Here is a 432,922-nt window from a genome sequence, read left to right on the forward strand (position 1 = left end):
AGACATATTAGCAGTTAGCTGAAGAGGAAGTGGAGCAGCTGGGACTTGAACCAGTGTCCATGTGGGATGCAGGTATTGAAGGGAGTCGTTCAATGCATTACGCCAGGAAGTCAACCTCTCCGCCTTCTTCCTGGCTCACCAAGAAGGCATGCTCACTCACTCTTTATGTCTTGATCTTTCCCATACCAACCCAATGTGGGGACTCTATGTTCTCTAAACAGTAAGAAGGAAGCTTCTGTGAAAATAAGCAAACAAAACTGCCCAGTGGGACTGATCACTTGCTGACCCTGGTCCTCTAGGGAAACAAAGTTCCCTGTTCCCAGTAAAATGGGACTGCTCCCAGTGTTAAGCCAGGGAGAAACTCAAATGACTTCCCTTAAAAGGTACTTGAGCACATTTGACAAAAATTTTGTCTTGTTTGGTGAGAAGATGGGGGATCCAAGGAAATCAAGGATAAAAATGAGTGACATCTGAGAAACAGCTTGTCTGAATACTGTCGCGGCCACATCTGTTCCCCTCTCAGCAAATGTGTGAATGCCCGCCGTGCAGGACAGTCATGGAGAGGAACAGATAATACCAGGCTCCTGAAAATACGGCCCACTTTAGGAATCAGGACATTTTACACAGCCGGCATATACCTGGATCCTACGTTTCTATTAGGATAACTCAGTTTTCAGTAAATGTCCATTTCTCAGAATGCTGGGTCCAAGGTGTTCTGTTTCTTGCACACTCAGCCTTACTACCTTCGTATGGAGGCAAGAAAATTACGATACTAGCTAGCGTTTGTTCGCAGAACGTTTTGAAGAATTGGGTTGCTCCTTCTCACCTCCTAATGCAAACAGAAGAAACCCAAGGCGGTAATGGCAGATCCCCTAAGCGGCTCCTATGTACTTGGGCGGCCTCGGGGACCGATACACGGATGTCTCACGGATGGAACGTCTCTAGATGACAACGAAACTCTGAAGTCTAAACTGAAGTAAATCCTTACAGCCAGGGAGGCTTCCCGGATAAACATTGCCTCCCCTCGCGCAGCCCAATCTGCGGGAGTCACACCAGGTTGCGATGATGTCACACTGGCTGGGATGACATTTTACAGCCGGACCCCCTACCGCTACCAGGCACCTTCAAATCACCGCGGAGCCTGCCTTCCGGAGGGGTGGGGGGGGAGTCCGTTCCCCGAGCTCGATCCACGCTGGCTCCCCACGGAGGCCCACCCACTCCCATTGCCATCAATACTATGCCGCCGTCCTAGAGCGGCAACTCTTCCGCACTTCCGCCTCAGTAAGTGTCATGGCGCCGGAGGGTTCCGGCGGGGCGGGGCTGACTGGATAGGGGCGGCCGTTCGGCGCTCCTCTTGTCGGGTCTGGCGACAACGGCGGCTGCGGAGTGAGGGGCCCGGCGGTGGCCCCGGACGGCAGCGGGAGGCCGAGGCGGGAGCGCGCGGGGCTGAGGCGGCGGCGGCGGCGGCGGCGGGAAGGGGCCGGGTGGCGGAGCGGGCGGGAGGCTGAGGAAGCTCCCCCCGCTGGACCGGCACAGGGACGGCTCCGGGGGGCGGGGGCCGGGGCCCGGGCCGGCTTGTGCGGGGGGTATGATGACCCGGCGGCGGGGCCCCGGATCTCGTCTCCTCCGCCGCCTCCCCTCGGCAGCCCCAGCTCGCGGCTGAGAACCAGACACACCGGCGGTGAGTGAGGGCGGACGGGAGGGCGCTCAGGCGGGGAGCGACCTCCTCTCGGCTCCCCGAGGCGGGGCCGGGCCGCCCGCGGGCTCTGCTGGGACGCCCGGCCTGCGGGGGGCGCCTCCGCCGGGTCCCCCAGCCCGGGACCGGGCGCGGGGTCCTGGGCCGCGGTGGGGAGCGGGAGGAGATTGGGTTCCCAGGAAAGTGGGCAGGCTCCCGGGCTGTGTTCGGGGCAACTCCCGCTGCCTCCTGCCCCTTCTTTTCCAGGGCGTGTTGTTGTCCTCAAGTGACGGGGGCCGGTTTTGCCCGGCTGTCGTGGCGGGTTCCCAGCGTGGGGCTTGTGCGTGGTCTGTCACGGCTCTGCGGATCGCCGCGGCTTGGGGGTTTATTTGTGCGGTGTGTGGAGGGGGACGGCGGCGGCGGGGTGGGTGTGGAAGCTTCTCCCTTCTCCCCGCGGATGTTCGGGGAGGTTTGCAATTTGTGGATGCTGGTGGAGCCGACGCGGGACCGGCCCACCTAATGTGTGTCTGTGCAGGGCAGAGCTGGAGGTCTGGCTCAGAGGCAAACTTCGGCCGCCTGTCGCGACTTTGAAAGCGTTAGTTTAAAAAAAAAAAAAAAAAAAAAGGTTGGGAAAACAACTAAAGCTCGCGGGTCAGACGCACGGCGTTCCGGAGTCTGTGGGGGAAGAGTCCTTTTTTTGTGCCTAGCAACCAAGACCTGGGGCTTAGTCTCCGGGCGCGCTGGTCTGAGTCCAGTTTGTTGTGGTGACGAACCTTGAGCAATGGCCTGTGTTTATGCTGGGCGCGCTTTCTTTCCTGTTTGGGGAGGAGAATGAGGGTGTGTGTGTGGGGGGGGGGGGAGCGACGGGCGGGGAGGGCAACCCAAAGCTGCTATAAATCTTAACTCCACTTAACCACTGGTTCAAGTGTAGATAGACTCGTTTTGAGGCAGCCTTAGATGCACTTTGTTGTCTATGGGCGACACTTGGAGAATCCTCAGGATCGCATCAAAATGGTTTCATCTGTGGACTCTGGGATCTGCCCTTTATCTCATCTGTTTCTTAGGAATTTTGATGGAAACAGCAGCCTGGCTTCCTGCTCCTGATGAAGTGGGGTTAAATTAAGTGGCTGATGCTCTCAGCAAAACCTACAATTTTGCTCTTGTTTGTGTAAAGCTATTTTTGATTCTTGGTTTGTAGTTTTGTCTCTATGTGTGAGATTATAGAGAATGCAAATCATTACCAGCTTTTGTTTTTGGTTTTGTTTTCATATGGAAACCTGAAGCTTTCTGTAAAGTATCAAGAAATCTAATAAGTTTTTTTTTTTTTAATAAAAAGATGTGCTTATTTGAAATAGAGAGATGGAGACACAGAGGGAGAGAGATCTTCCACTTGCTGGTTCACTCCCCAGATGGCCCCAACTGCTGGAATTGGCCAGGCTGAAGCCAGAGCCAGGAGGTCCTAGACTCCCACCTGGGTGGCAGAGGCCCAAAGAATTGGGCCATCTTCCTCTGCTTTCCCAGGCACATAGGCAGGGACTTGAATCAGAAGTGGAGCAGCTGGAACTGGAGCAGCTGGAACTGGAGCCTGGTGCCCATATGGGATGCTGGTGCTGCAGGGGTTGGCTTTGCCTGCTAGGCTATAACGCAGGTCCCTCTAATGAGTATTTGAACCTAATCAGTATATTCAACTGATGATTTTGAATCTTTACATCTGATGACCTTTTGTTAGAAAAGACTTATTTATTTATTTGAAAGGCAGAGTTACAAAAGAGGGAGAGAGAGATCTTCCATCTGCTGGTTCACTCTCCAGATGGCTGCAGCAGTCAGGCACTTTAGCAGGGAGCTCAATGGGAAGTGAGCAGCATCCCATGTGGGATGCAGGCTGAGGCATCACCCACTGTGCCACAACAAAGGCCCCTAATTATCTTCAGATTCTGTATTATAATATTGTTGTTATGAAGTATGTCGTTGGCTTCAAGATATTGTTCCTGGCTTGAAGGATATTTTGGTAAAGTACTTGTGGTTGGATGGTTAGAATGGGAGGCAGCCAAGCCAGTAAAGCATCTGAGGAGTAAAATGGTTAGTTTTTTTTTTTTTTTTTTTTAAGATTTATTTGAAAGAGTTACACAGAGAGAGGAGAGGCAGAGAGAGAGAGAGAGAGAGAGAGAGAGGTCTTCCATCCACTGGTTCACTCCCCAATTGGCTGCAGTGGCCGGAGCTGTGCCGATCCAAAGCCAGGAGCTTCTTCTGGGTCTTCCACATGGGTACAGGGGCCCAAGGATGTGGGCCATCTTCTACTGCTTTCCCAGGCCATAGCAGAGAGCTAGATCGGAAGTGGAGCAGCCATATGGGATGCCTGTTCTTCAGGCTAGGCGCTTCAGGCTAGGGCGTTAACCCGCTGCGCCACATCGCTGGCCCCAAATGGTTAGATCTTATAAATGTACAAGCTCTAGTTGTCAAGTAGGTCTTTTGCTGGTGGGATCTTCATGAATAGTTTATCCTATCTCTGAACAAGTTAGTTGTATGGGTTTTTAGAGCTAGTTGATTGGTAATTGGAGATTTTAAGCCATACAAGAGCTCCCTCCTTATAGACAAAAGAAAAAAAATATAGGATAATCTCAAAGTTCACAGTTCTCTTAAAAAATAGAATTCTTTCACTCTGGGGTTTTGTTTATAAGCACAGTTCCATCAGTGGTTTGTTGGTAAAAATTAGTGAGCCAAACTTGCCTTGTAAACTTCTTATATTTGGAACTTGTGCAGCTTGTTAGTTATATGTTATAACTGGCCCTTTTGTAATTTGAAGTAATTTTGCAAATGGGAGCTGCTTGATCTGCCATCTGCCCTTTTATTTTCATTTTCATAACTGTATGACAGCAATCTATATTTTTTAGGTCTTTTTTAAAACTTACTATTATTAGTTCCTTGTCAGTTTCTTCTTACATTTCATGCTGTTCTGAACACGCTATCAAGATCATTTTCCTTCCAGTGCCACTTCACCAATCACTGATTTACTTTTTTAGTTCCTTTTTTGTTCCTGCTTTTTATTTTAGTTGTTGAAACCCAGATCCCAAATGCCTGATGTATTTCTCTCGTGCATAATTTGGCACTTAAAAAATTTACATCCTGTTTTTGTGTTTTTCTGTCTTTTTGTGTGTATGTCATATTTCATTCTATGCTATACACTAGATGAATCCGGTATATTATCACTAAATGAAGAAAAAGTAAAACATCTGGAAATTGTTGAGTGATTTCATTAATCTTCTTATGCTTAAAATAAAACACTAAGAAAAAAATTGCTATGTTCTTGAAACGTAGGGAAATTTCATTGTAGTTCTTTTGGATTTTTTAAGGGCACCTGGTACTGTGCTTTCCCAGAGTGTTTGATGAAAAAGAACTAGAAGACCTGAATTCTTTGCCAGCATTGCTGCTCATTAGCTCTGTGTAAAACTTGTTTGGCCTTTTTGGGCTTCTTTTTCTCATCTCAGAATTAGGGGCTTTTAGAATCTTTCAGGGTCCCTTTTAAGCTGTTAGTGTCCCTATATTTTTTGGCAGTGTTTTCTGCTCTCAGCAAGTGTATTTCCTAACTCTGCACTTTCATTACTTACTTTTCCGTTTTTCCACGTCTCTTGGCATCTCGACAGAGTTCATCTTATTCTCCTGAAGGAGTCTCTTCCATCAGCCAAACCATTGTTAACCTTACTCAAGACCTGTTTTCTTTTGGCCTTTGCTGTCTGATCTGACTAGGGCCCTCTTTAAGTGTTGGTGTTTCCTATTGGTATCTGCTTTGTTAGTCTAACCTTTCCCACATGTCAGAAACTCCTCGGGGTTTATTTCTTTTTATTCTAAACTTTATAGACTTTGTAGACTAGCCTATGCACATACTCTTAACAGTTCCTTTTTACTGAACACAAAGGATCTACTTGTTGTTCTGTTGCTATAGATTCATCATTCCAAATCCAAGATAACTATTGAAAAGTAGCAGAAAATATCCTAGACTAGAAGGAAAGCATCACTTAGCCAGTTTGGTTTAATATTAGAAATTGGTTTAAAAGACTGGAAACCATATAGAATTGTAGAGTTACTCCGGTGGTGGCTAATGCACCTATTCCACTCTGTTTTTGCAATACCAGTTGGGGAACTGGCTTGTCACAAGTTCCATATGAAGGAAGGAAATACTGCAGGAAAGGGGTGGGGAACTTCGATTCAAATGGTGCCTTAGAGTTTCAAGCTTGCTTTTTCTTTTGTATTACTATATATAGGACACTGTGTGTGTGTATGTGTGTGTGTACTCTTGCAGACAAGAGACTATAATTTACATCTCTTCCATTTCTCTAATTTAGTCAGAATGACTTCTGAGATCCTCTTAAATTTATACATGAAGAGCTAGTCATTTTATGGTCATTCATTCTAGCAGACATTTGGCACATGCTATATGCCAGCCATTGCAATAGATGTTAGTGATAAAAAAACAAACAGCTATGACACCCAACTCTGCCACTGAGGATTGTCCTTATGGACCTTGCAGTTTAGAAATTTTATTAAGTAATTATAAATGGTCATACTTATCATAAAATTCAGAGAAGCCTACAAATCAGCATGTGATCTGGCCCTTGCCTGCCTCTTTGAGTGCAACATCTACTACTTTCCGTTGCTGTGTTCCATAGTTCTTCTTCGGGGTGGGGGTGGGGGGCAAGAATGGTCTGGTATTTATGCTGCTGTTTTTCACTGGAATGGCTTTTTTTTTTTTTTTAATATTTATTTATTTACTTGATAGGCAGGGTTATAGAGAGAAGGAGAGACAGAGAGGAAGGTCTTCCATCCGCTGATTCACTCCCCAAATGGCTGCAATGGCTGGAGCTGGGCTGATTTGAAGCCAGGTACCAGGAGCTTCTTCTGGGTCTCCCACGTGGTTGCAGGGGCCTGGGCACTTGGGCCATCTTCCACTGCTTTCCCAGACCATCAGCAGGGAGCTTGGATCAGAAGTAGAGCAGTTAGGACTTGAACTGGCACCCATACGGGATGCTGGCATTGCAGGCAGAGGGTTAACTTACTGTATCACAATGTGGCCCCCCACTGGAATGGCTTTTTTGTCAATTAGGTCTCAGTTTAAATGCCACCACCTCACTGGGTCTCCCCTCATTATCATGTCATTGTGTTTTGTTTACTTCATAGCGCTTATTAGCTGCTGTTTTCTTGGGTGTGTGTGTCTGTTTCTAGTAGAATGTAAACTCTTAGGAGATAAGATATCTTGTCCATCTTGGACACTGCTGTTATCTCTTGTGTCTAGAATAGTCCCTGGCAGACATAGTAGATACTCAATATATGTTTGTTAAATGAATAAGTGAAATAAACAAGTCCGAGTGTGGTAGGTACAGAGAAGTATTAAAGTATGTTATAGGAATGTTTACTAGGGAGCCTAACTTAATATGAAGTGGATTGGGGAAGGTTTTTCTGAGAATATTTGTTAGCCTAAGGCTGCTAAATAATGTAACTCGAGGAAAATAGTTTCTCTCTTATGTAACAGCCTGAAATCAGGGTTCCAGGTGGAAGCCAGCATTCCAGGTTGGCAGGCAGTTCTGCTCTACATGATTGTTCTGGGATTCACATTCCTTCCATCAGGTTGCATTGCCATCCCATGGGTATTGTCTCATGGTGGAAGCTGGGTCTCCATGGTTACCTGCTAGTGCAAAGGGAAGTAAGAAAGGTGTCCCATTGGGTGTGTGTGTGTATGGGGGGGGGGGACTGGAAACATAGTTTAGGCATGTATTGAAGTGGAGAGTAGATTTTGGTACAAACCAGAAGCCTCTGCCACATTGAACAAGTGAGTTTTAAGTGGAGACTAGAAGGATAGTATGAGCAGAAGTTAGGAAAAGAAAAGACCATGAGGGGAAAATGAAGTTCAGAAGTTTGGAGGAACTAGGACAGGAGAAAGGAAAGCCTATTTTGGAAGCCAGAGGAATTTACTAGTAATGGAAGAGAGTGCCTGGGGAAAAGAGCAGATGAAACAAGACTACAAAAGTAATCATAGTTCAGATCTTGTACAAAGCCTGGTAATCCAAATTAGAGCTTTAGGGCTTTATCCTTAGGTTTTGAGGAGATGGATATATACGTGTGTATGTGTGTGCATTTTTAAAAGAAATGTTCATTTTTGAAAGTGTCACTTGCAGGTGAAGAATGGAGCTTAGAAAGGGAGCTTGGGAGTATAACTGGGGAAGACCACTTGGACTGTTAAGTAAGTGGTTTAGAATTGTGCAGCAAGAAGAGAGAAACTATGTGGAGCAGAGAAATATTTAAGTGTTCTGGTGAAAGAATTTTCTTCCCAGACTCGTCTTGCTTTATTTTTGTAAAACATATAGGCCGGCGCCGCGGCTCACTAGGCTAATCCTCCGCCTTGTGGCGCCGGCACACTGGGTTCTAGTCCCGGTCGGGGCACCGGATTCTGTCCCAGTTGCCCCTCTTCCAGGCCAGCTCTTTACTGTGGCCAGGGAGTGCAGTGGAGGATGGCTCAAGTGCTTGGGCCCTACACCCCATGGGAGACCAGGAGAAGCACCTGGCTCCTGGCTTCGGATCAGCGCGGTGTGCGGGCCGCAGCGCGCCAGTCATTGGAGGGTGAACCAACGGCAAAAAGGAGGACCTTTCTCTCTGTCTCTCTCACTGTCCACTCTGCCTGTCAAAAAAAAATATATATATATACTCTTATTCTGTATATCTAGTGTAAAAATATTCTTTATATGTAATAGGTTGTGGTTGAATCTTCAAAAAGTTCATGAAAAATGTGTATTATGAAAAACTATACAAGGATTTCAAAATTTTTTTGTATCAAAGCAAACTTTTCTTTTTAATTCTTTTTATTTATTTGAAAGGCAGAGCAACAGAGAAGAGGGAGAAACAGAGAGTGATCTTCCATCTGCTGGTTCATTTTCCAATTGCTGCAACAGCCAGGTCTGGGCCAGGCCAGAGCCAGGAGCTGGGAACTCCATCCTGGTCTTCCTCGTGGGTAGCAGGGGCCCAAGTAGTTGGGTCATCTTCCTTTACTTTTCCAGGCACATCAGCAGGAAAGCAGGATTGGAAGCAAGGTAGCAGGCGCTAGAAGCAGTACTCCAATATGGAATGGTGGAATGCTACCAATGCCTGCCCCTTCTAATTGTATTTCCTACAGACTTTTTGAAATATCCCTGAATAAACATTTGTGTACATGTCAGCTGAGGGCAAGTATTTGAGGAAGAAATCAATGTCCAGTACTGATTTGAGGTTATTTAGATCACTAGTTGTTAAATTGTATCAAAGAGGCAAATACAGACAAGGAACTAAAAGCAACAGAAATTTCTTATTGTTGTGTTGAGGAAACTATGGAAGTTATGAGGACTAAGAATGAAGCATTGAAAAATTATTACCTTGATTATCACACCCAGCTGTTCCACTCGGGTTATGATATTTTAATTCTTTTGTGGTAAGATTATCAATGTCTAGGGCTTATAACTGTAATAAGATTATCTACCCCTAAGGCACTCACTATATGATGTGACCCTGCCACGGGGCTGGGAAAGCTGTGAAATATGATTATTTTTGAAAGCCTTGTACTTAGCAAGACTCAATTCTTTAAAAAAAAAAAAAAAAAAAGTGTTGGGGCTGGCACTGTCGTAGCAGGCAAAACCGCCACTTTCAGTGCCGGCATCCCATAATGGGTGCAAGTTTGAGTCCCAGCTTCTCCACTTCTGATCCAGCTGTCTGCTATGGTCTGGGAAAGGCTCAAGACCTTGGGACCCTGCACCCACGTGGGAGACCCAGAAGAAGCTCCTGGCTCCTGGCTTTGGATCAGCCTAGCTCCTGCCATTGCAGCCATTTGGGGAGTGAACCAGCAGGTGGAAGACCTCTCTCTTTCTCTCTGCCTCTGCCTCTCTAACTCTTTCAAATAAATAAAAAATAAATATTAAAAAAATAAGTAAGTATTAATAGCCTTTTGCTTATAAGTTCTAGTTTGGGATTAATGCAGTTTGAAAATTTGTCATTATATTGATAATGTTAAGTTCTTGAAATGAAGAGACTTCCTTCATTGCTTGAGTTAAGAGGTGCCACAATTTCAGGAAGTCAGAAGTGACTTTTAGTTTATTGGGAACTATTCACATGTGATTTGAAAATATTTGTAATTTCCTTTTTTTTTTTTTAAGGATTTATTTATTTATTTGACAGAGTTACACAGAGAGAGGAGAGGCGGGGGTGGGGGTGGGGGTGTCTTTCATCCGATGGTTCACTCCCCAATTGGCCACAACTGCTGGAGCTGCGCCGATCTGGAGCCAGGAGCTTCTTCTGGGTCTCCCACGTGGGTGCAGGAGCCCAAGGACTTGGGCCATCTTCTGCTGCTTTCCCAGGCCATAGCAGAGAGCTGGATAGGAAGTGGAGCAGCCGGGACTCGAACTGGCATCCATATGGGATGCTGGAGCTTCAGGCCAGGGCGTTAACCAACTGTGCCAGAGTGTCGGCTCCTGTAATTTTCTTAACTGAGTCTGATACATAGTCAGTTTTCCACAAATGTAAATTCTGTTCCATATTTTTGTTTGAGAGATTCACTGAGGAAGATAATTGCCTTCTACTTTGCCAAAGGAAAATTTTGTGGAATATAGTATCTTCATCCTCTGTTTAAATACTACATTTTTGAGTTGAATTTCAGAGTGGATTATAAATAAGAATCTGGGGGCTGGTGCTGTGGTGTAGCAGGTAGAGCTGCCATTTGCAGTGCCAGCATCCCATATGAGTGCTAGTTTGAGTCCTGGCTGCTCCACTTCTGATCCAACTCTCTGCAATGGGCTGAGAAAGCAGCGGAGAATGTCCCAGGTCCTTGGGCCCCTGCACCCGGGTGAGGCATCCGGAGGAGGCTTCTAGCTCCTGGCTCAGCTCTAGCTGTTGCCTCCATCTGGGGGGTAAACCAGCAGATGGAGGACTCTGTCTGTCTCTCTCTAGCTTTGCCTTTCAAATAAAATAAATAAATAAATCTTTTTAAAAAATCTGTTGATTTTTCTAGGCTGTTTTGATTCTGTGTTTTCTTTCTTCCTTCTGTTAATTGAAATCAGGATGTCTCAGCCATATTGTAAAAGTCTTGGTAGTCTTTTACCATGGGAAAAGTCAGTGAAATTCTGGATTGTTCTTTCCTCTTAGGTGGATTAAGTTTATTTTTATGAGTAACAGTGTATTTGTATACCAAAACATTCTGAAAAATGTTCTAGGACTTGTGCTTTTTGTAGTTTCCAATGTGAAGATTTTAGATTTAGTATTTTGCTTATTGGATAAAAAGTTGGCAATGATATTACTCTGTTAAATGTAATATTTTAGTTTTTTAAAAAGATTTATTTATTTGAAAAGAAAGACAGAGAAAAAGAGATCTTCCACTTGTTGGTTCCCTTCCCAAATGGCTGCAATGGCCAGGCCAAGGCTGGAGCCAAGAACCTTAAATTGCACCTATGTCTCCCAACCTGGGTGGCAGGAACCCAAGTATTGGGGCCATTTTCTGCTGTTTTTCCAGATGCATTAGCAGGAAGCTGAAAGGGAACCTGAACTGGTACTCTGATTTGGGATGCTGACATTGCAAGTGGCAACTTAACTTACTGTGCCACAATGCTGACCCCAAATGCATTTTTTTTTAAAAGATTTTATTTATTTATATGACAGGTAAAGTTACAGACCGTGTGAGAGAGAGAAACAGAGAGAAAGGTCTTCCTTCCGTTGGTTCACTCCCCAAATGGCCGCAATGGCTGGAGCTGTGCTGATCCGAAGCCAGGAGCTTCTTTCTGGTCTCCCATGCGGGTGCAGGGGCCCAGGGACCTGGGCTATCCTCCACTGCTATCTCAGGCCACAGCAGAGAGCTGGACAGAAAGAGGAGCAGCCGGGACTAGAACCGGCGCCCATATGGGATGCGGGCACAGCAGGCAGAGAATCAACCTACTGCGCCACCGTGCTGGCCCCTCCCCCCCAAATGCATTTTAAAGATTTTTTTTAAACAATAATGTTAAAATATATATACAAAATAAAGATTGTTATTTGAAAGAGTTACAGAGAGAGGGAGGGGGAGAGAGAGAAACAGACAGAGAATCTTGCATCCACTGGTTCCCTCCCCAGATGGCCACAACAACCAGGACTGAACCAGGCCGAAGCCAGGAGCCAGGAACTTCTGCGCCTCCCGTGGGGGTGCAGAGTTTCAAGCACTTGGGCCATCTTCTGCTTTCCCAGGCATATTAGCAGGGATCTGGATTGGAAGTGGAGCAGCCAAGACTCAGACCGTAGCCCATATGGGATGCTGGCACTGCAGTTAAAATGTTAAGCCATAGTGCCAACCCCCAAATACAATATTTTAAGAGCATGTAGTTATAAACATAATTTTAAAACTTGGTACCATATTTCATGAATTCAGTATTATTACTGTATAACCACTCATTCCTAAATACTTGCTGCAGACTGCAACAGATATAGAAAACAAATTTAGTAAAGTTGTTTTCTTTTGTTGTTTAGCAGTTTGGTACAACTTTTTTTTTTAAGATTGATTTATTTGAAAGGCAGAGATACAGAGAGAGGAAGATCTTCCATCTGCTGGTTCATTCCCCTAATGACTGCCGTGGCCAAGGCTTGGCCAGGATGAAGCCAGGAGCTTCATCCCCGTCTCCCAGATGGGTGCAGGGACCGAAGTACTTGGACCATCTTCCACTGCTTCCCAGGCATATTAGTAGGGGCTGGATTGGAAGTGGAGCAGCCAGGACTCTAACCTGGCCCGTATTAGATGCCAGTATGACAGGCGGTAGCTTAACCGGCTACACCACAACACTGGCCCCAGTTTGTTACAATTTTAAGATAGCAAGAGATGCTTTTGCATGTATTTTATTTTTTTGCATATATTTTAATAGATAAATGTTGTAAAAGAGCTACTTGTTTTCAGTTTTTTCTTGTATTTGCCATTATGTCATAGGTAGCACAAGATAATTTGTGAATTTGTAGCCTCACATTTAAATTACACAGACTTTAGCTTTTTTTTTTTTTATTTGACAGAGTTATAGATAGTGAGAAAGAGAGAGACAGAGAGGAAGGTCTTCCTTCTGTTGGTTCACTCCCCTAATGGCCGCCATGGCCGGTGCTGCGCCAATCCGAAGCCAGGAGCCAGGTGCCTCTTCCTGGTCTTCCATGCAGCTGCAGGGGCCCAAGCACCTGGGCCATCCTTCGCTGCCCTCCCGGGCCACAGCAGAGAGCTGGCCTGGAAGAAGAGCAACCGGGACTAGAACCCGGTACCCATATGGGATGCCAGAGCCGCAGGCAGAGGATTAACCAAGTGAGCCATGGCGCCGACCCCCTAGCATTTTTTTTTTTTTAAGATTTATTTATTTTTTATTTGAAAGAGTTAGAGACAGAGAGAGAGAGAAGGAGAGGAAGAGGGAGGGAGAAAGATTGTTTCTATCCGCTGGTTCACTTCTCAGATGGCCACAATGGCCAGTGCTGGACCAGGCTGAAATCAGGAGCCAGGAGCTTCAGCTGGGTCTCTCATGTGAGTAACAGGGGGCCAAACACTTGGCCCATCTTCCGCTGCTTTTCCCAGGCCATTAGCAGGGAGCTGGATTGGAAGCAGAACAGTTGGGACATGAACTAGTGCCCATATATGATGCTGGCATAGCAGGCAGTGTCTTTACAATGCTGGTCCCTGACTTCAGCTTTTAATTTATCCTTTTTTTTCCCTCAAGGTTCATATAAATTATGGAAATTGTTGCTTTAGGTAAACCATATACCTGTTAGATATTGAAAGCTGAGAATTGTTCTTTTCAGTTTACTGGTCGAGTTAGTTTTTAGTCATATTCAGGCACAAAGAAATGTACACATTGCTTTTCTTTTTTAAGGATTTATTATTTATTTGAGTCAGAGCTACAGCGAGGAGGGAGAGACAGTGATATCTTCCATTCTGCTGTTTCACTCCCAAGGGGCCACAATGGCCAGGACTGAGACAGGCCTAACCCAGGAGCTACATCTAGGTCTCCCACGTTGTGCCAGGGACCCAAGGACCTGGGCCATCTTCCGTTGCTTTTCCAGGCCATTAACAGGAAGCTGGATTTGAAGTGGCACAGCCAGGGCATGAACTGGTGCCCATATGGGATGCTGGCATCACAGATGGCAGCTTTTACCCGTTATGCCACAGTGCTGGCCCCCACACATTGCTTTTTGATGTTCTGTCACATCCTTAGTCACATTTCATCATTCCTCTATAGTTGTGTATGTTTATTTTATGGCTAGTAATATACTATATGGATTGGAGTGGTGTCTTCTGTCAGTATCTCAAGGATCACACAAGCAAAGGGCAAAACATTTAAAACATAAACAAAAAACAAAAGCCAAGCTTTTGCAAATACTGCAGTTTAATTTTGAGTGGTAGAGAGTTCTTAGTAGATACTGAGATTTGTAGACAGGGATCATTATCCAACTGCATTAACTTTTAGTTAACCTTCAAGTATATGAAAGGAACTACTTATGAAGAAAAGAGGTTTATTTCAGCTTACAGCTTTGGAAGTTTACAGAACAACTCAGGATCGTCCCATAGGTTTTCACATCTGGTAAGGTGAGAGGGTAGCAGAAGGATGATCACGTGGTGAGGCGGGAAGCTGAGAGATGGCACACTCTTCATCTTACCTCTGTGTGGTCTTTCCCACTTAGTGCCCCATTCTAGCAGTCTATCCAATCCTATCCCTTCCCAAAGGTCCCACCTTCAAACACTATGATCAGATCAAAACCCACCCTAACCATCAACCATTTACATTAATCTATTCACTGTTGTAAGACGACTTTGGAATTTAAACATCTGCATGCAACTGAGGATCCAAATCCTGTTTAAATTGTAACACCAACAAATACTGTCTATTGCCAGAGTGTATGGTAGGCTTTAGTGATCCAAGTGAAGAACAAGGTGAGATGGTACCTGTCCTCGTGGAATTTGAACTGTAGCAAGGAATATGGCATTAAATACACAATTTCAAGTTATAGGAGACAAATAGGCTGCTGTGAGAATGCATGAGAGTGGTTGTAGGGAGTATGGCAGAAGTGTTGGGGAACAGTTTTCACAGCAGGAAGTCTTCCACACGTTCAGAGGATTTGGAGGTAAGAGATGATGGAGTGGCCTTCTAAGAACTAAAGAAAGGGCAGTGTGGCTGCAGTGAAGAAATCAAAGTGAGGGATGTTGGATGGCAGCCAGCAGACTTTTTTTTTTTTTTTTTTTAAATCAGAGACCTGGAGTGGCCAGGAGAGTGGATCCAAGAGAGGCAATAAAGCAGATGTTGGAGAGCTTTTCAGTACAGGGTGAGGGTTTGGGGCTTTCTTAACAAAGCAGTGGAAAACCTTGAGGAAAGGCAAAGAGAGGTGGTTAAGAAGATAGAACAGTTAACTCATTTGTATAGTTTAAAAACAAAGAGACCCTGTGTGTATTTCACTTTGGACTAGAAGGTATAGTAGGCATGGAGATACATAGGTGATTTGAAATATACTTAGGAGATAAAATTGATAAGATATAGAATATATGTAGAGGAATGAACCAGGGTAATTAATGTATGCCAGGGACTACCGCTTTACAAATATTAAATTGTTTCATGCTTAAAAAACCCATGAGGTAGATATTGCTGTCACCATGTATAGATGAGGAAACTGAGGCTCGTTGCCTCCCTGAGTTTTGGCTTGAGCTGTTGGCTATATAATGGCATCTCATCATTGAGTAGAGGCTCATAAATTTAATTTTGGAGATGCTAAATTTGAAGTGTCTGTAAGATAGTCAAGTTGCAGTATCAAAGTGTGCATTTGAATATAGAGTTTGGAGTTCAAAAGAGAGATGTGTGGGTTAGAGATAAATTTTAGAGTCTCTTGCAGATGACCAATCCTGGGGACTAGTTATTGAAAAGGGGACAAGTGTAGAGGAAGGGGGTGGGGATTCATATAGAATCCCAAGTCCTATGAAGGTCAGATGATTCAGAATGGAGAATGGCTTGTGTGCTAGGTCGCATGTTTGGACTTTATTCTGAAAAGATACCTTTGATTTTGTCTGGACTTTATTGAACTTGAAGTTACTGTGGGATACTTAGGGACAGAAAGCTTGACTGTTCTCTCTCTTCTATAGTTTTCTAATAACTTTCCTCTGTTCTTCAGGCGATCTCTCCAGCTTTCTCAGCATCCTCATTACTTTATTCTGGTCAGCTTATTGACAGTCCTCTTCAAATGTATGAGGCAGAGCTGAACCCTATTTTATGTATGACCTGAGCAGAGTGGATAACTTCACTTTCCTGAGTATAGGTTAAGATTGAATTAGCTTCTAAGAAGAAGGAAATGTTATTACATGTTTCTTTCATCAATTACAAGTGTTTTTGATAATAAGCTGCTGCTCGTATCTCTTACCCTTGTGGTTTCATTTTTCCTTTCTTTCAATGTAGGTATGGCATCACAGCTGCAGGTGTTTTCCCCCCCATCAGTGTCGTCGAGTGCCTTCTGCAGTGCGAAGAAACTGAAAATAGAGCCCTCTGGCTGGGATGTTTCAGGACAGAGCAGCAACGACAAATATTATACCCACAGCAAAACCCTCCCAGCCACACAAGGACAAGCCAACTCCTCTCACCAGGTAGCAAATTTCAACATCCCTGCTTACGACCAAGGTCTCCTGCTCCCAGCCCCTGCAGTGGAGCATATTGTTGTAACAGCTGCTGATAGCTCAGCTAGTGCTGCTACATCAACCTTCCAAAGCAGCCAGACCCTGACTCACAGAGGCAACGTTACTTTGCTTGAGCCATATCAAAAATGTGGATTGAAAAGAAAAAGTGAGGAAGTTGACAGCAACGGTAGCGTGCAGATCATAGAAGAACATCCCCCTCTCATGCTGCAAAACAGGACTGTGGTGGGTGCTGCTGCCACGACCACCACTGTGACCACAAAGAGTAGCAGTTCCAGCGGAGAAGGGGATTACCAACTGGTCCAGCATGAGATCCTTTGCTCTATGACCAACAGCTATGAAGTCTTGGAGTTCCTAGGCCGGGGGACATTTGGACAGGTAGCTAAATGCTGGAAGCGGAGCACGAAGGAAATTGTGGCTATTAAAATCTTGAAGAATCATCCCTCGTATGCCAGACAAGGACAGATTGAAGTGAGCATTCTTTCCCGCCTAAGCAGTGAAAATGCTGATGAGTATAATTTTGTCCGTTCTTATGAGTGCTTTCAACATAAGAATCACACCTGCCTTGTTTTTGAGATGTTGGAGCAGAACTTATATGATTTTCTAAAGCAGAACAAGTTTAGCCCACTGCCACTCAAGTACATCAGACCAATCTTGCAGCAGGTGGCCACAGCCTTGATGAAGCTCAAGAGCCTTGGTTTGATTCACGCTGACCTTAAGCCTGAAAACATAATGCTGGTTGATCCAGTTCGCCAACCCTACCGAGTGAAGGTCATTGACTTTGGTTCTGCCAGTCACGTTTCCAAAGCTGTGTGCTCAACCTACTTACAGTCACGTTACTACAGGCAAGTGGTAAATTATAAAAACCATATTTTATGTGAGAGATCTGTTCTTATATTTAACATGTTACCTAGAGCTACATATAACAATGAATTAATTTATTTACAGATCCTGAGATAAAAACAGTGTTTTAGCTAATTTCATTTGTGTGACATTCCTTTATGTAGCATTATCTTATTTCTGAAATTTTACTTAGCACTAGAAAATGCTAACTCAATGTGATTTTGAAGGCTAGTTGAATTATACTAGCATCTGGGTTATTCTTTAATAGCATTATCCTTAGTTTTCACATTTTAAAAATGTTTAAGTGTTACGTATTTGTAATGAATTTAGGCATATGCTGCTGTTTTTTTTGCCTAGCCTCTCTTATTGGCAAATAAACTGCCTTGGGTGTAACTTGATGTAACTCTAGCAGCATTTTATTTGTTTTACATTTTCTTTTTTCTATAATATAATTGAATTAGATGACTGCTGTTGTCTTTTTTCCTGTTTTAACCTTCTCATTCATACTTTAACTTATTTAGTTATCCTGGGATGACCTTGCCTTGAGTACCTTCTGTATACTTTAATGATTTGCATTTCTGTACTGATTCTGCTATTGTGATTAGCCTTTTTAATATATAGTAATTAATGCCGGCGCCGCTGCTCAATAGGCTAATCCTCCGCCTTGCGGCGCCGGCACACCAGGTTCTAGTCCCGGTCGGGGCGCCGGATTCTGTCCCGGTTGCCCCGCTTCCAGGCCAGCTCTCTGCTACCTGGAAGGGAGTGCAGTGGAGGATGGCCCAAGTGCTTGGGCCCTGCACCCCATGGGAGACCAGCAGAAGCACCTGGCTCCTGGCTTCGGATCAGCGCGATGCGCCAGCGGCAGCGTGGTGGCCGCGGCGTCCATTGGAGGGTGAACCAACGGCAAAAGGAAGACCTTTCTCTCTGTCTTTCTCTCTCTCTCACTGTCCACTCTGCCTGTCCAAAAAAAAAAAAAAAAATATATATATATATATAGTAACTAATGGGACAGTACTTAAATGCTAGTATATGCAATTTTATCTAGACAGTAACCAATGGTTTTCAAGTGTGCTTTTTTTTTTTTTAAAGTGTGCTTTTACTTTTCACATGTAAGTATTTCAAAAAATCATTAGTTTTGGTGGTCATACTTTATTTATTTAAATATTTTATTTAGTTTGAGAGGCAGAGTTACAGAGAGAGGGAGAGACAAAGGTTTTCCATCTGCTGGTTCACTCCCCGAATGGCTGCAATGGCTGGAGCTGGGCCAGTCTGAAGCCAGGAGCCAGGAAGTTCTTCTGAGTCTCCCACATGGGTGCAGGGGCCCCAGCACTTGGACTGCCTTCCACTGCTTTTCCAGGCCATAGCAGGGAGCTGGATTGGAAGAGGAACAACTGGGATATGAACTGGCACCCATAAGGGATGCCGGTACCACAGGCAAAGGCTTAGCCTACTACGCCACAGCGCCGGCCCCAGTGGTCATACTTTAAATACAAATAATACAAATATCCAATCAATAAACAAAAAATAGATAACTGCAAAATCTTTTTTTTTAAGATATATTTATTTACTTGAGAGAGAGTGGGAGTGGGGGAGAGGGGGAGGGGAAGAGAGAGAGAGAGAGAGAGAGAGAGAGATAGAAAATCGGTCTTCCAACCACTGTTTCACTCCCCAGATGGCTGAAATGGCCAGAGCTGCCCCACTCTGAAGCCAGGAGCCAGGGACTTCTTCCGGGTTTCCCACCGCAGGTGCAGGGGCCCAAGGACTTGAGCCATCTTCCACTGCTTTCCCAGGGCATAGCAGAAAGTTGGATCAGAAGTGGAACATCCAGGACTCGAACCAGTGTCCATATGGGTTGTTGGCACTGCAGGTAGTACCTTTACCGGCTATGTCACAGCACTGGCCCCTGCAAAATACGTTTATAAGAAGATAATTACAACATGCTGAATGCTAATAAATTTTGAGGAAATAGAAATTCTGAGCTAAGAATTCTTTTATGTATGAAATTAATGTTTATTTTAAACTGTACAAAGACTCAGAAAAAAAATGCTGCTCGTGTGGTTGCTTTGGTGTGGTGGGTAAAGCCCCTGCCTGCATTGCCGGCATCCCATATGGGTGCCAGTTCGAGTCTCGGCTGTTCCACCTCCCATCCAGCTCTCTGCTATGGCCTGGGAAAGCAGTGGAAGATGGCCAAAGTCCTTGGGTCCCTACCTCTGCATGGGAGACCTGGAGGAAGCTCCTAGCTTCTGGTTTTGGATCATTGCAGCTCCGGCCATTGTGGCCAACTGGGGAGTGAGCCAGCAGATGGAGGACCTCTTTCTCTCTCTGCCTCTCCTTCTTTCTCTGTGTTAACTCTGACTTTCAAGTAAATAAATAAATCTTTATAACAATAAAATGCTTCCCACATGATTTTTTTTAATTGTGGTAAAGTCTATACTGAAGTTTATTTAGCATTTTAACCGTTTGGTACCATTTGGTAGTGTTAGTTAATTTCACAATGTTATGTAACCATCACCACTCTTTTTTTTTTTTTTTTTTTTTCTTTTTTTGGCAGGCAGAGTGGATAGTGAGAGAGAGAGACAGAGAGAAAGGTCGTCCTTTTTGCCGTTGGTTCACCCTCCAATGGCCGCTGCAGCCAGCGCATCTCGCTGATCCGAAGCCAGGAGCCAGGTGCTTCTCCTGGTCTCCCATGCGGGTGCAGGGCCCAAGGACTTGGGCCATCCTCCACTGCCTTCCCGGGCCATAGCTGAGAGCTGGCCTGGAAGAGGGGCAACCGGGATAGAATCCAGCGCCCCAACCGGGACTAGGACCCGGTGTGCCGGCACCACAAGGCGGAGGATTAGCCTGTTAAGCCAGGGCACCGGCCCCATCAGCACTCTTTATTACATTCACAGTGTTATTAAAACTATGATCAGTATCTATTCCCAAATTTTTTTTTAATCACACAAAGCAAATTCTGTAATTATTAGTCAATAATTCCCTGTCTCCTTTCTTCCTATACCTGATAACTTTTTTTTTTTTTTTTTTTTTTTTTTGACAGAGTTAGACAGTAAGAGAGGGGAGAGAGACAGAGAGAAAGGTCTTCCTTTTTTTTCCATTGGTTCACCCTGCAAATGGTCGCTATGGCCGTTGCACTGCGCTGATCCGAAGCCAGGAGCCAGGTGCTTCCTCCTGGTCTCCCATGGTGTGCAGGGCCCAAGCACTTGGGCCATCCTCCACTGCCTTCCCAGGCCATAGCTGAGAGCTGGACTGGAAGAGGAGCAACTGGGACTAGAACCCGGGGTGCCGGCGCCACAGGCGGAGGATTAGCCAAGTGAGCCATGGCGCCGGCCAACCTGATAACTTTTAATTAACTTTCTCTCTTTAAGGATTTGCAATTTCAGATGCTTTATTTAAAAGAAATCATATAGTATTTATCCATTTGTTTCCAATTTATTTAACTTAGCCTAATGATTTTGAGATTAACCCATGTTGTAGCATGTATCACAAATACATTCCTTTCTGTAGTTGAGTAATCCATTGCCTATCTATATTGCATTTTATTTATCCATTTATCTGTTGATGGACATTTGGTTGTTACTACCTTGTGCCTGTTGTAAATGATATTAATGTGAACATAGGTGCTAAGTCTCTGTTTTCTTTTTTTAATCAAGATTTATTTATTTATTTGAAAGGCAGAGTTACAGAGAGACAGAGAAAATCTTCCGTTCATAGGTTGACTCTTCAAGTGGCCACCAATGGCTGGAGCTGGGCTGATCCAAAGCTAGGAGACAGGAGCTTCTTCCGAATCTCCTTAGGGGCAAGGGCCCAAGGACTTGGGCCGTCTTCTGCTTTCCTAGGCTATCAGGAGGGAGCTGGATCAGAAGTGGGCCAGCTAGGACTTGAATCGGCACCCATAGGGGATGCCAGCACTGCAGGCTGTGGCTTTACCCATTATGCCATAACACCCTAAATCCCTGTTTTTACCTCTTATTGGTAGGTAGCAAGGAATGGAATTGCTGAGTCTAATTTCTTGGTTTAAGTTTCTGAGCACCCATCACATTTTCCCAGAGGCTATACTGTTTTACATTCCCACAAGTAATGTGTGGGAGTTCTAGTTTCTCCATATTCTTACCAGCATTTGTTAACTTCCTGGATTTTTCTTAAAAAAAAAAAAAAAAAAAAATCCATCTATATGGGTATTAAGTGCTCTCTCATTTTTTTTTTTTTTGATCCACATTTCCCTAAAAATTAGTGATGTTGAGCCTATCATGTTATTACTGGCTATTTGTATATCTTTGGAGAAATGTCTAATAGTCTGTTGCCCATTTTTAAATATGGTTGTTTTATTGATGAGTTGGAGGTGTTTTTAATATATTCTGGATAGTAATTCCTTATCAAACATAATTTAAATATATTTTCTCCCTTTTCATGGATGGCTTTTCACCTGCAGAATTTTTTTGTATTGTTTTATTTATTTGAAAGGCAGAGCAACAGAAAGAGAACAAGGGAGGAGTGAGTGAGGGAGAAAGAGAATCTCCAGTCTGGTATGGGCTAGGCTGATACCAGATGCCAGGAACTTCATCCTTGTCTTTATATGGGTGGTAGGGGCTCAAGTATTTGGGTCATCATCTGCCACCTTTCCAGGTGCATTAGTAGGAGGCCGTATTGGAGACAGAGTAGCTGGGCCTGGAACTGGCACTCTGGTGTGGGATGCTGGTGTTGCAAGTGATGGATGACCTAATGTGCTGTGCCACAGTGCCAGCCTGAGAGTGTTGTTTGGTGCTCAAAAGTTTTATCTTGACAAAGTCCAGTTTGTCTACTTTTTTTGTTTTAATGCTTCTACTTTTGGTGGCATATCTAAAATATTGCCAAATCCAGTGTCATGTATTTTTTTTCCCTGTGTTGTTCTGAATTTTTTTTTTTTTTTTTTTACAGTTTTACTTCTTATATTTAGGTCTTTGGGTCTGACTTCATTTTTGTGTATGGTAGAAAGGTATAAGTCCAGCTTAATTGTTTTGCTTTTGGATTTTCAGTTCTCAGCAATTTTACTGAAAAGATTATCCTTTTCCTATTGTCTTGACATGTCATCAAAATCATTTGACCATATATGTAAGAGTTTATTTCTGCATTGTCTGCCTATTCCCTTAGTTTATATATGCCTGTCTTTATGCCAGTACTAAACTGTTTTGATTAGCTTTGTGGTAAGTTATGAAATCAGGAAATGTGAGACCTGCAACTTTGTTCCTTTTCAGAATTGTTTTTGCTGTTGAAAGTCCTTGAGATTTCTTAAGGGTTTTAACATGGATTTTTCTGTTTTGCAAAAAACATCATTGACTTTTATTAATAGTAGTTAGCATTGGATCTATAGATCACTTTGAGTAGTATTAACATCTTAAGGATATTGTTTCTCAATCTATCGATAATAATTTTTATCTTTTTATAGTTTTATAAAACCACGACATCTAAAGATAAGGTAAAGTAAAGCAACTCTTAGGACTTTTGCTTACTGGTTTCATGCAGCACTAGGCAGTCTGGGCTAATTTTGAGATTGTCACCTCCATTTATTATTTACTTATGTCTTGGGAGATTTAGCTTCCAATTACATTCCTTTAAAACTGTTCTTTGATGTCATCCCCCAATACCTGCACATACAGTCGTACTTGTGTGCAACACACTGTAGAGGGGCGCTGAAGAGTTGGGCTCAGCTCCATTGTAAGTACTGGGAGGCTAAGAGGGAAATTGAAGCTGAAGGATGAAGGCTGATTAGCTCTTCCTTTCTTTTCTTCTTCTTCTTCTTCTTCTTTTTTTTTTTTTTTTTTTTTTGACAGGCAGAGTGGACAGTGAGAGAGAGAGACAGAGAGAAAGGTCTTCCTTTGCCGTTGGTTCACCCTCCAATGGCCGCCGTGGCCGGCACACTGCGGCCGGCGCACTGGGCTGATCCAAAGGCAGGAGCCAGGTGCTTCTCCTGGTCTCCCATGGGGTTCAGGGCCCAAGCACTTGGGCCATCCTCCACTGCCTTCCCGGGCCATAGCAGAGAGCTGGCCTGGAAGCGGGGCAACCAGGATAGAATCCGGTGCCCTGACCGGTACTAGAACCCGGTGTACCGGCGCCACAGGCAGAGGATTAGCCTATTGAGCCGCAGCACTAGCCAGCTCTTCCTTTCTTGATCTTTTCTCTGTGCCTGCAAGTTTTCTTTGTTTGTATGCCCTGTCAATGACAAAGTGCATTCTTTTGACAACAGAGCATTTTTAAAATGGAAAAGGGTAAGCAGCAGGCCGTAAGAATTTTTCATGAAATATTTTTTTAAAAAAGATTTATTTATTTATTTATTTGAAAGGCAGAGTTACAGAGAGAGAAGGAGAGTCAGAGAGAGGGAAAGAGAGGTCTTCCATACTGGTTCACTCCCCAGCTGGCTGCAACAACCAGAGCTGCTCTGATCCAAAGCCAGGAGTCAGGAGCTTCTTCTGGGTCTTCCACACGGGTACAGGGGCCCAAGGACTTGGGCCATCTTCCACTGCTTTCCCAGGCCACAGCAGAGAGCTGGATCGGAAGTGGAACAGCTAGGTCTCGAACCGGTACCCCTCTGGGATACTGGCACTGCAGGCGGTGGCTTTACCTGCTACGCCACAGCACTGGCCCCCAATGAAATCATTTTTGGTGGAATGTTCACTCAAGGGTAAAGGAGATTAGAAAGATAAATGCTTTTGACTGCTTAGTTTCTCTAATGTGTAATTTACTTGAATAATTTTCAGTGTTAGGTGCTGATTTTTTTTTTTTTTTTTTAGCAGTTTCTGTTTATTTGAGAGACAGCATGCATATGCTGGTGCCCTCCCTAAGTGGGTGGGTGGGTTGGGCCAGGCTCAAACTGGGAGCTGGGAGCTCAATCCAGGTCTCTCATGTAGTGTCAGGAACCCAGTTACTTGAGTGATCACCATGCCTCCCAGGGTCTGTGTTAATAAGAAGCCAGAGTCAGAAACTAGAAGCTGGTATCAAAACTAAGTACTCATGGGGCCAGCACTGTAGCGTAGTGGGTAAAGCTGCCATCTGCAGTGCCAGCATCCCATATGGGCTCCTGTTCAAGTCTCGTCTGCTTCACTTCCGATCCAGCTCTCTGCTGTATCCTGGAAAAGCAGTAGAAGATGGCCCAGTACACACGTGGGAAACCCTGAAGACGCTCCTGGGTTCGAATCAGCATAGCTCCAACCATTGTGGCCGCTTAAGGAGTAAACCAGCAGATGGAAGACCTCTCTCTCTCTCTGCCTCTCTGTAACTGCCTTTCAAATAAATAAATAAATGAATCTTAAAAAAAAAAAAAAAGGCTGGCGCCATGGCTTAGCAGGCTAATCCTCCACCTTGCAGCGCCGGCACACCGGGTTCTAGTCGCGATTGGGGCGCCGGATTCTGTCCCGGTTGCCCCGCTTCCAGGCCAGCTCTCTGCTATGGCCTGGGAAGGCAGTGGAGGATGGCCCAAGTGCTTGGGCCCTGCACACCATGGGAGACCAGGAGAAGCACCTGGCTCCTGCCTTCGGATCAGCGCGGTGCGCCGGCCGCAGCAGCCATTGGAGAGTGAATCAACGGCAAAAAGGAAGACCTTTCTCTCTGTCTCTCTCTCTCATTATCCACTCTGCCTGTCAAAAAAAAAAAAAAAAAAAAAAAAACCAAAAAAAACACAAAAAACCACTAGGCACTCCAGTAAGGGTCAAGGGATTCTTTATTGGCATCTTAATTGCTGGGCTAAATACCTGCCCTGGTGATCTTCGCACACTTCCTCTCCTTATAATTTAATCTGTCACTTGAGTAATTTTGTTTTGTTTCTATAGGAAATAAGATTTTCAAATTTTAAGAATTGCCTTTGAACAAGGCTTTCTAGAAACCATTGTGTTTTAGTTATTCACTATGAGTAATAATTTTTGGCCCAAGCACTTGGGCTATCTTCCACTGCTTTCCCAGGCCATTAGAGAGCTAGATTGGAAGTGAAGCAGCTGGAACTTGAACCGGGGCTCATATAGGATGCCGGCACAGAAGGTGGAGGCTTAACCTACTACAACACAGAGCCAGCCCTGACTATGAGTAATTTTGAGTGGAACTAACTTTACTACTTAAAAATAGGGGTTCATTACTGTGTAAACTGAGGTTCAATATCTACAGCTTGACTGTGTTTAGGATTGAAATGAATGTTTTGTTATGTCACATTAATACTTGATAACAAACATAAGGTAGATGGAATAGTGTTCCTCCTTGGTCACTAGTTTCATCCACAGTGGTCCTCTTGAGCTTCCTTCATGTTGCTTTATTGCCATATTAGAGTCCATTACGTTGTCACTTTCTGGTCTTTCAGAAAGCCTCTCAAATCTTTTTGTCTTATGAAGCATTCTGGCTCCTAAACCAGCCTTTTTTTTTTTTTTTTAAACTTTCCTTTTTAGTTTACAGTTCTTTGTCTTGGTTTCATGCCAAAATATTGACAGTTGTCATAACTGTGCCACCCTTCTGTATCCATTGGCCATGGGCATAGCTACATGATTCAGGCAGTGGAAATAATGCTTTATTTTCTGGTCCACTGTAAATGTAGACTGACTTCCAAGAAAAGTTGCTGCTTTGGGCTTGAGTTTTAGGTAAAAAGGTTGGTCATGCTTACAAGCTAAATGCTTTTCCAGTCTGAACAGACCAGTCAGTCATTTTTTTCAAGATGAGATTGCTTTATTTGTTATTTATGGAAGGACAGAGTCTAGAGAAGTAAAGCATATTTTTAGTTTATCCTAGACAAACTAACTAATTTCCTATGACAGTGAAGCTACAGTTTCACTTAAGCCACAGATGCAGGAAGTTTAAGGTTATGTAATATAAGTTTGGTGCTTTGAGATGGGAGGAAAGAAGTAAGAATTTCATGAAAGTGACTAGAGAATATGTGCTGTTAAGTGAACCTAACATCAGGTTGTTCTGGTTGCCAGGGAAATGAGGCTTTATGACCTTGGAGGAATTCTTTTTACATACAAGGAATCTGCAGAAAGTTTATGGAAACTGCATGTTATAAAAAAAACTGCATGGGCTTCAATATTTTTTTTGCATCAAAATAAATTTCTTTTAATTCATTTTTCACAAACTTTTTGCATTTCCCTTTGTAAAGAAGTTTCAGTTGGGAAATCAGAAGGGAGGAAATGCAATTATTTTCCTACTTGGCTTTAGTAATTAGAGCCTGTTTAGTATTTGTTCATTAAGGATGGGATGGATGTATCCTCAAAGAGGAGACCCACTGTGATCAAAGCACAGTTAATGCCATTTCCTACTGAAATAAATACTACCAGTTTTGTTTTGCTTGTTTGTTTCTTCCTTTCTTGTGTTTCAGTAGATAACCTTTTTCACTGCCCAGTTGTTAGACTGTTTGAGCTAGAAAGGAACTTGGAAGAGTTAATTATCTTAGTCTCCCTGTTATATAGATGAAAAGGCACCAGAGTTTCTGTGTCAATAGAATTTATATTGAGATTGAAAAGTAATGGAGGCCAGGGGAAAGGTGTAACAAATATACTTCCGAGAATTATAATCTAAATTCAGAGTTTAAAACATTCAGTCCTTAGAGATGAACCTGTGCTAATGATGCCTTACTGTTCAGTAAAGTGGAATATAACATAGTTTTCTTGCTTCCTAGAGTTTGGGCGAGGCTAACATTTCTAGGCTGTAGTGATTAAAAGCCCTCAGTGGACTGATTATGATTGGTTTTCCCTCCCTCCCTTCCGATACTTGATTTTGTATAGTAGGTGTGATAGAGTTGTCATTTTGAGTGAACTTTGCTAGAACTCCTTACCTATTTTGTCATTGCAGAAGCAGTAGACCAAGACTAAATTTAAAAAAAAAAAAAAGATTCCAGGCAATCATTCATTTTTTTAAAATTTGTTTTTAACTGGGGGTTGAGGGCTGGAATTGGTATTCTCATTAATTTTCCTGAAACTTGAGCTTTAAAAGACTCATAACATACCTATTGTTACTTTTTTTTTTTTTTTAAGATTTTTATTTGTTTATTTGAAAGGCAGAGATATAGAGGTGGGGGGAGAGATATCTTCCATCTGCTTGGTCACTCCTCAAGTGGCCACAATGGCTAGGGCCAGGCTGGTCCAAAGCCAGGAATCAGGAGGTTCTTCCTAGTCTTCCACTAGGGCCCCAAGCATTTGGGCCATGTACTATTGCTTTTCCCAGGAGCATTAGTAGGGAGCTGGATCAGAAGTGGAGCAGCTGGAACTCTAACAGGTGCCCATGTGGGATGCTGGCACTGCAGGCGGAGGCTTAACTTTACATGCCACAGCGCCAGCCCCTATTGTTACCTTTTTATAAAAATAATTATTTCAGTGTCCTGGCCATTCTCTGAGGCCTATATTTTGGACTTTAAAATGTCTTTCTGGTATGTTAGAAATGACAGAATCAATCTATTGCCGTCAAATTGATGGTTCAGAATGTTTTAAACTCCATTTTTATTTTGGCACAAGCCATTTGTATTTCCCCTGGCAGCTATTTTTGGCACTGTCATGAACTCTGAAATTAATGATTCCGCTCACTGAAAGTAGAAAATTTTCTTCTTTTTCAATATAGAAAAATTTCTAAATACTCTTACTCTCTTATTAGTGTTCCTATCAAACTTGTACCATCTTAAAAATGTGCTATAATAATTGTGATTTATTTGAACCTTGAACTTCTGTCAGCAATATGTGGATACAGCCATCTGCAACAGAAATACTACTTCAAAAAAACAGGAGGGGGTGGTGGCATTGTGCTGTAATGGGTTAAGCTGCAGTCTGCAACACTGGCATCCCATGTGAATGCTGGTTCGAGTCCTAGCTGTTCCATGCAGCTCTGTGGTGTGGCCTGGGAAAGCAGCAGAACATGGCCCAAGTGCTGTGCCCCTGCACCCCTGTGGAGTCCAAGATGAAGCTCCTGGCTTTGGCACAGGCAGTTGTGGCCGTTAGGGGAGTGAACTAGCAAATGGAAGCTGGCTATCTCTATTTTTCTAACACTTTCAGATAAATCTTTTGTTTTTTAAAGATTTATTTGAAAGATAAAGAGGGAGAGACACAGAGATGTCTTCCATCCCTTCCATCTGTGTCTGCTGGTTTACTTCCCAAATGGCCCAACAGTTGGGACTAGGCCAGGCCATAGTCTGGAGCTAGGAGCTCATCCTGGTCTCCCATATGGGGGACAGGGTTCCAAATAGTTGGGCCTTCTTCCCCTGCCTTCCCAGGCACATTAACAGGAAGCTGGATCGGAAGCAGTGTGGTAGGGACTCACACCAGCACTCTGATATGGGATGTTGGTGTTACAAATGGTGGCTTAACGTCCTGCATTATGATGCTGGGTCTGGAATATCACTTTTTAAAATTTTTGACAGGCAGAGTGGACAGTGAGAGAAAGACAGAGAGAAAGGTCTTCCTTTGCCGTTGGCTCACCCTCCAATGGCCGCCGCGGCTGGTGCGTTGCAGCTGGCGCACCGCGCTGATCTGAAGGCAGGAGCCAGGTGCTTCTCCTGGTCTCCCATGGTGTGCAGGGCCCAAGCACTTGGGCCATCCTCCACTGCACTCCTGGGCCATAGCAGAGAGCTGGCCTGGAAGCGGGGCAACCGGGACAGAATCCGGTGCCCCGACTGGGACTAGAACCCAGCGTGCCGGCGCCACTAGGCAGAGGATTAGCCTGTTGAGCCACAGCGCCGGCCTGGAATATCACTTTTGAAGGTTGTTTCACATCACATATGACAGCTGATGATATTGGTTGTTTCACCTGGAGCTGTTAAATAGTGTAAGTCTGAAGATGCCTGGGTCTTCTACTGTTTCTGTGTAAGGATCAGGAAAGCTTTTGGAATCTGTGGAGTCCCCAAACTAACCTTGTTTTCTTTATTAATTTGAGTAGAGAGAGGAAGAGAGAGAGGGACAGGCGGAGAAAGCTGCCATCTGCTGGTTCATTCACTAAATGCTCACAATGACCCCTGACTGGGACTGAAGCCATGAGCTGGAAACTCAGTCCAAGTCTCCTAAATGGGTGGCAGGAACCCAATCACTTGAGCCAGCACTACTATCTCCCAGGGTATGTGTATTGGCAGGAAGCTGGAGGGCAGATATCCAACCCAGAACTCCCTCATATAGGATATGGACATTGTAACCAGAGTCTTTAATCACTAGCCAAATGCCTGCCAATATCCTTGTTTGTTTAAGATTTATTTATTTGAAAGGCAGAGGCAGAGAGAGAGATCAAGAAATCTTTCAGTTTGTTGGTTCACTCCCCCAAATGGCTGCAATGACCGGTTCTAGTCCAGTCTGAAGCCAGGAGCCAGGAGATTATTCTGGGTCTACCACATAGGTGCAGGGGCCCAAGGACTTGGGCTGTCCTTCACTGCTCTCCTAGGTGCATTATCAGGGAGCTAGATTGGAAGTGGAGCAGCTGGTACTCGAACCCGTGCCCATATGGGACACTGGCTTTGCAGGCAGTGGCTTTACTTGCTATGCCACAGCGCCAGACCCCACTATCTTTTTTTTTTTTTTAAAGGGCTACTATTCATATGTAATTACTTGGAGAAGGATATTCTTATTTAGGGAAATACTTTTTTATTTTAAAGATTTATTTTATTTGGGCAGGTGTTGTGGCATAGAAAGTTAAGCTTTTGCCTGCAGTGTCAACATCCCATATGGGAACTGGTTCAAATCCCGACTGCACCACTTCCAATCCAGCTCCCTGTTAATGCGGCCTGGGAAAACAGTGGAAGATGGTGCAAATGCTTGGGCCCCTGCACCCATGTTAGAAACCTGGAAGAAGCTCCTGGCTCCTGGCTTTGGCCTGGCCCAGCTGTGGCTGTTGCAGCCATTTGGGGAGTGAATCAGCGGATGGAAGATATTCTCTCTCTCTCTTCTCTGTATTATTTATTTGAAAGACACAGTTACACACACACACACACAGAGGGAAAGACAGAGATCTTTTACCCACTGGTTCACTCGCCATAGCTGCAAAGGCCAAAGCAGGGCTGGACCAGAGCCAGAGGCTTTGCTGAGTCATCCATGTGGGTGCAGGGGCCCAATGACTTGGGCCATCTTCCATCTACTGATTTCCCTGGCCATTAGCAGGGAGCTGGAAAGGAAGTGGAGCATCCGGGACTTGAACCAGTACCCATATGGGATGCTGGCATCGCAGCCTGAGGCTTTACCTGCTATGCAACAAGACCTGTCCGGAAAATATCTTTATACCCTCCCTGCTCTGGCCTAGACCTGTACCATTCACTTAAAGCAGGAATAAGCACATATTACTTGAAAGGAAAGTTTGGGAAATGAGGCATTAATGAGAAGACATGGCCAGTTAAATGGTTCTGCATGAAGAGATCTGTTTTTCCATTAGATTATATTACATGAGTGGTCTGGAGTGCCTTTGTAGATCCAAATGCTGTGATATATGAAAAAAAAAGAATATTAATTGGAGTAGATGCTAAAGTGTTCAAGAACTCAGATCCTGGATCGAGATGGCCCTGGGTAACATCATTTAATAGTTGTGCAGCTTTGGGCAAAATACTTAATCTTCCAGTGTCTGGTTTCTTTATCTATAAAATAGAGACAATACCTAATCTAAGATGGCATTGGTTATAAGATGAAATATTCTGTGCCTATTAAGACAATTAGCACTGCCAGTAGACTGAAATATTCCATTATTTTAAAGAATCTTCATTGCAGCGATATTAAAATATGAAAAATGTGCATCTTAGAATTGATTACATATAGTAATGCCTACTTTTATTGGGTTGTTGCAAGGATTAAGTGACTCAACATTTATAAAGAACTTAGAAAGTTCATGGTTGTTGTATATCAAGTTACCTGTATCATTATTATTGATATTAGTATACCTATTAAAATTTCCTTTTGAACCTTATCTCTCTCTTTTTTTAAAGATTTATTTAATTTATTTGAAAGATAGAGTCACAGAGAGAGGTAGAGACAGAGAGAGAGGTCTTCCATCTGCTGGTTCACTCCCCAGATGGCTGCAATGGCCAGAGCTGTGCCGATCCGAAGCCAGGAGCCAGGAGCTTCCTCTGGGTCTCCTACGCGGGCACAGGGGCCCAAGGACTTGGGCCATCTTCCACTGCTTTCCCTGGCCACAGCAGAGAGCTGGATCGGAAGTGGAGCAGCTGGAACTCTAACCAGCACCCACATGGGATGCCAGTGCTTCAGGCCAGGGCTTTAACCTGCTGTGCCACAGTGCCAGCCCCAGAACCTTATCTCTTAATTTTAGTCAGTTTCAAAAATATTCGTCCACACTGCCATGTCAAATCAGCTTTAATTTTTTGAGAGACAGTATAATATAATCAAATTTGGAACCAGAATACTGATGCTGAGATTCAAATACTAGCTGTGCTACCTATTATGGAATTTTCAGACAAATTACTTAGTCTCTTTTTGCATCAGTTTCCTCCTCTATAAACAGGGATAATAAGTTAATTTGAAATGTGCTCGTACACAAAAAGCTCTTGGTTTATGGATTATCTTAGTTTTCTCTTTAAGGTTCCCCAGGGTTGTATTTCTTGCTTACAGCATTAATGGAGATGAGTATTTCTAAATGCACACAAATGGCTCAGAGTTTTAAAATAATAATAATATGACAATGGTAAATAGTGCTTACCTAAGAACTTTAATAGGTTAATTTCCTTAAACTTGACAACAGCTCTGCAGTAAGGTTTCTTATTGTCACCATTTGAGAGATGAGGGACCTGAGGTGTGGAGAAATAAAGTCATGTGCCTACCACTGTTAAATGATGAAGGTAGGACTCATAGTCTGCCAAACTGGCTCTGGTCTGTGCTGTCAGCCACTGTGTCTCTTGAGGCATTTCTGTCACAAAGCAGGCCATTTAATTGATTTTTTAATTATTAAAAAGTTGCTAAATGTAAAAAGAAAAAAATGTATGACCCTTATCTGTGGTAACAAAATTTAGAAGGCTCTCAAAACTGGAAAGTTTTTCCTGTCAGATTCATTGATTGACAAGACCTAATTTGAATAGTTGTAAGGCTATATAAATATTTAGCCAACTATATATGACTACTCTGTATTTTACTGCAGAAATATTAATGTATTTGAAATATGTAGTTCTATATTTTTAAAATTGAAAAAATTCTGTATTCTAAAACACAGATGACTTGTATATCAAAGGTTGTTTTCAACTTTATTAAATAAATGTGCCTTTAGCCAATACTAAAACAGGACTTAGTTTACATAGTTAATTTCCCCAAACAAGATTTTTTTTAATCTAATACTTTTGTTTTTGATAGGGCCCCTGAGATTATTCTTGGATTGCCATTTTGTGAAGCTATTGACATGTGGTCACTGGGCTGTGTGATAGCTGAGCTATTCCTGGGATGGCCACTGTATCCTGGTGCTTCAGAATATGATCAGGTAAGAGTATTTGGATGGAAACAGAAAAACACATAGTTACTGGTGAAGTAGCTTCTAGAGGGAAGTGCTGGTGAAGTAGTTACTAAAGAAAGAGTACTCTAATTACTACTACAGAATTCTTAATAGTAGAATTTTCTTTACCTGTTTTTTAATCTAAAGTCATATTTGCAATTCTACAATACATAAAAGGATTTCATTTTATAATAAAGACTAGTATGTTTGTAGGTCTATATTGGTTATACTTCATATGTGAGTTAAGATGAAAAATAAGGATGAAGAACTGCAATTTTAAGAGTGAACTTTGGATCACTCATAGGTATTATTTCCTTTTATGTATGACACACTGAAGAAAGTACTCTCTTCAGACTAAATACATTAGGTTCTAGAAATTGATGCATTTGGGGTTGCTGTGAAACAGTATTTAGGAGGGAAATTATCTGAGTTGTTCAGTGTTGTAATAAATGATTTATGTTTCAAAATAGACACACTTTAGTATAAGATATGCCACAGTTTTCTAAGGAGTGGGTCCACTGAGGGGAAAAAAATTGCCATTGAAATAAATTATATATTTTTATTTCTTGTTCTTTTTTTAAAAAAATGTATCCTCTACACTGTAAGCTCCTTGAGAGTAGATACTTTTCATTTTACCAGTGCATCCTCAGCTCTAGACACTGTGGCACACAAGTTTGTCCCCACTTCCTTCCTTCCTACTTCCTCCCTCCCTCCCTCTCTCCCAGTTATCTGGAAGATAGGAACAATGTTTTCTCTATTAATGTAGAACTTTATGACATGCTTTGAATGAAATATAAAAAATGAGTTGCGCATGTGATAAGTAAACAGTAACATTGTGCTTTGTAATTAAAAAAATGCATATTTAAAAAATTTGCGAGGCTGAGAGAAGGGCAGTGGTTGGGGGGGGGTGGGAGAGAAAGAGATTGATTCAGTGTGCTCCTATCTGCTGATTTACTCTGCAATACAGCTGAGGCTAGGCTGGGCTGAAGCTGGGAGCCGCAAACTCAATCCCAGGTGTCAAGAACCCAGTTACTTCAGCTACTACCTTTGCCTCTCAGAGTCTGTTAGGAGGAAGCTAGAGTCAGGAATCAGAGTTGGGATTCAACCCATCACTCTGATGTGGCATGAGTGTCTTAACTGCTAGGATAAAAAGTACCACTATGCCTTGTGAATTTTTAATCTTTTATTTCCTTTACTTTGTGAGACACAAGTCAGCTTCCTTCTTTTACATACAGTACACACACATGTACACACATGCAGAGATATGATGTAAAAACTCAGTGTTTGTTAAATCAGACCTTTGATTCTTACTCCTTTTGGGATCAAAGACCTTCCTGAGGATTTGTTGAAAGCTGTGGGTCTTTTCAGAAAGTATACATGCAGGCCGGCGCCGTGGCTCAACAGGCTAATCCTCCGCCTTGCGGCGCCGGCACACGGGGTTCTAGTCCCGGTCGGGGCACCGATCCTGTCCCGGTTGCCCCTCTTCCAGGCCAGCTCTCTGCTGTGGCCAGGGAGTGCAGTGGAGGATGGCCCAAGTGTTTGGGCTCTGCACCCCAGGGGAGACCAGGATAAGCACCTGGCTCCTGCTATCGGAACAGCGCGGTGCGCCGGCCGCAGCGCGCTACCGCGGCGGCCATTGGAGGGTGAACCAACGGCAAAGGAAGACCTTTCTCTCTGTCTCTCTCTCTCACTGTCCACTCTGCCTGTCAAAAATAAAAAAAAAAAATAAATAAATAAAAAAAAAAGAAAGTATACATGCAATGGTTTGTGTAAACTGTAGGGGATTTGTGGGCTGTTGATTAAGAAAACTGGCTCTGAACAATACAGCTTCCAAAAGTGCCCTTCCTAAACCAGCTATTTTGTGACATTTCATCAACCTTAGTAAGTTTAGAGATCAGTACATGTTAAATATCCCTGATCTAAAGAACCACTGGCATTTTGGATTTTCAAATTAGGCATGTTCAGCCAGTAGTCTATGCAGATATTTCAAAATATGAAAAACTCTGAAATCTGAAACACTGCAAGTTCCAAGCAGTTCCAATATGGAATATTCAACCTGTATTATAAATTTCTTAGGAAGTGGAATCAAATACAGTTAGATTTAAAAGCTAAGGTACAACTGGGACTTTCTTTGTAAAGAAATGAACTGGGAATTTTAAGAATTTCTGTATAGTGTATTGATGTGAAACTGAGGGTGATAGGAGGAAGCAAGTTTTTCCCTGCTGAATAAAAAGGATGATGCTAATGCAGAGCAGGATTGGAAATCGTGCATCATGGTGCTTCACTGATTCTACATAAGGACTCACATGTCAAGATCCAGCCAGGTTTTGAAATAATAACTTTATTGGTAAATAATTCACATACCTTACAGTTCAACCATTTTTTAAAATAAGTATATCTTTGTAAAGATTTATGTATTTATTTGAAAGAGTTACACAGAGAGAGAGGTCTTCCATTCCATCGGTTCACTCCCCAAATGGCTGCAATGGCCAGAGCTGCGCTGATCCGAAGCCAGAAGCCAAGAACTTCCACTTGGGTGCAGGGGCCCAAAGACTTGGGCCATCTTCTACTGCTTTCCCAGACAATAACAGAGAGCTGGATAAGAAGTGGAGCAGCCAGGTCTCGAACCGGCGCCCATATGGGATGGCCGGCACTGCAGGCCAGGGCGTTAACCCGACGCGCCACAGTGCCGGCTCCCACAGTTCAACCATTTAAACTGTACAGTTCAGTATCTTTCAGTGTGTTCACAGGGTTGTGTAGCCCTCACGACAGTCGGAACACTTGCCATTAAGAAACCCAGTTCCCATTAGCAGTTACTCTGCGTTCTCCACCAGCCTCCTCTAAGCATCCACTGTTTTACTTTCCTCTCTCTAAATTTGCCTCTTCTGGCACATGTTATTCATCACAAATATGCAGTCCTCTGTGACTGACTGCTTTTATTAGCATGTGTTTTCTTTTCTTTTCTTTTTTTTTTTTTTAAGATTTATTTATTTGAAAGTCAGTTACACAGAAAAAGGAAAGTCGGGGTGGGGGAGGGGTCTTGCATCCGATGGTTCACTCCCCAACTGGCCACAATGGCTGGAACTGCACCGATCCGAAGCCAGGGACTTCTTCTGGGTCTCCCATGTGGGTTCAGGGACCCAAGGACTTGGGCCATCCTCCACTGCTTTCCCAGGACACATCAGAGAGCTGGATTGGAAATGGAGCAGCCAGGTCTCGAACCAGCGCCCATATGGGATGCCGGCACCACAGGCCAGGTCGTTAACCTGCTGTGCCATGCCACAGCGCTGGCCCCAGCATGTGTTTTCTTTCTTTCTTTTTTTTTTTTTGACAGAGTGGACAGTGAGAGAGAGAGAAAGGTCTTCCTTTGCCATTGGTTCACCCTCTAATGGCTGCTGCGGCTGGCGCGCTGCGGCCAGCGCACGGTGCTGATCCGAAGGCAGGAGCCAGGTGCTTCCTCCTGGTCTCCCATGCGGGTGCAGGGCCCAAGCACTTGGGCCATTCTCCACTGCACTCCCGGGCCACAGCAGAGAGCTGGCCTGGAAGAGGGGCAACTGGGACAGAATCCGGCGCCCTGACCAGGACTAGAACCTGGTGTGCCGGCGCTGCAGGCGGAGGATTAACTATTGAGCCATGGCGCCGGCCCCCAGCATGTGTTTTCAAGGACCCTCCCATCCATACTATAAAGTAACAGCCCTGCCTGATTAATTTGCATGTGGATATTCAGTTCTCCCAACACCATTTGCTAAAAATACCAGCCTTTCTCCTTTTATTGATCTATGTGTATCCTATGCCAGCACCACACTGTTTTGATTAGTATGGATTTTTAGTGAGTTTTAAAATCAGGAAGTGTGAGTTCTCCAACTTTGTTCTTTTTCAAGATTGTTTTGGCTATTGAGACACTTACATTTCCATATGAAGTTTTGGATCATCAACATCAATTTCTTTAAAAAAAAAAAAAAGCTGAGATTTTAATTAAGATTACCTTGAGTCTGTAGATAAATGGGGAAATACTGCTACTTTAACAATATTAGGTCTTCTGAGCCATAAACTTGGAATGTATTTATTTAGGCTTTTTGTAGTAGTGTTTTGTAATATTCAGAGTATAGGTTTTACTTAAGTGGTCTATATTTTTTGATGCTGTAGTTTAAAGGAATAATTTTTTAAATGACATTTTCAGATTGTTCATTGCTAGTACATAAAATAAAATTGATTTTTGCAACTTAACTGAAGTCCTGCAACCTTGTTGAACTCTTTTCCCAATAGTTTTCTAATAGAACTCTAGCTCTAATAGTGTTTTATAAAATCCTTGTAATTCTCTGTGTTCAGAATCATGTCCTATGCAAATAGTACTAGTTGCACATTTTCCCTCCCCCTCTGGTGTCTTTTCTTCTTACCTGATAGTGATTTTAGTGGTATTCAATTTTTACTGTTAAGTTTATTGTTAGCTGTGGATTTTTTTGTAGATTGCCATGTTATATAATATGTGTTTGTCTGTTTTGGAAGTCAAATGTATATACCCTCTCTAGATATACTTCAAATTTGTTGAAAATATTTTTATTATTTAATAACAAATGATAGTACTCGCTTCAGCAGCACATATACTAAAATTGGAACAATACAGATATTATCATGGCCTCTGTACAAGGATGACACACAGATTTGTGAAGCATTCCATATTTTTCCGGGCGTAGCAGGTAAAGCCCCTGCCTGCAGTTGCTGGCATCCCACATGGGTGCTGGTTTGAGTCCCGGCTGCTCCACTTCTGATCCAGCTCTCTACCATGGCTTGGGAAAGTAGTGGAAGATGGCCCAAGTCCTTGTGCCCCTGCACCCACGTTGGAGACCCAAAAGAAGCTCCTGGCTCCTGGCTTCTGATCAGCCCAACTCCAGCCATTGTGGCCATTTGGGGAGTGAACCAGAAGGTGGAAGATCTGTCTCTGCCTCTGCCTCTGCCTCTCTCTAACTGCCTTTCAAATAAATAAATAAATCTTTAAAAAAAAATTAACAAATGGTAATGTATTTGCTTAAAGTGGGGCATTTGTTGCTTTATTTTAAACTATATGAAAGCATTGGGGTGATGGCTTCCTACTCCATTTTCACGGTGAAACATTTTTATTTTATAATATAATCTTTAATATTTTAATTCCATAAATGATTCAGTAAAGCAAAATTAGAAAATATGTAGTAAGCAAAGAGAAAAAATTTCACCTTCCACTAGATTTTGCTTATGTTTTGGTGTATTTCATGTTTATATATTATTTGTGTATTTGCATCATGTATGTATTGAGTAACTACTTTGTGTCAGGTACTATAGGCATTGAACATACAGTGCATACGGTGCAGAATAAAACACTATCCTTGCCCTCATATGGGCATCAGTTGGGTGGTGGGGAACAGATGGTAAGTAAACAATTATAAAACTAATTGTATAATATAGTTGAGATAAATTCTGTGAAGGAAAATAGAGTTTACAGTATGTGAGTATGGGCACACTTGTGTACATACCTGTTGACCATTAATGTCCTAAATATTTCTTGATTATTTTCATTTTTTTTTTTTTCCCATTGCTAGTGTGATAGTCCAGGCTATTGGTCATTTACCTGGGCTACTGGACCATATCTCTTCTGCTCTGGTATTTCTCCAGTCTTTTTATTCAGAATGATTTTTTTCAAAGCACAATTTTGGACATGTCATCCTGATATGCTTCAGTGGTTTCCCATTGCTTTTGGAATATAAGGGCTAAATCCTTAACATGTCCCCTGAGCTCCCACATGGGCTGTCTGTCCATCAGGGTCGTGCCTTTTTTCCTGTCTAGATTGATCTTACACCATTTTCCTTTCCTGTCAATGCTGTTGCTTCATTGGAATCATTCCAGCACTGGTTAAGAATAAGTGTAAGGGTCTGTGAAATACTTCTCCATCATCCATTCATTTCATTTAGTTAGTGCTTACTCATTTATCAGCTGAAGGGTCACTTCCCAAAGGAGCCTTTTCTCTCCAGTCCCCAGTCTAGGTCAGGTTCCTTTGTTCTGTATTTTTATAGAAGCCTAATTTCTTCAGAATGCTGACACACTTTGAATTATACATTCAGTGTTGGTTTCCCCTATTAGACTGAAAACTCTATGAGAGCAAGAACTGTGTCTATTTAAAAAATCACCACTGCTTGCCTTAATGAGTACATAATGAAAGAATGAATGAATACATTCTACATATAATTATGTTTCCTGTATAATCTTGTGGATATAAATGAGGATATGTTTTCCATCAAATCTAAGACACTGTTGATTAAAGACACAATATTTTTCTGTACCTCTATGAAAGAAAGAGTGGTGCCAATTAAACCATGCCAGTTCTCAGTTGTAAGTCAGAGCCTGATTTCAAAGATTTTAATGGAAAAATACACCTGTTAGAATCAATGGAATCTAGGGTTGGCTCTGTGGCTTAGCAGGTAAAGCCGCTCTCTGCAGCACTTGCATCCCATATATGTGCCAAGTCTTTAGAGATTTATTTATTTATTTGAACGGCAGAGTTAGAATGAGAGAGGCAGAGATTTTTTTTTTTTTTTTTTGACAGGCAGAGTGGACAGTGAGAGAGAGACAGAGAGAAAGGTCTTCCTTTGCCGTTGGTTCACCCTCCAATGGCCGCCGCGGTAGGCGTGCTGCGGCTGGCGCACCGCGCTGATCTGATGGCAGGAGCCAGGTGCTTATCCTGGTCTCCCATGGGGTGTAGGGCCCAAGGACTTGGGCCATCCTCCACTGCACTCCCTGGCCACAGCAGAGAGCTGGCCTGGAAGAGGGGCAACCGGGACAGGATCGGTGCCCCGACCGGGACTAGAACCCGGTGTGCCAGCGCCGCAAGGCGGAGGATTAGCCTAGTGAGCTGCGGCGCCGGCCGGAGAGGCAGAGATCTTTGATTCACTGGTTCACTCCCCAAATGGCCACAATGGCTGGGGCTAGGCCATTCTGGAGCCAGGAGCTTCTTCCAGGTCTCCCACGTGGGTAGCAAGGTCCTAAGCACTTGGACTATCTCCCACTGTTTCCCCAACCACATTAGCAGAGAACTGAATTGGAAGTAGAACAGCTGGGACTTGAACCAGTACCCACATGAGATGCAAGGTAGGCAACAGTTTTACCCTCTATGCCACAACATCGGCCCCTAAAAATCTAATCTAATGACACTTTTTAAATTTGTAATCTTTTTTTTTTTTTCTTTCATTTTAAAGATTTATTTATCGGGGCTGATGCTGTGGCGTAGCAGGCAAAACTGCTGCCCGTAATGCCGGCATCCCATATGGGCACCAGTTCAAGTCCCAGCTGCTCCACTTCCAATTCTGCTCTCTGCTATGGCCTGGGAAGGCAGTAGAAGATGGCCCAAGTGCTTGGGCCCCTGCACCCATGTGAGAGACCTAGAAGAAGCTCCTAACTCCTGGCTCCTGATCAGTGCAGCTCTGGTCACTGTGGCTATCTAAAAAAAAAAAAAAAGCTATTGCTTTTCCAGGCCATAGCTGAGTGCTGGATTGGAAGTGAAGCAGCTGGGACTCGAACTGGTGCCTATATGGGATGTCAGCTCTGCAGGCAGCAGCTTTATCCGCTATGCTACAGTGCTGGCTCCTGTAATCTGCTTTTATACATAATATATTGTGAAATATCTTTACATGGCAACTTGTGTACTTTCACCTTAATCTAAATGTCTGCATAGGATTTCATTATATACGCCACAGCACTGGCCTCCAAGCGGTTAATTTCTTTGCAATACTTTTTTGGCTTGAGTTACAGTAAAGTGTTTAATAATTTTCATTGTAACTCTAAATTGACGTTTGATGGTTTTGATGTTTCAGATTCGTTACATTTCACAAACACAAGGCCTACCAGCTGAATATCTTCTCAGCGCTGGGACAAAAACAACTAGGTTCTTCAACAGAGATCCTAATTTGGGCTACCCACTATGGAGACTTAAGGTGTGTCTTCCCTGTCGTATTACTCATTTCTGTACTCTCCATGCCCAAGTTTGAATTCAGAGTGAGTTTAGTTCTTAAATTCTTGAGGTAGAAGAGGGGAAAGCATAGATGAAGATGCATTTTTCAGGAGGAGACACTTTAAGAATTACTGTATTGTTCCTATTTGCATTATCTTTAGTTTAAAACAAACTTTAAGTGCCATTTCAATTGACTTTATTTTGTTTATTTTTTGTAACAGTGAGTAGTGTTCACAGGGAAATTTAGTAATGACTATTTTTAAAGAGAATTCTCAATAAACATGGCAAAACAACATAATTTTCCAACTTATCATATTCAGGCTTTGTATATTTTCTTGAAATAGATATTTGGTTTTTGTGTCTGAGCCTTTTCCTTCAACTTGAGAACCCTCTGACTCTGCCTCAGCATCCTGAACAATTAGCATTTGAGATATTTCATTTCAAAATAGCTGTAAGAGAAAAATGGTAATGTCCCTTCTTACCTGACCCCCTTTAGGAGCTATGCTCCATCATTGCTTCATGTTTATTTCATCACCATTGACGGGGTGGCCAGATATCAAGGGGCTGTCTCTCCACTGGAAGGTTTTTCTGATTGTAAATTATTTTCAGGTTTGCTGTCTTTGATTGGCAAGGTAATGACACGTAGTCTGCTTTTAATTTAAAATAAAATTTGAAAATAACATACAGATAGAATTTTTTAAAAATATTATTTTATAGACACCTGAAGAACATGAGTTGGAGACTGGAATAAAATCAAAAGAAGCTCGGAAGTACATTTTCAACTGTTTAGATGACATGGCTCAGGTAGGCATGGAAAGTTTCAGAAAGACATTTATTTATTTCCTTAAATACAAACACTTCTATTGGTTATGCAAAAGAAAAATGTTATTTTTCTAGTATTTACTTTTCATTTTTCACAGAAAAATATATATTGATACTCTGCAATGTACTTACTATTTGAATCCTAACAAGGATACTTTTAGAATTACCAGTTAAGCACCCCTATTAAAAATCTGAAATGTTCCAAAATCTGAAATTCTTCAAAATCTGAAATACTTCTGGTCCCAAGCATTTGAGTAAGACATACTCAACCTGTTTATAGTTCTTTGATTTTGCCTAACTGGTCTTACATATCAATATTTTTTAAGATATCATTTATCAAAGCTTTTTGTCTGATTTTATCTGCTAAATATGGAAGAGCTGATATTTATTGAGTGCTTATTATGTTTCAGACTCAGCTTAAACACTTTATATTTATGTCATTTAATCTTTTCAATAATAGAAATGTTTATATATAAGTAATCACAAATGCTTTTGTTTAACTTGCCTGCTCTAAATTATTGTTATTGTTTTTAAAAAGATTTTTATTTATTTGTTTGAAAGGCAGTGTTATATATAGAGAGAGAAGGAGAAAGATTGATCTTCCATCCAATGGTTTGCTCTCCAAGTGGCTGCAACTGCCAGGGTTGGGCCAGGCTGAAGCTAGGAGCCAGGAACTTCATCCAAATCTCCCATGTGGGTGGCAGGGGCCCAATTTCTTAGACCATCTTCTGCTGCTTTCTCGCGCACATCTGCAGGGAACTGGATTGGAAGTGGAGCAGCCAGTACTCAAACTGATGCCTGCCTATTTGTGGCTGCTTAACCCGCTATGCCACAATGCTGGCCCCAAGCTCTAGATTTTAATGACAAAATTTATTCAGTTTTATTCTACCAGTAAATTTAGGCAAAGACTGAAATTAGGTAGTATAAGAAGTGTTCCCTCCTGTGAAAATGATTATACTGTAGTAAAAAGAATTTCTCCAGGTTTTTCTTTGGGAGAAAAGAAAAACCTCTAATGCTGATACTAAGATATACGAAAGGAGAAAAGGGGGGCCTGGCACTGTGGAGTGGAGGGCTGAGCCTCCACCTGGGATGCCAGCTTCCCATATGGGCACTGGTTCATGTTCTGGCTGCTTCTTTTCTGATCCAGCTCTCTGCTATGGCTGGGGAAAGCAGTAGAAGATGGCCCAAGTGCTTGGGCCCCTGCATTCATGTGGGAGACCCAGAGGAAGCTCCTGGCTCCTGGCTTCAGATGGGCCCAGCTCTGTCCACTGCGGCCATTTGGGGAGTGAGCCAGTGGATGGAAGACCTTTCTGTCTCTTCCCTCTCTCTCTGTCTCTAACTATACCTCTCAAATTAAAAAAAAAAAAAAAAAAAAAAAAAAAAAAAAGTGACACATTAAATGTTTAATCTGCTTAAGTGAAGAAGTATAATATTTCCAAATTTTCCTTTGAAGGTGAATATGTCTACAGACTTAGAGGGAACAGACATGTTGGCAGAGAAGGCGGATCGAAGAGAATACATTGATCTTTTAAAAAAAATGTTAACAATTGATGCAGATAAGAGAATTACTCCTCTGAAAACTCTTAACCATCAGTTTGTAACAATGACTCACCTTCTGGATTTTCCGCATAGCAATCAGTGAGTATGGTAGAGACTGGGACTTTTTGCTATGATGTGGTTCTTGGTTGTATTACAATCTTATAAATGGAACTGTCAGTTGAGCAGCAACCTTAGTTCAGTGCCTGCGTATCTGACTCACTGATGCTTTTCTTTCTAATTGAAAAATCATGAGATTAAAAACCACTTGTGTATTTTTCCACTCTATGGCTATAAATCTCTGCATTTATTTTGTCTGAAAGTACTTAAAAAAGCGTTGTATTGGGTTATTTGCTTAAGCATTCATTTTGTGCCTCTTTGATCTTTTTCAGTGTTAAATCTTGTTTTCAGAACATGGAGATCTGCAAGCGGAGGGTTCACATGTATGATACAGTGAGTCAGATCAAGAGTCCTTTCACTACACATGTTGCCCCAAATACAAGCACAAATCTAACAATGAGCTTCAGCAACCAGCTTAATACAGTGCATAATCAGGTATTCAATAAGTTATTTTGGAAACTCATGCTATAGTGGGACAGTAACAAGTAAGAGTGCAGGGTGAGATGAAAATAGTCTTTGTTTTGTTCTTGTTGCTTCCTAATTTTTTTGCTTGGGAAAAGTGAGGGAAGATGGGTTGATAATACTTAAAATTCACATGCTGACAAAAATGAAACAAATCATAAATCTTACCATAGTCAAGTAAATGGGTTTTGACTATTATACTGCTTTACTATTATACTAATTTTAGTCAAATGACTTTTCTCTCTGTTAAGAGAAGGATTTTATATGTCTCATTACTTTATTAGAGATATTTCCAAAAAATAAACTTTAAGGGTGGTTTTGTATTTGTTTTCCAGCCAGTGATATTTACATTTAAGTTTGCTTTTGGAGATGTAAACTTCCCAGTTCATTTGTTTTTAATTTTTAAAGAACATTTATTTTTTTGAAAGACAGAGTTACAGAGAGGCAGAGAGAGGGAGAGAGAGAGAAAATCTTCATCCGCTAGTTCACTCCCCGAATGGCTGCAACGGCCAGAACTGAGCCAATCCAAAGCCAGGAGTCAGGAGCTTCTTCTGGGTCTCCCATCTTCTGCTTTCTCAGGCCATAGCAGAGAGCAGGATTGGAAGTGGAGCAGCCAGGTCTACCTGGCGCCCCTAAGGGGCCAATGCTGCAATGCCACAGCACCAGCCCCTGTTTTTTAATTTTTTTTTTTATTTTTGACAGGCAGAGTGGACAGTGAGAGAGAGACAGAGAGAAAGGTCTTCCTTTTGCCGTTGGTTTACCCTCCAATGGCCGCCGTGGTAGGCGCGCTGCGGCTGGCGCACCGCGCTGATCCGATGGCAGGAACCAGGTGCTTCTCCTGGTCTCCCATGCAGGTGCAGGGCCCAAGCACTTGGGCCATCCTCCACTGCACTCCCTGGCCACAGCAGAGAGCTGGCCTGGAAGAGGGGCAACCGGGACAGGATTGGTGCCCCGACCGGGACTAGAACCTGGTGTGCTGGCGCCGCAAGGCGGGGGATTAGCCTAGTGAGCCGCGGCGCCGGCCCCTGTTTTTAATTTTTAAAAGAGATTTATTTATTTATTTGAGAGGCAGAGTTACAGACAGAGAGAGGGAGAGACTAAAAAGTCCTCCATGCACTGGTTCACTCCCCAAATGGCCGCAACAGGCAGAGCTGGGCCAATCCAAAGCCAGGAGCTAGGAGTCTCCTTTGGGTCTCCCACATTGGTGCAGGGGCCCAAGCACTTGGGCTATCTTCTGCCTTCCCAGGCCACTAACAGGGAGCTGTACTGGAAGTGGTACAGCCAGGACTCGAACCAGTGCCCATATGGGATGCCTGTGCCACAAGCGGAGGCTTAACCTACTATGCCACAGCGCTGGCCCCAGCTTTCCTGTTTATTAGCTGGCTAGCTCCCCTTTTTAAATAGAGGAGCATATGAGATTTGATAAGGTTGCTGCCCAGCAGTGTTTTGTACAGAATGGTTGGGGTTATATGGCTGCAACCAGTATAGACCATTTGTTATTCTTTGACTGTTTGGCCTTACATTATTGCCTTGAATTTAGGAATTGAGAAGATTTCTTAAGCAGAGAGTTATTTCAAAGACAGTTAATGTTACATTTTAAAACTTTGTTCTGAGTTTTTGGGGGATAGATTTTCTTTTTAAAGATTTATTTATTTATTTGAAAGAGTTAGAGAGAGGGAGACACAGAGAGATCTTCCATCTGCTGGTTTGCTCACCAACCCGCCACAACGTCCAGGGCTGAGCCAGGTCAAAGCCAGGAGCTTAATCCAGGTTTAATCATGAGTGGCAGGGGACCAAGTTTTGGGACATCTTCCAGTGCTTTTTCTAGGCCATTAGCAGGGGGCTGAATTGGAAGTGGAGCAGCCAGGCCACAAACTGGTGCCTGTGTGGGAAACTGGCATCGTAGGTAGCGGCTTTACGTGCTACAACACAGCACTGGCTCCGGATTGATTTTATGTGTGTAAAAATGTTATCTATCTCTGCTTTACATCAGTATACAAATACAATATCCTTTTGTTTTTAGGCCAGTGTTCTAGCTTCCAGTTCTACTGCAGCAGCTGCCACTCTTTCTCTGGCTAATTCAGATGTCTCTCTGCTAAACTACCAGTCAGCTTTGTACCCTTCGTCTGCAGCACCAGTTCCTGGAGTTGCCCAGCAGGGTGTTTCCTTGCAACCTGGAACCACCCAGATTTGCACTCAGACAGATCCATTCCAACAGACGTTTATAGTATGTCCACCTGCTTTCCAAAGTAAGTGGGGAAACTCTCGCATCATGTGCTATTCTGTCAGTCCTACCTGTTTGGGCTGATCTACTTATTTAGTTCTGAAATTTCCCAAATTTTTAAATTCCGTCTCTAATGATAAAAATAACTAAAATTGAGTGATAACAGAGAGTGAATTTCCCTTTCTTATGTTGGTCATTTTTCTAATCGTTTTACTACCTGACACATTATAGGAGCATGCTTTATATTTCTTTTTATTTTTAAGATTTGTTTATTTGAGGCCGGTGCCGTGGCTTAACAGGCTAATCCTCCGCCTTGCGGCGCTGGCACACCGGGTTCTAGTCCCGGTCGGGGCGCCGGATTCTATCCTGGTTGCCCCTCTTCCAGGCCAGCTCTCTGCTATGGCCCGGGATGGCAGTGGAGGATGGCCCAAGTGCTTGGGCCCTGCACCTGCATGGGAGACCAGGAGAAGCACCTGGCTCCTGCCTTCGGATCAGCGAGATGCGCTGGCCGCAGCGGCCATTGGAGGGTGAACCAACGGCAAAAAGGAAGACCTTTCTCTCTGTCTCTTTCTCTCACTATCCACTCTGCCTGTCAAAAAATAAAAAAAAAATATTTATTTGAAAGAGGAAGTGAGGAGAGACTTTTCATTTGTTGATTCATTCACCAAATGGTGGCAACAGCCAGGGCTGGTTCAGGCTAAAGCCAGAAGCCAGGAACTCTATCTGGGTCTCTCACATGGTTGGCATGGACTCAGGTACTTGAGCTACCATCTGTTGCTTACCAGGCACATTAATAGGGAGCTGGATTAGAAGTGGTGCTCCAGTATGTGTGGCAGATCCCACAAGTGGTGTCTTCACCTCCTGTGCCACATTGCCTGTCCCTATGTTTCCTTATTTCAATTTCCTAGGATCAGTGTTCTTGCTAGTTGAAGCTTGTATCTATATCTTATAGATGTATCTTATATAAGCATGTATCTTATACCTTATATCTTATACCTCTCCCTCTCCCTCTCCCTTAATATGCAGAATATACATATTGAACAGTATATAGTAAGCCTAATTGTAACATATTGAATCTTTCTTCCATTATAACATAAAATGATGTTCTAAATAAAAGATAATTTTATTCTAAAATGTAAAATCATGTTTAGAAATGAGGAAATCTCTTAATAGATTCATGAATAAAGATCATTATTTATTGACATGAAAAGTAATATTATATGACGTACTTGTTTGGGGAAGGCATTAAGTTTATGTGCTGTAGCTTATGAATCATATTGTTCCTGCAAATTCCTGTTTATAAAGGAAGAAAATAAATGGAGGTTAACTCCATTGGTACAATAAGATTTTAATTTTCACATGTGTCCTTCATTTTATTATTATGGTTCTATAATATCCAGTTCCTTTTTTCTGAAATATGGGAAATGTGTGTTTATGGATTTGATAAGCCATTTAAAGGTTGTATTAAGAATATTTTCTGATGACACACTTGACTTTCCCAGTAGAAATCTTCTCTTAGCACTTTATAGATTTAGATAGCATTTTTATCTTTTTACTTCAGTTACCTATTGACTGTGACTCTTTTGTCTGTTTGGTTTCTGACAGAGTCGGAGCAAGCTGAAGGAAATGAGGGGCTAGGGGAGACTGAGAGATTACCGGGAGGACAGGAGAGCGATAGCCATGTAAACCAGGGAGGAACCACAGGGAGAGCGGAGGAGCAGATGCACAATCCGTAAATGCAAACTTAGCCTAACTTACCAAATTAATTTTTGCATATGACATATTATTATAACTTGTATGCTATATGTTGAATGATTCTTCTAGTCAGTCACCATACCTTTCCCCACCTTTTCCAAAATGAGTTTCATTGGTCCAGTTTTAGATTTGGCACCTTGAAGTTTTCTGCTTCTTCTCAAATGATGCTTAAGAGATGAAGCAGAACTTTTGTGTTCCCTTAACAAAACAAAATAAAATGTAAATTGAAGAGGTATAGGGAAAAGTGGAATAACCCCTTTTGGTATAATTAGGTAAGTAAATATAAGCTTTGGACAATTTTTTTTCTATCTAGAAGTCTAAATAATCTGAAGAGCTAATAGAGCAAATTTAAAATTTCCAAACAAAAGGAAGTTTGGAAATTAAGGTAATGATGATGATACCTGATATCTGTTTCTATATGGCAAATAATGTTCTGAGATCTTTTACATGTATTAATTCATCCTCACAAACAAGCTTAGGAGGTAGTTAATATCATTGCACTCAATTTATAAAAGAAGATTAAGCACTCTCCCCTCATTTGCTCTAAGTCTTTTATGGCAGAACCGTCATTTGAACTCAGGCAGTAGAGTTCACCATGTAGGCATTTTGATGTATTATTCCATACTGCCTCTAAGAGTTTACTCGGATAGCTGTAAAGAGTTGTTAGGTGATTGCCAGATTGTTGATTTCTAAGCAACAGCCCTCTATTCCAGGTTACCCACTTTTCTTTTACCATCTGATCTTTTACAAGGTCCCTATATTTAGAGGAGGATGGACCATCATCAACTGGGCAGTTTTACTCTTTTCATTTATCTATGGTTCTTTAGTTAAAGGGCTGTGTTCCATAAAGCAAAAATAACAAAAACCAAAGCTCTAATTCTTTTTAGGTCAGGGTTTAGGGAGGACCTTCTGAAAGTGTTGCTTTTTGCTAATTCTTTGTTTACATTTGTGGTGGAAATAAATAGCTAGTTTTAAACTAGCTTGACTGCTATGGTTTAACCTAAATTACTGTAGCAGTCTAATACTTTAGAGTCACATTTGTGGGTCAGTACTATAAATATTACTTTCTGTACTCAACCAGTTGTCCAAAATAGATACACATTTTGCTCAGTGGTAATTCTGTCATTCTGTCCCCTTTTACTTCACCACTCTAGGAGCCACAGATGAGCTTCTGTTAGTGAACACTTCTTCCTACATATTGCCTCCTCAATTTCTACCAATTTGTAAGGGCTGTTACAATAACATTGTCTTACTGTTAGCCATAAGTCCTGGGACTACTGACAAGAATTTTGTGTTGCTTAGCTTTCTTACTAGATAGCATTGCCTAAGTAAGCATGGCTGGCAACTTTTTCATTGTTTTATCTGGATTTGTTACTTTTTATGTAAGTAAGTTTTTTTAAAAAAGGTATTGTTAAAGTGCTTTAATTCTGATTTTATTAGTTCTTTGTGTTTTGTATATTTCTAGGTTGTATTTTTCTTTATGACAAACTGTTAAATTGTTCATAAGTTCCTGAGCTGGAAAATTGGAAGACTAACTTGCTGAAAACAACAGCCTTATAGTTTGAGTCATGCTCTTTTGATACCTTTATTAGCAATAGAAAGATAAATTAGTTGGTGATAGCTTAGGAAATATAACTGAAGGAATCTTCTGATTAGAATGTTCATAGTATCACTTAACAAAATTGTAGGCAATAGTGGCTTAGAAACTTGAATTCCCTGTTAAAAGTTTTGATAGGGTAGGTTTAGAGGAAAGCGAAGACTCTCAAGTCTTGACAGAAAGAGAGAGCTGCCTCGAGCCTCTCTCATTCCCAGAACAAGATACTCCTATTTATCTGAAACGCTTGTTACACATCTGTGCCAAGAGAATTAATACACAAAAAGATAAATAAGACATGGTCACTGTTTTAAAGACAGCAAAGAGTTCTTGCTTTTCTTAGCTGTTAAATACAAAAGACCCTTAACAGAAAGTTGTGAATGGCAAGAGCAGGTTCCTAAAATAAGTAAAAGAAAGTTTCTGTAAACCAAAATGTCTACTTTTAAAATATTTTTATCCAAGGTATAATTTCTTCAGTTCACTTAGTATTTAAAGATTAAAAATAGGGCTAATTTGTGAACTGGGCTGCATATTTTGATGAGTGAGGGCAAGCATTGTTTAAAACAGATAACTTAGATTATAAATTATTGAGCTTTTCATATGGTTTTGTAACTAATAGCCAGTAGTTTTGTAACTATAACAAGTCTTTTCTCTTAGTAGGTTACAATTTTAAAAACACTTAAGCTTTTTCCCTCCTAGTGAATTAAAAGGAGACTGTAACTTACTAAGTAAAAGGGTTTTTTTGCCTATACTTTTAATTAATATTGCGTTTTAAGTTTTATAGCATTAAAAACAACAACAATTAGAATCTTCTTGAACCGGGGCTCCTTGTATCAAACATCTTTCCATTAATCTAATATGAAGGGAACTGCGTCTCCTGTTTTAACTCTTAAGACTTATATGAATAAAACTCCTTTGTCTCAAGTATCTTCTAATGTCTAGAACTGAAAGCTTTATAGTGATTATTTGAACAGAATAGCTAAAAACAACCCATCGAACCCCCAAAATAAACTGTGCTTCCAGACCTAGCAAAGCACTTTACCTGTGATACTATTTTCAACAGCTGGACTGCAAGCAACAACAAAGCATTCTGGATTCCCTGTGAGGATGGATAATGCCGTGCCAATTGTACCCCAGGCCCCAGCTGCTCAGCCACTACAGATTCAGTCAGGAGTTCTTACACAGGTAAAAGCCAGAGCAATGTGGATTATCAATACTACTGAAGCACTAATGAGAATTAGATATTTTACCTTAGAAAATTGTATTTACTTTGACTGTAAGATCTTTCTTGGTCACGATTCAGGGGTCTTAAAATGAAACATCTATATGGAGTAATATGCTCATTCCTCATACTATCCCAGCTCTGCTAGTGTCTTCCTTAGACTTTCAGGGATAGGTATACAGACACTGAGAAGTGGTCATTTGAGTAAGTTTACTCTGATTTTCTGAGATGAGTTTTTTTTCCATCCTCTTTTTAACTTTGCAGCTTGTAAACATACAGAATATGTTCAACATTTTGACTCTAAATACAAAGTTTCACTTTTGCTTCCTTTTACTCTTTTAGAAATTCATCAGACTGGATCATGTCAAGGTGCTTCTTATTATAGTTTTTTATTCCTGGTGTTTAGGCTATAGAAAGCTTTAAAACTGTATGCTTGCCATGGAGCATACAACTAAGATGACCTAAAACATGTTATAGCAACAAATACCGTGTTTTAAATTCTATACATTAATATTTGTGGCCTATAACACAAGAAATTCTGAAATCCAAAACCCCTCTTTTGTGAGTGCAGGAAGAAGAATTTTTAATAAATGCCTTTGTTTCATAAAACAGATCCTCTGAATCAGACCCAAGAAGGATTCCTGTATTTTTTTTGCTTTAGGCCATTGACAATTGATCACCTAGTGGGCCAATGCTGTGCAGAGTTGAAGGGGGAAAGTTGTGTTTGGTTCATGCATTTTAGGTCATATGAAATTACTATTGTTGGTAATAACTTGGGGGGAATGAAAACCCTTCTGAATCCAGATAGCCTGCCTTCGTGCTTGTTTCACTCACCTGCCTAATCTACATTTCAGGGAAGCTGTACACCACTAATGGTAGCAACTCTCCACCCTCAAGTAGCCACCATCACACCGCAGTATGCGGTGCCCTTTACTCTGAGCTGCGCAGCCGGCCGGCCGGCACTGGTTGAACAGACTGCCGCTGTACTGGTAATTCCCCTCACTTGATTGTGTTACTAACGGAGTTTCTTTAGTTTCTTTCTTTTTTATTTTTTCCTGTTGTTTTTGTTCTGTTTTCTTCTGGTTTTTTCATTTTCACAAAAAACAATTTTTTAGCTTAGTCTTTGCAGAGGGCATGGCAGCATGTGCCATCTTGTGGCTGTGTTCTTGCTATATCTTTAATGTCTCATTGTTTTCTTCCCCAACACTTGCTGTAGCACTCGCTGTTTCACTCTAATGTTCAGTGTTGCTCTGTAAGGAGCCAGATCCCTTGATTCAAGTTCTTTGTGTAGCCTCAGAAGTGCTTCCAACACCGTTACCTGTTTTCTGCCCTTTTACCCTCCAATCCTTGAGAATGAAGGAAATGGCCTTTAGTTTGGCTCTGCTACAGGTACCTGGATGGCCAAAATTGAATTCCTTGGCAAGTTAGCTTTTTCTTATTTATTTATTTTGCTGTTTTAAGCTTATAAAACTTGTGCGCAATTTAGAAATGCTTAAGATACTCTTAATTTATTGCTGTATCAGTTAATATTAACCTCCCTTCTGTGAGCACTTGACGGTAGCTCTTTTTGCTACACATGATCAGTGGCAGGTTACATCTTCATTTAAAAATATTCCTTTCAGAATGTGTTTATAGAACATATTGGTTGAAATTAAAGGTGAACTTATTTTTAGGAATTTTTTGGAGAAATTTATATTTTACAAATCTTTATACAAGGGTGAAAATTTGGCTGATAAACTATGCAAACACAGTATCTTTGTCATTAAAAGTCATGGGGAAAATTTTTGAATGTAATTGTAAATGTAGTATTAGGCTTAGAGATAAGAAAAACAAACTGGATATCAAGGTTTATTTTAGGGTTTTTGACTTTAAGAATGACCTTTGGATGTTTTTGGACTTATTTGCAGAGTCAGAATTATTTTTTAGATATCCAGTATTTCATCATTTGAAATTTAAAGTTAAGTAACCATTTAAAAATCCAATTGATAAGCATTGAATCCTGATGTTTTTCATCTTTCAAAGTAACTTTAAGTTCCTTTTGTTGTTTCCCAAGTATTCATGTGAGTAAAACACTTCCAGAAACACACTTTGATTAGAATTTGTTCTGTTTTCAGTTTAAAAGTCTGTTACCTCCAGATTAATTTTCTCATCAGCATAAAATCTGAGTGCAAGGGAGTCAGATGTATTTCCATCTTGAGTGATCCTAGCCACTGGTTTTAACTTGCTCAACTATGGTTTGGCGATTGGGAATGTTAGTTGATGCTTCTCCTTTCTGCTTCTCATGTGTTTGCACTAGTCATTTGCTAAGCTTTGCGTATTTTTGTTCTCTTCCTCTGTCAAAACAGTTCGTCGCTTGGAACGCCAGATTTCTGCCTCACGTTGGAATGTTATTTCTTGCTCTGTATTAAACTACATGCTTTGTCTTGTGCAGGTGTTGGCTTATGGAAAGACGCATGGTGTGACTTAACATACTTCTCTTATGTTTTGTTTTGTTTGTTTTAAATTCTGCTTATGGTAGCAGACATGTTTGCAGTTTCTCTGCTTTGAAGGCTTCTTGTTGGGAACCAGTATTTGTAACAAGTGGATCTGTTAACTTGCAAAAATATTTTAAAAGCAGTGTGTGTTGATGGCCTTGAAGTTTGAAATTCATGAAACAGAACCATATGTACCCAAGCATTGTAGGTAATTGTACTGCAGGATTCAAGTTTAAAAAGGAGACTTCCAAATCTGTTCCTTTTTTTTTCAGAAAATGTCAGAATTTCTGCAAGTACAGAAAACATAGTTGATATTCAGTCTGTTGCAAGTGACACGGCTTGTGAAAAAATAAAAATAATATATTTTATAGTGATTATTAGTTTTTAAATGTTTCTTCAAATGCTAAGTAAAACATTTTAGTCAACTATCACAAATAAAATATGATGCTTTCTGCATCATAAGTATTTCACTTAGTTCCTTAGCTTTTAATTCTGTTATATGGCTATAAATGATGAAGTTTGCTTGTTCTTATTTAGCAAAGAATTTGGCCTTTGGTCATCCACAACTGGCTCTATTTTCTGAATACCACCCTTTTAAATAAGGGAAAAATTCTGCCCTTTGATGTGAGATCTTATCTGATTGGCATTCAGATTTTCAAGTTCCTGATTTTAGTCATAAGGGAGTTCTCTTAAATCTCTCTAGGGGTATATTTTGCAATTTTTGAAAAAATTATACTCCACCATTTAACCAGAACTTACTTCTGAACTCTCAGACTGCTCTTTTCTACAGTACAATAGAAACTTCGTCACAAGGATCTCTCCTTCGGTACTCTGGTGGTCAGGTTATGGAGGTGGCCAGGAGATTGCAGTATGTTCTCTTTCCCCTTTCCTAAGTCTTGTTAGCCTTGAGCCCCTCTGACCTTTCTTTTTTAATCTCTGCAAGTTAACAATCTACAAGTAACTTTTTTTAAGATAAGAATTTTCTTTCAAAAACAAGAGGAAAAATCCAAGAATGAGTCAAGTCTGGATCTTTTTGTATGTGTTTCCTTACAGCAGGCTTGGCCTGGAGGAACTCAACAAATTCTCCTGCCTTCAACGTGGCAACAGTTGCCTGGGGTAGCTCTACACAACTCTGTCCAACCCACAGCAGTGATTCCAGAGGCCTTGGGGAGTAGCCAGCAGCTGGCAGACTGGAGGCAAGTGTCCTGTGTTCTTGTATGGGGGATATGCAAGGGCAGATTCTTTGGGAGTAGGGGCACTTGATATGTGGAGAGACTAGGAAGAAAATAAAAAGAAACTTCATCTCTGCTTGAAATTCTTTAAGAAAAGAACTCATATCATGTTAGAAGATGAAGTTATAAGAAAACTTAGAATATAAGAAAATAGTGGGTTCTAAAGTTAGAAGTCATTTCTTTCTGATTTAAATAAAGACTTAAATGATGGGAAATCACACAATGAGATTCTAAACCTTTGTATGCAGTTCAGGTGCCCACCTTTTAAAAAGATAGCTATTTTTGGTTGATTTAATACCTGTTTGGTCCAGATTTCCCAGTGGTTTCAGGATTCACTCCTCTGTTTCATTCTTTTGGTACAGGAATGCCCACTCTCATGGCAACCAGTATAGCACCATCATGCAGCAGCCATCCTTGCTGACTAACCATGTGACACTGGCCACTGCTCAGCCCCTAAATGTTGGTGTTGCCCATGTTGTCAGACAGCAGCAGTCTAGTTCTCTCCCTTCAAAGAAGAATAAGCAGACTGCTCCAGTCTCTTCCAAGTAAGTCTGAGGTAGAGCTGACTCGTACAGTGGTTTGAGACGTAAGTTGTCCAGCATCAGGAGTGTTATGGCATAGATGCTTTTGATAGGAAGCAGCAAGTACTTGCTAAATTGAGGAAGAGCTAACCTTTTCACCTGGGCCTGCATACCAGGTGTGTCCTAGTTGTGGTAATACTTTGTGTCTGTCACTTTGAATCCAGGCTTGCTTTATGATGTTTTTATTTTTTTTGTCCACTTTACAGAGTGAAATTTAACCATGAGGGAAAGGACATGCAAAAATAAACTTTCTTTTGTATTTTGGTGTTCTTGTCCCTGAAACTCTGGCCAGAGTGGTTATTTTTCTTTTTTAATGGAACTTTTCTAATTCTGTGTATTAGCTTAATAATTAGGTAAAAAGGAATCAAAGAGCACATTAGAATGCAGTCTAGGGAAAAGATGTACAGTTTAAGCTACCGAAGACTGAAGTTTTTCCTTATGAACTTTCCTACAGATCCTCTCTGGAAGTTCTGCCTTCCCAAGTCTATTCTCTGGTTGGGAGCAGTCCTCTCCGCACCACTTCTTATAATTCCCTAGTCCCTGTCCAAGATCAGCATCAGCCAATCATCATTCCAGATACTCCCAGCCCTCCTGTGAGTGTCATCACCATCCGAAGTGACACTGATGAGGAAGAGGACAACAAATATAAGCCCAATAGGTAAGACAGGTGAATGGTTCCCTTTGCTGTGTTTGGTTTTAGACTGTTGATTTCAGGTAAGTGATCTAGAATTGGCTGTGAAAGAAAGGGCTTAAAAAAAAAAAAAAGTATTTTGGAAGCATGCCCTGGATAAGTCAACCCAAACACTTAAGTTTCCATAACCAGGCATTGTCACGTTTTGTATAATATTAAGATATTGGTTAGATAAATCAGCCTTTCAGACACATTAGCAGATTTCTATTAAGTTGACAGACTGCTCTGGCTTGGAATACACATTATGCTACAAACATAATATCTTCCTTCAAGGAACTTTATAGTCTGAAAATAGATAGCCTAATCTGAATGAATAGGTAGATAAGAGATTTTTTGAAACTTATGCAGTGGGTTAATCTGAAAAGTTCTCTTTGGAAGAGGTAGAACTTAAAATAGAGCTTCCTTTCCCTCTGCTATGTGGTCTGAAAGCTAAGGAATATAAATATCATGTTATTTCCTCTTTAGCCACTTCCTGTTTATTAACTGCTCTATTAAGAGCTTGGGCTAAGGTGCTAGGCAGTTAACTAGGAGGAAGTGGCTTACACACCTCTGTCTTGGTGTGAACATAGTCAGTTGCCTTGATTATTCTGGGTTGTATTCTTTGGGCTTTTGGTGTTAGCATTTAGAAGATGGAATAACCCTTTTATTTGAGGAGGTAGAATCCACACATGAAAGTGACCTAAGCAACTTCACAGAGTCATGCAAGTGAAATTTAAACAAACTTGAAAGAGTAAAGTTAGAAAGAATTTAGAATTAAATTAGAGCCTTTCAGTTCAAAAGGGCTATCTGTAAGATAAATGATGTGAAGCTGAGGTGTTGTTTTTTCTTTTTTCTTTTTAAAGATTTATTTATTTGTTTGAAAGGCAGAGTTAAAGAGGGACAGAGGCAGAGAGAGAGGTCTTACATCTGCTGGTTCATTCCCTTGATGGCTGAAACAGCCGGAGTTGCGCCGATCTGAAGCCAGGAGCTTCTTCTGGGTCTCCCATGTGGGTGCAGGGCCCCATGTACGTGGGCCATCTTCTACTGCTTTCCCAGGCCATAGCAGAGAGCTGGATTGGAAGTGGAGCAGCCTGGACCTGAACTGGCGCCCATATGGGATGACGGCACTGCAGGTGATGGCTTTACCTGCTATGCCACAGTGCCAGCCCCGAAACTAAGTTTTGAAAGTGGTCATTGAACTGATTTGGGGAGGAGAAAAAGTAAACATTCACATAAGGAAAAGTAACCTAGTAATAGCCAAAAGGATGTATGAGGTGTAACCAGCATGATTGCTTTGAATGGACCAAAGCCTTTTAAAAAGTAAAGAAAAGCTAGAGTTAGTAAGGTGGAAATCAGATCAGTTAGTGTAGGACATTTTTTTCCCCCAAAATGTATTGGGGCTAGCATTGTAGTGAGCTGCTACTTGCAAAGCTGGCAAGCCATATCATGAAACACTTGTTGTGGGTCCTGGATGTTCCACTTCTTCTTTTTTTTTTTTTTTTTTTTATTGTTCGACTTCTGATTCAGCTGCATGCCAGTGTACCCGAGAAAGCAACACAAGATGGCCCAAATACTTAGATATCTGCCATTCATATGGGAGACCTGCATGGAGTTCTGGACTCCTGCTTTTGGCCTGGCCCAGCTCCAGCTGTTGTGGTCATTTGGGAAGAGAACTAACAGATGGAAAATCTCTCTTGATTGCTCTGTGCAATTTGCCTTTCAAATAAATAAAATAAAATCTTAAATTTTTTTTAAAGTATGGTGAGAATGTTTTAGATACTGTAAGAAAATATTTGTAACTCAGGGAGGTGATATGAAAAAGTAGTTGAAGAATAATGAAGTGGCTAAATAGGGATGACTAAGAGGCAACGTGGAATAGATGTTAGAAACATGGACTCTGGAGTTTCTCTGTCCTGTGTCTGAATCCTGCTTTTACCACTTAACACTTAGGTGCCTTTGAACTGTGAAATGAGGATTTTAGTACCTACTTCGTAGGATTGATGTAAGGGTTCAGCAGGATGTACATTGAGCTTGAGTAGTCCTTGATACATAATCTCTCAGAAGCTTGCTGCTGTTATTATTAGCAGTATTACCATCATCATCATTATTACGATGAGATGGCTGGAGTCCATTTAGACACTTAAACATTTAGAATGCTTAAAAAGGTGGCTGAACTTGACTGTATTTTCTTTTCAGCTCTGGCCTGAAGCCAAGGTCTAATGTCATCAGTTATGTCACTGTCAATGATTCTCCAGACTCTGACTCTTCCTTGAGCAGCCCATATTCCACTGACACCTTGAGTGCTCTCCGGGGCAACAGTGGATCTCTTCTGGAGGGGCCAGGCAAAGTTGTGGCAGATGGCACAGGCACCCGCACCATAATTGTGCCTCCGCTGAAAACTCAGCTTGGTGACTGCACAGTAGCAACCCAGGCCTCAGGTAGGTGTATCTACGTAGCTACAGTTTTATTCTCCATTGATGTGTATAATATTTTACTGTGATCTACTTATGCCAGTGATAGAGCCCACTGGCATGGATAACTTTTTTTTTTTTTTTTAAGATTTACTTATTTGACAGGTAAAGTTATGGGGGGCAGGGAGGGTAGAAAGAGAGAGAGAGAGACAGAGAGAAAGGTCTTCCTTTGCTGTTGGTTCACCCTCCAATGGCTGCCGCGGCTGGCAAATGCGCTGATCCAAAGCCAGGAGCAAGGTGCTTCTTCTGGTCTCCCATGTGGGTGCAGGGCCCAAGCACTTGGGCCATCCTCCACTGCACTCCCGGGCCACAGCAGAGAGCTGGACTGGAAGAGGGGCAACTGGGACAGAATCTGGCGCCCCAACCGGCACTAGAACCCGGGGTTCCGGCGCCACAGGCGGAGGATTAGCCAAGTGAGCCGTGTCACCAGCCAACTCTCTTTTTAAGATTTATTTTATTTATTTGAAAGGCAGAGTTACAGAGATAGGGAGAGAGAGATCTTCCATGCACTGGCTCACTCCCCAAATGGCCACAACAGCCACAGTTGGGCCAGGCTGAAACCAGGAACCAGCAGCTGCTTCTGAGTCTCCCATGTGAGTGCAGAGGCCCAAGCACTTGGGCCGTCTCCGTGGCTTTTCCAGGCACATTAACAGGGAGCTGGATCAGAGGTGTAGCAGCCGGGACTCGAACCAAGGTTCTTATTGGATGCTAGCATTACCAGTGGCAGCTTTACCTGCTAAGCCACTGTGGCAGCCCTCTCTCAACTAAGTCCAAAGAGTATAGGCTATCCCACAAGTCATTGGGTAAATGCTCCAGTTTTTCTACCAGGAACACAGAAGGAAACAAAATTTTGTGTTCAGTTGTGCTCTCATTTCTTAGAATTTGAAGGTAGTAAATACCCAACAAGATAGACTCTTGGCTTCTTTAAACCTTGCTGACACTTAAATATCCTGAGAATTACCAATCTCTCTCTCAGCTTCACATTGCTGTTTCTGCACTTGTTTAATTCCATCCTGCATGAAGCTGTAGGCTCCTTTGGGTTAGGGATTGTGTCTTCCTTATGTTTGTATTTCTAGTAGTTCCTTGTGTATAATAGGAAATTAGAAATTAGATAATATTTAGTTAACTAAGCCCTTTGGAGGTTTGTGGCAAGACAAAAGAAATGGGTAATGTAGTTGCCGTTCTTCCAATGTAAATGTGACCATGGAAGTGAAGTGCACACAAGACCTTCATCTTGAAAACAACATACAAATGTGGACTGAGTAACGTGATGTCAGGTGAGGTTAGCTGAGTGCTGCTGAGCAGATGCCTACTCAAAACCGAGTCCTGACCCCCTTTTAGGTCTCCTGAGCAGTAAGACCAAGCGTGTGGCCTCAGTGAGTGGGCAGTCATCTGGATGCTGTATTACCCCTACAGGGTACCGAGCTCAACGTGGGGGTGCCGGCGCAGCCCAGCCACTCAACCTTAGCCAGGTAAGCGCTAGGGGCTGCTGCCTTCTGTTTGGGGCCCTCTCTGTTGCTAGTCTCTGGAGCACCCTGCTTCGGGCTGGACTGCCGAATAAAGCCAGATGAAGCCCCTTCTGTGTCAGTTTGGTGTTTTGTGCCCGATGTCGTATCTGCGTGTGCTAAATCTCTTCATGTGCTGGGTAAGTGTGTTTGGATATACATTCCAGGTTTTTCTTCAGACCGCCCTCATCTGTACTGGAAGATTAGAGAAATGCAGGAATTTAGGAAGAGCCGAGGCTGCTTTTAGACATGCCTGGTTTTGCACCATCACATGCTTGAGACCAGATTCTCTTCCTTTATCTCCTTGGCCATAAATAACCTGGGCCTCACACTGCTTACTGAATGAAGAGACAGCAAAAGCTTTCTGGCCACTTAATTTGATCAACTGCTTCTATCCTACCTGTTTCTAGAGCCTGGCATCTGTCTTCTCTCCTTCCTTAGCCATGTGATCCTCTGATGGGGTGGTGAGGGTCGCTTTATTTATGTTCACTCTAAAATTCTAGTTCATGTATGATGACTACCATTAGTGAGAGTGTGTCAATAGGGAGAGTAACTCTGTGTGTATGTGTGAGAGAGAGAGAATACATGCAATTGCAAATGTAAGTTTAAGTTAGTGCATATGTTTTAGGCTCCACATTTCAAGAGAGATATGAAGAACTTAGAGGAGAACAAAAGGAAACAATGGCAAGAAAGAAAGGTTAGGAAAAATTCAAATTCCCTGATGCCAGAATAGGGTGAGTTAACAGTTACTAACTTGTAGGAGTGGGCAACCCTGTCATCTCTCGATTCTCCGCCTTCCTCTGTGTACTTAGAAGCAAACTGCTGCTTTCTGATCTGATTTAGGATCTGTTTTGCCAAGAAGCAGAGGAATGGGTGGCCAGCAGCATTCATTGTCAGTGTGGGAGATTCTGGGCCATGACAGTCCAGAAACAAGCACAGTTCAGAACCTTGACTCTTGACTTGGTTTTTGGTGCCCTGAACCAGAGTGTTCTCAAGATTCCTCACTCCCTTCTTCCTCCTTCCAGAACCAGCAGTCATCTTCAGCTCCAACCTCTCAGGAGAGAAGCAGCAACCCTGCCCCCCGCAGGCAGCAGGCGTTTGTGGCCCCGCTCTCCCAAGCCCCCTACGCCTTTCAGCATGGCAGTCCACTACACTCGACGGGGCACCCACACCTGGCCCCAGCCCCTGCTCACCTGCCAAGCCAGCCTCACCTGTACACGTATGCTGCCCCCACCTCTGCTGCTGCATTGGGCTCCACCAGCTCCATTGCTCATCTGTTCTCTCCCCAGGGTTCCTCAAGGCATGCTGCAGCCTATACCACCCACCCAAGCACTCTTGTGCACCAAGTCCCTGTCAGTGTTGGTCCCAGCCTCCTCACTTCTGCCAGTGTGGCCCCTGCTCAGTACCAACACCAGTTTGCTACCCAGTCCTACATTGGGTCCTCTCGAGGCTCAACAATTTACACTGGATACCCGCTGAGTCCTACCAAGATCAGCCAGTATTCATACTTGTAGTTGGTGAGCATGAGGGAGGAGAGATCATGGCTGCCTGCTCCTGGCCCTGAGTTGTTAATAATGGGCTGTGGTGAACTCCTCCTTTACTCTCTCCTGAAATTCCTTAGCCAGCAACTCGTTCTGCAGGGGCCCACTGAAGCAGAAGGTTTTTCTCTGGGGAACCTGTCTCAGTGTTGACTGCATTGTTGTAGTCTCCCAAAGTTTGCCCTATTTTTTAATTCTTTATTTTTGTGACAGCATTTTTGGTATTGGAAGAGTTCAGATGCCCATCTTCTGCAGTTACCAAGGAAGAGAGATCATTCTGAAGTTAACTCTTTGAAAAATATTGTCTCTCTGACTTGATTTATAAGTGCTTTTAAAAACAAGTGAAGCCCCCTCTTTATTTAAGTTTGTTTATTGTGTCAGAGGAAAAATGCTGATAGAAGGATTGGAAGTCTGATAACAAGTGAGAAAAGTCTTTTTGTTTATTTAAAAACCAAACTTATTTGCCTTTTTTAGTTTGAAAGCAGCTTATACAAGACTGTTCTTTACTATCAGGCATTTCTCCTCAAAATTTTATCTTTGTTTATGAAACATTTAAACTTAACAGTGTTTTAGTTTGTTTTCATGTTGCATCATACTTAATGAGCAGTTTTGCAAAACTGGGTATATGTATGACTCTGTGTTACTATTAATATTCTCTCAGTTGCTCTTGTTTTTATGAAAGTGGTGTTAAATAGGCAGCTTACCACTTACTGGTAACTTAGTGTGTGAGAGAACCCATACCTACCATGAAAGCACCAAGTGTTCTTTTAAAATGAAGCACCATGAATTCTTTCTTAAATTATTTTTTAAAAATCTTTCTCTGATTCAGCTTAAATTTTATGGGATAAGCCATTAAGGTGGTTAATATTGTATGGTGGTGGTTGTTTTATTATATGCAAAATATCTTTCTATTATGAAATAGTGGCATTGATGAGCTTTGCCTAAAGGTTGTGGTATTGATGAGCTTTGCCTAAAGTTAGTATAAATTTTCAATAATACACCTATGTGTTTTCCTCGTCTCCCTTCCTGTTTTTATGTGGTTTATTTGGGGAGAAAGCTAAAGAATCTGAAACCAGATAAGAACGTCATTGTGTATAGCTTTTATACTTTTAAGTAGCTTCCTTTGTATGCCAGCAGCAAATTGAATGCTCTCTTATTAAGACTTATATAATAAGTGCATGTAGGAATTGCAAAAAATATTTTAAAAATTTATTACTGAATTTAAAAATATTTTAGAAGTTTTGTAATGGTGGTGTTTTAATATTTTGCATAATTAAATATGTACATATTGATTAGAAAAATATAACAAGCAATTTTTCCTGCTAACCCAAAATGTTGTTTGTAATCAAATGTGTAGTGATTACACTTGAATTGTGTATTTAGTGTGTATCTGATCCTCCAGTGTTACCCCGGAGATAGAATTGATGTCTCCATTGTATTTAAACCAAAATGAACTGATACTTGTTGGAATGTATGTGAACTAATTGCAATTATATTAGAGCATATTACTGTAGTGCTGAGTGAGCAGGGGCATTGCCTGCAAGGAGAGGAAACCCTTGGAATTGTTTTGCACAGGTGTGTCTGGTGAGGAGTTGTTCAGTGTGTGTCTCTTCCGCCCCTTCTTCCTCCCCTTATTGTAGTGCCTTATATGATAATGTAGTGGTTAATAGAGTTTACAGTGAGCTTGCCTTAGGATGGACCAGCAAGCCCCCCGTGGACCCTATGCAGTTCACTGGGATTTATCAGAACAGGATTAGTATCTGTGTTGTGTAAATGCATTGTTCTCAGTTTCCCTGCTGACTTGGAAAAATAAAAACAGCAGCTTTTCTTCTTTGCCGCCATCTCTACCCTTTTCCATTTTGGGTTCTGAGCTGAGTTCTCACAGGAGCATTTTCCCAGTGTGGCGCTCACTATGTGTTGCTACCATGTTTCTGGGAGAATTCGGGAAGCAGGTGAGAGGAATCAAGCCGATGTTAAATATGCATTTTTTAAAAAAGTATGTGCAATCACTTTTAGAATGCGATTTTTTTTTTCTTTTCCCATGTGGCTGTCCTTCCTACAAATAGTTGACATTGCTAGTAAAATATTTGCTTGTTAAAAAAAATCACATAGCAGATGTGTTTATACCAAAGAGCCTGTTGTATTGCTTACCATGGCCCCCCCATACTATGAGGAAGAGTTTGTGGTACCGCTGGTGACAAGGAACTCACAGCAAGGTTTACTAACCAGTGAAGGATACTAAGAAGGAACCAAAGCCTGTGGAATCATTGGGGCTTTTGAAGTTTCTTTCTTACAACTTGTATATTCTTGGGGCCCTTCAAGCTGTGAAATTGTCCTTGTACTCTCAGTTCCTACATGGATCTGGGTCAAGTAGAAGGTACTGGGGCTGGGTACATTCCTGCCTATAAAGGTTACAGAGAAGAAGGTTAACCCTAAGATATAGATGTGTTCCATCTGAAAATCGTCTATTTGAGGGATAATTCTAGGACTGGTTCTATATGGAGATGGTGTCAAGGAGGTGTGGGATGGAGATGGGAGATTTCATGGAGCCTGGTCAGCAAGCTCTGTACCGGGTTGAACACCGAGGAGCTGTCAAAGTATCTGGAGTTTCTTCATTGTAAGGAGTAAGGACTTCCAAGATGGGGCGGGTAGTCAGTATAGCTTACCAGGAACATGTGTGTGTGTGTGTGAGAGAGAGAGAGAGAGAGAGAGAGTGTGTGTGTGTGTGTGTGTGTGTGATGGTTACACTGAGTTGTGTTTTCAGCATCATATTGGTCAAGATAGCCAAGCAGTTTGTATGGTTTCTGTGGCTAGTGATAAATTGTTTTTTGGTCAGTGTGTGTAATCTTTGTGTCTCCTTTTTGCCAAGCACATTCTGACTTCCTTGTTCAAACGCAAATCTAGTTTCTAATGGAAACATTTTTTGTTCCTTATCTTTCTTCTGCAAGGGACATGACTTAATTGTTTTTGTACAAAATGAGATGCAGGAAAAGAAAATTCACCCCTGCCCCTGAGTCCAACAAGTAGATGCCATTTAATATAGAAGTCTTCACTCGGTGCAAAAAGGTAATACCAAGAGCTTGTGTTTGTTACCTTAGTCACCTGACTAGCACTGTGGCTACAGAAACTTCAGAAATTTTCTGTCTCAGTCTGCAAATTGGCATTTCAGATATACCAAAATAAAAATTCACCTGTGTCTGCCAAATGTGTATGTGTTCAATGTGGCTTCAGATTCTGTCCCTGGGGCTTAAAACACTGCTGGCCCTGACAGTATGGGGGAAGCCCCAAGAATTTAGTGAGCAGCTGGCCTGGGTCACAGTGGCCTGACCTCAAACCAGCTTAAGGCTTAAGTCCTCTCAGAACTTGGATCTCCGCGTCTCCCCTTCTAGGTGAGAGGGAAGTGGGGAAGAGTTAAGTATAGGCTCATCAGGACACTCGATCACTCCTGAGTTTTTAGTGGTTCCCAGGAGGTGATACGATTCTGTGCTCAGCTGAAATACTAACCCCAGGAATCAGAACTCCTTTTCAAATAGTTTTGGCCATTCTGAGCCTGCTTTTGTGATTGCTCATCCATCGTTGTCCACTAGAGGGGCTAAGCTTGACTGCCTTAGCCAGGCAAGCGCAGAAATGTGTGTTGTTTAATTCAGCATTCTTATGCAAAAATCCACTAGTAGAGATGGTTTGTTTTAGGATAGGAAATGAAATTGCCTCTCAGTGACTGGAATGGCCCGAGCCTGCTTCCTCTTTAGATTTTTTTTTGAACTGATGAATGGTGCAGCATGTCTACATGGTTGTTTGTTGCTAAACTTAATATAATGTGTGGTTTCAATTCAGCTTGAAAAATAATCTCACTACATGTAGCAGTACATTATATGTACATTATATGTAATGTTAGTATTTCGGCTTCAAATCCTTGATATTGCAATGGAATTCCTACTTTATTAAATGTATTTGATATGCTAGTTATTGTGTGCGATTTAGACTTTTTTTTTGCTTTCTCCCTTTTCTGGTTGTGCGCTTACTTTTACAGCAAGCCTCTAGAAACAGATAGTTTCTGAGAATTACTGAGCTATGTTTGTAACGCAGACGTACTTAGGGAGTATGTAAAATAATCATTTTAACAAAAGAAATAGATATTTAAAATTTAATACTAACTACGGGAAAAGGGTCCATTGTGTAAAACATAGTTTATCTTTGGATTCAATGTTTGTCTTTGGTTTTACAAAGTAGCTTGTATTTTCAGTATTTTCTACATAATATGGTAAAATGTAGAGCAATTGCAATGCATCAATAAAATGGGTAAATTTTCTGATTCACGTGACTGTTTTTGACTTCTGTTGTGGGGTACATGGTGGATCAACATATGATGTCTTTGGAGCAACCAAACACAATTGCATTCTTCATACAGAGTTCCATAATGGGAACGAATAGGATTTCACAGGAAATGTGCCGGACCATCTGAATCTGACCCTTTGAAAGAGGTGGAAGGGGGTTCTGAGACAGGCTAGTTAAGCTTTGCTTCCTGACATTTTTCACCAAACATTTAAGGCAGCAGAGAGTCGGGTGGGCCAGTGGCGCAGTGGCTCATGTGTTGGACTATGCATTATTGAGTGAATCCCCACAGGAAGACAGTCCCCCACCCAAAGCTGCGCTGTTAGAAGCATGGTCCTTTTCAGTAAAGGACCACCTCTGATCAGACTGATTTTGATTCTAAATTGGGTAAAACTTCTGATAAAGAGGGATTTACCTAGATTAATTACTGCAAGTCTCTGAATAAATGCTGTATTTGGTATCTTTGACACATTTTTGAGCCAAGTCTTCCTTACTGTGGCTGTTAATTCATTTTGTGGTCCTGCAGCCTTAGTTGGGATACAAAATTGAGAAGCACTTAGATATACCCTTTGGACCACAGCCGAGAGAAATGATCAGTAGTCTGTTTTATTCCAGTAGTAGGGAGGTGAGGATTCATTGACTGTGATTTAGACTGCAGTACACATATTTTTCAGATGTTTTCCCGTTAATAAATTAATGTAAATTGGTGTGAATGCTTTTCAATGTGGCAAGAAAATATCCCTGAATGTCTTCAGGCAAAAAGCCGACAGATAAAAAACATGTAAGATGGCTGTGCTGTCATTCTTACATCCAGAAAATCAAGTTAGTTTACTGATTTTTTAGTGACCTGATAACCTTGTTTTGTTTTGTTTTTATCTGCTGTATTCTCTTCCTGGGGCTGAATCAGAGAGAGAGAGAGAGTCAGACACTGGCATGGACCTCTAAGTAACTGAGTGGTCTGTGGGGAAATCTGCATTTTAATGATGAAAGCCATTATACTTCAGTCTCCTTGGCTGGCTTTGTGGAAAATTTTCCACATGGGGTGGAGTCCAAGCCTTGATGCTGTTAATCGTGAGAGAGAACACCAGGTGCTTGGCACAAGATGGCGCCAGTGAGCTACAGAAAAAGTTAAACTTGACCACTTTGGCTCTTTTTCTTCACCTCCTCCCCTCAAACTTCATCCCCCGCCCCACCCCCACTTCCAGCTTACACTGAAGGAGGCAGAAAACAGTCCATTTTGTTCCTGTGAGAGAGGGAGCGCTGTCAGCCTCTGAAACTGAGGGGGAGAGTTTGCTGTTTCCTCCAGGGTCCCTGCCTCCTGCAGCCAGCTCTTTCCTCTGGGTGACTGCCTAGAGGCTGCCTGTCCCCCCCACCCCCCCTTGGGGCGCCTGCAGCCTGTGCGGGAGGTGGTTAGGCTCCTGGCTGCTGTGCAATGGGCCATCTGTGTTTAATCAATCAAGGCGGAAAGGAGGGGGTGGGGATTGTGAAGAAACTGGGAAAGCATTCCAGAGTAGTGAGAGAGACCCAGAGATCAGAAGGAAGGCACCGCCCCCACCCCGCCTCCAAAGCCAGCCCGCAGGCTTGAGGGGAAGAGGCCGAGTGCACACTTCTTCCACTCTCGACCCACTCTTCACGCTGCCATGGGGCCCAGCACTCCACTCCTCCTCTTCTTCCTTTTGTCATGGTCAGGACCCCTTCGAGGACAGCAGCACCACCTTGTGGAGTACATGGAACGCCGGCTAGCTGCCTTAGAGGTGAGGGACTCCTTTCTCTTCTAGCCTAGCCTAGAAGGATTCTACATCTTTGATTGGTTTGACCGACCAATTTGTTAGGCATCTGGGGGTGACAGGATAGGATGCTGCAAGAACCTACAGAAGATTCTGTCTTTTGATGAGAGAATCCTCCAACTACAAGCCCTCCTCTCTCCCCACACAGAGGATTCCAAAGCAAACAGACCTTTGTGCTTTACCCACGGAATTAGATGGGGTAAGGGAGCAGAGTGGAAATGAGAGCCAGGACGGTGGGGATGCAACCGGAGGAGCTGATGATTCTGCTGAGTTGAGGTTCCCAAGGAATCTGCAGCTTCCTGCCTTTTTAAACCAGTGTGCTATCTGCAGCATCCTAATCCCTGTGGAGTGAACTGTACGGTGGAGGAGGGAGCCCTTGCCGCCTTCATGCACCGAGGCTTCCCTTGAACCTCAGAGGGCACAGTGGCCCTGCTCACAGGGTACACAGGCTGGAGGCACCGAGTAGGGGTAGCGTAGGGGCCGAGGTGAAGCTGAGCTGGGCTGTTGCACACTTAGCACCTCTGGACATCTGGTTTTCTTTTCTGTGGGGGTGGAATGGGCTATTAAAGCTTGGCTGAGTTTGTTCTTTTTCGCATTCTTGACTCCCTGGTTGGGCCTCCGCCTGCCTGGGACTTGTAACCCTGCGGCCCTCTCTCCTGATTCCCCATCCCTTCAGGAGCGCCTGGCACAGTGCCAGGACCAGAGCAGTCGGCATGCTGCCGAGCTGCGGGACTTCAAGAACAAGATGCTGCCGCTGCTGGAGGTGGCAGAGAAGGAGCGAGAGGCGCTCAGAACCGAGGCTGACACCATCTCGGGCAGAGTGGACCGTCTGGAGCGGGAGGTTGACTATTTGGAGACCCAGAACCCAGCTCTGCCCTGTGTGGAGTTTGATGAGAAGGTGACCGGAGGCCCTGGGACAAAAGGCAAGGGCAGAAGAAACGAGAAGTACGATATGGTAACAGGTAAATGGTCTCAAAGCAGGCCCCTCACGCTATCAGTAGCCTTTCTTTCGTTCTTTTTTTTTTTTTCTTTTTTTTTTTTTTTTTTTAAGATTTATTTATTTACTTGAAAGGCAGAGAGAGAAAGAGGTCTTCCATCCATTGGTTCACTCCCCAAGTGGCCGCAACGGCTGGAGCTGGGCTGATACGAAGCCAGGAGTTTCATCCAGGTCTCCCACACGAGTGCAGGGACCCAGTGACTTGGGCCATCTTCCACTGCTTTCCCAGGCTATAACAGAGAGCTGGATCACAAGTTGGGCAGCCGGCACTCGAACTGGCGCCCATATGGGATGCCGGCACTGCAGGCAGTGGCTTTACCTGCTGTGCCACAGCACTGGCCCCCTCAGTAGCCTTTCTTCCTTGTTTCTCTTTCCTCTTTGTCCTTGTCCACTGTGACTCCAGCTTCTAGAGTGTGTGTTCGGGTGATCTCTGTAATGACAGGTGCATGAAGGAGAGCTGCTGGGGACCCAGCAGGTATCCTCCATTCCCCAGTCTTCCACAAGAGTGGGGACATCTACCGGGCAAACGACCACTGTTCCCATATCCCGCCTTGCGGGGGGTTCCTGCTGTAGGCATACAACTCTCTCTTATTTCCTTTTCTTGTGCTTTTCTCCTTCCCCCACCAGACTGTGGCTACACAATCTCTCAGGTGAGGTCAATGAAGATCCTGAAGCGGTTCGGTGGCCCAGCTGGTCTGTGGACCAAGGATCCAATGGGCCCAGCAGAGAAGATCTACGTATTAGATGGGACACTGAATGACACAGCCTTTGTCTTCCCGAGGCTGCGGGACTTCACCCTTGCTATGGCTGCCCGGAAAGCTTCCCGAGTCCGGGTGCCCTTCCCCTGGGTGGGCACCGGGCAGCTGGTGTACGGTGGCTTTCTGTATTATGCCCGGAGGCCTCCCGGAGGGCCTGGAGGTGGTGGGGAGTTGACCACTTTGCAGCTCATCAAATTCCACCTGGCCAACCGAACAGTGGTGGACAGCTCAGTGTTCCCAGCAGAGGGGCTGATCCCTCCGTATGGGCTGACAGCGGACACCTACATCGACCTGGCAGCCGATGAGGAGGGCCTGTGGGCTGTCTATGCCACCCGGGAGGATGACAGACACTTGTGTCTGGCTAAGTTAGACCCACAGACACTAGACACAGAGCAGCAGTGGGACACGCCGTGTCCCAGGGAGAATGCCGAGGCTGCCTTTGTCATCTGTGGGACCCTCTACGTCGTCTATAACACGCGCCCTGCCAGTCGGGCCCGCATCCAGTGCTCCTTTGATGCCAGTGGCACCCTGAGCCCTGAACGGGCAGCACTGTCTTACTTTCCCCGCCGATACGGTGCCCATGCCAGCCTCCGCTATAACCCCCGGGAGCGCCAGCTCTATGCCTGGGATGATGGCTACCAGATTGTTTATAAGCTGGAGATGAGGAGGAAAGAGGAGGAAGTTTGAGGAGCTGGCCTTGTTTTTGGAGTCCCTCTCACCGCCATACATTTCTGTCCCTGCTGGATTTCCTGCTCCTTGTTCTCCAGAGGTCAGCAGGTCGTGCCTCAATGTCCCCTATTTTTTAGCCAATGGCATCCATGTTCTCATAGCCCCATTGTTTCAGATGGAACTCCAGATGCCAAGGCATCTTTTTAGAGCTAAAAATGTCAAAACTCTAAATGTTCATTGCTGCTCTCCCACCCCATGTCAAAGGATCTCAGGCTCCAGTCAGCCTAGACCCGGAGCACTGCAACCCCAGGGACCCGGCAACGGTGTGTGTTCTTGCCCTCTGTACGACTTCTGGGAGAGCAGAAAGAGACCCAGCACTGCCCTCTCTCTCTCCCCCTCTTCTCCACCTCACTTTGTATTGCAACATTTTGCATTAAAAAGAAAATCCACTCCTCCTTTCCTGTGTGTGTTTGGGGTATGCCTGCCCATGACCACTCACTGTAGTCTTCCTCCCATCCCATCCCTACTCTCCCAGTCACATTAGGAACTTGGCTGGGCTCCCTTTGCCAAGGGAGAGGGAGGTTTTACGGAGAGGCGCTTGGGGAAGCTTGGGGAAGCTGCAGAATCCCGCCCCTCCAGGGGGCTGGGGGAGCAGCCGTCCAACAGCAGCCATCCCAGAACTACCAATGGCACTGGGGGTGGGGGTGGGGCAGGGCTTCCAGCTGCAGTTCGCAGAGGATTCTGGACCAGAAAATGGATGTTAATTGTGTTGAAGGCTTGGGTGGAAACCAGCCTGTGTTTCTGGTGAGAACTCGAAGTCTCCGCAGTGGACTGTGCCCCCCGCCCCCCAACTCCCACCTCTGTCCAGCCTCAGGCTCTTCCCCAGGGCCAGGTTGCACAATCCCTCTTGGTCTGAACCGCTCCGATTTTCCTGCTGCCACGGCGTCTGCGGTTTGGGCAGGGAGGAGGGGCAGTGACCGTGGCCCAGATGTTGTTGGGACCAGTTCCCCCAACGCCTCCCGCTTGCATTTCCTCCACTCTCCACACCCCTATGCCTGCTCCAGGCCTGGAACCTGGCGGAAGTCTAACCAGGGCTCCTGGAAACTTAACCCTTCTTGGCTGAAGCTGCCTGGCCTCTGGCGTGTGGTTGCAGCTGGCGGACAGCAGGAGGCAATCTCCAGCTTTTGGACTCTGGTCTAGGATTCTGCAGCTCTCTGCAACAGGCCCCACCTCCCCGGCCTCATCCGGGTGTGCAGCACTCTGGGGCAAGCCTGGCGCACGGACAGGAGCCCCTGTTTCATGGGGAGTTTAGCTCAGGCACCCTGGGAAGGCTCTTGGTTATTTATCATGCAGAGGAGAGGGGGAAGGAAGAGTCTTGTCCTCCCCTCACTGAAGCCCTGCAAGCTACAGCCTCCTCCCCAGCCCAGGGTGGGGGGCTCAGTGAGAGCCCCCTATCCTCCTTTGTCTTTTCTTCTCTCCTCAGGCGGAGCCGAGGAGGCAGGGGAACAGAAAGGGATGCGGCACCACACAAAGGCGCTATTGTAGGGAGCCTGAGGTGGTTGGGGCGTGCTCCCATTCAGCGCTCCCCTAATGTGGGGCTGGCAATGGTAATCACCGCCTGTCAGCCCGCAGAGGGGTCTGCCCACGGAACATCTGGCTCCAGCGCAGGGCATGTGCCGGGCTGTGGAGGAGGAAGGCAGTTCGCAGTGGCGGCCTGGAGAGCAGAGTCCAGTCCCGGAGGGCCAGCAGCAAGCTCCGTGACTGTGTGTGTGTGTGTGTGTGTGTGAGGGGCAGCGGGTGCTTGTCTCCTTCCAATATGACTGTGTGTGCCTGCGCGTGAGCTGAAGCTTCTAGAGCATGGGACTGTATCCAAGGAGGACTGTAGATGTCATCAGTGTGAGAAGCAAGCATAGGAGGTCCGCTCTCGAGGCTTGGGCAGTCTGAGTAGCGGGTGCTGCCTCTCCGTGTGTGCCTGTCATTGTGGTATTTCTTTGCGTGGTTCCTCAATGAGAAAGGGAAATGCAGGTGCCTTTTTTTTTTTTTTTTTTTGGCTGAAAATGTCTTTGGAAAAGTTTGCTCAGACTTTTCTGAAAGGGCAGAAGTCTCTGGAGCCTTGTCATGTATTACTTTTTTGCTTTCTTCTTCCTGGCTCCTGTACAATAGCTAGTGCTATTTTGGAAGCGTTTCGGAAGGTGAGTGCAACTGTGTGGGCAGATCCAGCGAACTGCTGCTCAGGGAGACAGCCTCAGGAGCTGAATGCTAGCCTCAAAACACAGACTCCTTGCCCCTTCTCAGACCGTCCACGGCCCGCCGCCGGGCAGAAGCAGGTTACCGCCTTTGGTGGAACAAAAACGGTGGAAAGCAAAGGCCCTCGTGGAGGAGCGATGGCTGAAGGATCCAAAGACAAGTCCCCCATGTGCCCCCGAGCAGTGGTCCTAAGGCAGGGAGTAGCTGGGGATTGGGGTTCAGGGACAGCAGCAAGGGCCAGGGTGCAGAGGAGACAGCTGTCACCGGGTCCCGAGGCAGGGTTGAGAGGGCTTCCCTCCCTCCAACACTGGTTCTTAGCATCTGCCTGCCAGAGGAACCGAAGCGTTCATCTTGTTCTCTTGGATCAAGGAACCTGAGCCGCCATTGTCAGTCCTGGCAGGGAGGGATGGGCGGGGATGTAAAGAATGCGGTTTCTTCCTCTGGACTGAGGCCCTGGGCTAGCTGGGACCCAGAGCCCGTTCCCCTGCTTCCTCTTCCAGGCTCTGCTTTTCTGGAAGCCTTCTCGATCTCTCTCCTTGCTCAGGTGCCCCTTCCCCGAGGCTCCTGGGAGCGTGCCTTCCCACTGCTTCACGTTTCTGAACCTGGTTTAGGTCAAAACATGCCCATTGTGAGGGCTGCTAGGACTGTCCTGGTGTTCCTCCAGCCTTCAGGGCAGGTCTCTGTGTTGGTCTGTTCCCACGGTAACTAAGTACCTGACACAGGCTACTTATGTAAAAGAAGGGTCTGTGTGGCTCACAGTTTTGGAGGTTCAAGGGCATGGTGCTGGCATCCGCTTGGTTCTGGTGAGGGCCCTCTCCCAGCTACGACCCGCTGTGTTGGGACAAGTGGACATACCTTGAACTAAGAGCAGAGAGAAAGGCTGGGGTGCCACAGTCCCCTGCAAGGACACACTCCAGTCACCCCCAGCACCTCCCTCGGGGCCCCTCTTAATGGTCCATGCCACCTCTCAGAACTGCCACTCTGGGGACCAAAGTCCCAGTCACTGTGGACTCCTGGAGGACACGCAAAACACAGCAGTCTCTTCAGGCCTACAGGCAGCCTCTGTTTGCCTGCCCTTCCAGTAATGGCCCAGGAAGGCTCTCTGTCTCTTCAGCCCAAGGACAGAGACCGTTCTGCCAGTCCCAGCCCCTGTCAGCAGCTGCAGCCTGCCCGCCAGGTGCCACCAAGGGCGCGGAGCCCCCCAGGCCTGCTCTTTAACTTTTTGCTTGCACCATGTGGAGCTTAAAAGATTAAATCCTTATTTATGGATTTAATAAGTCCACAGAAGAATTATAACTGTGGATGCCCATGTATTACTTTAAGAGGCAGAGTGAGCAAATAAAAACAGAATTCTCAGCAGCCTCCCATCAGAACTTGGGTTCTGACAAAACCCAGAGTTGACACCTCTCCAGAACATTCTGGCATGGCCTCTGGGGATCCACCAGCTCCAGTTGCTACCTTCTCTGAAGATAAGACACCCTTACTCCCTGGCCTCAGCTGTGTGGCCCTAGGGAAAAGCTCAGGTTCCCCTGGGGCTTTAGCATTGCTGAGAAGCCATGTGTTAGCACAGGGAGTAGAGGCATCTGTGGGCCCCCCATGGAGAGAAGTGGGAGGCAGATGGCAGGGGAGGAGGAGGGGCCCTCACTCCGGAGGTCACCACACACCTCTGCCTCTTGGGGTCTACAAAATGCCTAAATCCTTAAATACCCCCTTTTCTGGGTGGGTAGGTGGGTTGGTTTTTGTTTAAGTCAGTATTCCTGGGTTTCTGTTTGCTGCAACCCAAAGACTCCTCCTCTTCACTGTGTCTCGCTATTCCCTGGGCTGCTGAGCAAACGGCCTCCACTCCTAATTGCCCCTCCCTGTACAAGGCCCAGAGGCTAACGGGGATAAGGAAAGCAGCTGGGCTGGACCTGACCTGAGACCTTCTACCAAGTTGTGTCTCCTCTGTGATCCCAAGCTAGCTTATTCCTTCACGGTGTGCTGTCTCTGTTCCCATCCTGTCCGTGCCAGTGTTCTCGGAGGGAACTTTCCTGAATTCGACAGGGCACGGACTTGGCTAGTCGAGCAAGCTGGGGGTCAGTCTGGCACTGCCCCTGAGTGCTCCATCTCGCGGATAGGTTGTTCCCGTGCGGATTGCAGACTTTATGTGCAAGCTCAGCGATAGTGCTGACAATTAGCAAGTGGCAGCTCTGTGCCCTTTGGGCAGGCTTTTCTGAACATTTCCACTCCCAGCTACTTAGGACCAGGCGCCTTTCCTTCCTGTGAGTCCCTGCCTGCTCTTTGTAGAACCTGTACAGAGGCCGGCCCACGGTGAGCTGTGTCTGGCTCCTCTTTGTGTCTCCAGAGCCTGACTCAGAGCCTGGCTCCAGGAAGGTGCTCAGAGAATTCTTGATGACTGCATGGATGGCTGCAGGTGTTCACGCTCCCCATCAGAGGGGGAGCCCTGGAGGGAGTTCACGGGGGCTGCTGTGGGGGTGCGTGTTTGTCTCCTAACTCGGAACCTGACTCAGGAGTGGCTCACTGCCAGCTCATGGTACATGTTCTGGGTCGCAGTTTTCAGTTCAGCTGGACAAGCTGTAGATAACAACAGAAAGCAAAATCTCCCCTCAACCGCAGAGCACGCCGGCCTACACGCAGTGAGGATGTGTAGGGCAGACGCCCGAGGGGGAGCTCTCAAGCTAGGCTTGCACAGCTACACCCTGTGACCACAGGGCAGGAAGCCAGTAGCATAGCACAAGGTTGTGAGGGGATCTAGGGCTCAGCAGCTGCTTCATAGTAAACGTCCTGGAGTAGTTAACCCTAGGTCCCGTCCCTGACCCGTCCTGCTACTTACTTGTTACTCGGAGCAGGTAAGTCACTTTGCCTCTCTGAGCCTATGCTCTTTCACCTACAGAAGGGAGGAGGTTGGGGCCAGCGCTGTGGCATAGTAGGCTAAGCCTCCACCTGTGGTGCCAGCATCCCATATGGTCGCTGGTTCAGGTCCCGGCTGATCCACTTTCAACCCAGCTCCCTCCTAATGTGCCTGGGAAAGCAGTGGAGAATGACCCATGTGCTTGGGCTCCTGCACCCACATAGGAGACCCAGATGAAGCTCCTGGCTCCTGGATTTGGATCGTCCCAGCTCTGGCTGTTGTGGCCATTCAGGGAGTGAACCAGTAGATGGAAGACCTCTCTCCCACCCGTCCCCGCCCCACCCCTCATCTGTAGCTCTGCTTTTTTTTTTTTTTTTTTTTTAAAGATCATGGTACAATACCACTTCAGATTGTTGTGAGAATTCAATGAAGTAATCTCAGTAAAGCAGGAAGCCCTGTACCTGGCACGTCGTTGGTGCTCAGTAAAGATTGTTCACAGCACCAGCTCATCACCATGGCGTGTGTCATTTCAAATAACAGAGCACTCATGTACTGTATCTCCTTTGGTCTTCACGGTAATCCCACGAGACAGTAGGCAGACCTCAGGAACCTAGCTTTATAGAGATTAAGATGATTTGTCCAAGGCCATGGAGCTCCTAAATATTGGGACTTACGTGCTGGAGGCCATGTGAGGAGTGTGAACTCAGGATGAGCTGGAATTCTGCTGAGCCACTGGATCTTGGGCGACCCACTTCTCTGAGCATCAGTGAAGCTTCCAGACGCACAGGCTGCTTGTGAGCCCTGGCTGGAGGAGCCAGTGTTTGTGAGACGTGTGGCAGAGCATCCAGAGCCGCCGAGGTTCGGTACATGCTCAGTCCCAGGCCGTGACTCTTGTTTGTCCTGCTGTTGGACAGTATGCTGGTGGCCGTCTCTGCCTGCCCTTGTAAACCATCTGTCTTCAGTCAGGGGCTCGCCCTTCTCCACTTGCACATGGTTGTGTGGGGAGATGTGGCACCTGTTTCCCACCACAGAGTTCTGCGTTGTCAACAACAGCAGCATTGACAGGTGTCCTGTACCAGCTGTCCACACCAGTCATCAGGGAAGACAGGTGTGCCACAGCATCCACCTTTCTCTGTGCCTGGGCCACCGCTGCCAGCAATGATTGTGTGTGTGTGCATGTGTGTGCACATAGGTGTGTACACGTGTGTGTTTTATATGGTGCTCCCAAAGCTACCTTCTTCTTTTTACCACGTTTTCTCACAAAGACGTTTTAATGGTTCAGCAGCTGTCCCCAGAAGCCATCGCTGTTGACTGTTTTTACTTGCTTGTTGCTGGCTTTGACAGATGTCTCGGCGCCGTGCTACTTGCTCTTCAGCCTGCAGGTATTTGACTTTTGTTTTGTAGCTGCTGAATGTTGTCTTCCTGGAAAGCCGTGCAGTTGTCCAGGGCAGAACTGCTCCTCCTCCATCGTGGCCTCCCTTTCTGAGGAAGGGAGAGCGTGTGCAAAGAGCTCAGGGTTGGGAGTAAGAAGGCCTTTTTTTTTTTCTTTTATGGGCTTATTTATTTATTTGAAAGGCAGACTTACAGAGAGGCAGAGAGAGAGAAAGGTTTATTCCCCAGATGGCCGTAACAACCAGAGCTGTGCCGATCAGAAGCCAGGAGCCAGGAGCTTCTTCCCGATCTTCCACGCGATTCAGCGTCCCAAGGACTTGGTCCATCCTCCACTTTCCCAGGGATGGCAGAGAGCTGGAGCAGAAGTGGAGCAGCCAGGTCTCGAACCAGCACCCAGATGGGATGCTGGCACTGCAGGCAGAGGCTTTACTCGCTACGCCACAGCAACAGCCCCAGCAGGACCTTTCTGTTCCTGTGTCATTGGTCCTGGCTCTGCCTCTCTGAGCAAGAAGCTGACTCTGTACCTCTGTATGCTTCTTTGCAAAACAGAAATATGTGACGTGGATTTGCCCATTTCTTAGGGTTGTTGAGGTTCAAGTTGAGGTTCAAGTCCGAACACGTAGAACATTCAGAACACGTAGGAAAGGACTCTTCGGAATCACCTGTCTTGGCTTCGCTGTTCTTCCAGCTGGGAAAAGTGAAGTCCAAATAACCTTTTGAAGGCAGCGACCATACTTTGGTTTCTGTTCCCAGGGACCCGAGTTGGGTGCACATGGGGAGTGGAGTAGATGTTTTGTAACTGAGTGGCCAGCTCCCAACAAGGTCTCCACGGTTTGGCCTCTGGTGACTCAGTGTTCTTGTCAGCATCAACGCCCACCCTGTGCTGCGAGGTCGTGATGCATTCAGAGCCAATTATGCTGTGTGGAAGGAGGCTCTCATGCCTTTCTACTTGGCGTTTCTTCTGTCTCTGCTCACTGCCACCTGCCAGCTCTCCTTGTAGGCACTGCGTTCACTTTGAGCGTTCTCCACACTGTGGCTAATCGGCTGCCTCCTCTAATCCAGAGGAGAAGAGGAGTGAGAGGGCTTTCAAAGATTCAGAGTTGGTACACAGAATAGGTCCTTTGCTGGGGTCACACGGAGGATGGCAGAATATTCCACAGAGCAGAAGTGTTGCCTGTTTTCAGCTAGAGGGGGTCTTAAAGCCAACTGTTGGAGCAGGCATTGAGTGCAGCAGGTAAGCCGCTGTTTTACGAGGCCTGCATCCCATACTGGGGTGCCTGTCTCAAGTCCTGGCTCCACTCCCGGTTCCCACTTCCTGCTAATGAGAACCCTCTTGAAGCAGCAGGTGGTGGCTCAAGTACTAGGGTTCCTGCCACCCACATGGGAGACCAGGATTAAATTAGGGGCTACTAGATTTTGTCCAGCCCAGCGCTGAGTGTTGTGGGCATTTGGGGAGTGAAACAGCAGATGGAAGACTCTTATTCTTGCTCTCTCTCCTCTGTCTGCCTTTCAAATAAACAAACAACAACAACAAAACTTTTTTTTTTTCTGTAAAGTCGTCTGGTCTGGTCTCTGCGAGTTATAAAAACACCTCCTGACTGCCCGGTGCCTTCTGCACGTGGTACAGTCTACCCAGCGCCCTGGGAGGCCGGTGCTTGCCTTATACTGATACCAGCTGAAGAAGCAGTGGTTCCCACTCCAGGAGTCTCTACCCAAGGAGCTGGAATCTTATGCATCCCCCCTCCCCGTCCAGGGGAGATAAACACACCTAGATATGAATTTCTCCCATCACCTAATTATGACCAAGCAAATCCCTTTTTCTCTCCTGCTCTGTCCTTTCCCACCTGCTTAGTCCCGAGGGAAGTGAAATATTTTTTGCAGTCACTTATTGCTTCGATTTCTAGGGGACACTGTAGCAGACACTTTAAGCAGCGGAAACTGGAAACACTTAAGGCTAATGAAGTAGGTAAGGGGAGACTGAGGGGAAATGTTAATTGTGTCAGTGGGTTTTAAATTGAGATAAGAGTAATCCCATCTAAAGGGAACCTCAGGACTCATTGGAAGGCCTGTAAATTGCAGGCAAATTACCAGTGATAAATTGTGATTTATGTTCTGTGGGTTTTTAATGAGGGCAAGCGAGGCAGAAAAACACTTGTATTGATTCCTTGTCTGTAAAGAATCAGGCTGGCGCTCTCCCCCTCCAAGGGCAGTGTGGCTGCACGGAGCGGATGTCCCAGGTGCCAGCTGCAGTTCAGCTGTTTTCTGCTTGTGTGATCTTAGTTTCTCCATCTATAAGACAGCACTACGACTATCTCCCCCCCCGGGGAAGGTGTGATGATCACGTGGGATACTGGTGTGCAAGTGTTTTTATAAATTCTGCAGCTGCACCGATGCTGCCTGCTCTCATCACTCACCCAATACTCAGAATAGAGTGTCTTGTGTCAGTGCTGGGTTTGGGCAGCCAAGGACTGGGCAGGGCCACGAATCTGGGAAGGAAAAGCAAAAGGATGACCTACAAGTGAGAAATACGGGGCTGGCATTGTGGTGCAACAGGTTGGGCACGCTGCGACACTGAGCACAGGTTCAAGTCCTGGCTGCTCCACTTCTGATCCAGCTCCCTGCTAAGGCACCTGGGAATGCAACAGAGGATGGCACATGTCTTTGGGTCCCTGCCACCCATGTAGGAGACCTGGATGGAGTTCCAGGCTTCTGGCTTGGCCCAGCCCTGGGCATTGCAGTCATCTGGGGGAGTGAACCAACAGATGGAAGGGCGCTCTCTGTCTCTCTCTGTCTTTGAAATAAGTACCTAAGTCTTTAAAAAAAGAAGTAGAAAAAATGAGAAGATGAAAATAGAAGTCCCCATTATCACAAACAAAAATAACTTGTAGCTCTGCCAGACTTAAACAGAGGATACAAACTCTGTCTCACCTGGACCATGTATTGGGATTGAACTTCTGTGAGTGATCATCGGCACCCAGGAAATTCAAAGCCAGAAATGGTTTCCCAACTGCAGAGTCAAAACTCTGTCCCAATGCAGAGCTTAGTTTACTGCAGGGCAGGGGAAGTGCAGCGAGACAAGGGTGAGAGGGAGAAGACCACTGACAGACACAGACGTGGGCCCACGGGAGAGGGAGAGGCAGACTGTAGGAACACTTCAATGTCAAAGCCAACTAGGACAGACAACTGATTAATTACAAATGTAATGAATATTGATGGAGTATTTACTGTGTGCTGTGTAAAGTTTTTATTCACGACAGTGAGTAAAACAGACACTGATTTGTCTTAACAGCTTGAGGACCAGTTGGGTAAAGGGGAATGAGCATACTAAGTGACAGTGTGACAGTGTGGTGTGGCAGGAGGGCCTCTACCCCAGCCTTGCTGGAGGAGGGGGAATGAGCCCCTGCCGCAGGCTGCTCAGCTGCTGCTCGGGGGACGCTTGTCACACTCACAGCCGCTACCATCGGGCACCCAACGGGACTGCACTTGACCTTGCCACAGAGCCTCTCCTGGCCTCAGCACATGTGCACGTGCCTCTGTGCACATCATTGTTTATTTGTGGACCTGCCTTTGAGGACCAGGCTGTAAAACTTTCCCTTTCTTTCCTTCCTTCCTTTTCTCTCTCTCTCTCTCTCCCTCCCCATCCCCTTCCTCCCTTCCTCCCTCTCTTCCTTCCTTCATAACATTTATTTATTTGAAAGACAAAGTGATAGAGACAGTGAAAGAGAGATCTTCCATCTACTGGTTCACTCCACAAGCAGCCATAATGGCTAGGGCTGATCTGGGCAGAAGCCAGGAGCCTAGAACTCCATCTGGGTCTCCCACATGGGCAGCAGGGGCCCAAGCACTTGTACCATCTTCTGTTGCCTGCCCAGGTACATTAGCATGGAGCTGGATCGGAAGTGGAGCAGCTGGGACTCGAACCTGTGCTTATATGGGATGCTAAGGTTGCAGATGGTGGCATAACTTGCTGCAGAAACTGTCTCTTTCTCTGGGGAGCCAACCCCTTGATGGCTAGGACAGCAGCTGTCTCTTCTCAGTGTCAGTGCCTAGTGATCTGGTTCCATGGATGTGTGAAGAGAACAGGGGGACACAAAGGCTGGAATGCAGGAGGGTGTCTGTGCAGGACTGTCCTCTCCTCTCCCGAGGAGGCTCTCCAAGAGCTTGGGCAGTGAGGCCCAAGTGTCTTTCCACAGATTCCTCTTCCAGAAGAGGCTGCTTCTCTCCTGAGTACAGAACCCTGCCCAAGAGCCAGCAGCCTGGGAGCCAGAACCAGGAGGAGCCAGAGCCCCGCTTGTTTTGTGTACAGCTGTCTTTGTCAGTCTCCTGGGAACAGGGCCTTTTTGACTACCTGAATGCAACCACGCATTCACCTTGGCTTGGGCTGTGGCTTTGGACAGGCATTGACCTCTGGCCTCTGCTCTTTGCTGAGCACTTTCTACCTGCTGCACGCGGCACGAATGCGGCGGCCTCACTGAGGCGTCAAACAACTCATCCCACCTGCCAGCAGCTGCTTAATGAGCCCCAGGCTTTGTGCAGGGGTGAGGAGGCCCTGGGAAGACTGTCAGACCTCAGAGGCTTATGTCCCAGTTGAGAAGGGTCAGTGGGGGAGGGGATGATAAAGCACTACTGCCCAAGACCACCTAAGTCAGTTAAGATGCGTGTCTTGGGGCCGATGTTGTGGTACAGCAGGTTAAGCTGCTGCCTGTGACGCCGGCATCTCACAATGGAGCTCTGGTTCAAGTCCCAGCTGCTCAGGTTCTGATCCCTGCTTATCCCCGGGAAAAGCAGTGGAAATGGCTCAAGTGCTTGGGCCCCTGCCACCCGCATGGGAGACCCCATTGCATTTATAGGCTCTTGGCTTTGGCCTGGCCCAACCCTAGCATTTAAAGTTATTTGTGGAGTGAACCAGTGGATGGAAGATGTCTCTCTCATTCTCTGTAACTGCTTTTCAAACACATATTTTGACAAATTAATGAAAGTAATGTGTCCTAGGCGGGGGATGTTTTGTGAGAATTGCAAGCAGGAAGCAGTCTTGCTCTGATGAGGGGGCTTTGCAGAGACTCCGTGAAGGTGGAGGTGGGTCTCAGAGGAAAGAAGGGAACCAGGCCCTGACGTGGACAAAGTGGTGGGCGTGGTTAGGCTCACGTGCTTCTGTGGATGCAGAGAGAGAAAAGACAAAAAGCCAGTCAGGGCCATATTATATTTGGGTTAAGGTAAATAAATGTGTTAAAACTGTGTGAATAGGGGTCTGCGCTGTGGCGTAGCAGGTAAAGCTGCTGCCTGCAGTGCTGGCATCCCATATGGGTACCAGTTCTCGAGTCCCGCCTGCTCCACTTCTGATCCAGCTCTCTGTTATGCCCTGGGAAAGCACTGGAGAATGGCCCAAGTCCTTGGGCCCCTGCACTTATGTGGGAGACTGGGAAGAAGCTCCTGGCTCCTGGCTTTCAATTGGTGAAGCTCCAGCCATTGCCACCATCTGGGAAGTGAACCAGCGGATGGAAGATCTGTCTCTCTGCCTCTCTATAATTCTACCTTTCAAATAAATAAATAAATAAATCTAAAAAAAAAAAAAACTGTGTGAATATCACTAACATATATTGAATCATTTTCTTACTTCATCCTTGCAAGCCTACAGGTTAGAGCTGTTATTATCCCCATTTTACAGATGAGGAAACTGAGGTTCAGACACATAATTCCCCCAGGACAAACACCACTGCCTCTCACCTGTGCTCCCTTCAGTCAGAAATTGTACCAAAGTCTCTGTGGCTCCAAAGGTCATGCTCTTTTTAATTTTAATTTTTTTTTTGATTATTTATTTGAAATAGAGAGGCAGAGAGAGAGAGAGAGAGGCCTTTTTTTAAAAAAAGATTTATTTTTTTTTAATTTTTATTTTTTTATTTATTTTTTTTGACAGGCTGAGTGGATAGTGAGAGAGAGAGACAGAGAGAAAGGTCTTCCTTTTGCCGTTGGTTCACCCTCCAATGGCCACTGCGGCCGGCTCATCGCGCTGATCCGAAGCCAGGAGCCGGTGCTTCTGGTCTCCCATGCAGGTGCAGGGCCCAAGGACTTGAGCCATCCTCCACTGCCTTCCCGGGCCATAGCAGAGAGCTGGCCTGGAAGAGGGGCAACCAGGATAGAATCCAGCGCCCCAACCGGAACTAGAACCCGGTGTGCCGGCGCCGCAAGGCGGAGGATTAGCCTGTTGAGCCACGGCGCCGGCCAGATTTATTTATTTTTATTTGAAATTCAGTTACACAGAGAGAGGAGAGGCAGAGAGAGAGGTCTTCCATCGGATGGTTCACTCCCCAATTGGCTGCAACGGCCAGAGCTGCGCCAATCCAAAGCCAGATGCCAAGAGCTTCTTCTGAGTCTCCCACACGGGTGCAGGGGTCCAAGGAGTTGGACCACCTTCTACTGCTATCCCAGGCCATAGCAGAGAGCCGGAGCCGAAGGAGCAGCGGGGACTCGAACCGGCGTCAGATGAGATGCCAGCACTGCAGGCAGGCGGCTTTACCCACTAGGCCACAGCACCACCCCAAGGTCATGCTCTTTGTGTGTGTGTGTGTGTGTGTTCAATGACAGTTTATTTATTTGAAAGGCAGAGTTGCACAGAGAGAGGAGAGGCAGAGAGAGAGAGAGAGAGAGAGAAAAAGAGAGAGAGAGAGGTCTTCCATCCGATGATTCACTCCCCAATTGGCCTCAACAGCCGGAGCTGCGCTGATCTGAAGTCAGGAGCCAGGAGCTTCTTCCGGGTCTCCCACGTGGGTGCAGGGGCCCAAGGATCTGGGCCATCCTCTACTACTTTCCCAGGCCATAGCAGAGAACTGGATTGGAAGAGGAGCAGCCGGGACTAGAACTGGCACCCATATGGGATGCCGGTGCTTCAGGCCAGGGCGTTAACCCGCTGAGCCACAGCGCTGGCCCCAATTTATTCATTTTATAATATTTTTTCCCTCAGAAACCTTTTTAGGAAATACAAACTTCATACATTTCATATTTAGAACTTTAGGAGGCCGGCACCGTGGCTCAACAGGCTAGTCCTCTGCCTTGCGGCGCCGGCACACTGGGTTCTAGTCCCGGTCGGGGCGCCGGATTCTGTCCCGGTTTGCCCCTCTTCCAGTCCAGTTCTCTGCTATGGCCCGGGAGTGCAGTGGAGGATGGCCTAAGTCCTTGGGCCCTGCACCCACATGGGAGACCAGGAGAAGCACCTGGCGTCTGCCTTCGGATCAGTGTGATGCACTGGCCGCGGCGGCCATTGGAGGGTGAACCAACGGCAAAAGGAAGATCTTTCTCTCAGTCTCTCTCTCTCTCACTGTCCACTCTACCTGTCCAAATAAATAAATAAAGATTAAAAAAAAAAAAACTCTTAAAAAAATAAAAAAAAAGAACTGGCCGGCGCCGCGGCCCACTAGGCTAATCCTACGCCTTGCGGCGCCGGCACACCGGGTTCTAGTCCCGGTCAGGGCACCGATCCTGTCCCGGTTGCCCCTCTTCCAGGCCAGCTCTCTGCTGTGGCCCAGGAGTGCAGTGGAGGATGGCCCAAGTGCTTGGGCCCTGCACCCCATGGGAGACCAGGAGAAGCACCTGGCTCCTGCCATCGGATCAGCGCGGTGCGCCGGCCGCAGCGCGCTACCGCGGCGGCCATTGGAGGGTGAACCAACGGCAAAGGAAGACCTTTCTCTCTGTCTCTCTCTCTCACTGTCCACTCTGCCTGTCAAAAATTAAAAAAAAAAAAAAAGAAAAAAATAAAATAAAAAATAAAAAAAAAGAACTTTAGGAGTATGGTGGTTGTTCCCACCATACCTGCCCTCTTGCCTACTCTCCCACCCCTCTTCCTTCTCCGTCTCCTATTCCCGTTCTTTTTTTTTTTTTTTTTTAATAAATGTGAATTTACAAAGTGCAGCTTTTGTATTGTTGTGGCTTCACCCCCAACCTCCCTCCCTCCCGTGGCCCTCCCCCCTCCCACTCCCTCTCCCATCCCGCCCTTTATCGAGTTTCATTTTTAATTACCTTCATATACTGAAGATCAACTTAGTATATACTAAGCAAGGATTTCAACAGGCTGCACTCACACAACCGCACAAGGTATAGGGTATTGTTCGACTAGCAGTGTTTTTACGTTTCATAGTAAAACACATGAAGGACAGAGATCCTACGTGGGGAGCATGTACCCAGTGACTCCCGTTGTTGATTTAACAATTGGCACTCTTATTTATGACGTCAGCAATCACCCGAGACTCTTGCTATGAGCTGTCTAGGCTATGGAAGCCCCTTGAGTTCACCGACTCTGAACTTGTTTAGTCAAGGCCGTGTCACAGTGGAGGTTCCTTCCTCCCTTCAGAGAAAGGCGCCTCTCTCCTTGACAAGGTCATGCTCTTGACCCCTTCGCCTTAATGGCCGTGTGGGAGTCCCTGAGCTTATGAAGAGGGTAAGCACCAGTGGACAAGAAGTTTGAGCTTTAAGGTCGCATCTGTCTGTACTCAGAGGTCGGGTGAACCGAGACAGTGCTGAGGAGAGACCAAGAAGAGCCTGGAAGAGTTCTCATCTCTGAATCGAGAGCCGAGAGAGGTCCAAAGTGGAGGTGGCCGGGTGTCCCCAACACTCAGCGAGGCCGGGGGGACATTGCGAAGGGCTTCAGGGAGACAGCGCGCCTGCGCACTGGAACGCAAATGTCCGCGAAGAACACGAGGCAGGGATGTGCCAGCACCTCGCACAGGAAACTCGGTGGTCACCGGGCAGAGGCAGGAGTGGGGGAGGGGAGTGTAGCAGATTGTGTCGTTACCACGAGATACCTGAGCCAACTCACTTCACAGAGCAAGGAGTTTAGCTGACAGTTTTGGAGATTCAAGTCCAAGGTCAGGCAGCCGCGTGGGTTCGGTGTCTGACGAGAGCAACTGATGGCAGTGGTGGAGCTCGGGGGAGGGGAGGGTCCCGGATGAGCCAGGAAGCCCACAGGGACCTAAGGACCGCCCAGTCATTATAATTGGATTACGTTTCTACCCTCCTAGGGCCTTTCACTGGTGACTTGGGGGTTAAACATCTGCAGGTGTTTAAGAGCCAAATCCTGTTCAAACCATAACAATAATATAATCGCAAACCATGAACCAGCACTGACTTGCTCCAGATCTGTCTCTCCCTTAAAAAAAGACTGGCAGGCTTACCCACACAGCCGGCCTCTCCCCCTACTCTAAGCTTCCCTCTCGCCTTTTCCACAGGTAACCACTATCCTAACCTTAGAACCATTCCCATGACTTTTAAAATGTCTATCTGGGGTGTGGGGAGGGGAGATGCTGTGGCATAGTGGGCTAAGCCTCCACCTTCAGAGCTGGCATTCCATATGGACACTGGTTTGAGTCCTGGCTGCTCTTCTTCTGATCCAGCTCTCTGCTATGGCCTGGGAAAGCAGTAGAAGATGGCCCAAGTCCTTGGGCCCCTGCACCCAGGAAGGAGACCTGGAAGAAGCTCCTGGCTCCTGACTTCAGATAAGCCCAGCTCCGGCCGTTGCAGCCATTTGGGGAGTGAACCAGCAGATGGAAGACTTTTCTCTCTGTCTCCTCTCTATCTATAACTCTAACTCTCAAATAAATAAATAAAATATTTTTAAAGCCTGTTTTTAAAGCACAACACAGTTTATGTAACTGTTGTTAAAAGATGCACTGGAAGTAGCATCTGTAAATACAATTTATGCAATATTTTCCCTTGCTGCATGACTTCGGAGATGACCCACGATACAGCTCTGGTCCATTTCTCTTCACTCTGAGTTAAGGGGCCCATCATGTGAAACAGTGCTGAGCACATGAGCTTGTCCCCATGCCCATGCGGGAGGTGCAGTGGTTAAGGCCCCGCTTGGGACACCCACATCCCATACTGAAGTGCCTGTGCTCAAGCCCCCGCTCTCCCATTTCCAGCTTCCAGCCCATGCACACCCTGCTGGGAGGCAACAGGGACTCCAAATATCAGAAAGAACACCTCCAGGAAAGGGAGGGTGCTTGTTTTATCTGGCTCCATAAGGTGGGCAGAGTTCTCAACGGCTGTCAGTGACACAGGAAAGAGTTACAGTTAACGACTGAAAGGCCACCTGCGGGGAACAAGAGGGCTATTTCCGGCAAGGCTTTGCCCCACCCACCCTGCCCCTCACGTAGCCTGAGGCCAGGTCTCCTGGAGCGTCAGAGGAGGAGGTGTAGTGTGCCTGTTGCTGCCTAAGCCACTCCGCATCCATTTTTCACCAGCTCTGGCTCAGGCCAGGCAGGTGGCCGGCTGTGGTTTGACTGATTTGTTTGCATTTCTGCGGTAGCAGCCCCGGAGAGGGTTGCAAAGGGAGAGCTTTGCTTTGCATGTAATTGAATCCAAAGGTTAGGTAATGAGCTTGCTCCCCCCACCAGAATCAACATGCTTCCTCCAGCCCTGCCTGTGCTGCCCTGTGCACCTCGGGCCACAGCTCTCCCATTTGTGTGATCACAACTCGGGGTGATTTCTGGAACAGAGGCAGTAAAACCTCTGAGTGAGACCAGCAAAAATGAATAATGCTCTGTGGTGAATTTCTTAATGAATTTCTGCTCTTGCTCTCAAGAACAAGAGATTGAAAAAAAAAAAAAAAAAGGGTATGTTGGAGCAGGGAAAGACTGCGATACCCTGCAAGACCAGGTTCTTGGATTCTGCAGAGAAAATCAACAGAAACCAATGCTTAAAAATCCCATGTTCTATTCTCACTTCGGACTCTCGTTAACTTCAGAGTACAGTGGAAGATGGCGTGACATCTCCCCAGTATTCTTAAAATAGATAAACAAGCAATCACCTTAAGATAAAAAGAGAGATTAGGGGCCGACACTGTGGCGCAGTGAGTTAAAGCCCTAGCTGAAGCCCTGGCATCCCATATGGGCACCAGTTCTAGTCTAGACTGCTCCTTTTCTGATCCAGCTCTCTGCTATGGCCTGGGAAAGCAGTGGAAGATGGCCCAAGTCCTTGGGCCCCTGCACCCATGTGGGACAACCGGAAAAAGCTCCTGGCGGCCGGCGCCGCGGCTCAACAGGCTAATCCTCCCCCTTGCGGCGCCGGCACACCGGGTTCTAGTCCTGGTCGGGGCGCCGGATTCTGTCCCGGTTGCCCCTCTTCCAGGCCAGCTCTCTGCTGTGGCCAGGGAGTGCAGTGGAGGATGGCCCAAGTGCTTGGGCCCTGCACCCCATGGGAGACCAGGCTCCTGGCTTCAGATTAGCGCAATGCGCCGGCCACAGCGGCCATTGGAGGGTGAACCAACGGCAAAAGGACGACCTTTCTGTCTCTCTCTCTCTCACTGTCAAAAATTTTTAAAAAATAGTAAATGAAAAATTCCATAAATATAACATTTATTTAAAAAAAAAAAAAAAAAAGCTCCTGGCTTAGGATCAGCGCAGCTCCTGCTGTTGCGGTCATCTGGGGAGTGAACTAGCAGATGGAAGACCTGACCTCTCTCTCTGTCTCTACTTCTCTCTGTAACTCTGTTTTTCAAATAAATAAAATAAATCTTTTTTTTAAAAAAAGAAGAGAGGTTATAGTTTGGGGTGTAGGTAACCCTTGCTGGCTTGTGATTCGTGCATGTATGGTAAAGTAGGACCCGGGAGGCTGGACTCTGGAAGAAGGCACTGTGTTCACGGACAGAAGGAGGCAGTGGAACTTCTGTTAACCCTGCTGGGAGTGGCACGCATGCACAAACACTCACCTCTGGGCCAGGGTGTCCTGCTGCAGACCAGGGACCAGCGCCAGCCTCCTGGGCATGTGACCTGGGCTTGGTCTAGTGTACTGCTAGTGCCATCATAGAGCTCATGTTTTTTTAACTTTTATTTAGTAAATATAATTTTCCAAAGTACAGTTTATGGATTACAATGGCTTTTTTCCCCCCATAACTTCCCTCCCACCCGCACCCCTCCTATCTTTCGCTCCCTCTCCCATTCCATTCACATCAAGATTCATTTTCAATTATCTTTATATACAGAAGATCGATTTAGTATATATTAAGTAAAGATTTCATCAGTTTGCACCCACACAGAACATAAAGTGTAAAATACTGTTTGAGTACTAGTTATAGCATTATTTTACATTGGACAACACATTAAGGACAGAGATCTCACATGAGGAGTAAGTACACAGTGACTCCTGTTACTGACTTAACAATTTGACACTCTTGTTTATGGCGTCAGAAATCTCCCTAGGCTCTAGTCATGAGTTGCCAAGGCTATGGAAGCCTCTTGAGTTCGCTGACTTTGACCTTATTTAGACAAGGTCATAGTCAAAGTGGAAGTTCTCTCCTCCCTTCAGAGAAAGGTACCTCCTCCTTTGATGGCCTGTTCTTTCTACTGGGATCTCACTCACAGAGATCTTTCATTTAGGTTTTTTTTTTTTTTTTTTTTTTTTTTGCCAGAGTGTCTTGGCTTTCCATGCCTAAAATAGTCTCATGGGCTCTTCAGCCATATCCCAATGCCTTAAGGGCTGATTCTGAGGCCAGAGTGCTGTTTAGGACATCTGCCATTCTATGAGTCTGCTGTGTATCCCACTTCCCATGTTGGATCGTTCTCTCCCTTTTTCATTCTATCAATTTGTATTCGCAGACACTAGTCTTGTTTGTGTGATCCCTTTGACTCTTAGACCTATCAGTGTGGTAAACTGTGAACTGAAATTGATCACATGGACTAGTGAGATGGCATTGGTACATGTAATCTTGATGGGATTGTATTGGAATCCCCTGGCACATTTCTAGCTCCACCACTTGGGGCAAGTCCGATCGAGCATGTCCCAAATTGTACATCTCCTCCCTCTCTTATTCCCACTCTTATATTTAACAGGGATCACTTTTCAGTTAAATTTCAACACCTTAGAATAAGGTGTGGAGTCGGGGACAGTCTTCAGTGACATTAATCTGCAGGAGAAGGACTGGACCAACTATGATAAAAAAGCTCAGGAGAGTGTGGGAATCTACGAGGTCACCTATCAGTTTCTGAAGTGCTGAGCCCTCTCCCTGCATCCTTACCTTCAGAGCTAGGAAGAGACAAAGTGCCCAAGCAGCAGAGCCCACTGAGGCTGGTCCCCGGTCCCCTCGTATCCTGGCAGCTGTACCAGGCCCTCAGAGTCTGCATGTTCGGCTCTGTCGGAGCTTTCACGGCTCACCAATAAAGCTCCTGTTCATGCCACCCTGGCAAAAAAAAATAAAATAAAATAAAAAATTCAACCAATAGTATTAACTAGAACAAAAAAATACTAAAAGGGATAAAGTATTAAATTGTACATCAACAGTCAGGACAAGGGCTGATCAAGTCACTGTTTCTCATAGTGTCCCTTTCACTTCAATAGGTTTCCTTTTTTGTGGTTGGTTAGTTGTCACCGATCAGGGAGAACATATGATATTTGTCCCTTTGGGACTGGCTTAATTCACTCAGCATGATGTTTTCCAGATTCCTCCATTTTGTTGCAAATGACCAGATTTCATTGTTTTTGACTGCTGTATTCTATGGAGTACATGTCCCATAATTTCTTTATCCGGTCTTCTGTTGATGAGCATTTGGGTTGATTCCAGGTCTTAGCTATTGTGAATTGAGCTGCAATACACATTAAGGTGCAGACAGCTTTTTTGTTTGCCAATTTAATTTCCTTTTGGTAAATTCCAAGGAGTGGGATGGCTGGGTTGTATGGTAGGGTTATATTCAGGTTTCTGAGGACTCTCCAGACTGACTTCCATAGTGGCTTTACCAGTTTGCATTCCCACCAACAGTGGGTTAGAGTCCCTTTTTCCCCACATCCTTGCCAGCATCTGTTGTTGGTAGATAGAATTCATTTTTTTAAAAGGGGCTCCACATTTTCATTTTGTTCTGGGCCCCAGGAACAATGTGGCTGGTCCTCAAAATCACTGTCAAGGGCTCTGCCCTGTTCATCTGCCCTTTCTGAGTCTTTTCTCGGGAGCAAAGTGATCCGATGGCGGCTCTAAATGCGTGTGCATCAGGTAAAAGAGTCTCTCTCTCTCTCTCTCTCTCTCAAGATTTATTTATTTGAAAGACAGAGTTACAGAAAGGCAGAGGCAGAGAGAAAAAGAAAGGCCTTCCATCCGCTGGTTCACTCCCCAAATGGCCACAACGGCTGGAGCTATGCTGATCCGAAGCCAGAAGCCAGGAGCTTCTTCCAGGTTTCCCACGTGGGTACAGGGGCCCAAGGAGTTGGGCCATCTTCTACTGCTTTCCCAGGCCATAGCAGAGAGCTGGATGGGAAGTGGAGCAGCTGGGACTCGGACAGGTGCCTATATGGGATGCTGGTACTGCAGGTAGCAGCTTTACCTGCTACACCACAGTACTCGCCCCAAATGTGTCTCTTTTTAGAATGATAACTTATTGTTGCTTTTTGTTTCCTGATTTAAAAACTAATATGTGATGATTGTGGACATTTGAAAAGTACCAAGAAGAAAAAATTCATCCGTACACCCACCACATAATAATGTATCTTTCCAGTCATTTTTCATACATACTTTTGTTCTATCTTTACATTATTGGGAATACACTAAAACAATGTTTTAGGAAAGTTTTTTTTTTTTTTTTTTTAAGGATTCTCAAAATAGCACAGCGTTAGTATGAAGCTGGCTCAGAAGCGGAGAAGCTGGGACTCAAACCAGGCACTCTGATACCGGATGTGGGCATCCCAAGCAGCGGCTTAGCCCACTGCACCACCGTGCACACCCCTCACTTAGACTTTTATTTAGGTTTTTGGGAGGAGAGCTGGGGAGTGGTTGACTTGTGGCTGACCAAGGCCTCAGCCTACAGACCGTGAAGGAGAAGCTGCCGAGGGCCGCTGGTGGGCAGGGAGCCCTGGACGTCACTTTGAGCACTTTGGGAAATCCCTAGATGTTTCCAGTCTGGGTGTGGGGCAAGGTGAGCCCCAGAAACCAGCTTCTGCTGGGGAGGGGCAGAGGTGCGGCGTGTGCTGCGGGGGGGATTGGGAGGGCAGGGGTGAGGAGTGCTGTTTGCAGCCAGCTGTGCAGCAGACTGCAGACCCGCCTTGCCCTGGTGGGTCGGGGCAGGGAAGGAGGGACAGGGTCCGCTCCACGTGTAGCTGCACTGGCTCTTTGCTTTGGAGGACGCTTTCTTGCCTTGGGGGTTTTCTGTCTGAGTTAGGGGGATGGCCTTGTGGTCTGAGTCCCCGCTGTTTCACTTCTGATCCAGCTTCCTGTTAATGCTCCTGGGAAAGCAGCAGATGATGGCCTAAGCACTTGGGTCCTTGCCACCCACCTGGGAGAACCATATGGAGTTCTCAGTTCCTGGTTTTTACCTGGGCCAGCCCTGGCCACCTGGCCAACGCAGCCATCTGGAGAGTGAACGCGAAGATGGAAGATTCTCTCTCTCTCTCTCTCTGTCTCTCTCTCTGTCAATCTTTAAAAGAAATCTCTGAGTTACATTGTTCTCCCAGAACTTTTTCTGCTTTGCCCAGGAGGCTTCCTCTAACCACAGTGTTGTGCAAGGTTCTGCGGGCCGCAGACTGGGCTGGGAAGAAGAGCGGACGCCCCTGGCTGGGCCCACCCTGGGCGAGAGGCACCAGCAGCAACCACTGGCCTTTTGGTTCCTGCTCTCTAATCTCCCTACCTCGCCCCCCCCCCCCCCCCACGGCCTGGCCTGGCTCTGGCCTCTGCCGACCACCATGCGCAGTGTCCTCTGGGGGAAGCCACAGGGCCAGGCCAGCGATGGAAGTGGCTGCCCGATTGCACTTGCTTGTGGTCTGCCCCAAGTCAACTCTAAACGGAAGTTCCTCGTGTTGGGGGCTGAGGATGCCATCCTGGGTTCTGCACGGCCTCCAGCAACTGGGTGACTTTGCTCAACTTCGTGCCGCGCATTACAAAACTTCACATACCATTTATGAAGACAAAGCCCATTTTAAGTCAGCGTTTTTGCATATGTGTTCTCAGGAATGCTAGGAACACTTTCTCCTTTAGGAGGGACCGGACTGCATGCAAGGGTGAGAAACGCACCTCGCACCTGCCGTGGTGACAGCTGCCTTCGCTGAGCCCTTGGCGGGTGACGCACCCTGTGTGGCAGTGCACTGAGCTCCAGGAGGCAGGCATTGCCATGGCCATCCTCATTTTCCAAAAAAGGAGAGAAATCCTAGAGGTAGCTGGAGAGCCAGGGGGCACAGACCAGGAAGTCTTTGGTGTGAAAGTCTCTGCAGGAGGCATGGTTCTTGGCCACGTGGGCATGGGAGCAGGGTTGGGAGCAAAAATCAATCCCAGTATTTCCTGGCCAGTTAGTCTATAACCAGAAGGGCATATAAATCCACTTTTTTTTTTAACTGTGTTTTTTTTTTTAAAGATTAATTTTTTTTATTTGAAAGAGAGAGTTACAGAGAGAGGTAGAGACAGAGAGAGAGAGAGGTCTTCCATCTGCTGGGACACTCCCCAGATGACCACAACAGCCAGAGCTGTGCCGATCCGAAGCCAGGAGCCAGGAGCTTCTTCCAGGTCTCCCATGCGGGTGCAGGGCCCAAGGACCTGGGCCATCCTCTACTGCTATCCCAGGCCACAGCAGAGAGCTGGATCGGAAGAGGAGCAGCCAGGACTAGAACCAGAACCCATATGGGATGCCGGCACAGCAGGCCAGGGCTTTAACCCGCTGTGCCACAGTGCCAACCCCGATATTAACGCACTTGTACAAGGGATCTCCAAACAGTTCATGAAAAGTGTGTGTTAGATGGCCGGCGCCGTGGCTCAATAGACTAATCTTCTGCTTGCGGCGCCGGCACACCGGGTTCTAGTCCCGGTCGGGGCACCGGATTCTGTCCCGGTTGCCCCTCTTCCAGGCCAGCTCTCTGCTGTGGCCCGGGAGTGCAGTGGAGGATGGCCCAAGTGCATGGGAGACCAGGAAAAGCACCTGGCTCCTGGCTTTGGATCAGCGCGGTGCGCCAGCTGCAGCGCGCCAGCCACAGAGGCCATTGGAGGGTGAACCAACGGTAAAGGAAGACCTTTCTCTCTGTCTCTCTCTCTCTCACTGTCCACTCAGCCTGTCAAAAAAAAAAAAAAAAAAAAAGTGTGTGTTAGGAAAAAGCTGCATGCATTTCAATTGTGCTTGCACCAAAATAAACTTACTGTTGAATTCCATTTTCCACGAACTTTTTGCACTGCTCCCACATCCACACATAACGGATGAAGACTGGGTTGTGACAACCTCTAAAGACCAAGTGCGCAAAGCAGTGCGTCAGGACACAGGAAGAGATGAATTCTAGCTCAGTGGTCGGGCCTGAGGCTTCTGTTAGGCGCAGAGCCTCGAGCCGAGCGCTCCAGACACGGAGCTGAGAAACAAATTAGCCCTCTGCGAGCTCCGCCAGGACAGACGGATGGACGAGGATTGACAGGGGGAGACTCCTTGCAAAGGGACCAGAGCCTACTGGCGGCAAATGAGTCCTGTGTCCCTGAGGGCGGGGCGTGGTGCTGCAGCAGGGGCCTGGAAGTCAGAGCTGCGGCCCAAAGCACACGTCACAAGGTGTGAAAGCTCTGATGGTCAGGCGGAGAGAGAGCAGCGTTGCACAGTGGGTGGCTGCACCAGACCAGGACTCGCATCTTGGTGAGTAGCAGTCAGCACACCGGCCCTGAGTTGTTACCGGAGACTTTGTTTACAGCAAGGGTGCCTCTCTGAGCCGGGGAAGGGGGCCGCTTTCATTACAGGAGCAGGTGAACATGCAAGAAGGGACACTCTTGTTAGCATGGTTACAGAAAGCTGGGGTGGGAAAACTCCCTCCATTCAAACCGGCACCAAACACAGTGGAGGGATGAAGCAGTTTATGACGCCAGCGGGCTCAGCTGGAATCATTTCCCGAGAGCTGAGCAGCAACCCCAAGTTTCTTACACTATTCATAGGTTCATCAGCATCACACCTTAGCTGTTACAGCGTTGGTGGGTTTAAAATGCAGCCTGTGTGACTTAGGACCACACTTCCAATGGTCAGTGGGCCTGGTATGTCTGTAGAAGAGATACCAAGGCAGATTTACTAGGACAGATGTATGACTGGAGTTTACAGAAGCAGAACTTAGGACTTCTTCCCTCCGTGGACCAGGTACCAGCGGGCAGCTGCTTCACTAGTTAATTGTGAGCAGCCACTTCTTTTATTTATTTATTTATTTATTTGAGAGTCAGAGTCACAGACAGTGAAAGAGAGAAAGGCCTTCCTTCTGTTGGTTCATTCCCCAAATGGCCGCAATGGTCAGAGCTATGCCGATCGGAAGCCGGGAGCCAGATGCCTCTTCCTGGTCTCCCACGTGGGTGCAGGGGCCCAAGCACCTGGGTCATCTTCCACTGCTTTTCCAGCCACAGCAGAGAGCTAGACTGGAAGAGGAGCAACCGGGACTAGAACCCTGCGCCTTTATGGGATGCCAGCGCCGGGGCAGAGGATTAACCTACTGTACCATGGTGCCGGCCCCAGAGCAGCCACTTTTCAAGGTTTGTGTTGGGAAGAGAGATCCACTTTTCTTTTCTTTAAATTTTATTTATTTATATTTTAAAGATTTATTTATTTATTTGAAAGAGTTACACAGACAAAGAAGCAGAGGCAGAGAGAGAGAAAAGAGGTCTTCTATCCGCTGGTTCACTCCTCAATTGGCCGCAACAGCCGGAGCTGCGCCAATCTGAAGACAGGAGCCAGGAGTTTCTTCTGGGTCTCCCATGCGGGTGAGGGGCCCAAGCACTTGGGCCATCTTCTACGGCTTTCCCAGGGCATAGCAGAGAGCTGGATGGAAAGGGGAGCAGCTGGGTCTCGAACTGACACCCATGGGGGATTTTGGCGCTTCAGGCCAGGGCGTTAACCCACTGCGCCACAGCGCCGGCCCCTCAACATGGATTTTTAAAAAAGATCTATTTATTTGTGAGGCAGAGTTACAGAGAGAGAGCGAAGGAGGGAGAGGTGTTACCGGAGAACTGCTAGGGTGCTAGTCTTGGCACAAGAAAGAATTCAGGCGTGAGAGAGAGTAAGTGGAAAGCAAATAGCAAGGTTTATTAGGGCAAGAACATCCGTAAGAATGGATGGGCACCTCTCCAGACAGAACCTGAGAGAGGGCCCGCCCAGCTGCACACACTGAGGGAGAGCAGGGTTACATGGTTGAGTGGAGAGAGTACACCTGGGCAGGCCAGGCAGGCGGCTCAGCATAGAGGCAGAGGGCTGAGCGCGCAATCCGGTTGAGGCCAGGGGTTTTTTAATGGGATCTGTCTTGCCTCCCCCCCCTCTGCTCCTCCTGGAACAAAGGGCTTTTTGGATGTAAATACAAAAATTTCCTATCTGAGTTTTCCCCCTGAACTTATCAGACAGGAGGAAGCCAGGCTGGCATCGCCCCAGTTAGAGGAAGGATGGGCAGGACCCCCTGGAAGATTGGTAGGGTATTTGAAGTGCAGATACTGGGCTGTACCTGGAAGGTTATTGGGATGACTTTGAGATGCTGGACCTATATGTCAACTCCTTAGGCCTTTGTCACACACATAAGCTCATATCTGACTTCCTACCTAACAGAGGGAGAGGCAGAGAGAGAAATCTTTTATCCCCTAGTTCTCTCCCCAAATGGCCACAATGGCCAGAGCTGGACTATTCCGAAGCCAGGAGCCAGGGGCTTCTTCCGGGTCTCCCACATGGGTGCAGGGGCCTAAGCACTTGGGCCATCCTCTGCTGCCTTCCCAGGCCATTAGCAGGGAACTGGATTGGAAGAGGAGCAGCTGGGACCCCAACTGGTGCTCATATGGGATGCCGGGCACTTCAGGCAGAAACAACCTACTATGCCACAGTGCTGGTCCCACAACACGGATTTTTTAAAAATCAGATGTTTTGAAAGCCTTAGGGTGTTGAAGTGGAAAAGAATCATAATAAAGACTTCCACGCTGCTCAGGGGATCAGTCTGTGCTGCGAAGAACTGGAAGAGGCACTGGCAGGCTTTAAACACAAAGAAGAGGAAATGGAAAGGCTAACTGCCTGGCTCCGGCAAGTGCACCGAGTACAGGGGTTGAAAGTATGCACTGTACCAGGTAAAAGTATACAAGTGCTACGTGTTAACCCAGAATTTAAAGATGCAATAAAATGCTTTTATAAAGAGCTGACTCTGGAGGCATTGGGGGAGGGGGTGCCACGGCAGTGCCGGTGGGGGTTGCTCTGGGGAAGGGAGGGGAGGGGAGGAAGGGGTGCAGACCCCACAGGGCTCCCCGACAGGAGCGCAGGTGAGAAGTGGACCAGTCTCAGTGCAGGTTTCCCATTGCACGCAGAGTAAAAGCCCAAAGCCTGCAGTGGCCGACTGGCGCCCGCACAGGCAGCCTGGTGCCTCTGTGACCCCATCGCCTGGCCCCAGCCTCCCCTGGCCAGCCGCGGTGAGCCTGGCACTGCCTGGCCCGTGGGTGCCAGGGCCTCCGCACTGTCTCTTTCAGTGCCTCTCCTTCAGCCGTTCCCACGGCTCACTCCCTTCAAGGCTTTGCTTGATGCCTACTTTCAATGCAATCCTCCGGGCCATTTTCGTTAAAACAAAAGCCCGCTCTCTGCTTTCTGTCCTGTTTCTGTGTTGTTGTTGTTGTTTTTTTTTTTCATCCACTGAACGGCCTCTTTATCTGTTTTTCCATCTTCTTTCAGTAGAACGGAAGCTCCTGAAGGGCCGGGCTGGGTCTGCACCGCTCACTCCCGCGCCCTCGGCGGCTGCAGCGCGTGGTCAGCCCGGCACATAATCCATACAACAGATACTTGCTAAATGAGGGGATTATTGTATTTTATGAATGAAAACCCACCAAGCTGGGGGCAGTGGTAGTGGGGTTGTGAGGAGGACAGAGACAGAGCGGCCAGGAGGGATTGCGAGGGGAGCTGGGGCTACTGCAGGAAGGGGAGTCGCCGGCCCTCGGATGCCTGCAGCCTGGGGCAGGGGAAGGGCCGAGTCCTGGAGATGACCCCTGGCCGGTCCCTGGGACTTCCTGGAATCACCTCAGAAGCCAAGGAGGGAAGGGAGGGAGAGCTTAGGGACCAGGTTCCAAGCAGAGAAGATCAGCATTTCTCTGCTTTGGGTTTGGCTTCATTTTTAAATCCCTCAGATTAGAAATGATAACAGATTACCATGGTGGAGTTCTTTCTATGTCCTGGATAGTAGGCTAAGCAGTTGAGGCTGGATATTCTCATTTTTCATAACAGTGACAGTTCTATGACAGGGACAGAGATCAGATGACTTGTCCGAGGCCATCCAGGCAGGAAGTGAGGAGCAGGGAGTGATTTTGGAAGCTGAGATAGCATACAGCAGGCCCCAGCAGGATGCAGGCCAAAAATCCAGATACAAGCAAAAGAACCCCGGAATCAGCAAACCGAGGATGGCTCTGACCTAACCTCAAGGAGACCCGAACCCTCCAGATAATGTATTGGCATAGTAAAGAAATCACTCCCCTTTGCACCTTGCCCACCTCTGGAAGTGATCACAGGAGGACAGAGAAGAGGTGGATTCCTAATTCCTGGATGCCAACACCCCTTTCCAGGAAGCGAGGTAAGTATTGCACCCAGATATTAACGTACATGTCCTGGACCCCATAAATGTAGAACCCCAACTGCACACGGGGCTGCTGTCTGTGGAGTGACCTGCTCTTTGCTGCTCTCTGATAAAACTCTCAAGGGGCCGGCACTGTGACATAGCTGGTAAAGCCGCCGCCTGTGGTGCCCGCATCCCCGCTGGTTCAGGTCCCAGCTGCTCCACTTCCCGTGCAGTTCCCTGCTGATGGCCTGAGAAAAGTAGTGGAAGATGGCCCAAGGGCTTGGACCCCTGTCACCCACAGGGGAGACCTAGAAGAAACTCTGGGCTCCTGGCTTTGGCCTGGCACAGAGCTGGCTGTTGCGGCCACCTGGGGAGTGAACAAGTGATTGGAAGATCTCTCTCTCTCTCTGTCTCTGTCTCTCTGTAACTCTACTTTTTCTTTTCTTTTTTCGACAGGCAGAGTAGACAGAGAGAGAGAGAGACAGAGAGAAAGGTCTTCCTTTTTCCTTTAGTTCATTCACCCCCTAGTAGCCGCCAAGGCCGGCGTGTTGCGGCCGGCACGCTGCGCTGATCCGAAGCCAGGAGCCAGGTGCTTCCTCCTGGTCTCCCATGGGGTGCAGGGCCCAAGAACTTGGGCCATCCTCCACTGCCTTCCCGGGCCACAGCAGAGAGCTGGACTGGAAGAGGAGCAACCGGGACAGAATCCAGTGCCCCGACCTGAACTAGAACCTGGGGTGCCGGCACCGCAGGTGGAGGATTAGCCTAGTGAGCCGTGGCGCTGGCCTGTAACTCTACTTTCAAATAAATAAATAAATAAATAAATCTTAAAATAAATGAATAGATAAAAGTCTCTTGCTCTCACTGTGCTGATTGATTTCCATCTCTTGCTGAAGCCAGAGATCCCCCTGAAGCCACCGGGGGTGCACACTGGGTCCCTCGCTGGCCAGTGTTGAACCCATGGCAGGAAGAGAGACATTAGACAACACGCAGATTGATGGAAAACCAAGTGTCGCCTTTCTTGCCAAGAAAAGTTCTCACATGTGGAGCACAATGAGGTGGTGAATGTTTCCAGCTGTGGGACCTGCCCTTGGTGCGGAAAGACACATGGACACGCAGAGGTTGATGGGTGCTTCCCATGTCAAGAGCACGTGGTACCTGCCTGGTTCCCACCCACCCTGCCTCCAGGGCCTGGCACCTGCTGGGGTGGGCCCCTCTGCAGGCAAAGGGACCCCGTACTGACTAGGGTGTGCTGAGCGGGTCCTGCTAAGAGCCGGCTCTGGGTTGGGGAAGTTCCCCAGGATGGAGAGGAATAGCTCTAACCAGTGAAGACCAACTGTGGAGAGAAACATCCACCTGTTTTTGAAGATCTAAAACAAAGGACCTTAGCTGGAGTGCGGCAGGCAGACCCATCAACAAGAAGTGGGGTCAGGTGGGAACTAGGGGAGCCCCTGCCGCATTGCCAGGGCAGCTGTGGCCTAAGCCACCAGGGAAGGCAGACTCATTTCCCACATTCCTTTCTGCAGCCAGAGAGCTGGACTTGGTGAAATTCTCTGACGTTTATGTGTTGGCGTCCCCTTCCCGCCCCGCACTGCACAGTCCAAACCCATAACCCCAGGAGGGCCCCTTCTGGCCTGCGGGCTGTGATTCGTGTCAGCTGACGAGGGTCTTGAGAATCTGCTGGAAACGTGCAGATAGTCAGGAAAACAATCCCCGAGGGAACAAACTTCTGGCTCTGGTTTCTGGGCAACTCTGTGTTCTGGGAATCATTCTTTTTTTTTTTTTTTTTGACAGGCAGAGTTAGAGAGAGAGAGAGAGAGAGAGAGAGAGAGAGAAAGGTCTTCCTTTTTGTTGGTTCATCCCCCAGTGGCTGCTACGGCCGGTGCGCTGTGCCGATCCAAAGCCAGGAGAGCCAGGTGCTTCCTCCTGGTCTCCCATGTGAGTGCAGGGCCCAAGGACTTGGGCCATCCTCCACTGCCCTCCTGGGCCACAGCAGAGAGCTGGCCTGGAAGAGGGGCAAGCAGGACAGAATCCAGCGCCCCAACCAGCACTAGAACTCGGGGTGCCAGCACCACAGGCAGAGGATTAGCCAAGTGAGCCACGGCGCCGGCGGAATCATTCTTTTTAAAGGCAACCTTGGCCAAGGCAAGAGTGACAAGTGGGGTTGGTGCTGTGGTATAGTGGGTAAAGCTGCTGCCTGCATTGCTGGCACCTGATATGGGCGATGGTTTGAGTCCTGGATGCTCCACTTCCCATCCAGCTCTCTGCTATGGCCTGGGAAAGCAGTGGAAGATGGCCCAAGTCCTTGGGCCCCTGCACCTGCATGGGAGACCCGGAAAAAGCTCCTGGCTCCTGGCTGCAGATCGGCACAGCTCCAGCCATTGCGGCCATCTGGGGAGTGAACCAGCGGATGGAAGACCTCTCTCTATCTCTGCCTCTCTGTAACTCTGCCTTTCAAATAATTTTTTTTTTTTTTTTAAGAGAGTGACAAGGGCTCCTGGAGAACAGACCTGAGCTCTGGGAAGGTACAAGCAGCCCCGGCACTACCTGGCTGAGGGGTGTCGTGTGCCTGAGTGAGACAGTGGAGTTTGCTGGGGGTCAAGATGACCGCCTCTGCGTGCCCCGTTCATCACACATAGCACCCACCTTTGCTCATCGGGCTTGGCTAATTCCCGCTGTGGCAGTAAGCAGGGACCGGTGAGGTTGGACAGGGAAGCAGGAAGAAGCTGAGAGGCCTGGACGCTGGTGTGGCAGAGGGGGAAGAGAAGACATGAAAGCTGTGAGCGAGGTGTGGTGGAGAGAGCGTTGGAGCGGGACTATGAATGGCAGGGGATGTGCAAAGAGGGCGGGGGCTGTTTCTGCTCTGGGGCCAGGCGGACGGGTGTGGGTTTAAGGTGGGAGCACTTTGAATACCAAGGCTGTGTGCACACCCAGGACAGGTTTTACACGCACGTGGCTCTTCTGCAAGCGTGGCTCGTGTCCCAGCCGGGCTCCTGCACTGTCCCTGCCAGCTGACAGTCCATCCCCATCAGCTCACATGGTGCGGAGTGTGGTGCTGCCTTTAATTGGTAGCAAGGAGGAGCTGAACCCCATGTACTTGTCAGATAGCATAACACTGAGCTCCCTGCAGCTTCAACATTTACCAAATGCTTGGTTGCGAAAAATAGCAGTTAAGGGAGCTGAAAGCCGTGCGTTCCCATCGTTCCTCTCGGCTCCGTAAGTCTCATGCCGGAAAAGTCAGACCGTACAGACAGACCTATGGAGAGCTGTGCCTGAGTGCATGGCTCCCAGCTCCCGCGGGCTTGCTCTTTTGGACAGAGCTTGATCCCCGCTGTGGCCTCCTGGACACCCCTCCACTTCCATGACTCACTCACTCTTCATTTCTTCTCTCCTTCTTTCTGCAGGTCCCAGTTCCTCCATGCATCCCTTCAGTGGATGGCCCATTCCATGGCCCTCTCCTCTTTGCCCCTCTAAGTTCTCCCGGGCATAGCACCTCCTCCCATGGCTTCACATTGCAGTGCTCCAAAGGCACATGTTTCTGACCCGGGGCTCTCTCCCCAGTTGAGTGCACCCCAAAGCCAATCTCTGTGAAGCCAGATTCAGTGTTCCAGGTGGTCTCAGCCCTTCCCTCCAAGGACAGCGCCCCAGGAGACTCCTCTCTCCTCAGCACCAAATGCAGTTACCTGGCCTGATACCACGAAGCAATAAAACCATTACATCCTTCCTCCAGGGAAGGCACCGAGTAATAAAACCTTGGGAGGAATTTTATCTAATTCACACCAGGAGAAGGGGGAGGAGGGGCAGGAGAAATGGTGGGGGAGAACTAGACCCATTCCCTTAAAAACTCCAGTCGAAATGTAAACTGGGCACCCTTACCACTGTTCTCTGTCTCACGTCTGATCTTCCTTGTGCCAAGACAAGAACCTACCCCATCCATCTCCTCGAAAGCCCCATCACGGGAGGACGTGTTCTCTCTTTCTCTGTAACACTGATGCTTGACAACAGAACTCAGGTACACAGGGTTGGGTTTCTCGAGCCCTTGGCACATGTCACACTGTCACCGTTGGTCCTTGTAAGACCCCTGCCAATCATTCATTGATTCACTCACTCATTTTATCCCCATTCCCTAGTCACATCACTATTCTTATTAGTTTAATGCTAAATCTTCGAGAGGTGTGTGTGGGCATTTATTTTTAATTTGTGTGAATATAGCCCATAGTACGCTTCCATTCAGGACCCTTTTTTTCCAGATCCAGCAATGATATTCTGTATGCATCTAGCACACCTAACTATAATCACAGCTAATATTATTAATCACAAGCACATTGCTTGCAAAGTATTCATTGCTTCATTTACTACATTTCCAACACAGACTGGATTTTTTATATATATATATGAGAAAATGGGAGCTCAGAGAGAGCAAGTAACTTTCCTAAGGTCCCCCCCCACACACACACACAGCGCCCCAATTTGGGACTCAGCTCTATATCTGGTCACAGATGCTGCGCCTTCTCTGGCCGCTATGCCGGGTCAAGGGTGGTTGTCTGGTTTCTCTCTGGGAAAATCCCTGATTGATGCCTGAAGCTCAGCATGAAGACGATCCTATGAGGGCATTGCTCATCTTTATCCACGGAGCACCAAGGTCAACGCCCTGGGCCCTGCTTGGTGTGCAGCCAGCGCTGGGTGAGACACTTCCAGGTCTCCTACCTTCGGAGCAAGAGTCATTCCTGGTGAATCAGGGGTGGCTGATTAAAATGCACACTCTCCAGGGCTCTCGGCTTAATTATTTCCAAACTAGGCAGAGGGCGGGGCGGGCTGGAGGTGGAGTGGTGGCAGGATGGAAAAAAGCAGAGGGAAACAAAAGAGGGGGATGAGAGGGGAGACAGGGAGAAAAAGCAGAGGAAGGAGGGAGGGAAGAGGGGGGAGGAGTCCACCTCCTTCCCTGAAGAAAAACAGAGACATTCTTCTAAGTCCCTGAAGAATTTATATTTATGAGCAGTTTGCAGGCGATCCTATTGTTCCAGCTGCATACAGACCATGTGTTTCAGGTAAAATATCGTCATCCAACTTTATTTTTTTATTTAATAAATGTGAATTTACAAAGTACAACTTTTGCGTTGTTGTGGCTCCCCCCCCCCCAAACTCCCTTCCTTCCGCAGCCCTCCCATCTCCCTCTCCCTCTCCCATTCCACTCTTCAACAAGTTTCATTTTCAATTATCTTTATATATGTCATCCAACTTTATAAGTGAGGGGTCTAGGGTCCAGGGGCTTAGGGAGTTTTGTTAGTGGAGATCATAGTGTGGGGTTTTTGTTTTTGCGCAAGGAAGAATTCAGCCATGAGACAGAGAGCAAAGTAGCAAGGTTTATTGGAGTAGAGCATCCATCAGAACGGATGGGACAGAATCCGAGACAGGGGAGGGCAAGGTTACAGAGTTAGATGGCGAGAACACACCTGGCAGGCCAAGCAGGCGGCTCAGCAGAGAGCTGAGTGTGGAGCGTGTGGTCTGTGTTCAGACTGGGGCTTATAAGGGAAGGGCTCCACTTCTTCCCTCCATTTCTCCTTCCCCTCCCCCTCCCCACCCCCAGGACAAAGGGTTCACTGGGGGTGAATCAGCTGCAGTTCCTCCCAAGGGTGCTGTCAGACTGGGGGACCCCTGGCAATGGGCAGAGGAGCCGCCCCAGGGTGCCCGCCCTGGAGGAGGCTGTGAAGGTGGCATTGCTGGATGCTGTCAGGCCAGGTGACCCACTTGGTGCTGAGGAGGAGGATTGTCCTGGGTGCTTCCTGGGGGAGGGGCTGAGGCCACCTGGGAAGTCTCAGGGTCTGGGCAGGGCTGCAGGGTAAAACACTGGGCGGCTTCCAAGTGAGCGTCTGTGGGTGCCGCTTCCTCAGGCCCCTCTCACACACAGAGGCTGACTTCTAGCTCCCTACCTAACAATTTATCCTTGGAGATGACCTAGAAGAACTGGAAAGCCCTTGAGTTTTGATGTCCAGTAGACCTGGACTCAAATCCAGACTGCCTGTGATTTATCAATGCGACCTTTGTCAGTCACGTAAGCATATCGAAGCACTGCTTTCCTCTTCTGTGAAATGAGGATGGAGCCGGTGCTGTGGCGTAGCAGGTGAAGCTGCCGCCTGCAGTGCTGGCATCCCATGTGGGTGTCGGTTCAAGTCTCAGCTGCTCCACTTCCAATCCGGCTCCCTGCTATGGCCTGGGAAAGCAGTAGAAGATGGCCTAAGTCCTTGGGCCCCTGCACCCATGTGGGAGACCCAGAAGAAGCTCTTGGCTCCTGGCTTCGGATCGGCGCAGCTCTGGCCATTGTGGCCATTTTGGGAGTGAACCAGTGGATGGAAGACCCTTCTCTTTGTCTCTGCCTCTCACTGTCTATAAATCCATTTCTCAAATAAATAAATAAAATCTTTTTTTTTTTTTTTTTGACAGGCAGAGTGGACAGTGAGAGAGAGAGACAGCCTTCCTTTCCCGTTGGTTCACCCTCCAATGGCCGCCATGGCCGGCGCGCTGTGGCCGGCGCATTGCGCTGATCCGAAGCCAGGAGCCAGGTGCTTCTCCTGGTCTCCCATGCGGGTGCAGGGCCCAAGCACTTGGGCCATCCTCCACTGCCTTCCCGGGGCATAGCAAAGAGCTGGCCTGGAAGAGGGGTAACCGGGACAGAATCCGGTGCCCCGACTGGGACTAGAACCTGGTGTGCCGGTGCCGCAGGCGGAGGATTAACCTATTGAGGCATGGCACCAGCCAACTCTGCCTTTCAAGTAAATAAATAAATAAATATTTAAAAACAAAAGAGAAAGGATGATAAGAGCATCATCCAATCCCTTAGGGTTTTTTCTTTTTCTTTTTGATGATTAAATATGATATTGCAGGTCATATGCAAAGGGCTCCATAGACGCTAGCTATCTCATTTGATTGTCTCTATATTATTGTTGTTATTACTTCCCCTATATAAAGGATCTGGCAATAATAATTTTATGATAATTCATTTCCCTCTGCACAGTTCCACATTCCCCTTCCCTAACGGTTGCTGGAGGCAGGCTGGCCATGGCCTTTGACTTTGTCCCCAGACTCCTTCCCTGTATCGTGCCATCCTCCTCTCTGTTTAGCAGTTTGAAAATGCACCTAGACCATATCGTACACTTCCCTGAGTCTACAATTCTTTCTACTTCAAAAAGGATATTCAGTGATCTTAAGATCAATTGTTCTGAATATCCAATTATCCTCCACTGGGAGCGGGGGTGGGAGGAGACTTGGGTGCCATCTGCATTCTAGCCCAGGATCTCAGGATATGATGTTTCCCCTAATTATTTCTAAGTTTGAGTAGACAATCAATTCTGTACACACAACAAACTAAGAAGATGAAAATGACGTGCAGAGTTTAATGTTGGAATTAATCTTAAAGCAAAGTTAATCAACACATAATCATCTTTGTGCTACATGGTGATTAGGTATAAATGAAAGCTATTTGTGTAGATGAAAATCATCAGTAATATTTTGTGCAATCAAACCAAGCACTTGCAGAGACTTCTGGGGAGAGCGGTAATCCTGCACGTGGGTGGGAAATACAATTAGAGCTCCCGTGTCTGGAAATTGCTTGAGGAAGGGATTGGTCATTGAGCCTCTCGCAGGCTGGCTGTTCGGCCTGGCAGCTGCACATGCCCATCGCCTCTCCTTTACCTTCCTCTTCCCATTGTTATCGTTACTGTTAGTAGTCGTATAGCTTAGTCTTCACTCTAATGGCCTCAGCCCTACCACCTTATTTCCCAGTGTTAGAGAGACTGTAATTATGAGCTGGGAGTTTGGAGACCCTTGTTTAGACATCCGGAAAGAAGGAAAACACAACTAGGGAAAAATGATTTTAGGGTTTATTAGAGAGTTTGGATAACAAATGATACTGTCAGTGAGATGAGTCGTGGGGTTTTTGTCTTCGCGCAAGAAAGAATTCAGGTGTGAGGCAGAGAGCAAAGTAGCAAGGTTTATTGGGGATAGGGCATCTCTCAGAACAGAAGGGAGGGGGGAGAGAGAGAGAGAGAGAGAGAGAGCGCCCAGTCACTGAGACTGGGGGAAGCAAGGTTTACGTGGTTGAATGTGGTTCCCTTTGTTATAAGGGAAAGGGTCCAGTTTTTTCCAAGTTTCTCTTTGTACCCTTCCCTTCTCCAGGACAAAGGGTTTGCTGAGTGCCACTTAGGAAAATCCCCCCTCCCAGGTTTGGGAAGGGCACAGGGCAGAGGGTGCCCACCCTGGAGGAGGCTGTGAAGGTGGCATTGCTGGATGCTATCAGGCCAGGTGACCCACTTGGTGCTGAGGAGGGAGGATTGTCCTGGGAGCTTCCCGGGGGAGGGGCTGAGGCCACCTGGGAAGTCTCAGGGTCTGGGCAGGGCTGCAGGGTAAAACACTGGGCGGCTTCCAAGTGAGCGTCTGTGGGAGCCGCTTCCTCAGGCCCCTCTCACACACAGAGGCTGACTTCTAGCTCCCTACCTAACAGTACTTTCTCAGGTAAAACAACAGAGAAAGAGTCATGCTATGGTGAATCTTAAAGGTAGGGGAACAGAACAGCAACAGCAGCTACAGCAGCAGAGTGGGTATTTGTGCACGCAGGGTAATACCATGGTGTAGATATTTGGGGGGAATTTCTTAGTAACCTTTTGGTCTAAGAACCCTCCTTGTCTTGCTCAAGCTCTCATGCAGTGGTTTCCCAATGCATGTTGTGTTTGCTTGGCCAAGAAAGGACTGGATCAGAAGTAGATTCTTTTTTTTTTTTTTTAAGATTTATGTATTTATTAGAAAGTCAGAGTTACACACACACACACACACACACAGAGAGAGAGAGAGAGAGAGAGAGAGAGGTCTTCCATCTGATGATTCACTACCCAATTGGCCATAATGGCTGGAGCTGCGCCAATCCGAAGCCAGGAGCCAGGAGCTTCTTGTGGGTCTCCCAAGCAGGTGCAGGGGTCCAAGGACTTGGGCCATCCTCCACTGCACTCCCGGGCCACAGCAGAGAGCTGGACTGGAAGAGGAGCAGCCGGGTCTCGAACTGGCATCCATATGGGATGCTGGCACTTCAGGCCAGGGTGTTAACCCACTGTGCCACAGCGCCAGCCCCAGCAGTAGATTCTTGACTCAAGCTGAGCCAAGGAACCTGGCGCTGAGAGTCAGGGAGGGTGGTTCCTGTGTGGGGCTAGACCTGAGAGCATGTGGAACTTGACTGAAAGTTGTCCAGGAGAGAGAAGCACAAAAAAGCAAGTCCGCAGAGAGGGAAGAATGAAATGGAGATGTGGACAGAAGCAGAGGTGAGAGTCTACGTGACCCCGGAGCGAATAAAAGGCAAGAAATGGCTCCTGAGTTAGATCTCTCCCAAGACCTACCTCCTCTCACTCACCTTGGATTTTGTGACATTCTCATATCCATAGAATTCATTTCCTCCCTTGTTTAAGTGAACTCAAATGGAGTTTTGCAATTTGCAACCAAAAGAACCTTAACCAAAGAAGCTTAACCTTAAACATAATGTTTAATCAGATCGCTTTCCCAAGACTTTCTACCAAAGGAAGAGGATTTTGGACAGGTTTCTGGAGAGGTAATATCTCCCAAAAAAGAGACACTGCTGCTTCTTTCTTAGAGGCCAATCCCAAACTGACTTCGCTGCCTTTAAATCACTTTCCTTCTTCTCCATACAGATCTGGTGTCATCAGGAGGGAATGGGAACAGGTGACTGTTGTGACAGGGGAACAGCTGCAGGGGAAGCAGGGCAGGGCCCAGATCACTGGGTAGAGATGGGACCTGCACACTGTTCAAGGGCCTTAGGGAAACTGCCACTGCTCTTCTTGCTCCTGGCCCTGGATAACATGGCCAGTGCCCAGCGGATTTTGAGTTGAGAATGGCTCATGGTAAGGTTTATAAGTCAGGAGAAAGGAGGAAAGAAAGAAAGAGAGAGAGAGAGAGAAAGAAGAAAGAAAGAGAAGGAGGGAGGGAGGAAGGAAGGAAGGAAGGAAGGAAGAGAAAGAAGAGGTGAAGCAAATGGAGAAGTCAATTTTCAAAAACTACAAATCCATTTATTGCAAATAGATGCAATGCATCTGAGTATAATACAAAATATGGACTTGATTAAAAAAAGTAGTCCTTAGTTTGCTTCTTCGTCCCCATGTGGCAGAAAAACTCATTTTCCGGAGCAGTTTGGAGTGGTAAGAGATGCAGAATGACTGGCGAGGGGTGCCAAATGTGTCATCTGCGTTGGAAGTGGTTAAACACACAGGGTGGAGGTACACATATGAGCTTAGCTATGCAGTCAGCTCCCTGGTAGGGGGCAGGTCCAGCCTGCTAGCATGCAGAGGGTGACTGGCTGAGCAGAAGCTGAAGGACCCCAAATCTGGGAATCCAACACGCTCGGGTGGTAGCCCAAAGACCCAAATCCAGACCGGTAGATGCAAGAGCAAGAGGATTTTTATTAGGCATTTGTGCAAACGGGCTCCCCAGCACCACAGGTGGTAGAGAGAGAGAGAGCCCCAGCAGGGGTTACAGGCAGTTTTTAAAGACAATAGCCACCTGATTAACAAATGTATGCAGGGCGTTTGGTGATTAGCTATTTTGAAGGGCAACAGGCATGCAAACTTTTGACGCAATTTTTTAGCGAGGGAAGGGGTAAGTTTATACAATGGTCACTAAGTTACAGAACCTTATTGCAACTCTTTTCGGACTCCTGCGCATGAGACAGTTACACAGAGCACTTTCCCAAGGTTATTCTGCAGGCGGGTGGAGACACAGTTATCTTAAGGAATGTCTACTGCCAGCAGCTAAACTTTTTAACTCTTTACTATAATATTATTTTAATATTTACTTTTAGCAGGGGTCTTACAAAGCAATCCCGCTACAAGGCATGGAGGGCACTTTCTGCGTCTCTCCTGTGCACACCATGAGATAGGCTTCTGCTGGGAATCCTAGGACAACCCTGAAAATCCTGCATTCAAGATGACCAGAAATGCTGGAAGAAACATTTCTCTGGTCACCCATCCAGGAAGCAGTTGGTGAACCTCTGCCTAGGCTACAGAGCTGAACTGAGAGCAGCAAAAAACATGAGTGACACCAAAGGCGCAGGCACCACTTTGAGAACCTTAAACTCAGGCAGCCAGCATGGAAGCACCTGTTATATGCCAGAGACTGTTCTGGGCATTGGCATGAGCAGGTGAACCAGAGTGGATGAGGCCCCTGCCACTCTCAGGCAGTTTAAATTCTAATTAGAGGAACCAGAGCTATGGTGTAGCAGGCAAAGCCACCACCTGTGATGCCAACATCCCATATGGCAAGGGGCTCCAAATGTGTCCTCTGTGTTGAAAGTGGTTAAACACACAGGGTGGAGGTACACATATGAGTTTAGCTATGCAGTCAGCTCCCAGGTAGGGGGCAGGTCCAGCCTGCTAGCGTGTGGAAGGTGACTGGCTGAGCAGAAGCTGGCGAGGGGCTCCGGGTCCTCTGCGAGTCCTGGCTGCTCCACTTCCAATGCAGCTCCCTGCTAATGTGCCTGGGAAAACAGTGGAAGATGGCCCAGGTCCTTGGGCCCCTGAGCCCATGTGGGAGACCTGGAAGAAGCTCCTGGCTCCTGGCTTCAGACAGGTGCAGCTCTGGCCACTGTGGCTAAAGTTGGGGAGATGGGAGAAGGAAGTGTTTGGGAAAATGAAGGAGAGGTTTGGAAAGGAAAATGCAGAGTCTTATTTCAGACATGTTGAATTTGAGGTGCTTTATTGTATAGTTTGGACAAACTTCACAAACACAAAACCATGCAAATAGCGTGGGAAGTGCAGTATCTGAAGAGGCCTCAAGTGTATGAAATCCTCTTAACACCCAAGCAAATCCCCTTAACACCTTACAGCAGAGCCCTAAGTCCACTTCCCCCAGTGACCGTGGGCATGAACACACCTTATAGTCCCCACTTGAACATGCAGGTGACAGCAGCATCAATTTCATAGGGTTGGGGTGCAGATAAAGGGCTTGGCTTAGCTCCTGGCCCATAGTGTGTGCCATGGTTGCAATGTGTCCCTGTTGGAAACTCCATCAGTGCAACAGTGTGGAGAGGCGGGACTTCGAGAGGTCATCGGGTCATGGGGACACTGCTTTCATGAATGGATGGAAGCTGTTCGCAAAGGCGTGGTTCCTGACACAAAGGATGAGTCTGAGCTGATTTTCTCCTCCACGCCACCGTGCTGGCTGCCCTCTGCCATGTTACAATGCAGTCCCTTGATCCTGGATTTCCCAGCCTCCAGAACAGAGAGTCAAATAAGCCCCATCAGTAGAACATCCCCAGCCTGTGGTACTCTTGTAGCCGCAGACAACACACAGTAAATAAACATTGTATTCATTTCCTGGGGCTGCTGTAGCAAAGTCCCACCAGCTGTGTGGCTTAACACAGCAGAAAGGGATGGCCTGCAGGCCAAGAGGCTGAAAGCAAGGTGTCAGCTGGGGCGGCTTCCTCTGACCTCTGAAGGAGCGAAGCCTTCCTTGCCTCTTCCAGCTCCTGGCAATCCTCAGCACTTGTTGGCTTGCGGATGCATCACTCCCGTCCCTATCGCTGTGTCTGGGCTGTCTTCTCCCTGTGTGTCCTTGAGACTTCCTGTGGGATTCTCTCTTGGTCTAGCTCTTGGACAGCAGCCATGTTTAGTCTTATAAAGACATCAATCATTTTAGATTATGGGCCCACTCTGCTCCAATAGGACCTCACCTTAACTAATTCCACCTGCAAAAACCCTAGCTCCGAATACGGTCACTTCAAGAGGGGCACGAGTCCACCCATAGTAGCATGATTAGTAACAGAAAAACACACAACTCTAAACCCGTGAGACAGGTCGCACTTGTTGGTATGTCTTGGCGGAGAACTCTGTCAAAGAGAGCCACTTCCGGTGGGTTCTTCCAGGGCTTCGTTGTTACCAGTGAGCTTGGTTCTCACTTGCTTGTATTTAGAATCATGGAATTTTTAGTAGATTTGAAGTGACCACAAATACTTTTGCCCCTCATTTTAGGATGGAGAAAACTGAAGCCTGGAAACGTGATTGGGTTCGGCATAGGGTGCCCCTCTGGACAGCAGCCACATCTGGAAACCTTGGTCTTTGCCCTTCTCAGACAATGCTCACCTATTGTGCTTATTCGGTCCTACAGTCTCATAGCGACTGAATTACCTTTACCCCTTCTGAACCACGTCTGCCCTTCTGACCATGTCACTCACCTACCTAAAGTTCAGACATGTCTTCAAGAGAAAATATCAGACAAGGAGATCTAGGAGTCAGGAGGCGCACGCGCGCGCATGTGTGTGTGTGGGGGTTGTAAATGTGATACCAGCAACCTATGCGAGCACCAGTTCTAGTCCCAGCTGTTCATTTCAGATCCATCTCCCGCTAATGGGCCTGAGAAAGCAGCTGGGAAAGATGGTCCAGGTGCTTGGGACCCTGTACCCTTGTGAGGGACCCAGACAGAGTGCCTGGCTCCTGGCTTCAGCCTGGCTCAGTCCTGGCTGTTGTGACCATTTGGGGAGTGAACCTGTGGATGGAAGACCTCTGTTTCTCCCTGCCTCCCCTTGCTCCCTCTCTCTCTGTAGCTCTGCCTTTCAACTAAATAAATCTAAAAAAAAAAAAAAAAAAAAGAAATCATAAAGTGCTATACAAATGTGATGGGTACTGTGTCTTCATCTGTAGTTCTGGCTACCTGAGAATAATGCTATTTCAAGTAATTCATTCTTTAAAAAGCAAATAAACTAGAATTAGAATTTTTATCATTTGAGTAGACTGAAAACTTAAATTCCTATCAATGAGGCTGCCTTTAGTTGCAAGTAATAATAGCTAAATCAAGGTGCCTAAGGCAGTAGGCAGACTGAGACTGTTCAGGGTTGCCTAATCTGGAAATCTAACAAGTCCAGGGGGCCTGGGGTGCCTTCAGGGGATTCCATTGGCTTTTTCCTATGGTCACAAGATGGCTGAGCTGCTCCAAGGATAATTGTCTTCTTAAAAATGTTTCATAAAGATTTATTTTAATTTGAATTTGAAAGGCAGAGTTACACAGAGAGAAATGAAGACACACACACACACACACATGCACAGAGATCTTCCATCTACTGGTTTACCCCACAATGACCACAATGGATGGGGCCGGGCCAGGCCGAATCCAGGAGCCAGGAGCTTCTTCCAGGTCTCCCATGTGGGTGCAGAGGCCCACGCACTTGGGCCATCCTCTGCTGCTTTCCCAGGTGCATTAACAGGGAGCTGGATCAGAAGTGGATCAGCTGGGACTCCAGCTGGCACTCATCTGAGATGCCAGCATCACAGGCAACAGCTTGCATAGTGCCAGCTCTGATAACTGTGTTACACATACTTCTCTGTTCTCTCTAATTCTGATGCTTTGACCCTTTGGGCCGTGGCTGACACTGGAGAAACTGAGCCTGCCAGGACTAATCATTTCCTAGAGGTGGTGAATGACTTGCCTAGGCGTGTGTATTTCATTTATAAGACAGCCAATAAGAGCTCAGTCCCAAACACCTCAGGTTCTCACACTCGGGGCTGCTACCATTTTCCTTGGTCACACCAGGATCAGGTACCAGGCTCCTAGGGACAATCCCTCTGCCCCATTACCCATCACTCATTGAATCATTTGGACCAGCCAGTCCCAAAGCCTGCTTACCTTGCCTCCCCTGTACCATTCTGGGTCTCCTGACTAACTCTGGTTAGTCTTCCCACGTGGCTCTGCATGGTCTGTTGCATCCTCTCATCTTGGGAACTGTAACAAACCATCTTTTTTTTTTTTTTTTTAAGATTATTTATTTGAAAGCACAGTTAGAGAGAGAGAGAGAGAGAGAGAGAGAGAGATATCTTCCATTCACTGGTGCATTCCCTAATGGTTGCAACAGCTGAGACTGGGCCAGTTGGAAACTAGGAACCTGAGGGCTGGTGCTGTGGCGCAGTAGGTTAGTCTTCTACCTGCAGCGCTGGCATCCCAAATGGGCGCCAGTTCTAGTCCTGGCTGCTCCACTTCTGATCCAGTTCTCTGCTATGGCCTGGGAAAGCAGTAGAAGATGGCCTAAGTCCTTGGGCCCCTGCACCCATGTGGGAGACCCAGAAGAAGCTCTTGGCTCCTGGCTTCGGATAGGCGCAGCTCTGACCATTGTGGCCATTTTGGGAGTGAACCAGTGGATGGAAGACCTTTCTCTCTGTCTCTGCCTCTCACTGTCTATAAATCCATCTCTCAAATAAATAAATAAAATCTTTTTTTTTTTGACAGGCAGAGTAGACAGTGAGAGAGAGAGACAGAGAGAAAGGTCTTCCTTTTGCCGTTGGTTCACCCTCCAATGGCCGCCGCGGCTGGCGCACTGCGGCTGGCGCACCGCGCTGATCCGATGGCAGGAGCCAGGTGCTTCTCCTGGTCTCCCATGGGTGCGGGGCCCAAGCACTTGGGCCATCCTCCATTGCTCTCCCTGGCCACAGCAGAGAGCTGGCCTGGAAGAGGGGCAACCGGGACAGAATCCGGTGCCCCGACTGGGACTAGAACCTGGTGTGCCGGCGCCGCAGGCAGAGGATTAGCCTATTGAGCCACAGCACCAGCCAATAAATAAAATCTTTAAAAAAAAAAAGAAAAGAAAAGAAACTAGGAGCCTGGATATTCACCCAGGTCTCCCAGGCTGGTACAGGGGCCCAAATACTCTGACCATTCTGTGCTGCTTTCCCACATGCATTACCAGGGAGCTGGATTGGAAGGGGAGCAGCTGGGACTTGAACCAGTGCCCATACAGGATGCTGGTTTCTCAACCTACAGCTAAGTCACTCCACTACAACTCTGGTCCCAACAAACTGTCTTTTCCGTGGCAACCATCTTCTGATCTGTTGGCCTCAGCGCTCCTGAACAGCAATAAAACCTACATTTTGGACCAGGATTATCTTCACCCAAGAGGCCCACAAACATGAAGGGGCTAGGGAAGGGCCGCCTTCTTGAGTACCAGGAGACACTGAAGGGAGTTTGGCTGTTGAACAAGCATTATCATCTGTTGCAAGCCCTAAGGGAATGCAAGTGAGAGGAGGGCAACTCAAAAGTGGGTCGCTTCAATCAAGAAGGCTTTTGAAAAGCCTGTGCTGCCGTGAGAGCTAAAGTCCGAGGTGGAGTTAGTGTGTGTGGTCAGGGAAGCGAGGAGCCAGCAGGGGTGTGGGGCAGTGGGAAGCAGGTGAGTTGTACCTTGCCCGGGATGGGAGATGGAGGCACCTGCTGTGAGCAGGCAGCCAGCCCTGGCCAGGAAAGTTTGTTTGAAGATCTGTGTCCTTCTTGACTTTTAAATCACTTGCCTTTGGGTTGGAAGAGGATAAACATTTCATCAGATGAGTCAAGCTGGCTACCAGGAGCGCCGAATCCATCCCCGCTCAGGAGTACTGGTTACAGATGCTCCAAGACATCTGTGACAAGGAGTAGTGGGTCATGAGCTCTATTTCTGCCTCCTGCCTGTGACTCACTGGATGACTCAGGTCGACCTCCTCCCGGCCCCCCTCCAAGAGAACAGAGGATCACATCCGTATTTCCCTTGCGGCCAGGCTGGCTGGCTCAGCTAGGGTTGTGCAAAGACCACCAGGCTGCCCTCTCCACCTGCTCACTCCATCTTTCTCTCCAGCTTTTCTGGCTCTTTCTCCTCCACCCACTTCCCCTCTTTCTTTTTCTTTTTCTCCTTTTTCCCAATAGTGCTGCTCCAAAGCCACCCAGGCACGCGTGGTGAGGCTGGCTCTGCAAGTGCTTGCTGTGAACAGCTCGCTTTGCAGGATAAATGAGGTGAACCTGCGAGCCGGCCTCTGTGGGACGGGGCAGATTTCCATTTTGCAGCGGGTCAGCGTCCATTGCACTGGGGGGTTCGGTGTTAATAGGCATTTCTCTCCAGGTGCCCTTCCCCGGAACTTGCTGCACACCAGTCCCCGTGGGACCTCCCACTGGAATCCTACAGAGAGAGTATTACTCTTCTCATTGTTTTCCTTACAAATTAGTTTCTGGATTTAATGGCTTTGGTTGCTGAGCAGATTTAGAAAATTGGGGCGGAGGGTGGTAGGGGGTGAGCTGGAGAGCCCATTATGGATGCTTGGTTATTGGTCGCTTCCGGGAGTATGGGGCTTGGGATTTAGGTGGAATTAGCTCTCACTGGTTTCTTAGGGACTTGGTGGGGTGGGGGCAGCCTTCTCTCCCTCTGAAAAGAATTGTGCTTGCTGTTACTGCATGTTTAAGAAATTTATAGGAATCATGGCCCTGGCAAGCAACAGACAGGGAAGAGCTTCTCCATGGGATGTAGGGAGTGTGGCTTAGCCAGGGGAAGATGCAGAGTGATGGTCGGACCTGGCTGAGCGCTGCCTGCAGACGGGCTTATTCATGCCACAGAGCATTAAAGTCAACCTGCTACTAGGACACCCTGTTACTAGGAGCATGGGTACAAGTGCACGTGGGCTGGGCGGACAGGGACAATGCCAGGAGGACGAGGATGGGGGCGGGGGTGCCCGAGGAGGTCACAGGGTCTGTGAGGGACCTGCAGGGTGCTGGTGTCCTGCGTGACTCATCTGTGGGTTCGGGATATGTTCATCAGCTCTGCAGCGAGCGGGGAGCATGCGGGGGGGGCTTCAGGCTGGAAACAGCGGCTGAGTGGGAGCCCCCACAGGGCCACAGCTGTGAAATGGGACGATGCAAGTGGACGGAGCGGTGAGCAGCGAGACGAACAGCTATTGTCAAGGAGGAATTTAGGGATCTCAGAAATTATGCCAAGGAGACGGGTGCCGTTAGTTTCCTGATTCAGGCACAAGCCTTTCCAGCTGTTTTGTAATAAAAACCAGCCCAGGAAGTAGGCGAATGGCCTTTAGTTTATTAAGGCCAGGATAATTACTTCCCTGGCGGTGTGGGGTCAAAGCTGTGTTAATGGGAAGAATGTGCGCTCCTACTGATCCTGCTCTGTGGCCTTGGGAAGACAGCGCACTGTGCACTGTTGCTGTAGCAAGGGGTGTTTGCTACGGGGCGTCCTGGGGAACGCGGCGTGCTGCATTTTCTGGGGAGGGAAGCTGAAGCGGAGTGGAGACGTCCACTATTTGCTCGTCACCTCTGCCCCAACACACGTGCACTGCACGGACATCCATTTGAGCGAATGGCACAACCAGGAAGAGAATGGGCTGCGTTTTGCCTCATCCTATGGGCGGTGAAGCATTTCCAAAGGGAAAGGTGTAAGGGGAGACAGCAGGGGAACCGGGAACCAAGGAGGAGAGTTAGAGAATGAGGGGCGCTCCACGCTGGGCCTGGCTCCTTTTACCTGCCATCGTTTATTCAAGTCCTTATTCTGTTCTAAGCTCTTTTTTTTTAAAAAAAGATTTATTTTATTTATTTGAAAAGCAGAATTACAGCGAGAGAAGGAGAGACAGAGATATAGGTCTTGCATCTGCTGGTTCACTCCCCAAATGGCCACAACGACCAGAGCTGGGCCGATCCGAAGCCAGGAGCCAGGAGCTTCTTCCAGGTCTCCCACACGAGAGCAGAGGCCCAAGCACTTGAATCATCTTCCACTGCTTTCCCAGGCCCATCAGCAGGTAGCTGGATCAGAAATGGAGAAGCCGGGACTCGAACCAGTGCCCTTTTGGGATGCTGAGGCTGTAGGCAAGGGCTTAACCTTCTGCACCACAGTGCCAGCCCCTGTTCTAAGCTCTTTTACATTGAAGGTCTCACCACAGCCCTCATAATATCCTGAGAAGGCATGCTTATTATCTCTCTCCTTTGAATAGATGAAGAATCAAAGGATTAAAATTTCCATTACTTGCTCAAGGTCATTTCAGTAGTGAATAGTAGAAACACTCAAGGAGGGTGAGTCTTCCTCTCTCTCCTCTATTTCTCCTCCCCCCCTTTGAAAAGATTTGTTTATTTAAAAGGAGAGTTAAAAAGAGCAGGAGAAACAGAGAGAGAGACAGAGAGAGAGAGAGAGAGAGAGAGAGAGAGAGATCTTCCATCAGCTGGTTCACTCCCCAAGTGGCTGCAAGGGCTAGGACTGAGCCAGGCTGAAACCAGGGGCCAGGAGCTTCATCCAGGTCTCCCACGTGGGTGTCAGGGACCCAAGGACTCTGGCTATCCTCCACTGTTTTCCCAGGCTATTAGCAGGGAACTAGATAGGAAGTGGAGCAGCTGGGACTCGAATCAGTGCCCATATGGAATGCCAGTGTCATAGGCTGAAGCTTAACCCACCACACCACAGCACTGGCCCTGAGGGTGACTCTCAAACTCAGGCTCTCAAACCCCCCAGGTACTGGGGTGAGGAAAGGGAAATTAAATGGCCTCGAAGCTCTGGGCTGTGTGGGCTTTAAATGTGTCTGGTAAAGAATGACTTCAACTGCCTTCAGAGGTGGCCCACAGAGCCCCGCCGAGTTAGAAGAGGGGAGAGGCCACACTCAGTGGCATCTGACACAGCTCAGGAGACAGCCTTGGCGGCCCGGGTAGAAAGGATGACCACAGGCCAGGTAATCCCCTGTGACTTGGAGATCTGGAGGAAGGAGGGACCTGTCCCGCTGACAGCGAGGGTGGACTTTGCTGGTGATGGCAGTGCCGGCCCGCTGAACAGCACAGCAACTGGCAAGACTTGGCTGTAGTAGTGGCCCAGCACGGCAAAAGCCACAGATAGGCTGAACTCCCCTTAGCACCCACCTGTCCATCAAGTCAGGCTTCTTGAGGACACAGCTTCTGATGGGAACAGGCCAGGGCCAAGGCAGAGCTTCCGGAGAACATGGCAGGGATGGTGAAGGGCCCCTGTCGTTCACTCCATCAGCAGATGTTCACTGAGCCGGGAGTCGTGTTAGGTGACAAGAATACTAGCCCTGGTTTATGGCTTCAAGGATTCAACAAACACAGACAAATAATCAAGCAAAATACCACTGAGCGTGAAGAGGGGCTGCAGGTCCTGACTGCGAATATGGGGTGGGCTGAGGTCCGACATTAGCCTGGGAAAGGTGATATCTAAGCTGATGCCTGAAAGTGAGTAGGCGTGAGGCAGGCCTGGGGTGGAGGCTGGCGGCAGGGGTGGTGAATTTTTAGGTGGAGCGAACAGCATGTAATGGCCCATAGGTGGGACAGAACTTGGGGATTCCCGTTCTTTTTGGTTGAGAGCTAATGTTGGGGAGCTGAACCACAGCAATGCCATGGAGAGCCCTGTGGGCTTTGAAGGGAGGTGGACTTCAGTGCTGGGGCCCTGGGGAGCTGTGGGAGTCTCCAGACCAGGAGCAGTGGCATGAGCTGTGTGCGTAGGTCCCTCAGGTTGGGTGTGGAGGGTGGTTGGAGGGACACCAGTTAGAGGGTTGTTGAAGTTTTCCAAGCAGGAGGTGATGGTGCTGTGGCCCCGAGTATGTTCAGGACACCCCCACTTTGGGCAGAAATCTGCTGGCAGGGTTTGGAGCCAGATCTCCTTTTGTCCAGTGTCCAGTGTGGGCAACTGTTGAACTTAAAGCAAAATCGCTCAAACCTAGGGATGTCCATGGTGAGTGAGGAGATTTGAAAGAAGGTTCCGGAAGAAACCAAAAGTGCCATCAGCTACGGAAGAGGTGTCAAGGAGATGCCCTTGGGCTAGAGTCTAGGGAAATCCGTGTGCTCCCCATCCAGACAGGAAGGGCAAGTGAATTCCAGGATGAGGACTGACTCCCTGTGGGAGCACTCGAGGGGGAGTCTGGGAGCCACAGAGCTGAGAACCTGGTGGCTTCAGGGAATCCCAGGGAGACTAACCTTCCTGCTTCTTGATCCATTTCCTTGTAACCTTGCAATTTCCCTGGAGTGTCATTCTAAAACCTGGTTTACTTTTTTCTGTTGGGATCAGCAGTAGGCACCTACCATGCAAAAGCTTATTAGTTGTTCCGAGAAGGCTGGCAGGGGTGAAGTGGGGGAGAGTGTGTACTGTTTATGCAGGGAGGAGTGTGACAGTGGGTGGGGCAGCCGCATCGACAAATCGATCTGTGGTCTGGAGGACTGTGGGCGTCTTCAGTGATGGCCAAGCTTGGACACTGCGCCCTTCCGAGCATAGCCTCTCATTCCTGCCCCCTTGCAGGTGGGCCAGGCTGAGTAATTTGCTTTAATGACCAGGATGGGGGACACGTGACAGTGTGTGACTTCTGGGCTAGATGGTGACAGGCGTTGTGGCTTCCGCCTCACTGCCTCACTCTCGTGGTTGGATCACTCAGCAGGGAACCGACTGCCACACCCCCAGGATGCTCAGGCAGCCCTGTGGGAGGCCCACACACACAGGAACCAACTGGCACAGCCATGTGAGCGAGCTGCCACGGAAGCAGACTCTCCACCCTCAGTCAAGCTTCGGATGTTTCAGGCTCCAGCGTGTAAGTCTTCCAGCCAAGCCTCCAGGGACTGTGGGGGCAGCGATAAGGCCTCCCTGTGTGCCTTGTCTAAAACTGAGGAGACAGTTGGTGCTGTTTTAAGCTGTTCGGGCAGGGGCAGTTCACCACACAGCACTAGACAACAGGTGCAGAGGGTCTGGGACTAAGGAGGACTCATGGAAGGGAGAACCTTTTATTCCCTTTTAGTAGATCTTCCCACCTCAAGGTTTCATCCACTTACCCATTCAGCCACCCACTTGCCCACCCTCCCATTTATTCAAATATTCTACCTCCTATCCATCTATCCATCCACCATCCACCATCCATCCATCCGTCCATCTGTCCGTCCAACCATCTTCCCAACTATCCATGCAACCACCCACAAAACATTTAAAATATATGCTCCATGAGAGCAAAAACTGCTCTGTTCGTTTCTGTGTCTTTAATGTCCAAAACAACACCTGCCTGGCACATAGCCAGCACTCAGCGTGGATTTGTTAAATGAATGCACAACTAATTGTTCTTCTCCACAGAGAGTTCCCGGTGTGATGGCAGCTGACGTGACTATCAATCACTGGAATGGTAGGGCCAGGTATGGAATCCCAGATGTCAGGGTCATAGGAGCACAGTGGGGCTGGGGAAGGCTGTGCTGTCTGAGCTGAGTTTTAACGGATGAAGAGTTGCTCAGGAACTTGAGGTAGGGCTGGTATGAGGCATGGGACATATGTGGAGACCGCGGGTGTGTGGAGCCCCGTCGAGTGGTCAGAGACACACGGCTGGGGAAGTGTCACGACCTGGCCGTGGGACCAGCAGCAATGGCATTGTGAGTGCACTTCTGGGCTTTGAAGGAAAGTCAGTGTCTCTTTCTGAGTCTCTTCACCACCCACCACCAACTGGCTTATTTGCATCCTCGCTCATTTTTCCTCTACCTTGTATTTTTTTTTAAAATTGTTTTATTTTTTCTTTCTTTTTAAAAAAAGATTTATTTAGGCCAGCGCCGTGGCTCACTTGGCTAATCCTCCACCTGCAGCGCCGGCACCCTGAGTTCTAGTCCCAATTACTCCTCTTCCAGTCCAGCTCTCTGCTGTGGCCCGGGAAGGCAGTGGAGGATGGCCCAGGTCCTTGGGCCCTGCACCCACATGGGAGACCAGGAGAAAGCACCTGGCTCCTGGCTCCGGACTGGTGCAGCGCGCCGGCCGTAGTAGCCATTTGGGGAGTGAACTAATGGAAGGAAGACCTTTCTCTCTGTCTCTCTGTCTCTCTCACTGTGTAACTCTGCCTGTCAAAAAAAATATTTATTTATTTATTTGAAAGGTGGAGTTACAGAGAGGCAGAGAAAGAGGTCTTCCATCCACTGGTGTCACTCCCCAAATGGCTCCAATGGCTGGAGCTTAGCTGGTCTGAAGCCAGGAGCCAGGAGCTTCTCCTGAGTCTCCCACTTGGGTGCAGGGGCCCAAGTGTCTGGACTATCTTCCATTGCTTTCCCAGACCACAGCAGAGAGCTGGATCGGAAGTGGAGCAGCTGGGATTCAGACAGGTGCCTACATGGGATGCCAGCACTGCAGGCAATGGCTTTACCAGCTACGCCATAGCGCCAGCCCATCTACCTTGTCTTTTAATTTCTCATCCTCTCGGGCTGTTCATGCTTCGGTTCATTTTGTCCACCTGGTTAGCATATATGGTTCCCCTCCAGGACTCAGCTCAAGCATCTTTCATGAGAAAGTTCCTGGCCAGCCTGCTCCCGGGGAAACTTGACTGCTCTTTCAGCACCGTCCTTGCCCTTCAGCCCGTCTGCTCAACACCGGGGCCGATGGACTCATTCCCTTGGCTTTTCCCAATTTGAATTCCCTGGAGTGAGAACCACATTGACCAGTCTGATCCAGTTATGGGTTGGCAGCCAGCCTGAAGTCTGGCTATCCTTGGGACAGGCACCTGTCCCTCACTCAACCCCTTAAGCACAGGGAGACGGGCAGGAGTGTGAGGTGCGAAGGGAGCCCCTGGAGCCGCAGCTTCAGCTGAGTGTGAGACGGGGACAGCTGTGGGTGGACTGTGAGCTAAGGGGGCGTATCTTAGTCCACTGTGCTTCTATCACAGAGTACCACGGCCTGGGTTATTTGCAAACAGCAGGAGCTTATTTGGCCCACAGTCCTGGAGGCTGGGAAGTCCGAGACGGAGGGGCTCTTCTGGCGCGGGCCTTCTTGCTGTGCTGTGACGAAGGTGAAAAGTGAGGAGGTGAAAGTGAGAAGGAAGGGGACCGAACGCACGGCTCTTATCAGGAACTCAGTCCTGTAACAACAGCATCCATTGAACCTGAGAGCAGAGCCCTCGTGACCCCAGTGCCTCTTTTCAAAAAATATATATTTATCTATTTGAAAGGCAGAGTTACAGAATGAGAGAGAGGGAGAGAGAGATCTTCCATCTGCTGGTTCACTCCCCAAATGGCCACCATGGCCAGGGTTGGGCCAGGAGCTTCCTCCAGGTCTTTCATGTGGGTGCAAGGGCCCAAGCTCTTGGGCCATCTTCTGCTGCTTTCCCAGGCCATTAGCAGGGAGCTGGATAGGAAGTGGAGTAGCTGGGACTCGAACCAAGGCTCATATGGGATGTCAGTGCTACAGGCAGAAGCTTTATCAGCTATACCACAGTGCCATCTGCCTCCCCCACCTCCACCTCTACATTGCCTCTTTTTTTTTTTTTTCTAAGATTTATTTGAAAGACAGAGTTACAGAGAGAGACAGAGATAGAGACAGAGAGAGAGGTCTTCCATCCGCTGGTTCACTCCCCAGATGGCTGCAACAACCAGAGCTATGCCAATCTGAAGCCAGGGGCCAGGAGCTTCTTCCAGGTCTCCCATGTGGGTGCAGAGGCCCAAGGACTAGGGCCATCTTCTACAGGCCATAGCAGAGAGCTAGATTGGAAGAGGAGCAGCCGGGACTAGAACCAGTGCCAGAGCTTCAGGCCAGGGCTTTAACCCACTGTGCCACAGCACTGGCCCCCTACATTGCCTCTTAAAGGACCTAGTGCTCAACCCTGCGGCACTGGGGATTAACTTTCTTTTCTTTTCTTTTCTTTTCTTTTCTCTTCTTTTTATTTTTTGACAGGCAGAGTTAGTGAGAGAGAGAGAGAGAGACAGAGAGAAAGGTCTTCCTTCTGTTGGTTCACTCCCCAGATGGCTGCTACGGCTGGCACACTGCGCTGATCCGAAGCCAGGAGCCAGGTGTTTTCTCCTGGTCTCCCATGCGGGTGCAGGGCCCAAGCACTTGGGCCATCCTCCACTGCCTTCCCGGGCCACAGCAGAGAGCTGGACTGGAAGAGGAGCAACCAGGACAGAACCGGCACCCCAACTGGGACTAGAATCCGGGGTGCCGGTGCCGCAGGTGGAGGATTAGCCAAGTGAGCCGCGGCGCCGCCCGGGGATTAAGTTTCTGACACATGGCCTTCAGGTGATACAGTCAAGCCACAGCAGAGGACCGATGGCAGGCAGATGGCTTTGGACCCTGCGCCGGACAGCTGTGGGTGGCCCGCATCATATCCACCTCTGATTTCAGTGCCCGTGGTGGTGGAAGGTTCAGTGCCCAAGACGGTCCAGTCCACGCACACTGTGGCTCCCCTCTGTGGGATCTCTGGGCCACAGGAAATGCCTCGGGGACAGAGGGGATGGTTGATGTCCTCCAGGACCACCTCGTGCCCAGGAGGGACTGGAGCCGAGGGCTGAATGCCCGGTGACAACTCTGGAAGTACTCCTGGCAGAGCCGAGCCCCCACCGACCTCAGCAGTGGGGCCCTGAGGGACCACGCGTTGCTTCTATTTCTGGCCTCTCTTCCCGCTCCCTTGCTCCAGCTTTCTAGAAAACCTCATATACTCGCAGGCTCTGTTCCTGCTCTCAGGGGAGCTCAGCCGAGATGTCCTCTGATTAAGACACAAACAAACTCTCGTGGACTTGAGGTACTCGGCAGAGCAGAGGGGCTGTTATGAACACGTCGCTGTCCCCGAACCCAGGGCACTTGTCGCCTCCTCCTCTTCCTATAAACTTTCCAGGGTGTTTTGCCTTTCCCTTATCTCACTTGGCCTTCTCGGGAACCTTTCCAGGAAGGTGGCACAAACATCATTGTCCTCACCTCGCAGATAAAGCAAGGGGGACACAGAAAGGTCAAAGCAGTTTACAAGGTCACACAGCGAGCCAGTGGCCTTTTAAGCAATTAAAATCTCTGCCTGAGTGTATGAATGATCTGGATGACTCTGAGAAAGCCATGCTAAAAGCAACGCATTGGCAGTAATTTAATTATTCGCTTGCCTTCATTATATTTTCTTTGCATTCTCTGTTTTTCCTTGACTTTCCAAATATTGTACTGGCTTTTAATCAGTGCTCTATAATTTCTTCTGCGAAACTAGGTCAATGTACAACGTGTTAACATAGCTTTCCTTTTACAGTTTAAACACAATTTTAGTAAAACTGAACTCAGATGAAGGGGAAAAAAAAACCCTCTGCCTGCTATTGCATAATTATAAGCAGTACGACAAGCGGTAAGATTTGCATTCTAGAATGAGCAGGAGTGTGGACGAGAGACTGGGAGGGCAAGAGGCTATATCCCTCCCTAGTGTTCTAGTCCTCTTCCCGCCTTGAAATTGCATCCTTATGCGGGTCACTCACGCATTTCTATCTCCAGCCGCAACCTCTGTTCTGAGCTTGACTGGCATTGCCCGCCCCCGATCGACAGCTCCTCATGTCTCACAGGACTCACACTTCACGTGGCCAGAATGAAACTCTTAAAAAGCCACATTTATTTATTTTGATTTGAAAGGCACAGCAAGAGAGAGAGAGAGAGAGAGAAACAGAGATTGAGAGAGAAAGAGAGAGATCTCCTGTCTGCTGGTTCACTCCCCTAATGTCTGCAATGGCCAGGGGTGGGCCAGGCTGAAGCCAGGAGCCGGAATCTCTGGGTCTCCCACATGGGTGACAGGAGTCCGAGGACTTGGGCCATCTTCAGCTGCTCTCCCAGGCGCATTAGCAGGGAGCTGGATTGAAATGGAGCTCCTGGGACTCACCCAACACTCCCAAATGGGATGCTGCTGTTGCAGGCAGCAGCGGCTTAACCCGCCTCACCACAAAGCCAGTCCCACAGTTTATGTCTTTCTAACAGCCTCAGATCCGTTGACTTCTGTGCATCTGGCCAGCTCACAAACACCATCATCTTCCTAACAGCCCCCTCACCCTCTCCTTCCACTCCTGTTTCCTGTTGAGGTGGAGGTAGGACTGAAGGGGCACATCTTACTTCTTTGTGTCTCCATGTTGCATGCGAGGCACCACCACTACATGAATAGCCCTGGCCTCTCCCAGTGATGCGAGAGGTAAGGGCAGCAACGGGAACACCGTGCATGACTTATTATCCACGCACCTGTTCTCACAGTGGGACGCAGTCACCACACAGCAGCTTCAGACAACAGGCAGCTGTTATATCCCGATTTCTGTGTCAATAGCCCAGGCATGGTTGAGTTAGGAGTGCTGTGCAGTGTCTCACAAAGCTGTCACCAGGAGGCTCAGTTCAGGGAGAATCTGCTTTCAGGTTCCTTCAGGTTGTTGGATGACCGAGAGCCTGGCTTTGCTGGCCTTCAGCTGGGGGCCACCCTTGGGCCTGGGGACTGCCTGGAGTTCCTTTCATGTGGGTTTCCTCAAGCCAGCCCAGACCCAGCCTGCAATGGCAGAGTCTCACATAAGGAATAGCAGGCTGGCATTGTGGCACAGGGGGTGAAGCTACTGCCTGAGATGCCAGCTCCCTGATAATGCATCTGGGAAATCAGTGGGTGATGGTCCAAGTGCTTGGACCTTGCAACTCATGCGGGAGACCTGGATGGGAGTTACAGCCTCCTGGTTTTGGCCTGGACCAGCCCAGACCATTGCAGCCCTTTGGGGAGTGAACCTACAGATGGAACCTACAGATCTCTCTTTGCCTTTCTGACACTCTGACTTTCGAATAAATACATAAGTTTTTTTTTTTTAAAGATAAGGAAATGTAGCCATGGGAATGATATCTTTTCCATGTAGCATAACTTAACCAAGAGTGTGACATCCATATTCTATTGATTAGAAGCAAGTCACAGATTTTGACTGGACTCAGTGGAAAGAAATTACACAAAAACATGGGCTCTGGGAGGTGAGAAGTCACTGGGAGTCCCCTTAGTATCTGACTGCGCAGAGGCGTGTGCTGGGCTCTGCTCCTCCAGCCAGAGGTTTACAGGAATGCTCCCCCAGAAGGCACTGCTGCCATGCACCTGCTGCCTGTTCCTGGGTGTGTGTGTGTGTCTGTGTGACGGGGTGACAACTCTCAATTTATAAGAATAAAGCATTAGAAAGCTCATTGTTGCTACACCTGAACCACATTCTCCCATGTAGCTTTTCTCAGTAATACAGATGCTATTTGTAGGTGTGGCTCCCGAGTCTCTCACAGAATTCTAACCTTGATTTAATTACATCTATGGAACATGACACCCACCATCCTTTCTCATCACTTCTATTCAGCACCGCACTGAAAGTTCTGGTTAGCATAATCAGACAAGAAAAAAAGAAATAGATGTGGAGATTGGAAAGGAAGTGAAAAATGCCCTTGTTCCCACATGATATGACGTCTGTGTAGCAAGTCGGATGGACTCTATAAAAAAGCTGCCAGAATTAATAAGTGAGTTTAGCAAAGTTGTCGGATGCAAATATACAGAAATCAACTTTATTTCCATATACTATCAATGTACATTTGGAAAATGAAATTTATAAAAACAACATCATTTATAGTCACAAGAAAACACGGAATAGGGATAAATCTGAGAAGAGATGTGCGAGCCCTTGTGGTGCTTAATCTCACACGTCAGCATGATTGGGCTGAGGGGCGCCCAGGCAGCCAGCCAGGCACTCCTTCTAGCTGTGTTGGTGAGGGTGTTTCACGAGGAGACTCGCACTGAACCAGGACACTGACCTAGGAGATGGCCCTCCCCAGTGAGAGCCAGCAGCATCCAGCTCACTGAGGGCCCTAGGAGACCCGAGGCGGGAGGGAGGGCCCACTCTCTTGGGCACTGGAGCATCTTCAGAGAGGGACTGGACCACACCGCCAGCTCTCCTGGTCCTCCAGCTGCAGACGGCGTGTGGTGACCTCCAGACCATGTGAGCCCACCCCTTAATAAATCCCCTCGCACATGTCTATCTGCTCATGTGTCCTGTTGGTCTGTCACTTCGGAGAGCCGTGAGTAAGCACAGACCTGGACAACAGAAATTGCAAAAACATTGTTGTAAGATGTTAAACGAGGCCTAAGGAAAAACCTTGTTCATGGACCAGGAAAAGCAACAGCAATGGCCATTAGGAAAATGCAGGTAAAACCACAACAAGATACCGTTACAAGAGAATGACTGTAATTAAAAAGACTGCCATACGATGTGCTGGCAAAGATACGGAGGAACTGGGCTTATGAACTACTGATGGGAACGCTAAATGTACAACAATTCTGGAAAAGAAGTTTGAGTTTCTTAGGAAGTAAACCTACACAGAGCACACGACCCAGCCATTCCACTCCTAGGTTTTTATTCAATAGAAGGAAAAGCATGTGTCTGTGCAAAGATGTGTATACGAAAGTTCAATTTTGTTATATAACCCCAAGCTGGAAACAGCCTAGATGTCCATCAGTAAGTGAATGGATAAGCCAGAGTGATATAGCCACACGATGGAACAACACTCAGAAATGAAAAGGAATAAAATAGCAGTAGTAGGACATGCACGGATTTCAGAATGATTACGCCGAGTGAAGGAAGCCCGGCGACGAGGGGATACATCATCTCATGCCAGGCGTACACAGCTGTAGAGAAAGCAAACTACTTGCCAGCTGCAAGAGGGCAGAGCAGCAGTTGGGGAGGGGCTGTGGAAGGGAGAGTGGGGGAGAGACAGAAAGGAGAAATCGCAGCGTGGCATGGGGAAAACTCTGGGGGCGACAGGTAATTCCTCTATTCAATACTTTGATGGGTATATGCGTATGACAAAGTTATGGAATTGTATACTGTAAATATGTACACTGAATTGTATGCCAATTATTCCTCAATAAAGCTATTAAAAATAATCCTTCAGGCTGGCGCCGCGGCTCACTAGGCTAATCCTCCACCTGTGGTGCCGGTACTCCGGGTTCTAGTCCCGGTTGGGGCGCCAGATTCTGTCCCAGTTGCCCCTCTTCCAGTCCAGCTCTCTGCTATGGCCCAGGAGTGCAGTGGAGGATGGCCCAAGTGCTTGGGCCCTGCACCCGCATGGAGACCAGGAGAAGCACCTGGCTCCTGGCTTCGGATTGGCACCGTGCGCCGGCTGCAGTGGCCATTGGGGGTGAACCAACGGCAAAAGGAAGATCTTTCTCTCTGTCTCTCTCTCTCTCTGTCCACTCTGCCTGTTTAAAAAAAAAAATCCTTCAATGGCTTTTCACTTTACTTTGAAAAAAATCCAAGAGGCAGACTCCTCACCATGCCCATAATTTTCTTCCTAGTTCCCTCTCTGGCCTCATCTGCGTTTTCCTCCACCTGCCTCTCTAAGCTTTGGTCACCCTTGTTCCTGTTGGCTGCCCAATGCAGCTGGAGGCCTTGGCGTGGGCTGCATCTTTTCCGTGGACCCTGTGCTGCCCTTTGCCTCTGTCTCCTTTACATGACAGCCTGTGCCCCAGGCCTCTGCGGAGGGGCCTCCTTCGGCGGAGAGAGCTCGCTGAGCACCTCATCTGGCTGGGTACCCCACTGCCCTCTTTCAAGAACCTCTGGCTGTCCACGGTACTAACCGCGGGGCACAATTTCATGTCTCTGTTTACCTGTTCGTTTTCTTTCTTCCTTGCACAACTTTGGGAGGCCCACGAAGGGAGGGATGGGTCTGGCGGGTGGCACTTGCTCTGCACCTGTTGCAGCTGGAGCATCAAGGCATGGCTTGTAGTTATCCAGGTGACAGCGGCAGTCTAAACAAAACCGTCGCAGTGGCAGTGGCGGGAGGCAGGAGGAGGGAGAGCTGTTGCACGAGAGAGCAGCAGTGGGGCTGAGGGTGAGCAGGAGACAAAAAGGACTTCCGGTTTCTGAGTGAGGGCCCAGCCCTGGACACTGCAGTGTACGCCTATGCTTGCTGTCTGAGTGTCTTCCTTCTTTCTGGCAAATCTACTTTCATTTAGGAGTTCCTCCCTCACCCATTTTGTTACAAATGACCTTGGCTTAAACTGGAGCTTTATAGTTCCCTGTGAGTGATGGACTCAAGGTTGGGTGGGTGACCTGAGATTGCCAGGACAGAATGAACCTAAGGATTTTTTTTTTATTTACTTGAAAGTCAGAGTGAGAGAGAGAGAGAGAGAGAGAGAGAGAGAGAGAGAGATCTGAGTCCTAGTGACATCCTTTGAGCTCCTGGATGCTTCCAAACCACCTATGGTGCCTCCAGCGAATTGCTTCCCATTTCATGCACTGGGAGGGGTGCACATTTGGCGCAGTGGTTAGAGACAGCACATGGGAAGCCCGCATCCCGGATCAGAGTGTCCTGCTTCGAGTTCTGACTCCACTCCTGGTTCCAGCTTTGTGCTAACGTACACCCTGGGAGTGTATATGTGTGTCTCTGCCACACATACAGGAGACCCGGATTGAGTTCCTGGCTCCTGGCTTTGGCCTGGTCCAGCCTTGGCTGTTGTAGGCACTTGGAGAGCGAACCAGCGGATGGAAGATCAATCTCTGTCAGAAACCCCATTTTAGATCTGTCATTTGTAACCAAACAGTATGTTTGGAGACAATCTTGGTGGCAGTGTCAGGTGACAGCTGGACACTGTATATGGCTCAGAAACTCAGGACGATCTGAGCTGGAGATGTAGACTTAGGAGCCAACAGTGTGTGAGTTGGAGCTGAAGCCAATGAACTGGATGCCCAGCAAGGAAGAGTGTGGCTCTAGGAAGATGTGCGCCCTGACAGGAGAGGAGAGTGACAGAGCGAGCCTGGGCAGCAGCAGCCTGTATGAGCTGGGTGAAGAAGACGAACCCATGGAGGGGAGTAAGTAGTGCCGGCCAGAGAGGCAGGAGAAGGAGTGAGGGCACGGGCCATGGGCTAAGGAAGCCAAGTGAGGACGGGGTGTTGGGAAGGACAAGAGCAATGGTCTCAGAGCTGCAGAGATTTCGGGGGTGGCAATGGAAGAGTCCATGCAGTTGACAACTAGGAGGGCAAAAGTGATCGTGGCGAAGGTCAGTGTCAGTGGAACCTGGGGACCAAGAGTCAGGGGAAAGGAAGGTAGGAGGCCAGCGTGGAAGTGTTTGCAGAACGTTTGGTTGTGAAGAGGAGGGCAGGTAAGCGAGGAAGGCAGGGGCTGCTCCCAGGCACACACCTTTGGAGATGGAATTTCTGGTTCTCCCAGAGATGCTGTGAGTTACCTAACAATGGCAACTATTCTACAGCATTTTTTCCTAGTTAACCCCCAGGATGTGATCCTTTTCAAGCTAGGTTTTATGTCTTTACCGGGGGGGGGGGGGGGTACATCTATATCATTCTTTGAGCACTTTCTTACTTTCTGCAAAAATAAGTTGTCCTAGGCTTGTCTTGTACATCACCTTCCCCAGTCTTATGCTATGGACTGACCTGTGTCCCCAAAATTTATATGTTAAAGCCTTAACCCTCATTGAGCCTATATTTGGAGATAGGACTTGTAAGGAGATAATTAAATGTAAATGCACTTTCTCTCTCTCTCTCTCTCTCTCTCTCTCTCTCTCTCTCTCTCTGAGGACAGTGAGAAGGCAGCTGTCTGCAAGCCAAGAAGAGAGCCACTGAATCAGCCGACACCTTGATCTTGGGCTTGTAGCCTCCAGAACTGGGAGCGAGTAAATCGATGCTGTTGAAGCCACCCAGTCTGTGGTATTTTGTCAAGGCGGCCTGAACGCCTAAGGCATCATGAAATTAGCCCTGTCTCTAAGGATCCCATTTCTTTTTACTTGAGAATGGAATTTAGACTGTCCTGTGTGTGTGCTGCAGGTGAGGCCTTGCGTCCGTGCTCACACGCACACAGGTGTGTGCTCACGCATGTAAGACATAGCTGCTGCCTCTCTGTCAATTGTCTTATTTTGAAAACCACAGATGCACACCAACGCCTCCAATTCCAGTCTCAAAGCACAGTGTTCATTTCTGTCTGTCCCTTTTCCTATTTGTAACTCCCATCTCCAGCAGAGAGAAGCCTGGCACGTTATTCTGAATAGTGACTTACTCGCTTGATCCATTTCCCTGTTTGTTGCTGTCTCCCATTGCTGCCACTCCGTCAGCCTTTGACTCGAAACCTGCTGCAGCCGCCCTCTGTGGGATGGGCGCTTCATCACGGCCAGGCTCCACAACTCCTCCTCACTCCTACACCAAAACCCTCCTCACCCCTTTCACACTCTGATGTCCCAGCCCCTTGCGAACATCCTTCTCCCTCCTCTGTGGCCCCAATACCCTGCTCCTGGTCACCCCCATATGCAAATGCCCCTTAGTGCTGCTCAGAGTCCGTCACCTGTGCTGGGCTGTCTCAGCACAGAAGAACATAGACTGGGAGATTTACCTGCAGACATTCATTTCTCACCGTTCCAGAGCCTGCGGAGCCCAAGACCAAGGCACCTGCAGATCGGTGTCCGGTGAGAGTGTCCTTCCTGGTGTGCAGGTGGCTGTCATCTCACTGTGTCTTCAAGGCAGGCAGGAGGAAAGAGAGTGGAAGGGGAGTGGAAGAGACAGACAGATGATAGACAAGACAGATAGGTAGATAGGTAGGTAGGTAGGTAGGTAGATAGATAATGACACATGGATATACTTCTGTGTCCTCTTTTTATAAGGTTCTCACCCCAATAAGGAGGTCTCCACCCTTAGGACCTCATTAATCCTCAGTGCCCCACTTCTGAACACCATCACATGGAGGATCTAAGCTTCAACGTATGAATGAATCTGGGGCGGATACAGCCATTCAGTTCCTAGCACAGGCCCTACTCCCCTACTCTCATGCAGATTATGTCATTCAGACATGTGAAGCCCTGAACACTGGACCACATGAGGCTCTGACTCAGAGATGAATAGCGCGGTGGCCAGTGCTGTGGTACAGCGGGGTAACACCCTGGCCTGAAGCACCAGCATCCCATATGGGCGCTGGTTCGAGACCTGGCTGCTCCACTTCCGATCCAGCTCTCTGCTGTGGCCTGGGAAAGCAGCAGAAGATGGCCCAAGTCCTTGGGCCCCTGCACCCATATGGAATACCTGGAGGAAGCTCCTGGCTCCTGGCTTCAGATTGGCCCAGCTCCGGCTGTTGTGGCCAATTGAGGAGTGAACCAGCAGATGGAAGACTTCTCTCTTTCTACCTCTCCTCTCTGAGTAACTCTGACTTTCAAATAAATAAATTAATTTTTAAAAAAAAGTGAATGGCGGGAGAAATCAGAATCTACCTTTTGATGAGTGGAGCTTTTGGTTTTCCAGGGAAAGCAGTGGAGGGACTTCTTTTTAAGATTTATTTGAAAGGCATAGTTAAGGGGAGGGGAGAGAGAGCGTGCTTCCATCTGCTGGTTCATTCCCCAAATGGCCCCCAGTGGCTGGGGCCAGGCCAGGTTGAAGCCAGGAGCCTGAAACTCCACTGGAGTCTCCATTGGATGGCAAGGGCTCAAGCACTTGGACTATCTTCTGGTGCTTTGCCAGGTGCATTAGCAGGGAGCTGGATCAGAAGTGGAGCAGTGGGGCCTAGAACCTGTGCTCATATGGGATGCTGGTGTCACAGGTGGTGGCTTAAGCCACTGGGCCATTGCTGCTAATGGTGTAGCCTCTGAACCCATTCTCTGGCTCTACTCGAGACTCTGACTCATCTAATATTCTTTAATGACTTAATTTTCTGCTTAAACCAGTTAGCATAGATTCTGTCAACTGCAACTTAGAATGCTGATTTTACATCACATAGGAAACCTATATAAGTATTTGTTTATATGTTACTTCTGAAGAAACTTCACTTTCACAAGGGCGTATATTTCTCTAGGCAATGCAGTAAACAAATACTTGTTAGACAAGGAATGTTTATTAACCAAGTCTGTTTAGTCAAACAAGCAAGAATTTGTTAATGCACCTGACACACTGGCATTTAGAGGTGGGCTATATGAGGCCATCAGCATTGAAATGCTCTTGAAGAATATATCACACTTCAGCTGTGGTCTTTTTTTTTTTTTTTTTTTTTTTTGACAGGCAGAGTGGATAGTGAGAGAGAGAGAGACAGAGAGAAAGGTCTTCCTTTGCCGTTGGTTCACCCTCCAATGGCCGCAGCAGCCGGCGCATCTCGCTGATCCGAAGCCAGGAGCCAGGTGCTTCTCCTGGTCTCCCATGTGGGTGCAGGGCCCAAGGACTTGGGCCATCCTGCACTGCCTTCCTGGGCCATAGCAGAGAGCTGGCCTGGAAGAGGGGCAACCGGGATAGAATCCGGCGCCCCGACCGGGACTAGAACCCGGTGTGCCGTCAGCTGTGTTTTAAAATCTGGAGAATCTGTCATTGTCACCCAGGAAGGCCCCTGACTTCCTGCTAAATGGCTGATGCTGGGAAATTCACATCTGGTAGGTTGGAGTTGGGGCTTAAGAAACTGAGTGACCACCAGGACAAGACAGTGGAATGGCTAGGGCTGGGCTTCAGGGTGTTCTCTATGGATGGGTTGGATAAACCAGTCAGGCAATCGGGAGAGATTTAGGAAGGTCACGTGGGTGGTGGAAGGATCGCAAGGCAGATGGCTGGGCTTGGAGGCCACACAATTGGATGTAGAAAACAGGGTCTTACGTCAGCTGAGCACGAGTGAGCAGCCCTCTGAGAACTTGGAAATGAGGCTGCCCCCACCTCAGTAAACAAACACAAACAGCTCTCGAGGGCTGTGGGTATACGTCTGCAGGCATAAACTACGAGCTTGTCCTCTGCATGGGACTGAACTCCATTCTCGCTGTTTGGGGAGGAATCTCAGGGGACTGGAACCACGCTGTGATTATAACTTAGTGAGTGGTGACCTAGTGCCAGGGCTATAATCATTGCACCCATTTTTAAGAAAAACCTGTGCACACTGAGGAGGATTGACCAGGCCCAAACCTGAGCCCTGCTGGCCGCTCTGCATACAAGAAAACTCCCTTGAGAGCCTCTTCACTCACGAAGCTCCCCGCCTGGGATGGCACCTGTCACTCACAAGGCTCTCCTGCTCCTTCCAGAATCCTTGACCCACAAGGCTCCCTTCCTCTGCAGTTCTCTCAGCTGCTCTTCCCATCTGAGTCTCTCTCCTTTTCTTTGATTATGTTATCAATTTGCTCATTAATAATCCAAAATATTAGTAAGCCTTGTTGGTTCTTGCCATGAATCCAGAGAAGAATTCTGAATACTGGCATAAATAAGCCAGGCAGCAAGATAAGTTTTTAAGCTTTTTATTCAGTGAGAGAAGTGCATAGGGGAACGAGGGCTCTGTCTAAGAGAGAAAGGGAAATCTGCATTCATACCGAGCACCAGGAGCAGCCACGGGGAGGAGCCTGCAGGCCGGGAAGCATGGGGCAGGTGGCCTGAAGGCTCAGGGCAGCAAGAAGATTGAGGGCAGCAAGGAAGAAGAAGGGCAAAGGGGGAAAAAAAAAAGGCAAACTAGGGGCAGGCCCACCGTGTTTCAGGCCTTTCATCCACTTCCAAAGGGGAGTGGTTAATTAGTCTGATTGGCAGGTGTGGTCAGGTAGGGGGCGTGGTGAAGGCGTGGTCTTCCAGCTCGCAAATCTAATCAATTTTATTCTCTATGCCTGCCTACATCAGTACCACACATATTGCAGCAGAAGCCTGGTCAGCTTTTACCTTCTTTATTCCACTCAGCCCCTAATCCAAACACTGAAGAGTAGAGAGTTTTCCTGAGAAAGCTGAGGGTGGGGGAAGCTGGAATGCGTGAACCTCTTTGTCCTGATCTAAAATGCAAGGACTTCATTAGTTAAGGGTCTTTTGATGCAAGTAATCAAAACCAAGTCGAGCTAGTTTAGGCCAAAAGGGGGAATTTACTCAACAAACACATGGAATGAAAACAGAGCTGATTAATGGGGTGTCTGAAAGGGTGAGGATCTGGGGCAGCTCTCAGGCTGGGATCTGTGGGTGCTTCCTGCAGGATGGACAAACGTTTCACTAGGACCTACTGGCGAAGGGCAAAAACCCTGACACCTGTCAGTCATTCCCAACCCCCAGGGCCTCAACAACAACAAAGGTCCATATGGCATGAGTTATCACTGTATTAATAAAACTGAAAGGGGGAACATGCATACATAGGCATGGATAGGGGCGTGATGATCCTTGTTTGAACTAATATAAAGATTTATTGATTTATTGAAAGGAAGAGTTACAGTCAGAGGGAGAGGCCCTGCGAGGTCTTCCATCCACGGGTTCACTCCCCAGATGGCTGCAACGGTCGGGCACTCCTTCCCAGGTGTGTTAGCAGGGAGCCTGATGAGAAGCGGAGCAGCTGGGACTCAGATCAGCACTCACATGGGATACCAGTGTCCCAGTCTGAGGCTTAACCCACTGCACCACAACACCGGCCCTTATTATGCATAGTTTTTAAGTGTAATTACCGAAAAAGTGTTGGCCCAAAAGATCACTACACACAACAGCCGTAACAAACTGAGCTGACAATTATAAAGCTAAATTAACTCTGAAGCCAAGTTTACAGAAATTTATAATCAATCAATGACCACTGTAATTAAGCTCTCAAAACCCACATTCAGTTGAAGGCTCAGTGAGGAAGCACTGAGCTCCAAGGGCCATTAGGCCGGCTGCAGGAGCCCCAGCTCACTGAGTGCCTGTGGGCTGAGCTCTGTGTCTCAGCGGTCAGCCTCCCTAGCAAGAGCTTCGGATTAACGTTCTCAGCGCACTCTGATGACGATCATCTCGGCCTGCATATTCTAAATTTAGTAACCTAAACTGATCATTCAGTAGATGAGTAGGAAATAGGGCCTGTGTTGTGGCCCAGCGGGTTAAGCGGCCGCCTGCCATGTCAGCCTCCCATAGGAGCGCCGGTTCAAGTCCCAGCTGCTCCGCCTCCTATCTAGCTCCCTGCTAATGCACCTGGGAAGGTAGTGGAATCTGGCCTCACTGCTTGGACCCTTGCCACCCATGTGGGAGACCAGATGGTGTTCCGGGCTCCTGGTTTCAGTGGCCCACCCCGGCCACTTGGGGAGTGAACTGACAGATGGAAGATTCTCTCTCTCTGTAAATCTACCTTTCAAATAAATACATTTTTTTTTAAAGAAAATAGTCCTTCATGAAGTATAAAACTATAAAAATATTTTAAATTTAAAAAAAAATTTTTTAAAAATAAAAACACATTTTCAAGGCATGCTATATAAACTTCATTTGCACCGAGGACTTGGGATGGAAGTTGCTGTCAGAATCCAGGAGTCGCTGCTCTGGAAATCGCCAGGAGCCTGTGTCAGCACGCAGCAGCTTCCTCAGACTGCAAATCCAATCCCATGGTGGAGATGGACCTGGCTTGTGCCAGAGGTCACCCTGGACCAATATCCATGAGTGGTGATGGCTTGTTTGCTGGGACTGCCGTGTGTGTGTGTGTGTGTGTGTGTGGTGGTGGTGGTGGTGGGAGATTCCAACAGAAGAAGGGCTCCACCGATCACAGTTTCCACTCAAATAACAGAGTCATTAAATACTCTACTAAGTCATACCATTACACCAGACTTTGGAAACCCAGAAGGACTTGGAATCTTTATTTTGTCTCCAGTAGCAGGAAGAGAACCCTGGAAGCAGACGACATGGTAAACAGTGCCCCGAGGCAATACCCGCCTCAGCTGCACAGCCTCCGTCCTCCCGCCCTCCTCCCCTGAGCCGTGGAGAGAGGGCATGGTCTCCGGGGCTCTCAGGTTGTCCCCGGTCCAGGTCACTGCATGCACGCTGAAACCAGCAGCTAGGGGGCCCTGGGACCTGGTGTCGGCCAGGGCTCAGGGCCCTGCACTCCTCCCCGGCAGTTTCTCTGAGGCTTGTCTGTGTCCTCCACCTGCCTCCCCAGCCCTGGTGAGTGTGGTCTTCTGGGCGCTGGGACTCCAGGAAAGGTCTGGAACTGAAGCACAGCAAAGCACATTAGACTCATTCTGCCCGGCAGGCCGCTTGGCCCCCGTGGCTATGCTTTGCCATGGGAGGTCTCTGCGGCCTTAGTGCTTTCTATCTTCTGGGTATTGCAGAAGCTCTCCTGCAAGCGTGGAGTGTGTGTGTGTGTATGTGTGTGGAGTGGGGGAGGGGAGCTTAGAGAGTGCTATATATGTATGATGCATGTGAGTGTGCGGTGTGGTACTATATGTGTGTATGTATATCTGGTATATGGCGTGTTGGTGTGGTAGCTGTGTGTGGTGTGATATATATGTGTGTGTATGGTATAGCATGTTTGATATATGTATTGGTATGTTGTATGTGATAAGTGTATGAATGGATAGGGTATGCATGGTGTATGAGATGTGTGTTTGTATGGTATATGGTATAGCTGTGATATGGGTGTATGTAATATGCATGGTGTGTGTGTGTGGTGTGGGGTGGTTTTTGTGGTATAGGTGTTGTGTGTGTGTGTGTGTGTGTGAGAGAGAGAGCGAGAGAGGAGAGAGAGAGATGAGGGTGAGTTTTTCTCCCTCTTTTTCTCACCTCCCTCCCCCACAATCCCTCAGCACTGCTGGAAAGGTTTCCTCCCTTGGTTCACATCCCCATCTCCCACAGAGACAGCCCCACGGCTGCACTGTCCTTGATGGGCCCCAGGGGAAGACGGGAATTTGGAGATGAAAGCCTGATTTCATTGATTACTTCCTGCCTACCTCTGGGTGTTGCAGTGCTTCCTGTCTAGAAGAAAGTCAATAAATATTTGTTGAATATATGCTTTCTGTGTATTAGCCTGTTATAATTCCATAGCAATTCCCTAGGTAGGTGCCTTTGTTCCTCCCATTTTACAGATAAGGGGATGAAGTCTGGGAGATAGAACTTGCCGAAAGCCGCACAACAGGTGACAGTCAGAACCTGGCTTCCTGGTAGACAGATACTGAGTCTGTCATTTTAGCCAACAGCCAATTCTGCCTCCCTCAAGATAACAGCCTGGATCTAGATTCCTGCCTTTCTGAGAAAACTCATTTTAAGTACCAGTAGCAGACTATTAACTCCTTATTTCTTTTTGCATTGTTCTGTAACGACTTAATCTGTCCCTAGGCAGGTGGATGCTTGGAACCAGGTATCCAGCCAGGTTTGGTCGCATCCTCTGGAAGACGAGAGAAAAGCACAGGAATCATTTTTCTAAACACTGCCCTCTTTTCAAGAAGAGCAACAAGAGTCAAATACTAGTTGTTAGGTTAGGTAGGGAGCTAGAAGTCAGCCTCTGTGTGTGAGAGGGGCCTGAGGAAGCGGCACCCACAGACGCTCACTTGGAAGCCGCCCAGTGTTTTACCCTGCAGTCCTGCCCAGACCCTGAGACTTCCCAGGTGGCCTCAGCCCCTCCCCCAGGAAGCGCCCAGGACAATCCTCCTCCCCAGCACCAAGTGGGTCACCTGGCCTGACAGCATCCAGCAATGCCACCTTCACAGCCTCCTCCAGGGCGGGCACCCTGGGGCGGCTCCTCTGCCCATTGCCAGGGGTCCCCCAGTCTGACAGCACTGAGGAGTGACCCTGGGGAGGAACTGCAGCTGATTCACCCCCAGTGAACCCTTTGTCCTGGGGGTGGGGAGGGGGAGGGGAAGGAGAAATGGAGGGAAGAAGTGGAGCCCTTCCCTTATAAGCCCCAGTCTGAACACAGACCACACGCTCCGCACTCAGCTCTCTGCTGAGCCGCCTGCCTGGCCTGCCAGGTGTGTTCTCGCCATCTAACTCTGTAACCTTGCCCTCCCCAGTCTGGGTGACTGGGCCCTCTCTCTGATGGATGCCCTAACCCAATAAACCTTGCTCCCTTGCTTACCACTGTTTTCTGTCTCATGCCTGAATTCTTTCTTTCATGAAGATAAGAACCCCACCGATCTCTGCCAACATAATGATGTAGAAGCACACACCCAGGAGTGTACCCGGGCGAGCATGGATGGTGCCCAGGGAAGCACTATTCCAGAAGAGGCCGCAGATGTAGCAGGAGGGTCTCCTTGACAAGCCGCTTCCAGTGTGTTGAGAGGTTCCAAGCTATTGACAAGACGATTAGAATCCCCTACAATGGCTAGAGGATCCACTGCTCAGTCAGGGACTTTCAGACCATGTGGCCTCTCAAGTTTCTCATCTACAAGGGGAAGATGCCCTGATTAGATGCACCCAATGCTCTGGTCTATTTGACAGCTGGATTTCTATGGTAACCGAATTGACCGGCATCCTGCGAGCCTAAGCAATGCTAGGTGCCCTGGGAGAGGGCTGCTATAACCAGCATGGCTGAGGACTAGCCAGGGGGGTGCTGAACTGACCAAGACTAACACCTGGACAGCCAGGCATTCTTCCTGTTTTTTAAATTGTATTTAAATAGAATTTACAATAGAAAGGCAGAGAAACAGAGAGGGAGGGAGACAGACAGTGAGAGACACACGGAGAGAGATTCCCGCTGCTGATTTACTTCCCAAATACCTGCAGCAGCCAGGATGAAGCCAACTCAATCAAGGGCTCCTACATGGGTGGCAAGGACTCAGGTGCCCCGGTCATCACCCACTCCCTCCCAGGGTGCACATTAGCATGAAGCTGGGGTCAGACACAGTTCGAACTCAACCCAGGCACTCCGGTGTGGCATGTGGATGTCCCGAGCCACATCGTAACCCCTGTGCCAATGCCTGGCCAGGGATTCCTAAGGTTTACCCTCTCTGTTTTTGTCTGGGTCTGGGTTCTCGCTTGAGACAAAGGCTGGAATGTGAAGATCTTCTTGGAGGGAGGGATGCGCGAGGGTCAGAGCGAGTGAGCAGAGGGGAGGGCAGTAACTCACAGCTGCATTGTCCAGGGGCCCCCGCTGGCTGCGGGGTTGTGTGAGCCTGCCTGAGAAACCATCTGAACTGCGTCTCAGAGCTGACTGTCTGGAGAACGGAGAGTGTTTATTTTTCCATTCCTATCCCTCTGTGTCCCTCCACAAATTGGCCGAAGGGAAGTTCCCAGTGTTTCCAGGTCATCTCAGGGCTCAGGGCATCTTCTTTGTCCACAAAACAAGCCTGGGGGAGTTGAGGCGCTCACTGGTCTTTAAGCCCCCTTGTGGTCTGACATTGGCATGGGACAAAGCTTCCAAGTGTGACCTGAGGAGAAAGGATGGGTCAGACACCACACTAGGGTATCTCACCTCTGGAAGGTGTGACTGGGGAGTCAGGGAAGGTGGGGGGCAGAGGTAGCAGGTGTGGGAGGCTCTCAGGCCATGGGGACAAGGAAAACTCAGTCTGAATAGAACAGTAGGTGATTTGGGGGTAGAGAGGAAAAAGGTCAGTTGGTGGAGGTTTTGAAGAAGTGCGGTGTGATGGTAGAGTGGATAGGAGTGGGCGCTGACCCCAGCTCTGCCACTGACAAGCTGTGTGACCTTGGGCACCTCAACGGCAAGACCAGGTCCCATGGCCTCTGAGACGTGAAGGGGGTTTTCAGGGCTCTTAGAGGTTTCGGTGCTTACTCTCAGAGGGCTGGGCCCAAGTGGAGAGGCCTTGTAGGCAGAATTAAAACATGGCAGGTGATCCAGCTATGGGGGTAGATGTGGCCTTTGCCCCCTGCATGAGTTGTGGGTGTCTTCATCGATGTGGCGCACAGATCCCCAGTTCTAAGACCCCTGGTGAAGCAGCAGGAGGAGCTTCTAGGGGCAGCTGGGCTAGGTAACAGCAGGTACAGGCACGTGAGCTTGGGGCTACCTGGGCCACATATCCAGCGGGGGCTCCTGGGCTGGGATCCACTCTACTGGAAGTGGGACTGGTTATTCCAGCAATGCAGGCCCTCAGTCCTTCCAGGTGGCTACTATGGAAGCAACAGTGCCTGACCACCATAGATGCAAACTCTTCTAACACAGAATAGAGCTGTCGTGTCCAGCCAGGCATCACTGTACTCAGTCTGTTCCCTGGGCCCAAAGAATGCAATGATGTGCGTCACCTCTGACCTGAAGAGATCAGTGACCCATGGTGACTTCCTCCATGTCAGTTCCAGACACAGTATGTTCACGATGCGCTACATTACAGTAGGACAGAAGGCATCTGGAGCCCTGAGTCGCCGTCTGGAGTAGAGTTTCTCAGGAGTGCTCTCATTGGGATTTCCACGAGCAAGAAATAAGCTTGTTTTGTGCTAACCCAGTCATATTTTGGGGGTTGTTGTCATGGCAGCGAACTTATCTAATACAGCTACCCTAGAAACTTCTAATGAGCCCCAAAGAAGAAGCTAAGTTATTTGGGGAGCTACAGCTTGGGGAAGCTGAAAATGAGCCCATTGATCAATCTTGGATACTTATTTTCAAGTCCTTTTGGGGTACTCAGTGCATGCCAGACCTTCTTCCTGGTTCTGGGATACAGCACTGGGATGACAGAGTTCACACTCCTGGGGGGCTTACACCCTAGTGGAGGGCAACAGATAGCAGGCTGACATGTTAAGGGGTGATTTGTAGCAGCGAAGCCTAACTTCCTTCTCATTTTCACTGCCCATTTGAAGTATATTCGGTGCTGATGATCGGCTTCCACCATGGAAATGCGGGCAGATCCCATGAGGGCTCTGTGCACACCTAGGTTATAGACAACTTTGTAGCTTTAAATTGTAAAAACAGCCTCAGTTCAGAAACGGGAATGCCTGGTGCATCACCGTCACTCAAAGTCTGACCGAGCACCTCTGGGGTGCAGCCTGTAACTGATGCTCTCCTGACTCCAGGGTGGGGGTGTAGCTTCTGCTTTCTCTTCTTTGATCTTCTCCCCCAGCTCATCTCTTCCTGGCTGGCATTTTGCATCTTTCACAAGGTGGTGGTGGCTATGTGTTGGGAGGTGGTGAGGGTACGGACAGTCCTCAGTAGACTGGGATATTTTGTGATGCTTGGGCCTGGCAGGTGGTTAAAATGGTCTCTTCCTTTGGTCCTGGTGGGAGCATCTTGATGGTGTGGGGTTGTTTGCTGTTCTTCCTCATCCTTTAGGGAGACTAGACCTTTACTTGCTGGGGATGCTGCATCCCCCAGGCACCTGCCCTGGGTAAAACTCAAGACAAGCCTTCTCTGTGTTTTCTCACATGTTCCACGCCGCAGTTTGAACGTGTTTCTCAAAATTCATATGTTGGAAATGTAATCCTAATGCATCAGTGTTGGGAGGAGATAGGGCTAATGCCACTGTAGAAAGGGCCTGTGGGACTGGGCTCTCTCTTTTTTCTCTTTCGCCTGTGTGAGCAACCATGCCCCTCCCCGCAGAGGATGCCGTGTCCCAGGTGCCACCTTGGAAGCAGAGAATGGGCTCCTACCGGACAGCAGAGCCTGCTGGTGCCTTGATCCTGGACTGCGGAACTATGAGAAATGAATTTCTGCTCTTCATCCATGACCTAGGCTTGGGCATTCTGCTTGGCTGCGCAGCCCAGACCACGACCATCCACAGTGGTCCATGGAAAATACTCGAGCATCTCTCGACACAACAGGCCCCAGGAGAGCAGGTGGAACCCAACACGGCAGCTTCCCTCCTGTCCTCCTAGGATGCCCCCTTCAGTTTCCTCAGATGAGAGTCGGGCACAGTACAGTAGCCGACATCCTCCTCCTGCCTAGCCAGCCTAGGCGGACACACAGCTCTCTGACTGCTGCTCGGAGGCCCTCTCTCAAGGAGGCAGCTCTCCCCACCTTGCCCCTTCCCTTGTGTGCAAGCCATAGCCATTGCAGGAGCGCCAACAATTCCTTCCCAAGAAAACTTCTAGAAACCCCTCCTCCTTCACCTCTTACCTCTTGTTTGTAAACTTGATCTTGCTGAAGGGTCCAGGTACCATGGAAAGGCCTCTGACCATTTATCTCTGTAGATTTTCTGTAAGGTTAGCTAGCTTCGGGATTTCATGTTGTCTCTCTCTGTGCTGGTGCGGGCCACAGAGCAGACACTTCCGGATTGTGATAAGCTCCGTGAAGCAATGGAAGCAGAGTGACTGACCGGGGCGGCCTGCAGGGACGAGCATCTGCTTCAGCAAGTGTGACCAGGGAAGGAGTCCGTGGCCGAGGAGGTGGTGATCTGAGCTGGGACCTGAAAGGCGGGACACGGGCTCTGCCAAGACCATCCTGTGTGTGTGTGCACACGTGTATGTGTGTGTGCGCACCTGTGTGTGTGTAGGGGCGTGGCTAAAGATAAAACATCCCAGGGAGAGTGGACAGCCACATGCAGAATCCCACATGGAAACAGGTTTGGGGTGTTTCAGGAAGGCTGAGCTGGTGGTGATGCAAAGTACAGGAGGGGTGGGCAGGGCCTAGGTTGTGTAGGCCTTAGGGATGGTAACGGGTCTGGCTTTTCTTTCTCCTCCATTTCCTCTTCCACCTCCTTTTCTTTCTCCTCCTTCTTCTTCAAGTTTTTTTTTTTTTTTTGCTACATTCATTCATTTGTGTATTTATTTGAAAAGCAGAGCAACACAGAGAGAGAGACAGAGACAAGAAAGAGACAAAGAGAGAGCTCTTCTTCTCTATGCTTGTTGAATCCCCAAATGTTTGCAATAGCCAGAGATGGGCCAGGCTGAAGCCAGGAGCCAGGAGCTCCATCCAGGTGTCCCGCATGGGTGGCAAGGACCCAAGTACCAGAGCCATCATCTGCTGCCTCCCAGGACACATTAGCAGGAAGCTGGATCCGAAGCAGAGGTGGGCTCCATCCCAGGCACTCCAGTATGGAAGGCAGACATCCCAAGCAGCAGCTTAATCCCTTGTGTCGTAACAAACCTGATGCAGTCAATACTTGAAGGAAAACAATCAGTGTCATAAAAAGAGAGAGAGAGGACTGTTATAGAATAAAAAGAGCCATAAAGGGACATAATTAAACACTGTTTGGATTTTCATTCAAATAAGCTCCTTTTAGAAACAGATTCTTAGGGCAACCTGGGAAATTTTAATGTGGATTTGGTTTTAGATAATATTAAGTTACAATTCTGCATTTTGTTAAGTGTGATATTAGCATTATTCTCAGGTTAAAGGGTTTGTACAAGAGTACTTCAAAAAGGCTGTAGAAAAATGGAGTTAAAAGATGTTTATTTTGGTTCCAAAAACTTGAAACCCATGCATAGTATTTTATGATACATATTTCTGTGAACTTTTTAAAGATCTCTTCAATGAGCAAGTTTCACATTTTTGCACCAAAATAAACATCTTTTAATTCCATTTTCTGTGAGCCTCTTGAAGCGCCCTTGTATTAGAAATGCATAATGAAGAAGCATTTGGGGTGATATGTTATGACATCTAAGATTGCCTTGACATGTCCCAGAAAAAAATATTGTAGTATGCTTTCCACTTTGATGTATTTTTTTTAAAATACCTATTAAAAATTGCAAGGAAAAGAGTCTGGCTGTTGTGTGGAGAAAGGATTGCAGGGAACGGGAATGGAAGCAAAGAGATCACTTAGGAGGGCTTTGCAGTAATCCAAGGAGAGGCAGAAGGAGGTGAGGCTGGCTTAGAGTGGCAGCGGCCGGGCTGGGGATGGAAACAACTGGAGCCACCAGAGCCTGCAGTTTGGTGTGAGCATGCAGGAGCCGTCTGGATAAGACTAACAAGAAAGGGACTTGGGAGACAATGTGGAAGACCCATTTTCTGCACCAGGCTTTGCATTTTCAAATTAATCCCCACCAGATTGGGCATGAGAAAACAAGCAACGTAAGGCTTTTCAAATGATTTATGTTTCAAGTGGAATTTATGTTCTTGCAATTGGGGCTTGGCTAAATTCAAATCAGTAGTGCAACAGGGGGCAAGCCAGCTGGGAGGCAGGAGAAGCGGAGGCCTGGCTGAGAAGCCTGGACTAGCTGGCAGTTCTGTAATTCTACTAAGTGGACAGCTGGAAGAAGAAATCATATCCCATTAAAAATTGCCGGTCTCAATCTTCAGGCAAAACCCTAGGTTTATCAGCTCCTGGGAGTCATTGGTTCCTCCCCCTCCCCCGCCACACACGCACTGGACCGTCCCCTGGTGCACTCCAGCAGAGTCCAGAAGCGCAAATCTTACATTTACTCTTTGCTAGATCAATTACACAAACACACATGCAGTTGCTAGCACCGTTACGGCAGCGTTCAAAGGAACGTGGATTCAGCCACAAGTACTGGACCCGGCAAAGGAACTCACAGCTGTCTGATGTCTTTGCCCAGAGGCAAAGCTGTTTGTTGGTAGCTATTTGGTTTTGGTGTCGCTCCTTTCTGACCCCTTCCGTACAACTGGCAATATAAATGGAGATGCGAATCTGTCCCTGTGGGTCTGTCAGTGGGTTAGGTTATTTGAACATAATTGTATTTAATGAAACTAGGTATTTTTAAAATTATTATTAATTTATTTACTTGAGGTAGAGTTATAGACAGAGAGAGGGAGAGACAGAGAGAAAGGTCTTCCATTCTCTGATTCACTCCCCAGATGGTTGCAACAGCCAAAGCGGGGCTAATCCAAAGCCAGGAGCCAGGAGCTTCTGGATCTCCCACGCAGGCGCAGGAGCCTGAGGACCTGGGCCATCCTCCACTGCTTTCTCAGGCCATAGCAGGGAGCTGGATCAGAAGAGGAGCAGCTGGGACATGAACCAACACCCATATGGGATGCCGGCGCCCTAGGCAGAGTCTTAACCTACTTTGCCACAGCGTCAGCCCCAATGTCTTTTTTTTTAACCTGAGTTTTTTTCCCCTATGTGTGAAGCATTTTTTAAAAAGATTCATTTATTTGAAAGGCAGAGTTACAGACAGAGAGAGCAATGTTTCATCTGTTGGTTCAGTCCCCAAATGGCCTCAATGGCCAGGGTTGGGCCAGGTTGAAGCCAGGAACCTGGAACTCCACCTGGTCTCCCACATGAGTGCAGAGGTCCAAGGACTTGGGCCATCTTCCAAAGCTTTCCCAGGTGCAATAGCAGGGAGCTGGATCAGAAGTGGAGCAACTGGGACTTGAACTGGTGCCCATATGGGATGCTGGCACTGCAGGTAGCGGCTTAACCTGCTGTGCTACAATACTGGTTCCATGTGAAACATTTTTTTTTAAGATTTATTTATTTATTTGAGAGAGTTACACAGAGGGAAAAGAGAGAGAGAGAGAGAGAGAGAGAAAGAGAGAGAGAGAGGTCTTCCATCTGATGGTTCACTCCCTAGATGGCCGAAATGGCTGGAGCTGTGCTGATCCGAAGCCAGGAGCCAGGAGCCTCTTCCCAGTCTCCCATGTGGGTGCAGGGGCTCAAGGAGTTGGGCCATCTTCTACTGCTTTCCCAGGCCATAGCAGAGAGCTGGACAGGAAGAGGAGCAGCCAGGTCTCAAACCAGCGCCCACATGGGATGCCAGCGCTTCAGGCCAGGGCGTTAACCCACTGCACCACAGCCCCGGCCCTGAAACATTTTTTTTTTTTTTAATTGCTGAAGTGCTCTGTTGTTCTGGCACCATAGTAACAATTACAACAATCACAGATTGTACTCTTACTGATCACTGAGAGAAGAGACTTGGAATACAGCTGGGACAGTGTCAGCTGGGATCGTGGACTGCGTCCCTCCGAGGAGAACCTGCTTACCTGGTCCCGTGTTCTGTCATCTTCCTGACCCTTGATTTCCTCCCTCTGCCCGGACTACCTTGTCATGCTGTTCTCCGGAAAATCAGGTCACCCTGTACCTAACTTTTCCCTGGCCAGTGATTTTTAGCCACTTACTGAGCTTGTGTTGTGTCTAATCTTTACTCAGCCCAGCCATTCGTGCTGTCATTAGGGACCATCGTAAATCACCACTTAAGGACCACAATATCCACTCTAATGGCCAGACACAAAGTCACCAGCCCTCCCTCGTGCTCAAGTGGCCGTTGCACACTCCTGGAATAGGTTCCCCATTGTCTTCCCAGCCGCCTCAGTGTCTTCTGAGCCAGGGTCTCAACTCTTCCCGCTCACAGCACATTTTTTATTTAGAACGTTCTTATTCTTCTGCTTTCTCTGCTACCAGAGGCTGGCACCTGCTCCCCAGCTGTCACTTATAGATTTCCTCAACAGGAACCAGCCCTATCCACTTGCCATCAGGCAAGCCACTTAATATATTTAATCACATTCCCTTCCTAAGTAAATAAGGCCAACATGCCTCCTGCTTTCTTGGCGTCGTGCCAGGGCTAGGAAGTCTTTGTGCAACGTTTGCTGGGATGCTCCAATGAGCTATGACTCGTGAATATTCTTCACGAAGCAGAAGAAGATCTGCACAAAGAGTAGCACACACGCACACACACAGGTAAATGTGTTTTTTTAATCCAACAAACTCATATTGTTATGTGTCAAGCACAACGATCAAAAGGACACAGCCCCTGCCTTGAAGGAATTTAAAGTCTTATGCACACAGATAGGGGAATGCAGAGTGAGAAGAACTGTGGCATTGCCCAGTCCCTTATGAGAACAAAAACCCCACATCCAATGTAGAGTAGGGGAGGCCCCAGCAGGCCTGCTCGAGAGGTGTTGGGCTTGAGCAAAGCAAAGCTGAGGCAAAGAGAGGCTTGGAAGTGTGACTTCTGGGAGCTCTAAGTTACTCAGGGCAGCTCTGTGCGGGTAAGACTGGAGGCTGGAGGCAGAAGCCACATTAGGGAGGGTTTTGGATGCTGCAGCAACTGTTAAAAGGTTTGAAGCAAACAGTGACCTGATCAGATTTGTCTGAATGCTTTACTGAGAATGCTTTGGAAGGAGGCAAGAGAAAGAGGGAGGAAGGTTGGAAGGTTACTGGGATAAACTGGTGATGAGGTTATATAATAGCCTGATCTAAGATAATGTTGGAGGGCTGAAGAGAAGAGGATGGATTCAAGAGGTATTTGGGAAGTAAAACTTGATGCTTAATTAGATGTGGAGAATGGAGTAGAAGAGACAGTGAGAGTAACACCCGCATTCCAGTTTGTAGAACTATATGGAGGGTGGCAGCATTCATTGAGATCAGAATCAAGGAAGCAGGAGAGGGTTGGGGAAAGGAAAGGTGAAAATCTCAGCCTGTGTTATGATTCATTTTCAAGGACCACAGGCTCCATGCAGGGATGTGTGTGGTGCTTGGATGTGCTGATATTTGTGTTTCATGAGGCTTGGCAGCTCACAACTCAGGAAGGGACAGAATTACAGATACAGGGTTCTCACAGGGTTTCCAGTGCTCACTGGACAAGGAGTAGAGGTCAGATCCAAAGGCAGCAAATACACTGGATGCCCAGTGGTTTTTCATGTGTGGTCTGGCTTGGACAAATGAGCTATGCCATTCAGATTCTGTATCTGGAGAGTTTCAACCAACCAAACCACTGAGTACTGCCAGCCAGTAACTGACATTGGTGATGAAAGATTTTAATTCTGGGGCTGCCGTAGTCAGCAGGCCCCTGTGTAAGTTGCTAAGAGTGCAGTGATCTGGTGATCCTCCTTTGTGCTTTCAAAGGGCCCGAGAAGAGAATAGAACTGACACAAGTTGATGAAGAGCTGGGAGGCTGTGTCACCACCCCTGAGTGAGGATGACACATAGACACAGAGGGGGCCGGTGTTGTGGTGCAGTGGGTTGAACCACCACCTGTAATGCTGGCATCCAATAGGAACTCCATTTTGAGTCCTGGCTGCTCTGCTTCCAGAATTCTCTCTGCTAAGGCACCTGGGAAAGCAGCTGATGATGTACCAAATACTCGGGCCCCTGCAACCCATGTAGGAGACTAGGATTGAGTTCTAGGCTCTTGGTTTTGGCCTGGTCCAGCCACAGCTGATAAAGCCATTTAGGAAGTGAACAAGAAGTTAGAAGATCTCTTTCTGTGTCTCCCTCTCTCTCTCTGTAACTCTGCCTTTCAAATAAATAAGGTGTTTTTTTTTTTTTTTTTTTTTTTTTTTTTTTTTTTTTTTTTTACAAAAAAGAGACAGAGAAAGAAAAGATGTCTTTTGTGAATTCTAACTTTTTGTCCCAGTTTCCTTGAGCTTGGCTGGCCTTATGTGCCCCCCATGTGTGTGTATTTAGGTGTTAAATATTTAAAAAAATTTAATGTAGTTCTTTTGAGTATGTAACCAGAAATCGCATAATCAGAATAGCAATTGGTACCAGGAGTGGGATTCAAGTGGTAGAGCCTTCAAATGAGAGACCAGCTATGGTATCATTGGGATGAGATATAATAAAGAGAATTTTCTATAGCATGGGAAGTTTCAGACTGGGATTTTTGGTGGGGAACAACTAGTTCATTGTCACCTGTGATCCCTGGAGACTCAGACCACATGCAACACAAAGGAGAAGCTTTGGCAGGCTTGGTGATGGGATGTAAGCTTATGAAGATTAATTGTTGCTCAGGTAAAGACCAGTAGCAAAGATTCAAATTTCTATCCAGAATGCCTGCTTATTAGCAAATCAGAAAACAGGGTGATTGTGTAACTCCAGTGCCTTCAGCTAGAGCCCTCTGAGTGCTGAGACCCAAGTTCAGAAACCAATGGGCCTTGCCAAGCTATGGTCTAGTCCTAATTTTCTGTCTCATTGAGTTTCTAGTGCTAAAGCTAAAACTGTGATTGACAGCAACAGACATTCAGGGCACTGTACAGGGATTACCGGAGAAGAGAAGGAGTACCCGGAAAACATGACGCCCCATCAAGCTCCTCTAAGGCATTTTTGACTCTGCCTCCCCCCCCCAACCCAAAACAAGAAGACCCCCCTTCCACTGAAGGCGATCCTCACTGCTGGGCTTGAAAGGTGGATAGGAAAAACAGATAACGAGAGATATACCTGGTGCTTTTGGCCACATCCCTTTTGTAAAATATTATATCAGCCATTAAAAGAAGGACCGGCAGATCTAAGAAGCTGATCGTGGGTGCTAAGTGAAGGAAACTCTTGGGCCCCCTCCTCAGGGGTCATTCAACTATTGAGAATAGGAGGCCTTACAAGCACATTGGCCTAGCAGTGCCAGCCAGGATCCTCTGTAGGTTCAGGGTTTAACATGAACTTGAACAAGGGAGCTATGATGTGTTCCTTTTTCTGGAGATTTTTTTTTTCTTCTATTTTTCTAAGTAAAAGATTTTTTTCCCCCTGCTGTCTGTGTTTTTGCCCTGTGGTTGGATACCGGGAGGTGTGGTGGGTTAAATTTGTGATTAGTTCAGAGATCGTAGGAAGGACGTAAATCCAGAAGAGGAGTGGATACAACCTGACCATCATGGGTCCTGACACGGCCTCGTGACTCTCACCGACTCTGGATGCAGAGTGGGAGATGACCCCAAGTGGTTTCCTCCGCGGAGAAGATGTGTGATGTGTAGTTGTGCAGGTGGCCATGTTAGATGCGAGCTCCTTTGGGAATGTCTGAACAGAGCCCAGGTTACGTATGTCAGACAGGTTAAGCAGTGGAAGTAAAAGACAGCTTTCATTGTGTGTCCTGTCAGAGAGGTTGGAGGGACAGCTCTGTACACAATCCCCTCTCTCTAGAGTGCCACAGCCCCTGGACCTGGCAGGGACAACCAAGGCAGGGCAGCCAGTCCTGCGACTTCTCTCGCCTGGGCTGAGTGGAGAGGCTCCGTGAGCAAGCAGCAAGGAGACATGGAGTCTGTTGGCATTCAGAGTGGGCTCTGGAGTCGGGTCCTACGACGTGGGAGGATGAGTAGGCAGAGGAAGGTGGCAGGCTGCAGGGGAGAATGGAGAGGCTGCTGCTCCCCAGGAGGGCGCTGCTTCTACCCCAATGGGCTCCCCTGGCTTCCAGGCCCTCTGAGATCAGGCATGACTTTTTTTTAAGATTGTTTTATTTATTTAAAAGGCAGACCTACAGAGAGGAAGAGGCAGAGAGATAGAGAGAGAGGTCTTTCATCCGCTGGTTCACTCCCCAAATGGCCACAACAGCCGGAGCTGGGCCAATCTGCAGCCAGGAGCCAGGAGTTTCTTCTGGGTCTCCCACGTGGCTGCAGGGGCCCAAGGACTTGGGCCATCTTCTTTTTTTTAATGATTATTTTTTGACAGGCAGAGTGGACAGTGAGAGAGAAAGACAGAGAGACATAGAGAAAGGTCTTCCTTTGCCGTTGGTTCACCCTCCAATGGCCACCGCGGCCGGCACGCTGTGGCCAGCACATCTCGCTGATCCGAAGCCAGGAGCCAGGTGCTTCTCCTGGTCTCCCATGCGGGTGCAGGGCTCAAGCACTTGGGCCATCCTCCACTGCACTCCTGGGCCACAGCAGAGAGCTGGCCTGGAAGAGGGGCAACAGGGACAGAATCCGGCGCCCCGACCGGGACTAGAACCTGGTGTGCCGGCGCCGCAGGCAGAGGATTGGCCTATTGAGCTGCAGCGCTGGCCTTGGGCCATCTTCTACTGCTTTCCCAGACCACAGCAGAGAGCTGGATCAGAAGTGGAGCAGCCGGGACCCAAACCAGCACTCATATGGAATGCTGGCACTACTGACGGCGGCTTTACCCGCGCTATGCAACAGTACCGGCACCAGACAAGGTCTTATTTTCCTGTCCTTAGAGCTCATTAGATTCTACTCACTTTGGATAAATCCCAAACTGTCACAGAAATTTGGGGCTCAGGAGAGTGTGTGGGTGGAGGTAAGTTTTCCAGATCCAGCCACGTTTCCATGGAATCATGACCCTGGCCGTGGGTGAAGTCATTCAAGGAGGATGCAAAGGAAAAGAGAAAAGTGTTGTTACTCTGATCTTTATCAGCGCCTTACATGACACAGTGCAGCACGGAGATGAAGAGTGCATATATTATTTTTTTTCTTCTTTTTTTTTTTAATTTAATTTTATTTTTTTGACAGGCAGAGTGGATAGTGAGGGAGAGAGATAGAGAGAAAGGTCTTCCTTTTTGCTGTTGGTTCACCCTCAATGGCCGCTGCGGCCAGCACATCTCGCTGATCCGAAGCCAGGAGCCAGGTGCTTCTCCTGGTCTCCCATGCGGGTGCAGGGCCCAAGCACTTGGGCCATCCTCCACTGCCTTCCGGGGCCATAGCAGAGAGCTGGCCTGGAAGAGGGGCAACCGGGATAGAATCCGGCGCCCAGACCAGGACTAGAACCCGGTGTGCCGGCGCCGCAAGGTGGAGGATTAGCCTACTGAGCCGCAGTGCCGGCCGAGTGCATATATTATTTTACTCACCCCTGTGAGCACATCTGTGAGGTAGCTGATGTTGTTGTCCCGATATTGCCAAAGGAGGAGATGAGATTTTAAAAAAGAGCTGGGGTCGGCACTGTGGCACAGCAGGTTAAGCCACCACTTGGGACACCTATATCCAATATCAGAGCCCTGGCTGCTCCACTTCTGATCCAGCTCCCTGCTAATGCACCTGGAAAAGCAGCAAAGATAGCCCAAGTGCTTGGGCCCCTGCACCCACATGGGAGACTCAAATGGAGTTCCAGACTTTTGGCTTCAGTCCTAGCTGTTCCAGCCATTATGGGAGTGAACAAGCCAGTATTAGATCTGTCTCTCTGTCTCTTTCTTTCTCTCTCTTTCTCCCTCCCTCTCTGTTCATTTCTCTGTGTAACTCTGCCTTTCAACTTTAAATAAGATTTCTTCTTTAAAGAAAAAAAAAAGAGTTAAGTTGCTTCGCCCAGGGCAGCAGCTGTGATGATCTTGTCCATTTTCCAGTTCCATTAGGAACAGAAAGGACTCAGAATCCACAGGGCAGAGCTCCGTGCCCTGGATCAGCATCTGGGGCACCACTTAGTCATCAGAAAGACCAGCGTTTTCTGATATTTGCAGAGAAGCCGGCCCAGAAGTAAACAAGTGGAGCAAAGGATGTGTGCTGCAGGGCCCCTGCTTCCCTTTGTGGGTTTCCTCCCTGCCCACCCCCACAACCGGCCCTGCTGCTCTCAGCCCGGGGGGGGGGGGGCTGCCTGCCCTGACTCCATGCAGACCCCTCCCTAGGGCCAATTCCCAGCCCCTGGGCTGTTTTTAATGTCCCCAAATTTCACTATTCAGAGTGGGTAGTAATAAGGGACAGTTAAGTGGCACTTTGTGGAAAGAGGGTTACATGGTTAGATGGTTTGGGAATGAATTAAACAAACAAAAAGAGGTTTCTTGGTCACTGCTCTCAGGAAATGAACTGTGTTAGCAATACGCATCTCGTGGATGAGCTTATTATAAGAATTTCCTCATGGGGCCAGCACTGTGGCGTAGTAGGCTAAGCCTCCGCCTCCGGCGCCATCATTCCATATGGGCACCGGTTCCTGTCCCAGCTGCTCCTCATCTGATCCAGCTCTTTGCTATGGGCTGGGGAAGCAGCGGAGGATGGCCCAAGTGCTTGGGTCCCTGCACCTGCATGGGAGACCAGGAAGAACCTCTCGACTCCTGGCTTCAGATCAGCCCAGCTCTGACTGTTATAGCCATTTGGGGTGTGAACCAGTGGATGGAAGCCCTCTCTCTCTTCCTCTCTCTGTCTGAAACTCTACCTCTCAAATAAATATATAAAATCTTTAAAAAAAAAGAATTTCCTCAGCTTTCTTGACCACAGAACAACTTCCTAATGTGGTGGTACCAGGCTACTTCAGAAAGTATGGAAAATGGATGTTAAGATGTTTATTTTGGTGCAAAACATTTTGAAATCCGTGCACAATTTACATTTTCCATGAACTTTTTGAAGACCTTTCATGTGCATGAGTGTCAATATTTTTTGCACCAAGTAAGCTTTTTTTAATTTCATAAATGTGAATTTACAAAGTGCAACTTTTGTATTGTCGTGGCTTCCCCCCACCAACCTCCCTCCCTCCCGCGGCCCTCCCCTCTCCCTCTCCCATCCCTCCCTTTATCGAGTTTCATTTTCAATTACCTTCATATACTGAAGATCAACTTAGTATACACTAAGCAAGGGTTTCAACAGGCTGCACTCACACAACTGCACAAGGTATAGGGTATTGTTCGACTAGTAGTGTTTTTACGTTTCATAGTAAAACACATTAAGGACAGAGATCCTACGTGGGGAGCATGTACCCAGTGACTCCCGTTGTTGATTTAACAATTGGCACTCTTATTTATGACGTCAGCAATCACCCGAGACTCTTGCTACAAGCTGTCTAGGCTATGGAAGCCCCTTGAGTTCACCGACTCTGAACTTGTTTAGTCAAGGCCGTGTCACAGTGGAGGTTCCTTCCTCCCTTCAGAGAAAGGCGCCTCTCTCCTTGATGGCCTGTTCCTTCTGCTGGGGTCTTGTTCACCAGGATCTTTCATTTCCAAGTAAGCTTATTTTTAAGTTCCATTTCTATCAACTTTCTGATGTACCCTCAGACTTTAAGCTATAGAGGCGAGAAGTCTGAGACGATCTCAAATCCACCTCCAGGGTTAGCTGCCACCTACACTGGATTCAGGAAGAAGCTGGCCTTGGCTGGGAATCTTACCCAGGTTAGGGTTGTGTGTGTGTGTGTGTGGTGTGTGTGTGTTCGTGTAGCATGAGCAACTGTGTGCTTGTGTGTTCACGCACCCATGTGTAGAGGCACAGTTCCTGGTTATCAGCACAAAGGTAGGAGCAGGAGTGATTTGCATCACCTGGTTCTTAAGGTTTCTCATGCCCTGTATTTGTCCAGTTTTCTTTGGGGCCCCCTGTTGAGTGTGGCCTCCCCTGCCTCACAGAGGCTTGGGTTGCTTGTTGTGGGTGGTGGGTGGTGATGTGGGCACTCATCATCACTCTTCCAGGTCTCGGGAGGAGGGAGGCCAGTTAAGAGCAGCTGGCATCCTGACTCCTTTGAAGGCCTCTCTCCCCGACCTGCCCTGCCCACTGCGGGCACCTTGCAGGAGCCTGTGCACCTCGGTGCTCTCTGCCGAACACCCTCTGTTTATTTTTGCACCCCTAATTACCCTTTCAACTTGATGTGGTTTATTTTTAGAGGTTTCCATCCACCTCATTAACCGCTAGTAAAGCTCCTGTCTCATATTTCTACCATTTATACCCTTAATTAAACACAGTGGCCTTTGTTATCTCAGCATAGGCCTTGTTAGAATCTAAAGGGGATGATTGGAAGCTGTTGCCTAACTGAGTTGTAAGCATTCCTTCCCCGGCCTCCTCCGACTCTTTTGTCTGCCCTGGGCTTGTAGGGAGCTCTGTTTCCCTGGGGTTGGCGTTGGGTTATTCTTTCGTAATCAAGGGCTGAGGCTGCAGGAGAAGGCTTGGGATTCTGGCTGTTCTGTTGCCTGGGGTGTCAGGGGTGGGGGTAGAAAGTTTGGGGACCGGAGCAGGGCTCGGCCTCCCTCCTCCTCCTCCTCCTCGGGGGTTTATGAGCTAAGAGGTTGCTTTGGAATGTGCAGGCTATGTGAACAGAACTTCGGTGCTGAATGAAACGCATACCAGGATCAGTTCCCCGACTGACACCTGCTGATCCTCCCACCTAATTATCCGTTCCTGCCTCAGCCTGGTTTGTATTGGAGCCTTCAAAGTGGCTCTGGCCGAGACCTTGAAAGCATCGATCCTGAGTCGCCCGAGCCCCGGGACCATCTTGCAGAAGGAGGAAGGCTAGCATGGCACGGAGGCAGCTTTTCAGTCTGGGGACACTCAGTGGCCTGGGTGCTAGTAACATGGCACGGTCTTATCTGTGGCACGATTTATGCCCTGGACACCACCCTAGGCTCTAGACCCCGCCTCCACTGCGAGAAGCCAGGCGACCAGATGGCCTAAGCACAGATGTGAGCTCCAGCCGCACCCTAAAGGGATTCACTGCTCCAACTTCCCTGTCCCTGTATAACAGAACCTTCTTCCCACACTTCTACTCTCTTTCTTCCTCACCCCTCCCCACCAGCCTGTCAGATTTCCCCCATCAATAAACCCTTTCCCTTAACTCTGGCGTTTGGTGTGTTTTGTGCTGGCCTTATACTGTGCCCAGGTTTCGAAGGCAGGCTTGGGGAGCCTGTGGGGGAAGCTTCACTTTGGCCTGGGCAGGGCAAGCCTCATCAATGGGCTCCCCGCTGTGGGCTGGGCCTAGTCTGCCTTGTAGGGCTCACAGCCTCCTTGGCAAGAGAGAACACTGCTGTGTGTGCCGTGGGTTCACACTCAAGGGAACCAGGCTGGGATGGTGCCCACGCCCTCCAGAGGCAAGACCAAGCAGTCTGGCTGGCGCTGCGGCTCACTAGGCTAATCCTCTGCCTGTGGCACTGGCACATCGGGTTCTAGTCCCGGTTGGGGCGCTGGATTCTGTCCCGGTTGCCCCTCTTCCAGGCCAGCTCTCTGCTGTGGCCCAGGAGGGCAGTGGAGGATGGCCCAGGTCCTTGGGCCCTGCACTCACATGGGAGACCAGGAGGAAGCACCTGGCTCCTGGCTTCGGATTGGCTGGCCACTTGGGGGGTGAACCATTGGAAAAAGGAAGACCTTTCTCTCTTTCTCTCTCTCTCTCTCACTAACTCTGCCTGTCCAAAAGAAAAAAAAAAAAAAAAAGACCAAGCAGTCAGAGGCAGGCTCCAGAGGAGCTTGAATCTCAGTGTCTCCCCCTGGCCTTGGGCAAGTTCCTGTACTTCTTACTTATTTCCTCATCCATACAGTGAGAGGGTAGATAATATACATATATTGGCATATTAGCTGCTACAGATGATCAGAGATCAAATATTGGAAGATGTCCTAGGTGGCACTTGGGACCACAGAGGCAGAGGGAGAACTCAGAGAATCTCCCAAAGTTGTATTCTTGTTTGTTTTTTAAAAATATTTTATTTATTTTAAGAGGTAGAGTTACAGACAGAAAGGGAGGTTCACTCCCCTAATGGCCACAGTGGCTGGATCTGGGCCCATCCGAAGCCAGGAGCCAGGAGTTTCTTCCCGGTCTCCTATTGGGGTGCAGGGGCCCAAGGACTTGGGCCATCTTCTACTGCTTTCCCAGGACAAAGCAGAGAGCTGGATTGGAAGAGGATCAGCCAGGACTCGAACCAGTGCCTATATGGGATGTTGGCATCACAGTCGGAGGCTTTAGCCCACTACGCCACAGTGCCAGCCCCAAGTTGGATTCTTTTTAGCCAATTTCTCCCTGAAATAACCCTGTTCTCTGTGGGAAGGGTAGGATAATCCTGCTGCTGTGATGGTCTTGATTTTAGCCCATAGGAGAGGGCATCTACTCCTTCGTTCACCTTTCTCCTCATCCGACAGACATTCACCATGCACCTATTGAGTGCCAGGCATGAGGCGAAGTACCCTGGGGACATCAACTCTTGTTGCTGGGCCAGAGTGAAGAGGGCCTGAACTAAGGTAGGGGATAGGTACGGCACTTTCTGTGTTGGAATGGACAGAATTGGGTGAGTGACAGGGACCAAGGAGAGGGAGGAATAGCAAGAAGATGACTCAGAGGCTCTGGGCCAGGCATGAGAACATGAGTGGTGCCAGAACTAAGAGAAGTGACATGGGGGGGTGGGGGTGGGGCTGTGGTGGGGAGGGAGGAGCCTGTAGGGGTGGATGTGCTGAGCGTGAGTTCCCGGCAGCCATCTGTGTGAAGTCCTCTCCTGGGAAAGTGGGGCTTGGGAGAGCAGTCACTGCACTGGGGCAATTCAAGGCATTTCTTCCCTGGCAAGGAGACCAAGGCTCAGTTATCCTTCCAGCCTGAGACCAGTGGTAGGACTAGTGCCCTCCCAGACCCCCTGTCCCCTTCTCTCTCTCCTTCTGCCCCAATCAGCCCTACATCCTAGAGTCTGCTTCCCAAAATTCTGCCCCCCAGAGCCTGGGCATTGCTCGGCGACTACCAAAGAAAAAGACTGGGTTAGGGCGAGGGCTGGGTAGAGGGGTTCTGGGTGGAGGGACACGGCCTCCTGTCTCTGCTTGTCCCCAGCTTGTGGCCAGCCTGGTTATAGCACAAGCTCTCAGTCACTGTCAACTGTCTGTTTCTGCTTTGGCTCCGTGGAGTCAGAAGCAGGGCTGTGGTCACGGGAAGCAGATGGCTGGCCCTGCAGCCTTGGGGACAGAATTACAATAGCACAGGCGGGGTGACTTCCAGGGCACTGGGCAGAGCTTCCGGAATGGGTGCTGACATCCGCTCCTGTTCAAGCCAGCAGGGTGCTGCCCATGGAGCTCCCAGCCAGGTGCTTAGGGGAGCATAATCACACCGCAAGACCATCTGTCATCAGACTGGGGTAGACCTACGCTCCCTGGGACTGCTCTGCCAGGTGGAACCCAGAGCGCAATCCTGTGAGCTGGGTCTCGGTCAGGGTCAACCATCCCATTCCAGGGAAAGCCAGATCTCCGATTCTGAGACCCGATGGTCTTTCAAGTGTGGCCTAGACTTTCTGGTACCTCAATCCCCTGGCACCGGCTTGTTGAAATGCAGATTTCTGGGCTCCTGCTTGGATCTGGTGCATCGGGGTCTCTGTGGGTAGCATTCTGTTCTTACCAAGCTTTCCAGGCGGTTAGAGCACACAGGCAAGGGGAGGCTGCTCTCAGTGACCTTGACGTTTGGTTTTCTAGAAACTTTTCTGAACCCCTGGTCTGATATTCTGAGTCTGCTTACCTGACCTTGGTCTCCACTCATGAGTCTTCGCTCTCCCATCCCACAGCAGGTGCCTCCTCTCTGGCTGGCTCACCACCAGGGGCACCTGCATGGGCAGAGCCTGGCTTTTTTTTTTTTTTTTTTTTTTAAAGAAAAGAAGTTGGCAACTTAATCCACCCATGCTATTTAGAGGTGACGCATCTAGGGAGAGATTAGGGTGGAAGTGGTTGGAGAGGCCCCCCTGTGACAGAGTCCTGAGCCAGCTTCTGAGCAGAGGGAGAGGGACTCACAGCCACACACACTCACCCTCTCTCCCTCCCTGTGCCGCCCAGGAGCCTGCCAGCAGGAATGGAGGAAACCAGACAAGAAGACCAGTCTTGCTCAGCGATGGGGGATGGGAGATATAACAAGACCTAAGCATCTAATAAGGGAGTGTGTCCAGCGCTGGGCCCAGGGCATGGAAGAACTCATCCCCTGCAGGATTTGGGGATGCTTTTCAGGAAGAGGCCAGAGCTAGGCCCTAAAGAAGGAATGGGATTATGTTTCCTGAAGCCCACGAAGGCATCCTGAGAGTGGAGTCAGCAAATCAGAGCACAGTGAGAGGAAGGGATTGGGTTTGGTCCTAGATCTGGGTGGTAGAGACCCGTCAGGTGCATCTTGAATGCCTTATGCATGCGTTGTCTGTTTCATACGAGACAGAGTCCTTGGTAAATTTTAAAGCTCTGTGTAAAGATCAGTCGTTGCCTTCCCCTCTTGTGGCAAAAGCAAATGAGGAGTCATGGATTACACTCAAGGGAACAAGGCTGTGGAAAGCCCAGACACCAAGGGAGCTGCTCTGAGAGAGGTCCCTTTTGGATAGGTTGGGTTGCATTTACACAGACGCCTAGCGGCCTAAGGACCACTGGCAGTTTGGGCCTGGTGCTCAGAGAGTGATGGAGCTGGGAACGGTGGCTTAGTATTGTCCTGAGGGCATGAGTGATGTGGAGGAGCAGGTGAGAGTACTTGCAGAGGTGGGGAGAGTTGGGCAGAGGCCAAGGACAGGGCCACATCCTCCTTCTTCTAGACGGGTGTGTGAGAGGTGGGGTGGTAACAAAACTGGGAAGGAGGGAGAGGCTGAGCACCTGTCAGAGGACCCATGGGAGTGCACTAGTCCAGTGTCGGCACTGTAACAAAATACCTGAGGCAGGCTACGCTATAGAGAAAAGAGGCATAGTTTGGTTCATGGTTCTGGAGGTGCAAGGTCTAGGGGCCTCTCTGGCAATGGTCTTCTGGCTGGCAGGCTCCTGGGCAGCACAGGGAGGGAGAGAGGGTGAGTGTGTGCTGTGAGTCCCTCTCCCTCTGCTCAGAAGCTGACTCAGGACTTTGTCACAGGGGGGCCTCTCCAACCACTTCCACCCTAATCTCTCCCTAGATGCGTCACCTCTAAATAGCATGGGTGGATTAAGTTGCCAACTTCTTTTCTTTAAAAAAATTGTTTATTTACTTAAAAGGCAGAGTGACAGAGAGAGAAAGAGAGAGAGAGGGAGAGACAGAGAGAGACAGAGAGAGAGGTATCATCCATCTGCTGGTTCACTGTCCAAATGGCTGCAAAAGCCAGGGCAGAGACAGACCAAAGCCAGGAACCTGGAACTCCATCTGGGTCTCAAACATGAGTGCAGGGGCCCAAGCACTCAGGCCATCTTCTGCTGCTTTCCCAGGCACATTCGCAGGGCACAAGATCGGAAGTGGAGCAGCATTGACTTAAACCAATGCTCATATGGGATGCTGGTGTTGCAGGCAGTGACTTAACTCACCACGCCACAGCACCGGCCCAAAGTTTTAATATTGCACAGTAGGATTCAATTTCTTTTTTTAAGAGTTTGTTTACTTATTTTGTTTGAAAGACAAAGAGAAGGGAGGGAGGGAGAGAGAGAGAGAGAGAGAAATGGAGAGCGATCTCCTGTCTGCCTATTTACTTCTGCATGCCTACAACAGCCAGGGCTGGGTCAGGCTGCAGCTGTGCCTGGAACTCTATTCGGGTCTCCCACATGGGTGGCGGGGGCCCAGGCACTTAAGCCGCCATCTGCTGCCCCCCAGGGAGTGCATTAGCAGAAAACTGGATCAGAAGCAGAGGAGTCAGGACTGGGCCCAGGCACTCCAGTACAGCTGCAAGCATCCCAAAAGGCAACCGCTGTGTCCAAGCCTGCCACAGGCCTCCATTTCAACATGTGAAGCCTTGGGGAGCACTCAAACCACATCCAGATCACAGCAGGGGCCATGAAGGACATGGGCTGAGAATGCTGTCTTTGATAAGCCACTGGCTTTGCGTGCTGGTGAGAGGCAGTGGGACTGAGGGTCCCTGTGGCTTGGCTCTGTCCCCAAATACAATCCTGTGCCTTTGGCTTGGCCCAAGGGGCTGGCATGGGTTTCCTGCACACCTGGCTATAAACTAGACGGTGGCAGGGTGGCCTGTCCCCTGACATGTCACTGTGTACCCCTGGCGTAGCTGTGTGTGGCCAGGCCGAGCTGTTAACAATCATCCACAGCTGGCTCTCCCTGCCCTTCTCCCCAGGTGGCCAGGAACACCATGGCCCTTCTCTGTGCCTCAAGCCAGAAGTTGGGCTCTGGTAAATGAGCCGGCATAGGCGGGACTTTGAAATCAGCTGGGGCCACTTACAGCTCCACGCTGATTGAACAGCAGCCAGGTTTCTGTGTGGGCTGTAAGCCGTTTCCACCCTTGCAAGATTGACGAGACCAACAGCTCACTGGGGGCCGGAAGTGGCAAAGTGGGGTTGGGGTTGGGGGCATTTGGGGAGAAAGCAGTTCAGGGCTGCTTGGCTTCACATTCCCCCCCGGAGTGAGAAAGCAGCTGGTTTGTTCCCCTGGTTTGCCTCCGAAGCAGTTTCTGGTATTTATAGAGGGCTGAACTAAGGGCCAATCAGCTCAGAATGGAAATTCCTGAGCCTGGAGTCTCTGGAACAGCCATCTCCCGACTTGCTTGCTCCTTGGAGTTCAGCTAAGGTTTTCTCTGGAAAACGCTTGAAGCTCCGAGAAGTTCAAAGAGGCACAAAAGGGGGCATCACCACTGAGACAGGGACTCTTCCTCTGGTGGCTGACGCCTTCTGTGCTTTGTAGAGTTGGTGGCAAGATGGGAGGAGACGGGCTCAGCGGGGCCCCAGGAGCAGCCGCAGCCAGGCACTGTCCCCTGCTCCTGCGTCTGGAATCCGCACCTGCGCTGACCTGGCAGGCAGAAACCAGAGCTGCTGGTGGTTGTTAGCACAAACCTTCCAACTCCAAGGAAAAGGGTTTGTAAGATATCTGACATTTAAAACGACTACCGGAATGAGTGAGATATCGACTGACATTCATTAAATGTCACCACTTTTGTTTCTCTTCACTGCTCACTGCTTAAGTTATCCTAAATTAATTACACAGCCACTCAATTTATTCCTCTTCTCCCACTCCCCGCTCCCTCCCACCCCCTCCAGCCTTCTTCCCTTTGTCCTGTAGTTACCCGGTAGGGAAAGGGGACCAGGGACTTCAGAGACGGAGGCGACTGTCCAGTGCCCACCCACCGTGTGTCTGACCATTGCCATCAGAGCCTGCTCAGCGAAGCCAAGTGAGCCAGCCGGGGTCCAGCTGAGGTCCAGGCCTGTTTTCTGCAGCTGGGACAGATCACCAGGGCTGGGTACATGATGAGCAAGGGAAGCTTATTTGGCTCACGGTTTTGGAGGCTGGGAACTGCAAGGACACAGGGCTGGCTGCTGGCAAGGGCTTTGTGCTACATCAGAACGTGATGGAGGAGAGAGTGAGAACTGTGTGTGTGTGTGTGAGAGAGAGAGAGAGAGAGAGAGGGAGGGAGGGAGGGAGGGAGAGAGGAGGAGAGGGAGAGAATCCATCCACTGCTTCATTCCCCAAATGGTCGCAATAGCCAGGCTGGACCATGCCGAAGCCAAGATTCGGGAGCTTCATCCAGGTCTCCCACGTGGGTTCAGGGGCCCGAGTACTGAGACCATCTTCCACAGCTTCCCCAGGTTCATTAGCAAGCAGCTGGATCAGAAGTGAAGTAGGCGGAACTGGAACTGGTGTCCACATGGGATGCCGGCATCACGGGCAGTGGCTTTACCTGCTACACCACAATGCTGGCCCCTCAACATGGCTTTGGGAGGGGGCATTCAAACTATAGCAGGTGGAAAAGCTTAAGAGCCAGGAGTTGACCAAGATCTGTCTCTGGGCTCCTGAGTCCATCAAATGTATTGGCGTCAAAGAGAGGACTCCATCTCCACGTGGCAACTCTGGCGAGACGGAGCATTGACCGTCGGCAGCCCCAGGGATCCAGGAGGCTGCAAACGCAGGTGAATTCCATGCCCAGCCTCACTGCAGCGGGAGGAGGTCGGGCTGTTTGATTTCACAATGCACTGTGTCCCACAGGGGCTCGCTTCTCCAGGGATATGACAGACCCCGGCACAAGGGGCCAAAGCCCTTGCAACTCTCAGGGATTCACATTGTCCAAACGCGGAGCCCCAAGTTTCCTTCCTCGGTGCCCCAGCCTGCAGGCTCTCTGCTGCCAGGAGACGCCGCAGCGGGACAGGCGCGCCTCTCAGGAGCGCCTGAGGCACCTGCCCACGCCGGTGCTCCTTGTCTCAGTGGATAGTCCTGATGTGTCACCACACTTTCCCAACCCGTGTGGAAAAAAGGATCACCTCAGGGAAAAGAGCCACAGATTCCCGCCCCCCATCTCCCCCCGGCACTAATTTACTGCGAGTGAGCAGTCGTCAGCGGCGATCCCCCTCAGGAGGAGGCGCACAGCTCCGCCCCTGAGAGCCAAGAGGCGCTGGAAGATGGAGCCCGCGGGCCCCCTGGGAGCATGCGCGGCTGCTGAGGTTCCCCGAGGCCTGTCTCTTGCCTGCCTCTCCCGGGACAGCACCCCGGTCTGTGGGCTCAGCTTTTGCTGGTCATAGAGAGATGCGCGCTCTCGCCTTCACTGAGCTCAGCGCTGCTTTCTGGTCGAGTTACAGCCAGGCTTCAGTTACAGCCAGGATCAAATCAGTAAGCATAACTGATGGTGCTCAAAGAGGCCACGGCAGGGTCTTCTCTCAAGAAAGGGTGAGGCTAGGTTTCAGGGGTACGCTTAGGGGTGCCCCAAGAAGGGTGGGTGCATCGATGTCAGGCCTAGGAAGTCCTTCTCTAGGATGTCTTCGATCTCTGCTCTGTCTTTTGCATTGCTCCTGCCATGTTGTGGAACGATTTTCTATGGATGTGTCTGTTTCCTCTTCCTTGAAGAGCTGTGTTCTATTAGGAGGCAGCTTGGCATCAGGCTTAAGCATGTGAGCTCTGGGATTATAGTCACCTGTGTTACTTGTGTGAACTTGGGCAAGTCCCTTGACCCCTGCGGTTGGAGGGAGAATTAAATGAGATTATGCATGGAAGGCGCCGAGAACAGTGCCTGGCAGAGAGCAGGTGCTTGCTGTATGTTAGTTATTATTCATTTGCAGGTGCTTGGCCCAGCATGTTACCTGATGTATGTTAGTTATTCAATACATGTCTGATGAGGGAGTGAATGGGTAGAGTGTCCTGGGACAGAGATGAGCCACAATGGGAGTAAATCCTACTGGCAGTCTGGAGCATTCTGGGGCTGTGTAGGAGAGAGGAGATGGGCTGCAGGGCTGAGCTTTACTGGCCATATGGGAGTCAAGCCAAGATGTTTGCAGTCATGGAAGCTGAGTTCCACTGGAAATTGGCACGAGTTGAGTTTAGCATAGAAGATCTGCACACCTGGGTTTGACCTCTATCACTGTGCCTGACCTTGCCCTAAGGATCACAACTTGTGCATGTCAGAAAGGTCCCTGGGGGTGAGGTGGATTTTTGGATAGAATGTTGGCAAATGCCAATTTGTGGGATGATTACAGTGTCAAGAGTTGAGTCCCTGCCAATACTGTGACCCACAGATTCAATATAATCCCCATCAAAATCCTGATTATGTTGCTTTTTTTTAAAAAAAAAAAAATATGGGCTGGTGCTGTGGCATAGTTGGCTAAGCCTCTGCCTGTGGACCTGGCATTCTATATGGGCACCAGTTCTAGTGCTGACTGCTCCTCTTCTGATCCAGCTCTCTGCTGATGGCCTGGGAAAGCAGTAGAAGATGGCCCAAGTCCTTGGGCCCCTGAACCCACATGGAAGACCCAAAAGAAGCTCCTGGCTCCTAGCTTTGGTTGGGCCCAGCTCTGGCTGTTGCGGCCATTTAGGGAGTGAACCAGTAGATGGAAGACCTCTCTCTCTCTCTCTCTCTCTCTTTCTCTCTCTCTCTACCTCTCCCTGTAACTCTTTCAAAATAAATAAAATAAATCTCTAAAAAAAGTTTAAAAAATGGGCAAAGGACTTGAACAGACGTTTTTCCAAAGAAAATATCCAGTAAGCACATGAAAAGATGCTCAACATCATGAATCATCAGGAAAAGGCAAGTCAAAACTACTACCATGAGATACCATTCCATACCCATTAGGATAGCTACCATCAACAAACACATGTTGATGAAGATATGGAGAAAATGGGGCCGGTGCCGCGGCTCACTAGGCTAATCTCCGCCTCCTGTGCCGGCACCCCGGGTTCCAGTCCCAGTTGGGGTGCCGGATTCTGTCCCGGTTGCTCCTCTTCCAGTCCAGCTCTCTGCTGTGGCCCGAGAAGTCAGTGGAGGATGGCTCAAGTCCTTGGGCCCTGCACCTGCATGGGAGACCAGGAGGAGGCACCTGGCTCCTGGCTTCGGATCGGCGCAGCACACCGGCTGTAGCAGCCATTTTGGGGGTGAACCAACGGAAGGAAGACCTTTGTCTCTCTCTCACTGTCTAACTCTGCCTGTCAAAAAACAAAAAAAGAAAAAGAAAGAAAATGGGACTCCTGCGGTTTGCTAACAGGATTGCAAAATGGGGCCAATGTTGGAAAATAGTATGGTGGCTCTTCAAACAATTGAAAATGATCACACGATCCAGCAATCTCATCTCGGTATATACACGAAAGCACTGAACGCAGGAAATAGAAGAGAGATTTGTACACCCATATTCATGGCAATATTATTTATAACAGCCAACCAAGTTCCACAGAAAGATGATGGACAAACAAAATGTGAAACGCACACACAGACACACCACACACACACATATGATTCAGCCCCTAAAAAGGAAAGAAAGTCTGGCATACGCTGTAACATGGGTGAAATCTGAAGAATCATTATACTAAGTGAAATAAACCAGTCACAGAAGGACGAGCAGCATAGGATTGCACTCAGAGGTGGTACTTAGAGTACTGATTCATAGCCACAGAAAGCAAATGGTGGCTGCCGTGGGCAAGGGGGAGAGGGGACAGGTGTTACTGTCTAGTGGACAGAGAGTTTCAGGTTTGCAAGGTGAAAAAGTTCAGATGGATGCTGGTGATGGTTGTACAGCCATGTGGATGCCACTAAATTTTCTATCTAGAAACGGTTAAAAAGGTAAGACATTTTTTAAAAGATTATTTATTTGAAAGGCAGAGATACAGAGAGGCAGAGGCAGAGGCAGAGAGAGAGAGAGAGAGAGAGAGAATCTTCCACCTGCTGGTTCACTCCCCAAATGGATGCAATGGAATCCAATGCAATGGAATGCAATCCAATGGCCGGAGCTGCACCAATCCAAAGCCAGGAGCCAGGAGCTTCTTCCCAGTCTCTCACGAGGGTGCAGGGGCCCAAGGACTTGGACCATCTTCCACTGCTTTCCCAGGCCACAGCAGAGAGCTGGATTAGAAGTAGAGCAGCCAGGACTTGAACCGGTGCCCATATGGGATGCCAGCCCTGCAGGCAGACAGTGGCTTTACCCACTATGCCACAGCACCGGCCCCAATAACATTTTATGTTTATGTGTACTTTACTTCAATTTAAAAAGTTTTTTAAAATTACTATTTTTAAATGTATTTGAGAGAGACAGAGAGCGAGAGAGGGACAGAGACAGAAAGTGCTCCCATCCCTTGGTTCAGTCTCCAGAAACCTACAACAGCTTTGGTAGGGCCAGGGCTGGAGCCAAAGACAGGAACTCAGTCCAGGCGTCCCAGGGTCTGCATTAGCAGGGAGCTGGGTCCAGGAACCAGCACTGGGAATTAAAACCGGGCACTCAGATGTGGGATGTGGGCATCTTCACCACTGGGCTAAATACCACTCTCATATTTTACCTTAATTGAGTAAAAGAATAAAGTCAAGGGCAGAGCTGAGGGGAAGACAAGAGTTGGGTCCTGCAAATGTGGGCACCAGGGGACTTGTGCGAACGGAGCTAAACAGCGAGGAGGAGCCTGCTGTGGAAAATCACTCTCCGGAGCCCTTGATTGATCTGTTTTTGTTCACCAGCATTTGCATTGATCAGCTTTGCTTGGGTGCCTCTCCGGTATCAATCACATCACCTTCCTTTTTCCTTGACCTCTACATATTGACAGCTCCCAGAGAACCTTAGTTTTGAGGTTCTCCTGGTCTACTTGCATCTGCTTCTCAGTGTCGGCTCCCTGCTTCCCTTCTCATTTTGGTGTGTGTTTCCTGTGCATTCACATCTCACGCCTAAGCTTCTTGGATGCCAGCTGTCTGCTAGTCCTTCCCCCAGCATCTCAACCTCATTTTGGCCCAAACTGGACTCACGGTTTTCCCTTGCTCTTCTGCATTTCTGGTTTCTGTGGGAGGCACAGAGCACTTGGTTGCCAAGTGTACAAGGGTACCCGTCAGCCCACCTTCCTGCTCCCTGTTTTCAGATCAGCTGAGCATTTTCTCACTGCGACCACATCTGGAGCTTCCCTGTGCCCTGTCTGAGCCAGCTCAGCCCGCAGTCCTTCCTGAGTGGGATCGACACTGTGAACCGGGGCCAGAGGAAAGCCAGGGAGACGCTTGTCCCACTCCTTCTGCTAGGGAACCAGACAGCTAGAAAAGCACTCACCTCGGAGCAGAGCAGGAGACCACACAGTGCCTAGCACCCCGGGGGGCGGGGGGGGGGGGGGCTTCAGGTTGAATATCAGCCCAGGAAGGGGAGGCTGGGAGAGTGGATGTGAGTGACAGCTCAATTCTCAAGGCCAGGCAGGTCTCACGGGTCCAGGTGAGGGGCAGCCCTGGAGGCAGCTGGCAAGAACTAGACAGGGGCAGGGCTAGAGCATGGTGGTGTTAGGTTTAGGGCCACAGGGGACAGGCGCGCTCCTCGGGCACAAGTCCTACACTTTGCCTGGGCCAGCCTGGATAAGCAAGCAGCAGTTGGAAGCAGGGGGTTCTTTGTCTCCTTTGGGATCCAGGGACCCCGCAGCCCGGGACAAGCTCCTCCTCCCAACTTCCACACCTGAGAACCGCAGATCGGATACCACCTCTCTCCTCGCAGCCATCCTTATTTTTTTCCTGTGGGGCTGTGCTATTCTTTCTAGGACTTCTGTAGCTTTTGGATTTCGCGGAACATTCACACGCTCCTTGGTCTACTGTAACTAGTGCCATTTTTCTAGACTAAAATCTTCCTGCGGGCAAAACTCATTCAACAGTGAAGAGAACGCACCGTTTCCCTTCACTAGTGTCTCTGAGTCAGCCCTTCTCAACTGTCACCCCCCACAGGCCTGTTGAACTCACTGGGGTCTTCCCAGTGCTGCTCTCCAGGTATTTCCTGTCCTTCCTGCCCTGGGAACTTGAACTCTTTGTGTCTGTGGCACTCACGGGAGGAGCTCTGGCAGTGGGCAGTGGAGGGAAGTGACCTGCATTCCTTCTGGGCCAGGGGACCCTTCCCAGTGTTCTGTAGCCTTGGGCCTGGCCACTGGCAGTGTGTGGGATGTTGGCACTCATCCTGCGTGCTCACGAACACATGTGAGGGGCAGGGCCCCCTTGTGATACTGCGATGGGACAGCAACGAAGGAGAACTAAGCCTTTGTGGTTTCCAGCCGCTGAAATCTGCAGGTTGTTATTGCAGCGTAGCGCGGCCCATACGGGCCAACGTAGTTATCCTGTGGGTTTCCTCGGCTCTGGACGCGACCAGGGCATCACCAAGCCCTGCTGGGAAGGCAGCAGTGTGGGGGAGCAGCCTCTTTAGGCAGTGGGGCGCCTCCCCCCGCAGCTCACTTCCCTGAGCGGCAGTCATTTAGAGGCACATGTGCAGGACTGGATGCTGCCTTCCACTCTCCTCTCCACAGGCCGCCTTTTAAATTAATTAAAAACTGGGGGGGGGGGGGTGAGCAGAGAAGACAGTCTACAGAGCAGAATGTTCTTTTTATATGTTCAAGTCTGCAATTGTATTTTCCCTTGGCTTTGCCAAGTTTTGCGTTTTTTGGGAGTTAGCAGGATTGCTCGCCTGGTGGGCAAAAGCATTGTACTTTCCAAATATGCTGTGACCCACTTCCCTAGAGACGTCGGGGCCTGTGGAGGGGCTGCTTGTGCAGCTGAACAGCTGAGGGCGCAGCCGAGGCCCACGCACCAAATGCTGTATGAGCCTCTGCCTGAAGCAGCGCAGGTGCACGAAGCCAACAGGAAGGTGCACAGGTACTCCTCGGGCAGGGTGGAAAACAAAGGGCCCCTTCGGCTCTCCTATTGTGCAGCAAAGTCAAAAAGGCAAGCTTTGCCGTGGCCTGAGTGCGTGCTGACTGCTCACCCTCAGACACGCAAAATGACGAGAGAGAGAGAGAGAGAGAGAGAGAGAGAGAGAGAGAGAGAGAGAGAGATGGGCAAGAGACAGAGATTTAATTGAGTAAAAACTCCAGGCTGTGACGGGGTGGAACGCACAAGGTAGTAATTAACAACATAACTTTGTGAATGATGATACAATTCATCAGGATCCCAGGTAAGCGCAGAGAGAGAGGGGGCATCTCTCAGCCCCGAAACACTGCGAAACAAAGGAGAAGGAAACTTTTTTTTTTTTTTTTAAATCTCTGTGCAAATGGCCCCTGTCGTGGCGATGTCAGCAAAGCACACACAGCGACCCCAGAGGTGTCTTAGGCCAGAGGAAGCCAACAGCACATCGGTTTATGTTTCACTTTGTCCCGGCGCTGGTGTCTCCTTTTATTCTTGTCTCGGAGCGGGAGAGACTGGGCCGGATAATGAGGCTGGCAGACATTCGGGATTCATTCATGCTGCAGATTGAGGACCGACCGGCTCCCCTGAGGCAGTGGTTGGGGGCGCCGTGAGGCTCCAGGAGTCAAAGGCCTTCCTGGGGTGGGTGGTAGCAGTTGGTTCCGGTGGTATGGGGTCATACTCCGCCCAAACGGCTGGGAACTAGCTGCTCAGATACAAGCAGAACCTCCCAACCAGGGAAATGCTTCCGTGATTCACACAGATCAGGCACCCTCCCCGCAGAGGTGACAATGGCTCATCCTCACCTGCCCAAGGGTTTCAAGATGACTGGGTATGCACTTTGAGCTCACTTCTGGAAGCGCCCTCTTGTGCTAATTTGTGGGTTCCTTGTGACCCGGGAAACTCCACTGTCCCCTTCCTAGTGTCAGTACCCCCAGCGCCTGCCCGCCTGCCCAGGGAATGAGGTGCCATCTGAAAGGGGTCAGTCTAGCGTCAAGAAACAAAGTGAAGTTTGTTACCCGCCAGGAGTCCTGCTGTGACCTTGGGTTTTCCCCTCACTCTCAAGAGAAGATATATTCATCATGAGACTTGGGGAGAAAAGCTATCTTTACATAGTGGTCCCTAGCCCAGGGCTCAGTACAGGGAGGCATCCAGGTTTCTCTCCATCGACTTCTTGGACCACGGAAGACAATGTCCAAAGTCACCTCAGCAGAGACATCTGTCAGTCTGATGTGTGAGAAAGGTAACTGGCGAGGCGTGGCTCCTACAGCACACGACGTGTGCAAACAGTAAGACGCCAGGTGCGTGAGTGACTGATGTTCTTGACCTTCCAAGCCTTCAGCAGGCTTGCTTCTTGCAAGCCACGCACACAGCTCTGGCAACAGCACAGTGCAGTCACATGAGGAAGTGGGACCTCCCCTTCTGTGTGGTTAGCAGGGCTGTCCCCACTGAGGCTGGGCGAACCAATCGAGCTACCGCAGGTGGCACGCAGGCCACCACGGACTCAACAGAACTGGGCCGGGACGATTCCCAGTGGTTCAAATATCTTTTTTTTTTTTTTTCTAAACTGAAGTTGGCCTAAGGTAGAGATCAAAAGGAAACAAAACCAAAACAAACCCCTCACAACCACTGAAACAAACAACAAGGAAGTTCTTAGGAATGGAAGCTCTTAGGAATTTAAAGAACTAAAGTTTAAGACGACTATTGTCCCAAAGTCAATAGGGCTGAAATATACTTTTGTCTCAACTAGGAACACCCTTGCCACAGAAAGACAAACTCCAACTGGTACTTGGATTTCAAAACTCCCCGTTCTAGCTAACTGTTTCTTCGATCTGCAGAGGTATTTGAGACAGCGGCATGTTATTTCACGGAATGACAAACTTATGTATAATGCAGCGATCATTCCAGAATATATGTGTCCCTCTTTCCTCACAATGAAGGCTCTTTTCGAGAACAAAGACCCTATTTTCAAACAAATGTGATCATTAGCCATGGCACCTCAGAAAACATACGGCGAGCTGCCTTTCAGTAGAATCATGTCTAAAGAGAGTCGGTTCCCAAGGGGAATCCAGACGGTTGGCAGTTCACGAGGAAAGACAACGAGATCGGGGAGCAAGGGACCCTGCACGCACCTGCTGGCAGGTCACACACACCTCGGGGGTCTTGCCATCTCCACACAGGACCAGGAGTCCCAATCTTGGTTTATGTCACACCAGAGAAGAGCTTCAAAGACCAGTAATCGGCCTTATAAAGGCTCTTCCATCCGTCCGGACCGGGCTCGCCAGGTGCTGCAGGTGCAGGCATAGCTCCTCCCACTTCCTCCTTTCTGCACGCCTGTGGAGCTCGGTGGAGACATAGACTTTCAGGAATCCCATGCGCCTCTCTGGGAAACACTGCTATTTTACACTGTGTTTTATAGAAACAACTCCTGGGCTCTCTACCTTTCGTTTCGTCCTACTTCTGTTTTCCCGCCCTTGCTCCACAGCAGATCCATAAAAAGTGAAAAAAAGAATCACAGAAACATCACCTTGGGAGACAGAAAGACTAAGACAGGTCTGACCACACGACAAGGATCTCGGCCCTGGCCTACGCGGGAGCAGTCAAGACTCTGGAGTGAAGCGGGCCGCCGCCGCCGCCGTGACCACACAGCTCTGTGCTCAGACGGCAGGACAGGTGCAACATCGCCGAGTCCCGTCCGTCCGTGTGGCCGGGCCGGGCAGCTCACGGCGTCGGAGGCGGTTTCGGAGACGGGCACGAGCTCTCGCTGTCGAAGCTGGCGGCTCGGCCCTGCCACTGCGGAGAGGAGAAGAAGGGGGTTATCGGCGGCCCGAAGAAGCTACAATGCCACCTGCACAGCTTAACCGGCCCATGCACTGAATTCACCTCCTCTCCCGGCTTCTCCGTAAGCTTTCTTGAATTTTGCCATGAGCCATGCAAAAACAGAAGGAAAACAGCTTAGAGCTTCTCGTTTGGAATTCCCGATTTCTCAGAGCAAGACCTACGGCAGCAATAATTAAAGCCTTCTTCACTCTACAGAGCGTGCGCGCATCTGTGTTGTAATGAGAAGCTAAGACCAGCCCGGTCCTGAGTGCTTCAGCCATTTCCACACCGGCAGTTGGATTATGTTAGCAGTGAAAGAGGCAGCAGGCAGAGCGTGCCCTTGCTGGCAAGAACCCACCATCATGAATTATTAGCCATTTGTCTGGGAGCTGTTAGACAGCTGAAAACCCATATTGCTTTAACTTCGGGCTCTCAGTGCCGCCCGGGGCATATCTGTGAAGAGGTAGGAGGTGGGAGGAGGTAGCAGTCCCTCCCCCTGTCAGGTATCCCTGGCCCCTTGTTCCCCCACAGCTCTCCTGTCTGGCAGATGCCTCCCCTTGGCCCTCGGGGAAATCTGGTGGGGTAAGGAGGCGTAATGGAGCGAAGGTGAGGGCTGGGGATAGAGGGACTTGTGGCCTGAGCCATTCAACTCGCTTTAAATGGAAAAGGCGGCCGCCACTGCAGTAGCGGAGCCAACCCGTGACCATTCTTGACCTGCTTGGGGGCTGCACATCTGAAACTATGCAGTGGGACAGTGATAATGCTTACTAATTCTGCCCTGGATTGTAGAGACCCAGTAATCTGTTAGGCGCCTGGCAGACAGGGCTCTGGAGAGAGAGGGTACGCAGGTGGTGGAAATGGCTTTCCTAAACCCGCAAATGCAGCCCCTTCTCTTTCTCACGAGCTACTGGGGTCTCCACAGTAGAGGGATGGGGCCGAATAGAGCCTGCGACCATGCACTGTGCACGTGATGGGGTGGATGGGGAGGGTATGGTTCCCCCTGACACAGCCACTTCTAGACAGAGCTGAGCCACCTATGGCAAACAGACCATTTGCCATCCAGCATCACCTACAGAGTAGACGGGAAACCCACAGAACCGAGGGGAGCCAGACCTACTGAGCAACCGGAAGCTCCCAGTTCTAAGGAATGCCTCTGCTGTTCCTCTTTGAGGCTCCGCACGCCCCCGGCTGGCCAATCTGAAGATCTTTACAACTAACCGAAGGCCGGACCATCAGGTAGCAGCCACCACGGTGTGGTCTGGACCTGGGCTATCTTGGCAGTGCCATGACTGGAGGAGGCGGGCTTGGGAGATCATCCTTTGAAACCACAAGAGAACAAAGACACAGAGAAGTCAAGTGCAGCCGGTCTCCTCTCACTCCCAGCACGCTGCTCTTTCTGCTCCGTCCTGCCGTGGTCTCAGCACGGGCCACAGCACGGGAAGAAGGAGACACAAAATGTAACAAGAAACCTAACCTCTTGGGGTCCACACCAGATACTTACTCCTAACTCCGGGTGGCAGTCTCTCTGCTGGCAGCCTCCACGGGACTGAAATCACAACCGGGGAGTTCCCTGGTGAAATATTTTAGATAAATAAATGCCTGGTTGTTGAGCCCACTGCGACTTCTGACTCGAGTGTTACTTAACCAGACGGTGACACACGGTGATTACTGATGCTGCCATCTAACAGCCCTGCAGGGCAAGAATTCCACTTTTCCCGTTCCAACCTCTGAGGTCCGGGAAACGGGCACTGCGAGTCCTGGCTTCTCCCCTGCGTGCGCATGCCACTTAAACCACCTGATGGATGGGCCGGGGCGGAGGAGACGACGTGAAATGGCTACACTCAGTACTTCTGTGCTTTTACGTAACAGTCCAAAGAGTAGTCCCACAGAGCGGGGTCGGTCATCCGGAACAAATGAAGAAGGAACACTGGCTCCCTCGCTTGTCCCTGACTTTCCCTATGAAGATAAACAAAGAGAGGCGATGGGGCTCGTGCAGCGTGGGCGAGGTAAGTGATTCCGGGCTTCTCAGGGTGGCTCCCGGGAGAACCGCCCTGAAGCTTATGGTTCCTGGGTTGGGGGGTAGGAGGCGGGGGCTGAGGGCTGTGTTCCAAGAAGGTCTCTGTCCCTTAAAGGCATAGTTCCACCAGAGATCTTAAATCTCTGGCAGATGACCTGAACTTGGCCCTGGGTGGTGACAATGATGACACGAGGCCCTGGGCACGAGTGCTGAGAAGACAAGGGGGCTGGCGCCCGTGAAGGCTTCTTCATGGGTCTTTATTCGCTTAAGAATCCCAGCAGGGAAAAATATCTTTTCAGTTAATTTGTTTCCTTCAACCTTATTTTAAACCCCACACAGGCGAGCAGGTATGGTGCCCTCTGTTCTCATTAATAAAAAAGAAATGATCACAGCACTTGAAGCTCCACGAAGAACGGTGCAAGATAAATACAGACTGCTTGCCAGATAGGATGCCATTTATCTTCCCGGGAGCTCAGAGGAAGACTTTATGCACTAAACAAATGGGAGACTCAGGTTTCAGGAGCCAGGCTCTTGCTCAACATCTAGAACAGGACTAAGGGGAGGCAGGGCGTGAGCCGTGAGCATGACCGGAGGGCTGTCTCACGGTCAAGTCTCACAGGACCACAGACCGCCCTTCCTTCCTCCTAGCCGGGTGGGGTTTCAGACGCATTTTTATAAAGCTATCTACACTGCAGGTGCTAAAAGTGCTGGCAAGAATTGTACGCAATCGAGTGCCACTGAGATCCTAACCTCCAAGGCTAATGTCGTTTTCAGCTTCTTCACACAGAGGCACAGGCTGAGCGCGCATCGTGGAGGACGGGCTGGGAGCTCAGGGGGGAAGGTCATGGACAAGGGAAGCCCCAAGGGTCCGAGTCAGTTTCTTCTCTTTCCCTTTTCCGCGTACTGCTACTTTTCCCCTTCTCTGTCTCATCAAACATTCATATTCAAGGGCCTCATTCTACATTATCTTTCTTTCCTTTGCAGTCAGGACTAGTGAGTCAGTGCTCAAAGCAACGGGACCTGGAATCAATTATTTGGCTTAATTGGGTCGCATCTGTCGTGAAGGAGGGCGATTCTGGGGCCTTGTCACAGCACCTCCGTGGTACCCTGCAGCCCCAGTTCCAGCCGCTGCTCTGCCAATGGCTTCCACTTTGCCGTGGGCAGCCACAGTGGAAGCTGTGGGCTCCTGGGCTCAGCAGGCACAGAAAAGCAGAGACGGGAGGGGCCCAATTTACCAAGCAGGAAAGCAAACACCAGAGCTGTAGCAGATAAGGCCTCTGCCTGTGATGCCAGCATCCCATATAGGCACTGGTTTGAGTCCTGGCTGCTCTACTTCTCATCCAGCTCCCTGCTAAAGTGCCCAGAAAAGCAGCAGAAGATGGCCAAAGTGCTTGGGCCCCTGCACCCACATGGGAGGCCTGGATGAAGCTCCTGGCTTCGGCCTGACCAGCCCTGGACTTTGTGGCCACCTGGGGAGTGAACCAGCAGATGAAGATTCTCTCTGTGTCTCTTCCCCTCTCTCTGTAACTCTTTCAAGTAAATAAATGAATTTTTTTTTTAAAGAAACAAGGTCAGAGCTGGGCAGTGAGTTGCCAGCCCACCAGAGGCCTCTCAGCTCCCAGTCCATGCCCTAGCCCTAAGCACTTCAGGGTACTCGCACTCACTCTGGAATCTCTCCAGAGGCTTAGGCAGGGTGGCGGCTGTCACAGCTGCCTCTGGTTGGGGCAGCATTGCATTCAGTGAGCTGCCAGAGGTTGCCTGGGGATCTGTGCAGCAGTACCTCCTGTCTAGGTGGGGGCTGGCCAGGGCACCTCACCTGCACTGCCCCAAGGGCCTTCATCACAAGGTGGGGAGAGGCAGACACTCCCTCTGCGAGGCCTGAGAGCCAGGGACTGGCCTTCCTCATGACACCATCATAGCAAGGCCCAGCTGCAGCTGGCAGGGGCTTTGCCCAGCTGCCCTATTCCTTGATGCCACCAAAAAAGGCCGTGGGGCAGGAGCCTCACACAGCTCACACCTACCTGGGCAGGTGAATAGACACCCTGGAAGCCACGGTTCCCCCACGTCCGCTCCCCTCAGCCCTCTGTCTCTCTGGGGACACTTCCCACTGTCAGAAACCGGCCCACCCACCAGAGAGGGCAGGGTGCCAGTAGCTCCGTTGGGATTGCTGCTCGTTCCTGCATTAGTGATCCGTCCTGGGGGCAGGCACTCGTGGTCAAGGTGGCTTCAGGGCCACGTGATGGAAGGGAGAAAGCTGTTTTGCTTTCGTGGGCCCTCCACTCTCATACTCTGCAGACTCACAGGTGTGGAGCCTGTTAGGATGAGGGGGTGACCCCCCAGCTGTGCAGGATACAGACTGGGGTCTGACATGCTGAAAATGAGGCTTACGGCTCATCCGGCCACCCTGTGCCCCAACCCGACTTGAGAAAAAGCAGGCCTGGGGACGGCAGAGGTGACAGATCCCAGGATCTGACCTTGGCAGGGTGCAGTAGGGGCTGAGGCAGGCTAGGTCACTCAAAGGGACATCTCCCTTGCAGTTGAGAGAAGTGACAGGCTCCAGCTATAAGCACGCCAGCAGGATCAAGACTGGAGCCCAAGTCTCAGGACTCCCAGCCCAGTGCTCTTTGTCCATGACGTCTCTGCCAGGGGTTAGCCAGAAGGCCAGACACTCTGGGGCCATGGAGAGTAATCTGCTCCTGGGTGCTTTCCATGCACGCGGTGAGAACTGCCAAGTGACGGCCTGGCTTGAGCCTCAGGGAACTTCCTGTTCCCACAGGCACAGAACTTCTTATCCCTTCCGGGAGAGCACAGACCGGGCCCAGGGGCTTAGTGAAAGCAAGGGGCAGGCTCCCTTGGAAGCTCTTGTTTTCCACTAAAAACTCAGAGTTGCTTTCAGCTGCCCAGCAGCAGGGGTGCTTTTTCTGGTGGCAGCCTCTGCCTTCCTCCTCCATTCCCTTCATGCCTGTGACACAGCGGGTGAGAAGCACGTGGCCCCCACGACCCCTTCCCACCAAAGGCCGGGGGTCTCGCCGCAGCCGACTGCCATTCTCCAGCCCACGTCGCCATGCAGCACACGTGCCCAGAGCCAGGCGACCACACCCACCTCTTTGAAGGATTTCTTTACCTCCACCAAGGAGTGCCAGTGTGCGATGGGCTTGCGTGGGTACGCCAGCATCTCATTCCAGTGGTCCCTGCCCAGGCCTTCGGCGCTGATCCCCACGCGGCACACTCCTATGATCTCGTTGTGGCCCACTCTGAGGGAGAAACCAAGGTCCCCGCGTTGGCTACCACATGAGCTGTCATAGAGGGAAGCCCCGGGGTGGGCCTCTGCCCCGCAGGCTCTGAACACAGCGGCTCAGCAGCGGGGTGTCGGCAGCAGTGACACCTTGCCTAGCCTCCTGGAGGGGGCCACTGGACGCACACAACACAGCCAGATGTTAGAAACTCGTCCAGACTCTTGGGAGACAGTGGGCAGATGGCCTGACTCTGGGGAGTGGGAGAGTTGGCGTCTTCACTCATTTCCCTCGGCCGACTCACGACAGCCTCCCTAGAGACATCAGCATTTGGAAATAGATCAACCTGCTCAGAGCGCCAGGGCCCCCAGCAGCTGGGAGTGATTGATTCCCTCATGGAGAGCATCAGTTGCCACTCAAGGATGCTCGTCAAGCACCGACTATGCCTGGACACTTACGTAAACAACCCCGGACCGAGGCTGTGTTGCTTGGTTTCTCTCTCTTTTAGCTACGGGGACAACTACAGCAAAGGGGCCAAAGGGGGCTGAGTGGTTGGAAAATGGTTTCGAGCCAGGCTTGATGGGAGAGCAGGATGACTGGAAGAGAAGAAATGTGTCTGAGGAAGGGAGAATCAGGCTCTTGAGCAGGGCAGGTGCAGAGAGCAAGTGGTCCTTTAGAAGGTGGGTCTTTGTTGGCTGAACTGGGGCAGGGGCAATCGGCGGCTGCACAGCCATGCCGGAGTGAGGGTGGTGACAGCAGCAGGAACAGAGAGGATGGAGAGGCACTTTAAAGGGACTCAGAGCCAGAAGGAAGGAGAAGTCAGGGAACGGAAAGGTGGACCTGTCTGTCCCTGATGGGCATGAGCCAGTGAGGAAGGAACGCTCGGGCCCCCTGCCAAGGGAGAATCCATGCCTTTCTTCAACTTCCTGGGCCTGGCTTTGGAGGAGGTGGATCTGAGGCCAAAGGGGACGTGAGTCCTGAGCTACAAGGTTCAAGGTCAAGGAGCCCTAAGGGGTGGGGGTGAGGGCCGGGGAATCGTGTCCCTGCGGGAGCTGTACCCACCGATCATAATCCATCACCGAGATGAGCAGGCTGACTTGATCCATGTTTTCGGGGGGAATGTCAAAGATGATGGCCTCATTGTAGACAGGATTGAGTGTGTTCTTCTTTATGGTGGTCTTCTTCTTCTTCAGTCTCCGCCCGTCACAGAGCAGGGACACTTTGACATACGGGTCTGTAACGGGGATGGTGCAAAGAGAAGGCAGCATGTCAAACAGATGTCCTCAAACCCCATGTGCAGCTGTGGGCCTGAAGCCCCACGCCTACCACTGCTCCTCAGACAGGATCAGCGGGCTGGCAAGATAATTAAATCACCTGGAATTTATGTAACACACCTGTCTCCAAGGACAGTCTATGCTTAATAAACAGTCTTTAGCTACCTCGGTTTTCTTGGGAGAGTGCCTAATGGACTTTCGCTAATAGGAAAGCTAGTCCCGAATGAGACAGCACACCTGCTTACAGGTGCTCAGCTCGAAGTCCTAAATCCTAGCCCCACAGAGGCTGGCTGGCTCCACAGGGCAGCGAAGCTGAACGCCCACACTGCTTTTCTTTCCCCCATGTAGAGTCTCCTTTTCTCGGGAGGACGTTGCCAGCACTATTAACCAGAGGATAAGGGGCGTAAAAATAGAACTCAGCGATGCCCAGGGAGTAGCGACGTGTCAGAGTGAAGTGAGCAGCAACAATCCCCGCCCCACCTGACTCTGGGTTCCATTGTAACCTCATTTCCATTCGGCACCAGGAAGGGGGGACGTGGCCCTGCCGCCTCCCCAGCAGGGAGGGTGGAGGGAGCTGGGGCCCCAGGGAGTCTCAGGGCAGCTGGCTGGCATTTCATTTCTCAGTGGGATCTTGGATTCTTTCCACCCTGCCCTGAGCTGTCTTTTTATTGAACTTCCACGTGCCTCCTGATCTCATCTCTTCTTTAGTTATCTGAATGAGTGCTTCACGGTCATCTCTCCACCCTGAAATTTTCTACTCAACCAAATGAAGTGGCACCTATTGTATCACAGCACAGGTGCCGTGGTCACCATCATAACTGTTATTTATGCTGCCAGCTCAGGAAGGGGGGGTGCAGCTCACAGGTAATAATAGCTCTGGAGACGCTGATGTGCAAAGACACTTTTTGTTCAGAAGCCAGGGCTCAGGGGAAGCTGTCAGAGGCGCTGGCCCAGGCAGCTGCTCCCACAGCTCTGATTCACAGGTGCCCGGTTCCTCCTCCTGGGCATGAGAGCACCTGCTAAGCACTCCTACACCCACGGCGCAAGCTACAGAAACTGCAACCCCCTGGCAGAAACTGAGCCTTGAGGACATTCCCGCAGTCGGCTCATGCGCCCTGATCAACTAGTGTGACAGCAGCGGCTGCATGTTAGCCACTGGGACACGTGGGTTTATGGGGAAACTGGGGAGCCCACGAGGTGTTTAGTCAACCTGCTGTCTCCACCAGCTCATGTCCCTGTGTCGGGGCCCCTTCTCTTTCAGGGTAGAAGCAGCTTTTGCGAGCTGGTGGAAGACAGCTTTCTGGCTCCCACCGGCTGTGCTCCCCATACGTATGCCTCAGCACGCAGTGCGGGTGGCGAGAGCCAGCCCCAAGACCTGTCTTTAACACGGAGGCTTCTAACCCCGCCGAAGGTGCACACTGCCGCCGGAATCGTCTTCAGGCTTGAGGCTTATTTTCCTGCCAGCCCTATTTCCATGACTCCCACGTGGAACACATTTCTATGTCATGAGGCTCGTGGAGATATAGGCAGAGCTGCTGGTGCCACGAGCCACTGGGCAAAGGCAAATTCCCTGGGCATATTTTCCTTGTTGGAACAGTCTCTCTCCCTAGCAGCCTTGAGGCAGTGCGATGACTGTCCCCTAAGGATCGCAGGAGCAGAAGTTGGTGGCGTCCAGCGAAATGTTGGCCCCACAAGGTCTTGGGGTCCTTTTCCCTCCTCGATACTCTGGCGGCTGAGGGAGGGGCACAAAGACCAGCAATGTATTTCAGCCTCGTTGTCACAGGAACCATCAAACCCCAGCATTTAATATGTGCCAGGCACCCTGCTATGAGATGGACATACACCAGGTCACCTGAACTCCACATTGACCCTGTAAAATATTTCTCATCACACCCCCATTTTATGGATAAGGAAATTGAGGCTTAGAAGGATTAAGGAACTTGCCCAAGATTTGGATGCAGGGCTGTGTGCCTGCAAAGCTCCCATTTTTGGCCATGTGGCTTAAAGCCGTGTAGACCAGCTGTGACGGAGATGAGCAGGCTGACTCACGCCCACTCCTCTGTGGCATACGGTCCTCCTTACTGTTTCGTGCTACCTTTATTTCCATGATTCTAGCAGCTAGGCTTAGAGAATTGATTTGGGGCTGGCTTAGCTTAGATGAGAGACTTCACAGGTCAATGCCTGTAAGCTCCATTTACTCCCCAGTTTATTCCCACATCAAGCTAGTCAGAGCTAAAAACAATCTCACTCATCTTCAAAAACAGGAGATCTTGGGGCTGGAGTTGTGGCGCCAGCATCCCATATGGGTACCAGTTCATGTCCCGGCTTTTCCACGTCTAATCCAGCATTGCTGCTAGTGGCCTGGGAAAAGCAGCAGAAGTTGGCTCAAGTTCCTGGGTCCCTGCCACCCTATAGGAGACTCTGATGAAGCTCTTGGTTCCTGGCTTCAGCCTGGTCCATCCCTGGCTGTTGTAGCCACTTGGGGAGTGAACCAGCAGATGGAAGATTCTCTCTCTCTCTCTAACTCTGACTTTCAAATGAATAAACAAACAAGTCTTTAAAAAAACAAAAGCAGGAGATCTAGCTTGAGAGGCCGCTGGCATGTGCACCCCCTCCTGAATCACCCTGGGGGCAGCTTCCTCGTGCTGTCGGTTCATTCATTCACTTGTTCAATCATTCAATTTCTCAAACGCAAGTGTTCCACGTGCTGTGCCAGATACTTGCTTGCAACAGACAGAAAACTGGATGCAAAGAGGACCCCAGCTGAGACTGAATACCAGGTTTCCAACCCAGGTAGCCGAGAGGGGCAGCCGTGAGGGGGATGTCACAGCCCAAGCCCTCCGGTTTGGGGTAGCCTGCATGATGACCTCTGTTGCCTCCCTGCAAGCTCTCTTCTCTAGCACACCCATTGAATGGCACCAGAGCATGCAGGGTGGGGACTTGGGCAGCCTGCAGAGACCTCAGTGAATTTCCATCCCCAGCATGCACTTACTTTGCTGTGAAAATGAAATCGACTTTGCTGTATTTTGGGAGAAGCCGGCTTACTACTGCCTAAGAGCTTGTCACAGTTCAGGCACAGGTCTGCTGACCACCCTGCTGCATGCTGGGAGCTTCCGGGGGAGGAGGAGCTCGCGGGCCTGGGAGGAGAGTGGCAGAACCCTGGGGACCAGCTGCCCGTTCCAGCCTCATTGTCACAGGAAGCTGCAAAGCCGCGACCTCAGGGTTTCCCCACAACCTTTCCCTCGTGTCCTCTTCTCTACACCAGGCTGCCCCTGGGCCTGGGTGTTTTCAGCTGCATCGTGGTCTCTCTGTGGTAACTGGGATTATATCAAGGCGTCTATCAGGAAATGAATAATTAATAAATACAAAGGAAATACAAGGGAAATCTTCAATATACTTGCATTTCCAGCCAAGTTCAGAGGCACCTCCCGAGCGGTAACAGAGGCTTCCGAGTGGTAACAGGAATCATCAGAGGATCTTGGACAGGGGCCTAGGGGGTTAGAATGAGCCTCCCCATCCTTGCTCTTCTGAGTGCAGCCCAAACTGCTCTCCGTGTACAGGGACGGGAGGTGGGGGGTGTTCAGGACTCAAGCAGCCAAGCCACTCCTTTGCTATTTTGAACTGATTTTGTTTTAAATTTATTTGAGAGGGAGGGAGAGAGCGAGCGATCGAGAGAAACTAGTTCACAACAAAACGCCCACAATGGCCTGGGAACACCAGGAGCTGGGAACTCTGTCCAGGTCTCCCATGTGAGTGGCAGGACCCCGATCACGTGAGCCATCACTGCTGCCTCACAGGGCGCACATGGGCAGGAAGCTGGCGTCAGGAGCGGAGCTGGGTGTCAAACCCAGGCACTCTGATGTGGTACAAGGGGGCATCGCTGAAGCGCCAGGCCAAACGCCTGCCCCTCTATTATTCCCCTACTCAACTGTCTTCCCCTACACCTACCCACGGAATCATGGCCCAGGGACTGAACCTCTGACCCCATGTGCGGCCTGTGGGACGCTGCAGGTGCACCTGAGCGAGCCTTTCCTTTGTTGTAAAAACAGGACTACATCTCCGGCCCTTGCTCTTCGGGTGCCGAGGCAGAGGCCAGCAGCCCTGCAGGAGAAACTCAAGCAGTCATGCACTGTGCTTGCCAGGGCATTTGCTCCTTTAACCCAGGACACAGGCTGCCGCCCCAGGCCTGGGTGCACCTGTGGACATCTACGCTCCCACTCCACGGAGCCCTTCTGTGAGTCCTGGGGCCTCTCATATACCTCAAAGACTGTCCTCTTTTTTTTTTTTTTTTTTTCCTTTTGCTCCTATAGATTTCTTTCTTATCATTTCCTTCCTCTAAGAGAATGATTGAGAGCAACAGCTAATCTCTACCAAGTGCTTATTATAATGCACTCAGGTACAATTCTAAATATTTACATGGCTTAATTTGCTCATCCTGAGTGCAATCCAGGCAAGGTATCATCATTCCTGCGCTTCAGACTCAGAAACCGAGGCATCTACACAGCGGGGAGATGGCGGGAGCGGAGTTGGTGCCCAGGCCGCTGCCCTGCTGCTGGTGCCCAGCTCTGAGACACTGGCAGGTCTTTGCCAGCCTCCTCAAACCCCCTTCCGCATCCTAAGGTCTGGCCAGTGGGGAGGGGCAGGGAGGCACCTGAGTAGCCTGTGATGTCCATCGCCTTGAGGTTCCGGCACTTGATCACGGTGAGCGTGAGCCTGCCCGCAGTGGGCAGATAGCACAGGGAGAACATGATCTCCCCCAGGTCCACGCTCTCCTGCAAGGAAGCACACAAGAGGGCGGGTGAGGGGTGTGCAGCACCAGCCGGAGGAGAGCCCAGGGTCCTGGCAGGAGATTCTTGGGGTACAGTGCCATGTGTGGAAGACCCTAGAGGTGGCCACTATTCTGGGAATAACTGGGAAGAGAAGGCAGAGAACACAGTGTCACCCCCCCTCCCCCGAGTTTGCCCCCTGCGTGGACGCTTGTTCTTGCTCTGACCACATTCTGGGCGCAGAGCTGGCCAGTCTGCCCTGCCCGACGTGCACCCCTTGCCTGAAGCCTGCAGCTGCCTACATCTTGGGGGGCCCCAGTCCTGTCCCACAGCTCACTGAGCCCCTAGATTTCCCGCCCGCCCCGGGCATGTGTGTGGTCCCGGCAGTGTCCCCGACAAGACCCAGGCTGCAGCCCGCAGGGGTCCCCTCTGCGGCCCTCCTGCTTCTGTCCCCCAGCCCAGCGGCTCGTCATCAATCCCTCTGCTTTGGCAGCGTCCATGCCCAGGGCTCTAACATGCAATCTCGGCGTGAGAGCTTAAGGCAGCGGTGCCTGCTCTGGGCGCGCTGCTCATGGGGGAGGCCCACAGCCCCCGCCCCACACTGGACATCACATCCTGGACCCCTAGGGGGTTCTTCTTCACGAGCAGACATGGCAGGGGCCGTGCGCTCTGCTGCCTCTCCTTCCCCGCACAGCGCCAGGAGCAAGGTTCCCTGGGCGGTTCCGAGAGGACACAAAAACTTCTTAGCGAGCCCGTGCGTGGGTCGTATGGAGCAGTGCCTTCCAGAGCCCGTCCTCTCTGCTCCCCGTGACGAGTGGCGGAGGGGCACTGTCACTGAGCATCCTCCCCCGCAGATTCGAGGTTCTTGGGGCTCTGGGATGGTGGAGCCAGGATGGAGGACGCCAGGGTTTGGGTGGCTCTGACTTCAGGCGGGGCCACCTAGTCATCTGTCATTCATTCATTCACCTAGTGTTCACCAAGCACCTGTGATGTACTAGGTGCTGAGAGGGGTGCTGGGAGACAAAGAAACAGACACAAATCCTTGCCTTCATGGGGTTTCCTTTCATCAGGGCCGAGCAGGACAAGAGAGCTACATAAGTACGTGGGACAGGCAAGAGCATCAAGAAGAAAAAAGGCAGAGAACGCCAAGGAGGCTACACTTGCTGAATCTTCAGGCAGGGAAGGCCTCCCGGAGGAGGTGTCTTCTCAGAGAGAGGAGTCAAAGGTGACTTTAGGTTTCTTGTCCACACCTCACAAAGAGCCAGTCTCTACTGAAGAAGACTCGCTGGAGTCCTGAGCTGGAGTCCACACCAAGCCCTCTCCCGCCTCCTTCCAGAGCATGTAGTCCCAAGGTTCTCCTCTAGATGGCGCTAAACCCACCGTTTCCACCCTACCCCGAACAGATCCAGCAGGAGTACAGGGTGATGAATACTCCAGTTCCCCAGGAGGGGGTCTGGCTGCTGCCACCACCTCCAGCACACAGGACCCTGCAGCCTCCACAGCACCTGCGATCCAAGACCAGCACCCACGGAGCTCTTCCATGGTTACGTTCTCACCTCGGAGGCTCGCAGGGGCCCCGCGTGGCAGGCATTGTGTCTGCTACTCCCTGGGCTTCGTGCACTCGGTTTAAACACTCTGCCCAGCCAAGGGAACTCCCCTGGGAGTCCCTTGGGCGAGTGTTCATGCCCTGCACCTGTGAGCTCCCCTTCCAGCTCACCCAGGAAGCATCTCCAGGTAACCCTGGCTCCTCTACCCCTTGGGTGCCACTTCAGCCACTTGATCCATCTGTTTGCATTCCCATGCTCTGTGGTGAGAGTACAGTCCCCACGCCTCTCACATGCAGTGTAGCCTAGTGAGGTGCAACCAGTTCAAGAAGACGCCAGGATCCCCAGTCTCCCCAGTCCCCAAATGAGGGAGACACAAACTGCCCCGTGCCCCAGCCTCGCAGGAAGGTGACAGTCCCCGTGCCGTGCAGGAAACAAATCCTTGTCCACCTGGCCGAATGGTCCTTTTCCTGAGGTACAAGGAGAAGCTCTGGCCTCTGCCTTTCCCTTAGTAACCCCCCAAGGCCCGCTCCTGCCCCAAGTCACAGAAACACTTTCAGGCTCAGGAAGCCGGAAACCGGCACCAGCACTCACTGCTGCTCGCGGTGTGCAGGCGTCCTGCCCGGTCCTTGGCTGAATTCCCTGGCGAGCCCACGAGGTAGGTGCTCTCACCACCCCTGCTGCACACAGAGCAAGCCACTGGTTCCTGAGGTCAAGAACTTGGCCATGGCTACATAATTCTGAGTGCTGCAGTGCCAGATGGTCACACACCTGTGCCATGCCCAGTCCCAGCTTGCCCTGGGGGCTCTCAGCAGATGGGGTCCTGTCTCACTTCCTCTCCCGGTTCTCTGTGCACCCTCTGCTCCATGGGGCTGCTCTTGCTTCAGTCCCTTTTTGCCCCAATTCTTCTCTTTCTCCTCCTTCACTTAGACAATCCCAAACCTGCTGCAGAACCCAAGGTTGAGTCTCCCCAGGGACCCTTGCCCAGGGTCCATCCCACACTGCATGTCGCTTCCCCGGCATCCCACAGGGCTTCCCACCCTGGAACAGCTCACATCATCAAAGCCCCCTTCCCCAGCATCTTGAGACGAGAGGCCCAATGGTGCTGGTCCTTGCTCGACCCCGACATGGGCTTCGGAGGAGCCTGCAGCACATGGGGTCCCAGGAAAGCCCATGGAAAGGGACGATTTGATTTCAGCCAACGGAGCCCAGAGGAAGCAGCTCCCCGTGTCTGTGCCTGATGCAGCCAGGGCCTGGGCAGAGGGCTGGCACCTCCTATAGCCCCCGAGGGGCAGTGAGCCCTGCTGTTGCTGCCCCCCAGTCCCCCACAGATGCCATCCTGCAGGGGTGGAGCTGTGCCTCCACTGGCTGTCTCTTCTGGGTGGGTCTGATTCGTTATGGCCCTGGGAGACTTGCCAGCAGATATGAGGCATCGTGAGTATGGAGGAAACCACACAGGGCTCTGGGAGCTGCTCTCGGGGGCAGCTCCCTGGAGGGCAGGAGCCTCTCTGAGTTCAGGGCTGCTGCTCTTTCTCAAAGAGCCAAGGCAGAGGCGGGCATGAGGATGCTCAGTCTGCAGCAGTGTGCAGGCCCCCAACCCCGCAGCCAGCAGTGACTCCATTCTCTCCACGGACGGGTCCAGACTGCCCAGGGACTGGCCCAAGATCCCACTGTGCCTTGGAGGCAGAGAGGAAACAGGGGCCAAGGCACGTGAAGCCCATATCCGGGGACTTGAGCCATGGAACCTGCCAGAAAATTGGCAGCTCCTGGCTCAGTGAATGACTCCCCTGCACATGCAGGCAGGATAGGACTGGCTTATTCGATAAAGGAAAATAAATAAGTTAATTTTGAGTCAATAGAGACGTGGGAGCTAAGCAAACACAGAGAGCTGGCATCTCCCCGTAGCCAGCCTCACACTCTGGGAGCCGGGCCCCAGCTCAGCCTGCAGCCGTCCTGGCTGGGTCTTTCCTTGGCACCACAGCCCGTGCACCTCAGCAGCCTTCGTCCTCATCGGGGGTGGCTGAGACATTGGACTTTCATAAAGCCGGCGGCGACCAGGGCTGCAGAAGTGCCCGCGCATTATTGCTTTCATATCCACCTGCTGTCACAAGAGGACACCTCAGGGCCGCTGGCAGGTAATGAGCTCCCCGGCAAGCCGAGAGGTCTCTGTCGTCCCGAACACAGCGGAAACCAGCTTAGCCCTCTTGACTCCTAATCTGGGGGCTGATAGGGTGGGTCTGAGCTCGGTACCAGTAGGCTGCAAGTCTTGGCTGGTGCTTGGAGGAGAAGTGCCTCCTGCCAGGATATTGGCTCCTGGAGAAATCTGTCCTTAAGCGCAACCTGTCCACTTGAGGTCGCTGCCCCTAATATCAGCAGCATCCCTGGCTGCACTGCCTACGGCACCCGTGAGATCTATGGGCCCCGGCCATTGCACAGTATTGCTCTCGCCAGCCCCATGCAGTCTACCTGCGACACCTCCTTAAAGCACCCATCTCTCCTGGATGCACTCACATCGCCCTGGGCACAAAGCAAAGCATCTCCCTCCGGGCTGCCAGCAACAGCAGGGACTCCCAAGTCAATAACCACTGCCACTCAGGAGCAGTGAGACCGTGAACAAGTCACTTCCCGTCTCTGTGTGCACAATGAAGGGATGGTACTGGATCCTTGGAGGTCCTACCAGCCACAAGAGCTGAGGGCTCAGCCTGAAAGATCTATCATCGGCCACTACCAGTGGAGATGGCTTAAGGATGCGTAACCTCAAGGGACCTGGCGGTCTCACTGTGAAATGCAAACGCTGCCCCAGACACGCTTCCCCCTAAACAGGCACTGAGTGCTGCCAACGTCTGCACTTGGGACTCCAGGCCGGGCAGAGCCAGCCCGATGCTTCCCCACTCTCAGAGAACACTCCTGGTCTCTCAACCATTAAGTGCTCGTCTGGATCTCTCCCCATCAGCAGAGATGCATCGGGTACACTTTCAGGAAAGCCACAGGAGACCGAGAGCGGATCTCAGAGGCACTGGGCAGGAAGGGCTCTCGTTATCCTGGAGTGGAAGCCAATTTGGTCAAGAAACAACCAGCGAGCAGCTCCTCTGTGTAGGCCTGAGACTCGGTATTGCGGTACAGAGTCGGAGGTGGAGGCCAGCATGTGGAGCCAGGCCGGCCCCCGGCCGTACAGAGCCCCTTTTTGGCACATGCTACAGCTGCAGGTTTATGCAGATTTGGGGATGACACACGAATGTCTGTGTTCTTTGCCGGTGTGTAGGCTCCTCGAGGGCAGAGACAGGCCCGATTTCATCGATCACTTTACCTCTCGTGTCTGGTCCAGTGCCTGGTATATAATAAGTGCTCAGGAAGTACTGCCCTACAAGCAAATGCTTGAAAATATGAATTTGGGGACAGGCATCCCTGGGTCCCAGTTTGAGCTCTGACACTGTAAGTAGTGTCCCTTAACCTGTCACAGTCCTAGTATCCTAACCTAAACACTGGGGCTAAAGCAGGACACACCTGTTAAGGTTGCTGCAAAGGTTAAAGGAGGGAATTTGTACAAAGTGCTAGGCACTCAGGAGGCACTGGGTGCTGTCAGAATTATTACTGAGATTATCAAGAGCTCACGCTCTTGGGTGGGAGCAGGCGAGAGGGAGGCATCTAAGATACGGTTTGGTTTGATCAGTGCCTTAACAGAGATGTGAACAAACGTGGAGACGAGAGGAGGGGACGATAAACTCCACCAGGTGTCGGAGTAGCTGTCCCAGAGGCAAAGGATGTAGACAGGACGGTGAAGGGAGTTTGCCAGAAGAGAACAAGCAGGTGGACGAATCAGCAGAATGTCCAGGTGGACGACTTAGAGGTGCATAAAGACAAGGGGGTGGGAGATGTGGCGTGCAGGGCACATGAGAGGCTCCAGGTGGCTGGAAGCAACGGTGGGCATGAGACGAGCACAGAGCGCAGCCAGGTGAGTCAGGAACAGGGACAGGGCCCTGCCTGGCCTCCCTGGCTGCCTGTACTGAGGCATCTGCTCTCGGCTCTGCAGGCCGTGGGAGACTGTCTCTGTCTCTGCACCTGCTCTTCCTTCTCTGTCGCCTACCCAGTCCACGCTGTCACCTTCCACCCAGACACCGACCCAGAGACCACTGCCAGGCGTGCCATCCATGCTGGACACAGCTGGCTCTGGAAGGGCCAAGTTCCGGCCCTCCAGGCGCTTGCTTTCTAGGGGAGGGAGACAAAAACGAATGAAGCAAGATAGCCCGATAGGGTGGTGAGGGGACCAGTGACTCCACAGAGGACACAGAGAGGGGCGAGCGGCTGCTCTGGGCAAGTGGTGCTGGAAACACAGCAGCCGAGGGCGGGGGAGCTCGCTGAGAGGGCCTCCTCATGGAGGCCGTGGGGCTGTGCTCTTGGGTGTGGCAAGGACTGCAGCAAGGGCAGGATAAGAGGGAGGTAGGGGGAAGCCTTGAGGGTCCTCGGGTTGCACTCCCTGAGAAGAGCAGAGCTGCCGCGGGGACAGGAGCCGTTAGGAGACCCCAGGGCCAGGAGGGCAAGTGAGAACGCCCCAGAGCCCTCGCCCTCCCGCAGCCCACACCTGCTCGCCACCGAGCCACGCTGGGCCTCCCTTCTAAATGTCCCCCAACCCCGAGGCCCTCCCTCGCACTCGCCCTGTGCTACCTTAACTCAGACGTGCACCATCTCACACCCCTGAGCACCCTCCCCGCCGGTCACAGCTCTCAGGGTCATCCAGTGGATGCTGCCGCACACTTGCGTTATAGCTAGACAACCCATTCTCCAAGCCAAGCCCAAGCAGGTCCAACAGATGCACAGTGGCTCGGAGCCAGGGCGCCCAGAGGCCTGCCCGCATCCCCTGGGCCTCCGGGAGTCAGCCTGAACACCACTGCCCCACAGCATCCAGTGGCTCCCAGCCTTCCCACCAGCCTCGCTTTGTGCCATGGTGCCCCAGGTACGCGTCACCCCACCTGGAGCAGCTGTTACTGTTTACGCAGTGTTCAGCATATGCCGTCCTGTCACCAGGGTTTACCCATGCTTAGCTGTATAATCTTCATGAAAGTCTTATGAAATGGGTACTGTTACCATCCTACCCTTCACATGGGGACACAGAAGCACAGAGAGGGTGTACAACAGGCCCAAGGATGCACAGCCACTACATGGCTGAGCTAGGACGTGACCCAGGCTTGGAGAGTCCACGCTTCCAGCTGCCACTCTGTGTCTTCTCCTCCCTGAACTCTCCAGGTCTGTCACACCTCCGTGCCTTCATCCCGCTCTGCCTGACGCCTGACAGCCCCTCCTTCCCTCTGCTGACCTGGACAACATGTGTCCTTCCAGTCCAGTTGCCCTGTCACCTCCCAGGATCACCCCTGCTGGCTCCATGGTGTGCTCATATGGCTCTTGGGCCTTAAAGGCCCAGGCTCATATGTGACAAATGCCCTAATGCAAAGACAAGACACCTCCGAGACAACTGGCAGGACCTGGTGTCCCCCTGAGTGAGGGGACTGACGCTGTGCTGGGAGCGGGGAGCCCCAGGGGGTGGGCGCTCCTTCTGCTGAGAGGGGTCTCCTGCTGTGAGCTCCGGGCCTGGGTCACCCTTGCCTTGGTTCCCTGCTCCTCCGCAGCCCTGGGCTCCCGGGGCTCCGGCAGGAATGCCGTGGGTGGCAGAGGTGGAGAGGTGACTGTGTGTGTGATGCCACCAGCCCAGGGCTTCCTACTGGGTGCTGGGGCAGCTTCTGTTTGTTCCACGCCTGCTTTTGCTCTCAACTGCTTTTTTGCCTCAAGGGCCTGGCAGCGTTATGAATAAATCATCCACAGAACGGAGGCGCCTTGAACGAACTCAACACGCTCCCGCTTCAGCCTGCAGTGTGGACGCAGAGCTGTGCGCACACACGGGGCAGCTGGGGTGCAGCAGAGGGGCCAGGAGGAAGCGGGGGAGATGGTTGAGGCTGGGCGGGTCCGATGTCGCTGTGTCCAAGCATCTTCAGGGAAATGGGTTCTTTCCCCGCCTCCCCTTCGGGAGCCTGCTCTGGCAAAGAGGGTTGGTGTCTCACGCACGCATCACTTTGGGGTGAAAATCCGGGAGTCAGAATCCCACTGCGGGCTGCAGCTCTCTCCCTAACGATTTGGAAGGTGAGTGGAGATGAAGAGGGGCTACTACGAGGGAGTGAAGGTAGTAGTTTGGAGCGTTTCTAGAAGGGATGGAGGTAGAGGGTTTGGGCACCACCATTTGGAAAGACACAATGGCCCCCAGTGTTGACACCACCTGATATCTTCAGGGCCCGGGCACGCCGGAAAGACTACACCACAGGCTACTTGTCCAGGAGAGGGGAGGCTGGGGCAGAGGCCCTCGCCTTGGATCCGGTCCTTGGGGACCTCGTCTGCCCTCTCCACGTCTCCTGCCCACAGGCTCCGCGGCCACTCCTTGCGTGGCCTCTGTGTGGGCCTGGGCGCTCTCCTCTACTCACCCACTCACAATGCTGACACCCATCTGCTTGCTCAGGATGTACCTGCTGACGACCCCTCAGCACACCTCCCCCCAGGCCCCTGACCATCCGCCCCCCGTGCCATCTCCGTGTGACCATCACACAGACACCTGCGACCTCTGGGAGGCTCCCGGGTGCCCGGCTCATTGTCTCTGACTCAGTAAACGGCCTGTCCACCACACCTGTGTTCAAGCCAGACATGAGCCACCCTCTCCAACCCTGCCCCCCTTCTGTGTGTCACTTCATCACCTGGCCTTACCAATTCCATCCTGGCTCTGCCACCCGCCTCCACCTCTCGTGCCATGCGGAGGCCAAGGCATGTGGACCCGCCCATGGGCCACGCCTCCCAGTGGCCACCCCGCTTCCTGGGCTCATCCGTCCCTTTCTCCACACCGCTGCCCCCGTGCTCTTTCCAAACTGTTAGACGGGTGGTGTCACCTTTGCTCAGAACCCTCCCGTGAGAGGTGGGCATCCAGTGTGGTGGTTAAGACACCACCTGGGGGACCGGGGCTGTGGCACAGCAGAAAAGCCACTGCTTGCAATGCCAGCATCCCAGATGGGGGCCGGTTTGAGTCCCGGCTGCTCCACTTCTGATCCATCTCCCTGCTAATGGCCTGGGAAAGCAGCGGAGGACAGCTCAAGCGCTTGGAACCCTGCACCCACATAATCCGTGCTGACAAACCCCTGTTGAATTAATCAGTAGCTTAGCTTTGCCAGGCTTGTGGTTACGAGGGCGGTGGAACCGCAGGTGATAGAAGCGGCTCCTTGCTTTAACTTCCGCTTTGGTCTGCCCGGGGGTGTCAGTCAGGGGTGGCCTTAGGAGCTCTTGCACTATACCGAAGAGGTGAGGACTTGATTCCTGACTGTCCCCAAGATCCACTGACTCACAACCTCTGCAGTTGGGGCCTGGATGTCCGAATCATTGACAAGCTGCCGGGGTGAGTCTTGGGTAGCCTCGGCTTATAGCAGAAGGCCAACGAGGAGGTTCTGTGTCTGCCTGGCTCAGATCCTGTTATAATCTCGAAGACATGGAACATGTCCTAATGCAGCCACACCTGTCATGAAAAAGGAGGGACCATGACAGGCTCTCTTCTCCTTTGCTGGGCACAAACAAGAGTCTGGATGCACTGAAGCCTTGTGGGTGCTGGGCTGGTCCTGGCCTCCTGGACAGTGCCTCATTCTCACCCTTTGCCTTTCCCCTTTGTGCATTAAGGCGCACTGGATGGCTACATTGTAGCCAGCGCTCAGGCCTCGTCCAGCGTTAGCGGGCTTAGGAATCACGACAGTGTTTCACGACGCCCAAGACCACCCCCACCCCCTGCACACACACCAAACTGTAGATGTTGTTTAGCGCCATCGCTGTCCAGCAGCATAAGCAGCACTAGGAATTCCTGCGGCTCATCCTCCTCAGGGGGCGGGGCCAACACCTGTGTTTGAACACGCTCTGGAGGCGGAAGCACTGACTGAGTGCACACACGCTGGCCAGGATGCTGAGGTCTGGTCCCTTCTTTAACCTACTTATTTTGGCAATCAAAGCACAGTCACCAGGGGCCGGCGCTGTGGTGCAGCAGGTTAACACCCTGGCCTGAAGTGCCAGCATCCCATATGGATGCCGGTTTGAGACCCGGCTGCTCCACTTCCGATCCAGCTCTCTGCTGTGGCCTGGGAAAGTAATAGAAGATGGCCCAAGTCCTTGGACCCCTGCACCTGCATGGGAGACCCACAAGAAGCTCCTGGTTCCTGGCTTTGGATAGGCACAGCTCCAACCTTTGCGGCCATCTGGGGAGTGAACCAGCAGAGGGAAGATCTCTTTCTCTCTCTCTCTCTCTGCCTCTCCTCTCTCTGTATAACTTTTTCAAATAAATAAATAAATCTTAAAAAAAAGCAACAAAACCCAACAATTGCTTCTGGATTTTCTAACAACAAAAGCAGCACCGTCGCCAGGACTGGGAGGCGGGGAATGGCTGTAAGGGAGCACCTACGTTTTGTAGGCCCTATGCTGGGAACTTAATACATATTGGATTTATTACACTCTCACTACGTCCTGTGGAAGAACTCACAATGATCATCAAATTGTACTGCAAGTTCTAGGAGCAGAGTAATTTGCCTAAGGCTTCCTGGTGGTGAGTGTGGATTGGACTCAGGTGTGTTGTCTGGGAAGGCCTGGCTGCTCCCCATCACCCCACTTAGCTGTCTCTGGGACGGCCCACGCTCCCCTGCCCACGCCCTAGTCCACTGCTGCTGCTGGTTATCCAGGCTTAGGAGTGCTGAGGGTCCTGGGGTTCCAAAGGTGAAATGTCCTGGTGTTCCGGCAGCGGGAACCCTGGAGAGGCGACTCTAAGCCTTAAAGCATCGGCCTCCCCTCTGCTGCCCCTGCCTGCCTCCTTTTGGAAGGACACAGAGGAGCAGTGCCACCTGGCATCACAGATTGCAAGAGGATCCATCTCCTGCTCACTCAAACCCAGCCAGCGTGGCCCCTGACTGCAGCCTGTCATTTCTCGATGCTACGTCATTGTCTTTCTAAGTGCTGACCTGCTCCTGGGGACATTGCGTTGTGGCAGAGGGGGCAGAGCAGGAAGCTGGGCCAGCCAGGGGCAGAACCCTGGGCCAGAGCCCTGTCCTCGGGCAGCAGCAGCTCAGGGGCAGCACCCTGAGCCCTCTGCACACATCTCTCCTCCCAACGCTGCAGGGCACAGCCACCAGCACTGGGAGGAGGCACCTGGCCTGGTGTTTGCAAAGTGCAGGTGCTGGAAACCAAATCCTCAAATCCAGTGTTAATAGTGTCTGGGAGGTAATCAGGATTGCCTGCAGTCAGGAGGGTGCAGCCCCCAGGATGTCTGAGTGGCCTTACAAGATGAGACCTGAGCTAGCTCACTTGCTCTGTTTCACCTTGTTGTGTACGATGCGGCAGGAAGGCCCTCACTGGATACAGAGGAGATGCTGGCGCTGTGTTCCTGGATTTCCCAGCCCCTGGAACCGTGAGCTCCATAGACCTCTATGCTATATCAATGAACCAGCCTGGCATATTCGGTGATCACCGCAGAAAATGAGCTGAGACAGGACCACACATGGAGAAGTACCGAGCGAACAGGTGGAGGTACTTCCCTCACCTACTCCCTTGCTTCTGTAGGTCCTGAGGGTGGTTGAGGACACGGCCTGCAGCCCCTACGGGATTCTCCAGAGAACTCAACGTGTCAAATCACAAGATTCAGTCCCTGGGTCAGTGTGGGATCCTAGGGATCTTTGGGGATCACAGCAGGGCAATGCCCACGAGCCCCTAGGCATCAAGAGGGCACGGCGATGGCCCATCTCCCAGTCCCAGAGTCCAAGTGGGGCCACACGAAACAATAAATGCCACTTTGCAAACATTCACTGCCACTCTTCCGAGAGTTCTGTATCCTGGAACTCCAGCACTTCTCCATGATGTCCCACCCATGCCTCCTGGGGCGTTAGGCCCTCGGCCTGCCCCTTGCCTCCTGCCAGGTCCCGCCCACGGTTTCACCATAACTAACATGACACCTCTAAAGACTGCACCAATTTGATGCCATCGCCTCTTCTCCAAAACCAAGGAGCTCAGTTTCCTTGGCCTTCTAAGTTGTGTCAGTAAACACCACAAAAGAACTCCCAACTGAGGATCTGGTGGCAGGCTGGGGCCTTGGTCTTTCCTCCCCTCAACTGGGGAGGATGTGCTGCGAGAGTGAGTTGTGCAAGCATTCCCCATTGGGCACGCATGGAGTTTGTTCCAATCCCCTCCTTCCCGGGAGGAAAAATACTGCCCGATCTCACTCCCACGTGATCTCCTCGAGGGCCAGAGTTGAGCGGCAGTTACGAGAGGCCGGGGAGGGAAGGGGGACGGGTGGGGAAGGTTATCCACAGGCACCACGCTATAGTCAGGAGAAAAACACAATACTGCACAGTACACAGAAATAGGTGGAATTTTTACCTGTCAGTGAAGTAACGGCCCTCCCCACCCACTGCTCCCCAGCCGTGTGACTGTGACAGTTGCCACACGTCTTGGACCCCCACCCCCCATAGGGGCAGCACTGCCAGGCCTGAGGCAGCTCCCCGCGGGGCCCTAAGCCCCCGATTTGGTGGCATCTGAGAAAACCACGGGGAGAGCATGGCAGCTACCAGCCGCAGACCTAAGATGGAAATGCAGCAAACCCCTCATTCCCCTGCTGTCTTGGGGCAGATAGAGGCCCCAGGCCTGCTGGGTGCACCGGCCCAGGTGCACCCCGTAGATGTCTGAGTCCACCGGAAGAGGAGGAAGGGGCAGCTGGCTTGGTGGCAGCCCTGGGTGGACGGGTGGGTGGGAGTGGGCACATCCCTAGCCTGGGTGTCAGAGGCCACGGCGCCTGGCTTCGGGAGGCTACAGGAAGCTGTGCTCATTGCAAGTTTGCTTTCCTCTTAGCCCTGGGGCTTCCTTGCCCCACAACCCCTCCAACAATAGGAGCCGGGAGGGCATCCTGTAGGCTTTCTCAGGCCCCAGGTTCCAGCTCGGGCGTTCCTGGCAAAGAATGAACTTCGAGGGAACATTAAGCCGAGAACCGGGGGCCTGGTTCAGATCCTGACGCTGCAGCTGGCCAGCAAATGATGGACTCAACAGCAAGCTGAATGCGTGGACCAGTTGGCTTCGTCTCCTCCTGCAGAAGGCAGGGTTAAGCGTGAGCACTTGCGTTGCAAGTGTGTGCGTTGCGAGTGTGTGCACTTTACACACCGTGCCCGGTGCCCAGCATGCAGCAGTCTCTTCCCACCTCAGCCCCCTTCCTGCTCCGTCCCGTGGGGAGCCTCCACCATCCCCGAGTGCATTCTCACCACGCTGCACCCGAAGGAGCAGCGAGCAGTGTGGGAGAGAATGCGGCGGGGCTCCGGAACCCCAAAATGCCACAGAAGCGCAGAGCTCTCTGCTGGGAGGCTGTTCTGGCCCAGGCCCCAGGCCTCCACTCCCCCTCTGCTCCCCTCGAGCCATGGTGATAAAACCCATAGGCTCCCTCACTGCAGCACCAACAAAAGTGACAGGTCGTGTGTTCAGCCAGACCCGCTCATGGCTTCCACTGGGGAGCAGGTGCCGCTGGTGGCTGGTTCCTCCCTCCCAGGCACCAGCACAGAGCAAAAGAGCGGTGAGAGATGGAGGTTCAGGCTGGGGGACAGCCCTGGGGGTAGGGAGGAGAGGGACCCATGGAGCTCTGGTCCCAGCCTGTGCTCCACAGCCGAGGACTGCAGATCCTTCCTCCCATCTGGTAGAAGACACCATGTCTGCACTGAATGGGCTGGAGAAGCCCTCAGCTCAGGAGTAGCCCCCCTGGCCCGCCCTGCAGGCCACTCCCCCGGCCCTCCAGTGGGCATCCTGGGTCCCACTGCTTCCTGGCTACCCCAGCCATGAGCACCGCCATCTCCTAGTCCTGCCCAGCATTTCCTGCCCTCCCACACAGCAGCCAGCATCCTCTCACCTCTTCCTCCCTCCTCCGTCCCCATCTGCCTCTCCTCTCACACTGGGTAGAGCCATCGCCTCTCTGTGGCAGCCTAGGCGACTCTGCTTCAAGGCAGTAGACCCTGAATGTTGAGGGAATAGCACGTTCCCAACAGACCCAGGCCCCCTCCCACCAGGCCTGGCATGGGAATCCCTGATCCCCTGGCCCTGGGGGGTGCTCTGTGTACCTGGGGTCCCTGCCATTGCACCTGCCATGGTTCTGTGGGGCAGCCAGCACCTGGCAGTGGGAGGTCCCGGGTCTCCCACTGCCACTCTTTGAGGAGGTGCCCCCTGTGCCCCTTGGGCAGGCAGCAGCTCCCCAGTACTCAGCCCTCTGGCAAGCAGTGAGAAAGACCCGTTCATGTTCTACAGATCAGAAAGCGGAGGCTCCGAAGGGCTGTGTGGCCCTGTGGGTGCCAGGTGGAGCTTTCCAGCCCCCAGACCACACCGGAGGCCCTGTCCCTGACTTCCCACGTCCATCTCGCGTGTGTAAGCTGAGTCCCCACCAGATGCAAGGCCCCAGGCTCAGAGCTATAGTGGACGTGCAAGTGAACAAGACCGAGGCGGGGCAGTGGGAAGTGACGGGCAGGGTGTGCCTGCCGCTGACACGTAAGGACAATGAGGAGGAGATTGACCCTCACCGTAAAGATGCTCTCACCCTAGCTGTCACTCAGCACTGCTGTGTGCCGGGCACTGGCGTGCTCGGTGTCTGTGCCCTCCTGTTAATCCTCAGAACAACCTCATGGAGCAGGAATGCGTGGCACCCACGTGACACGGAGGAGCAGACAAACTCAGACGTATTAGGTTAACCAGCCCACGCAGCTCCACAGGAAGCAGCTGGAGCTCGAACCCCGGCAGCCAGACCCCGGGGCCCACGCTCTCGATGGCCATGGCAATCCAGCCTGGTGCCCTGCAAGGCGGTCGCTGAGACTTGCTGCACTCACGGCCCCAGGCTGTGGTTTCTGCAGATGCTTCTGGAGCTGGGCGGTGTGTGGCAGAGCTTCACCTCCATTCTCTCAGTTACTCATTCTCAAAAAGGCCCCTGAGGGGCTGGCGCTGGGGCGCACAGGGTTAAGTCGACACCTGCTACACTGGCGTCCCATATGGGAGCACTGGTTCGAGTCCTGGCTACTCTGCTTCCAATCCGGCTCCCTGTGAATGCTCCTGGGAAAGCAGGTGATGATGACCCAAGTGCTTGGGCCCCTGCACCCACGTGGAAGACCCAGATGGAGTTCGTGGCTCCTGGCTTCAACCTGGCTGAGGCCTGGCTGTTGTAGTTATTTGGGGAGTGAACCAATGGATGGAAGATCTTTCTCTGTCTTTCCCTCTCGCTCTGTCACTCTGCTTTTCAAATAAATTTTTAAAAAACTCTTACAGATGGAAAAACTGAGGCTCAGAGGTATCAATAAGGATGTTGGAATTCAGAGACCCCATGATATGACTCCTTATGTGATGGTTTCTCTGTAGAAAATTCTCTCCGGGGGCTGGAGCTAGAGCACAGGGGGTTAAAGCCCCAGCGTGCAGTGCCAGCATGCCATATAGGTGCCGGTTCAAGTCTGGCTGTTCCACTTCTGGTCCAGCTCCCTGCTAATGCACCTGGGAAAGCAGCGGGGGATGGTCCAAGTCTTTGGGTCCCTGAATAAATGTAGGAGACCCAGAAGAGGCTCCTGGCTCCTGGCTTCGGTTCAGCTCAGCTCTGGCCAATGTGGCCATTTGGCGAGTGAACCAATGGATGCGAGACCTCTCTCTGTCTCTACTTCTCTCTGTAACTCTGTCTTTATAAAAAATAATAAAATTCTCTGCTGTCTTAGTCCCAGGAACAGCTCTGTTTTTGTTTTGTTTTGTTTTTTTACTGAGCATCTGGTTTGTTTTATTCACTGGGCACTGGATTCCGTGACCACACTGCCCGTTGTATCTTAGCTGCAAGCACCATAAATCTGACCTGTGGGTCCCCTCGGGGGACAGCAGGCTGCCTGTGTCCCATAGGGGCCTCTGAGGACCCCAACCACTATTCTTGTACTTACCCTGTTGCTACTTTTGTAAGATGTGTCAAACTTATTTTAAAGCTTGCTGTGTGTCTTGAGAGCTAACTAAATCCTTTGTGGAGCATCACGAGATGACGGACAAGAAAAGCCAAAGCTTTGATTTCTTGCTGTCAACCCCAGGCTATTCACTGAGTCTCTTAGCTCGAGTTTCTCTATCAGGAGCATTAGGGTCATTCCTCCTGCCCCAGCTTGCTGAGGTGACACTGTACGAAAATCATCTGTGTTACAGAAAGGCAAGGGGGCCTTGTGACAAGACACAGCGCCTGACCTGGGCATTGGTGAGGAGGGCCTGGCTGGCTGAGACCAGTCCTGCATCCCTGGAAAGACCCCCAGAATCGAGAGGCAGAGAGGGGCCACCGCAGCTGCCCTGGCCGGGGGACACAGGACAGTGACCGACCTCACACTGCCTTCCCAAGCCTGGAGGCGGGGCCTTAGCTGGAGCTGTCCCTCTGCCCCGCCCACTGTGGAGCGGATTGGCTGAGGAGGGTCGTGTGTGGTCTCTGGACTCCCAGGGCCCCAAGGGAGGGTCTGTGGTTGGCGCTGAGGTTGTGTGGATCCCAGAGAGTCTGGGAAGAGGAGACCAGCAGCCCCCCCCCCCCCCCCCACTCCTGATGAGAGATGAGCAGTGGCTGGGGTCCATGGTGAGGGGCTGGCCTGGGGCCACCAGATCTCTGAGCCTGTCCTCACTACCCGGCTCTGGGATTTGGCCCTGCATACCTCACTGTCTCCCTCCCTCTGCTCTCCATGCCACATACTTCCCTTCTTTCTGGAACCACTTACTCTCAGAGCCTGCCAGGCCCCACCCGGCCACTACAGCAACCCCTCTCCTAGGCTGGAGCCCCTCACTGCCTGCAAGTGACTGCCTAAGCAGTGGCCGGGTTCTGGGTTTTGGCAAAACTGTTCATTGTGGTTATCTCTGAGAATGGGCTCACAGTGAAATCTACTTCTTCCTTCCTTCTTTTCTTCCTTCCTTTTTTCTTTTCTTTTTTTTTTTTTTAGGCTTTATGTATCCTCCAAAGTACCTAAAACAAAGACTGGATACCTTGCCCGGAGGCAGGGAAAGGTGTAACATTAGTTACATCATGTTTAAAGATAACTCTCCGTTATCACTTTAAACCTGTGTCCCTCCAGGGACTTTCCTCGCTGATGAAATGGGAGTATGGATTTCTTCCAGCATTGAGAACGTTCATTACTGGAAAGCTCTTTATAAACACATTAGGCTTTCTTGTTGTTAGCTTCAGGAGCAACTGACTGTAGCAAGAGGCTAGGCAGGTGGCTGGTGTCCTTGCACCTGTATTAGTACAGCCTCATCACAAGCAAACAGAGGGGCTGAGGTTGGTCTGAGGCCACACAGCAGACTTGGGTCTCCTGACTCTAAATTTGGGGTGCCCAAGGCTTCCTGAAGGCTGGCGCCAAATCAGTGCTTGGACTCTGGGCCCTCACAGAGCCGCTGTGTGGCCTCGGACATGTCTGCACCCTCAGCTTCCCCGAGAGTAAAAACCCAGAGGCAACAAGCTTCATCCTTGCCCAACACGTAAGTGACACAGCTGCAGCAGGGCGTAAACTTATAGCCACAGAGTCCTCGGGACACAAGGTTTCCGGGAACCCCTTCTCTGCCAAAGGCCCCTTCCTTATGGGTACCCTGGGGAGGGAGGGGTGACAAAAAGACAGCCAAATGGGACAGACTGGGAGACAGCCCCGGCTGCTTCCCCAGGGTGGAGTGCGTGCTGTGTGTATGGGTGGCTGTGTGCATGTGCACAGTTGCCTGGGTGGGGTCTGGCCCAGGGAGACCAGGCTGGCTCCAGCTGGGGGGACTCGAGGGGGTGGCAGGGTCTCTGTGTGGTGCTCCTTCCCTATCTCACACGAGAGAACATGGAGGTTTTTTGGTTAAAACTCCCCAAAGCGAGTGGGAGAGCTTATCTCCTCAGGGACCACCCACTCCCAAAGAGCTGGGTGTCTGTCCAGTCCTGCATGGAATTTACTAGGAAAAAAAAAAAAAAAAGTGCCTTGTCAGCAGGACTTGGAATTACAAAGGCCTTCACTGCCCCCTTCTTCCCTGGCCTCTTTTTCTCCCTACATCATCCAAAAGGCACAGAAATAACAGAAAGGTTGGTTCTCACGATTTCCCCCTAAAAGCCACCGCAGGGCTCTGACTGACTTCAGAGCGCCTGCCCAGGGCCTGCCCGCTAGGAGGGACGAGGGCCGCACCCCAGCTCCAGAACCCACCTGCACCACCTGAATCACCAAGCACCTGCAGGGCTCACGCACACCTCCCCGTTCTGTGCACCTGCTCCTGCCTTTCTACTTCCCAGTGAACTCTCGGCCTCTTAACCAGCGGCACTGGCCCTGGGAGGTGCCATGGCTGTCACAGGGCCCTTCCCAAGTGACTTGGCAGGAGACGGGTTGAGCGTGCTGGGGAGGCATTTCCAGACAAGCGCCTGGAGCCGCAGAGCCAGCCCTGTGCCCACCTTCTCAAGAAGGGAGCTGCGTACCTGAGACACCACCAGGGCGGTTTCCCTGTGCCTGGCAGTTGCACTGTTCCCAGCACACGGCCCAGTGTGGCACTAGAGGGATGGGTCCACCCGAGGCTTAGGGAGGTGTGAATATTTCACATCTTCCTTTCTGGACAAAGTCCCCAAGGCCTTGAGGGTCTCCCTAGGACGTCGCTGAAACCTGGCATGGAGAGCTCTCCATGGCATCCACTTAACCTTGGAGGAGGAGAGCAGTCAGCAACTGGTGAACTCCCCAGCACTGAGCCCCACAGGGACGGCGCCCCCGGCCAGGGCTGTTCTAAGGCGCAGAGGCACAGCTCCCCCGCTCCCTGGTCCTCCCTACAGAGGTGGCCTCCCAGGTTCACAATAGGGAGCCTTCCTGGGGGCATGGGAGAGGGGCTCCAGGAAGGGCTCGCCAGGTGGGGGACAGCTGTGGCCCTCTGCCTTTACCCCTGAGGGTCCCCTGTTTCCCTTTGGGTCTTCTCCTTGCTTCCAGCTGCAAGGTTCTGCCCCTGCACTTCTCTTTCATGTTCTAAGCCAAGGGTGGACACAGACCCAAGCCTGGTTCCCGCAGCATCCCTGCGATGGGCTGCTAATGTCAACCAGACATCTAAATACTCAAGGTGACCACAAGCAGATGGCCACAGACAGGGCAAATGACAACACATCCAGAGTCTTCAGCCACGGGCCTCTGGCCCCAAAAGGCTGAGACCCCGGGTCTGTCCCTGGTAGCTTTCCACCTGCCTCTGCAGAGGGGCATCTCCCTTAGCTCGGCATTTGTCTGTGGGCTCTGACAGCTTGTCATCTTCGTGGCTGAGACCCCATGCATTGCTGCCCTCTGGCTGGGGCCTCTCTCTTGGTCTGATGTCAAGGACTTGTTCATTCTCAGCTGACTGGTGGAACCGGGAGGGCTGAGAAGGAAGGCAAGTCTCGGGCCACACTCTGCATACCCCAGGAAGGAGCTCCTCCCGGCTGCTCATGTCGAGGGGATGGGCCCTACCAACCCTGCAGAACGCCCATGGCCATAGTGGGAGAAAATAAAAGCCATTTGGAACCACAACGGCCTTTCCGCAGAGGCTGAGGCTGGGGAATAGCACTGTAGCAATCGCACTGTCCCTGCTGCTCCTGGGGAAGGTGGCCGCTTATTTGAGTAAATAACCAGATGTTGGATGCACCAGGAAGGGACCGGAGCGGCCCCTGGGTTGGGGCTGGTGGGAACCGAATTGCCTGGGGTGATCTAAAGAGAGGCCTTGTGTGTGTGTTTGGCTGTGAGGCCTGGAACTTGGGGAAGGTGGAGAGGGGTCAGTGGGTTGATGGCAGGAGTCCTAGGCCCAGGTGGCCACTGCAGCCTACTGGACCCCTGGGAGGATGAGAGCTGAGAGCGTGCTTCCTGCCGCAGTGGACTCCGCAGCACCGCGGCTCACTCGGTGCTGCTTGGTGTGGTGGAGCTGGCTCATGGGCCGTGATTGTCCCGGTGAGGGTAGAACCACTGGAGGCCAACACTTCTAGAAGAGGCAGCTGACTGCAGCCAGGAGGAACCATGGACATACATACGATCTTCAAAAGGTTCATGCAACACAAGTATTCTGAAAAAATTGTGATGGATTTCCAATTTTTGCACCAAAATCAAACTTAATCTTTCAACTCATTTTTTTTTCTGAGAACTTTTTTTTTTTTTTTTGACAGGCAGAGTTAGACAGTGAGAGAGGGAGACAGAGAGAAAAAGGTCTTTCCTTTTTCCATTGGTTCACCCCCCAAATGGCTGCTACAGCCGGCGCGTTGCGCCCAATCCGAAGCCAGGAGCCAGGTGCTTCCTCCTGGTCTCCCATGGGGTGCAGGGCCCAAGCACTTGGGCCATCCTCCACTGCCTTCCCAGGCCACAGCAGAGAGCTGGCTGGAAGAGAAGCAACCAGGACAGAACCGGCGCCCCAACCGGGACTAGAACCTGGAGCGCCAGTGCCGCAGGCAGAGGATTAGCCTAGTGAGCCGTGGCACTGGCCTCCTAAGAACTTTCTGAAGAGCCTCATATAGGCTCTCCCCATGCCAGGAAGAGGCAGGGATCTTGGGGGAGATCCCCTTGCAGTCAGCTCCTGCGAGGCAGTGCAGAGGAGGGTTTGCAGCACATACGGTGGGGCCATCTCGCCTGGGTTTCATTCTCGCTACTCGCCGAACTTGTGACTTATACAAGTTGCCACATCTGGAAACTGGGGCTAACGCCAGCACCTGGCCTGCAGGGTGGGAGCGAGGGTTCAATGTAAGCTAAGGCCTTTAGAGCCTGGGGCACAGGAGGCCACAAGCCCTGGCAGACACCCCACTTTAGGCTACAACTGACCCTTAACAACCATCTGAGTCTTGTTCTCCCGCCCCCCTCCTCATCTCACTTCTTCCCTCCCTCCCCTCATATAAAGTACCTCCTGGAGAAACCTCCATGGTGAGAAACTGGTGAACTCCAAGCCGGGGGAAGTCTAGACCATTAGCTGACAGAAGTCTCCCCCAGCAGTCACTGGTGTTTCTCAGGCCATCAGGACTGAGGGCACCATCAGCCTGGGCCACCACAGAGGGGTGACTGAACAGCTCGCCCTGGCACCCGCAGCCCATGGCCTGTCTCTCTACTCCCCTCCTCCAAGGCCAAGTGCATGCCATGAAAAGCTCTCATGCCAGGTTTCAGCGAAGCCCCCGAGAGACCTTCAAGGCCTCCGAGACTTTGTCCAGAGAGGAAGATGTGACATATTCACGGAGAATGGGTAGGTGCCAGTTCAGATGTGGGAGGAGCACGTGGCAGCCCAGCACGACTGATGCAGAGGCGTGAGGGCCAGATGGACACGGGTTGGTGGGGGAATCGGGGCCGAGGGGGAGGCTGGCTGTACACCACATTAGTGCTGCTGACACTAAAACACCATAGAAAATGCTGCTGGACAAGGCTGACCTAGACTCTAAGCTGGCTTGTCATCTTCCTCCTTCAAGGTCTGGATATTTATATACAACTGGGGGGGGGGGGGCGTCAGTGGGCTCCGTGTCAAGGCACTCTGATGAACGGCCTCTTTCCCCCTTGGTTTTCCTGCTGATGTTGCCTGTTGGGCGGCCCATTTCCAACCTTAGCAGATAGCCCTTGCAAGGAAGAGACTAACTTGGCAGATGTAGCCTTTGTGCCATGCCCTTTGGCACTTCATGTCTTGGGCCCCAGGTGCGCCCTTTGCATCTGCCTGGCAGGTTGGGGAGGTTCATGGGCACAGATGAAGACAGTGAATGGTAAGGAGGAGAGGAGGGAGTGAGCAGAGCAAAACCAGAAAACAGAACACGTGGATTCCCTCTGAAAATCTCGAGACAAGGCAGGCAGGCGGAAGGGGACCAACTGGAGCTCGGGAGACCCGGGTTCAGGGCCCAGATCTGCATCAGTGCCCTGAGCCACCCTGGGTAAGTTGTGTGACTTCTCTGGTCTTAACATGCTCACCTGTGGCAGGCAGAGGTTGGGCTGGATCTTCTCCAGGGCTCTTTCCTGCTCTACTGTCATCCCTCAAGACCATAAGAACAGAGAGCCGGAACGCACGCCATCAGAAACCCTGCAGGGACTGCCTTAGTTCTCCCGAGACGGTTGCTGTTCTGGGCATAGCTACACCCCTGACCCCAGTCTCTCTGAATTACTGCTGATCTAGGACACAGCGCAGTCCCTTCTTCCTGAATGGATTCTGGAGTTCGAACATCCATGACAGGGTCCAGAGGGGATGCTTGGCTGTTGTTCCCCCGTGACCACATAATCTGTCTCCAGGAGAAAATGTCCCTGTGTGTTACCAGGTGATGAAAACGTCAGACAAATGCATTGCTCTTCACAGTGAGCAGGGGGGAGGCCCAGAAAGCACCCCCGCGATGTGGAACAGATTTCTGTTGATGCATAAGCTTGTAGCCTAATGACTTCCCATTCATTCTGTTGTAAGGGAAAGATGAGCTATTTAAACATCAGGAGGCACAGCATACTAATGGGGGCTGCGTTGGGCCGGGGGCAGGGCAGGGTTGGCTAGCTCCGCCAGCTCTGGGCTAGAGCCAGCTGCAAGGTTTGGAAGGAGGTAAGCCAGGGCTGCGGTCTGGCTGCCAGTGGGAGCCGGGCTCTGCAGCAGCTAGCCCGGGAGGGCAGTGCGGCTGTCTGGATCTAGACGCTTATCCAGCGAGAGAGGGGAACTGTCTGCTCTGTTCCCTCCGGCAGCTTCATAAGGCCATTTCCCCTGATGCTGCAGGCAAGGACCCACTGTGAAAGGCTAAGTTAAAAACGACTCAAATAAGAACACCCGTGGCCAGCAGAGCGATTATTGAGCATCTCTGCTTAAGGCCAGGTCACAGCCTTGTCTAGACCAATTAGCTTTGTTCTCCAGCACCACATGGGCAACTTTTAACCCCATGTCCCCAAAAACAGTCATTGATCCCAACTGGCCCAAGTGAGAAGGTGTGGCTGGGAGGGTGGGTGCATATGCGGCACCCCGGAGTCGTCCCGTCACCCTGCTCCAGTAGTGCGTCCCCCTATACCCACCCCTCACCTCTTGGACCGACCATGGCCCCGCCCTACTCTTCCTTCCCGTTCCAGGTCCTCTGGGACATGTCGGCAATCCTTTTCCAGAACAGCCTTAGCTCTCGGGCAGTCCCGCAGCTACAGAAGCTGGGGTGGACGCAGCGAGCCACGTCCTCAGGACCTGAGCCCTGAGTGTGCAGAGATCCCCTGCTGCACCCCCACCCCACAGCCCCCGAGTCGCTACAGGACTCACGAGCATGGCTGCTCTCCTGTTGCTCTGCAGCGGGAAAAGCTGGGCCTGGCTTCAGCGCTCCCATCTGACCAGGCCCTTCCCCCTTCAGTGAGAGGAGCAGAAGGAAGGGCCCATCCAGCCGCCCGGACATTGCCAGGCATGCAGGCATACCTCAGGGAGGGGCATTTCCACTCCAGGCTGGAGGGGAGCAGAGTGATGCAGAGGACAGGGAAGCGGGCTCAGCACCAGCAGGGGCACTCTTCTGAGCAGCGAGCAGACAAGGGGGTCTTGCAGCCCTACGGCTGACCCCCAGGGGCCTCTGATTCAAATGGGTAGGGGCCAGGCAGCGAAGCGGGCCAAGCCCGGCTCACTCGGCTGCTCCAAGAGCAGGGCAGGGCTGGCCATCTTCATGCACTATTCAGCGGACTCCAGCTGCAGGGCTGGGCCTCGGGGAGCAGTCTTGGTGAGTTTGGGCAGGCCGCCCAGGCAGCCTTGCTCCCTTCACACCTCCTGGGGCTTCCACGTGGCCTGCCCTGCAGGCCTCTTTCTGAAAGCTCTCCCTCCCTGCTTCAGGCCTGGCTCGGGCCTGCGTGCCAGAGTCCAGAGTCTCGAATATTCCAGGCAGAATGCTAGGGACACAGGGGCCTTGCTCCAGCTTCCTGATGGGAGTGGGTCGTCTTGGTCTGGGTGGCTCCGAGTGGCTTTGCGCAGTCACTCCACTCCACTCCCCTCCCCGCAGCCATCCCAGCTTTCCCCCAGGGTGGGGCCCCTGCAGGGAACCCGCCCAGCTGGTGGACTGCACAACCAGTCTTCCTTCAAGTCTCCGTTCAGAGCCTCCCCCCTCCAGAATGTCCTCCTAGAATAACACAAGGCGTGTCCCCGGCCTCTACAGACAATCTTTCCCAATCAGGCTCCACCAAAACAGCGCTTGTCGGACTGATGAGCGCCTCTTCCTGCTGAGCCGAACAGTCAGCTTTCCAACCGCATCCGACTCGCCGGGTCGCAGCAGCCAATAGAGCCGAGCCTCCTCTGCCTCGTCCTGGTTTCCCCTGGCGCTGTGGTCCCTCGACTTTCTCCCCGTTCCCCTGGCTGCTGCTTTGCAGTCCCCTGTGCTGCTTTTTCCTCGTGATTCTCTCATCAAACATGTGAGTGCCCAATAGCTCCATCCTGGGTCTTTGGCTCTTATCTAAACCTACTCCCGCTGACAGCACAAAGTCTGGTGGCTTTTTAAAGATTATTGCTATGGGGCCGGCGCTGTGGCATAGTGGGCTAAGCCTCTGTCTGCGATGCTAGAATCCTGGCTGGTTCTCTTCCAATCCAGCTCTCTGCTGTGGCCTGGGAAAGCAGTAGAAGATGGCCCAAGTCCTTGGGCCCCTGCACCCATGTAGGAGACCCGGAAGGAGTTCCTGGCTCCTGGCTTCAGATCAGCACAGCTCCAGCTGTTGTAGCCATTTGGGGAGTGAACCAGTGGCTGGAAGACCTTCTCTCTGTCTCTCTGTCTCTGTCTCTGTCTCTATCTATCTATCTATCTCTCTAACTCTCAAATAAATAAAATCTTTAAAAAAAAGATTTAAAAACAAATAAATAAAGATTATTGCCATTTGAAGGGTAGAATGACACAGGGAGAGACAAAGATACAGAAAGATCTTTCAGCTGTTGGTTCACTGCCCCACACACTCACAACAGCCAGGGCTTGGGCAAGCTGAAGCCAGGAGCCAGGATCTCCATCCAGGTCTCCTGTGGGGGTGGCTGGAACTCGGGCACTTGGGTCATCAGCCACTGCCCCCTGCCGCATTAGCAGGAAGCTGGATCAGAAGCGTAGAGCAGCCAGGTTCCAACAAGGCACGCCGGTATAGGTGAAACAGCGGCTTCACCTGCCACCCCCCTCCCCCATGCCTGTTCCAGTCTGATGCTTTTAACACCAGTTAAACACTGACATCTCCAAAAATGTATTTGCTTAGCCAAGGTCTCTCTCCTGGACTCTTGGCTCCACATCCAACTTCCTGCTCAACTTCACCACTTGGATTTCCAAAAGCTATCTCGGCATCACCTATCTGAACCTGACCTCCTGATCTGTCTCCCCAGATGGGTCCTTCCCCCAGGTTCCCCAGCTCAATGAGTGGCGATTCCATTCCAAGTTGTTCAAACCAAAAATTTTGATTCTTTTTCTGTACAGCTTAGACCCCACACCCAATCTCTCAGCAAATACTGGTTCTACTTTCAAAATATACCCAGCAATTAGCCACATCTCACATCTCTATCAGCACCTTTGTCCAAGCCATTGTCATCTCATTTTTTATGGCAAGAGCCCCCAGCCAACTTCCTGCCTTTGTCCTGACTGCACAGCCTATTTCCAACCTGCGGCTGGAGTGACTCCTTTACGTGTTGGCTTGTAGCACCTTAATAACCTCTCCTGGGGGCCGGCGCTGTGGCCTAGCAGGTAAAGCCACTGCCTGCAGTGCCAGCATCCCATATAGGCACTGGTTTGAGTCCCGGCTGCTCTACTTCTGATCCAGCTCTCTGCTATGGCCTGGAAAAGCAGTAGAAGTTGGCCCAAGTCCTTGGACCCCTGCACCTGCGTGGGAGATCTGGAAGAGGCTCTGCACTCCTGGCTTTGGATCAGTGCAGCTCCGGCCATTGCAATCATCTGGGGAGTGAACCAACGGATGGAAGACCTCTCTCTCTCTCTCTCTCTCTCTCTCTCTCTCTCTAACTCTGCTTTTCAAATAAATCAATCTTAAAAAAACAAACAAACAAAACAAAAAAAAAACCTCTCCCGCTCCCACAGCTCTGGCCTCAACTTTGACTCTTTTCCTTCCCCAGCCCCATGTCTGCCGAAGCCTCACCAACCTCTCCCTTTCCCCTGGCTGTTCTTTGAACAAAGCAGGTGCTCTCCTACCTTGGGGTCTTAGAATCTTTCTTTCCCTCGGCCTGGACCTCTCTTCCTCCAGATACTCTCTCCTCCCCGCCTTTCAGGTCTGCTCAAATGGCTCCCTCTCCAGGAGGCTCCCTGGATCCCTGGAGTTTCACCCGGTAACCCTCCCTTCAGCCCGCCCTCCCGAGCCCAGCACTCCCCATCACACTTCCCTGCTTCTGTCACTCCCGTATACACTAATCACCTTGCACATGCATTTGCCATCCACTGCATCCCAGTGCCAAGGCCTGGGCTTGCAACTGGAAGACGCTCAGACACATCGTGGCAGTATGGGTGCCGGCTCCTCGTCCTCCTTCAGCTTCCTCAGGTCCCCTTCCTTGGATCTCCTCCCACCAGCTACTCTTTGCTGCTGGCCTTGCTTCCTTTCTCCCTAAGTGCCAGGTTCCCAAAGCTCAGGTCTCCTTCCACCCTCTGATCCACCGTCCCACTCACCCACTCTCTCAGCTGCAACAGATATCCTAAGTATCTGGTCCTTGGCTTGCATTTTTACTCACTCTGAACCCTCTGTCTCTTCCGCTCCCAGTTATCCGAGTCCTTGGTGTTCCCTTGGAGGCCCACTGAGGACATGCTGAGTGCAAGGAGACCCATTACACACCCCTGATGCTCCCACCCACCTCCTGCTCAGTCTGGGCCGGGGCCGCAAGGTGCGCCCCTTGCATCAAGCTGGGCTGTCCACAGCAGTTGGGAGGCTGTGGCCCAGGCTGAGTGGTGAGTCACGGTGGATCAATGAGCTGCCTCTTTGGCCCTATTGGAAAATGGGTTTTCATGATCACTCTTGGATTTCACCAGATTTCAACATGGGGATGTGAGAATAAACAAATGCTCGTCAAGGGAGGAAATGCCATTCCAGGAGGCCCATCTTCCCTCAACACTGGGCCAGCGAGGAGCTGCCTGTCCCCAGAGGCACAGAGCTGCCTTCCTGCCTCCCCCATACAGGACTGGAGCTGCAGACACCGCATTCCCGGCCGGGTGCCTGGCACACGGTAATGACACTGCAAGAAGTTATTACACACAAGGCAAAGCACCCCAAGCCTAGGCGACAGATGTTCTCTCCAGATCCCTTAGTCCGGATGAAATAGAGAAACATATCCCCTATCTTTCATTCACTTTTTTTTTTTTTTAAATTACTCTCTGGCTTCTGCTGTCATCAAAGCCTGGCCTAAACCCTTCTCTTTCCAGAAATGTTTCCAGACCAATTCCATCCGACTCTGATTTCTTTCCTCCCCTCCTCCTCAATACTAATGCACACGGCTTCTACTGCAGCTTGCTTGATTCTGCTGCGAGCATGCCATCGGCAGGTGTGCGCACGAGGGGCTCAGGGTCCTGGGGGTCCCCGGGCTTTCTCTACAGCACCTGTCAGCCTGGGTGCTCTGAGCCAGAGGCTCGTTCTTTGTCACCCTTTCCACAGCCCAGCCCCAGGTTTCTGCACCCAACAAGTGCTAAGTGAGACAACTGGCCAGCACGCAGTTGGCACCCAGTGAATGCCTGTTAAATGAAAAAGAAATGAATGTCAAACGCAGCTTCCACAGGACGGATACTGGGGAGCAGGTGCAGTAGTCCGAGTATCAGCACGGAAGATACCTCCCCAAATGAACAGTTCGAGATGCCTGAAATAAACAAAGCAGCCCGCCGAGAAAAATGAGGCAGAACAAACTTCTGAGTCCCTCGTGGGCTACGAGTTTAGTAGCAACCATCCGGGACGAGGCGTGGGATGGCCACACTCATCCCTGACCGCACAAGGACCAGGGGTTAGGCTCTCAGCCCTACTCCTTCCTCTCAGGGAGACACTGGACAAGCCACTGAGCCTGGAGCCTTGGCTTCTTCATCACCCATAGGGGCGATCGCAGGGTGGGGCGGGGACGAAATGTGTTAGAGGGCAGAAGCACGGTGAGCGGCGACAGCGAACCCACGGTGAGTGGGATGTGAACGGGGCCAGGAGGAGGAAAGCCTGTTGATGGGGCCTCCCCTCTCCCAGCAGGAACCTCCCGGAGGACATTCCTGAGGGCCGGAGGAGAGAGAGGACCGCTGTCACTGCAGGAGAGGGCACGTCCAGTGGCCGAATCACCAGCCTGGGGTTCAGGCCTCTTCTGAGTAGAGCACACTCCCGGGCACTGGGCCGCTCTGCTCTGTGCAAGAGCCCAGAGCTAAGAAGCTGAGGATCTCATTACTGTGCCGACGGTTCAGTACCGGGAAATGCAGCCTGGAGAGGGGATGTCACTTTCCCAAAGTCACACGGAAAACACACAACACAGCTAAGACTAGCAATAAGACAGGAATGGCGACGTCCACCAACCAGTCGAACAGGTGGCCTGGACCGGACAGGATGGCCAGCCACAGAGCGGTATGAAAGTGGCCCACAGGCTGAGCCAGCAGGAAACACAGTGGCAGGGTGGGCAAGGCTGCCCCGGGTGTCTGGGATGCTTCATTTGTTGATCACGTGTAATACCACTATGACCCCAATGCATTATGACCCGCATTTTCCTGCCACTGAGGCACACTTAGGCTAATGGTCTCCAAGCAAGAAAGTGGGGCAGCCGGAACACAGCACAGCTCTGCTCATGCCCAGGCTAGGGGCTGCTGCACCACTTAAGGCGGCCCTTCCTCTCCGCAGATCCCGGGAGTAGGCTTCCTGGAAGGACACAGAACACTCTGTCACCCCCAGACAACACACATGCATCCACACGCGTGTGCACACACACAGGACACTCTCACCCGGCACAGCTCTGGTGAGGCAGGACGACACCCAAGTCCACTGGCACCGCCAAGCACAACACATCTTTACAGCCCCCATTACAGCCCACAGCTCCCACTGCAGCACAGGAGCGGGGACAGCAGCAGGAACAGCTGTGTGCGCTGGGCTCTGGGGCCTGGGTAGCAATAACCACAAGGCCACAGAGATGTTAGCAAACCTCATGTCGGCAGCTCTAGTACAATGATGAATCTCCAGCTTTATACAGGAATAATGAGACTGGGGGAGAAGCAGAGCGGGAAGAAGAGCCAAGTTCTGGGTGGAGGGAGAGGCACCGAGTGGAGCCAGGTGGCGGGAGGGCCTGGGCGGCGCCAGGGGCAGCAGTGCCCACAGCTGTGATGGGTGCCATGGGCTCTCCCGGTTTCTTTCCCAGGCCTGAGCTTTGTGATTCTGCGGACAGAAAGCCAGGGGCCCCCAAGCACCTCGGCGGTCAGGTCTGCCCACGTCTTGGTCCCCAGCTCCTGGTGCATACTAGCACCAGGGGTGGGCACACGAGGGTCCCTGGTGGCTTAAGATTTGCAATTGAGAAAGAGCTAGACTCGTGAAATGTTTACCCTCTGTCACCTGCCCAGGAGCTCCAGGGTCAGTGCCTGCAAGAAAATCGCACAAACCCTTGGGCTTTGTTGCTTTAGACTCCAGCACTAGAGCAGGGGCCCGCCCGGTGCCACCTGCTACGGCTGACCCTGACTCCTGTACAAGCTCCAGGAGCCGCAGGGGCAGCACGCAGGACCTGTGACCACAGAGCAGCCTACCCAACCCCTTCCTCACTGTGCCTCGCCTTCTGATCCCCCATCCTCTGCTTCAGTCCAGACCACCTGACCTCACTGGCTCGTCTCTTTGCCACCCCAGACACAACCCTTCTCCTTGAACTATGCCTCTGAATCTCTCTACCTGCTTTCAAAATACTTCTTGGCCTCCTCTTCCAGGATGTCTTCCCGGTTGAACCCCACTCAGCTCCAACTACTTCTTTAATAATCCTCCCTTGTGCCCCAACAGATAGTTGGATTAAGCAAGCCGTCAGTCATTTGACAGGAATGTGCTGGGTCCTAGGCTTGGCCCTGTGGGAGAGTACAGAAGGGGCAGTGTGGGTCACAGCCATCCCCGGGTCTGCTGTCGGGAGGACTCTACAGGACAGACTCTGGATCAGGACGAAGCTGAGGGATACGGAGGATGCATCAGAGCGGTGGCTGCTGGGAGAACAGCAGGCCACGGGTGGACTGGCTGGGGCTGGGCAGAGGCAGGGGCCAGGCCTGCAGAGCCGAGGGGACCTTACGAGCAAAGGCAAGAAGCAGAGACTCCAGGCACGCTCAGGGGCCCATGAGGCTGGGGCAGACACGCGGCCTGGGTCCCTGGGCTCAGGTCTAAAGTGCAGCTGGGAATGGAATTGGGCCCAGGGCAGCGATGGGAGAAGGACGTGCCCATCTGCCCCCTCCGTGCTGGCTGCAGGAGTCAGGTCCACCGAGGGCTCAGTCATTCCCAGTGGCTCTCACCTGGGCATCCTTGCCTTGGATTTACACGTTCATAGCCAGCACTGTGCAGCAGGTAAAGGCACGGGGCTTCCTGGGTCCTGGCCTGCCAGGGTGGGGAGCCCCATCTGAGAACTGTGCCTGCTGGTGGCGCTATCGGGCTGGAGGGCCCAGGGCACTCCCCTGAGGCCACACACAGAGCTCAGACAGGCTGCACGCAGGACAAGGGGTGCGAGCGCCACCCCAGCCCTGCAGCTGGGAACCGCTAGGCCTGGGCTCCTGCACTCCTGTGGTGGTGGGGTTTCCCTCTCTCTTGGCCTGGGAGGTTCCTGTTTCCAGTCCTGCCCCACATGGGTTAGCTGCCCTGGTCCAGGCCTTCCCAGGCCGTGTTGGCGCACACAGTGTGCAGGAGCACTTGGCCGGCATCGTTGGCCTGCTGGACGGTCCCCCTCTCTGCCAGCCCTGTCCCGCCCTCACCCCCAGTGCCTGGCATAGCGTCCTTAAGAGCAGGAGGTGGAGGCGGACTCTGGTGGTACTGCCTGAGGAAGATGAAGATGGGGACAGTCTGGGGACGAGGTCAGGGACAGCTACAGAGCCCAGGATCAGGATCTGGGGGAGAGGTTCCTGCACACCTGAGGCTCGCACTCCTGCTGGGGCCGAAGGTACAGGGGAGGGAGGGGGCCTCTGGGGCGGGGCAGAGCTCTGCCCCCACAGCCCTACGTCCTCATCCTCCCCCCGGGGGGCGGTGGCCTCGCTGTAAGGAGGATGGAGCTGCCTCTCTCCACCTGCACAGTCACCGCCATGAAGCTGCTGCCTTAGGAGACCACAGGGAAGAGCCGCACCAGATGCGCGCTTCAGAACGTGATTTATAGGCACAGCTCCTGGGCCCGGGCTGGTGCACAGCTGCCGCTCCAGCCCGCCCCGTCTGGCTGCCACCTGGCTGCCTGCGCTGTTCTGGCGGGGGGGTGGCATCTCAGGAAAGCAAAGGTGAGGAGGCCCTGGGACATCAGTCTGGACTCGCCAAAGTCAGCATCAGAGAATGGGGTCCTGGAGACACTGTCTGGGGCAGAAGCAGAGCCCCCCGAGGTTTCTCCCTGAAGAAATCGAGGCATGTACGCTCTACCCACCACGGCGGGGCTGGGTTTCCCAGCCTCTTTCCTGACATTCTGCACAGAGGAACTGAGTATAGGCTGCCCGAAGGGAGGAGCCTCAGGCAGATTGGGATCCTCCCTCCTCAGAGATAATGGTGCAAGAAATATGCAAAGAGGGGCTGGCCTTGTGGTGCACTGGGTGAAGCCGCTTGCAATGCCAGCATCACACATTGGAGAGCTGTTTCCAGTACTGGCTGCTCTACTTCTGATCCAGCTCCCTGCTAATGTGCCTGGGAAGGCAGCAGAAGATGGCCCAAGTGTTTGGGGCCCTGCTACCCATGTGGGAGACCCCAATGCAATTCCAGGCTCCTGGATCCAGCCTGGTTCACCAGCCCTGACTGTTGCAGCCATTTGGAGAGTGAACCAGTGGACAGATCTCCACCCCTCCCCACCCCAGCCCCTCCTGCTGCTTGACTTTCAAATAAATCTTAAAATAAAAATATCCAGGGAGACACTCAGCCAGTTAGCACTCAGGACACCAGATGAGAGGCCACGTGCTTGGTGGGAACACCCTTGCTGGGCTCTCAGCGCCCGGTTCAGAGAGAGGTACGGCAGCTGCACCTGCAGGATGCACCACACAGCTCCTCAGGCCAGCGGAATGGAGTGCCCTGTCCACACCAGCCCAGAGGGCTCCGGGTGTGCCCCTCCTAGTTCTCTGTGCCAAAGCTGCCCTCCCTTCTGAAAGTTAACGTGAACCTCAGCACTTGAAGCCTCGGTTAGCTCCAGCTGGCTGCGAATGGCCCAGTATCTGCCTCCAGTGTGGGCATTAGCCAGGTCTCCTTGCAGGCTGCCTGCTCCGCCCCCCCCCCCCCCCCCCGCCACTCCCAGACAGCACTGGGAATACGGCGCTAAGACAAGGGACTCGGCGATGTGTGGTCCTTAGTGTGTTCATTCAGTTCTGCAGATCTGCCTTCTGGGCGTGTGGTAGGAGTGTTTGCCTCTGCCTCTCTGAGAGTGGAAGCTGCCGTGTGTTTTGCTCTGGCTAATGGAATGTGAGCGGAAGTGACACATGGAACTTGTGCATGGAAGCTTTGAGAAATACTGCATGATTTGCACACCGTCTTCCTCCTGAGGTTTAACTGTGGGAGCTCAAGCTGAGCTGGAGCCTCCATGGGCTCGGGTCCCTGGGCAACAAGGTCAGCTGAGCCCCCAGCTACGCTGCAAAGAACGTGTGACGTGAATGAGAAACAGACCTTGGTTATCTTAAGCCACAAAATCCTGAGATTTCTTCTTGCTGAAGTACAGTCTGATTAACACAGCCCGCTCTTGCTGCCTATCCCACGCTTCTAATACATACCAATACACTCGGCAGACACTCAGTCTGTGGGCCTGGCTCAGCCGTCACCCATGATCATAGGGGACATATCACATGTTTTAGAGTTGCCAAACCTTGGGTCCCGCAGGTAGAGAGACCCACCCTAGAAGCAACAGACAAAAATTCCTTCCCTCCCCCCCTTCCCCCCGTGAGGGTGCTACTGGCTCCCACCCCAACCTGGGGAGAGAACAAGGACAGCCCCAGGGTGGGCGGGGCCATGGACAGTTTCACGTCCTGCGTCTGGAGGCGGTGAGGGGGGTGGGGGACGTGTCCCGCCCGGCCCAGAGCTGCTCATCCTGGCACAGCCGAGGGAGCAGCACCGTACTCACACTCGTGGCGTACTGGATGTCCCTCCAGATGGAGGTCTCCCGGGACAGGTCGGAGGCTTCAAAGAGGTTGTCCAGGATGACCTCCCCAATCATGTCGTGGCGGGAGAAGCGGTCAAAGTCAAAGACGCTGAGATGCAGCTTGCGGTCGGCCAGCTCTTCGTAGGGCACGGGGAAGTGGAAGTTCTCGTCGAAGGTGGGGTTCAGGGTCTTGCGGTGCACCCGGGTCTGCAGCTTGCATTTGCGGTCAGGCAGGAGGTAGATCTTGACGTAAGGGTCAGAGCTTCCGCAGAAGTCCTTGGCGGGGAGGTCAAAGGCCTTCAGGATGCGCACGATCAGGGTCTCGCTCTCGTAGTCGTAGCGGAGGCTGAAGTTGATCTTCCCGCAGCTCTTGGCTGCCCCGGACTTGGCCTCGTCCCCGTCCACCGACTTCTGCTTGTAGAGCTCGGGCTTGATGCGGCCGATGCTGGTGGGCTGCTCGGCCGCCGGCGGCAGCTCGCTGCCGTAGTCCACGCTGGAGACGTGCATCTGCCGTGGCAGGTGGCGCTTGAAAGACGTGTGCCTGGTGGGGGGCAGGAGGGGCAGACAGCGTGTGTGGTCAGGGCGAACCCGGCTCCCTCTGCCCCACGTGGAGCACCCTCTCCCTCTTGCTGACCCCACGTGTCCTCCGCACACACTTGATGCACAAGCAGTTGGAGCGGCGCCAGGTCTATATTAAGCTCAGCAAATGTTGGCCATTGCTATCGCAATCACTCTCCCTGCCTCTCTGATATCTGCTTCCCAGGGTTCTCTCCTCGCAGACAGCACTCTGTTCCCTTCTCTGAACCATGCGCTCCCTTGGGAGATGGGCCACCCTTCCTCACCCACCATGGGCTCTCCCACCATCATTTACTGAGAGCTCATTACAGGCTAGGAATGGGAGTGGTTGAAAGCACGGGTGTTGGGGCTGGCGCTGTGGCACATTGGGTTAAAGCCCGGGCTTGAAGTGCCAGCATCCCATATGGGTGCCAGTTCAAGTCCTGGCTGCTCCTCTTCTGATCCAGCTCTCTGCTATAGCCTGGGAAAGCAGTAGAAGATGGCCCAAGTTTTGGGCCCCTGTACCCATGTGGGAGACCCAGAAGAAGCTCCCAGATCCCAGCTTCAGATCGGATCGGCTCAGCTCCGGCTGTTGCAGCCATCTGGGGAGTGAACCAGCAGATGGAAGACCTCTCTCTCTGTCTCTACCTCTTTTTGTAACTCTGTCTTTCAAATAAATAAAAATAAATCTTAAAAAAAAGTAAAAGAAAGTATGGGTGCTGGAGTCACATTGTGTAGCTTCATTTCAGCTTTGCCACTTTGTTGAGTGTAACTTTGGGCAAGATATTTAACCTCTCTGTGTTATAAAAACAAAGATAATAAAAATAGCAATTGCATAAGATGGCTGTGAGGGTGAAGTAAATAATACAACTAAAGTGCTTAGAACAGGGCCAGGTACCCACAAAGTGATGCATGCCTTAGAGTTCATTGTCACCTGACCTCCTCCACTGGCCCCTCACGACTACCTGGGAGGACTCCGTTTGGGACAAGTGAGGCCTAGGAAGGTGAACCACTTGCTCAAGGCCAGAGGACAAGCCTGGTAACATGGCCCGGCACGCTCATTGCTGCCTGCGGTCTGAACACCAGGCCTCCTGCGCCACCGAGGGTCCCCTGGGGGCCAGGAGACACACGGCAGGGATCCAGGCATCCACAAGAGCCCTTGGTTTTGGGCAAACACAATTCCTCCTACACACATGCACCCCACCTTTTAAAAGTGGGCCTGAGTGTAGACGAGGTTTTTGCCATCGTGTGTTCGTTTTTGTCATTGTTTTCAGTGAACGGATGTCACAGAGACAACTGCTGTCACGCAGGGAACAATGAGAGGTTTTCAAGATCCTTTGACGAACCCTCGCTGTGAGCCTGCCGGCGCTCTCTTGCCAGCCTAGCTTTACTGCCTGGAAACGAATCCTGAACTTTAGCCCCTGTGGGCCTTTGCATGGTCTCTTCCCTTAGACCGATGTCTTTCCCTCTCTCCAAACACCCGACACCCATCCCCCCCCCACACTCGCTGTGCTGTTCCCCTCAGGCCCACACAAACCCTAAGTGCACAGCGCGTGCCTAGCCCCTTGCCTCAGTTTCCCCTTTCACCAGGTGTCCCCTTCCGAGGAGACACCCCTGGACACAGTCCTTTCTCAAAGGGCCGGCTGGGCTCTCACTCACCCGCGGGGTCGGGCAGCCGGGGTGCCCCTCACCTGGTGGACGAGGCTGGCTCCGTGGTCTGTCGCTGCAGCCGCGTGTGACGCATGATGTGCTCCTTGACTGACATCTGCACTTCGGCCGGGATGTCCGGGGACGTGTGGCTGATCTTCACGGCCGCCTCCAGGAAGCCCAGGCTGCTGGGGTCCTTCAGCTTGTCTGCCATGTTGCCTGGGGAGCTGGGGCTCTGGAGGGCCTCCTCGGCGGGGTCAGCAGCGGACAAGGGGCTGGAGGTCTCCTTGCTCCTCCAGGGTCTCCAACACAGCTTCCAAAAGAGAAAGAGAAAAACTGCCACCAGGGCCACGCCAGACACGATAACCACCACAGCGAGGAGGTAGACAGAGGTGCCTGCCCGCGGCGTGCGCCGGGCAGGGAGGGGCAGAGACAGACAGAGGCGGGGATGGGGGGGTACAGTGTGGAGGGAGGGGGCACACGGAGGGGACAAAGACAGAAGAAGAGAAAAGAGTGGTCATGAGAAAACCCGCCAAGGCAGGGGGAGACACGGTCTCAGGCTGACCCGCGATTGTCCATTCGGTGCTGTCGCCGCAGCCTGATGCCCCCAGCTCCCCCTGCCCCCAAGTCCTGCCAGCTTGGGGAGCACCTGGGCTGCTCCCCTACTGCCTGCTGCTATGTGCAGGGGGAAGGCAAAGCAATTTCAATCGCAGCAGCCTTAGCAAATGTGCAAACTCGTGAAGCGTTCCTGCTTGGATGCTGTTTGCATTTCTATTAGTGCTGTTACTATGGCCAGACTTGGAGCAGAGTCATCTCTGTTCCCGGCTCTCTCCCTGAACAGGCTGTGAGGCTTCTGGGGGGCAGAGGCTGGCATGCGCGCCCATCCTCTTCCCTGCCTTGTCCCACCACCCCAAGATCAGGGCAGGGGCACAATGAACATGGAGTTGACTTCAAGGGGTTCAGGGGGCCAAGCACATCCCCTGAGGGCAGGGCTCAGCTGCTCCTGCACTCTCAGAGCCCTGCACATAGTAGGGGCAAGAAACAGCTGCATGAAGGAACACGACATCTGATCCCCACTGTGTATTTCAAAGCCAATAGACAACCCCCAGAGTGGTCCCTATCCGCCCCGGTAGCTATGCCAGAGCTCCGCTGGGGCTTTGGTGTCACTGTGGGTTTGGAGGCACGCGCTCACTGCCCCAGCCCCAGGCCACCCCGAGGTGCCCGTTATCCCCAGGAGAGCCCCCACGGATGCCTCCCTTTCAGAAAAATTATTAAAAGAAGGCTTTTGCCTGTCATCCATCCCCAGATCTAGCAATGAACCTTCAAGCCAAGGCTTCTTCTAGCTTTGAGGGGAGAAGTCAGAAGGCTCTGAAGCGCTGGTCTCCCTGGCAGGTCCCCCCAAAGGTCACCTGTGGACAGGCCAGCAGGAGAGCTCTGTTAGGCTGTCTGCACAGTGAATGAAACACTGAGAGACCACACAGGCATCACACTTACTGATTCCAGGCTTCTGCAGCAAAGGCTGTGATGCGGGACCTGGCTCTGAGCTCCTGCCTGGGGTGAGGGGGGTGGGAGTTGGGTGGAGAAGGGGAGGACGGGCTGGGGGACAGGGTGGGGTCGTGCCCTCCAGAGGGGGCATCCTCACAGGCTCATCCCTCCCTCCCTGCCCCCTGCCAGGTTTGTGGGTTTGCAGTCCTTGCAGGAACCTGTCCCAATACCTAAAAAATGTTCAGGAACGAGAGTGAGAAATGGCCCCCCAAGCGCTGAGGGCAGGCTGGGCTTCTCAGGTAGCCATGGCAGCCTAGAGGAGGGACCTGCCTGCAGGCACCGGCTGGTCAGACTCAGAGCCTGGACCTGGGTCCAGATGTCCACGGGCCAGCCTGGCACTCTCTCCACTGTCTCTGATTCAACTGTGGGCTGCTGTGACCCTCTGTTACTCCTGTTTGTCTGACTCATGGCCTGGAATGGAAACTGGCATATGGGGATGAATGAGTGAAGGAATGAATGAGTGGCATACAGAAGAGCTGCAATTATCTCTCATCTCAATGAAATTCAACCAGGACTTCCTAAGCGTTTGCCATGTGCTAGGCTTTGAATTAGACCTGGGGTGTTAAGGAGTCCAGGCCCCTGTGGGGGCACACTGCGGGCTCTCACAAGCCCTGGGGACCCTGTCCCACCTCCAGGGGCAGCTGAGAAGGTGGTGGGAGCATCAGCCATCCTCTCCGGGGAGCCAGCACCGCCTCCCAACTCCCTTGTTGCTGGTTATTTTCCTCGGGTCAAGCTACACCTCCATGAACAGGGAATAATGGCAAAGAATCCTCAACTCCTCACCTCCTAGGCCACTGTCTCCTTCCTCCTGCCCAGAGACACTAGAGCCTTTCCCAGGCCAAAGGGGCTGCGGCCGGTCCTTCCCCAACACTAACTGCTGGGACCAGGAGCCCCAATCCTAAGTTAACTTGCAGACTAACGGTCTCCAGGCTTGGTGTGCGTGCACTTGGCAGCCACAAGAGGAAAAGATACAGCTTATTTCCATGTTCCTTTATTATCTTAAATATAAGAAATCAAAATTTTAATATCCAGGTTGGTAATAATAGTGACATTTTATTGTAGGACTCAGCCAGTTTACCCCACATTAGTACGTGCAAGATTCCAAGTGCCTTTTCCATATTCACTCGTTTACTCCTCTCCAAACTGAGAAGTGCAATGACTATCCTCACTGTACAGACATGGAGCTGAGACCCAGAGAGTGAAAGAGACTGCCCGGGTCACAGAGCCAGGAAGAGGCAGAACCAGGGGCTACCCCAGCCAGTCTGGCTCCAGTTGGCCCTACACGGTCACCCCCTGAAGAACACAAAGGAACATACACTGGAGGTGCAAAATCCATTTTGTTTATTGTTGTTATAAGTTCACACTCCACATGGTTTGGGGAGTATTTCTTCAGGCTCCTGTCCCATTGGGATCACCAGGAAAGCCACTAAAGATATACACGCCCTTATTCTAAGTATCTGGCTGTCTCCAAACCCCTTACATCTGTTCCGTAACAGCCGGTTCTGGATGCATTCTCTGAAACATGAGTCACCTTAAAACAAAAGGTATTTCTAGGCTTTGCTTTCTTTTGATCATACATCTTACTTGCTCTGGTAATAATTAGAATTTTAATGAGGGGGGAGGGGCATCCAGAGAGCATAGGGTGCATTTAAATGTTCAGCCTTACAAAAAACTGAATCCATAAATAAAAAGAAGGATGGGGGAAGGGAGCGGGTCCTTGGCGTGGCTGCTGTTTCCATCACATCTCCACGGGACCCCCAGCTGTTGCTCCCTCTCGGCTGAGGCTAGGGAAGGCAGGGGGTATAGACTATCAGGAATCAGCACCAGTGCTCAACACTGCTTATGCAAGACCACGGAGGGCCTGGAGAATCTCCTTCCAGGACTAGGAGAGCAGGAGAGCCTGGGCTTCCGACACCTCACAGGCAGGCAGTATAGCAAGAATCAGGTCCCAAGCACACAGTGCATCACCCCCAGGGGGGGCGCAAGGTGATGGACAAGGCTGGTAAGAGCAGAATCAGGTGGTGGGGGGGGGGGATCACTGCAGAGAATTTAGCCCCTTCACCATCACGACAAGTGTCTTTGAACTCAGATAGCCCTCATCCCCTGGCTAAAGATGCACTGAGGGTGGGAAGGGCTGCAGGTTCCATATGACCTAAGGGCTGTGCAAAGGCCCAGATGGCCCAAGATGAGTGCCCTCCTACCTTGGCCTCGCTGGGGCCAGCCCACCAGGACACGCTGTTTGCTAGGAAGTCAAAACACCTTTAAAACTCCTTCCTTGTTTGCACCCTGACCCTGGGGAAGGAGGCAGCCAGAACTTTGGTGGGCAACTCCACCACCTTTCTGAGTCCCGATCTGCTCCTCTTCCTACTTATACCATGCACTTGCTTCCGGACAAGGCGCAGGTAAGCCTCAAGGTGCATCGAAACAGAGAAGGGACTTCCCGATCATTAGTATTCTCTCTCTCTGTTCTTCCATCTTTATTTCTCCTTCTGCCTCACAACAGAAAGCAGTGTGGCCCTGAAGTCTGAGTGGGCTCATTCAATATCCATCTGCGCTGTTCTAAATTGTGTGCCTTAGTTTCCTAAAATGGAGATAATTATAACATCTACCTCATAAGGTCACTGTGAGGTTTAAGTGAGACCAAAAGTGTATCAGAAGTGCTGAGGACAGGGCCTAGAATATAGTAAGCAATGTAGTAAATATTAGGTATTTTTATTGGAATTACCTGTGCCCCATCTGGGTTCGAATATCCCTTAGTTTTCAAATCAGTTTAGCGGGCAGATCACCTGCAAGGCAGGAGCACTCGCAGAGAGAGATTTAGCTCTATTATTACAAACCAAGAGCAATCTCACTGGCAGAGATAATAGTAGCCAAGCCTCTGTACATCTCAGGGCATAACAGTGCTCTGTTAAAGATCACACATCTGCCAGTTTTCTGTTAACCCTCATTTGTTCGCTACTTTCTCTGTTGTTTTGTTGTTACCATCAGGCAGCTAGTGTGTTCCAAAGGAATGAGAAGAAGCCTAGGGAAGAAACACCTGCACTTGAGAATATCCTATTCTCTTGCAAAGTATTCCTGGGGTGGGGGGTGGGGGGCAGGGGAAGACGTGTCCATCACTCAGTGTTAGCTGCAACACATCTCCTTTCAGCTCTCAGCGGGACTTCGGTATTCGTGGACACCTGGTTTGGGAAGCCGTAGTTGCCAAGTGTCTGGTGGTCTCTGGGAAAGGAAAAAGCCGTGGAGGCAGGCTTTGGATGTGGTGTGGTGTACAGAAGCACATGGCTCCTATCCCTGGCTGGGGAACTGGGCTTTCCCATGGTGCTCAGAAACAGGGCTGGCGTCCCAGGTGGGCACCAGCAGCAAGACGACCACAGAGCACGCTCCATCCGCACTGCTCTCTGACTGTGACCTTGAACCAGTTGCTTAACCTCTGCAAACCTTAGTTTCCCCCTATTATGCAGTAAGGGGTCTAATTATTCCTGCCTTACAGAATCATTGAGAATATTAAAGAAGCTAAGACTTAGAGCACAGTCCCCAGAACACAGTGAATGCCCCCAAAACATGACCTGCTATTGTTCTTGGTGTGTTGCTTTGGTGGATGGTAACATGCAGTTTCCTGTGTGCAGAACAGCCCCAAAGCTATGCCCTTGGGGCAGGGAAGGTCAGACCCCAGATTGGAGGTAAAACATCTGAGGCTCCCCAGGTCCTCTCCTGGGGAGTTACAAGCCCCTGAAGCCCATCAGGGCAGCACCAGCTTAGCACCTGAAATGAGACTGCCTGGCAGGGTGGGTGACATGCCAGGGCCTCCTTCCTCTCCTAGAAGATGTAAGGTTATTAATTAGCAGCCCAGGGCTTTCTTATCTCCCTCATGCCCCCTCCTGACGCTCCCACCCATAGTGTTACGGTCCATCAGCAGTTCTTATTGCTGGCTATTGTTCCCATGTTTCTAATGGGCTCCCATGTCAGGAAAAAATCCATTTTCTAACAGTCACCAGCATTCTCACTAACAGGTTGTGATTGAAAAGATAAACTGGGGAGAGAAAGACAAAGGAGAGAATCATTTTTCCTGCTCATCCCAAAGCCAGAAAAGGCTGGCTTCAGGGCCTGGGGCTGCTGGTGGCCCCTTAGAAACGGGAAAGGCTCAGGCTGTACCCAGCAGGGGCTGCCTAGCTGAGCTCTTGTTCAGACACTGATGGAGACACAGACAAAGCATAGCGGAGACTGGCGAGCAAGCGGCACAGAGGGCCAGGAGCCTGGGGGCAAAGAGACTGGACAGAACCATTAATATCAGTGCCGGCGCTGTGGTGCAGTAGGCTAAGCCTCTGCCTCTGGCAACGGCATCCCATATAGACGCCAGTTCGAGTCCTGGCTGCGCCTCTCCCAATCCAGCTCTCTGCTATGGCCTGGGAAAGCAGTGGAAGATGGCCCAGGTCCTTGGGCCCCTGCACCCACGTGGGAGACCCGGAAGAAGCTCCTGGCTCTTGGTTTCGGATTGGTCCAGCTCTGGCCGTTGTGGCCATTTGGGGAGTGAACCAGTAGATGGAAGACCTTTCTCTCTCTCCCTCTCGCTCTCTGTAACTCTCCCTTTCAAAACAAACAAACAAAAAAGAACCACTAACATCAATAGTGCTATATTATTTGTTGTTTATTTCTACCCAGTAAGCATTGCGCCCCTTATGTTATCTCACTGCATCCGTAAGAAACGTACTCACCTCTCTAGGACAAAGAAATCAAGTGCATGAATGCTAAGTAATAATTACTGCAAGGGTACAGAGCATTAAGTATTTAGGCCTTTCGAGGCTGAAGTCCAGGCTCTGGAACCAGGTATCCATGGGGACAGGTGGTGGAGGTTTTGGTTAGCTGTACTCTGCAGAGGGCGGGGGCCTCCACCACTCTTTGGCCTGACCCTCTGAACCTGGAGACTCAACCCCTCTATCCCATCTTTCTTCTCTGGGAAGCACAGACCCAGCAGGTTCCCCGCCAGCCACCCAGCAAACAACTGGGGGCCCCTGGAAAAGTTCCACCGGAGATGCACCTGGGGAGCCCCTGTGTGGGGGGGTGTGTGTGTGTATGTGTACATGCGTGTGTTGGGAGAACAAGGGTTGTGTGGAGTGAGGCTCACAGACATGGTCAATTAACAGCGAGCTCTGCCATGGCTTGGAAATTCATTAGGAGAGCTGGGTGTAATTAAATTTCAGGGTGGGGGAGGGGGAGCCTTTGCTGCCTCTGCCTCTTTCAGATGTCCAGGCTGAGCTACCGAGGAGGATAATTAGCAGAGCCCAAACAGAGGAGGCATTAATGCTCCTGGAAAAGCCGTGATGAGGAGAGACAATGCCGTGCTAATGACGGCCGCACCAAGCTTTACGACTTCGGCCCGCTTCTGCCGTCGTTAGGGGACTCGGAGATAAATGGGACACTAATGTGGGGTGTTATAGCTCACAGGGCCTTGGCACTAATTTCGCAATTATTAATATTATGATTTAGGCAGATGGTAAGTGCACCCTTCTGTCTGATTGGCCAGGGCACGTGGGCCTGTGCATGTGGGATGGAGGCCGGAGCAGTGGAGGAGAGGGGCGGACAGGAAGCCAGAAAGAGCCTTTGCCTTCTGTGCAACTCTCCCTGTTCATCCCTGCAACTAGCGACAGGACCGACAGGCGGAGAGAGACCCCTTAGCCCCCCGAAGACAGAAGGGAATGCCACGCAGGGTCACCATGACCCAGTGCACCCAGCTGTGGCTGCCCTGCTCACACCTACTGCCAAGACCCTCTGGGTGCAGCTCCCGGGTGTGGCCAGGACCTTAGAGGTGTCCTTTCCTAAGCAGGACTAGCAGAGGTGCCAGCTAGCTGGGCCAGGACTTTCTCTTACTCTGCTCCCCCAACACCTGCCCCACTCCTACACAGACCCCAAAGAAACCTGGCCTGACCCACGTACCTCACAGCCAGTCCTAATTATTTGCAGGGTATGGTTCACCCCCAACTCTGCAGACAAGGCAGGCAAAGCACAGTTAGAACCCTTAGAAGAGAACACATCTTCGCTATAGAGTTTGGAGGGACTCCTAGGTACTAGACTTTGCTTCTAGAGTCCTAACGCTCAGAACACACTAGAGTCGGAACATCAGCTCTATGGGTGCTAACGCACTGTGCCTTGTACTTCGCCACAAAGAAGGGGAAATCCTTCCATCCAGCAAGGAGTAGCTGATCGTTCAGCTATGGAAACTTTGTATTTTAAGAAAACCTTGTACACTTAATTTGCCAACTCAAGCAAGTCAAAAAAAAAAAAAAAAACTCATCTATATTGCAAAAAGCCAACTTCCCAAGCCAGGTGGCTGAACCACAAAACAGAGTCATGGGGCGAAGCCCACAAACATCACATCTCTTGGCAATGGGTCAGCTGGAGGGTGAGCACAGGAGGGGCGGGGCAGCTTGGTATCGCCCATCAGGTTCCTGCATTTTCTGGAACACCTCTGGACCTTTGCTTACTACCCCGTAGCCCAGACCACACACCAGCCACACCTAAGTCTATGCAACTTGACCTATAAAAAAAGTTCATTCGCCTCCAGGGCCAACGCCTCAAAGAAAGGTGGCAAACTGACAGTATCCACTTGTGGGGCCAAGGGGGAGGTTATTCAATAGACGAAAGTAGACCCTTTGCCTTTACAGTTTTTGAAGCACAAGGCAGCTCGCTTTTAGTTGGGACAGTTTGTGTGTACAGCTCTTTCCAAGTCTGGGTCCGATTAACTGAGGTTTCCGGTGCAATTCCTAGCACAGCCCTGCCAGGCAGGGAGGGCTCAGTAAACAACAGTGGAGTCTGGATCTTGATCAAGACTCTCAGTGTTACTAGAGACTTGGAGCAGAAGACGGCAGGGGAAACGAAGGGGCCAAGGCAGCTGGATATTGTTCAGGACACAAGGATCATTTCTCCACTGGCAGTGGCCCTGGGATGCCAGCGAGCAGGCTGGGAAGTGGGAAAATCCTGAACCCCACAGCATCTCCCCAGACCCTGTGCTCATGCAGGTTCTCAAGGTCCCAAAGCCACCCTCAAGCACTTTCTTCTGCTGTGATTAAGAATCTCCTTCTGTCTCTCCTATCCCTTTCAGTCTTCCAGCCTGGCCCCAAGGCTTCCTGGGGCTTGTGACTCAGCAGCCAAAGTTAAAGTTCCCCAGGGCTGACAACCCCAACTTGCCTCAGAAAGCAGCCTGTAGGGCAGGCATACTGATTCATCAGGGTCGGCTGGCTCTCGCCCCTCAGGCTTCTCTCACCCTCCGCCTGGCCATCCAAGCCTGTGGTGGAGGGGAAGGGGCATCCCGCTGACCAGCGCTGCCCCCACGCCCCCATCGGGATGTGCTACACACATACTAACCTGCAACACTCTCCAGCAACACCTCCACCCCCCACATCTCTGCCCTGGGCAGACTGGAGAGGCAGCTTCCACCTAGGTGAAACTCCACAGGTGTGTCTCACCTGTCTCACCTTTTAAGCTCTGAGGGATCCAGACCAGCACTGGTGATGTTTCGTTGGAGGAAAAGACAGAAGGGAGCAGGAGAGTCGGGGGAAACAGGAAGTGACTCTCTCTTGGGGAAAGCTGTGACTGGTAGGTGCAGGGAATTGGGTGGTGTCCAGAGGACCAGTCTGATAATATTTGCTAGGCCTGACGTGCACTGACAACCTCCACGAGGGAGAATCAAGCTCCACAACCTCCAATACAGTACTGCCCCTTGAAAGTTCTTTTTTATGTCTAACCTCAGTTTCTTCTGCTGCAGTAATCAACCCACTGACAGAGGAAAACGCAGCCAGGGCGAGAGAGAACGCAAGCGCCCCCTACACCCACCGGGCAGGGCAGGACACGGCCCCTCACACAGGCAACCTTCCTCTGGAGGACCCTCTGCCCCTTCCCTAACCCAGAATCTACCTCTACCTCTGACCTTTAACCTCCTGTGACAACAAAGCCCTAGAATCTGCCGACGCTGGGGCGCTTAACCCACCTGTACCTGCTTCCGGGAACCGCCTCCCTTGTCCCCTGGCTTCTGGCCCCTGGGTAACCCCGTGGGGACCGAATTCCCGCCTCTCGAACCCCCTCCTCCCCTTCCCGCTCCAGCGGTGCGAAACCGCGGGGCGACTCCCGGGGACCCCTAAGCCCAGCAAGGCTGGAGGGACAAGGAGGGGTGCAGCCTGCGGAGCCCCCAGGAACCCCGGCGCCTTGGTCCCGGCGGGACCTCCCCACCCCCACGCCGCGTTCTCTCCAGGCCTCTCCGTGCCCCCAGGCCCTTCCCCCACCCCCGGCCCCCGGAGGGGACGCGACCCCCTACTCTCTGCTGCCCAGGTCCCTCCAGACACCAGGACAAAGGAGCCGCGCTGCAGCCGGCGAGCGTGGTGCGGCAGGTGAACGCCTGGGGCCGGCCGGCCGGCCGCCACGCCGCCGACCCTCCGCAGCTCCCGCCGCCAGGGCGCGACACGCCATTGCCGCTGTCGCGACTCCCTGGAGACGTCGCCGCTGCGCGCCGGGCCCCTGCCCCACGGGGCTCGGGCTCGGGACTCACCGGCTCCGGCGAGCTCGACCCGGCTCGGGCTCCCGCCTAGACCCGGCGGCCGCTGTGGGCTGCGCCAGGCGCAGGGTCCGCGCGGCTCGGGCAGGAGGCGCCTTCTTGGCAAAGTCGGCGAGAGGCACCGGCTCAGTCGCGCACCGGCCTCGAGTCCGAGTGAGTCAGAGACGCGGGAGCGAGTTATAGGGGCGCGGGGGTGGGGGAGGACGCCGCGACACCCTCCCCCACCCCGCCCCCCGCGGAGACGCCAGAGACTGGCCGGGCACAAAGACCGCGTGCGCGCCGCAGACCCAAGTTTCTCCCGAGGAGACCGGGGGGGCCCGGCCCGTGGCCACCACCGGGACCGACCGGCCGATAAACCCAGGACCGAGGCACCCCGAGGACACACGCGTTCTTTAGTTCGGGATGGACTCGGTGCGCCGACCCTTCCCCTAACAGGTCGCCGGCGGAGAGACGCAAGGGAGGGAAACTGAGGCTCAGGGGGCACCGCTTCTCCGGAGCTCGGCTTTGCGGGGGGGTTCGGTAGGGGTCCCACGAGAGGGACCGCGTGCTGTCTCCCTTAGGTCCCCTTCGCATCACCCCTGGCTTTGCGGGCTATGGGCCAGAGGGCTGGCTGGGGAGGGTTCCGCGAATCCAGAATCCCGGAGTTCCTTCTAGGTCCTGGGGTCCTCGGGGCCGGTGCTTTGGGGGTCGGAGGCTCCAGGGTGAGGATCCAGGAAGGAGAGGGGCCCGGGCCCCCCCGGTACCTGCGTCGGCCGCGCTCGGACTGCGCTCCGGGGGCTGCAGCTCGAAGCTCCGACAAGTCTCCACGTCCAGCCCGAGAGGGGGCGGCCGGGCCCGGCACAACGAAGCCAGGACCGCGAGCGCCGCCTGGCACCGGGGCCCCCCGGCCTCCCACACGCCGGTCATGCCCGGGACACCCAGGCCTGCCCCGCAGCCGTTTGAACCCGCGCCGCGGCCGGACTGGGGCGGGGCAAGGCGGCCGGGTGAAGACCCTGCCCACAGCGGCCCCCTGCGGCTCTGTGCCGCTTTTAATCACTTCTCCGCAGGGTCCCCGCCCCTCACGTGGCATCCCGCGGCAGCTGGCTCGTCTGGCGCCTCCCGGCCGCCCCCCACCCCCGCTCAGGGACCGGCCCGAGGCTTGGCGGATTAGAGGCGGGGACCTAGGAGCTGGGAGGTCGGGGGGGGGGGGTCGGAGGGTGCTGCCCCGCCTCTCCGAAGGTACAAGGCAGGGGGAGGAACCGGGGTCCGGCTCCACAATCCCTGCCTGGTGCGGCCTTGGGCATCGCCGAGCCTCTCCAGAAAAGAGGTATGATTATGAGCGCTTCGCGGGCTCTCTCGAGTTACCCAGGCAGTGTTTGGGAAGACACTGGGTGAACTGTCTCCTGCCACACGAGTGGCGCAAAAACAGAGCACCCCCCCCCCCGCCCAGGCAAATGAGGGGGAACCCGGCTGGGAGTGGGAGGACCAGACTGAGGTCCTCAGCGGGAAGAGTTGGTCAGAGGTGTCCCGAGTCTCGGATTCCTGAGTGGAAGACCCCCAGGTCTGCTGGGCCCTGCAAACTGTGCAAGGACTTTCTGAGCCCCGCAATTCTGCGGTCCATGGTACCCGCACGTTGCCATGGAGACAGGAGGCCGCGGCCGTCTCTCTCCATGGCAACAGGAGGGCGAAAGTTTCGAGTAGGAATGGGGGGCATTTGAAGAGGGCGCTCAGTTCCCGTCCGACCCACCTCCCCGCATCAGTGCCACACCTCTGGAGATCCTTGGGCACCACAAGTGCCAGTAGGCCTGAAGCCAAACAGAAGGCTTGAGGCTAGACTTGAAGCTGAGCCTGCCCCCAACACCATGGCCCTGGGGTGTGGGGCCTAGGAGCACAGTCGGGGAAGGGTCTTTGGGCCCCGCTCTCACTCCTGAAAATATGTGAGCCACTGCTGGCACTAGCACTGTCAGGTACTGCACCTGTCCTCTGTGAAGCCCTCCTCCATGGGCTCACCTGAAGCTCCCAGAGACAAGAGGGGAACTTCAGCAGGAGCCCCGGAAGCTGCAGAGCTCCTGTGTGCCCAGGTGGCTGGTGGGGGAAGGAGGGTCTTTCCTCCTAATTAACGCACTAAGTGGAAGTGGCTTGGGCAGTGACTCACGTTCTGAGTGGAGGAGATTCCGGGCCCCAGCTCCGGGCAGTCTCCACAGGGTGCCATCTGTGCCAGCTGCACCTGCCAGCCCTTGGACTTACCAGCCCCGGGCAGAGAGTGCTCTGGGCGCCAAAGGCTAAGCCGAGACCCGATAGGACCCTGGCTTAGTCCGCTGGGTTTTCCTCCTGGGATGGGTGCCCTGGATCTGTCCGTGGTGCTGAAGATCCAGTTGGCGCAGCTATCGCGTGGGCACCTGATTAGGCTAGGAGACTGCCCAGTTATGCAGGTTCATAGCCTCCACCCAGACCCCTGGCACCTGCCTTTTGTGAGGTCTAATTCAGGTGGGCAGGCCTGAGCAGGTATGACCCAGTGACAGGATGCAATCCAGGCCACCTTCCTGAGCGTGGCTCTGAGTTGCTGTGCCAAGAACAGCTGAGGTTCTGGCATCTCCACTTGCCTAAAAATCCACCTGAGGAGTCCAGGGGCCCCCTCACTCCCCACCCACCATCCACTGCAGAGAGACAAGAACCTGGAGGCCCCTGGCCACATGCTGATTAGCAGTTTTGGAAGCCACGGGATTGTGTTTATGTAAAATAGAAATGGAGACGAACTGCTCTCTGCCCGTGTTTATGGCAACTCTGTCACTCCACGGCGATGTCTCCCTCCCCCTCTCGAGTTCCTGGGGAAATTCACAGAACAAAGCGCCTTGTTTTGCCTTTGCAGAGAATGAAAAAAAAAAAAAAAAAAAAAAAAAACCACGGGACTGTTCCAAGGGCCCAGGCCTGTGATGCAGGGAAATCAATATTTTGCTTACATCGAGTGGGGGAATTTGCATTTAAACTGAAGGCAAAGGAGCCTGTTCGGAGCAGAGCAGGTGGCAGGAGCCGAGAATTAACAGATAATTTCTCATTGTTCCCGGATTCAACCTCCACACTCGGCAGGCGGTTCTGCAGCATCTCTGATGCTCCAGCAGCAGCTCTGGACCTGGTGTTTCTCAATCTAACAGGGCAAAGGATGTTCCGCCTTGACAGGACTGCAGGAAGGGGCCCCAGATCAGTCAGCGGCTGTTGGATTTGGAGTGTGGGAGTGAGGGTGTGTGTGAGAGAGGCAGAGATGAGAGAGACAAAGAAACAGAGTCAGAGATAAGAGAAATAGAAAAATGCAAACACAGAGGCAGAGGATGAGACAGAGATACAACTGTAGGAGATGCAGGGAGAGATGCAGAGGCAGATCTGTGAAAGCACATGTATTCCCAGAGAGACACAAAGAAGTACTTTTTTCTTACATGGAGACAAGGTCTCAGCCTAGTTGTCCTCTCCATTTCTACCCCTGCCTCCAGGAACCATTAGGATCATATAATCAGTCATGACATAGAAAAAATCCTCACATCAAGATGGAAGTTTTCCTCTCCAGACCTTACAAGCCCACCCGCAAAGCACATACATCCTTCTTTCCCTGGGAAAACATCAAATTCAGGCTCCAGGGACTGGCCAGACCCAGAGAGAGGAAGTAGGAAGAAGGAGAATTCTTCTTCCTCAAACCTGTCTTTCAAATGCCATTCTGAGTCTGGGGCTGGGGTTGGGAGGAGAGAAAGGGGAGTAGAGATGGTCAGTATGGAGTGGTGGCAAACAAGGGCATTGGATAGGGCACCAGCAAGCCTGGCTTTCAGACCTGGTGCACCAAAGCACCTGCCCTCTCTGGGCTCCACTGTCCTTATCTGAAGTTGGAGCAGGAGCTGCCTGTGGCTTCTCCCAGCAACAACCCTTGAGGATTTTAAATGAAGCTGGAGGAGAAGGGGAGACAGGAGGCACTCAAAGAGCAGACATTCTGGTTCTGAAGAAGGGGGTGGTTTTACAGATGCCCAACTCTGTTGTCTTTCCCTCCCCCATTGCCCTCATCGTATCCACAGCCCAGGGCTGGAGCATCCCGAATCTTTGGCCCCCAGGGCAGACTGCTCTGAAGCAGGGAGGGGGAATGGAGGTGGAGTGGGAGGCAGAATGGGAGGGGGTTTGAGGCAGACACCAGGGGCCTCCCACTCCTGTGCCCTCCTTTCATGAGAAATAGCCAAAGTGCACACCCTGTGCTCTCCACCCTGAGTCTCTGCCCTTAGGCAGGAACCCACCCTGCTCTGAGCAGTTATGTCCTGTTGAATTATGCTTCAAATAAAATAAATGAAAAGCAAATAATTTTTTTTAAAAAAAATTGTGAACCTTGGTAGGAAATTGCTAATGCTGTAGGCGGGAAGAATGAGCTCTTTTGACATGAGCTGATGTGTCATATTGTCTTTCCATCTCAATGCCATTTCTAAATAGGGAGCCCTTTCCCCATTCCCTCCTCCCTGCAAGCCCCTAGCAGAGATGTGAAGGAAGCAGCCTGACGTTCATAGCCGGATTGTCTGACGTGCAGGGAGAGACACAGCACAGGCACAGGGAGACCCACTGCTTTGCTAAGCAGATCACAGCCAAGGGGGCTCTGTCCTAACCTTGAGGACCCCTGTTCCCTTTTCCCACCCCCCCCTACTCCCCAGCTGCTGCATATTGAGGCATGTAGCCACTTTCCTCAAAGGTTTTCATTTATTCTAAGAAAATGGACAACAGGTGAACCTGATCTTCTGCTGGTGGAGAATTAAGTTGAGGCCCAATATTTAGGGGTGAGGACTAACTTTGCACCATTGCTTGCGACAACTGTGCTATGGAATCCCTATGGAGTTGCAGCCAGAACAGCCTGGTCAGTATTTCCGGAAGGTACTACCTCTGCTTCCTACTCCCAAGAGCAACATAGCAACTGTAAACAATGCTGGGTGCCTTCTGCAAGCCATGTCATTCCCATGCATCATCAGAGTTCTCAGGGACTCCTTCTGGCCAGGGAAGGTGCAGAAGATGTCACAGAGCCCCATGTCAATGCCCTGGTGCTTTTTGAGAGTTTAGTCTTGCTTTCATGGCGGGGAAGATGCTTGGCAGTTCAATCCTCCTGAATCAGAGGTGTATTAAGTCGGTGTCCCGTTCCTCTTCCATTTCAGAATTCTCATCTCTGTTCTGGGCTCTGCTCAAGTGCACAGCGTTTAGATCAGACTCAGGAAATTGGACAGGTTTGCTGTTTCCAGCCTGACTTTGTGAGTTGGGGCCCAGGAGGGTAGACACAGGTTCAAGGTCACAAGGCATTATCCCTGGAACAGTTTTAGAACTGGACCTAAGTATGATGGGTCAAGGGCTCAGATCATGGCATGATCTGAGAAGTGAAAATGATGTTGGAAGAGAAGGAGTAGGAAGGAGCCAAGGGAGAAGAAAGAGAACAGATCTTGGAGTCAGAAGACCAGTGTTTAAATCTGCAGTTGTCCAAACATCAACTTCCTCATCTCTGGATTAGGACTTACAAAGCCTAATTTGCACTGTACAAGGACTCCAGGGTTAGGCTGGGTGCTACATATGCTGCAACTGACCCTTAACAGGTGTTAAAACAAAGGACAGTTCCTACTCCCTTTCTTCCTTCCCTCAGGTCCTGGATGGACATCCACAGGGACACCGGCCAGGGGTAACCTGTACTCTTTCATGGGGCAGGTCCTTGAAAATTGCCAGGAAGACCTGTGTCTCCTTTAATCCTTACTACAACCATGGGAGGTAGAGTAGGTGGTGGCCAGTGGCCCACTTGGTAGTCGAGGACCCCTTCTCAGATGTGACTGGGCCCTGGTCACACAAGGCAGGAGGTGGCAGACAACCAGAATCCAAACCCTCTCATCCCAGATCGGTGCCCTTCCTCGCTCACCACACCGGGGGAGGGTGCTGGGGGTGTGAATCAGGCTTCCTCTTATCTTAAAAAAAAGGAGCCATATGTTGAGATTGGCTTTCTAATCAACAACAATGTTTGGAAATACATTGCGAAAGCAGTGGAAGAGGGATTCCTTTGTCGTCCTTGCAAAGCTCTTGGCTGTCTGACCTCAACCATCCCAAGTGCCCCTTGGTCCCAGTTGCTGGTCTAGAGAAAAGACGGTGTCGTTGATAAAAGCAGGGCTGGGGCCAGACAGCTTCAGGGCTCGGGACATGCTTGGCTGCTCCACTCTTGCAGAGAGAGGGCGGCCCCGGAGAGCAGCTTGGGGAGTCGCTGCCGTGCCTGGGTTGTGTCCTGTGTCAGAGCCCGACTTCCAGGAAAGGGCGAGACTGAGCTTCTTGGAAGGCCAGGACCCCAAACGCTGGAACTCTCCCCAAGCAGCCTGGAGAGCGTTTGCAATCTCAGGACTCTGACTGTTCCACTAATGAAAGGAAACCAGACAAAATGCCACAACTAATTAAAGTGACAAATCCAAAGAGGCCCTGTCGGAACTGGGAAGTCTTAATCCTTGATTTCGACGCAGTTCAGGTGGGAAGAGTCAACAGAGCATGCTTTGGGTCAGGGGCCTGCAGCACCCTGTGGACTTGCAGGACTGGACACTCCCCCCCCCCCCCCCCCCCGGAGAGTACAAATCCTCTCACCAAATCCTAGTTTCCATCCATTCGGAAGCACAGAAACAGCCCCCGAGCCTTCTCTACATTCCCGCTGTTCGCTGGAGGCCCACTAAATGGCTTTAGTGAGTCAGCCCCCAAGCTTTATTAATCTGAAAAGCATGGCACAGTTTACACAACACTCTCGCATATGTTATCACATTTCCTACAACAACCCCGAGAGGTGGATTTTATTATTCTCGTTTCACTGGTGAGGTCCCAGAGGGGCTAAAAATAACTGGCTCAGGATTTACAGCTCGCAAGTGGCACAGCCAGAACTTGAGCCCATAGTGTCATTGTCATCCATTCATGCAGCGTTTACTGAGGTCCTGCCAGGACCCGGTCTGTGCCGGGCACCTGGGACACAGCCCGGTGTTGCTTCTTGTGCACACTGGCCTTTTATCCCACAGCCTGCAGAGCCCTGAGCACCCGGGCTCTGTCCTGAGGGAGTGTGCTGCCTCTGGGCCGTGGAGAGAGGCCACATGTGAAATTGATTTCAAATAAGTTCTTTGACCTCCCGGCTGCATAGCTGCCCAGCCCACATCAACTGTGAAATTCTTTTGTGTGACATGATTGCCTCTGCATAGCCCTCCCTTCTTCATTCTTTCACTCTGTTTTCTTCAGGGCTCAGCTCTGATCCTTTCCTTCTTCTGTCTCTGAACATTTAGAGTGAGCTCAGAGAGCCGCTCGGAGGGCTAACAATACTAAATGCTGCTCATATTAACAGTGGTAGTAAAAGTCACGGGGCGCTTACTCTAGTTCAAGCTCTATGCTGCTTGTTGAGCATGGATCATATCATTTAATTTTCCCAGTGGCGTTGTTATTTTCTGCCTTTAACAGATACTGAGTGGTAGAGCCAGCAGTCCGGGCCTCACCCTAGGATTTCCACTTCTGTATCCCTTAGGATGGAGGTGACATTCTCCAGCGTGGTGTGCAATGCCCCAGTATTCCCTGTGGGCTGTCTGTGCTGTGGTCACTGGCCCCTAAGGGATCATTCTTGTCCCTCCTCCTCCTCCTCCCTCTCCATCCCACCTTTCTGCTTTCACTAGGTTTGCTCTTGTAGTTCCTCTTCTCCATCTGAGCCTGCTCTGGATCCTGGAACTCCGTAACTGCTTGTCCTCTTCCCTGAATGCTGGTCCTCCTTTCCTCATTGCCCAGCTGCCCCTACAGCACGACGAGGGGCACAGGGGTTACGAGGGCATGCTTTGGAGCCAGGCTGCCTGGGTTCAGATGAACTGTGTGGCCCTGGGCAGGTCCTGAGTGTCTTTGTGCCTCTGTCTTCATGGCTGTGAGATGGAGGTGACACGAGTAGTTAGCATCAGTTTCCTAGGGCCTTAAAGGAACTGATGTGCATGAAGTCCCCCTCGCCGACCCCCCAGAGCTGACCCAGCTGTCCACTCTCTGGTCTGCCCTGGCCCTCAATGCTCTCCTTTGTCACAGAGTTTAGCAACTTGGACTGCTGACTTGCTAGCCTGTGAGCTCCTTGTGCCGGGGTCTGCCTCTTGTTCATCTTTATACCTTGAGCGCTTCATCAAACCCACATGCAGCGAGTGGCTGTCACTTGGAAGAGAGGTGAATGGGTGTGATATATTGCAAAGTGTATGTGTGTGGGGTGAGGGGTGAGAGTGGAGGAATCCCAGAGTTAAATGGGCCAAATCAGAGAAGTCTTGTGGAAGAGGAGAGTTTTGCAGGTGTTTTTCTTTTTAAGAATTATTTACACATTTGACAGGCAGAGTTATCCGCTGGCTCACTCCCCAAATGGCTGCAATGATCGGGGCTGGGCCAGGCCAAACCAGGAGCCAAGAATTTCATCTGGGTCTCCCATGTGGGTGGCAGGGACTCAAGTATTTGGGTCACCTTCTGCTGCTTTCCCAAGTGCATTAGCAGGGATCCGGGTTGGAACTGGAGCAGCAGGGACTCCAATTGGAGCCCATTTGAGATGCCAGTGTCACAGGAGGCAGCTTAGCCTGCTGTGCCACGACGCAGGCCCCTGGCTGGTTTGGTTTTTGCTGGGTGAGACTTGTGCTGGAAGGAATGGGGACTGTATTCACGATGCTCCGAGGTTTTCAGGCATGATCAGGGCTTCCCATGAAGGAAGAGGGCACAGACTTTCTCATCGGGAGCCGCGATGAAGCGCAAGGGAGCGAGTAGACCTCTCCCACTCCCAAGCCCACAGCTCTGCCGCTCAGGCTCACTCAGCTGGTTGCGTATCAAGGGCCCAGGGTGCCCCAGCCAGGCAGGAAGCGAGGCGGAGGGTGGCCCAGTGCCTGCCCACGAGAAGGCTATGACGAGTGCATAGGAAGCTGGGAGGCACCAGCTCGGAACTCTCCTGCAGACCCGAGGGAGTTTGGGTCTTGAGAAGTCTCTGCAGAGCCTGCTTGCTTTTCTCCCGTGTCAAGGCTATGAAGAGAGCATGTGTGTGCTGTGGCAGCTGACTGTTTTCGAGGATAAATTTCTGAGAATAACACAAAGTCATTACTGTGCAATTAGCGCTGCTAATGAGGAATGCGAAGTTCCCTTCCCACTCCTTCCCTCCCTCCTTTTTTAACCTCTCTCAGCTGGTTCCTCTCCCACTACACATATTCTTCTCAGACCCCTACCTCCTCGCCACGAAGCTGCTCAGGGTGGGGCTCTTAGGGCCTGGAATCTGCTTCTCAAGCTTCCCAAGTTAGCATAGCACCCTGGAAGCTGGGAGTGGGGAAGAGAACAGTGTTGAGGATAAAGAAGAGGGCGAGTTTGGCCTTGGACTTGAACATCAGTAATGTTAGGAAGGGAGGCAGCCCCTCACTCTTTGGGGGGTGTCACTGTGTGCTCTGGTGAAGGGGGCATTGGCCCAGCAGTGGGGAGACAGCTCGGTGCAAGGCCAGATAACAGGACTGTGGGGGGTGATGCAGTGTTTGTTCAGGCTGCTGGTAAAGAGCAGCAGCTAAGCTTGAGGTGCACATGTTTTGTTTCATGTTGAAAACAGATTTCCTCTGTCACACCCATGCACACGCACACACACACACACATGGACACAGGTGCCTAGGCCACAGTGAGACACTGCCCCAGAGGGATTCCCAGCCACGTTCCTGAAAGCACCTGGACGACCTTGACCTGTGCTCCTCCTGGGAGGCTGCTGGGCTGTCAGGAGACCTCAGCAGCCTGTGTAGGGTGGAGAAGGGAAAGTTCAAAGCTGCCGAGAAGCACGGAGCCCAGCACAGAGTCCCCTGAGGTCTCTGTTCCTGCCTGGGTTTCTTCAAGATGGGCTGCAAAGCGGCCCAGAGACCATCGAGCAGAAATCCGTGGTGGCTGATGGAGCCCCCAGTGCCCAGGAAGTAGTGAGGGCAGAAGAGGAAGGGGGGGGGGACAGGGGAGGAGGGAGATGGTTAAGGCCTCAGGGACGGGAGGCTGCTGAAGGGGTCCCTGGCTGCAAAGGGCACTTGCAGGGGGGCAGGCCCCAGGGTGGCGCCAGGCCCCAGCTCCCAGCTCAGGGAAGCCACAGAGAGCCTGAGCACCTCCAGCCCCAGCAGGAGGTCGATTGGATGGCTTGGTTTGTCTCATATCCAATTCTTTATGATTCTTGGGTGTGAAAATTGCCAAAAACCAATCACTTTCGGCACAGCTGTGCTCACCTGGGGTAGGCGAGGCAGGGAGGATGGTAGGGGCTTTTCATTATCCATTGATGAAACAGCACGACAAAAGGAAGCTGGATGTTTGCTCTGAAATCCACTCTGATTGTCGACTGAGCTGGGGGTGAGATGTCACCTGGGGGGGCTCCTGGGACTTCTTGCCGCCTCCAGGTTTGTGAGCAGAGCTTGGGTGATGCCTCCTCCACTCAGCTGCCCTTGCTCCCTGCAAAGACAGTTCCGTGCCCAAGGGAAGCGTCTTGCCCAAGCCTCCCACCATCCTGACCCTCCCCCATGAACACTGCCACGAGCCCCGGGCTTCTCCTCACTCTGAGTGTCTTCTCTGGGGGGAGGGTCCCCCTTTCCCACCTGAGTCTGACTCCATTTCTGCTGTCCTGAGTGCCTTCTGACTTCATGGCCATTACTCATTTAATCACGTGTCCCCTAAATCACACAAGGACTGGCCCGGGGTGTAGTGTGTGCACACGCTCTATTTCTCTTTCCTTTGCTGTGGAAGTCCCAGCCCTTGCCATAGTGTCTGCCACCCGGTGAGAGCTCCAGACATCTTAGCTGGGTGGATTGGCTGAGACAGGAGTTTCACTTTGGAATTGGTGGGGTTATTTTATTCTTTTGTTAAGTTTTGTTTATTTAAAAAGCAGAGTGAGAAAAAGCATTCTTTCTTTCATCCACTGGTCCACTCCCCAGGAGGCTGCAACAACCCGGTCTGGGCCATATGAGTGGGAGACTCCATCCGGGTCTCCCGCATGAGTGACAGAGGTCCAGGTACTTGGGCCATCTTCCACTGCCTCCCAGGAGCGCTGTCATGAAGCTGCATCACAATAGAGCAGCCAGGACTCAAGCTGGCCCTCCAATATGGCATGCCAGAGCCACAAGCAGTGGCTTCACCCCCTGTGCCACCACGCCGGTCCTGGGGCGGGGTTTGCTTTTACTTAGGTCAACCCCTCCTCGCTAGGGAGAGAAGAGAAGCCACCAAGTGTCCAAACGAGGGGAAGTGTGGCTGACTGTGGAGGAGGGGAGAGCACATCCTCTTCTTCAACCTGACATTCTTTTTATTTTTATATTTATTTTCATTCCATTTGAGAGAGATCCTCCAGCTGCTGGCTTACTCCCCAAATCCTGCCAACAGCCCAGGCTTGGTCAGGCCAAAGACAGGAGCCAAGAACTTCACCCACATCACCCATGTGGGTGGCAGGGGCTCAATTACTTGAGGCATCAGGAATGAAGGGGGCCTGACACTTGCCACAGCTCGGCAGCAGCAGCCAAGCGCTCAGTTGTGCAATACTACAGAGACAAAAGTCACAGGCCACTCAGGACCAGAGATGGCAGGTGAGGTCCCAGCTGTAAGCCTGCAATGTCAGCGGCGGGTGGGAATGGGGCCAGCACAAAGCAGGTCAGGTCCCAGGGCAGTTGCCACAAACACCCGTGAACGCTCAGAGTGGACCTGCAGGAGGACCCTGGTGCTGTGGCTTGAGCCAGAGGGAAGGATTTGGGGCAAGGCAGAAAGCTTATCTTCCTTCTAGCCACGGCCAGTCTTCCCGGGAGCTGGGCACTTCATGCCAACACGGCTGATAAAAACTTAAGCCCACAGTAAACTGTCACCCAGGGAGTTGGATGCTCCTTATTTTCAGCCTTACACAACTGCCGGTTGGCAAGACTCAGAAGAGATTAGGAACGTGGACCTCGAGTTAGAGGTGCGTCTACATCCTGGCTGTGTAACTCATTCAGTGTACATAACCCTCCCGAACCTGTGTTCCTCAACTCTCAAAGGGGATAATGCAACCGCCTATTAGAATGTCAGGAGGGGCACTATTACAGTGCAGTGGTTAAGCCGCTGCTTGGACGCCTGCATCCTATATCAGCACGCCTGGGCTTCAGTCTCACCTTCACTTCCAAATCCAGCCTCCTGTCTAATGTGCACCCTGGGAGGCGAAACTACTTGGGATGGTGACACTCAAATGGGAGACCCAGATAGAGTTCTGGGCTCCTGGCTCTGGCCTGGCCTATCCCTGGGCATTCTAGAAATTTGGAGAGTAAACCAGCAGATAGAGTCTCTCTCTTGCTTCCTCCCTCTGTGTGTGTGTGTGTGTGTGTCTCCCTCTCTCCCTCTCTCTTTGCCTTTCAAATAAAAAAAAAGTAGGCTTGTCAGGAGGATTAAATATAACACCAGAAAAGGGACTGGCAGGCAGTAAGTGCTCAATTAATGGTCACTCTGTGGTTATTATTTGGGCTGGGTATGTGCTTCCTCCATGACCTCACATCCAAGAGTACGACTGTGATCAAGTGGCAGGTGACTGAATGCGCTACCCACACGAGAGCAGCCACATTCACGCGACAGAAATCGTCCTCAGCTGCAGAGAGGGGTCGGGGCCCCAGGTGTCTCTGCTGCCTGCAGCCCTTCAGGTGGGCATAGAGGGGAAGGTGGGGACCATGGTGAGGCCGAGCCCGCTGGACATGAATTATGCATTGGCGACCTTTCCTAGCTTAATTACTCCCATGCCTGGGTGGTCTGGGCTCTAGCGCTAGGCCCCGGGAGGGCAAATTTGGCTCCCAGCCAGCAAATCCCAGGCCTGGAACTTCTGCTTTCATCTACCCAGGCTCGTGCGGCTATTTCTGGGGCAGGCGAATTCTCTCACTGTGATGAAGGTTATGCCCGAGGCCAGGGCAGGCCCGCTCTGGGCTCCCCTAATCCTTTCGACCTTTGCAGATGCACCTGATCCTCCTTTTAAGCTTATTGACATCGTGGACAGCTCATTTCTTTGTAAAAAGTTGACTCCGAGGGTTAGTGATAAAACTGTCACACTGATGGCACCTCGGGTTCTTGCTGAGCTGGGGCAGGGACAGAGCCCAGGACACCAGACGGAGAGGCGACCCTCGGAGGCCTGCGGGGGCACTGCTGTTAGTACACAGCTCCAAGAGGGGAGAGACCACTTACAAAAGTAAAGAGAATGGCAAAGTGAAATGACACGTCCCCATTCCTTTATTTTACTTATTTTAAAGAGTTATTTATTTACTTGAAAGCGAGAGAGAAAGAGAGAGAGAGAGAGAGAGAGAGAGAGAGAGAGAAATCTTGTATTTGTTGGTTCACTTTCCAAATGGTCACAACAGCCCCAGGCTGGGCCAGGCCAAAGTCAGGAGCCAGGTGCTTCATCCAGGTCCCCCAAGTGGATACAGAGACCCAAGCCCTTGGGCCATCTTCTGCTGCTTTCCCAGGCTCGTTAGCAGGGAGCTGGATCAGAAGTAGAGCAGCTGGGATTTGAACCGGCACTCAAATGGGGTGCCAGCTTAGCAGGCAGCGGCTTCACTAGTTACACTACAACCCCAACCCCTCGAGGCTTCTGAAGGGATCCATGAGTCACACCCCGAGATCTAAAGCAGAAACAGACAGAGAGATTGGAGATCATTCGCTTTGCTACAGGGGCAGCTGAATTGGAACAAATGGCTCAGATACAAGGCCCAAAGGGGCTCCCTGTGCCTCAGCACGAGGGATTTTAAATCAAATGCATTGGCAGGGGAGCGGGGTGGGGGTGGAGGGTGCAGGCAGCAGAATGAAGTGTGAAACACACACCGCACCGATGGGAGGATGCTATCACGAACGGGTCCGAGTTTCCTTGGCGAGGACCCTGGGGAGGAGGCTGAGAGGTTTGTCTTCAGCAGGGTGGACCAGGAGCCCTGTGGCTGCATTCAGGGAGGCCTCACCTCTGAAGGGAGGGGCCGGCTTCCTGTCCAGGCCCTGGCCTCCGCGTCCTTGCTCAGGGCAGTCACCTGGCCTGCAGACCCGACTCTTCTCAGCCAAATCGTGACCCTCGCGTGCGCGTTTTCAGGAACTCTCTTCCATCATTTCTCGCTCTGTGCGTTGATCTCCACAGACCTGCTCACCTCCTGCACACCGCTCCCGGTGTGGTGCGCTTTCACGTGGCTGGGTCCTTGTTGCCCGTGTGAAGTCATCTCATGGATGTCGATGGATGTCCCCATCTCAGTGTTCTGTTGTGCCCCGTGAAACTTTTCATAGGTGCTTGCTCTTGGTGAGAGTCTGCTTCGTTAACTCATTCATTCTCTCTCTCTCTCTCTCTCTTTTTTTTTTTATTTGACAGATAGAGCTAGACAGTGAGAGAGAGAGACAGAGAGAAAGGTCTTCCTTCCATTGGTTCACTCTCCAAATGGCCGCAATGGCCAGAGCTGCGCTGATCCGAAGCTAGGAGCCAGGTGCTTCCTCCTGGTCTCCCATGCGAGTGCAGGGCCCCAAGCACCTGGGCCATCCTCCACTGCCTTCCCGGGCCACAGCAGAGAGCTGGACTGGAAGAGGAGCAGCCGGGACCAGAACTGGCACCCATATGGGATGCCAACGCCGCAGGCAGAGGACTAACCAAGTGAGCCATGGCACCGGCCAACTCGTGCATTCTACTAGTGACTGAATCTCCGACCGAGCACTGGGGATGCGGTGGCAAGGAAACCAGGCTCCCAGCCCTTGTGGAGCTGCTCCAGTACTGAGGGAGACGGATGAGGAGCGTGGGGAGGCAGCAGTGAGTGTGAAGCCAACACAGCACGGGAGGGAAAGAAGACGGAGCATGGGAGCGCTCTTTGTGGGGAGGGCGTCCACAGTGACTTTTATGAAGTGATGACATTTGATCAGGACAGAGGGAGGGAGATGTCTGAAGATCTCAGAAAAGCGGGAGAAGAACCAGGGCAAAGGCCGTGAGCTGAGGACGTGCTTAAAATGCTCAAGGAGCACCCGGAGGGCCATCGTGGCGGGAGCGGAGTTAGGAAGGGAGAAAGGTTAGGAGGCAAAGCCAGGGAGGTTATGCGGGCGATGCTGTCCAATGTGATGGTCACTATTTAAATTTCCATGAATGGGAGTGGAAGACATTTTACAATTCAGAATCTCAGCTGCTGGAGCCACATTTCAAGGGCTCAATGGCCATATGTGGTTAGTGGCTCCCGCACTGGACTGTGCAGATATAGGGCATTCCCATCACTGCAGGAAGTGCTATGGTACAGAGCCTCAAAGACCTCAGTGGGGACTTAGGGTTTTTATTTTTCTCTGAAGATTTTTATTTATTTATCTGAGAAGTAGAGAGAGGGAGAGGCAGAGAGCGAGGTCTTCCATCCACTGGTTCACTCACCAAATGGCCACAATGGCCAGAGCTGAGCACATCCAAAGCTAGGAGCCAGGGGCTTCTTCTGTGTTTCCCATGTGGGTGCAGGGGCCCAAACACTTGGGCCATCCTCTATTGCTTTCCCAGGCCATTATCAGAGAGCTGGATCAGAAGAGGAGCAGCAGGAACACAAACCGGCGCCCATATAGGATGCCAGCACCACAGGTAGAGGCCTGGCCTACTACACCACAGTGCCAGCCCCAGGACTTGGGATTTTATTCTGAAGGTGATGGAACACTCTGGAAGGGTTTGGGTAAGGATGTACGGGATCTGACTTACATGTTCAAGGATCACACTAGCCGTATGGAGAATTCTGGGTAGGAGGACAAGGGTGGAAGTGGCCAGACCTGTTAGGAGATTGTTGCAATAATCCAAGAGAGCAGGGGTGGGGGAGGGGGGGCTTGGACCCAGTGGTAGTGGTGGAGGGAGTGAGCCTTAGCTGGACTTGGGTATAGGGATACTCCTTGTCTTGTGATGGGATTGTTTCAATGAACCCATCATAAGTTGGAAACATCATCAGTGGAATACGCTGCACTCGATACATCTAACATACTGAACATCTTAGCTTAGCAACACAGCTCACTGTAGAGCATGGCTTGTATTCCTTTGTGGTAGCAGGGCTGTGGTTTGCTGCCACTGCCAAGCATCGTGATAGAGTATTGTACTACACACAACCAGCCCAGGGAAAGATAGAACTCCAAACTTCCAAGTACAATTTCTACTGTACCCCTATGCCTTTTGCACCATTGTAAAGTCCAAGAATTGTAAATATAATCATTGCCAGTTAGGGACCATCTGTATTTTAAAGGTAAAACTGAAAAGAATTTGCCAATGGATTAGATATGGGGGTGGGGGGAGAGAGAGAGAGAGAAGTCAATGATGACTTGCAGATTTCTTTATCAGAGAAACAGGATGACTTGTGGTACCATTTACAGAGACAGAGATTCCTGGGAGGAGAGGAGAGGAGGGGGTGAGGGCAGTATGGGAATCACACGTTCCGTTTGCCTGTGTCAAGTGTGAGATGTCTGCCAGACATCCATGGAGATGTGAGGAAGGGGCTAGACATTCAAGTTTGGGGCACAGGAGAGAGTTCAGGGCTGGAAATATGAATCCAGGCGATGAGCTTTGCCGCTGAGAGACTGAATGAGGCCATCCAGGGTGCTACAGAATGAATGTGGCTCCCAAAAATCCCTGTGTTGAAATCCTAACCCCCAAAGTGATGATATTAGGAGGTGGAGCCTTCGGGAGATGTTTAGGTCACAAAGGCTCTGCTGTCACGGATGGCTTAGTGCCCTGTATAAAGAGGCACCAGAGCTGGCCAGCACCTGCCACCATGAGCAGACAGACAGAATGTGTCACCTATGGGAACCAGGGCTTACCAGACCCTGAGCCTACTAGCACCATGATCTTGAACGTGACAAATGTTTGTTGTTTATAAGCTACCTAGTTTATGGGATTTTGTTAGAGCAGCCTGAAAGGACTGACACAGGGAGAGAGGAAAGGGGAGAGGAAGAAAGTCCAAGAACTGAGCCCGAGGCCTGCGCCATTCAGGTGCTGTGAAGAGGAGGAGGAGGATGCACAAACGTAATTGGGAAGGAGCAGCCAGGGAGGGGGGAGAACAGGAGAGAGTGGTGTCCTGGAAGCCAAGAAAACAAACATTCGTCTCGACCAGGATCAGCTGCGGGACCTGTGTTGTGGCGCAGCAGGTTAAATCACTACCTGGGAATCCTGCATCCCATATGGCGTGGGTTAGGGTCTGGGCTGCTCTGCTTCCCATCCGGCTTCCAGGACGAAACTCCTGGCTCCTCACTTGGCCCGGCCAAGTCCTCACCTTTAGTCATTTGGGGACTGAACCAGCAAGTGGAAGATCTCTCTCTCTCTCTCTCTCCCCCCCCCCCCCCCTCCTTCCCTGTCTCTCTTGTCTGTAATTCTGCCTTTCAAATAAATGAATAAAGAAATCATAAAAAAGAAGGAACATCTGTACCAAAAGCAGCCAGAAGATCCAGTAATAAGAGACCAAGAGCTAACCACTAGGTTTGACTACTGAGAACCTTGACAAATGAGTCTGTCCCTGGAGAAGTTGAAGAAATACATGACTAGGAGCATACAAGAGAGAGCACTGGGTGAGGCTATGGAGCTAAGTGTGATCAAGTTTTTCAGGAGGGTTTTGTTATAAAGGGGCACAGAGAAATAAAGCAGTTGCTGGAGAGGACTGTGGGGTCAAGAAAGGACTTCACTTTTTTTTTTTAAATTATTTACGCATTTGAGAGGCAGAGTTACAGAGAGAGGGGGGGAGAGACAGCAAGAGAGGTCTCCCATCTGCTGGTTCACTCCCCAGATGGCCGCAACAGCTGGAGCTGGGCTGATCTGAAGCCAGGAGCCAGGAGCTTCTTCTGGGTCTCCCACGTGGGTGCAAGGGCCCAAGCATTTGGATCATCCTCTGCTGCTTCCCCAGGTACATCAGCAGGGAGCTGGATGGGAAGTGGAGCAGCCGGGACATGAACCAGCACCCATATGGGATGCCAGCGTTGCAGTCTGAAGGAAGCTTAATCTACTGTGCCACAGCGACGTTTGTATGCTGTAAGGATGCTCCAGTAGGGAGGGGGAAAGTGTTGATGCGGAAGAAAGAGGAGCTAGTGCACAGGAACAGTGACCTTGAGTAGGGGAGGGGAAGGAGCCAGGGCCCAGGTAGATGGTGTGGCCCTTAAAGGAAGCATGGACACTTCTTCCTGTAGCAGGAGGCACATGCGCTCTGTGGATCCAGTGTGCAAGCAGGCTGATGGTCATTGTGGAAAGTTATCTTCTCAGGGCAATAGCCTGCTAGGTCATCAGCTCAGACTGAGCAAGGGACCACAGGTACAGGGGGCTCCGAAGAGAGAGGCGAGTTAACCAGGTGAATGCAGGCGCGCTGCCTGGCAGCACTGAGGGCTTGCTTGAGGTTTGTGGTCATGAATTTAAGATGAGACGAATCAACACGGGTGTGTATTTTTCTTTCCAGCCATGATTGCAGGTGTGGAGTAGGCAGGCAGTTGGATTTAATCAGGATTGGAATTTTGCCAGGCAAATACCAAGAATGAGACAGGGGCAAGAGAGTCGATTATAATGATGCAAAGCAGTGATTCTGCGGCTGGATGTGGGAGTCTAACCTAGGTAAAGAGGGAGGTAGAACATGGGCAGGGGAAGAGAGGGTGAAGAGGGCGTGGAAGGCACGGCTTGGAGGTCCACACTGTGTGTGTGATAGCCTCATTGGCAGTGGGGGATGGACGGGAGGCTGAGAAGGAGGAGGACGGGAGTAGGGGCAGGGAGCAGGCTGAGAAATGAGGGGCCAGGGATGGTTATGCCACTATGGAGATCACCAAGAACCATGACAAGGCAAAGGGACAGTCAGCCAGGCGGTGAGGTCATCAGTGAGTTGGGGAGGGCTCAGGAGGCCAGGTTGCAGAAAGAGGGCTGCGAGAGGCAAGGTCTGTGCTTTAAAGCAGTTAAGAACTCTAGGGGACAGGATGAAAATCCGTCTGAACATGGCACGGACCCAGGGCCACGGGCTGGGATTGCTTGTGCTGGGATGAGCTCTGAGCCCAGCAGACCGGGAGCCTGATTGTGTGGCGATCACATTGCAACTGAAGAAGCAAAGAAAGAAACACACAAGACAGTATCTAATAACGACACAGGAAAAGGGAAGCTTTGGAAGGTGTGTGGCCCTGGGAGTGGGCGTGGAGCTGTTTCAGTTCAGCTGGTCTGACTGAGAGGGCCATGGGGGTCTCTGGTCCCAGGCAGAGGGGAAACAAAGGCACGTTCCCAAGCATGGTCTGCGTGACACCAGAACAGGAAAGGTCTGGAGTCCTCCAGCCCCACGGACTGAGCTCCAAGTCTGAAGGAGGAATCGGAAACAAAGACCTGAACTGGAATTTTTTATCCACAACACCTAAGGATGTGTTAGCGCTGAGAACAGCATTCTAGACGATTCCCTCCATGCGGCTCAGAACAGTCAGGCTGACTCTGGTACCTGTGTTCTATCAAGTGTTACAGGTGGCTTTCCCCCCCTTTGCCATATTCTTTTTCCTTTGTCTAAAATCGAAGAACATTTTCATTCAGTTTGCATTGCCAGCTGAACAGTCAAACTGCATCATTGGTTTTCTTTCTCACTTGTTCTCATTGTTTATTTTATTGTTATTCAGTGCAAAACAAAAAGCTGTGAGCAGGAAAAGACAATAGAGGGATGGCTCGTCCTATTTTGTGGTTTTTGCTTCTGCTCATGCCAAAGACTTTCATATGCATAAAAAGGCCAGAAATTTATCATAAATGACAGAAAATTGCATTTCCATTAATTTTGGAGCCTTTGACTCTGACAGCTCAATCTTCAAGACCGGTTGCTTCTAGGATGTTCAAGAAAGAGAATAAAAGCTATTTTACTTATCTGTTTCATATTTTAGAAGAATATATTTCACTGCATTATCCAGAGAGGTTTTGCTTAGGATCCTGATGGTTTATTTCGAGTCAGCCTGCCTGCACAAATCCTTGACTTGAACTTGGAGACAAAAGCTTGGAACTATGAGTGAGGTTGGTGAAAAGAGATTTCTTTGAGGAACCACATTAAGAAAAGTGAAATGCTTTTCAAAATGAACTGAATTACTTGAAGACTGGGAAGAGCACTCAGAACCTTGCATCCTTACCTATATAGCATCCCTCATGTTTTTTTCAGTTTTTGCTTGAATTCCTCCAGTGACAAGAAATTTGCAACCTCCTGAGGAGAATTTTTAAAAGATTTATTTTATTTATTTGAAAGGCAGAGTGATGCCGTGAGGGAGAGACAAAGAGATCTGCTATCCACTGGTTTACTCCCCAGGTGAACAATGAAGGCTGGGTCTGGACGCGGCTGAAGCTGGGAGCCTGGAACACACATGGGTGGCAGGGGCCCAAACACTTGAGCCTTCTTCTGCTGCTTTCTTGGGTGCATTAGCTGGGAGATGGATTGGAAGTGGAGCAACCGGGCCCGGAACCTGCCCTCCAATAAGGGTTGCCCTCACTGTTGGTGGTGGCTTAACCCATTCTGCCACAGTGCTGGCCCCAAGACCATTCTATTTTTAAAAATGGTTACATATTTATTTTTATTTTATTTGAAAGGCAGACACACACACATACAGAGAGCGAGAGAAAGAGAGAGATTTCCCATTCACTCGTTCACTCCTCAGATGCCTGCAACAGCTCGGGCTGGGCCAGGGGCTGAAGCCAGGAGCCTAGAACTCAATTCAGGTCTCCCACACGGGTGGCAGGGACCCAAGTACTTGAGCCATCACCCCCTGGCTCCCGGGTTCACATTAGCAGGGAGTTGAAATCAGAAGCCGAACCCGGACTGGAATCCAGGCACTTTAATGTGGGATGTGAGCAGCCCAAGAGGCATCTGAACTGTTGTGCCAAGTGCCAGCCCCACTTTTTTTATTTGAGACAGAGACAGACAGCTCCCATCAACTGGTTCACTCCTCAGATGCCTGCAACAGCCCTGGACTGTGGCCAAAGCGGGAGCCAGGAATTCAATCCAGGTCACCCACATGGGTGGCAGGAATCCAATTATTTGAGCCATCACCTGCTGCCTCCTGAGTTCTGTGCTAGTAGGAAGCTGAAGGCAGCAGCAGAGCCAGGAGTCAAACCCATATAGGATGTGGGCGTCTTAACCGCTAGGCCAGACACACATCCCCCACTCCATTGTTAAGTGGTTTAACTGGAGATAGCTCTTCCTCCGTAAAAGCAGGAAACGACTCCCTGTACCACTCGCCTATTGATCTACCCTCCAGAGGCTCCAGCGTACCACAATTCTTCATGTATCACAAGGCAACTTGCCTGTCTGCCTGAAGTTCAACATCTCTGATTGCTTCTCTTGGGATTGCTGCTTGCAAATGTCTCTTCTGCAGCCCATCACTTTCAAAACTCCAAAATGGGCAGACTCCAAGTTGCTATTCAAATTCAGCCATGCTTTTATCTGATTGTATTTAGAAAACTTTAAGCAGAGTGATCTGCAGAGTGGTAGGACCGGAAGCTACTGTCTTCCACTCAGGATCTCCAATGACTGGGGCTTCCTTACATAGTCTGAACTTACTCTCATCCCTTCTCCACGAGGGCCAAGACCAAACATTACATAAGTATATGAACGTCTTTTTTTTTTTTTTTTTTTTGAGTCACGAATCATTTTGAAAAACTGATAAATTTATGGGATCCATATCCAGAAAGATGAATATTCACATAACTTATTGCATTCACATCATAGGATGCATTCCAGCATCCACACTCTACCCTGAATCCCACGCATGACACACCCCTCCCATGGAGTGCACAGGAGGCAGGTTAAAGTCTCCAACACAGGGGCTGGTGCAGTGGGTTGAGCTGCCTTTTGCAGTGCTGGCATTCCAAATCGGAGTTCCTTTTTGAGTCTTGGATGCTCTGCTTATAATCCAGCTCCCTGCTAATGCTCCTGGGGAAGCAGCAGAAGATGGCCCAGGTACTTGGGCCCCTGCCACCCACGTGGAAGATTTCGATGGAACTCCAAGCTCTTGGCTTCAGCCTGGCCCAGCCCTGGCTGCTTAGGTCATTTAGGGAGTGAACCAGCAGATGGAAGATCTCTCTCACTCTCTCTCTCTCTTCCTCCCTTCCTCCCCCTTTCAAATACATAAAATAATCCTTACAAAAACCTCTGCCATAATGAAGACCTCCACAGCCCAGCACTAAGGAGGCATCCCATCCACCCATCCTCCCAAGTATACCCAGTGCATGTTGTGAGTCTCACACACCAAGGACACGACACTGAACAGTCTCCATTTTCCAGGAGATGAGCAAGTGTACCGACACAATTACGAGGTCACAATGGCAGCACTGTAACAGGTGGGAGGACACGGCACACAGAGAGGAGGCACCTGACCCAGCCTTGGGTGTTTCTGGGAGCCTGCTGAGTCCTGAGAAAGCTTCATATTAGATACAAAACTTTAAAAAAAATTCCCAGCTTTGGTACTAACTCAGCTGGCCCAACTGGCCACCTTCTCAGCACGGGGCTCTTCACGGCAGACTCCCTCGTTCCTCTCTGCCAAAGCCCGCCCCAGAAGCCTCATAGGACAGTTGTTCCTCAGTCTCTGCAGTGGCTTGGTTCCCAGACCCCTGTCAGATACCAACGTTCGAGGATGCTCAAGTCCCTTGTCTAAAATGGCATAGTATTTGCAAATAACCTATGCACTTCCACCCCTATACTTGAAATCATCTCTAGACTCTGTGAAGTACCTAATGCAATGTAAATGCTGTGGAAATATTTACACTGCACTAGAGAATTATGACAAGAAAAAAGTCTGCTTATGTTCACTGTAAATGCAATTTAAAAAAAAGAGATATTTCTGATCAGCTGTGGGTTGAATCTGTGGACACAGAAATCCCGGCTATGGAGGGCCAAGCCGTGCACTCCACGAACCCAGCGCCCCCCGCTTGCCCGTCACGCTGCCTCCCACAGGGGCTCCTGCCATGATTTCCCACAGCTGCTGCTCCTTCCAAACATCCGTGGCTTGTAAAATTGGGACACGGCTCCCGTCGCTAATGAAGAACTGATGTTCCTCTAATGAAAACAGGACATGGTGTTAGGAGCCCACTATAGATGAATAATTACATCCTAATTAAACACCGCCTTTGTTTCTCACTATTTATGCAGTATTAGATGTAGATGACATTTGCTTCATGCAAAACTCAGCTCTGACGCATTTCCATGGAGTCACCAAGAACCCCCCCCCCCCCTTCGCCGCCACCATGGTGCTTTTTATACCACTTAGTGCCCTTTCATAAGACCTGGGATGTGTGTCACCTTTGCAGGTGGTGAACCATCCCTGGGACTCTGGATTCCTCTCAGACAGGGACCTGCCCTGGGATCCTTTTCTGAATGAGCTTTGCTGTCAGTTTCTCTTTGGCACAATCCTCTCCACTGATTAAATCCATTTTTCAAAGCAATAATGCTTGACTTGGCTTACTTCTCGTGCTCACCGCAGCCAGGCAGGGAAGGGTTGAAAAGATCCCTCAGCTCAGTGCTTGGCACATGGCTCATTTCCCAGCACAGACTTAGTCTGGCTTGGAAGGTTTAGGTAATGTTTAGGTCCTTATAGGTTATTTCTTCATAGATTGGCTTTATCATCTGTTCAGATGCTTTGCAATTTCTCTATTAGAAATCTTCATTTTCAAAGCCTACCCAGGATTTTTTTCTGGGAAAACCAGTCCTATCTGGATAGTGTCCTCTGGCTTGGAAGGGTTGAGGCCGTCAGTACAGCACAATGACCGTGACCCCAGATGGGCAGGAGATGGCATGATGTTGGAGAGAGAGCACCAAGTAGGAATGAGGAATCATGGTCTGCCAGCACGGCACTTCCTGGGCTCCCTGTGTTTGGGCAGGTGGGGTTCGTTGTAAACAAGAGAAGCGCGTGAGCCTTTCAGCATGGAAGATTTAATTTAGCCCCAGAGTATTGCAGCTGGTGGAGGCTCCACGCGCAGGGGCCCCGGGAGAGCCGTGATGAACAGATCCGATCCCCCTAAGTGCGTATGTTTGTTTCAGAAGTTACAGCTGTGTACTACCGTAATAACCCAGGGTCCTCAGGGGTGACATTCGTTCCTAACAGAAATAAATGCCAACCCACCTTGCATGAAGTGTTCTGATCATTTCTCATTTTTTAGCCACTGACGCGTCAGGTCTGATTAGATCAGCATCATGGTAGAGGCAGGAACCGTCTCAGGAGCAGAAGTGTCAGCTCTACCACTTTCTGATTGTTCACTGAGGCTCACTCTTATTAGTGCTAACTCCACACCACAGGGATGTGCCTAAGCCACTGGTCTATTTTACGAGGATGAGTTAAAGCTAAATGCATAATCTCTTATGCAATAAAGGCTAAAAATGATGTGAATACCAAAAATGAAAAGTGCAGCAGTCAGGAAGGGCACCATGTTAACCTTGCTGGGTATGGGAGCTTCTTTGCTGCCTGTCTCTCTGCATCTACATGGTTCTGAACCACACAGCACAGGGACCAACGAAGGGCTCCAGGACTGGCCCACACATTAAATACTGGTGAGTGTGGTTTTCTTAGTCAACTGTGATATACAAATGCTGTGTTTCATTGATTCAAAGGTATGCACTTTTCACTTTTTTTTTTTATTTTTTTTATTTATTTATTTATTTTTTTTTGACAGGCAGAGTGGATAGTGAGAGAGAGAGAGACAGAGAGAAAGGTCTTCCTTTTTGCCATTGGTTCACCCTCCAATGGCCGCTGCGGCCGGCGCATCTCGCTGATCCGAAGGCAGGAGCCAGGTGCTTCTCCTGGTCTCCCATGTGGGTGCAGGGCCCAAGGACTTGGGCCATCCTCCACTGCCTTCCTGGGCCATAGCAGAGAGCTGGCCTGGAAGAGGGGCAACCGGGATAGAATCCGGCGCCCCAACCGGGACTAGAACCTGGTGTGCCGGCGCCGCTAGGCGGAGGATTAGCCTGTTGAGCCACGGCGCCGGCCCAGATCTGCTTTTTAACAAGGTCCCCGGGTGCTGTGTGTGCACATTGCAGTTTGAGAAGCCCTGCTCCAGGGACGCTGAAATCCGGGACTTGTCCAGTGGGAGCTTGAGCCATGTTTGGCGAGAACAGATGTACTTCAAAGCAAATGCCTTACCTACCTTGCCAAGGTCTACCCATCGAAGCGGCAGCTCTGTGGGCGTCTTCTCAGAGCTGTGCTGGTAAATGTTTAACAACTGGCTTTCTGAGAAAGAAGAAAAACTCAGCAAAGCAGATTTGCCACCTTTGCCTGTTCCCACGCCATAGCTATCCCTCCCATGACGGACTCCAAGCACCAATGGTTGTTCTGGGTAGGGGTCCTGGAAATTTGGCAATGGGCTCTCTAGAGCCGGTAGGAGTCACCTCTAGCACATCACAGCACACCTTCCAGAAAGTCCTTTCCGACGCCGTCCCCTCCCTCTTTCCCAGGCATATCTTTTTCAAGGCAGAACCACACTGCCTTTTTTCCCCCTAGTTTCTCTCAAGGGAGCATTTATTGCACATAATTAATGATTATATTTTTACAGAAAAAGTCACATTAAATATAAACTTTTCCTAAACATAAGTTGGAAATCAAGGCTTCTATCAAGTTTCTTTTTTTTTTCTTTTTTTTTTTTTTTGACAGGCAGAGTTAGACAGTGGGAGAGAAACAGAAAGGTCTTCCTTCTGTTGGTTCACCCCACAAATGGCTGCTACGGCCAGCGTGCTGCCAATCCAAAGCCAGGAGCCAGGTGCTTCCTCCTGGTCTCCCATGTGGGTGCAGGGCCCAAGCACTCCCGGGCCATAGCAGAGAGCTGGACTGGAAGAGGAGCGACCGGGACAGAATCCGGCACCCTGACCGGAACTAGAACCCGGGGTGCTGGCACCGCAGGTGGAGGATTAGCCTAGTGAGCCACAGTGCCGGCCTTATCGAGTTGCAATGCTGAACCCAAGTCCTGGTTTTCAGAATTTAGCAGTCAGCCATGATTCTGGACCATGGCCAGCAGTCCATGATTTCCAGTAGTCGAGGGTCTTTTCAGTAATTGGGACAGAATCTTCTCGATAGGTGACAATTGTTTCCACATAAAGCCCTTTAGGAGGCTTGAGTATTTCATTTGTCAGAACGGAAGTTTCCTGTGTGGAGACATCTTTTTGCTCTACTTCATCACCTAATGACTTCTTTTTGCGGTTTTTAGGAAAAACATGGAGCCCACTAGGGTCCAGACGCCCACCGTGTAGACCACAGACATCGCCAGTCCTGGTACATGGCCTGCTTGGGCAGCATGTTGCCTCCAGATGGAGGCCTGGGTCTTCCGAGGCCCCGGTAGGAGACAGGGCACACTGCAGTGTCCATGCAGTAAGTAGAAGAGTGGCCCCGTGCAGACACCCATGTGCTAATCCCAGATTGTCAGTGTGGACTGTTAACATTACTCATGGGCTGGCTTTCATATGGGAAGATCGCCCTGCAGTATCCAGGTGAGCCAAAAGGTAATTAGCATCATCCCTGGAGAGTGAGAGGGATGCAACGTGAGACTTCATCGGAGTCGACTGTAGGGTCCCCAGACCAAGACGGGAGCAGCCTCTCGAGGCTGAAAAAGGCGAGAAAGCAGGGTCTCCCTCAGCGCCCCCAGGCGGGAGGGCAGCTCGGCCAGTCCCTGTCTTCCTTGAGCTGCCATGAGTGAGAACTCATTCCAGATCTGTAAAATAATAGCTCTGTGGTGCTCTAAGGAACTAAGTCTGTAGCGATTTGTTACTTCGTCCCCAACAAATGAATCTAGTCTGTCTCTCTGTGGCTCAGGGGTTCTGAATCTTGGCTGCACATCGGAATCATGAAGAATCTTTTAAAAATTACAGATGCTCAAGTCCCTCCAGGAGAGATGCTGATGTCACCACAGCCTGGGCACTGGGCAAGGGCTCCTGACTCCATCTGAGAACAAATTCCACGAAGCCTTGCAGTAGCATCACCTGAGGGTTTGTCAGAGACGCACAAGTTCAGGCCCTTACTCAGACCCACAGACTCAAAGTCTGCTTTTTAACAAGACACCCAGGAAATGTGCATGAACATTATCAGTGTTCCTTTAAAGAATTTAGGTATTTGGAAGGGAGATATATATGGAGGGAGGGAGAAGGGGAGGGAGGGAAAGAGAGAGAGAGTACTCCCATTCACTGGTTTACTTCTCAAATGCTCACAATAGCAGGAGCTGGGCCAGGCCAAAGCTAGGAACCCAGAACTTCATCCAGGTCTCCCACGTGGCTGGCGGCAACCCAACTACTTGGGCCATTACTACTGCTTCCCAGGGTCTGCATTAGCAGGAAGTTGCTATCAGAAGCCAGAGCTGGAGCTTGAACCTAGGCACTCTGAGAAGGGCTACAAGCATCTAACCACTAGGCCAAATGCCGCCCCTCCCCAGCTTTGCATGCACATGACATTTGAGGAGCACTGGGTGGACTCCTGAGCACTGGAGGACAGAGGCTGTTGCCTTGTCAGGTGTCCCCTGTGCCCAGCACAGTGCCTGGTGCAGAGCAGGTGCTCAGGAAACATCAAGCAAATGGAAACCTGACTGCTGAACACACCAGAGAGCTTGCACGCTAGAGGAATTCAGAAATAACGGCGGCTTCAGAAAGGTCCAAGAAGATTTTTTTAAAACTGTTTTTTGGGGGAAGGTGCTGTGGCACAGCAGATAAAGCTGCCATCTAAGGCGCCAGCATTGCATTTGGGCACCAGTTCGAGTCCCGGCTGCTCTACTTCCAATTCAGCTCCCTGTTAATGTCCCTGGGAAAGCAACAGAAGATGGCCCAAGTGCCTGGGCACCTGCACCCACATGGGAGACCAAATAAAGCTCCAGGCTCCTGGCTTCAAATTGGCCCAGCTCTGGCCATTGTGGCCTTTTGGGGAGTGAACCAGCAGATGGGAGATCTCTTTCTCTCCCCCCTCCCCCCTCAGTAACTCTTTCAAATAAACAAATATATTTTTAAAAACTTTTTTTAAAGTAGGGGAGCTTTTTCTTTTAATTTATATTTCTTTGAACATATGAGACACATAAAAGTGGCTTTAAGAATTTTCTCCTGCTCAGCCTCGCCCCTGGCCTATGACAGGGTGGCTTTAAGTTTAAAGTTTTCCCACAGGACATAGCCTGCCCAAGTGGCTATAGGTTTTCTTGGTTAGATGCTTCAGAGCAGGGACTGTTCCTTTGAGAGAAATAAGTTATAGATATCCGTCTCCTCTGGCTGGAACCAGCATATGGCTTCTGTACTTCTGCTTGCTTGCTTGATAATGGCCAAGGCCGCCAAAATGTAGTTTCTGCCTTCGAAAATCCCCCAGCACTGCAGCTCGGGGCTGTCTTCTCCGGACTTGCTCTGTGAGAGAGCAGTCGCCAGCTGGCTAATAACGACTCCCAATGTGACCTCCAAATCTCGCTGTGTTTTTGATCTGTGCGCCCCACAACAGGCCAGCATCGTGGGTGGCACCACAGATTTCAGAGAATATGTCAGGAGGCTCACTGGATACGAGGACAGGGCAGGCCTAGGAAACTGAAGTTTGGAACAAGAGCTGACAAGGAGACGACAGGACGCAAAGCAAGGGTCGCTCCTGCGGGTGGCTGCACAGACAAAATGTGGGGCGTGGCCTCTGAAGCCCAAGGTGCCGGGCCTGAGACCACCGAGGTCCAATGCCATGTAAGCTGAGGTTAAGGTCCAGAGGTGATGACTGAGCAGGGGGTGGAAGGAGGGCAGAACTCCCACACAGGGCTCAGACGAAGCAAAAGGGACCAGGCAGGCCTGTGAGCTTCCATCCACTGGTTGTTTCCCTCACGTGTCACTCCATTCCAGATTCAAAGTCCAGAAAGAGTCCAGTTGGCCTGACCTGGGGTCCTTACCCCCTTGGCTGGAGGAGGGCAAGTCTCTCCCATTTATAAATGTGTGCAAAGCTACATGCAGCAGGAGAGAGAGAGAGGGGACTTCCTCAAAGGAAATCAAAATGCTGATAAGAAAAGGCTGTTGAAAAACAGCACCTGTCCACCATGGGTAGGTAGCGGTTGGCCCATTTCTCAGATAGGAAATTTGTGCCTGGGAAAGCAGCAAAAGATGGCCCAAGTCCTTGGGCCCTGCCGTCCACATAGGAGACTCAGAGGAAACTCCTGGCTCCTGGCTTCAGCCTGGCCTAATCCTGGCCATTGCAGCTATTTGGGGAGTGAACCAGTGGATGGAAGACCTCTCTCTTATCTCTCCCTCTCTCTCTCTGTAACTTTGCCTTTCAAATAAATAAAATAAATCTTTTTTTTTTAAAGAAAAAAGACAGGAGGTCAGTCTTCATCACCTGATAGCCCTGCTGACCCTCGCCTGGGCTACTGCCCCTCCACTTGGCCCTGAACTCCAGCTCTCACAGAACTTACGGGCTGCTAAAGTGGATGGATTTGTAACTGGACTGTTTTAGGGAACTTGTTATCCCAGTAGATGCAGTTTAATTTTTTTTTTAAATTTTTTATATATTTATTTGAAAGGCGGAGTTACAGAGAGAGGAGGAGAGACAGAGAGAGATCTTCCATCCACTGGTTCACTCTCCAAGTGGCCACAACATCCAGGGCTGGGCCAGGCCAAAGCCAGGAGCCAGGAGTTCATCCAGGTCTCCCACACGGGTGCAGGTGCCTAAGCACTTGGGCCATCTTCTGCTGCTCTCCCAGATACACCAGCAGAGAGCTGGACAGGAAGAGGAACAATTGGATCTCTAACAGGTGCCAACACGGGGTGCCGGCACTGCCAGCCCGGTAGATGGAGTTTGACACAGCAGTTGAAAGCTCTGAATCTGTGACCAGAGTGCAGAGTTTGCTTTCTGGCCCTGGCACTTGTGAAGCAGTGTGACCTTAGACAAGTCGCCTAGCCTCTCTCAGCCTCAACATTCTCATCTCTAAAACAGGCATACTAATAGCAGCTACCTCACTGTTTATTATGAGGAGTCAATGAGCAAATGTTTCTGAAAGTGCTTAGCAAGTGCTATCTAAATGTTGCTAAATAAAACAATCGTCAGGGCCAGCATCGTGGCACAGTGGGTTAAGCTGCCACCTGTAATGCCGGCATCCCACATGGGCTCCAGTCGGAGTCTTGGCTGCTCCACTTCTGATTCAGCTCCCTGATAATGGCCTGGGAAAGCAGTGTTAGATGCCCCATGGGCTTTGGCTGGAGTTCCGGGCTCCTGACTTCAGCCTGGCTCAGCCCTGGCCTTTGTGGCCATCCGCTGGGAGTGAAACAGTGGATGGAAGATCTATGTGTGTGTGCGCGCGCGTGTGTGTGTTCATATCTCTGTAATTCTTTCAAATAAACCTTTAAAAATAAAATAAAATAAAACTGCTGAAAGTGAATCTAGGATGCTAAGGAAATATGGGGACAACAGGGAAGCATCTGAGAGGGGATCTGGCTGAGGACAGTGGCATGTCGGGGTTCTCCAAGGGACTTTGTGAAAGGTCATTACAGGAACAGTGTGGGGAGGGCCCCTCTTCCTGCAGACACAGCAGGGCCAGGCTGGGCCAGCTCAGCCACAAGATGGTGCTCAGAAGAAAAAATGCCAACAAGAAAAGCACAGCCCAATCTGAGCGCCTCCTAAGTGCCCTCTCTGTTCAGCACCCAAGTCAGTGGCAAGGGGGGATCCAAGTCGAGCTCCCTGAAGTCACCAGGTGCATATGGAGTTGCTGTTACTCCTGAGTCTGCGTCCACCCAGGGATTCCGATGACAACCAGCAAGCCAAGACTGATGGAACCCCATTCTTTCTTTAACCCTATCCCAACGCTACTCCCATCATCAAAATGCTCTCGAATCATCTCACAGGCTTCTGACAGTCATCTAGTGTCTAGATAAACTACAGTTTTCAAAAACTGTCCCTGTCCAAAGAACCCCACGTGGAGGGCATGGGTAACCAAAGACAACCTGGTTCCTACAAACTGCAGTTGGAGCCACCTGTGATGTGCATCTCCACCGCACTAATGAGCCCCTTTGCTGACAGGTGGAGACAGGGCCACAGACAGCAGTCAAGGCACTGTCTGCAGAAACGGGGAGCAGAAGGGACGACAGCTATTTAAAGTCTTCTCTCTGAGGTCCGCCTTCAGAAACCGAAGCTGGGGACTCCCAGGTGACCAAGCCACTCCCTGATCCCTCGGCCCAGTCGCAGAGCCCTTGTTACCTGCCTTTTCCCCGGTGATTTCAGGAGTGTCGAGCGGCTACTGAAGTCTAATTATTTCCATTTCTTGACTTGTTTGTAGTTTGTTTCGTGTGTGGTGAGGGGAACCAGGGACCAGGCTGACAAGGACAGCAGACCCCACCCAGCTTCTGCCCATTATTTATGTGAAATTGACTCACCATGAAAAGCTCAGGGCTCTTTCCTCTGGAGATGCACCACCTCTTGCGGGCCTTAATGAGGCCAATGTGCAGCCAACGAGAAGATGGGTTTCTTGCCCCATGTGAGCACTTGCCTATAGTTACCCTGGCACAGCCAAAGAGCAGCCCGATCAGCGGCGAGGCGCTGTCCACACTGGGGAGCAGGCTGGAAGGTTGTAGAGGGGGTGGGGTTTCTGTGGGGACCAAACTTGCCCACCTGCTGAGTGGCTGCCGAGTGGCTCTCTCCTCGCCATGTGCCCCACTGGGCAGCAGGTCCCTACCAGCCAGTGAAGCGGACTTGGCGTGAGCTGAGACGCGGACGTGATGGGCACGCAGCCTCCACAAGGCTGGGGCTGTGGCTCGCACTCATTCCCAGGCTGGGCCCCGTCCCACCACCCTTCCCACTGAGGTGGAATCAGGGCTGGCGCAGAAACTTCTAAGATAGACCCCGGAGAGGGGAGAGAGAGATCCCAGCTTTGGCCGCTATCACAAAAGCCACCAAGGGAAGGGAAGGGGCGTGGTCAAAGATGGAAGCATCCGCTCCTGCGCCCTGCCTCAGGCTACACAGTGGGGTGAGTGCAGGTCCTGGGAAAGTAATTCTTTTGAGAATCCCACAGGGCCGGGAAGCAGGCAGTGCTCAGGTGCCTGCTGCAGACAGTCTGGGAGCCATGGGTCCCTTCCCATTGATTTTATTTCTATACGTATACATTAGGGCATTCTATAGGAATTTCCACAGCCATCCTAAGCAGTAAAATCTACTTTAAAAAAAAATTTATTTATTTATTTGAAAGAGTTACACACAGAGAGAGAATGAGAAGCAGAGAGAGAGAGAGTGAGAGAGAGGTCTTCCATCCGTTGGTTCACTGCCCAGGTGGCTGCAATGGCCTGAGCTGTGCCCGTCTGAAGCCAGGAGCCAGGAGCTTCTTCTGGGTCTCCCACATGGGTGCAGGGGTCCAAAGACTTGGGCCATCTTCCACTGCTTTCCCAGGCCATAGCGGAGAGCTAGATTGGAGGTAGAGCAACTGAAGTAGCACCTTGACAGTAGGGACTCCATTTTGGAGAACCTGAGACTCCATTCTGGGAAAGCACCACCACCCCCCCCCCCACCGTGAGACTCTGGTCTGAAACTATGATCTAAAACAGTTGGACAATAGCAGTCCACTGCATGACACTTGGCAGAGCACAGAAACCGGCTACCATGATCGCTCAAGCTTGGAAGTGGGTAGGCTACACCTGGGTTAATGATAAAAATGTAATTTGTCTATGTCCTACATATGATTAAAACCAATACCTGGATTAATGTCAAGATTATAATTGGAATTGTTAAGATTGTAACTGGTATTGCCAAGATTATAATTGATACTAGTTTTGCATAGGTTTTAGGTCAGCTTGACCCTGGTAACCATGTATTCCCCCCTGTTCCTAGCAACCATGAATTCCCCTCCTGATTTTGTGGTTTTTGCCTTTATAAACCCTGTTGCTTTGGGCTCCAGGGTCGAGAGTTCTTTAGGGCATGAGCCCACTCTCCACCGCCGGCAGTAAAGGACCATCAAATGTTATCAATGTGTGGAGCTCCTTTGTTTGCACTCGCTCAGGTACAACGCAATTGGGACTCGAACCAGTGCCCATATGGGATGCTGGCACTGCAGGCGGTGGATTTACCAACTAGACCACGATGCCAGCCCCTAAAATCTACTTTTTAAAAGAGATTTACTTATTTATTTGAAAGGTAGAGTTACACACAGAGAGAGGTGGAGAGGCAGAGAGAGAGTTGTCTTCTATCTGCTGGTTCACTCCCCAGATGGCTGCAATGGCTGGGGGCTGGGCCAAGCCAAAACCAGGAGCCAGGAACTCCATCCAGTTCTCCCATGTAGGTGGCAGGGGTCCAAACACTTGAGACATCTTCTGTTATTTTCCCACATGTGTCAGAAGGGAGGTGGCTCAGAAGTGGAACAGCCAGGACTTGAACCGGCACTCACATGGGATGCCAGGCATCAAGGACTTTGACTTAATGTGCTTCAGCCCAGCGCTGGTCCCAAGTGGTAAAATCAATTTCACATGAGGATACAGAGACTGAGCGAAGACAGAGATTTGATGAGCAGCTTGTGAACTGTACAGCTCAGGTCAAACCCAATGTGCTGGTCTCCAAAGCTGACACAGTCATCTCCCACAGATGTCCATTTAGGGGCAACCTAAACACAAGTAAAAGGCCAGGGCAGTGGTAAGACACATGTATGGGCACAAAAAAAGGCTCAGCCAGATGTTGGTGCCCATGCCCTTCCTGGGGTGAGCCAACACTCCGTGACTTTCTCTGCTGGTTGGGGAGGTTAATCATTGTGTGTGTGTGAGAGCCACACTATTGTGACTCAGCTGCTATAGACCTAAGTAAGTCCCCACACAGGGCACTGCGTTACCATAACAAGACCAAGTGTTTGCACTGCCTGGGATGCCCGCGTCCCATCCAGGAGTGCCATCCACTCCTGGATGGGACGCGGGCATCCCAGGCAGTGCCTGGTTTGAGTCCCAGGTCCTCTGCTTCTGATCCAGCTTTTTGCTAACGCACATCCTGGGATGGAGCAGTGAACATTCAAGTGCTTGGATCCCTGCCACCCACACTGGAAACCCAGACTGAGTCCCGGGCTCCCAGCTTCAGCCTGGCCCAGCCCTGGCTATTGGGAGTATTTAGAGAGTGAACCAGCAGATGGAAGATCTCCCTGTCTCTCTGTGTGTGTCTCTCTCTCTTTCTCCCAAATAAAAGTGAAAATAAATCAATAAAAAGTATTATTAGTAACAAGTTATCTGCAACACCCCCAAACTGATTGTGATGTATGCCCTGGTAGGAAGTAGCAGTGAGCCGCATCCCCGCCCTGCTTCTGATCTGGCTGGTCTGGGCCGTGTCCTGGGGATTCTGGAGCACTCTGGGTACTCTGCCCGGAGTGTGCTGCACCTACTCCGTCAGGCCAGGGAGTGGATGGGAAGGGCTCTGAGGCTGGGCTCAAGAGTCCTGGGTTCTAGACTCAGCCCAGCTCTTGCTCAGCTCTGTGGCCATACAGTGGTCTGCCCAGGCGTCAGTCTCCTCCTGGGGCCCAGGGCTGAGTGACCTCTGGGGCTCCCTCCAGCTCTAAGAGGCAGGGCCTTGATCCTGCCCATCGGGAAGCGGTGCTGGGTGCTTTCCTGATGGAGTCAGAAAGGAGGGAGGAGCGTTAACAGATAGACGTAGTTCCCCACCCCAGTAGTCAAGGCCCCGTGGACAGGGGTGTGGCTACAGTGCTTTCAGAGTAGGCACATCCCAGGACCTGGATTCCTGGAAACCCATTGCAGGCTTGCCCAAGGATGAGCTGACTCACTGGGCCCTGCCCTATTGCAGGCAGATTACAGCTGAAAAGGTTCTAGGTTGCCGCAGGTGGCGAGGCGGGATTCCAGCGCAGCAGTCAGCACTGGGTGGGGGTCAGCAGGCCTGCTTCTCCTTGCTCTGATGTCCTTTCCTGAGCTCCTTACCCAGGGCCACACCACAAACAAGGCTCTGGGATTAGAGCAGTAAGCGAAACTTCCTGCTCGATGATTCGCTGATTCGGAGACCTCAGACCCACTCCGCAGTACCCTGGTTCTTGTACAGCCTGTCACGGTCACCATGCTGGTGAAGACAGACCCACATTGCTCTCCGCATCAAAGGTAAATGAAGACACTTGGAGGCAGCCTCCGATCTGTACCAATGAAATGTCTCCGCTCAGAAGTGCCGCTTATACCTCTGCACAGGCTCAAAATTAATGTCTAACATCACAGCCCCGGGAGCAGAAGCAACCTTAGCCCTTCAGCCCTGGGGGCAAGATCCATGATGGAGCAGGGCAATCATTGCTCCTGTCCGTTTGGCATCTACTGACCCCGCCCTCCTAGCCCTCCCAGGGAGGGGAAGACAAGAGCTGAGTGTAAGAAACAGATACAGAAATAAATAAGATCCCATCCCCACCGACCACCAGCCACCAATCATGTCCCAGTCCAGTACCCACCACCAGGAGCTACCTACAAGGCCAAGGCCCATGGAAGCCCTAGGTGAAGAGAACAATGCAGGCAGCAGCAGGGCAAGCTGCCATGGCTCTAACTCCTTGATGTCAGCTGTCTCTCCCTGTTCTTTCATTTTTCCCAAGGCTACCCCAGTGCAGATGCTCATGACCCTCACCCACACATGGCAATGGCCTCCTCACATAAGGGTGAGAGGGAAAGGGAGTGGGGCCTGTGTTCTAAGCTCACGGGTCTGTGTCTTAGGATTTGCATTCACTCCAATGCCTCTTTTTTTTTTTTTTAATTATAATCTTCAGAGCAGTCTTGTTAACACTATTTTAGTGGGGCTGGTACTGTAGCGTAGTGGGCTAAGCCTCTGCCTGTGGTGACAGCATCCTATATGGGCGCAGGTTCGAGGCCCAGCTCTTCCGATCCAGCTCTCTGCTATGGCCTGGGAAAACAGTGGAAGATGGCCCAAGTCCTTGGGCCCCTGCACCCGTATGGGAGACCCAGAAGAAGCTCCTGGCTCCTGACTTTGGATCGGCCCAGCTCCGGCTGTTGTGGTCATATGGGGAGTGAACCAGCAGATGCAAGACTTTCTCTCCACCCCACCCCACCCCACCCCCGCCTCTGCCTCTCTGTAACTCTACCTTTCAAATAAATAAATAAATCTTAAAAAAATATTGGTATACAAGGATGGGGAATAGACTGTCACCATTTACGGCAAATGTTGAATCATATGAGATGTGCTGTAAGTCCTATATCTTACTGATAGTTAAAATACTAGAGTTCACAAATATTTTATCTTAAAAAAAAATAAGCCAGTGAAAATCCTAGATTATCCCTATAAACAAATCCACAGTGTTTGCTTGTATTTTTTAGGCCTTTTTGAGTGTGAGACAGAGAGTTAAAGTGAAAGCAAACAGGCATGAATTTGTTATTAACTTGGTAGAGCCATGGGAGACTTTCCTGTTTGTCCTCCTGGAAAAAAGGTTGGGAATTACTGATTTAGGGGAGAATTTTAGCACACAAATACCTCCTCCACACCTGCTTTCCATGCCACCCAGTGAATATATTGGTTTTAAAAAGCAAAAGCTGGGCAGGGAGAGTGTTCAACAGCCATTGCATATTAGTGTGAATTCTGAGATACTCTTGTTCAAGAATAGAAGCCTCCTGGAGATCTCAGATGAATGAGACATTCCTGAATACTTCTCGATAATAAAAACTTCTGAAGGACTAAAAAAAAGTCAAACTTTAAAGTGAAGCTTTAAATAGAGCTGAAAGCTTTGAGTTAATAGATAATTTTATGCAAAATAACTTTCACACTAGCAAGCAGCTTCCAAAGTGAGTGACAAAGTAGGCAGCTGATTTTTTTTTTTCCATTGTGGCAAAGTGGAGCTTTATCCTCTCAGTTCGTTTTGCCTTCTGGATATTTTTAATGTAGTTGTAGTGTAACAGAGTGCCAGCCTGCACACTCCTGCTCAGTGCAATGTCATTTACAATAGCCAGGAGCCAGAGGCAAACAAATGCCCATTGACAGGAGAATGGAGAGAGAACACGCGGTGTACACTGAGCGTACAATAGAAAATTACTCAGCCTTTAAAAGGAAGGGAATTCTGACACATGCAGCAGCATAGATGAACCCTGAGGACATTCTATTCAGTGAAATAATCCAGACATGGAAAGACAGCCACTGGAAGGTTCCATTTATATGCAATGTCTAAAGCAGTCAAACTCCTAGAAACAGAAAGTACCGTGGTGATTGCCAGGTCTGGAAATGGGGGGTGGAGGCTGGGGGGAATTCGAGCTGTTCAATGGAGGCAGACTTTCAGCTGTGCAACATGAAAGTGCTCTCCAGAGATGTTGCACAGTAATGTGAATTTAACTTGACACTACACAACTGTATGCTTACAAATGGTTAAGATGGTAAAGTTGTGTTACATGGTTTTTATCACATTTTTTTCCTTTTCAGAGAACATATTTTTAATTTACATTATACTCAAAGGCTTACTGCTCCAGTAAATAAAGAGTTCAATGGGTAAAAAGACCACAGTTCAACAGGGATAGAGGCAAGAGCTATAATCAATAATCAGGTGAAAGGATGTCCATTCCACTCATATACAGTAAATTTTAAAATGATCACAGGCCATTAAAATTATAGTAGTATATCATTCTTAACAATTTGTTTGACAAAGATATAAAACAAACCTTGACAAAACTGTCTTTGCAGCAATACTAATGCACACACATTTCTTTCTTTTTAAATATTAAGACAGAAAGAAAGAAAGATCCAGAGAACCAAGGCTTAACCATTCCATCTTCAGACACACACACACACACACACAAAGAAGGGGAAGGCCAGTAGTTGGTCCCAGAACCTGATTTTAGGAATATCTAGAAATCCAAAGTGACAATGAGTCCTCTAATGTGGAATCACTGACAAAAGAAAGTCTACCTAGCTTTTTATTGATATTTATTATTAATTTATTTCAAAAAAGGAATGGGACATAAGAAAAAGGGAGCAGAGAGGAAGACGAGGGAGCGAGGAACAAGCTGAAGCTGCGGACTGAGAGCCATAATTATTTTCAGCAACACAAAAAAGAAAATAGCGTGGTGGTGCCAGACTCGGCACACGCGCCCTGCCCGCTGCTCTCAGGGAGGGCGAGCTGATGATTCATTCAAAGCAAATCTCACCAGTCACAGTGGTGAGGGGTCCGGAGTTTCATCAGATTGCTTGCCCCACACCTGGCATGCCGACACGGAGGGGTGATGAGGAGCAAAGCAAAGGCCAGAGACTGCTATCGGCAGGCCAGGGGAGGGAGAAGACAGCCAAAGACACATTTGCCGGAGGGGAAAGTTTGCTGAAAATTGGTTCTGCCTTTTCCTTTCCTAAAAACAAATCTGCTCTTACTTAAATCTTCCTAGTCCCTGCCCTCCTGTCACTCCCACCGCCATGGACACCAGGGCGTTGAGCCAAGGCACAACTCTGCTGTGGTGAGCTGGTTCCATGGCGATGATGGAGTGCCGGGTCCTCCCAACGCTGGCTGCCGTGTCCCTGACACCAGGCCGTGGTGAGACTTGGTGGCAACGCTGTCACAGCGTGGCTATAAGAAGCCCAGCCCAGCCAGCTGCCATGCTTAGAGTCACCTTAATGTGCAGCTCTCTGGAACGGGAGCAGGCTGGCTTTGGCCGCATTCCCTAAGGGAGGCTGTGTTATTTGCTCGGCTCACTCTGAACACCAGGATCTTGTCACCAGTAGTTGGGCTTTTTCTCAGATTGCATTTATGGAAATACTGGTGTCTTTAAATTCAGACTTTAATAAAGACAAAACAAAGGTTCCTTGAGAAGGGCTGAGTTTCGCATTATGTGTTGAGAACGCACAATGTACTGTTAACTTGGGCAATTACAGCTGGGTCCTGATGTTGGCTTCGACGCGTGGACTCCTTCCAAGCTAAGGAATCCATGAGTCTGTTGACTGATGTCGCTCAAGACTAGCAGATCTGCTTCCTCCCATTCTACCTCATTCTTAGCTCATACTGGTCTGGGGTCAGGTGGATTTGTCCTTGTACAAGGCTCTTGTTCCTAACTGTAGAGGATTCTCAAGCTCCACATCTAATTTCCCAAAGTTCAGATCACTCCTTGGCGTTAGCTTGTTTAGAGTTCTCCTCTGCCAGTGCTTTATGTTTGCAGGTGAGGACAGGAAAGAACCGAAGCCTAGGCTGCTGTGTTTATGCACTAGGCAAAGGTGCGCAGCCAAGGAGCTCAGTATGGCTGGACCCCAGTCCTGCGGGAAGGTTGCCTTGTCTTTGTACAGAGGCAAGTTTCCCATCAACCCAAGTGTGAGACTACAGCTTTGCTCCCCAGCTAACTCCCCGCTGGGGTATGCCTCACCCTCCCAATCAATCGAACTCTTTTCCTCTCCCACTACATTCTTGCTAAAAGGTAGGAGCTGGTTTTTCTGTGGGAGACTGGGGAAAGAGGAATTAGACAGTGTACTAAACACCACAGAGCACAATAGTCTGTTCAAAGATGCATTAAGGGCCATCATCCCACAGACACACCCACTCAGCCAGTGGAGTAACTCTTAGGACTGATTGAATCCAGCCACAATGATGGTGACTGGGGCGCCATTGCCCCAGGCTGACCTGCATCAAAAGGGCAGCTTTGCTCAGTGTGGCGCTGCCTGCCCTCAAACATTGCTTCTGCAGCTCCCCTTTCATTCTCTCATCTTCTGCACACACATTCTCTCTCGCTGCTCAGGTTCTATGTTCTGAAATCCTCAGTGCCTCCCAGACACTGTGGTTCTCTTTGATTGATGTGCTTTGTTCTTTACATAAGTGGAGTACTGCTGAACAGAACCATGTCGTCTCCAGCCAACTCTCGTCACGCCTGCTTTTTCCTTCCTTCGCTGCTTAGGCGCAGGAGTAGACGTGATAAGGAATGTTTGCCAGCACCTACTACGTGCTGCATTGATTCCAGCGGTGAGTCAAGCAGCCGAAACCCCATGCTCCCGTGAGACTTGCCTCCTAGGAGGTGTGGCTAGATGCAGGAGAGAGACGACAAGCAAAAGAAGTCAGAGGCCCCAGGGTAGCTAAAACATTCATGGAAAATGGAATTAACAGATAATACACATTTTCCATGAACTTTTTTGAAGACCCCTCATAGGCGTCTCAGATGGTGAGATGCGATAAAGAGACAAATAAGGAAGGGGGGTGTGGAGGAAGAGATTTTATAAAGGTAGCCAAGAACACTCTCCCGGAAAAGATGCCTCTTGATATAAGGAATCAATGAAGGTAGTAAGACATCTGAGGAAGATGCCGCAGGGGCCTTTTGGAACTCTCCAGCTCCTGATTGGCTCCCCTGGGTTTATATTTTGGTAACTCTCACCAAGTGTACCAGTTACCAGTTGCTGTGGAACAACTGTGGTGGCTTCAAACCACACAGTCTTAACTCCCAGTTGCTGTGAGGCAGGATCCGAGTGTGACCTAGCTGGGTCCCCCTGGCTCAGGGCCTCTCACACATGGCCCCAACAAAGCCATCGGCTGGGACAGACATCTGCAGGAAGACCCACTTCCAAGATGGCCCCAGTGTCTGCAGGCTGGCCTCACACTTCTGCTGGCTGTCAGCCGGAGGCCTGAGTTGCCCCGTGGACCTCCCATGGGGCAACTCACAGCAGAGCAAGCCAGCAAGAAAGTGAGACAGAAGTCACAGTGTTTTCATAACCTCATCTCAGACGTGATCTCCCACAAGCCCTGCTTGCTAAAGGCCCCACCACTCTCAGCATCACCACAGTGGCGACCAAGCTCCCAACCCCTGAGAAAAAATACCACAGCAGGTGCCAAACCCATTCTTGCCTTTGCACTCTTCCTGCACGGCCTCCTCCCTCCCATCACTCAGCCCTGCCCTGCCGTCACCTCCTCAGCAGGGCTTTGCCTGACCACCTCCACCTAGAACACCCCCTGAACCTCCCTCCCCCTTATTCCACTGTATCTCCCTCATACCACTTACCGCTATCTGAAGTTGCATACTATTCTACAATTGTGTATTATTGGTTGAGTGCCTTCCTGGCTGGGAGGTAAGATCCATGCGGGCAGGCACTTCTGTCTCTTTTGTTCACCGCTGGGTCCCAGGGCCTGGGACTTAGAAAAGTGTCACTTGCCAGGGCAAGTGAGTGAATGAGTGGAATCTGCATGCGTGCAAAGATGAAGTCATCCCCAGCTCAGGAATCACCATAGTTACACAGGCAATGTATAAGCATAGCTTCGTTTAGTCCTTACATAGGTTCTGTGGAACGGATACCATCATTGTTCTCATTTTACAGAAGAGGAAAAACAAGGCCTGGCAAGCCCAGAAAACACACACACGGTTACAGAGTTAGTGGGGGAGCTGAGATGACAGCCAGGGCTGTCTGACTCCATGACCGCACTCTGGCTACCAAGTGACACTGTGCACCCAGCAGTAAGCCCCTGGGCCCGGGCACGGAGCACCTGCAGGGCCCGCACCCCACCACCATCGCATCAGAGTGAGCGTCTTCCCAAAGCTGCTCCCCAGGAAATCTTGACGGACAGCTTGGGATACGGAGTTGTTCGCTAAAGAATCATATTTTACCTTCAAGACCTGGCGACACACATTAATGTGGTGCCTACCTCCATCCATAATTTAACAGAGCTTTTCATCTCAAACCAGCTCTAGAGAAGACGGTGGCATTTCGCTTGGGGCTCTGCAGAGACCCTGCTGAGACTTGGGAAACCTCACGGTTCTACTCTTCCTCACCTGCACTTCCCCAGGCTGAGCTCTGTGCCAGCAGCAGAGAGCACAGGCCAGCTGCACCTGGTCACAGAGAAACTCGCAGCCCCCAGTGCGGCCACTGGCCACAGCCTTATGAATAAACAAGGACCCCCACTCTTGACCGACCCCCACCCCGCCGCTTCCCAGTACAGCGCCTGGGGAGGTTCCCCCTCACTTCATTCCTTCCAGTCCCTGAACCTGGCATCTCTCACCTGTAGTGTAGCTTCTGCCTGTGCCTTGGTGAAACTCTCCATCTTATCACCTGGATAAGTCCTATCCAAGCTCAGTGTCAATGTCACTTCCTCCAGGAAGACTTCCCGTACCACATCACTCCTGCCTGGGCTAGGTCCTCCCGCTTTGCCCCTGCTCCGCTCGCTGGCCCCCAGGACTTCCACTGTGACTTCCGCCCTGGACTCCTAATAAGCTGGTACCTCACAGAGGCTCACTGAGATCAGGAGCCGTGCCTGAGTGTCTGCTTGCAGCCAGCAGTTACTTCCCCTCCTCCGGGAAACCATCCTTCCTCCCCATGCCAGTCATGTCGTTTGGGTGGGATGGAAGCCAGCACCCAGCTCCAGGTGTGGAGCTTACATCCACCAGCATCCTCCACGTCTGTTCTCCCTGCCGCGGTGAGTGACTGAGGGTGCCACACGGCTTCGGCAATCAGACCAAAGCTCAGTGCTCTGCTCGGACATGGTGAGCCCTGGACTCCTCCTCTCCTGCTGGGCACGTGGCCTCCTGGGAGACCAGGAAGCCTCCCCTCCAAGCCCACGTGTGCCTTGAGTTCCACCCTCTCACTGCTTCACGATGCGAAGTAAACTCAGGGAACAACCCGTGTTCAAGTCATAGCACACAGCTACCTCTAGACTGGTCGGTTACACAGACCAATACATCCCCGGTGTGTTTAAACTAGTCCCACGTTTTGTTTCCTTGTTGTTGCTCTTTGCAACCAAGAAACACTTCAATGTTCAATCCTGCCTTATTCCCCGGCTGTGTCCACAGCCTTCAGCACAGGGCTTGCCTTAGCTGTGGGTGAATGAAGGCAGCTTCTTCACCCTGAGTAAGGAATCTGGGGACTAGCAATCCTATCAGGGCAGGCCCTGGGAGCATGCAGCTCTCTCATCAAGTCTCCTGAGGCTGCTTCTACTTCTTCCTCTTCTGTTCCAATTCAAGGGCTGCTCAGAGATTCCTCGGCCAGCTCCCTTGTGTCCTGGAGATGCAGGAGCTCTTCTGTGTGGCTGCAGAGACCCAGTTCCCACCTCCTGACTCCACTTACAGAACCATCCCTGACTGGTGTCATTCAGGGCCCCCGCCTGCCTTGGCGGGCCATGGTGACTCAGGATGGACTGCATGCCACAGGGCAATTCCACTGCACATATTGAAGGCACTGGCCACCTACCTTTTGGGAAAACCCAGGCTGTGACCCCCTCACACACCACTCCAATCCTGTGCTCTCTCCTGTGTCAACAATCTGTTTCGACCCCTGTGGCTGGAAACACAGAGGGCCTCTAATTCAGCCCCACTTGCAGGAGAGGTGCCATCACTACTCCAAAGCTGCCTGGGGTCTAGCCCACCTTGGCTCACGCTCGGCCTGGGGCCGGCTGCTCCATGCTTTGCAAGGCGGGCATGCTGTCAGACGGCTCAGATTGTTAGAAAGTTCTTCCTGAAATTGAGCTGGAATCTGCTTCCTTGTCATTCCACCTCGTCCTGGATCTGCCATCTGGAGTCCCTGGCGTCAGCCTGATCCCTCCTGCACATGGCAGCCGTGGGATATATGAGGACAGTCACGTGTCCTTGAAGTAGGCGCGACTCAAGGCTAAGGCATCTCCGTGCCTTGGCCCAGTCCCTCCAGGCTTTAGTTTCCCAATATTGTGTTAGCTCATCATCCTCTGAAAGGGCTCCAACTGGCTGTCCACCGCTCTGAACCGCTGCACCGTAGCACGCTGCACACTGTAGGCCAGCGCTTCTTGAAAGGAGCTCAACAGCTTAGACATGATGTCCAGCACCAAGTACAGCAAGGTCATCCCTCCTTTGTCCTGCACGCCCCGCTCCCTCATGATGCTGTGTACACTCCCAGCACCACTTTGATAGCCTCATCATGCTATTGGCTCAATGCAGTCCTGGAGAAAACCCTCCACTGGGTTGTGGGGTTTTTTTCCCCATATTTAAGCATTTGCTGTATGGGACTCTACATTGGTTTCTTGCTGGGATTTAGACTGGACAGGATCTCTAAGATGATTGTATAATTTATCATCCAAATTGTGATCATTTTAAAACTGAAAGAAGGAAGCTTTATTGCCATCAATAAATAAATTGAGACACCCAGGGTTATCCCAAACAAACCCAGACACCTGGCTGCCCTAAGCGAAGTGGTTGGAACCCCAGAGTCCAGGTTCAAATCCCCAGTGCTATCATTTTTGAGCTCTGTCCTTAACCTCCTGATGTTTCTGTTTTCTCACTTGGAAAAGGGGATAATATTCCTATGATGCAGGATTATTGTAAGCATCAAACAAGATTATTCATGAAATGCATTAAACCCAGAGCCTAGCTCACATTAAGGGCTTAGAAAATGTTACCCGTTACGTTTAGCTTATTGGGATCCACATTTTCAAGTTCAAGACCAGCTATCCCTCTGAACATTGTGTCATCCTTAAATCTAAGTACAGCTTTGTCTCAGTTGTTGCTCAAAATAACCTGCATCTGTGCCAAAGCTAGAGCCCTGTAGCACACCACTAGTGTGCTCTTCCAAGCAAATGTTGAAGCATTGGTCACTATTTCTTAGATATGGTGATTAAACCAAGTAAACCAGTGACTTGAAGGAAAGTCAGTTCAGTAGTCAGAGACCCCACAACCACCCAGAAGTTCACCAGTTATGCAAGTTTATTTGCCTCTGCTATGGTTCAAATGTGGCCTCCAAAACTCATGTATTGGAAGCAATCCCGTTGCAACAGGGTTGAGAAGTGAGGTGCAATAAGAGGTGATGGGGGTTCTGCCTTTGTGAATAGATTAATGTCACTATCACGGATGTGTGGGTTAGGTACTGAGAGAGTGGGCTACTCTCAAAGTAAGCTGGCCCCCTCTTGCTTACTCGCTCTTGATCGCCTGCCTTCCAACACAGCATGACCCAGCGTGAAGGCCATTACCAGATGCCAGTGCCATGCTCTTGGGCTTCCCGACTTCCAGAGCCATAAGCTAAATAAGTTCATTGTAAATTATCCAGTCTGTGGTCTTCTGTTAACAACCGCAAAAAGTGGACCAGAACACTGGCTCACCTAGCAGTCCAGAGAGGCCCCATTTTGGCAGGTGGTCATTTTCCCATCATCAGTCAGGGACCTGGCTGAGAGCCACTCTGTCTCTAACATGTGGCTGCCTGAGTCACTCTGCTGGTTTCCAATCAGCGGGAAGGGGGAGATGTGGAGGAACAAGTTGGGTAGTTTGTGGGTGCCCAGAAGTGGCATGTACCACTCTGTGGATGTACCATAGTACAGTGGAGAGAACTTAGACACAGAGTGCACCTGACCACACAGCAGGAGCAAAACTCGGTGCAGCTGGGCAGCCAAGGGTCGGCTCCACTCCTGTGCCAATGGAAGAAGGGGAATGGGATGTTGGTGGCCAGCTAGCCAGCTCCACTTCCTCCATCCACCTAATCCATTGTCATTCATCCCACATTTTCTATCTTGCCCTCAAGGAAATAAGGTGAGACTCTACAGATACTAATGGCATCACAGGCCTCCAGCATTCCTTCCTGCCCAAGCAAGACCCCTATCACAGAAGGAGGCAGAGCACAGGGAGCCTGCACTCTCTTTGAGAGACAGTTTCACATTTCAGGTGGTGCGATTTATTTAATCTTTCCATTCATCAGCGTGGACAAAAACATAAAAGAAGGCAGGAACACATTTGAAAAATGAAATGAACGGCCGACGCCGTGGCTTAACAGGCTAATCCTCCGCCTTCCGGCGCCGGCACTCCGGGTTCTAGTCCCGGTTGGGGCGCTGGATTCTATCCCGGTTGCCCCTCTTCCAGGCCAGCTCTCTGCTATGGCCCGGGAAGGCAGTGGAGGATGGCCCAAGTCCTTGGGCCCTGCACCTGCATGGGAGACGAGGAGAAGCACCTAGCTCCTGGCTTCGGATCAGCGCGATGCGCCGGCCGCAGCGGCCATTGGAGGGTGAACCAATGGCAAAAAGGAAGACCTTTCTCTCTGTCTCTCTCTCTTACTATCCACTCTGCCTGTCAAAAAAAAAAAAAAAAAAAAGAAATGAAAAGAAAAGAAATTCCAAGTTTAAGACCATTACAGACTCAAGCAGAAAGGGAATTCTACCTAAAAATTAAAGTCACCTTATGGATCGTTTAGTACTCCTCTTTGAACAGTCCTGAGCTCCTCGAAATAAACTGTAGGACTCAGACTTCTGACGCAAGTAACACAGGCGTCATGCTCAGCTACGTAACTCTAGCCTGCAGCTGTTAAAGTCAAGCACTGCAGATAAACAATCTCGTCTGAGAGAATGTGTTGGCCCATTCAGCAAGCACATAGGGAAGCTCTCCATTGCTATGCACTGTGCAGCAAATAAAGAAATAAAATAGCAGGGGCCAGCGCTGTGGCAAAGCGGGTAAAGTCACTGCCTGAAGTGCCAGCATCCCATATGGACGCCGGTTCGAGTCCAGGCTGTTCCACTTCTGATCCAGCTCTCTGCTATTGCCTGGGAAAGCAGTAGAAGATGGCCCAAGTCCTTGGGCCCCTGCACCTGCGTGGGAGGCCTAGAAGAATATCCAGGCTCCTGGCTTCGGATCGGTGCAGCTCCAGACGTTGCAACCATCTGGGGAGTGAACCAGAGGATGGAAGACCTCTCTCTCTCTCTCTCTTTCTCTCTCTCTCTCTCTCTCTCTCTCTGCCTCAGCCTCTCTGTAACTGTGCCTTTCAGATAAATAAATAAATCTTTAAAAAAATAAAATAGCTGTGGTCCCTGCTCTTAAAGATCTTTCAGACAAAAGGGTTCTTAGTTGCAAAAATCAGAAACCGGGAGTGAGCATTCAGCCTGGCAGCTAAGATGCCCACACCCCATACCGAAGTGCCTGGGGTTGATACTTAGCTCTGGCTCTGGACTACAGCTTCCTGTGAATGTTGAACTTGGGAGGCAACAGATGACGGCTTGGGTGATTGGGTTCCTGCCTTGCCACACATATGGGAGACCCAGACTGAGTTCTCAGCTCCTCGCTTCAGTGCCTGCCCCCTGTTCTCAAAGAAGCCTACCTTTTCCTTGCCAAAGAAAGAAAGGAAGGAGGGAAGGAAGGAAGGAAGGAAGGAAGGAAGGAAGGAAGGAAGGAAGGGAGGAAGGAAGAGAAAAGGAAGGAAGGAAGGAAGGAAGGAAGGAAGGAAGGAAGGAAGGAAGGAAAAAGAAATTCGCAATGGTACTTAAGCCCCTGCCTGCTATGCCAACATTCCATATGGGCACGAGTTCAAGTCCCGGCTGCTCCACTTCCTATCCAGCTCCTTGCTGATGCGTCTGGGAAAGCAGTGGAAGGTGGTCCAGATGCTTGGGCCCCTGCACCCATGTGGGAGACCCAGATGAAGCTTCTGGCTTTGGTCTGGCTCAGCCCCAGCCAATGCAGCCAATTTGGGGATGAACCAGCCGATGGAAGATCTCTATGTCTCTCCCTCTCTCTCTGTAACTCTGCCTTTCAAATAAATAAATAAATCTTAAAGAAAAAGAAATCAACTCTGTCTACTTCAAACAGAAAATGATTTTATTAAAGGATCTTAGCTGGGTCACAAAACCCACAGGAAGCCAGGCATCCAGGAACAACACCCAAAACACTTCTCAGAAGAAATCTAGAGAAGACAAAGCTGGCCGCACAACACAGACTTGGGGCATGACCTGGTGGCCCTGCCAGTGTGGGAACTTGGGTGCTCTCAGCAGAATCTCCTGAGGCTGGGGTGGCTACAAGCCACCTTTCCCAGAATGTACTCCTCCCCATTGTCCCTGCTTCATGTCACTGGCTTCTGAATCAGAGTCCTGTATGAGCAGGCAGGGTGCCATACATGATGTGTCCTAGCTGCAAGGGAGCCTGGGAGAAGGCACATGTGCCCTCTAAGTTAGGCTGTGGAGTTCAAAAGACAGAGATGTCCCCAAATGCAAGAAGGGTGTGAAAAGGTCCAGACCAAAAAGATAGGTGAATGTCTGTGAGGAGGAAAAAATATATGTAAATGAATACATTAGAGTGGAATAAGTGCTTTAGGGCTGAATTGTGGAAACACAGAGGACAGAGAAATCAAATCTGACTGAGCAGGTCAGCGAAGGCTTCACCAAGGCAGCTTTCACTTCTCCTCACCCCTAGTGCGTTATCATTTAGCCCATGTTGTCCATCTTGTCTGGCCATAAAGGAGGAGTAGGAACTTTGTGGGGAAGTAGTCTGAGGAGAGACAGTGCCCACAGAAGAGAAGTGTGTGAAAGGGCCCAGGACGGGGCCAGGCTTGGCATGCCCTGCTGTGAGGTTCTGGTGGCCAAGGCCAAGGCCATGTGTCAGGGTAAGGAACAGAGAGTCAAGACAGGTTCACAAGAAGCCTCGCATGGCAGGAAGGGAGGGAAAATGGAGAGCTGTTAGATGTCATTTGAGGATGAAGCGATACGATCTCTTTGTTTTTTTTTAAGATGCAAACAGGTGCAATGCAGAGTGTAGACTGGACCAGAAAGAAAATGAGGTTGGAGAAAGAGCCCAGAGGCTGGCGCTGAAAACCAAATGAGACTTGTGCAAGCGTGGATTGAGGCAGTAACCACGGGGATAAAGGGAAAGTTGGATTTCAGGGATGCTTCCGCGTGGATAAGTCCAATGGGAAGCCCAAACCATGGGTTTGGGGCAAAGACCTGGGAATCGCTGGCTTTTACATGATAGTTCACACAATGGGAAAAGGGACAGGAATGAACAGGAAATGATGGGGACCTCTCATAGTCAAGAAAGCCTAAGTCAGGGTTTCCAGTCCTAGCACTGGGGTATGATGTGTGTCTGTGGGGAGAGGGAGCTTCCTGCCATGTTGAAGTGCATAGAGGGCATTGTGACCTGTTGTCTACCTGGCATCAGTGTCCTCTCCTCATAATTATGGAGCCTGCTTTCTTCTGGGGGGGCTGTCTCTCGCCTCTCTGTGTCATCTGGGAGGTGTCAATCAAGGTGGCCTGTCTGTCCTGAGCTAAGAGGTGGGCATGGGGTGCAAGGGCAACCAGATTTTCTTCAAGGCTTCTTAGTTTGAGCTGAGCAAAGCAAAGCTGCAAAGAAGTGCCTGGAGGTGGTTCAACCCAGCCAGCTCTCTCTGCAGTGAGATTACCTATTCATTGCTGCCCCCACGGAAGGAGTTTCTGTAGCTCAATCCTCTGTGCATCTGGTTCCCAGCCTCCCTTTCCACTCTGAGCTCAGTGAGACCCTTCAGTTTGATGGCTTTTCTGCTTGCTTGTGATGAAAGAAGCCCTGATTCACAGGTTGGTAGACACCCGTGTGAGGCACAGGTAGGCACCTTACAGACCAATCTCCCACCAGCACGGAGCGCTAGGAAAAAGGAATGGCGCTGCCATGTGTGTCAGATGATTGCTCTGCATCTGACTCCACCTCCACTCTCATTGCAAGGCCTTGGGCAGGTCCCTTCACCCCTCTGGGCTTTTGTATTCTCATCTGCCAATCACCATGCCAAGATACTCACTGTCTGGTGATCCATTGATAGACTAGTTTTCTGTTTAAAGCTTTTATTTATAGTGTTTGGTAATTTCTGTAGTGGAAATGTTCCACTTTCAACTTACCAATGGTTTAACAACCAGCTTACACATTTCCTGAAAACTGTGCTTTTGTATGCAGATACAAGCCAGCTCTGGAACATCACCATTGGTGACCCTTCTAGGACGGCCTTCCAGCCTATGCCTCTCTAAGGAACGAGGGCACAAGACCAGGTCTTTGGTTCTTGCTGGAAGGACAGAGTAGACAGCAGCATTTCTCAAAACTCTGCAGCAAGAAATGTGTTCAATTGCAAGGCACTCTGAACTAGCATGGAGAGTGGTGTCCAGAAATCTGCACCGTTCACACACTGCCCAGAGGATTGTCATTCGAGAGGTGTGAGAGCCGTCGTGTGGAGACACTGGCTTGGAAACTGCAAGGGAAAATGAAGACTGTGAGTGTGGTGGTGGGAAACAGAGTGAGGCAGGGAGGCAGGAGGATTGAGAGGAAAAGGTAACTCGGACCCTAGACGTGGAGGGGATGTGAGGCTGAGGGAGAGTAGACGGGGAGGGAAGCCAGAGATAGTTCCAGCTAGACAGTCAGACTCTGTGCTCTGCACAATGCCACGTGCCAGAGGGCTTTTAATAAGACATAATATGGTGGTGATAATGATGGTGACAATGGTGATGTTGATGATGACAGTGGTGATGGTGGTAGTGGTGATGATGGTGGTGGTGGTGGTGATGATGGTGGTGATGCTGGTGGTGATGATGATGGTGGTGGTAGAGGGCAATGGGCTTTTTTACTGGCCTTCCAGGGCTGGTAGGAAGCAGAGCCATCTGGTGCATACTCCGTACATTACAAAATCTATTTTGCTTCCACCAGTGCTGCTTAGCCAAATTTATATCTGTTTCTGGCTGCAAAACCTGCCTGGTATTGGACTAAGCCCTAAGCTCTGAGCAGGAAGAACCACATGCCAAGGACGTGATCAGTTTTTCCTGAGCCTAGGGCAAGGCTGGATTTCTGAGTCTCCCTAGAATTTGAGTCTTTGTTCCACAGGGTGGGGACCCAGGAGTGCTCCAAATGACTGAAAGCCCCACACGACTCTGCTCCCCAAAGCCTCTGTCTCATTCCACAGGAGGGGCCTGGCGCCCAAACTCATTGCTCTTCTACATCCTCATTTGCATCCTATCACTTGGTGGTGGTGGGCAGGGTGAGGGTTTTGTTCATCTTTGCAGGACAGAGCCTGTGCCCTGGGAACTACTCAGAAAGTGTCCATGAGGTGGATGGATGATGCCACAAGCAGTTAATGTCATCATGGGCTGGGGCGGGGTGGGGAGCCACCACTAGGGCCAGCCAGACTGGGACAGATACAGACAGGAGAAGAGAGGTTGACCAGCAGGAATGGGTGGCTGAAGTCTAGGGGTCCAAATGCCCTGAAATTTATGGTTCTTTTTTTCTTTTTTTAAAATTTATTTTGAGAGACAGAGAGAATACATGCATGAGAGAGTATGCTGCTATCCACTGACTCATTCCCCAAATGCCCACAACAACCAGGGCTGAACCAGATGGAAGCCAGAAACCAGGAACTCAGTTTGGGTCCCCCAGAATGTGTCAAAGACCCAAGCACTTGAACCATTGCCTACTGCCTCCCAGGGTCTACACTAGCAGGAAGCTGGAATCAGAAGTGGAACCTAGACTTGAATCAAGGCACTCAGACATGGAATCTGGTGCCCAGAGTGGGGTCTTTTTTCTTGTAAGATTTAGTTTATTTATTTGAAAGACAGAGTTACAGAGAAAGAGGAAGAGATAGAGACAGAGGTCCGCTGGTTCACTCCCCAGACGGCTGATGGCCACAACAGCCAGAGCTGAGCTGATCGGGAGCCAGGGGCTTCTGCCGGATCTCCCATGCGGGTGCAGGGGCATAAGCACCTGGGCCATCTTCCACTGCTTTCCCAGGCAGGGAGCTGGATCAGAAATGGAGCAGCTGGAACTCAAACTGGTGCCCATATGGGATGCCAGTGCTGCAGGCCGGGGCTTTAACCTGCTGCACCACAGTGCCAGCCCCCAAAGTGGTGTCTTAACTGCTGTGCCAATCGCCTGCCCCAATTTATCCTTCTTAAGGAAGAAAATTAATCTACTTAAACCTACAGAGTGAATTAACAATGGTAATAATAATACTTCTTTAAAAACGGTCAATACTGCTTCATACTGCCCTAACATCCCCAAAGACAGCATTCAAGAATCTGGGGAACAGAGACTCCTGGGACCATCAGAACATGTATTGTCTCTTTTTTGGCCTTTTACCTTCCTCTTCTCTCAACTGTTCCAAGGGACACAGGCAGATTTTTTTCCTGCCCGGGCTGGCACATAGGAGACACCTAGATCCTGGAGTGATGTTTCAAGTTGCATGTACCTGCTCTGACATCCCCATTTAAAAATTTCTCATGATGAGGCCAGCACTGTGGGGTAGTGGGCTAAGCCTCCGCCTGCAGTGCCAGCATCTCTTATGGGCAATGATTCATGCCCTGTCTGCTCCTCTTCCAATCCAGCTCTCTTCTATGGCCTGGGAAGGCAGCAGAAGATGGCCCATGTGCTTGGGCTCCTGCACTCATGTGGGAGACCTGGAAGAAACCCCTGGCTCCTGGTTTTGGATTGGCCCAGCTCCAACCATTGAGGCCATTTGGGAAGTGAACCAGTGGATAGATCTCTCTCTCCCTGTCTCTCTCTCTCTCTCTCTCTCTCTCTGTGTGTGTGTGTGTGTCCCTCTTTCTGTAACTCTGCCTCTCAAATAAAGAAAATAAATCTTAAAAAAAAATTCTCACTGAAGCTCCACCTTCCCCTCTGGTGTCCCAGAAGCCACTCTGGGATCTTCAGCAAACTTCGTCCCTTGCATCCCCACAGCTCAGCTCAGAAGGATGAAGTGCTGGGTAAAACCTCCTGGTCCATGGGGCAGCCAGGGACCTTATCTACCTTATCTTTGTGTTTCATAAAATGCTATGTGCACCTGCAGTGCTTTGTAAATAATGAATGGCCATAAAAAAGGAACTGCCTCTTTGGGGTCAGGGGCACATGTTTGCAGAAAAAATATTCCTTCTCTTCCAGATGTGACTTGGCCTGATTCGGCTGTGCCAGAGCCTTACAATGCATGTCACAGAGATTTCCAAAGGGACATGTGACCTGGAAACTCAGGGTTCCAAACAGAATAAAAAGTAGAGCACCAGGAATTGTTGCCTGCTGACATACTATACACTTGAGAAATAAATGCACCGTGGAAATGCAAGATGGCATTATTATTACTTCAAATTTCATTGTTCAATTTAATATGTCTGTTACCAATTACAACAGCACAGGCCTTTTTAGCCAAGTACATAACAATGATTTACTATGGAAAGAGAAATCAACTGGTAATAGCAGGTATTACTAGCATAATGATTTGCCAACTTGGCGTAAGGGAGAAGGGAGACCTGTTTCCGAATGGGCGAACAAGCTGAAATAGACAAAGGGGCTTTTACTAGGAGTGCTGTGGGAAGGACAAGGACACGGGGACCACATGGTCACTCCCTGTGTGATCTCACACCACTGCGGATGGCAACAATAGAATGGACTCTGGGACAGACAGCCTGCTGATGGCCCATGACAGAGGAGAGGCAACAGTTCATCTTTTAAAGAATCTTCTGCTGAAGTCTCCCCATCGTGTTTCTTGCTGCAGGGCACTAGCAGAGTGAGAAAAGAACTCAGGGCACATTCATGACCTCTGCAGGCTCGCCGGGTGCTGTGCAGCATCTCATTTCATCCTTGCTCCCTCCCCGGTGGGGCGAATCTTGTTCTTACCCATTTTGCACACGAGAGACCCAGTGCTCAGAGTGTAATCAGGATCCAAACACAAGGCTACTTGAATCCCAGGCCCAAGATCTTAACCACTGCCCTCTGTCCCCTCTACTGCTGATTGGAAATGCTCTCATGGTTGGACTAATTCACTCAGTGTGAGTGGCTGGAAAGTGACACCTCCAGTCAAGAGGGGATGCTTTCCACCCATCCCAACGAAGGGGAAGGGCAGAGTGGCAGGGCCAGTTCTGGGGCACGGACACTCAGGGAGCAGGTGTGGCTCTGGACTGCCGACAGGTCGGTGCGCAGCAGGTTTGCTCTCTGAATGTTTTTCCAAGGCAGGTATTCAAACTAGCCCCGAGTCCCCAGGAATACTCTGGTGAAGTGGGAACAGTGGTGGCAGTGGGGGTGGGGGTGGGGTGGGGTACTCTGAAGGAGGGGTGGGGTGGAGGACCCATGGGTGGCATGAACTTTTTGCCACGGATCATTTGTAAAGCTCATGGCCAGCACTGATTCGATTTGCTCTTTCTAATTGGCAGTGCTGTGTGGTTATAGCTTCTTCATACCTCCGAGACTGCACATTTTAATCTCTTTATCTTTGAATGAGGAATGTGGAGGGAAATTAGCGAGGCGGATGCTTCGAGGTTCTTATTGTCTAGCCCCAACCATCTGCCCCAGACTCGATTTGTTCCAGATTGCAGGTTCCATGAGCCACAGTAATGAGCACGTGGGGAGAAGGGCTCAGTCCAAGGCTCGCTCTGGACCCAAGTCATTGCCTCACAGAAGACTCACTGATTTTTAATTAATCCTCTGATTCATCCCAGAGCCCCAGTGAGGGCATATTCTACCTCTGCCCCTCCCTTCTCACAAGCAGGGAGCAAGATGCATAGGGCAGGGGTCAGCAGCGTGGGTGCCTCCTGGGACAGGAGGTGCAGCCAGGGCAGCACACTGCCCATCATGAAGTCACAGAGCTACGTATGCTTCTAAAACTTCAAAGATGGAGGCCTGAGCTTGGGGGAGGATGGAGGAAGAAGCGATGTGTGTATGTGGGTGTGGAGTGGTGCTAGTTAGGGTTATGGTGGTGGTGGTGGTGGTGGTGGTGTGTGTGTGTGCCTGCACAATGGCTGATGTAGTGTGTGATGTTGCTTGAGTGTATTGTGTGGACCCAAGGTATCTTGTGTGCATGTGGGTGTGTTGTGTGTATGCATGTGCAGTATGGTGTGTGTGTGTACGGTTGTGCAGGTCGAGTGTGTTTTGTGTGTGTGTGTAGTGGAGTGTATGACATGGTACAAGTGTGTCTGTTGTGTGGCTCTCTGTGTAGTGGTGTGTGTGTGTGTGTGTGTGTAGAAAGGGAGGCAACGTGAAAAATGAAGGCATCTCTCACAAAATAAACTGTTTGAAAAGGGAGCTCTTCTACTCCCTAGAAATCTGTCAGGATCTCTTCCTTTTTGGCTAAATCTGTTTGGAGGCTCTCTGATGCTCTGATTAAAATGGACAAGCTGAACATCAGCCACATAAAATGAGTGTTAAGGCTATTTTGAGGGAAAGCATGGAAAAAAAAAAAACAGTGCTAACAATGCAGTGGTATTAGTTTCCTTCCACTGGGTGAAAAAGGAATATTTAATTTGAAAACAAGTCAAGTCTCTGATACTGCATGGCCAAGGGCATGGAACAAGAGCAGCTCTCTCCTTGTAGATTCTGATAGCCGCTGTTTGCCAGGTCGCAGACGTGATGAGACCGTCTCTCTGGGAGATGGGAAAGGACTTCCTGGTCTACCAGAGGCTGCGCTGAACCCTGCAGGAGCAAGTGAAGTCACCCTGAGGTGGGGGTGCCATCTAGGGGTAGGACGGACCTGGCGGAGTCTTCCCCAGAGAACTCTGAAATGTGTAATGGGAGCTGAAGGACTATTGTCCCCGTCCTCCACACAAGCCTCCTCCTGGCACTGGGGCTCTCCACCAGGGAGGACAGAAAGGAATCAGCCCACGATGCTGCAGCAGCTTCAAGTGGTCCCACCAAGAGGCTTTCCTTGGAGAAAAACTGCCATGCACTGAGGCATCTCAGAGAAATGCAAATGAAGTAAACATGGGAAAAGAAGTTTGCGTTCTCAAGTCATTGAGGAAATGCAAATTAAACTAATAATTCAGTACTGACTTGGAAAGGTTTTGAAAATGATCTTGCCAGGGCACACTCGTATGCTGCTGGGAGAAGTGTGAGCTGTTGTAGTTCTGGAAGGCACTCTGGCAGTATCTACCAAGAGCCTTAAAGATGCTCCTACCTCTGTACAAGCAATTCCATTTCTAAGAGTTTATTCAAAAGAACTCATCAGAGCAAAAAGATCTTTCTGAAAGGATGTACATTGCAGTGCTAGTTAGAAATGTAAAAAATGACATTAACTTTCATGTCTAAGATAGGGAAGTTTTTAAATGAGTAGTATAATTTTCACATGATGGAATACCGTGTTGACATTAAAAGTCATATTTTGAAATGTTTATTTTATTTTATTTATTTTTTAAGGATTTATTTATTTGAAAGTCAGAGTTACACAGAGAAGGAGAGGCAGAGAGAGAGAGAGAGAGAGAGAGAGGTCTTCCATCCGTTGGTTCACTCCCCAATTGGCCACAACAGCTGGAGCTGTGCCGATCTGAAGCCAGGAGCCAGGAGCTTCCTCTGGGTCTCCCTTGCGGGTGCAGGGGCCCAAGGACTTGGGCCATCTTCCACTGCTTTCCCAGGCCATAGCTGAGAGCTGGATCAGAAGTGGAGCAGCCTGGACTCGAACTGGCATCCATATGGGATGCTGGCACTGCAGGTGGCGGCTTTACCTGCTATACCACAGAGCTGGCCATGAAATGTTTAATCTACATGAAAGGCAGAGAGAGAGAAAGAGAGAGAGAGAGAGGGAGAGAGAAAATCTTATATCTGCTGGTCACTCTTCTAACACCCACAATAGCTAGTGCTTGGCCAGGCTGAGGTCAGGAAAGCCAGGAACTGGAGCTCCACTCAGGTGTCCCACACGGGTGGCCGCCACCTCTCAGGCTGTGCATCAGCAGGAAGCTGGATTGGAAACAGAAGTTCTGGGACTCAAACAAGCATATGGGATGTGGGTGCCCCAAGCAGTGGCTTAATCTGATGCACAACAGCCAGCCCCAAAAGTCGTATGTTTAGACATTACCTAGTGCCATGGGAAAATGATCAAATACAATCTAAAATGAGTAAAGTAACATACAAATATGTATGTACAAATATGTATATACATATACATATGTAGTGTGTGTGTGTGTGTATATATATATATAATCGTATAATTACAGAAAAGAGGAGAGTTGTAAGGATAAACATCAAACTGTTAATGGCCTCTAATTTTTTTTTTGTTTCCTTTTATTTTGTTTCTTTGAAAAGCAGAGAGACAGAGAGGAGACAGAGAGAGAGAGAGAGAGAGAGATTTTCCATCCACTGGTTCACTCCTCAAACACCCACAACAACTGTATCTGTGTCAGGCCAATGCTGGGAGTCCAGATCTCAATCTGGATCTCCCAGGTGGGTGGCAGAGACCCAAAGACCCGAGCCATTATCTGCTGCTTCCCATGGTGCACATTAGTAGGAAGCTGGTATTAGAATGGGAGTTGGGACTCAAACCCAGGCACTGCGCGTAATTTTAAAAATAAAATTGTATGGCCAATGATCCCAAAGGCAGTAGCAGAATTATTTTCAGTGAGCAGGAAAAGCACTAACATCTAGGAGGCGTCTCCTTGGCCGTGCCAGAACCCGCACTTGCATCGTCTCGTTTGCTCGTGACAGCAGCCTTGGGGGGAGGCCTCTCCTGCCTCCTTGCTTATCAACTTCACTAAGAAAATGGAAACAATGGGCAGACATCTCCCACGGTCTCCCCATATTGCACGTGTGCCCGCAGATCCGGCTTCCAGCCCGTGGCTCCAGGGGACTCACCTGCGCTCCCATCTGCGGCGTGCCTTTGTGCTTGTGCCCACAGTCCAGCATCCTTTAGCTGAATGCATGACCCAGGTCTCCAGCAGCTCCGCCCCCAGCATCATCCGCTTTCTGTATTGGCTCATTACCTTTCTCTCCGATGGGACTGCTCTTGTCAGTCTCACCGTTGATGTCCATGTGAGGAAGTGCAATGGTGAGCTCAGCCTCCCCGCAGCCTTTGCCAGCTGAAGCGACCGACACACATTCTTGCAGCCTCTTCCCTGCACGCCCAGCAGTCTGCACCCCTGCAGGCCTCTCTCCACGGTCTCTTCTCGTGGATTACACCCTGCTCCAATCCCCAGCTTCATGAGGGCGCTTCAAAACTCCCCCAGAAAATGGAATTAAAAAGTTTATTTTGATGTAAAAATTTTGAAATGGATGCACAGCTTTTAAATAATATGCACTGTCCACACAAACTTTTTGAAGTTCCCGTGTGTGTGTGAGAGAGATATCAAACCTAACATAATCAAAACCAAACTTCTGGTTCTCTTCCCTCCTATAGTTAATGGCAACTGTATTCTCACCATTGCTCAGGTTCAATACCTTGGAGTCACCCTTGGTGACATTTTTCTCTTCTCTGCCTCTCTGTTTCATCTTTTAGCAAATCTTGTCACTTCCATCTTCAGAAAACATCCAGAACCTTCCCCTCCCCACACTCTTCTACCACCTCCCCAGCACCACCCTGGTCCAGGCCACCATAATCTCCCCTTCCCCCCAGTTGTTTCCAAAGCCTCCTAAACTGGTCCTCTTAATCCCACCCTTAACTCCCTACTTTTAGTCTCAGCACAGTAGCCAGGGAAACCTGCTAAATTGCAGGTCAAGTCATGTCACTCCTCCCCATCATACCCAGAATAAATGGCCATGTCCTCAGATCCTGTCAACTGGACTCCTGTGTCCCCTCCCAGCCTCACTTCTCTGCCTTTTCACTCTGCTCTGTCCACACAGAGCACTCTGGTGTCCTGAACACACCAGAGACCTGCCCGGCTGGCTCCTCATACCTTAGGGTTTTGCTCAAACAGCAGCATCGCAGTGAGGCTCTCCCTGGTCACCCTGGTTCCACCTGACTTCCCTCTGTATCCGCTGTCCCCGCCTCATAGTCTCCATGGCACTTCCCACCTCGGAGAGCCCATATAGTTGACCTTTCCTGTGTTGTCTAGAATCTAAGTGTTATGGGGGCAGGGCCTTTGGTATGTTTTGTTCACTGTGACGCCCCCGACACCCAGATTGGTGCCTGGCACAAACAGGCACAAAGTGAATATTTGTGGAAGGAAGGAAGGAAGGAAGGAAGGAAGGAAGGAAGGAAGGAAAGAAGGAAGGGAGGAAGGAAGGAAGGAAGGAAAAGAGGAAGGGAGGGAGCGAGGGAGGAAGGGAGGGAGGGAAGGAGGAAAAGTGGAAGGGGGGAATGGATCAGTGTATGTGGAGGGAGGGAGACCTAGCAGGGACCGACAAGTCTTGACACCTTCTTGGGTGCTTTTAAAACTGGCACTAATTACAGGAACTGAAAGGAAGAATTGGCCAGGAGTATCTCTTTTCTGTTCCCGTTAGACTCTCCAATGAGACTGCAGGGTAGTGTTATTCCTTCCAAAGCAGCAGCTCTCCAGTGTTTCACAGTGTGCTGCGAGCTCCTGCTATTTGTTCCCACCCCTCTTCCCCTAATGGGCCAGGGCGCCCGTTGCCCGATCTCTGCCGCAGTCACCGCCAGGAGGCTGGCTGTCCCTTGGCACTCAGCTTCTCCTCTTCTCCAGTGCAGCCCACACTTACCTGATAACCTCTTGGAGCGCCTACTACGTAACGTCGGCAGGCTATCTGGATTGCCAGTCACTGTGCACCACAAAACCAAAACCGGGCATTCATTCCACAATCCTAGTTATCTCCACTCCTAGGGATGGTTGGGCCCGGTGTGCCCGTGGTAAAGGATCCTCCGCCTCTGCCAGGGCGGCTCAGATGCAGCACAGGCTGAGGCAGTGGTGCCCACGCTCTTCTGTGGAATGCGACAGCAGTGTCCCCTTCCCGTGTATTGTTTAAGGGAGGCTACAGGTAGTGCTTATTGTATGCTTGGAGTCACAGTAACGGAAGGGCTGAAGTCCATGAGCTCTTGTCGCTGGAAAGACGACCAAGACACTGGGTCTCACACTCACACTGGTCCCTGCCGCTGACTGGCTGTGCCCCCGAGAGCAAGCCACCGTATCTTTCAGAGCCGATTTTCTCTTCTGTAAAATGGAGATGTGAAAACTGCCTGACTTGTGTCCACGGCTGCCGCAAGGATCCCCTGGGAGGCAGACTGCGGAGGGGAGAGGATGAAGAGCAGTCGGCCCCCTGGACCTGAGGGGTCTGCAGCCACAGACTCAACTAACCTCAAATCACCAACACTGTACTCAGGGGCGAAACTCCAGAAAGTTCTAGAAGGCAGAACTGGAGTTCGCCGCATGCTGAATCCACTCTCATGAGTGATGTGCAGGCACGATCGTGGGTATTAGAAGTGTCTGGGTGACTTCAGGTGGAAGAGCTCATCACAGCTTACACGCAGTCCTGCACCATTTCACAAGAGGCTCTCATGCATCCATGGGTTTCGATATCTGCTGGGGGTGGAGGGTAGGGGTTCCTGATTCAATGGCCCACAGGTACCAAGGGACCTGGATGAGTAAGCCCAGTGTCCCCACTCACCACTCACCTACACGCTGGGCATTTAATTCCCTCTCTGGCCTTTGAAATATTAGCTGAGGTTTTGCTGAGATGGAGTGCTGTCTGTCTACTTCTCTTCATTTTCCAATCTCATTAGACAAATGATGAGAACAAGTTTACTCTCAGGCTGTGGATTTCTCCAGGGCCGCAACAGAGCCTCCTCTGTCCCAGATGGGACCTGCGATCAGCACAGGTCCCAGAGCCCCCCTGCTTCAAAGGAGCCCTGGAGGCACAGGGTGGGAGGGAGCCCCGCCTGAGAGGGCCTTCAGCAGAGGGTGCAGGGGCGAGGGGCCTCCTCTGGCCACAGACTAAGAGGACTTTTTCCTTGGACTTCTCCAAGTGGGCTGCCTCGCTCACTGAGCATTTTTGCCAGCTGCTTTCAATCCTAATATTTTGGCAGCCAGACAGCATGCTGCTGCAGAAGAGTCGGGAAAACTGCTAATGACAGGCTGTTCGCAGCCGCTGAGCTCTCCCGGGCTCCTGCTCAGCACCCAGACGCGGTTAGTGGGGCCCGTCTCCTAGCCTCCTGCCTTTTGCCCTGGACAAGAGGAGCCACTGCTTCCCAGCCTCCTGTCACAAACACACAGAAATTCTACTCACCAAGGAGGACACAGGCACCTGTGTCGCCCAGCCTCAGGCAGAGCACAACCTTGGACACTCCCTCTTGGAAGCGCCACCATTCAGGTCCCAGGACAATGCTTCTCCATAGCGCTTGTCCTACGCCCTGGTAACAAAAGGTGACTGTGTCTGCATGTCAGGAATTGTGGGTAGTGTCACTTCTGGTGTTGGAGGTGGGCATTGTTTCACAATGCATGTTAGCTGCAGAAGTGGGGTATGGGGGGAGGAGGGTGATTGCTTGTGCAGAAGCGGGGTGTGGGGGGAGGAGGGTGATTGCTTGGCAGAAGTGCTTACGTAACAGATAAATTCATTAACATGTCAGATGCTTCCTCTCGTATAGCAAGGATGCAGTACAGTCTTACATCATTTGACAATATATGTGTGTCCATTTTCTTCCTGCTCCCCTCTGTGATTGTAGGATTATTTAAAATTCAGTGCAATATTCACAGCACTTGGCACAGCAGTTAAAGAATCCTCATTATACGTAAGTAGTGTGTGTCTGTGTGTGTGTGTGTGTGTAACCAGGGTTTCTTAACTTCAGCACTATAGACATATTAGACTAGTTGATTCATTTTTTTCCTCTCTCTTTTTAATTAAAAAAATGTGAGAGGCAGAGAGATAAAGAGACAGGGACAGACAGACACAGAGAGGTCTCCCATCCCACTGATTTACTCCCCCAAATGCCTACAACAGTCAGGGCTAAGCCAGGCCAAAGCCAGGAGCCTGGAATTCAATGTAGGCCTCCCACATTGGGGGCAGGGACTCAAATACTTCAGCCATCACCCTTTGCCTCCTAACGGTGTGCATTAGCAGGGAGCAGGAATTGTGAATGCAAGTGTCCCAAGCAGTCTTAGCCACTACGCTCAGTGCCCGCCCTGGTTAGTTCCCTGCTGTGAGGCTGACCTATGCTGACCTATGCTGACCTAGGATGTTCTAGGATGTTCAACAGCATCCATCTTCTCTATGCATGAGATACCCAGAGTGAGCTGTGTCAATCAAAGGTGCACGGAGACTTCACCAAGTGCTCCGCAGAGGCAAAACCAGTCCCATGAGGACCCCTAGGAAGAGTGACTGCTGCTTTATGCTGGCAACTACAGGGAGAGCATATATTTGAATTGTGGGAAATTTTATTGAAATAATTTTGGTTGAAAATATTTCTGAGTTTGGTGTTGTGGCACAGATGACTGAGCCACAGGCTGTGACACTGGCATCCCCCCCCCCCCAGAGTGCCGGTTTGAGTCCCGGCTGCCCCCCTTCTGATCCAGCTCTCTGCTGCTGTGCTTGGGAAAGCAGCAGAAGATGGTCCCAGTGCTTGGACCCCTGCACCCACGTGGGAGACCTGGGTGGAGTTCCTGGCTCCCAGCTTTGGCTTGTACCAGCCCTGGCTACTGCAGCCATTTGGGGAGTGAACCAACAGATGGAAACTCTCTCTCTCTCTCTCTCTCTCTCTCTCAGGAACTCTGCTTTCAAATAAACAAATAAATCTTTATTTATTCTTTTTTTTTTTACTTATTTGACAGGTAGAGTGAGAGAGAGAGAGACAGAAAGGTTTTCCTTCCTCTGGTTCACTCCCCAAATGGCCACCACGGCTGGCGCTGAGCCGATATGAAGCCAGGAGCCAGGTGCTTCCTCCTAGTCTCCCATGCAGGTACAGGGGCCCAAACACTTGGGCCATCCTCCACTGCCCTCCCAGGCCACAGCAGAGAGCTGGACTGAAAGAGGAGAAACCAGGACTAGAAGCCAGCGCCCGTATGAGATGCCAGTGCCGCAGGTGGAGGATTAACCAAGTGAGCCACAGCACCGGCCCCACAAATAAATCTTTAAAAAACATTTCTATGCATTAACCATAAGTTGTAGTTTATCATTAATTTTAAGATACTTTTAATATAGTAAAAATTACTCTTTTTAAAACATGAAAAATATATGTTTAAATAACTACCATTTAGTTTAATCTATAGTTTTACCATGAAACCATGTTAGAACTTTGGGCATTTTGAATACAACTCCATTCTTTGTAGTAGTCCAGATCATTATTAAAAGAACACACATGATATGTGAATATTTGATGGTAGGACGACATAACTAGTGATTCTGCTGAAATGAAAACATGACAAAGGAAAGTGTGTGAGAAATATGTCACAGTTTATGACTTACATGGGCTTTCATTCCAGCATCATTGGCTCTCAGCTGAACGTTGAGACAGGCACAAGAATGACTTCATTCACTCATCTCCGATGCCTGGCTGGATGTCACTCCTGTAACAGCTGAGCTTTCATTCTAACTATGCATTTGATTATTCTGAAGGTATGTTTGTCAAAATAAGAGGCTAGAATACATCCTACTGAATAGTTTGTCTATAATACTATTACGTGGTCCTTGGTCTCCGCTTACTGTTTGTTAGGTGGTGGGTCTGGCATCCATGAGAGCCAGGCCTGGTTTCATCCCCTTGACCCGAGGCCTTAGGCCAGGTCTGCTTCATACATGAAGCCCAGGATGCCCAGGCAGAGATGTAGGCAGAGGTCGGGGCTCAGATGGACTGGTCTTTGGGATATTTGGATATGTGGGCTCCGCTGGTGGGAGGGTTAAGGCACCCTGAATGAAAGCCCGTACAATTGCTAAGTGGGCAGGAACTCGGAGCTTGCAGGTGACGCTCAGTGGTGCACAGAGATTCAGGGCAAGTGCTTGGTGACAGAGCAAGGCCTGGACCACAGGCCTACAACTGATGGACCGTGTGCTTTGAGTCCACTTCTCTGAACCTAGTTCTCTGGAGGATAAGTCCTACTCCTCAGGGGGTGCATGGTTTGAATATCCCCTCTTAAATTCATGATGAAATTTAACTGCACTGTGACAGTATTGGGAGGAGAAGCTGTTAAGAGGTAGTTGGGGGGGAGGGGGTCAGTGCTGCAGTGGCAGCATCCCGTATGGGCACCAGTTCACGTCCTAGCTGCTCCATGTCAGGTACAGCTCTCTGCTATGGCCTAGGAAAGCAGTAAAAGATGGCCCAAGTGCTTGAGCCCCTGCACTCACGTGGGAGACTAGGAAGAAGCTCCTGGCTTCTGCTTTGAATCGGCTCAGCTCCAGCCATTGCGGCCAGATGGAGAGTGAACCAGCAGATAGAAGACCTCTCTCTCTCTCTCTCTCTCTCTCTCTCTCTCTCTCTGCCTCTCCTTCTCTTTCTGTGTTAACTCTGACTTTCAAATAAATAAATAAATCTTTTTAAAAAAGTGCTAAATAGAGATTGATCCAGGCTGCAAAGAATTTTTTCCCCTTTCCTAAAAAGCAATGAACAAGAAGTGCAAAGGTAGCAAAGGTTCCACCACCAGTTGATGACTCGGTGGGCCATTCCCTCTCTGCCTGTCCCCACACACCAATTCTTTCCTCCCCTTCAAACATTTCCCCAGCTCCCTCCAAGTGACCTACTGAAGGGAACCAGAATCCCCTGACCTCCTCCAGAGCCCCTGTATCAGTCCACCCGTGAAGGTCACCTTCCAGCCTGCCCGCAGCATCTCCCTGGGGTCCTGCGGCCTCCTATCCCCATGAGAGTCCTGATCACAAGTTTCAGGCAATCTTTCCTAGAGCAAGCTGATGCCCTGATAGAAGTTACACCAAGCCCATGCCTAATCAACCTTCATCCAAAGCAAATACTTCCTCGGATTGAAAGTGGGTCAGGATTAGTTCTCCAGGCTCAGCCCCAAACCGTAACATTTGGTAACAGATTCTAGAGGCTTCTTGGAGTCATTAGTCCAGCATTTTGCAGTACTACAACACCATTCATTCTGTCACACCGGCAATAATTGAAGTGAGCTCACTCTTCTGATACTCCAGCTTCCACAGTTTCAGTGACTCACGTCAGGAACCCCAAAGTCCCCTTGCCCAGCATTCAAAGCCACTCCTCACCCCACCTTATAGTACAGAAGCCAAATGTTAAACATTGTACCAACTTTTTTTTATTATACTAGTATAATACCCATGTAGAAAAGTGCACGTGTTGGGGCCAGCACTGTGGTACAGTGGGTGAAGCTGCTGCCTGTGACACCAGCATCCCATATGAGCACTGGTTGGAGTCCCAGCTGCTCCACTTCTGATCCAGCTCCCTGCTAATGCACCTGAGAAAGCTGCGGAAGATGGCCCAAGTCCTTGGGCCCCTGCCACCCACATGGGAGACCTGGCTCCTGGCTTCAGCCTGGCCTAGCCCTGGCTATTGTAGCCACTTGGGGAGTGAACTAGCAGATGGAAGATTGATCTCTCTCTCTCCCTCCCTCCCTCTCTCTCCCTCTGTCTTTCTGTAACTCTGCCTTTCAAATAAACAATTAGATCTTTTATAAAGAGTGAGTATGTTACTATAGCACAGCTTGGTAAGTACTTACTGCATGACTCCCCGCGTAACCACCACCCAACATAAGGAATGGAGTGTCGCCAGTCCCTACAGGCCCTCCCAGCCCACTTCTCTACACGGTAGCTTGCAATGTCATGGAAGTCTAGAACCAGGGACACACAGAAGGTTTTAAGCAGGGAGGAAGTACAACCACACTTGTCTTGTGGAAAGCACTTCCGGGCCTGGATGGAGACAAAGAGGTGAATTTGGAATCTGTTGCTGAGACCATGAAGCCTGGGACCAGAAGGGGAACAAGGAGGGAGGGAAGAAGAGAGAGAGGGAGGGTGGGGAGGAAGGGGTCATGAGGCCAGCTTTCCCACTCTCTCCACTGTGCTTTTTTGTGGCCTGCAAATTGATTAAATGACCTTAAAAGCTGCCTACCCCCAACCCTGAAAGTCTTTTATTCAAGCCAGTCATCCGGAAAGCAAGCCTCCCACTGGTGCTTAATCCACTCAAGGAAAGATTAGAAGAACCTGGTTACCAAGCTTTGAAAAGTTGCTCATAAAATTCAGCAGGAGCCTGCAGTCCTCAGAGACTTCTATTTTTACCAAAAACACACACAGAGAAAGCAGAGAATTTTCAAATGAATTAGACATGAGATTGATCTTTTTATACAAAGGAAGAGAGAAAAGGACTGGCCAGGCTGGGTTTGAAGGCTCTTTGCCCCTCCCCCTCCCTAAACTGCCTCTTCTTGAAGCTAAGTCAGGCACTCACCCCAGCAGGGTCAGTGGCCAGATCTGTGCCGTAGCCTCCTTGGGACAACGAGCAGAGTGCACACCACCGAGACAGCGCCGGCTTCCACTCTAGGAGGAACTGGCCAGTGTGGTCTCTCGCCGCTCCCTGCACCATCCGCATAGGAACGGTGCACCTTGTGTACAGAGAACACGGGTGAAGGATGCTGGGCACCCAGCTGGTGAAACAGAGGTCTGACTTCAGCAGTGATCTTAAAACCCGTCCAGTATTCATCGAGCTGTGGTCATCTGCAACCAGGGCGTGCCAGTTGCCCGACGACACCCTTGTCTTTGCTTGGGTTAATCAAGGACTCTGTACTTCCTCCTATGAGCTATGCATAAGCGAGCTCTGTGGTTGTTACATCATGTTTCTTGGAACCCCTTGGGTTGCAGGAAGGTAACTTAAAACACCAATAAGCAGGAGCTGGTGCTTGGGTAAAACCACTGCCTGCAGTGCCGACATCCCATATGGGTGCTGGTTCAAGTCCCGGCTGTTCCACTTCCTTTTTTGTTTTCATTATTTTCTTTTTTTAACTTTTATTTAATAAATATAAATTTCATAAGTACAACTTTTGGATTATAGTGGTTTTTCCCTCCCATAACCACTCTCCCACCTGCAACCATCCCATCTCCCACTCCCTCTCCCTCTCCCATCCCATTCTTCATCAAGATTCATTTTCAATTATCTTTATACAGAAGATCAATTTAGTATATAATAAGTAAAGATTTCAACAGTTTGCCCCCACACAGAAACACAAAGTATAAAGTACTATTTGAGTACTAGTTATACTGTTAATTCACATAGTACAACACATTAAGGACAGAGATTCTACATGGGGAGTAAGTGCACAGTGACTCCTGTTGTTGATTTACCAATTTACACTCTTATTTATGACGTCAGTAATCACCCGAGGCTCTTGTCATGAGCTGCCAAGGCTACAGAAGCCTCTTGGGTTCGCCAACTCCAATCTTATTTAGACAAGGTCATAGTCAAAGTGGAAGTTCTCTCCTCCCCTCAGAGAAAGGTACCTCCTTCTTTGATGGCCTGTTCTTTCCACTGGGATCTCCCTCACAGAGATCTTTCATTTAGGTCATTTTTTTTTCCACAGCGTCTTGACTTTCCATCCAGCTGTTCCACTTCCAATCCAGCTCCCTGCTAACATTTCTGGGAAAGTAGTGGAAGATGGCCCAAGTGCTTGGGTCCCTGTACCCACATAGGAGACTCGGAAGAAGCTCCTGGCTTTGGATTGGCCCAGCTCTGGCCATTGTGAACGTTTGATGAGTGAACCAGCAGACGGAAGATCTCTCTCTCTCTCTTTCTCTCTGTAACTCTACCTTTCACACTAACAAGTTAAAAAAAAAAAGCGCCACTGAGCCGAGAGCGCTCTGAGCCCACCATGCCCTTCAGCTGGGCACGATCCACTCTTAAACAGGGCTCGACACAGCATCGGGATCCTTTTATAAAATGCTGTCTGGAAGACTGAACTCTGTCTTTTTAGCCCAAACGGGGTGATTAGAAATGAACCTGTGTGTGGCTTGCCACACAGGAGAAGATAAACCTTAAAATGCTGTTCTTCAAAGGACTGGGCAGGGATGACAGACACAGATCTTCTGAGGCCAGACCAGCAGGTCAGAGGGAGGCACAGGTGCTGCCGAGCAGTGAGTGGAGGGTGCAGCCTGCTCCCCTCAGCCTCCATTTGCTCCAGCTGAGAATGCAGGCCCAAGGCCGCCAGACGCTCTACCGCTTCAAGAGAAGACAGATATCACGCCTGTTTGTTAATATACCAGTTTTTAAATAGTGGCATTGAGCTTAAATTTAAAAAAAAAAAGTAAAAGCATTTTTAATTAAACTCATGCATAGGCTGCAGGCCACAAACTTCTCATGAAAATCCACCAAGTGAATGAGGCCAGGGATTGGAGAAGAGAAGGTTCGGAAGGTTGGGACCTCGGGGCTGGAGAGGGGAGCATCTGATGCAGGGGACAGGAGACACAGAAACTCAGATGAGGGAAGCTACAGGTTTCAGAACAACAAGGACTGAGCCAACGCCAAGTGCAGCACCCAGGAATGAGGGTACCTAGCTCCAGAGCCCGGAGCTGAGTGTGCCTCTGCAGTGGGGGAGACACCAGCAAAGGCACCTCCCTCCCTGGGGATGGACCAGCAGCATCTGGGCAAAGAGCAGTCTGTAGGGGCCGGCGCCGTGGCACAGGTTAATCCTCCAACTGCGGCACCAGCATCCCATATGGGCGCCAGTGAGTCCTGGCTGCTCCTCTTCCCAGCCAGCTCTCTGCTATGGCCTAGGAAAGCAGAAGATGGCCCAAGTCTTTGGCCCCTGCATCTGGCTCCTGGCTTCACATCGGCGCAGCTCCAGCCGTTGTGGCCATCTGGGGAGTGAACCAACGGAAGGATGGCCTTTCTCTCTGTCTCTCCCTCTCACTGTCTGTAACTCTACCTCTCAAATAAATACATAAAATATTTAAAAAAAAAAAAAAAAGGAGCAGTATGTGCAGTGACCACCACGAGGGTCCAAGGGTCTGGGGAGGAGGGGATCCTAGAAAATTAAGCACAGCAGGCTTCCTCCAGGCAGCACCAGTTTATTTAGAAAGTAATGAAACAGGTCATCGCTTTCAGCCTTGACCCACTAGGACAGGGGCTCTTTGAGTGCAGGCTGGGGCCCCTGAAAGTGCGCAGGAGGCCCCCACAACAGCACAGCTCTGTATTACAGAGCTGTCATTGACCTTCTCCACTGTGTTGGCATCTGCCCCAGGGGAACAGCAGCAGGGAGTGGCCTGGGGGCCCGTTCCTATGGGGGCACCGCACTGTCATGGCATTCACCACTGTTCGCTCTCAGCAAAACCACGCCCAGATTCACTTAGGAACGCTCTTGATGAAGCAGAGAAGACGATAACCTTGACCCTTGAGTACTGTGTATTTCAATATCCTCTGGGACAATTGGGGAAGCACACACAAAGCAGCCAAAATGCCGTGGTCGTCTTGCAGAACGGCTCTGAAGCCTGGGTTTGAGTTGCATGCTGAACCTTTAGCCTAGTGGCTACGATGCCCACGTGCCATATCAGAGTGCTGGGTTAAGCACCCAGCTCTGGCTCCTGATTCCAGCTTCCTGCTAACGCACGCCCTGGGAGGCAGCGGTGCTGGCTGCAGTAGTTGGACTGCTGCCACTCATGTAGGGGACCTACACTGCAACTCTGGCTCCTGGCTTCAGCCCTGGCCTTCAGCTGTTGCAGGCACTTGTGAAGTGACCAGTGGATGGGAGTGCGTGCTCGCTCTCGCGCTCTCTCTCTCTCTCTCTCTCTCCATTATATACATAATCTGCCTCTCTCAAAGAATAAAAATGAAAGAATTACTGGTATACAAAATGTGCTTGTTCAGATTTGAGTATTGGCAGCTTTCCTTACAATAAACATGGCAATCCCGTCATTTCAAATAAATCAACTGGCAATATTAGTTGCCAATAATAGAATTTGAGCTTTCAAGCAAAAATTTTAAATTTTTGGAGAACTTTGTATCTATCACTGAAAGCTTGACAGTTCCATAGTAATTTCCTTTTCTGATGAAATTAGCAGTGAAATTGATGAATGAAATACCTTCATACCTTATAAAAGAAATGTGTCAACATTCAGAAGATCTACATAACTCAGTGAACCAATATTTTCCAAATGACCAATGCATGTTGTTGCAAAATCATGCCTGGGTAAAAGATCTTGCAAAAGGACAAAAAAAAATGGATTTTGATATAATGAAGAATGGAATTCATTAATATTATTTCTGATGCCACATTGTAGCTTATCTTTAAGCTAGTTGATGAATGGATGTGGTATCAAAAAACATCCATTATGATCTGAAAAGACAATTAGAATATTTCTTTCTTTTCCAATGTTACCTTAATGGAATTCAGTTTTGTTCATAGACCTCAACCAAAACAGTATATTCCAACAGACTGAATGCAACAAGCCAGACATTGAACAGAGCTGCAAAACTGAAAAATAATGCCAGTCTTCTCACTTGATATATTGATTTTGGAAAATATGGTTACTTTTTTAAAAAGTTTTATTTATGTATTTGAAAGGCAGATTGACAGAGAGAGAGCACACAGTCTTCTAGCGTCTGGTTCATTCTCCAAATGCTCACAGCAGCCAGGGCTGAGTCAGGCTCAGTACAGGGGTTAAGAACTCCATCTGGGTCTCCCACATGGGCAGCAGGAACCCAAGTGCTTGGGCCATCATCAGCTGTGTCCCAGATGCATTAGCAGGAAGTTGGAGCAGAAATGGAGCCGGGACTCTGATTTGGGATGCGGGTGTCCCTAGTGTAACCCACTATGCTAAAAAGCCCATCCCTGCAGTTACTTTTAATAAAAAAAATACTTTTGGATTGACCATTTTCCTACAGTGACTTAACTTTAGGTACATAAATAACCACAACCCACATACATAGGTACTCAATGATTTTTTTAAAGATTTATTTGAAAGGTAGAGTTACTTAGATGGGGGGAGAGATCTTCCATTCACTGGTTTACTCCAAAAATGTCTGCTACCATCAGAGCTGGGCCAGACTGCAGCCAGGAGCCTAGAATTCCATCTGGGTCTCCCACGCGTCTGGTAGGCGCCCAGGCACCTGGCCCTCTTCCTCTGCCTTCCAAGGTGCTTTGGCAAGGAGCTGGATCAGAAATGGAACAGCTGGGACTCTATCTGGTGCTCAGACAGGATGCCGGCATCACAGGCTGCAACTTAACCTGCTGCATCACAGGGCTGGCCCCGGTCCTCAATCATTTTTAAGAGCAAAGAAGACTTTTGAGAACTGCTTTGATTTCAAACAAGTCCCACCTGTGTTTGTTATTTTAAAGGTTTATTTATTTACTTGAAAGTCAGAGTTACACAGAGAGAGAAAGAGAGGGAGAGAGACAGAGAGAGACAGAGAGGTCTTCCATCCACTGGTTCACTCTCCAATTGGCCACAACGGCTGGAGCTGCGCAGATCTGAAGCCAGGAGCTTCTTCCAGGTCTCCTATGTGGGTGCTGGGGCCCAAGGACTCAGGCCATCTTCTGCTGCTTTCCCAGGCCACAGCAGAGAGCTGGATGGGAAGTGGAGCAGCCGGGACTTGAACCAACATCCATATGGGATGCAGGCACTGCAGGTGGTGGCATTACCCATTACGCCACAGTGCCGGCCCTGAGTCCCACCTGTTTTCCTCTGCTTCTCTGGAGAGTGCAGAGAGAGCACAGCCTCTAAGGGGGGGGGGGGGGGGGCTAAGAGGGGCTAAAGTAGGGGTTACAATTTTCAATTTAAAGTTCACTTTCATGGAATGACATCATTTTACCCTCTGCTCCTCTCGGGAGGCCAGCAGGATCTGCCTTTCGTAGTTGAGGAACTGAGACTCCAAGCCGTGAACTCCCTGGTCCCAGAACCAGCTCCCTGGTGGCCCAGTCAGGACCTGAACCCAGGGCTCTTTCTGTTCACACACACTTTAGCAGAAGGGGCTCTGGCCAGCATCCTTTTCCCATCTTTCTCCTAATTTGGTCTCATGGCCCACATGAGGCTGTCTTCAAAGAGAAGCTGAGATTCTTTTCCACTTCAGACATCCTGTCGCTGACCAAGGCAGCTCCACCTGCAGCCCACAGCCCCATGCTCCTTCTGGGCCATCTACCTGCTACCCGTGAATGAGGGGCCTCGAGGTAGGGCCCTTCCACAGAACTTCCTGGCCAGCTTCTCGGGCCAGGAATTTGAATTGAGCGACACAGAGGGTGTTGTGGGTTGATGGAAAGTCCTGGAACTGAAAACGCAGACTTGGGAGCTCACGTGGCTATGTTAGGGCCACGTGAAAGATGATGAAGCAGAAAGTGGAAGGCAGGTGGAAAGAGATGATAGAATTCGAGGGGCCACAGGAGCCCCGGAAGCTTCCTGCCTCCTCGACCCCTCCCACCTCACTGCTCCTTGGTAGTGCTGTCCCCCCGCCCCCAGGTCCCAAGGCCTTGGGACGTCTTTGAGCCTTGCTCTGTCCTTGTGTGCTACAGGCTGCTCTGGAGGGACCCGCGGGGGGGGGGGGGCTCAGTTCATTGGCTTCCGGGTCTTGCAGAGCCAGGCCCCACCCACAGCGCTTCTTGGGAGGCCTGGAGGTTTCTTCACATCTGAGCTTTTTTATCCCCTTTTCTTTGGCAACCACATTTTTTCCCCTTTATTCAAAGTAATCAAACTCACCTTCAATTCTGTGCAAACCGTTTTAAATAGGTTTTAGGACCCGAAGGATGGATTTCATTTCATAGGACTTACTGGTTACAAAGAGCTTTTCTTTCACTCTGAGCACAAATCTCTCTCTCCTGTATTTATCCAAAGCTTTAGAATCGTCCTAGGGAAGTGCGGGGGGCTAACGAACGCTGGCTTTGGAAACGTGTTGGGCAGAAAGCCTGGCCTGGGCCTGTCGTAGAATGCCAGGAAGAGGAGGCAGTGTGGCCCGTGTCCCTTGCCCACGGCCAAGCGGGCCCTGGGAAAGTGCTGGCTAGCTCCAGTTGCGTTCTCTGTCACCTTTCTGTTCCCACTTCCTGGCAGACAAACCTGCGCCAGGACAGGCAGACAAACCCATGCTGGTGGCCCCTGCCCCTTCTCGTGAGCATGTGACGCTGCTAGGGGAAGCTCTTGCTCCAGGTGGGGTTGTATCAGAGCCAACAGCAGAGCTGCAGTAACAGCCTGGTGGTCCCCAGCTGGCAGGAAGCAAACCCATGCATTCCTCCTGTAGGGCAGCTGGCCACGAGGACAGAGAGCATTGAAAGGGTTCAAAGCTTCTGTTGTCTTTTAAGGAATTTCTCCCAAAATAATAGTAATGTTCCTTGAAGCGTGAGCAAAAAAGCAGAAGGAACTTAAAAATGTGTGACACCAAGAAATGAATTAAAGAAACGATCACACATTCCAAAACATGTAGCCACCAAAAATCATACTAATAGACTGCCTATATATATCCCTATATGCCACATATGTATATATACAATTCGTATTTATGATATAGTCTTTATGTTATCTATGATTGAAAGTTAATTCAATAACAGTAGGCGTACATTTATGGGTGAATTTTCCTTACTACATTTTCTTAGACATTGTTCCAAGAATTTTTATGAACATATATTACCTTTATAATTAGAAAACAATGATGTTAAAAGCCAAACATTTGACTTGGGGTCACTTAAGGCCACCTCTCCAAGCCTCACTCTCTACCTCTGTGAGTAACACCCATCTTGCTCCTGCAGAATGTGCGTGAGGAACAAACGAAACCAGACAAAATAAAAAGTAGCATCCCCGTACATCTTTACTTCCAATGTATTTTTCAAAATCATCCGTTGACCATGACAATGAGAGCGGCTGAAAGTCCCTCTGGGACCCTAACCAGAGCAGCTTAGAGCGGCAGCCTTGCGGCACCAGCCCCAGCCCTAGCCTGACCTCTGGCCCCGGTGCACCCCAGCGACACTGACATGGACCTGCAGCCCCCAGCGCCAGGCCGTCTTCCCCTCCCTCCCAGCCTGCTGTCTCTCTGCCCACCCTGCCTGTCCCCGCCCTGTCCACTTGGCTCCCACTTTCTTTTGCATCATCTCAACTATGCAGGCAGACTTTCCTGCCTCCTCCCACACAGGTCATTCCCCCTCTGAAAGCAGCTGACACTGCCTGTGCAGGCCCTCCACGGCACCCACCCCACTGCTCGGGACATTCGGCTTAGTGCACCTTCCAGGCTGTGCTGTGACCGTCTTGGGGGCAGTGCTTTTCGCTCTTGGGGGTTGGGGCCTTGGTGCTCAGCGCAGCGCTCAGCCTTTACAGGTGCTTCACACAGGACTTTAAAGCTTTGTGGTTTTTGGATAATGAAATCTGCAGCCACAACTAACGCCACTCCCCACTCAAGGCCGCTGTGTAAGGCAGTACAGAAAACTGTCTGATTGAAAGGGCAGGTGGGATCTAAAGTCCAGCCCACGCCTGCTCTGCCAAACCACGTGTCATGGCTCAGGCTTGCATCAGCCCAGGCAATGGGAGCATTGACCTCTGCCCCCAAGAGTAGCCGTGAGGCTGTCCCCACTCATCGTGTATTAGGTGGTACTTACTTCATTCCCACAGAGGCTCCTTATGGACCAGGGACAAGGCAGGGAAGAGATGACTCACAGGTCCAGCTATAGCCTCCCAGATCAATGCTCTTTGAGATAAAGCTCATTCTCTAGGAGTAAACATGATTCTCATGTAAAAAAAAAAAAAAAAAATCAATGATTGAGTTACACTAATAAATGCATCACATATTAGCATAGAAACATCTGTAATCTTCCAAATCATATTTCCATTACAATGGCCAGCTTTGTCCAATATAATTGTCTGGGCTTATTCAAATGTTCTCCCCTGTCCTTCCTGTTCAGTAGCCAATGGCCACTGGAAGTTACTAGCTGGAGCACTTGACCATGGCCAGTGTGACCCAGGAAGTTGCTATTGTGTCCCCCAGGGACTCTGAAGTAGGTTTGGGCAGGGCCAAGGAATCTGCATTTTAGCAGCACCTCAGGACTTCCTCACCCAGACTGGAATTCGGATCACATGGAGATCACCAGGACATGGTGTTGGGATAGCTTAGGCCTTTTTCTGACTTAGAATATTTCGGTTCCTAAGATGGAGCTTCCTATCTTAGCAGCCTCTATTGAAATTCTGGAACAAAAGAAGCCCTTCCTCCAGGCAGCCTCTTTAGGTTCTCCTTGGAAGCCCCGACATTTGTTCCTGTCAATCTGCTGTGCTCTAGAGAAAATGGAATTCTCTCAGTGGCGACGGTTGTTGCTCCAAGTCACCCCGCGATCATTTCTTCTCCCCTCCTCCTTTCTTTCCTCCGCAGACTGGCTCCACCCCTCTGTACCTTCCTCTCTGCCACCACCCCCTTCCCACACAGGAGAGGCAGAAGGGCGCCGGCCTGTCCTGGGGTGAGAAAGCCCCCATTTGACTGAGTGGGGAAAATTCCAGAAAGTTACCATTAAATCCAGATGGAGCTGGAGAGAGGACACAATAGTGATGGTGACACTCTCTCTCCATTTCCATTCAGTAGTGGTGACCCTGAGCACACCCTGCACTTGCCCAGCCAGCCTCCGGTCCCTCCCCAGAGCCCTGGGGAATGCTGGGAACCCCACAGGTGAGCCTCACATTCAGCACGGGCCAGGCTTGCAGCTACAACAGCCAGCAAGGGCTGTCAGGAGCTGTCTCCCTCTCGGGCTTCCACTCACCCATTCAGCTGCTCTGTGAAACCTTCCACAGCCACCAGGCCTCAGCCCAGCACTGGGGTCTCCAGACTGTGTGCAATGCAGAGTGCAGAGAGGGGCCCCTTCCCACTCTCGGGCCACACTTTATCCCCACAAACCACTTCCATCCGCTCCAGATCCTTATTGCGGTAGACATGAAAGCCAGGTGTCGGGGAGAAGACAGCCATGAAAGCCCTGGTTGCTTCCTCCCACGGTGACCAAGTACAAGTCCCGCGCATCTAAACACAGACAAGGGGCGGGGATGAGAACACCTGCCATAACTGGGTTCCAGTTCAGTCAAAACGGCCCCTGAAGCCCCTCAATGAGAAATCACCAGTGAGTTAAACGGAGGGCGCCTGCCTGCTCCCTGTGGTTCCAGATGGACAGGCACATGCCGCATTCAGAACACAGTCCACAAAGCTATAGCCTGGCTAGAGGGGAGGAAGGCAGAAAGGGCTCTTCCTCTTCTTCGTGTTTTTTTTTTTTTTTTTTAAGATTATTTATTTGAAAGGCAGAGTTGCAGAGAGACAGAAATGTCTTCCATCCACTGGTTCACTCCCCAAATGGTCACAATGGCCGGAGCTGGGCCAATTCGAAGCCAGGAGCCAGGAGCTTCTTGAAGTCTCCCATGCAGGTGCAGGGGCCCAAGGACTTGGGCTATAGCAGAGACCTGGGTCAGATATGGAGCAGCCGGGACTCAAACCTGCGCCCATATGGGATGCTGGCACTGTAGGCTGCGGCTTTACACTACGCCCAGAAAGGGCTCTTACAAACGCAGACATTTTGCCTCTCCTGGAGAGCAACACCTGTTCGCTGTTTCTTTTGTTTTACTGGCGCAAAAGCACAGCTCATTGATTAGGGCTTCCCACGGAGCAGCCCAGTCTCAGCGGAGAGAAGGAAAAGAAGAGCAGTTAATTCCTGCATTGCAGCTCTCTGGGCAACTGGCTGATAGAATGTCTCAAGACTCCTCCGGCTCGGGGGAGGTCTATTCTAGGCAGCTAGCTGGCAAATTCTCTCAATAGAAGTAAGCCTGGGAAAGCGCCATTACCCCGAGTTAGGGCTCGGCTGTTGACCCAGCTCAGCTCTGTTTCGTCAGAGGGAAAGTTAATTTTAATAATGAAATATCTGGGAAGGCTTCAGGGGCTAATTTTCCTCTCTTTGAATAATGTGGTGTTGTTGTCCCCCAGAGGAGCCTGCCAGCCAGCTGCCGTCACCAAACATGGAGCACAGGCACCCTCGGCTCCAGTTCCTTTCCAACCGGGCTGCCACACACGACTTGGTGAGCCATCGCTGGCTGCCATGCAGGAAGACAGATGGCTGAGGACTGACTTCCTGGAGTTTCCTGACCAGATTTCTCTCCTTTGCTTCAGGAAGCAAACCAGTGCTTGAAGACGCGGGCCTGGGTGGCAGGTGGCCACAGCTCTGACGCGGAGCCTGCCTGGTTGGGAAAAGTAGTCTAAACAACAGGGAATTTGGGTCAGCCCAAGTTACTTTTTTTTTTTTTTTGGGGGGGGGGGTCACAGCTAGGAAGGAAGGAAAGCTAAGGTTTCCATAGCTGGCATTAAACCAAAAGCAAAGGCAACCAAGAATGGCCAGGCCAGGTAAGAGCCTGAAGGTGGCCCTGAGCAGGGGCTGAGGCCACCCTGCTCCCCCACGGGGAGACGAGGACAAGGGCCTGTCCTGGCCGCCACTCTCCCCAGCGCCAGCCACCTCCACGCGACAGCTGGCTTCTTCCTTGTGTCTCTGACCTTAGCCACTTCACCCACGAAGACAGTATTTCTGTTCACTGACCAAGTGCTCTTCCTGGTGGTCACCTCTGCACGCGTGGCTTCAGTGACCCTCCAGCCACTGTCAAGCACCCTTGCTCTTCCGCATCACCAACCCACTTGCACAGTCTCCCACAGAGCCTCCCCACTGCCCCTGGGCCCAGCCTTGTGACCGTCCCTAGGACTCGCTGTCTTAGTCACCTTAGCTGCTCACTTTCCTGTGGAAGGGCTCACCACACCCCCCACCACACGGGTTGAGACTCCCCTCCCTACCACAGCTGCTCCCTGGGGGACCCCCCCATCCACTCTGGATCACAGCCAGAGAGATCATTCTCAGCGCCTGATCCTGTTGCTGCCTGGTTTGAAACGCCACAGTTTCCAGAACTGTCCCGAACCTCGCCTACCTCCTCAGAGCCGCCCTGCCTCCCGGTCCCCACACCCCGCATTCCATACACGGGATGACTTGAAGTCCAGACCCTGCTTTTTCTTTCTTTCTCCAAACCCCTGAAGGTTGCTCCCTCTGTTGGAATGCTCTTACCCATGTGTGATGATCCCTATACACCCCCACCTCACCTTGGTGGCTGATCCCTACTCACCACCATTTCAGCTGAGGTGTCCATCTTGGAAGACCCAACCTTTCTCTTCCGTGTCCCCTTGTCACTCTGTTCCTTTTTTCTTTTTCTTTCCTTTTTTTTTTTTTTAAGATTTCACTTATTTATTTGAGAGGCAGAGTTACAGACAGAGAGGGAGAGATAGAGAGAGATCCTCCATATGCTGGGTCACTCCCCAAATGGCTGCAATGCTGCAACAGTCAGAGCTAGGCAGATCTGAAACCAAGAGCCAGGAGCTTCCTTCAGGTCTCTGATGTGGGTGCAGTGGCTCAAGCACTTGGGCCATCTTCCACTGGTTTCCCAGGCCATTAGCAGAGAGCTGGGTCGGTAGAGGAGCAGCCGGGACATGAACCAGTGCCCGTATGGGATGCCAGCGCCACAGGTGGAGGCTTAGCCCACTACGCCACAGCGCTAGCCCCTGTCACTCTGTTCTTATTAACAGTACCCCCCTCTGGACTGTAAACGCCATAAGGAGGCAATGACCTGCTCACCCGTGATTTCTTAGTGCCGGGCACAACATCTGGCACACAGCAAGTGCTCAGAACCCTCGTGCTGAGAGCGAGTGAACAAATAAACAAGCAACTTGCCCAAGACTGCTCAGCAGGAAGATGTTGGCGTTAGAATTCAAACCCAGTCCTGTTTGCCTCCAAGTCAGTGGCCTTTCCTTTGCACTCTGATGACGTAAGCGTCATCACTCAGATTATTGAGAGCAAGGTGCGGTGACCTCTGGAGCAGACACAGTGTCTTGGGGATCACTGCTGTGACCCCTCAAAGGTGCTTTGAATCAGACATTTTCCAATCAACATTGGGAAGGCATCATCCATCACTTACTACTCTGGTCTGCGAGACAGGTCTCGTACCACCGACCTGCAGACTGACTGCCTTCAATCTCCAGGTTACCCCTTGCGTTCCCCTTGAGCAAGGCCTCAGCTACAGCAGTCTGCTTCCAGGTCCAGTCCTACATAAAAGGCCCGGAAGAGCTAGAAAGAACCTGGACAGCCCAGACTGCGCTGACTTGCTGTGGATGTGATGTGACGAGCTGGTATGACAACCTGCCATGAGCCTGGGAATTTGAAGCAGGAACCAGAGAAGAGCCTCCACTCTGCTGCAGTCCCTGTAACACAAATCACGTATTTGCCACAGGTGATTGCTTTTATCTACCTCTGCTTTATGTACATGAAGGGTTACACACAGTGGGAACATAGAGACTCAGAAAATCCTGAAAGCCCTCAGACGTGGCCTGGATTTACCTCTCCCTGCAGGATCACTGGCTCCGACAGGGCAAGGTGTGAGCACAGCACACCAGGGCTGCCTGTGGCTCCCAGTGCGCCTCAGTGAGGCTCTCGCCTGCCGAAGGCCTTGTGGGGTGTGACCACATAGGACCCTCAGAGAGGGCCTTGCATCTGTCTTCTGAGCCCCAGCTGCTCCAACGCACGGACAGTAACCCTCCCCCTTATCCAGTTTCATTTTCCATGGTTTCAGTCACTTGTGGTCACCGCAATCTGAAAATAATTAAATGGAAAATTCCAGAAATAAGTTCCTAAGTTTTAAATTGCGCACCGTTCTGGGTGGTTGGAAGAAGGCTCACGCTGTCCCACTCCTCGCAGGGGACCTGAATCTTCCCTTTGTCCACTGGAATCACGCTGCACACAGTGCTCGCCCACTGGTCATTCAGTGGCCCTCTAGGCTACCTGTTCACCCGGCGCAGTGTGGAGGTGCTTCTGTCCAAGTAACCCTTATTTGACTTTGCTTAACAATGGCTCCAAAGTGAAAGAGGAGTGATGCCCACGAGAAGCTGTCAAGTGTCTCCTTCAAGAATCCATAGGGGCCAGCACTACCTTGAGTTCAAGCACCCACTGAGTGTCTTGGAATGGCTCTCCCACGGGTAATGGAGGAGTTATAGATGAAACAGATTGGCCATGTGTTGACATTACTGAGTTATATATGGGGGAGGGGAAGACACAAATGGTATATTCTCTGTTCTATGTTTTCGAAATGTTCCATTGATAAAAGTTTTTTAATGCTGCATTTGAGTGTAATCTACTTTAATTTTTCTGAGGAATAATTTGTCATCAGTATGTTCTAAAGTCCCATCACTCAGAAATTTTGAGAATTTATCCTCAGGAAATAATCACAAATGTGCGAAAAGTTTATCTCCTGGGATGTTGACCACAGTCTTGTACTGGAGGAAAGAACTGCTTAATAGTGAGGACTAGTTAAATACAGTGTGGTGTGTCTTGTGAAGGGCTCTCATACAGTCATTAAAACAATCTTGGGGCCGGCGCAGTGGCTTAACAGGCTAATCCTCCACCTTGCGGCGCCAGCACACCAGGTTCTAGTCCCAGTCGGGGCGCCAGATTCTATCCCAGTTGCCCCTCTTCCAGGCCAGCTCTCTGCTATGGCCCGGGAAGGCAGTGGAGGATGGCCCAAGTCCTTGGGCCCTGCACCCCAGGGAGACCAGGAAAAGCACCTGGCTCCTGGCTTCGGATCAGCGAGATGAGCTGGCCGCAGCGGCCATTGGAGGGTGAACCAACGACGGTGAAGAGAAAGTCATTGTATACACCGATGATGGGAGTAAACTGAGTAACTTCTTTGGAAGATGAGCTGTTGTTGTCAATCATCATTTACGATGTATATATACTTGGACTCAACAATGAACATTTCTAAGAATTTTCCCCATTGACAGATGAAAGTGTATATACTAGGATGACTGTAGTAGTGATAAAAATTGGAAATATTATAAATGTTCAATAAATGAAGACAATTTATTGGCCTGCATCATCCTAGTTTTTCTACATTCATACAGATGTAAGGGTTCATACTGTTTGTCATTTGTATGGTTTTTCTTGTATTTATTTATTTGAAAGTCAGAGTTACACAGAGAGAGAAGCAGAGGCAGAGAGAGAGGTCTTCCGTCATCCGCTGGTTCACTCCCCAGTTGGCCACAACGGCCGGAACTACGCCGATCCGAAGCCAAGAGCCAGGAGCTTCTTCCCAGTCTCCCACACAGGTGCAGGGGTCCAAGCACTTGGGCCATCCTCCACTGCTTTCCCAGGCCATAGCAGAGAGCTGGATTGGAAGTGGAGCAGCCAGGACTAGAACCTGCACCCATATGGGATGTTGACACTGCAAGCGGCAGCTTTACCCACTATGCCACAGGGCTGGACCCATCTGTATGTTTTCATAATGATATGTTATAAACATGTTAATATTTAAATTACAGCTCAATATGTAATTATACTGCTTTGAAGGTGTTATTTGTGTGTAATAATAATGTAACCAACAGTTTTGAAAGCTCACTACAGACCAGGCACTGCTCTAAGTGTTTTATACATGTTAACTTTTTTAATGTACTGACATAAGAACATCAGGGCATCACTCGGCCACCACTACCTAACAAATCACCTGTGTTATTTGGCTGTCCTGTCTCCTGCCTCCCCAGGCAGCCGTGGGCCAGACAGGCAGCTCTGCTCATCTTGCGTGGGTTCTCCTTCGTATTTGGTGGTCATGGGGGTGGGCCGGGCTAGAATTGTCTTGGCTGGGACAACTGACTTCCATAAGGACTTTCACTTCCCAACAGGCCAGCCTCGGCTCGTCCACACAGCAAAGACAGAATCCCCAAAGACAGCAGAAGCCCCCAGTGCTTCCTGACACTCAGATTCAGAACCGACCCACCACCACTTCTACCATATTCTGTTAACAAAGCAAACTCAGAGCCAAGGGACGGGGAGAGGTTCTCCCCTCTCTGGTTGGGAAGAGCTTCTAAGTTATGCTTCACAACACCTGCGGGAAAAGGGAAGGGAATGGCTGGGAATCCATCTTCCATTGTGAGCAACAGTGTGTGCAGGATGCTTCCACTTGTTCAATAAAAGATCAAATACCAGGCTCGTTATCTCTCTCACACACACACACACACACAATTGTGTAGAAGATTGGAAGATTGCTGTCAGATACACAAAATTATACAAAATACACAACATTTACTAGTGTTCCCCCTGGTGAAAGGCTTTGTTTTTATTGAAACCCTTTCATACTATTTGAATTGTTTTACTCTGTGAATACGCTGAACTTATAATTTTTAAAACTAGGTATCAAAATTAAAAGGTCTCAAAAAAGGAAATAAAAATTCACAGAACTTAATGAAAATAAAAGTTATCAGACTCTGTGGGAGGCAGTTAAAGCATGAGCCCCTTATGGAAATTTTACTACTCAGGGGGTGGGGAACCTTTTTTCTGCCAAGGACCTCTATAACATCATTCATGGGCCATACAAAATGACCAACTTAAAAGTCGGCTTGGCAGCTCAACTCACAACAGCTAAAATATGGAATCAACTCAGATGTCCACCAACTGATAACTGGATAAAGAAAATATAGTGTGCATACACAAAGAAATACAATTCAGCAATAAAAAAAGAACAAAATCCTGTCTTTTGCAACAAAATGGATGCAACTGGAGATCATTATGCTCAGTGAAATAAGCCAGTCCCCAAACGACAGACACCATATGCTTTCCTTGATTTATGGTAACTAGTACACAGAGTATAAAAAATGTAATATTGCCGGCGCCGTGGCTTAACAGGCTAATCCTCTGCCTTGCGGCGCCGACACACGGGGTTCTAGTCCCGGTCTGGGCGCCAGATTCTATCCCGGTTGCCCCTCTTCCAGGCCAGCTCTCTGCTATGGCCCGGGAAGGCAGTGGAGGATGGCCCAAGTGCTTGGCCCTGCACCCCATGGGAGACCAGGAGAAGCACCTGGCTCCTGGCTTTGGATCAGCGAGATGCACCGGCCACAGCGGCCATTGGAGGGTGAACCAACGGCAAAAAGGAAGACCTTTCTCTCTGTCTCTGTCTCTCACTATCCATTCTGCCTGTCAAAAAAAACCAAAAACCAAAAAACAAAACAAAACAAAACAAAAAGTAATATATATATATATATATGAAATTGACATTTTGAGATTTGATTATTGTTTATAGCCCTTGTGTATACTTTTGAGGAACAATGGTTTTTCTACTACTAGTTGTTGAATTCTTTATTTAGTGGAAGGTTAAGATGATTATAGGTTATCTCTTTGTAGAAATTAAAAGCAAAATGACGAAAGAAGGAGGGAGGATGGGAGAGAGGGATGGAGGCAAGACGGTGTGGGAAATACCATTATGCTCTTTTTTTTTTTTTTAAGATTTATTTATTTATTTGAAAGAGTTACACAGGGAGAGGGAAAGACAGAGAGAGGTCTTCCATTTGCTGGTTCACTTCCCAGATAGCCTCAATGGCCAGGGCTGAGCTAAGCCAGAGCCCAGAGTTAGGAGCACCATCCGGGTCTCTCACATGGGTGGCAGGGGCCCAAACACTTGGGCCATCTTCTGCTGCTTTTCCCAGCCCATTAACAGGGAGCTGCATCAGAAGTGGAGCAGCCAGGACTTGAATCAGCACCCATATGGAATGCCGGTGCCATAGGCAGTGGCTTTACCCGCTATACCACAGCAACAACTCCTCATTATGCTCTTAATAACTGTATATATGGGGGCCGGCGCTGTGGTATAGGTGGGTAAAAGCCCTGGCCTGCAGTGCCGCCATCCCATATGGGCACTAGTTCAAGTCCTGGCTGCTCCACTTCTGATCCAGCTCCCTGCTGATGCACCTGGGAAAGCCACTGAGAATGGCCCAATTTCTTGGGCCCCTGAAGCCACACAGGAGACCTGGAGGAAGCTCCTGGCTCCTGGCTTCGGATCAGCCCAGCTTCTGCCATTGCAGCCATTTGGGGAGTAAATCAGAGGAGGAAAGACCGCTCTCTCTCTCTCTCTCTGTCTCTACCTCTCTCTGTAACTCTTTCAAATAAATAACAAATAAATCTTGAAAAAAAAAACCTGTATATATGAAACACATTAATTTTTTCCTCTTTATAAATAAAAAATTCTTAAATGGAATATTACATTAATTAGAAAATAAATTGGGGCCAACACTGTGGCATAGTGGGTAAAGCCACCGCCTGCAGTGCCAGCATCCCATATGGGCACCAGTTCGAGTCCTGGCTGCTCCACTTCCAATCCAGCTCCCTGCTGTGGCCTGGGAAAGCACTGGAAGATGGCCCAAGTGCTTGGGCCTCTGCACCTGTGTGGGAGACTGGGAAGAAGCTCCTGGCTCCTGGCTTCAGATTTGGTGCAGCTCCCAATTGTTCACTTCCTAATTGTAGCCAATTAGGGAGTGAACCAGCAGAGGGAAGACCTCTCTCTCTCTCTCTCTCTCTCTCTCTCTCTCTCTCTCTCTGCCTCTCCTTCTCTATGTAACTCTGCCTTTCAAATAAATAAATATTTTTTTAAAAAACTAAATAAATATAGGTTTATTTAAAAAAAAAAAAAAAAAGGCCTGCTACAAATTGATTGAAGTTTGAGTCCTACATGTGGTTGCCTCGACAGAGCCAGACCAAATGATTTTCTGGGCCTTAGGGGCTGGACGTTCACAACCCCTGTCGAAATGCTCTGGAACGAATCCCCCTCTGCTGGCACTGGCGAGGGGGCATTCTGTTGCCGGAATCTGGTGGTCGAGAAGCACCAAAGCCCTGCTGGAGAGCCCTTACCCCAGTACCGGGCTCCTGATCTCCCACCCCGGCTTCTCTGCCTCCGCCTCGGTCTCCAGACCAACTCCGCAGAGTCGCTCCCCGCCCCCACACCAGCCACACCTTCCGGGGCCTTGCATTTCAACCAGCACTCAGGACTGGCAGCCTGAGGCCCACTCCTTCTGATTCCTCCTCTGTCACAGGGCGGTAATGAGATGAGAGGGCAGGAAAGGCTGGGGCCGAGCGCTGGGCTCCGGGTCATGGCGCTGCTGTTGTCAGCGCCTGCGGCTCCCTGGCTCGCTGCGCTCTGTGCTCTGCGGCGTCTGCCTGTAAGATCACACCGGGCACGGACAAATGAGGGCTCTCTCGGTTTCAGCGTCCAGCCTGAAGGGAGGCCTCGCCTCCACACCGATCAGGACGCTCAGATAAAAGCAAGCGACTGACTAGGGACCTTCAGCAGGAAAGGGCATTTATCAGAACGCTAACAGGCAATGCTCATAGTCCATGGTGGTAAGGGGACCGAGTTAGGAAAATGACAAGAAGTGAAACCCGTCCAGGAAGCAGCCGCTGTCTGCTGCTACGGACAGTGGGCTTTAACTGTCCCTTCCTCTTGGCTCATCCCCACCAGATCAACGGTCCCAGGCAGTTCATGTGCCTGCGCTCTACAGCCAGAGCGTGGGGACCACCTGACCCTTGGTTTCTGTAACAGGAAACGGGGCATTACCTGCCCCCAAACTAGTTCCGACTGGCATGTTCTCGAAACCGTGGAGAATTAGACGATAGACGGTGTATTAGTCAGTGTCCTCCAGAGAAACGGAACGAATAGGATGTGTGTAGACACAGGTATGGATACAGAGCAAGACTTATTAGCAGGGACTGTGTCACGTGACTGTGGAGGCTGATGGGTCCCCGGGTCCGTCCGATGCTGACTCAGGGTGCGTCAGCGAGTTTGAGACGCAGGAGAGCGGTGGGGTAGCTCCAGTCTGAAGGCCAGCAGGCTGGAGTCCCAGGAAGCACCCACATTTTAGTTCAAGTACAAAGACAGGAAGAAGCCGATGGAGCAGTTTGCTTGGACAGGTGGAATGTTCTCTTACTCAGGGGACTGTCAGCCTTTTTGTTCCATTCAGTCTTTCAGCTGTTGGCATGTAGCCCACTCCCACCTGGAGGGAAACCTGCCTTACTCAGTGCACTGACCTAAAAGCTAATCACATCCCAAAGCAACCTCACCCAGAACAAGATTTGGCCAAATATCTGGGCAGCCATGGCCCAGCCCAGGCAACACCTAAACCCACTGCTCCAGAAAGGGGTCCCCAGCACCCTTCAGGATTCTTTTTTTTTTTTTGACAGGCAGAGTGGACAGTGAGAGAAAGACAGAGAGAAAGGTCTTCCTTTGCCGTTGGTTCACCCTCCAATGGCCGCCGCAGCCGGCGCACTGTGCTGATCCAAAGCCAGGAGCCAGGTGCTTCTCCTGGTCTCCCATGGGGTGCAGGGCCAAGCACTTGGGCCATCCTCCACTGCCTTCCCGGGCCATAGCAGAGAGCTGGCCTGGAAGAGGGGCAACCGGGATAGAATCCGGCGCCCTGACTGGGACTAGAACCTGGTGTGCTGGCGCCGCTAGGCAGAGGATTAGCCTGTTGAGCCACGGCGCCGGCCCACCCCTCAGGATTCTACAGAGGACAAGGGTGTCAGAGATGGGCCTCACTGCATGGGACACGACCTCCCAGGCAGCATGGAGGCTCGCATGTCTACAGCAGGCCTCATGGTTGAGGACAGACGACCCTCAGCAGGGTGGGAACCCATTGACAAAGTTGGGGAATCTGATGGAGGAATGCACAGGTGCTTCTCGACAGCAGTCTTGCTGGACCAGCTACATTCCTTGGTACCAGTGGAAAGATGAGAAATGTTTTCTGTTCTCACCAGTCTGACGCAGGATCGGGCTTTGTAATAGCCGTGTTTACCGTGGAGCACCTGTGCCTGGCCATTTATGTTATTAACATCCATTTGCCCCTATTAGGACACATTTCTACTTAGGAGTCTCATCATCAGAGGACCAGCCTCTTTCTATGTCTGTCATTCTCTAGACAATCGGTGCTGATGACTCGTGAAAACACCAATGACTTAGCGCATTTTCTCCCTCTCGCTCTAAACCCTGGGCATGGTGCTCCAAAGAGGCCTTCAAAATGATGAGGCTCCCCAGCTCATCCGGCTTTTCATGATGAATCAGCCTCATTTTTGAGCAATTTCCAGGAGAACATTCCATCCCAGCCTCCTCGAATTAACCGATGATTACAAACAGCACAATTCCTTTTGTGGATGTTGTCAGACATATCTCCTTGTTTTCGGTTAACAGAAAGAAAAACTGACAACCTCTGTAGGAAAATGTGCCAAATTCCCCAAGACTTGTTCAATCCTCTGGTGCAATTAAGTAGAAAGTCTTACACCCTAACAGGGCCTCCCCCGGGCAATTTCACAGATTAGACAGTTCTCTGCCGAAGAACCTTTCTCCCTGGCGAAGGCACATGCTCCATTGAGGATTTTTAAGGAAGTCATTTTTGCTACCTATACACACAATTCAAATCCACTAACGGAACTTACAATATTTGAAAATGCAAGCTGTAAAACCGTGGGCTTTTTCTCACTGTGGTAGAACTGCTTGGGAAGGGTTCTGTGTGTTTTTAAACAGAGATTTTTGAATAACCATTGAAGAAAGCCACTTTTGATTGAGTACGTGAATGACCTAATTCAGCATTTATCGAAACCCTTTCTAACACTGAAACTCAAGTTTCCTCCTTTCTCTCTCTGTCGCCCTCACACCCTGGACATGAGGACATGAGTAATACTGAAGAAGAGCAAGTGGTGATGAAATCAAGTCTCCAGACCCCACCAGCCAATTCACCCTCCACGCTGAAAGCCATTGTTGCCACCTGGGTGAAGCCTGCAGTATCAAGGTCCTAGGGAAACTCTGTGCCCAGCTCTGCCTCTGGGCTCAACAGTCACCACACTGGGGTGGAAGGCAACTCCCCTGCCTAAATTAGGGCCACCGTTCTTTTTGTTTTTAAAAACTTCTTCCTAGGGGCTGGCACTGTGACGTAGTATGGTAAGCCTCCACCTGTAGTGCCAGCATCCCATATGGGCGCCAGTTTCATGTCCCGGCTCCTCCTCTTCTGATCTAGCTCCCTGCTAATGGCCTGGGAAAGCAGTGGAGGATGGCCCAAGTGCTTGGTCCCCCACACCCATGTGGGAGACCCAAAAGCTCCTGGCTCCTGGCTTTGGATCTGCCCAGCTCTGGCTGTTGTGGACATCTGGGGAGTGAACCCGCAATGGAAGACCTTTCTCTCTATTTCTCCCTCTCACTGCAACTCTGCCTCTCAAATACAAAAATAAAAAAAATTTTAAAAACCACCTCATCCTTGGAGAATTCAGATTCTGGTTTATTTACAACTCCACACCACTCTCAACCTTTTGTCTGGGTCCTGATGCTGGAAGCACACGGCCACTGTGACCATGTCATCAGCCTTTGTATATGCCCAGACACAACGCCCGGCACTCACGTGGGTCATCTCCACTGCACCCCACAGCAGCCCGCTACACTCTTGCTTGCTGCAGTTGTAGCTAGGAACAGGCCCTATAGAATCTGCCTGGCTTCCATTTCCAGGCCTGAGACCTGAGCCCAGTTTCGAAGTCTCTCCAAGCCCTTCTCTCCTCGACTGTGAACAGAGGTGGTAACAGCCTCTGCCCCTGAAGATTAAATGAGATGGCCCCTATAACACAGGCAGCAGAGTCCTCTGCACTCGGTAGGGGTTCAACAAATGCCAACTTCCTCTGAGGAGCCTCACCTGGTGACCCACAGATTCTCCAGGCTCAGCGATCCATCGCTCGACCTGGGACCGCTGCAGCCTTAGTCTTTCCCCTCCCCCACTCCACTCCTCCTCTGCTTCCTAGGACTGAACTATGTGAGGCTCCTCCCACCTGGGGCTGACTTTCCTTCCTTACATTGGAGATGCCTGGGCAAACCCTGGCCCTCTGCTCTGCTTTGTCTGCAATCCCCTGACTGAGAGAGCCCTGGTGACAATCCTAACAAGACCAAGGCCCTGAGCCAGGCCAGCAAAGGAGGACCCTCCTCTTCTGGGGCCTAACATCACGGGAGCTCTATGAAAGTCTTCCCAAAGTCAGGCATGGATTTCACTTGTCACCATCTTTGTCCTTCGGAGATTGGAATTCTTTCTTTTCGTTCTTGGTTTTTAAAGGGCCAGCTCCTCCTGCTGCAGGGCCTGCCCCCGACCCGGAGGCTGCCAGGGTGATGGCCTACGAAGCACCAGGCTGTGTCCTGTCACTCGTGGGTGCACTGTGCATTTGCAAAGGTGCTGCTGGGATGAATACAATGCAGGAGACGTTCCAAGCTTTTCTGAATTCAGTGATAGCTTTTGGTGGTTATCAAGCATCGTCTTTGCAATTGATGGATGCTAAAAACACAGCTTTCATCATGTGAGGATGCTCAGTGTGTCTGGCTTTGAAAGGGGGGCTCTTCTTACTTTAAAAAGCTGCAAGTCCTAATGCCATGGAGAGGGAGCCAGGCACCCCACACAGCTCCCCTCCCCTCTGACCACTGCATCGTGTCTGATGGTGGCTGGAGAGGGCTGACCTCTACACCCCACACTAAAGTTTTATGAGGCGAAAAACCACTCTCTCCTAGCCATGTGGATATGAACACTTATAAGAACAGTTGACATTTTAAAAGGAATAAAATTATAAGATGTTCTCTATATGCACTAAACCAAGTGGCAGGTCAGGCTCTGTTAGTTTTCCTAGCAACTGTGATGCTTGTTACTCAGATCTGTGCTCTCATGACCCCACTTTTCCGTCCTGGGAGTCCTGCCTTCATCGCCAGCATCCTGTATATGTCTTTTGGGGTTTATTAATGTTGATATTTTCTCAGTGATGATAAGGTAGCTGCTGATGCCTCTCTTCATCGTTGATCCGTTTCACTTGCTTGGTTTTATTTCGCTTTCCATGCCCTTGTCTAAGACCTAGCCTTAAACAGATCACTTTCCATGACCACAGTCTTCACACTCCGTTCCAAGCCACGTTGTCCTCTGCCGCCCAGTGACCACCCGCAATTCATCAGTGGGAGTTGCAACTGCAAACACTCCCGCTGGTGCCTAAATAGTTGCTCCTCTTCTACGACAGCTTATTTCAAGAGAATGAAAATCTCCCAGTTGAATAGCGAGTTTTTATGCTCACCATGGGTTGTGCCTCTGTACCCTGCTTTGAGCATACTGGGTTTTCCCGGTCTTTCCATCCTCACATTTCCATCTCCACCCCAACCCGCTCTAGCCACTCTGCCCAACCAATCAGAATGCCTCTTTCTGTCTATACAACCAATCAGAAAGCCTCCTCATACCCAGCATTCATTAAGCACCTGTGAAGGAGGAAAGCCTCTCTCTATTAAAGAAAACCCAGATGCTTTAAGGTTTCAGTGCAGGAAAAAGACCCCGGGAGGGAAGGACCGACTGCAGGCCAGAGCTTCAGCTTCTCTCCGGGGAAGGCACAGGAAGGAAGTCTTAAGCCAAAGTGACAGAGCCCTGGACAGCCTTCTCTGGGACACAGTCTCACTGCCACCACTCCCGGCTCAACTGTGGACCCAAACTGCTTTTCCTGGATTATTTTAGGACAGCCAAGGCAGGCTGGGATTTTCATTATATTTTTAAACACTAAGGGATAATAAAAAGGACACAAACAAATAATGAATCAAAAACATTTTTCACGGGCCAGTGCAGTGGCACACTAGGTTAATCCTCCACCTGCAGAGCCAGCATCCCATGTGAGGGCCGGGTTCTAGTCCCGGCTGCTCCTCTTCCAGTCCAGCTCTCTGCTGTGGCCTGGGAAGGCAGTGGAGGATAGCCCAGGTGCTTGGGCCCCTGCACCTGCGTGGGAGACCAGGAGGGAGCACCTGGCTCCTGGCTTCGGATCAGCACAGTTCCGGCCATTGCGGCCATTTGGGGAGTGAACTAATGGACAGAAGACCTTTCTCTCTGTCTCTCCCTCTCACTGTCTGTAACTCTACCTGTCAAATAAATAAATAAAATCTTTTTTTTTATTTTTTATTTTTTTTTATTTTTTGACAGGCAGAGTGGACAGTAGAGGGAGACAGAGAAAAAGGTCTTCCTTTTTGCCGTTGGTTCACCCTCCAATGGCCGCCGCGGTAGGTGCGCTGCGGCCGGCGCACCGCGCCGTTCCGATGGCAGGAGCCAGGTGCTTATCCTGGTCTCCCATGGGGTGCAGGGCCCAAGCACTTGGGCCATCCTCCACTGCACTCCTTGACCACAGCAGAGAGCTGGCCTGGAAGAGGGGCAACCGGGACAGGATCGGTGCCCCGACCGGGACTAGAACCCAGTGTGCCGGCGCCGCAAGGTGGAGGATTAGCCTACTGAGCCGCGGCGCCGGCCAATAAATAAAATCTTTAAAAAAATTTTTTTCAAACTGAGAGTTCAAAGTACAGTGCGCTTATCATCTCAACAGTTTTTTAAAAAAGATGTATCTATTTATTTGAAAGAGTTGCAGAGAAGAGGGACACATACACACACACACACAGATCTTCTATCTGCCAGGGCTGGGCCAGATTGGAACCAAGAGCCAGGGGCGGGGCTTCTTTCAGGTCTCCCACGTGAACATCAGGGGCCCAGGAACTCAGCCATGTTCCACTGTTTTCTCAGGCGCATTAAAATGAAGCTGGATGGGAAGCGGAGCAGCTGGGACTTGACCCACCACCCATATGTGACTGGAGTCACAGGCAGAGGCTTTACCCCCTGTGCCACACGCTGGCCCCGTGTCACCACTATTTTCTTGAGCCTGGCCCTTTCCCTACACTAACCCCATGAGAAGTCCAACTCGAAATGTCCCTGGCACAAGTGGCTCACTTCCCAGCTTCCAGCCTGCCTTTCTCCCTCTAAACAGGGAAGCTACAAGAAGCTGGAAGTGCTAACCAGACAGTCACCACTAATTCAGCAAACAGTTCTGGCCCCTCGTTTCTGGGCTAGACACGGAGGTGCCAAGGGCGGTGTGATACCACCCTACACTCCAGGTTGGAACTCCCTAGTGGGGGAAGCGACCAGCAGCCGTCAATCACGCTGCAGGACTATGAGTGATGAGATGGGGGCAGGCCAGGAGCGTGCTCTCTAAATCAGACTGAGAGGTCAAGGAAGAGGTCCTGGAGTCCGTCACACTGGAGGTGAAATGTGCAAGGTAAGTATGATTAGTGGGATTTTAAAAGGACAGCGAGGAAGAAGGTCACGGCAGGCAGCGGGCCTGCGTGTGCAAGGAGGCGCAGTTGCATTGCCCTTTGGGAATCTCTGCAGGCTCTGACAAGTTGGAGCCAAAGTGTGGGGAAGAAACTCAGGAGAAGCGGTCAAAAGGGGATCAGAGGACAGGCTCACGGCGGGGTTTGTGTACCAAACTTTGCCCTGACAGGTCTGCGGAGCCAGTGAGGAATTCCAAGCACAACACTGATATGATTAGATCTGTGATGTCTAAACTCTGACAGCAAGAGAAAGGCTCAGAATGAAGTCTGGAATCTGTTACAAAAATGCGTATAATAAACGACAAGGCGGTAAGCTAAGGTAGAGCCCACGGAGTTTAGCGATGACAGTGGGAAAGAGAAAAGCAATATCCAGAACACTGCCCACCTTGTGGCTCAAACAGTTGGCTAAATAGTAGCAGCTGATGGAGTTGAGTTCCTACTGTGTACCACATTCAGTGCTGTGCGTGCTCTCATTCCTCATTCAACCACTCCTCATGAGAGCCTATGATGTGCCTGGCACGGTCCTAGCTACTGCAGGCAGGGCACTGAAGAGAAAAAAACGACACCCTCTGTCTACATGGAGTGTTCTGGAAAGCGTAAGTAATTGGGAAGAAATTAAGCCAGGGAAGGCAGAGGGTCAGCAGGAGTGGGGAGAATTTGGAATTTTTTAAAGATGTATTTATTTAGTTATTTATTTATGTATTTATTTGAGAGTTAGAGTTACAGACAGAGAGAGGGAAAGGCAGAGAGAGAGGTCTTCCATGCACAGGTTCACGCCCCAAATGATCTCAAGGGCTGGAGCTGGGCCAATCCAAAGCTAGGAGCCAGGAGCTTCTTTGGGGTCTCCCACATGGGTGCAGGGGCCCAAGGACATGGCCCATCTTCTATTGCTATCCCAGGCCATAGCAGAGAGCTGGAGCAGAAGTGGAGCAGCCAGGACACGAGAACCAGCAACCACATGGGATGCCAGAGGCTTAGCCCACGACACCACAGCGCTGGCCCCACTTGGAATTTTAAATAGGCTGGCAGGGAAGGCTTCACTAAGAGAAGACTGAGATGTGAGGCAAACAGCCCTTGGGGCAGCCATTCCGAGCAGAGGCCCTGAGGTGAGGTGAGCCTCTGACCCAGCACGGGCGGCAGGTGGAGTGAAGCAGAGGAAAGCAGAAGGGTGTGGTCCGAGGTGAGGGGAAGCCTGTGGCGAGACGATGTGTGGCTCTCACAGGCTGTCGGGAGGACTCCGGCTCTCACAGGCTGTCGGGAGGACTCCAGCTCTCACCCTACAGGAAACAGGAAGCTGGTGCTGGCTTTTGAGCAAAGTAGCAAAGTGATCTGACTTGCATGGCACAAGATCATTCTGGCTGCTGTGTTGGAACCTGACAGAAGGGGGCCAAAACCAGATCTAGGAGACCAGCTTGGACGCCTCTCCAGCAGCACAGATGTGAGAGCCCAGAGATCAGGATGAAGGCAGAGGTAACTGTGAGAAGCTGACTTCTGGATACATTGTGAAGGTACCAATGGGATAATGTTTCAGATGTAGATGTAAGAGAAAGATCCCAAGAAGGTCAGCCATGAAGTTGCCATTCACAAGAGAAGTCTGCAAGAGGAGCAAAGTGGGGGTGGGGAAAGTACGAAGGGCTTGGTTGTGACAGGTTCCTTCTGAGATGCCCACTAGGTACCCGAGGGAGGCGTTAAGAAAGCAATTGAATAAAGAAGTCAGGCCTTCCGGAGAGAGATCTGAGCTGAAGCCACAAATCTGAGACCCCCGCTTGGAGATGGCACTTGAAGCCAAGAGACTGGAGAAGGCATTATTGGATGTCCCATCTATACCAGTGAGTGAGTGGATGGGGGCAGGGAGGTAGGTCCTAATGGAAACCAGCAGTCCCCTGCCACTCACTCACTGCAAGAGAGACCGTTACGGGAGACTGACTTCCTCCGACAAAGAAGGCTTGGCAGGATTTAGGGTTCGAGGTCTTCACTTTCATCAGAAACCGCCTGTATGTCCTCGTTCCCATTCAATGTCCTGACTTCTGCATAACATCCTTCCAGATTATGAATTTTTGTGGTTACAGCTTTTTAAAGATGGGTCACATACCGCATAATTTATCCATTTAAAGTGTACAATTCAATCATCTTTCTTATATTCACAGATGTAAGTTCTTTTTGCGTCTTTTCTCTTTTAGCTGACACATGACTGTTTATACGTATGGGATACAGTGTGATATTTCAATACACGGATACGACATGTGATGATCAGGTCAGAGTAGGTGGCGTCACACCTCAAGCCACAGATGTAAATTCCTTTTGCACGGCAATTCAGCCATCTTCCAGATTGGACCCTAGGTCTGGAGTTCAGAAATCTTGGCCCTGCATCTACGGAAGCTGATGGTTTCTTTCAGGGCAGCCATAGAAGCGTTCACGCTCACTGGGCCCTCACTGGTCACTGGGCCCTGACCCAAGTACTGAGCTCAATGTTTTCTTTACTCGGGCTCTCTGGTATGCTTAATTTTTTTTTTAATTTGACAGATAGAATTAGTGAGAGAGAGAGAGACAGAGAGAAAGGTCTTCCTTCCGTTGGTTCACCCCCCAAGTGGCCACTACGGCTGGAGCTATGCCAATCTGAAGCCAGGAGCAGGTGCTTCCTCCCAGTCTCCCATGCGGGTGCAGGGCCCAAGCACTTGGGCCATCCTCCACTGCCTTCCCAGGCCACAGCAGAGAGCTGGACTGGAAGAGGAGCAACCGGGACTAGAACCCAGCACCCATATGGGATGCTGGCACCACAGGCGGAGGATTAACCAAGTGAGCCACGGTGCCAGCCCCTGGTGTGCTTAAAGCAACCAAGTTCTTGAACAGTTGTATTTGCACCAAATTCGTTCATGGCACCAGCCATTTGGCACTCAGTGCTTACTTTCTCTAACTTCACTGCAGACGACTAAAGTCATTTCACCGCTGTGTTCCATGGACTACCATGCCCAATTTACCATTGGCAAGGGGGTCTCTGATGCCTTTACATCTGGTTGGATCAGTGAATCAGTCCCAGATTCCCATCCTTGAGATTTTCCCCTGGAGTCAGTTTTAGTATAAGTAACTACATGTATCAGTCATGGGAACAGAGCCACTGTGGGTGTGTGGGGTAAGGACTTTACCACAGGTGGTTAGAAATTGTGGAAGTTCTCTTCTGATTGGTGTGATTTTCCTAGTGAGACTGAAACCAGGATCATGAGCAGAGAGCAAGTATGAAGTTGGGATTATTAAAAGTCTGGGAGGAAAGGGGGAGTTTGAAACAGTCATGGAAGATCATATTTTTCAAAGCTGTCCAAAACAATATATATCCCATTCCACTTGCTCTTCTGACCAAGATTGTTGACATCTCTCAATTAAGAGGTCTCTGTTGCCTTCCCTGGAACCCAGGAGGTGCTTTGTAATGGCTTCAAATAGAATGCAGAGAAGTAAGCTGTGTGATCTCCAAGGTCGGGGCACAACGGGTGACACAGCTCCTACCTGGCTTGCTCGTTCTCCCTCTCGGAACATACGCCTGGGAGCACTGAGTCACTGTGTAAGAAGCCAGATCCACGGAGGCTGCCATGCTGGAGAGGCCACATGCATCATGCACAGATACAGAGAGAGGTACAAGGGGCCCCAGTGCTTCTCCTGCGTCTAGCTTTTTAGTCTTCCAGCTAAACATGAGGAGGAGTGACTCTCAGATGGTTCCAGGCCCAGCTTCAGGCCACACAGCTGATGCTAAGTGGAGCAGAGCCAAGCTATCCCCACTGAGTTATGCCAACTTGCAGATTCATGAGTAAAATAACTAGCAGTGTTGTTTTAAGTCACTAAATCTTGGATAGTCTGTGATGCAGACAACGTAATTGGATCACTGGATACCCAGCATGCCTTCAGTTGAACCTGTGGGTTTGGATTAATTGACCCAGTGTGTATGGTTTATATCAAAGTGGTCTGCAGAACATTTAAAAAATGTGTACAAGCTGATCAACTTCTTGTCCCAGAGCCTCAGAACTGGGGTGGGAGAAGATCGAGGGAAGTACTCTTCAGAATTCACATTTTGGAGTGGTTCCAGAGGTAACTGATGTGAACTCCCAAGTTGAGAAGACCTGGCAAAAGTAAGAAACACAGAAGGCTGAGGATCAAGTTCCATGGCAACTGGTATTGAAGCGTGAAGTGAGCACAGAGTGTGCTCTGGAAACAACGCTTCTCGAACGTCTTTAAAAACAGCGTGATTGAAGTATAGCTTATATGTCATAAAATTCACACATTGGGAGTATATAATTCCATGTATTTTAGCAAATTTGTAGTGTTGTCCAATGACCACCAAAATAAAATTTTAAAACATTGTGGTCCCTTGTGCCTCTTTGCAGCGAGTCCCTGATCCCACTGCAAGCCCTGGGCAACTACTAATCTACCTTCAGTCTGCAAATTCACCTTCTCTGTAACTCACCTCCGACGTATGGGATCGTGCAGTGTGAAGACTTTCACAGAGCATGTTTTTGAGGTTCTACCATGCTGTAGCATGGATTGACAGTTTGCTCCTTTCTCATTTCTGACCAGTATTCCATTGTGTGGATAAATCACACTTTGTTTCATAAACAACTGAACTGCATAATGCTGCAATGGACAATCATGTGCCTATCTTCATGTGGACATTCATTTCTTGTTTCTCTTTGGTAGAATTCCTAGAAGGCAATTTCAGAGTCTTGTGGAAGGCAGAATTTCTTCAGAAACTGCCAAATTATATTGCAAAGTGGCAATACCATGTTACATTCCCACCAGCACCGATAGCTGGTATTGTGTATAGTTTTGATTATTGCTTTTCAAAAGAGTGTGTAAAAATATCTCATTGTGTTTAATTTACATTCACCTAATGACTAATTACATTGGGCATGTTTTCATGCACTTATTATCCATTCACATATCTTCTTTAATGAAATGTATACTCAAATCTTTGCACACTTTTAAATTGGGTCGTTTGTCTTCTTATCATTGAGTTTACATATTTGTGTCTTCATTTTCTTAATCATGGCTTTTAATGTGCAAAAGTTTTTACTATTGATGAAGTCCAGCTTTTTTTCAGGCTTTTTGTCTTGTTGTGCTTTGCTTCTATCCTATCTTCTTAGAAGATTTTTCTCTTTTATTTTCTCCTAGAGTTTGATAGCCTTGGGTGTCCACATTTATGTCTGTGATCTGTTTCTAGTTAACTTTTGTGTGCTTCTCTAACTTTAAATACAAATCACCTAGGGACCTTGTTAAATCCATATCCTTCAAAAATGTGTATTCTGTTTCAGTAAATCCAGAGTGCACAGAAGATTCACATTTCTAAAGTGCTCTGGGGTGATGTTGATACTGTATGTCCACAGATCACACAGAGTAGCAGAGTTTGGGAAGATGTTATAGATTAAATTACCAGAATTGTCAAACTGAAATGAGTAGAGTGATGTCACAGAACCAGAGGGAGCAGGGCATTTTCAAAATCAAGGAATTGGGGGCAGGTGTTTGGTGATGTGGTTAAGACACCACTGGGGATGCATTCATCCCATATCACAGTGCCTGGGGCACAGTACTGGCTCCGCTCCCAATTCTAGTTTCTGGCTCATGTGCACTCTGGGAGGCATCAGGTAATGGCTCGAGTATTTGGGTTCCTGCCATCCATGTGGGAGGCCTGGATTGAGTTCTGGACTTCTGGTTTCAGGTTGTTGTAGGCATTTGAGGAATGAACCAGTGGGTGGGAGATCTCTGTCCATCTGCCTTTCTCTCTGTTTCCCTGCTTGTCAAGAAAATGAAAACAAATAACAAAAAAAACTGTAGAAATTGGCTGAGTCAAATATTAAGGATTGGTTAGTTACGGATGGGGGCCAGCAAGAAGCATGGGTCTTAGTGAACGTTGTTTCCAGGGAGTGATGTTAAAAGTGATATCCCAGAGGGATGAAAGCCCAACTGTGGGGAGTCAAGGAATAAATTAAATTAAAGCTTAATTAGAGATTCCCAGTATAGATTCCAAGTATCTAATACTTTTTTAAAATGTGAGAGGTAAGTATAACCTATATTCACCTGTTATTCAGTCCCACATGAAGTTGCAGTCAAAGAAATAATAGAATGGCAACCAAAAAATAACTTTAAGTAGCTGAGATATTACTGAGGGCTCTCAGTAAAATTCCAAGGGAGATTACAGACAAAACACATGCCATACTTCTTGAAAATATAGTTCCTCATCGGACTTGTTGAAATAACTCTTCAGAATCACCAGTCTGAGTTGTCCGTTCATCTTTGATGCAATTACTTTTCACATGAATCCATGCAGCCACCCTAACTTCCTGCTGTTTTCCCCTTTACCCATTGCCCAGCCCAAGGAAAGAAGATGAGCAGAACCCCCCTCCTGTAGAAGGAGGGGAGGAGGGGAGGGCTGCCACGACACTGACGGGATTCTCACTGGAGTGAGTCTGTGGATACTCACCTGCTCATATTTTTGCTTCTGTCCCATAGGATAGCAACCGGAGAGAGTTGTAGATACTGGGGTGACGGGGATTTTTTGAGGAGAAAAATCTGAACATATTTACACCCTGTAGGAAAAGAGCCAACAGAACAGGACACTCTGACAACGAGTAAAGAAATCTGGGACGTCTGATGGAGTGAGGTCACAGAGGTGATGTTGGGTTAAGGCACACAGCACAGGTGGGGTGGGATCTATGAAAGACATTGGTGGAGAGGGGGACCTGGTACACAGAAAAGGGGAACTTTAGAAGGAAGGAAAAAATGACATCTTCTACAGAGGGAGCATTGCACCTGAGCGAGTGTAAACAAAGGGGCACCACACATTGATAAAATCTGATGGTCCTTTATTGCCGGTGGTGGAGAGTGAGCTCATGTCCTAAAGAACTCTCGACCCTGAAGCCCAAAGCAACCGGGTTTATAAAACAAAAACCACAAAATCGGGAGGGGAATACATGGTTGATAGGATCGGGGCGGGGGGGGTGGGGTGGGAAATACATGGTTACTGGGGTCAAGCTGACCTAAAACCTATGTGGAAACTAGTATCAATTATAATCTTGACAATACTAGTTACAATCTTAACAATTTCAATTATAATCCTGACATTAATCCAGGTATTGGTTTTAATCATATGTAGGACATAGACGAATTACATTTTTATCCTTAACCCAGGTGATGCCTATCCACTTCTAAGCTTGAGCGATCATGCTAAGGGGTTGCTATGCTCTGCCAAGTGTGATGTAGTGACTGCTATTGTCCGACTTTTTTAGATCATGGTTTCAGATCAGAGTCTCACGGTGGGGGGGTGGGTAGCATCCCAGAATGGAGTCTCAGGTTCTCCAAAATGGAGTCCCTACTGTCAAGGTGTTACTTCGGGAGTTAGGGAGGAGCAAGGGGTGGTGCAGGCTGAGCCCTCCGCTGCTCTGCTTCCCCCGGGGAGGCAAGCATCAAGGTGGTCGAGGAAGACAGAGGCAGGCGGAGGGCGTGTTTAAGGAAAACACTGATCATTTGCGCAGGTGCCCAGCACGTGGGGAAAGAGGTGGGCACGTGGAAGGAGTTCCGGGCAGCACATCCCCCTGGGAAGCTGGGAAGCATGCTTGCAGGCAGGTCCAGTTTTCTTAGCTACACATGCCAACCTGAGGGTGGAGATCACGTGGCTGAGCTGACGGGGCTACAGTGCTGTAGGGCAGATGACAAGAAAGGCAATGGGGTAAGAAGGTAAAGGGACCATGAGAGAGCAGCTTGCTTATCATATGATGACCATGCTAAGAAAGGGAGCTACGCTGCAGAAGAGAGGCTTAGGGGCCAGGTGAGTAGGTCTAGGCTCAGAGACTGCACTGGAGCTGAGCCTGTGCTCAGGGGAGTGAAGGGGCTGCACGGGTGGGACGCTGTGCTCAGAAGGAACCTAGCTATTGAGCTTCTGGGATGGAGCAGCTCTGGGCATTAGATCCGGGCCACGGGAGTGCAGACAAGCAGAGGTCAGGACGTGAAATAGTTGGGGGAGGGCACGAAAGACACGGTTCCTTGTTTTTCTTTTTAAGATTGTTTATTTGAAAGGCAGAATGACAGAGAAAGAGAGATCTTCCATCCATCCACTGGCTCATGCCTAAATGGCTGTAACACCTGGAGGTAGGCCAGGAAGAAGCCAGGAGCCTGGAACTCCATCTAGGTCTCCCATGCGGGGGCAGGGGCCCAAACACTTGGGCCATCTTCTGCTGCTTTCCCAGGCACAGGGAGCTGGATCGGAAGCAGAGCAGCTGGGACTTCAACCAGTGCTGATATGGGATGGCAGAATTGCAGGCAGGGGCTCAAACCACTGCACGCAACGCCAGCCCCCCAGAGGGGATTTTTATGTTACAGCGTCTGTCTGGCTTCTGTGCTAGAGACTAGGCATTAAGTGAGAACACTGTGGTCACCTCCTAAAGGCGCAATCACAAACCAGCAAAGGACGAAGGCTGGGTAGGTCTCCAGACGGGGTTAGGTAAGAAAAGCTGCGAGACTGTCACCTTGGCACAGGGTTGGTCCAGGGGGAATGAGTTGCCTGCCCGCGGTCATTTGTCACTGTGAAAAGGACGAGATTGCCAAAGGCCCAGGGAGGAAGGGAACTCCCATTCCTGAGGGCCTCCTGGCTGCCCGGCCAGCCCGCAGGTCTCTTCACACAACCCATTTCACAGATGCGGACTGGAGCCTGTGGGAGGGTAAGTAACTTGCACGAGGACACAACAGCCAGGAAGCCACCGAGCCCAGGTCCTTTGCATCTTTCCTTGTTGTCTGCTGAGTGAAAGCAGGGCTCTGAGCTAGGTCCGGCTCCAGATCCAAACGTGACCTTCCAAGGTGCTCTCTCTCTCTCCTGTGTGCACTCATTGGCCCATGTCTCTGGGAGGGGGAGGGGCGGGGATAACACAGACACAGGAGAGCAGCCTGAAAATTAATTTCCAAAAGTCCTCAGGCTCTTGGCTTGTGTTTATCAAGCACTGCAAAGCAAGGACACGGCTTTGGGAAACACTTCTTAAAAATCCTTCCTTCTCTCCTCTCCTTTCCTTGGCTCCTCGGTCCGCTCTGTCTTTCCAACTCTGGAGGAAACACTGTCCCAGCCTCACCCTCCCTCCCAGCCCCGCCTCCCAGTACCGACCCTGACCTTTCTTGCTGTGTCCTGGGCAACACAGCCTCCTTGTGGACAGGGGAGAGGAGAGCTCAGAGATGGACACATGTTAATCCACGATGCTGTCTCTCAAGAAGTGTTCTCCTTGAGGGTCTTTGAGATTAAGAAACAGGCCGGAGTGGGTAACCTGCCCATGGTTGTACAGCTGGTCTCAGGGAGATAACCACGGAACGCCACCTTGAACTTCTGAAGCATCACCTTAAACTGTGTAGCTGACACAGTATAATTTACTGGTTCATTTTAGCCTGCGCTGTGTTATTCTTGTTTTGTTCTCTGGCTGTTTTGTGTTCAATTGGAGTAGCTTTCCTTAGCCTTGAGTTTCTGGTATAATTATTCCACTGCTGTCCCCCTTAATTACATGGCCGGCGTCCTTCAACTCTTTATTTTCATTTGTCGATATCGATTATGCTAAGCACCCTCTAATCCTTGTTTGGAAGGAAGTGGAGCATAAGTATGGAGGGGGAGAAAACAGCAGTGTCCTGAGTGCTTCTGACACCTCCCTGACCGGATCGGGAGCGCCTTGAAGCCAGGAATCGTGTCTTGGACTGTATGTGTTCACAGTCCCCAGTGCACACAGAAGGTTCCACAAACCCTTGCTCCATAAATATTTTGAATTGAGGGAGGAGGGTGCAGCCAGCGCTCACTGACTGCCTTCTTCCATGAGATTCTTTGCAAACAGTATTTCAGTTCATCCACATGAAAAATGTAGCGTTCATACTCTTGCTTCCGCACTGGTGACCAATTCGTCCCAGGTGGCCCGGGGCTTTGCCAGCTTTTGCACAAACTGTCCTGTGCTCCAGGCAAACCCGGGAGGGTTGATCATCTTCTACATTCTAGAGATGTGGCCACTGGATCTCAGAGATTAGTCACCTTCTACCACTTGTCTGACAGACTCAGGTTCAAATCTAAGTCTGTCTAGAGTATGGAACACTGGGACCTATTGGAGTACGGGAGCATGAGAGTGGAGTTGTCCAGGGCACCCTGATGAAGGGCTCCGGCCAGTGGCCTCTGGGTGCAGTTGCAGTCCCATGAGAAGTAACTGCAGGTGCCTACCAAAGAGGGTGGGACGGTTTAAGGAGCTGCAGGTGGCAGGCCAGGGAGCTGGTTGGAGGATTAACCCCAGGGAGTCAGGCGTGGCATCAAGACGGTGCCGAAGGGCAAGGGGGGGCAAGCTGGGGAGGACTCCTCTCACCCCAGTGGGGCTGCCTGGAACCTCTCGTGGCAGCCACGGATGGATGGTTTGCCTGCCTGCTAATTCCATCACAGACTGGATTCGCGCTGGCTGTATCAGCTGACACTAAGCTCTCCACTTACCCAGTAACAAATGAGTAATTCAGACCTGATCAGCATTCCACGCTTACCACTCACACACCAGATATTTATAGAAGCGAATCGTGCGGCATGAAGGTCCCAGCTGGGAGAGGGGAGACATCAGCTCCCCTAGTCCTCCTCCTTCCCCCAGCAGACAAGCACTCAGGCTTGAAGGAGACCTGCTGACGACTTGGTGCCATAAAATTAAGGACCAGACTTATTTATTTATTTATTTTGGCAACAAGATAATTTAGAGGCTCTCTAGAAATCTTTCTTGTGTTCTTCCTACTTTTTTTTTTTTTAGATTTATTTACTTATTTGAAAGGCAGAGTTACAGAGAGAGAGAGAGGCAGAGAGAGGGAGATCTTCCATCCACTTGTTCACTTCCCAGATGGCAGCAATGACCAGGGCTGTGCCAGGTGGAAGCCAGGAGCCAGGAGTTCTTCTGGGTCTCCCAAGTGGGTGACAGGGACTCCAGCACGTGGGCCATCCTCCGCTGCCTTCCCAGGCCATTCACAAGGAGCTGGGTGGGAGGGGCTAAAGGTATTGGTCTGATGATGTGGTAGAGGCCACATCCAGGGGGCCCCTGATCTGTGCCATGCGCTGAGCCTGCAGCTGGGCACCCCAAGCTGAATGGCATGGTCCCTGTGCTCACAGCGCTCTCAGGATAATAGGGTACCCTCAGCCTGAAGGCACTTGTGGAGAAAAATACATCATATGGTTTATGTTGCTGATATGATTAAAGAGCCATGTTATATCCTTCCAAAGGCCCAGAATGATAGTAACACGGAGCGACACAAGGCCACGCTAACCATCAGTTGAGAGACATATTTCCAGAATAAAAAACGATGGGGAAAAATTTTTATTATGTCATTGTGTGGGTAAGAACAGTGACCCAGTTACTTTCCAGATTCCTTTTGAAAAATAATTTTATCCAAACACACCAGATTTCAACTTCTGTCATTACACTCTATGGTTTATGAGCTGGTCAATCCTGTCATTCTCCATCTCAAGCTGTACAAGTATCTACCACTGATTTTAGGGTCTAGAGTTTCCCTGACAGAATTTCATAAATCAGATTTATATAGAGTCATATAATTCAGATTACTTTTATATTCTTATTGTAAGCGAAATTCATATCCAGTGAAAGCTTTCAATTTTTAAAGGGCTGGCTGGCTCACCTGATTTGGGAAAAATGAACTCTCCCAGCAAATTGCTTTGATTTGCACCTCTTTCAGCAATCAGAACTCTAAAAGCCAATTTATTGGTCTGGATTTGAGAGCGTGCTCCTTTTAATTAGGCGTATAAATCCCCTTACCTCATTTTCCATTACAGCTGTGTATGGACTCAACCTTGCTCTGTTGAAGTACAGAATAGATCATGTATTTCACCAGCAGTAAATCCATCCCTGGAGGGTTATCACATGGCCTTGACCTGCCAATGGTGGTCAGAAGATCAATGACTCAAATACTCTCTAACATGGAAGAGATTTAGCGACTAATTTTCTGAGTCAGCGTAGATTTATTTTAGAAAATAGTAGTATTACAGTGCACTTCCCAAAAGAGGTTTTTAAAAATTTTAAATGTCCCAGAGAAAGAAAAATTTATTTCAGAAATGCTATAAAGGACAGTGTGGAAGGTGAGAAGAGGTGCTATAAGCTTGTTCCTTTCCTATCAGCTCTAACTTCTATCAGATGCTTCTAACCAAGCACATGTCTTCAGCTTACTTTATCGAAGCTAGAAAATGATTTTTTTAAATTTCAGGGTTTGAGAACGATTCTTCAAGGAATCAGGGGCCACTGGGAGCTCCTAGAACTTGCATGGAATAAGCCTCTGATCTGCTATGTGAACTTCAGGGCCACGGAGTGAACAGCAGACCCACGCTGACAGGTGCTATGCATGGAGGCAAAACTGCTTTGAGCATTTCAGTGAGTACAGAAAAGAGGAAACGTGACCGTATGAACAGTAATCCCTCAAGGAATCCTGCCTCTGTCCCCAGGAGCTCTGTGAGTAGGGAGAAGGCATGGCCAACCGCACAAGGACGATGTCCTCCTTCCGCCGTCCCAGCCCCTCAGCCACCTTCTGTCCTCACAATCGGTTACAGCTCTCTGCAGCTTAGCAGATATTGTGCCCAGAGCAAGGAGTGATTCTGGAAGAGCAGGCAACAGTGACTCAGGCTTAATGGGACATTTCACAGTGCTATAAGATGCAAGAGGTACACTGAATGGCTCCAAAACGTCCATGTAAGTTTAAAGGAGAACATTTCACTTTTCACAAACCACCCACTGTACTCGACACACCTGAACCCTAACGTCTGTCAGTGATCGCCTTCTCAAGTCAAGCCATACTGGCTTTAGCTTAGTGAGCTGGTGTTAACCAAGGCCAAGACTGTAGGTTCACAGAGAACATTGGCCAATAGCTGTCCCGTGCATGCTAATTTCAGGGTGGGTTGTGCGGCTCAGCACAGCCATTGGAGGATTGAAAACTGGGACAGGTGCTGTGGCTAGGTAGGCTAAGCCTCTGCCTGTGGTACCTGGCATCCCATTTAAGTGGTGGTTCATGTCCTTGCTGCTCCTCTTCTGATCCAGCTACCTGATAATGGCCTGGGAAAGCAGTGGAAGATGCCCCAAGTGCTTGGGCCACTGCACCTGCATGGGAGACCTGGAAAAAGCTCTTGGCTCCTGGCTTTGGATCAGCTCAGCCCTGGGACCATTGAGGCCATTTGGGGAGTGAACCAGCGGATGGAAGACCTTTCTCTCTGTATCTCCCTCTTTCTGTCTGTAGCTCTACTTCTCAAATAATAAATAAAATCTTAAAAAAAAAAAGAATGAATGAAAACTGTTCCAGGAGTGGGCATTTGGTGCAATGGCTAAGACACCACTTGGACGCCCACAACCCAAATCCGGTGCCTAGGTTCATGTCCCAGCTCCACTTTTGAATCCGGCTTCCTGCTAACATACACCCTAGAAGGCAGCAGGTGATGGCCCAGGTAATTGGGTCCCTTCCACCCATATGGGAGACCTGGATGGAGTTCTGAGTTCCTGGCTCCAACTTGGCCCCAACCTCAGTCCTTGAGAACATTTTGGAAGTGAATCAGTGGATGTAATATCTATCTTGTATCCCTGCCTTTCAAATAAAATGAAAAATAAATAATAAATAAAAAGTACAAGGGAAAAACACTCCTGTTTAAAGGGACGGGAAGGTGGAGAGTAACTGCTATTACTGAAGACCTGCTGTGCTAGGCACTTTCCACGTGTAATCTCTTTTAATGTCAGCATCAACGGGGTTTGTTCCAAATAAAATGGACAGAAATCGTCTGTACAGGCTATAAGAGGTTTTTAAAATGCTATATGCAGGGGCCAGTGCTGTGGCATAGCAGGTAAAGCCACCACCTGCAGTGCCAGTATCCCACATGGGCACCGGTTTGAGTCCCGGCTACTCCACTTCCAATCCAACTCTCTGCTATGGCCTTAGAAAGCATTAGAAGATGGCCCAAGTCCTTGGGCCCCTGCACCCCAGAGGGAGACCCAGAAGAAGCTTCTGGCTCCTGGCTTCAGGCTGGCACAGCTCTGGCTGTTGTGATCATCTGGGGAGTAAACGAGCAGATGGAAGACCTCTCTCTCTGTCTCTCTGCCTCTGCCTCTCTGTAACTCCGCTTTTCAAATAAAATAAATAAATATTTTTTTAAAAAGTACCGAATTCTACGCAGCATATTCTATTTTTCCCCTATAAGCCTTGTAATGTTTTCCTGCAGAGGAAATCTGTCCTTTCGATGTTTTACGCCCTTGCGCCTCCTTGGCATCACTGCTCTTGAGCTCGGGGGCCATGGTTAAGTAAAATAAAGGTTACTTGGACACGAGCACTGTGATGACGCCATGGTGCACCTGATAACCCAGACTGCTACTGAGTGACTAAGGAGCAGGCAGCATATACACCATGGATACGCTGGACAAGGGGGTGGTTCATGTCCTGGGCAGTCAGGAGCTGCCTGCCAAGAGATTCCATCAAGCTACTGAGAACGGCACACAATTTAAAGCTTATGAGCTGTTTATTTCTGGAATTTTCCACATAATGTTTTCAGACGACCATGAGTAACTGAAACCATGGGAATTGAAATCTGAGATTACTACTGTATGTGAGTCTCATCCTGCCTGTATCACTCATAGCTGAAAATCCAGGACTTTGCACAGGATCTCATTTTTAATAGTAGTTGCTCAACAAATATTTTTGAATGAATGCATTTTATAATCTATTCCTCCTTCAGAAAAACAAAATCCTATATTTTACTATACAGTGCCCAAACAGCTAATCATTATGATGGAAATCAAATTTTTAAAAATTGAAATTTTGAATAAGTTTTTCCACATTATACCTATCACACCTTTTGCCATCTCTTCTTTTTTATTTATTTATTTATTGACAGGTAGAGTGGACAGAGAGAGAGAGAGACAGAGAGAAAGGTCTTCCTTTTGCTGTTGGTTCACCCTCCAGTGGCCGCTGCAGCTGCCGCGCTGCAGGAGCACCTGCAGGAGCCAGGTGCTTCTCCTGGTCTCCCATGCAGGTGCAGGGCCCAAGCACTTGGGCCATCCTCCACTGCACTCCCTGGCCACAGCAGAGGGCTGGCCTGGAAGAGGGGCAACTGGGACAGAATCCGGTGCCCCGACCGGGACTAGAACCCGGTGTGCCGGCGCCGCAAGGATTAGCCTATTGAGCCGTGGCGCCGACCTTGCCATCTCTTCTGAGTGCCATGCCTCACTGTCAATAACAGCTTAGACGGGACCAAGTCTGAGGTCTAAAAATGACAGGAAGATCACAAGGAAATGATCCCAGATGTACACAAGAACTATGTACAGAGTGTGGTTATTTACACAAAGAGTAGAAGGGGCCACCCTGTGGTGTAGTGGGTACAGCTGCCTCCTGCAGTGCCAGCATCCCATAAGGGTGCCAGTTCGAGTCCTGGCTGTTCTACTTCCAACCCACTTCTCTGCTGTGGCCTGGGAAAGCAGCAGAAGATGGCCAAGTCCTTGGGCCCCTGCACCCCCATGGGAGACCCAGAAGAGAATCCTGGCTCCTGGCTTTGGACCAGCCCAGCTCTGGCCATTGAGGCCATTTGGGGAGTAAACCAGTGGATGGAAGACTTCTCTTTCTCTCTCTCTCTATCTCTCTCTCTCTCTCCCTCTTTCTCTGTAACTCTTTCAAATAAAAAAATCTTTTAAAATGTTTTGTTTTTAAAAAAGAAACAATATTTTGATAATAGAACAATGGAGACACAAAATAGGGTTTACTTCTTGCTGGTGCCATGATCTGCTATAGGGAAATAGCAGGAGATATTTTTATGCCAGAGAATCATTCCTTTTGCTAAATATTTGTTTAGGATTCTCCCCCCTGACTAGGATCATGACCAACATACTTGCCCACTTTTCTGATTCGACTCAATATTTTGTCCTTGTCATTTTCCCCATTAGCCCAGGCTGTGGCTATTCTAGAACCTCTCTCCACATTCTGTGGGAAAGGTTTCAAAAGTAAAACGCCCCTGTAAATAACATCATTCATTCACTCGCCAATCGCTGTGCACTGACTGGGGCCCAGGAACTGTGGCGGGCATGAGAGGAAGGCGCCCTTCAGTCTGAGGTCTCTATCTCCATCTTGAAAAGCTAGCTCTTTATTTCTTCCCAGGGGCTCCCACTTCTGCAAAGGTGCCAGCAGAGCTTCAAAAAAAGAAAAGGCTCGGCTCAGATGACAATTCACTGAGTCAAAAAAGCTGAGCACGGCCCTGCGGGCAGCTGGAGTCCGCCTGGGGACAGCCCTGCCTGTGCCAAGTCCTGCTCAGCTCAGGGGCTGCGGGCCAGGAACTCCTGGAGCGAGTCCACAGGGCAGGGCACACTCTGCCGGGAGCAAAGGAGGAGGGCAGGGAGTGGGGAAAGGCTGAGTGTTACATATGAAGGGAATATCATTTTTTTTTTATTTGACAGGTAGAGTTCTAGACAGTGAGAGAGAGAGACAGAGAGAAAGGTCTTCTCTCCGTTGGTTCACTCCCCAAATGGCTGCTACGGACGGCGCTGTGCCGATCCGAAGCCAGGAGCCAGGTGCCTCCTCCTGGTCTCCGGGAATATCATTTTTTTAAAAAAAGATTTATTTATTTATTTGAAAGGCAGAATTACAGAGAGAGAGAAGGAGAGGCAGAGAGAGAGAGAGAGAGGTCTTCCATCTGCTGGTTCACTCCCCAGATGGCCGCAATGGCCAGAGCTGCACTGATCTGAAGCCAGGAGCCAGGAGCTTCTTCCTGATCTCCTACATGGGTGCAGGAGTCCAAGGACTTGGGCCATCTTCCAGAGCTTTCCCAGGCCACAGCAGAGAGCTAGATTGGAAATGGAACAGTAGGAACTCGAACCAGCACCCATATGGAATGCCAGCACTGCCGGTGGCAGCTTTACCCACTATGCCACAGTGCCGGCCACAGGAAATATCATTTCAACACAATACTGTAGGGCTGCCTGCAATGCCAGCACCTCATGTGAGCACCAGTTCAAATCCAGCTGCTCCACTTCCCATCCAGCTCCCTGCTAATGCACCTGAGAAAGCAGCGAAAGATGGCCCAAGTGTTTGGGCCCCTGCCACCCAAGATGGAGTCCCAGGCTCCTGACTTCAGCCTGGGCCAACGCTGGCTGTTTTGGTCATTTGGGGAGTGAACTAAGAAACGGAAGCTCTCTCTCTCTCTCTCTCTCTCTCTCTCTCTCTCTCTGTCTCTGTCTCTATGTGTCACTCTGCATTTCAAATAAATCAATCAAACTTAAAAAAAAAAAAAAAAAAAAAACACTCCTCCAGTTTCTGGTCCAGGCAGGAGTTTAAAAGTTGCCACTCTACTCAAATAATTGGTAAAAAGCTAAATTAACTGAAAAATCGACAACTCAGCTTAGAGGCCTCAGAGAACTGAAGTCACAGGACAAACTGTTGCCTCCCACAAGGAGAGACAGGCAGACTCCAGGAATCAAAACACAGCAGATAGGAAACAGGCGCACAAACCATTCAGGAGCGGCTGCTGGGGGGGGGGGGGCACTGCTGGAGCCCAGTGTGGACGTGGACGGGTCTGAGAGCCACAGGGAGCCCCCCAGCCCCCTCCCCACCGCCTCTGTGAGCTTCACCTCCAGAAGCTCAACCAGGGTCTCGGGGCAGAGTGGGAAAATCTTGTTTCTGGAGGGCAGAGGAGGCGTGGGACCCACTGGAAACACGCCTGTGCGCTCTTCTTCCCCAGGCCCCCCTCCAAGAGACTGCAGTGAACCAGAGCTTGGCCTGTTGGGGTTTTCTTAGAGGCTCAGTGGCCTAGGGGGAGGGGCGCCCTTGCCCCCAGCCCTCTGTCCTCGTCCTAGCAGGGGCTGCTGCCAGTGAGAAGTTCACAGCCCAGGATATGTGCGGAATGACTGAGACTGCTCCCAGCGTGCACAATGCTCCCCTCCCCCAACACCCTACCACCAGGCTACTACAGGGCTATGCACAGCAGTTCCTTTCACTCAGTACATATACATCCAAATGGCAAAAAAGAAAAGAAAAGAAGCACAAGGCATGCCACAGGCAAAACATAAATAAATAAAACAATTTGAAGAGAGAGAATATGCCTCATGACAGGGTCTTGCAAACAATATCATTAAGACACTGAGGGCTTTAATGGAGAGTAGACAGGAGGCAGGGACCAATGGACATGCAAGCAGAGGAATGGAGGTTCCAAGCAAGAATCAAAAAGAAATGCAAGAGATCAACACCACCGGAACAGAAACGAAGGCTGCCTTTGATGGCTTCTCCGTGGCCTGGCTGTGGCCGAGGTGAGAACCTCTGAGCTTGAGGTTATCCCGGGGGAACCGCCAGAATCGGCACAGCAAGAGCAAAGATGGAAAACAGCAACCAGACATCCAAGAGCTGCGGGCCCCATGCACACGGTCTAACACGCAGAGGAGGGGCAGAGGAAGTCTTTGAGACAACAGTGAGAGGGCCCCAGCGTGATGTCAGACACCAAACCACACATCCAGGAAGCTCAGACAGCACCAAGCCGCACAGAAGCAGAAAACAAAGCACGGCACACTTGCACATACTGTTTTCAAACTATGGAAGATCAAAGCCAAAGAAATACATCTGAGGGCCAGCGCTGTGGTACAGTGGGTTGAAGCTCCAGCCCGCAGTGCCGGCATCCCATATGGGCGCCAGTTCAAGTCACAGATGTTCCTCTTCCGATCTAGCTCTTTGCTATGGCCTGGGAAAGCTCTGGAAGATAGCCCAAGTCCTTGGGCCCCTGCACCTGTGTAGGAGACCAGGAAGAAGCTCCTAGCTCCTGGTTTCGGATCGGCTCAGCTCTGGCCATTGCGGCCATTTGGGGAGTGAACCAGCAGATGGAAGACCTCTCTCTCTCTCTCTCTGCCTCTACCTCTCTCTGTAACTCCATCTTTCAAATAAATAAAATAAATCTTTCTTTTTAAAAATTTATTTTGTTTAATTAAAAGAGTTACAGAGAGAGGTAGAGACAGAGAGAGAGGTTTTTATCCGCTGGTTCACTCACCAGATGGCCGCAATGGCCGGAGCTGCACCGATCCGAAGCCAGGAGCCAGGAGTTTTTTCTGGGTCTCCCATGCAGGTGCAGGGGCCCAAGGACTTGGGCCATCTTCTACTACTTTCTCAGGCCATAGCAGAGAGCTGGATTGGAAGAGGAGCAGCTGGGACTCAAACCGGCGCCTATATGGGATGCCGGTGCTTCAGGCCAGGGCGTTAACCTGCTGTGCCACAGTGCCAGCCCCTAAAATAAATCTTAAGAGAGAGAGAGAAATACATTTGAAAGAAGCTGGGGGGGGGGGGTGCAGAGGGACACCTTACATGTAAAGGACCAGATATCAAGAAGACAAAACAAAAATAAAGCCTTGTACCCTGCACAAGGATCTTTCAAAAGTGAAGCTGAAACTCTCTCAGACAAAACATTGAGAGACTACGTCACCAGCAGACTTGCATTGCAACAGATGTTAAAGAAAATCTCTGGAGAGAAGGAAAATAATAAGGATCAGGAATTCAGATTTACATAAAGAAAGGGAGGATGGAGAAGGAGGAATAAATGAAGGTAAAAGAAAAACTTTGAATTTTTTCTTATTCTTAATTGACCTAACACATAACAGTTTATTCAAAAGATTAATAGCAACAATGTATCCAATTATGCTAATGTATGTATTTTGTATATGCGTACATGTATGCTTATGCATGCTTATAATAAATGAAATGAATGAGAGCAATGATAAAAGGGATAGCAAGAAAGAGTTATGATAATTATATGATTATAAAGAACTCACACTACCTGGGAAGTAGTGTAGGTTGTAAGTAGGCTCAGATTTTTCCTAAGTGTGTGTCACAAACACCATGTAAAATATTTAAAAATATATATTATGGTGTTCTTGGGTTTAAGATTCTTTTTTTAAAAATTTATTTTTATTTATTTGAAAAGAGGTCTTCCATCTACTGGTTCACTCCCCAGATGGCTGCATTGGCCAGGGCTGGGCCAAGCCAAAGCCAGGAGATTCTTCTGGGTCTCCCACATCAGTGCAGGGGCCCAAGTACTTAGGCCATCTGCTGCTGCTGTCTCAGGCACATTACCAGGGAGCTGAGTCAGAAGTAGAGCAGCTAGGCCTTGAACCAGTGTCCATATGGGATGCCGGGTGCTTCAGGCGGCAGCCTAACCTACTACGCCACAACATCGGCCCTAGAAGAGTTTTTTTAAAAAGTAGAACCAACAGCTAGGAAAGAAGAGAATCATATAAAAATTCTCAGTTAAAATCCTAAAAGTTAGAAAAAGAGAAGACAAAAACAGGAATAAAGAACAAAAGCAACCACTAGAAAACAGTCACAAATATAGCTATTAATCCAACCATATTGACAATTATCTTAAATATCAATGATCTAAATGTACTAATTACAAGAACAGAGTAGGTGGAAGTGAATTAAAAGCAAGACCCCTCCATAAATTCCTTAAGAAATCCACTTTAATTATAAAGACAAGGGTAGGTTGAAAGTAAATAAATGGACAATCTATCCTATACCATGCTAACACAAATCTAAAGAGAACAGCAGTATCTATATTAAGTTCAGACAGAGCAAGCTTCAAAGCAAGGAAAGTTATCAGGCATAAATAAGGACGTTTTATAATGATAAAGAGGAAGGTTTTTCGAGAAGAGGGAGTAGAGGCCAGCATTGTAGTGCAGCAAGTTGAGTTGCCCCTTGTGACACTGGCACCTCTTATCCAAGTGCCACTTCAAGTCTCAGCTGCTCCAATTCTGATACAGTTCCCTGCTAATACACTTGAGAAGGCAGTGGAAGATGGCCCAAGTGCTTAGGCCCCTGCCACCCATGGGGGACACATGGATGAAGCTCCAGGTTCCTGGTTTTGGCCTGGCTCAGCCCTGGCCATTGCAGCCACTTGGGAAATAAACCAGTAGATAGGGGGCCGACACTGTGGCGTAGCAGGTAAAGCCTCAGCCTGCAGTGCCAGTATCTCATATGAGTGCCGGTTTGAGTACCGGCTGCTCCACTTCTAATCCAGCTCTCTGCTGTGGCCTGAAAAAGCTGTAGAAGATGGCCCAAATCCTTGGGCCCCTGCACCATGTGGGAGACCTGGAAGAAGCTCCTGGCTCCTGGCTTTAGATAGGCGCAGCTCCGGCCATTGCAGTCAACTGGGGAGTGAACCAGCAGATGGAAGACCTCTCTCTCTCTCTGCCTCTCCTTCTCTCTCTCTAACTCATACAAATTTAAAAAACTTTATTTTTTTTTTTTTGACAGGCAGAGGGGACAGTGAGAGAGAAAGACAGAGAGAAAGATCTTCCTTTTCCGTTGGTTCACCCTCCAATGGCCACTGTGGCTGGCACACCGCGCTGATCCAAAGCCAGGAGCCAGGTGCTTCTCCCGGTCTCCCATGCAGGTGCAGGGCCCAAGGACTTGGGCCATCCTCCACTGCACTCCCGGGCCACAGCAGAGAGCTGGACTGGAAGAGGAGCAACCGGGACAGAATCCGGCGCCCCAACTGGGACTAGAACCCAGCGTGCTGGCGCCACAAGGCGGAGGGTTAGCCTGTTGAGCCGCGGCACCAGCCAAAAAATCTTTAAAATAAATAAATAAACTAGTAAATGGAAGATTTCCCCTCTCTCTGCTGCTACTCTTTCAAATAAATAGATAAATTTTTTTAGAAAAAATGATGGCGAGATCATTACCACATATATACCTAACAACTTAGTGCCAAACTACATGAGGCAAAAACTGAAAAACTGTGAGGAGAAATAGATGAATCCAATATTACGGTTGGATTTTTTGACACCTCTAATCATAAATGCACAGATCTAGCTTGTAGAAAATCTAGCAGGCAGGACATAGCTGAACTCAACTTTGCCATCCAACATTCTTCTCAAACTCACATGGAACATCACCAAGATTTTTTAAATACTTTCTAAGCCATAAAACACGCCTTACTAACTTAAAAAGAATGGCAATCATCCTGATGTGGTCAATGAATATATCAATTTTTAAATACAGGTTCCGTCCCCTGCAAAGATAGAAATACTAAGCAGAGAGTGGCATTGTGTGCAAACAAGAGCAGGGTTTATTTGGCAGTTACACGCCTGAGTGTGGACTGCCCCACACTGAGAAATACCCAATAGGAGTGGGACAGGAAATTGCCCATTAACTAGAGAGAAAACAAAAATTGAAAATAGTAGCTATCATTGGAAAGGTCTGTCCAGGAACGGGTCAGCAGGAGGGGGCGGGCTCTGCAGTAGAACAGTATAAATGAGAGTGGTTACATCTGTGTGTGTTCCTCAGCGGCAGGACAGAAACCCAGAGTGCTGCTTCTAAGCAGGGTCCATGGCAGAAAGAGGGCTTCTCTCCTGCCGCCCGCCTCTTTTATAAGGAGCTGGTGGTACCCCAGTTGGATGTGCAAATGGGGAAGGGTCTTAGCATGCACCCGGTCTGGTATGCCACAGGTGTGTTGCAGGAAGGCGGGTGCATCAACGTGACAGTTAAACAGACAGCATCATTTTGCAAGCATACAAGAGTTCCAGCTGGCCTAAACTTGAACTAGCTATACCATATCAATGCAATGTCTACTCTCAGACCACACAGAATTAAACTAAAAATCAGTAACAGAAAGATAACTGGAAAACTCCAAAACATGGGGATTGAACAACACCCTTCGAAATAGTCTATAGGTCAAGGAATAACCTCTAGAGAACTTTCAAAATATTTTAACTAAGTTATCAAAGTTGAGTTGGTCCTTGCAGCTCTCTATTTCCTGGTTCACTGTGGGCTCCTCCCTCTGCCCACGTTCCACCATCCATCACCTTCATCAGACATCAGACATAAGCTCCAGATCTTGGACTGTGAACCTTCAAAACGGAACTAAGATAAACCTTCTTCCTCCTAAGTAGCTCCCTACAGGTATTTTAGTTAAAGTCACAAAAAGCTGAAAAGTGAGGCAATTGCTATTCATTATACCTGAAGATGTGGTGAATCCTTGGGAATTCGTGAACTGGAAAAGGCTGCAAGAGTTGGGAAGAGTGGGCTAGAGAAAGTGAGAATGCCATAAGCCAAACCTTACATGTGATTCTGATGAGAGCTTAGACGACCAGACACTGGTACAAGTGTGGACAGTGAAGTCCATGCTCCTGAGGTCTCTAATGGAAAGCAGAGTTTTACTGGGAATTGGGGGAAAGGTCCTTCTGGTCAACCGGTGGCAAAGAACCTGGCTTTTTTGTGTCCATGTCCTGAGACTGTCGGAGGCTGAACTTAAAGATGGTGACAGGGGCTGTGCCAGCACCAGCAGGTTAAGCCCCAACCTGAGGGGCCAGCATCCCATATGGCTGCCAGTTGGGAGTCCCAGCTGCTCCACTTCCAATCCAGCTCCCTGCTAGTGCACCTGAGAAAACAGCAAAGGATGGTCCCAGTGCTTGGGCCCCTGCACCTACGTGGGAGACAAGGATGAAGCTCCTGGCTCCTGGCTTCCACCTGGCCCAGCCCTAACTATTGCGGCCATTTGGGTAGTGAACCAGCATATGGAAGAATTCTGTCTGTCTGTCTGTCTCTCTCTCTCTCTCTCTTTTTTTTTTTTTTTTTGACAGGCAGAGTGGACAGTGAGAGAGAGAGAAACAGAGAGAAAGGTCTTCCTTTTCCGTTGGTTCATCCTCCAATGGCCACCACGGCTGGCGCGCTGCGGCCGGTGCATCGTGCTGATCTGAAGCCAGGAGCCAGGTGCTTCTCCTGGTTTCCCATGAGGGTGCAGGACCTAAGCACTTGGGCCATCCTCCACTGCACTCCCTGGCCACAGCAGAGAACTGGACTGGAAGAGGAGCAACCGGGACAGAACCCGGCGCCCCAATCGGGATGAGAACCCAGAGTGCTGGCGCCGCAGGCGGAAGATTAACCAATTGAGCCGCGGCACCAGCCTCTCAGCCTCTCTCTCTCTCTCTCTCTCTCTCTCTCTCTAACTCTGCCTTTCAAATAAACAAATAAATCTTTAAAGAAAAAAGATGGTGACAGAGCTTGTTCAGTGGGAGAGATTTCAAAGCAGGAAAGGGTCCTGGCTGCGGCACTGGGATGATGGGCAGCTGTCTTACAGGGAGAATCAGAAGCAAAAGGGAGCCAGGCAGAAAGAGTGGGAAAATTTGCAGCCTAGCCTAGGAAGAAAGGAAGGAAAAGCTTGTTTGGGACAGGAAAGTGAGGTGGAGAAACTGTTAAAAAAGATCAGTGCAAGTTAAAGAGAGCTGTCTGTTCACAGGCTACATGCAGGGGTGGGAAATAGGCCAGTGATGTCATCTGGTCCGGCCTTGCCAAGGCAGACAGAGGTGGGACTCCAACTGCAATAAATCTATAGCAGCCCAATTTTTAAGTTATTAATTTTGCGTGACCTTTGAAGGACGACGTAAGAAATATCCAAATGGCCCTTGGCAGGAAAAAGATTCCCCACCCATGCTGGAGGACAGAACAGAACAATGACCAAGGCGTTCAGAGCTCTTCCAGGAGACCCCGCCCATCACAGCCCCAGTGGAGGCCGAGGAGCACAGTGTTGTCTCAAAGATCTTCCAGGGCAGACCCCTTCTGGGAGAGAGCCCAGGGCCGCTCCCTCCGGATCCTGGCTTGCTGGCGACGTGCTCAGAGGTCACTATGGCCCTGGTTCACACAGACCTGCAGACCTGCACGATGCCGGTTTTGCGTGTGTGCAGCAATGCAAGAGTTCTGGGCTCCCAGTAACCTTCCAGGAAAAGGAAAGCCTGAGAGGTCGGTCAGAGACGCGCTGCAGGGTTGCAGCCCTGCATGGAGCCCCTGGGGAGTGGGGGGGAGTGGCAACGTTTGTGAAGCTTTGAGGGCGAAGCTGTAGTAGAGGTATCAGAAAGGCAAGCAGCCTGCAACGCAAGCCCAGGAAAGCTGTGTGCACCACACGCAGCCTCAGAGTACAGCCATGGGGGCAAACAGCCATGGAGGCCCAGAGGCCTCTCTCTAGACTTCAAAAGCTGTTTTGGACAAACTAGGGAACCACAGAGGCCTGTCGTGGAGGTGGAGCCATTGCAGAGAATCTCCACTGGGCAGAAATGTGGGGTTGGAGCTGTCACAGAGTCCCAGCAGAGCAATGGCTAGAGGAGCTGCAGAGATGAGACCCCCAGCCTGGCGTGGGGCTGCCCAAGTCACTGTGCACCTGGGATGCCAGAGACGGAACTTTAGGACCTAACGCTTGCCCTGCTGATTTGGGGACTTGTTCTGACCCAATTCCTCTATTTCCCCGTATCCCCCTTTCTGAATGGAAACGTATACCCTGTGTCTGTTTCATTATTGTATCTTGGGAGAATGGAACATGGTTTTGATTGTCCAGGGGTTCTGAGCTCAGGGAGTTTGCTTTGGGTCTCAGATGAGACTGGATTTCTGAGCCCTGCTGGAGTCTTAAGACCGTGGAACTCCGGGGAATCAAATGAACGTATTTTGCACTGTGAGATTGACGTGAATACTCAGGAGCCAGGGTGGGGGAGTTTGAGTGTCCCCCAAAGTCCCATGCCTTACGTTAATGGTTAATGGATTAACACTAATGGGTTGAGTGTAAACTTGATCTACTTCTGGTGTCTAGGTGGTCCAGAGGGGCATCATCGGGTCACTGAAGCATGCCCTTGGAAGGCAGTTCTTGTGAGAGGACTGACTGTAGACACTGAGCTGGGCTCAGCTGCCCATCTCTGCTTCCTGCCTCACCACATGTCCCCTCTCTGCATGTGTTCCACCATCCATCACCCTCATCAGACACCAGACCACATGACCTTGGCCCGTGAACTTCCAAAACTGTGATCCAGAATAAACCTCCTTTAAAAATGGCTTCTCTCAGGTTTTTAAAGTAATGAAAACCTAACAAATAAGCCTTATCACCCCTCCCTCTACACCCGCAGCACAGCATGGAGAAAGACTCCTCCCACTTGGGAGAGGGATAGGGAGTTAAGTCCCACAACTAAGTACCAAGTTTCACATCCAGTGCTGGGCAGAGCCTCACAGCCCCTGTCCTCAAAAGATAAAAAATTTGAAAAGGAACCAAATAGAAATATTGAACTTAAGAGCTCAATAAGTCAAATAAAAAACACAATTGAACACCTCAACAACAGACTAGATAAGCATAAGAATAAAGAGTTGGGGGTGGGGGTTGGAGCAACAGTTAAGAGGCTGTCGGGACGCTTGCATCCCACACTGGAGTACATGGGTTAGAGTCCCTACTCCACTCCTGATTCCAGCTTCCTGCTAACGCAGACCCTGGAAGGCAGCAGGTGACAGCTCAAGTTCTTCAGGCCCTGCCACCTAGGTGGGAGACCTGGATTGGGTTTCTGGCTCCCAGCTTGAGCCTGCCCCAGCCTTGGTTGTCATGAGCAGTGGAGAGTGAACCAACAGATGGGGGATTGCCCTCTTTCTGTATGCCTCTTTGCCTTACAAGTAAAGAAAATAAATTTGGGACTGGGTATTGGTATTGTACTGGTATTGTGGTACAGCAGGTAAGGCTGCCACCTGTAATGCCAACATCCCATATGGATGCCAGTTTGAGTCCTGGCTGCTCTGCTTCCAATGCAGCTCCCTGCTAGGGGCCTGAGACAGGCAGTGGAAGATGGACCAAGTGTTCAGGCTCCTGCTACCTCCATGGCAAACTCTGTTGCAGCCATTTGGGGAGTGAACCCGCAGCTGGAAAATCTCTCTCTCTCTTTGTGTGTGCCTGTCACCCTACTTTTCAGATAAATAAATACTTTTAAAAAAGAAATACAGGCCGGCGCCGCAGCTCAATAGGCTAATCCTCCGCCTTGCGGTGCCAGCACACCGGGTTCTAGTCCTGGTCGGGGCGCCAGATTCTGTCTTGGTTGCCCCTCTTCCAGGCCAGCCCTCTGCTGTGGCCCGGGAGTGCAGTGAAGGATGGCCCAAGTGCTTGGGCCCTGCACCCGCATGGGAGACCAGGAGAAGCACCTGGCTCCTGGCTTCGGATCAGCGTGATGCGCTGGCTGCAGTGCGCCGGCCGCAGTGGCCATTGGAGGGTGAACCAACGGCAAAAAGGAAGACCTTTCTCTCTGTCTCTCTCTCTCTCACTGTCCACTCTGCCTGTCCAAAAAAAAAAAAAAAAATACAAACAGCCAACAAATACTTGTAAAAATATTCAACATAATTAACCATCAGGAAAATGAAATCAAACCTACCCTCACTCCAGTTAGAATGGCTATTATTAAAAAAAAAAAACAAAAACAAAAAAACGGAAAATGCTGCTGAGGACATGGAGAAAAGAGAACTCCCACACACTGTTGGAGAGATTGCAAATCAATGCAGTTATTATAGAGAACAGCATGGAAGTTCTGCAAAAAATTAAAAATAGATATACTTTGGGGCCAGTGCAATGGCACAGCAAGTTAAGCCACAGTCTGCAGCACCAGCATCCCATAGAGGTGTCAGTTCAAGTCCCAGTTGTTCCACTTCTAATCCAGCTCCCTGCTAATGTGCCTGGGAAGGCAGCAGAGGATTGCCCAAGTTCTTAGGCCTCTGCACCCACATGGAAGACCCAGAAGAAGCTCCTGGCTCCTGGCTTCAGCCTAGCCCAGCTCTGGCCATTGTGGCCATTTAGGGAGTGAAGCAGCAGATGGAAGGTACCTCTCTCTCTCTCTCTCTCTCTCATAAATGAATAAAGCATTTGAAAAATAAAAAAAGAAACAATAAATCAAGATCTATCATATGACCCACCTATCCCAGTTCTGGATAGAAAGCTGAAGGAAATGAAATCAGTGTATGTAAGAGATACCTGCACCCCATGTTTATTGCAGTACCATTCACAATAGCAAACATATGGAATTAACCCAGATGCCAATCAACAGATGAGTGAATAAAAAAAAGTGGCATATATAAAAATGGAATATTATTTACCGATAAAGAAGAATGATATCCTGTCACCTGCGACAAAATGGACTTAAGTGAAATAAGCCAAGAATAAGAAGACAAATAGTTCATGTTCTCTCTCTTGTGTGAAAGCCAAAAAGAAATAGTTAATCTGAATGTAGAGCGGTGATTAACAGAGGTTGGATCATGGGCACCAAAACAGTTAGATAAAAGGAATGTTTCTAGTATTCCGCAGCACAGTGGGGTGACCACAGCTCGTGACAACTAGCAAAGAGTTTGAAGGGTCCTAACATGAGGATACAATAAATAGATGAAAATGTCAGTTACCACAATGTGACCAACATACACTATATACATGTCTTGAAATCTCTCTGTACCCCCAAAATATGAACAATCTCACACGCTAATGAGAACCTGTATGGAGTAGGCATCCCAGCCTGGTAGCTAAGATGCCAGTTGGGTTGCCAGTGGCCCATACTGCAGTGAGTTCCTGCACTGACATCCATCTCTGGCTCTGACTCCAGCTTCTTGCTGACAGGCAACAGCGGCAGCACAAGTAATTGGGTTCCTATCACCTATGTGGGAGCTCTAGATTAAGTTCCTGACTCCAGCCCTGGTCCAGCCGTTGCAGGCATCTACATGGTGGGCCAACAGATGGAGTCTTTCTGTCTCTCTGCCTCTCAAATAAATAAAAATAAATTTTGAAATTAATAAAATGCTTATTGAATATAAAAAAGAATCAAAACTATTTCTAAATAATTGAGTCAATAATTAATAGCATGCAAAAACAGAAACTATCAGGTCAAAAGGGTTCACTGGTGAGTTCCACCAAATATTCTTTTTTTTTAAAGATTTATTTATTTATTTGAAAGTCAGAGTTATACTGAGGGAGCCAGAGCGGCGGGGCAGGGGTGGGGGGAGTGTCTTCCATCCACTGGTTTACTCCCCAATTGGCCACAACGGCCAGAGCTGCCCTGATCCAAAGTCAGAAGTCAGGAACTTCTTTGGGTCTCCCATGCAGGTGCAGGGGCCCAAGGACTTGGGCCATCTTCTACTGCTTTCCCAGGCCACAGCAGAGAGCTGGATAGAAAGTGGAGCAGCCAGGTCTCGAATTGGCACTCATACTGGATGCCAGCACTGCAGGTGGCAGCTTAACCCACTATGCCACAGCACCGGCCTCCCACCAAATATTCTAAGGAAACAATTATATCAACTCTCTATAATCCCCCTCAGAGAAGAGAAGCAGAGATAATATGTCCTAACTCATATTGGCAGCCAATATCACCCTAATACCAAAACCAGACAAAGGTGTTACCAAAAAAAGGAAAACTACATACCAATATCTCTCATGAACAGACACAAAAATCCTCAACCAAACATGAGCAAGTCAATTCCAACAATGTATAAAAAATTATATACCACAACCAAGAGAAGTTTATCTTAGTTTTGCAAGACTGATTCAATATTCAAATATTAGCTAATTTCATTCATCACATCAATAGACAAAAGTAGAAAAATCACTTGACCTTATCAATAGATACAGAAAAAGCATTTTTCCAAATCCAGTACACATTCATAATAAAGACTCTGTAAACTAGGAATAGAGAGAATTTTCTCAGTTTGATAAAGAATGTCTTAAAAGAAAAACTCTCCTGCTAATATTATACATAGTAAGAAACTAGAAGCTTTCTAATTAAGATCAGGAAAAAGGCAAGCATGCATTTTTTTAAAGATTTATTTATTTACTTGAAAAGCAGAGAGGCAGGAAGAGAGGTCTTCCATTCACTGGTTTACTCCCCAAATGGCCGCAACGGCTGGAGCTGTGCCAATCCAAAGCCAGGAGAAAGGAGCTTCTTCTGGGTCTCCCACACGGGTGCAGGGGCCCAAGGTCTTGGGCCATCTTCCACTGCTTTCCCAGGCCATAGCAGAGAGCTGGATCAGAAGTAGAGCAGCCAAGACTTGAACCGGCACCCATATGAGCACTGCAGGCAGCGGCTTTACCCACTACACCACAGTGCCAGCCCCAAGCACGTACTTTCTTACCACTCCGTTTCAACATTATGCTTGAAATTGCAGATAATGCATAAGACAAGAAAGAAAATGAAAGCAATATTGATTGTGAAAGAAGAAATAAAACTGAGTTCACATATGACCCGATCATCTATGTAGAAAAACCCAAAAGACTCAACAACAACAAAATGTTTAGAACTAATCAGCAAGGGTAGCAAAATTTCAGAAGGTAAAGTCATTCAAAACTAAGTCACTTTCTCATATGTCAATAATGAACAGGTGGAGCTTGAAATTACAAATGCGGCATCCTTTACATTAGCAACCCCCAAAATGAAATACTTAAGTACAAATCGAACTAAATGTGTACAAAATGTACATGAGGAAAAGTCCAAAACTCTGTTGAAAAAAATCAAAGAAGAATTAAACGGGGAAATATTCCATATTCGTGGATAGTAGGATTCAGTATTGCTAAAATGTCAGTTCTTTCCAGCTGAGTCCACAGATTTAATCCAATCCCAATCAAAATCTCGGCAAGTTTATTTTGCAGATATCAACAAAATGATTCTAAAGTTCATTTAGGCAAAAGACTCAGAATAGCCAGCACACCACTGAAGAACAAGAACCCCGTCAGAGCCTGGCACTATCCAACTTCATGCCTTGCTATCAAGCTGTAATAATCAAGATAGAATGGCATTGTCAAAAGACAAGCTACACAAATAGATCTCTCAAATCTAGACAAACAGATCGACAGAGAGCCCAGAAATAGACCCCACAAGTCAACCAATCTTTGACAAAAGAGCAAAGGCAACACAACAGCAAAGAGATAATCTTTTCAACAAATGATACTGAAACAACTAGACATTCACATGCAAAAAAACAAAGAATCTAGACACAACCTTACATACTTGGCAAAAAATTAACTTGAAATGGATCCAAGACCTCAACGTGAAATGCAGAGCTATAAAACTCCTACAAGAGAGCTGGAGAAAATCCAGATGACTTTGGGTTTGGTGTAGGCCTTTTACTTGCAACACCAAAGGCACAATCTGTGAGAGAGAGTTGATACACTGAACCACATTAACATTTAAAATGTGTGCTCTCTGAAATAAAGTACCAAGAGAATGAAAAGGTAAACCAGAGACTAGGAGAATATATTTGCAAAAGACATACCTGATAAATGACTGTTCTTCAAAGCACAGCAAGAACACTTAATACCCAACAGTAAGTAAGCAAATTACCTGATCCAAAAAAATAGGCCAGAGACTAACAGGTACCTCACCAAAGAAGACAGATACACAGATGGCAAATAAGCATATTAAAAGATTCTCTGTATCGTGTGTCATCAGAGAAAGGTACATTAAAACAACCATGAGATACCACTGCACTGTGTAGAGTGGCCAAACTCCACAACATGGACCACACTGAGACCTGGTGAGGACGTGCAGCAAAAGGAACCCTTATTCATTGCTGGTGGGGATGCTAACTGGTGCCTTCACTTTGGAAGACAGTTTCTTTCAAACTAAGCATAAACACAACCTTATCATTTTTCAAATTACTATTTTTTTCAAATATTATTTTTCAAACCTTATCAAATTCCTTTGGATTTACCCAAAGGAACTGAAAACTTGTATTTTTACAAGAGCCTTCACATGGAAATTTACAGCAACTTTTCATGATTGTGAGAACTTAGAAGCAGCCAAGATGTCCTTAAGGAGATGAATGGATAAATAAACTGCCATACCTCCAGACAATGGGAAATGCTTCAGTGCTAAAAAGAAATAAGCCATCAAGCCATGAAAAGACATGGAGGAACCTTAAACGCCTCGTAGTAAGTGAGAAGCCCATCTGAGAAGGCTACATACTGTGTGATTCCAGCTGTACACATTCCATCTTCTGAAAAACTATGGAGGTCACAAATGAGTGGTTGCCAAGTGCTAGGAGGAGAGAGGATGAACAGAACGCAGAGAATGTTCAGGGCAGTGAAAGCACTCTGTGTGATATCATAGTGGACACTGGCCTTTATACACCTGTCCAAACCCATAGAAGGGACAACAGCAAGAGTGAACCATAATATAAACTGCCGGCTCTGGGGCCAGCATTGTGGTACAGCGGCTTAAGGTGCATCTCTTGTGAGCACCAGTTCAAGTCCCGGCTGTTCTGCCTCTGATCCAGCTCCCTGCTAATGCTCCTGGGAAAGCAGTGGAAGACGGGTCAAGTCCTTGGACCCCTGCCACCCATGTGGGAGACCCAGAGGAAGCTTCTGACTCCTGGCTTTGGCCTGGCCCAGCCCAGACTGTTGCAGCCATTTGGGGAGTGAACCAGTGAGTAGAAGATTTCTCTGTATCTCCTTCTCTCTAATTCTTTCAAATAAATAAAAAAAAAAAATATTAAAAAAAAAAAGCCCATGTGTCGAACACACAAAACTGAACTGCTTTTGCCAGAATGACATCCACTATGGCAACAATGTGATGATACTAAGTAAACAGACAAATAAGTAAACAAAGGCAGCTACAGGGAGCAGTGTGCAAGGTGGAAGGTACCAGGGCTATGGTTTAGCACACCTGCCCCCACTGCTTGCTCTGAGACCCTGGGCCAGGTACTCAACCTCTCTGCCCAAGTCGCCCTCTACAAAGTGAGCATTCCTCTTGCATGATTGTTTTGAGAATTAGAAACAGTATGTCTAACATGGAGAGTACAACCCTGACAAATATTAGGCGTTCAATCATGATAGCTACAAAACTAAAGTCTTATCCTGCACTTCAAATATTTAGAGTTACATACATCTGTCCAGCAAGGATTATTATTATTTTTTTCATGGCCAGTTGGTAGCTGGGAAGGTGGGAAGGAGTTCAAAGCCAAGTGCTGCATCAAGGGCTGACAGAGGCATTCAGAGCCAAGCCCTGGAGACGCAACTGAAGGCTAGAGCTCCCCCTTCAGGCAGAGCTCGGTGTATGGGTGCAACCTAAATGAAGTGGATGGAGCCTGCTTGCTTCCCGGCTTGGTTTGTGTTTTTCTATGAACAACAGGATTGCTTACTCAAGCCAGTCTTAGAAAACATTCGCTTACGATTGCTATATTTAATATTACAATATTTATGTTACTATGTTTAATTAGACAGCACGTGATTTAGAATCAGTTTTTTAATACCAACATCCTGATCTAAATAAATATATAACTTTTTTCATTAACCGTGGGTATGAATCAGTGATTTTTTTTTCACCCAAAGCTTAAATAGAACTGACTCATCCTATATCTTTCTTGGCTTGTCAGAATCCAGTTCCCCATCTCTCAAAATCATCTTCAACATTTCTTTTTCTCACAAAAATGGGACATTTATTACTCACGAACTCTGTACAAAACAGTATGCTAAAAACTCGGGAGAACACACAGAAGGAGAACGTGTGGCTCCCTGCCAACTAGAACGCTCTAGTCCAGTTGCGAGAACCAAACCCACCTGTGTCCCCGGTAAGGGCTGCCTCTTAGGTGAACACGCGGAACCTACTGGGACAGATGTAAAAGCCTGCAGGCAAAACCTCGGGAATGTCCATTCGTGAGTGGGCTGGGGAGTGCTCGGAAGGCCCTCACGCTGCGTCCGCTGCGGGGAGCCGGCCAGCGAGCTGGTGGTCAGACACTCCGGGAGGAACTGGTGAACTGGGCCCAGAGGGCCGCCTTGCCACAGAGGCTGGGGAGCCTCCAGGAGAGCGCGCGCTGCACGCACTGCTCGGCCAGCCGGGCGCCTCCGGAGACCCGGTGCGGAGACCAGACAGGAGGCGGCTTCCGGGTCCCAGGCATGGAGCAGGGTCTACGGCGAGAGCGTTCTCCTTGCGGGAAAGCAGCCAGGTGCAGAGAACTGAGCTCCGAAACAGGGCTTGTCTTCACGGAAACAGAGCTCCACTCACTGTGCACTGCCGTTAGGATTCCTCTTTGTGCCTGTTTCAAATGGTTGTAGCCTAGTGTAGGTCAAGGGTTCAGAAAATGAGTTCTGGGCGCCAGCCTTGTGGCGTGGCGGGATTAGCCGCCGCCTGCAATGCTGACATCCCATATGCGTGGGCGGTTGAGTCCCAGCTGCTCCACTTCTGATCCAGCTCCCTGCTAATGCGCCTGGGAAACATTGAAAGATGGCCTGAGTCCTTGGGCCCCTGCATCCACGTGGGAGACTCGGATGAAGCTCCTGGCTTCAGCCTGGCTCTACCCTGGCCGTTGCTGCCACCTGGGGACTGAATCAGCTGATGGAAGATTCTCTCTCTTTCTTCTCTCTTCTCTCCCTGTGACTCTTTCAAATAATTAAATAAATCTTTAAAAAAGAAAGAAAATTATTTCTGAATAAAGTGTATTCTTAAAAAACAGATTACACATGAAATGGTTAAATTGCAAACAAGAAAATTATTATATGTGAGAGCTTGTGTCCAGACTCCACCCTATGCCACGTCCCTCATTCGCAACCCCCCATGCAGCTTATGGCAAGACACAGGGGCTCAGCACATGTTTACTGAACTAAATTGAATAGCATGTGGATTCCAGAGAATAGGGAATAAGCACTAAAGGAATATAAGAACCCGTTTTTAAGATTTTTATTTATTTCAAAGGCAGACCGCAGCCTCCCCACATGCCAACAGCAGCCAAGACCAAGCAAGGAATTCAATCCAGGTCTCCAATGACTGGAGCCATCACCTGCTACTTCCCAGGGTGCACAAGAGCAGGAAGCCGGCATTAGGAGTGGGCTGGGACTCCCAGGCCCTCGGAGACGGTCTCAACCACTGAGCCAAGGGCCCACCCTTGAAGGACAGCTTTTCATACGTCTTTTCCTGCCTCATTCTTCTCAGTGTTTGCCACCTTCTAGCACTCTGTCATTTGTTTTATCACCTATCTCTCCCCCTTTAAAAGCAAGCAGTTAAAAGTAAGCAGAGGGTTTGTCCATTTTATTCACCGCATATCCACAGAGCATAAGCTCGTGCCTGGCGCAACATGGTCACCAAATAAATATGTTTTGAGTGAGCAAATAAATGAATGAAAGAATGGATGTTTCAACTGCGACTTATTAAGTAGGTATACCTTAGGTGAGACTGAGATTCCTGGAATCCTGTGGAATTCCAGGGTGAGAAGAAAGTGCAGGATGAAACACCCAGTCTCTACCGGGTGTATACTGTGGCTTTGTTTACAACCGTGGCAAACCGGAAACAATTTAATAGAGGGAATGATGTGTGTTTTATATTCCACCTCTGTAACGGACCTCTATAATGAGATGGTACATCTTTGTAATGTGATAACATAAATCCATCAAAAATAGCGGCATCAACTAGTATTTTTTTTTTAAGATTTATGATACAGCAGAAGTGATCAAATAAAACCACAAGCTATGGTCCTGTTTTCCAAAACGATTGTGGCGGGGTGAGAGATCTGAACAGAAACAAGCCTGGAAGGACCTCCCCAGGGTGCAGGGTGGAACTTTCACGTTTTTCTTTAAGACTTTTCATGTGGTCTGATTTTTAAAATGCGAATATTATGCATGCATTATTTTTAAGTCAAAAGATAAGGGTATTTTGGTTTTTGAAAAGCAACTGTCTGGGGATTCTGCCCCTCAACAGTGCAACGGGACTAAGGAATGAGCTGCCTGGGTCCTACGGTAGCCCTGTGTTGTCACCTTCTAGGCCCTGCCTCGCGGCAGCCTCCCCAGGGGCACCTGCCTGACACGAATTACAGCTGACCGTAACTGACCCAGCCAGTGTGATGTGATCGATTTCAGATGGTGGTCAAATTTCACAGCCAGCAGTCATCACAGAGCTACCTCTCCATCGCTCTCCTTGATGCAGCTGCCCCAGACTGCCACCGAAGCTCCTTCTGTGAAAGCCCGGAGCCTCTGTCTCAGGTCCTGGCAGCAGGGTTCGGTGCTCCCACAGTCCTCCTCCCCTAATGGAGCAGAGACAGGGCCAGCACGGGCTGGGTAGGAAGAGTTAGTCAAAGCTCTGACTGGGACGAATATGCTTCGGAAGTCACAGTCACTGGGGGTTGGGAGGAATGAAAGCCCCTTTCCAGGTGCTGTGCTGGGGAGTCCTCCAGGTTAAGAGTTCAAGGCCTGAACAGCCACCTCCTCCTTCTGGTTCTGCCTTCATTATGAACCCTGGAAGGAGAAGGAAAGCAGGTGTCCTGCTTTAGCGATACAGTATCTACCAGCCCAGAGAGCTGTGCAGTGTGAAGTCGGGATGGCATGGATTTTTGCCATCGTTATTGACTTTGGCAAATGTCTTAAGTACTCTGCTCTTCGGGTCTCTCTCACCCAGAAAACTGTGTTATTAATACTTCACATCCTAAAGAACGCAGGAGAGGGGCCGGTGCTGTGGTGCAGCGGGTTAAAGCCCTGGCCTGGGCCAGCGCCGTGGCTCACTAGGCTAATCCTCTGCCTGCAGCGCTGGCACCCCGGGTTCTAGTCCTGGTCAGGGCACCGGTTCTGTCCCGGTTGCCCCTCTTCCAGGCCAGCTCTCTGCTGTGGCCCGGGAAGACAGTGGAGGATGGCCCAAGTCTTTGGGCCCTGCACCCGCATGGGAGACCAGGAGAAGCACCTGGCTCCTGGCTTCAGATTGGGTACAGCGGTGCCTGTCATAGCGGCCATTTGAGGGGTGAACCAATAGAAAGGAAGACCTTTCTCTCTGTCTTTCTCTCTAACTCTGCCTGTCAAAAAAATAAATACATAAAAATTAAAAAAAAAAAAAAGCCCTGGCCTGAAGCACCAGCATCCCATATGGGCACCAGTTCTAGGCCCAGCTGCTCCTCTTCTGATCCAGCTCTCTGCTATGGCCTGGGATAGCAGTAGAAGATGGCCCAAGTCCTTGGGCCCCTGCACCTGCGTGGGAGACCCGGAAGAAGCTCCTGGCTCCTGGCTTTGGATGAGCACAGCTCCAGTCGTTGCAGCGATCTGGGGAGTGAACCAGCAGATGGAAGACCTCTTCCTCTGTCTCTACCTCTCTGTAACTCTGTATTTCAAATAAGTAAAATTAATCTTACCAAAAAAAAAAAAAAAAGAATGCAGGAGATTCAGGGAGGCTGGAAGATGCCTAATCGGTGCATAGCACACATTAGGGGTTTTGACGCTATTCATCTGTGGGTGTCTACTGTGGTTATTCAGAAAGAGGATGGGGCCGTATACTGCAATCCTGCTAAGTGCCAGGCCCCCTCCTGCGGGCTATGCTTCCATCCTGTTCTCCTAACTCAAAAAATGTTACTATATAACTAGCCATTGCACAGATGAGGCTCACAGAGGCTGCAGGACTTGCCCAAGGTCATGGAGACAGGTGTCTGCTGGTGTTTGTATCCAAGAGTGCCTGCCTGCTCCCAGAGCCTGTTATTTTCTCAGCGAAAAGTGTCAACCCTCTACAAAATGTAGGCAAAGTCCAATCTCATATTTTAGTCACAAAGATCTCTGCAATTATCCATCTGGGGACTGCAGGATATGCAATACGTGATAACAGGAGCTTGCACGTATCAGGCTAAATGCATTGTAGAGACTAAAAGGATTCTCATTCCATTTCCTCCGTAGGCATTGCCAGTATCCCCGTTTAGCAGGTGAGAAGTCTGGCATCCAACAAAGCTGAGTGACGTGCCCCTAAGCAAAGCCTGGTTTGAGTGACTCACCAAACTACCCACCACCCCTGGAAAGGTGTGTCTTGAGACAAGGAGACTGACCAGGTGCCGTGCACGGCTCCCATGGAACTTCCTGAGAACTAAGTGGCACCTGTCCACGAGGTCCAGGGGTACCAGACCTCAGAGATCTGTTGGTTTGCAGCTTCTGGGGCCAAAGCAGTGATGGGAGGCCCTAGCCAGGGAGGAGGAGCCTGGCGCTGGTCTTGACCTTAAAGAGGGAGAAAAGGGCCAGGTCAGTGGGAGCTCTGCGCTTGGGGTCAAAGCAGGCAGCAGTAGCTCAGAAGGCAGCAAAAGCACCTGCCAGAAGACAGCAATAGAAAGAATTCAACGGAGGCAGATACAGGGCCACGCGCGAAAGAGCACGTCGTAAACTTTCTGTGCCCATGACTCACCAGCCAACACGGTGTTACACATGGAACGGTTATGCAAATTTGCTGCCACCGAAAGAAAAATCGTTGTCAGACGGGGCACAAAAATAGTAAGGGAAGTCTTCCAGCAGGTCGTGGAAAATGTGTACACGCAATGACTACACGTGGGTTTCAAAAGTCCTCTGCCCCAAAGTCAACTTCTTTTAATTCTGTTTTCCCATAAACTTTTTGAAATACCCTCATACATACAGAGAAGAGATTTTAAAAATATAAATCACACTGCACAATATGGAGACAGAATTTATAAAGCTATATTTCCAGATCTCAATTGTATAGCCTAAAGTGGTAATTTGGTATAAAATATGGAGTTGTTTTCAGAAAGGCTCACAGCACGCAGGAAGGCTTTCAGCGAACACCACATCCAGATGGTGTTGAAGAAATGCAGCTTATGGGGCTGGGCCTGCAGGCATCCCACATGAGCATGGGTTTGAGTCCTGGCTGCTCTGCTTCTAATCCATCTCCTGCTAATGTGCCTGGGAACGTTGCACAAGATGATGCATGTCCCTGGGCCCCTGTTACCCTTTGTCAGAGGCCTGGATGGAGTTCCAGTCACCTGGATGGAGTTCTTCAGTCTGACCTGGCTCTGGCCATTGCCATCATTTGGGGAAGGGACCAGAAGGAAGCTCACTCGCTCTCTCTCTCTCTCTCTCTCTCTCCCCCTGTGACTCTGCCTTTCAAATAAATAAATAAATCTCTAAAAAACAGAAAAGAAAGAACTGCAGCTTGTAACTGAGTAAGAAACAAGTGTAGCCAGGTTATAGAATCAACTTGGGTACCCATTGATGAATGAATGCATAAAGAAAATGAGGCTTATATTCATAATGAAATATCATTCAGTTGTTTAAAAGGATGAAATCCTGACATTTTTCACAAATGATTATAAACCAGAGGAAGACAAACACAGCACTTTCTCTCTCACACGTGGAAGTTTTAAATTGTCTGCCAATCTCGACATGGAGTACAGATGACTCGAGGCTGGAAGGGGCTGGGGAGGAGAGAAGCGGGTTGGGTAACAGGCCCCAGAACACCGTCAGCAAGAAATCGCAAGTTCCAGCTTGTCATAGCACAATGGGACGACTCCCACTCACCACAACGCACTAGGTACTGTGTGAAGAACTGGAAGAGGGGATCTGTTAGGTTCCAGACAGAAAGAAAGGATGTGAAAATGGAAAAACTAGGTGCCTGTTTCGATCCATCTACATTGTGTATGTGTTGGATTATGGCACTGTACCTGATAAAAATATACGAGTAACACTTTAAGAGAAAAAGGAAACACAATAATCAAAGCGGAAGAAGAGCCACGTCCTTGATCTCAAGTCTGTACAGATCAGCCTGAATGACAGCATATTACCTTAAAGGAACAGGACATGGGAAGGCAGATCTAGTTCTCTAAAATGGTCTATTGTTCTCACACAACCCTAGCAGTAAAGCTTCTGGGACACGCACCTTAATATAGCATATTTATCTACCTGAAAATTATACACATGTACTTCTATCATTAGCAAACATCTCGAAGCTTAAAACTTAGGTGAAGTTCATCCCAAATACCATTGGAAGCAAAAGCCCTGTCTTCATGATAACCCCATACTCTGTCAATAAGTATAAGAAAATGTCTGCTGACCCATTTTTTATAGATTTATTAATTTATTTGAAAGGCAAAGGCAGAGAGAAAGAGAGAGAGAGAGAGAGAGAGAGAGAGGTCTTCCATCTCTAGTTCACTTCCCAGATGGCCTCAGTGGCCCGAACTAGGCTGATTGGAAGCCAGGAGCCTCTTTCGGGTCTCCCACGTGGGTGTAGGGGCCCAAGGACTTGGGCCATCTTCCACTGCTTTCCCAGGTTATAGCAGAGAGCTGGGTGGGAAATGGAGCAGCTGGGACTCGAACTGGCTCCCACATGGGATGCCAGCACTGCAGGAGGCAGTTTTACTTGCTTTGCCACAGCGCCAGCCCCTGGTAGTCCATTTTCAACACAGAATGGACAATTACTGCTAGCTTGCTTGCAGATACAGCAAAACTCAATAAGCAAACAGGGGTGCTATGGAGTAGCCAAGTCAAAAGAAGAAAATAAAATACAGAGAAGGAAAGAGGGAAGTAACTTTGTAACTCAGGAGACCTCCCAGAAGACTGCACCCCACAGTACTCAGCCAATGAAGACTGTGGGAGGTACCTGCTGCTAGGATATAAATAGCTTGCTCCTACAGCTCCAGGTGTGCCTGCTCATCAGACAAAGCATCTTGTAAGACCAATTATAAAGCCCTTCTGTCACTGCACTTCCTGAGTCTGAGTCCATCTCTTGAGTGGACAGGTGAGTATATTTCCCACGATGAGCCTGCATAGAATTAGGATCCGGGCTGTTTTCTCATTAACTTTGATGTGCACTGCTGTTATTATATTCCTCCTTTCTTTCTTTGTAGGGCTCTTAAGTCTTTCCTCCTCTTTGTGGGATTTGTTTGTTTAGATAAAATTAAATAACGCAATTTGTACATCGTCTCAAGTTGTGCAAATATGCTGCAAAACTATGAAGGCAGATGAGTGAACCACTGGCCAGTGTGTGTGTGTGTGTGTGACACTCAGGATGCCCTGGGGTCTACATATGACATGGGGCCCACAGACTTAGAGACCAAGCAAGCATGCTTGCATCACTCTGCATATTACTTTTAAATAAAGCTTAATTCCCTCCTTATGGATAAAATAGCAGCAGACACCCCAGTGGTTTGTCATTCACATTCTCTGGGCTGCCCACTCCCTCCTCTGCAATGCCAGGGGCCATGGCTTCATAGATGCAGGAGCTCTTTGGGTTCATGCCTGTGGCAGATTTATAGGGTTCTGATTCCTCCACTGACTCAGGTTGCCCACAAAGGGACCTCAAACCTTGCATCATGGCAACAAAACCTTCTTTGAAAAGATTCTGTTAAGGAAAGGAAGCACTCCGCCATCCTTTTAACCAGCCTGGGCCAGCCTCTAACATAATTCTGGTCATTGTAAATAAGACTTGTGGCTGTAGACCAAATGATTTCACTGGAAAAATCCATCTCCATGAGGCAAAGAAGAAATTAACAAGGTGGACAGGGGTCGTGCTGTGGTGCAGTGGGTTAACGCCCTGGTCTGAAACGCCGGCATCCCATATGGGCACCGGTTCTAGTCCCAGCTGCTCCACTTCTGATCCAGCTCTCTACTGAGGCCTGGGAAAACAGTAGAAGATGGCCCAAGTCTTGGGCCCCTGCACCCACGTGGGAGACCTAGAAGAAGCTCCTGGTTCCTGGCTTCGGATCAGCTTAGCTCCAACCATTGCAGCCAATTGAGGACTGAACCAGCAGATGGAAGACCTCTCTCTCTCTTTCTCTCTGCCTCTCTTTCTCTCTGTGTGTAACTCTGACTTTCAAATAAATAAATAATTTTTTATTATTTGACAGAGTTACACAGTGAGAGAGAGACAGAGAGAAAGATCTTCCTTCCATTGGTTCACCCCCCAAATGGTCGCTACGGCCAGAACTACACTGATCCAAAGCCAGGAGTCAGGTTCTTCCTCTTGGTCTCCCATGCAGGTGCAGGGGCCCAAGCACTTGGGCCATCTTCTACTTCCTTCCCGGGCCACAGCAGAGAGCTGGACTGGAAGAAGAGCAACCAGGGCTAGAACCCACCACCAATATGGGATGCTGGTGCTGCAGGTGGAGGAGTAACCAAGTGAGCCATGGCGCCAGCCCCAATAAATCTTTTTTTTTTTTAAATCTCTTTACTAAAGTCATGACCATTTTTTTTTATTTGACAGGTAGAGTTATAGACAGTGAGAGACAGAGAGAAAGATCTTCCTTTCATTGGTTCACTCCCCTAATGGCCACTACGGCCAGCACTGTGCCAATCCGAAGCCAGGAGCCAGGTGCTTCCTCCTGGTCTCCTATGCAGGTGCAGGGACCTAAGCACTTGAGCCATCCTCCACTGCCCTCCCAGGCCACAGCAGAGAGCTGGACTGGAAGAGGAGCAACCGGGACTAGTACCCGCACCCCAACCGAGACTAGAACCCAGGGTGCCAGCGCTGCAGGCAGAGGATTAGCCAAGTGAGCCACGGTGCCAGCCATGACCAATATTTTTAAAAAAATAAAAAACAAGGTTGACAAAGAGGAAAACAGAATTAAAGAAAACAACAAATATGAGGAGCAGAAGTTTGGTGTAGCAGTTAAGATGTTGCTCAGGATTCCTACATTGTATTTCAGAGTGCCTAGCTGCAAGTTCCAGCCCCAAACCCAGTTCCAACTTCCTGCTAAAGCACATCCTGGGAGGCAGCAGGTGATGGCTCAGGCATTTAGGTCCCCTGACACCCACGTGGGAGACCTGGATTGAGTCTCTGGCTCCTGGGCTTTGGGGGAGTGAAGAATGAACCAGCGAATGGGAGTTTCTCTCTCTCTCTCTCTCTCTCTCTCTCTCTCTATCTATCTATCTCTCTCTCTCTCTCCCTCCCCCTTTCCCCCACCCCTGCCTCTCAAACAATTTTACACACCATGAGTTCATTTTGTCCGGTGGACTATGTGATAAGTTGTGCCTCCTCCTACTGCACAACACCTGTCACGTTGGTCTGATCTGGTGCAACAGTTGATTTTCTGCATTTGTCCCCTTAACTAGATTATAGGTACCTGGAGGCAGGACCAATACAGTTTTATAGCCTTGGCACCTAGCATAGCGCATGACAAATCGTAGATATTCAGTAAATGTTACCAAGTGAATGCACTCTTGGGGATGATATTAACAACCAGTGAGCATCAACAGAGATCCTGTAAGTAAAGCACTTAGCACAGGGTAATTGCTCAATAAATATACATGTACACATTTACTATTGCATAAGGAAAAACAGCTGCTCGGTGAGCAATGGTATTATTATATTGTGCAACAGTACTTTGTAAACTGCAAAACGGTGCATTAATCTATGGTTCTGAACACCCCCTTCCCGGCCCTGCCCCGTTGCCACCATACAAGCTAAACCTTTGAGACACACCCAGGGCCTAGAGCCAGCCCTTTCCACTCTGCAGCGTGAGAAGGCCATTGGCCAGGGGCTCAGCTCTGTACTTAGGAAGCTGTAGTTAATCAGAATGCATGTTACCCAGGCGAGATGCGAGACACAGAGATTTACTCTCTCTCCCTTAAAGCCCCAATTCGGGAGTCAAATTCCCAGCGTTTGGGGCTGCCACACATGTTGCTGTTCTATAGATAATCTGACCAGTGCCACATCCTCCAGCTCCTACAGTGAGATGCCAGAGACCTCCACATGCCTCCAGTCCTTTCTGGAGCCTCCACTAAGTGTCTGGCTCCTCTAGGAAGCCCCATTCCTCATGCCCCTGTAGTCAAAGTCCCTTTTGATCTGTGCCATCCTTCCAGCCAATCATTCAATAAATACGTGTTCTCTCTTCTGCCCACCATGTGCTTGGCATTGTCGTAGGTGCTGGGGAGATAGCAGTGAACAGAGCGCACACGAATTCCTCATGGAGCTTGCACTCTCAATAGAATAAACCAGTCAACTATATAGTGCTGGGGGCTGATATGCATTCAAGAAAAACAGCAGAGCCGACAAGGGGCTCGGAGACTTTGGCATGGTGGGAGTTGGATACGCACGTTCAAAGGGTGGCCCCAAAGGTCCCACTGCAAAAGTGACAGGTGCACAAAACCTGCAGGGGAGGGCGTGGTGCCAGGCGGGTTCTGGAGGAAGAGTGCCTCAGACTGGAGGTGCCTGCAACTTGCGGAGTGGGCTGGGGTTGTTATAGCGAGAAATGACCTGGGTGCCAGACTGGTAGCGTGTGTGGCTTGTGGGCTGAGTGGGGTGGAAAGCCGTGGGCACAGAGGAGTAATGTGACCTCACTTAGGTTTTCAGAGGGAGTGTGCTGGACTCCGGGGGCAAGGAGAGACCACTGGAAGCAGAGAGGCCAGCGAGGGGGTTTTACCACAGCCCAGATGAGACGTGATGGGGCTGGACCGCGTGATATGGTGGAGGTGGTAAAAAGTAGCCATATTCTGGAAATGCTTTTAAGGTAGAGAATGCAGGATTTGCTGACCCATTAAATGTGGAGTTGACAGAAAGAAGCATCCAAGCCCGGAAGCCCGGGATGAGTTACTGCCCCTTTTGCCTCTTGCAGGGAGCTGGGAGCTATCTGTTCCTCTCAGCGTTTGTCCTAAACCAAAGCCGGGTTTCTAAATTGAGCCTTTATTTTTTTTTTTCACCGTTGCTCAAAGCATGCATTTCTTGAAAAGTAAGGGCACATGAAGTTCCCAAATAGTTTAACAGCGCATAAAGTAAATGATGGCTGCTGACGCTGTGCGATGAGTAGCAACCTCGAAAACTCCTTGCTTCCCGTGGAAATTCTGTCAGCAGAATTAGGGCTGCAATTTCATTCCTCCTCGGTTGTCTGATTAAGGTTTCATTTAAGCCTTGGGCTTATTTTCGAAAGCCCTATAAACATTTTACACACCTACTCATGTATTACCGAAGCCATTCTCTGAATCCAGCCTACAGTAAAATTAATTACCGTGTCACGAGTAAGCCACATTTCAAGAGGAATCATAAATATTTACTCAGACCTGATTCAATGTCACTTGGAAATGAAACAATATTGGCAACAGATTTCTTTGTATTACGGTACACTCTTTACTTGGAAGCTTTCCATGGCAATATATCCATAAAGTTTTAGAAGGCCATTTTCAACGTGTGGAGAAGATAGTAAATCAACACTCCGATCGTTCCAGAAATCCGCAGGCCCAGAAAACCCATATGCTGCCCCAGTTCCTCCGGGGACTGCCCCAAAGGGGCTGGCAGCAACAGCCACAGCAGGCAAGCCTGGGAGAGAGGAAGAAGCCACACATCCAGGGACCGGTGGGAGGGGCACCAGGACCCCTGACGTCGGGAAGTCCTTGCAGGTGAAGCCAGTGCACCGTGGGCTTGAGGGACGGAAGCCAGACTTGCAGGCAGTCTGTATCCTGCAGACTCAGCAGCAAGCCATGTGGTGTCATGGGAGCACACTGGGAGACGTGGGTTCAAATCCCAGCTCTGCCACTTGGACACCGTGCAACTTTAGGCAAGAGAATCTCTTTCCATGCCTCAATTCCTTCATATGTGGAAAAAGTACTTTTGTCTTGGGTTGTGGTGAGCATGCATGGTAAGGAGCTTAAAACAGGAGCATGGAGGCCAGCGTTGTGGCACAGCGGTTTAAGCCACTGCCTGCAATGCTGGCATCCCATGTGGGCACTGGCTCGAGACCCGCTGTTCCACTTCCAATACAGCTCTCTGCTAACGCACCTAGGAAAACAGTAAAAGATGGCCCAAGTGCTTGGGCCCCTGCACCCACATGGGAGACCTGGAAGAAGTTCCTGGCTCCTGGCTTCAGATCAGTTCAGCTCCAGCCTTTGAGGTCATTTGGGGAGTGAACCAGCAGATGAAAGATTCTCTCTCTCTCTCTCTCTCTCTCTCTCTCTGCTTCTAGCTCTCTCTCTCTCTGCTTCTAGCTCTCTCTCTCTGTAACTCTCTTTCAAATACATAAATTTCAAAAAAAAAGGAGCCTAATACATAATAGACGCTCCACACATATACACACACGTGCACGTCTGTGCACAGGCACGTACACACAGATATGAGTGTTGTAGTATTTCTACATTGTGCCTACTGCACAGTATACATATACCATAAACAGCACATGCACCACCAGTGTACATACGCACATACATGTATACCCCGGTCCGTGTGATCAATCGGAGTCAGAAGGACTGGCCTTGAGTCTTCAGCTCTGTCACTGGTTTGATTTCACCTCGCTCCCTCGGTTTCCGGGGAAGGTCATGGCCATTTTGCCCGGAGGCTGAGCGGGTGAAGTGAGGGTTCTGCCCAGGATGACAGAGGGACAGGCGTGGGCGGTTTCTGGTCTTCCGGACCCCTGGGAGGGGAGGGGCTGAGTCTTCCCTAGGGGAGTAGGAGGGGGGTGGGCAGTCACGGGCCTGGGTCTCCCAGCCCCTCACCCCTCCTCCAGGACTGTGTCACAGCAAGCACGTGAGTCTCCCCAGGCTGGAGCTGCAATGTGTGGGCTGAGCTTGCTCACTCCGGGAATGCCGGTCATTGTGCTCTGCACTCGGATGACTAAAGCCACAGCTAAAAGCGGAGCTGAGGGGGCTGCGGGCCTGGCGGGTGGACGCCGGTACACGGGGGGCGGCCCCGGGAGCCCACCCTGCTCCTGGCGCTCAGCTCTGCTGGGGCCCCAGCCGCTGGCAGGACACCACTCCAAGGACGCCGGAACAGAGCATTAAGTGGGAAGGAAAGTAGTGCGAAGTCTGGGGCACCCAAAAATCAAGACCCGTGGGGAGCTCTAGAACCCCGACTCTTCTTCTCTTTCCTGAGTCGAAGGAAGAGTTTTTGGGTGAGGTTTTTTTGGGGGGTCTGGCTTTTTTCTTCTACTTTCAGCAGCTTCACTGACATACAATACGTGGGTAGCAAAATTCCCCAGTGTAAGAGCACAGCTTAGGCCGGCGCTGCGGCTCACTAGGCTAATCCTCCGCCTGCGGCTCCAGCACACCAGGTTCTAGTCCCGGTCAGGGCGCCAGATTCTGTCCCGGTTGCCCCTCTTCCAGGCCAGCTCTCTGCTGTGGCCAGGGAGTACAGTGGAGGATGGCCCAAGTGCTTGGGCCCTGCACCCCATGGGAGACCAGGAGAAGCACCTGGCTCCTGCCTTCGGATCAGCGTGGTGCGCCGGCCGAAGCGGCCATTGGAGGGTGAACCAGAGGCAAAGGAAGACCTTTCTCTCTCTCTCTCTCTCACTGTCCACTCTGCCTGTCAAAAAAAAAAAAAAAAAAAAAAAAAAAAACACAGCTTAATGATTTTCAGTGAATTTACACACACAGCTGTGCAGTGCAGTCGGCACCACGATCTAGTTTTACGACAGTCTCACTGATCCACATAGAGAAGCTGTGTCCAGGTGCAGTCTGCCCCAAGGCCACCCCCCAGCCCCCGGGCGATCCGTGATGTGCCTCTAGCTCCCTAGACTTGTCTTTGAGAAATGGCCCCTGTATGGAATCGTGTGCTCTGGAGTCTTCTCTGCCTCTTTGCAGTAGCATGAGGTTTCTGGGGTTCAAACATGGTGGTCAGTGATAGTCCATTGTTTGGGAACTTTGTTCATCCATTCACCGGCTGCTGAACATTTGGGTGTTTTACGGCTTTTTAAAAAACGTTCTAAGTAAAACGAGGTTGGTCTCACGCCTTTGAAGACGTTCTTTGTTAATCTTCAACAAAACCATTTCTTTGTGTTAAGAACTGGGCCCTTTGAAACAAGCTTCTTCCAACATGATGGTATCAAAGAGTTCATTCTAACGCTGTCCCGGGGCACGCCTCATTAGAGGGAAGCCCAAATGTTAAAGTAGGGGGGGTCGTTCGTTTCTCAGTGCGCAAAGCCTTCAAACACAGGACTGTTCCAGTTGGAGAAGACACACAGGCTGAGGACCTCTTTGCACTGGAACCTGCACAAAACGCCGGCGTTGTGGTGCAGCAGGTTACACCACTGCCTGTGACACCAGCATCCCATATCACAGCTCTTGTTCGAGTCTCAGCTACTCCGCTTCTGACCCAACTTCCTGCTAATGCACTGGAGAAAACAGCAGAAGACAGCTCCAGTGCTTGGGTCCCTACCACTCATGTAGAAGACCCAGATGGAGTTCCAGGCTTCTGGCTTCAACCTGGCCCAGCCCTGGCCATGGTGGCCATTTGGGGAGTGACCCAGCAAATGATAGATCTCTCTCTCTCTCTCTCTCTGTCACTCTGCCTTTCAAGTAAGTAAATAAATAAACCTCTTTTTTTATTATTTTAAAAAGAATCTGTGCACAGGGTGTTTGCTTGTCCCAGTGCATAAGTGCTGACCACAAGAGGGACCAGAACAAGGACATCCTGGTGGCCTGGGCCCATAGTATCATCCTAGCCACAGCGGAGCCACACATTCCGAAGGTGGTGGAGGATCCTTGGGCTACCACTTATAATATAGAGTCAAAAGGCCGGTGCCGCAGCTCACTAGGCTAATCCTCCACCTGCGGTGCCAGCACCCTGGGTTCTAGTCCCGGTCGGGGCTCCGGATTCTGTCCCGGCTGCCCCTCTTCCAGTCCAGCTCTCCACAGTGGCCCGGTAGTACAGTGGAGGATGGCCCAGGTCCTTGGGCCCTGCACCTGCATGGGAGACCAGGAGAAACACTTGGCTCCTGGCTTCAGATAAGCGCAGCTCGCCGGCTGCAATGCACCGGCTGCAATGCACCGGCCGCAGCGGCCATTGGGGGGTGAACCAACAGAAAAGGAAGACATTTCTCTCTGTCTCTCTCTCTTTCTTTCTCACTGTCTAACTCTGCCTGTCAAAAATAAATATATATGTGTGTGTATATATATATATATATATATATATATAAAGAGAGAGAGAGAGAGAGAGAGAGAGAGTCAAAAAAGTAACTTGCTAAAAACCTATCACCAGGGCCAGGTCAGGGTTGTGGTGCAGCGGGGAAAGCTGCTGTCTGTAGTGCTGACATCCCATATGGGCCCAATTCGAGTCCCAGCTGCTCTACTTCCTATCTAGTTCTGTGCTGTGGCCAGGCAAAGCAGCGGAGCACAGTCCAAGTGCCTGGGCCCCTGCATCCTTGTGGGAGACCCAGAAGAAGCTCCTGGCTCCTGGCTTCGGCCTGGCCCTGCCCTGACCATTGTGTCCATCTGGGGAGAGAACCAGTGGATGGGAGGTCTCTTTATCTCTCCTCCTCTCTCTCTGTAACTCTGTCTTCCAAATAAATAAATAAAATTTTAAAAAAGAAAGAAAGAAAAAACTTACCTCATTCCTGGTGAAAGGATGTACAGGTTCTGCTCACAGAGGACCCTCTGCTCGATCCATCAGTCAACAGGTGCACGTGGGCTTCCACAATGCACGCATCAGCAGCCGGCAAGCACTGGGGTGGAGGGAAGATGGAGCTGCTGGCCTTGATGAGCTCACTGTGCAACGAGAGAGAGAGAGAGAGAGAGAGAGAGAACATGCACCTGATAAATAAGTGGCTCCAACCCTGTAGAAAATGTTCTCCCAGAGCCCCACAGAAAGCCTGGAGAACACGAGGTCAAGACCTGGAGGGGAGTTACAGACCAGCTGGCAAGTCGGGCAACAAGTGGGAAAGGAGAGAGCAGTGCTTCGATGGGCATGTCCAGACAATGCTACACTCTAGGGGTGAGGGTAAAGCTGTGCCTGGTCAGCTCCACCCAGGGCTCCCCGCTACCAGACCACTGTGCTGGTCCTGACACCTGCCAAGAAGCCCTGGAAAGCTGATAGCTGGCTGGCACGGTGCACCAGCCCCTCGGGTTACTAACCACACACATTTGGTAAGCCACACTGGCTGGCAACAGAGTCATGTGGAAGGGGATTTACTGGACAGCCAACTTGGCCAAACAACTCCTCTCCTCTTCCACGAAGGATGCCCTACTTGGTCTTAAGGTCAAACTTCTTGAAGCCTGCCCGGGAGACAGCCATAAAGAGCATCACCAAGAGTTTCATTAGCATAATGCACCTCGTGTGTGTCCTGAAACAGGCAGTGCAGCCTGGCCTGGGGACACAATGAGCTCGAGTTCTACAACCGGGGGGCTTCCTCTTCGTGAGTCTCTGACAAAACCAGGGGTTCCAAGAGGCTGCTCCGAGGAGTTCCTGGTTAAACTCAGTGGCTAAAACACACACTCTCATCTCTGCCTCCCACCGAATGTCCACTAAGATGATAGTGCAGAATGTTAAAATTAGAACTACAAAGACCAGGAGAGCAGGGGAAAAATTCAGCAGATAACAAAGTCTATAAAAATATCGGACTCTGAGAAGCAGATGGACTCCTGGTAACCGGAAACACAGTTAGCAAGAGAGGGAGGAAGTTGAGAGGCAAACTTATCGGTACTGCAGATCTCTGGGAAGATTCAGGAATTGCACCAACCAGGTGTCTGAAAAGATAGAAGCACACGTCAGGGACAAGAAAAGGGCAAGTGATTAAAAGATCAAAAGAAGCAATTAGGCCTTCTCCTTCTCCTTCTCCTTCTTCTAGCTTTCCCCTCTGTTATCTCAGTGAACTTCCGTTAGGAAACAGAAATGAAGGCATGCTTTCTGATTGCCACATTTCACCAGTAGCCTCTCTGCATGCTCCAACCCTGGTGAGACCTGGCCTCACGGAGGATGGCTTTTAGCCCGGCTACTGAAAATGTAAATAGTGGGGAAGCATGAATACTGCCAGCCCCAGCCCCCTTGCCCTGCTCTGTTTCACAATGTCAGAATGTAAGCTTGTATACCTCATATAAGGTCCCTCTCTAGGGAAACCGGCTGGCTCAGGAGAAAATGCCTATAGGTGCTGGCCGTGGGGAGCGCTCCAATGGAAGAGCCGGTTCCCTGCTGATCACCACTGCACAGGAAAGCCCACTGGACAATAAGGCCCTACTGTGTGTACAGGGCTTTAACAATACCTTCCTGTCTTCAAAATGAGCAATCAAGGTTGATCAGACATTTGGCGAATACCTAGAATGTGAAAGAGATAAAAGTAGACCAGTAGATAAAAGAAACTTAGGAAGAGACAGTAAAAGGAACAGAAGAAGACGTTCTGAAATCTGTAAATATTACCCGTGAAGTAATGTAAGATGATTGCATCCATGAACTTGAGAACAGGGTACTCCAAAAAGCAGAAATTCAGGAGTAAGTATATAGTGTGGTGGCTAAGCTGCTGCTTGGGACTCTGTGACCCATACTGGAGGGCCTGGCTTGGGTCCTGGCTCTGCTTACACTTCCAGCTTCCTGTAATGAGCATCCTGAGAGGCAACAGGTGATAGCTCAAGTACCTGAGTTCCTGCCCCCACGTGGGAGACCCAGAGTGAGTTCCTGGTTCTTGGCTTCAGCCTGGCCCAGAGCTGACTGGCATGGGCATTTGGGGAGTGAACCAGCAGATGAGATCTTTCTCTTTCTCTCTCTCTTCCAAATAAGCAAATTTTTAAAATAAATAAACATTCAGAAAATAATAAACAGCACTTGAAAGTTAAAGATGTGATAAAAAATGTTTTAGCACAATAGGAAATTTGAACGATAAAATTGAGAAAGTGTCCCAGAAAAAGTCAAAAGAAAAATAAATGGAAAAAGAAAGATAAAACAATTGAAGAATCCAAAAAAGGAGACCAGCATTTGAGCAACAGACATTTCAGAAAAAGGAAAGAGAGGGAGGGAGAGAGAGAGAGAGAGAGAGAGAGAGATGAGAAGAAATTCCTAAAGAAACAAGATAAGAAATTTTCACAAAACAGAAGGAAATGGACCTACAGTCTAATCAACAGAAAAAGACACAAACTCAACACTGAAGTTCATAATGAAGTTTCAGTACACTAAGAATAAAGAAAAAGAAAAAAAAATCCAAAAAGTTCCCAGAGAGGGGCAATTGGAAAGGAGCAAATTCATATTTCTGAAGTTGACCGGCAGTCAGAATGGCAACAATTCTCCCAACAACAACACCAGGAGTCAAAAAACAAAACAAAACAAATAAACAAACCAACATAACCAATAGAACAAAGCCTTCAACAGTTTGGAGGAAAATTACTTTCAACATAGAATTCTGTGCCTGTTTGAGTTATCACTAAAGTGTGAGGGTAAACAAGACATTTTCAGACATGCATGGTCTTGAAGAATGTCTTTTCGTTCTGCCTTTCTCAGAAAGACACTGGAAAATATGCCCAACAAGATAGCAGAGAAAATTAGCGGAAAAAAGCAAGGAAGCCAGGGACTACCTGGGATCCAGGTAGTTGGGGCGGGACACACACAACAAGGAGGCCACGGAGACAGCCAGGGTAGGGCCATCGGGATTTGAGGGCTGCAGCCCTGCAGGGGAGAGAGCCCAGATCCAGATGGAGCAGCTTGAAGAGCTCAGTGGGTGGTGGGGGGTGGGGAGGGGACAGACACTGACTACTCAAGGTAGCTCTGTGCTGTGCAGCTCTGTGCAGTCTCTCAGAGAGCCCTGGGGATGAGTTCGATAGCCACCAAACGACTGCTTAGCAAACTAAACACAGAATGATTGTTTTCAACTCCAGAAAAGAAGAAAAAGATGAATGAGAAAAAAATGTAACTGGAGTACACCTTAGTGTTCCACTGAGACAGAAAGTCATGATTCTGCGAACTCTGAATGTTGATTTTATTTTATTTGTTTATTTTTATTCGAAAGACAGAGTGACAGGGAGAGGGAGAGGCAGAGAGAGAGAGAGAAATCTTCCATCTGCTGGTTGGCACTACAAATGGCCACAGCAGCCAGGGCTGGACCCGGCTAAAGCTAGGAGTCGGGAACTCCATCCGGGTCTCCTACCCGGGGGGCAGGGGTTCAAGCACTCGGGACTCCTCCGCTGCTTTCCTGGATGCATTAGCAGAGAACTGGATCAGAAGTGGAGCAGCTGGGACTCAAACTGGCCCTCTGATGTGGGATGCAGGCAACGCAAACAGCGATCGATTTTAAAGGGTGATTTAATGATGCCGAGAGGGTGGTGCAGGGACAGAACTTACAGGAAGGAGTGTGTGACAGCTAAATCCACAGGTACCACGGTACAAAGTCAAAAGGAAATATTTAAAGCAGAAGAAAACTAAATAATAATAAAAGCGTGTTTGAAAGCTATGTGGAAGCACCAGATTAAATACCTAACAGAGCCGACAGTGGGTGTGATGCTGAATTTCGTGCGTCACTGTTGTGAGTCGTGACACCACAGATGTTGGATGGAACAGGACTCTGGATTTCCTGTGAGTGTGTTTTTAGATGAGCTTAGGATTTAAACTGGCAGGCTCTGAGTAGAGCACATTGCTGTCCACAGCGGTAGCCTTCAGCCGATCAGTGGGAGAAACTTCAAGAACAGAGACAGACCTCCCCAAGCAAGGAATTCTGTTTGCAGTCGGCCCTATGGCCTGAGCTGCAGCCTCAGCTCTTGCCTGGGTGTCCAGGCTGCAGGCTGTGGCCTTCTGAGGCTCCAGTATCATACTAGCCAACTCCTTAAGCCAGGTAAATCCCTCTCTCCCTCTCCCTGTGTGCACTACACACACGCACATGTAGGCACATGCACACACATGTGCACACACATACATATACACACACTATTGGTTCTGCTCCCCTGGATCCTAATACACTGGATGTCACCCAGAGCATCTTGGGATTTGGGGCACTGGTTGGAAGATGGCTGGGTTGGTCATGAACCTGGTTATAGTTTTTGATTTTTTAGTCTATGTGCATTTGTTCCCCTGGGAGAAAGAATTAAATTTAAAAGAAGACAATGACGTGCTTTGGAATCAGGTGGCGCTGATGTGGCTTCGGCCTTGGCCACTTACCAGCTGCCACCTTGCACAGGTCTGAGCCTCAGGCTCCCGTGGGTGAGCTGGGTCCTGGCAGGCTGCAGGAACGTTGAAAGCAATGCATGCGGAATGAGGCTGGCGTGGCCCAGGCTGAATGGAGGGCAGTTGCTTTTCTGACAAAGACACTCTGGCTGTCATCCGTTCTCCTGGCAGGGCTCGGCGTTATTCTGATTTTGTCAGGATTATTGTTCCAATAAAATACACTGGCAGGAAAACTCATTCTCTTGGAAAAGACTATGTGTGGCCTTTTAATATTTTAGCTTGGATGTGCTATATCAGACAAACACGCTCCAGCCTTATCACCACAACTCGTTCCAGTGGGGCCTCCCGGAATGGAGATCAGCCCACCCCACTCCCTACATCCAGGGGGCTGCCGCCCTGGGCTCAGCGATTTCCTGCCCCTCACCTCTGGGCGCACATGAAACCATTTCAAATGACCTAATGTGCATGTCTGCCACTCAGAGACTTGAGTGAAGAGGCAGAGGAGCAGCAGCATAGGAGGTCCCAGGAGAACGAGAGCACCTTGCGGCTGCATCCCTCGGGTACCGAGTCCAGGAAAATATGAGGTTGGAGGCTGGCGCCGTGGCTTAACAGGCTAATCCTCCGCCTTGCGGCGCCGGCACACCAGGTTCTAGTCCCAGTCAGGGCGCCGGATTCTATCCCGGTTGCCCCTCTTCCAGGCCAGCTCTCTGCTGTGGCCCGGGAAGGCAGTGGAGGATGGCCCAAGTGCTTGGGCCCTGCACCCCATGGGAGACCAGGAGAAGCACCTGGCTCCTGCCTTCGGATCAGCGAGATGCACCGGCCGCAGCGGCCATTGAAGGGCGAACCAATGGCAAATAGGAAGACCTTTCTCTCTGTCTCTCTCTCTCTCACTATCCACTCTGCCTGTCAAAAAAAAAAAAAAAGAAAGAAAATATGAGGTTGGAAAGGCATTGGCCAGCAAAGGGGTCTCGCTGCCAGGTTACCCATCTGCATTCCCGGCGGCGATTCTTTGTTTGCCCGTGAAGTGACCGGACGCTGCCTTGCATGGTGATCTGAACCCAGGAGGCAGGCACGGCCTCCAGAGGGGTCTGCAAACTCCCTAAAGCTGGGATGCGGTTTTCCTGTGTTTTCAGAAGAGCTGTGCTCCTCAAAATGTGGCCTTGCCTTGGCTGGCGGTGTCTCCTCTGAGATATTTGAAAAAAAAAATTGTTTTGTTTATTTGAAAGGCGGAGTGAGAGGGAAAGAGAAAGATCTTCCATCTACTGCTTCACTCCCCAAATGGCCGCCCCAGGCAGAAGCCAGGAGCTCCATCTGGGTCTCCCACGTGAGTGGCAGGGGCCCAAGGACTTGGACCGTTCTCCACTTCTGTCCCAGACCATTTGCAGGGAGATGGACTGGGAGCAGAGCAGCTGAGACTCAAACCAGTGCTCCAATATGGGATGCCGGCGTTGGCAGCCCTGCCTTACCCCACCGGCTGCCCCACAACACCAGCCCCATCCTTTGGGAAATCCTGAGTATGTCAGTTTTGCAAGCTGAGATGTTAGGGCTTGGAGTGGCCCTGAGTTCTGGGTAAGTCCCAGTGTAGACGTGTCAGCGCAGTGTCCTGTCTGCTCCCCGGACCCCATTCACACACACACACACACACACACACACACCGCGTGGCTGTTCAGACCCCTGCATTGGGCCTCTGAGGCAGTAGGTGCCCTAGGGCATTCCAGCATTTGCACTTCTTCCCACCATCCCAAGTTGCCTCTCTTGCACTGCTGGCTTCAACGTTCAGCCTTCCCCACGCTGAAGTCCTCCCCCACCTCCCCTCCCTAACCCCTGCCCCCACCCCCATTTAGCCTGGGGAAGCCCCTGCCTGATTGAACTCCATCCTTCTTCCTTCTTACCTCCCAGAGCACCATGCACTTGCTGTTACCACAACCGTGAGCACGTGGGGTGTTTTCTGTCCTTTTCCTTTAAATGTGAACCCTCTGAGGAAATATGTTTCTGTCTTTCTCATATCTACACACAATGAGCAATCATGTGCACCCCTCGCTCCAGCTACTCAGGTCTGTTTCCATTCCCCAGTGCAATAAGCTCTCCACGCCTCCTTTGCTCTCTTCCTCGCTGTTGACCTGCACGGAATAAACAAGCCGGCACATAGAATGTGCTCAATTAACACATCCTCCATGCTCATGGTTAAAAGGATGGATTGTTTCCTGAACTGTTCAAAATCCTTCCTAATCGTGTTTCTTTGTCATATGCCTCAAAAATGTTCTGAATGCGACACAGCTTTCCCAAAGCCCGTAGTATAGGCGCTCCTGGGGTAATCTCTGTTGCTGAAGGAAGGAGAGCGGAAAAGACGCAAGGATTACTGACACGAAGCTCTCTGCTCTCGCAGCAGCAGGGGAAGCAAGAACAAACCCAGAACTAGCCTCTCCAGGGAAAATCCCCTAAAAGAGACGACAAACAGAATGAGACAGCACAGATTCCTGGACATTTTTCTTTCTTGATGAAATCGGACAGGGCAGCAGGTTGCCGTCCACGCAGTGCTCGCCGCAGGAGGTCTCTGTTTACTGCTGGTTTCATGGCCACATCTCTCTCTCTCTCTCCTGGAAAGAGATTTGCTGGAGGCTGGCTGGCTCCTTTCCCATGCAGGTCACCAGAGAGCCGCTGGATGCTGGGAAACAGTAACCTCAGCGAAATGTCAGGGAAGATTTAGTGAAACTGACCGAGGCCACAGTGCCCCTCCTCCGGAAGGAGCCAGGAGAGCCAGGACCACACACGAGGAGCCCAGGGCTGATTGCAAAGGCAAGCGCAGGCTGCCCCCGCCCTGGGACCGTGTTCTCTGCTAAGGAGGAGTCTGCCCAGGAGCTGCAGCGAGTGACAGAGGCCTTGGAGAGTGGCAGAGCATCCCAGCATCATCCCGTACCTGGAGCACCAGCCGGGCCGCGCCTCAGTCTTTCTGTTTGCTCACCAGGAACCTGGCAAAACCCGATGCCTGATTCTTTCAATAAGAGAACATGGATACCAGCAATCTACAACATGGACCCTAGTCTAAAATGGACCCTGCTCCACACAGCGAAGTCCCTGAGATGCCTGTGGTCCCTTGGACTGGATGGCCAAAAGGCATCAAGTCCTTCCACCTTGGGAATGGCCTTCTGCGTGTGAGCAAGGTCTCAAACCACCTCTCTGGACGGGCTGCAAGTGAACGGAGCATCCAGAAAAGGAGCTAAACGTTCAGGGCTGGGAGACAGCTAAGGTGTTCGGAGGTGAAGCCACTAACTGAAGCCGTGCGCTCTTGTCTCAAGCAGGTAGTGTTCACACTCCACGCAGCACAGCCAAATCCATTGAGCGGCACAGGCCACCACGGGGACCGTGCATGCTTGGTCCCAGACCACTGCCATAAAACAGACACCTCAATAAAGTGAGTCATGGGATTATTTGGTTTCCCAGGGGTGTAAAAAAGTTAGGTCAGGGGGCCGGCACTATGGTGCAGTGAGCTAATTCTCCATTTGCGGCGCACATTCCATATGGGCACTGGTTCTAGTCCCGGCTGCTCCTCTTCCAATCCAGCTCTCTGCTATGGCCTGGGAAAGCAGTGGAAGATGGCCCAAGTCCTTGGGCCCCTGCACCTGTGTGGGAGACCCGGAAGAAGCTCATGGCTTCAGATCAGCTCAGCTCTGACTGTTGTGGCCATTTGGAGAGTGAACCAGCGGATGGAAGATCTCTCTCTCTCTGCCTCTCTGTAATTCTGCTTTTCAAATAATTAAATAAATATTTAAATAAAAAAGGTCAGTTTCGCTCATATACACTTTATTTTTTTTTGAGATTTGATTATTGTTTATAGCCTTTGTCTATACTTTTAAGAAACAGTAGTTTTTCTACATGTTGAATTTTTTACTTAGTAGAGGGTTACATAAAAGTATGTCATAAAAATTAAAAGAAAAATAGGAAGGAGAAGGGAGGGAGGGTAGGGTGGGAGGTAGCCTTATTCTCTTCAAATTGTATATATGAAATCCATTAAATTTGTTCCCTTTATATAAATAAAAAGTAAAATTTAGAAACTCTTTAAATAAATGGTTAACTAGATCACATGGGGGAAAGTTATGTTTATATTATGCTGCAACTGATTCAATGGCATTGTATCTTTTTAAAAAAAGTACCTGCCTTAATTTTAAAATACATTATTGATAAAAAAAAAAAAAAGCTAGCGATCATCTGACTTGTTGGGAAAATGGCACTGGTAGACACATTCGACATGGGGTTGCCAAAAACCTCCCATTTGTAAAAACGCAAATCTGCAAAGCTCAGTGAAGCACAGCACAACAAAGCGAGGCTGGCCTGGTTCTAGATAGATCCCACCGGCCTTTGTATTTGGGAAGGGTCAAGGGTCATGACCCTCACCTCGGTTAACAGTCTCTCCTCCACCTACCACACAGCTCCCAGAAAGTTCCCTGGGGGAGAAGGTAATTGATTCTTCTTCCTGTAGAACTCAAAGAGCCCGGATGTGTGAGCCTGAGCAAGGCCCCTGATCTTCACTTTCTCCCTCCGCACAGTGAAGTGGCTCTCCGTGGTCCCCAAGCGGCACTTGCAGCCCGCCGATATTTCTTCTATGGGGCTAAGAGAAACTTTATTTTCCAACAACCTGCTGTAGCGTAGCAGGTTAAGCCGCCGCCTGCAACACCGGCATCCAGTATCAGAGCACCAGTTCAAGTCTCGGCTGTTCTGCTTCTGATCCAGTTCCCACTAATGTGCCTGGGAAAGCAATGGAAGATGGCCCAAGTACTTGGGTCCCTGCCACCCACATGGGAGACTGGAATGAAGTTCTAGGCTCTTGGCCTCACCCTGGCCCAGCCCTGGCCATTGGATGTATTTGGAGAGTGAACCAGTCGATGGAAGATCTCTTTCTTCTCTCTCCATCTCTCCTTCATTCTCTGCCCCTCTGACTTTCAAATACACACAATAAACCTTTTAAAACAATAAAAATTAAAAATAAGTATTATCCTAGACCTCTCCTCATGCATGCACTGAGATAGAAAGGTGGCTAGTTGGTTGGAACTAATTTTACAAAAATTGGATTACACTCTATATGTTATATTTGACAAAAATATCACATTTAGTGTTATTTTTGAATTTAACATGAAAAAGAGATTGAAGTGAAACGGAAAATATTCTGTGCCAAAAAATATGTAGTGACAGATGTGCTGGCAAAGTGGTCACAAATTCTTACCCACTTCTCCAGCGGAGAAGGGGGATCTATTTCTCTATCCCCTTGAAGGTGGGCTGGGCCTAAGATTGCTTTGACAAATGGAACACAGCGAAGTCATATTGTTCCCATTCTGGGCCTAGCCTTTAAGAAGTCTGGCGTCTTCTACCTCCTCCCTCTTGGAACCCAGCCACAGGTTCCTTCAGAAATTTTCTGTTGTAATCCCTGTGATATTTCCATGTTGTTTTAAGACAATTGAGGAGAATGTAGCAGGGCAAATGAGTATGTGGGTGTGTATATGTTCATGTGTGAGGGTGTGCCCCCAGGGGGTAGGTACATATGTGTGAGTGCACACATGGGTGAGTGTGTAAGTGTGTGCAGGTGTGAAGATGTGTGTATGTACAGGAATATATGAATGCTTGTGTGAATGTGTGTGAGGTTGTGATGTATGAGACAGACACTGAGACAGAGCGCTCCTATTTGCTAGTTCACTCCCCAAACATCTGCAACAGCTGGGCCTGGGCCAAACTGAAACTGGGGAGCAGAAGCTCAAGCCAGGTCTCCCTTGTGGGTGACAGCGACTCAACTACTTGAGCCATCACCTCTGCCTCCCAGGATCTGCTTAGGTGAGAAGTGGAAGCTGGAGCAGAGCGGTGACTTGAAGCCAGACACTCTGACGTGGAATGCCGGCATCTTAACTGCTAGGCTAAAGGGCTGCCCACGATGGTGGTTTTTGGTTGGTTGGTTGTTTGCTTTTTCTCATATGGTCTTGCGATGTCGCTGGAGAGCAGCTGGGAACTCTAACCCTACCCTGACAAGGCTTCCGAGGATTTGGCTGTGGCTATACTCAACACGTCTCTCCCAGGATGCCTCTTTACCCTGATGGACAGCCCAGTGTCCTACGTGTGGCCAGGTGTGTGTTCAGCCTGGCAGATACCCCTGTGGCTTCTGTCTCGCATGTGTTCAGTGTACTCCCACCTGCACAGCCGCACCCAGGAGAGCCCTGACCGGGACATAAGTGAGGTTGGGTGTGTTGGGCAGGTGAGATGCAGGGGTGGTCACTCAACAGACAGACAGGAAACACCACAATCAGTGCAATACGTGCACTCCCAGTGAGAGGTCAGTGCCCTCGTAGAGCCGGTGGAAGCAAGGAGCCATTCCCGCCTCACACTCAAGCAGTGCGTAGGAAGCCAGACAGATAGCCAGAGTCCTGCTATATTCTTCTCCCCATTGAAAGCAAAATGCTCTTTGGCATTAAGGAATAGCACCTTGGGGCTGGCGATGTGGCATAGCGGGTAAAGCCGCCACCTGCAGTGCCGGCATCCGATACGGGCACCGGTCTAAGTCCCGGCTGCTCCACTTCTGATCCAGCTCTCTGCTATGGCCTGAGAAAGCAGAAGAAGATGGCCCAAGTCTTTGGACCCTTCTACCTGTGTGGGAGACCCAGAAGAAGTTCCCGGCTCCAGGCTTCAGATCAGCCTAGCTCCAGCTGTTGGGGTCATATGGGGAATGAACCAGCTGATGGAAGCCCTCTCTCTTTGTCTCTCTGCCTCTGCCTCTCTGTAACTCTGCCTTTCAAATAAATAAATAAATCATATATTTAAAAAAAAAAAAAAGGAACAGCATCTGTGCGGCCATAGAAGCACTCAGAATGTGACCTTATTTGTTGAAACAGTGGCTTGGAGGACAGCTAACTAAACTATGGCGCGAGGACAGCCAATGCCACAGGTCACAGGAAACCTGTCCTGGTGAGAACAGGAGCTGCATTGACTGTCTCCTAAAAATGTGTGAATCGTTACAAAGCCAAACCTCAGTTTTTCTGTGTGAGTCTTTAAAAGCTCAGATATGATCTTTATCTCAGGAAGCTGAAGCTGAGTTCATTAAAAATGCTTGTTAACCTAATTAGGTGACTGAATGAGCCCGCAGGCTGGGTTCCGGAGGACGGGCGAGTGGGCAGTGAGCGGGGGTGAGTGGCATGGCTTGCTGTTCCTGAGCTGAGTGCCAGCAGTGCGTTATTTTAGAAAAGTCATGTCTTTAATGAAGTATGATTAGTATCTGACTTCTCACGTGTGTCTGAGCTGCTGTACCCCAAGCATCACCATGCTGGATGGAGCTCTACAGAAGTCCCCGGGAATTAAGCTGGCAATAAGCCTGTGTCACTGGCAACAGGGTCTCCAAGTCTGTGATGTCTCCTGCTTCATCCACCCACTGTCTATGGCAGCACCCACCCTGCTGGACAGAGCAGCCTGGGGATCTCCAAGGGAGCCAATACCCACTCGCAGCACCGGCTGAGCCCTGCCTGGCTTGCACCACTGGGGGACCCGAGATCCCATGAAAGTCCTTTTCCAGGAGCCAAGACTCATGTGGGAGGGGGTCTTTGGACTCAACCGTGTGGGCTGGTAGGCTAGAGATGAGCTCCATGGAGAGAGGGGTTCATCTAGAAAGCCAAAGGAGCAGCTCTAGTGGAAGTCGGGGCGAGATTCTGGGCGCAGCTGTAAGTGAAGCCGCCAAGCAAAGCCAAGAACAGAGCAGTCAGCATCCCCGCTTCAGCACACCTGGCAGCGGGGTGAGGGGAGACGCTCCTGGCACCCGGTCTGACAAGGGCCACCAGCAGGGGCAGCAGAGACTGGTGGCCTCCCTCGAGGGCATCTGGGCCCTGGGCTTCCAGGAGAGGGTCCAGCAAAAGAACCCCGTGGGGACTCACTCCTGAGTCGCCGTGAGCCCTGGCATCCCAGGGGAACACTGCTGGATTGGAATCCGGTGTTGTCCCAGAGAGAGGTGCAGGTCAATGTCAGTGTGACCTCTCGTCCCGTCAGACTAGGGAAACCTGAGACACTCAGACACACTCCAGAATCAGCATGGAAATTTTCCCTACCCTCATGGAACCCTGCGTGCAGACATGGCTGTCGGGCCTCTGGGAACTCAGCCAGACATGGTATTCCGGGCTCCCTGCGAGGGTGTCCCTGGGACTGGAACAGAAGCGGGAAAAACACCGACCTGGCTCATGACTGTCTCCCACTGGCTACGGCCTAGCTCTCTTCCCATCCCTCAGTGGAGTGGACTGGACTCCCCGGACCTAGAGGAGGCCAGAGCTACATGGTGGACGCAACCTTGCCTCTAAACCTTCCCCTGGAGAGCCACCAGGGGGCGCCCACCCACAGTGGCAGCACACAGCACAGACCCCTTTGCGACGAGCACTGAGATTTGGGGAGTGTTTGTTGTAAAAGCCAGTGCTGGTCACCTCACCTATTGCACCAGAGAAGAGTTATTATCCGCAGTCTACAACAGCAGAAAGTGGAGCTCATAAGGGTTTAGCCCGACTGGTGGTCCTCACCCAGGAGCGATTGCGCATGCAGGGGAGACATCTGGCAGTGTTTGGAGATGTTCTGGGGTTGTCCCGTGTGGCAGAGAGAGGGTTGAAGGGAGAACCCACTGTGTAAAGGCCAGCGATGCTGCTGCACATCCCAGGGTGCACAGGACGGCCCCAACCGCGAAGAACTGGCCGACCCACAGCGCTGAGAGTGTGGAGGCCAAGGAGGCCGGTGAGGGTGAGGGGAAGAGATAGATGTGTTCAGCCGCTTGAACCTAGTAGCTGGCTCATGACCCCAGTCTTGTCTTAGAATCGGAGTGTCTGTTTACCTGTGTGGGTGCGTTGTCAGGTCACCCCCAACTCTGAGAGGGAAGCTCCCTCCTGGGACCAAAGGAGCCCAGTAGAGGAGTAACAAATGCACACACACAGATTTCCATAAGCTGTGTGGAAGACCCACACAGATGTTTCCTGCTCATTCAGTAAGCACCAGAATATTCCTTGAAAATTGGTAAACGTGTTTGCTGCCCTGACGGGGGGACAAACCCGAGAAACTTCATTTAGGGAGAAACTTCACTTCCTCCTTCCTGGTAGGATTCTCACAGCTCCACATGAGTAAAACAAAAAGATGTCTGGGTCTTTTTCACTGCTTTCAAAAGTAATACTGGCTTGTTGTTTTTTAGAAAAATGACAAAAATAGAAAATAAAAATATACCATCTTCCCTAGGAAGTCATGATACGTAATTTCGCTCATATTCTCTCTCATGTTTGTTTCTGCGCATATGCTAACATCTATATTTTTTAATAGGGGATGTGGTGTGTGTGTATGCTTGCGTGTGTACATCTGCACTTCAAACATCCATGGAAAATGGAATTAAAAGACAAGTCTAGGGGCTGGCACTGTGGCATAGTGGGTAAAGCCATCGCCTGCAGTGCCAGTGTCCCTGTGGGGCGCTGGTTCTAGTCCTGGCTGCTCCTCTTCCAATCCAGCTCTCTGCTATGGCCTGGGAAAGCAGTAGAAGATGGCTCAAGGCCTTGGGCCCCTGCACCTGCGTGGCAGACCCAGAAGAAGCTCCTGGCTTCGGATCAGCACAGATCCGGCCGTTGTGGCCAATTGGGGAATGATCCAGTGGATGGAAGACCTCTCTCTCTTTCTCTCTCTTTCTCTCTCTGCCTCTCTTTCTCTCTGTGTGTAACTCTGATTTTCAAATAAGTAAATAAATCTAAAAAAAAATACAAGTTTATTTGGTGCAAAAACTTTTTGAAACCCAGTTTTTCCGCAGTACGCATGTTTCAGAAACTTGTTTTGACACACTTCATATGTTTACATTTCAAGAAAAAATTTGTATCAAAATAAACTGACCTTCTAATCCTATTGTCTATAAACTTTTTTTTTTTTTTTGACAGGCAGAGTAGACAGTGAGAGAGAGAGAGAGACAGAGAGAAAGGTCTTCCTTTGCCGTTGGTTCACCCTCTAATGGCCGCCGCGGTAGCGCGCTGCGGCCGGCGCACCGCGCTGTTCCGATGGCAGGAGCCAGGTGCTTCTCCTGGTCTCCCATGGGGTGCAGAGCCCAAACACTTGGGCCATCCTCCACTGCACTCCCTGGCCACAGCAGAGAGCTGGCCTGGAAGAGGGGCAACCGGGACAGGATCGGTGCCCCGACCGGGACTAGAACCCGGTGTGCCGGCGCCGCAAGGCGGAGGATTAGCCTGTTGAGCCACGGCGCCGGCCTATAAACTTTTTGAAGTACCCTCAAGTGTCAGAGACTGCTAGGCAAAATCTGTTCTCGCACCTTCCCCAGAGCACACCCAGCAAGCATTTCCCAGCCTGCCTTGACGTGGTCATGTGACTGCCCTCCCCAGTGGAGCGTGGGTAGAGTGACATACATATCCTATAGGCCTGGCTACGAATGCCTCCCTCTCCTGCTGCCCCACATTCCTGTCTGGCCAAGATGGAGGTGACCACGTTGAAGATGACAAGCACCTCTTTCCACCTTAGCTCCACATGACTGGAAGAGTCACCCCAAGAAGCTGCTCACCTGCTTTGAGTTGTTACAGAAACAAGAAACAGACCTCTGCTTGGAACACGCAGGGCCTGTGTGTGACACAGGTTACAATGCTGCTCTGTACTTCTTTCACTTAAAAATATGTCTGGAGCATTTTTCCACATCTAGTGGACTTCTTATAAGATGTACTTTACTTCCCACAATTTAACTTTCCTGAAATTGGGAGATGTCTCATATTTGAGAGGTTCAGTTGCCAAACATTTCCATTAAATGATTGCATCACCACAGAATCAAGTAAATACCACAATTCTACTTTTTTTAGGCTTTAAAAATAATAGGAATTTATTGCTGCTCTTAAATAACCAAATAGTACCACTGGGTTTATTTTTTTACATATTGTTTACTCATTATTATTATCATTATTTTAGGTGATTTGCCACAAAGATTTAATTGGGGAAAATACAAAAGATATTTAACATGCAGTATGTGACAGTGTAGTTTGTGTAGACAGTTGCTGTTTGCTATACCATCTGAGAATACCAAGTTAACTCATCATTTTAAGACTTCATAGTCTAGAATTACTTGTAATTTTTAAACTTTTATTTAATAAATATAGTAAATATAAATTTCATAGGTACAGCTTTTTGGAATATAGCAGTACCACTGGGTTTAAAAGGAAGTCTGGGGCTGGCACTGTGGCATCGTGGGTAAAGCCGCAGCCTGCAGTGCTGGCATCCCATATGGGCGCCGATTCTAGTCCCGGCTGCTCCACTTCCGATCCAGCTCTCTGCTGTGGCCTGGGAAAGTGGTAGAAGATGGCCCAAGTCCTTGGGCCCCTGCACCATGTGGGAGACCTGGAAGAAGCTCCTGGCTCCTGGCTTCAGATCAGCATAACTCCAGCTGTTGCAGCCAATTGGGGAGTGAACCAGCGGATGGAAGACCTCTCTCTCTCTCTCTCTGCCTCTCCTCTCTCTGTGTAACTCTTTCAAATAAGTAAATAAACTTTAAATAAATAAATATAAGGAAAAGTGTCTGGCATGGCAGAAATGTTCAGACAGGACAGAGAAAATAGACCTGGTTCCTGCCATCGGAACAGCGCGGTGCGCCGGCCACAGCGCGCTACCGCGGCGGCCATTAGAGGGTGAACCAACGGCAAAGGAAGACCTTTCTCTCTTTCTCTCTCTCTCTCTCACTGTCCACTCTGCCTGTCAAAAATAAAAAAAAAAAAAAAAGAGGATAAAGGAGCAGAATACCCACAAGTGAAGGTGTTGGGCTGCAGACATCCCGGAGAGCCCCAGTCTGAAGTAATGAAAGCATCGGCATGTATACGTCATACTCAGGTTTAACTTTGTGAACCATTCAGAGTACATTCAACAACTATTATAAATACTGAAAAAAAATTGTATCAGGGGAATTACACAAACTTAAGAAAACATCAGAAAGCATTTCTAAAAAGAATTTAAGGTTGGCGCCGCAGCTCAATAGGCTAATCCTCTGCCTTGAGGTGCCGGCACACCGGGTTCTAGTCCCGGTCGGGGTGCCGGATTCTGTCCTGGTTGCCCCTCTTCCAGGCCAGCTCTCTGCTGTGGCCCGGGAGTGCAGTGGAGGATGGCCCAAGTGCTTGGGCCCTGCACCTGCATGGGAGACCAGAAGCACCTGGCTCCTGGCTTCGGATCGGTGCGGTGTGCCGGCCGCAGCGGCCATTGGAGGGTGAACCAACGGAAAAGGAAGACCTTTCTCTCTCTCTCTCTCTCTCTCTCTCTCTCTCTCTCACTGTCCACTCTGCCTATCAAAAAATAAAAATAAATAAATAAATACATAAATAAATAAAAAGAATTTAAGTGGCAAGATGTGAGACAAAGATGTGAAACCAACCAACTAAGCATTCCACTGCACAGAAATATTGTAAACCCCTAGTTTGAAGGCCTTCTTCTAGCCATGTTTAAGAATTATCATATTTTTACTTTCTTACCACTTGTCAAACTTTATACATTCAGTAAACTTTTTAAAAAAATTTTATTTATTTGAGAGCCAGAGTTACAGACAGAGAGAAGGAGAGGCAGAGAGAGAGAGAGAGAGAGAGAGAGAGAGGTCTTCCATCCGCTGGTTTACTCCTCAGATGGCCACAACAGCCGGAGCTGCACTGATCCGAAGCCAGGAGCCAGGAGATTCTTCTGGGTCTCCCACGTGGGTGGCAGGGATGCAAGCACTTGGGCCATCCTCTGCTATTTTCCCAGGCCATAGCAGAGAGCTGGATCAGAAAAAGAGCAGCTGGGATTCCAACCAGCACCCATATGGGATGCTGGTGCCACAGGCGGCAGCTTAACCTTCTACGCCACAGCACCTGCCCCATCAGTGAAGTTTTTAAATTGGCAAGCACATTTGGTATTATATGAGAAATGGAATATTGGACCTAGGTTTGGGGATTAGAATCGACTTCTCTCTCTTTAAAGGCTTTGGAAATACTATGCACTTAAGAAAGTCTTTTTTTTGCAAGACGAACTCCATAAAACATTAAACATGAAAAGCAAGGAGGAGACACTGAGGTAAAATTTGACACATTAAAATTAATTCTCCTTCTAAAATGCAATTGCTGTTTTCTCTCCAAAGCAGTGAGAGGGCTTGTGGTCACTCTACAACTCTGGTTGGCTTCTTTTGATGGTTTCTGAGTTCCCTGGACGCCCTAAATTATTCTCTCTGAAATATGTTCTCTTTGGCAGAACAGAACTTTTTCTCACAGAAAAAAAATTGGTGGTTAAAAAATGCCTTTTTGGGTACAGAATAAAACATTCATCAAATCCTGTCTCCCGATCTCCAAACATCTGTTTATGAGATCTTGCCGCCAAGAGTCTAATGGTGACAAGAACTCTTCCCGGCTGATAGCAAAAGGAACTGACTTACATTATGAGTTGTATATTCCTATTCTAGCCTGTAAACATTCCACAAATCGTGGTGTTTGTATAGAAAGCGACTTCTGAAATTTTCTTCCTTTTGAATAACTACTTACGGCACCAACACCCAATATTCAAAAAATGATAAGTCTTGGACAAGAATTCACTTGCCAAGGTTTAAGATGCAGCTTACAGGATAGATAGAGTAAATTCCAGAAGCTCTCCGCCCAGTGTCATTTTTGACAAATGAAGAAAATATAGGTTCTTTGAAGAACAGTCTATGATTTGTAAAGCTGGCTGAGCCAACATCTTCAAAATAAGAGAGCCGCGGGCGCCTCGCTATGAATAGGTATATTTTATACCCCAAGTCATGTGGGTTCCTGCTGGTGAGTAATGAAAGCCACTTGGTTTTCTGTCCAAGTAACAACACGTCTTGTTCAAAGGAATGAGTTTTATTTAAAGCCTTGAGATTGTTGGGTTTTTTTCCTCTTGGTTGAAAGAAAAAATACAGTCAGAAACACTGACTTCTTTCTTTACTAGGAAAAGAGGAAACTGCTTATTTTCTCCGAGTCCTCTACGAAACCTATATTCATGTGGAAAAGAGCCTGGCGTCACTCACCGGGTCTAACTCCCTTTTGAAACTGTATCGGGTGCATTTGGCAAGCGAGTCTGCAGCCTGCTCTGCACCAAGCCTGTTCCAAGCACTTTACCCCTCAGAACTCCATTAACCCTCAGATACCCACAGGAGACTTTCCTGCTCATGCCTCTTCCCCCTCAAATTGAAGGTGACAGTGGCTTGTGGCTGTGACTAGAACCCTGATTTTAATGTAAGGCTTCCTGCCTTTTAGGATTATCCCAAGCGGATAAAAATGAGGGGAAATAAAGAGTTAATTTCTAGAATATGATTTTGGATCAACATCAATAGAGAAGTAACATGAGAAAGTGCCCAAAAAATAAACATTTAAGACGACAGAGCTTGTAGTTTGAGAAATTTATATGAAAACAGGCTAACTTCCAACCATATAAGCTAATGAACTTGTACTTATTATTACAAGAAATCAGAACTTTGTCACAGATACACAGTTTCATAAAATGCCATGGTGCAGACTATATGCTAGAGTTAACAAAGTGAGGTTAATACAGTTTTCATCAGGCTTATTTAAGCATTTAGGGAAAATATCTCTATGCAGTCGAATGTCATCTTACATAATAAAAGCCGAGGTCCCAGGTTGGTCTTTCGGTTCTTACTCAACGTGTATTGAGTTTTGTCCCTTGAATACAGGGACAGAGATAACAGCACCTGTCTTAATGAAAGTCAGAGACTGGCCAGATAACCCCCCACCACGTCCCTCCAGTGCGATCCAGCACCCACCGACTCTCATCAGCACAGCACTTCCCAAGCTGTGATTCACCAAATGCTAGGTTTGCATAAAAATGAAGCCTTCCAAGATACAGCACATTCCCCTGCTGCGGTCCCCCAGAGACGCAGCCTGCAGTTGAGACGCCCGGAGCCCTGCAGTGGATGCTCTGCGCCATTTGTTCAGGCAGAGAATGTGGCTGGGGCCACTGCTTTATGTGATAGACTCCGGACAGTCTGCCTCAGTGCAAGAGAGTCAGAACCCGCCTTTGGGGACAAGTCGGCGGGGGCCGGGGGTGGACTTCTTGGGGGATTTCTGTTTTGGTTCTGAGGTCAGATTGCTCCCTTCGTGATCCATTTTCCCCATAGTCAAAGCAAGACTCCTCTGTGCCATTATTCTTAGTTCAGTCATATTTAAAATGGATCCTGAATTTATTTAATCAAATAAAAAGGGACATGAAATGACTGTCATGGAGACAGAAGATTGTTTAACATTTACTTATTTATATTTTATTCCTATGAGAGATAAAGAAACAGAAAAAGACAGAAACAGACAGACAGAGATCTTCTTCCATCTGCTGGTTCAATCCCCAAATGTCTACAACAGGTAAGGATGAGCCAGGCAGAAACCAGGAGCCCAGAACGGAATCCGGGTCTCTCACATAGCTGGCAGGGACCCTACTATTTGAGCCAGTATCTGCTCTTTCCTGGGATGCACATCAGCAGGAAGCCGCACCAGAAGCAGAGCCAGGCACCCCGATGTGGAATGCAGGTGTCCCGAGTGGCATCTTCACCACTGTGTCAAACGGCTGCCCTGGTTGTTGCTGTTGTTTTTCTTTTTAATCTATTCATTCCACAGGCAGAGAGAGATGAACTCCAATCTGCTGGTTCGTCCCTCAAACGCTGGCAATGACAGGAGGCCAACGCCAGGAGCCAGGAACTTAATTCAGGTCTCCCACATGGGTGGCAGGAACTCAGCTACTCAAACCATCACCACGATGGCCCTGGATCTGCATCAGCAGGAATGCTGGACCCAGGAGCCAGAGCCAAGGATCCAACACAGCTACTCTGATGCGAGCCCCAAGTGTCCAAGCCAGCATCTTAACTGCTGGGCCAGACCTCCACCTTGGAAGCTTTTGTACTCAAAGGGCTCCAGAAACAGGAGGTGGGGCACATCCCGCAGGGAAGCTGGTCAGGAGATGCAGCCAGGGGAGCCACAGGTGTGGGGCAGGCATTTGGCATGATAGGAAGACACCACTTGGGATGCCTGCATTCCCTATCAGAGTGCTCAGGTTCATGTCCCAGCTCTGCTTCCCATTCCAGTCTCTGGCTAATACAAACTCTGGGAGGCACCAATAATAGTTCAAGCACTTGGGTCTCTGCAATCCATGTGGGAGACTCAGATTAAGTTCCTGGCTCCTGGCTGAAAATAAATTTTTTAAAAGAAAGAAACCCAGGACCAGCATTGTGGCTCAGTAGGCTAAGCCTCCACCTGCAGCACCAGCATCCCGTATGGGCGCCGGTTCTAGTCCCGGCTGCTCCACTTCTGATCCAGCTCTCTGCCATGGCCTGGGAAAACAGTGGAAGTGCTGGGGGCTCTGCATTCCACACCTGGAGCTCCTGGCTTCAGTTCCGCCCAGTTCCAGCCATTGTGGCCATTTGGGGAGTTAACCAGTGGATGAAAGACCTTTCTCTCTCTCTCTCCCTCTCTCTCTCTGCCTCTCCCTCTCTCTGTAACTTTACCTTTCAAATAAATTAATTCATTTAAAAAAAAAAAAAGAAAAGAAAGAAAACCATAGGAGTATAGTCAGTGAGAGAAAATGTGCGCCAGCATCCTTGCTGTGGTTTTCGTGGACACCGGCTGCCAAAGGCTTAGCATTGGCCAGCGTGAATAATTTCAAGGGGCTCTGGAGAAAAGGAGCTGTCTCCAGCTGTCTGCTCCCTGGCCTTGGGGCAATCCCTTCTGAGAGCCCTGGAAGGTGGTGTTTTGGGCTCTGGGCTCTGGATTTGCTGCTGTGTTCCCTGCTTTCTGCAGGAGTTAACTGCTCCACAAGGCCTCAGGTGCCAAAATTTATCATAAGAAAAAGACTTACACAATCCCTAATTTGCACACTCAAACCCTTCCCCCAAATAAAACTCATTCTAAAGTATGGATACATAACCTTGGAAATGTAAATACCCTTGCAAAATATGAAGTGAGTTTTAAGTGTGTATGTGACTTTGGTTAGCATAAGTACTACCCTGCGAGTACTTTCTCACTCTGTTTCTCACTTTTTTCTTCCCCATCCATATTTCAGTAGAAGCATCTAGTCTGAGCATGTAGCATCTAGCTGCAGTATAATATTTTTAAGGATGCTTTTGACTTCTCCGTTCCTCCGTAGAAGGCTCCTGGTCACTTCTAATTCCTCACCACGAACAGCCTTAATGTTCCTTTGCACCGAAGTTTCTGGATTGTAGCTCCTGTGTCAAGGGCAGGTTCACATGCACCTGTCCCACATCCTGCAACTGTGCTCCCTGGAAAGGCGGGGCCAATTTCTACCCCAGCCAGTCATGCCTAGGGGTTCTTATCTCCACCCACACCAACATGAATGAGTTTCCTGTGATTATGAAACCGATCTGCTTATCAATATTTCCGAAATGAATAAGCTGTGTGGGTTCTTGCCAGGAGTTCAGAGAACAATTCTAAATACTGGCTCAAGTAAATCAGACGGCATGGTAAGTTTTAAGGATTTTATTCAGTGAGAGAAATGCATAGGAGAGTGAGAGCTTCATCTAAAGGAGAAAGAAAAGTCTGGAGAGTCAGTTGGGGCCACACCAAGCAGAGAGCAGGCCAGCAGCCACGTGCAGCCACAAGCAGCTCCTCACAGGTAGCAAAAAGAAGGCAGAGAGAGCTGATGCCCAAAGGCCATGCGCCCCCAAGGCAAGGGGCAACAAGCAAAACAAAAGGCAATAAGGGAAAAAAGGGAAGACTAAGGACTGTCTTCCCACCGTCTTCCAGGCCTTTTATCCACTTCCAAGGGGGAGTGGTTACATAGCCTGGTTGGCAGCTGAGCATACAGGTGGGGTCAGGTAGGGGCAGGAAATCACACAGGGGGCGTGGTGAAAGTCTTCCAGCTCACAAATCTGATCAGTGTTATCCTGCCTCCCTACTACATCAGTAATAGGACATCCATGTGGTCCCAGCTTGAAATCACTGCCAGACACAGGCAGTACAATGCCCTGCACTGGGGTTCCCTCCTAAGTTTTCTCAGACTGCCCTCAGTGCCGAGAGACTAGATTGTGAAGGCACCAAATGAACTTCCTGCCTCTCTGTAACTCTGCCTTTCAAATAGATAAATAATCTTAAAAAAGAAAAGAAAAGAAAGGACAGCCATACAGAGGCTGTTCGTGGAATAGGCTGGCTTTAAGGAGCATGTTCACTCAGGAAATCGGGAAGAACTGGAGAGGCGGGTATCCACCCAGCCATTCAGACAGCCGTGTCCCACAGTGGAGTTCCTAGATTGGGTTCCTGGCTGTGGCTTCCAACTCCAGCTGCCTGATAATTTGCATCGTTTGAGGCAGTAGTGATGGCCCAAGTCGTTGGGTCCTTGCCACCCACAAGAGAGACCCAGACTGAGTTCCCAACTCCCAGCTTCAGCCCAGCCCAGCCCTGCCCAGCCCAATCATGGTAGGCATTTGAGAAATGAAGCAGCAGATGGCAGCACTCCACCTTGCTTTCTCTCAAACAAACGCAATTTTGAAAAAACACAAGGAATTGGCAGAGTTTGAAAACCGTGACCCAGCCTTTCCTCAGCACACTAGGATGCTGGGGCCTTCTAAGGAAGCCGAGGCCCACACTGTGGCCTCTATCTTCAAGCTGGCCTGCATCTGCTCAAGCCTCAGCCTGCACGAGGATCACGTGACCGTCACAGAGGTCAAGTTCAATGCCCTCTTTAAAGCAGCCAGCATAGAAGGTTGAACCTTTTGGGCCCCAGTTGCTTACAAAGGCCCTGCCCAGTGTCAACATCAGAACCTCATCTGCCAATAGCTGATGCTGCACCAGCAGGAGGTCACCCCCTGCCCCAGGCCCCGTTGACAGGAGGAAGTGGAAGCAAAGAAGAGCCAGGAGTCTGGCGATGACATTGGCTTTGGTCTTTTTGACCAAACTTCCCTTGTAACATGTGCAATAAAAACCTGAACTCATCAAAAAGAAAAACATGACATTTTTTACACTTAGGCATGAGCAGTGAAAGAAGAAAAACAAAACTAAAGGTCACGTAATTAATCCATAGAAAGAGACAGATTTCCTTCGAAGGGAAGTTGAGAGCTCAGGTGATGAGGTGAGCTGATTTCTACAGAGGACAATGGGAAGAGGGGAGATGTTTCGCATGTTACTGAGAGTGACTGGGACCCAGTGAAAGAGAGAAAAACAGGGCAAGATTAGAGAATGAAGGCTGCAAGGACTTCCCCAGAAGTACCTGCGATCCAGGAAGCCCCTGAATCGTGTGCCCCCCACATTACACCTGCAGATAAAGCTGAGAACAGCTGGGGACCAGCCATGCAGACTGGGACCGCTGGACCACAGGGCTAAGGAAATCTGGGTACAACGGTGGAAGACCATGAGTTAGTGACAGCACTAAACTTCCAGATGCTATCATTATCAGGAGATGCCCTGGGGCTTGTGCCTGGGAGGTGCGTAAATCAGCTGTTGGGCGGGACTGCACGGGCAAGCGCAGCAAAGGTGAGACCAACTGCAGGCCAGTAACAGAGGGACACCTGCGCTGGGTGCCGCTCTCACGAGCGACGTCTCCTGGGCGGGAGGATCTGGCCCCTGACATTGAGGCACACTCAGATCTCAGTGATCTCTCTGGAGACCTATAAACAAAACCAAGAGGAAGGTATTTCTGTGACAGAAAGCAAATGAAATGGGGGGAAAAGCAAACAGGAAAGCATTCAACTGCAGCAGACAGTGCAAGCCTGGCGTAGCCTGCTCAGGGCGCGGGTTAAGCTGTTAGAAACCCACTGCAGGACCGGAGCTGTGGCATAGCAGGTTAAACCACCACCGGCAGTGCCAGCATTCCATACAGCCGCCTGTTCATGTCCTAATGCTGCTCCACTGCTGGTGGCCTTGGAAAGCAGCAGAAGATGGCCCAAGTGTGTGGGTCCCTGCCACTCACCTGGGAGACCCAGAGGAAGCTCCTGGTTCTTGGCTTCTGCCTGGCCCAGCCCCTGGCTGTTGTGGCTATTTGGGAGTAAACTAGCAGATGGAAGATCTCTCTCTCTCTCTCTCTCTCTCTCTCTCTCTCTTTCTCTGGATCTGACATTCAAATAAATGTTTAAAAAAGAAAGAAAGAAAACTCACAAAGAAACTCACAAGCCCTCCTGAGAGCAGAACTGAGAGTGAAACACAGCAGCAGGTGGTACTTCCCTGAAAACACGGAGCAGGGCTGGCACTGTGGCATAGTATGTAAAGCCTCTGCCTGCGGCTCCAGCATCCCATATGGGCACCGGTTCGAGTCCCGGCTGCTCCACTTCCGAGACAGCAGAGGATGACCCAAGCGTCTGGGCCCTGATGAAGCTCCTGGCTCCTGGTTTTGGTCTGATCCAGCCCTGGCAGTTCGGGCCTCTGCCTTTCTTCCTCTCTGTAACTCCACCTTTCAAAAAATAAATCAATCTTTAAGAAAACAAAAAACAGAGCAGAAAGCAGTGCTGGGCCATCCAGGAGCTGTGGAAGGCCCACGGTGGTCAGGCGCCGACACTCAGGGCCAGGGTAGGTGGTTGGGGTCCTGGCTCCAGGGCCTTCACCCAAAAAGGCACAGCCAGTGTGGAGAGGCAGGGAGATCCCTCCCCGCTAGTGTGCCCAACACTCATATCTCTCAGCCTCACCACCAGCACAGGGGCCCAGGAGCCCCCTCAAGCCCCACAGCCCCTTGGCCACCACAGCACCCAGCAGGACTGCCCCCCGAGCCTCTCTTGCCTCATCCACTGCACAAAGCCAGCCCCCCAGTCATCCCCATGCACCCAGTTCCTCACCCCACTGTGGCTCACTCAGCACTCACACTCCCCGGAGGACACCAGCCTCTCCCACTAAGGACCAGGCTTCCCCTGCACCCTCCCACTGGGTCTGGGGGAGGGAAGGACTTCCCAACATTGCTCACTCTCATTTCTGGGCCACCGTCCCTTCCCTCCTAAAGGAACTCCAGCCCCTGTGACCCTCATACTCCAACAAAACACCCAGGGCTCCGCTCACACACACTCAGCACTCAGAGGGCTCAGTGCTGGGCTCACCGGCTTCTCCATGCCACACCTCCCATCTGTGCATCCAGAGATCGCCTTGTGAAGCCCAGGGTTGACCTTCTCTTCCCCTGGGCACCATCTGCCCACTTCCATGGCCGCACCCCTGGTCATGATCATCACAGCCCTTCCCGCTCACAGCTGCGGGCATTCTCATGTTTTTCTCGCCACTGCCTATCTTTTTTTATTACTCACTCCACTAACCCAGTGAGAGAGGGCTGCCAATACCAGGAATGAAAGAGGTGACATCACTACAGATTCTAATGACACGGCCAGGTAAGAAGGCAGCGTCGTGGGGATGGGCGTTGTGATGCCCACATCCCACATCAGAGTGCCTGCTTGAGTCTCAGATCCTGCACTTCCGATCCAGCTCCCTGCTCATCCTGAGAGGCAGCCAGACAATGGATCAAGGGCTTGGTTCCCTGTCACCCATGTGGGAGACCCAGATGGCGTTCCAGGTTTGTCTTTGTCCTGGCTCAACCTTGACCCTTGTGGGCATCTAAGGAGTGAATGAGAAAATAAGAGATTCTCTCTCTCTCTCTCTCTCTCTCTCTCTCTCTCTCTCTCCTCCTCTCTGCCTTCAAAATAAAATGAAAATAAATATAAAAAGAAGCAGCAGCAGCAGTTGGCAGAATGGCATTATGGTTGACATCCCATATGAGCCTCAGTTCAAGTCCTGGCAGCTTTACTTCCGACCCAGTCCTTGCTAATGCACCTGGGAGAGCAGCAGAAGATGACCCAGGCACGTGGGCCCCTGCCACCCACATTGGGTGACCCAGATGGAGTTCCAGGCTCCTGGCTTCAGCCTGGCTCAGCTCCAGCCATTGCAGCCATTTGGGGAGTGAGCCAGCAGATGGAAGACTTCCCTCTGTCTCTCTCTGTTTCTCCCTCCCTCTCTATAACTCTACCTTTCACATAAATAAATGAATATTTTTTAAAAGTTTAAAAGACAAAAGGAGAAGTGAGGCACTGTTTTAAAGGAAGGAGATGGTGAAGGGTGGCTTACCAAGGCCACAAACTCCAGAGGCTTTTGCCAGTGGGAAAAGATGTCCGCCACTTTCTTGGTTTGTTCTTCCCTCACTTGGTGATCAGCTTGGACTTTACTGCCGGTTTGTTGCTCTCTCTCTGCAGAGCTCCAGTGGCTTCAGCAGCAGCCCCCATCTCCTGTGGCCTCCCCACAATGGTTTTACCCAGCTGGAAGGTGAGGCCAGGTGAGTTTGGCCCCGAGCTCCCTCTGCTTATCCCAGAAATCAGGGAAATGGAGCTCTGGACCCAAGTGTCCAGGGTGCGTGCACCTTCACTTTTGCATAAAAGCAACATAATATTAATACTCAGAAAATTGATTAATGATTAAATTAATAATCTGATTAATAAGCAGAAAATGCAAATTAATAATCCAGAGTTTATGGGCTACAAGTGACGAAAACTCAAATCGAGTGGCTTAACTGACGCTGGTTGGGCCTCCCAGACAGCCCATTCAGAAGCATGGCGCCTTTGGAAACAGCTGGATCCAAAGACCAAGTGACCAGCCCAGGTTCCATCTGTTTCTGCTCTCAGCGCTACACCCTTCATTGTGTGGGGAGCCACATTTTTACCTGGGAGCCGTTGCTTTCCCCAGGTAGCTAGGAAGGATGGGCACCCAGGAATCTCATCCTTCTGTTGGACCTCTCAGTTGCAGAGATGCCCACTTGCTCGGGAGGACGCCCAAAGATCCAGACCAGTTGATGCAAAAAGCACGAGGTTTTTATTGAACGTTTGCGCAAACGGGCCCCCACCTCAGGCAGTGAGGAGCCCTGAGCGGCAGTTTCACACAGGTTATATAGGCAACGAATTAGCATATGGAATGCAGAGGTGGCACGGGATTGGCTGGTTCGGAGGGACAATTAGCATACCGGAGAATGCTGAGGAGAGTGCTGAGGGAACCAGCTGAGGAGAGTGCTGAGGAGAGTGCTGAGGGAACCAGCTGAGGAGAATGCTGAGGAGAGTGCTGAGGGAACCAGCTGAGGAGAGTGCTGAGGAGAGTGCTGAGGGAACCAGCTGAGGAGAGTGCTGAGGAGAGTGCTGAGGGAACCAGCTGAGGAGAATGCTGAGGAGAGTGCTGAGGGAACCAGCTGAGGAGAGTGCTGAGGAGAGTGCTGAGGGAACCAGCTGAGGAGAGTGCTGAGGAGAGTGCTGAGGGAACCAGCTGAGGAGAATGCTGAGGAGAGTGCTGAGGGAACCAGCTGAGGAGAGTGCTGAGGAGAGTGCTGAGGGAACCAGCTGAGGAGAGTGCTGAGGAGAGTGCTGAGGGAACCAGCTGAGGAGAGTACTGAGGAGAGTGCTGAGATTCTCTGAAGGGGAGTGGCAGCTCTGCTCTGGGCATGCCTAGAGGTTATCTGAAGGGGATTGACTTTTCCTTCCCAGAGAACGTCCTGCCCGCTGGACTCTGGGGAACATCTAACCTCTTAAGAAGCCCCTGATATCTGCCCAGGCCTAGTTTCTTGTCCCTCTCCCCCATAAGGGTCCTTCACTTCCACTTAGAACACAAGTGTGAACAGGCGAGGGGCTTTCCCAAGAGATGCATACTGGGCCACGGAAAGGAAAATTAATGACAGGTCCTCCTGAGCCACGAGCCTTGAGCCCACCCTTCTCTGCTGCTACGGGTATGAAGAAAACCAGTGACCCATGTAACCTTCCATATATTACTTGAATAAAATCCCAAGTCCCTCGTGGCTCTCCTGCACTGCACGGTACCGTGTGCCAATGCTCTCCTGAGACAGTGCCGCACTGCAGTGCCATGGCCCAAACTGGGTCTTCTCGCAGTCATTTGTTCTTCCAGTCATTCAACAAGCGGCCTGCACCGTGCCGTGCCTACACAAGTGCCACAGATGCAAGACTAGACGTGGTTCCACTGTGAGAGTTTGGACTGAAGGCACTTCTGTACCTGATGTTGCGGGGGTGGGGGGGGCCCGCTCCCAGGGGGCCCAGGAACAGAACCGCCAGAGCGCCACTGTGGAGACACGTTCTAGGGAAAAGCAGGCACTTGCTGCAAACACCTCCAAGAACCCCAATGTACACCCACCTCGCTCTTGGCTCACAATTTTGCAAGTGCCCCAGATAGCCTGGGGCCCACATTAGCTAGTTGGCCTCTGTCTCACACAGTGCTGTGGACTTGAACACGTAAAGTTTCTTACTATAAGTTATTATGTATTCCTCTGGCTTCCAGAGAGCAATAGCATCTGGAAAAGCAACTCCTGCAACAGCTGCTTGTTAACTAATATGAAAATGAGGAGAGGAACGCTCATTCCAAAGAGAACAGGAACCGGGGATGCTGCAGTCATCCCAGATCATTTCTATTGTGTATTTATGCACTTGTCTTTCCATAATTAGATTTTGTCCAGGAATAGCAACAAAGATGCGCCCCCCCACCCCCAGTTCTTCAGTTAATAAGTGCTTGTGACCTCCATGGGTACGAAGATATCAAAAGGCTGTGTTTGGAATGCAGCTCGGAGCTGTAATGTATTCATCCCAGTGTGCTATGCGGTTTGGCATTCATGTGCTGTTGTGGTATGGATGCTGTTGTGCAGATCGCGGGGAAGTATCTCCTGGTGCTGACTGCTTTGTATAAGTAACCTGAGCTTCCCCTCTCTCCTTTAAATTAGGCGTGGTCTGGAGCCAACCTTTCTGCGTGTCCCGAGAGAGACTGATGGCCCTCCACACGGGGACACAGAAGAAGCTGACACCCACACGTAAGGGAGTCCACATCCATACACAGCTTCCACAAGAGACCCAGGAGGCGCGGGCACTTGGCTTGGCTGTTAAGCCGCTGCTTGGGAGGTGCACACCTCCCGTCAGAGCACCAGGGCTGCAGGCCTAGCTCCGATTCCAACTCCAGCTTCCTGTGATGAGGAAGTACTCAAGTTCCTGCCACTTAGACAGGAGGTCCACGTGGAGTTCCTGGCCACTGCTGGCAACTGGGGAGTGAGCCAGGGGATAGGAGTTCTCTCTCTCCCTCTCCTGCTCCAATAAGTAAAGTAACTTTAAATGAATATTCTCTTTCAAACAGATAAATTGAGGATCATCCTTTATATGTTGACAAAACGAATGCTTACTGTAGAATTCCTAAAATTACATTAAAATTTCATAAAATCACAACATCACACGGAGTCCCACATAAATGTATGATTATTGTGTGAATCAAAAATTGTAAAAAAAAAAACAAAAAGGCATTAATTTGGGGGGCCGGCGCTGTAGCATAGCAGGTAAGGCTGCTGCCTGCAGTGCTGGCTTCCCATGGGGGCACAGGTTTGAGTCCCAGCTGTTCCACTTCCTATCCAGCTCTCTGCTATGGCCTGGGAAAGCAGAATAAGATGCCCCAAGTCCTTGGGACCCTGAACCCATGTGGAAGACCCAGAAAAATCTCCTGGTTCTTGGCTTTGGATCGTCCCAGTTCCAACCATTGTGGCCATTTGGGGAATGAACAGCAAATGGAAGACAACTCTCTCTCTCTCTGCCTTTGCCTTTCTGTAACTCTGCCTTTCAAATATATAAATAAATCCTTTTTAAAAAGCATTAATTTATATCACAATAACAAAGCTTTAATTCACGTGTACTGTGTTAAGGATACGTCCACGTATAGACAGATACACTAGCAAAAACAGACAACTGATTCTATAAATGGCATCAAAACTTTTGCCCCAACACCAGTACAATTCCTAGGAGGAGTCCACAGCACTCAGAAGAGCACCTGGCCCTCCGGCTCCTCTCCAGCCCTGAGATGAGCCCATACGTCGGCTGATTACCCTTCAGGCCTTGGATCCAATTTAAATTTGGTTGGTGGCAGTTGTCGGGGAAAACGTGGTACAGCAGATTGGAAATTTGCGAACCTCCTGGAAAAGCTATTTGCTAAGCTTGTGTCAAACGCCTGAGCAGGCTGTGGCAGCTGCACAATGGAAGCTCCCGGGGTGCAGATGGTACTCCTGTCCCATGGCCAGGGCTTGGCTGCCTCCCTCAGATCACGGAGCCCATCAGCCAACAGGGCTGGGCACTTCCTCCAGGACACCTGCACCCCACTCCAGCCACCACCACAGCCACCCACGGCTGCCACACTGCCACGGGCACGGTGGCAGAGAAGGGTGTCAAGGTGGAGCTTGCTCTGCCGCTCCATTCACTGCAACACTGGCAGGGGCTTGGAATGAGTGTGCCCTCCCCATAGATCAAGAAGAACTGAAAAAACCCTAGCTACTACCCAGAATAGACACACGCCTCCAGCAACGCTAAGCCCTCCCCATCCCACTCAGAATGCATTAACTATCTGTTTTGGCACCTCTGGCCCCTGCCGATCTGGCTCTCTCTGCTGCACAGGCCGGCACCTGTCAACAAGCCTTTCTGCCCCTCCACGCAGCCCAGATGCGTCCTCTCTAGCGCGGTTTGCCATGACTACAGGCTCACGATGTAGCCAATCACTGATTCAACCACTCGTTGTATACATGTATAGTGGCTGTCTAGTACGTGCTAGGTGCTGGTGATACAATCATGAGAAAGCCCGATCCTGATAAGTAAGAGGAGCATCTATGAACACCTAGTCAGGAAGATCAATAAGCAGGTACACAGGGAGCGAGAGAAGTCCAGATGTGACAGGGGCACCCAGGAAGATGTCTAAGCAGACTTGCAAGTAAGAGAGACTCCGTGGAAAAGCCGAAGTCTAAACTGAAACCTAAAAGGTCAGCAGGCACCAGGCAGGTCCAGGGCAGCATAGCAAGAACAGATGCAAGAGGGTGTGGGCCACGCACAAAGGCCAGGGACCCCAGAGAGCACAACCCAGATGGGGCCTGAAACAAGTGCCATCGAGGACATGGAACTATATTTCTTTGATCTTCTTTAGATTTTGTTTTGTGTGTACTTTTAAATTTGTATCTGTGAGGCCAGCATTTTGGTGTAGTGAGTAAAGCCACTGCCTCTGACACCAGCATCCCATATGGGTATTGGTTCAGGTCCCGGCTGCTCCACTTCCTATCCAGCTGCCTGCTAATGCACCTCTCCTTCTCTCTCTGTAAGTCTGACTTTCAAATAAAATAAATAAATCCTTAAAAAATTTATATCGATGTTCTATCTCCTTTTTTACCGATTTATTTATTTATTTATTTATTTATTTATTTATTTGAAAGGCAGAGTTAGAGAGAGAGAGAGAGAGAGAGAGAGATCTTCCATCTGCTGTTTCACTCTTCAAATACCTGCAACAGCCAAAGCAGGAAGCCAGGTACTCCATCTGGGTCTCCCACGTGGGTGCAGGGCCTCAAGCACTTGGGCCATCTGCTGCTGCCTTCCCAGGCACATCAGCAGGGAGCTGGATGGGAAGTGGAGCAGCCAGGACCCGAACTGGCACCTGTATGGAATGCCGGCATCACAAGCAGCAGCCTAACCTATTACACCACAACCCCGGCTCCATATGGTGATTTTTTTATTATTAATTTATTTTTGCTATTTGCCAATATGTCAAGGCAGGGAGATCTTTCCGTAGCTCCCCACATGCTGTCTGTCGGGCTCTCCAGCATCAAGGAGCCGGCCTGGGCACCCGGCCGAGGGAGGGACTCTTAGAGCTTCGAGGGTGGAGTTCAGAAGGCACCCCCATTCTCGTTGGGAGGGGTAACAGAAATCCCTAGCGCAGTGCCACAGGGAAGGGAGGGGAGGGAGGCAGCAGCTTTGTAGACATTCTACAGCCGGCTTCCGGAGGCTTCCGGAAGGTGTTCATGCTCACAGCACGCTCCTACACTGCCTACGTGGCTCCTGGACCGCACGGCTCTCCTGCCGCGCCCTCACTTCTCCTTGGCAGCCTTCCCTGCAGGCCCGCCTTCTTCCATGGAGCTTCAAATGCTGGGAGGGGTCGAGGCTCTTTCCCAGATCCCCTTCTCAACTCCGTGCTCTCCTGGAAATTTTTCCCAAGCTGTCTCTGCTGATGGATGCCTGGTGGATTGCGACCTACTGTGCAGCTCCCGCAGGGGCAGGCACCGGCACTTGTCATTTGTTGGCCTCTTAGCATCCCAGAGTCTTTCCTCCCGTGAAGAACCCTCGTGTTGTTGGCGTCTCTGTAGGAAGCAGAGCTTCGTTCCCCAATGAAGATGAGACGTCAGAGTCATAGCTTCCCTCATTCACCGAGCAGCAGGTGACCCAGGCTCAGTCCATTACAGGGGCATTCAGAGCCTGAGTCTAAGTCTTTCCAGAGGACAAAGGTGAGCTACGGCCGTAGCCTCCCGAGATGGGCAATGGAGGAGGCAGCTGCTTCCTCCGTGTGGCGCTGGCCCGGATGCTGGAGACACAGCCCACTCTGATTCTTCCTGCTGGCTTCACAGGCCTGGCACAGCAGGCCGCCTCATGCTTCTGTGAGCTCCCCAGTACACAGCAAAGCTCTTAACTGGGACCGGCACTGTGGCGCAGCAGGTTAACACCCTGGTCTTTTTTTTTTATTTGACAGATAATTAGTGAGAGAGAGAGAGAGGCAGAGAGAGAGGTCTTCCTTCCGTTTGTTCACCCCCCAAATGGCCGCCACGGCTGATGCAGCACCAGTCTGAAGCCAGCAGCCAGGAGCTTCTTCCTGGTCTCCCACACGGGTGAAGGGGCCCAAGCACTTGGGCCATCCTCCACTGCCTTCCTGGCCCACAGCAGAGAGCTAGACTGGAAAAGGAGCAGCTGGGACTAGAACCCAGTGCCCTTATGGGATGCTGGCGCCACAGGCGGAGGATTAACCAAGTGAGCCACTGCGCCGGCCCTCAATTTTTGTTTAAATACAAAAATTGTTTGGGACATACTTGCACTATAAAATTATTTGCTGCTTATCTGAAATTCCAATTTACTTAGGCCTTTCTCTGTTTTTCCTGCCGCTCTACTATAGCTAAAGCTCTTTGGGATTTTCCATCCTTTTTAAAAACGTGAGTCCAGAGAGCAACTGTGTAAGGGGTACTGCCTGGTGTTTTGTGCAAGTTCCCCACTGCCCGTGCACAGGGCTCCGTAGCGTCTGTCTGAGGGCTTCGGGCCAGGCCCTGTGGGAGGGGAGTGCACCCTGGATAGCTCTCTGTCCTTGCAGGGCCAGACTCCGCCTCCCCCTTGGTCTCTGCACTCCTTCCTCTCCCACTTGAGCTGCCTATCACCTTATGTGGCCCCTTCCTTCAGCGCTGGCCTGCAAGCATTCATCAGACACGTGTGCCTGGCCCTCAGCTCTCCTGCATCTTGAGGTGTTGTGTCCCCCAAGGGTAGGCTGGAGGAGGAGAAGCCACCCCTGGGAAACCCAAAAGTAAAAGGGTAGAAAAATGCACAGAAAATAGATTAATGTTTCACAAAATCTCCAACTGGCCCTGTGGTTCAGGGCCCAGACTGTTCAGCCACCCCGTGGACTCTCCTCGCAGCCAATGACTTCCCTGCTCCGAACGTAACTGTAACTCCCACCTGGAACGTTCCCCGACTCAGTGCTTGGTTGAGCCTAAAGATCACTTTCTCAAAGAGGCTCCTTAAGGCTCCCCGCTGAGCCTTGTCCTTCTCCTTCCTGATATGATCATAATTTTAACTTGCTTTTATTTATCTCTGTTTGCTTGTTTATTACTTCTCTCTCTCAAAAGACCACAGGACAGCAGCAGCCATGTCTGTTCTCCCTTGTCCTATATACCCAACAATTAAGTGCTCAATATTAACTCATTAAATAAAGTAAGAAAGTTAAGACCACAACTATTACTCTTTCTACCTTTTTTTCTAATGTAACTATTTGAAGACATGAATCTTCCTCTAAGCATTGTTACAGCTGCATCCCACAAATGTTGGTAGCTGTATTTTCACCAGGATTGCACTTTAAATATCTCTTAACTTCACTCTTGATTTCTTTAGTGACATATAGATTATTTAGATGTGTGGTTTGATTTAAATAACTTGAGTTTTCCTAGTTTTTTTTTTTTAAGATTTATTTATTTATTTGAAAGTCAGAGTTACACAGAGAGAGGAGAGGCAGAGAGAGAGAGGTCTTCCATTTGCTGGTTCACTCCCCAGTTGTCTGCAATGGCTGGAGCTGCACCAATCTGAAGCCAGGAGCCAGGAGCTTCGTCTGGGTCTCCCACGTGGGCACAGGGGCCCAAGGACTTGGGCCATCTTCTACTGCTTTCCCAGGACATCTAATGCTTGTATAATTCAGGGTGATCTGAGAACATACTATATGTGATTTGAACCCTTTAACACTTATTGAGATTTGTTGTATGGCCCAGAAAATAATGTGAATTCTGTGTTTGAATGTATAGTGGTTCTATAATAATATTAATTAGATCAAGCCTATCGATCCTGCTGTTCAGACCAGTTCTGGCATTTTGGACCAATTCTTCTACCAAGTGCTGAGAGAGTGGCTTAGGCTTCATCTATACTGAAGCTCACGCATGTTACATTTGTTACATCTTCCTGGTGACTTGATCTTCTTGTCGTTATCTAATGTCTCTCCTTTACACGTCTGTCTTCAGCTCTGTCTTATATGTGCACTCCTCTCTCCTTAAACAGAAGTAAAGCAGAACCATTTAAACTCCGACCTCGCTACATTTTTTTCTTCACATTTTTATCTCTGTTATTGGCCAATGTCAGTGGTCAGGTCAAACAAATTAGAAAAAGTGGCACTAAGCAAAAAAAAAAAAAAAAGAAAAAGAAAAAAGAAGAAGGAGATGCTTTCCTCCAGTGCATAAAAGAGCAGTGTGACCAAGAGGCCGCCCATCCCCTGTGCTCTTCCCTGAGGCAGCAATCACTCGCCAAGGAGATGAGCTGCACAGCCCCCCCAGTTCCCAGGCTTCACTCTGGAAGGTTCGCCCCCAGATTACAAAAAGCAGCAACACTCATTTCTAACATTTTTATGCCTTTGACTTTATTAAACTTGGGACTTTCAATAATGCATGAAAAGAAAATCATTTCATGGCTAATAACGCAGGGTTGGAAGGCAAACTTTTGAGCAGAGCATCTAACTGTGAACACAATCGATACAACTTTCACAAGCAATTCAATCTAGTGCAGACTCCGGGGAGAATTTCCTGGCACTCAGAGGAAGTCAGGTGCAAGGTTAACTGTGATTTTTCTTCTGTTTGAATTTTTCAGAACATCTTCAGTTCCTGTAATGAAAAACAACTGGCAATATAGATCTTATAGACTGTCACAGTAGAGTCACAGGGCTCCCCTAAACATTCATGTTAATGAAAAGTTTGGGGGTTTTATTATTGTTTTCACTAAATTTCTATGTTTCAATTGCTGGAAGAAACTATTGTTAATCTTGGATTGTTTTCAATCTTCTTGGAAATCTCCAATGTCCATTCTGGATATCTAAGGCCATTAAAAATGAATCAAAACTGATTTCCATGTGGCTTGGGCTCTAAACCTCGTACCCTAGGCAACTCCATGAGTGTTTATGGCAGGCAGCTATGTGATGGGATTCCAGAGGGCCACAAAGGCCCTGACATGGTGGCAGACTCCCCATCAGTTACTCCTTAGGGTGAGACATTTCATTCAGAAGGCTCCTGCCACAGCTGCACAGGTACCATGAAAACTCACTTACACATTGGGACATTGCACATTGCACATTGCTTATCTAATCTAGGAGTGATTCATTAGGTTTTGCTCCCTATAGCCAAAAAACAAAAACAAAAACCTGCAAATTCCTCTCTTTATGCTGTCCTCTCTTTCTCCCTAGCCCTAGTATCTCCCACTATCACCTCAAAACAGATGGTGCCAAAGATATGCCTCTAGCTCAGCTCTTTTTCCAGATGATACATTCCTAGCTCTGGTCTCCAGGTGGTCATTCCACTAGCTGAAACCCACCTGTGATGGCTAATTTTGTGTGTCAACTTGACAGCATTAAGAGGTGCCCAGATTTCTACTAAAATGTTGTTTCTTAGTGTGTCTGTGAGGCTGTTTCCAGAAGATACAAGCATTTCAATCAGCAGACTGAGTAAAGATCACTCCCACTAATATGGACAGGCATCATCCAATCCATTGAGGGCTGGAATAGAATAGAATGGAAAGGTGCCGGAAGGGTAGGTCCCCTCTCGCTCTCGCTCTCGCCCCCTCCACCCCACTTTGAGTTGGGACGTTCATCCTCTCCTGCCTCTGGACCTCAGAGCTCCTGGTAGTCAGGCCTTCAGATCTGAGTGTTTACATCCGTGGTCCCCGCAGTTCTGTAGCCTTCAGTCTCAGACTGAATTACACCACCAGCTTTCCCCATCCTCCAGCTTGCAGACAACATAGCTCAGGCCAGCTCCTGCGATAAAGTCCCTCCCACACAGCGGTATGCATACTACTGGTTAGGCTTCTCTAGAAAATCCTAACACAACAACTTTCCAAACCACAATTCATTATCACACCTCCACCCAGCAAGCCCTAATCTTCTTGAGTGACTTATCATGCTCCAGTCACCTTGGGAATAAGAAATCGCTCTCATTGAAGAAGTCACAGAACTCTTCTGTCATTAACGAAGCCACAAACCTCCACTGCTTTCTAGTCAGTATGAAGAAGGAGGAGGAGGAAGAAATAGGAGGAGGAGGAGGAGGAGGAGGGGAGGAAGAAGATCATGAAGGAGGAGGAGGGTAGGGGATGAAGGAGAAAGAAGAGGAGGAAGAAGAAGATGACAATGACGACATGAGGTCATTAGTAGTTAAGAAGTCAATGGCTAGGGGGGTGTTTAGTTCAGATCCACATTTACTAAGCAAGTTCTAAGGGCCAGATTCTATACCAGGTGCAAAAGCCCAGAAGGTTTGCAGCAGTATGGAAGAGAATTGTCAGCGACAAATGCGTCAGGCTGCCTCTGTGGGGTCCAGCGACTGGGACACAGAGAGAGCCTCCTGAAGAAGTGATGCTTCAGCTAAGGGCTAAGGGCAGGAGAGGATCGAGCCTGATGAAGTGAGGTGGACAGGCATCCCTGTGGAAGGAACAGCCTGCACAAAGGCATAAGACAAAATTCCGGAGGCTTTGTGTTTCTGGATCTCAAAATTCAAGCTGGGGAGTGGATGGTTAGATGGAGGTGGTGAGAGACAAAATTTAACCAGGGGCCAAATTATGAAGAACCTGGCAATGCAGCCTTCACTTTTCCGACAGAAACCAGAGTTTGAAGCAGGGAATTTACAGAGTCCTCCTGGCACTTCTGATAGATACTTCTGGAAGCAGAGTGCGGGATGAATCCGCGGACAAGACAGGGTGCAGGGAAGCCAGCTGTCGTACATGGAAACATTAGGCCTAACTCTCCACTGCACTCCAGTCACATACGCTGCACCTCTCCCATGGCGGCTGCAGTCCAGTTCCCACATGCTGACCATGGACATGACGTAGCAATGGGAGACCAGCACCCATGGCACAGGAGAGATTCTAAATATGCTTGCCTAGTTGCGCTAAGGTGTTGTTCTCCTGGCTTCCACCCTGAGAAGTCTTAGAGGAGGACCGTCAGGTAGAGCAAACCAAAACCCAGCCCACAGCTGGGACTTGAGGCAAGCGCAGCCAAGGACATCCAAGGTCCCTCAACCACAGCCAACGTGCTAAGACTGGGATGAGACACTGCAAAGACACACCTGTTTGAAGTCACCGAGTTCTGGGGTGGTTTGTTACAAGAATGATTGCTTCAGTGGTCAGTGTGTATACTCATTTAAGAAGGTCCTGGAATAACAAGAGAATGAAGAGGACTTCAACAGAGGGTAACAGCCATGAAAGACAAGGAAGAAATGAATTCATGAAACTTGTAAGAGGCAGGATGGAAAAGACGGGATCACTGACTGGATATAGGCCACAAGTCAAGGAAGCTCGTGGGGTTTAAGCTGGGGCGACTGAGCCGGTGGAGAGAACCTGCTATGCTTATGTCACCACCGGAGCTCGAGTGAGTAAGAAAAGGAGAAGATGATGGTTTCCGCTTAGATACTGGGAGCTGAGCAGCCTGCGGGGCATTCAGTGGGAATCAACTAATCCTATGTAACCTGTTGTTTCATTTGTCAGGAGATAGCTGCGGTTTTGTCCAGAAGGCTCTGGGTGTGACATCCTGGGACCCGTGTTGGCTGCCGCAGGGGTGCCTGCGGTCTGTGGCGGCTGTAGAATCCCCCACCCCACCTTATCCTGCATCCTCCTCGTTTTCCAAACCTGGTTCTCCAGCACCATTTCAGACTCTGTGAGGGAACCCTCCCTAAATCTATTCTATTTCTTATTAAGTCAACCAAAGTTGATTTCTGTTACTTGCTCTCACGAACTATAGCTGGTAAAGAAATCAACAAGGCAGAGATGCCAAGAAATCGGACGGTTGACTGGAGGAGTGGTTATCGGACCATCAGAATATAACACAGTAAAATTCTGTTAATGTTTAAGGGATCTGGCCACCTCTGGCTAAAATTAAATGATCACTTATAGTCACCTGGAATGGAGAAGTCATTAAAGCAAAACACTGAAGACCATATTGCGGCTCGCAGGGAACAAAATGAAGAGCATGGATCACAGACTCTCAGAAGTGTGGCTTCTCCTATAAGGATGGACAGTGTAAAACAAAGAAATAGGGAACAAGCTTAAACCTCTAAATTCTCAACCCTGAGACTTTCTAAAAATGTGCTGGAACAATACCTTATTTGCAGTCTTTTAAGGCTAAGATAGCTAAAAAATCAAGCACAAAGTCGCATTTCCAATTTCAGCATCTGCTGAACTGACAAATCCCCTAGTTATACTATACGATGTTTAGTGCATTGTTTAGGGAAAAGTATGTGTAACCCCCAAAACTGTAACTAGGATTTTTGGGGGAGATGTAGAGAACTCAATGAACCCTGAATATTGAACCCCCACTGAGTCTTCCTTGCCAGCGCAAACACATGCCCCACCCTTGCCTGGGGAAGCTGCACCTGCCGGGTCTGAACGCGGAGTCACTCCTGCATGCATTTGCTTGCAGAAGGTAGCCAGTTGAAGTCACGCCTCTTTCCTCCCTCCACTTCATCACTCACTGCTTCCTCCATGTTCCTGCAGAGTCAGACCCCAGCATGACCTGGAAGCAGGGAGTAGAGGTGATTATGTAAAAAGCTGAATCCCCGCCAGTAGAATTTCAGAGGAGGGTTTGTCACCGTGGTTAAGACGCCACCTGGGATGCCCACACCCCGTATTAGAGTGCCCGGGTCTGGCTACTACACTTCCAGTTCAGCCTCCTGCTAATGCAGACCCTAGGGCAGCAGCTGATGGCTCAAGTAGTTGGATCCCTGCCACCGATGTGGGAGACACAGATGGAGTTCCAGACTCCTGGCTTCAGCCTAGCCTAGCCCTAGGTGTCTTTTTAAAAAAGATTTACTGATTTATGTGAAAGTCAGAAGTACAGAGTGAGAGAGGGACAGAGAGAGAGGCAGAGCTCTTCCATATGCTGGTTTACTCCACAAATGGCCATAATACCAGGGCTGGACCAGGTTGAAACCAGGAGCCAAGAGCTTCTTCCAGGTTTCCCATGAGGGAGCAGGGGCCCAAGGACTTGGGCCATTTTCTACTGCTTTCCCAAGCCACAGCAGAGAGCTGTATTGGAAGTGGAGCAGCTGGGATTCAAACCCCAACCCATATGGGATGCCAGCACTGCAGGCAGCAGCTTTACCTATTACACCACAATGCCAACCCCTTAAGTCCAGATCTTGACTTGAAATTCAGTACCAGTGATAAAAACAACAACAACAACAACAAATGGGGCCAGCATTGTGGTGCAGTGGGCTAAGCCACTTGTGATGTTGGTATTCCATACTGAAACACCAGTTCAAATCCAGGCTGCTCCACTTCTGATCCAGCTCCCTACTATGGGCTGGAGAAAGCAGCAGAAGATGGCCCAAATGCTAGGACCCCTGCACTTATGTGGGAGACCCAGAAGAAGCTGCCTGCTCCTGGCTTTGATCTGGCCCAGCCCTGGCCATTGCGGCCATCTGGGGAGTGAACCAGTGGATGGAAGATATACACAACAGACTATTACTCAACCATGGGAAGGATCTTGTCATTGGCAACAGCATGGGTGGAGTCAGAGGTCATGAATGGGAATCGAAGCCAAGCACGGAAAGACAAGCACCGCGTAATCTCACCCCTACAGGCAATCTAACCCGTTGATCTCATCGAAGCTGAATCACCAGACGCTGGGGAGAGTGGGGCGGGGAGAGATGGGAGCAGGCTGATTAGCAGGTAGAGACAGACAGGAGTAAGATCTGGTGTTGTGTTGCACAGTAAGGGAGCTATAGACAAAGATCTTGTGATGTGTAGCTCTCTTTTAAAACAAACCAGAAGAAAGGATTTTGAATGTTTTCCCCATGAAGAAGCGTTATATGTTTGAGGAGATAAATGCATTTACCCTGACTGAGCACCATGCAGTGTAGACGTGTGCGGAAACACCGCAGGGGGCCCTGTTAATACACCCAGAGTTTTTGTGTCAGTTAAAAAGAAAAGGAGAAAATCACAAACAAATAAATGTACTGTTCAACCGCATTTTCCCAGAGAGAGAGAGAGAGAGAGAGAGAGAATCAGAATACTGGCCTGCGTTGGGTGCTTTTTGCCCCTTTTAATGAGAGGGCTGGCGGGTCTGCAAGTGTGGGGAGGGGCAGATGTCTCTGCCTGCAGCCACGTGAGAGTCAAAGACGTGGAACTTCCACGTCAGAACTGGGAACCTGCTCATCACTGAAATCAGCGCCCACAGTCAGAAAGCACCCCGGCAGCAGGAGCTGGGTCCACGGCTGTGGCCCTGAGCCTCTCGCAAACATCTCTGACAACTCGGAGATCTCTCCCTGAGACAAAAGAACCGCCCACTGGCCCAGCGTGGACTCCGGGTGTTTCCTTCCCCTAAGAGCCCACTCTCTTGGGCGGCCTCAACAGAACCACCACTCAGCTGGGTTGGATAAGGAACAAACTCAGCACAAAGGTTCGTGAGCAAACGGCCAGAGCTTGGGGCTTAAAAATCTATACTTAGAGAAGAGAGCGAACGAGGCTGCTTCTTGCACCTGGACTCAACCAGGAGCAACAGAAGAGGAGGCAAAGGTAGCACAACCCTTGCTTGAAACATCTTGGTTTGCCTTCAAGTCTGCGGCCGTTCAACCTTTCTACTGCAAAGGGGATGGGGTCGCCGGCTAGTACCGCGCGGGGTAGGGGCTTCCCTGCCTCTGAGGCCACTTCCCACAGCTGCCACCGTGCAGTGGGGGGAGCCCCTCCTCCCGGCGGCCACAGCAGGAGCAGCCGGCCTGAGCATGGCCCCCAGCTCTTGGGCAGGTGGCACAGAGCAGTTAGAACGTCCTCAGGCCACCGCAGCGGGGCCCAGGGCCAGGGCAGTGGGGCCAACCCTGCCAGCACCGGAGGCCCTGGGGTGGTGGCCCCGGCAGAGGTTCCGGCCACTGCTTCCCCATCACTGGGTCTCTTTAGCTTTTCTTTTCAAGTCCTAAGAAAGCGTTTACCTTTCCAATAAATTCTTTTCCCACTGAAGATAACCAGTCTGCTGCTGCTATTGGACGCCAAGAAGCAGGACGGTGGCCGGGAAAGGCAACTCCCGTGTAGGCTCAGCACCGGGCAGAAGCTGAACCTCCGCGGTGGTCTGACCTTGCTCGCAGGGCGACAGAACCCTTGGGAAGGCAAACATTTCAGGGAGGGAGAGGGAGTCAGCAAAGCGGAGGGAGAGACCATGGAACAAGTGCCAGGCTAAGAGCGCCTGAGCCAAGAGACTGAGTTCCCAGCTCAGTGTTTGGCTCTGGAGTCGTTCTAGAAGCAAACCGAGCGGGCAGGTGACACAGCAGCCACCAGGAGGCGCCAGTCAGCACAGGGTCTTTGACTTGGTGGGTCACAGAAAATGCACACGATGGATTTTCACTGATAATCCAAGTCATTTCTTAATGCATTTTCCGCTTGGCACCCTAAATAAGGAAGCAGCAGTCAACACCCAGAGAGACCCAAGAACCTCACGTCCATGTCGCAAGAGTGCACAGCGCTGCAAAGGGGTCCCGTGTGCCCCTCAGCAGATCTGAAGAGGCCGAAGCAAGGAAAAGCTCCCAAGGCCAACCTGGGGCAGATGACAGCAGATATTCCCACAGTCACCTCCGGCCACCGTGACTGACGCCCAGGGAGCTGTGGGCTCGGGGTTGAACAGCCGGGGGGCGGACACACCTGTGCAAACACTTTTCTGTGTTTGGCTGTTGGTTCATATCTACCAGTTGTAGCATCTACAATTGAACATTTTTTAAAACTTGTATTCATTTTATCTGAAGCAATGAGAGAGAGAGAGAGCACACTTCCATCTGCAAATGCATTCCTCAAATGCCTGCAATAGCCAGGGCTGGACCAGACTCAAGCTAGGAGCCAGGAGCTCCACCTGGGTCTCACGTGGGTGGCAGGGACCCCAGCACCCGGGCCATCACCTTGTGCCTCCCAGGCTCTGCCTTAACAGGAAGTTGGGTCGGAAGCGGAAGCAGTACTTAGCCCAGGCACCTGATATGGGATGCAGATGTCCCAAGCGCCAGCTTAACCCACACTACCACAATGCCTGGCCCAGAAATTTTTAAAGATTTATTTATGTGGACGCTGGGGTGACTGAGAAAATGGGACACACACAGAGAGAGAGAGAAAGAAAGAGAATCTTCCTTCATCTGGTTCAACTCCCCAAATGGCCAGCAGAGCCAGAACTTGGCCAGGCCAACCTTGGGAGCCTAAGGCTCAGACCAGTTCTCTGATGTGGGTGGCAGGGACCCAAGTACTTGACGGGTCACCTGCTGCCTCTCAGTGCGCACAGCAGGGGAGTGGAGCTGGGGCTCTAAGCAACACCTCTGTCTTTCAAATCAAATGAGAATGAATAAATAATTTTGACAAGTAGTGTGAATTTCAGTGTATGAATTTCAACGCTTTGATTTGGAAAGCGGCCATCAAGGTCCTGTGGCCTCAGGATGCGCGCCCCCTATGCAGGAGGGGGCTCGCCCCTCACCTCCGGGTTCATGCAAGCCCCCCCACATACCCAGGTAAGGAGGAGTCGGCTTCTGGGTGCCGCGGATCTGAGCTCTCCTGTTCTAGGCCATCAAGGCCTGTGGTGGGATAAGCGGGAGACGCGGGCTCCTTGCAGAAGGTTCTGGAGAAAGGGCGTGGAAGGCAGAGGGGAGTGCGGGCACGAGGCCCAGGCACCGGATCACACGACCGGACTCCCACCCCAGAAAGGTTGTCCAGGAAGACACCTCCTCCCGTGGGTGAAGGTGCCACAGCACCAGGGGCTGAGGGAGGCCGGCGGGCGGGAGGCCTCGGAGCGAGCGCTCACGGGCCCCTCTCCAGGGGCCGCCTTCCTCCGGCCGCCCCCTCAGGGCCCCCCCGGGACCCCGGGGAGGGGAGGCTGCGGCAGCCCGGGCCTCCAGCCCGCCCCTTCCTCCCCCTGCCGTCTTCCAGGCGCTCCCTCAGGCTCTCCCAAGCTCTGGTGCACGCCCAGTGTGAAACAGCAATAGCGTGCATGTGCTTCCCAGATATTTTTCACGCTCTTGGAACAAAGAGAAACAGAGAGCGGTGCACATTTTCCAAGATCACGCCTGGCCCAGGAAGTGCCTCCTGATCCCAAAAACCCCGCGGCCGCATCCCCAATCCTAACAGCCAGAAAAGAACCCTGCGGCGTCCGCGCGCCCCCAGCGGCCTCCGGGCACCGCGCCTCCGCCGCGCCGCGCTGTCCCTCTCGGCAGCGTCCACCAGAGGGCGCGCGTGCTCCTCAGAAGCGGCGCGCTGGCGCCAGCCCGACCAGGCTGCGGACGTGCGGACCGCGCGGGGCGCCGCAGGGCCCCTGCTGCCAGGCCACAGTGGACCTGCACAGGCAGCCCCCGGAGTCCTTTCACACGAAAACCGTTTCCCATCCCTCCGCGCGCTCTCGGCCTCCCCAAGTTCCTTGCTAGCATCAGCCCTTCCACCCCGGGACACGTTCCCCGTGAAAGTGGATCCAGCCACCCGCACATTTACTCCTGGGCGGGCGGGTGCGGGATGAGGCGGTGGTGCGGCGTCTTAGGGCCGGACCCTAGCCCCCTGGGTGTGGCTCCCGAGGCTCGGAAGAGGCCCGTGCGCCCCCAGCATTCCCCGGGCCGGCGGGGACAGAGCACCAGCGCTGCCCCGGCGTGCGATCCCGGGCCGCCCATGAGTGCCTCCATGACCGGGGAGCTGTGCCTTAGCCATGGGCGACCATGCACGCCTCACGTCCCCGTGCTGTCTGCATGCAGACTTAAACAGGGTGGCTTTCCTGAGCAGGGGAGGAGCTCACAGCAGCACACGTCTGTCCATACAGGTGTCACCTGGGCTTTTCTGCTGTCCCATAGGCTTTGTTTTAGAAGTCGTTTTCAGGTGCGGGCCCCTGAGTGTGGTTTGTCTGATCCTGAGCGATACTGAGCCATCCTGTGCGCCGCCCCTGCTGTTACTCATTAAATGCACGCCAGGACCCTGGCAGGCAGGTCTCTGGCTACGATTCCCACTTTGCAGACCAGTAGACTGAGGTAGAGAAAGCGAGAGGGACCTGCCCAAGACCACAGAGCTGGGGTTCAACCCCAGCAAGTTGGCTCCTAACTAACTAGAGGACACTGCCGAAGGCGCATTCCCCGAAAGAAGAGATCTGAGTTAGAACAGGGACGCGGTGGCGCCCCGAGATGGGCACAGTGCTAACAGGAACCACTTGCATGCGGAAGGGCCCGGAAAGGGCTTGCAAGGCTGGTAGGGCTGACTGGCAACAGCTTCAGGTATCCCCAGACATGTCGTAGCCCCAGACAGCGCCATCCCCCAAATCAGCCCTGTGCGAGCCTCAGAGACCCCAGGCTGCTGTGGGCCTCCCAAGGCACCTGTTGTGTAGCGGTCCGGATAAGCGCTGCTCGCAAGGCTGTGGGCAAGGGCTCCCGCCATGGGGACCTCCGCTGACTCGCCCACGGCCCTAGAGACCTGCTGCTCACTGATAATCTCGCCACAGTCCCCTTCCAACACAGCACACACCCACACCCCCAGCATGGAGCTAAACTGACTGAAGACAACACGCGTGTCTCCCGTGCCCACCAGGAATTCTGCAAAGGGAGTGGCGTGCCCACCTCCTTGCTCCCTTTCTTCCCTTCAAAACCCAGTCCAGTCCCCCTTCCCTCACTGCAGCATTGGTTTCAGTAGCTTCTGGCCTGGGCTGCACCTGCAAACCTCTTCTGCTCTAGCTTGAAGCCAGCAGGGTGCCCCTACCTGGGCCGGCTGAGTGGGAGGAGCAGCCCTTGCCTGGACCGGGCAGGAGCAGATGTCTTAGGGTACCCTTTGCTTCCAGACTGTCAGATGCCACTTTGCTCCTGCCTCAGCTTCCAGGCCTCTTCCTCCCTTTCCCCCGACAGTCAGTCACTCTCTCTCTCTCCCTCCCTCTCACTGTAACTCAGTCTTTCAAATATTTATTTCAACAGGACATCCTGGTCTCCTCCATGGGTGGCAGGGACCCAAGCACTTGGGCCATCCTCCACTGCTTTTCCAGGCTCATTGGCAGGGAGGTGGCTTGGAAGCGGAGCACCCAGGACTTGAATTGGTGCCCATATGGGATGCCAGCATGGCAAGTGGTGGCTTAACCCACTGGACCCACTGCAGCAGAGAGTCTTCCCCAGTCAGCCCCACGGTGTGATCTGTCAGCCACAGCCAGTGCTGCGTGGTCCCCAAATCCAAATGCCTGTCTCAAACCAAGCAGCCTCAGGACGCCAGGGAGCCGCGGGTCCCTGTCCTGGAATCTCTACGCTGGGTCCAGTACCCACTCTCCCACCCCACCCCAGGCCTGAAGCTCAGAGCCTAGGTGTGAACCCAGATGCTGTGGAATGATACTATGGGTGGACCCCACACATGGAGGCACGGGATTCTGGGACTCTGGGGAAGCTGGTGTTGCCTTCAGGAAACTGTCCCAGGCAGAAAGTTGGCCCTGGGGCTGTAAAAGCCACATGCCGCCAGGCCAGGCAGGTGCCCCTCACTGTGAGAAGCCCAGCCCTCCTGAGACAATCCCTCCTCCTCACCCAACAAGGGAAGTTGTGTGAATCCCGCTATTGTAAACCCAGAGCAAAGGAAAAGGAGGCAGATGTGTGGGTTAAAGATGTGGGAACACTGAGGCCATTGCCATGCCCGGGATTAGGAAAAGGGGACCCACATCTGCTGGTAGCAGCGACCCCAGCTAATCCCACAATGGCAGCAGTAACTGGCAGGAGCCTTGGGTTGGGAGCGCCCGGTGCGCAGGTGGCGCTCTGTGAGTGTTGGCTGAGTGCCACGAGGAAAGCTGTGTCCAGTCCCGCGCTGAAGGTCACCAGCAGGGTCTAAGCTCGCCTCTGCCCCTAGCCTCTGGGCTTGGTGGCACCTGAGATTCTGTTGGCGAGAAGATTCTGCGGCTCTCCGCCTGGGAGCTGGTCCTGACGCCCGAGCCTCAGGCCTCCCGTCCTCAGCCGCCGCCCGGAGACCACTGCCCAAGCCCGGGAGGGCACGCGCGTGCATGGGGGAACGGCACAGCCCCCAGATTCGGCGGTGGGGTCCCAGACGGAGGCAGGAGGGAGGAGTCTGCGGGCTGAGGAACTGAGCCCAATTGGCAGGAGGGGAGTGGGGAGGTGCAGAGGAAGTCGGGGCCGCCAGCTCCCCGGGGAGGGGATGAGCCAGAGACGGCGGGAGAGAGGGCCCTGCGGCAGCGTGGCGGGCGAAGAGCAGATGGGGCTGGCAGATGGGAGCCGCCAGCCTGGCGAGGCCGGCGGGCAGCTCAGCATTCTCAAGAGGCAGCTCCACCGAGCAGCCCGGGGGAGGGGGGAAGGTGGAGCCCCCAGCCCCCTGCTCTCCTGGCCCCCATGGCGTCTTTCTGGGAGACTCAAGGGGGATGGTTGCGCGAAGAAGTCAGGGTTTCCTCCCAAGATCAATGATCACATCTCTATTAAAAAAAAAAAAATCAGCCGCTTAACTGGAGCAGGTTTCTTTTTAGCTGAGACGGGAGGCATTCCTGAACCCCTGCTGAGCGGCAGGTCACGGGGGTGGGGCACCCCCCCCCGCCCCCGCTCTGCGCTGCGGGCACGCTCAGGCGAGGAGGGGCTCAGGCCAGCCCTAACAGGCGGCGAACCCTAACAGGCAGTACAGGTGGGGCGTGCACCTGCTGTGCCCGCTGGGAGGAGGGAGGAGGACACCTAACTGGAAGGGGACTGTGACACAGGAGGCGTGATGAGGCCTTGAATTGAGCGTTCCACAGTCCCACGGAGGCGGTGAGACCTTCCTTCCACGCTAGTCAGTTTGCGTGAGGACACAAAAGCCAGCCTCTGAATTCAAGACGCCAATCAGAGAGCACAGCAGAGACGCGATCAAGAAATACTAAGAGGCGCGTTTGGCGCAGCAAAGTCACCACTTGTGAAACCCATATCCCACACCAGAGGGCGTGCTTGAGTCCCAGCTCCTGAATTTTTGATCCAGCCCCCTGCCGGGAAAGCAGCAGATGATGGCCCAAGTACTTGGGCCTCTGCCACCCATGTGGGAGACCCAGATGGGGTTCCTGGCTCCTGGCTTCAGCCTGGCCCAGTCCCAGCTGTTGTGGGCACTTGGGGAGTGATCTAGCAGATGGGAGATCTTTCTCACACACTCTGCCGTTCAAATAAATTAATTTTTAAAAGCAGAAATATGAAGAGGTATAATGCAGTTCCTAGTTTTCCTTTAATCCAGTTTGCTTAAGGGAAGATTTTTTCATCCAAAGTAGAAATTGGAAGGAGGAAATCCTGCCATCACACCCCAGACCCCAGCTCCCACTCACCCCACCCACCACCCAACCCAGGACACCTACCCTGCTGATTACCCCAGGCCTCGTCTCTGCTGGGTCCCCTGCATCATCTTTGAACTTGCTCAACTACCTCATTTCAAATAAACTATCCAGGGCTGGTGCTGTGGCGTGGCAGGTGAGCTGCTGCCTGCGGCACCAGCAATCTGTGTAGGCACAGGTTCAGGTCCCAGGTGCTACACTTCCGATCCAGCTCCCTGCTAATGTGCCTGGGAAAGCAGCAGAGGATGGCCCAAGTCCTTGGATCCCTGCACCCATGTGGGAGACCCAGATAAAGCTCCTGGTCCTTGGCTTCTGCCGTGCCCAACCGTGGCCATTGCAGCCATTTGCAGAGTGAACCGGTTAATGGAAGCCCTCTCTCTCTGCCTCTCCCTCTCTTTCTCTCTCTGCAACCCTGCCTTCAAATGAATGACTAAATCTTAAAAACAAAAACAAACAAACAAAAAAACAAAACCCTATTCCCATCTATATTTTCTTCTCTGTCTTTGCTTCATTGTGCCTAAATATCTTTAAAATATTAAATAAAGTCTAGAAGGGGCATTTGATGTAACACTTAAGTTGCCTCTTAAGACACCCAGGACGTGTATCAGAGTGCCTGGGTTTGAATCCTGGCTCCACTCTCCATTTAAGATTTCTTGCTCAGGTGCACCCAAATGTGAGCAGTGGGTGACGGCTCAAACAAATTCACACAGTAAATTCACCCTCTCACTTACCTTGCCCCTCTTCTTTGCCCTTTAAGCCTTTGCCCTTTAAGCCTCAAGCACCTGAAGCATTGCTCTAGGGAGGAAACACATTACTTGGGGACTTCATGAATCCCTCCAGTGAGGGCCACGTGAAGACGAGCTGGGTGGACAGGCTGCAGAGACTAGGGAGAGCTAGAGCGATTTAAAGTCCCGATGCCCAGGAGAATGGAAGATGACAAAGAGGAGAAATTCATCTTCAAAGACAGGACTCTGCAGTTTTTCGTTTTTGTTTTTTAACTCTTGCAGTTTTTTAAATGCAGGCAGCCGTGTATCCGGTGGATTTGAAAAGAACCCGGGTCTTCCAGTCATGGTGGGCAGTTTGTACATTTTCACCCAAAATGTGCACCCTGTAGGAGTGAGACTGAGCAGTTAGTTGATCTCATGGACTAACACACATGTAGTACAGCGTGACTTGAGGGGAAAAGAATGTTGCAGAAGGCTGTGTGGAGCCGGTGCTGTGGCACAGTGGGTGGGGTCGCCGCCTGCAGTGCTGGCATCCCATGTGGATGCTGGTTCAAGTCCCGGCTGCTCCACTTCTGATCCAGCTCTCTGCTATGGTCTCGGAAAGCAGTGGAAGATGGCCCAAGTCCTTGGGCACCCGCGTGAGAGACCCAGTAGAAATTCCTGGCTCCTGGCTTTGGGTTGGCTCAGTTCCAGTCATTGCAGCCATCTGTGGAGTGAGCCAGTGAATAGAAGACCTCTCTCTCTCTCTCTCTCTCTCTCTTTCTCTCTCTCTCTCTCTCTCTCTCTCTCTGTGTGTGTGTGTGTAACTGTGACTTTCAAATAAATAAATAAATCTTTAAAAAAATAAAAAAGAAGGGCTGTGCATATGGAAGCTAAGAAATGCGAGTAGAGTTATGATGAGGCATTGAAGATGAGGTCTGGTAGATGAGAATTGCAGATGAAAGTGTTATGAATATACGTAGACAGCAAAGAATGAAAAATGTAGCACACCCCTTCAGTCCAGTTTTCTTGTCTCGGGAAAATAAGTGAATGTGAAATGAGTGGGTAAGTATTCTCTTTTTTACATTCCTCATATGATTAGTACAATTCATCTATAAATACAGTTTCCCTTGGAGCTATCTTTAATGGAAGGTTATAGACCCAAGTTCTTTCAATTTTGTAGGGATTTGCACCTGTTTTGATTTTTTAGGACTTTATTTGATATACAGTTTCAAACTTATTGGCATAAATATCTGTTTTTTAAAATTCACTTTGAAATATCTATTTTTAAAATTCACTTTGAGGGGACTGGCATAGAGGGTAAAGCACCTGCTGTGATCCTAGCGGCCCATGTTGGAGCACCGATCTGGTTCCAGTCCCAGCTGCTCCACTTCTGATTGAGCTTCCTGCTAATGCTCCCAAGATGGCAAAAGAAAATGGACCAAGTACGTGGGCCCCTACCACCCATGTAGGAAACCTGGATGGAACTCCAGCCTCCTGGCTTCAGCCTGGCCCAGCCCTGGCTGCTGTAGCCCTGTGGGCAGTGAACCAGCAGGTGGAAGATCGTTCTACCTCTCTCTGCATCTGTCTCTCCCTCTCTCTCTGTAACACTACCTTTCAAGTAAATAAATACTTCTTTAAAAATGTATTCTAAGCTTTTAATTATAAAATAATGTAAGGAAATCAAGCAAACATGCAGTTTAGGGAATTTTGACAAGGTTGTCACCACTGCAACCACTAATCAGATCAAGGAATGAATTCTGGGGTGGGTGTTGTGGTACAGGTTAAGCTGCTGCTTAGGATACCTGAATCCCATGTCAGAGTGCTGGTTCAAGTCCCAGCTGCTCCACTCTGATCCAGCTTCCTGCTAATGCATCCAGGGAGACAGCAGGTGATGGCTCAAGGGCTTGGACACCTGCTACCCATGCGAGACACCAAGATGGTATTCCAGGCTCTTGGCTTTGGCCTGGACCTTAGCTGTTGTGGACATTTAGGGAGTGAAACAGCAGATGGAAAATTTCTCTAGATGTGTGTGTGTGTGTGTGGGTGTGTGAGTGTATGTGTAACTCTACCTCTCAAGTAAGATGAAAAATAAATAAGCATTTTTTTAAAGATTTTTTTTTGAAAGGCAGAGCCAAAGACAGAGGCAGAAACAGAGAAAGAGATCCTCTATCCACAAATGGCTGCAACAGCTGGAGCTGGACCAGAACAAAGCCAGGAGCCAGGAGCTTCTTCCAGCTCTCCCCTGTGGAACTTGGGCCATCTTCCGCTGCTTTCCCAGGAGCATTAGCAGTGAGCTAGATCGGAAGTGGAGTGGCCAAGGATTTAACCAGCCTGCATTCGGGATGCTGGGATGCCGGAGTCACAGGTGACAGCTTAACCCTCTACACCACACTGCTGGCCCCATAAAAGCAAACAAAAAATTGTTTTTAAAGGAAGTATAACTCTGCTAGCCACCTCAGAAGTCCAACCACACCCCATGTTCCTATCATAGCCCACTCCCTCCCTCCACGAGTAACCACCGTCTTGACTTACATCCATCACTTTACGTTTTATAACCCAAAAATGCATCCTCACACAGTATATTTTAGTGGTTGAAAATGTGCATGTTGGGGCTGGAGCTGTGGCACAGTGGGTTAAAGCCCCAGACTGCAGCGCCGGCATCCCATATGGGCATCAGTTCGAGTCCCCGCTGTTCCACTTCTGATCTAACTCTGCTATGGCCTGGGAAAGCAGTGGAAGACGGCCCAAGTGTGGGAGACCCAGAAGAAGCTCCTGGCTCCTGGCTTCAGATCAGCTCAGCTCTGGCCATTGCGGCCATTTGGGGGAATGAATCAGAGGGTGTAAGACCTTTCTCTTTCTCTCTAGCTTTACCTCTCTCTGTAACTCTTTCAAATAAGTAAAATAAGTTTAAAAAAAAAGAAAATGTACATGCCTTTTAAATATCTTTTAATGCACACTTTCCCTTTCCATCACTTTATTTTCCTCACAATGTATCTGCTGACCTGAAGAAGGTAACATAGTTTGAATTGTGCTGACTGCACAATCGAGGTACAGCTCGACATGTTCCTTCTGTTGTCTGTAATTCCTACAAAGTGGCAGCGGGATCCAGAGGCTTTATTAGACTCAAGTTCAATTACTTTGACAAGACTGCAGGTCGTGTGCTTGCATTAAGCAGAGGGATGGGTATTTCGCCTGGCAGTTCAGCCTGCACTTGGCATGCCTGTGTCCCCGATGAGGTCACAGGGGTTCCATGTCCAGCTCCACCCCGACTCCAGATCCTGCAGATGAATACCTTGGGAGGTAGCAGTGATGACTCAAGTCACTGGGCCTCTGCCGCCCATATGGAGACCTAGAAAGAGTTCCTAGCTACCAGGTTTGATTTGGCGTAGCCCCAGCTTCACAGGCATTTGGGATGTGAACCAGCTAATGAGAGCTTTTTGTCTCTCTGCCTCTTTTCAACAATGAATACATTTTTTAAAAAAAGAAGCATATGCCTCTCCCTCCATGCATTGCTCTGTACATCCATTAATTCATCAAGAGCTGCAAAACGATATTCCAGTTCTATCATTTGCTTTTCATTCATTATCTGGGGTATTTTTATAAAGAGATGCTTCCTTCACATTCTACTTAGCTACTCATTGATACAGGACAGAGAGGCGGGAGGCATAAGTGTTTGGTTCCTCCCATATATTTACCAGTTTTCAAGGCAATGAATTGACTCCTGCCATCTTCTGAAGGGGACCATTTTAATTTTTTTATTCAATATTTATTTTATTTGAGAGGCAGAGTTACAGAGAGGCAGGGGCAGAGAGAGAGAGAATCAGCAGATGGAAGGTCTCTCTCTCTGCCTCTCTTTCTCTGTCTGTAACTCTGACTTTCAAATAAATAAAACAAATCTTTAAAAAAACTAGTGATTCTAACTACAATAAACTCCTTTCATCAGTACAGATGCACATAGACTGAAAGTAAAGGGATGCAAAAAGATTCACTGTGCGTACAGAAGTCAAAAGCGAGCAGGAGTAGCTATACTTGTCTCAGATGAAATGGTCTTTATTTCAAAAACTATAAAAAGATAAAAAGAGAGAGTAAACTATATGATGATAAAAGGATCAATTCAACAACAACAAAAACTAACAATTGTAAGTATATATGCATCAAAGGCTATAGCACTGAGTTATATAAAGCAAACACTACTAGATCTTAAGTGAGAGAAAGATTATAATGATAATTGAGGAATTCAACACTCCACTTTCATCAATGGATATATCATCCAGATAAAGTATCAACAAAGAAATATCAGAGTTAAACTGCATTATCGGGGCTGGTGCTGTGGCCTAGTGGGTAAAACTGCCACCTGCAGTACTGGCATCTCAAATGGATGCCAGTTTGTATCCCGGCTGCTCCACTTCCGATCCAGCTCTCCACTATGGCCTGGGAAAGCAGTAGAGGATGGCCCAAGTCCTTGGGCCCCTACAGTCACAGGGGAGACCTGGAAGAAGCTCCCAACTCCTGGCTTCGGATTGGCCCAGCTCTGGCCTTTGGGGCCACTTGGGGAGTGAAACAGTGGACAGAGGACTTTCTCCCCCACCCCCCACCTCTGTTCCTCTGCTTCTCTGTAACTCTCTGCCTTTCTACTAAATAAATAAATCTTTTTAAAAATAAACTGTATTATAGACCAAATAGACCTAACAGACAGTTAGAGAACATTTCTGTCAATAGCTGCAGGATACTCGTCCTTCTCATCAGCACGTGGCACGTTGTCCAGGACAGACCGTATGTCACACTGCAGATTCAGAAGTCCTGAGACTGGGGCAGCTGTGGCACAGCAGGTTAAGCTGTCCCTTGAAACACCTGCTTCAGAGATCCAAGTGGCGGCTGGAGTCCCAGCTCCTCTACTCCTGATCTAGGCTCCCAGTGATGCCCCTGGGAAGGCAGTGGATGATGGCCCAAGTGCCTGGGTCCTACTCCCCACTTGGGAGACCTGGATGGAGTTACAGGCTTCTGGCTTTGGCCCCGCACAGCCCGGGATGTTGGGAGGGGCATTTAGAAAGTGAACTAGTGGATGGAAGATCTCTCTTTCTTCTCTCTCCTCCTCTGCCTCTCTCCCTCTCCCCTTGTATCACTCTGGCTTTCAAATAAATAAGTATATTTTTAAAAATCTTGAAATCATTCCAAATATGGAATATAATAAGCACAAGAGGAACTTTACAAATCATCCAAATATTCATAGATGGAAATTAAACAATTTTCTCTTATTTTCATTTTTTAAATTTAAAAATCAGAGATGGAAGAGACAGACAGAGATCTTCCATCTGCTAGTTTACTCCCAAATGCCCACAATAGCCAGAGCCAGGCTTGTTTTGGGCCAGGACAATGTAAGGAGCCTGGAACTCAATTCAAACCTCTCACGTGGGTGGCAGGGACCCAAGGACTTGAGCCATCATCTGCTCCCTCCCAGGACGTGCGTTAGTGGGAAGCCGTATCAGAACCAAAGTAGCCAGGATTTGAACCAGATAACTCTGATAAGAGACGCAGGCAAGTGGCAATTTAACCACTTAAAATAAATAAAATGCTGGCTCCAAAGGCATTCTCTTGAACAACGACAGGGTTAGTGAAGAAATGAAAAGGGAAATTTAAAAGGTTCTTGGAACAAAGGCAAATGAAAGCACAACACACCAAACCCTATGGGATACAGCGAAAGCAATGCCCAGAAGGAAGTTTATAGCAATAAATGCCAAGGCCAAATAATAGGAAGACTTCAAGTAAACAGCCCAAGGATGTAACTCAAGGAATTAGAAAAGCAAAAATAAACCAAATGCAAAATTAGTAGAAGGAAAGAAATAACACTCATCAGGGTAAAAACAAACAAAGATTTTTTTAAAAATCCAAAATATCAATGAGACAGAGTTGGTTTTTCAAAAAGATAAACAAAAATCAACCCACATTTACAAAGAAAAAATGATAAACCAAATGACTAATATCACAGATGAAAAATAAGAAAATACAATCAATACTACAAAAATACGACAGGCCATCAGGAACTCTGATGAGCTGACTATACGCCAACAAATTGGAAAAGCTTTAAAAAATGGGTAAGTTTCTGGACACGTATACCCTACCAAACCTGAACCACAAAGAAACAGAAAACATGGACAGACCAGTAACAAGGAACAAGGTTGATGAGCCATAGAAAGTGTCCCACCACAAAAATCCCAGGATAAAATGGTTTCACTGCTGAATCTTACCAAACTTTTAAAGAAGAAGTAACACCAATTCTCAAACAATTTCGAAGTTTTTTAAAGAACATCTTTTATCCTTTGAACAAATGGCGTGCTGCGTCATATATGGCGAATCTGCTGAGTCCTAATCCTGTAGGCACCTCTCTGAAGGGGCTTTCTCCAGGATATAGCTGGCGAAGCCAGGTCAGAGAGGACCACTGAGTTGCCCGAAGACCCAGGATGCTGAAGTAGCACCTTGACAGTAGGGACTCCATTTTGGAGAACCTGAGACTCCATTCTGGGAAGGTGCCCCCTACACCGTGAGACTCTGGTCTGAAACTATGATCTAAAACAGTTGGACAACAGCAGCCCACTGCATCACACTTGGCAGAGCACAGAAACCCCCTACCATGATCGCTCAAGCTTGGAAGTGAGTAGGCTACACCTGGGTTAATAATAAAAATGTAATTTGTCTATGTCCTACATATGACTAAAACCAATACCTGGATTAATGTCAAGATTATAATTAAAATTGTTAAGATTGTAACTGGTATTGTCAAGATTATAATTGATACTAGTTTTGCATAGGTTTTAGGTCAGCTTGATCCCAGTAACCATGTATTCCTCCCGATCCTAGCAACCATGTATTCCCCTCCCGATTTTGCGGTTTTTGCCTTTATAAACCCTGTTGCTTTGGGCTTCAGGGTCCAGAGTTCTTTAGGGCATGAGCCCACTCTCCACCACTGGCAATAAAGGACCATCAAATGTTATCAATGTGTGGAGCTCCTTTGTTTGCACTCCCTCAGGTACAACAATGCCCCCTGGTCCTCTGCTCGCCACACCTACAGGGCGTTTCATCCAGTAAAAATCCACTGCCTTAGGCCAGAGAGAAATGGTCCTGCTTTGATAATTTTCTAAGCAGAAGGCTCAGCTTTGAGCTGTCTGTGGGCAGGAACTTCCAGGGAGGGATGACAAAGGCAGGGACACCATGCAAGGGTGCACGCTCCAGGCTCCAGTGAGGGGCCTCAGCACTTTGCTAAGAGGAAGCTGAGCTCAGGGGCCCATGCCAGTGCTGGTGTGAGCCCCCTCCCCACCTTACAAGTCATCTGCGTTTCCTTGTTGTTTACGAGGGGTTAATGTTTCTGGCAAATTTATTGACATATTTAACATGCCATGAGATTCACCCATTTAGCAAAATCCAACGGTTTTAGCATATTCACAGATAAACACAATCATCCCCAGTGGTTTCAGAACATTTTCATCGCCTCCCAAAGAAGCCCCAGAAGACATATTTCCAAGTATTTAGATCTTAACTTCTCTCAACAATGAAAGCTTTGTATTTCTTTTTTTCTTTTTAGATTTTGAGAGGCAGAGCTAAAAACAGAGAGGGAGAGACAGAGAGAGAGGGGTCTTCCATCTGCTGGTTCACTCCCCAAAAGGCTGCAGCAGAGCTGGGCCAAACAAAAGCCAGGAGCCGGAAGTTTCATCCGGGTCTCCCTCATGGGTGCAGGGACTCAAAGACGTGGGCCATCTTCTGCTGTGCTTTCCCAAGCTCTCAGCAGGGAGCTGGATCAGAAGTGGAGCAGCCAGGACTTGAACCGTCATCCATATGGGATGCTGGGAATCACAGGCGGCAGCCTTACTGGTGCCACAACACCGGCCCGAGAACAGAATTCTGTATCTTTTTCCTGATACCTGAGAGCAAGCATTCAGTCTTTAATGATTGTGATGTTAGCTATGTTATTCATAGATGCACTGTATCAGGTTCAGAAAGTTCTCAGCTATTCCTAGTTTGCTGATTTTTTTAAAATCATAAAACAGTGTTGGATTTTCTCAGATGCTTTGCCTGTACTTATTGAAATATGTGATTTTTATTGTATTCATATTATGTATTACATTGAATTTCAGATTTTGAACCAACCTTGCATCTTGCTTGGTCACGATATCTAATTCTTATGTTGATGAATTCAGTTTGCTAGTATTTTCTTAAGGGCCTGTTCAGTCATATTTATGAGAGATTATTGGTGTGCAGTTATTTCTTGTGATGTCTTTATGTGTTTCCTTTTAAAAATTTTGTTTTATTTTATTTAAAGATATCTTTATTTGAGAGGCAGAATTACAGACACAGAGAGAGGTCTTCTATTTGCTGGTTCACTCCTCAAATGGCTGAAACAGCTGGGGCTGCACCAATCTGAAGCCAGGAGCCAGGAGCTTCCTCTGGGTCTCCCACATGGGTGCAGGGCCCAAGCACCTGGGCCATCTTCTACTGCTTTCCTAGGCCATCAGCAAGGAGCTGGATCAGAAGTAGAGCAGCGGGGACTAGAATCCACACCTATATGGGATGCTGGCACCGCAGGCGGATGCTTAACCCACTACACCACAGTGCCGACCCCAAGATTTTATTTATTTGACAGGCATAACTACAGAGAGAGGAAGAGACAGAGAGAGAGAGAGAGGAGTCTTTCATCCACTGGTTCACTCCCCATATGACCCCAACGGCCAGGGCTGGGCCAAGCTGAAGCCAGGAGCCAAGAGCTTCTTCTGGGTCTCCCATGCTGGTGGAGGAGTCCAAGCTGCTTTCCCAGGCCATAAGCAGAGACCTGGGTCAGAAGAGGAGCAGCTGGGACACAAACTATGCCCATATGGGATGCCGGCATTGCAGGCAGAGGCTTAACCTACTACACCATAGCGCCGACTCCTGTGCAGTTTTAAGATCAGGATAATACTAGCCTCAAATGGTAAGTTAGGAATATTTCCTCTTATGTTTTATAAGTTTGTAGAACTGTTAATAATTCTTTGCTACAATTCAGCAACAGGGTCAAGTGGGCCTGGGCCTTTGTGGGCAATTTTTATTTCTTTCTGTTTTTTTTTTTAATATAAATTATTTACTGTTTATTTTAATTGTATTTGAAAGACAGATAGAGCTATGTAAGATTTGTAGATACAGATAGTTTGTAGATGGTGATGATAGTTGATGGGTAGGTAGATAGGATAGATAGATGGTAGTTGATCCAGATTTCCCATCTACTAGTTCACTCCCCAAATGCCCACAGCAGCTGGGGCTGGGCCAGGCTGAAGCCAGGAGCCAGGATCTCAACCCCAGGTCTCCCTCGTGGGTAGCATGGACGCAAGTCCTTAGCCATCATATCCCGCTTCCCAGGAGATGTATGCGCAGGAAGCTGGAATCAGGGACAGCATCGCTGGTGGTGGCTTACACCAGCCCCCAGATCAACACCAGCTTTCGTATGGTTGCTGTTTGCATGCTACAACCTTTAACCTTCAATCTTCTTTTATCTTTGAATCTAACACATGTCTCCTGTATACAGTAGTACATATAAATAAATGACAATCTTTTGTATTGCTTAATTTATTTGTATTTAATGTGTGATTATTGATATCATCGAGTTTATGACATTTTGGCTTTTGTTTTCCATATCTTATGTCTTTTGGCTCTTAAACTCCTCCATTAATGCTTTCTTTTACACTAAGTGAATATTTTATTTTTGAAAATTTTTATTTATTTTATTTGTAAGGGAGGGAGTGCAGTTCCATCTACTTGATTACTCTTCAAGTGCTCATGACAGCCAGAGCTGAGCCAGCTCAAAACTTGGAGCTGGGGTAGCCTCCGCCTGCAGTGCCTGGCATTCCATATGGGTGCTGGTTCAAGTCCCAGCTCCTCAAGTCCGATCTAGCTCTCTGCTGTGGCCTGGGAAAGCAGCAGAAGATGGCCCAAGACCTTGGGCCCCTGCACCCGCATGGAAGACCCGAAAGAAGCTCCTGGCTCCTGGCTTCAGATTGACCCAGCTCTGGCTGTTGTAGCCATTTGGGGAGTGAACCACTGTATGGAAGAGCTTTCTCTCTGTCTCTCCCTCTCTCTGTCTGTGACTCTACATCTCAAATAAATAACCAAACCCAAAGCTGAGAACTCAGTCTGGGTCTCCCACATGGGTGGCAGAGAGTCGGCTAGCTGATCCCTCACCACTGCTTCTCAGGGCCCCACAGCAGCAGGAAGCGGAAGTCAGCAGATTTGAACCCCGGCGTTCCGACATGGGATGTCTCAAGTGGCATCTTAACCACTGCACCAAATGCCCACCCCGAGGCTTGGCTTCGTTTTGAACAACATATGAGGGTGCTTCAGAATGTTTGTGGAAAATGGAATTTAAAGATTAATTTACTTTGGTGCAGTTAGGTGCATTAAATGCATTTTCAACTTAACAATATTTTCAACTTCTGATGGATGGGTTTATTGGGGCTCATGACCATTGAATGTCAAGGAGCATCTGTATTCATTTCTACTGTCCTATGTAAATTACTTTTTAAAAATATTTGCTTATTTGAAAGGCAGAGTCACAGAGAGGCAGAGAGAGACTCTGGTCTTCCACCTGCAGTTTCACTCCCCAAATGGCAGCAATGACTGGAGCTGTGCCGATTGAAGCCAGGAGCTTCTTCTGGGTCTCCCACATGGGTGCAGGGGCCCAAGGACTTGGGCCATTTTCTACTGCTTTCCCAGGCCACAGCAGAGAGCTGGATCGGAAGTGGAGCAGCCGGGACTTGAAATAGTGCCCATATTGGATGCCAGCACTGCAGGTGGCGGCTTTACCTGCTATGCCACAGCGCCAGCCTCCTTTCAAGTGTTTTTTGTAAGACAGGTTTGCTAACAAAAAAATCCTCTCACTTTCTGTTTATCTGACAAAGCCTTTGTTTTGTCTCCAGTTCTGAAAGATAGCTTTGCTGGATATAGAATTCTTGGCTAACAATTTTTTCCTTTGAGCATTACAGTCAACTATTTATTGCTCTTATTCCCTTGAAAGGAACAAGATGAGGTTTTTTTAAAAAAATTATTTATTTTCGTTTTATTTGAAAGGTAGAGAGACAGAGATCTTCCATCTGCTGATTCACTCCCCAAATGCCCAGTACAGCCAGTATTGGGTCGGGCAGAAATCAGGAGCCAGAAAATCAATGGGAGGTTTTCCACATGGTGGGCAAAGACCCAAGTCCTTGAGCCATCATTGCTGCCTCCCAGGGTGTGCACTAGCAGGAAGCTGGAACTGGAAGTGGAGCTGGTCTCCAGACCCAGGCACCCCAGTGTGGGATGCAGGTTGCGGGTGTCCCAAGAGGTGACTTAACCACAGCACCAAACAGCCACTCCAAGTTGTTTTTCTCTTGCTGCTTTCAAGATTTTCTCATCTTTTTTAGTGTTTCATTTTGCCTTTTTTTTTTTTTTTTTTTTGACCATGATGTGTCAGGCTTTGGATCTCTTTTGAGTTTATCCTACTCAGGGCTCACACTGGTTTCTGTGTGTATTATTATTTTGCAATAAATTTGGGAAGCTTCAGCCATCGTTTCTTGGAAGGTATTTTCATCTCCCTCCTATAAGGGGTTTGCTGGTGTGTCTAGAGGTGTCGCACATTTCTCCAAGACTGTGTTTGTTTTCGTTCCTTTCTCTCCAATCTTTATCAGCCTATTATTTTGCCAGATCTCGCTAGTAGATTTCTACCGCACTTTGCAACTTCAGAATTCCTATTTAGTTCTTTTTAATTAATATCTCTGACATTCTGTTTGATATGACATTATCGTAACTCTTGAATCATGGTTTTCTTTAGTGCTGAGAACTTTTTATTAGTAATCTATATTTCTCTTTGAAAGGTGGACAGAGAGCTCCCATTTGCTGTTTCATTCCCCAAAATGCCTAGAGTGGCCTGGACAGGGCCAAGGCCAGCAACTCAACCTGAAGCTCCCACGGAGGCGGCAGGGACCCAATTACTTGAGCCACAGTACTTGACACCTCTGAGTGCACATTAGCAGGAAGCTGGAATCAGGAGCAGAGCTGGGACTTTACCCCAGGCACTCCACTTTGAGTTGTGCATGTCCCAAGCTGTATCTTAACCGCTATACCAAACGCCTGCCACAAGACCATTTTTAATGGTAACTTTCATGTCTTTTTCTTATAACTCAACATCTTTCATTCTCATCATTTCTGTTGCCTGCTTTATTTCCAGTCTCTGGGTTGCATTCTCCTGGCTGTTTGCATGTCCAGCGTTTATTAGAGACTAGACATTTTAGAGCATACATTATAGCAACTCTTGTTTCTCGCCACCCCCCGCCCCCAAAGGGCTGTGTGAGTGACTGGCAGGTTTATTTAAGCTGTGTTTCTTTCTCCCCACTCCCATGCTTCTGCTGTCACTCCTCAGGCAACAGAAGCCCAGGTCTCTTTGGAGTGACAGTGGCTTTCCTGAGCCAACTGATTTCAGTGACCAGTGATTCCAACACCTGGCCTAATTGCTCTATTTCCAACAGTGCTGTGGGGTGTAAATGACTCCAGAAATTAATCCAATTATATTCTGGATCCTTCAACAGAGCTCTGAGGTCTGTTTCGTATTTGTTCTGATCCCAGAAGAGTGCCTGGCACCATCTTATTCTCTGGTTCTCCCCTACAAACTAACCTACCTATAGTTTCAACAGGATCTTGGATTTCTTCAGCTTTATTTGCCAAGCTCCAGTGGTGAGCCTTTATCTGCACTGTTACAAATGAAACTCATTGCTTGTGGAAGAGATTAGGGATTGTTTCACAGTCTGATTAAGGACAAAGGCAGAAATCTCCAAAGCAGGACTTTGGAACTGGCCCAACGGCAAGCTTCTGACTGGGGCACCAGCACCCTCTGTGCCCATGCTAGAAGCTGAACGCTCAGTGGAGTGGGTGGGGCAGCAGCCTGAGGCCTTTGCAGCTTAATTCTCCAGACATGCAACTTCTGTCTCATGAGCCAAGGCAAGGGTGATCACGTTTTCAACGAGTGCCGCACCCAAGGCTGAGCCTCTGTTCTCCAGGCGGGAGCCCATACTTCTCAACAGCACTTGCCCAGGCATGGTGGGCAAAGAGGGTGGTGGTGTGTCACAGGTGCAGGATGAGAAAGAGACATGCTACTTTTCCCAAGAAGACAATCCTCCAACTAGAAGCTGGGAAAGAGAGTCTTGGGTGGAATCTCCAATAGCCAAGCTTGGATGGCGGAACAGGGAGCAGTCAAGGTTCAAATAGCACCCTCACCATTTCCCACACAACTCCGGGGGTTCATCCAAATGCATGGTTGCTCTGCTGTTTGCTCACAGGGTAACTCACAGAGGCTTCGCACGTTTGTGCGGATTTTCACCAGTTTTCCAGGGAGTGGGAAAGGAGAGCTTCTTGCATTGTCATGCTCATTCATGTGTCTTATTTAACTCACAATTTTATGGCGTTCAGTTTACCCTCATTTACCATTTTTTCACTATCCCTGGTCTCTTTTTTACTTGACTTTTACTAGAATGAATTCCCAGAAGTTGACTTAATGAGGATACGCTGGTGATAAGATAGTATTAAATTAGGTACAGAATACTCACACATGAAAATTATTCCACTCTGCTCTGATTTCCACTGTTGACAATTAGCAGTCAAGGTAACCATGGTTAGTCTGTTCTTGGTGGTTCCTTCCCATGGGTGTCACACTCATCGCTTTTGCAGTGCTACACTTTTTCTTCTAGAATTTAGCTCAGTAGGTATTGCCCAGCTCCCCAGATCTAAGGACAAATGACTGACAATTCTCAGACTTGTCCTCAGATATTCAATTCCCCCTTTCATCTCAGTCTGGTACTCTATCATACGTTCACTGACTTTTTTTTTTTGGGCAGGCAGAGTTAGTGTGTGTGAGAGAGTTATAGACAGTAAGAGACAGACAGAAAAGTCTTCCTTCTGTTGGTTCACTCCCCTAATGGCCACCACGGCCAGAGCTACACCAATCTGAAGCCAGGAGTTGGGTGCTTCCTCCCGGTCTCCCATGTGGATGCAGGGACCCAAGCAAGCACTTGGGCCATCCTCCACTGCCCTCCCGGGCCACAGCAGAGAGCTGGACTGGAAGAGGAGCAACTGGGACTAGCCGGTTGGATTAGCCAAGTGAGCAACAGCACCGGTCCACTGACCTCTTCAACATGTCCTTGATGCCTTTTTCCCCCCACACCTTCTCTCTGTACTGCATTTTGTATAATAAATTCTTCATCTTGCTCTTCTGATTCACTGTCTTTTGCTTTACCTAGTACTTTGCTTTCTTGTCTAGATGTCTCATTGCTTCCAAATTTGATCACTTTCTACTCCCACCCCATACCTCCATCATTTTTAAGGCTTTCATTCTCAATTGTTTTATATTCTACTCCTTACACATATTGCATTTCTTTGAATCTAGAGCATCAGGTACCAAGGCTTTTTTGTGTCATGCTAATTTAATACTGCAATGTCATCTCCAGATTAGAGATGTCAAAATGTTTGTTAGTGGGTTTTTTTTGGTGACGTCTTTGAATACATTCATCTGATAATCCCAACATCTGTTGTCTTTGCAGGTCATAATCTGCTGTTTCTCCTGATTTATTCATTTCACTTTTTTGACTTCAAAAATGAGTTCTAGTGCTTTCCTTAAGATAGCATTAACATTTACTTCTATTAAATGCCCAGGAGCACTTCGAACCTCAGACCACTTTCAGTTTTTCTAAATACATAAGTAGCATGAGTTTGGTTCCAAACTGGTCTGTGTGGCTGGCTCCATGGAACAGTAGGTTAACCCTCCACCATCTCATATGGGCGCCGGTTCTAGTCCCAGCTCCTCCACTTCTGATCCAGCTCTCTGCTGTGGCCTGGGAAAGCAGTAGAAGATGGCCCAAGTCCTTGGGCCCCTGCACCCATGTTGGAGACCCAGAAGCTCCTGGCTCCTAATCGGCGCAGCTCCAGCCGTTGCGGCCATCTGGGGAGTGAACCAATGGATGGAAGATCTCTCTCTAACTCTGACTTACAAATAAATAAAATAAATCTTTAAAAAACAAAAACTGGCCTGTCAGCTTGTGGACACACATTCTCAGGAGCAGCTTTCCTCCCCAGGTAGGATGTCCTGGCGCACTCTTTCACGGGGTATCTTCTAAGGTTCCAGGTTCTGGAAGGTCTGCCTTCTGGAGCTGAGCACATTCCAGACACAGGAACCGGCAGAGCTTTATTTCTCTAGATTTGGGCTTTTTTGTTCAATTCTACGATAATCTTATTTTTAAATTGTCCCAAGTCTAAAAGGAAGCTGAAGGAGTACACTGAACATTGACGTGCCTTTCACTGAGTCAGCAGCTACTATGCTGTATTTGCACCCACGTTTTCTCTCTCTCTCTCTCTCACACACACAGACACACACACACAGATTTTGGCCTATCCACTGGAGGTGGCAAACAGAATACTCATCTCTAGGTATTTTGGCATGTATCTTCAAAGAAACAGGATGCTGTGATTCAGGCACAAAAAACCATTATCATACCTAATGAAGCACTGTTCTGTATCATGTGAGAGTTTATTACACATTTCCTGCAGCATCTGTATACCTTTAATGGTTGAATTTTAAAAACCAAAGTTAATGCACTGCATCTGACTTTTCTATCTAGAGCAATCTCCTTACTTGTTCCACACATTAAGAATTCAGGCCGTGAATCTGTGGGAATCACCTTGTCTGAATCACTCTACACAGGTGTGGAGGGCAGTTCCGAGTATCCTTCCTTGCTAGCTAGCTACATGATGAATTAAAAAATTTTTAAATGAATTTTATCCAATATTTCAGGTATTTGGGTCCCTAGGGAGTGGTAGTCTGTCATGCTGTCAGAGATGTCCCTCTGTCTGAACTGCCTTTCCAGAGCAGTGGCATGTCTGTATTGGCCACTACTTGAGGCCAGGAGCTTGAAGCAGAAGCTGGCATCAGGTGTTTCACCTCACTAATTCTTGTCTGTACTCACTGTTTTCTAAGAATCCAAAGCCTAATGTGCGTTTTCTTGGGAGGGAGTTCAGAAGTCTAAGGACTGATTAAATGAATGTAAAATTACATTAATACTTAAGAGCTAAGCCTTCAGTTGAAAGACAGGTTCCAGTATGGAAAGCTTTTTTAAATTTCATCAATAAAAAAGGGATAAATTATATTTATAACTTGTCTCTTTTTTCAGGGGCCGAAGCTGTGGCATAGAGGGTAAAGCTGCCATCTATAGTGCCAGCATCCAATGTGGGCGCCTGTTCGAGTCCCGGCTGCTCCTCTCCTGATCCAGCTTTCTGCTATGGCCTGGGAAAGCAGAAGATGGCCCAAGTCCTTGGGCCCCTGCACCCGCATGGGTGACCCGGAAGAAGCTCCTGGCTTTGGATCAGCGCAGCTCCAGCCATTGTGGCCATTTGGGGAGTGAACCAGCAGATGGAAGACCTCTCTCTCTCTCTCTGCCTCTCCTTTTCTATCTTTCAAATAAATAAATGTTTAAAAAAAAAAAAAAGAAAGAAATTACATGGTGGTTGAGAACTTAGTATGCCAATCCAGTGCTACAAATGATTTCAATTCATCTCTATTAACTTCATGACCCAGATAGGACTATCTTCACTTCACACATGAAACTGCATGTCCATACTGAAGTCATACTAACTGCTAAAACTAGGGTTCAACCCAACATCTGTACAATGGCCAAACTCTGCATTCTTTCCCACTAAATAAAATGCATCTTTAAGAATAACAATTAGGAATTTTCATTGTTTTCCTTGGTTATTCATGGCCTTAAGTTCTCTATAATCTAAACAAAGTCAAACTGTTTGAAAGAACAGTCTACATTCAAATTGGTCTTTCAGTGCCTCATACATCTCACCAATGGTACTCTCAATCTGGAACAGGCTCTGACCACTTACTAAGTTAATGGTTCAACATGAGACAACAAGCATTTTATTAAGTGCGTGTCAAGTGCTAGACATATTTAGGGATATCTCATGAGCATTAGGACCACAGCCACCTGTACCTTAATTTCCCATTAGTACCGCGAACTCAACAAGTCCCAAACGACTCGCTCCTCTCTCCATATAATTATAGCCTATTCCTTTCTCCTCTTTTTTATTTTGATTGGTACTAGCAATTATTGGTCTGTTGTAATTTCGAAATCTCTCTAGAAATTGACTATTCTCCATTCCACTGCCAGACAACTAGTGGAAGGCCCATCTGGATTACTCACAGCTCTCTCCACCTTTGACACCCTCCAAAGTCCATTCTTCAACGGTTAAAATAAACTCTCAAAAGGGCCAATATGATGAAATCACCCCATCCATCCTCCCACATTGACAAGACTCCTTCAAGGGGTCCTCGTTGGCCTCTCCTTAAGTCCCAAACCTTTCTGTCTGACCCAAGACTCAGATTGAAGAGGACCCTACTCAGTTTTCAACTTGAATTTTACCACTCCAGCTTAACATTGTTACAGCTGAACTCAAGCTTTCAGTTCCTGGAATACACGAATGTCCTCTTTTACATACAGGATTCTGCATTTTATATTCTCTATCCCTGCTCCATTACCTTATCTTTTAGGAGTGAGACAGATTGTTTGTCTGACAATG

At 49.7% G+C, this 432,922-nt stretch overlaps 3 protein-coding genes and 1 non-coding gene across 11 annotated transcripts; 3 read left to right on the forward strand and 1 right to left on the reverse strand.

Moving 5' to 3' along the window:
- The first annotated feature begins 1,524 nt into the window (after window positions 1-1,524).
- On the forward strand, window positions 1,525-252,777 carry HIPK1 (homeodomain interacting protein kinase 1). Of its 7 annotated transcripts, none has more exons than XM_062192007.1 (17): window positions 1,525-1,681; window positions 16,108-17,185; window positions 32,438-32,561; window positions 40,412-40,531; window positions 41,266-41,352; window positions 42,824-43,008; window positions 43,299-43,461; window positions 45,512-45,737; window positions 50,125-50,246; window positions 51,138-51,272; window positions 53,814-53,953; window positions 54,352-54,534; window positions 55,025-55,228; window positions 57,437-57,678; window positions 59,053-59,183; window positions 59,845-59,913; window positions 60,242-65,084. In XM_062192007.1, the coding sequence occupies exons 2-17, from the start codon at window positions 16,110-16,112 to the stop codon at window positions 60,728-60,730; spliced, it is 3,696 nt and encodes a 1,231-aa protein (XP_062047991.1). In that variant the 5' UTR covers window positions 1,525-1,681; window positions 16,108-16,109; the 3' UTR covers window positions 60,731-65,084. The 7 variants fall into 7 exon arrangements, with proteins under 7 accessions (XP_062047991.1, XP_062047990.1, XP_062047994.1 ...); XM_062192006.1 differs by having other exon boundaries at window positions 1,526-1,681; window positions 53,811-53,953; XM_062192010.1 differs by having other exon boundaries at window positions 1,526-1,681; window positions 53,811-53,953; window positions 59,128-59,183.
- Window positions 37,154-37,257, forward strand: LOC133761269 (U6 spliceosomal RNA). Its single transcript, XR_009866071.1, has one exon. It is a non-coding gene; the product is annotated as a U6 spliceosomal RNA (small nuclear RNA).
- OLFML3 (olfactomedin like 3) lies at window positions 66,645-69,752 on the forward strand. The gene is made up of 3 exons (XM_062192004.1): window positions 66,645-66,840; window positions 67,550-67,835; window positions 68,498-69,752. Exons 1-3 carry the CDS (start codon window positions 66,727-66,729, stop codon window positions 69,313-69,315), a joined length of 1,218 nt encoding a protein of 405 aa, XP_062047988.1. The 5' UTR covers window positions 66,645-66,726; the 3' UTR covers window positions 69,316-69,752.
- On the reverse strand, window positions 170,237-227,546 carry SYT6 (synaptotagmin 6). Of its 2 annotated transcripts, none has more exons than XM_062193493.1 (7): window positions 227,384-227,546; window positions 216,598-216,949; window positions 214,334-214,892; window positions 181,511-181,631; window positions 176,648-176,819; window positions 175,456-175,606; window positions 170,237-170,308 (listed from the first exon to the last, which is right to left on the reverse strand). In XM_062193493.1, the coding sequence occupies exons 1-7, from the start codon at window positions 227,544-227,546 to the stop codon at window positions 170,237-170,239; spliced, it is 1,590 nt and encodes a 529-aa protein (XP_062049477.1). The 2 variants fall into 2 exon arrangements, with proteins under 2 accessions (XP_062049477.1, XP_062049478.1); XM_062193494.1 differs by lacking the exon at window positions 170,237-170,308 and adding an exon at window positions 171,888-171,905.
- Window positions 252,778-432,922: the final 180,145 nt, after the last annotated feature.

Source organism: Lepus europaeus, chromosome 5 (assembly GCF_033115175.1).
Source record: "Lepus europaeus isolate LE1 chromosome 5, mLepTim1.pri, whole genome shotgun sequence".
In the NCBI taxonomy this organism is placed as follows: domain Eukaryota; kingdom Metazoa; phylum Chordata; class Mammalia; order Lagomorpha; family Leporidae; genus Lepus; species Lepus europaeus.

What these genes read in the sequence shown, in the direction of transcription:
- OLFML3 (XM_062192004.1), top strand. Translation starts at nt 66,727, where the DNA reads ATGGGGCCCAGCACTCCACTCCTCCTCTTCTTCCTTTTGTCATGGTCA. An exon ending in GCCGGCTAGCTGCCTTAGAG is followed by an intron (nt 66,841 to 67,549) that starts GTGAGGGACTCC and finishes CCATCCCTTCAG; the next exon opens with GAGCGCCTGGCACAGTGCCA. An exon ending in GAAGTACGATATGGTAACAG is followed by an intron (nt 67,836 to 68,497) that starts GTAAATGGTCTC and finishes TTCCCCCACCAG; the next exon opens with ACTGTGGCTACACAATCTCT.
- HIPK1 (XM_062192006.1), top strand. Translation starts at nt 16,110, where the DNA reads ATGGCATCACAGCTGCAGGTGTTTTCCCCCCCATCAGTGTCGTCGAGT. An exon ending in TTACAGTCACGTTACTACAG is followed by an intron (nt 17,186 to 32,437) that starts GCAAGTGGTAAA and finishes TGTTTTTGATAG; the next exon opens with GGCCCCTGAGATTATTCTTG. An exon ending in AGCCACTCAACCTTAGCCAG is followed by an intron (nt 59,184 to 59,844) that starts GTAAGCGCTAGG and finishes CATATGTTTTAG; the next exon opens with GCTCCACATTTCAAGAGAGA.
- SYT6 (XM_062193493.1), bottom strand. Translation starts at nt 227,546, where the DNA reads ATGACCGGCGTGTGGGAGGCCGGGGGGCCCCGGTGCCAGGCGGCGCTC. An exon ending in ACATCCAGTACGCCACGAGT is followed by an intron (nt 181,632 to 214,333) that starts GTGAGTACGGTG and finishes GCTTCCTTGCAG; the next exon opens with GAGAGCGTGGACCTGGGGGA. An exon ending in GGACATCACAGGCTACTCAG is followed by an intron (nt 176,820 to 181,510) that starts GTGCCTCCCTGC and finishes TCCCCGTTACAG; the next exon opens with ACCCGTATGTCAAAGTGTCC.